The sequence below is a fragment of the Ambystoma mexicanum genome, chromosome 1q (genome assembly GCF_040938575.1).
Source record: "Ambystoma mexicanum isolate Mex_15411 chromosome 1q, UKY_AmexF1_1, whole genome shotgun sequence".
Lineage (NCBI taxonomy): Eukaryota > Metazoa > Chordata > Amphibia > Caudata > Ambystomatidae > Ambystoma > Ambystoma mexicanum.
The window spans coordinates 162,916,241-163,492,956 of record NC_090922.1 but is presented as its reverse complement, the minus strand read 5'-3'; the positions used below and the strand labels follow the sequence as shown (position 1 = coordinate 163,492,956).

Below are 576,716 nucleotides of genomic sequence, written 5' to 3'. Positions count from 1 at the left end.
ATCACGCAGTCAAACACTGTTCTTATAAACTGCTTTGCATAGATAGACAATACCTTTGATGCCAGAAATGTTTAGTAGATATCTTCCTTTTCTTTTCCTGATCTATCAGCCACATTAATAAATCCATACATAACCAAAAACCTCCTTTTCCCCTTCTACACCCCCCCCATCCATACGCTTGTTCCGTTTTACCCGTTTTCCCATCCTCTTTTGAGGGTATACATTTCAAGTTGCAAGCTACTAGCCTGCGATAAAAAAAGTCCCTTGCGACCTTAATTCTGTACATACAGATAGCACACCATTTCTTACCACGAGTCCGTTATCATTAACCAATTGCTTGTAATGGTTGCACATTTTGCACCCTGCTCTTATCTTCTCCTTCACAGACTAAGGCATAAATATACCGGGCGGGGGCACATTATGCCAACCACCAGACAAGCCAAATGCTCTTATACCCCTATAGTGATGATTTGGTGCTGTATAAAAGCTTTGTCGCATAACGGATTACAAAAGAGGAATCTCGTGTGCTATTTTGATCAATGCATGAATGAGTTTTCATAATAAATAATTGCCAACATTTTATCCATGCTGCTAGAATGTTGCCATTGTCTGGTAAAATTCCTGAGAACCTGAGCAGATTAGGAGAGACCCAAATCTCATGCGCTGCCTTTTCTCATTGAACTTTCATTTAAAAAATCAAAAAAGCCATGTGATTCATCCTGCATGGGGCAATGGTCAGCATATGGGTCTACAACACCATGTCAATGACATGCTAGCCAGCTATATTGGAAGTGTCTACTAAAGTAGACCTATAGGATATAGATGCAGGACATAACACCTATTCTAGGAAGGCTCACCACTTACTGATCTCTCTTGGAAAAGGTAGATGAACTGAAAATAAGTCACAAGGAAATAGTGGATTCCTATCCTGTAGGAAAATCCACCATATGGGATACCAGTTTTACTACTCTCAGCTAGTAGCATCTTTGGTTGAGAATTCATCTAAAGCGCTGGTATGTCCTTTATGAACCATCAATTGTACAGCAGGAGCATGCAAAATAGCACAACTTCCTTACAGAACTAGTGGAGTAAGCTTCCATACATTGTGGACTAGAGACTTCTCAGTGGAAGAAAATGGAGAGTCTGGAATCCTTGTGGCAAAGCCCTGTTGCCTGTGACTAATATATTAACCCAAGAGCAGCAGCTCAGCCATCAATCACTGAAATCTCTTTAGAGAGATCGAGTGGATCACACCTCTGTATCCGAGAGCCAAACTCCTTTAGTATGGTGCTGACTCAAACATGAGGCGCACCTGTGGCACATTAACTCCATTAAGAGCCATTATTGTAGCAATGGCACAGAAGCCATCGGCTGACCATACCTTAAGAAGTGAGAAGTGCGTGAATATTGGACAAAGGAGAGGGTGCAGCCGTAAACCTACCTGCTGTCATCTGCCCTCTATCAAAGCTACTTATGATAATGTACATGCATTTATCCATATCTTGGAGCTTTGATGGCTTTGAATCATCAATTGGAGGCCAAGGACCTCTTACAGATGGACAGCTTTCCTCCAGAAAACTGGCATAATTAAGGACTTTGTCAGCAAAGATGGAGGTTTGAGCTATTGAGGCTGCCTTCTTGTTTACAGGCAAAGCCTCATTTCTGGCTAACTTTACTGTATGGAAGCCCATTCGTTGAGTAGTTCTGTAGGCCTTGATAGGTTAGGGGGTATTTTTTGGAGGAAGGCAATGGGCTACCCCAATAGTGTAAGTATTTACTCTATGAGGCTTGAATTAGGAGCTCTCCAGCATGGGGTCTGGCATGGATTCACATGCTCATGAATATTCCCCATCATCAGCGAGGGAATCCTCGGTAAAAGAGAAAACAGTTTCACTTTAGTTTATAAACTCTTTCTCCTATAAAACAATCATTGAGCTCTGGGTCATACTGCCCTCTCCCTAAGCCCCTCCTCTGGCAGCCATCTTCAGATTTTTACAGCGCGCTCAAGTGTTGAGAGTCCTTGTGTGTCGCGCTTAGAGATTTCTGTATTTTTTGAGCTTTTGTTAGGAAATTCCTATTTTTGTTCGGTCGAGCCCGTGTGCGCCTTCGCTTCTACATCCGACTAACGTGAATCCATTTTTCAGCATCTTTCATCGCCCCTCAAGGGAACAATCGTCAAGTGTTTCTTCTCGAAACGTCTGGAAGGCCATCAGGCCTACACCATGGCGGAGGAAAAGGACGGGTCTTCTCTTTTCAAACTCTGCTCCGTCTGTGGCCTGTGGAACCATGGAAGACAAGCATTGCCAGTGTCTTTATTGTCTTCACCCGGCGCAAAAGGAAGAAGATTGCGAGATCTGTCATGGCTTTGCCAAGTGCACTATGAAAGATCGGCACAGCAGATTGGCGGCATGGCTTAAAGCCAAGGCCCCTACCTCATGTGGTTCACAGAGGCATTCCTCTTCCGGATCCAGCCCGCCAGAGCAGGCCTTTAAGTCCTTTGAGGGTGCTCCATCTGTGGGGGCCCAAGATAAGGCTAGGCACTGCGAGTCTAGTGCCGTCTGGGCCGACGCGCAAGCGGGTCCCATGATGGTTAGGGGGCATTCCTCGTCTCCAGCAGCTTCAGTCACCAGTCACTGCTCCAGTTCTTCGTCAAAAAGAAAGTCCGCTACCCTGGGGGAAGTTGCGCGAGAAACCGGAAAGGTCGAGCAGGATTCGTTGCCCCACCTGCCTGTAAAAGCTCAGGTGATGCAGGCAAGAAACATCCTCATCGATCGAACTGGTGGTGGCCACCCTTTCCAAGGCAAAAGGCGCAGACCCGATCCAGGGTGCACCGACTGCTGTCAGGGTGACTCTTCCTCCTGGGTGGGAGGCTTCAACCAAGCCAGTGGAAAAGACCCCTGAAAAGAGGATGCCGGACCTTAGCCCGAGACCGGCCCCTTAGGACCCAGAGGGGGTGGGGGTGGAAAAGCTCTTGGGCACGGATTTTTCATCTTCCAACAGAGAGGATGGGGGTTCCGTCCACACCACCCAGGAAGATATGGGCGATAACGTCAAAAATGTCGGCGGTAGTGCCTGCCAGAGGTGGCCACAACAAAGACGTCAGCGGGGATAACATAGGTGCTGGGCCCAGCATCTCTTCTCCTCAGTTACCTTCTTGAGATCTGTAGTATGACATTCTGTCGACCCTTCACAATCTGGTATCGGAGATACAGAAGAGAGTGCCTCCACCACCGGCAACGACCCCGTTGACACCGGGCCACTACCGCCGAAGAAGAGGGCATCCCGTGCCTCCTCTCCAGTCACCAGTGCCTTCCCCCCCCCTAGGGACACGGGGAAAGCCACTACGACAGCGGAAACCGACGACGGCGGCCTTTCTCCACCGCCAAGGGCTTCTCCCCCCGACAAAGTGCATTCCTTTCACTCCATGATTGCCCGTTCGTCAGAACTTTTCCAGCTCCAACTGGTGGAGAAGCAGAAGGAGGGCTTCCTCTATCAACGCCAGGAGGCAAACAAGAAGACCATTTTAGTGGTGCCCCTCCTGGACGATGTCTGGGATGAGGGTTTGGCACTGCTGAAGAACCCCCCATCAGCCCGGGCAAAAAAGGGACCGGCTGGAGAAGAAATACCGGGTCCCGGAGACGGCAACCAAGTGTCTTCGATCACAGCCATCAGTTTTCTCGGCGGCAGCACGGAAGAAGCCATCCAACCAGTCGTCCTCAGCCTCCGTTCCCCTAGACGGCGAGGGGAAGAAGTTGGACGCTGTAGGGAGGAAGGTTATCTATACGGCGGTGACAACGGTGAAGGCAGCTAATGCCTTAGCTATCCTGTCCAGGTACGGAGAGTTATGGTACAAGATGGCCCGATACTGGATTTCCTCCCTGAGGGCAAGCAAGTTGAGGCAATGGAGATTCTCTAGGAGGGCGAGGTGGCTTCGGACCACGCCATTACTGTGGCCCTGGACATTGCAGACACGGAGTTCCGTCAAATGGGGAACTGGGTGTGCCTTGTCGTTGTGGATGGTTAAAGGCCACCAACTTTCGCCAAGAGGTTCAGACTCTGGTCATGGACATGCCATTTGACTGAGACAATCTTTTCAGGAAGGCCGTCTGAGTTTCTTCAGGCGATCCAAGTCCGACACAGACATGGCCCATGCCCTGGGCACGCTGCACCACCGTCCTTCCTTTTCGTTCCTCAGGAGGGAAGTTGGGCAGATACTCGAAGGGCTTCAGCAGGGGTTCGTCCTCTACCGCCAGCCTTCACGTTCCACATCCCAGGAGGCTTACAGGGGATGCTCCAAAACCTTCATAGGTGCCTGCAGTCATCGTCCAGACTCCCAGGGCGGTGCGCCAGCCGGCAAGCAGGATTGAACTGGCCAAGATGTCAGCCCCTGCACCCTGGTGGGAGACCAGCTGGCAAACTTAGTCCGCATGTGGGAAAACATCTCCACCGATCGATGGGTGCTGGACGCTCTCGTCCACGGACACACTTTGAAGTTTCAGCGAGTGTCCGTGAATACCACCGGTGGCCTGGCAGGAACAACACGTCCCTCAGCTGCGGCTGGAGGTTCGGGCCATGTTAAAAAAGGGGGGCGATAGAGCTGGTTCCGACCCAGCTCCAGAGTTTACTTAAGATACTTTCTAGTAAGAAAGAAGACCGGGGGCTGGAGACCCATTCTCGATCTACGACGACTCAACAAGTACATCAAGCCCCAAAAATTCAGGATGGTCACATTGCAGCAGGTGTTCGGCCAACTAGAGGAGGGAGACTTCCTGTCGTCGTTGGATCTAGAGGGCGCGTACTTCCACGTCCCCATTCATGAAAAACATTGCAAGTTCCTGAGCTTTGACGTGCAAGGGAGGCACTACTAGTTCAAGGCCCTCCACTTCGAACTGAAGTTGGTGCCCAGAGTCTTTAGAAAGTGCCTGGCTCCAGTGGCGGCCCATCTGCGCCTACAGGGGATACATGTGTACCTGGACGACTGGCTCATCCGGGCCAGGGCAAGGGACGTCGCCATTGATCACATGGAGAGGACCGTCCAGCTGTTGATGGACCTGGGGTTCTCAGTGAACTATGCAATGTCCTGCTTTACTCCATCGCAGGACATGCTATTCCTGGGGACCAGGCTCAACACTGTGTCCTGCCTGATAGAGGATAGCAGCCGTTTTGGGCAAGGTGCAACAGCTGTTGGCAGTGAAGATCGCCACAGTGAGGACCATAAAGTCGCTGCTCGGCATGATGACTTGTATCTACCTGATCAGGCTTAGCATGTTGTGAATGCGACCACTCCAGGAATTTCTGGACTCCCGTTGGATCCAGGTGTCCGTAAGCTTCAAAGACAGGATTGTTCTCGACGAGAAGTTCCATCAAGCGATAAGGTGGTTGGATGTGCGCTCCAACATCGCCGGGGGCACAAACTTCCTGAGCCCCCTGTACCAGGAGACTGTCGCAATATACTCTTCCCTGGAGAGCTGCGGAGCCCACAATTGACATCTCCGCGCCAGAGGCTTGTGCTGGCGGAGGAGAAGGGGCTCCACATCAATGTCCTGGATCTTCGAGCAGTGTTTTGGGCCCTCAAGTAATTTCTTCTGTCAAGGGCAAGGTGGTGAGGGTCTTCACGGACAATACCACCACAATGTTTTACATCAGGCAGCAGGGAGGCACCAGGTCACCAGCACTCTCCAGAGAGGCGCAGGAGCTGTGGCACTGGGCCGTCGCACAGTAGATGTTTCTCATTCCGTTTCACCTTGTGGGAGTAAAGAACACTGTAACCGACTCTCTCAGCAGGGAGCTGTGCTCTTGCTACAAGTGGGAGCTTTGGCAGGATCAAGTGGACAGCCTCTTCCTCAGGTGGGGCAGACCCCAGATCGATCTAATTGCGACGTTGACGCATGCCAAGTGCCGGAGGTTCGCCAGCAGGTTCCCCCAGCCGGGGAGCATGCGGGACGCATTCTCCGTCCTGTGGGAAGGCCTGTTCCTGTACACGTTCCCTCTGTTGCCTCTTACTACGAGTCATCAGTCAACTCAGACGGTGTCGGTGCAGGAAGATCCTCATCGCACCAGCATGGCCGAAACAGATCTGGTGCCTGGACCTTCTCAGCATGTCAGCGGCGCCTCCGGTCAAGCTGCCAGTTGTCATGGATTTGCTCACCAGGGAGGGAAGCGCGATCCTGTACCACGACCTGCAGCATTAGAGTTTGGAGGGTATGAGCTACCAGCGGACTACAGGAAGGTCCTTGCCAGGGCCACGTTGACTCTTAAGTGCTACATGCACAAATGGAAGCGTTTTGCAACTTGGTGCCCATCGCAAAATGAAACCCTATGAGGGGCACAGACCCCCCCAAGTCCTTCAGTACTGTCATTGGCTAAGTCGGGGCTGGCTCATGCCTACATCAAAGTGCATCTGTTGGCTATCTCCCGCTACACCAGATCTCTGGGACGGTCTTCTCTTTAGTCACACTGTCCAGTGAAGGATTTCATTAAAGGACTGCTCTGATCGTTCCTGCCCAGGTGTGGGACCTCAACGTGATGCTCACTAGCTTCATGGGGGCCCCCTTCGAGCCTATGCTTCAATCTTCTCTTAAGTTTCTTTCTTGGAAGACCGCTTTCCTCATGGCCATCACCTCTGCCAGGAGAGTGGGTGAGATCCAGTCCCTGTGCTGTAAACAGCCCTACTTGACTTTCCACAAGGCAAGGGTGGTGCTGCAGACGCACCCCTCCTTCATGCCCAAGGTTCCATTGGAATTTCATCTCAACTAAACCTTGGTGTTGCCTGTATTTTTTCCAACGCCTTTGTCACCGGCTGAAAGGACTTTGCACTCGCTGGATGTGGCTTGAGCACTGAAGTTTTGTGTGGCACGCACAGAGTTTTCGGAAGTCTTCTCAGCTTTTTGTGAACTTTGGTCCTGTGTACCAAGGGAAAAGCCTTGTCCAAGGCTTTGTCCCTCTGGCTGCATGACTCATTGTCACCGGTTGGCAAACCGACCACTGCCTGGCCCTCTGAGAGCCCATTCTACCAGAGCGATCGCTGCGACGACGGCGTTCCTGTCTCGTGCCCCTGCTGGACATCTGCAGGGCTGCTACGTGGAGGTCTACGCACACCTTCACAAGATTCTATTGCATCGGCAGGGATTCCAGGTAGGAGTCCAGAGTTGGCCAAGAAGTGCTACGGAATCTGTTCGCTTGAAAGTGATCCTGGTGAGGAAGTAATTGCTTCCATTGAGCCGTGCCACCTCCCGTGGTTGTGTATGTATGTATGTATGTATGTATGTATGTATATACTGCTATGTATTCTTTATTCATGAGCATGTGAATCCATGCCAGACCCCATGCTGGAGAAAGAACAAGTTACTTACCTGTAACTGTTGTTCTCCAGCATGGGTCTGGCATGGATGCACATGTCAACCCTCCCTCCTGCCCCTCTGCGGCTCTTCTTGGTCATACTGCCACTTTACGTGCTACGAAATCTGAAGATGGCTGCCAGAGGAGGGGCTTAGGGAGAGGGCAGTCACTGGCTGGGGGCAGTATGACTCAGAGCTCATTGATTGGTTTATAGGAGAAAGACAGTTTATAAACTAAAGTGAAACTGTTTTTTCTTTTTACAGAGGATTCCCGGCCTGCCGGGGAATATTCATGAGCATGTGAATCCATGCCAGACTCATGCTGGAGAACAACAGTTACAGGTAAGTAACTTGTGTCTTACCTCTATTGGAACAATGGCAAAAATGAGATCTATCCTATTCTACCTAAAAATGCTTCATTAATCTGAGGTGTCGCTCATTAAATTCTTGTTAGATGAGCAATCAATTGAGTTCATACTGTCTAAATCTTTATTGGCTGGCTTAAAAGACAAAATTGCATTTAATACAAATTCTGGGCTGACAAACTCTACGTGCTTTGAAATGTTAAAGAAAGATTTGATGGTAAATGCGAAAAGGTGGGGTAGAAAAAGAGGAAATAGGGGGGTGTGGGTGGAGGTGGAGGGGAGACTGTCTGGGATTACGCCCAAAACATGTTGGAAGTGGGGAAAAAGCAATAGTTTATAACTTCTATGTATATCTTTAATCAGGCTCAGGATTAACTCATGAAATTTCCCTCACCCAATTTAGAAGCACTTATTTATTATTGCGCTTTAACCTCCTGCCATGTTTTTCGATTTTAGCTCCTAGACACGATAGCCCAAAAGAGCTACATTTTTGACATCTTATTAAGAATAGGGGTACATTTGAAATCTGTAAAAGACCTACTGACATGTGATGGCAGATCTTTACTATAGCTATTTTGATAATTTTACATCTTATCCAGATTCTATTAAATCAAACCATTTCTGGCTTTGTTGCCTTAGACCCACAGAGAAGGGTTATCCTCTTGTTTTCCAGGTCTTCATGTAAAGTGTAAACAGCCCTTGGCTGGAGGAAGCATCATAATTAAGTGTTTAATAGACTGTTGGAAAACTGTAGATTTTTTTTTCATTTTAGTGACAAGAGATTAATACAAGATGGCTGAAAACAAATATGTTTCCTTCATGGATTAACACTTTGAATATGATTAGTGGTCACACACTGTTAGGAAATTTTCCTGCGTCAGATTCATCACAAACACAAGACGACACGGACAAAAGCATTACGTTTAGGTACAAAATAATCCACACTGAATTGCATGGTGATATAATGCTTGATTATCGCACAGCTATAATTATCCCTACTGGTCTCAGTTAAAAATATCCCTAGGGTGTTTTTTGACCATCCCCAATTTGAAAAGTCAGTTTAGTGGTGTGGGAAATAGATGTTCAAGGGATTGGCTAATTCTCATTGCAGAAATAGCACATAGTTTTACAGCGAACTATATGGCTGAATTAGATGATCTGATTAGAACTTTCTTAGAGAGCCCTACCATTCGGGATGCTCATCAACTCGTAGATTAGATCAAGTCAACCATTGAAGAATTCAGGATTGATAGCTTGAATAGAAAAACTAAAACAATTGAAAACAAATATTTTTTACTTTAACAAAGGGAGCCGATCCCTACCTATAACCAGGTTTCTTTGAGGAAACCATATTACATTTCCTGACTTCACCAATATGGGTCTACCAGACCAAAATGAAGATTTGTTACTTTCTCTGAGATGTCGGAAAGCAGCAGAGGGAGCTCTTCCACAAGGGAAATTGACAGAGCAGGTCCATGAAATCGAGAGGAAAGATTTGAATTTGATAGTATTGACCAGTATTTTTTACACAGAAAATGGGGTAGAAGAGGCAGAAGAAGGTATCGGCTCTTACCCCCAACAAAAATGGAAACCAAGAGGGATGCGAGCAGACAGGAAGAAAAGACATGGTAGAAATCAACTGTTTAATGTGTCCTCTAGGGAATTGACCACCCACGGGGAGAATCTTTTGAAGAAAGATTTATCATTTGTCCCTATATACCTGACCGATATTGCCCAAATGAGAAATGAAATATAAACATTCTTGAAAAAAAACAGACTTGACCATTATTTTACAAACCATGAATATGGCAAAGAAGACATTTAACACAAGTTTCAGACCACCTTCTCCTTTCTACCAGGACGATGTCCCCAGAGATGCTTAAGTTTGAAAATCCAATCTGAGCAGAGGCTGATAAAAATGGAAGAATGCAAAATATGTACCAACCCCAATAGCACTACGTATGAGAGAATGGCCATCTCTTCTTTAAGACAGGATCATACTATCATTGTTAAATCAGCCGATTAGAGAGGTGGTATAGTAGTTATGGACACTATCAAATATTGAGGGACTCTACGTTTTACAGTCCCCTTCAGTTAGAAAACACTATGGAACTCCAAAAAATAATCACATCTCTTGTATTGAGGCAGAGAGGAAGATTGAATCATGGACAAAGACTCTGAATATCTAATGAGAGGGGATCCCATCATCCCTGCCATTTACATTCCTCATAAAATGCATAGAGACCCTGTAAATCCTCCTGGGAGGCCTGTTGTGTCAGACATAATCTCCATTTGTAAACTGCTGTCTAAGGGTGTTGATTACTTTCCTCAAAGCATTTGTCCCTCAGATCCCGACCTACAAGAAGGATAGCACCCACATCATTCAGGTCCTTGAACACGTGCCTTTTAACCCCGTTTCACAACTATTAGTGACCCTTGACATTGAGAGTTTATATACAAACATAGCTCAGGGAGAAGCTTTTAACATCATTGAGTATGTTTTGGATCAGAGGGAGGAACCTGTGAGAACACCTACCAGATTTCTAATGGAACTCACTGAAAAAGCACTCACCAGGATTTTATTCATTTGATCTGATCTGTTTCTCCAAACCAATGGGGATTAGTTTGGAGCCCACATTTGCCCCAAGGATAGGAAACTTATTTATGGATTAATTGGAATGCAGCTACGTTAATAATTTATGTAACCAACACAAGTCTAGACTATTGCTATGGAAAAGGTACATAGACCATGTCATCATGGTATGGGACAGGCTCCACCACAGAACTACATTTACTTGTAGAATGGTTGAACACTTGTACACCACACATCCATTTCTCCACACAACATGACAATCAAATTTCCTTTCTTGATCTAATCATTTGGAATGACAACAATCAATTCAAACTGAGAACATATACTAAGGAAACTGACAGAAACCCGCTGTTGCACTGGGGGAGTTTTCATCCCTTCAACTTAAGACAATCCTTCCCCAATGCACAATTGGCAAGGCATAGACATAACTGCACAGACAAGACTGACTATTCCAAAGAGGCTGACAAATTTAAGGGAAAATTGCCCGGTAAAGGCTATCCGAAAAAGATCATCAGAAACTCATGCAAGAGAGCTAATTGCTCTGACGGACAGGGTTCTTATTAAACAATGATAGAACAACACAACATGAGTCTCTCCCCCACCTCTCATTGAACTCTCCCTCTAACTCTGTTCTTGCTAACTTCCACCTCTCTCTCCAACACCCTGAACATCCTTGCCCCTGTCATGGCGATCTGCATGAAGCCTGCCTCCAAATGCAACTCTTGCTATGACTCCAACATGACCCCTTTGAAAAGCAAGTGCAAAGCTGCAGAGCGAAAGTGGCTGGCATCTAGCTCATCCCCTGACAAACTGGTCTGCCGCCTACTTCAAAGGCAATACTGCCTCTACATCTGCTCCAAGAAGAGGACTCCTGTCCAAACCTGTATCTATGGAGCCACCAACAACATGGCTGAACTCTTTAAAATCTGCAAGGAACTTGCCAGTCCTACCGCAGTCTCCACTTCCCCTCCACCCTCCCAGGCAGTCTGCTCTGTGCTTGCTGCCCATTCCTCACCTTAGCCCAGAAGCGCAACCTCTCCAGAGCCCTGGTTCTCCCTAGGCGTTACTACTGCAACAGCCTCTTCCTCAATATGCCTTTCTCCTCTCTGTTCGACTAATCCAGAATAGGACTGCAAGACTTATCCTTGGCCTTAGGCCCAGGGACTGCATCTCTCCTGCCCTAAAATCTCTTCACTGGCCCCCGGTGACCGCAAGGATCAAATTCAAGACCCTCTGCATCATCCGTAAGGCTGGCTGGGGCTTGGAAAATCTTTACATCCAGCTTTCCCTCCCTAAAATACCTCCGGCTCAGGCTTTGGTCCTCTGGCTCCAACTTTCTGCAGGTCAAACGTTTCTCCAAGCAGAGAGTGGGAGGTATATCCCTTTCTGCAGCTGGCTCCTCCCTCTGGAATGCCCCCGACCACCTCGACTTGATCTGGATCTTCTAAAGTTCCAGAAACTTCTCAAGACTTTCCTTTTCTCCTCTTCCTTCCCTCCCCCATTCTTGTGGTTCTCTCCCTCTGCTGCTATGACTGGGGACTGGTCCCTTCAGAGCCATACAGGGACCAGACCAACCTCCACCAGTCCCCCTGCATCCTTTACCAGCACTTGCCCTCATGCCCCCTTTCCCAGACTAGACCATCCTACTCCACCCTGCCCACTGCACTCATCCACCCTTTCCCCCTTTTTCCCCAGGCACTTGCTTTATTGCGCCCACCAGCACTTCCCTGCTGCCTTCCCTGTGCTGGGGGCACCCCCCTCCTTCACTTCTTGCTTTTCCTCCTAACCCCCTGCACTTACAACCTTCTCAAGCACTTGCACGGTAGGATTGTCACAAGGCCAATATAACTTTTTGTTTTCTGTTATTCCCTTGCTGTCATCCCCTGCAATTCCCCCCGCCCCCAACCCCTCTTGTCTTGTGGCACCTGGAAAGACTTGTGTATAGGTGCCATACAAATGTCCAATAGACAAATAAAAATAAATTACACGTGTAACTACTTTTTGTACCCACAGTAACCTTAAACAAGCAGTCAGAAAGAATTGGCCCCTTATAAAAGACAATATAGGAAACCAGGTTACTTTTTGCTTTCAAAAGAGTAAGCAATCTCAAACAGAAATTGGTCAAGACTTACGCAGAGCCTCGAGTTTTAACTTTACCGTGAGTTGTTCCGCATGTGATTAGACCGACATTCCCAAATATTTTACCCAAAACATTGTGAGTTGAGATTCCATTCAAATTGCAACTGGAATACCGTCATTTATGCATTACTTTGCCCTTGCAACAAAATATATATTGTGCCGACTACCAGAAAAGTTTCCATCAGATTATCACTCACACATTAGAACCAAATCTGCTTCTAATAGAATAACTGAGCATTTTGCTCAACAAGGTCACACTTTGAGTGACCTACGTTGGACAATCAATGAAAAACTCACCTTGTTCCGCGAAAGGGGGGGCGGACCAAGCCAAAATGTAAAACATCGGAGAAGCCTATTGGATATCCTTAACAGACTCTGTTAGGAAAGGCCTTAATGAGAGGGAAGAGTGATGTTCTAACATTTTGGACCCACATGTGTTAAGCCTGCATGATCTATATGAGCTATTGACATAGCAGAATCTATCTAGATACTTGGATCTGACGACTTTGAAAATGTCTGCCTTTGTTTCAAAGGCGGGTGGAATATCCACCTATGTGCATTACTTTCAAAATCTTATACATGAAACCCTTTGGTGAGTTTCCACAATAGATCTGCTCTATTTTCTCTAAATCCCAAAAATGAAGTGCATTTTATAATTCATGACTCTTTTTTAACACAGTTAGCTCATTAAAAGAATTCTACGTCAAGACCCAGAAGATTGTATTATGCTTTCTCTCATCTTTACTTTCTCAAGCAGCATCAAATAACAATACCAAAGTGAAACAAAAACTAGTAGGAGTCATTGTTATTGGTCCTCAAAATAAACGCATGACCTTTCTACACCAATAGTCCATAACCAAATCCACAAATACTGTCCGCCGTCTTATTTTTTCCTATTTCTTTGCTGCTCAAGCAGCCAGTTAAGTGTAATTTTGCTCATCTGTGAAGAGTTGTGTTAAAGTTGTGATTTGATTGCAGCACCATCTTTGGGGGAAACTTGGTGCGAGCGCAGCGCGTTATTGTAGGAGTGGCGGAGCATATCTTCAGACAGTTTGTTTAAATTATCACTCTCTCAGAGCTCCAGTGACAGCTGGAGACCGGGCCGACATCAGGGGGCAGTGCAGTCACAGAACTCGAGTGAGGTGCGTCAGGGATGCGTAGTTCTGTCGCGCCTCTACTCTAAATAGACTTTTTTGACGCTGGTAACATCCGTTGGTGCGAGAGCTAGAGCTCTCATACATGTACATATATACATGTGTCTATATATATATATATATATATTAAAAATAATCAGCGATCACTGAGATCTGATGCATGCATTCCAACTGGATAACGGTCCTTAATAAAACAAAGTATATTGTCCTCTGGTTTACTTCACCAGTGTGTGATCCCTTTAGAATACGGTGAGGCAGTCCTCAAGCTTGTTCTATATCGTGGTGTCTGGATAGGCCCACCACTCTGGTCTTCGTTCCTCCTCTTCTTCTCTTCCCTGTAAAATGAGAGAACCTCATCAGTTTCTTTTGGTGGGCTTTTATGGACTACCTTAGAATCAAGCCCCCACCAATCGCCATCAGCCCTGACCAGCCGACATCCTATTGGCTGCTGCTGTGTTGACCCGCCTCCCATAAAGGCTGCCGTGGGGAACTGCTGAGGCGATCACGTGACCAAAAACGTGGTCGCGTCAGGTATGGGTGGGCCCTGGCTCCGGGCGGCTTCCAGCCGCGATCCGCGGCACGCTGAAGGGCTGGTCGCCCCCCCCTCCTTGTCATGGAGGGTCTGCGCTCCCCTCCCGTCCCTGAGTCTGGGTCCTCTACCAGGCGAGTGCGGCAGCGACGCGCCGCGTCCCCGAGCAATGGGCCGTCCTCCGGCAGGTCAGTGCGGCGGTGACACGCCGCGTCCCGAGCATCGGCTCGGGCTCCTTCGCTACCGGCGCTGGTGACCACCGCGAGAGGAGCGGCCGGTCCGCTGCCTCGGCTCCTGGTGCCCCCAATCGCAGGTGTGCCCATCACCCCCTGCGGGGTGCCGATGCACATCCCCACACATACCCACCCCAGTCCCAGGCCGATCGGGCCGGGAAGCGCACCTAGACAGGTAATCAGCCACCATCTGGAACCGGGCCGGTTTGTGAAGCGTGAGGAAGTCAAAAGGTTGGAGAGACAGAAACCAGCGGAGCACTCTCTGATTAGTGTCCTTATGCCGCGCAAGCCATTGCAAGGGAGCATGGTCCGTGTACAAGGTGAACCGGCGACCCAACAGGTAGTATCTGAGGGAGTCGACGGCCCACTTGATGGCCAAACATTCCTTCTCTATGGTGGAATATGCAGCCTCATGTGGCAGCAGTTTCCGGCTGATGAAGCATACAGGACACAGATCACCCCCCCCCCCCCCCGGTGCTGCGAGAGCACAGCCCCCAAACCCTGGTTTGAGGCGTCCGTCTGCAGATAGAAGTGTTGTTGGAAGTCTGGGCAACAAAGAACAGGGTTTGAAGAAATCCTAAGTTTCAGATGTTGGATGGCGGCCAGGGCGTCCTTGTTGTTGGTCAGGTTTGGAGCACCCTTGAGCCTCAAAGCATCGGTCAAAGGGGGCGGCCACAGAAGAAAAGTCAGGTATGAACCTTCTGTAATACCCAACGAGCCCCAAGAACGCCCGGATCTGCTTCCTGTTGGTGGGAGTCGGAATGTCATGTATCGCCTGAGTCTTGGATAGTTGCGGTTTCAGGACACCCCCCCCTACTATATGTCCCAAATACTTGGTTTCGCGAGTTCCGATCGTGCTCTTTTTGGGGTTTATATGTAAACCCGCCTTGTGCAGATCGGTCACTACCGCTTCCAGGTGACTCAGATGAGCTTCCCAGGATTCGCTGTAAACCACAATGTCATCCAAATAAGCGGCTGCATATCCGTCGTGTGGTCGTAGGACGATATCCAATAGCCTTTGGAACGTGGTGGGGGCGCCGTGTAGTCCAAAGGGTAGGACCTTGTAATGATACAGTCCCTTTGGCATGGAAAAGGCAGTTTTCTCCTTGTCCTGGGAACGCAAGGGAATCTGCCAATATCCCTTGGTTAGATCTAAAGTGCTTAGAAAGAGGGCCGCTCCGAGGCCTTCCAAGAGCTCGTCCATGCGCGGCATCGGATACGCTTCGTACTGAGAAATAGAGTTGAGTTGTCTGTAGTCCATATAGAAGCGTACGGATCCGTCCGGCTTGGGAACCAGCACTATGGGGGATGACCATACTCTGTTGGATGGCTCTATGACTCTATGGCAGCATTTTGTCCACTTCGGCAGTGATGATCCGTCGTCTGGCTTCGGGGATCAGATAGGGTCTAAGCCTTATAGTCTGTCCGGGCTCTGTGTTGATCCCGTGTTCTAACATACTGGTGCGACCGGGTAGCGTAGAAAAGGCATCGGCGTAGGGAGATAACTTGTCCATGACGTCTGAATTCATGTCCGGAGAGACGACGTCGCCCCAATTGATGGCTCCGAGGGTATCAGGAACGGTGTTCACGGTTTCCTCTGAACCTGGTTCCTCGGGTTCTGCGAACGCACTGATGCTCGGTTCGTTCCACTCCTTCAACAAGTTGATGTGGTATACCTTGTCGGTGGTGGTCCTATCGGGTTGATGCACCCGATATGTGACTAGGCTGAGTACGTCGGTGATTTCGTATGGACCTCGCCATCTGGCCAATAACTTGTGTGCAGAGGTAGGCAAGAGTACCAGTACTCTGTCCCCGGGCTTGAAAGTCCTCATCCGGCTTCCCTTCTTATTGTAGTTCTTCTCTTGGGACGATTGAGCCTGGTCGAGGTTGGCTTCGGCCAAGGCGCGCAGAGCCGTCAGATGGGTTTTTAGCTCCTCTGTGTATTCAGCGAGTGACATCTCCTCGCTGGCTTCCCATTCCTCCTTCACCAGATCCAGTATTGTCCGGGGTTGTCTTCCGAGTAGAAGTTCGAAGGGGGAGAAACCAGTGGACGATTGGGGTGTGTCCCTTAACACCATCAATACCAGAGGCAACACCCGATCCCAATTTTTTGCGTCCGATCCCGTCACTCTCCTCAGCATTTTCTTGATGGTCTGGTTATACCGCTCAACCAGCCCATCTGTCTGGGGATGGTATACGGAGGTCGTCAGTTGTTTGATCTGGAGTCGTTCGCATACCTGTTTTAAGAGGACAGACATGAAATTCGTGCCTTGGTCCGTGACTACTTCCGAAGGCAGCCCCACCCGTGCAAAAAACGGGATAAGTTGGTTGCACAGAACCCTGGCCGATGTCCCCTTTAACGGGAATGCTTCCGGGTATCGGGTGGCGTAGTCGACGATCACTAACAGATATTTGTACCCCCTGCTAGCGGGTTCCAAAGGACCGACGATATCCATGCCGATCCTCTGGAAAGGAACCGCTATGAGAGGCATTTTCTGCAGCGGCGCCTTCGCTGGTAGGACACTGCTGGTCAACTGACATGTAGGGCAGGTTTTACAGAATTGGGCCACTTCCCCGTAAATTCCCGGCCAGTAGAACCGCTTCAATAGGTTTTGCTGGGCCTTGAGGGAAGCCATATGGCCGCCACAAGGATGGTTGTGAGCCAGTTGTACCACTATGGCACGATGTTTTTGCCGCAACACCAACTGCTCCTTGGCAACCCCGTCTTCGCCCTTATATCTGCGATACAGCAGACCCCGGCGTAGTAGGAACCCTGGTCCCCTGGCTAGATCTGGTTCCCCTTCTTGTGTTGCCCTTTCTCATGCCACCCGTAGAGTCGGGTCGGTTAGGGTTTCCCCCCTAATGGTGTCTTCATTCTCCTCCAAACTCCAGTTGATGGGTCTGGTCATGTAGCTAGCCTGACACCATTCCATCCGGGTTCGCCTTTTCCGTCCCTGCAAGGGGCCCCGGGAAGTGGATTCCGTCCCTGGGGTATTGGGCTCGGGCGGAGGTTTCTTCCTATCCTCCAGGACCTTCAAGGCCTGTTCAAACCCGGGTAGGTCGGTTCCTATCACCACTGGGGCAGGCAGACATGGCAGGACGGCAGCCCTCAAGGGAGTGGTTGTGTCGTTTAGTTCTACCACCACATCCTTCATTGGATAACATTTTACATCCCCTTGAATACACCTAATAGGCACTGTTATGTTAGACAAGTATGGTGTGTTACTCACGGTTGGTGCAATGGCGGTCTGTCGGCTGCCGCTGTCGAGTAGAGCGCGCGATGGTCTGCCATCCACCCTAATGTCCACCACGTAGGGTCCCGGGATGCTCTCCTCCGATCCAGGATCCAGGATTCAGGTATCCGATGTCCATCGGTTCGGCTGTTCTCCTTCTGGGGCAAAACCTGGCAATATGCCCCCATTCGTTACACTCGTAGCATTGTGGTTGCTTGTAACCTGGCGCTGCCAATGGATGTTTCTCCTCGACTCCTGTCTTCTTGTCTTCAGGCTTTCTGGGGATGTCGTCAGCGTGTCTCCATCTCGTGGTCAGGGGTCTGCCGCCCCTAAACGCAAGGGGATCGGACATCGGGATCGCTATCCGGGCTGTTACCGCAGTTGGCTGCATTTTATGGTGACCCGCCTTCTGGTATGCCGAGGCAATATCCACCGCCTCAGTCAAGGTGGGTCGGTGGTGCTGCCTGACCCACCTCTGCATCTGTCCTGGTAGGGCTTCGATGAACTGCTCCAGGATTATTTTGGCGAGAATGGGTTGATTCTCTGGGGTTGGAGGAAGTAGCCATTTCTCGACCAAGTCCTTTATCCGGTAATATAACTGGCGCAGGCTTTCCCCCACCCTGAGTCTGGTCTCTCTCAGCTGTATCCGGTATGCTTCTTCGTCTAAGCCTAGACGATCCAGGACCGCGGCCTTAATTTCCCCGTAAGGTGTACTGCTGTTGGGGTTCACGGCCTGGTAGGCACCCTGCATCACCCCAGAAAGTAGGGGGCGACGTACTGTCCCCAACGGTCGGGGGGGCCACTGCGCATTCCTGGCGATCCTCTCGAAACTGGTGAAAAAAAAGGCAGGGTCTTCCCCCTCCTTGTATTTCTGGAGCAGAGCAGATGGCACCAGTGGTTGGTTTCTTGTGTTGGCCACCACATCCGTGAGACGGGTGACGGTCTTGTGTTTTTTGTCCTGGGCTGTGGTTTGTAGGGAGCCCTGTAACTGGATGGCTTGCTGAAAAGCTTGCCTATCCATGGCCGCTTGTTGGGTTTGCAGTTGTACCAATTGCTGCAGTTGCTGCTGCCCCTCCGATAGGGTCTTGATCAGGGCCTCCATGTCATTGTTGATCCCACCTTCGTCGCCAGTGTGGGAAATAACCTTCAAGAGACAGGCAGGTGCTGAAATTATATTTATTCCAACTGGATAAGGGTCCTTAATAAAACAAAGTATATTGTCCTCTGGTTTACTTCACCAGTGTGTGATCCCTTTAGAATACGGTGAGGCAGTCCTCAAGCTTGTTCTATATCGTGGTGTCTGGATAGGCCCACCACTCTGGTCTTCGTTCCTCCTCTTCTTCTCTTCCCTGTAAAATGAGAGAACCTCGTCAGTTTCTTTTGGCGGGCTTTTATGGACTACCTTAGAATCAAGCCCCCACCAATCGCCATCAGCCCTGACCAGCCGACCTCCTATTGGCTGCTGCTGTGTTGACCCGCCTCCCATAAAGGCTGCCGTGCCTGCGTGATCCCATCCATGCCGCGGGGAACTGCTGAGGCGATCACGTGACCAAAAACGTGGTCGCGTCGGGTATGGGTGGGCCGTGGCTCCGGGCGTCTTCCAGCCGCGATCCGCAGCACGCTGAAGGGCTGGTCGCCCCCCCTCCTTGACATGGAGGGTCTGCGCTCCCCTCACGTCCCTGGGTGCGGGTCCTCTACCAGGCGAGTGCGGCTGCGACGCGCCACATCCCCGAGCAACGGGCCGCCCTCTGGCAGGTGAGTGCGGCAGTGTCACGCCGCGTCCCTGAGCATCGGCTCGGGCTCCTTCGCTACCGGCGCTGGTGACCGCCACGAGAGGAGCGGCCGGTCCGCTGCCTCAGCTCCTGGTGCCCCCAATCCCAGGTGTGCCCATCACCCCCTGCGGGTGCCGATGCGCATCCCCACAATGTGACAGTGCATCTTCTTCACTACAGTGCCCAAGTCTGTGGCCACCTGCTCTCTGGGCATTGTACGGTCCTGAGTGGGATGCTCTCCAAGATGGCGCGAGATGCTCCGAGTAACATACTAGTTGTGCAGCAACTGCCCGTTCAACCTGTACAACAGGCCACGCCACTGTCTTCAGAGAAGGCTTTTCCGACCTGGAACCCAAAGCAGCTTTGCATTGCTACTCTTCGAGTTTGCTCACGCGCAGTAAGTCTCTATATTTTCCTCTCATTCTTAGAGATTCTACACCTCCATCCACGCCTGACATTTCCCTTTCAGATCCTACTCAATCCTCCCTGCCCTTCTGCAGCTCCAGTCTTCCCGTTTACCCGCAGCCAGGACTGATCGCCCTTACGTTGCAAATCCACTCACACCAGTAGTTGACTTGTTCAGGTTCAATGGGTAGGTCTAGGTCTCGTTGGGCTATCTTCATAGGGAACGAGGATTAGTTGTATTCTGTAATAATTACTTCCCCTTTAGTCCAGATTCTCACAAGTTGTCCCCTCTTGGAACTCCATTTCCCAGCAAGCACCGGCAGTGTTGCGTATCTCTGCTCTTCAAAGATTGCATGCCACCGTTGAAAAGCTACGTGAACAGGCATCACACAGGGAAGGTTTGGGAAATCTTTTTCGCTACAGTCACATACCTGTTCTATCTCTGTATCCATTCTTATCTGTGTCCCGTTCTTTACGTTTAAGGGCATTAGTGATCCAAGCTATATTGAACGAAGCTGCAATCTGTGCGTTCATTCCTCAGAAGTCCACATGACTTGCGTAATCGGGTAAGGCTCTACTCTATAAGTCATAAATAGCATTTTGGGGTGGAATTCACTTGCAGTCCTCTGTTACCTTGCAGCTAGGAATCAGCTGGGAATCTTCCGGTACTGCAAGAAAGGCGTCACTCCAGAGACACGATCCATCACTCCCTAGCAGCCCAGTCAAGGGTTTTCTTCCCCACAAGGGTTTCCCCGGAAACCCCTCTCTGCCCCGATCACTCTCCGAGCACAGAGGGGCCCCCAGGTGAATTCTCATATCACCTAGCACTCACTTCTGGACCAGGTCAGTGACTCATCATTCCGATTGTTGTTATTTTGTTGTACTGTCCATTTGACCTGAGAAGGCCAGTCCTGACATAACAATATAATACTGGCATCTCACCTGAGGTATCCCCCCCCAAACATGACTCCAGGTTCCCCTATCCAGGTGATCCTCCCACGTCCACCCCCAGGGTTGGGATATGAGATCTCTAGCCCTTCCCTGACCCCCTGAATAAGGGATTCTCGAGGTATTATTAGGAGGATACCCTCAGGTTTCTCACAGGAGCTACCATCCAAAATAGCCTCATATCTAAAGCGTCTGAGAATGCTGTTAACAAAGGAGGCCAGGAACAAGCTTTGGGTGCAATGCCCGAGGCCTCACCTTCCAGAAGAAATAGCAGAGACGCCGGAAAAAGATGACAAGATGGTAACATTTATGATCAAATATGCGAAGGATATCAAAAAAGGGCTGGATAGGTCCTCGCGTTCATGCCAGGACAATATGCTGGATGTTGTCGGGCCTCTTACCAAGACACTACAGATGGAGTATGAGGCTAAAGACCAAACAATACTGACGGGCTGGGCTCGGAGGGCGATATGCTTTCTAGGCAACGCCAAAAGTGCATTAATGACAGATGCAGGCCATAAACTCAGCAAGTTAGCCACGCCCCAGGCAGCAGCAGCGGCAAAAGGAAAGCTTTTTGGTGACTCCTTCATAAAAGAGTTAACAAAGTTTGCCAATTCATATGCTGCCATAGATGAGGCACACGCATCCCTGAAAAGAGGGTTTGAGAAATACATTTTCGGATGGGCTGGCAGTAGAAGAAGAGGCGGACGCTCAGCCAGCCGTTATACATTCAACAGGTCCTTAAACAACAGTAGTCAGTCGCGGAAGGACGAGTGAAAACCCAACCTATTCTTCCCATCTAGAGGGAGATGACAGATCACCAACAACAGCCTAACTCAGTTGAGAGCAGAAACTCAGGCGCACAATGTGGGAGACAGTACCTGCAGGTGACTAGCGCAATGTCTAAAACATTGGTACGACATATCAGATTCTTGGGTTATAAATGTAATGCAAGGTCTTCAGATAGACTTTCATTCTAGCCAAATACAAGACAAGTGGCCAAACAAGTTGATGCAGAGCACTGCTGACAGAGCACTTCTAGGCCCAGAATTGGAAGCTTTGGTGCAGTAGGCCACCATAAGGCGAATGTCAGCTCTGGCAGGAATAAGCAATGTTTTCAGTAAGAGGGATGCACAAGATGAGACAAGTTATAAATCTAAGTGAGTTGAACGGCTTTGTACTCAACAGACATTTCAATATGGAGGGAATTCACCTCCTAAGAGACATGCTACAGCGAGGGATCTAGCTGGTCAGGATAGATATCGGGGATAATCAATAGTAACTGCAGCCTTTTACGCCGACAAGCTTGTGGCGATTATGTTGAGAAAAGACCCGATCCAAAATGGCGCTGGTTACGTCAGGGAACTTGGATTTTGATCACGTGCCTTCACGTAACAACATAGTACTTAAGGGTGGCCATTTTTGAACCAGTGTGGTTCAATTACTAATGCTAGCGAAAGCGAAACTACATCAAGATTTTTCCGTGTAATCAGAATCAGAATCAAGGTAAGAACAAATTGTAGAAACTCCACGGGGTATCCAGTACATCACTCGTAGGGTTAATAGTTGATTATTGAAAAATCAATATATATTTTTTTTTAGGTATGAAACATCGTAAGGGATGAAAGACAACAAATGAAACTTTACCCTGACACACAAGGTCCTTTTGAATGTTGAAACTGATTAAGAAGCTGAAAATGTATATTAATTAAGTTAAAGAACACCAAAAGCATACAAACAAGTAAGCTATTACATTTATGACATGGCTATCCCGCATTTTGAAAATGATAAACAGTGACCCTGATACGTAATTTTTGTTTTATAATATTTCATAATATGGTGTATCCAATGTTATTTTGAGTGTAGTAACACACAATTGTAGAATCATTTAACTAATTTATGGTTTCTTGTTGACTTTGATTTTGTAGAAATAAGTAACTGTTCAACACAACCTCCTGATGAACCATTGTAAAATCAATGGAGAAACACGTTTCGAGGTTTTGAAATCAATGGCATCACTATAGCGAACCAATTCAATTCAAACAAATTGGAAAGAATTAAATTAATTTTGTAGTGCATACTAACAAGTGTTTCTCATTATTTACATATCTGGGATGCAAACCTGACGGTGCCAGTTGCAATAGAATAGAGGACATTTTTAAGATTCCGATGAAAGGAGCAGATATGGGAATTCACATGTTTGCCCTTCGGACTCGCGTCAGCCCCATGGTGCTTTACGAAATTGATGAATCCAGTTGTGACGTATTTAAGGGAGCAGTGGAAACATGATCATAAATCTAGGTGGAATTTGCATAATGTGTCGAGACAGAGATAATCAAGAAACAGGTTGGATTGGGGCTGCTGTTGCACATGCAAGAAATGACCACCTGAACCGAGGAGACCCGCTCTGTGGCTAATCCTTTTGCTAATTAATCCTGACTGAGGCCACCACATGAAGGGATTCACAGCATGATCGGCTTGTAAGATATGGAAGTATGATCTCCTGAAAAACTGGAGGAAACTGCATTGTAGGAGGCGAGATATCCGCTCGACAACTAAACTGCATTGTAGGAGGCGAGATATCCGCTCGACAACTATCAGCAGGAGCTCCATCTGTGGCGGGCCGCTTGTCAGAGCCAGGCAAAAAGTACTCAAGCCTGTGGGTGGAGGCTTTCTGCAGGCATGGGAAGAGCCTGATACGAGCTACGATGCACCACCGCAACAACGGTGGGAACAGGGTGAGGAAGCTGCAACGGTCAAAGCCGCGGTGATGTAATCTATCTGACTCCCTGGCCAGGTGGCTCCATGCTTCAACGGTACGGCAGACACTTGCGGAGGCTTGAGGCTGACGCACCACCCGATAACTGCAACTAAGATGCTTCGGCCTAATCAATGGCACGTCTACTGGGCACGTACCAGCCGACCTGCGGGTAGGTACCTATCCTGATGACCATCGTACAGAGTGGATTCCTGGCAGTCAATAGCAAATTGGATGATATAGTGGCAACCATTGGTTCCCTCAAAGCCAGGGTGGATAAGGAAAACACTTGTATCACCGAAGCGGAGGGCAGAATCAGTACGAATGAAGATGCAATTACCCAACATGGCCGAGACATTGCGCAGCTCAAAGGAAACTTGTCCAGAATGCAGAACAAGTGTGAAGATCTTGAATCGAGATCCAGGAGGAACAACATCGAGATTGTTGGAGTCTCAGAAACCTTCGGCAAAGGCCCCATAGAAGGGCGTGCAGAGGCTCTGCTGGTATCTCTATTCTGAGCAGAATCCTTTTCGACGCCCGTCTCCTCAACTACAGAGATGGAGCCAAAATTCTTAAACTGGCCAGAGCTAAGGGCACTCTACAACACGAAGAAAACACCACACACATATACCCAGACTTTGCAACAGGCGTTCAGCTGCAGAGAAGGCCGGATGAGCCGGTAAAGCGACAGCTCCGGCTACCACGAGTCCCCTACGCTCTGATCTTCCCGGCAAAATGAGGATCCAGCATGGGGGCTGGGCACATTTTTTGGAAACCCCATCAGAGGCTATGGCATATGTGGAGGCCTCCATCCCACTGCCCTACCAGGGAGCATGGGGCTGATCAGAACAGGAGGCCCAGGCTGGAAGAAGAGAGGCACGACCCTGCAGATTGACAGCCGATCAGTTGATATCCTTTATATAAGTTGAATGACCGTCTGTGAAAAGGTGGCCCTGCGCACCACTTCTTAAGCCTGGTTTGAGGGCACCTGGGGAGGGTTGTTATGCAGATGCAACATGCAAGCCTCCGGAGAGTTCCATAAGTTTACAGGACTACATCATCAATTTGGGGGTGATGATGCGGGAGCGGGGTGGGGGGAAGAAGAATGTTGGGCACTCTCCAAGACACACACGGGGGGTGGTGGAAGGTGTGGAGTCTTGGACAGGTTTTGGGTGTTAAATGTACAAAAACTCATGATCATGCTGCTGCTGACTGCACTTTATTGGTAACCGCTTACAGAATCAAATACCTCCAAAAAGAATAAAAATGGTCTGTAAGAATTTCATGGGCAAAGGGAAGAACTTAAAAGTCCTAACCTGGAATGTAGGTGGGCTTAACAATCAGAAGTCCAGAAAGGTGGGAACTTACCTAGCTAGACACCACCCAAACATAGTGATGCTACAAGAAACGCATGGGCTCAAAGAGGTTGGCAATAACGCACTCACGCACTGGGGCCAACAAAGATATTACACGGAATACTCCTTCCAAGCTAGGGCGGTACTCGTGTTAATACACCCCTCGGTAGGCTTCCGATATATACAAACAGCAAGCCTGACCCCCAAGGGCGTTATGTGCTGGTCGGGGTGACATAGCTGGGAAATCAGTAATATTGGTAAACACATACGGGTCAGACATAGACGACCCGGAATTTTATGTAGATATATTGAATATGCTTACCCCTATGGATGACTCCTGGATAATATGGGGAGGTGACTTTACTACCATACTGGATACCTCGTTGGAGTGCTCTTCTGTCACACATCAAGGACCCACTAGGGCGGCCACCACCCCAAGTCAGATTATACTAAAGCTGCCCCGAATAGATGCGTGGAGGATGCTACACCCACTTGATAGGCCGTACACATACTACTCTTCAGTACATGATTCAGAATCCCGGATCGATTACTTGCTCCTTTCTGCACCATTTTCGGGCGTGCTGAAAAGTTGTCACATACACCCACACACACTATCGGACCACTCCCCCATATCGCTAGAAATAGTGCTACAGGATATCCAAATCAGTTAAGAGGTGGAGAATGCTGCCCGACATACGGAAAGACCCCAATGTGGTCGAATCTCTCCTTACGGAAATAGGTGAATTTTTCACTATAAATACTGGGTCAGTGGACCGACATGCAACGCTCAGGGAAACATTCAAAGTCTGGCTGAGAAGGTTCCTTGTGTCTAAAACCACAGGGCTACTGAAATCCGTTCGATGTGAGCTGACAAACGTGAAGGGGCGCCTGAGGGCACTGGAGCTAAGGTACAGTGAGAGACACGAAAAAGAGATTCTGGCGGACATAAATAGTCTGCTGCAGGACTTTAACAAGTTGGCAGCAAGGGAGATCCAATACATGGTGGCCCCAATAAGAGCGCGTAGATACAGGGAGGGTGACAAGGCAGGGTGCTCTCTAGCTAACCTAATAAAGGCTGAGCGGCACTAGACCCCCATTGCTAGTATTCACAACACCAATGGCAGAGTGCTCATGGGGGAGGACGAGATCAACCAAGAGTTCATGCAATACGATTCTGTTTCCGCTTCAGAGGTGGACAACTACCTAAGGGCTCTGAAACTTCTCAAATTACCATCTGAAGACAACCTGGCCCTAGAACGACCAATTACTATAACATCAGGGAGGGCACCGGGGATCGGACGGCTTGGGGCGAAGCTGTACAAGGAGTACCATGCCGAACTGACCCTGATATTGTTAATGGTGTGGGAGGAAGCAATGGACTGAGGCATCCTACCTGATTCTATGAGGGAAGCAATAATAACAGTGTTATTAAAATCTGGATGCCCGTCCCACGATACATCTTCATATAGACCCATTTCATTATTAAATTCAGATGCGAAAATATTCGCTAAAGTCCTTGCCACCAGGCTCCTGCCACACATGCCCAACTTGGTCAACCCAGACCAATGTGACTTCATTCCAACTAGATCCACTGCTTTGAATCTGCCTAGGTTATTCGGGGCTATGGCACAGGTTAATCGAGAGGTGCGAGCGGCAGTGATATCCTTGGATGCCGAGAAGGCTTTTGATTTGGTGTCCTGAGAATATCTATTTGCTGTCCTTAGAAATTTTGGGAGGGGCCACTATTTTGTCAGATGTGTCCTTTTACTATACACTGAACTCGGGGCTAGGGTCCTAACTAACCATAACATTTCCAAAATGTTTCTATTGGGAGGGCGTTCTCCCCCATTTTATTTACCCTAACAATCAAGCCAGTAGCGGCCTCCGTGAGGCAGAACCACATACAAAGAGGAATCAGAATGGCAGGCTCAACTCAATCCATATCGCTATATGCAGATGACGCACTCCTTTACATCCGAGAACCGGAGGAAAACCTGGGTCCCATCATGGCTTACATTCACGAGTTCGCTGGTTACTCTGGATATAAGTTCAATGAATCGAAGTCTGAGATATTCCCACTCACGCCTGCCACCACATGGCCAACCAACACCCATGGACTTAAATGGTCGCCCAAACAAATCCGATATATGGGCATCATTGTATCCAAAAATAGGACGTCACTATACACTAACAACTACAACCAGATTCTACATACACTGTCTATCAAACTACAGTTATGGGCTAGGCTTCCCATCTCCTTATTGGGCCACATTGCTATACTAAAGATGGTGGTCCTACCAAAACTCCCGTATCTTTTCGGAAACATCCCGATTTGGCCGGGTAGGGCATTTTTTGACAGGCTCCGAGCCATGGCCACCACGTTTATATGAAATGGGGGAGCGGCCAGGATGAAGTGGGAAAAACTAGTCTAACCATATGATACTGGATTTGTTGCAGCACCAGATTTCGAGCTGTACTACCTGGTTTCAAAAGTTCAATTCACTACGCATTGGTATGATCCCCTAGTTACCTCACCACATATCCTGCTAGAACGACGAGCTGCATCCCCGATTGAACTCCGTTGCATCCTATTTAGCACCGGCACAGGGACTCATGCAACTTTGACCCGGTTAGCACCACAGTCCAAGCCTGGACCATGATCTATAAACAACTGAAGACGGAAACACCCTATGATCCAGATGTGCCCTTGTGGAATTTCCCTGACATCAGACCTTCCTTTGATATAGATCTACAGAAAACATGGAACCGTAACGGGGAAATAAAAATGCGGGATATGTTTCCAAACGGGAAATACATGTCCATTGAAGATTTTGTTGACCCTGTTGGGGGTATCCAGCTCAGAATGCTTCAATACCATCGCATGAAAGCGACGTTCAACGCCAGGTTGCCTCTATTCCCCGACGAGCCGCCCTCACACGAATGTCTGCGAGCCTTAACCTCAGGGACCAGACCAGGTATATCTAAATTATACGCTGTAATACAGGAACACTCCCCCGTCCTTGAACACAGTTAAAACAACCTGGGATGCAGACATGGGGATGACAATTACAGAGGCGATATGGGCCAAGTACTGTTAACTGACTAAGTCAGTTTCATTGAATGCTGGTCTCCGATTGATCCAATTTAAGATTTTAAATAAACTGCATTATACACCTGCTAAGGATGGTGGTGGGGGTTGTCAGAAATGTGGGGAACCACGAGCAGATTTGTATCATATGTACTGGGCCTGCCCGTTGATCACCAAGTTCTGAAGGGAGTTCGCCAGGTTCATCGAATAAATAACTCCGATCCCTGCCACTCTTGCCCCCCAAAAGTACCTGTTTGGAGACATTGGGAAAATAGCAGAAGTCACGAGAAGACTCTTTAATGTGTCCTGTATAGTAACCAAACAGTGTATCCTCCAGAAATGGAAAAGCCCTCACATGCCCCGTTTCAAACATTTCCTTAAGGAACTCGCGTATGTGAACGAATGTGAGGAGCAATATGTGATGACAAGGCCCATAACGAGTCGCACCAAAGACATTTGGAATTCATTTAGACTATATTTATGCAATATGATATCTGAAGATGAAGATTCTGCCACGCCAACGCCCTGATTATGCTTCACTTATTATGTTGTGTTTTTGAATCTGCCACTGCATAATCCCTATATCTAACTGTGCTGTACATTAATGTCATGACGGAAACAGGTTGGCTCCACAATAGATCGATTTGGTTTCTTGGTGAACTGAGAAAAATACCTCCTTCAACCCAAACAGACCGTGGAGTTTCTGGGGTTGATGGTGGACACCTTGTGAGGGATACTGAGCCTACCTTTACCCAAGGTGAACAACATCAAAAAAGAAATCGGAAGCACGCTAACAAGAGAGATGATGTCTCTGTGGAGATAGCCAGACAAGTGGGACGCTTGCCGTCTTCAATCCAAGCAATCTTCCCAGGACCACTCCACTACAGAGCCCTTCGGAAATTAAAGATTCAACATCTCAGTAGGGACAGATCTTCTGAGAAAAAGGTGCCCATATCACAGGAAGCAAGAGGAGCTGGAGTGGTGGCTACGTCACATGGTGGCAGGGAACGGAATAACAATATTTGGCTCGTCCCCGGACCTGGTAATAGTCTGATGCCAGCAGATAGGTCTGAGGAGCCTGATGTGGAGATCTGACGACAGGAGGAAGAAGGTCAGAGAAGGAGTTGGATCTACACATCAACTGCCTAGACCTACTTGTGGGCTCTTTAGCAGTGAAATGCTGGACACAGGAGAGGGCTCAATGTTGCATTTTCCTCAAGATGGACAACGTGTCAGCACTCAGATACATAAACAAGACTAGGTGGCACGAAATCCAGGATGTTGGCAGAACTGGTGAAAGATTTCTGGCACTTATGCCTCCAGAACGAAGTAGCTGACTGGAACTCCAAGTTCCTCCAAGATGCCAGCATTGTAAGCTGGACAAAAGGTTGTTCCAAAAATTCATGGCAAGATGTGGTCCATTTCAGAGAGACCTATTTGCATCGAGGTTGAATAGACAAATATCTTGTTTTTTCAGCTGGAAGCCGGATCCTGATGCAGAGGCGACAGATGCATTTCTGCAGATTGGGGGACCATTGTTGGAGTATGCATTAGCACAATTTCCATGATAGTGAGAATGCTGGCCCAAGTGAGGAGACCACGGGTGTCAATAATTCTGATAACGCCAGCATGGAGGGGCCAAGCATGGTTCCCAGATCTGTTGGAGATCGCGTACGACGATTCAATTGCTCTTCTGAAGATTGACCTGATTATTCAGGACCCTGTGGGGTGACAGTCATGCCCTGGTGAGGCCAGGCAGCCTCAGCCTTATTGCATGGGTCTTTCTAAGGGGATCCTGGTCCAGGCCAGGATTATTGAGCGAGGCTGAGCACATCATCAAGGCTTCCTGGGATCTGGGGACCAGGAAGACTTGCAGGTCAACATGGGCAAACTGGCATAGCTGATGCTTGGAGAGAAACCTTCATCCAGCTAGAACAGATGTAGTACATGTAGCACATTTCTTAGCGCAGATGGCAGCGCAGGACAATGCATACCAGACCATTAATACAGCCCGTTCAGTAATATCAGTGGGACACACAGGGAGGTCTGGCAGTCGGGCAACACCCATTTATATGCAGACTACTGAAAGGTGTCAGACTGATCAGACCTCCTAAAGGAAAATGTAGAGTGTTGAGGTTGTTCACAAAATGGCCGGACAACAGTGAGTTATCCAGGAAAGAGCTATCTGCAAAAGTGGTACTGCTAACATGTTTTTCCTGCAAACGAGTATCGGATGTGAGAGCTTTAGAAGTTGATAAAAGATCTTTTATGCCCTCAGGGCTAACATTTTATATCTCAAAGAGAACAAAAACGAACCTGAGAACAGTAGATTGACTAATTCCCGGGCCAACCCAAACAATGCCGGGTACAATGGTTACAGTCAAATGAAAACATAACACATATGACCTGGGGTATCACAACTACTCATTGCGCTGAGGATACCCTTCGGGTCGGTAGCCCCTACAACCCTGGCAAGATGGATGAGATGGGTGATGAGCTAAGCAGGCATTGATATCGCATACTATGGCGCCAATTCTGTGAGAGGCGCAATAGCGTCTATGGCATTTAATGTGGGAGCTTGACTGGGGGACATCATAAAGGCAGCAGACTGGTCAAATGAATATACATTCAAGACATTTTATTTCAAATCAGTCGAAAAGGTGACAACGTTGGTCGTAAGTAAGCTTTGAACAAGCATAATACGAGCCTCCGGGTCTCGACAAAGAATTAAGATTTTCAACACACACCTTCTAGAAAGTAATTCTATTAAAGACACAGAGGTGAAGTATTATCCCACCCTGATAATCGTGAGCAATGATGAATGTTATGATCTAATATATGATGCAATTATGTTAATCAAATATTTGATGCAGCACGATTACCCACCCAAATAGACAAGATGTCTGAGATGTGGTTTATATTTCTGGTTCCATGGCAGATAAGATAGGGATGTGATTTGCAGATTGGAGTTTGATAACAGTTTAGCATTTAGTGGTTTTTGACGCAAAAGTTGGGAAGACCAGCAAAAAAAGGAAGAAAATAAGATGGTGGACAGTATTTGTGGAGTTGGTTATGGACTATTTGGTGTAGAAAGGTCTTGTATTTATTTTAAGGACCAATAACAATGAGAACTACTAAAGACTCGAACTATATTGGGATTTGTAGTTTTTCGCATTGTTTCACTTTGGTATTATTTGATGCTGCTCAAGAAAGGAAAGATGAGGGAAAGCATAATCCTTCGCATCTGTGTCTTTAGTAGAATATTGACTTTTATAACGTGTGTGTTAAAACTCTTAATTTGCATTGATAAAGTAAGGCCCCCCTTTCATTCAAACATGGTGTTCTGATTCGCGCCAGATGTCACACGTGGAAGGCCGTGAGCAAATTGCAAAAGCAACAAGTTATGTGCAAGCCCACTGAAGAACGTCAATATCAGGTGTCTCTGCGTCTGCTCTTGCCCACCCAGCATTTCCGTAATGCTTGTGTGAGCACCTACCTTTTTTGGAGGTTTTTGCTCACGAGGAGCAAGATTCTCTCTTGCCCAATACTCGGTAAGTGAGAAGGCTACACAGTATAATGCGGGACTACAGTGACTGCATTTTTACTGTGGCCAGGTAAATACCATTCTTCCTAAAAACACATGAAAGTTTGTATTTCACTGTTTCGTAGATGCTATTGCTGACTTTTGCAACCTTAAGCAACCTGTGCTGCCAAAAAAAAGTGACAGTTCGTTACTGTGAGAAATCAGAAGGTGTCTCACCAGCTAGTCCCTGTGGACCTCTCTCAGGTGACCAGGGCACTGGATCCATACCCTGGGGGTGGACAAGTGCGGGAGGATCACCTGGGTGAGGGGTCTCTGTGGAGTGGGACACCGGGTGGCAAGACGCGGTATCCCTCCCCCTGTAACCAGATAGGATATGTGGGAACTTTACCCCTCTCCCCCATTTTCCCTTCGCAAACACTTCCACACAGACAGCCCTCTCTGGGAGAAAACAGACTCACACCCGATCAGTGTACCGGACATGTCCTGCTACTATGGTCAGGCGAAGTCAGGCAATTACTGACAATCACACCTGACTTCTATTAAACTTCCCCACACGGATAAAAGGCGGGGCACAAGAGCACACTCAAAGCACACAAAGGAACAGCAGTTTCAAGTCTGCAGCTGAACAAGGGGAGAAGGGCGGCAAACCAAGAAGGGTTTGCAAGGAGGGAAATACCCTTGCCCTTTTTCAACAAGAAACTGTTACTTTGAAGAAACCTTTGAGTCAGAAAGCGTAAGGCCAGGAGACCGGCTGAAGAGTCCTGCATTGTGTGTCGGAGATACTGGCGGCCCTGCCGCGTAACCAATGAAAGCGAGGAGGAGGAGGAGCAGCAACTGCTTTGGTATCGTCCTTGGCTCCAAGAACAAAGAAGCGCCAGAGAGATCAACACAGCCGGTGAGTTGGGGAGACCAATGCAAAGCCGGTCTGTGTTGAATCGAAGGTCTCTGTAAGGTATCCCACCAAGAAGTGGTAGAAACGAAAGTAGAAGTAGATGATTGATCAGAACATGCATGTGTGAAGTGAATCGAACTGGTCCTACGACGGTTTAAGCAAAACCCATTGCAGATTCAAACATTTTCGATTGTGATTTCAAGAGGACACTGTAGAACGTGAGATTACATGGTATGAGCCCGAACGAGGGAGACCAAATGTGAATATTGTGCTAAAGGGTTCCCAGCCCGAACGAGGGAGATCCATGGTCCGAGCCCAAATGAGGGAGACCAAGTGTAAACATTGTGGTGAAGACAGGGTCTAAGCCTGAAGGAGGGAGACCCATAATTAACACTGGAAGCGAGAACTGGTGCATGTGAAGATCCTGATGAAAGTGGAACTTTGATATTTGTTTGTTGCGACAGGCCATCTGCAGTAAGAGACTGTTATTGGAAAAGAGGCTTTTTGCAGAAGGCCCTGATTCCTATGCTTTGAACTGTATCCTCGTGGCAGAGAAGCCAGAGTGTGTACGAAGCTCGAACATGCCGCCTTGTTGCATGCTGAAAACATTGGGAAGGGAAGCCAACAGACTCGACTAGGACTGCAATAATATTATTTGATGGTCGTAGCTTGCTTCCATCCGTAGATTTAGGTTTTGCTAGGCGTTCAACCCATTAAAGTAAAATAAACAGCCTTAAACTCTAATCATTTGTGTCTGTCTTCACTGTTTGATACCATGCCTTCCTTACAGTACCCGAGTTAAAAAAAACATTTGGAGGTAACAATTTTCCTCACCCTCCTTTTTAGAATTGTGTAAATGAACAGTTTATTTACAATTTGGATAGTGCAGTCTGCTAACATTGATGTTTAATTCTTTCATTACAGACATAGAAAGCCTAAATCCCACTGATCTCTCTGTGTACTTTAACTTATGTCGCACTAAGATATAGTGCTGTGACACGTGAGTGTTGTCTACTTTGATTTGTCACTTATTAAGAATTGCTTTATTTTGGGACACAATTCGTTTTTCTTTCACACTTGGACTTGTGGTGCACATTGGGTGACTATTGCTGTGTTTCCGTTCATGTTCTACATCCTGCGGTGCTGGGCATGCGCTGGCGGAACTTGGCCTGTGATATAGTTTTCATTCCATCTGGGATATCGGCGAATTTCGCCCTATTTTTTTTCTCCTCCATTTCACTCCAGTAGTGGGTGTGGTGTGGCAACGAACTACTTTCTGGATTTAGGGAACCATTTTTCTCTTCTCTTTGAATTGATACTGACTAAATGGATTCACATTGAATCTTTATTGTATGGTTTATACAAATTTGATTTAGCTTTACACAATAGTGATATTATTTACTTTATTTGTAGGAATCTGAACCTGCATTACATTGTCCTGATGAAGATGTGGGTGGGCTCAACCTGCACTAATTAACGGCTTGCAAAATATCAGTGAGTACATTTAACTCATCTCTGGCACCACCCCATGGACATCGAAAAGCATGCCGGGTCCCTTAATGATGTTCGGGCTTTTCATCAGTGCCCATAATGCCTTTTTCAATTATTCAAATAATGATTTTTCCATTTAAATATTTATTATCGTACTCAAGACTAGTGATGAGTGATTGAATACATCGTAGATCAGGTTATTTTACTTGCCACAAGTTGTATTGACACTCGATCATGCAATTGTTGTGTTCTTTCTGTATCTTTACAATAGAGTGTACATTCCTGTAGGATGCATATTAAAGTAAAATGTTGCTCTAATCTTAATATAAAATAATGACATTTACCAATGTATTAATAATTCTGAGTTTCAATTGCTGATATTGGGAAAAACAATGCAGGCGTCTGCTCTTCAGTTTGAATTTTGAACAAAGCTTCTCATAAATGAGCGGTGAGTAACCGCATTGGTTAGTCCATTCTTTTTTTGTATTTGTTGCCTTAGTAGTCATCGATTCTCTCCGAATTGCAGTTATCAAATTATGGCAGGGAATTGAGGATAAATGCCTTAGGTGTGAGAAACGAAAATTAATGTATCTTTTTTTTAAAAAGGTTTTTCATATTGGAAAATGTTATATTGAATTAAGATGTGACTACTGATTGTATTGGTTTTGTGTGCTAACTTATGCATGGATCTGTATTTCTCATTTTTAATAACTGTGTGGAAAGTTTGTTTATTTATAACACACTAAATTAATTAAAAAGCAAAGATAATGTACATTCTAGAGCAATACGTCACGCCAGCCAGTTTCATTTTTAAAAGAGGTAGATTTCTTCATTGCTTTGTCTTTATAGTTCCATGTTCTGTGAAGTTGTTTATTTTAGTACGTTTTGTGCCAGTAACCACCACAGTGGTCAAACCGCCTGTGGTTTTCCAGGAAGTGGAGAAATAGTCCCCTGCCACATAAAATCCGACCTTGGTCTGCACAAGATCAGACAATGGCAACGGAAGAGGGTCAAAGGGGAGAAACGTTAAATTCACATGAAAGATTTATACAGGCAAGAAAAGAGTAAGGGGTGTGGAGAGTGTGTGTAGTTTGCCTGCTTATTTGAGTCATTGTAGAACTATCAAAGCATCACTCTGAAAAGGGCAAATGCAATTCTCCTGTGAGTGAGGGTATAACCAGAGTACCTTCGAGAGGACTACTGAAACTAGTCTGGAAGTGGTTTTGTGCTGGGTTTGAGATGTGCTCATGTACAGACCCAAGATAGATCAATTGGGGTTTGCCTAGCAGACTGTCGTAAGTAACCGAGCACAGAACATTTGCCCCCTCCTTCCCAGCCAGTTTTCCCCCATTCCTCCTCTTTCCTTGCTGCTAACTCCTCCCTCGTGGGATGCGCCTTTCCTCAACTTTTCACTTGCCTACTTCTTTTTCCCTCCATTATACACCTTGACTTCATGTCCTTCCTCCTTGTACTTGCACTTCTTCCCCACCTCTATTGTAGCCGTCAGTCACACGCATACCCCTCACACCTGAACCTCCTGTTCTCCATTACTCTCCAATCTTATCTGTCCCCTTCACCTACCGCACTGCACCTGTTGCTCTTCCGCAACCTCCTATCCCTTTCACTTGGCCTCTCAAATGCACAATTCCTCTGCAACTTGTCTCCCGCCATCACTGGCCACTTTGACACTTTTGACCTTGATATCACTGAAACCTGGATCCCCTCTCATGACTTTGCAACACTAGTGGCTTGCCGCATTGATTCTGCTACCTTCTCCCACTTTCCCTGACCTGTTGGGAAAGGCAGTGGAGTGGGGTTCCTTATCAATAATTCTCTCAGCACTGCCCCCGGCACCCGCCAATGCCACCTCCTTCTCTTTTGAATATACAACAATTTAACTCCTCCCTCCTATGTCTCTCACTGTTATGGCTCTCTAACAACCCCTGGCCGGTTCAACTCCTCCTTCCCTCTTCTGAGCCTTCTCCTTGACTCACTTCCCACTGACATCTACATTGTTATATTGCGGGACTTTAGCTTTCCCAAGCCCTCGCAGCCACTGACCTTGAACTTGACTCCCTCCTATCTGGCTCCTCCCTCCTTGACCATCCTACCCACTATGATGGAAACTCTCTTGACCTAGTCTTTTTCTCTTCTTCACCCATCTTCTCTTCAATGAGAATAAAGAAATCCAAGCAGGACTTGTCCCTTATCTTGATGATGTGAGGACCTCCCTTCCATCCCTCTTCCCTATTTATGCCTCTTCCATTGACTGTACTTTTTCTGACTTTCTGTTGTATTGTACTTGTAAGTATAGGCGGATGCTTGTGATGTCATGTAGAATGTTATTGAGTGGATGAGAGAATGTTGCTAATGGGAGTTACTAGCCCAGGTAGTTGGAGAGAGCCCTGCCTTGGTGATGGGTGCCAGTGTCTGTTCCGTCTGTCCTAAGTAACTGTTCCTTTCAAGTCAAGCTGATGTAACTTAAGAAGATGCAAATAAACCTAAGAGGAACATTACAAAAAAAACCAACTTTGGAAGGCATGAATCCCCCTCCCCCTTAATCACTTTGGAGGGAACTACTAACCCCAACATCGTGTCAATGGAACAGCAGGCATGACCTCCCTTTACCACTTGCGGGAGGCATGACCATCCCTTTCTGCTTCTATGGGACTAGACATTGCGACATCTTATCTCTAATAAAAGGCGTGACCCTTACCTTAAATACTGGCAGAGGCATGACCACCCTTATCTGCTTCTATGGGAAATACCAATCACGTCTTCTAATCTATGGTGGAAGGCATGACCCTCCTCTACCACTGGCAGAAGGCATGACCTCCCATCAACATACCAAGGTTGACACACTAACCACTCTTTCAGTAACAAACGGTGCTTAACATCTTTGTAGCACTGCATGTCCTTGTAGCTTTCTGGCAACCAAATGCTGCACATCCTCTAAATGTAATTATGTCTAACTTCACGCATAACATAGCCCATACACTTATCTTTCATTCACAGCATAATAACTGTAACTGATTAGAGTCCTAAAAGTCCATGTTGCATTTGGGAAACCTAATGCTGCAAATCTTCAAAACATCAGTTATGTCTTACGCCGGACACAACTCAAATTGCACACATACACGTCTTATGCTTTTATATCTTCACTCTTCGCATCCAAAAAAAATATATCTTGAAAGACTTTATCCTGCAATCCCTCAAGAATTATTAAAAATTAGTACTTTCAATACTATTGTGCATGATAGTTCTATAACCTTTAAACCATTTAGAGTCCCCTTTTTTAACTCGTGACATGAAAACATCATGGTAATGCATTCTACTGTGAATACATCTGTCGCCCATACATCCCTACTGACTTTACTTCTTCATCTCGCCGCCTTCACTGCGTTGCAGTGTGAAAAACAGTAGGTTGTCCAGCACTCACTAATTGGACCTTCGTACCACTCGTACTCTGCTTTTGGTTGCCGTCGCTTCTTTAATGTGCCGCAGCACCAAACAAAAACGTCACTTCAATTATACAGAGGAAACTAGTGCTTTCCTTTATTCTGGGCGCTCATAATTGGCTTTTGGTCGCCGTCGCTTCCTTAATGTGCAGCAACACCAATGAAAACTTCACTCCAGTTATACAGAGGAAACTAGTACTTTCCTTTATTCTGAGCGCTGCTTTGTGTAAAGTCACGTAACTCCGACGGCACCAGGTCCCTTCCTTTAACCTTGGAGTCAGTGGAAGTAACCGTCTCTGAACGCCGTGGATCGGACATTCTAAGCAATCACCATATCCCATTTCTCCTGCATGACGTCACTATTCTGCTGCAGTAAGGGGACAACTGCATAACTCTGCTGGCCAACGGCCCACCATGCCAGTGCATTCGTCATCCGGCAAGGTGCAACTCTCACACTGCCTAGCTCGACATGGCAGACATCACAATGCTTCTGAGTGACTGCCGTGCTGACACTTCCACTTGCAGCAGCTCTCCCACGGGACTCCCTTTGGTGGAACAGACATAGAAAATTACTGCACCCTCTTTACTAATGTGGGTACGTTGGTGGGGGCACTTTCCCGCTCAGTCACATGCACCTAATTCTGCTTCATCATTACTGATGTGCCGCTGAACTAAGCCCTTCTTTCATTATTTTAGAGTGCCCCTAGTACAGATTTGGGGTCTGCGCTGGGCCTCCATCTCCCCTTTTTCTTCTTGTTCATAAGCTTCTTCCATAGACTCTGCATTGGGGCAATTCTGTCCCCCCGCTTCTACTGATAATACTTAGGGACTCCCCTCTTCAACACCTTGTTTTCCTTCTGGACAGGAGCAGAGTCCCTTTTATCTCTGAGGTTTCCCTTTCTGGGACACGTTTGTGGATTCCTTTCTTCTGGCCCCCCTTTCATCATCACTACCATGGGCCTGAGTCATCTCCCTTTTATTGCCCTGGGTGATGGGACTCCATTTGTAGCGGCAGTGTGTTCCTTAATCGTCTTGCTGCACCCCCCGCAGCAGCCTGGTCATTTTATCTTTTCTTTTCTCTTCTTCTGTAACTGATGTAACTTATGAAGATGCAAATAAACCTAAGCGGATAGACAAGGAAGTAAGATGATCGAATTTAGAACAACCTAAGTATAAGACACCAGATCCTATAGCATATCAAGAGCATCCCAGAGGACGATCATATAGTGAGAAGGGAGAATCACCGCCATATGTGAACAGATTAATATCGCTGCCATCAAGGAGACGAACAGGGATAATCGTCCCTGCCATGGATAGGCTGTCGATGGGAGCCAACTGCGGGTTAGGGTTCACAGAGTTTCCCTCATTGGAAAAAGGGGGAGAAAGACCACAGTATATTCCATGGCCACAGATGGACAAGAATAATTTAAGGTGCAAGAACCCGAGTTTGACCTTGGGCGCTGGGAAATGTATATACGAGCTAGATAAAATGACAGGAGGAAATACATTGGCCATAGGGGACATTAAGAGTCTCCTGGCAGCTATCCATGGAGAAAGGGCTGATGATATATGGAGGAGAGCAGGATATTCAAGTGTGACAGCACAAAACATAGCACTGTTTCATAATTGCAGAGCAGATGTTTGGAGGGCTCTCAGGATACAGTATCCGGATACGTCACATATGGGTGCAATTATGACAAGTAAAATGAAGGAAGATGAAGACCCTATTGTGCCTGTTCAGGATATTCAAGAGAAATCGCAGCTGGAAACTCGGGAGCCGTGGGAAAAAACAGTGGCAATATTTTACCACATTTTATGTCAGGGGCTGCCCAAGCCAGTACAGGGACAAATAAAGAAACAGGTGGTGATGGAAGCAAAACCTTGGCCTGAGATACAGTTCACGATAGTGCATCACTGTCAGCTATTGCAAGAGAAAAATAGGAAGAAAGATGAGGCAAGGAAAATCGAGGAAGCCAAGTTAGTCCAGAAGAAAATGCCAAAATATGCCATAGAAGGGGCGGTATTGACAAGCGGAGAAGGACTGGGAATGCAGGAAGCAATGGGTCTTATCACGAGCGAATAACAGCGTCCGATGGACCAAGGTGGGTATGGGTTTGTGCCACGAGGCAGAGGTAGGGGCTATAGAGGAAGAGGGGGATTCCAAAATAATCAAGGTGGGTTTCAGAATGCGCAGAATGAGAATCAGAACACCCACAGAGGATTTAACCAAGGGGGACTAGTCGGGCAAGCTCCCCCTGTATGTTGGACTTGTGGGATGACAGGGAACATTGCACGCGTATGAGGGAGCCCAGGGAATGTACAGACTGGCAAATTCTCAAGAGAGGGGACAGCTTATCCTCCACCATATAGCACACAGACTAGGGAAGGTTATGCCCAAGATCAAATTGTGTATCAGACACAAGCGCCGCAAGTGCAGCATGTACAGCAACTAGAGCAAGCACAAATGAATCCACTGCAAGGGCAGTCTCAGCAAGCCCCCATGCAAACACAGCAGTATGCAAACACAGGACAATTGCTGACCCCCAGAATAGGAGGTGTCACAGTGGTAAGAGGAGGTCCTTTCACAGGACTGAGGATGAGCCTGTACCAACAATAGGAGAGCTCACAGGGTGACTTGATGTGTTCAGTACTATCAGTGACACCAGACCCCCAAGAGGAACCAAGAGTCGATGTAACGAAAGGAGGCAAATCATTTTCTTTTTTAGTAGACACTAGGGCTACTCGTTCATGTATACGAGATGGAAAATATCCAATGTCAGGAATTGCCATTAATGCTCAAGGGTTTTCTTGAGCTACAAGTCGAGTTCCTTTAACTGATGAATTACCAGTCTCTATAGGCGAGTGTAACATGTCTGTTCCTTTGTTGTATTCTCGGCAGACACCAGTTAACATTTTGGGAAGAGATTTGATGACAAAACTAAACATGACGATTTCATTTACTGATCAAGGGATAGTGTGCTCCACTCCAGGAATACACCATTTAAATGTGGGAGAATGTATACTAGCGTTCACAGGACACATGACTCTGCGAGGCGTTCCAGTAGAGCCAGAGGTTTTCCTGTATGGGGTGAGCATTCTATTGACATGGCTACCTGGCATAGTGGGAAAAATTGTGAGGATACCTGATGAGTTTCTGTTTAGACCGCAGATACCTATGGACGAAGAGGGGGGACAGGGTATCCCTATAGAATTGTAAGACGCTATAGTACGAAGGGAAATGGCGATGCTTGAAAAGAATGGACGATGAGGGTAGACCATGAAGGACAGTAATAGCTCTCGAAGAAGGTTAAAGATTAACTGATATAATTGAGGATGACATGTTCTGGGAAGACCGAACAGATGATGAAGTAGTGTTCTTTATGAGCATCACATACTGGATAAGAATAGAGAAGAGGGAAGTCCCACAGCAAATGGTGATAATACAGCAGGAAGTTTTTTCAGGACGACTTGGTGAAGGTGCCCAGCGTCCTTTGGACTACAGGTCCTTATGACATAGGGTTGTTAAAAGGGGGTAGGGGGAAGTCGAAATAAAGCTGAAACCAGGAGAGATTTTACCTCGAGCAAGACAGTACCCCATGTCTCGAGAGGCTGATGAGGGTATATTTAAGACCATTTCAGCACTAATGAAATAAGTTATTCTGGCAGAATTTCCTTTAGTTCCCAATCAGGTGACAATACTATGCAGTATACCAGTGGAAGCTCAATATTTCACAGTGATTGATGTGAAGAATGCGTTTTTCTCGATCCCGTTGCACAAACATTCACAAAACTTGACTTCCTTTACGTTTTGCCCAACATGACTGAAACATATTTGTTTACCCCAGGGGTACTGTGAGTCTCCATCAATCTTTAATAGAGTCTTAGAGATGGATTTAGGCAATATTGATCTCAAGAGTGTGGTGATAGAATACGTAGATGACATTTTAATTTGTAGCACGATGGAAGATGAGTGCAGGTAAGGCTCGATTGAGTTACTGACTATTCTAGCAGACAAAGGATACAAGGCAGACAAGGAGAAGTTACAGTACTGTCAAGAAGAGGTGTTATACATAGGGCAGTTGATTTCACATGAAGGAAAAAAGGTGACACCTGAAAGAGCTGAGGCAATTATGAAAACCGCAAAGCCAGATACAGTGAGACAAATGCAACAGTTTTTGGGACTATGCAACTATGTTAGAGCCTGGGTGTTTGGTTGCAGTTCATACACAAGACCCCTTTTGCATGCTTTAAAGAAAGCACACGTGGATAACGTGAAAATAAAGTGGACTGAACCCCTTTACCCTGGTCTAAATTCAGTCTGCTTAAGGACAAGGCTATATGTCCGAGACTGAACGGATTTTCTTCTTCGCTTCATGATTGAAATGCTAGGGATGGGTCCCCCTTCCCTTGATTTCCATAGTTGCTACCTTCCTTTAATTCTTGATAGGCTTTATCGATCCTATCTCTGATGCTTCCTATTTCAAAGTGTTCTACGTCCAATACTATTCTAGATGCCCCTGACATTGCTTCCTTTATCGGAAGGAACACTTCTGTTCTGTCCCATTGTATTGCTCGGCTTGGCCCGACCGTTTCCTTCCGAATAAGGCCAATATCCAGATCCCACTGTCTTCTTCTTCGTTCGAGCTCTTCACATCTAATTCCCTTTGTTTTCCCGCCTCCCTTCTAATTCTGTCTTCCTCTTGTCTTTGTTCTTTACTCTTTACTCCTGCCCTCCTTTTCTCTTCCTCTCTTTGCCTCTGTATTCTTTTGTCCCTTAATTTCTGCGCTTCCTCCTCCTCTCTCTTCCTTTCTATTTTATCCCTCTCTTCCATTGCTCTCTGCCTATTGTCATACTTTCTTCTGCCGGCTCCTCCTTTTTCTCTTGCTCCTCCTGATACATCTGTTCTCGTCGCACCCTGCTCTTTCTTTTATGCACGTCTTCCTTCAATCTCTTTTCTCGCTCCTGTTCTTTTCTATCCTGTTCAACCTTGTCTTCTCTTTGCCTAACTTCCTTGATGCTTTTCCCATCTAGCTTGAGTAATATCTGTTCCCCCATCCTTTTGTTCTGCACAAACGTTACCTCGTCAGCTTTATCCTATCTCTCCTTTCCATCTCTTAATTTCCCTTTCTATTTCTATCGATATGTTCGACCGCTCACTCTTCTCTTCTTTGTCTTGCAGGATTTTAAAAATGTCCTCTTTTCTCTTATTCGCCTCTGGGCTATCGTCACTTCTATAAGTGGGAGGTTCGCATATTGGATTACTATACCCCATCGCTGCTTGCATTTCCTTTAAAGGATACAACCGTACTTCTTCCGCCTTTCACTTCAGGCGAGGTAAGGGGCACAGAGGGCTCAACACCTTCTCCTCACACTGGCTAAGCATCCTCTCCTCAGGTGGTGTATCATCTCTCTCTTCCTGGTACATCTTCCAGAGCTCTAGGATCGCTATTCTTTTCTCTAATTTCTTCCCCGTGTACGCAGCGTGCAAGTATGTGGTCATGTGTTGCAGTACCACTTTTGACAGTGATCCCCCTTGTGACCATGGGATGAACATCTCATCTGCCGTGCCTTTTACCCACTCCGCACTATACTGTTTGAACTTGGGCATATGCTTTGGCAGTGTCTTACATAGGCGCATCAGAGGAGTGTCTCCCATTGTGACAAGTCTCAACCGACTGCCAATACTTACCAGACTTTATAAAATACTCTCACCGCCTTTTCAATACTATTAAAACAACAAATATTAGCGTGCACCACCAATTGCTGCTCAAGCCTCTACTTTTTCAATGTGCTATGTCTACCACTGGATGGGCACCAACCACTTTGCTATATAGTCACTATAACTCCTTGACTTCGTCTCAATTCCTTCTCAATCTTTAATCGATCTTCGAGATTTCTACTCATCAAACAAACAGACAAAACTAGTCGACTTTACACATCAAATAAACACTGTGATCACATTTCTTTTCTTTTGCCTCGCCTTTTCTTATACCGCATACATGGATTGAGACGTCACCTTACGCAAACCTGTTCATGCGTTATATATTTCACTCTAGTCCCACTGGAGTTTGAGACGTGTCCTTATGAAAAACTTCCTTGAACCGGGTCTCTAGGCGCTATTGTGTCTTCACAACATATTTCCTGTTACTCAAAAATTACTACGACACTGTCCCCTTACTTTGCCATTCCCCATAGTTTTCTCACCATTTGTTTGTTAATCGACTCAAGGCCTTAGGTATCGTCTCCTCCTCCATCCGACCACTTCGCCTTCTGTCTGTGGAGCGCCCGTGGAAACCGGGCAGGGGTTTTATCAAAGGGGGACCTGACCACCGTCTCGGTTCTTCTTGCGGGTTTTCTATTTGGCTGCTCTCCGAAGGAAAGCCTGTGATCTTTCGGCTTAATGGCGGAGGATACCCGATGGTCTGGAACACTGGAGATGAACCTGTTTAGATCTTTAAACCATCCGACACTGCTACCACAAGAACGTTAGGCACTTTGGGTAGCGTGTCATGCAGTGGATGGGAAGCAGACTAACTCTTACACCAAATAATGTAACCAACTCAGGAAGATGGCAAAGGTTTCTGTTTTGATATCAATTGTCTAAAACAGGGAGTTACAATGTACATCATCGGACGTCGCACAAGCTCTCGATGCATCATACAAAAATACATTTATATAATAAATATTCATCATACGTGACATCATACTACTTTGCAAATAAGAGAAACCTATGAGTGGTTGTGATACGTTCAAGGGGAGCATCTAAGTATACTTTCAATAAGGGGTTGGGTTGTGATTGGGTCTTTACTGTCAGGTGGACATCTTGTGCCCACCACTAGTGAAAGTCATCTTCATCATTATTAAGTACATAGTATATCATCGTCTCTCAATCTATAAGGCCCTTCGTTATATAGCCCTCTACAATTGGTTGGCACGCTCGTGCAAGTCTGGAACATTCGGCTCACTAGCAGCATGTAAACACATACTTGATTGTACCTCCCCACCCAATTAGCCTAACATCTCTCATCACCCATGCCTTCTGCCATGAAGATTGTCTTTGAAGTTGGCCTTGCAAAGTATCCTTGTCTCTGGTAATATAAGGGAGTGTGGGAACACACTATTTTTGTTCTCGAACTCTCATGTGACAGGAGACCACGGTTTGGTCCATTTTGCTGCATTTAATTGTCTTAAATTAATAAAACTTGGCACTCATGGTGTTCTTTCTTTGCACCTTAACACGGCATGATTCAGCATCTCAGGTTCACTGCCTTCAAGTATAGGTAACCAGTCTTGGCTACTTCAGCCTTGATACCAGGCCAGACAGCCCTTCCAGACTCATCCATTATCTCGGTTAATTATTTGCTGCAAGACAGCTCTCGGCTCTTCTCTCGATGGGTTTAAGCTTACTAAAGTTATGACACTGATTTCCAGCTTCTGTACAATGGCGGCTTCACCTGCCGTCTATTCACTACTCATAGCCAGCGTCTAAGATTACTTGATCTGCTTGCGTTGCTGCATCTGTACAATTATTAAATTGCTTACATTTTCTGCAGTGCTCTTTACACGTGCACTCTTTTCTTTGCACATGAAAGTTTACTCGATTCTTTACTTCGTCATCAGTTTCTATAAAGGTCATGCATATTCTTCAGCGAGTCTTCTCTGTGCATCACGCTCGCTTCTTGTGACGTCAACATTTCCTTTTCTTGCTCTCTTTCATATTCCTTCTGGGATTTCCTCCATTAGATTGTCATCTCTTCGAGAGTACATCTGATAGGGTTTTCTTAATGGGTACCTATTCTCAAAGATACGCAGCAGAATGGTCACAACTGCTGGTACCAAGCATGGCACAATTTCAGGCCTCCAACATTCAGGTGGCAGGAGGGCGGGACTTCCTGCAGAGGAATTCGGCTGCTCCTCTACAAAATGTGAACAGAGTGCTGTACATCGCAACAGTTGCTACACAGTCATTAAACAGGTTTTAGAAAGGGTCTTAGTACCTTGCACCCAATTTGGGTCCTTTTAACTCTAATATCTAACACTTATCGCTACACTTAGTCCTCTTTATATATGTGTTTTGTGGACTATCGTACAACATTTGATAGTATCAATAGGATGAAATTGTAGAAGAAATTGGAGACTTGGGGGATTGACCCGTCACTGTTAAACTGTATTAAACTCCTATATAATGATACAAGTGTGAGAGTCTGAATATTGCACGAGGGTGTTCTACCCAAGCCTTTCCCTACTAATGGACGGTTAAAGCAGGGTTGTGCCCTTGCATCCCTTCTTTTAAACTTGTACATTGCGGATTTTGCACTGACTCTGCGTAAGCCACATAACCACCCTCCACACTTTGGTAGTGAGGATACTGTATGTTTAACCTACGCATATGACACAGTTATCCTAGATAGGATGGCAGTAGGTTTACAACACTCCCTCCCTTAATGCCCTTTGCAAATATGTGCAAATTAATGAATTATGCCTTAACATTGCAAAGACCAAAATAATGACCGGTGGGAAAAAGCCCCATGGTGGTTCTTCTTTTAGCTGGTGCTTGGGAGGACAGACCGCAAGATACAAATATTTGGGAATTCTTATTAAGACCACCTCTTGTTTGAGTTACTTTGCCAATATAATTCCTCCTGAGGCTTGGAATAAAGGGTTGGCAATTAGGAGCGTTATAGGTAACAGCAGTGGCCTCTCTCTTGAGGCCAAACTCATGGCTTATAAAACTTCAATTGTTCCCGGCAAATTGTATGCCTTACAAACTTTACCAGAGCGGGCCATTACCTGGTTGCCAAAATTTGAAGCCAGAATTCTGCGATCCCTATTGGGCCTCCTAGTGTCTGTTCCGGTGCAAGCTGTTAGACATGAGCTAGGCCTACAGTCATTGAGGTCACTTTGGCTCATCTCTGCTTGTAAATTATGGGTCAGAATTAAATTTGGAGGGACTGTGGGGAGTACGCTGTTGAGCCAGACCATGAATCAGGCAATCCAATTCTCCAATAGCATATGGTTGAAGGATTTGGAGAAAATGGTTAACCTACACTGTGAAGAGATTGGTCTGCATTGTGTGACTGAGCACAAGGTCCCTTATAATAAATTGGATAGTAAAAGTAGAAATCAGGACAGAGTACAGTCCCTTGCGCTCTTGGCACATCTACGCACGTGTGTGGTCTATGCACAGCAGGGTACGTTTCAAGATTCACCAAGGAGTTATTTGATAAAATTGTGTGTTCCTTTGTTGATCCACTTTATTTTATACTTGTGCTTCAACATATTGCCAGTACTGGCTAATACGAGTGAGAACTATCAGAAGGGCTTTTCCAAGTTCAAGACATACAGGTCTGACCAGTTTTGGAATGTACCTTTTGGAGCAGAGTCATTGGTTGTCACAGTAGCAGCTTTTCATACATGGCAAAGGGCCAAAATTAGATTAGAAGCTATTATCGTATGAATGGATTTTGTCGGTTTAAAAAAAAAGATGACAATACTGTTATTTTAGATTTTAAATGTATATTGTTGGCCTAAACAGATTGTCCTTGTTTTATAATGACTTATGTATACTCTGATTACAAATGTATCTTTTTATTATAATGTGTACGTTTATTAATATGATGTATGTTTTTATGTGTTAGTGCAAAAGGTTGTAAATTGCAACCATAAGCACTTAAATAAAACAAAATAATAATAAATGTATGTAAAGCACAATCTGTCTAAAGAGAAATATAATTAAAACCTGTAATGAAGAAGGCAATGAAGACAAAGATATGTGTCCTTGAACATGATTCAAGGGTTAAGCAGGCCAAAATAATGATTACAAATATCAGCAACATTGACAAATGATTCCGAAATGGGTAAAATAAAAAAAGGAAACATCAACCAATGTTCACCTTTAAAAGTAGTCTGATGAATCCCTGGATGTCATCACTTCTCCCCAAGGAGGAGCCCCTTCCCATGAGGCCAGGGTGATGCGATTGCAACCCGATAGTGCACAGTGGGAGGATCTCATGGGGAGAGGCTCCCCCTCTGGGGATAAAGACGATCACCTGGGGTCTAGGCAGCACCCCACAAATTCCTTTCACCTCCCCCCACTATTATTTCCTTCCCTCTCTGCTATTCTTGGCACTTCAACCTTTTACTGCAGTGCTAGCTTAGTATCACCTACCGGTACTGAGATGAGAAGGCCCGTAGGAGGAATAAGGACTAACACGCAACTGACAATCTCAGGTGTTGACATTGCGCCAGTGCGGAGCAGCGCTATAAGAAGGAAATGGAAGAAGGGCAAAGAGTCTTCAGCCAGCGACAAACCCAAGAGTTTCGAAGCACAGCCCAGGAAGAACCAGGTGGCGCTGTGGATGCCAGCTAATGGGTGTGTGAGCCCAGATGCGGTCAGGCCAGACAAGACCTTCCTGCTTGTCCTGAGAAGCTGAGCGGCAGCCCAACAGTAGCTAGATGGTCCAATATCCATGTACCAATTGAGAGCCAGACATGCAGCGAGCAGACCCAAGAATCCGACGGAACGCTGGAAGATGAACATAGAAGCTCCTGGTCTCGGGAAGAACCAGAGCAGTTCCTGATGTCAGCCCCAGGTACAGGGAAGTTCAGGAGGCTCACTAGGGATTAGAGGCAGGTGGCGAGAGGGTCTTGCACCCGATAAATGCTTCCTCTGCCCGGTGTCATGACAGAAGTCACTGAGCACCGGGAAGGGGTCTGTAGCTCAAATGTAAAGAGTGAGAAAGTCAGTAGGGAAGAGAAAACCACTGACTACCAGGGAAGGGTCTGGGGCCCCTATCAGTATTCTATTACAAGTCATTTTCCCTTCCTCGTGGCAGTACCTGGCAGGAGAGTAAACCAAGTGGGCCATCTGAACCCACATCAGGATTGCACTGCGAGTCATCGTCCTCATGGCAGTGCTTGCCAGCAGAGTGAACCAAGTACTCCCGGTGAAAGAAGGCAAGCCAGGGTCTGGGACTTGTGTGTAAAGATCCAGGGGAAGGGAGGCATTCCCCCTGAGTTGTGGTGAAGCACAGTTGGAACTTTTATATGTTAAGATATATAAAGATCCAGGGGAAGGGAAACACTCCCCGTGGGGTTGTGTTATTTGCGACAAGACATATCTGGAGAAGGTAGACATTGTCCTGATACTTCTTAATAGGAGTGTGCACAGGAGATGCCAGGGGAAGGAAGGCATTCCCCCTGACCATTGACTTAGTGGACCCACAATCTAAAAAGGACCAAAGAGCCTGGGGAAGGGAGCCATTCCCCAAGCTAGGGAAAAGCCGGAGCCAAGAGAAGGGAGTCATTGGCCCTCATTGCATGGTTGCCAGTCTGGAATAAATGCCGGAATAAATGCTGGTAATTCTGGCACTGGTATTTACTCTGGACTGGCAAAACACAAGTCTGCTGGCTGGGGCCATGGATCAACTGGCAGATAAATGCCTCAATCACCAGCACTGGTACTCTTGGTGCCAGTGATTTGGGCAATCCCATCCTTCGGAGTCCTATTGGACTCCATGCAAATGGGAACTTACCGGCACTCCGCTGCTTGTAATGTCCTGCTAATACCTGGATATCGGGCGGCCGGGACGGTAAGGCAGGGTTGCAGGTCTCCCACCGGAATTACAGGTAGGGTACCAGCAACCCTGTAATGAGCCTTATTCTCTTGGCTAAAAAGGAAACCACCCACACAGTCTTCAACCAGGGGAAGGGAGTCATTCCCCCTGGTTGTATCGAACTCTGGAGTCAAGATACCAGGAGAAGGGAGACATTCTCCTGGTAATCAGGACCAGGAGGAGGGAGTCATTCCCCCTGGTTGTGTTGAACTGTAAAATCAAGATACTAGGAGAAGGGAGTCATTCTCCTGGTAACCAAACCTGGAAAGACTTTCTGATACAGTCTTACAAGATAAGCAGTGTGCCTGCCAAAGAGAAGGGCTGGAACTTTGTCTTTTGTGTTGAAGGACAATTTTGACCAGCCGAAGGGAGTCATTCTCCCTGGTTAAGAACTTGCAACCAGAACTGTGCCATCCAAACCAGGAGAAGAGAATCATTCTCCTGGACCAAGAATATTGATGCAACCTTCTAGTTTAGTTATAAGTGTAAGGGACAGAATTTGACACAAGACGGTGGACTCTTTAGTTTACAACGACATTCTGACAGGCTCATTTAGCATTTTATTTGAAGCAGGGAAGCCCCTCATAGAAGTTGGCAAAGTTAGGTTTTCTCTTTATTTTCTTGATGAATAAATGTCTACAGCAACGACAACCTGTGTGTCAGTCTCCTCCTTCTGCATCCTTACAGTAGAGACAACATTGCAAATTATGTTGTGAAAGTTAACATCCAATATTTTAATGAAAGTCAAAGTGTCATATCGACACATACAATTGCACATTCTTATATCTTCACTGTTCTTCCAGCAGAAACATCATTTAAGGTGAGTATTTCAGCCACACTTAATAAGGAGTTTGATCAACTTATAACATTTTTCCACGTTTGTTAAACACATGTTGAAGTGCCTGTGCGGCAAAGGTTACTGCACAAAACGCTGTATAAATGACAAGTTATGGGGAAAATATCATTTGGAGGTTTAACACCCTCTTAATTGAACAACCACCCTCTTAATTGAACAACATAGTTACATCACAAATTACAAATAACAATCCAGTGTGGAGAATACTTATCAGAACTATTTCACACAGTTAATCAAGTTCGTTGCAAAGTGATAGAACCTATTCCTACACATCCAAGAAGACGAGATTCTGAAATGAGACTCTTAGAGAAACGTATTGGATGTTTATACTAGAGAGTCTGCATTAGCAGGAATGAAAATATGAATTGCCGTGTATTTTACAGTTATGCATCAAGCAATGGGCCAGTATGAAACTGAACCTGAGACCATGATTATGGTCATCACCAACACACCTGAGTTTAAAACTGATGAAATAGAAGCATTTTCAGTAACCATACAGTTTGAAACATTGTGAGGAATAGGTTTCATTATTCCAAAGGTATATGACAATTACTTTTCAACTTCAACTTCAACGATATTACTCATTAAGAAAATGTCAATCTCTTTTTTAGAAATGTATGCACGTAGGGTTTTATTCTTGTGTTTATAATTTTAAAATATATAAATTGTTTTTATTCTGCAGGCTCTTGAAAAGGAGTCTTTTACTTTGAAACATGTGCGCTGTGGAGTATGTGAATGATATGCTTTTCTTGAAATATTTGAAATAATTTAAAAATGGAAATAGAAAAATAAGTTATGAAGAGCATCATATTTAATGATAATGATGGTCCCTTTTTAAGGAGTGTGTGCCCTAAATCAGAAGTTTGTGTTGAATCAGTTTCTTTCAAAGCAATGCATCCTAGCTCAGAGCACAATGCATGGCAGAAATCAAAACCTCTGAGGGTGGTGAAACATTGCCTCATTACGAGTTGGGCAGTATTCCAGTGGTAAATCTGCCAGAATCCCGCCAAACGGAATTATTGTTACCGCCACTTGGTCTGGTGGATTTACTGCCACATTACAAGTGGTCATGGCAGTGTTCGTCCCCATTAATTTGGAGTCCAGAGGGCTCTGTGGGGTATTTTAACAGGAGTACCGCCGGCAGAATGACTTCTGTGGTAATTCCACTGATTTTGATGATTTGTTAGCAGAATATGGGAGGATTTACCTCCAGCATGCGATGCTGGAGGTAAATTCCCCCACTCGAGGGCCAAACTCGTAGTATGGCGGAGCGGGAAAGGTGACTGTAATTCTGTTACCGCATCTTTTTCCCTGCACCGCCATACTCATAAAGAGCTGAAAGCACTTGCATCCAGGGACAGGTCCCAACTACATCAGCACTGGCCTCACGGTTACGTGTATGTTCAGCAAATGCAGCTGCCAAAAATTAAACAGACTGCTAAATTTGTAACGCCAGACAGGCCTGACAACTTAAGCAGAGACCTTCAATCACAGGCCTCACAGTTGTCTTTCTATGCAGTAAATACAGCTGCCAATCCTGGAAAACAAAGACAGAATTAATGGCTGAGGACGGGGCTCACAACTTGAGGACAGAACTCGTAGACAAGGCTAGTGTGAAGAACCCTATCGATACCTCACTGAAATCCTGCCTAAAGTCTCCTCTCAGGTGGCCAGGGAAAGGCAGGCGCTTCCTGATCCTGTCCTTGGGGGTGGTGTACTGCGGGATGATCACCTGGGAGGAGACAGAGCCCATGGTGGTGAGGAGATCCCGTGGGGTGGGACATGGTATTTGTCCTCAGAGAGAAAGTGCCTTTCTGAATTGCCAAAACAGGTAATGGCATATTGCCATTATAATGTTCCTGACCCACATATAAGATCTGTGACCCGGGGTACAAGTTCCTTTAAATTTGATTAAGTCTTATTAACGGAAAGACACTTCAAGGTATCTCTGAATAAACACCCCCCTTACTCCCAAAGGTAAAATGTAAAAGGATCTAGAGAAACTGCCTTAAATCCAATATCTTCCTCTGTAACAACTAATTCTAACAGTCCATCTTTTAATGAGTTTAAGGGAAATAAAACTACCCTTCAAATTAACTCAATTGCTAAAAGAAACAACTTTGCTGAAGGGGACCGCAAGTCCCAGAATCCCTGTGGTACTGGGAGGAGGAAGATGGCTGAAGAGGCATGCAGTTGTAGTAGTCGGCAATAAAGCCTACCAGCCCACACACGTGAAGGAAACTAGGAGGCATAAAAGGCCTCCTCAGGTGCAGGCAATAGAAGGGTGAGGAATGAGCTTGAACCGTTACTGGAATGCAGGCTGTAGCAGTAGTAGCAGAAGGAAGAAGGCATGAGGCTGGCAAACCAAGCAGAAGTGGGAGAACAGGAGGGATGCTGTAACGTGGAGACAGCAGATTTCACCTGCTTGTTCTGAGAGGGTCCTGTTCCCCCCAAACTCTGAAGTGCAGAGGATGCGCAGCGGAAGGCGTGCAGGAGAGCTGTCTTTCCCCAAGTGAGCCTGATTGCCTTGTATTGAACGTGCTGGCGACCGAGGTAAGGAGCAGTTGTCAAGCCGTGGGTCTTGGGAGCGAGCGAGCGAAGCTCCATAAACGTGTGGCCGGACCGGAGACACCTTCACAGAAGAAGGGTGTGGGTCCCTAATAAGCCAGAAGCAGTAGAAGTTGTGGAGAAGTTGTGGAAGCAGTGCAACCTGCAGAGCAAGTGTTAAAGAAACCAGTGAGTGAAGCACAGTGTTCTAATACTTTGCGCATGCATTGCCAGGGACAGTATCCCGTTTCCTGTTCACTAGCGTATGAGTTAAAGCGAGTAGAAGTTGCTAGTTGAAGCTAATAGGTGAATAATGGAAATGTAGCACTTGTGTATATATGAAAATCCTTTTACTCGTGTATAAAGCAAACACTGCTTAGATCCATTGTTCACCATTTGAAAGACTGCTTCTGTCTGAAGGAGTGGTCGCGTATCACCAATTGAGAAGAGTGAACGTTACAAAGACCATTACCGAATGCCTAACCTTGATAACATTATCGTTGACACCTTTAACTTGTGTAAACTAGATCAAGGAGTGGTCGTGTGTGCCTAGTTGTGATTTCCAAAGGAGGACAGAACTCTATCCTTCACTTTCAGATGGGAATACAATTCAATACCAAACTACTAAATTTTGAAAACGACATTAAGAATGGTTGTGTGTGCCTAATAGTATATTTCTAAAGAAAGACTGAATTCTATTTTTTACTTTAACACGGCATACCTTTCACATATAAGCAGGTAAAGTGTATAAATAACTGAAGAAGACAACAAGCATTGCTCAAGCCAAGAGTTTCCCACTTTTAACAGTAAAACCAGCCTTTCTCAGAGTTGAAAAGCAATCTAACTGTACTTTGAAGTTGCTAACAGTTCAACTGGCCTACGATACAAGTGTGCAAGGATTACCTGAAGCTAAGAGAGTGGCATCAAGGCTTCAGGGAAATTACTTGGGCTAATAGCTATCCGAAAGATGCAGGTAAAGCTGGGAAACGGAAACTGACTGCTTGTAAAGACTATTTTGAACGACACACAACCTCTAGTGTCGGAGACAGTGGAAGACAAAGAGAAGTGAGTCTTACAGGCAAATCCAGGTTGTTATAGTGGCAGACAGACAAAAGAGACAAAGAGGCTGGCCCTTTTGAAGAGAGATATTCAGAGGACGAGTGCCTTGCCTACTTGAAGGTGTTGAAGTACTTTAAAGTGTATCTTGTTGAGGTCTGTCTAGAAGTCCAAATCACTGAAGCTGTGGTAGTAGTCCAAAGTACTGAAGCTGTGGTGGCATATCTGGTTGTCAGTAGATGCAACATTGTAGTAGTCTAAACAAGGCGGAATACTGTGAGACAAAGGTGACTGTTCTCATGGTAAATCAAGTTAAAGTGAAGTTGTTGCAGTGGAAGCAGCAGCACTGAAGTCCTCCTGAGAAATGTACCATTGTGCATTCTAAAACTGTAAATAAGGAAATACTAACTGTTAACCAAGAACTGTGTGTTACTGACAGTGTGGATATTGCATTTTGTTTTGAACTGCGGCAAAACTTCTTGAAGTGACAAAGCATTGCGGCTGAGATTACCATTGGTGCTATTCTGCTGGAAGTGGAAAGTGGATATTTGACATAGGAGAAGAGATTTGTTGTAATTGGAACTTTGGTTAATGAACCTTGACTTTGAAACATCAATAACTGATTTGAGACATTTCTTTCTTTGGTTGAACATTTGCAGAATTGACGTTGAATCCTGAGGAATGGCGATTACCCAAGACAGAAGGTTACTTGAGCAACTGTGAATGTTGTTCATCTCATGCTGTATTGCCATATATTTTATTTGTATATTTGTTGCTTAGTGTGAGGGCCATTTATCCTGTGTTAGAGTGTGTTCCCTTAGCTTTGGTTAGGGAGGGAATTCCCCAGCAGAGTAGGGATAGTGGGGCATTTTCAATCATATTTCATTTGAGAATAAAATGCCATATTTTGATAAAACGTCAAACAGTTGTCCACCTCACATTAATGACCCCTGACACTAGCCCACAATAGTACTGATGCAGGACTCACAAGTGTCTTTACATACAACTGAAAACACAGTCAGAATTGCTCACTCCGGACAGGCTTTACAACATGAGGACAGAATCATAGTTGTTTTTGTATGCAGCAAGGAGATGCTGCATGATAAAACTTAATCTCTGCTTTTACATGATACTGAGATAAGTATATTAAATACAGCCATTTACTCTTAGCTAGTGAAGGTCCCATGTGAATTGAATGATGTGTTTTCAAAGGGTCTTGGAACATGGAGTGAGTGTAAATTCTAATTGTAGTTTCTCGGAGGCAACTGATAGTAGCTAACGACATCCAGGGATGCTGGTAGTCAGTTAATGTAAGTTCTTCCTGTGTTGTAATGGTTAATATTGGACTGTTGGTTGAATAGTGCTCGATTCTGCAAACACAGAATGTGACTCAGGTCAAATCGTTGTTGTATCAGACCCTGATAATCCGATGATGTTTCCACTCCTGTGACCTCTGGCTCTTTAATCATTGGCTTTAGCAGATGGGTCAGAAAGTTCAGATAACAGTAATGCCAAACTTAGCCACTTGGACTGGTGAGGAAGCAACAGCTTGTGCCAGAAAGCAGATGCTCAGGCTTCGTTCAGGCCTTGTCCATGTCACAAGCACCCTCTCTTATTTGAAGTGGCTTTCCAGTGAGTTTTTCTATTCTGTTTAAGTTGGCCACCATGATCTGTGGAGATCTGCAGGTAAGCAGTCCTCATTGTTTACTTGGGATTGGGTCATACTATCGCAGCCACTATACTTTGGATCTTCTTTTCATTTCAATATGGTTTTCCAAAAGGAGCGAAGACAGTTAATTTGGTGGGAGGACAGAGGAAGCTGAAAATCGAGACAGAGGAAATGGCCCTGTTTAAAAAAAAAAATGTTTTTTAAAGAATTAGGCAGACAGGGATGTTCTTTGTGAAAAGACACATCCAGGAGCACAGCATGTGCAACCAGGATTCCCCCATCTAAGTGGAATAATGGATGCACCCCAAGTGGCCAGCAATAGTGAAACCAAGTATGCCGGAGAAAAAGCCAAAATGAGGGACAAACTGCGCTGAGGTGGGGGCAGGACCAGTTGGAAAACCTGTGGAGCTGGACCAGGGAATATTCAGAATCGGAATAGCTGCAAAAATAAGAAAACCTGCGACATGCAGACCCATGACAATATGACACCAATCTATTTATATAGGCAATAACTACCTGCAGGGTGGCCGTCCAAATTGATAACGGTCTGCCTGACTTAAGAGCCTGAGCGCAGCGCATTACCAACAGGGATGGCTGCCCTATGGGTTATCGCCATGAAAGCACACAGGGTTTATGCAGGTTTAGGGGGATTAAGGGATTCCAGTGCAGTCTGCTTTTGGGGTGATGGTTGTTCCTGGCCATGTCACTTGCCAATCTGGATCTGATTCTGCGTTTGTCTCTGAGAATCCTGAGGAGATGAAGTTTGAGATGCCAGAGCCAGGATCTAGTGCGAAGAGTGTGTACTTAGGTAGGGACTCCCTTCCTGAACAGAAGGGTTTTAAACTGTTTCCTGTTCCTCTGGCATCTGAGTGTGAGAGTGACAGTGAAATTGTTCAAGGCCCGGGGCTAGATACTCCAAGTCTGATTCCTCATCTCTATTTGTGTTTGTATAAGAGTATCTAAAGGAGGCCATTGTTTGAGAATCTCTGGTTTCCTGAGGGAACGTAAGTGGTCCCGTTTCTCCCACTCGCTTGATAAACTGTGCAGAGAAACTTGAAGTCAAGCACTTGTGTTGGGAACCAGTGGAGGCTCTTCGGGCCTTGGGAGAGGTGATCCTTTCTTTTTGGGCCCAGAACAATTCTTTTTGCCCTGTTCTATTGCAGAAGTCTGTGAGTGGTTGTTGGCAGTCCTACATTGTGGCTATAGCAGTAGTCCGATAAGGACGGAGTTACTGCCTGGACTGTCTTTGTGTCTGAAGCCTAGGTGGGGGAGGATCCGCCATAACCTGAGGAACCTGTAGTAGGCCCCTGTTCTTTATTTGGAATTCACAATGAGGGGAAATGGAAATTAAATGAAAACGAGTGTTTTTACAAGCAAAGTGGAATTAACTAAATGACCCCCAAGGAGAGGTGTGTCCCTCAGACCTTTCCCCTTTCCCCATTGGTAAATTCTGTCTGACTTGGCAGTGCTCCTTCCTTTCATAGGTGAGCATGTATTTTTGAATCCGGAGGAGGTATCACAGCAACAGAAACATTTTCTCTCAGGATTTCTCTCCAAGATAGTTTCAATTGTACTTGGCCAGTCCTTGCCGTGCTTCCTGGAACCCTGCAAACCCTGTTTTGCAGTAATAGGGTTCCGTAGAATACCTCTTGCAATCGCTCCACTCAACAATTCTTATGGCGCATACCCTCGAACAGCCAAATGCCAGTCTCTCAGGCAAAGTACTTTGAGGTTAATAGTCAATCATGGTTCTCCTCCTATTGTCACTCACATTCTTGGGGCTGAAGTCTCTAAATTGAAGAAAGTTCTGGTGGGTGAATTACCTTTTCCAATAGATCACTGCTGGGGTAGCTTGCTGAAGTATTGGAGGTACTCTTATTTTTATTTTATTTTATTTTTTTATTTTCTTTTATTGTCAGGGTCATTGTTATCAGTTTCAATAGGGCTATGAATTGTGAGATGGAGATGTTTGTCCCTGCCCCTCCCTCGAGATTATATGGTAAGACTGGAGGCGACCATTATGCTTCACTTTCCTTACTTACTCTCACAGCAGCAAAAACAAACATTTTTCTCCAAGAACTACAAACCAAACAGAAAAATATGAACATCTGAGGTTCTGTGGTTTCCCACAGAAAAAGTTATTTCTAGACCACCATAACGAGGCCCTTCCTATCCAAGGCCATACAAGCCCCAACCCCTGCTCAGTCCTTAGCATTCTATGAATGGATGAAATGCAGTCATTTATATTTAAATAGAGGACGAACACACGTGCGAGTACAATACAGTTTAATTACGCAGCGCTACTACACATCAATCAGTGTAGCATTACTCAAACGTACTGCAGTTAAAATATGCAGTTTGCATTGTGGAAAGCGCAACGCTTTGAGCCATATGAAATATGTTGGCACCATATACAAGACTGACCACGTTGTTCTCTTTTGTCCTCCTCAAATGGAATGCAGCAAGTGAAATTGCTGGGAGCTACTTATCTAATGCATGTAGATTCAAAGAGCCCAGTTAGCTTGACACCAAGCGTTACCAGGAGCTACAGTTGACTCCCTAGTCGAACCAGTGCCATTTAAATATACCTATGTGAAAATAACCAGTTTTGGGAATATGTATAACGGAGCATTATGACACATATAAGACATTTAAAAGTAGAATGTAGCATATTAATAATAAAACCTAGTGTATAGTTTAAAATAAACTTTCCACAAAACAATCACACCATAACAAAAAGAAAAACATCAACACAATTGAAATCACATTACAATGAGGCATATGTAATGGACTATAGTTTGGATCTGAAATAAAAGTTACATTTGTGGCATGCCATCTACTAGCTGCTAGTTCTCCAGATATGTTTCCTGTGTACCAGGTGATGCCAGATACCTTGGATCTGCTCGTAGGTGCTCCTGCCCAACACATCTTTATTTTGATTAGTAGGAACATGTCCCCACTCAAAATCTCATTTCTGGTAATAACAGGTAGAAGATAGTCAGATGGCTTGAGTTAGAAGCCAGATTGCTTTTAACCCAGTCTATGTTCCAAGGGTTACTTCTATGCCATTCCAGCTTCCTGGTAGGAGAGCTAGACAACTGCTAGTGTAAGGAGGGGTACTCGGAAATAGATGAAATATTGTTGCACGCCAGGTTTTTCGCCTGCTGCGTTTTACAAGCATGAGTTGAGTTTCTGGAAATCTGATTAGGTCCGAGGGAAAAGCAGCACCATGCTGACGTATGTTGGTGATGGATTTTAATGCTAACCCGGATTGGTAATCTTCTTTATTTTGGAATATCTGTTCAAATGTGTATATGAGTTTTTTGGTAGTTATTAGAAGAAGCACAATATACACATCTTTCACTGAAGAATGTTTAACTTCTTGAAATGAAGGGGCTAAGGGGAATTTGTTTGGAGGGTTAGATGTTTTTAGACTTCACACACATGCAAAGTAATAAACAGCTATTGTAATACAAGGCTGCTCAATGTCTGACAATGCATAGGCATTTAGGCTTAGTGTTGTAAACTGCACCACTGTCCCAAATTGGGACAATGTTTAGACCAGCATTTAAAGCTCAGTCTTGTTTGTGCCCTCCTTGTGCAATTCTCGCTCACTTCTAGCTTGTGATTCTCTGTCCTCTCTCCCTTAGATCCCAAGTAAATATCTGTCTCTAAGCAGTCTCACACTATTGTAATGGTCATCTTCTTCCTTTCTTTGAATCAGAGGCACTGTGGAGGCGCTTGCTCCAAGCGGTCTGCCACTCATTGCTAATGGTTAGCCTACTTTCCTACAATCTGCTGTGGAGCAGGCGCTCGCTATAAGTGGTCTGCCACTCTGTGCTAATGGTTGTCTTTCTCTCTCTCTGCCTAAGCAGTCTCACACTATTCTAATGGTCATCTTCTTCCTTTCTTTGAATCAGAGGCACTGTGGAGGCGCTCGCTCCAAGCGGTCTGCCACTCATTGCTAATGGTTAGCCTACTTTCCTACAATCTGCTGTGGAGCAGGCGCTCGCTATAAGTGGTCTGCCACTCTGTGCTAATGGTTGTCTTTCTCTCTCTCTGCCTAAGCAGTCTCACACTATTCTAATGGTCATCTTCTTCCTTTCTTTGAATCAGAGGCACTGTGGAGGCGCTCGCTCCAAGCGGTCTGCCACTCATTGCTAATAGTTAGCCTACTTTCTTACAATCTGCTGTGGAGGAGGCGCTCGCTATAAGCGGTCTGCCACTCTGTGCTAATGGTTGTCTTTCTCTCTCTCTGCCTTTTTCTCTTTCTCCCTCTTCCTTCCTTTTCGTTATAAGCAGTAAGTCACAATTGGCTAATGGTCCTCATTTTGCGTTTTTAGAATTTGAGTTATGGATGTGTATGTGGTCATTCACACCATGCTAATTTCATACCCACGTTCACAAGTGGGTTACAGGGCTTCACAAAGTGGCTAAGGGAACCATAGTTCCGTGATGGGGCACAGAGAAGTAAGACCTTCACAATGGAGAGTCCAATCTTTACAAAGTTGTATGGGGAACACATTGTTGTGGACACCTGGTTCTGAAGGAGTACGTGGCATGCCTCAATAAACTGCAGAATTAGCAGACTTTATTTTTAAGTCCCCCCATTTGGCCAAATCTCTATCTCTAATGCCTTTTAAGCCACAAATGATGTTGCCTTCCAACAGAAAATATTTTTTACGAAAAACTATCAAATACTCTCTACACTTTCAAGATGGAATGTTTAGCTATTTTTGATTTGTACGTGGTTAATATTACTATTTTATGATTATATTGTTGCTGCATCTGGGAATTGGCAGAGCAGATGCTTCTAACTGCCCAATTGGTTTGTTTCTATATTTCTAATGACCACATTCAACATGCCCCTATACCTGGAAGGCTTAATTTGTACAACTACTTGACCACATTCACACACATTGTAATTGATATTTTGTTTTGAACGCATGTGCCTTGTAAGTTGCTTGCGTTTTAGTCAGATTTCCATACTCCAATCAAAGGATGTGAAATCATGTTGGATACTGTCTGGGATTAGAATTGTGATTTTGATGAAACCTCTGGAAGGTCAGAGTTGGTGCTTGCTCTGCACCGAAGCAGGGTTGAGGTGCACACCAGTTCCTTAGTAGGATAGGAGACGCATATGCTGGACTTGTCTAAATACAGGACCTTGTTTTTCAAATTGCTTTTATTTTGGGTTTCCAATATAGCATACATTAGCTTCACCCATAGTTCTCTTCTATCTGCTGCCGGACCTCATCTGGCTTCATGAGTGTTTTTTTTTTTTAATTCAATTTGCCAGTGGTCTCTATATGTTATGTTATGTTAAGTGAACTTTTAAAGCGCGCTGACACCAGAGGTATCTTGGCGCTAAGAAGGAGAGAGGGAGGAAAACCAGTAAGGCCAAATCATGAGTTAGAAGAGCAGGGTCTTAACAGATTTTCTAAAGGCTAAATGGTTAGGTATAGCCCTAATCTTGGGTGGCATGTTGTGTCACAATTGAGCCGCGGCCACAGAAAAAGCACGACCACCAATCCGTTCACGACGGTATGGGAGGACTACCAATAAATCGTCCGAAGAAGAGCATAGTAGACGGGTGGGGAGGTAGCGTACAAACTTGGACTGGAGATATTCTGCCCCCAGTACATGAAGAGCTCGGTGAACAATGCAGAGAGACTTAAACTCGACTCTCCGACCAACCGGGAGCCAGTGTAGAGCACGTAAGACTGGGGTGATATGTGCACCATAGGGGGAGCCAGTCGCAGTACGTGCAGCCAGGTTTTGAAGGCGCTGGAGCCGCTGGATTAAGCCTTTAGACTTCGCTAGATATAATGCCTAATGGTCAGCATACAGCAGTTTCTTTAACTTTTAAACCCACTAACCTATTGGTTCACATGGCTGTAAATATGATTGGTAGTGGTTGCTTACATTAATTTGCCCTGTGCAAGTTATTTTTTGTACTCTAGCACACTGAGGACATTTATGACATTTGAGCAACTAACCAACAATTCATAAGACATGTAGGTGATGTAGGTGTGGTGTAGCAAGAGTGTAGCATCCTAGAGAAAATTGGTGGTTACAATTGTAGGAGTCGAAATTACGATTTCTTGACCAGGAGCAAAATTCAGCTCCTGTGTATCAATTTCAATTTCAATTTTATTGTTAGATATACATCTAGCCAAAAGGCTTTGTATAACACATAGACAAACAACATTAATACAATACACATAAAAGCATTTACATTTCCAGTATACATCATTCAATACATTTTAAAAGTGCCACAATCTGCAAGTAAAATACAACAATAAAATATATCAGATTAATATCATTGCCTCTCATAAAGATTATCCACTGTTCAGATATATCTGACATCACAATTCCATTATTGTAAGATTTAAAACACTCGGTTCTCAATTCGTTTAGGCTTTCACAACGCATTATAGGGTGATAAAGTGACTCTACAACATTGACTCCACAAAGATGACAGTTTCTTAAGGTGTGCGGAATTCCCATGCTCCGACCTTTTGTCTCTAGAGCTTATGTAGTGTTAAATTTCATCATTAAATAGGATCGAAAGGTACCTGTACTTTGATAGGCTAAAATATATTTAGGAGGTGTATCTCGATTTAGATACTCATCCAAATACGCACCACTAAAACATTTTGATGCCAAGTTTACAATATTTTGTTCATGCCAAAAGTCATGCACTTTTCTTTTTAGTCTCATTTTGAAGGCTAACAACGACATAGTTCCGGGGGCACACCCCATTGACCATGTGTGATGCTGTCTTTGTATGGTACCAATTGTACCAATCAGCACATTCCCTTCAAGACTAAGATACGCTTTTACATATGGGGTAAAAATAGTGTCAGTGTATCAGGCATCACCAATTAGGCAGGAGCCACGCCTGGGGAACCAGGAGCTAGTGCATAGAGCACAGCAAATGTAACCTTCGCGTAAGACACAAACTAACTTATTGTCCATTTATATATTATCCAATATGCTTTAAATATCTCTTAAGTGTGTCCATGATTCTCTTTTATACACCTACCTAGTTAATATTACATAACCGTGTTTGTATAGCACCAATAGCCTGGGGTGTCAGAAGTAGCACATGGTAGCTCTTGGTTTCGAGGTAACCAGGCTCTCCATGGCTATAACCAGGAGCTAAATAACTCCTAGCTCCTGGCAATTGTAATTGCTGCTATAGTTTTGCATGTTTTGTAATGTATCTACATCTCATGTGATGTCTGCAGTGTAATGTTGGCATGCAATCATATTGTTGAGATGCTTTAAATATTTGTATAACCTTTTTTTTAGGTGTGCTGCCAGTGATGCACAATCACGTTTTCTTCAAATATGTGCCTAAGTTACTGCAGAAAGTGGAGAACATCTACTGCAGTAGATTCCAGGTCTGTATTTACGAGGTTTCGTAAGTAAACTCCTAAAACACATCCTTTAAAACATTGTGTTTTAAGGGGTATACAACATTACTATTTAATAAAGTAAAAGTGCACTTAAAAGACTGAATTGAACATTATTTGGAAAGGTTTACAAACATGGTAAATTTTGTAAACCAAATGTTTACTAATAATGACAGTTTTGAGGTGTACACTGGGTTTACAAACAATAGTAAATGGTGTAAACCAAATGTTTACAAATATTGACAAATTTGAGGTGTACAATAGGTTTGCAAAGGTTTACAAATAGGTTTCCTTTGTAAATTAAATGTTCAATTGTGCATGAAACATTAAGTGTACATTTGGTTTACAAAGTATTAATGATTTGTAAACCATGGCAAACTTAGGGTTTACAAATCTCTGGAACATCAAGTCCAAATGGACTTGCATAACTACAAGGTTTACTTATGCGTAAACACAATGTAAACCAAAGGTTTACAAAAAGGTTTCAAACACTTGTAAACCTTTGTAAACTTATAGTTTGCATAGGTTTGCGTGCAGTTTACCAAATTTTAAACCATGATTTACATGCAGTGCTGGTCCTTCCACGAGAGTAGGGGCGCCACTGCTTGCACAGCGGGGATAGCCGAGAATGGGGTGAGCCCAGCCCCAGATCGTTCCAGACCCACAATTGTGTTGTTTGTGCAGGCTGCGGGACAAGTACGAGCACAGGGTGTGCTGTGCCCTCACTCAGTGACTACCCCATGGAATGCGGACTGCAGGTGAGTGGGCACTAGGACCCGATCACCCTGGTGACGTCAACCGCACGCGCCGAGACCCAATGCAAAAGGTGGTCTCGGCGCAGTGGTCAGACGCTTGAGTAGTCAAGGATCCAAATCGGATTGGCAGACCGTGGCTACGGCAGCAAGCTTGCTGAGATAAGCAGGAGCTGCAGTAGCGCTCTGACAGGTATTGTGCCTCTGAAGCAGGTGACCTAAGTTCAATCCATGCACAGAGGCAAGCGTGAGTTTACAGCTCAGTGAACGTTTATCAGTAGATGTGAGCCAGACGAGGCACAGAAGCCTAAGAAGCTGATCGGTGGCAAAAAGACTGAAAGAGCTACTCTTTAGTACACGTCCTGCCCATCACAGCTCCCCTGCTCCCCACATGCTCTCATTGAGAGTATCTCAGAATACTACAAAAAAGATTTAGCACAGAATGGTCTGAGAAGGAGAAGCAGATATTGGAAGGAGAGGAGCTTGAGGTGGAGTACAACTACCCAGACCTCCCGTCTTCCCTGAGACTCCAAAGTGCTATGGCGCGGACCCTGAGGAAGACCATGAAAGAGGGATTTCATCCCATTCAGAAGAGGTTAGAATTTTTATAGTCCATGGTAATCAACCTCAAGGGTGGAAGGCCCGCCAGAGGAGGTTATGAAGACCTGGGGCAGGAGTGTCTAACATTAGACCCCTTGCACAGGAGGGCATAAAGGGGAGAAAGAAGCCCTTGTTGAGGTGCTCCTCTTAGACTGCCCTGGATCATGAATATCACAAGAAGGCTCGCCTTCCTCAGGCAAAGAATGCGCTAGATCAGCTGCAGCAGTGCTGGTGAAGCGTGAAGTGCCCAGCCTTTTGACCCTCGCCCCAAGGGAGAAAAGAATGGGAGCAGAGGGACCTTCAGTTCCGTCAGGAACAGGCATAGTGGAGCTTGACTCCCCATCGGTGGGAGAGTCAACTTTGTCAGAAGAAGACACCAAGAGCCCTAAATGGTGTAAACAATGTAAGAATGACCAAGCATAGATATCGGAGCACGTTGACATGTTCAACCCTCACCTGATTAGACACCCAAGATCCTTGCAATGGACCCCCAGACTCCCTCCACTGTTCTAGTCTGAGTAATCTTTATTCTCAGTCTAAAACCTGCAAAACCCCTCTCACTTCCCTTCTTGACATTCGGACATCCACTCGTACCTTAAGGCCTGCTACCGAGTCTCCCTGCTAGCCCTCGAGCTGGCTGTCATCAACTCTCCTTGATGGTCTGCAACAAGCTTTTTCCACCTTCCACTCTTTTGAGAGAGCTGATAGGCTTTTTTGTGCTGTCTGTCTCCTCTATGGATATCAATGTCCCTACACTTCCAATGGACGTCTCGCTTTCATCCCTCTTGATTTAATGATTCCTCTCTCCTCCGTTTCACCTCCTCCGATATCTCTTGTTCTGTCTCATTCTCCTTGATCCTTACCTCCTGCAACTTCTTCTGCTCCTTCCTCCTTGATTTTCACCTACTCCAATATCGTCTGTTTTCAGCCCCCCTACTTGATGTTTCCTACCTCCAGCCTTTTTTACTATCTCCTCCTATGCTTTCAACTAACACTGTGCCTCCCCTTTCATCTGCACCTTCCACTCTAACTGCTTCTTTACCCCCTCCTGCACTGTGGCCACATTGTGCACTTTCTCCAATTTCGCCTCCTTGCCCCTCTCTGCTTTACTATTCCAACTCTCCACCTCTAGCCTTTATATCCTTTCATCTATATAGTAATTTATTCCCCCGCCTCTTTGGGCCGGGTTAAAAGTAACGTGTAGCTCTTGGGGAGCATAACGAGCTTGGACAGTGGGGAAATGTTTAATGGTTTGAACTGTGTAAAGTTGAGTTATGCCTCTTTTCGGACACGTGGACTGGCCCCATAGTATGCCAGCCCACCATCTGTGTTTCGGAATATCTGCCCATTGGTGTATAAGTGTAGATGTCCAGAGCAGGTCCTGCAAAGGTGTCAAGGGCGCAAATCTTCTTTTGGGCTGTTAAGCATGTTGCACTGTGAGTGTGATCCCGCCATCCTGCCTTCTACAATCGGAAGTACCCCGGAGAGCTGCCTTGATTTTCTCGCATACGGTGAGTGGATCCATTTAGCGCACGTAGGATTAGAGAGACTGCGGGCAATTGTGCCTTTCATTTCCAGTCTCCACAGCACACTACACCTACCATTTATAGGAGTAAGTGGGGAGCACAACACACACACTATCCTCGTGAGTCTCATTGGATGACTGGCCCCCTATAAGCCATGCACATATCCCCTGCAGCCTTACATTGAACAGCTGGTACTGACGCACCTGTTATATTCCCACCACCTGCGAGGCCTTCTACACCAATGGCTGCCCCCATAGGCCCTGTCACGTGACTATGTGGCAAACTGGGATCAACGATAGACACAGGGACGAGTACGCCCACTATTAAGCCGCAACAGCCAGATCAAGCGGAAAAAACAAATGTTCGAACATCAATAAAAATATTCCCCTTGGTGATCCAAGAAAAAGAAACAGAACTGAAAGAAAGTACACGGTCTGCTGCCACAGGTGGGTCGCCACATCCTGAGGAATATACTACGGAGGTAGACAGGAGTGCGGGGGAAGACGTACAATTGATGGATGTCGATACGACCAGGCAAGACATTGCGGGAAACGTAACCCCAGCAATGCCCGCAGCCGCCCGCCCTGATCCAACCGACCTGAAATTCGTTCTGCTCAAACAACACGAATATCGACCACCCACTAACCACAAATCCATCCAACTCCTCTCTTGGAATGAGGAGCTACTGATGAGCAACAAAAATTTAAATCAAGAGCAACCACCAACCACCAACCACAACATCTCTGATCACTGAAAAATCAGATATAGACCCTAATCGAATATGCACTCCAGATGATTTGACGAAAATGATGACACAAAAGGAAAAAGCTTTCTTAGCAAAAAGAACATGGGAGAAAATGTACGGCAATATACTCAAAACAGAGTGGACACCAACAGTCTCACATTACCTGAGCAACGCCAGAGCTGCTCGCCTCTCACTTGACACCACTGAGATAGAGTCACTGATGAATGACCTAGAAAAAAGGAACCAAGTATTCCACCAAACATCGAAAGGTAAACACGATATGGGACAGATAACCTCCACACCGTTAATGCCAATGACAAATCCTGCTAAGACTGATAATCGGCTGCCAAGACATGGAAAGCCCATTTATACCAAATGAAAATCCAAATTTGAAACAAAAAAACTGCACGAAGAAAATGTACACACAAAATGTCATTGCAGCCCCACGCATTCCCAACAACAAAAAGCGATCCCAACCACGATGGTTGATCTCCAAAACCTATTACTGGCAGTCGCATCACAGTCGATGATCCTCTTCACCAAATTACAAGAGGCACATGTGGAAGCCATAAAAGATCAAGCCACACTTCTGGCCCTCATACATTCGAAACAAATACACCTCAAAGCTTTCATGGATATCATCCATAACCGCCTCAACCTGGAGGCTATAGCAAGTGCACAGTGGCAATCAAGACTGTTCGAGATGGTCAGAAACGACTGCGAAGACAAAATGAAATTAACAGCTGCAATCCTAGCTATGCTTGCGGCTACACATCCACTATCACAGGGGCCCACTAGTAATAATGACCCAGGAAGAATGCAAAATCAAGGTTATATCTGGCTGATACTACCCATGTATACACAAAACCAGCTCCAGAAGGAGCAAGCAGCGTTAAACAAGACCAATTTGGATCCTCCGAGAAACGACAATGAACAGTACCTGTGTACTGCTAACAGACTCGCCCCCCCCCCCTCACAGGGAAGTGGCACATAATTATAATAAAGACAGATCCAAGATTCCAAACACATTAGATTTCATCGGGGTGGCAAAACCTTAACATCAGTTGATATAGAAAATCCGCCGGAAACCTTTGCCATATTCTCACAGAACAAAACGAATAATAATCAATCTACCACAATTATTGGGACAAAAAAATAAAAAATAACAGATCAAGAGCCTTCCTGAGGAACCTGACAATGCCAGTACAAGCGAATGACATAGATCATACGAAGAAGACCAACAATGACACCACAAATCATAAAGCCCAATACAAACCAGCACAGAGCCCTGACGCTCATCCTCAAAAAGAACAATTACCAATATTGATATTGGCTGACCCACAACATGAAGATCTGCTGAATCTAACAACACACACGGAGCATGAACAAACAACACATGCTAGAAGATGATGAGCCCTCATTAATCGTTATAGACCAGTATGAAGAAGGTCATTCTGGTCGAAGCCAATACAACGATTTATCGTGTGAAGACATCTCTGTCGCTGAGTTAGCAGTCACTATTTGGGAATCAACTACAGTGATCGACTTGACTTCAGAAGTCGACGAATGGTCAACACAAGAAACATGCAGAAATCAGAGGAGACATACAACACAGAATGAACTACAAACAAAAACATCAGGTGGCACAGCTTTGAAACTACCGGTCTTCATAAACCCCCGCCCACGAGATCTGGAAAATAAATTGAAAATAGAAAGACTTGCTAGCAGAGATGACATACTAATACTTAACAGAACTAATGTCCTGCGGCTCCTCCATGCAATTCCGAGACTAAACAACTTACGATTGGCGGACATATAATTAGTACAGTTCATACAAGATTCTGCCACAGATAAAATAATGATCGAAATTTAGTTTGTCAGAGACTACAAACGAAGTCATGGAATCAGAAACATATCTTCGTCAACTGGGGTTCAGATGTACACACGCGTCAGCAAGCGACGATAGAAGAAATGTCCTTACTCTACGACCCAAAGAAGAAAAAGATACCTCCAGCGCAAAAGAAGAAAGACAACACAGATATGCAGAAAACACCACTCTAACAGTGCCTAAAAACCAGATAACCTCCTTTGGTGACCAGGGAAATATGCCTTGCACAAATTACACAAAACATTTTATCTGGAGAGAAACAGAAGAAATTAACATCATATCGACGTCGAGCAGGACATGGTCAAGATAACCACCAAAAAAATCATATCCTATAACTGTGTTCATGGAACGCACGAGGTTTCGCTCACCTATTTAATGAAAACAAGAATTAATTATCTAATTTTCAGTTTGTCTGCTTACAAGAAACCTGGTTATCAGAACCACTGAGCTGTGATGGATACCATATACTTATGAACCCAGCTCTACAGCATAATAAAGGACGTCCAACCACTGGACAATTGACCCTTATAAAAAAGGAGTTAAAAATAAAAAATATTAGAAGCACAGAACATAAATCCATGGTCCCAACTCACGATCTGGGAATACTATCAGCAGTCAAGACACAAACATCACCTTGCCTTCGCAGAACAGATTAAAATCACCCTTGGCATAATGAACCTGTATTGGAATTCGTTTGTATTGTCTGATGACATATTCATTGACAACATGCTTTCAACAATCGATATGGCTATCGAGAAGCACCAAGATCTACAATTGATCATATGCAGAGACTTAAATATTCATTTGTTCGAACCGGGTGGCTGGGGCGTTGCTAGGGGGGTGGCTAAGGGAGCTATAGCCCCTGATCTTTTGGTTGTAGCCCCGGATAGAATCTCAGGAGCTACAGCCAAAAGACTAGCTAGCCCCCAGTCCCAACAGTTCCGACACCAGCGTAGCCCCGGGTCTTTTCCAGACCTAGCAACTCCCCTGCCGGGTGGAGAGCTGATAAACCACCACAAACTCCCATATAAAGCTCAGCGATGGAATAAAGAAATGAGCAACAGAAACTTGGACTTAATTACACTAGATCAAATCAGTCCTGCGAGATACAAACCCATCTGGACCCAAGGCAAGTCCCATGCTATGTTGGATTATATCTACACCACATCAAAAATAATCAATCATAACGTCGCATTTCAGAATAGAATAACATCAAAAAGTGACCACCACATTATCAGCATCCAGTGGAACTCGGGAAGTTTGTACAAGGAAAAAATCATACTACCTCAAATCGATATTAACACAGGTACGACTAGACTCAGAATCAATGAAAAACATAGATACTATATATATATATATACAGAACATGAGTCAGACCGGTATGGATAAATTAAATTACGAGTAGATGCTACAACCATTTCAACCAAACTCGATCATATTACAAAACCCTGGAAAGAGACACACACATGCTTATTACCCTGAAGTTGTTGAAAAGAAAAGAGCATTAAGGAGAGAACTGAAAGCAATATACCAAACAAATGACCCAAAATATCTACATCAGATGAAAAAGACAAAACAACGATATGAAAACTGGATAAAATCCACAAAGATGATCATGATGCAAAATGATGCTGAATCTATGATAAAAGCGTTAAGAAATAACCAAACGCGAAATCATTGGAACTTGCTAAACCCTCAAAACAATAGAGCCGACCAATTGTCACATGACATTCTAGAAGTAACATGGCTAAAACATTTCGACCTATTATATAACAAACCGCACATTTATGAAGACCACAAGATAAATATAAATAATTTAGCATTTATATAGCGCTACGAGCCCTCAGGTATCTGAGGGCCATTATTACCCACGGTGTGTGGTGCTCATTTATCGACCTCGGAAGGATGAAAGGCTGAGTTTGGCCATGCCGGGATTCGAACCTGCTCTGCACGGATGTCAAAGCAAGCGCTCTACTCGCTGTGCCACTTGACCGGCTGTGAACATACTAGCTGGCCAATACTGAGTGACACAGGTGAAATTCGGGCTGTGATAAAATCTGCTCCAAGAGGACTGTTCTAGATGATAAGGACAAGCCTCCCTTCTGAGAGAAGTGGAAGTGTAGTATAGCCAGAAAAAGGAATTGCTGTAGTGGAGGAGATGGCCAGAACATCGGGGCTAATCATGGAAGAAAGAAAGGGGGGACAATACGTTGTACAGCATGATGGACCAAACTGAAGGACTTAAAGAGCACTCTTTGGCAAATTGGTACTCAGTGGAGTTTGGCAAAAGCAGTAGAGGTACCTGATGGTGAAGTAATCTGGCCAACTAAGGTAGATGGTATTCTGGTAGCCCTCCTGCCCCCCCCCAGAAGAAAATAATACTAAAACTGCTGTGATTCTTAGCAGCGAAAGGGAAGGACTTGCTTCAAGATGTTCATAGAGTACACTTATTAACAGTGTTGACTTTGGTAGCAGAGTGAGTTCGTTGTCAAAACTGAGATTAGATACGGGATGGTTTTTGTGGTATGGGGCAAGTGCCATCGCAGGAAGCCAGAACTAAGGGCCCCAGGTAGTTGAGGGGCCTCTGACAACCATGGCCTCATTCTTGTTGGAACGGTGGTTTTAAGCAGTTCTGAGCCATTCAACAATTGATAGCATGCATCCCATCTGCAAACTGGGAGGAGGCACCCAGATCATGATAAAGGATCAGGTTGTCTTCGCCCATAAATCAAATTTAAATCCTGCTTAATGAGTCAAAGAGAAGAGATAAACATTAAATGGAGGGAGAAAGGAAAGAGCTCTGAGGAACTCCTCTAGAAAGGAGGTGAGAGCTTTAAGAGAAAGGGCCTATGGTGAACGATTGTTGACAATCCGAAAAAAAAAGAGCAAACTAGGCCACTATCAAGCTGCTGATCCCTGTGCTGGACAGCTGATCCAAGGGAATGAGATGGTTGACAATGTCAGATGCTGCTGACGGATCAAGCATAATCAGGCCTGTGACAATGCTGCCATCAGTGGCTAAACAAAGATCATCTAGTACAGCCACTAGGGCTGTCTCTGCACCAGTGGAAGGTCAGAAATACAATTCAAAAGGCTCAAGTGCAAGTGCAAGGATTCGTTTTTAAGTGGAACGACTAGAGGGGGCTGGTTTTTGGTGTTGGGCACATAACCTTCTTCCAGCATGGAACTTGTAAGGTCAGTAACAGGAGATGTGAGGGTGACTGCAAGAGAGAATAGTTGTTTGGCATTAATTGGATCCATGGGAGGTTGATTTAGAGAATCCAGGAGAGATCTTGCCTCATATTTTGATAAAGGAGGGAAAGAGGGCGAGCAGAGGCATACACAGAAACAGTATATGGGGAGCAAAGGGGGTGGGATTTAAACCTAATGGACAGGATGCTTTACAATTCAATTCTAGATAAGACAGAATTTGCCATCAAAAAGGAAGGAGACTTTGTTGACTAATTCCTATGAGAGGTGGGATCAGAAACAGTAGCAGAGGAGGTTGAAAGTTTCTTTAGAATGTTGAAGATCTCTTTTGGGTGTTAGATGAGAAGGAAATGTGTTTGCTTTAATAGATAGATTTGGGAGCGGCCACATTGCTGTTCTAGTTATGTAAAGAGGTTCTGTAGACCTTCCAGTCAACCGGAAGGTATTGGTAGTAAATAGATTCTCAAGTCGCCTAATGCCTAGTCTGTTAGTTGTCAGTGCTTCTGAAAACCATGGTGCAGAGGGTCAACTACGAGAAGAGTACTTAACAGCGAGAGGGGTAAGATGGTCAACAGTTCTTTAAACTATTCTGAAAAGGCATACAAACACAGATGTTGAATTATCTGCAGTTGTATGTTTCCAAGATCCTTCCTCATATGTTAAAGAAGGGAACAGCAGCAGTTTGCTCATTTAAAACTCGCAGTCCAAGGTTCCCTTACCAAAACAACTGTGCCATCAGCCCTTTCCTTCTCTCTCCTCACAGAACAGAATCCTGAAACCATCAACTGTGAAAACGCCTCACCCATATAGCTTCTCAGAGGGGTCAATCTGTTTACACCCTCCCAGATTATTTATTGTCACTGGATATAACACTGCCCCCTAGATGGATCACTGTCCCCTACATGGAAGATTGCCACACTGAAGTGTCCTCAGCCTGACCAATGGAAATGACCATTGGGAGTAATGCCATTTTCAGACAGGGGAAAAGACAATATTAACTCTCTGGATTCCAGGCTGCACCCGCTAAGGAAAAGTAACATGAATTAAGACAGACCGACAGACAGTCTCTCTCTCTCTCTCTCTTTCTTTCTCTAGTTTGTCAGATGGGGGCAATGCTGTGAACCCATCTTGTGCATACCTGCAGTGCCATCCTGTACATGTTGAACAGTCTCCCTTAAAGGGGCCCTGAGTCCTACATGATGGTCCCGTGCCCACCCATCTCCCTGCAGTGGGGGTTACTAAGGGATCCTCCTCACACTGCCCCACATCATCTAGCTGTTGGTGTAGTCCGGCACACTGAGGCACCCCCAAACCGGCAGTTGCACCCAGGTACACAAAGGAATCCACAGGCCATCTGGGTACAAGCTAGAATGTCTTACCCGACTAGGAATAGGACCCCAGAACTTCACATGGTATAGTCCTGCAAGACAAGAAAATAATTGTTAACATGGCCAAAAATGTAACTTTTTGGGTTACAGTAGCCCGGTTCATTACAAGATGGCCGCCTGGGTTTCCCTATGAGCATAGTATCTTGCCATATGCTGGGGCCTGGTTTCCTAGCAACCAGAACCAATTGATTTCCTGAAAGTCAGTTGCAACCAGCCACCACACTGTGCCACTCCGGTGGTAACTAGGTGAGTTGTTTTTATATCATCAGAAGAGTAGCACAACGAGGAAGTGGGGGGCACGACTTGCTCGTTGGCATTATTATATGTTTTGCCTTCGAGAATGTTTTTCTGACACTCAATAAATCACAGGAGTGGGTAAGCTTGCATTCTTCATGCGGTCTCTATTAACTATGCAGGAATCTACATTAAACATATGTAGATTGTATCTATGTCTAATGCATTAATACATAGTGGGTTTCTCTCATCATTTCACCCCATGTTTTCGAGGGTTTGTACACCATGTAATTCTTTATTGTGTCCTTTATAGGACTGATGGGATAGGTTTTCCCGGTTCCCTCTTCAAACTTGAATAAGAGAGATCAGTTCCTATGAGGTGTTTTTCGAGTGAAGTTCGGGTAAGCTCTTAAAGTAGTTGTTTGCTTTAACAAAGGTAGACTGCATTCATTTCACAACTAGACTTACACTGATATATATATTTGTTTGAATTCAGTGATCCATCTAGTCCAAACAGGGCTGGATTATATCCATACATGAGGCCCATTGGCACCCCCTCTAGAGGCTGGGCAACTACTGAAAGGTAGGGTGCCACACATTTGTTGTTTCTTCAAATTATTTTTGATGCACTAAGCCATCCTACTGGAATATATATGTCACATTAATTTATTAATACACACATATATTTGTTTTTCTTATAGGCACAAAACACATATTTGTGTATCCAAAATTGAACTCGTCCTGATGAAGGCCGCATATTTGGGGAACCACAGTCTTGGTTCATGAGACGGCCGAAACACATTGTGTTGACTTGAAACATAGCAACCTCTGACACTGCAAATAAAGGGCAGGTCTTGCACACAAAAAAAAACAAATTTGAATGTTTCCTGGACTGTATCAGGGTTTATAAAAATTACACTGAGAGGAGAAATGTATGTTACCTATAGATCTCAAAGGTGTACAATTGTGTTTTTGTGTCTGGATATGAAATGACTAGTTATCGTTTGGGATATAGATTTGTATGAAGGCCCTACTACAGGCCACAGAATGTGTATAGATGAATAGTTTTTAAACAAAATGTGATTGGTACAAATAAAAAACTTGTTTTTTTTTGAATAAATGGAAAAGTCTAAATACCAAATAGATTATGGAGTTATTTGGGTGTAACATAAAAAGCCATGATCATTGGTACGTTTTGTCTTGAAAAAATGTGCACATCACCAAAAGGACAAGCATGGAACAACTTGGCAATGTGACAGGCAGCACATTGTAAGGGGAGCTTAGAAAACCAGGTCTTTCCCTTATATGGGCGACAAACTAGAAGCACTCGAGCAACCACTGCTGTTTCAGATAATGTGCATGCCTAGAGCTCAGGAAGCTCTGAGGACATGCTCCTTTCAGTAATACTTCTTTGATGTGCATGCTCAAAAGAAAGGAATTCAACTGTAGTCATTTTTGGGTCAGGAGAATTTTTCAAGACTTTAAAATGACTGTTGCTGTGGGGACTGACACCTCTCCATAACAACTAGTGGTGTAAGTCCAATTTTCACACTGTTAGCATGACTGTGGATGCCGCAGAGCATGGCCACGAACAACATGAGTAGGCTATTTCTTAACCTTCGCGGTCTTAGATATCTCCTGAAGAACACCTTTGCCCAAGTAGCCTCAGTCTTCACTGGCACATTCATGCTTCTCAGCACTGGAGGCTCAGGAACGCATGGTGAAACCCAACACACGTGCGATGAGAGGCACTTTCAATTACTGAGAATGCTGATCATTTTGATGATTTGTGCCTGGTTTCACTATGCCGAGAACGCAAAGATCCAAATTCAATATCCCACACACTGTCCACAGCGCCTTCCTGGAAAGACCACGGGAGAATTCTCAAATATCCAGACCCGTTTTCTAAGATCCTCTTTGCACGACCACCTATCGATGATTTGTGCCTGTTTTTACTATGCCGATAATGCAAAGATCCAAATTCAATATCCCACACACTGTCCACAAGCGCCTTCCTGGAAAGACCACGGGAGAATTCTCAAATATCCAGACCCGTTTTCTAAAATCCTCTTTGCACGACCACCTATCGATGATTTGTGTCTGTTTTTACTATGCCGATAATGCAAAGATCCAAATTCAACATCCCACCCACTGTCCACAAGGGCCTTCCTGGAAAGACCATGGGAGAATTCTCAAATATCCAGACCCGTTTTCTAAGACCCTCTTTGCAGAACCACCTATCGATGATTTGTGCCTGTTTTTACTACGCCGGTAACGCAAAGATCCAAATTCAATATCCCACACACTGTCCACAAGGGCCTTCCTGGAAAGGCCATGGAAGAATTCTCAAATATTCAGACCAGTTATCTAAGACCCTCATTGCACAACCACCTATCAGTTTAACAGTCCTGTGGATGAAAACTCCCCCACATGGATTCAATGAGTGTACTTCTGTCCTGGTAAAAGGAAATCACTTTAAGACTATACTGCACAGTAGCCAATGACAACACAGCAATAAGGAAAAACAAAATATCTGTTCAGCAGTAAAACTGTTAGATTTCTACTGCCATGCAATATGAAAATAACATTGCAAAGGTTCTGTAAAATGAGTGAGATGTCCGAACTCACCCACAATGTGCAAATGGCATTAGAACTGTCCTGAACAAAGGGAAATGACATCTCGTGAATTGATACAGTGGGATTACAGCACTCGTGCAATTACAAATGTAGTCAGAAATTGGCTTTCAATACTAAATGGCCTTCCCGCTGTCTGCACCAAAATAGGAAAAGAGAGCTCCAAACAGGCGTGCAATACGAGACTCACATTAGAAGTCTTGCCAGTAGAAAATGACAGGACAGCAGCTGTACAGGAACAAGACAATTACGTTATGAGTGACTTACAGTATGAATATCCCATATGCAAGGTAAAGCAAGAGGAAAATAACATCTTAAGTGTCTTGTAAAAGCAAGATAACATCACGTGAGTCCTGAAATCTGAAAGTCATGTAACAAGTGTACTACAATAATGAAATTAACTCATGATTGTTGAACAACACGAAAATGGTATCGGAGACAAGCATGAAATATGAAAATGACATCGCTGTCAGGCAATTAAAAAAGAAAAATCCAACAGTTGTCTGGCAATTAGGAAATAACATCACTGTCCTGCAAGAAGAACCTAACGTCTGAACAGCCTGGCGGCATGGGAAATAAGTAACAGAACAACCGTGCATGAAGTAAAATCACAACTGTCTTTCAAAAGGAACATGACCTCACAACTGGCCAGCCACACAGAAGTGGAGTCCCACCTGTGAGAACTCCATCAGCCCACCAGTATCCCCTAGAATTCAATCTGAGATTGACTCGAACAACTCCCGCGTGCCCAGCAAGAGCTGGGTACAGAAACGCTTATATCTGGTTTCTGCCTTCGTGTGGTGTAAACACTGCCTGTGTCATTGTGTTGGTGTAGTCAAGGTGCTAGTAATTGCTACACGTAAACAGAGCGTCAGCCAATGCCATGGGATGAGTGGTGTGCTGTGTTGCTTTGCTACCCGTTGCCCAGCTCTACCTTTGCCAGCTTTCTAAGAGGAAGAATAGCAAGGTGATTGAGAATGCCAGTGAGTGACAGAAGGCCTCGCCCTGATGCAAACACTCAGAGACGCATCTCCAACCAGTGTACTGAACACCGTTTTGCCTTTGCTTCTTGCCCTGCTGGGGCCATTATGAATGGGAATCAAGAGCAATGCGGCACCTTGAGTCGTTGGGTTCAAAATGGCGTCCTCGGAATATCCTTAGTTTCTTGGAACCCTGAGGTCGTCGTGTGCGCCCAGGGTGTCTCGGCTTTTCCAGTGAGCTGCCATAAGTGCACTGGACTGGCCTTTGGGGCCATTCGAAGAAGCTGGGATTTGGGAAGAGGTTTCGGAAGGGAGCTCATTACAAGAGATTCCTCATATACGTTTCTTTCATTCAGTTAGCCTGCTATTGGTTCCCTCTTCTTGTCCCATGGCTGCTGGTGACAGGGTGAAGGTGCATGAAACTCTTTCTGCCTCCATGGCTGCTGCTTTACTTCCTGCTACATGGGGTCCTTCCAGACATTCCATAAACTAATCTTGATGAGAGGACTGGTGGGGGTTATACATATGATCGCTGGACTGTGAAGTTTCTGTTCCCTCCCTTTTGCATACTTGCATTCGGGAAGTTTATGTGAACTCTGATTTTCCCAAGATGGCTGCAGAACTCTTGCTTCCGGAAGTATCCATACAAAGCTTGAGCTGCTCGCTCCAGGCTCCATGCGTGGGTACAGGTGAGCTGCTCCAGGAATGAGAGAAATATTTTAAGTTTTACAAGAATTCCTTTTTCTGACAAAATTATGTTTTTCAAACTCTGATGATGCTAACGGCAGTCACGTCACAAATCGACTCTATATGTAATAACAAGGCGCCCCTCAGAATTAACAGGTATGCATCCATCCATGTAATTGGACACACAGCAGGGCTGATATAAAGGCATTTCAACCAAAAACAGCCCTCACAGCTTGGGGAGGCTCCTCTGAAGCTGGCAAAGTATAAGCAGTTTTCTCAAGCGGTCCTTTCAATGTTCAGTTCAGCTGCTGCTAGCATGTCTTTGCTCTGCTGCCTGGAAGGCAAAGAACAGCATTATAACCTGCATGCCTCAGGAGCCCTGTATTGATCTAGCCAGGGTTTTGCCACTGAATGAAAACACAAGCTGAGGCTTTTGGAATGCACATGTCCCCTAAGCAGATAGGCCTGTGCAGCTTCTTCTTTTTTCTAGGCAGCTGTATTTACCTGTGGGTCCCCAAAATGGTCAAAAGGGAACAGGAGAGCTAGTCAGGCAAGGAAGAAACCCCCTCCTGCTTCAAACCTGACAAGTGGCCGAGGTGAGATTATTGAGGTGCAGAAGTGTGAAAGGCCCATGACAATGTTCCTCATCATGAGTTGGGCGGTAGCCCTTAAACTCAGCGGTAAAGGAATTGGCGCCGCCAATATTGCTCCACCGGATTACGAGTCAGCGCAAATACTGCCATACACCATAATCTACTGACGCTATTACAGCCGGCGCTAATAGCACCCACAGCACCAAGTGCAAATGCAGCGTATCACAAGTGCATGTACGACGGCAGTATTAGCACCGGAAACTGGCGCGTATACAGCCGAAAAAAACCTCCAGCCTTCATCTGGAGGAAAGTGAACCCAGGTGCCAGAATGTAAGGCACAGGTGCATGCAACGAACACCAGGGGGCTACAATAGACACACCCATGCGTCAAACTCTGTTTCCAACACCATGCTGCCATTATTTGTTGCAAGCTGGGACAGGCAGCTGCTCATGCGGCACCTGGACCTTGAGATGCCGGCCAACCAGGCCAGGGCACAGGGAGTCCTGGGGGTGGGGAATGAGGAGGAGGAGGAGACCGGTCCAAGCAAGGCGAGCTCCCAACCCCATGGTCAGGCAATAACCCTGTACCCTCAGCGACAAGTTGGTTACTCAGTACTGCCTCAATAGGGAGACCATCACTGAGCTGCTGGCTACAATCCATGAAGACATTGGGAGCAAAGTCAATATCCGTACAGCTGTGCCCCCACTTGTGAAGCTGGTGTCAGTCCTGCAGTTCCTGGGGACAGGCACCTTCCAGCACACTGTTGCCATGATGCACGTCATGGCACAGCCCGCATTCTGTACAGTCCTGGCCCAGGTGCTGGATGCCCTCCTGCGTCATGTCATCCAACATACTTCACTCCCCACCATCCAGGCCCAGGTCAACGACATGATGCAAAGGTTCTATGCCACCGCACATCTGCCTAACATCATAGCAGCCATTGACTGCCCCCTTGTTACGTTGGTGGTGCCCCAGGCCCATGAGGCTGTATACAGCAACCAGAAGCACTACCACTCCCTCAATGTGCAGGTAACTTGCGGGCCTGAGCCCATCATCACCCAATGCTGTGCCCGCTACCCAGGTTCCACCCACGGCCCGATGGTCCTACACAACAGCACACTTCCAGGATACATGGAGCGGCACAGAGGACAACCGACCTGGATAGTGGGTGAGTACAATCCCTGCCACATATGCACAGTGAAACACCAGACAAAAAAGGGAGGGATGTAAACACTGAAACGGATCATGGCATGACAAATGGATGCACTTGCAGCACCTGGGCAGCACCTGCACCAACGTCAGTGAGCATCCAAGGGAGCATGGACACGTTGGCCACACCTGGACAAACGCTGATGTACACACACCCCTGCCATCACACTGACGCATAATACTGCATGTACCACAATGCATCAGGAATGTGGCACTGCACAGATCCACACAGCAGCACCCCACAGCATGTTCACCCATGCCACAGCCATGTGCCCATATACAGTCACCTGCTCAGACACCACACATACACATTGCATGGGCGGGATGCACACATGTATGCGCATGGCTAACATTGCCACAATATGTTGCGACAGCAGACCCAAGTATGAGACAAGTGACTGAAGTCTGTATGCCACCCCATGCAGGTGACTCTGGATATTCGAAGCTGGCGTGGCTGATGACCCCCTTGCTTGACCCATGTACACTGCACGAGACCGCCTACATCCATGCCCACAGCCGGACACGTGTCTGCATTGAGCGCACCTCTGGACTTGGGAACATTGTGCTGGTGTGTGCAATGCTCCATAACATCTGCTTGAGGAGGAATGTGCTACTACCACCCGACACGGACAGGTCACACCCAGAGGAAGACCAAGAAGAACAGCATGAGGCAGGAGCCAGAGCAGACACTCACAAGCTTTAATAGATAGATTTGGGAGCGGCCACATTGCTGTTCTAGTTATGTAAAGAGGTTCTGTAGACCTTCCAGTCAACTGGAAGGTATTGGTGGTAAATAGATTCTCAAGTCGCCTAATGCCTAGTCTGTTAGTTGTCAGTGCTTCTGAAAACCATGGTGCAGAGGGTCAACTACGAGAAGAGTACTTAACAGCGAGAGGGGTAAGATGGTCAACAGTTCTTTAAACTATTCTGAAAAGGCATACAAACACAGATGTTGAATTATCTGCAGTTGTATGTTTCCAAGATCCTTCCTCATATGTTAAAGAAGGGAACAGCAGCAGTTTGCTCATTTAAAACTCGCAGTCCAAGGTTCCCTTACCAAAACAACTGTGCCATCAGCCCTTTCCTTCTCTCTCCTCACAGAACAGAATCCTGAAACCATCAACTGTGAAAACGCCTCACCCAAATAGCTTCTCAGAGGGGTCAATCTGTTTACACCCTCCCAGATTATTTATTGTCACTGGATATAACACTGCCCCCTAGATGGATCACTGCCCCCTACATGGAAGATTGCCACACTGAAGTGTCCTCAGCCTGACCAATGGAAATGACCATTGGGAGTAATGCCATTTTCAGACAGGGGAAAAGACAATATTAACTCTCTGGATTCCAGGCTGCATCCGCTAAGGAAAAGTAACATGAATTAAGACAGACCGACAGACAGTCTCTCTCTCTCTCTCTCTTTCTTTCTCTAGTTTGTCAGATGGGGGCAATGCTGTGAACCCATCTTGTGCATACCTGCAGTGCCATCCTGTACATGTTGAACAGTCTCCCTTAAAGGGGCCCTGAGTCCTACATGATGGTCCCGTGCCCACCCATCTCCCTGCAGTGGGGGTTACTAAGGGATCCTCCTCACACTGCCCCACATCATCTAGCTGTTGGTGTAGTCCGGCACACTGAGGCACCCCCAAACCGGCAGTTGCACCCAGGTACACAAAGGAATCCACAGGTCATCTGGGTACAAGCTAGAATGTCTTACCCGACTAGGAATAGGACCCCAGAACTTCACATGGTATAGTCCTGCAAGACAAGAAAATAATTGTTAACATGGCCAAAAATGTAACTATTTGGGTTACAGTAGCCCGGTTCATTACAAGATGGCCGCCTGGGTTTCCCTATGAGCATAGTATCTTGCCATATGCTGGGGCCTGGTTTCCTAGCAACCAGAACCTATTGGTTTCCTGAAAGTCAGTTGCAACCAGCCCACCACACTGTGCCACTCCGGTGGTAACTAGGTGAGTTGTTTTTATATCATCAGAAGAGTAGCACAACGAGGAAGTGGGGGGCACGACTTGCTCGTTGGCATTATTATATGTTGTGCCTTCGAGAATGTTTTTCTGACACTCAATAAATCACAGGAGTGGGTAAGCTTGCATTGTTCATGCGGTCTCTATTAACTATGCAGGAATCTACATTAAACATATGTAGATTGTATCTATGTCTAATGCATTAATACATAGTGGGTTTCTCTCATCATTTCATCCCATGTTTTCGAGGGTTTGTAAACCATGTAATTCTTTATTGTGTCCTTTATAGGACTGATGGGATAGGTTTTCCCGGTTCCCTCTTCAAACTTGAATAAGAGAGATCAGTTCCTATGAGGTGTTTTTCGAGTGAAGTTCCGGTAAGCTCTTAAAGTAGTTGTTTGCTTTAACAAAGGTAGACTGCATTCATTTCACAACTAGACTTACACTGATATATATATTTGTTTGAATACAGTGATCCATCTAGTCCAAACAGGGCTGGATTATATCCATACATGAGGCCCATTGGCACCCCCTCTAGAGGCTGGGCAACTACTAAAAGGTAGGGTGCCACACATTCGTTGTTTCTTCAAATTATTTTTGATGCACTAAGCCATCCTACTTGAATATATATGTCACATTAATTTATTAATACACACATATATTTGTTTTTCTTATAGGCACAAAACACATATTTGTGTATCCAAAATTGAACTCGTCCTGATGAAGGCCGCATATTTGGGGAACCACAGTCTTGGTTCATGAGACGGCCGAAACACATTGTGTTGACTTGAAACATAGCAACCTCTGACACTGCAAATAAAGGGTAGGTCTTACACACAAAAAAAAACAAATTTGAATGTTTCCTGGACTGTATCAGGGTTTATAAAAATTACACTGAGAGGAGAAATGTATGTTACCTATAGATCTCAAAGGTGTACAATTGTGTTTTTGTGTCTGAATATGAAATGACTAGTTATCGTTTGGGATATAGATTTGTATGAAGGCCCTACTAAAGGCCACAGAATGTGTATAGATGAATAGTTTTTAAACAAAATGTGATTGGTACAAATAAAAAACTTGTTTTTTTTAGAATAAATGGAAAAGTCTAAATACCAAATAGATTATGGAGTTATTTGGGTATAACATAAAAAGCCTTGATCATTGGTATGTTTTGTCTTGAAAAAATGTGCACATCACCAAAAGGACAAGCATGGAACAACTTGGCAATGTGACAGGCAGCACATTGTAAGGGGAGCTTAGAAAACCAGGTCTTTCCCTTATATGGGCGACAAACTAGAAGCACTCGAGCAACCACTGCTGTTTCAGATAATGTGCATGCCCAGAGCTCAGGAAGCTCTAAGGACATGCTCCTTTCAGTAATACTTCTTTGATGTGCATGCTCAAAAGAAAGGAATTCAACTGTGGTCATTTTTGGGTCAGGAGAATTTTTCAAGACTTTAAAATGACTGTTGCTGTGGGGACTGACACCTCTCCATAACAACTAGTGGTGTAAGTCCAATTTTCACACGGTTAGCATGACTGTGGATGCCGCAGAGCATGGCCACGAACAACATGAGTAGGCTATTTCTTAACCTTCGCGGTCTTAGATATCTCCTGAAGAACACCTTTGCCCAAGTAGCCTCAGTCTTCACTGGCACATTCATGCTTCTCAGCACTGGAGGCTCAGGAACGCATGGTGAAACCCAACACACATGCGATGAGAGGCACTTTCAATTACTGAGAATGCTGATCATTTTGATGATTTGTGCCTGGTTTCACTATGCCGAGAATCCAAATTCAATATCCCACACACTGTCCACAGCGCCTTCCTGGAAAGACCACGGGAGAATTCTCAAATATCCATACCCGTTTTCTAAGATCCTCTTTGCACGACCACCTATCGATGATTTGTGCCTGTTTTTACTATGCCGATAATGCAAAGATCCAAATTCAATATCCCACACACTGTCCACAAGCGCCTTCCTGGAAAGACCACGGGAGAATTCTCAAATATCCAGACCCGTTTTCTAAGATCCTCTTTGCACGACCACCTATCGATGATTTGTGCCTGTTTTTACTATGCCGGTAACGCAAAGATCCACATTCAATATCCCACACACTGTCCACAAGGGCCTTCCTGGAAAGGCCATGGAAGAATTCTCAAATATTCAGACCAGTTATCTAAGACCCTCTTTGCACAACCACCTATCAGTTTAACAGTCCTGTGGATGAAAACACCCCCACATGGATTCAATGAGTGTACTTCTGTCCTGGTAAAAGGAAATCACTTTAAGACTATACTGCACAGTAGCCAATGACAACACAGCAATAAGGAAAAACAAAATATCTGTTCAGCAGTAAAACTGTTAGATTTCTACAGCCATGCAATATGAAAATAACATTGCAAAGGTTCTGTAAAAGGAGTGAGATGTCCGAACTCACCCACAATGTGCAAATGGCATTAGAACTGTCCTGAACAAAGGGAAATGACATCTCGTGAATTGATACAGTGGGATTACAGCACTTGTGCAATTACAAATGTAGTCAGAAATTGGCTTTCAATACTAAATGGCCTTCCCGCTGTCTGCACCAAAATAGGACAAGAGAGCTCCAAACAGGCGTGCAATACGAGACTCACATTAGAAGTCTTGCAAGTAGAAAATGACAGGACAGCAGCTGTACAGGAACAAGACAATTACGTTATGAGTGACTTACAGTATGAATATCCCATATGCAAGGTAAAGCAAGAGGAAAATAACATCTTAAGTGTCTTGTAAAAGCAAGATAACATCACGTGAGTCCTGAAATCTGAAAGTCATGTAACAAGTGTACTACAATAATGAAATTAACTCATGATTGTTGAACAACACGAAAATGGTATCGGAGACAAGCATGAAATATGAAAATGACATCGCTGTCAGGCAATTAAAAAAGAAAAATCCAACAGTTGTCTGGCAATTAGGAAATAACATCACTGTCCTGCAAGAAGAACCTAACGTCTGAACAGCCTGGCGGCATGGGAAATAAGTTACAGAACAACCGTGCATGAAGTAAAATCACAACTGTCTTTCAAAAGGAACATGACCTCACAACTGGCCAGCCACACAGAAGTGGAGTCCCACCTGTGAGAACTCCATCAGCCCACCAGTATCCCCTAGAATTCAATCTGAGATTGATTCGAACAACTCCCGCGTGCCCAGCAAGAGCTACAGAAACGCTTATATCTGGTTTCTGCCTTCGTGTGGTGTAAACACTGCCTGTGTCATTGTGTTGGTGTAGTCAAGGTGCTAGTAATTGCTACACGTAAACAGAGCTTCAGCCAATGCCATGGGATGAGTGGTGTGCTGTGTTGTTTTCCTACCCGTTGCCCAGCTCTACCTTTGCCAGCTTTCTAAGAGGAAGAATAGCAAGGTGATTGAGAATGCCAGTGAGTGACAGAAGGCCTCGCCCTGATGCAAACACTCAGAGACGCATCTCCAACCAGTGTACTGAACACCGTTTTGCCTTTGCTTCTTGCCCTGCTGGGGCCATTCTGAATGGGAATCAAGAGCAATGCGGCACCTTGAGTCGTTGGGTTCATAATGGCGTCCTCGGAATATCCTTAGTTTCTTGGAACCCTGAGGTCATCGTGTGCGCCCAGGGTGTCTCGGCTTTTCCAGTGAGCTGCCATAAGTGGACTGGACTGGCCTTTGGTGCCATTAGAAGAAGCTGGGTTTTTGGAAGAGGTTTCGGAAGGGAGCTCATTACAAGAGATTCCTCATATACGTTTCTTCCATTCAGTTAGCCTGCTATTGGTTCCCTCTTCTTGTCCCATGGCTGCTGGTGACAGGGTGAAGGTGCATGAAACTATTTCTGCCTCCATGGCTGCTGCTTTACTTCCTGCTACATGGGGTCCTTCCAGACATTCCATAAACTAATCTTGATGAGAGGACTGGTGGGGGTTATACATATGATCGCTGGACTGTGAAGTTTCTGTTCCCTCCCTTTTGCATACTTGCATTCGGGAAGTTTATGTGAACTCTGATTTTCCCAAGATGGCTGCAGAACTCTTGCTTCCGCAAGTATCCATGCAAAGCTTGAGCTGCTCGCTCCAGGCTCCATGCGTGGGTACAGGTGAGCTGCTCCAGGAATGAGAGAAATATTTTAAGTTTTCCAAGAATTCCTTTTGCTGACAAAATTATGTTTTTCAAACTCTGATGATGCTAACGGCAGTCACGTCACAAATCGACTCTATATGTAATAACAAGGCGCCCCTCAGAATTAACAGGTATGCATCCATCCATGTAATTGGACACACAGCAGGGCTGATATAAAGGCATTTCAACCAAAAACAGCCCTCACAGCTTGGGGAGGCTCCTCTGAAGCTGGCAAAGTATAAGCAGTTTTCTCAAGCGGTCCTTTCAATGTTCAGTTCAGCTGCTGCTAGCATGTCTTTGCTCTGCTGCCTGGAAGGCAAAGAACAGCATTATAACCTGCATGCCTCAGGAGCCCTGTATTGATCTAGCCAGGGTTTTGCCACTGAATGAAAACACAAGCTGAGGCTTTTGGAATGCACATGTCCCCTAAGCAGATAGGCCTGTGCAGCTTCTTCTTTTTTCTAGGCAGCTGTATTTACCTGTGGGTCCCCAAAATGGTCAAAAGGGAACAGGAGAGCTAGTCAGGCAAGGAAGAAACCCCCTCCTGCTTCAAACCTGACAAGTGGCCGAGGTGAGATTATTGAGGTGCAGAAGTGTGAAAGGCCCATGACAATGTTCCTCATCATGAGTTGGGCGGTAGCCCTTAAACTCAGCGGTAAAGGAATTGGCGCCGCCAATATTGCTCCACCGGATTACGAGTCAGCGCAAATACTGCCATACACCATAATCTACTGACGCTATTACAGCCGGCGCTAATAGCACCCACAGCACCAAGTGCAAATGCAGCGTATCACAAGTGCATGTACAACGGCAGTATTAGCACCGGAAACTGGCGCGTATACAGCCGAAAAAAACCTCCAGCCTTCATCTGGAGGAAAGTGAACCCAGGTGCCAGAAAGTAAGGCACAGGTGCATGCAACGAACACCAGGGGGCTACAATAGACACACCCATGCCTCAAACTCTGTTTCCAACACCATGCTGCCATTATTTGTTGCAAGCTGGGACAGGCAGCTGCTCATGCGGCACCTGGACCTTGAGATGCCAGCCAACCAGGCCAGGGCACAGGGAGTCCTGGGGGTGGGGAATGAGGAGGAGGAGGATACCGGTCCAAGCAAGGTGAGCACCCATCCCCAGGGTCAGGCAATAACCCTGTACCCTCAGCGACAAGTTGATTACTCAGTACTGCCTCAATAGGGAGACCATCACTGAGCTGCTGGCTACAATCCATGAAGACATTGGGAGCAAGGTCAATATCCGTACAGCTGTGCCCCTGGTGTCAGTCCTGCAGTTCCTGGGGACAGGCACCTTCCAGCACACTGTTGCCATGATGCACGTCATGGCACAGCCCGCATTCTGTGCAGTCCTGGCCCAGGTGCTGGATGCCCTCCTGCGTCATGTCATCCAACATACTTCACTCCCCACCATCCAGGCCCAGGTCAACGACATGAAGGCAAGGTTCTATGCCACCACACATCTGCCTAACATCATAGCAGCCATTGACTGCCCCCTTGTTACGTTGGTGGTGCCCCAGGCCCATGAGGCTGTATACAGCAACCAGAAGCACTACCACTCCCTCAATGTGCAGGTAACTTGCGGGCCTGAGCCCATCATCACCCAATGCTGTGCCCGCTACCCAGGTTCCACCCACGGCCCGATGGTCCTACACAGCAGCACACTTCCAGGATACATGGAGCGGCACAGAGGACAACCGACCTGGATAGTGGTTGAGTACAATCCCTGCCACATATGCACAGTGAAACACCAGACAAAAAAGGGGGGGATGTAAACACTGAAACGAATCATGGCATGACAAATGGATGCACTTGCAGCACCTGGGCAGCACCTGCACCAACGTCAGTGGGCATCCAAGGGAGCATGGACACGTTGGCCACACCTGGACAAACGCTGATGTACACACACCCCTGCCATTACACTGACGCATAATACTGCATGTACCACAATGCATCAGGAATGTCCGACACGGACAGGTCACACCCAGAGGAAGACCAAGAAGAACAGCATGAGGCAGGAGCCAGAGCAGACACTCACAGGGATGACGTGAGGGAAGGGAGACTGGGCGGCAGGCACTAATAGACAATTTTTTCTAGAACAATACCCCGACTCTGTTCAATAACAGCACTGTTAATAAACGGCACATGTACTCAATAAGGAATGTCCACGTATTATTGTTGTTCAACAAAAGTTTATGTAATATTTTGCACCAGACATCTCCCCTGCCCCTGCCCACCATCAACACCCCAGAACATAATCCCCCTCCACCCGCCCTCCACCCACCCACCACCAACATCCCAGCACACAATACCCCATCTCTCCGCCCTACAAAGTGTCCATGGCATGGCCACTCAGGACAGCAGTCATCAAGCCAATCACTGTGGCAGTGCCCTCTTTCCCCGTCTCCCAGCAGCCGGTGTTATGGCGCGCAGCTGGCGCAGGCATTGGCGACTAGGGGTGCTTTGCTGGGACTCTTTGGTAGGTGTAGTTTACCGGGAAGGGATTGAGTCTGCCCCCTGCAGCTGTTGCCGTTGGAGCACATTGATCTGACTGATCTGCTCAGCCAGGGCTGAGACACCCTCTGTCATATCACGCACCCTTTGACCAAACGCTGTCAGTGCTACAGCTCATGCAGTAGTGACCCTCCGGGTCCTTGCATTGTCCCACGCCATCCTTCGTGTCGCACCATGGATTACGTCACAGACTCCCTGCATATGCCCAGAGTGGGTGTTGCTGATGGTCTCCATCTCCCTTTGCCTCTGTACCATTTCCCCCACCTCTGCATTACCCCATGCACAATGTGGCCCTAGGCTGCAGTGGTTAGGGTGTACGTTGTCAGGGTGTGCTTGCAACAGGGGAACCATAGGAGGGGTGTGCATGCGCTGGCGGCGTGGTGGGCTTTGGAGGCACAGTTGGCCAAGTGGTGTGCTCACTGGTGTGGGGGGGTTGCTTGCCAAGACTGCACCCTGGGGTTGATGACTCTGCAGCATGGTCAGAGTCATTGCTGCTGTCACCCTGTTCCTCTAATGTCACATTAGCTTGTGGCATGTCCTCGTGGTGGTGTCCTTAGCAGCAGAGGTGTTCTCAATTGGCGTGCAATTGGCATGCTCCTGGTCGGCTGGAATGGGGTGTAGGCCTGCTCTTGCTGCAATGGGTGTGGTGGGCTGTGTCTTCCGCCTATGGGTGGCATGTCTGCCCCTTTGCAGGGTGTTGGTGGTAGCTGTGTTGCGGGACTGTTGACTCCCAGACGGGCCAACCGCCTCTTTATCCTCCAGCGCCTCTGGCATTTCTTGCGTGTCTGTAGGGGACATAGGCGATGGCATTAGGTCTCATTCCCCCACGTTTTTTGGCATGCATGGAATTGAATACATGGTAATGAGTGGGTGCCTGGGCTATTGAGCTGATGGACAGGCCTAGTCCAGGGCGTTTTCAAGTGGATTGACAATGATGGGAACGGGTGCAGAAAGGGGGGGCAGTTAGGGGGTTTGCATTTGGCCAGTGTGGGGATGACATTGCTGGGCCAGCTGTTATTTGGCTTGCATGGTTCAGGTCCCCATGCACCCACAGTGATGACACAGGTGGTATTAGGGTGGGTGGCGGGGTACATGGCACTGGCAGGTCCCTATAGGGCACTGCTGTTCTCCCACCATGGGTGTGTGTTCCACACTTGGATGTGTCCCTTAGCACTGCTCTGACTCATAAGGAGTGGCCTTTGTGCACTGGCACATGGATGCTGCAATACGTGGCTGATGTGGCACCCACTCACTGCACCCTGTCGCAATACCTGTCTCATGGCTCTGTCCACTGGGGCATACTCTGCTAGGCTGAAATTGTTTCCTGCACATGATTGTGTCAAGGAGTTTCCTCCTTCTCACCTGAGTCCGTTCTTTACCGGCGTCCTTGGTTGATGCCTTCTTACAGATGGAGCGGGTTTTGAAGAAGGCGGCCCGTGTCTCTACCGAATCCAGAATGCGTTCAGTTTTCCAGGAGGCCGAATCCAGGAATCCAGGAGGCAATGCAAGTTTGCTAGAACTCGAATCCAGGAGGTAAGAAGAAGGGGGAGGTCAAGGAAGGGAAAGCCGGTGTGGAAAAAGAGAAGAACCGCGAGCTACAGAGCACACGTCTGGTCGCTACTTCGCACACGTCTGGTCGCTACTTCGCAATAGCATTGAGACGCGCAGAGCCGCGGAAGGCATGGTCTAGAAGTAGAGAAAGGCTACGTCCAACGCATGGAGCGAGAAGGGCATACGCTGGACGGCCATATTGGAAGTATTCATGTGTACAAGCCCGTTGTGACAGGGACCATGAAGCCCAAAAGGGGCGCACCCGGCGATTCATGACAGTTTGAGGGTGAGGGGGTAGCTGGGTCACTCACCTTCTGCCTCCTGGCTGCCGGCACCCACCTCTGTACCTCCAACGCCCTCGATGCACTCCATATCCAACACCGAGCTGCACTTGTCCTCCCATGACGTTAGTGTAAGTGGCGGCACTGTCCCTCCACCTGTGGCCATGCTCTCCTGCCTGTGCTAGGACAGCAGTCCCCAGACCGGCACCCGCAGGTCGTACCACCTTTTTCTGCCGTCTTCGCCATCCCCGGGGATGCAGGGAACTGCACTGACCTTCTTGCTCACCATCTGCCAGATGGCTGTGTGAGGCTGGGCAGAGGTTTTACGCTGCCTCGAACCATACAACTCCTCATGGTGTTCCACAACTACATCCACAAGCACCGCCAGCTCCCCTTCAGTTAATATAGGCTTTCTGAGGCAATCTTGTGCAGCCTTGCCATGGCCCTCTCCTGAGACATTGTGGCTGTTTAGCTGGTGTGGATGGCTGCAGAAAGTGGAGATTTTAAATGGATTGTGTTTTACAAAATGGCCGCTGCGATGTTTCCCGTTCCGGCAGTGGCCCAATTTCCACCAGCGCTAATAGCACTGCATCCCTGATGGTAGCGCTTTTAACGCCAGTTTTCCAGCAGTAGCTTTTTTTGGGGCGCTATCTTCACCGGGCGCTAATAGCAATAATGTTGGAGTTGGGGGCGCATGCACGCCAGGTTGTGATGCGGTGCAGATACTGCCTCACAATCCAGCGGTAACGCTATTTGTGCCCAGCGGTAATTGCGCCGAGTAAGGCCACCAAGGCCCATGCGGAGAAATGTTGGGGATGCCACTGTCAGGAGTAAGGTCATGGTGGAGACCCTGTCCTAATATTGAAAGACGTTATGGATCCAAATATGGGAGAAAGATCAGTGGACACCATACATATGGCGACCAGGTAGGCAAGGGAGGAAGTGCGCAAAGCCAGGATCCACCTTGTGAGTGGTACAGGGGGCTAGTGCACTCATGGTGAAGAAAGCGCTGGAAGGAGGCAATCCCCAGTGTTGCAAGTTGGAGGATGCAGGATGTACGGTTCTCTGAGTGGAGTCTCAGAAGAGAGATATCTAACTAATTGGACCTGAGGACATTAACGTGTGCAGTCCCAGGATGGCAGTTAAAGTGGGTTGAGAAAAAATGAGTTGGGTGAGTGATGGTGAAGGAGCCAGTGGTGAAGAATGATCCTGGTTCAAGAGTTGGATGGGGGAAACAAGCAAGAGTAAGAATTAAAAAAGTGGGACGAACAGATGGCCTGGTGTAAAGTTTGGGATACTTCTGTGAAGAAGAGAGCTTGGGGAAATTGAATAAGTGAAAGGGTTGAAAGTAGAACTGGGGTTGAATAAGAGGGAAATGGGTGTGTTTGCAACGGTAGGTGGGGAAGAGCACAGCAGGGGAAGAGGACAACATGGGCAAGGTTTCAACTGATACACGGAAGAAAAAGAGGGCGCTATTGAACAATGACGCAGTTGAGTCAGGGGCACCTCAGCATGAGGGGCAGAGGAGGAAAAGGAAAGGGTTCAGTCTAAAGATGGTGAATTCCATGTATTGGGATGGCGAACCCATTGGGGTCATATCGGACGACGACGATTAAGGGGTGGATATAGGATGGTGAATTTGTTGATGTCTTTAAATAGTTAACTAGGGAAGTAAGATGCAAAGAGGTGTCGAAAGAAGAAGACGGGACGTTTGCGAGACAACCTAATGTGCCAGACACTATTCAAAATGGAACATCTTAATTTCGGATTTACGCCAGTTTTTATTTTTGAGCCGTTTCCAGAGAGGAGCCTTGGTCAACTACATGGATGTTATTCGAAAATCTCAAGTGAACTTTGGGGTTTTTGTTTGGCTAAGTTATGATGGGGATTTTAGATTCAGGTTAGTGGTGACCAGTTGGTAGAGTGGGGCACTTTGGACTCAAATTTGTGGCTCCATTGAATAGCACTAACGCGGGCAATAGTGAGTTTGCATATGGCGAGCAGCTTGCCGATCCTATAAGAATTTTTTGGGGTAGCCCCACCCAGTGACAGTTGAGTGGAGCTGGGGACTTCAAAATGGAGTCAGTGGGGCATGCTGTGCTTTTAACTGTAGCTTTTGGACTAGGGTGGGGGCTGGCGATATAAGCATGCATGAATGAAATGAGTGGGACAACACATTGTGGTACACTGCTATGGACGAAGAAATTATAATAGGGGAAGAGGGGGCCACACATAGATGGTTGTTTGGAAAAACCTAGTAATCCTATTAATGCAAAAAGATTCTGTGAGTTTCTAGGTCAATACCAAGACAGGACAGCAGTGACATTTTGGGGGGAGGGTTTGAGGTTTGGTTTTCATGTTCCGTATGCCTGCTAGCGAGTTGGTAAATGGGCGGACAATTTGAAGTCCTTGAAGTATACGGGGGAGCTGGTAAAGATGAATTTGAGTAAGTAGAAGAGGGGCAGGTGCCAGGCCCCTTCTGAGAAGTTCATATCCCAAATCTAATGGTGTCACCTATGTGGATATGCCCTCACAGGTTAAGGGAGAGTTTTGGCTGATTCATCAATTTGCTTGGCCTGATGGTGAATCGACCGATGATCAGATAGACACAGACGTTTATACATTGTCACACTCAAGCATTGGAGAGGCAGTCCAATGATAAAGGATTGCACTTGCGGCAACAAAATGGAGAAGTGTGACATAAAATCGCCCTTCCACCTGTTAAAGATTCACCCTGACGATTTTCATTTGTTGGTGACACAGTTTGATGGTGCGAACTATGTGAATATGGCCATGTCCATGGGTTGCTCTGTATTGTGTGCAAGTTTTGAATGCTTTAGCATGTTCCTTCAGTGAGCATTCCGTGGAGTATGGGTTCAAGTCAGATGATGCATTACTTGGATGATTTCCTAATGGTGGACATGTGTGCTGAACAGGGGTAGCGTGCTAGGTTGTTGGGATCTTTCCAAACCTTGATGGATGACTTGGGCATGCTGCTGACTCCTCAAAAGACAGAGCGGCTGGTGGTGTTTTTTAAAATCTTTTTTAGTGATTGAACTAGATTCTGCAGCTATGGAATTGCAGCTGCCACTGGACAAGTTGGCATGGCTGTGAATGCTGCTCGATGAAATGGCTGGTTACACAAAGTGCCAACAGTAGGAAGCCCAACCCATCGGATGGCCAGGGAAAAGCAGGGTTTGTCTGGTCTGTGGGTGGTGGGATTTTCAGGCTCTACGAGTACAATTTGTAATTGAATACATGGTCTGGTGAGGTAGTTTTGGGCAACCTGGCGGTGTTGGAAGAAATGTCTGAAAGCCAAGGGGCTGGCCGCAGCCCAGTTTGGGACGCACTCGTTCCGAATAGGGGCAGCATTGAAAGGGGTCAGGCTGAGCATGGAGAGCGGCGAAATAACGAGGGTATGTGAGAGCAATATTGTGACTTGACGTGGCTGGCTGTTAACACGCATGTGTTCGTTTTAGAGTCAACCCGAAGGAAGTTAATATGGATGATTTGATACTCCATTGACAAATGGTCCAGGAGACCAGCAGAGAAGAGGAATTTATCGGAAACAGCTGGGCCGATCGTACAGAGAAAGGGAGCTGGTATGGTCAGGGATGGTTGGGATGAGATGGGGACAGCTCTTGCCGGCAGTTATTTAATTTAACGGGAGGAGAATGGGGAGTCGACTGATAATTATAAACCTTGGGGAAAATGACCTGGTGCTGGCCTCAGATCAATAAGTAATCAAATGGTTGAAAAACGAGTTAGGATTGATAAAGGCGTTGTGTCCAGACACAGAATTGTGGTGGACACAGCTGCTGCCATGCAGAGTCTGAGTAGGAGCGAGGAAGCAGGTGGCTGAGGACCCTTTGGAAAGAAACGAATCTCCTCTCATTCCGAAATAAGCCAAAACCTTTCTTTTCAGCTGCCCCTCACATGCAATATCGATCCAATTATTATCAGCTAACCCAATGTCCACTCTGGTGCTTCATCCTTGTCATTTCCTATAGCGCCAAGATGCCTTCGGGCGAACGTACGGGTTTTATAAAACATACAATAACAAAAGCAATGATGACGGGGCTAGCAAGCATATTACCAGAGCAGTGGCCGGATTTTGAACCTCGCTTAGGATGAGGTCATAACTTTTGAGAGACCACAATATTTCTGTCACGGTGGGACTCACCTATTTTTGCTTGGGATTGAAATGTACTTTTTAAAGGGATACCAAAGAATGAGGTAAGGGGTGGAGGGTAGCAAAAATACCACCTGCGGAGGGATATGCTGAGTACCAGGGATAAATAAATTAATAACAGTTGGGAAAAGAAAAAAGTGAAAGACTTTTCGTTGTATAAGGTTGGGTTAAGACGGAAAAGAAGAAAGGTACCTAGAGCGGACAAGTACGCTGGAAAAAGAAAAAAGAAAGACATGCTGTGAAGAAATGACTGGGCTGGGAGGAATCAGCATTGGAAGAGGAGGATGCAAAGTAATTGGGGAGGGAGGAGGGAGCGAAGAAAGAACAGAAGAGCTGACACTGGCAAAGGAAATATTAAAAAAAAGTAAATGGTAAGGTTATATGCTGTGAACGGGCCTGTCTCGAATGAACAGGTTCTTTCCTCAAACCAATGAAGAGACTGGAGTATTACTTAAGCCATACCTCCCAGGGAAGTTCAAAGTGTGGATCCTCTTATGCAGCCTGAGTGATAATAACATGGAAATGGCCCATTGGAATTTGCCTGATGAAACATATATTGGCCTTTAGAATCTATGGATGATACAGCTGCCTCCACAGCCAAAGGTCTCTTTTCTATGCTGCAAACTAATCAATCCCTCTCATTCCTTATAATACGTTGATTGTGTGGTTATGTGCCCCAGGGATATAAAACTGCACCAACTGAAACTTCCTGTGTCCCATGAAACGTACTTCCCCCCAACTGCCATCACAACATCAATGTATGTTAATGGTAGCGTACACAGGAGAATTTTTCCAGGTGAAGGAAAGTTGAGCGCCAAACATTTTTGAAATGACCCGTTGCGCACTGTCAACCGCCAGTGAGACCGAGCCAACCACTGGCATCTCTCCAGGTACAGCTGCTGCAACATGGCCTCCACCTTTTATTTGGGCACTTTATGGGCCCAAAAAGGTGCCCAAAATATAGAGGCTGCAAGAGTTGAAGTAAAACTGGCTCCAGTACCAGAGCGTGCTGCATCCAGGGGTTTCATAATGGCAGCATGAAAATAAACAGGTATTCTACCAGGCACCTTTGCAGAGCTGGCCCCTCAACAATGGCCTGGCAATGACTTAGTCAACACCTTTCTGTTATCAGCATAACATCAGGGTAACGGGACAATTGCATCTGACAGGCAGCAGAGGAACTCCAATCAACTACACATTTTGTGCCTTCTTCCAAGGCAATTCAAGTGAGTAAAGAAAAACGTCTTTTTAAAGCTAAATGTGTATTCAGGATGTCTGCTTTAAAACTTTACTTTAATCAATTTATATTGCGCAGCCATGAACCCTAAGGCGTGAGGGCGCAGACCGATTCAAACAATACATAGAACAAAAAAAGGACAACGTCCCAGCGGGTTAGAGAGAGCCTTTGGTGGGTGTCAAGTCGGTGGTCAGTAGAAAAGCCAAGTCTTAAGGTCTTTCTTGAAGACTGTGAGGGAGGCATGTTGTCTGAGGGTCTGCGGTAAAGAATTCCAGAGTTTGGGTGCGACAATAAAGAAGGCCCCGTTCGCAACCTTCTTAAGTTTGCATCGTGGAAGCACCAACAGGCTCTGGTTGCATGATCTTAATGGCCTGCTGCTAGCCTTCTCTTTGATATGGTTTTGCAGGTATGTGGCCAAAACAGTGATTTTTCAGGCTTCCAACACTTTGCATTCTGTTATTTGTAATCCTCCATCCAAGATGTGGAAACTAAAGCTGTACTCGTACTCTTTTTTTCTTAATACATTGTCAGATTACTGATTTGCACACTTTGCATGCAATCTCTATAACACAGTAGTTGTGCAGTGCTTGAAAAGTTAAAAGTAAATATTAGTACCATCTAGAGTTGAGAAGGTATGTGGTCCAGTGCCTAAATTTCAAAGAAGGGTTGAAATGTTGTCTTTCCCACTTAACCATAGTATGCAATCCTAGGCAATTCATTTAATCTCCCTGGGCTATATATTGTATACAGTGTAAATTGAATGCAGGGAACCCCCAAACTTAGCACTTACATACTATTAGGACCTCTGCATGCAAGTTTCAACTTCAGTAAAGGGGAATGCAAAAGTAAAGTATAAAATGAGGGGTAATCACATGATGCCTCACTTTTACCCTCCATTTGACAGAAGTGGAAATGCTGCCTGCAAATTATGCAGGTGCTAAAGTCAGGCAGATTCCATAGACATTCCTTGTTTTAAACCAGCATGAAAATCTCGTTCTGGTGTAAAACTGAGCTGTTTTCCAGACAGGAGGTAGAGGAGGAACCATACCTCCCCTCCCATTTCCCACTCTGCCCGCAACATACGACAAAGATGTCCCTGGGCATTAAAGTGGGGGCATAAAAGGATTGCACCTTCATTTTACACCTCAATTTACCACTCATGGATATGGAGAATGCGTCCACAGTGCCTTTTCTGCAAATATTGGGAGTCCCTAGAAGTGGTTCAGTTCACGTTATTCTTAACAAGCCCCTCTTACAATGGAGCACATTTAACGTTTTCAGGGATAAAATGGTGTCCATGGGCTCCTCTGCTAGTGGTCCCCCATGCTGTCACCTAGAACTGCGTTATGGTAGCACTGAGCATGGCACAGTTACCTGTCACTTTTAGCAGGAGGATATGTACAATTCCCAGCTAGTCTGGTCACCTGAGATTCTAGTATAGTGGACACGCAGTGGTGGAAATGGAAAATATGTGACAGGGGATCCCACAATGGTGGGGGTGGAGTTTGGAGGTAGGGGCGGAGTTGCAAGGAGGCGGAGTTCAGGGAGGGCAGTTCTGGCAGTTGATAGCTATGAAAGGAAACGTTCTAAATAATAGTTTAAAAATGGCGCAATTTCTTTCATGGCTTGAAAAGTACACAAACTATAGTAAGATACGCACACGAATATATAAATGTAAGGATTTACATATTTGTGTGCGTACCTTACTATGTTTTGTGTACTTTTCAAGCCATCTTTCTGAGCAAAGTATGTTAAGTCTGTGTCAAATTGTATTTTGACATCCCCAAATCTACAAATACCAGAATTCATTTGGGAAAGGCAACGATCACCTAGCCCACGAAGCTGGGGGCTCAGTGATCATTGCGTTTTCCAAATGGATTCTGCTCTGTGCGCATAGCCCGCTTCCAGCTCTGTTACAGGGTCTTAGACCCTCAGTGAACCTGGGCACTCACCTCAGTGATCTAATCAGCTCAATGCAAAAGCACTGTACACAACGGCACATAGCAGATTAAATCACTGAGGCCAGCCCCCAGGTTCGCCGAGGGTCTGCCTTGGCTCCTGCCGTGACATAGTTAGGGGGGCAGAGCCAGAAGAGCGCTCGTGGCGCCAATGTGCTGGGTGCGGCTCTGCCCTCCCCACGCCATACCGTAGCATGGTTATCGCTTTCGGTTGTATGCCGGGGCCGAGGCAAGCCGGATCCTGCGATCTGGCTAGAGATCTGATGCCGGATCTCGCATCTGGCGAGAGCCAGCCCATTGGCCAGCGCTGGTGGACAGACTGCAGCAGAACCAGCATTCATTTCCTTCCTTGATGCCAGCAGTCGCCAGAGTGAAAAATAAGAGGTTTTCCTGCCTCCTTAAACAGTCATAAGCAAGGCAGTCTGAAACATTTGCAATTAGCATTTAATGTAGATATCAAAGGTCAGCATAAATAGCATGCTTGATTTTCTTCAAAAAACAACAGAGTGTGCACAAAACCGGAAACACATAGTGCATTGACAATATAGGCAATCAGAGTTTACACACAAATAAGTACAAATACAGTGCACGGTGAAGATCTTACAGCTATACACTAAGCGATCCATTGAATAAGGTAAATAGTAGAAATATATCACATTAAAGATAAAGCATAAATGCTATCCTCTCTGTTCAATTTATAGCAGCCATTATTCCTCGAGTGAGGTTCGGGGGTCACACTTCATCAGTGTTATTTCATCCATTTTTAATAGTAGCTTGAACTGGGCAGAGATTGTCCCCACAGGAAGAATGAGTAAAACACTTTTCTGTGCCCTGTTATTATATGATGTTATTGGGTCTTGTATAGCACACCATCTGCCATTTCATGGTCTTTTGGTGCTACAGAAGCTGCAAGAGGTGGGGTAGGGGAGAAAAGTAAGGGTAGAAGGAGCAGGGTAAAGTTGCTTTGTTGTGACTTTGATGTGTGTAGGTCTGATAAAACAGGGCTCTGCCTGGGTGTGTAAGTGTTAGATTTTTGCAAGCAATCTGGAGCAGCTATTAGTGGACGCTCAATGTTATGTATAATGTTTATCTGGTGCCTGGTAGATGGGTGTTTAAGGAAGGAGAGTTTGGAGAGTTGTGTTGGTGTATCTGTGGTGTGTTAATATGTTGGTTAGGGGCATTTATTATAGAAACATGTCTTGGGGTGGTGTATATTCCATTGTGTTAGCCTGTGTAGTTTCGAGGGGTTTGGGGTTGTGTGTCGATATGTGTTGTCAGTTAGGGGGGAAGGCAAAATGATGTAGAAGAGGCTATTGTACCATAACTTGCTAAGCAGACAATCCAATAACAACCGCAGGGAACCATTTTGACTTTGGAAACTTCAATGGATGTTGCATTTATTTGTTTAAATCCATGCAAATCTGTTTTTTTCCCAGCTTTTATGTATTGTTATGCTATATTATACAATACTAGGTTAAATCTTTCTATTTCAGGTTATGCTACGGCAGGGCATAAATTCAGGGGCCACAGTGCATCGTCAACTACCTGAATCCTCACTTCTGATGCACCACTGACACTTCAACAGTAGCGCCATCTACACGTGCATGGGATTATGGTACAGTGCAGCTGGACATGCGCCATGAACTAGCAACAGGAGGTCTTTGAGGACTGCCTAGATGAAAGGGGTGTTTAGTTCTCTTCTAAAGAGGGATGTGTAGGGCCTGCCAGAGGAGCAGTGGCAGAGCAAGGGGGGAAAGGAGCAGTCACCCACCCAAGCTTCTTCCACGTCCCAGGGCACCCCCTACCACCTGCTTAGCCCTTGACCTGCTTTGACATTGCATTACAGGAAGTTCCAAGCTCAACCTCTGAAAAGTATATCCCGGAATTAAAATCAAGAGTCACAATATTACCTTGGAATGTATACTTTCTTCATCTCCTCTTTACTGGTCTTTCATTCTCCTCTCTTTTGTTTTTCCAGTAGTGTTTCATTTTAAAAATGTTGTGAAGAAAGTACCCCCCACATTTCTTTGTACATACAACCTCTGCCTTAATAATGAACACACCAATACCTGCGTTTTCTTTTCACTGGGGTGACCCGCAAAAGCATGCTACATATCACACACAAACCTTAGTCATACATCAGCAACAACAGGAACCAGTGATAACCATTGTTTCTCAATTGTCCAAAAAACCGAGAAGTCTCCCACAGTCTCTTGAGTATAAGTAACAATCGCCATATATTGTTGAGGCAACTTCCCACACATGGCAACTTTCTAAGACATATAGACCATTAGAGGAAACATGTTCTAACAACCATAACTAAATGTATTAAATTCAAATAAATACAGATATAGGAACTGCGACTGTGTCCATGCTCATATCAGACGCAATACATGTTTTAAATAGCATTCGATGTAAGCCTTTAAAATCATGTGTGTGGCACAATTAAGCCATGCCACCAGCCCTCAATTCCATGACCCGACCTTGTTGCCACACCATCTCAAATTGCACAGGGCCGCCAGGGGAGTCAGCACTTCTCGTCATCTCACACTGTACTTCTGACAGATCTGGACAGCCTGCGCAGCCATGTTTACCTGAGAGAGTTCAACGTGGGTTTCTAAAAAGGCTCCCTCCTGGCCCCGCATCCAACCTCCTGGCCCCGCATCCAACCCCTGCGCGTTCCCCCACCCCTCCACCTCTCGCACCCGTGTATCTACTGTCCGCTTGCCTCTCAGCTCGGCCCATCGCAGCCCTGTAATCCTGTAAAGTGAGATTAGCACTTGCGCACAGTGCAGTGACGCCGTGATCCTGAGCAGCCCGGGGTGACCCAAATGGGCCGGGCTCCAAGCAGGCAGCGGACACAGATAACACCTCTTCCCGCGCACTTCCTCTCAGTGCGTAATTTCAAACATTGCACAGGCAAAGCCGCCAAACACTCTTGTGCGAGTGTCTCCCGCTCCCAGGCCAACATGCTGGACGTAGCCGGGACCTAGAGCGCCCCCTGCCGCCGCGTGCGCGCGCGCGCGCTCTGGAGGTGAACCCTAGGCGACACCACACGGACGACAGACAACCTGCTCCCCTTGAGCGCCACAGAAGGAGTCTCAGGCTGTAACCAGGTATGTGTGTAGCCGCTGCTGCGCTGACAACCGGGACGGGCAACTTCCCCACAAGTGTACGCAATGCTAGCAGTAGCAAGGCTGTTCGGCTTTTTAAAGGCGTGTGTGTTTTGTCGCAATAATAGCAGGAGCAAAGCTGATTAACTTTATAAAAGCATGTGTGTTTTGGAAGTGCGTTGGCTGGACAGAGCGCGTCTAGGGCTTTCAGTTGATTGTAAACCGGCGGTGAAAAGTGGACAGAAGGAGTGAGCTGCGTGCACAGAAATAGCCCGGTAAGTGTACGTCAGCCTTCTTAGGTCTGGCTCACCACCATCTGGTCATTTTCTGGGCACAGGGAAGCGTGTCATACATACCCTCTGCTGCCCCTGGACACCCTGTGCTGGCACAACATGCCCCATGCCCTTCCAAAAAAGGCGAGCACGTGCGATAGTTGTCACAACGCCCAGCAAAAGACAGCCCCAGATGTGACATCTCAGGAAAAACCTATCCGCATGTTGTCCACTTCCATCCCAGGGGAAATCTTCTGCAAGAAAACCCAACTCATTAAAAACCCGCGCGGGATGTCCCAGATCAGCAAAAACGCCTGCACCAGACGCCAGAAACACTCATGTCAGGCAGCCTGCATCGAGAAAACGCATCCACCTGCCAAAGCCCGGATGCATGTGGTCACTCAGAGCCTCAGCTCGAGCAAAACCGTGCTTCTGATGCCCCCAGTTCATAACAAAATGCACCAAGTTCCCCAGCTCAGGCAAAGATCCTCACCAGTTTCCCCTGCTTTGGTTAAAACATACCGTGACTTGGCCGAAAAAAATCCGCTGCCAGCCCAGGCAAAAATCTGATCAGATATCCCACACTAAGCAAAAGTCTGAACCTGTTTTTACAGCTGAAGCAAAAACAGGCAACCATTGCCGCAGCCCAGGCAAAACCATATCCAATTGTTCTTGCGGTAGGTAAAACCTGCACGGGGTGGCAAACGCTGGGCAAAACATGCAGCATATGCCCTAATCCACACAAAATCCTGCACCGCAGATTCTTGTTCAGGAAAAGACTACAACATGTATCAATTTCTGCTAGATGCCCTGGCCTAGATGAAGACTTGATTTCCCAGCTCAGACAAGAACATTATCTAGATGGCCCAGCCCAAACACATACCCCCACTAGATGTCCATGCACCAACCCGCAACTGACGTCTCATTCCAGAAGAAAAAGAACGCGCCGCCAGCAAAGTCCAGGCACAAAACGTTACCAGCTGTCCCAATCTAGACACTGAAGGACCCATCTTGAAGTGCCGAGAAAACAGGAGACATCAGACAAACCGCTGCATCTGAGAGGGCGATAGCCGAGGTGCATAGTCTGCCATAGGTGGGGTTCAACGAGTGCCCCAGCTGCAGAACCTATGGCATGAATATTAACCATTGCTTTCTGGTACAGGCACATTAACATTGTAGGTGGCATTTCTTTTGAACTGTAGTTGCTTTGGTTACGCTAAGCTTGCTCTGCTGCTCTAGCCTCTAATTCGGAAGAAATGTTGAAAACTCAAAGCAATCCGTAGGAATCTGTGGTGGTGGGATGGGAGGAGATGTGATTATTTATTTGTTGTTTTCGCATCGCTAACACTAAGGAATGTTAGCCTTGTGGAGAGGTCTAAGACATTAGTGGATGGCAACAGCCAGGCTTTTAGAGCTTTTCTGAAGGCCAAGTGATCATCTAAACTACAGGTGTGTGATGAAAGAGAGTTCCAGATGTTGGCCTGTCCTCTGAAGGCACACCTGCCTTTTCTTGTGGGGCAGAAGCTGAGTGGAACTAATAGACTTTTGATAGCAAATGTCAGTGCTCTGTTTGGTGTGTGTGTTTGGAATTTAGCTATGGGCAGTCTTGTATCTTTCCTACGGCAGGCAGTACGTACCAGTTGAGTTCGGGCATAGGTGTCTTGTCCCTTGATCGCGGCTACTATATGTTTAAAAACAAGAGGCAGTAGTTTTCTGGACTTCGTGTATTGAAGGACTTGTGGTCTAAGTATTTCGATTGTCAGTAGTGGAAGCAGAACACCATTGTACAAATACTTTGTCACCAGGCCCAACTGTGGGAAAAGCGTTAGAAGGGCCCATGAAAGAATAAATATTGCCTTTATCTAAATTGGGATCCAAGCAACCAAAGTGCACCATTTACATACCCATGCATTACCGCTCTTCAATCACATACCCTCCTTACGAGTTTGGCTGTGGAGGAAAAAAGTGTCAGGAATGGATTTACCGCCGCTTTACCACAACATTATATTTCGAGTTTGAAGTTAATGTGGAGGGAACACCTCCAGCAATTGGCTGGAAGTTTTTCCACTGCATTACTACCTATAAATAGACATTTTGATGCCGGAATTACCGCTGGTGGTATTTCCTCCAAAACCTCATCGAGGTCCTCCATAACGTCAAAATGGGGACTAACACTTGCCACCCTACTAGCTGTAATTGGGTGGATTTACCCCAAAACCAAATGGGTAATAACAGAAATATATGTGAAACTACGAACTTTTCCCCAGTGCTGCGAGAATTGCTGCTGCTTGTTAAAGCATTATTTTCAAAAGACACGTCATCTTTAAGTATACTTCAATGCACAGTAGAAAGACTAAAATTGTTTAATGTGGTGATAGAAAAGTAAGTCCAAGCATTTTGGGGATTGAAAAGTGCTTCTTAAGGGACACCATCGGTCTCCTAACTCCTCTTGTGATTTCCAAATCCCTAAAAACTGATAAGATTCCACACATGGATCTTTTAAAAATGTGCTACACCCAGTGATCAGTGTGAAAGGTTTTACCGGAAGCACCTGCTTAGTAAGACCAAGCTACTAAGACCAGTGTGGCAGAAATACCCCCAAACCCGATAATGAGGCACGTATCTCAGTTTCCTTAACTAAAATAAAAAACAAAAAACGCAGCAGCGCTTAGAAGCAGACAGCGCCAGGAGATCCTTTCAGTGATAGTGTTCTTTATTCGTTTACTCACATAGGTTTAAAAAGTGGACATTGCCTGTTCAGAGCTAATGGCAGGAGCGTTTTTAGCAAAAACACAGAAAATAGGTCACATTGAAAAGTCATGGCCCAAGAATTCAAAGGAATGTCATTGACGTTTCTAGGGAGACATTAGCTGATAAAGGCTCAGTTATCCCGGGGTAATCAGACTCGGTGCTGAGAGCGTGTGCAGAATGGCAGCAGGTTATTCATGGATAAGTCAACACTGCGCACACTGAATCATTAACCACAGGCATACTGTCCCAGAAGGTCACAGGGATATCCCAGCTGAGGGGGAATACGACCTACCTAGCAAAATAAGTGGTTTCTTAAGCTTACTAACGTAGTGACGTCCCCTTTTCTTAAAAAAGGAAAAAGCAAGGGTGAAAGCCATCTAGCGAATCAGGGACCATCCTGGTGGTTGGATTGGAAGAAAGAAAATAAACTTCTCAGGTCCAAGAATAAGATACTTTAGGCCTCATTATGACTTTGGTCGTTGTAGAAATGCTAATACTGCCAAACGGAAGTACTGTTTCCACCAAAGGTAACACTAACATCTCGATCTAATTAAGAGTTTAGCGTTATTCCCCATTCCGAGGCCACAGTTATTGGTTTACAGACCCATAATAAGGTGGAACTAAAAAAAAATAGGTTCTAATTTATCTACTGTCTGTTTTTTTCCGTTAACACCGCCTCGGCATTAGGCCGCTAGACTCTAAAAAGTGTCATTGGGAACAATAAAAAACATCCTCATTCGTATGTAGAATAATATATATGGGTAGCTATCAACTCTTTGGATACATTCCAAGAGTGACAGCTGATAAACAATGATTGCCCTGATATCAAAGCAGTTCATTACGAATTCCATAATCCTCTGCCATGACATCACAGTAGGAAGATGCAGCCTTAAGAAAAACCGAATAGGTGCGAAAGGCTTTCAATGGACAGCATACACAACGAGAACGTTATATCTTAATATGTTGTCCAATCCACTTTCTGTTTCTTTCACAAATCACGCACTTAAGTAGTCTAGAGTCCACATGTTAGGTTGTTTTGAGGTGCTGGTACAACCCACTAACACGAGGAATACGCTTCCCTGGAGTGTTGTCTGCCCATGCAGATAGCTAGAGGGAAGTAACTTTGGGGAACAGTCACGTGCCCAAAGGCTCTCCTGAAACCCACGTGGTTCTGGCAGGAACAGATTACCAAGGGAAGGGTATTCCAGAAAGCGGTGCCACACACAGAGAAGGCATGTTCACGCTATCCTTTCTGCTTAAATGGTGGAACTCTCATAAGGAAATGTTGACTCCGAGCGAGGGAAAGGATCATGTCTTACTGATTTTTTCCAGATGAAAATGGGGACGTGTTCTGGAGGCAAATTTATATGATGACAAGTGTTGTGATTAACTTTGCATTCATCTGGTGCAAGTGACTAGAATCTTGAGATGGAATGCAGGGCTTAGAATGTTTATCTATGAGTGAGTTCCAGGTTTGTTAGTTGCAAGGATGTAAGCCCTGAGAGAGGATGCCGGTGGGTGTCCTATGTCCCCTTTTACTTACCTGACTCTAAGAACTGTATTTGGTGTACCTAAACTTAAGTAAATAAGTTAACAGTTCACTGGAGTGTCAGAGTCATTTGTGGCCAAACCCTGAACTCAACACTGGCGACGAGGATGGGATCTGGCTGTGCTGGGGGGACAGCACCAAAGGGAGACACCCACCGCCCCCCCCTCTGAGAAGTGATCCTCTGTCAGGTAAGAGCGCTGGATGGCTGTGAGGCACTGCAAGTGCAGTGAGGGCAATTGAGGTCCAGACAGAGGTGCTACAGAGGCAGAGGGGGCAAGAAAGGCCAAGACAGAGGCGCTACGAAGGCACTGGAATAACAGAGCAGCTATGGATGGAAAGGTGCTGTATGAGGCAGTGGAGAGGTTCTGCCAGGGCAGTGAGGCGCTACAATGGGCAATGAGATGTTGCAGAGGCAGTGAGGCGCTGCATGAAGAGGTGCTGCGAGGGCAGTTAGGCGCTGCAACAGGCAGTGAAGAGGCACTGCAGAGACAGTGAAGCGCTGCTAGGGGCAGTGAGATGCTACAGAGGCAGTGAGGCGCTGCATGAAGAAGTGCTGCAAAGGCAGTGAGGTGCTGCAACAGGCAGTGAAGACGCACTGCAGGGGCAGTGAGGTGCTGCAACAGGCAGTGAAGACGCACTGCAGGGGCAGTGAGGTGCTGCGTTAGGCAGTGAAGAGGTGCTGCGTGAGGCAGTGAAGAGGTGCTACATGAGGCAGTGAAGAGATTCTGCAAGGGCAGTGAGGCACTACAAGATGCAGTTAAGAGGTGCTGCAAGAGGCAGTCAAGAGGCGCTGCAAGAGGCAGTGAGTGGTCGCTGCAGAGGCTGTGAAGTGCTGCATGGTGCAGTGAAGAGGTGAGGCGCTGCGAGGGCAGTGAAGTGCTGCACGGGGCAGTGAAGAGGCACTGCATAGGGAGTGAAGAGGCACTTCAGTGACAAGGGTGTGCTGCAAAGGGCAGTGGGGACAAGAAGTTCTAGTGTTGAAAGGTACAACGGTCTGCTGTAAAGTGCAGTGGGCTCTGTGAGACTTATGGTTATTAGAAGGAGCTGTGAAGTTCATTGGAGCAGCAAGGTTCATTCATTCATTGGCATGGTGACGTTCAAGGTGGCAGTCTCTCATAAAGCATTTAAGAGAATTGAGACTGTACAAACATTCAGAAGAGTTGGAAGTTGTTAATGGATCTGGGAGGGGCCTGGGGCCCATGGACTGTGCAAACATCTGTTGCGCCAAGGCTACAAGCTATTGGTCATAGTGAAGGCAGCTGAGATCACTGACAAAGTTATCCGATGTCAGCGCTTACCTTTGACTGGAACCGAAGGTTGCTGCGGTTGGCTTGAGTGGAGTCCTGGAGTTCGGCATGAGTGCTGCAGCGGGAGGCCTGACTCAGTTATGAAGTTTGATGGGGATGGGAGCTCTGTGTTCCTCCGTTACTCTCTATGCAATGGTGAAGTAGGAGAGAATGCAGAGGTGCTGGCGATTAGAGTTGAGATACTAGAGCTGATATATATTAGTTTATTAGAGTGATGTTGTAGGTACATGTCTCTCTCTTTAATTGAGTTATGTAGTTTAACATATTTCTCTCCACAGGCGGACTACTGTCCATTACATGTGTTGCATGTGTAAAAAGGTGCAATGGTTGAGGTGAACCGTTGAGCGGACTACTGTCCATTATATGTGTTGCATGTGTAAAAAGGTGCAATGGTTGAGGTGAACCGTTGAGCGGACTACTGTCCATTACATGTGTTGCATGTGTAAAAAGGTGCAATGGTTGAGGTGAACCGTTGAGCGGACTACTGTCCATTACATGTGTTGCATGTCTAAAAAGGTGCAATGGTTGAGGTGAACCGTTGAGCGGACTACTGTCCATTACATGTGTTGCATGTGTAAAAAGGTGCAATGGTTGAGGTGAACCGTTGAGCGGACTACTGTCCATTACATGTGTTGCATGTGTGAAAAGGTGCAATGGTTGTGGTGAACCATTGAGCGGACTACTGTCCATTACACTGTCTGTATAAAAAGGGAAATGTTGTTCCTAGACTTTGGTGCCATTGTTTTGGCATATGTTGGTAGACATGTATGCGGTGATGTGTGAGTGAAATAAGATATTAAGGTTTTGAGTGTTTATTAAATCTTCATTAGAGTTATTAAGTTGATAACAGTGTTCATCATTAGCTGTTCTATGTAGGCATATTAATATGTTCTCTCCACAGGTGGACTTTTAATTTTAATCCACAGATGGACATTCATGTTAATGTTAATAGATTTTGAAGTGGTGACAGGGTCTAAACCTTTTGGAGTTGGTTGTGGTTATATATGAAATGCTTTGAATAATCTTTTGTTTTTCAGGTGGGACTTTACTGGACAAATCTTTTGATGAAATATTGATCTTGCCACCGATACTTTACTGTTCTTGTTGTTGTCCCTATAGGGGAAAGATGTGTTGTGATTAACTTTGCATTCATCTGGTGCAAGTGACTAGAATCTTGAGATGGAATGCAGGGCTTAGAATGTTTATCTATGAGTGAGTTCCAGGTTTGTTAGTTGCAAGGATGTAAGCCCTGAGAGAGGATGCCGGTGGGTGTCCTATGTCCCCTTTTACTTACCTGACTCTAAGAACTGTATTTGGTGTACCTAAACTTAAGTAAATAAGTTAACAGTTCACTGGAGTGTCAGAGTCATTTGTGGCCAAACCCTGAACTCAACAACAAGCCTCACTAATAACTAGTGGAACTTCCAGTGTTTGGGGTGACTGACTACATTTTTTATATTTGATATAACTTTTACAGTAAGAGTCATCAATTTGCAGTCTACATTAAATATGAACCGTGGTTAACATCAGTGCATCAGTATGTACATCACTGTGGTCGCCATTTCTGTCGCGATTATATTATATTAGCGAAATATGGCCTGCCAATTGACAACAGTGCAGTGGGTATGATTGATTTTTTTTTGTCTCGAATCTTTTATTTTTAAATAATTTAGTTCGAATTTGTTGTGATAGAAAACGGGGGGGGGGGTGTGAACCCCCGCATCTTCCCACTAATGCCTCTACATGCCCCGACCCTCACCAATATTGTCTAACCCCAACTCACCATCTACCTTTTGGAGGGAAATGCGAGCCAAACTAATTCCAGCAAAAATAAATTGATCAATAGACCTGCTTCCATAAATTACATAAGCACAGAGGATAGATGGACAATGGCAATCCAGTGTGAAGTGATATCTCTGAGTTTTCCATAGGTGGCGTGTCGCGTAGCTAACTTAAAATGCAATGACTGCGTAACTGGCTATGTTCAATAGTTAAAATAAAATAAAACCAATAAGTAAATAACAACAGCAAAGCATGTATCTTGCACCTTCTCGCAACTAAATGGCATACAAGAAGAGCAACCATACACACATGTTTAGTAATCCATTGCATGGTCCTATGGCTGTGCACCTCCAGATAGCCAGACCCACCCCTATCTCTGTTCTAAGACAATAGCTGTCTCTTTTCCGGTGGTGCATCACTACTCAAAATTATCATATATATATATATTTTTTTTTATTTAAAAGTTGTTTTAATCAAGTAAATCTTGATTTTTCAACATACAAAATTTACATAACGTATTTAAAATTAAAAGAGAACATATTATGAAAAGTGAAATTGATATTAACAAGAATTACGTCCATATACAGATTTACATAGTCAATGACAACAAACTAATTAAATACATATTTATACCTAATCACTTTAAACAAAATAATATCATTCGAAAAACAAGTAATAAGATAAATCCTGTATCTAAAACTTCATTAGTGAACTCCTTAAGTGCGACTTTGCACACTAACTTTGCCTTTAAGTCCCAGACTATACAAAAAACTCAATATTGCATATCTAACAACTTTCAATTGACTATTAAATAGGAGAGAACAGCAACGTGTTTGAGACATGGTCATGTACCCAGTAAATAAATGTTCAAAATGCACAATTCTTTTTGCTTGCAAACTTTGGCATTCGACACATAAGTGTTGCATTGTTTCAATGGCTAATTGACAAAATCGACACAAAGCATCGTCTTTTCCGGTAATTCTGCGATAGCACAGAATTTCTTTTATGGGCCAGATATTTAATCGAAATCTTAAATAATCATCCCGCTGTCGGGAATGTGGGAACATCATTAAGTAACTTTCTGTGTCCCCATAGCGTTTTAAGGCAAATGGATTTTTCTTAAACTTTTTGTATAGGAGGCATGCAGATCTTGTTTTTATCCAGTCATCCTCCCATATCTGTTTTTTTGCCTAGCAATAGTGCCATTGAAAATCCAATATTAATAATGATTTTTTCTGCGTGATTTCTCCAAGACACTGCAAATGGATCATCAGATCTTAAAAGGTAAATAGCAATCATTCCTAACAACCCAGGATGATTAACACTTAATATGCATTTGCGATACAACGAGCATAGCCTCCACTTATAGATGGCATATAAAGACAGGAGTCCTAGCTCGTGTCGCAGGATGCAAATGGGTTCTGACAATGGGAGGTTGAGAGCACGCTTCCAATAGCATCCTTCCATAATGGCCCAGTATTGATATGATTTTCCCAAGACAGCCTCTGAACCATAAAGAATTACCGGAATAAATTTTTGTCTATAATAAACCAATAATGGTACTATTGTAATATCTGTAAGCTTCACTAGATGCCGAGTCCGGCGATTAACAAGTCTTCATGCATTGCAACACAGAAAGCGTAGAATCTCCTACCTGGAATTAGATGAACGACCAATTCGTAATTCCCGTGGTGTACCAGGCTTCAAGAAGAAAGGGTGGAAAGTTATATCCCAGTAGAACTTAGGAATCCCCCTGGCAAACCCTTCGGAGCCTAGGTGAACACTTGGCGACCGAGGAAAAACCAGGGAAACCCTCAGGGGGAAGAAAACCCTATGAAGAGCTGCTGGGGAGCGTTGATATAGGCGAGGCGGACAGGAGGAAACTGAAGGACCTCGATCTGATGGCAGCGTTGTATGATGGTTAGATGCTGGAGAGGTATAAGGGTAAATACATGAGGTTCAAGAGAAAACAACACAATAATGAATGGGGGTGAGATTGAAAGAATAGAAATTACCATTCACACATCTAGCCGGGGAGTTAGTAGATGAGGAGCCCGGGGGACCGAGCTCGTTCAGGAAGTACTCTTTTGTATGAAATGGGAAGTTCTGGGAAGCAAGGACACCAAGTATTTAAGGATCAAGAAGGATGGAAGGTAAAGATTGGAAAGTACGAGAAAGACTTCTACCTTCGAGGGGAACACGGGATATTGTCGGGATTTGCCGCGTACTGTGGGGACGTGGCTTAGTGGTTACCAGTGCGATACCTTCGATCCGCCGATCGTGTTCCGAATACTAAGAACAAGCAGATGCCAGAATGAGAAGGAAACAAGGTACGGAGAGAGAGACAAAGGGAGGCATTGAGATTTAAAGGCTGAACTAGCTATACTCACTGAGCGTCCGTATACTCCTAAGAGAGTAGCAACGCGCTGGTATCCAGGACTTCCTTGCTGATATGCCGAAGAAAGATCGACTTCCACATCCTGCGTGGCTCGAGGCAGGGGAACAACTAGATCGTTGCCAGGGCTGCCGCGGTCACAACCCGGTGCGGCCATCTTGGAATAGGTAGAAGAGGAATGCGGGGAAACAACAAGACCGTTGCTAGGGCTGCTGCGGTCATAATCCAGTGCGGCCATCTTGGAATAGGTAGAAGAGGAATGATTCGTCCTCACGAACATCACAACTATTGAAAACTTGCAATATTTACTCCTTATTAGTCTGCTTTGTGATATAGCCGTCGTTAGACGCTGTTTTAGATGTTGATGATTCGCATTCCTATCTGGTGAGTTACTTATAAAGACCCCCAAATAGATGTAAGAGGAAACTGAAGACAGGTTGACATTTTGTAAAGGCCATCTGTAGGTGGCTTTCCTTTGCATGCTTGTGCCAAACTGCATAACCTTTGTTTTATTTAAATTAAAGGCAATACAGTTCTTTTTAGTATAGGTATCCAACGCACACAAAAGTGCCCGTAATCCTTTGGGAGTCTTTGAGAATAACACCATGTCATCAGCATAGAGTAGGTATGTAACATTAACCCCATTAATTTTGGGTGGATCTGCCACAGTTTTACTAAGGTCTACACCAATGTCTGAGATAAAAAAAGTAAATAAAGCAGAAGCTAGCAAACAACCTTGTTTCAACCCACATGCAGTCTTAATTGGGTCAGACAGTAGTCCCTCACTAGAAAGTTTGATTTGTATCGAGGTATCTGTATGTAAGTCAATTATCCACTTGACAATTGACCAGGGACATTTTTTATCCATAAGTTTTTTGAAAAGGAGTTCACGAGGAACAGCGTCAAACGCCATTTTAAAATCTATAAAAGCTGTATAGAGTGGCTGGTGTTGATGGGAAGCCTTCTGAATAATACTTGTAAGGGTAATAACATTTATAGTCGTCCCATTTCCAGGCAAGAATCCTGTTTGGAAGATGTCTCGATAGTTATTTTCTTCCAACCAAATGTTAAATCTATTCAGGATTAGTCGGGCGAAAATTTTCCCAGGACAATCCAAGAGTGCTATGGGGCGGTAGGCAGCTGGGTCATCACGCTCCCCTTTCTTAAATATGGGCAGAATGATGGACTTCTGCCAAGATTTAGGAATGACCCCTGTCGAGATGACTTTGCTAAAGATCTGATGGGGGATCATTGCCCATTCTTGTGGGTGATCTTTAAGTGTGCTATTATGGAGACCATCCGGGCCTATTGCCCTCGAGTGACTCAAGTTTTTAATACATATCAGTATATCATTGATGGTGATGGTAAAAAAATGGGACCAGCCTAGGGAGTATATCTTTGGAATCAAGTTCGAAAAGGACGATGCATAAAGCTTTTCACAGTAAGTTTTCCAAATTGCATTTGGAATAGCATTTATTTGAACAGCGTCCTGTGTTCTATGCGTGGCCTCATTTAGGCAAGCCCATATACCACTAGTGGATTTCCTAATAATCTGGGACATCATGGTTTCCCCATTTTGCTGATAGCGCACAGCTCTCTGACCCTTTAGCCATGTTCTATAGGATGCTTTTAATTTTGTTTTAAAAAGCAACCGATAGGTTATAGGGACAAATTTTAAATTACGTAGATCTCTTCGCAATTCAGCTTTCTTAGACTGTACTATTGGGTCAAAGGGATGACAATGTTTATGACGAACACTCAGGTCTGGCAGTTTTACCTGCTTAAACAAATGCATTACTGTAACATAGCAGTCCATTGACCCAGAAGACACAAGCAGGGCCGCATGAAACTGTTTTAGTCGATTTCTATTCCATCTCACTCGCGTACCGCTGTTATTTACAAAATTTGGATAGGGATAAGTCTCAACCATAGGCGATATTACAGATGATGACCTTGAATATCGCATAGTTAGCTTATTATGATCACTATGGTCGGTTGCAACCACTTGGATAGATTGTACATAGTTTAAAAATGTCTTGTGGACAAAAACTTAGTCAAGTATTGCCCGTTGTGACCCTCTACTCCATGTATACTCAGCAGGGATATCCCCTACGATGGCACCATTCAGCATCACAAATCCTCTCTCGTGCATCATATTTGTCCAGGTTAATTCATCATCAGTATGTTCAGTATAAGTTTGTGATAACAAATGGAGATTTAAATCCCCTACTATGATGGTTTGACAAATGTTACCTTCAAAAGTCAGGCGATCGAGAATCGAATTTAGTGACCCAAAAAAAGATTCTGCGGTCATATCACCTCTGCTCCAATAAATGTTGACAATAACCAAGAGCTCACCACCTCTCTGGAGTCTAACAATTTGGAAATATGAGGATGGAGAGACTAATTTTTCACTTGCAAAGCCTGTGGCTTTCTTGACTGCAAGCAATAGACCACCACTGGGTCGACCTCTATGATGTTGTATGGCCGGAGTTATAATTACATCATAGGACGTCCAGATGGGGCAGTCAACAAGCCAGGTTTCCTGTAAAGCTACCAGATCATAAGTTGCCAAATCTCTACTTGCAAGGTCAAATGAATGCTTATGGCCTCTCGTATTCCACGATAGTAGGCTACCTGTACCTGCATTATATTATGATCTAGCAAAGAAGTCCTGGGATGCCACCATTCGTGGAGCAGAGTTTACAATCTGATTCGATTCTCTATTCTTGATAGACTGGTATGTCCTGATTTGAGCTTTGTCCATCACATTATTTGTTATATAAGGGTCTTGAAACAAACTAAAACCCAATTCATGTAGGACTGTTTTAGATTGCCACAATATATTAATTACAATTGTCGATTGAAGATGGATTCTTGCTTCAGAAGGGTCATTTGTATTAATAAATTCAACCAAGGTTATATCTGTTGATGATATATCAGACAGGGACGGGATTTCACTGCATATGTTCAAAATGCTAGCCCGATTTAGTACATATTTGGGATAAGGGTCTTCGCGACATCTAATCACTAGGCAATTAGACTTGGACTTGACTTGTAATTTATTACCATCCTTGAAATTCATATTGTGGGCTTGAGCATTTGTCTGGAAACAAAGGCTTGATGGCATATCATTTCCTTGCGCTACTCGATTGCCCAACTGTGCCGGACCCTTTAATAACTGGCTCACATCAGGATAACGCAATAATTGCGTACCTTCAGCCCCTTGGCAACTTTGGCTGGCTTCGCCGATATAAGCTGCAATCGAAGATTTTATGATATCTCGAATGTCCTGGGTCTGAATGGCAGCTTCAGGCCACGACATCTGTTCATGTATTTGCGAGATGCCATGTTGTTGGGGCAAGGAAACACCCGAGACATCTACTGATTGACGGGGCAGGGCTGAACGCTCGGTTCGGCCAGAAGAGTCGACTTGCAATGGGAGAAAAGGGCCTAATTTTGTATTCACACCATTTTGAGGGTGGATTTGACTAATTATTACTGTTTTTGGATTTTCCACTAAAGCAGATACCTTCTCCACATTAAGACCCTTGGTTAACATGGAACTTACACTGTTCAAAGGTTCGGTAGAAACCCCGGGTATGTCTGACATGTATGATTTGATGGATGTTCTTATTTCCTCTCTGAGTGCCGCTAGATTCACTTGACTCAGAAGCCCATCACTCCCACCCGTGGGTGGCCTGGTCTGTGTGTCAACTTGTCCCACATTACATGATCCTACACCATCGGAGTTATTATCACTGGAGTCAGTATTATTTAATGTTTTTGGAGAATTAATGCACCGTGCCGAGTCTTGGGCACCCATACCAGCTGAAATAGTGACCAAATCGTCCAGGGGCCCGTAAGGCATGAAGGTTTGAATAGCTTCTTTGGGGCCTGATTTTACCAAATTGACTTTTGCAAGTTTTGCAGTTTTTTCACGTCTAGAGAGGGCTTTGATGAATTTACGGCCTGCAATCTGGGAACTGGCACCTCTGCCTTTCGTAAATAGTTTTCTGGAGGCAGTAGGCAGCGGGTCAGTAACTACCGCCGATGTTTTAATTAGATTCATCATAATAGGTTTAGATGAAAAGAATGTATTGTTTGACAATACTTTGGTAGGTAAGGTCTCTTTCTCCTTGATCAGACCATCAGGGTCATGGGTAACTATGCTATCAATACATTTGCTGGGATTGTTTTGTACTGTATCTCTATTGGATATAGATGGATCAGATTCAGCAACCATTTGCAAGGCTGGTCGATTACAACCATTGGGATCTACCTCACACAGACTTTGGTTATTTTCTGTTTCAGACAGCACACACACTTGTATACAATCAGCATTATCAAATTATCATATATGCCCCAGAGGGTGGTAGCAGTGTGTTGAAGACACCTGCCACTGAAGGCATTTTTGCACTGATAGACAACTTCTATGTGCCTGAACAAGTAGTTGAGCTGCTTCGTCAATTGTGCTTGAAGAGCTGAGTAGCTCACTGCCCAGATCAAGCATTGCTATACAGGACTCAAAAGTTGCATTTACCCATGAAGACCCTCTTACCATGGGTCAAGAATGGAAACACTGTATGGATTATTTGCAAGTGCCCATCCAATCCCTAATGGCTCCCACCCACCCATGACATCGATCAGCTCCAGTGAATCCCAGATCCTAATGCAGTCAGTGATGAGTCTTTGCACTGTTTCCTTAGGTGTAAAATTGGAAGCTCTGACACCAAACTAGTTTCTAGAGAGGGCAAACATGGCTATTGGAACAGATATGTGATAGTACAGATGCAGGAGGTGTGGGGGGGGGGCACAAAGGCAGCCAGATTAAGGGGAAAAGAGAACCAGTCACACCATCTGTGTACTTCCAAGCATGAAGGTCAAACCTGACCCTCTGCAAGACTATTGCTAAAAAATTGAGAGATCAACGGTGTGAAACGCAACCGATAAGTCCAACAAAAGCAAGGTCGTCATCAGCTGCCATGCTGAGTTCATCCAGTGCAGACACCAATTCAATGTTTTATTCCGTTGTCAAGTTCCGATATTAATTTGTCAAGATATTTATTTTTTATTCATTTGCAGACTTGGTGAGCTACCACAGTTCCACAAGTTTGGCTCTCATCCGGAGTTGAGAAATGAGTCTAAAATCAGACCAGCAAGGTGGCGTTTATTCAACAAGGGTGTTCTCATTTCCCCTTTCGTATTGCTAATGGCTACATCCAGTATAAGAATACATGGGCCAATAGACATATGCTGCCTCAGGAGATGTGTCATTTTTGTAACCGCCTCCCTTGAATTAATTTATTTCATTAAAAAGATTTAATATCCCCAAAACATTGCCAAGTCATCCAGATAGCTGCACGTAGAAAATAGTGCAGAAAAACAAAGATAGGAAAGCTACGAATTCAAGAATGAAGACATTATTAAACCTGAACATAAAATATCAGAAAAAATAGTCAATAGAGTAAAAACATCATTTCAAAAGATTCTTTTAAAAAGCTTAGTTTTAATTTCATTTCTGAAACTCAAAAACAAGAGGCTAGATACAGAAGGACCAGAAGGGAGCTCCGGATACGAGAGGTGGCTATTGCAAAAGCCTGTTTGGGTGGCTGGGCTGCATACATCAGAGGGATTTTGTGGAGTGCCTGAGACTTACTACATGTAACACTCAGAGTCCATAGGGGGACAAGGTTTGGGCTGAGGAAGCAGGTTGGCTCAAATGAAAAGCTTAAATAACCATATAGCACCTTTTAACTCTAATGCAAGCTTCTAGACGAAACTAGTGGGGTTCTTGTAAAATGGGTAATATGAGTGAATTTCAATTATGTGAGAAATGAGTTGGGCTGCCAAACGATGGATTGCTTTCAGTGGAGGAAGAGAAGATTTCTGTAGCCCTGGTTGCCTCCATTGACATGGGTTATAACAATGGGCTGAAGAAATGGGTGAAGACGCAGAAGTAGACAGCTAATAATGAAAAGTGATGGTAACAAAAGGGACAGGCCTGGAGAGGGGAGAACAATGGGCTGAACAAACAATGGAACAGGGGCGTTGTCCTACCCTCTAGTATTTCAATCGTTGCAATTAATTAATGCAGAAACATTTATGCCCTTGCATTGATCCAATGGGACAAGACCATCTTTGTCTCATAGGTGTGCGGCCTAGAAATACACATGCGACACTGTAATATTTCTGCAGCTCTTTATTATGAAGCTGTTGGATTTATTTCTAGAGGTTAATACATGTTCTAGATAAATAAACCTACTGGCAGTGGGCCAGTTCGCACACAAAACATTAATGCCATTGTGATAGCTCACAGTGTATTATGAGCACTTGATTGACCACGGGTATGTTTGCCACTTTAGACAGGAGTGATCAAAACAGAAAATGAACACCAAGTTATGTGTTTTTAAACACTGTCTCCAACACTAGTCAACAAACATGCACTTTGTAAGTTAAACATCATCAGTGAATTTGCATTTTGTGTCATAGTGCATTGTGTCACCCATGTTGGGTAGTGTGTTTGTTTTAAAGTCTGAGGGCCTCATTACGACCCTGGCGGTAGGGGGTTAACGGCGCCGATAGAGCTGCCGGTGCCGTTAACCCCCTACCGCCTCATTACGAGTTCCGCTCGCGGGACCCTCTCAGGACGCCTGGTTTTACCAGATGTCCTTAGCGGGTCCCACGAGTGGACCAGCATGCTAACAATGGACCCGTCACTAACGGGCCCGTTGTTAGCATGCTCCCCATTCCCATTGAGCCCTTTGGGGGCTCAAATGGTAATGGAGATGGACCGGGTCCGGGTTCCTTGAATGGTCGGAACTAGACCAAGGTCGGAATGGCCCGATATTTCCCCATTCAGGGAACCCGGACCCAGGTTTGGAGGTAGCCATGCCCTGGCTACCTCCAAACTCGTAATGAAGCCATGAGTCTTGTTCAAGTAGGAGGCCTCTGAGGAGGTGCTCCTATGTCTGGCAGAAGTGAGTCTTTCTATAGCATCATGGGCATGAGAGACACATTTCGAATCAAGTGCTTATTTATTTATTTATTTATTTGCATTTGGTTAAATATAAACCTTTTGCAAAAATGAAAAACTAAAAACATTGTTAAAAAGTTTATTACACTACAATTCGATTCAAATCCATTCATATCAGTTCATATTAAATCATTAAAACACACAAATCATCAAATATTACATTACATATTAAAAAAATATAACTACGGGCTGTATAACGCTTCTGAAGGAGAAGAAATGGGTGAAAACGCTGAAGGAGACAGCTAATAATGGAAAGTGAGTGTTTCTTTAGCATTATGGGCATGAGAGACACATTTAGAGTCGAGTGGAAATGCTAGGGGATGAGCAGAGTTTGCAATCTGAGAGTCATTGCAATCTTTGGCAAGAATAGAAAGCAATTGGAGGATCACAGGTAGTTGATGTCTCAGGGGAGAAAAGACACAACTCTGTAATGATTTAACCATCAAGGCCTCGATCACTGAGAGGCAGTCCTCCAGGTGTTGGATATTGACCTCAGATGACACAATAATGAGAAATGTGTGTCATTTGCACACTAATGGATGGCGGAACCATTTAAATATTTGAAGACGTAGACTGGAAACCATATCTGCCAATCTGACTTTCCCTGGTGCTTCCCTGTTGGTGGTGCTTAAATAAGTCACCTAGAATTGCCTTTCCGTTAGCAGCTCACACTCTGTAAAGGTTATTGTATGGCACGGTCCAGTGGTGGCTTTCCATGAATACCAAGCACCAATGTTGGAATTTTGGGAAGAGGAAGAAGGTGAATGGATTGTAAGAAAATAAATCTACAAACGAGGAAGCATCATTCACTAATGCAGAGAAACTGAAACATTAGGAAAGTGGGAAGTTGGAATTCCACTTTATCACAAAAGAAACGAGATAAGTTCACAAAGGGTGCGACAGTTTAGAATCAATTTCAAAACTACACTGTGGAAATGTTTTAAACTGAGAAACTTCATTACCAATGTTCGCAGCTGTGAGGATGTACAAACAAAGCTCAAATTAGTAGCATTTGCGGACTTTTATATACTTATTGGATATATTGTATTATTACTCTGATTTTGGTAACCATTATTTTGGTCAATGTGCATTTAGAGTTCAGGGAAACACGCTTTGGCAAGCGTGTGTGATTAGTTTAACCTGTTTGTTAGTAGTCTTTCAAGGTCACTGTTTCTCGTGGTTATGGTTTAGTGAAAGAGGGGACAGAGTTTATCAGGAAACGGTCCCAAAGAATAACACCTCAACTGGGCAGGGGAGTCGACTTATGAAATTCCCGGGGGTGCCCAAATATAGGAAGTGACATCACCAGTGGTTAAATGACCGCATTTGAACGTTGTCGCCAACTTGCTGCAAGGCGGGTGGGGGGGAATGCTGAACAGGGGAAATATTGGCTAGCATGTATTGCATATACTAAAGTTAAGTAAGAAGGAGGTTTAAACCATCCAGTTGCATTCCAGTAGGCCAACACTGCCCCTACTCCAACCATCTATAATCATCCAGGTTGTAGTAGCCCTCAAAAGGCAGAGAAACACAACTAGGATGGGAGAACGACATGCCATCCTAGCCTGTGAGTGTGTCCAACCTCAGAGCAAAGACTATGCGTGTGCCTCCTACCTTGGAGCACAATCTCACTAATTTGGTGCAAATCTCGCAAGTGGGTGCATGGGAATCCCATGCGTGTGTGTGGGCTGCAGACCCCGGATCACATGCTCACTTCTTCAGTGTGAAACTCTGGCCAAGGCTTGTTGGGCAAGCATTCAGGATGGGTCTCACACCACCTTTAAACAGTGTGATATATTGAGTGGGCACCTCACTCTTTGGAGCATAGTATACCCGTTGCTTGTAATCTCACAACTGAACGCACAGTTTCACTCTTGGTCATCTCAGTGACCCCATGTATATTAATGGAGATAGTCTCCCATCTGGGAAGACAATTATATTTCTATTAAAACACTCTGAATTCTGACTCCAGTTTTCACGATCTATAGATCCATACCATATTAAGTCATTGTGTGTGCAGGGGTGATAACTTGTGTCTGAGAGAGCTCATTCTTTCATTAAGGAGAGATAAAGGGGTAACAACCCCCTGTATGTGGGATCAGGCTCATTTTGCCCCATGGCCCCTCACTCCAGAATGAGTGAGCCGGTTTTAAGACCCTGCTGATTCTGCTATCCTACAAGCTCGAGCCTTCTATCCCTTGCTCCATCACAGCTTCCAACATTCTGAGCGGTATCTTATGTACAGCAGGCAACTCGGGACATGCCTGTTGCCAATTGAATGTAGCCAGATCTACTATTTAGACACAGAAGTACAAATACACCCAACCCAAAACGATTTTTAGAAATTGAGGGACAGGCTTGCTTTGTATCTGGAACAAAGGGCCATCCATACTGCGTCTCTTCTCTGCGGCCCGGCGGATGGCGGGGCTCAGCCCCGACTTCATTCTGCCGGGGGGTGCCCGGGCTCCGGAGCCCCCGCGTACTCGGCGCCCCTGCAACTTGGGGGAAATGGGCAGCGCATGTTGTGTTCCCATGCCTATCGTTATCAGGACAATCCCTTTTTCAAAAACTAGAGACAGTGCATAAAGCCCGAGAAAATCAGGCCAAGCAAACGTTGGAAGATTATATTTTCAATGATTACACTTAAAATGATTCTGATTCTTTAATTTTACTTTGAGCCCATGAGGCATGGGTTTAACCCTCCAGTTAGTAGGCACGTGAAGCAAAAGCAAAACAGGGTTAACAAAGTGTTTGATTTAAAAGGTATGAAAAACTGGGGGCCTAACTTCATTGGCAAAGTATCTGCTGTAGTGAACCGCAAGGATAACCCAACCGTATCACACATGCAATATATAGTAGCGCCACTTCTCAACCCCTCACTTCCTTAGTAGCATGAAAACTCAAAACCAAAGAGTACAGGTCTGTGCTCGTCACAAATAGGGATAAGTAAACATCTTTTGCTGCAAGCGAACCACGCAGAGTGCATACCACACAAACAAAAAGAAAAGGAGTTGCCTTTGTTGCAGAATGTACAGAAGTATTATAAGTAAACCTGGCAATGAAAAGAAACACCTTCCAAACATTAGCATTAACAAACAATGAAAATATAGGGCCTCATTACGAGGAGTGTGGTAGGGGGTTAACGGCGCCAGTAGAGCTGCCGGCGCCGTTAACCCCCTACCGCACCATTACGAGGTCTGCTCGCAGGACCCGCTAAGGACGCCTGGAAAAACCAGGCGTCCTTAGCGGGCCCCGCGAGCAGACCAGTTGCCAACAACGGGCCCGTCATTAACGAGCCCGTTGTTAGCATCCTCCCCATTCCCATTGAGCCCTATCGGGGCTCAATGGGAATGGGGATGTACCGGGTCTGGGTTCCCTGAATGGGGAAATGCCAGGCCCTCCAAGGTCGGAATGGCCTGGTATTTCCCCATTCAGGGAACCCGGACCCGGCACCCGGTATGGGGGTAGCCATGCCGCTATTAGCGGCATGGCTACCTCCATACTCGGAATGAGGCCCATCGTCATGTTTACCCTCTAGTTCTTTGTATTCTTTGCAGGGTTATAACCAGAGGAGTGGGGCCGTTCCCCACACAAAACCTTACACAATGCACACAGAAATTTAGAAATATATGGAGTGCTCCGGGCTAAACACCTTTCTCAAAAGATCATGGTGACAAAAAATTCCATCAAAAACTCAGGATCCAACTGAACAGAGTAGGCACATGTTCCAAAGACTTAAAATGTGCCACCTCAGAAAAAGCACCCACCATTATGATGATGACAAATGCCCCTCTGAGACAGGTGAATACTTAATGGAATACAAGGCTATACTATGCCGCGGGTCTGGCACAATCCCCACTGGCAATACATGTGTAAATTTACTCTGGGCACAGATTGGGAAGAAAGAAACACATTTTCAGACTTCTTCTGGCATCATAGAGCTGTGTCATTTCCTTCAAGCCAACCTTTGAGTTGACTTAAAAACTGTATTTCGTACAGGGTCTTTATTTTAACATATACACAGCACCACTTCCTGCAGTTCTTTATTAGGTACAGGCCAGGCAAGAATCAAAAAGTGCAGTTCATCCTAACCACAGCTAACCATTTACTGAACGGAAGTGAAGGCAGCAGTCCAGGGTCCAAATATAGCACATTCCTCCCTCAATGAGAAAGCAGTGTGTCCATCCAGCGACATACTACAGGGTAAGAATAGTCGGGGCATGAAGATCCTTAGCCAACAGCACCAGGTAGCTCTTCTTATGCACCTCTGTCTTCATGGCTGCCGAATGCATCAGGGTCACCCAGATGCAGTGTATTGCGAATTTGCAGGTGTAGGCTCCGGGATTTGTCGCATCCCTACTCTTTAGGTTTATAGGTACACATTACATGGGCCTTGAGCCCACGGGAGCTGGCGGGTGCAATGGGGATAGTTTTTCTATTGACCATACAGGGAGGGTTCATAACAACTTCTTAAACTATTATAGCTGCTCTTATATACTTCTGCAACACTGAATATCTATGTCCCAAGTGGTTCTAAATAATCTAAATCGCTGTTATTGCAAAGTGTAAGACTCCAGACCACTATTTTCATCTGGCCCCGCCAAGAATAGGAAAGAACCCATGAAAATCAGAGCTGGTCACAACCCAAAAAAGATATGTCAATCCAAAACTGCTAGGTCACATCCCTTCTATGCAAGACAAGACCAAAAGCTACTCCAGACATGTTCTTGCCTCATTGGCATCATCAATGAGGTGTAGGATGGGTATAGAGACACAGCAAGCTTGGGACCAACATCTGAGTATACCCGCCTCACTCAGGGTGAATTCTTAAAGCCCTAAAGAGTCATGTCCCACGCAGGGGTGTAGACTTTTGCTTTTTCCAGGGGGAACCAGGGGAAGGAGAGGTGTTAACGGGAGCACCCACGTACTCAGCGCCCCTCTTCCCAGGATGTTTTGCATTAATCTAAACTGCTGATATTGCCCTTGAAATCTTGCAATCCATCTATTTTAATCTTTCCTTTTGCATAAGGGCAAAGGCGGTTTATAGTGATAAAGTTGAATTCCAAAATGTCGAAAGTCAATATGTCGAAAAAAATGTCCGAAAAATTTTCTTTCGAATGTCCTTTTTTTAAAAAAAATTCTGTTCGAAATGGGGGGTGGGGGGGTTCCACCCGCCTTTTTTTCAAACCCTTTTTTAAATGCACGAAAGCAAAAAAAAGCATGTAAAATAAAAAATGACATATTCGAAAAACAAAATTCAACATTTTTTTTTTGACATTATGTCTTTCTACATAATGTTTTCGACTTTTTCACTGCCTACCGGCAAAGGCCACATGCAAATCAGCCTTGGTCTCAACCAAAGGGATCACAATAGCCCTCACCATTAGGTCATGTCTCTTTTCTGTTCTTCTGACGCTTTCATTGTCATCAGTGAGGTGTAGATTGGGTCCCTAATCCTAGCAAGCTTTGGACCCTCATTTGGGCAATCCCGTCCTATTTGGGGTGACCTTTGCAACACTGAAGAGGCATGGTCAGGGAGGTTTTGAATTAATCTAAACTATGGTTGCTTCCTTGATGTTAGGTAGTTATCTGGCTGTATTAAAGGAAAGCAGGCTTAAATGATGTCAGATTTCAACTCCCTTTTAGCCTTTCCTCCATACGTTTGTGCTATGGCTTATTACCTGAAGCCTGTTCGTTCTGCCCTATGAATTAGAGAGAACGTTTTTAAAAGGTAGAGAATATTTCCTAATTTTGCATTTTCCGCCAGTTATTTGTCTCAAACCCAGGGTTGCTTGCACACCTATTACTTTTTCCAAAGGCAGCATATATCATGAATGTCAGGCTGATCACTCAATTCGTCGGAACCAGAATTGTCTTTATGCAGAACCCACTCCTCCTGACCTGATTCTTCTGTAGACTCCTCGCGTCTTCGCCCCTTTTTTCTTGTGGCCTTCTTTTTTGAGAAGAGATATGGTCTTCTGCGGTTAGAAGCCACCCTGTTCCTCCTAGTAAAACCAGGGAAACAAGGGACACCCTTTCCGCAGAAGCCGTAGGAGAGGAAAAAAGCGTATGCTAAAAAAAAAACCTTTTGTGTTTTCGATCTTGTTGCGGTGCAAGGATAACCAGACAAGTTGCTTTTCCAGGTATCCGAAGGAGAGGATGTTCCGGGTTGCATAGGATCGCAGAGACCGCTGAGGATCACGTGAATGCCGAGCTGGGGAAGGGGAAAGGTAAGAGTGGAATGCCGGTTGAGCGGCGGCAGACCGGGAAGAGCAATCTTTGGACTTCCTTTACCGAAGTCGGACATGGCCACTGCAAGATGGCTTCTACCTTCCGAGGGTCCATCTGAATTCCTTTGGCAGACAAGATAAACCCAAGATAAGGAACCTTTGCCACCCGGAAAACACACTTGTCTGGATTAGCCTTTAGATGGGCATCTTTAAGTCTTTGGACAACTTGATGGAGATGTTGTGCATGTAATTCCGGGGATTTAGAGAACACTAGAATATCGTCCAAGTAGATGATGGTACAGTTATACAACAAGTCAGAAAAGGTACGGTCCATAAATCGCTGGAAAACCGATGGAGCGTTTACCAGACCGAACAGCATCACCCTATACTCGAAGTGGCCGAAGGGGGTCCTAAAGGCAGTCTTCCATTCATCCCCGGATCGAATGCGTAGCAAATGGTAGGCTCTTTGAAGGTCGATCTTGGAGAATACAGTGGCCCCTTGTACGGCTTCTAATATATCCTTAATCAACGGCATCGGGTACCGATCTCTAATGGTGATGCTGTTCAGACCTCGGTAGTCGATGCAGGGTCTTAATTCTATAGTATCTTTTTTGGGCACAAAAAACAAGGATGCCCCAGCAGGAGAACGTGAAGGTTGAATGAGACTGTTTTGTAGATTGGAGTCAAGGTATTTCTTGAGGACTTCTTTTTCCTTAAGAGAAAGGGAGAACATTCGCCCAAACGGAACTAGGACCTCTGGGACCAGATCAATGGCGCAGTCCTCAGGTCTGTGTGGAGGTAATTCCTGGACTTCTTGGTCTTTGAAAACTTCACTATACTGAGCCAGGTCGATGGGAATGGTATGAATTCCCAAGGTATCAGGTGTTGGATAGGATGATAGGATTCAGAGATGGCTTGGACAGTGGCGTAGCTGGTCTCCGAGAGACATTTCCTCAAACAGAGATCAGAAGAAAAAGACATCTGATTGGTTTTCCAGTTTATGGTAGGATTGTGTTTGCGTAGCCATGATACCCCTAGTATAACCGGAAAGTGGGCAGCTCTTATTAGGTCAAACTGGATAGTCTCTGTATGTTGTAGCAACTTCATAGTCATGGGCGGAGTGGCATGGGTGATCAGACCAGAACTTAAGGGCTTGCCATCAACTCCTTCCACCTTCTGGTCTTCATCCTTCTCTAGTCGTTCTATGCCAGATTGATTGGCCCACATGATGTCCATGAAGCATCCTGCTGCACCGCAGTCCAGTAAAGCTAGGACATCATAAGTTCTTTGATGAAGGGTGAGCTGAACTGCCAGAACCATGAGACGGGTGTCCTCTGTGGATGTAATGGATGTTATCGACATTGAGACGTAGGGACCAGGAAATCCCCCTCGGTAACTTGTCCCCACTAGTTCCGAGGTGGGGCGTTTCCCGACCGCCGCGGAGGTACTTCTGGACAGACACGTAGGTGCTGGTTAGAACCACAATACAGACACAGATTATTGTCCTTTCTTCTCCTTCGTTCATCAGACGAAAGGGGCCCCTGGGTGGTACCTATCTGCATGGGTTCATCCTTGGTTTGATGGGTGGAGGAGGCAGTGGGTAGACAAGGCTCGGAGGAAATAGGTGTGATTCGACCTCTTTGTTTTTCTGAATGTCTCTCGGAAAGGCGGAAATCCAATTGGAGAACGGTAGACCACAATTCCGACAAGGTTGCAGGTCTGGGCACATGTGCCAATTCGTCTTTCAGTTCTTCTCTGAGGCCACAACGGAAAATGGTGTATTGGGCCGCCTCTTGCCACCCGGTATCAGCAGCGACCCTCTTAAAACAGGAAATGTAGGATAGCAAATCCGAGTTACCCTGACGGATGTCAAGCAACTGCTCGCTGGCTATCAAGGCGGATTCTTGTCTCTCAAAGGCTTCTTTAAATTGTGCCGTAAACCCACTATAGTCTTGCAGCAGTGGGCTAGCACTGGTAACTAATGGGGTGGCCCATGCCAGTGCATGTCCAGTAAGGTTGGAGATGAGAAACCCTATGCGGGCATTATGGGAGGCATATGTCTGGGGTCTGAAAGTAAAATGTATAATACATGCCTCCATGAATTCTTTGAACTTATGTGGAGAGCCATCGTATTTACCCGATGCCAAAGGCATAGGGGGTAATTCTGCACGTGCTCTTTCTTGGTTGTCAATACGTTGTTTTAGGGCCGCGTTCTCAACCTTGACAGTTTGTAGTTCCTGTGTGAGATTGTGTACCGCAGTTAGCAACTCCTGTATCTGTTCAGCTGTAGCCATTGTAGGATCATTTTGGGCGTTGCAATCTATCATGAATGTCAGGCTGATCACTCAATTCGTCGGAACCAGAATTGTCTTTATGCAGGACCCACTCCTCCTCACCTGATTCTTCTGTAGACTCCTCGCGTCTTCGCCCCTTTTTTCTTGTGGCCTTCTTTTTTTTAGTAAAACCAGGGAAACAAGGGACACCCTTTCCGCAGAAGCCGTAGGAGTGGAAAAAAGCGTATGCTAAAAAAACCTCTCTTTAGTGTTTTCGATCTTGTTGCGGTGCAAGGATAACCAGACAAGTTGCTTTTCCAGGTATCCGAAGGAGAGGATGTTCCGGGTTGCAGAGGATCGCAGAGACCGCTGAGGATCACGTGAATGCCGAGCTGGGGAAGGGGAAAGGTTAGAGTGGAATGCCGGTTGAGCGGCAGCAGACCGGGAAGAGGAAGAGTGGAAGCGGAGACCGAAAAGAAAAGAAAGAAGGAGAGAGAAAGTAAGAGGTCAGAACGGAGGAAGGATAATAGACCCGAAAAGAAAGGGTAAGGAAACAGGTAAGCTCAGAAGAAGGTAAGCACAGAAGAGCAGGACCGAGACCCGGGAAAAAACAGGACGAGGAGAGAGGGAACGGGAAGGGAGGAAATGAGCAGATAAGGCGAAGGGAGAAAAAATATAACGGAACGCTAAGACGCGTGAAGATGAGGAATTAGCGAAGAACCAAGGAGGGAAAGGGCACCGGAAAGAGAAAAGCTAAAAAAGGGGCAGAAAGGGAAGAGTACCGGCAAAAGACCGGCAAGGCAGCAAGCAAGAAACTGGAAAGCGAGCACTAGCGACACGGAGCGTGTAAGCTTCAGTTGCAACGCGCCGGGCAAAACAAAGAGGCGTGGTTAAGAGCGAAACCAGGAAGGCCGGAAAAAGACTAGAGCGTAGCAACAGGAAATGGGAAAAAAGGTGGAACAATTAATGGCGGCGGAGTTGCCATTGGCTTCTCAGACTCCAAGGGAATCTCCTTGCAAACGGCATGACAGCATAGCAGTATCAGGAATGGATCTACTATTTCCATGTAGACCTTGTAGGGAAAGGATTGCATATCCCCATAACACCAACATATCCCTAATTGCATTATGGATCAACTACCAAGGTCTATTGCTAATATTGCTTAATGATCTGCAGATTTCTATGGGTCTATATACCTATTTCAAGGTTTGCCTTTGTGCACAATTAGAAGTGTGGTGCTCGAATCAATTATTTTTGTAAGAAATTGTACTGGTGAGGTGGGCAGGGGCAAAGAGTTATTTTATTCTTGCGCTGTTAGGTTTGCATTTAAAATGTAATGGTATTGAGGATATTAAGGCTGGGTGCCAAATAGCAAATCTGATGGGTCCTTCTCTCGCTTGGGCAATGACATTTATGACCCAGAGGCCCACGTTTCTACAACTAACTTCAGTTTTGTGTTGAATTATCAACAGATATTTTTCTGACCACACCAGGTGGTGTCAACCAAAGACAATCCCACTGGCCTGAAGCATATTTTCATGGATGACCTCACTTTCATGGCTTGGTTCAAGCAATTGGCGTCAGAAAATAAGTTGGTGATAAGGACATTTCTGTTTGACGGACAACACCAAAGAAGAGATGGTCAGTGTACCCCACCCAGCTTCCTTTCAGGGGTTCAACAAACTAACAATTCCAATTATCATGCAGCTTAAGCAAAGAAGAAAGGCAAAGGGGCAAATTCGTGGAGCGTTAGAAGCCCTACTGCAAACATTTCGGAAGAAAGGCAACACTGATTTGATTCGAAAGACATTCGATTTAGCAATGTCAGAATACCTGTTGCAAATGTGCTCAGTTGGTGAGACGCTAGCTTCTGAAGATAGGGGCCTACATTAGTGGTTAGTTCTATGTCTGTTTTGGGGAAAGAATCGGCACCTTTTATGAACAGTGTTTCATGTCCTAGAAAGGTGTCTGGCGACGAGACCCCCGACCTTGATAACAAAGGAGAGAGGTAGGTTCGGACAGTTTTACTCTTGTCAGGTTTCTGGCCTTTAAGTATCATTTGACTGGTTTGTTTCATATGTTGAAAGTGATATTGTGTTTCTGCCGAAAGTCATGTGAGGTGCAGGCATTGTTATACTTTGGACTTTCTGATTGTATACACACTAGAATTGGAAACAGCAAAATCACATTTCATCTGTAAAAAAGGTTGATTAAGACATTGATTGTGGATGGTGTGCCCTACCTTCTGGTCAAGCAGACTTGGGCCCAGAGAGTGCATTATGGCGAAAACCGGGTGACTCTCTCTTGGCTTGATTGCATCCCCTTTTTTCCCTTCAATTTTGGCATTCATTGGTTGAAGCAACATACATCTCACATCAACCCATTCAGTGACATTAGGTTTGGAATGTTCTAACCATTTTCGGGTCACATGGAATCTTAAAATCTGGGTCCTAATGAGTAGGGTGGGAAGAACAACGTCACTGTTGACAATTCTTTGACAATGGCATACTTTACACAATTGAAGGGTGTGCCAACAACATCAGTATGGGCTTGAAGTTTTCAGATATATTTTTGACATGCTTGGTTTACCATGTAACATCATTTCTGATCTAGCTGTTCAATAAATACATTGGACAGTTTTTGGGGGTGTTGTATACTGCTTTAGGATTAGAGAGAGCCCTGCCTTCTGATGATCATAAAAGGACCAATGATCTGAGTGAAAGGGTTAGCCATGCTTGAGCAGCATCTACAGTGTACGCAAATGCTCTAATAACCAATTGGAAAGTTTCGTTGCTCAAAGCTGAGTTTGTTTATAGTAATATTTTGCTTTCTGTGACTCGAGTGATGCCTCTATTTTGCACATATCGCTTACACCCACATATTCTTCCCTGAAGTGATTCCCCATAGAAATGAGTTCATGATTTTGAAGAGTTTTTGAACACATTGCGAAGGTTCTGGGACATGGTGGCCCTCAATTTGGAGAAATCTATAAGGATTATGAAGGTGTTTGCTAAAGGTTCTGAGAGAAGTTCTTTTGTGTATGTTATCAGTGAAAAGAAGATGCAGACGTTGGCGTGATGATGGGGAAAAAACAACAAAACATGTTTCTTCAAAAACCATTTCCTGCATGTAGTAGTATCTGGCCAACACTTGCAAGAATTCATGGTGGGCATGCCACCCAGGGGGGTGGGGAGTGGGGGGAGAACAGCAGCAGAGCTATCATCACCTGTCCTGCGGTATAAGGACAGAGAAATCATATACGATGCCCAAGGGCTGTTGTGCGCTTTATCAATGCAAATAAATAAATAAATAAAAGTACAAAATAAAATATTGCAAAACTCTCACTAACAGAGGCCGGTTTTGCAGGGCTAGCACAGGCTGGTGGTGTTCCCAGAATAAACATAATTGGTACAGCGCCAACGTTGAACTGTGAGGCAGCCAAACAGAGACTGGGGCAATATGAAGGAAATGCTCTTTTCTTTGAGAACCCAAAGGAGGCGGAGGACTGACTGGGGCAACAGCACTCAAGGGAGAAAGGCTGGCACGCTTGCTAAGGAAGAGTTCATGGCAGGAATGGTGGAGGACATGAAGATCTTTGAGCAGCTTCGGGACTTCAAGGGTGAGAGTTGACACTGGTCCTGACACCCCTTCAGAAGGAGGTAGTGAGAACTAGACCCAATTTGTTGATCTGCTGATAAGCTGGGAGAGTTAATATGTATTCCATCACATTATCTGAAGACGGCCCCCTTGTTTGAACCTGCCGGTAGCACCTTACCTGTCAGCCGATACAGACCTGGCACCTTAGGGCAGAATCGCTGTACATGGGCTGTGGCTTTTTAGAGTAGGTTTGGAGAGGAGGAGTACAGAATGAGGCCTTGCTGGTGGATTCTCAGGTACTTTGAGAGATCTTTGAAGCAGGCATAAGGAAGTCTGCATATAAAGCATGATGGGATTAGAGGTGTACTTAAGCAACAGTTTGAGGACCTGGATTCAAACATAAGAGCTGTAGATAAGGAGGCTACTGAGATGGTAGGCCTATGGGCTGAATGACCCGAGTCATGAGAAAACCTAGGCAACCACAACTGTGGTACATACATGGCATGGCTTCACTGTGAGGGTGACAATGTATGGAGACGTCTTGGGCTGCTTCAGTGTTAGCATGTCTGGTTGGAAATCTAAAAATGAACAGGGAAAAAGTCAGCTATGGGGTGGAAAAGGTGGAGCAAAACATGAACTGTTGCCATGTTCGCATGAAATGGTTGGCCATGCCCAAAAGGATTTTAATTTGACCCTTATTTTTACAGAAATATATTTTGGAGGGTTTATGCGACATTTAAAATAATGTGTAAATTGAACGGCAAGCACCAGTTACATTTGCACGTCCGTGCAAACATGTTCTCTCTACATGGACATTTTATCATTTACGCCGTGATGTGCAAAAACAGGAGTAAAAATAGGCGAAGTCATCTCTACATCTTCTTTTTGGACTTCTTTGTGCACAATTTGTAAGTGCCTCTTGCCGCTTACATGTCATTTACAATGTATTCTTATGTAATTAATTTCATAGGTGTAAATAGCAGGTGGAGTCCCTAGAAACCATAGTTTTTATGCCAGCATTAACATATCATGCGGATGTAAAACCAAGTACTTTTTGGAGGCAGAAGAGAATGGTGAGGTGTAAATGGTACTGATGATCCGTGCCCGCCTTCTGCCTCCACAAATTTTGAAAATACAGCAGGGATTTAAAAAAAGTGCTAAGATAGGAGTATAGGTCTTACACCTTTATTTATCACCTTTTCCTGTGCTGCAGGAACTGGGAAACTACGCTCATTGTAGTTTCTCCATAAGGGAGCATTGATTAGGGGCTGCTACTCTGTTGTTGAACTTTTTCAGCTATTCAAAATAGTTTGAAAGTAAGTCAGGAAAAGCAACTAAAGTTCATGTACTTATGTTTTCTTATGACAGGCTTTCATGTTTAAATGATGGATACTTTGTTTCAGATCTTTGTTTGGTCAAAAGTACATCATGTTTTAGAAGCATTGTAATCTCTATTTCATCTTCTTAAATTCATTGCATCTGCGGGGAAGGGGCACCTTTTATCACATACTGTGGGATTGTCCGCAAATACGGGTGTTTTGGGGTAAATGTGTGTGCAGGCTGACAACAGCTTTGAGGGTTCAAGTATCCTTAGACTCCAAAATGGTACTGTTGGGGATATGGGGTGAAGCCGGGTTCACCAAACACCGGAAAATGTTTTGGGTGGTAACAATGGGGCTGGCTAAGAGGGTTATTGCATCACTTTGGGGATCTGCAGAGCGCCCGAGACTGAGTGAATGGGCATCGAAGGTGGACCGCTCTAAGTCATTGAAAGGGAAAGTCTACAGGGCGAGGGGCTGCCCACAAAAAGTCTGGAACATTTGGGACAGATGGGATGGGGTGGATTAGGGGGTAATTGTGGCTTGTTTTTGTTTGTTTTGGTCCCGTACAATCTAACGCTATCACCCACTGAAACCTTTTCTTATATATTTACCACGTCATTAGCTTTTATGTTATCTAGTGGACCCTGTCATATCTAGCATGGAGATCTGTATGTTTTGTTTTGGTTTACTTTTTCAAAATTAATAAAACGTTTTTATTTAAAAAAAAATCATTGCATATTAAATGTATGTTTGGTTTTTAACGTTTAAACAGACAATGAACAAATACAATGAAACTGATCCAATGGCTATTGATCGTAGATGATCGGGAAAATGAAAATTGATTGGTTGTGGTAGAGTAGGATTGTTTGCAGGTATCATTTTTCCCCATCTGTTGACTGTCTCGTACAGGATAAGTCCAAGGCTTTATGCCAAACCCTCTTCTGACAAATACATAAAAAGTCACTGTGGAAATAGAAAAAACATGTGTCAGGTGCTTCTGTTGATCCCGCGGCGGTCTGACAGGACCCGAATGTCAAACAATATCAATAAGGTTTCTCCTGGAGGAATCTCCATAGTTGGCTTTGTGCCATCCCTGATGTAGCAGCCAACTGGGTTAGAAAAATTAAATCCTTCCGGACTCCATCGACTTCCGCTACCCATGGAAAGAGAGTCCTTCCATTGGACGTGTCGTAAAGGAATGGAATAGTGCAGTCTCCCTAATCTGGGTAACTCTGCTATTCGTAGTCGCCTCTTTAAGGCAGAAAACTCTTAAGCCGGTAAAGAACCATACGCAGTTTTGAAAAAACGTGGTAAAATGTCTGTGTTGCAGAGATCGAAATTGAGGGGAGCTGGGAGCTATTTAGCGCCTGCTTCTAGCACAGTAGAGCTTGGTTAGCTTGAAACCAACAGCTAATAGGAGCTACGTCTGGCTCCTAGGTCCAATTAGTGCTTTCCAAACATGTAAATGTGACATTAACTTGAGTTTTTGAGAGTGTTACTAAATAAGAATTAGAACACATCCAATATACATTTAAACATAAAGGTTCATACCAAATAGACAAACCGTTAAAGGAGCATCTCTGGTAGTTCCTGTTCCCCTATGGTAGCTCCTGCATACAGGGTGATGCCTGGCACCCAGGAGCTGGTTTTAGCTCCTGCTCATCGAATCTCAATTTCAAACCCTGTTGCCAAATTAAAAGGTAAGCTGAAGAATGCTTCGTTGTTAGATTTTGAATTTCATCTGCAAGCGAAAAGGCAGAGAAAAGGCCAGATATAGTGAACATATGTATCTTTTCTCACAGATGTCTCCATTTTAGATTTACGATTTGAAGACCCAGCAGCGCCAAAAACTTTATCTAAGTTTCTTCCCACTTCTGCATCCACAATTTACGTGCAACTTTCACTCCTGTCCATATCCTTGAATCTGATCAGAACCTGCAGAATTAGGGGCCAGAACAGAGTGCTTACTTTGGCAAAACAACAGGTATTGAAATCCTGGAAATCCCCTCTGCGCCCAAAATGCTGGGACTGGTTGCAGGGCACGTTATCAGCGAAAGGGAACGTCAGCTGCTGTTTGGGGAACGTTTAATGATTCGTATATTTAGGAGTTTACAGCAATTTCTGTAATTGTAACATGCTTGTCTGCCTTTGAGTTAGTTTTGCCCTCTGTTCTGTGAATCATTATTCTACCCCTTTTCTCTATTGTGTCGATAATTTAAAACTGGTATCCAAAAAACGTGATTGCGCTATAACGAAGAAAAAAAACAGCAATGAGAAAGACTTGAGAGATCTCATTCACAAAATTAAAGCAGCACTTAACCAGCGCTCATTTAAGTTGTAGGGGTAAATTGCATAGAGTGGACAGACTTTTTATGTTTATGCTCCCATGCATAAGGTCCCCTCTGTGCAATTGAATATTATTTTACGCATAAAGGATAACAAAAGTGTAACAGGTGAAATTGCACTTATGCCTTTGCTTTCCACTGCGTTTTGGAAACGAATTGTCAATGCCTACTGCAATAAACAATTGTGGAAGGTATTTAGAATGGATTCCTATGGGTCGCCCTGCTTTTACCATGTAGTAAATCCACGTGAATTCCATAGGAATCCATTGGTTTACTGCCAGCATGAAAACCCCATACTGGCAGTAAACTAGTCAGATTTTCCATAGTTCCACTTGACAAATCTTACAGAACCCCCCAGATCGATAAAATGGGGGTAAAAGTGTCAGTAATCATTATCACTAGTTTTACTGCCAAATTCTCTGGAACATGGTTTCGGTCCTAAAAGGCCTCACCGAGCCCACTCACAGCAGATCAAGGACATGTAAGTAATATGCACTTCCTTTTGTGAATCTGGTACACTTTACTCATGTGTGGATTACACATCTAAAGTGGGTGTACGTTCTACTATCCTTCTGTGAACTGGCCATGACATTTTTTGCATGCAACACACATTTGTATAATTCTACATGGGGAATTTAATAACATCATTATTTATGTAGGTTTGTTGCTCTGCAAAGTATTCAACATATGTGCCAGTGAGCAGTGCAATATGAGAATATACCAGGTATCCCTGATTTGGAGGGGCATCATGTGGTGCCATCTTCCATGTAGTGAAGGCTCTCGTCCTCACTGAGCTAAGATTGAACAAATGTATAGAGCGGACCAGCAGATAGAGTAGACGAGTAGAGAGAATGGAAGAGTAGATAGAGAGGATGAGTGGATAGAACGGATGAGTAGATAGAGTGGATGTGTGGATGGAGCGGATGACGGGATAGAGCTGATGAGTGGACAGAGCGGATGAGTGAATAATGCGGATGACGGGATAGAGTGGATGAGTAGACCGAGCGGAGGAGTCAATAAGTGTACAGTGGGGATGAGTGTACAGTGAGGATGAGTGTACAGAACGGCTGAAGATATAGAACAGATGAGTGTAGAGACGAATATATGGAACAGCATATTGCTGTTGAGTGCATAAAAGGGATGAGTGCGTAAAAGGGATGAGTGCGTAAACGGGATGAGTGCGTAAAGGGTATGTGTATGTAGAGGGGATGAGTGCGTAACGGGGATAAGTGCGTAAAGGGGATGAGTGTGTAAAAGGGATGAGTGCATAAAGGGGATGAGTGCGCAGAGGAGACAAGTGCGGGTGAGTGCGTAAAAGGGATGAGTGCGCAAAGGGGACGAGTGCAGACGAGTGCGCAGAGGGGACGAGTGCGCAGAGGGGACGAGTGCGCAGAGGGGACGAGTGCGTACAAGGGACGAGTGCGTAGAGGGGTCGAGTGCGTAGAGGGGTTGAGTGCGTAGAGGGGTTGAGTGCATAGAGGGGATGAGAGAGCAGAGGGGATGAGTGAGTAGAGGGGATGAGTGCATAGAGGGGATGAATGCGTAGAGGGGATGAGTGAGTAGAGGGGATGAGTGCGTAGAGGGGATGCGTGCGTAGAGGGGATGCGTGCGTAGAGGGGATGAGTGCGTAGAGGGGATGAGTGCGTAGAGGGGATGAGGGCGCAGAAGGGATGAGTGCGTAGAGGGGACGAGTGCGTAGAAGGGACGAGTGCTTAGAGGGGACGAGTGCGTAGAGGGGACGAGTGCGTAGAGGGGACGAGTGCGCAGAGGGGACGAGTGCGTAGAAGGGACGAGTGCGTAGAAGAGACAAGTGCGTAGAAGGGACGAGTGCGTAAAAAGGACAAGTGTGTAGAAGGGTCAAGTGCGTAGAGGGGTCGAGTGAGTAGAGGGGATGAGTGCATAGAGGGGATGAGTGCGTAGAGGGGATGAGTGCGTATATGCTGGATGAATGCGTATACGGCGGATGAGTGCGTATACGGCCGATGAGTGGATAGAGCGGATGATTGTATAAGACCTGATGACTTTATAGGGCAGATTAATTGATTGAGTGGACGAGCAAATAAGTGTACACTGAGGATGAGTGTACATAACGGATGAAGCCATAGAACAGGTGAGTATAGAGATGAATATATGTGCTTAAAGCGGATGAGTGCGGTGAGCAGATGAGTGCCTAGAGGGGATGAGTGCTTAGAGGGGTTGAGTGCATAGAAGGGATGAGTGCGTTGAGGGGATGAGAGCGTAAAACAGGTGAATGTATATTACATGTGAAGGACAGACAAGAGTATATGCGTGGGGCCAACTGGAGTGCACAGAGCAGAAACAAGCGCGTGGGAGGAGCAGGAATGCATGAGTGCATGGAACAGACCAAAGTATATCGAGCAGACTAGTATGCATGAGTGGATAGGAGTGCATGGAACGGACTGGAGCGCATAGAAGTGATGTATATAGTATGGTTGAATACAGAGAACGTTTGAAAGACCATACAATCCACCATATCACATCACCACGCTTACTCTCTCCTTTACATCACCACTCAACTAGAACACAGAGATACTATGACACCATTCGGTATAACTGTTCTTATACCAACATCCGCCGCTCACTCCACATCATTCTAAGTAAACACTGCTGGTTACTCACCCCCCAGCCAGGCGTTCTCCTCAGGCCTAACGCAGCCACCTCCGCTCTGGATAAATCCTGCCAGAACGAACACATACTCCTGATCTCTCAACCACCACACATACCGCTAAGAAGCAGCTATTACACTGATACCGCACAAGCTGCACACATACCCGGTGCCCACATGCACCTTTTCGACTCTCTCTACTCTCTCTACTGATCTGAACTTCGGTTCCCAAGGGCGTTCAACCTACCAGCGCCTTCAGACCATACCAATGGTATATAAGGCGCTATATAAATGCAAAATAACAATAACAATTACAACTGCACTATATGTCTCATCTCACTGGGGCAACTATAGCACGGAGCACATATGGGGTGTTCCCCTGCACTACACCAGGGATTGTGATCCATCACCCAATGGGTGGTCTGCTTTTATTAGCAGCGGCCAAATTAGTATTAGCTTGCCAGCCTTTTACCTTCGGTCAACCATGTACTAGATTTGCAATGGGAACTCTTCTCAAATGTTAGCTTTAGAAAGCATCTATCGTTATTGCAAGTTCTTCTTCCCTTGGTGGAGCCTCGTCCCATGAGGCCAGGGACGTGAGACCGTGACCCGATACTCCCCCTGGGTGTGGTACTCAGTGGTTGCATGTCATGGGTAGGGAATCCTCCTATGGGATTAGTGATGACCTGGGGAGAACATGGTATCGCCATAGCCCACCTAACCCTAACACACCTTCCAAACCCCTGTACCTGTAACACCTTCCCTAGTGTACCCATGTACCTTTGCCATATCAGTAATGTAGAAAGTACTGGGACGAGGAAGAGTGTAGACTCCAAAAGGGATTTGTTTCCCCTATGTATTGAGACGAGGGAGAGACCAACTGACACACTGAGGGTTCGCAAGATCAGTACTGGGAAGAGAAAGAAGGGCAGAAGAATGAAGATCACCTTCATAAACCATTGTGAGTGGTCTAGTCTACACAGACATTCTATTGATCAAAACATACCTGAAATAGAAGAGAGAAATCAGAACTGAGAGAGAGATCCTCCCTACAGGAACCTGAAGCTTTGTCAGCCGCTGGAGGGGCTGGGATGCCGGAAGTGCAACAAAAGGGATGCTTGCCTGCTGGCAGAGCCATCGCTGACAAGTCTACCATGGACCCAAGAGAAATACGTCCATACAGAGTGGTCTGAGACCCAGGAGAAAGAAATCCATACAAAGGGGTCTGGGACACAAAAGAAGAAATACATACAAAAGGGTCTGAGGCACAACAGTTAGAAGCAGCCCCAGCCAGATTGGGGAACTAGGGCTACCTAAACCACTAGAGAGAAAAAGAAACAAATGGCAAGAGGGTCTGGAACTCAGCAAAGGGAATACCTGGCAGGATAGTGACCCGGGCATAAATCCTGGGAAACAAAAAGTGTCTGTGACCCACACATAATAACAAACTGCCTCTGCGTCACCCCTACAGACATAGTACCTGGCAGGATAGTGAACCAGGAGGGCTGTGACCTTGGTGAACACTGTGAAGAGTGGGGAACAAACCAGGGGAGGACAGAAATACCTCTGGTGTTCTTGATCATTGTATAAAGAGCCAGGAGAAGGGGGTCATCCTCTTGGCACTGTGAGGAGCTGGAGAGAAACCAGGGGAAGAGATACATACCCTCTGGTGTCGTTTTATTTATTTATTTATTGTGCATATGTAAGGCTCTTATACCACAAGTAAATTGTGTTTCAAAACGCCCACAGCAGAACATGGAGGGAACATGGGAATGAAGAACAAATAGAACAATGAAAGCTAGAGACTGACCTACTAGACCTTGTGAGCATTCAGAATGTGCGAGTGCAGAGAGCGAGAGAGAGAGAGAGAGAAGGGATGAGGAAGTGGGCGGTAAATGCTAGGTGTATCATGATGGAAGTGCTAGGGAGTGAGCAGCTTTAAGTGCCTGGGTGGAGTGGTCAGCCACCAATAAATAAGGAAGTGCAGCCCTATGGTGACAAAGGCCAGTGGGTGCCAAGGCAAAGTGCTGGGAAAAGTGGAGGCTGGAGGCTATTGGGAGTTGGAGGCCACGACCCGGGAGGACACATAAGGGCCCAGGTCACCAATTCAGCAACTGTGGGATTTAACAGAGAAGGGAGGAAGGGGAGGAAGAGGTGAAAAGGAAAGTCTTGAGGAGCCTCCGGAATTTTAGGAGATCCTGCTCAAGAGGAAGGGCGGCCATTCCATAGGAGGGAGCCTGCTGACGAAAGAGATCGGCCACCAAGCTCGCTGTTTAGTGAAGCGCTAAGCACACACAGAGTTGAGTTGGTGCCAGAGGAGCACAAAGATCTGAAAGGAGAGTATTTAGTGAGAACAAGTTGTAAATATGTCCCTGGCCGCAGACAGCCTTGTGGATGATGCAGAGGGATTTGAATTTGATCCTTGCAATAACCAGGAGCCAGTGGAGAGTTTTTAGGGCTGGAGAGATGCAGTCCCTGGGCTTGAGGCCAACGATAAGTCTTGCAGCCCTATTCTGGATTAACTGGAGGGGTTGTAGAGAAAAACGAGGGTAGATTAAGGAAAAGGCTATTGCAGTAGTCAAGCCTAGGGAGAACCAGGGCTCTAGAGACATTGAGCTTCTGGGGGAAAGTGAGGAAAGGAAGAATCCCTTTGAGAAGGTGTAGTTGAAAGTGGTACTTCTTGGCAAGGTCCTGAATGTGAGGGAGGAAGGAAAGAGAAGAGTCGAAGATGACTCCAAGGTTTCTGGCTTCAGTTGAAGGAGAAGGGGTAGAGCCCATAGAGGATGGCCAGAGTGAGCGACAGAGAGAGGGAGTAGGAGTCCGAATAGGAAGAATCTCAGTCTTGCTGGTGTTGAGGCAGCAATCATTGGAAGTACACCAGGACTGGATGTCAGATAGGCAGTCAGGAATGATGGAGGAAGTAAGAAAAGGATCAAAGGGAAGTTTGAAGAAGAGTTGTGTGTCATTACGTAACAGTAGAAGTTTGGGGAGAAGGTGGAAATGTGGCGTGCAAGCGAAGCAAGGTAGTTGGGACGGACGGCCACTGAGGAAGGATGTCAGCCAGTCCAGTGCCCGCTCTGAGATACCTAGGGTATCGTGGAGTCATTTTATGAGGATGGAGTGGCTGACCGTATCAAAAGCAGAGGAGAGATCAAGTAGAATGAGAGCAGCTGGGGAGTTGTAATCAAGAGATGCAAGTGATGCAAGATTGCAAGAGTTGCAAGCAGTTGTACAAAGAGTGAACAAAGAACCAAGAGAACAGAGTCATTCTATTGGCACAGTGAACATTGACAAGCAGGCCGGGAGAAAAATGGCACTTGTCCTGGTATTGAGAAAACTTGAGAACGGCAAAAGGGGGAACGAGTCATCTCCCTAACACTGTGGAGGGATGAGACTTTATGTTCAGAGTACCTTGCTGGAAAACCCAACCCAAGGAATCCCTTTTGAAACTTTGATTTGCATTTTCTGAGAAGGTTTAATTTCTGCATTCTCTGGAATTGAACTTTGGCTGTTGTCCAGAAGAAGGGAGCCATACTTCTGCACCAAGAGCACCATCTCTTTTTCTTAGTTAGGTGTCTAGTGTAAGGGTCAGAAATAGGTTTTGGACACAGGACGGTGAACACTTTTGTATTAGACAGACATCCTGACAGATTCCTTAGTATTGGTTGAGGCAGGGAAACCCCTCTTAGAACTATGGTCAGACAGAGTTTTCAGGTTTATTTACTCATTAAAAAAAGTCTATAGCCAAAAACATGCCACCTGTGTGTCAGTCCGCTACTTCTACACCTTTATATATGGTGTCAGGAGAGAGATCTGGCCTAGTTGACACAAACTGGGGGGGGGGGGGCCTACGTTTTACAAAATTCAGTAAACAAGCAACCAGCCCCTCTATCGCCAGCAAAGAGTCTATAGGCTTCAGCAGCCGGGAGACAGGAGAAAGACAGTTAATTTTGTCACTGGTGGCTAGATCTTCCTCACCTGAGTCTTCGTCACTGTAGAAGGTTGGTGACTCGTCTGGTGGTGGGGAAGATCCCTTTTTCTGGGACAAGCATCTGTCTGTGTAGAGGCATGGTCTACCTCGGGGGGGAAGCCACTATGCCTGCTTTTTGTGACAGCTAAGGCAGGAGGCCCCCACCCGAAACAACCAGGCAAAAAAGGTAAACTGCCAACAGGCTTAAAAAAACCTTTGATCCGGATGGCTTTTGCTGGCAAGTTGTTGTAATACTGGAGGTCAACTGAATGTAGGAATCCAAGGAAAAGTAAGCAGAGTGAAAAATAGATTCCCACAGAAACTCCTTGTACTTTAATAGATGGATGAGCGGAGCAAATTCCAAGAGGAAAGCAAGAGCTTTGCGTAATGAAAAGGCGAAAGCAGAATGTCAGTGAGGCAAGTGAAGGAGGTAGCACGAGCAGGGAAGGCATCAAACAAGCAGGTAAGTAAAGCACAAAGTAGCGGAACAGGAGCACAAGACAAGCAAAGAAGGGCGAAAAGAGGGGAGAACGAAGGTACACGAATGAAACACTGTCTTACCGCAAAGAGAAGTAGCGGTTGCAACGCACGCAGCGGGGACTGTGGAGTGAATGTAAAGGGAACATGCAGCGGCCATCTTGGAAATGACTAGACCGTCAAATTATGTTCCGAAGAACGTAACGGAACGCTAATGGCGCCGCAGGTCCATATATACCACAGTCTCCAAAAGGGGCGGTTGCTGACAGTATGCCACCCCTTGTACCTGGTAAACCTGTGGTTTACTAAGGTGAAGGTGATGAAAGCACTGCAGTAGAGTTAGTGGTTTGATATGTGAGACGGGTCCCAGGTATCCTCAGATGAAGGCTAACCTTTCCAGTGAACAAGATAATGTAAACCACCCTTATAGTAGAGTCACATATGTGGGAGACTTCAAACTCCTTTGGTTCCTCTGGTTTCGGCATGAGAACTTTCTTTTTCTACGACCAAATGGGTCAGGAATATAGGGAGCCAACAGAGAAGAATGAAAAACAGGATGGAGTCTGTGTAAAGGCTGAGGTAGTTTTAGTCGAAAGGCTACTGGGTTGATCTTTGACAGTATCTCAAAAGGTCTGATTAACCGTGGAGAAAGCTTTGAAGGCTGTACCCATCTGGGTAGATATTTCGTAGACAGCCAAACCATAGTACCCACCTCCCAATCAAGGTTGGGGCTGCTATGGGCATCTGCCTGCTTCTTATACTCCTCTCTTTTTTGTTGTTGTAGATATCCGTAAGTGTCTTTATGGGCTTGTGAAATGTCCTGCAAAGGGTCGTCGATAGAAGGAACAAGAGTTGTTGGATACACTGAACTTGGTAGATACCGAGGATGGAGACCATAAGTACAATAAAAAAGGCTCATGCTGATGGCTGAATGGAGAGAGTTATTGTATCCAAACGCCCAGTTGTCTTGTTGAATGTTGCAAAAACACTGGCGATATTGTTCCATTGTGTGATTTAACCATTCAGTTTTGGCATTGTTCTGGGTGTGGTATCTCGAAGACAAGGCATTACCTATTAGGTTACACAGTGTTTTCCAAAATGTTGAAGTGAACTGGATACCTCTCTCGGATGTGATGGACTATGCAATACCATGTAAGCAGAAGATTTCATGAAAGAACACTGCAGTCGTTTCGGAAGCAGTGGGATAAAGTGAGCCATCTTGCTGAACGAATCAACTGTCACCATCATAGCAGTATATCCCCGAGAGGGAGAAAGGTCAACCACAAGGTTAGTGGAGATATGGCTCCAAGGATGGGTGGGAGTGTTACACCATTTCGCTGATGGCAGATTAGGCGTCATTGGTCCCTGTGTGGAGCTATGATTCGAGGAAACTCCGGTATAGCAAGAGAAACCTGTGCCAGCAGTCCAGTTGTTTCACGTTGCTGTCAGGAACACGTGATCAGTCATCTGATCCCTCTTAAGGAACCCGGAACGCCGCTCCGCGCGTCGCTTCTGCTGAATGTGATGCTCTGTAAGTTCGCAAAGATTCTGACCCCCGAACCCTATTCTATCGACGACTATCTAACTCTCTTTTTCTCACTAACGTTCCTTTTGGTTGTAGAATTGTGTCTCGTCTCGGGCTGCTCACTTCCTCAGCCTCGATCAGTCCAGGGGATTCCCCTGTCCCTTCAAGCAGGGCCTTCCATTTGATATCCCGCTCTAGACAGCAAGTCCGCCTAGCGGAAGTAAGTCCAGTTCCTACATTTGACTTATCTTTACCTTGTTGTGAACCATACTTATCATTCTTCCTTTGTCAGTTGTTATCCTCCTCTTTGGACTACAACTCCTTCAACTGCCAGGGAAGACCTATTCGAAGGATTTAACTCCAGTCATATCTAAAGTTAGTTTTCATACTCTCCTCATCAATTTACCCTTCATTCTGCTCTTCTTATACTCACCTGTAATTCTCGTCCTGTAGGTCTCTTTCCACTACACCACCTAGAGAAGGGCCATCCTGTGAGAAAGCCAGTCCTGACGTCCGGAGTCTTTCCTTCAAGAAGACTGATTCAAGATCTCCAGGGTTTTATTCCCCAGAGGGTTTCCCTGGGGTTTGTGTTTCTCCTCACCGATTCTTATATGTTCGGTGCTTGGGGGGAACAGGGATTCCGGGGTGATTCTTCTCGTCTGCAGTTGCTGCTCCTAGCAAGTTGGCATCCGATCAGGTTAGTGTTTGTACTCCTAAAATATCCTTTTTGGGATTTGGTTACACAATACCGAGAGGTACTAATCTCAACGGAGTTATAACTATAACAGTAAGCGACCCCCAGAATATAGCTGACAAGATCGGGTGGCAATAAAATGGAGCAGCAAATGCAACAATTAATGGCCGCTATGCAGTCTATGTCACTAGAAATGCAAGCTATCAAGCAGGATAATGCTCAATTAAGGCAACAGGCGACCCGAGCCTTTTCCAAGACTCCCCCAATTTCATTGAGCATGGGCAGGTTAATGGGGATCCTCATAAACTCAAGGAATTTTTGGATAGCTGCACCGTGCAATTCACATTTAAACCCAGATTCTTTCCAACTGATAAAGATAAAGTGGGATTTTTGATCTCGCATTTATCTGGTCCTGCCCTAGCATGGGCTACCCCTTTAGTTATGTCAGGTAACGCTGTATTAGATTCCTACCCTGCATTTGTAAACAGTCTGAGATCTATGTTTAGTCGCCAGGAAATTTTGGTTACTACGCAAGAGAAGCTTCTTGATCTCCGCCAGGGAAATAAGGACCTTCTTGCATATATCACCCAGTTTAAACAGTTGTCCTCAGAGGTTGGATGGCCAGATGACAGTCTTTTAACGTTGTTTCGTCGAGGACTATCTGAGGAACTGAAGGACGAGGTTTCCAAAGTTCCTCGACCGGCCAATTTGGCCGAAATGGTAACCCTCACCATGGAAATAGACTACCGGCTTCAAGAAAGGGTGCATGAAAAGAAGAAGCCTAAGGGAATCCATACTCATTCTGATCCTCTGCCCAGTGTTCTCAAAGCCCCTACGGTGGATGAACCCATGCAGATTGGATCTGTCAAGGGTCCTTTAACAAACACCGAAAGAGAACGAAGGAAGACCCTGGGACTTTGTATGTATTGTGGCTCCTCTTCTCACATATTACGTGATTGTCTGATTGTTCCTCCGCGCAGAACCAGACCTCAGACAGCGGGAAATGCCAAAACCCTGCCGTAGAGGGAACCACGGTAGGGAAATCCATTCAGAGTTCCCCACATCATTTAGGATTGTCTCCTGAACAGCCCGTCTTCAACCAATCCATGAATGTACTAGCATTGACCTTTAGCCTTCCAGATCGTTTAATCCAAAATATCCCAGCCTTACTCGACTGTGGGGCGGCGGGAAACTTTTTGGATGACCAATGGGCAGATACTATTGGCATCGCAAGGACTCTTAAATCTTGCTCCACACCAATCCAAGGTGTAGATGGCAGTCCCTTAATCTCTGGGCCTATTCGAGAGCAAACCAGTCCTGTGACTTGTCTGATTGCCTCACATAAGGAGAGTTTGACTTTTGATCTGATAAAGTCTGCCCACTTCCCTGTCATTTTGGGACTCCCTTGGTTACGCACTCATAACCCGTTTATAAATTGGACAGCAGGGACTATTTTTTTGGGTTCGGAGTATTGTTTAGCCCATTGTATATCTCAAGAGGCGGTCAGAATTCAAGTTCCATCAGAAATTTCCAATATTCCCACAACTTCTTCTATTAATCAGTTAAAGACAGTGCCTGAATGTCATCAGCAATACTACAAAGTCTTTTCAAAACCCCTCTTTCCCTCTTTACCACCTCATCGCCGGGATGATTGCCACATCACCCTGCTTGCTCCCCGATCAACCTCTTCCGTTTGGACGGATGTATGTCCTGTCCCAAAAACAAAAGGCGGCTCTCAAGGAGTATCTTCATTCTAATCTACAGAATGGGTTAATTACTGAGTCCAAATCTCCAGCTGGGGCCTCTCTCTTTTTTATCCCAAAGAAAGACTCAGAGGAGTTACGTCCTTGCATAGACTATCGAAGACTCAATAATATCACTGTCCCAGATAAGTACCGGATGCCACTGATTAAAGACATCCTGGAAGCGGTTCAAGGAGCAGCACTTTACACCAAACTAGATCTTCGTGGGGCTTACCATCTGATCCGAATCGCCCCCGGAGATGAATGGAAAACAGCTTTTTGCACACCCTTTGGACACTTTCAGTATCAGGTGATGCCTTTTGGACTGGTAAATGCACCCGCTGTTTTCCAAAGGTTTATGGATCATTTATTCTCCGACATTCTTCTTCATTTTGTAATCATCTATTTGGATGATATACTAGTGTTCTATGCAAATGAGGGTGACCATATTCGCCACGTGAACATCGTCTTGGAGCATCTTCAGGCTAATCAACTGTATTGTAAGGCTGAAAAATGTGAGTTTCATCAAGCACAGATCACCTACCTGGGATTTGTCCTATCAGCTCACGGTATCTCCATGGACCAGAGGAAGGTTTCAGCTGTCCTAGATTGGCCATCCCCCACATCGGTTAAAGAGATCCAACGATTTCTAGGATTTGCAAATTTTTATCGAAAGTTTATTCCTTGTTATTCTGAGACTGTTTTACCCATAACAAGGTTACTCAAGAAGGGCGTACGTTTCAAGTGGGATGAACAGGCTCAACATGCATTTGATACCTTGAAATGCCTCTTTACCTCTGCATCAATCTTGGTCACTCCAGATCAGACTCGTCCATTTATTGTAGAAACTGACACTTCTCATCATGTGCTAGGGGCGGTCCTATTACAACAATCAAGTACTGGTGCTGAAAGACCCATAGCCTATCTTTCGAAGACATTCACTGTTTCTGAAGACAATTATTCGGTACTTGAAAAGGAGCTTCTGGCTATAAAGACAGCCTTTGAAGAATGGAGAAACCTCTTATTAGGTTCTCCCTTCCCAGTAGTGGTATGTACGGACCATCAAAACCTTAAAGTACTTCAGCAGGCCCAAACCACCAATAGCAGACAAGCAAGATGGGCATATTTTTTTCTCCCATATCGGATTGAGTTCATCTTTTTACCATGGAGTCAGAACGTACGAGTGGATGCTTTATCCCGTAAGAATCCTCATGCTACTAGGTTCTGTTCGGAAAAAATGTTTCCCCGAGCTCGATTTGTCTCCGTCATTTTTGATTTTCTCCAAGCCCTTAAATCTGAAACCTCGAATCAAAGTCAACTGTGTGAAGGGTTAGCTACTTCCTACCATCTAACCAGTGATCAGGGATTGTATTTTCCTGAAGGCCAAGTATTGATTCCTACGTATCCATTACAATTGGAGGTTCTTCGGATGTGTCATGACACCCGTGCAGCGGGACATCGAGGCATTCAGACTACTCTCGACTTGATTAAACAACACTTTTGGTGGCCTACCCTTCAGTTGGACGTCACAGATTATGTTAAAGGCATGCAGTATTTGCATACAATCGAAGACACTGCGGTCTCCTCCCTTCGGATTGTTGGCCCGCATGCCTATACCAGAAAGACCGTGGCAATTCATCTCTACTGATTTCATAGTCGATCTTCCACCCTCTTCTCAGAATACTACTATTATGGTCACTGTCGACTATTTCACCAAGATGGCACACTTCACTCCATTACCCACGCTTCCTGGAACTGCTCAGATAGCTAAAATATTCATCTCAGAAATATTCTCAAGACATGGTCTTCCAGAAACTATCATTTCCGATAGAGGTCCTCAATATACATCCTGTTACTGGAAGGGAGTATGCCAAGCCTTAAGCAGCGAGAGAGCTCTGAGTTCAGGATATCATCCCCAGACCAACGGGCAAACAGAACGTTTGAAACAGACGTTAGAGGGCTACCTCCGCTGCTTTGTGTCGGCTGCTCAAGACAACTGGGTAGAGCTTTTACCTTTTGCAGAGTTCGCTTATAACAATGCCAGGCATGCAGCATTAAAGACAAGTCCCTTCTACTGTTCCTATGGATACCATCCTTCATTTATGCAGTCCATTTCCTCAACCTCATCACAAATTCCTGGAGTGGACAGTTTGATAGCTGATATACAAGAGGGACTTTGAACGGCACATGTTGCACTGCAAATAGCACAAGATCATGCCAAGAAATATGCAGATAAACGCTGTCAAGCCGCGCCAATTTTGAACCCAGGGGACAAAGTTTGGTTGGCCTCTCGTTTTCTCCCCAAACATCTGATCCCTTCCAAACTATCCCCAAGATTCTTTGGACCCTTTGAAGTACTAGAACGGGTGGGATCTGTGGCAGTGCGATTATCCTTACCTCCCTCTTGGTCTCGCATTCACCCTGTTTTCCACTTGTCCCAGATCAGGCTGGATGTACCAGAACGTTTCCCTCAGTCCACCAAACCATTACCTCCTCCCGTTATGACCACTTCTGGGGCTGAATATGAAGTTGCCGGTATCTGTGATTCTAGATATCGTCGAGGCCGTCTCCAATTCCTTATTGATTGGAAGGGTTACTCCCCTGCTGACAGAACATGGGAACCGGCATCATGTGTACATGCACCTAGATTGGTGCGCCGTTTTTTTCGCCTTCACCCGGGTAAACCGGGTTCGCCTCCACTGAGGAGGGGGCATACTGTTACACCATTTCGCCGATGGCAGATTAGGCGTCATTGGTCCCTGAGTGGAGCTATGATTTGAGGAAACACCGGTATAGCAAGAGAAACCTGTTCCAGCAGTCTAGTTGTTTCACGTTGCCGTCAGGAACACGTGATCAGTCATCTGATCCCTCTTAACGAACCCAGAACTCCGCTCCAGCGCGTCGCTTCTGCTGAATGTGATGCTCCGTAATTTTGCAAAGATTCTGACCCCCGAACCCTATTCTATCGACAACTATCTAACTCTCTTTTTCTCACTAACGTTCCTTTTGGTTGTAGTCTCGTCTCGGGCTGCTCACTTCCTCTCCCTCAATCAGTCCAGGGGATTCCCCCGTCCCTTCAAGCGGGGCCTTCCATTTGATATTCCGCTCTAGACAGCAAGCCCGCCTAGCGGAAGTAAGTCCAGTTACTACATTTGACTTATCTTTACCTTGTTTAGAACCATACTTATCATTCTTCCTTTGTCAGTTGTTATCCTCCTCTTTGGACTACAACTCCTTCAACTGCCAGGGAAGACCCATTCGAAGGATCTAACTCCAGTCATATCTAAAGTTAGTTTTCATACTCTCTTCATCAATTTACCCTTCATTCTGCTCTTCTTATACTCACCTGTAATTCTCGTCCTGTAGGTCTCTTTCCACTACACCACCTAGAGAAGGGCCATCCTGTGAGAAAGCCAGTCCTGACGTCCGGAGTCTTTCCTTCAAGAAGACTGATTCAAGATCTCCAGGGTTTTATTCCCCAGAGGGTTTCCCTGGGGTTTGTGTTTCTCCTCACCGATTCTTATATGTTCGGTGCTAGGGGGGAACAGGGATTCCGGGGTGATTCTTCTCGTCTGCAGTTGCTGCTCCGAACAAGTTGGTATCCGATCAGGTTAGTGTTTGTACTCCTAAAATATCCTTTTTGGGATTTGGTTACACAATACCGAGAGGTACTAATCTCAACGAAGTTATAACTATAACAGGGAGTTGGACTTTGTTCTAGTAGTCTGATTGGCTTGTTGGTCTTGGCCTTGTATTGAAAACATATCGTACATGATCGAACGAAGAGTTTGATGTCTTTACACATGGTGGTCCACCAGAAGGAGCGCCGAATAAGATCTAGGGTGGCTTTGTATCCCTGGTAGCCTGCTGTCATGCTATCATGACCCCAGGACATCACTTTTTTTCTGTAAAATGGCGGTAGGCACAACCACGAGACCCTTATAGAATATCATACCATCCTTCCTGATAGATTCCTTCTCAGAACAATTGGGATCGATGTTGGAGGATGTATCTCTAATTTCCTGATGAAAGGTGGACAACATCCCCAAAAATGTGTTCTGGGAAAAGAGGGGTTCTGTCATAAAGGAGTGACGGAACCCCTCTTTTCCTTGAATACATTTTTGGGGCTCCTTCTGGTGGACCACCAGGTGTAAAGACATCAGACTCTTCATTCGATCATGTCCGATATGTCTTCACTGTAAGGCCAAGACCAACACACTAATCAGACTACTAGTACAAAGTCCAACTCCCACCCGGAGCAGAACCAGTTCTTGAGATGGGAGAAAGCTTAATCGGCAGCCTGATTCCATATGAATGGTATGTTCTTCTTCGGTAAAGAAGTAATAGGCAGAACCGTGGTGGAGAAGTTTGGAAAGAATCTCTGGTAAAAATGTGCCAGCCCTAAAAAGTGCTGCATGTCTTTTACTCAAGAAGTTGTGGGCCATTTTAGCAAAGCAGAGACCTTGCGAGGATCCATGGAAATGCCTTTGTCAGACAAAACAAACCGTAAATACGGGACCGATGATACCTTTGAAAGGCATTTTGGAGGTTTTACTGGCAGTTGATTCTTTCTTAACCTTTCCAACTTCCGAAAGATGTTGTTGATGAAGGTTCTTAGATCTGGAGTATAAGAATATATTGTCAAGGTATTTAATGACTGATCCATACAACAAATCAGAAAACAACTGTCCATGAACCATTGAAAAACTGCTGGTGCATTAACCAGCCCAAAAGGCATCACCTGATATTCAACAGTCCATAGGGGGTTCTGAAAGCGGTCTTCCATTCATCTCCTGCGCAGAAGCGCAGGAGTTGATAAGTGCCATGTAAGTCCAGCTTGGTGAATATGACGGCTCCTTGGACGGCCTCTAGAATATCTCTTATAAGGAGCATGGGATACCTGTCTGGTATCGTCACCTTGTTGAGTCCTCTATAATCAATACACGGTCTGAGTTCTTGTGAGTACTTTTTTGGGATAAAGAACGATGGAGCTCCAGCAGGAGATTTAGAGGGACGAATACGACCGTTCTGAAGATTCTCTTCCAAATATACTTGTAATGCCTTCTTTTCTGGAATAGTAAAGGAAAACATGCAAAGAATGGTACCTGGGCCTCAGGTTTTAGTTCTATGGCACAATCTTTGGGATGGTGTGGCAGAAGTTCTTTAGGGATCTAATCCAGGAATACTTCCTCAAACTGCTGATAGGATGAAGAAATACAATTGATCTCAGCTACAGGGGACCAGGAGACAGAGCATTTGGCCAAAGAGGGATGCTTACCGGAAGCTGGCAGACAATGGGTGAGGCAGAATTCAGAGCAAAAATTAAGCGTATTCTCCTTCCAGTCAATGCAAGGATTATGTCTCCTCATCCATGGTACTCCTAAAATTATTGGAAAGTGACCTGTTCTGATGAGATCAAAGGTTAAGTTCTTGTTGTGATCATACATGGACAAAAGAACGGGGACCGAGGTATGAGTAATGGGTCCAGAGCTGAGGGGTTTGCCGTCCACTCCTTCAACTGTTTGTGTCTCTGCGCATTCTTGAAGGGGAATGTCTTCATTCTTTGCTCAACTAACGTCCATAAAGTTGCTGCTCCACTGTCTATCAATGCCAATGCTTCTACAGCCCTCTCCGAGACCTGCAGAACCAAACGAACAACCATAAGAAGACGAGTATCCAATGAGGTTCAACAGGCGAAAGGTGGAAACAATGGGACCTTTCATACAGCCCCGACCTGAGGTCTGCTCTAGGGCCGGAGTCTCTTGTTTCCCGATCTCCTCTGCAGGACTTCAGGACATTTGCGTAACAGGTGGCTACCTGAACCACAATACAAACAAAGCCTGTGGTCCTGTCTCCGTTTTCTTTCAGAGGGTGACAATGGACCCCTTGCAGACCAGATCTGCATGGGTTCTTCCTTGGGTATGAATCCGGATGCCTGAGGAGCTGTACTCGGGGGAGAGGAAAAATGCCTCTTTGTCATATCTCCTTTCTCCAAATGGTCTTGGTGGCGGAGAAATCGGCAGAGATATGTCTGTGTCCGTAGTATTCCTGTAGGAACTAATGTGTCACAGAGTCCTTCCAAGATGGCGGTGCTTCACGGACCTAGTCCGCCTTTACCTTCCACTGTTTCTACTTCAGTGGAGACTCCACCCACAAACGGTCAGGTGGCCGTATTTCAAGCAGGAACACAAACATGGCATTACGTCGCTACTTTGTTACCAGACGCTCTGTAAGTTTGCAACTATTCCTCTCCTGTTGCTGTTTCATTGTTCTGTACTCCTCTCATTCTGCCTAGTATTAATACTTGTATCCTTTCAGAGATCTTACCTTCCAACCTTTCTCCCATCTCCGCTCGCATCTCGGGGCACCTTCCGCACATTTCTGTCAGACGCTGTTCCGCCCTCTCTGCAGTCACACGCCATCAGCCCGAGAGAAACCCCAGCACTATAACGGTACGAAAGATTTATCATAGGCTCTGAACCCGGCCCGAACACTCCACACCGCAACCCTCCTTTGTTATCTTCCATAGATATTACCCTCGAGTGGACTATAGGAATCCTACCGCTCTCACTCCGTGGTTCCCTGGACCCCCTACCATCTTTGGAGCTCAGGACTGAACGATCAATCTCTTCAGTGTTCGTGCTAAGGTACTGTCCCTTACCTCCTGAACCTTTCTACCCACTACTTACCGCGAATTACCTTGAACTTGTCTCTTCTCATTTACTTCTATCAGACCTCTGTCTTCCTGCAAGACCTTCGTCTTACCTGACCCATTGGAATAAGACGCTACGCCCACCATTCCTTGATAGACGCTCCACCCGTCTCCAGACGAGTCGCAGCAGGGTTTTTTTACCCCAGAGGGTTTCCCTGGGGTCTCTGCAGTCCTCAGTTTTCCCTTCTGTGGGCTGGGAATTGTAGGGACCTCACGGTGACTTTCACTTTCATCTCAAATACATCTGCTGAGCAGGTTAGTGATTCTGTGTTTCTGTGGCAAAGTTTCTCTTTTTTGGCACACCGTAAGAGTGCGCATGATCAATATTTGATAGTTAGCGACGCCTGGAAATAATATAGTACCAGTGGGAAGCTATTGCCACAGATAATATGGAGCAGCAGATGCAGCAATTAATGTCAGCCATGTAAACGTTATCCCATGAAATGCAAGGCCAAAAACAAGAAAACACGCACCTTAGACAACAAGTAGTTAGGGCTACCATGGAACTACCCCCTTCCTCTCTCCCTAGGGGAAAGTACGATGGCTCTCCTCATAAACTCAAAGAATTTCTGGACAGCTGTATTGTTCAGTTTATGTTCAAGGCCAAATATTTTCCAACTGACAAGGATAAAGTAGGGTTTCTTACTTCCCATCTTACGGGGGCCGCGTTAGCCTGGGCTACGCCATTGGTTACTTCTGGGAATACTATTCTGGACTCTTACCCTGCATTTATAAACGCTCTCAAGGCCATGTTTCACAGGCAAGAGATTTCGATTTCCTCTCAGGAACAATTACTTGATTTACGCCAAGGCTCTCAAGAGTTACTTCAGTATGTGACTAAATTTAAGCAATTATCTGCAGAATCCAAATGGCCAGACAGTGCTTTGGTCACTTTGTTTCGTAGAGGACTGACAGATGAATTGAAGGACGAGCTGTCTAAAGCCCCTAGACTGGCGAATCTAGCCGATATGATCACTGCTACATTACAAATTGACTATCGCATTCAGGAGAGGCATGTGGAACGTAGAAGGAGTCGAATCTCCAGGACCCCACAAATCAAGAACAGAAGGAACCAGTGCAACCTTCAAAGGAGAATCCCCTGATGACGAACCCATGCTAGGGATAGCCAGGGGACCTTTATCACCGGAAGAAAGAGAACGGAGGCGTTCTGGAGGGTTATGCATGTACTGTGGGTCATCCAGTCATGTAGTAAAAGACTGCCCCTTAACTCCTCCCAGAAGATGGGAAAGCAAGAAGTCGGGGAAACAACCGCACCCAGCCATAAAGGGAACCTCGGCTCGGGTGATACAGGATGGTTCCCAGAACTTACCTCAGCTTCATAATACTAGTCTTCTGCATACATCCATGGTCTTATTCCTGGTAAAACTCTTTCTAGAGGATCAGAGAATTTGTGAGGCCCCAGCTTTGGTGGACAGTGGGGCCGCAGGATGCTTCATTGATAATCAATGGCCAAGGATATGGGAATTCGATGATTCCCTAAGGCCCTGGCTGTTCCTATCCAAGGAGTCGATGGCAGTCCACTCAGTTCCGGACCTATAACGGAACAGGCCTATCCACTACTATGTCATATCTCAAACCATCAAGAGACACTCAGCTTCGACATAATCAAGGCGTCTCATTTCCCGATTATCCTTGGATTGCCTTGGCTACGGACACATAACCCGTTCATACAGTGGACAGCGGGAACTCTCTTTATGGGTTCTGAGTATTGCGTCACCCACTGTTTTCCACAAAGTACTAGTCCGGCTCCAGTTTCTTCTCAGGATTCAGTAACCGATCCCCCTCCAACTATCGGTAATTTATGCCAAATCCCTGAATGCCATAAGAAGTACCTTCCAGTTTTTGATCGTCCACAGTTTTCTTCTCTTCCCCCTCATAGGAGGGACGATTGTCACATTGAATTGGTACCCTACCACCCTATTCCCTTTGGCCGAATGTATATGCTCTCCCAAAAAGAAAAGGCGGTGTTAAAGGCTTATCTACAAACTAACCTAGAAAATGGGCTGATAACTGAATCAAAATCACCTGCCGGCGCATCTTTATTCTTCATCCCCAAGAAAGACACTGAGGAGCTTCGCCCGTGCATCGATTACATAGCCTTAAATAAGATCACTATTCTAGATAAATATCCAACGCAACTTATTCTGGATATTTTAGAAGCTGTTACAGGTGCCAAAATATAGACCAAGTTGGATCTTCGAGGAGCTTATCACCTCATCCGAATTGCGCCGGGGGACGAGTGGAAGACTGCATTCAAGACTCCCTTCGGACACTATGAATATCATGTCATGCCCTTTGGCCTATCAAATGCCCCTGCCGTATTTCAGCGTTTTATGGACCATCTATTTGCTGATGTATTATTACACTTTGTAGTTGTCTATCTAGACGACATATTGATTTTTTCCCCGGACAAGGATCAACATATATATCATGTCAATTTAGTAGTGAGAGACTCCAAGCCAACCAGTTATTCTGCAAGGCAGACAAATGCATCTTTCATCAGCCTCAAATAACATACCTAGGGTTTGTGCTTTCAGCCAATGGAATATCAATGGATCCTCAGAAGGTAAACGCTGTAGTAAATTGGCCAGCTCCTGGTAATGTTAAAGAAATCCAGAGGTTTTTGGATTTGCAAACTTTTACCGAAAATTCATTCCTTGCTTTTCAGAGATTGTTCTTCTCATTACCCGACTTTTATAAAAGGATGTGCCATTCGTCTGGAACCCTCAGGCGCAAGAAGTCTTTGACACGTTAAAAAGACTGTTCACCCCGGCTCCAATCCTCTTAACACCAGACCAATCAAAGAGATTCACTCTGGAGACTGATGCCTCTCATAATGCGATGGGATCTGTGTTCCTTCAAGAAGACTCTGAAGCGACTGAAAGACCAGTAGCATTCCTCTCTAAAACCTTTGGACCATCAGAGGTGAATTACTCAGTCCTAGAAAAAGAACTCTTGGCTATCAAACGCTCCTTCGAAGAATGGAGACATTTACTCCTTGGATCACTTCATCCCATCGAGGTCCGCACTGACCATCAAAATCTCAAGATACTACAATACGCACAAAAAGTCAATAGTCGGCAGGCCCGTTGGGCATATTTTTTTTCTCCTTACAGGATCCTATTCACATTCTTACCTGGACACCAAAATCTCTGAGCAGATGCTCTGTCTCAAAGGGATTCCCCGAAACTTCAATTTAAAGCGGATTGAATATTCCCCAAGGCAGTATTTGTACACGCAGTCACTGATTTTATACTAGAGATCAGAAAATCGACGGTTGATAATCAGGGAATTTGCCAGGGATTGGCGCGCATCCATCATTTGGTGAAGGAAAAGGGTCTTTATTTTAAAGAAGAAAAGGTCTTAGTTCCTTCAGCAGAACTCCAGAAAAAGGTCCTGTTCATGTGTCATGATTCGAAGGCAGCCGGGCATCGAGGAATTAAGAAGACACTGGACCTCATACAAAGGCAATTTTGGTAGCCTTCTGTGTCTCTAGATGTGCGAGATTATGTTACCGCCTGTACTACTTGTTTGCAATCCAAATCGTCACATCAGGCTCCTATGGGGCTTCTTACATGGATGCCCATACCTATGAAGCCATGGCAATTTATATCTACTGACTTCATTGTAGACCTGCCTTCCTCAGAAAACAACACAGCTATCATTGTAACTATAGATTACTTCACCAAACAGGCACATTTCACAGCCCTTCCCGGGATCCCTTCAGCTTCTCAGATGGCACGTATTTTTATTTCTGAAATCTTCTCTCGTCATGGTCTCCCTGAAAGAATTATTTCTGATCGGGGTACGCAGTATGTTTCGCAATTCTGGAAGAAGATGTACTCCGTGCTACAGATCCAAAGAGCCTTAAGTTCCGGACTTCATCCACAAACAAATGGGCTGACCGAGCGCCTAAATCAAACTCTGGAAGGCTATTTACAATGTTTTGTATCTGCTGCTCAAGATGATTGGGTGGAATTATTACCCTTGGCGGAGTTCGCATACAATAATTCCACTCATATGGCTGTCAAATCAAGCCCGTTCTACTGCTCCTATGGGTTTCATCCTTCCTTCCTGCCTATTGCATCCCCATCTTCTTCAAGATTCCCTGGGGTGGATGCATTGGTTAAGAACATTCATCGAAGTCAACAGCTAGCTCGAACCGCCCTAATGGATGCACAAGAATGAGTTAAACACTACGCGGACCTACAACGGAGATCAGCTCCAGCGCTGGCTGTAGGTGACCCTGTATGGTTATCGTCTAAATTTCTTCCGCGACATCTGGTGCCGTCCAAGCTATCTCCCAAGTATTTTGGTCCCTTCCTGATCACTCAGCTTGTGGGTGAGGCTGCGGTACGTCTTCACTTACCTCCCTCTTGGTCTCGCATCCATCCCGAGTTTCATGTCTCCCAGATTAAAGACCATGTCTCGGACCGATTCACGAGATCTACGAGGCCACATCCTCCCCCAGTGGCCACCTCTACGAGACCCGAGTTTGAGGTTTCTGCAATCTGTAATTCACAGTACTGTAGAGGTAAATTGCAGTTTTTGGTGCATGCCCCCGATTTATTCGCCGTTTCTATCGGCTCCACCCGGGCAAGCCGTGTTGTCCGCCTCTGAAGGGGGGGGCATACTGTCATATCTCCTTTCTCCAAATGGTCTTGGTGGCGGAGAAATCGGCGGAGATATGTCTGTGTCCGTAGTATTCATATAGGAACTAATGTGTCACGGAGTCCTTCCAAGATGGCGGTGCTTCACGGACCTAGTCTGCTTCTACCTTCCACTGTTTCTACTTCAGTGGAGACTCCACCCACAAACGGTCATGTGACCGTATTTCAAGCAGGAACACAAACATGTCATTGCGTCGCTACTTTGTTACCAGACGCTCCGTATGTTTGCAACTATTCCTCTCCTGTTGCTGTTTCATTGTTCTGTACTCCTCTCATTCTGTTCCGCCCTCTCTGCAGTCACACGCCATCAGCCCGAGAGAAACCCCAGCACTATAACGTTAGGAAAGATTTATCATAGGCTCTGAACCCGGCCCGAACACTCCACACCGCAACCCTCCTTTGTTATCTTCCATAGATATTACCCTCGAGCGGACTATAGGAATTCTACCGCTCTCACTCCGTGGTTCCCTGGACCCCCCACCGTCTCTGCAGTCCTCAGTTTTCTCTTCTGTGGGCTGGGAATTGTAGGGACCTCACAGTGACTTTCACTTTCATCTCGAATACATCTGCTGAGCAGGTTAGTGATTCTGTGTTTCTGTGGCAAAGTTTCTCTTTTTTGGCACACCGTAAGAGTGCGCATGATCAATATTTGATACGCTTGCCTGGTAGTTTCTTTCATTCGGTTTTCCTCTCCTGTAAGCGATAGTCGATTTGGAGAACCAAGGAAAGTAAATCATCCAAAGAGGAGGGGCGGGCAATACGGGCAAGCTCATCCTTCAAGTCCTCATGTAAGCCTGTCTAAATATGGTATACTGGGTCTCTTCAGGCCACCCAGCTTCCACTGCTGTTCTCTTGAAGGTGCTGATGTCATAAGGTCTGCCGTACCCTGTTGCATGTCCAAGAGGGTTTTGCCGGCACTTCTGGTCTCTGAAGGGTTTGTTTGAAAAGAGTGATGAATGTGGGATAATCCTGCAACACTGGATTGGCAGATGTCATGAGTGGCGTGGCCCGAGCCAGGGCGTTACCCACCATGGTTGAAATCATGAATCCCACTCGTGCTTGATTTGTCAGAAACGTGGCGGGTCTAAAAGTAAAATGCACAATGTATGCATTAATGATTTCCCAGATTTTCTTGGGGAGCCATCATATTTGCCTGAAGCAAGGCTCATAGAAGGGAGGTCAGCAAGGCGTACTTCTCTGGCAGATATCATCTGTCTAAGTACAACCTTTTCCGACTTCAATCCTTGTAATTCCAGGGAAAGTCCTTGAACCATTGCAAGGAGTTCCTGTACCAGTTCTGCCGATGCCATTCTGGGTGTAACTGGTAATCGTTGCAAACTGTCACAGATGGCTAGATCTTCCTCACCTGAGTCTTCGCTGCTGTAGAAGGTTGGTGACTCGTCTGGCAGTGGGGAAGATCCCTTTTTGTGGGACGAACGTCTGTCCATGTAGAGGTATGGTCTACGTCGGGGGGAAGCCACTATGCCTGCTGTTTGTGACAGCTAAGGCAGGAGGCCCCCAACCAAAACAACCAGGCAAAAAAGGGAAAAAGCCAACAGGCATAAAAAAAACCTTGATCCGGATGGCTTTTGGTAGCAAGTTGTTGTAATACTGGAGGTCCACTGAATGTAGGAGTCCGATGAAAAGTAAGCTGGGTGGAAAATAGATTCCCACAGAAACTCCTTGTACAGTAATGGATGGATGAGCGGAGCGAATTCCAAGAGGAAAGAAAGAGCTTCGCAGGGCGGAGCATAAGGAAAAAGCGAAAGCAGAATGTCAGCGAGGCAAGTGAAGGAGGTAGCGCGAGCAGGGAAAGCAGCTAAACAGCAGGTAAGTAAGGCACAAAGTAGCGGAACAGGAGCACAAGGCAAGCAAAGAAGGGCAAAAAGAGGGGAGAGCAAAGGAAAACAAATGAAACCAAGTCTTACAACAAAGAGGGGTAGCAGTTGCAACGCACGGAGCAGGGACTGTGGAGTGAATGTAAAGGGAACAGGCATTGGCAATCTTGGAAATGACTAGAGCGGCAACTCACGTTCCGAAGAACGTTACGGAATGCTAATGGCTCCATCTATACCACAGTCTCCAAGAGGGACGGCTGCTGACAGATTCCCACAGATATGGTCTTGGCCCCACCTAAGGCAACATACATACGACTGGCCTCCAAGTCAGGACTTGCTTGGGAATTTGGCCTGGAGTGATGGCAGGGGTGTTAGACCCTGACTATGGAGGGGATGTAAAAATATTTCTACAAAACAATAGCAAAAACTCATCACTTTAAACCAGGGGAAAACGTTGCACAGGGCATCCTGGAGAATGACGTATTTCTCAAGTATATGGGAGTACCTGAAACTGATTTTACAGGGAGAGGAACCAAAGATTGTTGGGGAAGCAGACCAAGAATCTGAGATAATCCCTCGGACCCTAAGGACTTCATCTAGCAAGGACGAACCTGAAATCATCCCTGATCCCGCCTTTGCCCAACGTAATTACCCTATCCTAGAAGAGGCATTTCTCAAAGTTACTTCTGAGAAAAAAGGAAGGAGAAAGGAGGGTCCATTTGTTTCATAAAACAGGGATTGTTATATCGGGGAGATGTCAGGGCCAGAGGGACCCCTCGTTCCCAAATAATGGTACCCCAAAGCCATTGAAGGATAGCCCACCTGCATCATACCGCAGGACATCTGGGGACTGCTAAAATTCAAGTCATATGTCGGTTTTACTGGCCCGGGGTTTATGCTGATGTAAAGACTTTTGTGTTAACCTGCACCCTGTGTCAGAAAACTGCACCCCACACTCCTCCACCAGTCCCCTTACAACCTGGGCCTTGTTTGCCATCCCGAAGGCAGCCCAAGTCTCCCTCAGCTTCTCACCTTTCGAAACACTTTACAGCGATACCCACAAAACGTTTTAGACATGCTGAGAAAGACCTGGGAGGAAAGGGAGGAGGCTATATTACCATTGTCTCAAACTGCCCAGCATCTTAAAGAGCATATGGCAGTGGTAAGATCTATAGTCCATTCTCACCAGAGCAAGATACAAGAAAAGCAGAAAACTATGATAGAAAGACACTCGCCTAATCCTTTTCCATCATCCAAAAGGTCCTTGTGCTCAGTCCCACTTCAGACTATAAGATGCTTTGTCGTAGGAACAGGCCGTATTAAATTATAGAGCAAACTGACCTGTGTAATTGCTGGATTTTTCAGCCGGACAGGTGAGCCAAGACTTACCATGAGGTTTACCATGGCAGTCTTTTGAGGAAGTGGAGGGAAGATCATGTTGAATAATGGCTAGCCTGTTGTCGAAAGAAATAGATGAGGTCATTGTAATACCAGACGACAGAGATAAAACAGCCTTCTCCACACCTGTGACACTATTTAATTTCAGTCCTACCATTCGGTCTTCACGGCGCCCCAAAGCTATTGAACGATAGTATTGGAGAATGGCCACACATTTTAATGCAGGACATCAGCGGACCGCTGGGACTCAAGGGCAAGTCGTAAGTCAGTTTTACTAGCATAAAGAATTTTGTGTTAACCTCCACGCTGTGTCAGAAAACTTCACCCCCATACTCCTCCACAGGTCCCCTTATAACCTCTCCCAATTGTTGATGTTCCATTCTCACGTATTGGGATGGATCTTGTAGGACCCTTCGAGCCACCCAACCTGGGGATGCACTTTGTACTAGTGACATTAGATTACGCCACACGATATCCGAAGGCCTTCCCCGTGCGAAACAACACTTTGCAGTGGGGTGCAGTCATTCATTCGAAAACAAAAGGATAGAATGCAATACATTTGAGTCAAAAAGACTGAAAAAAAAGACTGAATGCCTTTTTTTTTTAATGTCTTTTTTTTGGGGGGGGTTTTGATATAGGTAAAATTTATGTTTTTTGGCCTAAAAACAGGGGTTTGGGGGGGGGGCCCAAAAAGAAATAAAAATGTGGTCTTTTTTTTTCTCTGTCTTTTTGACTCGAATGTATTTCATTTCGTTCCTTTGTATTCTATCCTTTCACCCATAACCCTTCGCAGCAGATACTTAAACATCTCATCCCATTCCTGTCCCAGGTAGGTTTCCTTAAGGAGATCCTCATGGTCCAAGGAACAACATTTATGAGCCGGTTAATGGCCGAGATTGAACAAGAACTACAAATCAAAACTCTCAGAGCGTCTGTTTATCATCCTCAGATGGATGGTCTAGTTGAGACTAATGGGCCAGGTTCTATGTCCATACTCCGGTTTTTGTGTGGCTTACTTAGACGACATAGGGCCTCATTCTGAGGTGGGCGCCAAGGGATACTGGGCACCGGTAATGATTGACACTGGTGCCGGTAATCCCTATTCCGAGGTCCTTTAGCGGGTACCTCCCTTAACGCCTGGTTTTACCTGGCGTTATGGATGGGACCCGTTAAGGGATACCCGGGTCAATAACGGTACCGCAATTTGCGGTACCGTTATTGACGCCTTCCCCCTACCCATTGAGCACTATGGGGGCTGAAATGGGAATGGGGAATGGCTTTTACAATGCGGATTTACAGGTTCGGCCAAGGTCGGACTGGACCAGTAAGTCCCCATTGCATGAGGGCAGACACGGTCCCGTTAATGGTGATAGTCATGTCGCTAATAGCGCCATGACTAGCACCAACCTCGGAATGAGGCCCATAGTCATCCATAGTAAGACTTGGAGAGAACACGTATTCCACCTCTATGAGATCACACAAGCTCTAAGATAGGTAGGTCTCCCAGCTAATCCTAAAACGTGCCATCTAGCCCAGTCGGCTGTTAAATACTTGGGTTTCTTTTTTGGAAATGGGTTTATCCAACCCCAAACCGAAAAGGTTAAAGCCGTGCAGTTAACCCCCATTCCCAAAGCAAAGCGGGATTTAAGTGCTTTTCCGGGCCTAGTGGGTTATCACAGGAGATTTATACCCAATTATTCCACCATTACCTCCTGTTTGACTGACAATCTAAAAGATTTAGAGCCTCAAAAAGCTAAAATGGCACCCAGAAGATCATGCATGCTTTACACACTAAAAACCATCCTTGTTAAAAGTAGCACATTTTTAACCTGGAGTTTATTCTCCAAACATACGCTTCCAAAATTGGGTGGGGGGCTGTGTCATCATGGGAATACGATGATATAGAACACCCCGTGCTTTACATCAGCCGGAAACTCTTTCCCAGAGAAAGAAACTACGCTCCTACTGAGCTGTAAGCCTTAGCTATAAAGTAGACCATAGGTTACCAGAAGTATTACCTTGCGGGTAGGTCAATTTAGGCGAATCACAGACCATTCACCCCTCACATGGCTAAGCCTCCGAAAGGACACAAACCCACGAGTAATGTGCTGGTTCCTCGATCTCAAACCTTACCATTTTAGCATAGAACACCGAAAAAGGAAGGAACAAGAAAACTTAGACTTCCTCGCCCGTTTTCCATACGGAAATGAGGAATCCAGCGGCATTAGGGGAAGGGTGTGTAACAAATCCCCGGATGTCGTCACTTCTCCTCTAGGTGGAGCCCCTTCCCATGAGGCCAGGGAGGTGAGGCCGCTAACCATTAGTCCACCTTGGGGTGTCCAGCTGAGGCTGGTGGATCTCTTGAGGAGGGAAACCTCCTTTGGATTAGTGATGAACTGGGGAGAACATGGTATCCCAATAGCCTACCTAACCCTACCACACCTTCCTCCCCACACCTGTAACACCTTCCCTAGTGTACCCATGTACCCATGCCATATCAGCAATGTAGAAAGTACTGCCAGCCAGAGAAAGGTTGGGAACCTTCGTCCCAATTTACCGGGTTCGCCGCTTCTCCCTGTCGCCTCTGGCAACCTCGGTGGACCCGGAGGTATTTGGCATCAGCGATCTGGACAAGAGACTGTTCGGATCGCTGAATCAGCATTCCACAAAATGGAGACCTGGTTGATTCCGAGTTTCTTGTGAGAACGGGGACATCCAGGCTGACCCCTTAAATATGGCTGCCAAACTGGGATACAATATCCCCAACCAAGATGGCCACCATGCGTCATGACAACGTTTCAGCGTTTGTCCCTCCCTCGATTTCATAAAACACCAGAAACCATGTCAGATCGGTGTCTTGCAACTCCATTCTTCCAGACACTGCCTGCAAACTTCTATGGAGTAGGTAATTAGTTTATTTCCTTAGCGGAGTGATGCTACGCTCCTGTCATTCCTATGTGCTAGTTCCTGGGCTATCATCATTATTGTAAGATGATTCAATTCAACACTACAGCTAAGTCAACGCCTGGTCTATAATACTGAATGAAAACCCTTATTGATATATCTTTATGTCCAGTTCATGCGTTCTGGATGACTACCCCTATATAACACCCCTCTCTTGGAATCCCCCTGACCCCACTGAGCCAAGAAGTAGTTCTGTTTTGCAAGTTAAAAGGTTTATTTGATAAATTAAACAATAGATATATATATCCCACTTTATAATAAATTAATAATTGAATAGCACACTTAATCTGATATGATAAAGATCAACAGCGGAGAATCTGGCACTAGCACACTTCTTTATAATCACTAATGAGTTGACATGAAATGGATAAGGTAGCACACTGGTAAATAGGAACAAAAGTATAATGTGGTAGAGGATGCTTTATGTAAGCTCAGGTGGATGCAATATTCAATGAATGCAGTACAGAAAATACTCAATATGATTTCAACCAAACAATGTAATCACTTTTCTCTGGCAATCCCCTCCCCCCCTTGATGCAAGGCAAGGAAATGGAAGGAAAACACACAGTTCTCAGAAATGCAATCAATGTAAATCAGTTCACCCCGGCAAGCTTAGACAACAGAAGTTTAAAAACACAGGCCCAAATTGCTTTGATATGTGCTGGCAATGAATTAAAAAATATGCTAAATTGCTTTTAATTCCCTTTCAGAGGTTCAGGGTGAGTGGTATCTAGTTAATATTAGTCCAGGCTCACACTAGCAATGATGCAGGGATAGTTAGCAGGTTAAACGAAATTCTGGCAAATGGAAGGCAAGCAGCAGCAGTTTTTACATGTGAAGAAATTTGCAAATCGCGGTAAAATTCGCGGATGCGCCAAGCGCTATTACAGAGGAACCACAAGGACTATCTCTATCGTTTTGGGGTCCTAGGAAAGCCTAGGATCTCAGCTTCAAAATGAAAGTTACTGCAAGTCTCTAGCACAAACGGTTGCGGAGATATGAACGATTGAATAAAGGTCGTTTTTCAGATTTGAAATTTTAAACGCACACTTTTTCAGCTTTAAAAATGATGGCAGGATAACACAATTTCTAAGCTGCAGTTCTACTTAGGTTAAAATGGATTGAATTATATTATTTTAACTAAGAGATGGGTTCTACACAGTTTTACTATGTACTCACACTATATTCTTGAGTGAAATGGGCCTCGCCATGGATCTGGTCAGGTTTTAAACTCGCATCTGGTCTCTGCACTTCACAGTGATCTGGGTCAGCTCTCTCTGGTTCTCTGGTCTGGGTCTCTAGTTCTGGATATATTGAAGTCTCTAGTTTGGCTCTCTGGTGGTTTGATGGAGGTAAAGTATGGATTTTTCCGGCAGAGCGTCCCGCTGCAGATGGAATTGAAGGTCCCTATCTGTCCTGTCTGTCTGCTTTTATGTGTTTAGAATGTGGGTGTGTTCTAGCATCACTGACCCTACCTCTCTCTCAGCTTCTAATTGGTCAAACTTCCATTTCTTATTTGATTGGGGAATGAACTGTGAGTCAGAGGGATGTCATTTTATGGCTTGCAGATAGGACACTCCTCTGTCAGATTGCACACATTCTATATTTGATAATAAAAGACATATTTCACAGTTACACAGTTGCTTGAAATTACATATACATGGTGTGGCTGAATTTAGCCATGTCTCTGTCCAAATCTGCTGTTTCTAAGAGCTTGCATTCAGAAATGGCACATAATTGACTTTTTAACTGATTTTTCACTTTCTGACATTGACCCAACTTTACATACATGTGTGCAGGGAGTATGGACATTAACTGATGAAGTTTCAGACTTTTAACATGCATACATTTAGAGTAATCCCCACTTTTCCGCTGACACCCCCCTGAACATACCACCGGTTCTAAAAACCTCTTAAACTGTGGGCAGAAAAATCACAAGAATTATGGTATCATTTATAAAATTTTCACATGTCCGCTCTATGAGTTATTCATCTTTTTAAAGTTATGTTCTGGCTCCAAAGGGGTGTGGTTTACCCTCAGCACAAGGTTGAATTTCTGGTTTTTCCAGTTCTGCCAAGCCAGCTTGCTCTCACAGGCAGTGCCCCTCCCCTTTCCTCAGGAGGAAGCCACTTTTTACGACCATTTACGACTCCTGCCAATAAAAACTTTGCCTGAGCCAGGACAGGGCTTTGTTCACTTTCCTGCAGAGCACAGGTAATTCAATTATCAGATAGATGGCATATCCTTAGTGTGAGCAGCAAAAGGGCAGCTAGGCCTGGGAACACAGCTGTGACTCAAGTTTCACTCCTGATGGGGGTAGTTGCCAGGCAGAATTCAGTTCCTTAAGCCAGGTTTCAGATAAAATGTCACTTTTTGTTCCCCAGTTCCTGCATTCAAATAAAACTAAACATTTTTACATATGCAGCTAGAATGCTGATTCTAAGTGCAAAACTATGACATTCCAACAGTTACAAAGGCATGTGACACCAAACATAGGTCACTCATTTCATCTAAACATTTTCGATTTTAGTGTCTTTAAATCCAGTGCAACTTAAACTGCTGACTCCATAGCAGTTTTGTTATAAGCACTGTTTTGGGCTCTTCATTTCGCAGATTTTGTAAGCACACAAAACCTCATTCTGCCAAATGTCTGCTGGTGTTCAGTGAAGATTTTGCACATGTTGCAATGTTTAAAATAGACACTTTGGCTTGCCTTCAGAGAAACACAGGGTGGTTTTAAACTGCCGGCTTTTGGATAGTGGTGAGTACTGGTATTGCACCCATTTTTGGGATTTTAAGAAAATGAATTCCCAACAGTTATGGGTTTGCTTTTGGCAATCAGCATTGCCATTCCCAATGGTTTCAGACTACTGTGTGGGTAGTCCAATGGTGGTTTTAGGCAGTGTCCTTCTGTGCCCATAACATCGGCAAAAATGAGTGGCAGCCTATTCTTCATGCATTTCCCTGTGCATTTTCTGGGAAGCTCTGGCCATCATGATGTTTTCCATGTCAGTACTGCACAGTTTTGAGGTATGGCTCGGATGCATGGGTAAATACATCCCACAAGCCCCCCTCTTGCGATGGCCATTCTATTTCACGAATGGGACTCGCAAGACCTGGGATGTTTCCTCATCTTCTTCCAATAGATGGCACAGTTCAGCATCTTCTTCTCCATCCGGTACTGATCGATCGGTTCTCCTCGCCGGTCCTGATGGGAATATTGGGCGGTCCACTGGGCCCATTGGATCTTCGTTCCTGGTCTCCGGATCGCCCTCCTTGGCCCGTCTCCAGGTTTTCTTTCTCCTAGGACGACAAAGGAAGAGCGGCAATACCTACTCATAGACGTTTTTCCACCACTGTTGAGATAGTGGGGCAGCATATACATTTCATCATAACGAAACATTACATTCTTATTTTGAAAAAAAAACAGTATAACTAAGAGACAGTTTCATGCAAATCACAATATTTTAGAAACTAGATGTGGTATGTTTTATGATTGGAACAGAATTAGTCTGAGACAGTACCCGCTAGGATTCCAGAGGATTCCTCCAGTTGTTGCAGAGCGTGCCTGGGATGGCAACATTTCAACTGGTTTATGTGGACCCACTTGTCTTCCCCCTCTGCCAAAGGACCTTTGGGGATGTGGATTTTGTAGGCCACAGGGGAGATCTTGTCTATGATCTCGAATGGTCCCTTCCATGTAGGCAAAAATTTGCGCTGCTTGGCCTGGTTCCTTTGGAAGTTGTATAGATAGACCCGGTCCCCCACCTGATATTCCTTCCTGGAAGTTTTCAGGTCATAATGGGTCTTCATGCTATCAGCTGATCTTTCTAGATTCCGCTGAGCATACGCAAAAGCATGTTGGAGGTGTTTCCTTAAATTCTCTACATACTCATGAGTAGTGGAGGCATTTATCAGTGTCTGCTCCTGGGTCCTGTAGAGCAAATGCTGAGGAAGCACCATCTTGCGCCCAGTCATCAACTCAAATGGTGACATTTTGGTTGCAGATGAAGGGGTAGATCTGATGGCCATTAGGACCAGAGGTAATCGGATATCCCAACTTGGCCCAGAATCTGCCACAAACTTCTTTAATATGCTCACAATGGTTCGGTTATATCTCTCTACTGCCCCAGAAGAAGCTGGTCTATAAGCAATATGCAGCTTTCTCTTGACCCCCAGTATCTCCCACATCTTTGTCATTACTTCACTGGTGAAGTGGCTACCTCTGTCTGACTCAATCCTTTGAGGTAGACCAAAACGGGAAAAGATGTGGTTAATCATCAAGGCAGCTGCAGTTTCTGCCTTGCAATTTGGGGCTGGGAGACATTCCACCCACTTGGTAAACAAGCATGTCACAGTCAACATGTACTTATTCCCCCTAGCCGAGCGAATCACAGGGCCTACAAAGTCGATTTGTAAATCTGACCATGGGAGTGTCATTCCCCTCTTTTGTAAAGGTGCCCGGTGCGTGAGGGATGATGGCTGAAATTGTGCACACACAAGACACCCCTTCAAGTATTGGTCGAGGTCCTGCCCCATGTGTGGCCAGTATGCAACCTCTCTTAAGATTTCCAATGTTGTGTGAAACCCCCTATGACCGGCGGTGGCCGCATCATGGGCGTGACTTAACATCAGGCTTCGGAATGAGGTAGGAACCACCCACTGGTCGTGGCCAGCTTTGGATTTCCTTACCAACAAACCGTCTTGGATCCGGAACATTTTTGGACATTTCATCAACACTCTTAGGTCCTATTTCCCAGTGTAATCGGTATCCGTCAGGGGAAAGTTCTCAGGGTCCTCAAGGTGCTGGTAAAATTTACCAATAATTGGATCCCCCTTCTGAGCAGTAATCAAATCAGCATCAGGGGTCTCCTTGCTCCATTGTGCAATTGAAAGGTCGTTGTGAGCATTTGTCTGGGACCTAGTGATAGCAGTGACCTGGATTTCCCCCAATAGGGACTCAATCTCAATTAGATCCCCTTGGATGGCCCCGGTTTTGGCCAGCTGATCAGCTAAGTCATTTCCAGTTTTGTCTGGTCCCTCTACTTTGGAATGACCCTTGATCTTTTTCCAATAGATGGTCATCTCATTCGAGGTGACCAGATCATCAATGTTTTGGATCAACTTCCCATGTTTCAAGGGTTTGTTGTTAGCACATAACATGCCTCTGGTTTTCCAATTAACCAGGTGCTCCACGAACCCGTTCCGTACATAATCCGAATCTGTGATTATGACCAGTTCGTGGAGTTGATGCTGGACAGCAGTGAGGATGGCCTGATGCACAGCCATCAATTCTGCCACCTGACTACTTCGGGGACCAATTTTGTATCCAGCGGAGGGTTCTGGGGACTCATTCACCCATGCATTCCCTACGCCAGCCACCAGTTCTTTCTCCCCGTTGTTGTCAACATGGTAAGAGCATCCATCCACATACACAGTGGGCATTCCCTCACACTTGTCTTCTTCAAAGACTTTGTGGGGGGAATTAAGATATGCCTCCATGTTGTCCTTGATTTTCAGACTTTCGTCCTCGAGACAGTTTTCTCTGGCACAATCATGCAAGTCAGCCAGACCTTGCGCGAGGGGACTCTTCTTGTTTTGGCCATATCTGACCTCCACAGGAAAGCCTTGCATTGACAGAATCCAGGAAGTAATTCGGGAATTACTCACATTTCCGGCCCGGATTCTGTCACTTTGGAGATATTGAAGAGGCTGGTGTGGAGTCTCCACTATAATGTGTTCCCCCTGGATAAACGGGCGGTAATTCTTCAATGCCCACACCGTTGCCAGGAGTGCCTTCTCACAATCGTTGAATTTTTCCTCCACAGAGGATAAAGTTTTGCTCGCATAGGAGATTACTTTATTGACCTTGTCATGCTTTTGATATAATACTGCCGTCAAGCACGTACTAGAGAACCCGGTCTCCAGGAAGAACTCCTTGTTTCTGACCGGGTAAGCTAGGCAAGGCGCTTGTGAGAGGCTTCTTTTGAGTTGTTTTACTGCCTCGGCTTGTTCTGGACCCCATTCCCACTTGACCCCCCCCTTCAGGAGATGAATCAGGGGTCTGGTGATCTCTGCGTAGCCCTCAATGAACTTTCTGCTGTAATTAGTCAGTCCAAGGAGGCTCCTTAGTTCCCGCAGAGTTGTGGGGTCTTTCAGTTTCTGAAGTGCTTCCACTTTCTTTTCCTGGGGACAAAGACCCTGAGGAGTAATCTCATGCCCCAAGAAGTTAACACGGGTTTTACACCACTGTGCTTTCTGAAAGGAAAGTTTTGCTCCGGCGGCCCTCAACTGTGTCAGAACATAACGGATCTCCGCTATATGTTCCTCCACAGATGAACTTTTGATGAGGACATCATCTACATAAGCCAGGTTACCCCTCGCACCCAGGTCGGGCATGGCCTTGTGTAGGAAAATGTTGAATTCATTGCCGGAGTTGAGGTATCCGAAGGGAGTCCGGGTCCATGTGTACTGCTGGCCCCCAAAGGTAAAAGCCAGTTTGTATTGGTCCTCCCTGCTGACAGGCACGGTCCAGTATCCATTGGTCAGGTCTATTGCAGTGAATACCTGTGACCCCTGAATCTGGGCCAGCCCTTGGTCAATGTAGGGCAGAGGCCATCGGGAAGTATGGACCCGTTTGTTGAGCTCCCTAAGGTCGGCGCAGAGTCTCCACTGGCCGTTTGGCTTCAATATTCCCAGCACCGGATTATTGAAGGTGCTGTGGACGGGACGGATTATTCCCCGGGACTCAAGGTTCTTAATTATTTCGGTAAGGGACTCCATTGATGCGAGAGGCAAGCGATATTGCTTCACAAACACAGGAGTCATGCCAGGGTCCGTGGGGATTGTTGTTGTGTGGATGTCAGTGCGACCACAGTCATATGAGTCTACCGCAAAGAGATCTTGGAAATCCAAGAAAACTTGTTTCAACTTTTGCTTTTGTTCCAGAGTCACACAGGCATCAGCTAGGTTGACTCTCTCTTCCACCATCTGCCTGAAGCCTGGAAAGACTTCTGGCTAGAGTAATACTCTTTAAGTCGCTGTTATCCACCTCTATTGGAATGGTGTCATGTTCTATGTTGACTAATGGTGTTGGGTTTACCCCCAACCCTTGCTGTTGGAGAGAAGCATTTAGATGTATGTAAGCATCAGGGTTTTTCAACTCTTGTCCCCTTTTAACTTTCACTTCCAGGGAGAGTTGTCGGGTCCTTTCTGGGATGGTGACTTCCTCTTTAACCTGAATTTCAACTGCATAAGGTAGCAATTGAGCTGACCTAAATGCTTTTTCTGGATCATCAAAGCCCATGGGATTATCCGCTAATCGGGACCAAGCTTTGAAGTTTATTAGGTCCAAACTAATGGCAAAGCGATTGAGAATGTCACTGCCTAAGTAAAAGGCGGCAGTGACGTCTCGCACGACCCAACAATTATGGACTATGCTCTTGTTGCCAATGGAGAATTTGAGCATACATCTGCTTGGCAGGAGATGTTTTGAATTGGGTGCTTCCAGGTCCATTTCCCATTTGTCTATCAGTTTGAAGGTGGGAATGGCTGGATCTTTTGGAAGTTGGCGAAACATGGCTTCGCTGATGAAGCTCTTACCGTTGTTCACACACACTCGAGCGAGAACAGAGTCCTTCCCATCATTTAACTGAACAGGGATGAACAACTGCTCTCCAATTTGCTGAATATCAGCCAGGCTTTGAGCTGATTTCACATCTTTCTGGACTATAGGAGTGGGAGTTTCAGATTGTGGATTGGTATAGAATTTCAAAGTGTTTCCTTCCAGCGTGGAATACCACTTTAGACTGGAAGGAAGGTTGATTTTCAGAAATAGAGAGGACCCCCCATCACCAGTCTGTTGTCCTACTGCTATGACTGTCACGTCTGGAATTTGGTTATTCTGGAAATGAAATTCTACTTGGTCAGATTTTTGTTCAACCATGTGGCAGGTGCCGTTTAAACTAACATGGTTGACACTCTGTTTTAATTTTATTGGTCGGCTAGTCTGGGTCCAGAGGACCTTGTTTACACAATCTATTAGGGGTGACAACCTTCTCAGGAGGTCATTCCCTAGTAAACAAGGGGTGCCCTCCGGGGTCACAACTATGACCGGGTGTTTCAGCTTGTGTCGCCCAATTTTAATGTCCAAGTCTGCAGTCCCCTCAACGGGAATTTCCTTCCCGTCAAAGTTCTGTAGTTGTCCCGGAAGAGAGGTGAGAGGAATTTGGTAATTCTCTCCCCTTCCTGCATTCAGTTCGTCAAAGGCCCTTCTGGACAGAAGGGTAGCTTGAGATCCAGTGTCCACCAGTGCCGAGATTGTACCCTGCCCCTGTACTTGTACCGGGGCATAATATCTTCCCTCCTTCTCCTCAAGGGGGCACAGGTAATGTACATTTTTGGACAACTGGTGGGCTAACTTTCTGGTTTTGGACATTGCTAGCGAAGAGATTTGGGCAGAATTCTGTGGAGAGTCTTGGGAATCTGAAAGAAACAGTTGGCAACTGGAGATCAGAGCCATTGTGGGTTTCCCTGGTTCCGGTTCTGGGCCGCCCCCCCCTTTTTGGAGGCAGTCCCCAGGATGGGTTTGAACCAGGGGATTTTCTTGCTGTTGGTTCTGGGATGAGATGGTGGGCGGCGGTAGCTCAGTCTCCACATCTCCCCAGTCTGGATTTGCATCCCTAGGGACCCATTTTTCTTTGGGGGGAGTTCCCCCCTCTCTGAAGGAGAAGATCCTTTTCCCAGGATCCTCTGAGGATCCCTCTCCCTCAAATTGGAAGATCTGTACCTCCTCCTCAAACTGAGTCTGTTTGGGTCTTTTGTTTCTCCTACCCCCCCTCTGCTCCTTAGGAGGCAGACTTTCAGGGGCAAGAGATTTTGTTTCCGGTTCCTGGGTTTCCAGGGGCTGTTTACAAGTGAGGAAGGAAGCTTCCTCCAAGGCTTTACACCCCCCTTCCCTTTGTGCCTCCTCCCTGGGAACCGGTGAGTTATCGGGGTGCTGCCCCCGTCATTGTTCTGGAGCACCAGGTCCAGAGTTGGGTGCGTTCTGCGCCGGCAGGCCCATCTGAGGGTTCTGCTGAGCCCTCAGTATGTGACCCAGGTCCCGCGCCATGTTTTGAACCTGGCGCTCTAACTGGGAAACCCGCTCAGGCTGATACGGGGCCCTGTTTTCTCCCCTGGGCTGATCCCGGGAAGGGTAGCTGTCCCTCCTCTGGTAATACCCCGGGTTGGGAAGATTTGGGTACCCCTCCACCCTTGGCCTCCCCTCTCCCGGATTCAGTGGTCTGGGCTCAGGGAATTGGGGAAAGAAGGATGGATGGTTTTGGGGCTGAAAGTCGGGTGGATATCTGGGGAAAAAGTTCTGCCCAGGGTTTGGTAAATTTCTGCCCTCCTGTGGGAAGCTTGGAGGGAAGTTCCCTGGGTTAGGTGCTTGTCTGGATCCCCCCCCTTGGGCTGGAGGAGTCCACACATAACCCAGGATGGGTCGATTTCCCTTGTAACGGGGACTTACATAATCAGGAGAGCGAGGGACCCCATTTGTGGGGCTGCCTCCTTGGCTCCCTGTCTGTGACTGACCCGAGGACCTCCTGGGCCTAGCATTATTAGGTGCAGGCAGGTTTTTAGGCCCCCCCATCTCCAAATCCAAAACGGGGGTGACCTTTACCTCTGCCACCTTGGCAGCAGCAGGGGTGCTGTTGGCTTTGGGGTTTTTCTGGGCATTACTTTTGCTATCTATCGGTTTCTGCATCTCATAGATCCGGGTAGCCTGTTCAATGACCCAGTCTAAAGATCTTTTCTCGTGAAAATCCCTCACGAGCTGGGTCATGATATATTTGGGCAAGGCATGGAAAAACGTATTTATAAATTCCCTGCTATCCGTGCGCACCCTTCTTGTGGTCTGTGCAAAAGCACGCTTTAACTCCTGCACAAATTCTTGTGGGGCCTGATCCTCCCCACATTGCAAATTGTAGGCTGCCTTGCGAGCCTCTTGAGGATTTCTGTGAACAGAAAAATGTTTCAGGATGGCCGCCTTATATGTGGACCATCTTAAATGATTTTGGTCCTCCAGCCCCGCAAAGAAACTGGAGTATTCCGGGGAGAATGTCCACTTTACATATTGAATACAGCTTTGGCTGTCCTTCAAATGGAAAGTCTCCATCATTTGTTCAAACAACTCTAAGTGCTCCCAAACAGAATACTTAGCGTTCTTATGGTAAGGCGTGATGACGCTCCTGATCGCCTTAATCTGCTTTAAGGGGTCCTTAAGCAAGGCCCTTTTTGCCTTATTGGCCTTTTTGGTTCGGGTAACCCTTGTCCATTCTTCCTCGGACTCAGAGGCACTGCTCCCAGAGGTTCCCGTCTGTTCTTCCAGGTTTTCCCGGATTCTGCGAGCCTGGGAATGGCTGGCAGAATGTGGGGACCTGGTCTCCTGTGTCCTGCGCAGTTCAGAGGAGTCTTCAGATTCCTCCTTGCTGCCAGGATTTGATGGGTACCCCCTCCACTGACCTAACTGGGCAGAGGTTTTCAGGATGCCCTTAATGGGCCTACTCTCCTGGGGTTCCCCATTGAACTGTACTGTACTTGGGTGCCCATACCCGGATGCCCACCCCTCCATTCCTGAGTGGTTCTGGCCTATGAGCCCCATACTCTTAGCTGGATAGTAATCTGCCATCCCTGTGGCCCTGTGCTCATGTGCGCCAGGGAACATGGGGGTGGCAGAGTCCAGGGACTGAGAGGTATGAGGGCCTCTGGTACTAGGGCTCCTGAGGTTATGCTCCGGAGTTTCCCTTTCCCAGCGAACCTCATCTCTATCCGCCCCTGCTCCCTGTTGCAATGCAAGAGCCTGCATTTGTGCCTTCAGTTCTTCAGTTAAGGCCTTACTGGACTCTATCAGTCTCTCCTGCATCGCTACCTGTTGTTGGAGCCTATTATTGTGTTCACAGAGGGCCTCGTTTTCCCTCTGTGCTTCCTGGTTGGTCCTGGAGAACTGGGCAAGTCTTTGCTGCAGGAGGTTTACCTCCTGGGCAATGTCCCTATTGGCCTGCTCCTTTCTTGCTAGAGCATCCTCCACCCTCCTGGTGTGCTCTAACAAGTTCTGGTGTTCTTTTTGGAGATCACCCAGTCCCTGGTGGGCCAGGTGATTTTCTTCCATTTTTCTTTTTAAATGGCAGACTTCCTGGCCTAAGGCGTCTCTTTCCTGACTAAGAGCCTGCATTTGTGCCGCCAGGTCGTCCCTCTGCCTTTGAAGGGCACCAGCTTTCTGCCGTTCTTCATCAAACTCTGCCTGGGTATCCAGGTCTTTCAAACTCAGCTTGTTGCTCTCTACCTTCACTCTATCTAGATGACTTTGCAGGGTGGCTACCTGCTCCGTGCATGCCCTGTTAAAGTCTAATTGTTGCTCCAGCTTTTTCTGGCTCTGCAGTAAGGAGTCCAAACTGTCTTGGTGCTCCTTCTGCAGGGCCAGAAATCTAGTATCCTGTTCTACCTTTTCCTGTTGCAGCACATCCATAGCCTTCTTTATTTTAATGATGTGCTGCCTACTATCTTCTTCTGACTCCTGGCTCCTCTGCAGCCTCTGCTCAGAAGAGACCAGGTCAGATTGGGCCTTCTCTAACACCATCTGTTGCCTATTTGCCAGATTTTGGCTTTCAGCACATGTATCCTGCATGTCTCCCATATATAGGTACAGGTATGCTGCTATCCTGGCAATCTTATTGTGTTCCTCTTTGGCTTTAGGAGCCATATATAGCTCACTCAGGGCCACATGTAAGGGACCCTGATCTCTATATATATCTGACCCTGTTTCAGTGACCTGTTGTGTGATGGCCTGCAACCACGCATCCTGGCCCTGTTCGGTCCATTCACCTCTCACAAATAGCTTATGCAAGAGGTGCTCTCTGGCTATTTTCATATCTACCAAGGTCGTCATTCTAGAGATTGGTCTCTGTCCTAACTTACAGAAGTTAGTATTTTATTTTTGCAGAACAGAACTTTTCTTGGAGTGTCCCTTTTGAGGAATGCTTTACAGCGTAATGCAGCGTGGTGATCCGACTGGATGTATGTATCCCGTCAGTTAGCACACTGTATTAAGCTGCACAAGTGGTATTCTAACCCAAACGTCCGGCTCGAGCCCCCAATTTTGTAAGAGGATTCAATTCAACACTACAGCTAAGTCAACGCCTGGTCTATAATACTGAATGAAAACCCTTATTGATATATCTTTATGTCCAGTTCATGCGTTCTGGATGACTACCCCTATATAACACCCCTCTCTTGGAATCCCCCTGACCCCACTGAGCCAAGAAGTAGTTCTGTTTTGCAAGTTAAAAGGTTTATTTGATAAATTAAACAATAGATATATATATCCCACTTTATAATAAATTAATAATTGAATAGCACACTTAATCTGATATGATAAAGATCAACAGCGGAGAATCTGGCACTAGCACACTTCTTTATAATCACTAATGAGTTGACATGAAATGGATAAGGTAGCACACTGGTAAATAGGAACAAAAGTATAATGTGGTAGAGGATGCTTTATGTAAGCTCAGGTGGATGCAATATTCAATGAATGCAGTACAGAAAATACTCAATATGATTTCAACCAAACAATGTAATCACTTTTCTCTGGCAATCCCCTCCCCCCTTGATGCAAGGCAAGGAAATGGAAGGAAAACACACAGTTCTCAGAAATGCAATCAATGTAAATCAGTTCACCCCGGCAAGCTTAGACAACAGAAGTTTAAAAACACAGGCCCAAATTGCTTTGATATGTGCTGGCAATGAATTAAAAAATATGCTAAATTGCTTTTAATTCCCTTTCAGAGGTTCAGGGTGAGTGGTATCTAGTTAATATTAGTCCAGGCTCACACTAGCAATGATGCAGGGATAGTTAGCAGGTTAAACGAAATTCTGGCAAATGGAAGGCAAGCAGCAGCAGTTTTTACATGTGAAGAAATTTGCAAATCGCGGTAAAATTCGCGGATGCGCCGAGCGCTATTACAGAGAAACCACAAGGACTATCTCTATCGTTTTGGGGTCCTAGGAAAGCCTAGGATCTCAGCTTCAAAATGAAAGTTACTGCAAGTCTCTAGCACAAACGGTTGCGGAGATATGAACGATTGAATAAAGGTCGTTTTTCAGATTTGAAATTTTAAACGCACACTTTTTCAGCTTTAAAAATGATGGCAGGATAACACAATTTCTAAGCTGCAGTTCTACTTAGGTTAAAATGGATTGAATTATATTATTTTAACTAAGAGATGGGTTCTACACAGTTTTACTATGTACTCACACTATATTCTTGAGTGAAATGGGCCTCGCCATGGATCTGGTCAGGTTTTAAACTCGCCTCTGGTCTCTGCACTTCACAGTGATCTGGGTCAGCTCTCTCTGGTTCTCTGGTCTGGGTCTCTAGTTCTGGATAGATTGAAGTCTCTAGTTTGGCTCTCTGGTGGTTTGATGGAGGTAAAGTATGGATTTTTCCGGCAGAGCGTCCCGCTGCAGATGTCTGTCTGCTTTTATGTGTTTAGAATGTGGGTGTGTTCTAGCATCACTGACCCTACCTCTCTCTCAGCTTCTAATTGGTCAAACTTCCATTTCTTATTTGATTGGGGAATGAACTGTGAGTCAGAGGGATGTCATTTTATGGCTTGCAGATAGGACACTCCTCTGTCAGATTGCACACATTCTATATTTGATAATAAAAGACATATTTCACAGTTACACAGTTGCTTGAAATTACATATACATGGTGTGGCTGAATTTAGCCATGTCTCTGTCCAAATCTGCTGTTTCTAAGAGCTTGCATTCAGAAATGGCACATAATTGACTTTTTAACTGATTTTTCACTTTCTGACATTGACCCAACTTTACATACATGTGTGCAGGGAGTATGGACATTAACTGATGAAGTTTCAGACTTTTAACATGCATACATTTAGAGTAATCCCCACTTTTCCGCTGACACCCCCCTGAACATACCACCGGTTCTAAAAACCTCTTAAACTGTGGGCAGAAAAATCACAAGAATTATGGTATCATTTATAAAATTTTCACATGTCCGCTCTATGAGTTATTCATCTTTTTAAAGTTATGTTCTGGCTCCAAAGGGGTGTGGTTTACCCTCAGCACAAGGTTGAATTTCTGGTTTTTCCAGTTCTGCCAAGCCAGCTTGCTCTCACAGGCAGTGCCCCTCCCCTTTCCTCAGGAGGAAGCCACTTTTTACGACCATTTACGACTCCTGCCAATAAAAACTTTGCCTGAGCCAGGACAGGGCTTTGTTCACTTTCCTGCAGAGCACAGGTAATTCAATTATCAGATAGATGGCATATCCTTAGTGTGAGCAGCAAAAGGGCAGCTAGGCCTGGGAACACAGCTGTGACTCAAGTTTCACTCCTGATGGGGGTAGTTGCCAGGCAGAATTCAGTTCCTTAAGCCAGGTTTCAGATAAAATGTCACTTTTTGTTCCCCAGTTCCTGCATTCAAATAAAACTAAACATTTTTACATATGCAGCTAGAATGCTGATTCTAAGTGCAAAACTATGACATTCCAACAGTTACAAAGGCATGTGACACCAAACATAGGTCACTCATTTCATCTAAACATTTTCGATTTTAGTGTCTTTAAATCCAGGGCAACTTAAACTGCTGACTCCATAGCAGTTTTGTTATAAGCACTGTTTTGGGCTCTTCATTTCGCAGATTTTGTAAGCACAGAAAACCTCATTCTGCCAAATGTCTGCTGGTGTTCAGTGAATATTTTGCACATGTTGCAATGTTTAAAATAGACACTTTGGCTTGCCTTCAGAGAAACACAGGGTGGTTTTAAACTGCCGGCTTTTGGATAGTGGTGAGTACTGGTATTGCACCCATTTTTGGGATTTTAAGAAAATGAATTCCCAACAGTTATGGGTTTGCTTTTGGCAATCAGCATTGCCATTCCCAATGGTTTCAGACTACTGTGTGGGTAGTCCAATGGTGGTTTTAGGCAGTGTCCTTCTGTGCCCATAACATCGGCAAAAATGAGTGGCAGCCTATTCTTCATGCATTTCCCTGTGCATTTTCTGGGAAGCTCTGGCCATCATGATGTTTTCCATGTCAGTACTGCACAGTTTTGAGGTATGGCTCGGATGCATGGGTAAATACATCCCACATTATGTCTTAACTTATGTGACTTGATGGTTACAGTAAAGATTCGTTGTTATCCAGGTAATCCATTGGGGCTAAGGGATTTCTTCATTCAGCTAAAGTATCCTTGGTACTAAAATTATGTTTTTGTCATACTACACAGCTCTTGGTCTGGGATTCAAGTCCATAGAAGGGGTGATTATCAAACCGCCTCTGACCTAAGTGACTCAACTAGAGTAGCGTTTAGTACCGTTAAACTGATTCTGTCATTCACGCAAGATGTATAGAGGCATTATCTTCACAACTTCCAGAAAATCCTGTCCTCCCAAGACCCACCCTATAGACAAGTAAGTCTTGATCTAACAGGGAGGGTTGCTCTGAACCCTGAGGGACCTTACCCTGAGACCCGCACCCAGTAAGAAGTGACATTCAGAGTCATCTTCTTCGTGGCAGTTCCTGGCGAACTGGGAAACCAGGGCTGCCTAGACCACGGGAGAAAGAAAGAAAGCCATACAGAGGTGTCTGGGTCCCATGATAAACAAATCCATACAAAAGGGTTTGGGACCCAACCATAGAAATAAATAACTACAAAAGGGTTTGGGACCCAACAGAGAGTAGCAGTCTCTGGCAGATTGGGGAACCAGGACTACCTAAGATACAAGAGAGAAAAAGAAGCCAACAGCAATACAGTCTGGACCATGACTTCAAGCAATTGAAATTCGAGAAACCTAAGCACTCTAACTTGAATAGAGGAGAAGTATCTCAGATCAGGTCACTGTACACAGAGCCCAACATCACTATACGCCTGGCAGACTAAGGTGGGGCATTAGTTATACTTGAAAGGTGATTGATTGGTCTATGCATACAGAAATCCCTACTCATCTAACTCTATTCTTTTCTAACTTTTTTTCCTTTTTTGCATTTTCTCCATTTCCCTACGTATATAACCAATTGACCGGTGATGTATTTTCATGAATCCTTTGGGCTAATGCACCGATTGTACGAACTGTGTGAATTTACAATGCTGGTGGCAGGTGTCAACCTACTCACTTGGTACACGTATGTCACTATGGTATGCGTATGATTATTTTAGAACATTTATGTTGTTTATCCACATCTGGTTGCTTGTTGCACCATGAATTTGTTTTGTTTCCTTGTGGCCTCCTATATTGTATGTACAGCTATTTGCCCTGATGATGGACATGAAGTGTGAAATGCATTGGCATTTCAGCATTTTGGCATAGGCCGCTTTGAAGTGGTCATGGACATAAAGTTTGGTCTTTTTTAAGCCAACGTTTGGATGTCATTTTTGCAAGCTATAACAAAACACTGGCGAACATTACAGTAATGCTTTAAGCAAATGTTTTTTTATCTGACTTGCTAGACCAAGGGTGTGCAACCCTCACCTCTAGCTAATTTTAGTCACGGCCCACAGATTTGCCACTAAACCCCATAGTGCTCATAAACAAAACACCCACAGACAATATTTGCTTGTGTGTCAACCTAATGTGTCTGGACAAGGATATTGTGACCTACAGCTACTCATTAAACAGAATAACGGCACTCAACCTCATGCTGCAATGTGACACAATGTTTGCTAAAGTTTATATGAGGCATACTTACTGTCAAATCAGACTCCACAAATAATCCAAGTCCCTGTGGGTCTTCTTTACTTTGTTAGGCACAATCTGATCTATCCTCATGCTCTTTGACCTCTCCTCAGCCACATACACCTGCCAGAGCATAATGGACTTTCTCTTATGTGAAATCAGAAATGCAGACTACTTCCATGATGACATACTGATTAATGGGAATTCTGATCAGAGTCACAACAACACATATTTAAAAACAGCCCTCCACAGATTCCAGACAAAGGCTTTCACCTAAGAAGAGAAAAATGCATCTTCCAAGTTAAAGATTTCAGTTACACCATTTCTGCTGATGGTATAAGACATCAGCAAAATCTAGTCAATGCCGTAGTAGAAGCACAAGCACCCAGCAAAAAAGAAGAGCTGAAGTCCTTCCTCGGCTTGGCTGAGTATTATGCAAAGTTAATTCCGGCCTTTTAAGAATAGAACCAATCACTGAGGTCAGTCCTCAAGAAATGGGCATTGATTTGAATGGCCGTCTATTCAGGAATCAGCATTCAAGGATGTCAAAAAGCACAATCCCAAAACTCCACGTCTCAGGCCTTTGGGCCCCACATTGACTACATTCATCCCAGTCGATGCAAGTGTGTGTGTGGCCAAGACGCCACACTGATACAAAAAAAGAACAACAATGGAAATATGGTGGCCTGCGCTTCGAAGAAAATGCTCTCTGACTCTGAACATTCAGTGGCCAAGAAGAAGAGATTGGCATGTTCTTGAACGTCTAACTACTTCAGAACTTAAATATAGGGTACTACTGATGGGCAATAAGTCCCTAATATATAGGCTATGCCCTGGAGAACCAAAGCCTTCCATGCCTTGACTAGAATGTCTAGCAGCCAAGCTGCAGGTGTACACATTTATCATGCAGCAAGGGCCCTAAAGGAAGAACAATACAGCTGGTCTTATGCCACCTCTACAACAACAGGAAGAATTTAGTACAATACACCATCGCAGATTGGCCAAATGAGTGAACCCTGTCTGGAGCCAGGAATGAGACGCGGACACAGAGGAGCCATATTTGTTGATATTAACTTTTATTAACATAAAACGAGGTTGCAAAATGCTTCTTTAGGCCTAATCCAGGAGGAATTTCCCTACTTCAACAAAACAAATGATTCTGTCTAGTGTCAAGAAGTCGAAATAAAGAGCCTGTCCTGTGTCCGTAATCTTATTCTGTCCCTCACATTAAAGCTGAACTTCAACGTGTAGGGAATTAACGCTTGCAGTTTCCAAGTGCTTGAATGTTCCAGTTCAATACTTAAAGTGCAAATCCAACAAAACGTTTTTCCAATGCACAATGTTCACAATTCCAGGGATCAGCTTCCTTCCCCAGTGTCCTGCTCTTATGTCACATGGCTTCAAAAAGAATACTTAAGTCCCAAGAGGATTACCCTCTCCCCTTGACACGCTTTGTTTCACTTGTGGTATCAGCTCCCTTCACCAAGCTTACTACTTCACTTAAGTTCCAAGAGGATTGCCTTCTTCCCTTGGCACACTTTACTTCTTTTGAGATATCAACTCCTTTCCCTAAGCACACTACTTCCAAAAGAATGCTTGAATTCCAAGAGGATTGCCTTCTCCCCTTGGCACGCTTTGCTTCTCTTGGGGTCTCGGCTCCCTTCCCCAAGCTTCCGTTTTTCCTTTGATATACTGAACATCCCAAGGAAATGTCTTTTGCTAAATTATCTCTGTTTATTTATTTCATGACTTGGCCTTCTTTGCCATTCTTTACTATTGGTATTTGGTCTTCAGCTGGGATGCTCTCCCACCAGGTCTTTTCACGCAAATGCCCCACTTTGACTTCAAATAGTGTATCTTCCGACCAGTACTTTTATTATATACATATCACCTTTTACCTGGTGTTCTTTCCTGGCAGGCTTTTATTGAATACACATGCTTAGCTTCATCTGGTACAGTATCGTGCCAGGACTTTGTTTCACAACTACTAAACTTCACCTGGTATATTTCTCAGCAAGGTCTTTGTTTCACAACTCAGACATACTTTATTATGCAGATTCTCAACCTCAGCTGGTATATGTCTTAGCCAGGACTTTGTTTCACAACTGCTAAACTTCTCCTGGTACATGGCTAAGACAGGCCATTGTTACACAACTCACACATATTGCATTATATAGATTCTTATCTTCACCTGGTATATGTCTCAGCCACAACTTTATTATGTGAGTCACTCTTTCTTACTAAACTTCACCTGGTATATTTCTCTGCCAGGACTTTGTCACATAATTCACATATACTTTGTTATGCAGATTCTCAGCTTCACCTGGCCTACTGCTTTACCAGGACCTTATTATACAAGCTATTCTTTCTTTCAAACACTTAGGGTTTAGTAACCAATGTACAACTTGTTTTTACAAAGGTTCGCAGTTCTTGAGCAATGGCCTTGTTTCCCTTGCGCTGCACTACTGAGAAGTCATTCACTTTGTCTTGCCAGCCGTTAACCCAGTTATTTCCTTTAGGTTTACCAGCTGCATCTATGGCTTCCTTAGATGGATCTATGCTTGCTGGCTATCCGGTAACCCTTATTTCTTCCCAGGGGTTACCGGTTGTCTCCAGCGTCTCTCTGCTTTCTCTGGCTGTGGCATACTGGCTTTGCGTGCGCCCCATCAGGTGCTGCACTCCCAGTGTGTCAGCTTTCGTTGTGCATGGCATGGGCACCTCTGCCTTCTCTCTTCCTGCAGCGGTGTATTGGCACCCAGGATCTCCCAAACTTGTGTCGGGTTCACCCCTCAGTCGCTTGCCATAGCTTTCCTGCCTTCAACGTAGTGCTCTGCGGTTCCACAGGCTTTGAGGCAGCTTGGCGTGCGCAGCTCTCCTCTCTCCTTCTCCATCTGCCAATTAGCTACAGCTGAGTCGCTTTTGAACTTACTGGTCTGTTTACTCATTTGTCGACAACTAGACTGTTGCATTGGTTGCTCGGTCTTTGTAATCCTCATTACTCTGTTGCTCTTCCTCGTGTCAGTTACTATAGAATTCCTTTCTGAATGCCTTAACATATATGAATGCTGAGCCTCCAGGGAAATTATCTTAACTGCTCCCTGCCTCTTCCTTGTCCCAGTTACTAACATAGGGGGTCATTACGACCCCAGAGGTAGCCATGCCGGTAAAAACAACACGGCTGCTGCCGGAGTTGTGTTTTTTTCCGGCGCCTGCCAATGGGAAATCACTGGGGCATTACAGCCAGAAAAAGTGACTCCCCATTCCCATTCGTGTCCCATAGGACTCAATGGGAATGGGGAGGACAGATGCACTGGCATTGTGTGCAACAGTGTCGGTGCATCCGTCAAAGTCTGCGTGCCTTTCCGCTCGCCAGGTCAGACCTGGTGGGCGAAAGGCACCTGCACACAGAATTCAGAGTGTGCCAGTCCGGTAGCACCAGTTCCGGTAGCGTACCGGCACCGTTGTTACCGGTCCGGCATACTCATAATGAGGCCCATAGTCTCCCTAATGGCAGTTTGGGAATTCATCCTAGTAGATCTATCAGGAGGTGGGGGATGAGTAAAATAATATGCCCTTAAGGCATGGGGGACTGAGGAAACATCCTCTAAGTATAAAGTGGGGTGCGTGCTTTCCTCCGACAATGTCCTCTCACCTCCCCATGATATACCTCCCTCAGATGGTCCCCCCCCAGGGCCAGGATCAGGTAGTGGCTGCCATCTTCTGCCCATCTGCCAGAGGGTCACCCTAAGGAAGAAAGTAAGGAAATCGTCAGAGTCATCACAACTCTCTCACCAACACTACGACCATGCCAATAGGTATCTCCCGAAATCTCCATACTATATAGAGGTGACAAAGAGATCCTCCCTTTATGACTAAGGATCATTGACAAGGGACACCTCGCCTATTTCATCCTCTCCATCACCAAAATAAATATTCAGGAAGCCTAATGGTGGCCACAAGTTGACTCAGACATGCCGAAGGCTGCCATGAATGCAGAAACAACACAACACTAGATAATGAACGAGGAATAGAAATAAGGTATATTGTTGATTGACTTATTGTCTATCTGTAGTTCGAGCTTCATTTTGTACTGAATATCAGTTCATCAAACTTCCATTTCAACTTCAAAGAAGTATGCAGAAGGAAAGCACTACCAAAGCACATGGTTACTGGCAGCGGTGTGTCCATGTAGCCACCAGTGAAATGCAAACCTTTCCAGAAATCAATGGGATCACAACGCAGCCCTGTACCATCATCAAACAAACAGCCAGATAGAAAAAGGCATATAGATAAAGGTCACTTTGCAACTGGGGCGCGCATCATGCAGGGTCCCTTTGATCATATCCTTGGACGCCTTATCATCACACTGGTTTGCACCAAACACAACCCGAGGAGTTTTCCCCATCGAGCTCATGAGAGGTTGCAGATCCATGTCGAATCTCATACCTGCTTGCCTGAAGGACATAGCAAATGATACGCCTGGCTACATACAAGACATACTCCAGACTGACAAAAACAAACAGAACAGGCAGAAAACGATATGATGCTAACAAAGCAGTTTTCATCGCTGACATTTGTGAAGGAGAAGCAGCGAAAATAGAAAGAACCCACAAAGAGAGCAGCATGCTCTCAGAGTGCAATGCTCTCAAAAGCAGGGTTAAAAAGAGACCACAGCTATGCCCACAAGGAGGACAGCCGAGATTGGAGCATGGAGCGGGTGGCAACCGATTGCTGCGGTGGGCAAGAAAGAAGAGACCATGACATTCCCAGGACTTCCCAATCCTTACTATCCACTGCCACAGGTAAAGAGCTCCAAACCAGCTGACACCATACTGGCAATGTAAATCAAGCCATGGTAGTCAATACAGCAAGACGCAGGCACCTCAGAAAGCTTCCTTGCGAGATCACTAAGATTAGACCCAGCCGAGCCTAAGAGTGAGTACTCCAGACCCCCTTGGGTAAGGAAGCTTCCTACCAGTTGCAGAGATTTCAGGGTATGTTTCATAAGCAGTGGACTAGAGACTTCCTGTCCATGGAGTTTTGTAGAGTTTGATTGTCATGCGCCCAAGGCTCTCAGTCACACAAGCATGGGCGTAATTATAGGGGGGAAAAGGGGTTATGTCCCCCCCAACTTCTGTGGCATGCCCCCCCCCCCCATCTTTTGGGGGGAGGGCAGGGGGGTCCTCATGTTGCTCTCTATCAACAGAGCATTATAATGTGGGCCATTAGGCACTGATGGGAGGGAGGGGGGTACTATTAGCAGGGACTTTTGTCCCTTTAGAAATGTGCATGGAGGGAGTGATCAGAAGTGAGAAGGGGGAATAATGTTGCATACTTTATGAAATAATGACTATTGCTTTAAACCCCAAGGGGGATTTGTTAGGCTCACATTAATCTACATGATGCTATTGTGACTTAAGCCATTCTCCCATTGTTCAACATATTTCTATGACAATGAATATAGTGTATGGTTAGTTTACTATGAAAGGCTAGTTTATTATGTAATATGGTTTGCTTCCAAGGCATTGCTATAAATAATGATTTAAGCACATGAAATGTAAAGCAAAACCTTAATAAATATCTATATTAACTAAACCTAGAAAGATGTGCACGGTCGCTTGAATTGTCCACATCCCAGTTTCACCATTTAACCAAGTGTGTGATCCTGAGCAAATCATTTAATCACAGTGTACCTTTTCTGCACCTCTACAAGTGACTCTGATTCACTTCAAAGCTTATGTTAATGTATCATGGTATTATAATGGAAAAGCCTAATGACTATAGAGTTGCTCCACATGTAACTATAGTGCAATTTAGGTATTTTGTACCACAAAGTTATTTGTCACTTGGCTTATTTATGGCAACTTAGTCTAAAGTCACTTCCATGGTGCCTCCAAGTATCAAGGACTGATGATGCGCCTTGCAATGTCCTTTTCTCTGAAGTCATTTCTGTTGGTGCAATCCATATGATAATTAGGAAGTTTGCATGTATTTTGCCTCAGAGGGCCTGGACAGAGCTCTAATAGATGAGTTTCGTGCATCTTGAATGATCCTGTAGTTTTTGTTGTGGTTTAAAATGCCATCTTCCACTAGTGTTATCAGAAAAGTAGATTGGGGCAGGGGTGGGCGGTTTGGGAGTGCCAATGAGACCATGTGGAATTCCGCACACTGCAATTATTTTAAAAAAAAAAAAGTACCCCTGCTCTGCTTTCAAATGCCGTCCGTGTCACGTCTCATGTTACACCGACCTACCCTCGCACTCACGCACCTCCAGACGTAGGGCGTCCCACAGCCCTGAATGTGATGATTTTGCCCCCCCCCCACACCTCCAGACAGAAACCAGCATGCTGAATGAGCTTCCTAGTTCCTTTCTGTATGTCGCACAAACACAAAGCCGGAAAGCGATTCTCTGCACTGCGGCCCCTGGAGGTGCTGCTGCTAGTGTGGCAGCACAAGCGCCAGGCCCTGCAACACCCAGTTCAGCACCCTGGCTGCTGACTTTGAGTCAGGCCAGACAGGGTGAGGGACCTGACATACGTAGATGGTAGTTTTGGAGGTGATTCCTTACAGGACGCTTCAAGTATCAAATCTGGTAATGCATCAAGAATTTAATAGCCTTGAAAAGGACATCATGTCGAAACACGTGTCGGCTGGTCTTTTGCACAAGAAAATAAACTGGACCTAACAAGCCCACTTAAGACTATATGACTTTTAACTCGAGCGTTACTAAAACCGAATAATCTTTTGTAAAACATGTTGTAAAGCTGCATTTACCAAGCGCGAAGTGTGAGGGGTTTTCTTCTTTCTATTGGAATTATGTTTGTGAATGTTATTTTGTGTCACTGGGTGCATGGCAGGCCGGCTGAAGATGTGTGGGGGCCCAATTGAATTAAAAAAATATGCCACCAGTCTTATGAAAGTTATAAAAGAGCATCAACAATGGACTCTTGTGGTGTAGTAGTTTAGTGTTATCCCTCAAGGATTTAGGTTGTTTGACCGAGGTACAAAATTGCGGCTGAATTTACCATAGTCATTTTAGCTGCTTATACATTTTACCTCGGTACAAAAAACCAAACCCATGTCCCCCTAAACTGCCAGTACACCCATAACCCCCCTACTTACCTTTTCTCCATCCGCCGCCTCTAGTGTACCCTGTAGCGTCAGATCCATCCATCTAACGCGGGTCGGATCTGATGCTGCAAGATCCCTTTTTCTTCTTTTTTTTCTTGGGTCCCCTGCCACCAATGCTGAGGAAGCAGGGGACACCCCTGCAACCGCCAGAGGCACAAATGCCGAACATGGGGAGCTCGGGACACCCCCGCAACCCCAGTTCTTCATGTTTGGTATCTTCGGCTTTGAACTAATGGTGGTGACCGAATTCAGTCAAATCCAGCGTTCGGCCAAATTCTTTCAAACAATTTAGCCGAAATGATCCCTAAGAGCCACCATCCGCCCTCCCTCCACGCCACCCCTGTCCCCCACAACATTTTCAGCAAAGTTACTCCACTGCACACAAGCAATAATACAGCACGTGAAAAACAAAACTACCCAGAACTCGTGCGCATGTGCAAGTGGCATGGCACGGTATTGCACTTTAGCGTGGACATAGGGGTCCAGTGGACATTCTCCCGCATGATTCCCGATTGCTTCCATGCCCATATCCTCCTGACAATCAAATATATGTGTTTATTTAAGCAAATTAAATAAACCCGACCCATCACCACTGGCTCCTATAATTCTTGGTGTGGCGCTACGCAGGAACACCACACCATGGCCATTTATTTTCAGCAACTTTGCCTCGTATGTAAATTTGTGGGCTCGCCGGAGAGGGCGTGTGGTTGGGGTAAACGTTCTGTTTTTAGCATGTTACGTGGAGTTAAGCCACCCAGGGCCTGATTCAGAGGCTGTGCTAAATATAGTTTGGAAAGTCGACATTCACCCCTTTAATTTCCAACACAATCATTCTAAGGTGGGTGGAAATATTGGAGGGGAAATGTCGTGCTTTCCAGCAGCAAAAGCTGCTAAAATCTATCTGTGCAGGGAAACCTGCTCCAGTGGTTTAGCGAGCATTTCTCAAAAAACTGCCACTTTTCTAATTCAAGAAAGTTTTCTTAAACTTTCATTGAAATGGAAAAGTGGTGCTGCAGTCTGAGAAATGCTATGTACATAATGGGAGAATGTGTGCTGCAGGGTTTAACGTTAATGTACGCACCCTTTGGCTGGTGCAGGAAGGGTGTTCTGGCCTCTGAATGCAGTCCTTGCCAGCTCCTTGCATGTCAGGTGGTTGGCAAGGCTGTTGCTATGCCATAAATCACGGCTTCACAGGAGTGGTGGGCTTTGTTTATTGCCATCACTCCCGTAATACATAGGAATGCATGTCTCTATGCAAAAGTGTCTCATAGCACTTTTCCATTTTAACATGCACCTCTGAATCAGGCCCCCAATCTCCTTCTGTGTGGTTTGTGATGCGCCTTGACTCCACCCTTACTTCGCGCCTCCACTGAGGGCCCGATTCTGAGCTTGTGATAAAAAGTGTGTGGAAATACGACATTCTCCCCTCCAGTTTCCAGCAACATCATTCTGAGGTGGGTGGAAATAATGGAGGGGCGATGTCATGCTTTCAAGCAGCGAAAGCTGCTAAAATGACACGTTATGAGGGAAACGTACTCCAGTGACATTGCAAGCATTTCTCAATAGACTGCCACTTTCCTAGTTTAAGAAAGTTTCTTAATTTTCATTAAACTATAAAAGTAGTGCTGCAGTCTAGGAAATGCATTGTTTATAAAGGGAAAAAGTGTCCAGTGGAGTTAAACGGCACCTCAAAGGTACCGTATTTGTACTCGTTTTTTGTCCTGCAAAACCAGTGCTGCTGGGAGGAAAATCTCCTCTGTGTGGCTGCCCTGCATTCCTGATGGTTGCTATGGCTGTTGTCGAGCCATAAATCAGGCACATGCAAAAGCTGAAGCTCTCATGTCCCTGCAACACGTTCTTTCTTCATCAGAATATGGTGTTTGTAAGTAAAGTCTTCCTCCTTCATGGAGGAACACTTTCTGACATTTGCACGCACCTCAGAATCGGTCCGCAAATCAGTTCAGTGATGTGATATACTTGTTTGACGTGATGATAAAGTGTGTTTCTATGCTTTAATGGTCCACACGGATGTGCTCAAATAGCGGGCCTGTGCACTCGCCTCTTCAAAGTAAATTCTCGCTGTGGAACGTAAATCATTTCCGTTGATATTTCCTCCCAGAACTATTTTAGTCTCAGGGCTTAACCACATTCAGTTCTTCAGAAATGTTCTCCCCATTCAATAAATGTCAGCACTAATATCATTGTACAGTACACGTTCAAATAAATGTGCGTCAAGCTGAATAATGGCAGCACAAAAGCTGGCAACAAAATTAATGTTTTCGTCGTTCACATGTTGCTTTGTGTGTTCATCCATCTGGCATTCATTATAGACATTCCCAGTGGGAGGGCATGTTTGATTCCTCTCAAGTTCAGAATGTAATTCTGCAGAGGTGCATTTCCTACTCTTAAAGGAGTCTTTTGATTTTTAAGTCAAGAAGTTTCGGTTTTTCATTCTGTTCTTGCTAGTGAGACCAACTTTTGTAGCCAGTCTGCGTCTTTAAGGGGGGAGGAGCATGGAGAAACGATTTGCATATTCCACCTCATATTGTTCTTGGAAGCTCACTCTGCAGCTCAGCACAATGTTGTCTGTTGACATTCAACAAGAGTGCAGTATCTAGCCACCACCTGGAAACTTTGCAAATTGTACACATAACACAGTCTGACATTGAGCAAGACACCAAAAATCTCCCTAAGGGTGTCACTGCAAATCCTACCTGTCGATCCTCTCTTGCTTGACGAACTGCGGGCAAAGTAAGCACATGTAAGCTGAAGTAACAAATCTTGTGTGAGAATACTAAAAAATAATCTGGTGACTATACATATGGTAAATACCCCCGTGTACGTCACAAGGCTATTGCAAGTCAGTGAGGTGTTCCATGACTAAATAGAAGAACAAGGCCGTAGGTCGAGTTCCTGTGTAAGGTCGCAGAACTCCAAAGTGACTTGCAGTATGCTTTTTACATATGGTAGGAGCATTTATCTTATTTTTAGTGCATGGCCACACCCTGCCATGTCCTTTAATAGCTGACCTCTTGCTTAATCTATTGTAAGTGATCTTTCAGTTGTTGATACATATGATCGATGTAGAATCTGTTTGAATATTAAAAAAACAACAGTCAGCTTGTAATGTGTTGCAGAAAATAGAGTAAGCCGTTTAATAAGATGTATCTAAAACTGTTTTCTAGTTTAAAGTAAATTATAACATAAAGATAGATTCTTGCTACCCGACATTGAACTCCAGTTGTGCACAAAATAAACATGCTACCATAATGTGTTCCTCATAATTAATGGCTGTAAAATGTCGTAGAAAGATACTTAAGAAAGGAATTTGTAAAGCTTGTCACATATTTAATGAAGTGCTACAGTGACAGCTGGAATTCTACTCAGCATTGACTCAAGCTGCAGGCATTGTGTCATCACAAATAATCTGTAATTGAGTAAAGTTACAGTAGTGATGTCATTTTCTTATTACAGATCAGTATTGATGTAACAACTGGCTTATAATAGGAAAATTATCTGCAGGCTTTTAGTTAGGTAGTGCAGTCTTCCATGTGTTATATAGAGATGTATGTGGATTTGCTTTGAAGTGCTGTAATTATTGGAGTCAGCATTATTTCTCACTTGTGGTATTCAATTTATCAACCTCGGATTGAGGAAGCGCAGAGTCAGCGCGACTAATATTTTAAACTCATACTGCACTGCATTGTTCTGTGTCCAAGTTGTGCATGATGTGTCCAGATCCACTGCCTGCACAAACCTCTACACACTCTCCAACAGATGTTAGGTACTCTGAGTGTGGAAAGAACTAATAACCACCTTGGAAACAACTACTGATTTCAATGTCGTGTGCATATCCAGACACTAGTGAAAGACCTGCTCAAGGGGGCTGCAACCTTTGGCTCTCTGGATGTTTTTGGACTACAACTTCCATTAGCCCATGTCAGCATTGCCAATGGTGAGGGATCATGGGAGTCATAGTTCAAAATATCTGAGGAGCCACAGGTTGCAGAATCCTAACAGGGAACAAACGCGAGCAAACAATATTTTTTATTAATTTCTTCCCTGTTTTACTCAAATGGTGCAATGGTCTCTTAGGGAAGAAGCTGAACACAAAAGAATCGGTTGAATACACCTTCACCTTTTGGACCCCTTGCCACTTCGATATCCCTGTCCCTTACCCCCTGTGTAGGTGGGTGAATGGGAATGCCAGCGCTGGTGTATTTGCCAGTGGTATTCGCTGCATTTGTTGTTTAGAACTCCTGCTCACCCATAATGATCCAGTGAAATCGAGAATAGGTTTTGGAGGAAATGCCAGGTTAATCTGTTATGTCAAAAAAGTTGAGATTCTGTTGATCAGATGAAAGGGGCAGTAAAGGGAGGGTAAAGATTAGTATTTATGTATTCATAGTTACTAGAGATTTACCAAGATGCACTATTCAAAGGGCATATTGCCCAATAGGACATTACCATTGCTGGTTGATAGATTGAAACGGATGATGGTGGGTGAAGCAGTGGGAAACCTCAAATGAGGCCAGGACAAGACAAATTAAAAGCATCTTCAATAACTACAGCATTGGCCGATATGTACAGAAGTGCAATCCAATCGTGATGGTGGTATGAGATAATTGTGGGTTGGGGATGGGTGTCCCCTGGGACTTCTTCGTGGGCGAGAAGGTGGTCCTTAATTGTGATCATGAAGATAGTTGCTGCAGACACGTCCATATTTTCAGGAGTAGGCGTTCCCATGATGGGGAGCTGGCAGTGTGAAGGTGTGGAAGCGGGAGGCGTCACAGGGTGCACTGGGGACGGCTAGTTTGAGGATAGCTTTGGAGTGCAGAGTGGGACGAGATAAGTTGCAGTCGATTGATTGAGCCTGGTACGCAGCACGAGCCCATGGGTGGATTCAAACACAAGAAGAAGGAATTTGAATTGGGGATGGCTTTTCATGGCTAGCCACCCATTGAAGGCAATGCGTAGGCGTCGGTAAAGAAAATGGGAGTTTCTAGAGGGCCTGGGTTAGCAAACCAATATACAGAAACTACAAATGCAAGTGAGCGAGAGTGAAAAAGGCTGTACGCTGATGAATAGTTAACAGACTAATTGTTAACAGAAGTATCCAAGAGTGTATAAGGAATTATGGGGACAAAGACTAAAAGCAGGTATGAGTGCTTAAACTCAGGGGGGTCTTGGGGAAACAGGCTATCAACATAGGTAAGTGCGTCTATGCATTGGATGTAAAATGAGATTGCGTCTTCACTCTGAGGTACAGGGATTCTCATGGGCTAAAACAAGCAAGGAAGGGGCCAAGGAGTTTCATCAAGTGGCTCTGGTGAATAGCTCACAGGTTACGTGCTTGCCTCTGAAAATGGGGAAAGCCGGCAGGTTGCAACTTTAAATCCAAGTTAGGATTGACTCAGCCTTTCATCCTTCTTACGTCAATCAACAGAGTGCCACCAAATTCTTCAAAAATACATGTTGTTAATACAGCTCTCAGAAACAGGAGGAATCCGACATGAAGCCCTTTAATAAACGCATTATTATTCACCAGTGAAGAGTCAGCCATGCAAGTTCTCGGAAGGTTTATCAGGGTTTTTCTGAATTACGCAAGGCTGATCACTCACCATGCTGAGAGATGGATGTTTTTCCATATTGATGGAGTGGCAATAGAGGGGGTTCGGTTGCTTTGGGCAGTTGCAGAGTGTGAATAGGTCGGGTTGTGTGATTGAGACGAGTGTTGGGAGAAGGCACTAGGAGAAACAATGAGAATGCAATGCGTGTACAATTTCTCGTGCTATCTTTAAAGATATATTCTGGACATGATTAGAGATTACTCATTTTAGAAAAACAATATTGCAAATAGTACTTCTGTTGAACTAAATATCCTTATTTTTGTATACAGAATATTTATTAAAAAGCATATGACCAAGCGTGAAAATGTATGCTCTAAAATAAATGCAATACTGATGTGGGCATATTAAGGCACTTCCCTGATGGGAAGCTGTTTAACATCAAGTTACAAAATGAATCAGTACATGTATGAGTTTGAGAAGATGATTATGGTGGTGCGTTCAACAAGGGCGGTAACATAGTTTCTGCCACTTTTACGCTACCGCCATATCCCAAGTTTGTCAGTTATGTAGATGCTGGATGTTGGAGGCTTATGCTCCACAACACAGACAACCTTGGCACATGGAGGTGTCCTCCACATTGCCTCCAGTAGATGAAGGACTTTCTGAAGGAGCAATTACCGCCCGGGAAAAATGCTCATGATCCCCAGGGGATCCTAAGGGAGTCTAATATGGGAACCAAAAACTCCATTTGTAATTTGGCAGATTTGCGACAAAAATGAATAGCGGAAATAGCGGAATAGCGGAAAACAATACACAAGTTTAGTGTTTTTTCCCCCACCAAGAAAAAAACCAACCAACTTGTAACGAGGCCCTGAATAACTAAAAGTAAACTTTACGAATCCAAATGCAGGATACAAGGGCTCATTGGTATCTGCCTCCACTTTAGGAGCAAATAATCCTCAATTGTCAATTGAAAATCAGGCCAAGCAACGTCACGTACAATTGATGTTGATATTTTATTTCTATTGCGCACGTACACAAGAGCGGGACAAGGCAAGGGAGGGGAACAGGGGAGAACAAAACTGCCATCTTACTAGGCCCAGTGACGTTGAGAACGCGCAAGTGCATGGAAGAGGGGGAGGGGAGAAGTGCATGGAAGGGGGGAGAAGTGGAAAGTGTGAAGCAGAGGAGAGACAGATAAATAATAATAAATAAATAAACAATAAAGGCAACAAACAGTGGTAGTGCAGCCAGCAATGTGCAAGTGCTAGGTTTAAGGCAGCAGACAGGGTAGGTCTGATAAATTCAGGAAGAAAAAGGTGGGGCTGTATGGGTACAGATACAGACCCCAGTGCAAGGGGTGGCCCGGAGGCAGTGCGGGAGGGTGGCAGGGTGAGCAGGTACCTGGGCCCGGAGGACAGAGGGTGGCCAGGTGCACGGTGCCAAGAGAGAACAGATCAGCAGGGGAGAGGGGGAGCGAAGGCAGAAGAAAGGCGGAAGGTCTTGAGGTGCTTCCGGAACCAGAGATGGGGGGGTGTGGGGGGTGTGTGTGGGGGGGTGTGTGTGTATATATATATATAGCTGTATTGGAAGAATCCATCTAGCCCGCCATGGGGCTGGATGGAATGTTGAAGTAAAGAACAATAGAAAAAGAACTCCCCTGGGCTGGGCAGGGGCGAGAAGAGAATCCAGAGGGATTTAAAAGAAAAGACAGTTGAAGAAATGAGAGACAATTACCTGGGGCTCGCAATCCTTTGAAAGTGCTGGGCGGCGCTACAGGGAGCCCCCGCAGAGACTGTGCAGGGGGGTGAGCTGCTATGCCAGGTGCAGCTTTGCCGACCCTGGCCACTGGTGCCTGTCGGCCCGCCCGGGGGCCAGACCGGATGGGCCCCAGAGACATTTAAGGCCCAGACAGCGTGGCTGCTTAGGCCCATTAAGAACAGCCCGGCCAGAATTACGTCTGGGTGGTGAACCAGCTCGGGCTGCCCAACCGTGGCCCCAAAGGCTGGCCTCGTGACCAGCAAGGCGGGTTTGTCATCGGAAAAAAATCCCCCTGTGCTGTGTATGTTAGGAGCAGCCTGGAAGGGAATGCCGAGAAGCCTGCTCCACCCTAGAGGGTGGAGCGGTGAAGGTCTAAGCCCCAGGTGGGCCTGGCGGCCCACCCGGGCGAAGAGGAGGCCGTGAGGAAGTCCGAGGTCGCTTCTTTCAGTGGCCAAGTGAAAGAAGCCCTGGGCTGCCCATCGGAGCGGCTTGGGTGAAGACATGGCCCTCCCACTCAGTTGCAACAACTAATTGCTGAGGGGCGGACCTGGGGAGGCCTCGCCACACAGGGCTTTCACCATAGCAACGGGGACACTGTCTGAGGCGAAAATGGTGCCCAGGCCATGCAGTGTCTTCGGGTGGGCCCCCCAGCCAACGGGGCCCATTCTGAAATAATATATATACATACCGTGGGTCAAGGCAGTGAATGTGAGCGGTCCCCAGGTGCATAGGGGGTTTCCCAGGACAGTATAAATGATGCAGGTTGTGCGGTGGATCAACGTGGTGGACGAGGCCACCCAAAAAGAAAAGAAAAAGACAGAGACCCGGCTTCACCCGTCACCTATGAGGCAGGGCCCAGTTTATCAGCCAGTGCCATCAGCAGCATCCCTGCACCTTGGACAGACCTAAAGGCACTGTGAAGGGGTGGCTCTCTGCAGCAGTCACCCCATTGTGACATGGGGTTTTGTGTTTGTATAGTATTTCTATATATATGTATGTTATGTGTATAATTCTGTACCATTAAGTAGGTTAATTGTTAAGAAGGGGAGGTTAGGGAGTTGGGGGTAATAATTAGAGGGAATGTTAAGTCGGGTAATTGTTAAGTAGGACTAGATTAGATGGCCATTAGTTTGAATAGGGGCTAAAGGGGAGGCACCCTGGCGTGAGGTGGGGGGGATACTTCGGCGACCTGCCCAAGGCCCCCTTGCAACGGGACCACCCATAGAGGCCAGTCTCTGGTTTCACTCTCCATGTGGGTGGTACCTGAGTTTAGGAAGGGGATTGGTTGCATCACGCTCATCCTTGGGTCCCTGAGACCCCACCAAGGAAGGGAGGGCTGACGTAGCCGGTCCCCGCTTAGATGGATCTTACGTCAGGGGAATCCTAGGGTCTAGATTTTAAGAATGTGTATGTTTAATAAATAGGCGTCCTCATTGGGATCCCTACAAAAGTTTTCTCTGATGTCTTTGTCTGTTAATCATCAAAGTACTCAGGGTGTAGCCCATCTCCTGTTTACAACAATTTTATTTGGCAGGTGCAGTGCCGCGCCCTACCCAGCAGGCTGGAGGGGTCGGGGTAGTGGTATCCATGGGAACTGTCTCTGCTCCGGGGAGGGAAAGAGCACACCCTTGCACCGACCAGAGTCGGAAAACCAGGGGCTACATTAGACCTTGTCCCCCATGGGTGGAACTGGGTGACCCTTTTCAGAAAACATATACACCCCACAGTGATTATTTTTGAAAGCTTTGTGAAGTTCTGTCTGGTGGAGGGCATATTTATAGGGCATAAAACATTTCCCATTCATCAGTCCAGAGGGAATTTCAAATTCGGAAGGGAACTGGGCTGGTAGCATAGTGCTGGCTGTACATGATTGAAGGCTATGCCCATTGGGCACTTCAGGTACGCTAAGGTTCCTGTTGCCACCATGCCCTGCATTCAGGATCACTTAGCGAGGGGCATGGCCAAAGTACACAGTACCGCAAATAGGGTCATTGTGAACAAGGCATGGCCATTTGCCCTTCCCCATGCAACATTTCTACTGGGCATGGCCAGTACATGCCATTTAGTTACTGTAAGTAGGGATACCCATCCGAATTTGAGAACGTTGAGACCATACCAATGGTGAGAGACGCTGTACAAAACACCTTCATTAACATAACATAAAATGCTGCAGTTAGGGTCATGGTCGCAGGACCTCTGGCCATGGCCACAGCCCACATACAGAGTGAACACTGTGGGAAAGTTCTCAGCCCCTCGACATGCCCCAGTCACAGCAGACACTGCAGGTAGGGTCACTGTGACCGAGGTTTGAGCGAAGGCCAAGCCTTCAGTACATTTCCTGCCTGGAATGGCCAGAGACCAGGCCCAACAGTCACCGTAGGTGTGGTTACTGTGTCAGATCATGGCTGAAGGACGTGCCCAAGCACATTTCCTGCTGGGCCTGGCCCCAGCCATATCAAGGGGGCACTGCACATACAGCCACGGCATGGCCGAAGGTCCTAACATGCAAATTATGGCCTTTAGCAAAACTGTTCCTGCTTATGCCCAAGGTACAGTGGACAGTGAAGGTGGGTTCACTTACTCCAGAAATGCCTCAGGCACATCAGGAGGGTGAAATAGGATCACTGTGTCCAGGGCATGACTGAAGTCAATGTCATGTGTATGCAGCCCACCTGACACAGGTGCATGCATTGCTTAACTGGAACTGCAGGCATGGTTACCATGGTGGGCCTATGGCTGAAGGTCATGAATGGAAATTGGTTCATTGGACACTGCTTTTAGGGTCATGTTTCAATGTGAGTCTTTGAAAATAGTGGGTACTGGACACAGCCCCAAGCAGTGATTAGTGGGCACTGCAGGTCGAGTCACAGTCTCTTTCTGTGCTCTAAACACAGCAGGAACTGTAGTTTGGGTCATCATAGGCAGGCCATGCCCCAATTCCATGCCTGCCATGGCACTGCAGGTATGGTTACCGAGCCAGAGCCTGGTGGAAGGCTGAAGGCAACACCCTATGCATGGTGGGTTTTGTGCATATCAGCAGGCCATGCCCAGTGAGTACTGCAGGGCATGGCCAAGGACTGTACCCAATGGCTACTGCAAGTTATGTTATGTTATTCAGCATTTGTATAGCTCCTTTTACTATTGGTATGATACCAAAGCACTGTGGGTTGAACGCCCTTGGAGACTGCAATCCAGGTCAGTGGAGTGAGTAATGTAGTAAAACGTGCTTGGGTGCACTCGGTATGTGTGCAGCCAGCATGCAATAAGTGGTGTGTAGCTGCATACTAGTGCTAGGTGTGGTGCAGTTGTTGTGTGAGATCAGTAGAATGTGTGCAGTAAGACCAATGGACTTGGCTATCTGCATTCTGTCAGTGCTGGAATTTGTGAATGAAATTATGTGTGTAGCTAGGCTGATGTCGAGGGGTATAGCTGCATTCTATTATTTGTTGGTGCAGATGAAAGAGTTAGCATAATGGTGAGATTGAATGTCTGTTTGCTTTCCAGGGGGACCTTGTTCCCTATTGCATTTCCCCTGACTGTCGGGGGGTGGTATCTCCCTTTGGGTTCGGGCTGTTAGGCTAAGGTCCTCCCTGTGTCTTGTTGGGTCAAATTGCTTTGGCGAAGACTGATGGGTAGTGACATGCAGATCTGAACCAACTCTGATCGGTAGTTCTGCTAAATACATTCCGAGATAGTTGGGATAAGCAAAGAATAAGTGCTAGACAGTCCTTGGTATATAGTTCTGCTCAGGAATTTCCAGATGTGTAGGATTAGCAAGCAAGGGGATTTCCTGGACTCATAGCGTAGTGCATATTTGTAGGGCAGTCATCAAGTTCATAAGTGCTATTAGTGCAGTTTAATGTGATATTCTCGAATATTAATGGCCGCACACAAAAAAGAACGTTTTTCTTTGGCGCAGCCTTTAATAGTCAATATATATCACTCCTCTTCCCCCTTCTCCCATCTGCCCTGTGAAATTGGGGGGTTTCACCCCCACAAGCCCTTCCTTTAAAACCGCACAACCCCCCGCCATAACTATAGCTGAGGAGCACCCGCCTCCCATACAAATACACACAAACACACACATGCAGACACACACCTTTTCCCCATAGCATACACACATGCAGACAAACAAACACCTACCATTCAGCCGTCTTCCCCTGTGCGCACTCGTATATGGCAGGGGAGTGACAGTTAAGATTTAGAAAGACCGCTCAGAGTGTTCACAGAGCTGTCTTTCTAAATTTGTCTTTTTAATTTTCGCTTAAATTAAAGACTTTTATGATTAGTGCTTGGGTCGATAGTTCTGCTAGATAGATTTCCGGTAGGTAAATCTACTAAATACATTCCCAGAATAGGTGCGGTTATCAAAATAATTGCTAGACGGCCCCTGGTATTTAGTTCTGCTCATGGGTTTCCAGCTGAGTAGGATTAGCAAGCATATGCATTTTATGGACTGATAGCTTAGTGCATAATTGTATAATTGCACGGCATTTATCAAGTTCATAAGTGCTATTAGTGCTTGGGTTACGAGTCTAGCACAATTCATACAGATTATTGTAGATAGATATCTCTAGGCCTCAGAGCATACAGTATTCCTGACAGAAGACGGCAATGATTCAATTCCATCATGTATATGGGAGCTACTGCAATTCGGGTTTCTAGTCTGGACAAAGGCTCCAAATAATGGGGGTACATGTCATCTGGCCTGAGAGTCTATAAAAGAGCCCATGTTGAGCGGATTACCATGCCATTTCTTGGTCGTGGTGGTAAGTCGAGTGGTTGGTTATGTGTTTTTAGGCGAAGAGCTAGATTTTGAGTGCCTTCCGGAAAGCCATGTAATCTTTGATGTGTCTAATGTGGGGAGGCAGTGAGTTCCACAAAGTTGGTGCCAGGGTTGGCTAGGCAGACCCTCCAATCCTGGCCGAAATGGAGGTGTGGCCCACTAGGATGTGGGCAGTGCTTGACCTTAGGGTGTGAGTTGGGTGGTAAAATGTAATCTTTTCTTGTAGGAATTTAGGGCCGGCTTTGTGAAATGCTCGGTGGGCAATGCATAGGAATTTGAAGGTGGACCTGCGTCCAATTGGGAGCCAGTTTAGGGTGTTGGAGAGCAGGTGTGATGTGGTCCCTTTATCCCAATGCGAGATGCTGTCTGGCAGACGAGTTTTGTACTCTTTGGAGTTTGTTTAGCTGGTAGGCCAGTGCAACAAGGTAGAGGGAGTTTGCATAATTGAATCTGGACATGACAATGAACATAATTGCAGCCAGTATGTTGGGGTAGGTGAGGTAAGGGACAATGGGCCTCATTACATGGTAGGCGGTAACCATGGCGCTAATAGCGCCATGGTTGCCGCCGGTATTTTACCGTGTCCGCCTTGGTGGATGGCGGAATTACCACCCTACTCCAAGGTGAGCGGGGGCAGTAATTCCCCATTCACCAAGGCTCTTCCCCATTCCCATTTTTGCCCCCATAGGGCATAATGGGAATGGGGAAGGTGCTAATTACGGTACCGCAAATTGCGGTACCGTAATTAGCTCCGAGGTCCCTTTGCGGCACCCTACTTTAACGGCTGGTAAAACCAGCCGTTAAAGTTGGGCCCCGCAGAGGGAACTCGTAGTAAGGCAGTAGGGGTTTACGGGTACCGGTGCCCTTACTGGTACCGGTAAACCCCTACCGCCTACCGTGTAATGAGGCCCAATGTATTTTAGGATCCTAAAGTGGAAATCACAGGATTTGGGTGCATTGTTGATGTGGTGAGACAGAGTTTAGTTCAAGTCCATTGTGCAGCTGAGGTTTTTGACAGTGGTGGTGCTTGGAGAGCTGGGGGAGGGAGGCTGAGTGAGGGTGGCCAGGGATTCGGTTGGGGAAATAGAGCAGTTTTGCTGCATAACATGTCAGTGAGACATGCTGCTGGGTCAGGGCGAGGGTCAGTGGTCGATTTAGGAATTTTCAGGATAATTTGTGTGTCATCCACATAGTTGTAGCAGGTAAGGTTGTGTGAGCGGATGATCCTGGCCAAGTGGGTCATGTAAAGGTTGAAAAGAAGGGGGAGAGGCAGGTGCATTGGGGTACTCCAGTGTTTACTGGGTGTGCGGAGGAGAGAAAAAGGGTGGGGATGGGTGATTTGCTGTCTTTTAGTGAGGAATGAGGTAATACAGTTGAGTGCTAAATGTTGTATTCCTAGTGAGTGCAGTCTGTCAAGGAGGATCATTTGGTTAATGGTGTCAAATGTTGCCGAGAGGTCAAGAAGAACAAGTGCTGCGCATCCTCCTGAGTCTGCTGTGACTTTGAGGTCATCCCAGATCGAGATCAGCGTGGTTTCTGTTCCATGACGTGGACGGAAACCTGATTGTGCTGGGTCTAGGAGATGAGTTTGCAGTGCGGTCGATGAGTTTTGCTAGGAATCAGGTGTTTGAGATGGGCCTCTAGTTGGTTGGTCGGAGAGGGCCGAGGGATGCTTTTTTAAGCAGAGGGTTTACATGCACAGTTTTGAAGGATTCGAGGAAGTTGCTAGAGGACAGACAGTCTTTAAGAATGGACCTCGTCAATTCTCCTGCACAGGTAGAGGTGAAGATTTCTTTGTGGAGAGAGGCGGGACAAGGGTTGAGGGGGGAGCCGGAGGGTCGGCTGACGGATAGTAGTTTCACAAACTCCTGGCTCGAGATAGGATTGAAAGAGCAGAAAGAGGGGATCTCGGGGGGAGAATGGTTGGTACTCATAGAGCGGGTGTAGGGCAGGCAGACAGGTTGGAGAGTTTGGCGTTGAAGGCAGCCGTCCTGTCTAGGGCTGTTTGTGGAAGTGTTCCGACAGAGAGTTGCAGAGCGTTTGTGACGAAGCAGTCAGGGCTGCAGTGCAGGGCGGGGTCAGAAATTCTCTGTTTATTCTGTGGAGCTCTTTGCTGCTGCTATGGCAGTTCACAATCCTTTTATTATGATAGGCTTCTTTGGCCTGTCGGATCTCTGATTTGTAATTTCAAGTAAGGGAAGTATTCTAGGCGCATGACCTAAGGCCATTCCTAGCAAGCACTGCAGGTATGGTCAGTGTTCCTGCATCATGGCCTCAGGCACAGTGGACACTAGGCATGGCCAGAGGCAATGTCCACTGTGTACCACTGGTAGGGCCAAAGGCATGCTTTAAGTCTATGACCTGGGTCCAGTATTTAGAGTCAGAGTGCAAGGAGCATGGGCAGAGGCCAAGTCCAGTGGGCACTGTACTTATGGCATTCGTCGCTGGCCATGCCAAGGCACTACAGGAAGAGTCGCTGTGACCAGGGTATGGCTAAAATCCATGCATTTTGCACAGTGCCCTCCTGGAGTAGGAGTGCCCTCCTACACGTATGCTTACTGTGCCGGCGACATGCCCAAAAGTCAGGACATGGGTACAGTGGCTGCTGTACATACACATAGGCCATACAGGTACAGACCATCTGCCCAGCCCATGGGCTAAGGCCTTTCCCAGTGAATAAAGAAATCAGGAGAAGTGTGCTAAGGTAATATCTAAAGGGCAATGCAGGTAGGTCATTGTCCCCGGAGCATGCAGAACATTGTCACTGTTGAGTTTGACAAGAAACCAAGCCCAGTGGGCACTGCATGTATGTTTACTGCCCCTAGAGCATAGTTGAATTCAGTGCCTTGGATAGGGATCCAATGGGCTTGGCCACGGACATGAGACACACCACAATAAAAATGCATTATTTACTGTCAGTGATGTTCAGTTTTGGTATCTTAGTCCATCCGGTGCCAGCGTTGTCCCCTAACAGATAATCTGAGATACTAGAGAATATACATAACTGAGCTGTGCCAGGGGGTGAAATTGGTGACCAAAACAGACAAGCATTATGGATTTCAATGCAATCGTGTGGTGTGCTGCTTGTCAATCGATCGGTGAAAGCACCTCTTCTACCACACTTAAGCCATAAATTATAGGAGATAGAACATGTGCACTGAAGCCTTTCTGTTTGTGTTCATGGAAATATTTTACACAGCATCCATTAATATGCATTGCCAAAGTCATGCCCACATTAGTCACTCTAGCCAAACATCACATCAAAAGAAGCAACACTTGCAGCCTAGTATTCAGCCTTTGACAGTGAAATCGGCTCACAAGGCTGGGGCAGATGGCCATATTAGGGTGCCCGATCCTAAAACAGCATAACACAGAAACTTGTATATGGAACAGACTTGGAATGGCTTAACACTGAACTCAGAGCAGGATCTCTTGGGGTGCTGTAATTATGACTCACCATAGGGTTGTAATGTATGCTCATTATGGCGTAGTTACAAGGAGGCTTGATTGACACCCAGGAAAGGGCAGTAAACTCATATAGAGTATAGGAAGTTCCTGGGGAAAGGTCAGCTGCCTGTGGAAACGAGCAATGAACAGTGTGCTGCATAAGAAAAATAATCAGATAATGTATCTGCTTGGTAACATATCTACACTCCATTTAGTGATATAGAAATTATGTTATGTTAACAGTTCTTGTACCGCACACTGTTGCCACCTGCATGGTTTCTTGGCACTCTGGCCAATCTGTAAAGCAAGGTGGTACAGGGGGGCAAGTTAGTTGGACTGAGCGGGAGAAAAGAGAAAAGAACAAGAGAGCTGTGATGTGCTGTTGTAAGCTTCAGTTTGGGTGACAGCGTTCACTGAGCGTAGGTGTGTTTTTCAGTTGTAAGCCACCATGTGCTGTTGGGCAAGGCTATGTGTGGTTTGTTCCGTTGTTGTGGTGTAGTGAAGTGCGTGCGATTTGTTGTGTTGTAGCGGTATGGTTGAGTATAGTTCAGCGTTTGAGAGGTGTAAGCCAAAGGATGAGTTTTTTGGTAGGGTTGGTTAGTGGCAGTACCCTTTCCCACCCCAGCTGGTTTGATTAAGTGTGACCCATATCGGTTCCCTTGTCGTACGTTCTGGTGTGCTTCAATTACTACTCCTATGGTGTGTGCAGAAGTGTGGGTTTCCAACAGGCTTATCCAGTGGCAGCACCCTTTCCACCCCCATTGTTCAGATCAAGTGCCACCCACATCCCTTCCCCTTTAGCACACCCTGGTGTACAGCAATTACCATTGCACCGGTTCCCCCAGGGGGTATGCGTTCCCTGTGCCCTGCTGTCCATCCATTTCTGAGATCGGGACACCTCTCTCCCCTTTTTCATCTAAGGGCCTCTATCACTGGTCCCATTAAGGCAGATCCATCTCTCTCCCCTGTTTCCGCTTAGTTCTCTCTTCTTCCCTGCACTCCACTGCGGTCTGCCCTATTTAACACGTGTTCTCATTTGTGTGTTCATTTCATGGTGCGTGAGTGTTGTTCAGTCGTTTTCGTCCTGTTCGGAGCTGAAGAGCAAGGTTTTTAGAGGTTTTCAGAATTTTAGATGGTCATTCATAGTTTCTATTTCTCTGGGGAGGGAGTTCCAAAGTTTTACGGCTAAGCAAGAGAATACTGATGCACCACCTTTTTTCCTTGTGTATGGTTTTGGTTCTAAGCAGATGTCATTGCTGGATCTGAGTGTTCTAGCCGGCTGGTAGATGGTGATTTTCTTTTGTATGAATTCTGCTTCTAGGCTGTGAATTGCTCTGTGTGTTATGCACATTGTTTTGAAGGTGATTCGTTTTTTGACTAGGAGCCAATTTAGTGTCCTTAGCGCTGGAGTGACGTCCCTTGTGAGAGTTTGAGGGGAAGTCTGGCAGCTGTGTTCTGTATACTTTGCATTTTCTTCAGTAAATAGTCTGGCATTCTGAGTTATAAGCTGTTGGCGTAGTCTATCCTGGACATGATGAGGGAGATGTTTGCCAGTAATTTGCGCGTGAAGGAGAGGCATGGTAGAATCTTTTTGATTGTGTGTAGATAGAAGAAACATTTCTTTATTGTCACGTTTACGTGCAGTTCTAGGATTAGCTTGTTGTTCATTAGGATTTTAATAGTTTTATCCACACTGTTTCTGTTCTTTCAGACAAGAAAGATTTGATCCAGAGCAGCGCTGTGTAAGTGATGCCTATTTCTTCAGATCTTGATGAGGATGTTATGGCTGACTGTCGAATGCTGCAGAGAGGTCAAGTAATATCAGTGCCTAGTTTGTTTTGGAGTCTGTGTTGTTCTTTAGGTCATCCCATATAGAGAGAAGTGCCATCTCCGTCCCTCTCATACGTCTGAAACCAACTTGTGCCTGGTCCAATGGATGAAGATTTTTTTACCTGTTCCAGTGTTTGTTTGTAGACATAGGTCTCTAATAATTTTGCTGGATAGGGAATGTTTGAGATCGGTCTGTAGTTTGAGAGGTCTTCCACATCGCCCGTTGTGTCCTTGATGAGTGGTTGGATGTAGGCAGATTTGAATGCTGTTCACTGTACTCTCCCCGTTGAGATTGATAGGTTGAAGAGGTTTAGTTAGCATTCCGATGGTGTACCTTGCGTAAAGATTGATTTATAGATGTCTGGTGGGCAGGGGTCCATTGGGGAGCCTGCCTTGTTGCTTTTTTTTCACCAGACTGAGGAGATTTTCTCCTGACATTTGGGCGAAACTGTTTAGCCTGTTCTGTGGTCCCGGGATAGTTGGAGGATGGTGCACGGTCTGGCTGATTGGTGTACTTTGTATTATCCAGTGTGTGTCAGTGATTTTATCCTTAAAATGGTAAAATAGGAAGTAGGGTGGAAGTGCACTATACACCAATACAATAAGGCAAAACAACAGTATTATGATGTTTTAATTGAATCACGAACAGCTGACACGTGTTTCGACACACAGGTCATTTTCAAGGCCAAATAAAATTGGAGAAAACGTTTCTGGGATTTCCCGCTTTACTTCCGATGCGACTCGATTAAACGAGCGATATTGTTGTCTCGGCCAATCACGGCCCTTTATTTTCGGTTTGTGTCAATTTCATGACATTTCTGATTCATTGTGTTCTACATTCACGCAACCCTCCGTTAGGAATTTATCAGGATTTCTCCAATTTTATTTGGCCTTGAAAACAACCTGTGTGTTGAAACACGTGTCGGCTGTTCGTGATTCAAATAAAACATCATAATACTGTTGTTTTGCCTTATTGTATTGGTGTATAGCGCACTACCACCCCACTTCGCATTTTACCATTTCATTAGCACCAGCCAGGGTGGATTGGCTGGCGGGAGTACGTTTGCTGCTTGCATCACTAGTTTAACAATCACTTGATCTTTATTCAATCAGTGACTACTAGCGCACGGATAAGCAGTTGCGAATCCACATTCTTGTTCTAGATTATTCTTAAAATGATCTGCAAGATCATCGCATCATTTTTGTGAAGGCACTGTTGTGTTATTGCATCCAGGGGAATTTCACATCTAGTTGTTATGTTATGTTAATTTTTCTTATAACGCGCCAAAGCCCTAGGGCATCCAGGCGCTGAACCAAGGGTAGGACTATAAAGAAGGTACATCCAAATCTCACTAGGATTTATATAAACAGCTTGTCTTAAGTAGCTTCCTGAAGGCCATGTGATTTTCCTCCTTCCGCAGCGATTCTGGCAACTCATACCAGGCCCTTTGCCACCAAAACCAGGAAGGATCGACCATTTCCTCAAGCTCTTTTGACACTATTCACTCTAAGGAGATAGGCCTTAGGAGATCGAAGGTCCCTAGTCGGTTGGTAGATGACAACCCTCTCTTTGAGGTACTGGGGCAGCTCCAAAGGTGCATTTATGCCCCAAAGTCAATAACTTGAAAAGGACCCTGGCTGATACCGGAAGCCAGTGCAGCCTTTTCCGAGCACCGGACGCAGGTTCTCTCCGCGCTATTTGGTAGACTATGCGGACCACTCTGTTTTTAATTTTCTGTAATTTTTGAATAGCCTCCTTGCTGGCCTCTCCCAGCAGGGAGTTGCAGTAGCATGGGTGTAATTTTAGGGGGGTACTGGGTGTTTGCCCCCCCCAACTTTCATTTGAATGGGGCACCTTTTGTTCAGAGGTCATGTCCCCCCCAACATTTTCAGCAAAGTTTCTCCAGTGTGCAGTAGTGTAGGCGGGGAAGTACGATAGACTGCACTAGCTTAGCCCGGTTGTCTTAAGTAATCAAGGGGCCAACCAATCTTAATACTCTAAGATAGTAATTTGTGTTTTTCACAATGAAGTCCACGTGGGCATCTGCATTCAGATTGACCTCCATGTAGGTATCAAGAGTCTTCACTTTGGTAGTTACTACAATCCGGCTACTACCCTCAATCAGGAAACAGGCAAATCCCTGATCAAGGCCTTCCCTAGCTTGTTTGGACCCGTAAAGCATCAACTCTGTTTTTCCAGCATTTAAACATAACCAATTATTCGACATCCAATTATTTATAACACAATAGATGCTATTACATTTTTCCTGATCCTCTGCATGGTTCCCTCTAATCTCCATGGACAGCTGAAAATCGACTGCATAATTAGTGAAAAGAACACCCAATCTCTCTAACTCCAAACACAGAGGTTGAATATATATGTTGAAGAGCGATGGTGACAAACATGCCCCTTGGGGAACTCCAACGACAATGAGTTCCATCTCTGACAAGTTGTCTCCCCAGTATACCCTCCATCTACAACTTTCCAGGAACGATCTCATCGATCTGGTCGCCTCAAACGAAAAACCCCCAGTAACCACCAATCTCTCCAACAAGATCTTGTGTTCCAGTAGATCGAAGGCTGCTGATAAATCAAGCAAAATCAGCAGCCCTGATATACTTTTATCCAGCACCGTCAGCATCTGGGTCTGTAAGTCTATCAATGCACTTTCTGTGCCGTGGGAGCAACGAAAACCCAACTGGTTCTTGTGCAGAGTACCACCAGCTTTCATATATCGTTGGAGCTGCGTGGTGGCCGCCTTGTCGACCAGTTTTAGGACAAACAAAGTGTTGGAAAATGGTTGTAGGTTTGCCGCATTGTTAAGATCCAAGCCCTCTTTCTTCAATAGTGGGTTCACCGCCACATCTTTAATAGATTGTGGGATAAAACAATGTTTAAAAGAAGCATTAACAAATCTGCACAGATAAGGGGCAAAGATGTAATTGTGTTCCAAAATGACCTTAGAAGGAAAAAGATCCCCTGGGCAGCTGGTAGGGTGCATAGCCTTGATGGATGACTTCGATTTCCGTGATTGTTGTCGTGGAAAAACTAAACAGGGTGGCGGATGCCTCCTGATATTGTTCCCCAGCCAATGGGGGAGTGAGGTCAACCACCTTATCTTGTAACCTATTGCCGATGTCAACCACCGCTGTAGCGGGCCTCAGCCTGTTCAGCTCTTGCCTGATCTTATTTTGAGCATGCACAAGTTTATCTGAAAAGGCCTTTTTGACTCTTTCACAGTCTTCCTTAGATGGATTAATGTTCTGGTTAAGAACTGTGGGTTTTTCCCATTTTCTAAAACGTTTGAAGAGTTCCTTTGTTTAGTTCCCTGCCCTATTCATTTGGTTATTATAATGATTGCGCTTAGCTTTGAGAATCTTATCTTTGTACTCCTTCTCCTTATATTTCCAAGCAGCTTTATTTATGGGATTTTTATCTTTGAGCCAGGCGTGCTCAGCCTGTCTTTTATTGGCTTTTAGCTGGGCCAATTCTGGGGAGAATCATTTTTGATGATTAGGAGCATCCCTTACATTTCTTGACCTAATCAGGGCTAGCCTATCGAGCATAGTCATCATGTTTCTATTGTAATTATGTATAAAAGTATCCGGGTGATCTGTATCATTAGAATTTGTCATCAGGGCATCCATACAACCCGCTAGGTCGGCAGATATAATGGCCCAATAGTTCCTGGCTAATACCTTACATGGCAGCTCATGTTGCTGCCTAAATGGCGAGGGGAGTTGGATCTGACACTTAATGGAGGAGTGGTCTGACCACACACAGGGGGTAGTGGTGACCCCTGTCAGTGTAATATGTTCGCTAGCCACTCAATCTAAGGTATTTCCTTTTATATGCGTGGGTTCGGAATTATGGATGACAATGTTCTCATTGTTTAAAAATGCCTCTAATTCCAAGGCGTTCCTGTCTTTCGGATCCCCTCTCCAGAGATTTAAATCCCCCAAAAGAATTACAGCTGTGTTGTTTTTTTCATGGAAGACAACACATCAATACGATCTTCATTGAACTGGGGAGTTTCCCCAGGAGGCCTGTAAAGTACTACAAAATTAATACTAAAATTCTGGTTGGGAATAATCTTAGTGTGCAGTATATTGCACCCCTCACATTCCACTTTACCTCATACATCCCAAGATTCTTTTTGCACAGAATCGCAACTGATGTTTACGATGTTCAATATTTCTTTCTGAGTGTCGATGGCTTTTGTGATCTGGTCGTCATAGTATTTTGTTTTAGCTTTAAGGGTTTCCTTTTTCTATGTTCGGATTTGTTTTTGATAAATGATTCTTTTGGCTCGGTCATAGTTTTTCCTCCATTCTTGTTCTAGTGTCCGGTTTGTTTTTTTCATGGTATTGAGGTAGGAGGTGTACTATCTTGACACTGCTTTCATTCATGATGGGATGACTGATTTTTCGAGGGAAATGCTGTCAATTGTTTTGACGATCCATTTATGGATTAGGTCTGCTGTTTCGTCGAAGTCAGTTGCACCCAAGGTTGCAATTGATGGTTTTGAGGATTCTAGTTGTTCTTCTGGGTTACTGGTTTCGAAGGTATTCCAGTTTCTTTTCCAGATCGGGGGGTACCTTTAGGTTATGGACTGTGATACTAACTATGGGATGAGGGGGAAAGGTCCTAATGGGGCAGAGCTGGGAGGTGGTTCATGAATGCGCACTTTGGTGGCCTTACCCTTTCAGTCTCCCCTGGGTGACCAGCCCTGCAGTCTGCAGCCAAGGGCCAAAAGCAGAAAAGGACAGCTCTTGGTTGGGGCTCTTAGGGCCGGAAAGGACCTGGGGCCAGAACTTCTCAAGCCAGTAAATCACCAAGGTCTCTTTACCTTACCTCTGCATCCATGCGTAGGGACCCTTCAACTATTGACTATCCTTTCCTTTCAGCAGAAAGCTTTTGTTATCTCACAGGACCAAGAATCATTGCTGTTTTGAGTCCGTTATCTCTAGTTTGTTTACCTGTAGCCCCATTCTAGCTCGACTCAGAATTTACACCTGTGTCTTCTCACCCAGCTATCCAGTCCTTCCCTTTGTGTTCACCTACATACCCTCCATCTCTTTTGGACTGCACCCTTTCTTCATTGTCTTCACTTGCCTATTTCTCCTACCCTCCATCATGCATCTTGATTTCGCTCACTGTCTCCTTCTACTCACTCTTCTCCTTCCTTCGCTCCTTTGCCTTCAGCCTCAACTTGGTGTAAATTCTGCATCAGTCTCCGCCCACTGTAAGGAACGCATGGTGGCAATAATAAGACAGACACAAGAGATCACAGTTCAATGGTGTTTATTGAACTTTCGCAAGAGTGGGATAAACGCTTATCCAAACCTAAATCTACAGATGGGAGCAAGCAATGATCATCAAATAATAATAATGCAGTCCTAGTGGAGTCTTGTCAAAATAAAAGGGCCCATACTAAAAAACATATTGCCACTCCTTACCACTAATTTACAAATAATGTGGGGGCAATGTTCATGGAAAAGAAAGAAGTGTTCACAAACTGATAGGTCAGGATATTCGGGCCGTTGGCCTCCTTTCCCTGTGTTTTCAGCATGGGACAAGGTGGTTCACTCGCGCAAAATACACACTCTGGCTTGTGCGGCATAAGTATACAGTTCCATTTTCACAGTTCAGGACCTTCTCTGTCCAAGCCTCTTTACTTCTTGCAAGACTCTTGACGTAGAGGGCCTGCTGTATCAAAACAACACGCAAACGTTCTTTTCCTTTTCACCAGTATTCAACTTGGGTGATCACCCTGGATCCCCCTCAGCCAGGCTCAAATCCTTTTCTTAACAAAAGTTCAATGTTGGATCCCCCTCTTCTGGGCTCAGATCCCTTTCAAAACAAGATTCAGAGAATTATTTTTCGGGTGACTCATGGTTCACCCCGGATCCTCCTCTGCCTGGCTCAGATCACTTTCTTTCGTTCAATTAGTCTGCCTAACCATGACCACTTGGATCTCAATATTTCTTTCTCTCACACTCAGCATCAGTTGGATACCTAACAGAGACTTTCGAATGAGCACCCACGTGGCGCCGGACCACTATTTGTATGGTATCTTTTCTTGGCCTCCCAAAGTTCAATTATAAAGTTCAACTACTTCCTTTGGCATCCAATTATATTTGCGTCGTTCATCCCAAACACCTCACACACTGTTCTATTTATACAATATTGCTGCTTGCAGTTTGGTATCCGGCTGTTCTGTCTTTTCTGATGCTGCCTTGTTGTAGGAGCCAACGACAGGACCAGGGTGGCAATCGCTCCTTCCCTCCTTGCAACCCTCTCTGGTCTCACCGTCTTTCTCCTTGTATTAAACTGCCATCTTGGAACTGCTGTTTCCTCGTATTTTTTGCCTCGCTCGGGTTGTGCTTTCGTGCTCCGCCTTTTATCCTTGTGGGGAAGTGTGCTGGAAGTCAGGTGTGAGTAATGATCCATAATTGCCTGACCATGGTGTTGGGACATGTCAGCTATACAGCTCTGGTGTTAGTCTGTTGTCGCTCACAGTGACCTGTCTGTGAGAAAGTGTTTGTGTCGGGAAGAGTGGTGTAGGGGTTGAGTGCCTAGGTATCCTACCTGGTAGGAAGGGGAATATTTGTTACAAGGAAGGGGATACCCCGTCTCACCCTCCAATGCCCCACTTCCATTCCCAGAAGACCATTCATCCATGTGATCCTCCCGCATTGGTCCGCCCCCAGGAACTGGATCCAAAAGCGATGGCCATGTCCTGGCCACCAGGATGACAGATCCCTGGGGACTAGTGGGGGAGACGCCTTCAGGTTTCTCACATCACCCTATCTTCCACCTTCCACCCTGCACCCACACCCGTCGAATAAGACCTCCTGTGTTCCCAGGATACATAACCTCATCTATCCCCCTTGCCCACTGCACAAAATCTGCTCCTCTCCCCACCTCCCGGTACTGTTTCATTTGGCCTCTGGAATGCTCAATCCCTCTGCAACAAGTCTTCCTACATCACTGACCACTTCAACTCTTATCACCCTCAACTTTGATTTCTTGCTATCACAGAAACCCGAATCTTCACTCACGACTCTGCAAGATTAGCAGCTTTAAACACTAGCTCTGTACCTTCTCCCACTTTCCCATGCCTGTTGGGAAGGGCGGCAGTGTGGGCTTCCTTATCACTTAGGCCCTCCACACTGGCCCTCGATCCCCCTGTGACATCAACTCTTCCTCTTTTGAGTATGCCACTATTCAACTACTCCTTCCTACTACTTCACTGGCTTGGCTCGCTACCCCCTGGTCCTCTCAATTCCTTCTTCCCTGATCTCACATTTCTCCTTGAGTCACTTCTTATGGACATCCCCGTTGTCATGCTGGGTGACTATATCCTTCCCAAGCTCCCTGCAGCTGCCTGCCTTGAACTTAAATCCCTCCTTTTGGGCCACTCCCTCTACGACCACCTTACCTACTCTGTCAGGAACTCTCTTGACCTTGTCTTTCTCTCTAATTCACTCTCCTCCGACGAACACTCCTTTGACCCCTCTCCCTCTGATCACTCCATTCTTCACTTTAACATCTCGTCCCCCAATCTTCTACTCCTCCTCTCTCCTCTTCAATGACTAAGAGGAAATACAGGCTGAACTCTCTTGCCCCTTACCTTGATGATGTCAGGCCCTCTCTCCTGTCTCTTTCCTCTATTCATGCCTCTTCCATTGACCGTGCTTTCTCTGACTTTCGCTACACATCTATGACTCAATTTGACCAATACTCTCCTGCTCACACATTAACTCCTTCCCGTCCCCATCATCAGCCTTCGTTCACCACCGAAATTCAGATTCTCAAAACAAACATACACTGTGAGCTACGACACTGGGGCCAATTATGGGTACGTTCCTACTCCTAGCCTACAAAAATTCCTTTGCTGCCCTAACCACTGCACTGGACTCTGCCAAATCCTCCTACATCCCAAACCTAATCTCTTCACCTTCGCAATCTCCCTTGCGCCAGTCTTTGCTCACACCTTCCAACCCAATATCCAAAGTCTCCTCCTGTCCTGCTAATGACTTTACTCACTACTTTTCATCTAAAATCTCTACAAATCATGACTCTCACAGCTCTACTCCCTCTCACTCCCCAACTGTCCTACTGTCCTACTGTCCACCAACTCTCCCCCTACCTCTTGTACGCGCGACTATTTTTCCCTTACCTCTCCTATTGAATTAGCACTGATCCTTCACAGTGCCAACACATCTTACACTCATATGAACCCTTTTGCTCCATAAATGATCTCAGACTTAATCTCAAACACTTGCCCTTCTCGGTCTGAGCTCTTTAACCTTTCTTTCTTCCTTGCCTTCTTTAAATCTGTAACAGCCTTCCCCTACCGAAGAGACCCTCTGCTGACCCTAACGTCCCAGCAATCCATAACCCGATTTATCCCCTTCCCCATTATTCAAAAGTCCTTGAGTGGGTGGTCTTCAACCAGATCACTAAGTACCTTGAGGATAATGGCCTTGAAAAACCACTTCAATCTGGCTTCTGTAGGAACCACTCCACTCATGCATGGCTCCAACTTTCTTTGAAATGCTCACCGCTCCAAACTCTCTTCTATACTCATCCTTTTGGACCTTTCTGCTGCTTTTGACACGTTCGACCACTCCTCTCTCTCTCATCCTCACTCTTCAGGACATTGGGTTTTGCAAATCTTCTCTTGCCTGGATCGCCTCCTACCTGGAAGGTCGAGCCTTTGAAGTCTCTGCAACTCTCAAACCTCTGACCCCACTTCTCTCCCTGTCGGTGTACCCCAAGGATCAGTCCTTGGACCTCTGCGTTTCACCCTCTATACCTCTGCCCTAGGAAGACTGTTAGGCAGAAATGTATGTAGCAACCCTGTGGGAGACTACACAACTCTTGTCCTCTTGGTATTAGGTAACCAACCTATTGGTATAGGTCTGTACTACACAAGTTGGTAGTGTGGCTGAGCAGCCAGACTTATCTCAAGAGGGGTATATATGAGCTGTAGCATCTAAATTCACCAATACAAGTATCCAAATAACACTTACACTCAAGGCTTTCTAGTATTTATTCATTTAACGGTCAGTTTTAAATAAGCATTCTCTAAAAAGTGCAATGTGCAACAATAAAAATACACTTCAAAATACGTTCTCAGAATCAAGGCAAAGCAAGTAGATACTCTTTAGCAATGCTTCATACACACTTCCTACACCCTGAGGTGACTTCAATAACTAGAACAGTAATGACATTTATATGTCACTTTTGCACTTTGTAAATTCTGAGGTTGTTAGAAAAGAAAGGTTAAAGGAAGGAAAAAGGTTAAACAGGTTCTCAGAGCATGTGAGCACTTTAAATCTTCCAATGATGTCTAGATAAAAACCTTTCCCAGCAATATTAGTTTAAAACAATATATCACCTATGAAGGACAGTAAGAATCAAAGTCAATGGGCCTCATTACGAGTTTGGAGGTAACCATGGCGCTATTAGCGCCATGGCTGCCTCCAAATCCTTACCGACTCCGCCCTGGTGAATGGAGCTATTACGCCCCATTCCAAGGTTGGCGGGGCGGTAATTCCCCATTCACCAGGGCCCTTCCCCATTCCCATTTGAGCCCTTATAGGGCTCAATGGGAATGGGGAAGGCGCTAATAACGGTACCGGTAGTCTGTAAGGATTTGGAGGCAGCCATGGCGCTAATAGCGCCATGGTTACCTCCAAACTCGGAATGAGGCCCAATGGAATAGAACAGTCTGCAGGGAGCCAGCACAGCCAAGGTCATTTGGAGCAAAGTCTATGGAGCTGAGGCACTTCTTAGATAGTAAAAGTCTTGCACAAAGTTAGAGAGTTTGTTGAAGAATAATCACTGTAGTGTAACAAGCTGTTACACTTGTGAAAGTCAGAGCTACAATCAATTCTAGAAAAGCAACTACTGGAAGTCTCAACTGGGAAAAGCAAGCTAGAGACGATGGGGTAAGTACCTCAAAGACAGAACAGTACCTTTGGTTAGAAGAAAAGGATCCAGCAGGCTTCTGTCTGGTTGCAGTGGTGCAGATCCTGTGTTCCTGGACTTCAGTTGTGGGGATAAGAGGGAGGACGTCTGGAGGACTCCTGCACAGCAATTTGAAGGTCGGCGCCAGCTAGGGGAGTTCTTCAGATCAGCAGCACTTTGTGGTTTCCGCACTCGGTAAACAGCACCACCGCAGATCTTGGACACCGTTTGAGCTTCCTTCACTCCCTGAGTCCAGCACTCTGGTGAGGTGACTCGAGGGTGGATCGTCCTGCCTTGGGAGGGTCCTCAGGAGATTCCTGGAGCTTCTGGCCGGCTTACAGACTTTGCACTCGACTACGGATTTCTGGACCCATGGCACTCGGTTCCAGCAGCAGCAAAGAAGTACAGCCAGTTGGGCAAGGTCTTCCAGAAAAGTTTGTCTCAGTGTTAACACAAGGGAAGAAGTCATTCTCTTCGGAGCTTCTCTCGTCGATCAGAAAAAGGAGTTTCAGCACAGCAGCAGGGCTTCACCGGGCAGTTAAACGGTCCAGGAGGTTGCAGCAAGCTTCGCTCATGGTTACTTTGTCGGGTGTTCTTCCCAGTGGTCGACTCTGTCTTCACTCCTAGAAGCCTCGCCTTGTAAGCAGGTTTCTCCCGTTCATGCACAGCCTAGCTGTCACTCACACAGCAAGGTGGCTGTCCTGCAAGGACAGACAGCCAGCCAATCAGGACTGGTTGCATTCAAGTAGCCAAGGAGACAAAGGACACAGGAGTTTCGGGCACCTCCCTCACTTCCTGACCTTCCAGACACACTGGAACCAGAGGTGGGTTTCAGTACTGAAGCCCGACAAAGGCAAAATGAACAAAGGGCTCAAACCTGGTTTGGCGTGCAGAGTAAAACCCAAGAAAGAGCTCACAAACAAGAATGGTGAAAAAAGAAGACCGGGCCATTTTGACAGAATGGTCACCCATGGGTGCTATGCTGTAGCTGAGGATTCAGCCTGCGGTAGAAAAACACAATGGTAGGAAAATTAAACCACTGCCACCAGCCATTTAAAGTATTGAGGGTAACATACAAAATGTTACATGAGTAAGTAGGAAAAGAGGCTACTAAGTAACCCCCCAGCACTCCACAAAAGATGAGGTGTGCCGGACCTACAAAGAGAAAAGGTAAGCAAAGTCAATTTCACTTTACTATTCTTGGGAACTATAGTTCACCCAAGAAAGAGCATTTAAACCTTTTGAGAAATCTATAGGATTCCTCTGTGACACAGTACTGAAGGTGCTGTGTGTCACCATACAAAAACTACATGCCTATGGAGTTTGCCAGACTCCAAAAACAAAGGAAACAGATAATCCAAATCAGATCAAAATTACATGGGAGAGTGAGAAAAAGGGCTCACTCTCTACAGGGTTAAAATTAAAAAGTCCTAAAGTCAAGCAAAAGAGCTGGGGGTCTCTAAGGTTGAAGGGAAATTGCACAGAGGTGAGAATTCTCCCTAACAAAGACTCATCTCATCCTTTGGCATTTTACTATCACCTTTTTACTGATGACACCGAAATATTTTTCGCCTTTCCCTCCTTTACCACAGCCATCTTGGAACAGATTATAAACTGTGTAACTAAAACTTTTCACTGGATAGCTCTCCGCTGCCTCAGGCTGAATTCTTCAGAAACCAAAGTCATCTTCCTCCCAGCTTTCAATGCCTTCCGTCCCTTCCCCTCTCCTACCTCCTTCCTTCCTAACCTTCTTGTGCCCTCATTCAATGCTTGCCATCTTAGGCTCTTCTTTGATAAGAACCTACAACTGCAACAATTCATCACTAGCACTGCTCTTGAACATTAGGAGAATGTGTCTTTTTCTTACTAACCACTCTACAAAAACTCTAATCTCCACTCTTGTGCTCAGCAAACTGGACTACTGCGCAAGCCTACTTATTAGTCTTCCTCTCCACTCCTTCCTCCCGCTAGACAAAGTCCTCAACTTCGCTACACAGACTCCTAATAACCTACCCAGATCCTCCCCCATGTTGGTCAGCTCTCCATGCACAACTGCTCTCTTTTCAAGTTCCTTCTACTAGTCTACAAAGCTATCAATGGTCTTGCTCCTCAGTACCTCATTGTATCTCAGTTTACTCACCATCTCATTCCCTCCATTCCTCCTCTGCACTCAACCTCACTGTCCCATACCCATACCCTCCCTCTGCCCTTTCCTGCTTCCGCTCTTTCTTCCTACTTAAACCGCTCCACTAGATCCCACTGCCTGTAACAATCAAATCCAGCTCAACTGTGGGTCTCTTCAAAGCTCGGCTTAAACTTCACTTACTTGCTAGAGAAAGAGCTCCCTCTGCCCTCTTCCTCCATCGTCCCTACCCAACCCCACCGCTGCCTGTAATGATACTTAATTATGTAATTTTGTATATTTAATTAGTACTCCTCTTTAGTTTTAAGCATGTGCCCCTTTAGGCTAATGTTACATTTGTAAGTCACCTGTTTTCTTGCAAACATTTTTTTCGGTTTGTTTTGTTCCTGGAATATGTCTTAACATGTTCACACCATTTTAAACTGGCTCACGTCTTGTTCTCATCCTTATACTATTGTACAGGCACCCTTTATTGGAATGATTCCACCATCTGTATATGTGTTACTTTAAGTAATTTCCGTTTGTAACTGACACCCCTGTTCCTCAAATAAATACAAATATTTAGTGCAAAACAGTCCAAGGGTAAAGAGTGTAAATACTTAATCGCTTTCCATCTTAAGCCTTTGGTGGAACAACTTCACCACAAAAAAAGAAAAGAATATTGAAAGCAACATGTTTTCAATGGGGCTAACTCATAGCCGTCAAATGTCATGTCTTAAGCCGGTAACCCATTCTGGTTTTTTACCGTGGGACTTCCGACGCTTCACCAGAGCACCCTATCCCCATCCCTCAGCATGTAGGTGGTCCTGATTGCCCACTTCGTAAGTCATATGAGAGGCCTTAGAGAGGCTATGTTACCAAAACCCTTGGCTCACTCTTAATGTCCCCTCTGACTCATGCACACTTCCCCAGAAGCAATGTGCTGGTGCCAGCCATAACAAATGCAAAACCACCAACACCATCAACAACCAATGCATCCTATGCAGAACCCATCTCCCCCCGCCCCCAAAACCAGGGAGAGGGCCATGATTGTATAAGTAGCGGTTCAATTGAATGGTTCAAGAGGGGCCATACAACCAAAACCTTCAGGTCATGCCTGATGTGCACTTTGATCCATGCCCACAACCCTGCTGCGCCGTGCAGGAACCATCCATGTCATACGCTATGCCCCCAGCACCACCAGCAGCCACTCAATCTAAATGCAACGTAGTAATAGCTACCCCCATCCAGAATCTTGAAGATTACCATGATTGGCCACATCGTAACCAACGTGACAGTCCTGAGAGAGTCCTTTAGTCAAATTCCTCATCACACCATCCATGTAACCTCTGGTCCATGCCGACTATCCCGCAGCAAGCTGCACAGATCAACCATGCCATCCGCCAAGCCTCCCATCCCCATCAGTAGGTGCAGGATCCTACATGATATTGGACTTTGCGCCCTCATACACGAAAGCATGGACATGGCCCTGATGGCCCAAATAGTGGTCCATATGACTGACTTGAGATGGGCCCATTAACCAAAACCCTTGGATCACCCGCAAAGTGGCTGCTGATCAGTTTCCCTACCACCCTGCACGATCGTGCTAGGGAGATCCATGCCTTTTGCCACACCTTTCAGCATCATCAGCAAGTTCTGCATCCTACGCAGCTTCCAAGCACCCTGCTTTCCACCTAGAAGCATAGGGATTGCCCTGATTGACCACATTGCAGCTCACATGACAGGCCCCCACCAATAGATGAGTGAAAGGAGCAGAGCACCCATTACCTAGCTGCCATTTGAAGAATAGCTTGGCCAAGGGTCAAATGTGTTTGCCTGTTTGTCTCTCTCATCCTCTCCACCATCTACCAGGATCAGTTCCATGACGGCAGTCACCTAATCAACTAACGGATAGGCCTCTGTGATGAAGATCGCTCTGATTGCCTACATTGTGGCACATGTCTCAGGCATGGGATGTGCCCTATATGCTCATGGTTGGTTGAACCTGTTGTACACTTTGATCTGTAGCCATCGCCCTGCAGCAACAGGAGGGAGCTGGCTATGCTCTCCACCATCCCCCAGCGGCACCAATGAAAAAGTGGCCCACTGTTGCAAATAGCAATTCATTCCTTTTGTGACAGACTGTTTGAGGGGAGTGTTTAGATAAAATGTGTGCATTTTAAAGAATATGTATTCAGTAACGCTGGTCAAAAGTTGTGGGTAAGATTTTCATAGCAATGATAAATCTTCCTGATCTGCTGTATCAACCCCAGATCTTTTTGCTGTACTAGTGAAGTAACTTCTCAAACTGGCCCACATTGGCCATAAAAGTGGCCCACTTTGACCAGAGAAACAGGCCCACACTAACATTTTGTGTTTTTGGTTCGGGCATTGCCATATTGCCCTATAGGCCAGTTGAAGCCTGCTACCAGCACCCGCTGCAACTCATACAACATTGTAATGTCTGCCCTCCCGCCTGAATGTCTGCCGATTACCCTGATTGATCACATTGTGCCACACATGACTGGCCGGAGATGGGTCCTTTGACCAAAACCTTCTGCTCACCCAAAATGCACCCACCCATACAAGTCCACCACCCTTCAGCAACATGCAGGCCCATCCATGCCCTCTACTCTTCCCCTTTGCACCATTACAATCCTCTGGATCTTGTGCAACATGTTAGCTATCGCCCTCCCAGCCAGAAGTATGGATGTGGCCCTGTTTGCTCTCATGGACTGAGGAATACACAGAAAACCTGAAACTCTAATATGGGTTATACTTTTACATTAATTGTACAAATCAGAGCGACAAGAGAAAGCTCCATAGAGAGTTGTTTCACTAGGGCAGGATTTCTTCTCAATAGAACAGTGCAATGGGTTCAGGGGAAGCATAAACTTGCGAGCGCAATGTTCAAGCCCTAGTCTAAGTAGGACTGTGATCCCATGCCCGATCTATCTAATCAAAAACAGTAGACAGTAGGTGTTCCCACAAGGTCACCCACAGTTCCAGAAAATAGTCAGAGTTCAGGGATATTCTGTGGTGGTCTAGAACACATGTTGGCACTCCTGGATTTTGTAGCTTAACTTCTGGATGACTGTCGATTTATTCTGTGTCTTGCCCAGGTGGACTTCCAGTCAGCAGTCACTAGCATCATAACCCCCAGCCGAGAATGTTATTCAGGGTTCAAAGATTTCGCTGGTGACTCCTCCAGTGAACTGAGTAGCAGAGTAACTGGCTAGGCTTGCTCATCTCTTCAATTCCTCACATCTTCGGTTTAGCTATAATCTAGGACAGAACCCCCAGCAGGTTTTAAACAACAGTCTTCCCCTGCCAACCCAGAAGCTAGACTGCCTTTCTCAGTTTCTGCCTGGTTGCCAGTCCCAGCGTTTGCCTGTTGATCGAGTCCCTCCTCATTAATAGGGGCAACACGTTTGTCTTGGAAGCAAGACAACGTGGCGCAACACAGGTTCGAATCAAGATCCTGCGCTTAGAAACCACTAGCTGGTATTAATCGTGTTATAAATGAACAATGAATAAAAATAAGTATCTCTCTTTCTCCTCTTTCCCCCTCTCTTTCTATCTTACTTTCTGTCTCTCGTTCTCCCCTCTCTCTCTCTCTCTCTCCCTCTTTCTCTCTCACACACACACACACACTTGCTGCCTCTCTCCTCTCTCTCTTCACCGATCTTCTGTGTCTCTCTTGCAATTCCAACCTCCACCTCTTGCTTCTGTTTTCCTACTCTGCCTTGACTTTTCCCTCCTCCAACTCTCCCTTTCGCTTTCTCTTTCCCTCTCACTGTCTCTATCTCTTTCACTCTTTCTTTCTCACGCTCCCTTGCCTTTTCTCTTTCTCTCTCCTCTCTCACTCTCACACACTCTGTCTCCTCTCTCTCGTTCTCTCTCCCGCTCTGCTATCTCTGTCTTGCAATTCCAACCTTCTCCTCTTCCTACTTTGCCTTGAACTTTCGCTCCTCCAGCTCCAACCTCTCTCTTTCTCTCTCTCTCACTGTTGCTCTCTTTCTGTCTATCTTTCTCTCTCTTTCACTCTCCCCCTTTCTCTATCTCTTTCTCTCTTCTTACTATCTCAATCACACACACTCTCTCTGCTCTCTCACTTTCTCTCTCGCAATTACAACCTCCTCCTTTTTTATGTTGTTTTCCTACTCTGCCTTCGCCTTTCCCTCCTCCAGCTCCAACTATCTTACTCTCCTTGCTTCCCCCAACTCCAACCTCTACCTCTCCCTTTCGCTCTCTCTTTCTCTCTCACTGTCTCTCTCTATCTCTTTCACTCTTTCTCTCTCACTCTCCCTTGCTTTCTCTCTCCTCTCTCACACACTCTCTGCCTCCTCTCTCCCTTTCTTTCTCCCACTCTGCTATCTCTCTCTCTTGCAATTCCAACCTTCTCCTCTTCCTACTCTGCCTTGACCTTGCCCCCCTCTCTCTCTCCCTCCCCCTCTCTCTCTCTTTCTCTCTCTCACTGTTGCTCTCTTTCTCTGTCTATCTTTCTCTCTTTCTCTCTCCCTCTCTTTATCTCTTTCTCTCTCCTCACTATCTCAATCACACACACTCTCTCTGCCTCTCTCTGCTCTGTCTCTTTCTCTCTCCCACTCTGCTGTCTCTCTCACAATTACACCCTCCTCCTATTTCTGTTGTTTTCCGACGCTGCCTTTGCCTTTCCCTCCTCGAGCTCCAACCTCTATCTGGCTCTCCTTGCTTCCCCCAACTCCAGCCTCTCCCTCATCCTTCTTCTCTCCCCTTCCTCCTCCATCATTCACTCTACATTGCTCCACTTTTCCAACTCTTTCCAAACTCCCTCTCTTTGCTGTAGTTCCCACCCACTTTGTTTATCCTGGGCTGCAAAGGAATTGGGGCAATGAAGAAGTATCAGGGCCACCAGTCCCTTTGTGGGGCAAAGCATTCGATACATTCATGTGGATGTTCCTATCCCCTGCCTCATCAGTGCTGAATGTTGTCAGAATGATGCATCACTTCGCTACTGCTCCCTGTTGAAGACTCCAAATGAGGGGATTACCGTCTCGGAATCGGGCAACCCATCATGCTGGCTGCCTGACTCTGTGCAGCTTCTCTAAGCTTTTCTAAGGCGGGGAGGATAGCTCAAGGGAGTCGTGAGTGTCTTGGAAGCAAAACAACACAGGTTCAAATCCCGGTTCGATGCTTAGAGACTGGTCTCCGGTATTAAGCACGTAATAAAAGATGAATGAATGTATTAATGGCCTGTGCATTCCCTGCTTGCTTGGTGCTTTTCGCTTCTGATCTCTAAGCTCATGGGCACCTCCCTTTCTGGGACCCATAAATTGAAAATGCTGCATGCATGTTGGAGCTTGCAGAGCTAATCCCTTCAATACATTGTGGAATAATTGCTGCAACTTGAATTGTAATTTCCTAGAGCACGAATGAAAGAGACTTGAAGTGCTTCCCTGAGCTGGTGCAGTGGTGGAGCCAGACCACATTTAGGGAGTGCAGGGGGACAGGGAGGTTAAGGGTCGCTGGATGACAGTTTTGAAAGCTCGTCATCAGACGGTATATTGAGATTGCCTGTGCGGCCCTTTGTTCTCTGCCACTTATGTTTTCTGCTGCTGCCACATTAATGAATGTTTAACTGTAAATAGTCTGCTCTCCCAGTTGAGAAATCTGACAGGAGCGTGGTCGCACCCCTTTCCCACAGGACCCCAGAGCTTAGTATTCGGATATCAAGGAAGAGTGTTGCCTTCTGCCTGCAACCTCCTCAAAGTGGGAGGTCTAAGCCGTTCAAGCCAGGGGCTGGTGCCACCCCATTTAAGTGAAAAGCTACCGTGCTGACACCAGCCGTGTCTTCATGCAGGTGCGGGGGCCACGAAATTGCCAGAGCTGCTGCTTCTTCCCTTCAGGTTTGTGTGCGTGAATTGTTTTCTGAATGGCAATCACGCGGTCATCCTTCATCTTTGAACAGATACCTGTCAGCAGAAGGTCATTTGCACTTCTGGTCTGAGTTCCTCTAGGGCCTAGCCAATTACGCATGATCAACCACATAAAACACACACCCAGTCCAAGGTGCTTTCCCCACGACAACCCATACACATGCCCACTCTGTGGCAATTTTGAAGAATCTGTTTTTCATTTCTCTTGCTATTTGAAGAACTGAGAGGCCTGAGAAAAATGTATTTAAGACCCAGGCTTATCCGTTGGAACATTCGTACCATCTTGGCAGGCAAAACATTTGTAAATCAACTACCAACTTAGAAGTGGTACATTGGGTGCTGAAATATATCTATCAGGCATGGCTGAGGCAGAAAAGGGTTATTGCTAACAATTGAGCTGTTTTGTATTCTTGTGCCGAAAGAGCTATATCATATAAAGGGTAAATGAACTGAACTGAACAACCCATACATTTCTGTAGTAAGCGCCAGTATGTACATGAGTGACTAAAAGGCACTGACATTTTTTTAGCATTCCAGAAAGTTTGTGAACCTATCGTCCAGAGAATTTTGTTACGTTTTTATCAGCGTTGGTCGTTGCCTAATAAACAGAGCCCTTTGCAGCATTAGGAAACAAAACATAGTAAGGTGTTACATTAAGGTGACCAGATGTCCCGGTTTTGACGGGACTGTCTGGGTATTTGCACCTCCGTCCCGGGTCCCTAGACTTTTTTAAGTTTAAAAACTCTGTCCTGGCATTTGTGGATCGGGAGGGGATACCATCTCGGTTTTTGGCCGGATAATGATTTTTCCACCGGTTTGCCAAAAACCGGGATGGTATCCACCCGATCCCCAAATCCTGGATGGGTTTTTTAAACTTAAAATAGCATCGTTACACGAGACAAGCCACCCACATAGAAATAGGACTACAGTTTCACAGCTGAAGCTGTAGTCCTACTTCTATGTCAATGGCGTGTGTGTGGAGATGTTGCAAGATCATCTGCACGCGATCTCGCGAAATCTCGAGGTCCGCGAGATGCAGAAGACCCACGCTCGTGATTCCGGCGGTGGCAGCCAGGAAGAGGGGCCCAGCTTCCAGGAGCTTAACACCAAGGCCACAGGAGGCCCCATGGGTGCCCTGGAAGCCTGCAGCATGCCCACCATTATGGACATCCTGCCCTCAGTAAATTAACCAGAGGGCACCTGAACTGAACTGTGAGTACAGCCACCCCCATCCAAGAACCACAGCCTACTTTTTATATTCTCACTACTAATAAACAAAGTTAGAGGCACCACAGTCATCCTGTCTTTCTTTAGACCACGACATAGTTGGTGACGAGGATACAAAAGACCCACGGGTCCACCATGCAAGGCGCCACACCACTCCCTGCGTTCCTCCCCTCATCGGGGACTCCGGCAATTCCATGGATGCAATGGGAGCCCCTTTTCTCCACGTACCTAGAGGCTGTAGGTGGCATGGGACACGCACCTGCCAGGAAGAAGGCGATGTTGCTAAATGCAATGGGGGTTGAAGGCCAGCACATTTGTGCCAGTCTGAAGGCCATTGAAGTGGATGATGATGACGACGACGTGTACAAGGAGGCAATCCGACGCATCATGAAGAGGTTCACCAATAAGAAGAACGTGGTGCTGCAGAGGCTGAGGTTCTGCACCCGCAGGCAAGAGGGGAACGAGCCCGTCGATGACTATATCACCAGGATGAGGGAGCTTGCATCCTTATGCGGTTTCAGCGAAAACACGGAACAAGTCATGCTGGTGGTTTACACGAACTCCAGGAAAGTGCCGGACAAATTCATCCAAGAAAAAGAAGCGACCTTCAACAAGGCCATCCAAATTGCCAGGGCGGAAGAAGAAAACTCCAGCAGCCGCAAAGAAGCAGGAAGCCACCCGCCAGTGCCCGAATTTACGGCGCTGCAATGGAGAGGGCGGAGAGATAAACAGGCCCAGGACAGCCCCAGAGACAGAGGCCCTAGGCAAAAAGATGCACCGAAATGTTACAAGTGTACTAGCACCAAACACATGGTGAACGATCGTGACTGCCCCACCAGGAACAAAGAGTGCTCCAACTGCAGATGAATAGGTCATGTGGCTCCGGCCTGCACCTGGCGGGAAAAAGCCGTCACCTGCGTCGATGGTGACCGAGAGTCGAGTGAAGAAGACGAGCTACAAGACAGACCCATGGTCATCATGCTCTCCACCCTCCACGCCTTGAGATAAAAGCCCCACTGCACCATTAAAGTGGACAGCACGAAAACATGTGTAATGGCCGACTCAGGCTCTGATCTCACAATCCTTCCCATCAACACGTACAAGGAAATGTTGGGACAAGACAGTGTGGAAATTAGAACAACCAGGCAAAAGCCGACGATTTTCAGAGGTGCAACCATCGATCTACTCGGCTACATCAGAGCTCAAATTGAGTTCAAAGGCAGACTCACCACCACCAAGGTGTACTTCTCATCCAAAGGCCCCGCTGTGCTTGGATGGGATGACCAAAACAGGCTCAGCATAAGACTGGACCCCAGCACCCCGGAACAGGTACTCATGGTCTCCGCAGGAGCAGCGCAAAATTTTAAAGAAGTGTTTCCAGGCCTGTTTTCCAAAACCCTGTGGAAAGTGAGGAACTATGTTCACAAAATCCGCCTGAAACCTAATGCAGTGTCAGTGAAGCACAAAGTCACGTCAGTACCCGCCGCAGCCAGGCCCGCGTTAGAAGCCCACCTCCGGAAGATGGTTGTGGAAGGGACCATCGAAACAGTGGAATCCTCAAAGTGGTTGAGCCCAGTGGTCCTGGTTAAGAAGAAATCTTGCAATGATCTCAGAATATGCAGTGACCTAAGGAACTTGAACTTAGAGGTTGTTACCGACATTTTCCCACTTCCCAGCATCAGCGAAATTGTTCTCATGATGAAAGAAGCAGCTATCTTCTCGAAGCTGGACATGCGTGATGCTTACCACCAGATTCCACAACACAAATCCCCCTAACGGCGTTCATCACCCCATTTGGCACATTCCAAAATACATGCATGCCGTTTGGGTTGTCTTCGGCAGCATCCGCTTTCCAAAAGGCTGATGAGCTCACTATTAAAGTGAGTCACAAACGTTTCCTACTTTCAGGATGATATCCTTGTGTATGCCAAGGACACTGAGACCCATCACAAAGCGCTCACGGCAGTCTTAAGTAAACTTCAAGAAGCAGGTGTCCAGCTACGCCACGAGAAATGTGTTTTTGGAGTGAGCGAGGTAGAGTAGAGTACCTTGGTTATCGCATTTCAAAGGATGGGGTGAGCTCCAAGAAGAGCCTACTTGAGGCCATAACAGACGCCTCGGCCCTGATGTCCAGAGAAGAACTACGCTCGTTCCTGGGCCTCGTGTAGTACTATGCAAAATTTGTCCCGAGGTTCTCCGAAACCACATGAGGGAACTCCTAAAGAAGGGCGCAACCTACGTCTGGGGGTCCTAGAAAGATGAATCCTTCACTATAATCAAAAGAAGGATCCTACACGCACCCTGTTTGAAACCGTTCAATCCTGAATGGACACCTGGATCACAAGGGACGCCAGCGCGTACGGGTTAGGGGCCACACTGACCCAAAAGAAAGGTGACACAGACACCATCGTAGCTTTTGTGTCGAAAGCCCTGTCTTCAGCGGAGAAAAATTACTCCACTGTAGAAAAAGAGATGCTGGCATGTGCATGGGCCATCGACTACCTCATATCTTACGTCTGGGGCATGAAATTCAGACTGGTCACCGATCACAAGCCCCTCATCCACACGCTAAGCCCAGGCGGCACCAAGACTGCCACCCCGAGGCTGGCCAGGATCGCTGCAAAACTCCAAGAGTACACTTATGAGATAGCACATATTGCCGGCTGGAAGAACGCACAAGCGGACTGCATGTCCAGGCTTTTGAATCAAAACACCCCTGGGACTACATTCCTTGAGGATGAGTGTGTCGTGGCCTCCGTAAGTGACCTGCGAAACGGCGAGTACATGGACCTGAGCAAGCACCACTGGAAGGAGAAATACAAGTTGGACGACGCTCTAAGGCGCATAGCAGCCTGGGTCCGCGATGGGTGGCCCGATGAAAGAGCAATCCCTGAAGGTCTACATCCCTACTGGAAAGTGAGCGACAAAATCACTGCCATGAACGGCCTCATTCTGAGAGGCGACCAAGTGATCCCGCCCGGCGGCATCATCAAGGTGATACTATGCAGAGCACACTCAGGCCATCTGGGGTGCAACATGACAGGCGCAGGATACGCAATGCGTATTGGTGGCCCGACATGGATCAGGACATAGGGCAAATGGTTGACAGATGCCACGAATGCATGAACAGCGACAAACGCCTGTCGGTGAGACAAGCCCCCATGCGTCCCACCGAAGTCGCCAAATGGGTGTGGGGAAAAGTAGGGTTGGACTTCATCGGGCCTTTGGACAGCATGTCCCCAGAACACAAATATGGGATAGTCATGGTTGATTACTTCTCCAAGTGGGTCGAAGTTGATTTCACCTCAGACATCAGCACTAGGACAGTCATCGAGACACTCACCGCCATATTCCAGCACGAAGGCCTCCCTGAGGAGACCGTGACGGACAATGGGGTTCAGTTGGTTTCACGAGAAATGGAGAAATTCCTAAAATTCAACAATGTCCGACAGCTGAGAGCAAGCCTCCACCACCCACAAGTCAATGGGCTTGTAGAGAGGGCGAACCACTTCATCAAAGGCATGTTGCAACTGGCGCAAGCCTTGGGCCTAGACCCGTATAAGACCGTCAAGGAGGCCATTGCAGCCCACCGCATTACTCCCAATGCCATCACTGGCGTTTCACCCCTCCATCTGCTGAGAGGGAGAAGGGCAGGATCCACGCTAGTGCCACCCTGGCTCCACCAAGTGAGGGATGACAAATACATGGATATGAAAGATAAAGTTTTTCGCATGCAACGAAACCAAGAAATCATGAAGGCCCAAGGGGACACACGCAGAGCCACTCGCCACACAGAGGTTAACAAAGGTGACCTGGTGAAGATACGCCTTCCCCATAAAGACACCACGACCGGCTCCAAATACAGTAGCCCCATAGAAGGCATTGCAAAGGGGTTCAACCACATCTGCACCAGCAATGGAAGGAAATGGAATCTAGAAAGAGTGGCTGTGTATCGCAGAAAGGAATCTACTGAACAGCCACTGTTGGAAACTGGAGAAGAGCAAGGGCAACAAAAGCTGCCCGACAACCTCCATCACTCAGAAAGAGATGCCTCTGAGACACCATACCACGATAAACCCTCAGGCACCAGGTATGCAACCCCACCCTGGGAGTCACAGCCCAGAACAAAACAAGGAGAACCTGATCCACCCGCTTCTCCCCAAGTGGTTTCCCTCAGCCCCGCTCTGCTCCCAGATCAAGGCAAACCACAGCGAGAGAAAAGAAAACCGAGCAAGTATGCAGACTTTGTCATGCAATAACCACCTATCCTTTTTCCACCAAAGGAGGTGTGTGGAGACGTCGCAAGATCATCTGCACGCGATCTCGCGAGATCTCGAGGTCTGCGAGATGCGGAAGACCCCCGCTCGTGATTCTGGCGGCGGGAGCGGGGAAGAGGACACTGTTCCAGCGCTGCTCCTGCACTTAGGAGCCCAGAGACCCTGAGCTTCAGATCCAAGGGGCCCAGCTTCCAGGAGCGTAACACCAAGGCCACAGGAGGCCACATGGGTGCCCTGGAAGCCTGCAGCATGCCCACAATTATGGACATCCTGCCCTCAGTGAATTAACTAGAGGGCACTTGAACTGAACTGTGAGTACAGCCACCCCCATCCAAGAACCACAGCCTACTTGTTATATTCTCACGACTAATAAACAAAGTTGGAGGCACCACAGTCATCCTGTCTTTCTTTAGACCACCACAGTGTCCCGGTTTTTTATTTTCGAAATCTGGTCACCCCATGTCACGTAAGGTCTTGATAGCTGGAGGTATGTTGACGGTAGTGCAGATGCTCAAATATCATCAAGGAAACAAGGGCAACAATCATTAAATCTAGTCTACCCAGGCAGGCAGGTGTGGGCTTGTTTCTGTTTCCTGCAATTACGGATCAGTGCTTGTCAAAGAGACAGCTCGTAAATATTTCTCTTTCATACCTCTTAATTAAAAAGAGACAGATTAGTTAATTTAATATATTTCCCTGCCATGCGCCAGTGTGAGCCACGCCAATGATAATTAGATTGTCTTGTTTTAAATATAGGTGTGATGCTAATGTCTTTGTTTGTGTAAGACAACGAGCTTCCTGGCAAAATAGTCGTTAAAATGATGTACAACTTTCACTGAAGACCTCGTGTGATGGTGGTTGTCCCCTGGTGCCCAGAGGCCCCTGAAAGTGCTAGCGTTATTTGTGATCTGCTACAAGCGCACACCCAAATGTAGTCCATTAAAAACGGAACTGCCCTCAGATTGGAATAAAGGTGGGGAGCTCAGAGAATAAATGGAATAGCAGGAAGCCAGAGGCAGACTGGGAATAGACAGAGGAACTGGGAGGTGGCATGCCAAGCTCATGCTTCTAAGAGGCTGGCAAGACATGTTGCACCAAAGTCTCTGTCTCTGCAGTCGGAAAATGGATGACCTGCAGCGTGGTTTTAAGCTTTACCCCCAACACGATTGAAGTCCAGGTAGCAGGAGGCCCTACGGCAGAGGCGTTGCTAGGGGCGGGATGAGGGGGATATAGCCCTGGGTCGTTTGGTTGTAGACCCGGATAGAAGTTCTGGGGTTTCAACCAAAAAGGCTAGCTGGCCCCCAGTCCCACCAGTCCTGACATTAGCATAGTCCCGGATCTTTTTCAGACCTAGCAACAACCCTGCTCTACGGACAACTGGATTCCAGACTTCTGGTCAACGCTAGTGGTGATATGTCCCCAGCCAGTGCAGCGGGTCAACACATTAGGGTGCATTCTGGACTCGACCAGCCACAGGAAGTCCAACTAAGTAATTCAGCCACCATATGCTACCCCCAACTGAAAACTCATGACAAGATACACAGTGAGGCTGGAAGTTTGGTGATGGGGTGCTGCACTCCATCGGCCTCCTGGATTGTGGTTAGCAGCATTAGAAAAGGCTGATGCAGTATTTCAACTGTATTATCTATAACACGTTCTGTGTGTGCAAGGGCCGTCAGATTTCAACAAATACGTTCTCCTGGAAACTGCTGCACTCGTGTTGTTTGTCAGATTTGTTTGTTTTTCTGACTGTTATGTGAGGACATTTGTTTGTTTGTTTGTTTATTTTATTTATATAGCTCTCCAGACCGGGAGGTAAAAGGGCACATCAGGAGATGGTTACAGAGTACATTATATACAGTTTACATTTATACATTTGTACATTTATGCAGTGATAAAGTTTTCAGGTAGGTGCAGTTAAATAACGGCAGTAACGTCAGGAATGGGAGGTGGTGGATGGAGAAAGCTTGTTTTTGTCCAGTAGCCAACTGATAAAACTTGTTTCCTAAAGGACTGAAAGTGCTTGATGGATTTAATGTTGAATAGTAGTGTATTCCAGAGTTGGGAGGCAAGGACCGTGAAGCTGGATCCACCGGCTCTTTTTAATGTGAATCTAGGCACTGTTAGGCATAAGGTATTGGAGGATCTAGTGATTCTGGTAGCAGATTTGTGTGACACGTTTGTAGACCTCTTGGAATACCAAACTCTTCTTAAACCTGCTCTAACGATCATTGACAAGGCACAATCTATGTGAAAAGCTTTTGGCGTTGGATGTACATATGCTGTGAAGCTAAAGTATTAAAACATCATATACACGAAAACCACCCTCCATTCTATCCCTTTCATCAGAGAGCAGTCTGAACTCATGTATTAGCCAGGTGAGTGGATCCAGACAATTGTCTGGGGCACCATTGAAAAAGTGGCCCACAGTTGCAAATGGCTATTCATTCCTTTTGTGACACTGTTTGAATAGTACCCAAGGGGGAGTTTTGTGATAAAATGTGATGCAAATTGGGCATTTTAAAGAATATTTATTCAGCAACATTGGTCAAAACTTTTAGCCGCATAGTGAAGTAACTCATCAAACTTGCCCACATTGGCCAACGAAACTGGCCCACACCAGCATTTTGCATGTTTGGTTCGGCCAAGGGCCTATTGCCCCATAGGCCAGTCCGAGCCTGAGTGGATGTAAAGCGCAACATCCGGCAGTGTGAGATGTAACAGCACTGTTGTAGTTTTGATGGGACAGTAGAGCAGTTAGCAGTGGGCTGCTTGTACATTGAATGTGACAGCACTTGAACCTCAGAAAAGTGCTAATAGTACAGCATCTTTATTTCTCAGAAGGGCAGCCGCACTTTTTTAATGAAGAAAAATTGGATATGGGAAGGTGTCTTGCGCTTAGACCACAAAGTACACTGAAATCAATTCAAATGCCATTTAAAGTAACTCCAATGATAGGTTAAGTAATGTCTTTTTAATTCTTTATGACACGTGTTTCGACCACCGGTCGTTTTCAAGACTGTTATTTGTTCCACCCATCACAAACAATTTGCTGGTCCATGTATATGCACAACACCACATTGTTCATAAAATAATGTTCCATCATTATTAACAAGATATGGAGTTTTCACATGTCAAATCAATTAAAAAAAACATACGATATTGTGTCAAACATCAGGTCAGGACGGAGGATTATGTTCAAGATGGTAGAGAAGATCAAACTAAATGAAAATGAATTAAGGCTCAGTAACATCTGTTCCGCGAAGACCCGAATGCCGGGTCACTTAACCTATCATTGGAGTTACTTTAAATGGCATTTGAGTTGATTTCAGTGAACTTCGTGGTCTGAGCGCGAGACACCTTCCCAAATCCAATTTTTCTTCATTTACTGATATCAAGCTTTGTGGGAAGTTTGAGGTAAGAGATTACTCGCTGCCACCAACCAGTGAATTAGAAAAGACGAGAGTGGAAACTAGCGCACATTTTATATAACGATCCCACAACTTAAATTTAGGTTAACACTTTTTTAATGGGACACAACTGACACCTCAACAATGTGGCTATACATTAAACAATACAGCATTCGAACTTTTGAACAAGGCTGCTATACATTTAAGGCACAGTTTCAGCATTCCTTTGCAGGACTGCTCTCCTTTTGTTTTCATGGGATATTTTCAGTTCTCCTCAAGACTGCTACACTTATAGTGGCAAAATACCTGCATTGCCCTGCACAACTGCTACATAGAGCGGTACCCACACATTTCGACTGATAGTCTTTAAGTGGTAAATTACAATCACGGGTTACAGTACATTTAATGGAACTCACCCAGTACTTCTCAGTAATACAGCCAACCTCTTCTACATGTTTTGGATAGTGCTTGTCTCAATCAGAAGTGCTACCATTTTTTCAACGGCACATATATAATTTCGACGGATTCAATCTCCTAATCTGCTACCACTGTCCCCAGATAGAAGCACACCCTGTCCCTGTCATGGGGTACTATCCCTAGGTTGTCGGTGGTGCGCCGCCTATCTAACAGCAAACAGAGCGATAACTATCCCTGTAAACACAACCCAATTTGTCATATGTGGTACACAATTTCAAATTTAAAACCATATACAGTAACCCACACTATCATGAGAGAGGTTAGTATAATCTCATCTCATAACAATCTGCACATTCCGAAGGGGAGTTTTTATTTTGGTACAAAGTGCTTTTTATTCACCCTCAGTGCAATATGTGCAGTAAATGCATGGTAGGGGCTAATTGTTTACTAAAAATTGTGCACAGTCCCTGCTTAAACACTTTTTGTGAGAGACTCAATATGCCAGCCCTTCGGCCGGTATTCACTTGTTAGTCACAAAAAGTTGTATCCATATCTATTTGTGGATATCGACACTGAAAAGGTTGACCTGTTTCGATGACTCAATTTGTTGGGGTCATCATCTTCAGGACCAATAATTTGTATAGTGGTGTCAGTCTCTGTAACACATCATTCAAGATCTGGCAGCCGTTCCCTAACCTAGAGAGAAATGTGAACTTTTGTGTAGCTAGGTGTCGTGGAGTGGACATTCATTGGATTTTCGAGGCTACAGCTGCCACACATATCAATTTTGAAAAAACCCATTGCAATAATTTCAGGCATGGACCATCTCCACACAGGGATTCTTACCCACCTTACAGTAGAGCACCACATCATTGCCTCATCATAAAATCATTAAGAACGTTAAAAAATGTAAAGAACTTGTGAAATTGACCTTAGGGCCCAAGTGTGGTCTGTATGGGCTCAAAAAGACCAGGCTTGCCAGACGTGCGAGCTGCTTTCTTGTTAAATACGTGTCTCGCTGTATTGGGGGAAAACAATTGATTGTTTAACTGTTTACTTCCTGCGACTCCCCCTTGCCACTGGGGAAGACACCCTTCCCCTGCAACCTAAGATTTAAATCACCAACCGGGTCCCTTACAGCGCCTCACCCTCACCTCTTTATGTCAGGAATAAGGTTGGGAGTAGGAGAGAAGTGTGTAAAGGGCTCGGAAAGGGCTAGGGGCATGGAATAAACTAGGAAACTACAATTCCCAGCAGCAGTTGGGAAAATATGTAGTTGTTAGCCGCGCGCGTGTGGCCAGCTGACATTGATTGCAGACAGCTTATTACGGGCCAAAGCTACGCGGCAGGTGTGGCTTATTTTGTTTCTGTACGGTGCTGTGCTGGAGGAAGACCGAGAGACGCTCCCACGTATGGATTCCTGCGTTTTCGGAAAACGGCATGAATGATTCTGCAGCGGCGGGCGGAGAGGACGCTGTTGGCTGCCTTTTGCAAAACAAGACTATGGGCCTCATTACACGGTAGGCGGTGTGCCATGGCGCTATTAGCGCCATGGCTCATGCCAGTAAAATACCGGCACCGCCTTGGCGGAAAGGGGATTTACCGCCCCATTCCAAGGTTGGAGGGGCAGTAAATCCCCCTTCCGCCATTGCCCTTCCCCATTCCCATTCCTGCCCCATAGGGCTCTATGGGAATGGGGAAGGCGCTAATTACGGCACCGCAATTTTGCGGTGCCGTAATTAGCTCCGGGGTCCCTTAGCGGGTTGGATTTTAACGCCTGCAAAAAGCAGGCGTTAAATCCCCCAACCCGCATCGGGACCTCGTAGTAAGGCGGTAAGGATTTACCGGTACCAGTATTTTACCGGTACCGGTAAATCCCTACCGCCATCCGTGTAATGAGGCCCTTTGTCCGGGAAGGCTCATGGGGCTTCCCGGACCTAAGATAAGTGCGGGAAGGGTTTTCTGGGATTGGAATGTGTATGCGCTCTGAACTAGCATTCATCGTCCATACGAACTGGCATTTATTACATGGGGCCATGCTAATTGAGAGACTACGGTATATGTGAATCAACCTGAGTTCATCACGGTCAATTGAAAGGTCGAAACGCACCAGGGGTAACCGTTCAAGCATGTTCTTAACCTATTGAATATAATGACCAAGGATTGGCCACTACCCATTTAATGTGTAACCTTTAAAAACAAGGTTCCGTTCTATTTGCAAACAAACAAACAAACAAACAGGACCATACTCTCTTGTAACATTGTACCTAGAGTTTATACTTTGTACATGCCTAATGAAATGACATGTGCATAGTTAAGTTACTATGTTTTCTAGCAGAACGTACCTAACCTTTGTTGTGTTTTTGTTTGTTTAACCTCATCACAATGTATGTAATACTGGATGTATCTAAATTCACAAAAATTGCAGAAATCATGAATTGCTGTACGTTTTGTTTGTTAAAATATCAGAAAATGACTGACTCAGACTAGGAGCAATGTCCTGTCTCATCCAGTACTACTAGCCACTCCTATTCTAGGACTTCTGCTTAGTTTTTGTTGTGGTTTCCCATGGATATAAATATTGCTTCCATCTTTTGCCAATGTATTCATTTTGACATTGAGTATTTTTAGGTATTTCTACACCATGTTAATTTTACTCCTACCTTTAATAAATATAAATAAACACATGTCCCCTTATATATGGGGTTTATATTAGTTCTGTGATTTATTTCAGAAACAGTCCTGTCACTTTTGTGCGTGTGAGCATGACTTATATTGGTTGCATGCCGGATCTTGGTGATTAGTTCCACCACCATTGCAGAATATATACTTTGCAAATAAAATAACATTCTACACTTTAGAAATGTTTCAATTTGAGCGGCGTCTACCACACCCCTAGTTACACATTTATTACATGGGGCCATGCTAATTGAGAGACAACGGTATCTGTGAATCAACATGAGTTCATCACGGTCAATTGAAAGGTCGAAACGCACCAGGGGTAACCGTTCAAGCATGTTCTTAACCTATTGAATATAATGACCGAGGATTGGCCACTACCCATTTAATGTGTAACCTTTAAAAACAAGGTTCCGTTCTATTTGCAAACAAACAAACAAACAGGACCATACTCTCTTGTAACATTGTACCTAGAGTTTATACTTTGTACATGCCTAATGAAATGACATGTGCATAGTTAAGTTACTATGTTTTCTAGCAGAACGTACCTAACCTTTGTTGTGTTTTTGTTTGTTTAACCTCATCACAATGTATGTAATACTGGATGTATCTAAATTCACAAAAATTGCAGAAATCATGAATTGCTGTACGTTTTGTTTGTTAAAATATCAGAAAATGACTGGCTCAGACTAGGAGCAATGTCCTGTCTCATCCAGTACTACTAGCCACTCCTATTCTAGGACTTCTGCTTAGTTTTTGTTGTGGTTTCCCATGGATATAAATATTGCTTCCATCTTTTGCCAATGTATTCATTTTGACATTGAGTATTTTTAGGTATTTCTACACCATGTTAATTTTACTCCTACCTTTAATAAATATAAATAAACACATGTCCCCTTATATATGGGGTTTATATTAGTTCTGTGATTTATTTCAGAAACAGTCCTGTCACTTTTGTGCGTGTGAGCATGACTTATATTGGTTGCATGCCGGATCTTGGTGATTAGTTCCACCACCATTGCAGAATATATACTTTGCAAATAAAATAACATTCTACACTTTAGAAATGTTTCAATTTGAGCGGCGTCTACCACACCCCTAGTTACACATTTATTACATGGGGCCATGCTAATTGAGAGACAACGGTATCTGTGAATCAACATGAGTTCATCACGGTCAATTCAAAGGTCGAAACGCACCAGGGAAAACCGTTCAAGCATGTTCTTAACCTATTGAATATTAGGGGCTCAAAATCTTGGTGTGCAGCAATTCACCTCTAACCGGTGCTGTTAACTAGGTTTGGGGTAATTTAATGATGTGAGTGTGCAGGCTGCATATGTTTATGTTTATTGTCCGAGCCCAGTGACAACCTCATTTGAGGTTTACCAGTTATTTTTAGTGTTTGTACTTGTTGCTCATGGTTGCCCTGTGGGCCATGTGTATTGTCTATCATTGTGGGAACATTCCCAACTGTATGTGTTCATCTTGCTTGCTAGGCATGCTATTCATGTATTAGGGTGAAATCAGTACACGTATCAAGGTGTGCTTATCATTTGTGTTACTAAACAGGGAATGCATGGTGCATGTATTTTTTTAAAATTTATTTTATTAGTTTTTGTAACAATAATACAACCGTTATATCATTGCTGTGTCAATTAAGGATCTCAGATACCCCCCTTCATTCCCTCCCTCCCAACTACCCCAAGACCACTCCTCTCTGTATTCAGTTCTGTCTATGCCGGAAAGTTATCGTGGGCTGCCTACGTCATCGTTGGAGGAAACTTCCTCTCACGGGTGGAACAGTGTCACCGTGAGCGCCACCCATTGTTGGAGGTCATCGCTAGTGTCTAGTTTTTGTTCTCGTTGCGTGTTCTCCCAGGCCCCTGTTTCTGCAGCTGGCCATTTTCGGAGGTCCTCCCACCACAATGTTACGCTGGGGATTTTGGGGCTTTTCCACCCCATGGCGATGCGTCTTTTCGCTAGAATGCACATCAAGTCTTTAATTTTATTCAGAGGTTTGTTCTTTTTGTTTTTTTTCTATCTGCCCAGGATGCACGCCATTGGCGACTGTACGTCCAATGTGATGTCTGCGCTGGCTACCTTTGCCCCAATTTGTACGCAGAAGGATTGTACTGCTTGGCATCCCCAAAACATGTGGGTCATCTCTGCGCGGGGTTCGTTGCATTTGGGGCATTCTGTGATTATCGCCCCTTTGAATTTGGAGATGACTTCAGGTGTGAGGTATGCTCTATTGATGATGTAGAACTTTATAAGTTGCAGTCGGGCGTTCCTGGATACTTTTTTGTGATAATGCGTTATGGTTTCCCATTCCTTGTCTTCAAACTGCTGGCCTAGCTCTTGTTCCCACTTCGCTTTGCACTTGAGGTCTTGTTGGGTTGTGCAATCCAGCAACATCTCGTAGAGCCTCGAGGTTCTGTGTCCTCCCTCGGCAGCATTCAGCATGCTTTCTACGGCCTCATGTCCGCTGTCAAGGTTCTCAGCTTCGGGCCATCGGCTTGTGAGCTTATTTACTACAGCGCCGTGCAGTAGAAACTCCCCTGTTGGTAGCCCCGAGGTCTCATGCAGCTTGGTAAACGTTAGGATGCCCTGGTCATCTACCAGATCCCCAGGGTAGCAATACCGCAGGGCTCCCATATGTTCCTTATCTCTATCAGCCCCCCTGGTCTGGTTGTCATGATTGCTGCAATAGGGATCTGAGGGGAATATGGGTCATTTATTTTTGTGGCCTTGCAGGCTCGTTTCCAAATCTGGGTCCCTAGGTTTATTAAGTATGAGTTGTGCTGCTTTGCCTTTGGTGTGGTCCAGAACAAGTCTCTGAGTAGCATGTGGGGGATAGCAGGATGCAGGAGGCGGGTGTCCGTTGAAGTCTCATCAGCCATCCATTAGATTACGTGTTTCATTTGGCCTGCTAAATTGTGAAGTTCGAAGTTGGGGATTTTCAGACCTCCTTTGTCATAAGGTCTCTGTAGTGTTTCTAGAGCGACTCTGTGCCTCCCACCTTGCCATAGGAATCTTCGGCAGAGTTTATTTAGGCCCTTGAAAAATTGCGGGGGGATGTTGCATGGGACATTGGTGAAGAAGTGTAGCAGTCGGGGCAATGCTACCATCTTGAGTAGTCCCGCTCTCCCTGCTACTGAGAGCGGTAATCTGCCCCAAAAGTCCATTGATTTTTCCAAGCATTCTTTTGCTCTCTATGTGTTTAGGGTGTGTTCGGTCTTGGGGTCCCGGTGGATCGAGATGCCCAGGTATTTAAAGGAGGTGGTCTCCCACTTGAAAGCCAGAATTGGGAGGCTTTCTGCACTGGCCTCGCACAAGGCAGCCAGGGGGTAGAGGCAAGATTTGCCATGATTGATTTGTATCCCCGTGTATCTGTGGAACCCCTCTAAGGTCTGAAGTATGTATGGTAGTATGTGTTCGGGGTCATCCAGGTAAAGGAGCATGTCATCTGCGTACATGGAGACCAGGTGGGTCACCCCGTCTATCTCTATGCCACTGTCCCCATACTCCTGCCTTAGATATGCTGCTACTGGTTCGACGGCTATGATGTATAGCATGGGGGAAAGCGGACATCCCTGCCGAGTGCCCCTGTGAAGGCTCCATTTATCCGAGTAGGTATTGTTAGTGCGTACTCTGGCAGTGGGGTCCGTGTATGTGAGTTTAACCCATTTTAGGATGGCCGGCCCTATTCCCATCTTAGTCATAGTGGCATGAAGCCAGTTCCACTGGACTGAATCGAACGCCTTAGTGGCATCCAAGGACGCCACTGCGCATTTCCTCGGCCTGCCGTTAGTGCTATATATGACGTGGTGTAGCTTACGTAGGTTTTCTGTGATGGATCGCCCTGGCTCGTACACCGTCTGATCGTGATGGATCAGCAATGAGATGGCTTTCCGCAGCCTCCTCGCCAGCAGTGCTGTCAGGATCTTGTTGTCTGCGGTTAGCATAGATAGGGGCCTGTATGAGCTGCACTCCATGCCGTCTTTGCCAGGTTTTAGTAGTGGGATGATTACGGCTTCTCTCATGGTGTCCGGGAGGGTGCCTATTTCATATGCTTCGTTATACACTTGAGCTAGTAGTGGGGCTAGTGTGTCCTCATATGTTTTGTAGAACTCCACTGGGAGCCCGTCGGGTCCCGGTGCCTTCCCTGAGGGTAGCGATCTAATGGTGGCCATAACCTCGTCTGGGGTGATGGGCTCGTCTAGGGCCTCAGCCATTTGCTCGTCTAGGTTGGGTAGCCTGATGATGTCAAGGACATCGTCGATTTTAGTGTCTGTGGGTCATGGACGGTCGGTGTAGAGGGCTTGATAGAATCCGATGAATGTCAAGTTTATCTCGGCCTGCGTGTGTGCTACTATGCCGTCTGCTCTGCTGACTTGGCAGATGGGCTTTCTGGGGGCTTCGCGTTTATAGTGCCACGCTAATAGCTTCCCAGCTTTGTCCCCTAGGGCATGACTCCTTTCAATGGGCCTCATTACGACCCAGGCGGTAAGGGGTTTACGCCAGCGTAAACAGCGCCGACCCTTACCGCCTGAGTACGAGGTCCCTTAGCGCCATGGCGGATTTAACACCTGCTTTTAGCAGGTGTTAAAATCCATGGCGCTAAGGGACCATGGAGTTAATTATGCCACTGTAATTTACGGTGGCGTAATTAACGCCTTCCCCACTCCCATTATGCCCTATGGGGCAGAAATGGGAATGGGGAAGGGTAAATGGGGATTGGGGACTTACCGCCCCGCCAAGGTCGGAATGGGGCGGTAAGTCCGCCAACCACCATGGCGGAATTGCAACCTTAGCGGCATGGACCATGGTGCTAATAGCACCATGGTCCTCCGCCAAGGTTGTAATGAGGGCCAATGTGTTTTGCATGACTGTGTTTCCCTAATTTTTCCCAGTGCACTAAGCAGGAATGTTTAAGTTCCGCCACCCTTTTTATTTGAGCTGGGCCCGAGGAGGCCCTACCTTCTAGTTCCCTTAGCTTGCCTTCAGCGAGTGCAAGTGAAGACGTTATGGACTTCTGGGCCCCTCCTGTGGCAGCAATCATTTCCCCCCTCATTGCCACTTTGTATGCTTCCCATGCCGTTCTGATGTGTTTGACACTATTTTCATTTATTTGCCAGTAGTCTATCGTGGACTTTCTGATTTGCTCGCAGAAGGCCCTGTCCAGTAGGGCCTCACTTCTAAGCCTCCACGTGGGTGCGGGAGGTCTAGGTGTGAGCACTGTCCAGGTGGTTGTTAGTGGGGAATGATCTGACAGCACTCTGGCCTGGTATTGAGTGTCCCCAAATGAGGCTTGGTGTTCCTCACTCACAAATATGCACTCTATTCTAGTGTGTACGGCGTGTGGGGGTGAGTAGAAGGAGTAAACTCTTTCTTCGGTGTGCTGCTCTCTCCAAAGGTCTTTCAGTGCAAATTGTTGTGTTAATGCATTCAGTATTTTGGCGGGAGGGGAGGGGCAGGCGTGTTTGCCATCCGATCTGTCAATGCGGGGATCAAGGGTACAGTTGTGGTCTCCCCCCACATATCAGGATGCAGTCTCTGTATGGGCTGAGTCTGGTGGACAGTAAGCGAAAGAAGACTGTGGCGTCGTGGTTGGGGACGTAGGTGTTAACCATGCAAAGTTCCTTTCCTTCAATGGTGCCATTTATCAAGGCCATTCTGCCTTCGTCATCCATTTTAGTGTGCATCAATTTAATGGGGATGGCTGGGGCGAACCAGATTAGGACTCCTCGTGCATACGTAGAATAAGTAGTGCATATCAGTGTTCCTCTCCAGATTTTAGCCAGCGCTGCTAGCTTGTGTGCGTTCAGGTGAGTTTCCTGTGGGAGGGCGATTCCGACCTTGCTACGTTTGATGAATGTATGGATTCAGTGTTGCTTGACGTAGCTATTCATTCCCCTGACGTTCCATGATATGATCCTGATTTTGTCAGCCATAGGTTTGGTGTGGTCGGCAGTACAAGGGTAGCGCTTGAGGCGATTTGACTTTCAGTTTCGACGGCTTTCGGTGCCTAGGGTGGTCTTGGTTCTTCTTTGTATAAAACCCCAACTGAGATCCAGAGGTACGGGTTCCCTTCCCTATGAACTTTGAACTCCTCTGTAACAAAGCACGTCTAGCGAGGTTCCCCCCGTTGTGACTATCCTGTTTCCGCTCCATTTGACCTTTAGGTCTCTTGGTGCCCTACGGGCGGGTTAAGTATACCCAAACTACTTCTGGGGGTAGAAGTAAGTCCGCTTCAGCTGGTGACGCTTAAAAAGTGGTTCATCTCCAGTATGGCTCCTGTTAAGATCAGTCTTGCTGCTTCTGGGTGTGGTACAATATTCTGTGGGTGTCTTGCCTGGGGGATGTGTGAGGGCTGTCTCTTAGGGTGCAGTTTGCCATGGTTTGCGCTGTTTCGCTTCAAGGTCAGGGATCTGTTCTCTGTCCATTCACTCGCTGACTTCTGCTGGCGTGTCAAACAGGTGAGCTTTGTTGTTGTGCAGTACCTTCAGTCTTGCTGGATAGAGAAACATATAACGCAGGCCCGCGTTTTTCAATCTTGCTTTGGTGTGGATGAATTGGGCTCTGCTCATCTGAACATGGAAGGTATAGTCTAGATAAATGGCGACCTTAGCTGAGTCTCTCTGTATGCAGCCACCTGATCTCGAGAAGGCGATCATCTCTGTAGTTGAGCACTATAGCGATTATTGGCCTGGGTGGGGTTCCTGGGGGAGGCTGTTTTGTGAGGGATCGATGGGCTCTCTCGATGGTGAAGCCTTGCGATAGTTTCTCGGCTCTGATTTCTTATAGTAGGAGATTTTCGATATAGTTTGTGGGGTCGTTTCCTTCGCTGCCCTCTGGCAGGCCCAGAAGTCTAATGTTATTTCGGCGTGCCCACCCTTCAGCCTCATCGGCTCTGTCTTCTAGGTTTTTTACCTTCTGCGCCAGAACATCAACGTCCTTCAGGAGTTGGGTTTTTGCTTCAGAGTTCTTGCATACTTGGGCTTCTAGCGCATCCGTTCCGCTCGCTATAGAGCGTACGTCTTGCCGTAGTAAGTTCAAATCAATTGCAACAGCGTCTATTTTGGTTTCTATTGTTCTCTGGAGCGTCTTGATGGCCTCCAGGAGCTGCGAATTCGCTGGTTCAGGAGGCTCCGTTCGCAGCGTCTCGGCGCCGATGGCGCTGACGTCTGGCCTAGCTGCGCCGCTTGCAGTGTAGGTCTCCATGGTGGTCTGTTTCTGCTTGCTTCTCGCCCCTTTTGCGGACATCACCTTGAGGGCAGGGGGCCCGCCGGTTCCTAAATCTGGTTGTTCCGGTGAAGGATGTGGTGCTGTGCTCGGAGGCGGCATGGCTGTTGCACGCGTATGGTGGCTCCTCAGGGCTATGTGTTGCACGCTTCCCCTTGGGTGTGTGTGGGGTGGGTCTCCTAGCTCTCTGGTGTTGCCGGGCCTTGTGCTCCTCATTCAGTGTGTAGGGGGGGGTGGAGGGGACCCCTTGGCACTGACTGGCCGAGTGCTTGCGTTTCGGTTGTTGCCTTATATGAGGGGGTAGGGGGCTCCACCACTATGGGGCACTGCTTGGCCCCAGTCCCGTCAGCGGGGTGCATGTTGTTATAAGTGTTGTATTACTGTTCATGGGGCTCTGTCAGGTGCTTGCGTTGGGGCACTATCAGCAGTGTGCCCTTATCATGTGCCCTTCCGGGCCGGGCACTGTTTATCATCGTGGGCCTGCACACCTGCTGCGAGCAGGGGCCCAAGGGGGGGGGCGGTGGGGTTGCCCGCTCTTCAGCTGGTGTAGAAGTGGCTATTGCAGCTGGGCCCCCTCCCCGCCGGCTCCTTACCTTGTGCCCCCGGGTTGTGCTGCTGGGCTCCTCTGTGTGCCGTCTTCTGACTTCGGTCGTGGCCCGGCGCGCTGCTCCCGCTCAGTCCTGACTCTTCGGTTGTGCTCTGGATGCTTCTACCTCACACGCAGCAGGCAGCCGCGTTCAGGCCATCCGCTTCTGCTCCACCGCAAGGTCTGGGGACGGCGCTTCAGCTGCCTGCCCGGCCGCCCAATGGCAGTCCCAGTGCGAGGCTCAGGGGCTCCGGTCTCCTCGGTGCTTAGCACACGGCTCCCCACGGTGCAGGGCGCGGGCCTCTCGCTGTGCTCACATTTCTCTCCCGGGGACTTCCTGATGGACGCAGGTCCCCCCTGGATCACGCTGTCTCAGGTCTTGGATAAAACGCCCGGTGAAGACGCAGTTCATTTGGCCGGCCCATTTTCCTGAGCTCGCCGTCGCTCTGTAACTCGGCGCACCACCGAGGAGGAGGGTCGCGGCTGCCTCAGATTTCGGGCATAGGTGCACTAGGCATTTGTCTGCTTTAGTGGTGGCTTTCAGTTTTTGTAGTGCGAAACTATGATTTTACAGCGATATCATGGACACATCAAGCAGAGCTGCCTGGAACACGTCCTTCCTACATGGCGGTTAGCCACGCCCCGGCATGCATGTTGCATGGTTATTGGTAGGAATTCTATGTGTACGTGGTCATTACTAGGTACTGAGTATAGGCTTAGGTAGGTTAGGGTTTTACCCTGTTACTTCCCCAGTCCTATCCAAACTAGGTGCTCCCTTACCCTCTATCCGGTGTTCCTAAACTTCCCTACCCTATCCACAACCTCTCCCTAACTCCTCATCCCCCCCACTGGCTGCCATGTGGTGACCTGTTATTCTATCTATCAGGTACCTGTGCCAACCATGGTGGAAGGGTCGAATTCATTCGGCTTCTGTGGTTCGGGGGAGAGTGTCGAATTCTCTTCCCCATTATTGTGAATCATTAACACATTATCCCCATCAGCCCCCATTTGGGGTCCCCCATTTTGGAATTTAAGGACTAAATTTAGACTGTCCCTTTATCGACAGCTGCCAAGTAACAACTAATCGAGGAACAAGTCAGCGTCACTGACTATGCAGCCATGGCAGACCAATACTATCTAGCCTTTGCAGAAGAGCTGGTGGAGGTGATGTTAGCTAACCTTTCCCTACTGGGGACTAACTAACAGTGCAAGCTCTTACTAATACGGGTGATTGGAACGAAATAGAGATCTTGAAGAAGAAATGAATAAGGACAGAACTGCATGGAGCCCTCATGCCAGAATATCCCATGACCCATGCGGCTCCTAACCGTCTTATCGTCGGTATTAAACCAAGAATCTTTCTTGAAAATTTACAATTTCTGAGTGATTGGTATTTTATATCTAACAAGTGTACACAAGATTGGCTGGTCCTTAACATCAATGCTGCCAAAGCTGTGCCTCAGAATCTAATGCACGAGCTCCTCGCAAACTGAACACAATTAAGAACCAGATGGCCGTGGAAAATTACAACAACAAATTAGCAGCATTAGAAGTGACAATGAAAGAATTTAGAGATATGAATTATGACTAAAAATATCTCCAAATTGAAAAAAGATCTGTCAGCAATCACGCACTGCAGGATCTACCCTTATAGCTCTGAAGATTATTACGCTCCGGAAGCTAAACAAGCTAGCTAATGCCACTCAACAAAATTTCAGTCCATGAATCAAGGTTATGCACGAACATGATCAGGATCCTCTGACTGGAATTAGTCCAGTAATAGTTCAGATGATGATGCATGGGCATGTCCATCAGGCTTGAATCAACGACCAGCTCGGCAGGTACATTTTAATGCACCCCCACAGCTGACAGGCAATACTGGACCCAATTATTTAGGCCAGCAGGGAAACAACAGAGGCAGACAAAGATTGCACAACCAGTCACTATGAGTGACACGCAGCAGGGGCCTGGGGCTCTAATAGCCGACCCGTATTTTATCATTAACCTTTTGACACATCAAATATCTTTGGTGGAAGTCCATATACTACAGAAAGTACTCTCATTTGTGCCTACAGCAAAGTATGACCCTTTTCAAACAAAAATCGAAGTGACCCAATGGAAGCGCATAATTAGGCTCAAACAGTTTTTGGGGGATAATGAGACAGACACACAGTCTGACATTATGGGCTTAAATCCGCCATCTAAATTCTTTCCTCCATCGCATACCAACACTGCATAATCTGTCACTTTTGAACCAGCACTTCTGAAAAGGATCGTAACATTGGAAAAGGCAATACCCTTTGTACATAACTGTTCAAAAGAATAATTGGCAGCATTGACCAACCTAGCCACCAATAAATCTATCGTTATAGAACTAGCCAATAAAGGGGGTGGTACTGGAATAATGAATACCACCGAATTTACTAAGATGATCGACACTTTGCTTCAAGATAGCAATAGTTACAGAAAACTATTTACAGATCCTACACCTAATATTAGGTCCTTGGTAGCCCCAATTATTGAAGAAGCAATAGCACAAGGGCACATTAGTGTGAGGGAAGCTGCATTTTTGACAGCCACCCCCCCAGACTCCCGCCTTTTATGCCCTTCCTAAAATTCATAAGGGTATTAACCCTCTACCAGGCCGGCCCATTTTGTACGGCATACATTCCATATTGGAACCATTATCCAAATATGTTGATTTTTTTCATGAAAGATGACATCCCCAAAATGTAGTCTTTTGTGAAAGATTCAACAGCCATACTCAATCTCCTTTGGTATGTTGACATTCAATGTTGAAACCAGTGGCGTAACACAAAATGTGGGGGCCCCCCTGCGAGCCATGCTGAGGGGGCCCCCCAACTCGGCAACAAATCACAGGTTGCGCCACACTCTGGGCCGGCCTAGACTGTCACGCTTGCACAATACGCATGAACGTGCTGCTGAAGGGGTATGCCGCACACTGCACTAGGAAAAAGATATAAATATGTGTTTTAATGCAATATACAGCACACTTTCTGAGATAAATTGGCTATAAAGCCAGAGTGTTTGCAATTGTTTTGTAGGGTAACACAATCCAATACATGCAAGTCACCAACAGTGCACAGGAACATTAATGCTTCCAACTGGCTGCACAATGTAGACCAGTGTAAACACGTAATAACATTATAGTACAGAATGCCAGGCTACATTTAGACATACCTGAACTGTTTTCAGCAAAATGCCAGTCAAACCAATAACACTCATCAAGAAGAGAGCACACAATAAAGCATGTGTCTCCATGGCCTCGAACAACACGGCCAAACTCTTTAAAATCTGCAAGGAACTGGTCAATCCTGTTGTGGTCTATACCTCTTCTGTTCCCTCCCATGCCCTCTGTACAGCTCTGGCCTCTCATTTCTCTGCTAAATCTCAGGACATCCTGTCCTCTATGTCCTCTTCCTCTCTCGGCCCATTTTGGCCATCTCTTCTCTCCTCCTCCTTTTTCCTCTTTCTCTCTGACAACACCTGACGAGGTTTCTAGACAAGTCCGATCTATGAAAGTGTCGCCCAAACAGGTGCTCCGCTGCTCCTCCAGAACCATCAAAGCCCATATTGACACCCTCGCTCCAGCCTTGGCCGATTTCTGTAATCACTCTTTTGCCACTGCAATGTTCACCTCTCCCTTTGAGCACTCCCTTGTGCACCCACTCCTCAAGAAGCAGTCTGCTGATCCTACCTGCTGGAAAACTATCGCTCAATCTCCACCTTTCCTGAGCAAACTCTTGGAAAAGCTTGCCATCTCCCAGCTTACTCTCCACACTGAATCTGTTGGTTGTCTTCATGACCATCAGTCTGGCTTCAGAGCTGCCAGAGGCATGGAAACTGCTCTCCTTAACACCTGTGCTGCTCTCTAACCTTGATTCCAGCATTCCTTCTATTCTCATCCTTCATCTTTCCTCTGCTTTCGACAGGGTCAACATCGCCATCCTGATCAATCGACTCTGTGAGAACCTGGGCATCACAGATCAGACCCTAGAGTGACTGACCTACTTCCACTTGGACCGCCACTCCGCTCCCAGGTCGATCGTGGTCCCATTCTCTCCGCCACCTCTCTCTACCTGTGGCATTCCCCAGGAATCTATCCTCTCACGCTGGTTTTTCAACCTCTACTTGGCCACTTTGGCCTCCCTGATCTCTACCTTATCCTCTAACTTTCAGTGTTGTGCGGAGGACTCAGCTTTCCTTCAGGCTCCCCTCATCCTCCTCTCCTCTCTTGCTCATTCCTGACTGTCTATCCACGATTCAGGATTGGTGCGCCTCCAACAATCTCTGCCTTAATGCCAGTAAGACAGAGATCCTTCTCATTGGGACCCTTGCCACTGTGTTTCCTCTCTCACTATAGCAGACCACCTTGGGCCCTCTTCCTTTGCCTTCCTGCGAGGCAGAAAACCTTGGTGTCATCTTCAACGCCACACTCTCTTTCTCTCCTAACATCTCGGACATCACCAAGAAGTCCCACTACCAGCTGCTCCTCCTCAAAGGGACTCTTCCCTTTCTCACTCTCCACCAGAAGCTCACTGTCGCTAAGCTGGACTACTGCAACAGCCACTTTCTCAATCTGTCTTCCTCTAGTCTCCGTCATCTGCAAATAATCCAGAACAGGACTGCAAGACTTAGCCTTGGCCTCAAGCCCTGGGATTGTATTTCTCCAGCCCTGAAATCTCTCCACTGGCTGCAAGGATCAAGTTCAAGAACCTTTGCATTGCCCACAAGGCTTTCTGGGGCCAGTGCCAACACTAAATCCAATGCTCTCTTCCAAAATACCTTCTTTCTCTAACCCTTCACTCAGCTACCTCCAACTCTTTAAGGCTTAGACATTTCTCCAGGCAGAGAGTGGGGGTAGACCTCTCTCCTCTGCTGGTGCCTCCAACTGGAATGGCCTCCCTGCCCCTCTCAAACTTGAGGCGGACAACCTGAAGTTTCGGAAGCAGCTAAAAGCTTTCCTCTTCTCTGCTGCTTTCGCTCTCTTTCCCCCCCTGCTGACCTACCTGACCTACCTGTCTGCTGTACTGACTGGCTGCTTGGCTACCCTCAGAGTCTCTCTGAGTCCAGGCTCTTTCTTGATTGGTCACCCTTGCACTGCCTCCGGGCCTACCATGCACTAAGGGGCTGTAACTGTAACCCTGCAGTCCATTGTTCTCCTTGCACAACCAATAGCTGCTCTGCCCTGGCTGCACTTACTGAGAGCATTGCTGCCCTGTTTTCCCCTCCCCTCTCACTTGCACTTCCCTGCTCCCTTTTCCCTTGCACTTCTCGTTCTCACAATGACACAAGGCCTAGTGAGATCGTTTGTCTTGTCCTCCCTCTATCATCCCTCCCTTGTGTACACTTGTGTACAGGCGCATTATAAATGACTTGAATCACATCATATCATTTTATCACAGATGCCCAGAAAAATATACAATGCCGCAGTAAGAAATGGCTAGACTGGCAGCACCCAAATGCCAATCTAGCCAGGTAATTAAAGTTAGCAGGACTACTTTATCAGAAATGTCCAGTTAAAAGAAAGTCATACCAAACTGAGGAATGACTAGACTGGCTAAATCAAAATGCCTCTCTAGCCACTAATACCACATATCATGCCTGCTTAGCCTGGACATGGACAACCATTATGATTTATCACACAATCCTGCCCACCCACACATCCACTCTCCCTCCCACCCACCACCCCAACCTCCCCAATCAGCTCCTTGGCCCAGAATTACCTCTGCGTCCCTCTTCCTTGTCCCAGAGCTTTCGTATGAGGCTCCTTGCCTCATAGGTAAGTACTGGGATGAGGAACAGTGGGACTAGGAGTGATGAAGATTACAGGTAGCTAAATCAGGCATTACCTCCATGTACCTCTACCTCTTCCCAGTACTTTTGTATGAGGCAGAGTGCCTCAAACACACGTACTGCCTCGTATATAAGTACTGGGACGAGGAAGAATAGGGCTAGGAGTAAGCAAGGCATTAAACACAAGTAGTAGCGCAACACCATTGAGTTGACTGGGCTTCAGCACTACCCCCCTGACATTTTGGGCTATATTGACTCAACTTGGCTAACCTTTAGAGCAGTTGCCAGACCGAACAGGACACAGATTTTAAACGCCACCTGGTTTTTGCTGTTAACAAGAACCCAGCAATTACCAACGTAAAGCATTTCACTGTTAGTACCTGCATTCAAATTCCACATTGTTTAGGCGATTGAAATCGTGATGTGGGTTTAGTACTTGCATGCCAGGGCAGTGATTGGAAGGGTAGAAAGGGAACAGGAGACTTATAGGAGAGAGTTAACTGCTTGTAACATTGAATCTGCACTAGAATAGTCTCATTAAAATGCGTAAATAATTTGGATGCGCCCACACAAATAAGTTTCCCCCTCCCCACCGCATGTGAAGTTAGCGCCTCTCCCAACATTTGAAGGGTTAGCCCCCCCGAAATGAAGGTTTTCTTGTGCCCCTGTACACAAGCACACACACCATTCACCTTATACACACCCAGTCATCCACACATTTAAGTGTGCACCCTTTCACCATACACTCACACAGGTAGCCACCTATACATTTATGTGTGCACCCTTTCACCATGCAGGCACACCCCCACAGCCACCCATACATTTAAGTGTGCACCCTTTCACCATACACACACAGGCAGCCGGCTATACATTTGAGTGTGCACCCTTTCACCATAGACTCATACACGCACACCTCATGGAGTTGAGGGGGGGCCCTATTACTTAAAAAAGAAATTGGGGGTCATTACGGATCCAGCGGTAACCGTGCCGGTGCTACCGGCGGGTTGCCGCCAGACCCATAAAAAATTACTATGGCCTGACTTCCCGGTGCCACCGTGCTATTTCAAGTCCGGCGGCTGGGAAATCAGGTGCCGGTAATTTCGTTAAACCCCAGACTCCACGGGAATGGGGACACAGAAGCACCTGCACCATTGTTAACGGTGCCGGTGCTTCCGTGACAGGTCTGCCTACCGTGGCTGCTGTGCCTGGCAGGGTCAGACCTGTCGGGCACGGCAGCCCCACCAGGCAGACCTGTAATATGCCGGTCCGGAAACAACAGTGCCTGTAAGCTTACCAGCACCGTTGTTTCCGGACCGGCATGGTCAGAATGAGCCCCATTGTTTCTTTTTTAAGTCACTATAACTTCATTAAGAAATTATTTCAGTTAAGGACCGAACCATAATCAAAATAATTTCTTTATGATGGCTGAGTGGCTTCAAAAACAAACAATTTCTTTTTGAAGGCATAGGTTCCCCACCCCATGACATGGAGGCCTCCAGCCTAGGGTCTTCCATGTCATGGGTTACGGGGGCCCTCAGACTTCAAAAAGAAAGTTTCTTTTTGTAGTCACTCTGCCTTCATAAAGAAATTATTTCTGTTACAGAAATGTTCTTTATGAATGCAGAGTGAATTTCAAAAGAAACTTTTTTTTTTTAGAATTTATTTATTTATTTATTTATTTTTACTGGGGCCCCCTCCCAGCCATGTGCTGGTGGGGCCCCCCACATCGCGGGCCCCCCTGCACCGCGGGGGCTGCGGGGGCCCCTGTTACGCCAGTGGTTGAAACCCAATGGCTAGTCACTATAGACATCGAGGCGCTTTACACCAAGATCCCACAAGCGGATAGGTTGGCAGCTGTCCAACTACTCCTTAATTCAGATACAGAATTGGGCAATGGGCATGCCTCATTTATTATACAACTGGCCGAGATTGCCCTTATCCAAAATATCCTTTTGTGTGAAGAGACATATTATCAGCAGATCTCAGGCACGGCCATGGGTGATACTTTTGCCCCCAGCCTGGCCAATACATATGTACACCAATTTGAACATGAACATGTGTATCCAGCGACCAACCCGTTTAAACAGCATATCTCTGTTTCGCGCTTGTACATAGACAATATCTTGGTAATCTTTGAACGTTCAGCAGAAGAACCTGTACTTTTCAATACTCGGCTGAATGAATGTAAAACACATCTGAATTTCAGTCTAGAGTCAAGTAAACAGGAAATACATTTCCTGGATCTCCACATTACAGCACAAGAGGGTAAACTCATATTGAAAGTATATTTTAAAAGTATGGACCGGAACTTGCTACTAGCATACTCCATCTACCATCCACGAGCACTATGTGATAATCTCCCCTTTGGACAGTTTTTGAGGTATAGACGGACCTGCACTCGCCCGGGTGACTACGGCATTCAGGCAGGTGCCCTCAAAAAACAATTGGTACAGAGGGGATACCCAAAAAAGATTGTGAATACTACATGTAAAAGATCTAGAAACATCCCTAGGGACATTACCCTACAACAGTAACCAAAAACAGCAGTTAGGGAGAACATCACTGCTGTCTTTAGCTATTTGCCACTCTTTAATGGACTAAAGAGAGAAATTAGGAAACACTGGCCGATTCTCACTCCTGGATCCAGTGCTTTGGTACAGCCAGCATTTGCCATTAAACAGAGACAAAAACGAACGGACTGTCTAGTCCACACCCTCACCATAAACATTGATCAGGATGACGAGAGGGCTACACAACATACACAACACAACATACACTATGGGGGAGAACCCCCCTAACCGGACATGCACCCTGTGGAAGATGGACAGTGCGCACAAACACAGCACAGTACCAGCATTGACATTGGATGGAAGACACCATGGCAACAGCGGACATTTACCAATTGCATCAGCACAGGGTTGGTATATCTCCTCACTTGCCCGTGCTTGCTGCACTATGTACGGATGACACAGAGACCCATTAAGAAAAGGCTGATTGAGCATAAATCATACATTAGAACCTTGAAACTCACAGCACCATAGGCCATACCGCAGAAGATTTTAAATGGATGGTGCTTGAGTAGATATATCATCCATGTGGGGGGGCAATTTTGCCAATTTACTCTTGAAAAAAGAACAACAGTGGATCTTTCACTTAATGTCATGCATGGTAGACATATTACCTCTGGACCTGGAACACCGTCTTCACGCAGAACGGGTTATGCTCATAGAACTGCTAAGTCTTTCTATTCTAAATGGAGGTTGTGTGATACCTTGCCTGGAAAACAACGTTTTCATTATTCACGTCGTTGAATTCACGTGATTCAGGAAAATCACGTGTATTACTGCATTATGTTCATAAGCAGCGTGGAGACGTCGGTCACTGCTTCTGATTGAATCAACATGGCGTTTTGGTAGCTGAAACCTTGATCTGCGCCCTCGCATCTCTTCAGTTACATCTTTGGCTTTCTCCTGCGTGTTACTTTCACACGCGAACTCCTGGAGCTGCATTCAAGAAGTTACGGCAGTTTTTCCTGTTCGCGTGTATTTTTGTACACGCTACCTTCGGCAGTCATCCATTAGAAGACCAATGCACAGCTTTTTCTTCACACGCGAGTTCTGGCAGTCCTGTCTGCGTGTACCTCAGTTGTGTGTATAAACACACGTGGGTTCCTGATATCTTCACGTGCTGCTTTCCTGGCTGCATGTAAGTTTGTCGCATGTAAATCTCACGCGGTTTCCTGAACTCTTCAAGTGCGGCTGTTCTGGCTGCGTGTACTTTGGTGCGTGTAAAGACACACGCTGGTTCTTGAACTCTTTAAACGTGCAATTCCACACGCAAGTTGTGTTTCATTTTGGATTTATCCCTGGCACCTGTGATGAGATAACAGGTGGACTGCATTTCATCATTTCTGTTCTATGTGGGAAAGGAAGTATTGCCGACTACTATTTATTTGAAGGTGATTGTGCACAGTACTTTGGACGCTATCCTGTGGTGCACCAACCCGGTATCTAGCGTGAGCCTCGTGCCGTTCGGGATAAGTTTCCCTTACTAACCTTCCCTCCTTTTGTCGTTTCAATTCCTGGATTCTTCAGAGACTTGTTGGCAGAGCTTCCAGTTCTAAATTACAGGTTAGTGTTGAACTAGGTGCTATTGCTTTGCTATTAGTGAGAGTTTTAGTTGGGACATTTTCTCATTATACCTTATTGTGTCCTAGGCTGACTTCCAATGATGTTCCCATGCCCTTTCCAGTGATCCCTCTCTCTGCCTGTTTTTATTAGTCAGAGAGTTGTTTCATTTGGAAGGTCTATTTTTGACTTCACTACTATCAAGCCGTGTGATTCAAGGATTCGGAAGAGCCCTAACAATTGTATCCTTTATCGTTACCTGTTTCCTTTTTCATAAGATACTTGGGTGATTTATGACACTTAAATATCTGTAAGAATGGCATGACCTAGCTGTCATGAAATAATACCAGGTGCAAACCGGTATAATCTTTGCAATGAGATCACGTGACCTGGAGGGATCTGTTTGCCCATTTCGGTTTGGGTATATTACCTCTCCCTCCTTGCTGCATTGGTGGCCAACCTAACTAGAAACTCCTTGGTAACACAGCCTGTCGGCCCTGCCTCAAAGTGAATAGGGACCAGTATCATTTTTAAATGGTGTTCACACAATTTGACAAGTTGTACACACACAGACAAGATTGACAATGGCACCCCGGGTTAGATGATCTTTGGGGGCTTCACGCGACAGACATTTATAACATAATCAGAGTTTTCAGTAGATAATACCCTGCAGATAGTGAGGTGTAGGCAGGGGACTCTTGTCACAAGAACTATGGTCTGATTCGACATGGGATGCCATAAGACAGCATACCATTTAAAAATGGCCGCCACAGAGTATGTTCGTTCAGTTCCGGGTCTGGCCACGCCTCCATTCTTGAAAGAATATTACCAGTGCGAGAACAGCGTTGCTATGCAACCTATTCATACACCGCGTCAGAAGGACACGGGAGGAATCCATCGTTAGCAACTGGTTTAGCAACTGGTACTGCTCTGTGAAGGCAAGCGGCTGTACCAAGTGGGAACAACTAAGCTCAGGGCAGGCGCGATCGGCATCGGGATAGGATGACAGGTTAGCCATCCAGGCCTGAATTTTCCATGCACTTTTGAACTCGGCAACGCCCCCTGTGTGAGGGACTGTACGAGGCGGCTTGAGGCGGCTTGAGCCGATTTGATCGCTGCCTCGAACATTCGATAACGTATACATCTGTACCTGGTAGCGGTTTTATTTTGAGAACACACGAGAAATGCCATTTGGGTTTGATTTAAGTCACTACTGATCTAAGTCATTATCACTTTTGTTTGCCCCAAAAACAGCGAGATGCGTATTTAACGAGAAAGCAGCTAGCACTTCTGGTAAACCTGCTCCTTTTGAGCCCATACAGACCACACTTGGGCCCTAATGTACATTTTGCACCTTTTTTTTACGTTTTTTAATGTTCATAATGATTTTATGATGAGGCAATTATGTGGGGCTCTATTGTGAGGTGGGTAAGAATCCCTGTGTGGAGATGGTGCATGCCCGAAATTATGGCAATGGGTTTTTTCAAAACCGTTATGTGTGGCAGCTGTAGCCTTGAATATAATGAATGTTCACTCTATGACACCTAGCTGAACAAATGAACACATTTCTCTCTAGGTTACGGAATGGCTGCCAGATCTTGAATGATGTATTACAGCAACTGACACCCCTATACAAATCATTGGTCCTGAAAATGATGACCCCCAACAAATTGAGTCATCGAAACCGGTCGACCTTTTCCAGTGTCGATATCCACAAATAGATATGGATACAACTTTATTTGACTAACAAATTAATACCGACCGGAGTCTCTCACAAAAAGTGTTTAAGCTTTGACTGTGCACAGTATTTTAGTCAACAATTAGCCCCTCCCACGCATTTACTGCACATATTGCACTGAGAGTGAAGAAAAAGGACTTTGTACGGAAATAAAAACTCCCCTTTGGTATGCCCAGAGTTTTATGAGATGAGATTATACTAATCTCTCTCATGTGTGTGTGGACTACTGTATATGGTTTTAAATTTGAAATTGAGTAACAAATACTATAGATTGGGTTGTGTTTACAGGCATAGTTATCTCTCTCTTTCCTGTTAGGCGGCGCAACCACCGGCAACCTAGGCATAGCACCCCCTGACAGGGACAGGGTGTGCTTCTATCTAGGGATAGCTGCTCCAGCCCTACCAGTCTGTCTGAAACATCAGCCTGTTTAGGAATCAGCGGATTTCTATGTAGCATAATCCTCACAGTCATCCACTGGGCTGGCCAGCGTGTGCCTTCCATGTGATTAATACTGCCCAAGGCTTATCAGCTTTCTATAGGCACCGGCCTGCTGGAAAATAAAGCTCAGTGGGTTCGTGTTTAGCATGCAGGCCCCAGAATACACATCCTGATGTCAATGGCTCAGTAGATTAACGTGCCTGGTGCAAATATCTGTGTGTAACCCGCAGGTCACAGGTTGGAATTCCAGCAGAGCTGAGTGAGCCTTCCACTTTTTAATAGGTTTGCAATAGTTTCAGTCGGACACGACAAGCGGCTCTCAGCCAGCAGATCTGCTGTGTTCTTGCGCAGAAAGTAGTTTTGTTTATTTTTGTACATATTTTCCATTTCTGTGATATTTTAATGGCACATCACTAGTTTTTAGCAGAACTGTTATACCTTATTTAGCAGTTTTCTAGGCATGAACCGAAACCACAGGGGTAACAGAGCACCATACGACCAGACCGCTTTAGTACTTCCGGCAGCCTGCAATTATATTTTTATTTTAATTATCAGCATTTCTTAATGGGACTGCTATACATGCATGCATTGTACCAGTACTTTACAAACTGCTGCACTTTATGATGCTCTCGTCACACCTTTAACAACCTTTTCTATGCATGGCTGACACTTCGGGGTTGGAAGAGATATTCCAGAAACATATTGCAATGTTACAGCTCCTGCCTGCTGGCATCATGTGGCTGTACAAAGAAAGAAAGATGCGTTGATCTACAGTCTCGTTGGATAAACAGTTCAGAAGAGTTTCAATCTGGGCGCTACATACTTGCATATTTGATGACTTCATGGATTTATTGATCCGCCACAGGCTGATCCACTGATGGCCCTCATTATAAGTGAGCCGGTCCGGGAACAAGGTGCTGGTAACAATGTTACTGCCACCTTTTCCGGACCGGCTCCCTCTGAGTCTGCCGGTAGAGGCTGTGAATTACTGGCAGGCCTGACGGCAGTAATTTAGGCCCCTACCACCAGACAAATCCCTGAAGCACCGTTACTAACGATGCCGGTGCTTCAGTGTTCCCATTCCCTTGGAGTCTTGGACTCCACAGGATTGGGAACTTATCGTTCCTTTACTGCCTGTAATATCCCGGTATTATCAGGATATTGGGCGGCGGAAACGGCAAGCCGCACCAGCAGCCTACAGGCAACCTTGTAATGAGGGCCAATGTCCTTCAAAATATACTTTTGGGGTGTATGCCCTCTAAAATAATACGGGGACAGTGGTGGTGGGGAGTTATCTGTGGACTTGGGAGGCAGGCAAAAATGGGGAAGCCTATGTGGGAGACCTCAGGCAGAGCTGTAGTTTTGGGCCAGGGATTAACAGACCCGGTGAGAGTGCATTGTGTGTGCAGGTGGACTGGTTCCCCCCTCTGGTAATAACAGGCAGGCTACACCACTGGAGCACATTTTCTGAAAATGTTGGAGGGGTGGTCATGACATCGAAAGGAAAGGGACTCCAGCCAAATGAGGGGGACAAAATGGTGTTCCACAAAAGTTGGGGGTAGACAAACACCATTGTCCCCCCTAAAAGTATGACAATGGGCTACACCGAAGAGAACGAACCCCAAATTATTATTATTATGGTATTTATTGAGTGCAGACCTGGCTTCAAGAAGCAACGCTTTACAGAGCTGTAATACGATACCGATACATAACAGAGCGCTTTACAGGGATATACAACAGTACAGATGCATAACGGAGAGCTTTTCAGAGTTAACAACAGAACAGATATACAGCAGGGGGTGGGATGCATGGGGGCACAGAGGAGGGGTACAGCTGTGCCGGGTGGCGGGGAAGAGAGGGGCGGGCAACGTCTAGCGAGTCAGGTGGCACGAAGGGGGATGTGATGGCCTAGGTGCTGAGGCAGAGTGATTCCTAGAAGAGGTGTGTTTTGAGTTCTTTTCTGTATTGTAGGAACGTGGGGGAGAGTCTGATGTTGACAGGGAGGAGGTTCCATAGTCTTGGGCCGAAGACAGAGAAGGCTTGTTTTCTGGTCCTTTTCTTTTTGCAGCTGTGGATTTCTGAACGTGTCTTGGCTTTTGGTGGCGCGCTGTCTGCCGGAGATGATGAATTTCTCTGCAAGGTAGCTGGATGACTTGAGGGCGACTGTTTTATAGATGATGCAGCAAGACTTGAAGGTGATTCGTGCAGTGGGAGCCAGTGAAGGTCGATTAGGGCTGGGGTGATGTGGTCATATCTGCATAGAGCCTTGTTGAGGCCTGCAGCAATGTGTAGGACATTTCTCAGGGGCACAAGGGAGGATGACGGGAGGCCTTCGAGGAGTGCATTGCCCCCATCTAGGTGGGATAGGACCAGTGCTTGAACAGTGGATCTAGAGCTGTCTAAGGGGGGAAAGGCTTGCCATTTCGCAGGAGGGAGAACTGATACCAAGCTGTCTGTGTTTTCTTAGCTGTGTGTGTGTCTTGAAGGAGAGGTGTTTGTCGATGTGGAACCCGAGGGACTTGGCGCAGGAGTTGAGCTAAGGTGTGAATCCCTCAGAGTTCATGGTTGATAGCCAGGTCTTTATGTCTGGGTATTCTGTATTGTTGGTGAGGAGTAGGAATTCAGTGTTGGAGGGATTGAGCTTCACGTATGCACTGGACATCCAAGACTGGATCAGCAAGTAGCAGATATTTGAGCTTATGGATGTCCTCGATGGAGTCGATCTTGAGGTATAGCTGTGTGTAGTCGGCATACTGGTGGCTGTGGATGTTGTGTGTGGCTAGGAGAGCTCTCAGTGGCTCCATGTATAGATTGAAGATCACTGCAGAGAGGATAGAACCCTGTGAGACTCCACAGATGTCAGGTAGCATTGGCGATCTAGAGGAGTCCATCTGAACAAACTGCTGACAGTTGGCATGGTAGGACTTGAACCAGCGTAGGACAAGGTTGCTGATCCCCATGCGCCGATGTAGGGGTCTTTAAGCGCCTGATGGTCTACTGTGTCGAAAGTGGCTGAGAGGTTGAGTAGAACCCAGAAGCAGGGGTGGCCGTTGTGAAGGACATTGAGGGCATCATCAACCACCTGTATGGCAGCTGTTTTCGAGCAGCATCTGGGTCTGAACCCGGATTGGTAGGTTTGGAGGAGATTGTTGGTGTTGATGATTTGCTGCAGTTGTACGGCTACCACTTTCTCCATGATCTTACCTAGGAATGTAAGATGGGTGACAGGGTGATAGTTACCAAGGTTGTCAGGATCTAAAGTGGGTTTCTTTAGTAGAGAGAAGATCTGTCCTGTTTTTAGGTTCAATGGGAAGGTGCCTGGAGCTAGGGAGCTGTTGATGATCTCCAGGTAGGGAAGGAGGGATTGTGTGGGGATGGCCTTGTGGCTGGATGCTGGAAGCATCTCGTCTGTATACGATGTGTCTTTGAGGGTAGCCAGGGTTTCTACCAAGTCCTCTGTCGAGCGTGTCTTGAATGTTGTCCAGGGTGTGGAGAGTTCGAATTACTGTGAAATGATCAGAAATAAACGACCTACTGAGAATTGACCAAATTCATTTTGTTCATATTTATTTGTAATTATTAAAGGGAAAGCCCTTGCATCTACTTCTCCCTACCTTAACCTATCCCTTTACCCCACTCTTTTTTGAATAAAAATGAAAAAAAAAATACCTAATGAATTTGTCACAAATAATACGGTAATATCTCATTAGGTATTTTTTCATTTGATAATTTATGCAGATACCGAGAGTTGGCGAGGAGGGACGTGAGGTGGGTCTGTGGATGTGGGCCTGGTGTCTATGTGCTGGTGAATCTTGCTGATTTTGTCGATGAAGAAGGTGCTGATGGCAGTGGATTTTTCAATGGAGTGTGGTATGGCAGAGGTGGGTAGCGGGTTGACACCGTGCTTGACTGTTTTGGAGAGGGTTCTGCTTTTGTTGTTGGCTTCTGCTATGGTGTTCTGATAGCAGGAGGCCTTGGCTGTGTTGATGAGTTGTCGGCGTGTAGCTCAGAGTTTCTTGAGGAGCTCCAGGTCGGATGCGGTCCTGGAGTGGTGCCAGGTTTTCTCTTGTTTCCTGATGACACTTTTGCTGAGGTTGAGTTCTTGCATGTACCAGGGTGCTTATGGTTTCGGTTTGCAGGTGCGTTGTTTCAGAGGCACGTGTCAGTCGATGGAGGCTGAAAGGGTGGTGTTGAGTGCACCAAAGTCTTTGTTCAGGTAACAGATTTATTTCTGGCAGAGAAGCAAACTTATTGCCTGCAGAGTACATTAGGCACACTGCTGCGAGCAAGAGGCAGAGCATCAACGGCAGGCATACAGGCTAGGCACACCCACGTTCATGGGACCCGGGGGCCTTTAGAGTACCGTTGCATGCACAAAGGAAGAAGAGACACCAAGGGAAGAAGGGAAGAGTTAGGGATGGAAAAGCCGAGTGGGGAGGCTCCTGGGAAGGAGGAGAGAGGGTATGAGGCAGATTGGATAAAGGGGAGAGAGAAGAAAACATGGACAGCTGGGGTGCGATGAGAGGGAGAGAGAGAGAGAGTGTGAAGCAAGGAGAAACACAGTGTTCTCGTGTGAAGGCATTTCAGAAAACGATCTCGAATGCTCAGTATTTGATCTATCTTGCAACAAAGAAAATCAACCCACACATGATATATTGGCAGCGTCTAGAGGACCCCTCTTTCAAACCCTTGCCCAGAAGCAAACCTCAATAATGAAGATTTAAGAAGAGCTACATGAGAAAAATCCAAAAGCTGTAACAACCATTGAAGTAGCAAAAACAAAGAGGTGATGGCTGGAAGGTTTAGAATTAATCTTAACCACTGGCAATGCTCTGGGCAACCCTCCAGACCACCGTTCTTCGCCTGCCAAGCCATTACAGAAGGGAAAGACCATATGCAAATCAGGCTTGGTCCCACCCCAAAAGGGGCGGTCCAGCCCGAACTGCTAGGCCACATCCCCTCTGCACGAGACCACAAGCATCCCCAAACATGTTTCGCCCTTGTTGGGGCTCATCAGTGAGGAGTAGCTTGGGTCTCTAGGCCCAGCAGGCACGGGACCCACGTCTGGGCATACCCGTCCCACTCGGGGTGACATAGCAAAAACAAAGAGGTGATGGCTGGAAGGTTTAGAATTAATCTTAACCACTGGCAATGCTCTGGGCAACCCTCCAGACCACCGTTCTTCGCCTGCCAAGCCATTACAGAAGGGAAAAACCATATGCAAATCAGGCTTGGCCCCACCCCAAAAGGGGCGGTCCAGCCCGAACTGCTAGGCCACATCCCCTCTGCACGAGACCACAAGCATCCCCAAACATGTTTCGCCCTTGTTGGGGCTCATCAGTGAGGAGTAGCTTGGGTCTCTAGGCCCAGCAGGCACGGGACCCACGTCTGGGCATACCCGTCCCACTCGGGGTGACATAGCAAAAACAAAGAGGTGATGGCTGGAAGGTTTAGAATTAATCTTAACCACTGGCAATGCTCTGGGCAACCCTCCAGACCACCGTTCTTCGCCTGCCAAGCCATTACAGAAGGGAAAGACCATATGCAAATCAGGCTTGGCCCCACCCCAAAAGGGGCGGTCCAGCCCGAACTGCTAGGCCACATCCCCTCTGCACAAGACCACAAGCATCCCCAAACATGTTTCGCCCTTGTTGGGGCTTATCAGTGAGGAGTAGCTTGGGTCTCTAGGCCCAGCAGGCACGGGACCCACGTCTGGGCATACCCGTCCCACTCGGGGTGACATAGCAAAAACAAAGAGGTGATGGCTGGAAGGTTTAGAATTAATCTTAACCACTGGCAATGCTCTGGGCAACCCTCCAGACCACCGTTCTTCGCCTGCCAAGCCATTACAGAAGGGAAAGACCATATGCAAATCAGGCTTGGCCCCACCCCAAAAGGGGCGGTCCAGCCCGAACTGCTAGGCCACATCCCCTCTGCACGAGACCACAAGCATCCCCAAACATGTTTCGCCCTTGTTGGGGCTCATCAGTGAGGAGTAGCTTGGGTCTCTAGGCCCAGCAGGCACGGGACCCACGTCTGGGCATACCCGTCCCACTCGGGGTGACATAGCAAAAACAAAGAGGTGATGGCTGGAAGGCTGAAAAACGATGGTCTGGAGGGTTGCCCAGAGCTTTGCCCGTGGTTATGATTAATTCAAAACCTTCCAGCCATCACCTTTCTGTTTTGCTAAAGTCACCCCGAGTGGGACGGGTATACCCAGACGTGGGTCCCGAGTCTGCCGGGCCTAGAGACCCAAGCTACTCCTCACTGATGACGCCCAACAAGGCTGAAACATGTCTGGGGATGCTTGTGGTCTCGTGCAGAAGGGATGTGACCTAGCAGTTCGGGCTGGACTGCCCCTTTTGGGGTAGGACCAAGCCTGATTTGCATATGGTTTTTCCCCTTCTGTAATGGCTTGGCAGGCTGAAAAACGATGGTCTGGAGGGTTGCCCAGAGCTTTGCCCGTGGTTATGATTAATTCAAAACCTTCCAGCCATCACCTTTCTGTTTTGCTAAAGTCACCCCGAGTGGGACGGGTATCCCCAGACGTGGGTCCCGAGTCTGCCGGGCCTAGAGACCCAAGCTACTCCTCACTGATGACACCCAACAAGGCTGAAACATGTCTGGGGATGCTTGTGGTCTCGTGCAGAAGGGATGTGACCTAGCAGTTCGGGCTGGACTGCCCCTTTTGGGGTAGGACCAAGCCTGATTTGCATATGGTTTTTCCCCTTCTGTAATGGCTTGGCAGGCTGAAAAACGATGGTCTGGAGGGTTGCCCAGAGCTTTGCCCGTGGTTATGATTAATTCAAAACCTTCCAGCCATCACCTTTCTGTTTTGCTAAAGTCACCCCGAGTGGGACGGGTATACCCAGACGTGGGTCCCGAGTCTGCCGGGCCTAGAGACCCAAGCTACTCCTCACTGATGACGCCCAACAAGGCTGAAACATGTCTGGGGATGCTTGTGGTCTCGTGCAGAAGGGATGTGACCTAGCAGTTCGGGCTGGACTGCCCCTTTTGGGGTAGGACCAAGCCTGATTTGCATATGGTTTTTCCCCTTCTGTAATGGCTTGGCAGGCTGAAAAACGATGGTCTGGAGGGTTGCCCAGAGCTTTGCCCGTGGTTATGATTAATTCAAAACCTTCCAGCCATCACCTTTCTGTTTTGCTAAAGTCACCCCGAGTGGGACGGGTATACCCAGACGTGGGTCCCGAGTCTGCCGGGCCTAGAGACCCAAGCTACTCCTCACTGATGACGCCCAACAAGGCTGAAACATGTCTGGGGATGCTTGTGGTCTCGTGCAGAAGGGATGTGACCTAGCAGTTCGGGCTGGACTGCCCCTTTTGGGGTAGGACCAAGCCTGATTTGCATATGGTTTTTCCCCTTCTGTAATGGCTTGGCAGGCTGAAAAACGATGGTCTGGAGGGTTGCCCAGAGCTTTGCCCGTGGTTATGATTAATTCAAAACCTTCCAGCCATCACCTTTCTGTTTTGCTAAAGTCACCCCGAGTGGGACGGGTATCCCCAGACGTGGGTCCCGAGTCTGCCGGGCCTAGAGACCCAAGCTACTCCTCACTGATGACACCCAACAAGGCTGAAACATGTCTGGGGATGCTTGTGGTCTCGTGCAGAAGGGATGTGACCTAGCAGTTCGGGCTGGACTGCCCCTTTTGGGGTAGGACCAAGCCTGATTTGCATATGGTTTTTCCCCTTCTGTAATGGCTTGGCAGGCTGAAAAACGATGGTCTGGAGGGTTGCCCAGAGCTTTGCCCGTGGTTATGATTAATTCAAAACCTTCCAGCCATCACCTTTCTGTTTTGCTAAAGTCACCCCGAGTGGGACGGGTATACCCAGACGTGGGTCCCGAGTCTGCCGGGCCTAGAGACCCAAGCTACTCCTCACTGATGACGCCCAACAAGGCTGAAACATGTCTGGGGATGCTTGTGGTCTCGTGCAGAAGGGATGTGACCTAGCAGTTCGGGCTGGACTGCCCCTTTTGGGGTAGGACCAAGCCTGATTTGCATATGGTTTTTCCCCTTCTGTAATGGCTTGGCAGGCTGAAAAACGATGGTCTGGAGGGTTGCCCAGAGCTTTGCCCGTGGTTATGATTAATTCAAAACCTTCCAGCCATCACCTTTCTGTTTTGCTAAAGTCACCCCGAGTGGGACGGGTATACCCAGACGTGGGTCCCGAGTCTGCCGGGCCTAGAGACCCAAGCTACTCCTCACTGATGACGCCCAACAAGGCTGAAACATGTCTGGGGATGCTTGTGGTCTCGTGCAGAAGGGATGTGACCTAGCAGTTCGGGCTGGACTGCCCCTTTTGGGGTAGGACCAAGCCTGATTTGCATTTGGTTTTTCCCCTTCTGTAATGGCTTGGCAGGCTGAAAAACGATGGTCTGGAGGGTTGCCCAGAGCTTTGCCCGTGGTTATGATTAATTCAAAACCTTCCAGCCATCACCTTTCTGTTTTGCTACAACCAATGAAGTAAGCAAACTAGCTCACTTTGACGATCCACGAAGAAAGTCCTTAGATAATACCATCGTCATCCAAAGAATTATCGACCTTGCAGATGGTCTAATACTGAATCAAACCAATGTGCTGAGATTGCTACCTGTAGTACCAAATCTTCAAAACATCAAATCTCAAGATATCAAAATAGTTCAGTTTGTAGATGAGAAGAGAACTGACTGAATTGCACCTGTTCTCAAATAGGATCCAGACGTCTATACTGGATCAGACTGCTGCCTTCTTTCCTCTTGGATTTGATCTAACCTGGCCAATATCGACTGTCCACTGGCACCAATGTAGGGACGTACAAACCTATACAGGCAGTGAAATCCACAGTTATCTCAGGACAGACTTGACAAACGACAAGCAAATTAAAGAAATAAATACACATGTGGACAAAGTAATGAACATGCAACACATGGAAATAAAATGTGACTCTAAAGATGCAAAAATCCCTAGAGAAGTAAAAACTATGGAGAGGCAGATTCCACTAAGAGGAAACGCAAAGAAAATTGGTCACACCAAATCCATTCTACAAACGGCAAAGACACAGTAGTCATCATGTTTAGTTGAGACACATCCGTGGAAGCTCTGGTCATGGAATACACATCTTTTCAAAGCAGGCAATCAGGAGCTCCAAAAGTATGACATCATATGTCTACAAGAAACATGGCTTGGCAAAAATCCTCTATGCGATGGATATACAGTACATCTTAACCCGGCGATTATAAGAAAGATTGGACGACCTTCCTCTGGGCTATTGACTCTAGTCAAAGCGGCAGCCAATTTGTTAGTCATCGAATCAATAAACCCCAACCCATTCATCCAGGTCACGGTACTTGTGGAGCCTAATACCAACTATGCACCTCAAAACATGCTAGGGACTGGCAATCTCTACTGGAACCCCACAGCCATCAGTGATCATGCGTTTATGGATGTTCTATTGTCATCAGTTGACGACTGCAAGGTCGCCACAAAAACATATACTTCATTATCTGTGTAGACTTCAATCTCCATCTTTTCACAAAAACAGGAGCATTAATACCAAGACAGAAGCTCCCGCTAATAGCCCAAACGTGGATGAAAGAAGTGCAGACAAGGGACATTCTCCTAATAAATGGACAGATGAGAGAAGAGATCCCTCCGATGCCAACCTGGCAGAAGGGCCAGTCACAGGCGTTTATTGATTACATCTTTACTTCTCAAGCAATAATAAGTATATTGGACACAATGAAAATCATTCCCACAACAACCAATGACCATCATATGCTCACACTTACCTGGAAGGTACCCCAAAAGAGAACAATGGAACATACATTACTGATGATGCAACTTAACAACGGTAAAGGTAGGCTGCGCATTACCACAGAGAAAGCCCAAGCTCTATCTGAAACATTCTCAAATACACCAAGAGTTAGGGTTGAGAAACTTGACTACGAATGGCTTCTGACTCCTTACAGAAAGGTGACCCATACATCAACAATGAGGCTATTAAAACATGATCATGGGTATGACGCAGAAGTTGCAAATAGGAAAAAACATGCAAATACAATTAAAAATTAAAAGCACTGAGACGATTTCTGCTGGGGGAGCTCTTGGGGAGAGCAAAAAAACTCAAACAAAGCTATAGGAGCTAGCTGCGCAGCTCACGTCTCCTACGTTGCCAAAAGGATGCAGAATGCATGCTAAGCGCTTTATCCAAACAAAACGCCTAAGATCTCTGGGACCTTTTGAATGGGCATTCACAGCACACCAACCTCCTTATTTCAAATGCTTCTGAATAGTTCTGGATGACCTGCTTATCTACCCTTTTTGCAAAGAACTCAGATTGGCAAGAAAAATGTGTAAATACAACGATTACTAAATGGGACATTGATTCTGACCGAGACAAGCTTTTGAATCAAATTAGACATCTGAATACGTCTCGAGCCCCCGGCCCTGATGGGTTAACAAACACAATCCTTAGAATAAATCCAGAAGCATGGACTAATCTGTGCCACCTGCTGTTCCAACAAATCGTGGAATATAAACAGATCCCCTGCACATGGATAACTGCATTGCTCATTCAAATTTTTAACGAAGGAGATAGGACGATTGCATCCAACTATCGTCCGATAGCACTCCTCGATCCACTAGGAAAAGTCTTTGCTTCTATGCTTTTACGATGCTTGGTAGCCTGGTTAATCAAATCAAATAAGAGAGATTCCCGTCAGACTGGATTTGCACAAACATAAACTTAACGATACTGAACTTATTGAAATTGGAGGCAATTAAATCTAAATCCAAAATATATGCTGTGTTTGTCGACCTAAAACTTGCGTTCGACAGTGTAAATCGCGAGAAATTATGGAAGAGGTTACATTCTTGGAACTGCCCGCCGGATCTTCTTGCGGGGATTCAGGCGTTGTATTTCAACAAATTGATACGTGTCATGCTGTCTGCAATGGAGCGACCACAAAGGAGATGCCTATGTGGAATGGGCTGAAGCAGGGCTGCCCCCTGGCAGCCACTCTATTCAATCTATACATTTCAGATATTGCAGATAAACAAGCAGAAATAAGAGCATTCCCCCCCGATCCTGAACGGGATAACAGTTCCATGGATTGTATATGTGGATGATCTTGTCTTACTGGATAAAACACAAGTTGGTCTGCAGCGAAGAGTAAATGCACTAGTTACATATGTCGAAACCAATGATGTGACTATAAACAGGAAAATCCCCAACCATGTGCCTTGTAAACCAGCAACGTCAAAAGAAGAATGCCTTTGCGATCTTTCTCAATTCGCAAAAACTGGGACATGTAGATACTAATCAAGTATTTAGGACTGTGGCTGAATCCTAGCATAAGTGTACATGGATGGGAGAAACATTTGCACATAAAAGCTGAATCCTTAGCCCGACAAGGTGTGATTCTGCATAAAAAATACGGAAAGTTCTCACTGCACCCTATCATTGCATTCTATCGACAAAACGTAATTGCTACCTTAGCATATGGAGCCGAAGCAATACTCAATCTAACATGGCGAACTTGGGACCTTGAAAGCTGTATTCTGGAGGAAAATGCTATTGCTTCCAAAAGCGTATCCAGTACAAAGGATAAGATATGAGCTAGCACTAAAATCCATCCATTCTATCATACTATAGAAATCACTGGACTTCTTCGGGAAAACTATAATCGAAGAGAATCTCCCACCGATTGATATACTGAGAACGCGATGCCCAACAACTCAGAACTCAGTGCTGATTAAATGGAAAACAATGTATTTGAAATCTGGAATGCTCAATTGAAATGCTAATGCAACGACCACAGGCTGTGAAAGTCAAAATTCAATGTAATGACTGGATTGAAACACTGGAACAAAAACGTAGTTACAAATTGGACATCAAGTGTGTCCAAGATAATAGGGCCCTGAACCAACTGCCTGCATATCTACGGTTTTTCCCTTGCCTGCAGACCCGTGATCTTTTCCTCCGAATGCGGCTCAACCTTCTACCAACAAGGGAGGCTTTACCTACAATCCAGACAATTGATGGACCTTTGCATGTCGCTTCTGTAAAGATCTAACCCAACCAGAATCTCTACACCATCTTATAATGGTCTGTGATGCCCTAACAAAAACAAAGAGGTGATGGCTGGAAGGTTTAGACTGAATCTTAACCACTGGCATTGCTCGGGGCAACCCTCCAGACCATCGTTCTTCGCCTGCCAAGCCATTACAGAAGGGGAAAGACCATATGCAAATCAGGCTTGGCCACACCCCAAAAGGGGCAGTCCAGCCCGAACTGCTAGGTTACATCCCTTCTGCACGAGACCACAAGCATCCCCAAACATGTTTCACCCTTTTTGGGGCTCATCAGTGAGGAGTAGCTTGGGTCTCTAGGCCCAGCAGGCACGGGACCCACGTCTGGGCATACCCGTCCCACTCGGGGTGACAAAGCAAAAACAAAGAGGTGATGGCTGGAAGGTTTAGACTGAATCTTAACCACTGGCATTGCTCGGGGCAACCCTCCAGACCATCGTTCTTCGCCTGCCAAGCCATTACAGAAGGGGAAAGACCATATGCAAATCAGGCTTGGCCCCACCCCAAAAGGGGCAGTCCAGCCCGAACTGCTAGGTTACATCCCTTCTGCACGAGACCACAAGCATCCCCAAACATGTTTCACCCTTGTTGGGGCTCATCAGTGAGGAGTAGCTTGGGTCTCTAGGCCCAGCAGGCACGGGACCCACGTCTGGGCATACCCGTCCCACTCGGGGTGACAAAGCAAAAACAAAGAGGTGATGGCTGGAAGGTTTAGACTGAATCTTAACCACTGGCATTGCTCGGGGCAACCCTCCAGACCATCGTTCTTCGCCTGCCAAGCCATTACAGAAGGGGAAAGACCATATGCAAATCAGGCTTGGCCCCACCCCAAAAGGGGCAGTCCAGCCCGAACTGCTAGGTTACATCCCTTCTGCACGAGACGACAAGCATCCCCAAACATGTTTCACCCTTGTTGGGGCTCATCAGTGAGGAGTAGCTTGGGTCTCTAGGCCCAGCAGGCACGGGACCCACGTCTGGGCATACCCGTCCCACTCGGGGTGACAAAGCAAAAACAAAGAGGTGATGGCTGGAAGGTTTAGACTGAATCTTAACCACTGGCATTGCTCGGGGCAACCCTCCAGACCATCGTTCTTCGCCTGCCAAGCCATTACAGAAGGGGAAAGACCATATGCAAATCAGGCTTGGCCCCACCCCAAAAGGGGCGGTCCAGCCCGAACTGCTAGGTTACATCCCTTCTGCACGAGACCACAAGCATCCCCAAACATGTTTCACCCTTGTTGGGGCTCATCAGTGAGGAGTAGCTTGGGTCCCGTGCCTGCTGGGCCTAGAGAACCAAGCTACTCCTCACTGATGAGCCCCAACAAGGGTGAAACATGTTTGGGGATGCTTGTGGTCTCGTGCAGAAGGGATGTGACCTAGCAGTTCGGGCTGGACTTCCCCTTTTGGGGTGGGGCCAAGCCTGATTTGCATATGGTCTTTCCCCTTCTGTAATGGCTTGGCAGGCGAAGAACGATGGTCTGGAGGGTTGCCCCGAGCAATGCCAGTGGTTAAGATTCAGTCTAAACCTTCCAGCCATCACCTCTTTGTTTTTGCTTTGTCACCCCGAGTGGGACGGGTATGCCCAGACGTGGGTCCCGTGCCTGCTGGGCCTAGAGACCCAAGCTACTCCTCACTGATGAGCCCCAACAAGGGTGAAACATGTTTGGGGATGCTTGTGGTCTCGTGCAGAAGGGATGTGACCTAGCAGTTCGGGCTGGACTTCCCCTTTTGGGGTGGGGCCAAGCCTGATTTGCATATGGTCTTTCCCCTTCTGTAATGGCTTGGCAGGCGAAGAACGATGGTCTGGAGGGTTGCCCCGAGCAATGCCAGTGGTTAAGATTCAGTCTAAACCTTCCAGCCATCACCTCTTTGTTTTTGCTTTGTCACCCCGAGTGGGACGGGTATGCCCAGACGTGGGTCCCGTGCCTGCTGGGCCTAGAGACCCAAGCTACTCCTCACTGATGAGCCCCAACAAGGGTGAAACATGTTTGGGGATGCTTGTGGTCTCGTGCAGAAGGGATGTGACCTAGCAGTTCGGGCTGGACTTCCCCTTTTGGGGTGGGGCCAAGCCTGATTTGCATATGGTCTTTCCCCTTCTGTAATGGCTTGGCAGGCGAAGAACGATGGTCTGGAGGGTTGCCCCGAGCAATGCCAGTGGTTAAGATTCAGTCTAAACCTTCCAGCCATCACCTCTTTGTTTTTGCTTTGTCACCCCGAGTGGGACGGGTATGCCCAGACGTGGGTCCCGTGCCTGCTGGGCCTAGAGACCCAAGCTACTCCTCACTGATGAGCCCCAACAAGGGTGAAACATGTTTGGGGATGCTTGTGGTCTCGTGCAGAAGGGATGTGACCTAGCAGTTCGGGCTGGACTTCCCCTTTTGGGGTGGGGCCAAGCCTGATTTGCATATGGTCTTTCCCCTTCTGTAATGGCTTGGCAGGCGAAGAACGATGGTCTGGAGGGTTGCCCCGAGCAATGCCAGTGGTTAAGATTCAGTCTAAACCTTCCAGCCATCACCTCTTTGTTTTTGCTTTGTCACCCCGAGTGGGACGGGTATGCCCAGACGTGGGTCCCGTGCCTGCTGGGCCTAGAGACCCAAGCTACTCCTCACTGATGAGCCCCAACAAGGGTGAAACATGTTTGGGGATGCTTGTGGTCTCGTGCAGAAGGGATGTGACCTAGCAGTTCGGGCTGGACTTCCCCTTTTGGGGTGGGGCCAAGCCTGATTTGCATATGGTCTTTCCCCTTCTGTAATGGCTTGGCAGGCGAAGAACGATGGTCTGGAGGGTTGCCCCGAGCAATGCCAGTGGTTGAGATTCAGTCTAAACCTTCCAGCCATCACCTCTTTGTTTTTGCTGTGATGCCCTAACAGCCACAAGAAGAAAATACACCGCCTTGCTGCTACCTGAAGCATCCTCTCTATCTCCTGAAGCTCAATGGGATATCCTGATGAGTTGAGAACAAAAAAAAGACTTATATTCAGAGTTGTACAATTCTGGAATGAAATCATGTCCCTGACAGCCTGATAGACTTGTGACGGAGTGCTCCTTTGACAAGCTTATTTTGGCTTTTCATCATGGCTTTAGTGTTCCAGATGCCGGAATCTGTTTCCTCTTTTTTATGTGATTTCTTAATGCTTTTGATCTGTTCTTTAATTGTAACTGAATCATGATGAATTAATAAAAGAAAATTGAAAAAACGAAATCATTGATGAAAAAAAATAAAAATGCTAAATAACATAACATACAAAAATGGACAAAAATGAGCTGTGATAGCAATCATCGGCGTAAAAGCTTTACGTAAGGCTTTTATGCTGCTGATTCCCGTTATGCAGAGCCCCAAATGAGCTCCACTGACACCTTTGGTAACAGGAATTCATTGTCGGGTCTAAAATGGCTGCTGATCTAACAGTAAATCCAAACCAAATATCTCTCCATGGCGCATAATTCTCTTCATGGCTGTTGTATCTGCACCACGTCACCGCGTTAGAGCGTTACGTGAAATAAACGTGGTGAGGTCGGGCGCCGCCGGGGAGAATAGCAGTCGCGAGCAAGCTACAAACCTGGCAGCGTGTGCTTTCTATCCAGCAGCGAGCACTATAACAATGGCCATGGTTTTAATTTCGAAGTTTACATTTTACCAACAAGGATTACACCATTTCGATAGGCCACTAAGAGCCATTGGAAAACTGATCTGAAAGTCAGGGAATTCAACCATTAAAAATTCTTGATTTTTTAAAAAGTTGTACACTTGAAAATGTTGTACACAAGAGTTGAAAAGTTCAGAGGCGCTCCAATAGGAACCAGTGTTTCTTTCAAAGCTAGTCACAAGCGAGAGTTTTTTTTTGGTTTTTTTGCCAGTTGGTTGAAACAAAGATAAAATTAACTCTTCATGTACCATTTTTGAATAATAATAATGTGTGTTCTTATATAATGCTTTATGCCATACTCCTCCAGTTTCACTGTAACAACAGAGGTTATTATTAGTCCGTTTTCGATTTCAGAAGGATGAAACATTAAGTTGGCCCTGGCGCCCGGGTTTTGAACTTGTGAAGTTCAGAGGGTCCTCCTGTGCGCGACCAGTACTTTACTCGTGAGTATCCAATGACTGCTGAAGACTAGATGCAAGACTTTCTAAAACTGTGCATGTAGAAATATATTTTTTTCCACTTCGACCAAAGAATGGCAGGGGTCAGATTATAGAAAGGGTGAACTTTGCTATGCTCAGATGTTATGCGCATTGAGTGTGGCTTTAACTCACAAAGCATGCATGTGAGGGCACATATGCACAATGAGAGTCATTTGTGCTGCATCACTCCAACCTTCAATTATATTACTCTTTTGTAGGATATCAGTGTGGTAAGGAACTTGCTGAAGACATCTGTTTCTGTCACGTAAACCACGTGTTAAAATGTGGGAAGGAGGACGCTTTTTAGGCTTCCTAAGTGGACAAAATGTGTACCACAGAGCTGGGAAATAACTCATAAAATTTGCCAAAAAACAATTCAATTTGTGCTATGTGCGATATCAGTATAGCCTTCCTATTACTGTTTAGGCTTTACACTTTAAAATCCACAAAATACAAATTTCTATATGTAATCGTTCTTGAGTTGTGGCCTTTAGTGGGTAGGGTAATGCTGGAGACCAGCTAGCATTACATAGTAATAACCTAAGAACGGTGATTGGCGAAGAATTCAGGTTTTCTTTTGTGAACTTTCTGTCTCTGTATCACTCGTGGTGAGCATTTCAAGTATGGATGCAAATATGGATTGCACACCGATCTCTGCAGAAGGTATTTTAACGCTTTGAGGTATCTCACAGTGCTACGATGACTTACAAAGCGTCTCCAACGTATCTATTTGCACACGGGATCCCTTTTGTACTGTGAACATCCCTTGAGTTTTCAAACTGGCAAGAGGATTGGAGTTTAGTCTTAGGAGTTCTGAAGTCAACAAAAATGCCCTAGAATCTCGGGAAGAAAGTTTGAGGGGCCTTTGAACTTGTTTTTTTAAGTTTACTCATATCTAGACACCACCATGTTAGCCCGAATGTCACACTTTATAAAAAAATCGTGTTGCAATCCTCATGCTTTTTCAGTGACAGAAGCCCATCTCTGGACCTCCCCGCTCCATACTTATAGTTGGGTTTACGATCATTGTGGTTTCGGGAACAACAAATTGAAATATTTCTATTTCTATAAATTATCTGCTGTTCTAGGGGCTCACTTTCCAACTCACAGCACACTTGTATCCAGTATCCCCCTTTACTTTGCCTAGAAAACTTCCCCCACGCTTACTGCACTCCCCCACTTCACCAGATATTTACTCTGTCATGCATTTACTTATTCATGCCTTTACTTGTCTGCATCTTCACATTGTGAAGGTGGCAATGCATGTGGTTAAGGTTAGCTAAAGGTTGCTGTTGGAGTCAAAAGGTGACATGCGATAAAATATGGGGTAAAAAAAGAATACAACTGGGGGTCTCCCCCTGTAATGATGAAGTGGAAGTTAGGAGAAGTGAAGGTATGGAGAAGTAAATGTGACTAAGTGACTGCATGGCGAAGACATACATCCCTTGTCTCGTAGTACCAAGATACGTTTGTACATTTGCGTGCTTCTTCGAATTAATACCATATCATTCCAGAAACACCCACTGCATATCTCTAGGCAGATAGGAGGATGGACACCCCTAGAGGGACCTATGAAGTTTTCGGGTGCATGGGAGACTGCAGTACTGGTGATTTCAGGCTGAAAAGAGAGTGGGAATTGCCCCCACGTCCCCACTATGTAGATGCCGCTAAGGGCTCTTAATGGGTAATTTATTCATCTCTCACCCCAACTAACCCCATATTGGTATATTACAGATATCCTACAGGTCCCAGAATCTTTCAGAATGACGTCAGTTGGGTGGGCAAATGCACCTGCAAAAGCAGGATTTCTAGGTCTTTCAAGGGTTACACTGCAGTCCACTCCCGCTCCCTCCCTATAAGGGGCTACACTGCCCGCATTGCACTGTAGGCTGTAGGCATGTGTGCTGGGACAACGACACCCACATGCTCCTTGTCTACCACCACTCCTCCAGAACTGTTGGCACATTCATAGCAAAGTGACGTTGTTGTTATGAGATGGCAAAAAGAGTGACCAGGCTGGCTCATGGATCCATCTCAGTGGCTGGGGGATCCTTAGGACAGGGTGGGCATCTGTTGCATTGGAATGATGGGTACTTGAGACTCAAAATCAAGACCTATCTCTACACAAGGGGAGAAGTGAAGAAAACAGAGAAAATAATACTTAGAACTAAGAAGGAGGCATGCTGTGTCAAACATGTATTAAGCTTCTTTTCTATCAGGCAAATGCCAACCTGCATCAAAAGCAGAAGACCAGCAAGCCTGTCATCTTTCTTCCCTCACACCAGCACCCATCCCCAACTAGAACGGATGGCCGACACGGAGGTTTCTATTACTACACTGCTGGAATTGGGCCTGATCTACTAAGGGCCTCATTACGAGTCCGGCGGTAACCGTGGCGGTAAAACTGCCTGGTTACCGCCGGACTCGTATTACCATTCCGCCTCCGTGATTCCCGGAATTACCGGGGCATTACAAACCCGGTTTTCCGGGAATCACGGAGGCGGAATGGTGTTAATCCCCATTCCCGTCCGGGAATGGGGATCATGGAAACACCGGCAGCATCTCGTAATGCTGCCGGTGTTTCCTCGTCCGCCTGCAGGCGGGCGGTGTTAAACCCGCCAGGTCAGACCTGGTGGGAACATCACCTCCCGCCTGCAGGAGTTGTGATCGCCCGGCATGGAAACAACGGTGGCGGCGGGTTTACCGCCACCGTTGTTTCCATACCGGGCGATTTGTAATGATGCCCAAAGGGTCGAATTTTGGCAAAAATGGTCTCGCCGGATTCCAAAACCTTGGAAACTCAAAGCCAATAGCCTTTCGCGAGCCATCTGAGTGACCAACTGGTCCCATTGCTGAGAGACAAGCTGTGCTCTGCCTTGTCTTTTTTTATTTTGTTTTGTTTTGAACCTAAGCACATGAAGTGGAGTTAAGTTGAGGGGGTTGCAGATTCAACAGTGAGTGGATAATTCAAATCATCTGTTGACTCTGGAGAGGTGCGAATGGTGGGTAACTGAAATTGGAGGGGAGGTTTAATGCTGGATGTGTTGTGTACAATAGGACTACAAGCAAAGGCATTTCCTTTCACTGTGTTTCTCTCCAGAGGCAATTTACTTTCTACACTGGTAATTGCTGGCTTTTATTCAGGTTGGGGGAAATAGAGTCATACAATTATTGAAATCTATAATGCCAAGCTGGTTTATTATGGGATTTGTGCGCGGTTCAAGTCTGTTCTCTAAAATGTAATGCCATTTTAGTCCTCTGTAGTGTACACGTTTTACAAGCCTGTAACTTGCTTGACCGGACTCCACCAATAGTCCTGGTCCTATTGCTTCCCCCACTTCCTGGGGGATTCCCAAAGCCATTGTGTTTCGATTTTCAGCCTTTTATAAACATGAAACAACAGGACAAAACCCACCACAAAAGACCACTTTACTGCTGTGTACCTCAGATCATCAAGCTGCGTGTTTCCAATAGCCAAACCATAGTCCATTGCTGGTTTCCCCAGAAAAGAACAAAATCATGATTGCCTTCCTTATGAGAGGCGTCAGCGACCCGCTGAATACGGTTCCTGGTATTCCCCCTCCCTTCGAAACCCTCTTTATGACGTGCATCTTGTGAAGCCCCGGTCGTCGTTTACTGATCCGGCTGTCGTTTTCTGAAGATAATAGTCTATGAATGCCTCGTCTCCCATTGGCCAGCCTCATCAGACCATATAAACTGGTCTCATTGCATGCAGCGGATGTCGATCAGGATATGTTTCTTCGCGGCTCTAGATGCTCTGATACCAGTGTTTCCTGTTTCTGTGGCAGTGCGAGCATCTAGCTGCTTCTTTGGGCTGTCTTATTTATTTATTGGGATCTGCATGTGCATCACAGGTAAAGTTACTCGCTTTAGGGTGCTTACGGATAGAAACACATGATATGATATGATATGGCATTTATAACGCCCCTATACACAAGTGTTTCAAGGCACGACGAGGCAAGGGAGGGGAAACAGAGGGAAGACAGACAACGATCCTACTAGGCCAGGTGTCATTCAGATCGCACAAGTGCATGGGAAGGGGGAAGTGGGAAAGTGCGGGGGGAAGAGGGAGGGACAGTGCAAGTACATGGGATAATAGAATAAATAACAATAAGTAAAGTACGGCCAGCAGGTGGCTAGTGCAAGGGTAAGTGCAGATATCAGGAGCTGGTAGTGGGACTGTAGGGATACAGAAACAGTCCCCAAGTGCAGGGTTGCCAGGAAGGGCAGTGCAGGTGTGCGACTGGCGGCGGAGGTGACCTGGGCCCGAGAGCAGGGGGTAGCCAGTGCAGTATCAGTTACAGCCAGGAGTCATCAGGTCAGGGGAGAGGAAGAGAAAAAGCAGAAGCAAAGAGAAAGGTTTTGAGGTGCTTCCGGAACCGGAAATGGTTCTCCTCAAGATTCAGGGAGGCTGGGAGGCTTTTCCAGAGGGAGGCCCCAGCCGAAGAAAGAGATCTACCACCAACTCGTTGTTTGGAGAAGCGACTGACCCTGAGGGAGTTGGAGGCAGATGAACGAAGGGCTCGAAAAGGAAGATATTTAGGAAGAGAGAGCTGAAGGTATTGAGGTCCCAGGCCCCAAAAGGCCTTGTGGACAATGCAGAGTGTTTTGAACTTAATCCTTGCAGCCACTGGGAGCCAGTGTAGAGATTTCATTAACACGTTCTTTTACATCCATTAGACTACATCAGCGATGCTTATGGGTTACATAGGAACATTTGGATTAAGCCAAAACAGTTAAGAATCAGCTTATTGGGCCCTCTGTGATCCCTATCTGGGTCTCTTTAGGTGCAACAAGGTTCTGTATGTCCTTAGAGGTACAGTGCGGGTTCTCTGGTCCTAGGTTTGATCATCTTCGAGAATTTCCCTTTTCATGTTTCTATTGAAGCGTTTGTTGTTTTGCTCGTGTTTGAGTTCTGGTGTGACCTTCCACAGCTTTGGTCCCAGGGTGATCTGGCATCTGGAGCTGATGATTTATTTCCTCTGCAAGTGCCTATGATGGGGATGGTCTTAAGAGTTCTACAGTGTTCTGAAATTTTCGGCGTGGAAAAGAAGCCCTTTTCTTCTAGAAGTCTTTGTCGGTCATGCATAGTGTTTTGAGCGAAATGCTCTTCTGAATGGGTGACTAGTTCAGGGGTATCAGGGCTGGTGTGAAGTGGGTTCCTTTCTGAAGGCTTTAGCTAGGTATTGCGGTAGTTGCGACTCTGTTTTGTGTTTGTTGCAGCAGTTGTAGTTGGTGACTGTATACTTTCTTACGCGTTCTCTTTCCCGGGCTCCAAACGCAGCTACGACCATCAACCAATAGATTTCAACAGAAACCATGTCTGAAAATATCTTTGGCAATCAGAGTTGTCAGGCGCCTGGATTAATTCCCGACTGACCTTATATTTAGAGCTGTGTCCTGTTGTCCAGTTGATGGACAATAAATCCGTCTTTAATCTCTGTCGTGGGATTGTAGTCTGATTTTCAAGAATTAGAAGCCAGAGGGATAGCCTGGACGGCTTGTGGGGGTTTAAAGTGTGCGTTTAGCCCGAGTGGTCATGAATGGGCTTCTTGCCAGGCTCTCGATTACATTTCAATTCTACAGTGTCTTGGAGCTGGGATTTGCTGCTTTGTTGTCATGAGGAAGGCCGTAATTAATTGAAAATGGATCTGGGGTGCAAGACCACATTCAATGACCCGTGCAGGTGCACAATTCCAAGTCTTCATGCAAACTGCTAATGTTGGGGATGTTAATTGTGAGGGCCCACGTGCATTTTAAAGTCAAGTCAAGAAAACAGGTCTCCCTAGCTATTTGGTTTATTTGTGAAAGAAGAAAAGGTCAACTGCATAGTTAAAGACATTTTCAAAGCTGCCTGCTTCTTTGAAAGCAAAAAAATGTCCTTTTAAAAAAGAAATGCACTTTTTATTTAGACCTATGCAAAAGAATGTGTAGAATGCCTGTTTTCAATAATGAAAAAGCAAGCAACGTTATCAATAATACAACCAACCCAGTCATGAGCCACTTTAAGTTGTTGAAGTGTCACATGTGAATATATCCTCCCACCCTGCCCCCTTTTCTGCCTTCTGGTTGCCTCATGCAGGGGGATGAGGGGGCTACAACCCCGGGTCTTTTGGTTGTAGCCCTGGATAGAAGCTCAGGAGCTACAACCAAAAGGCTGGCTAGCCCAGAGTCCCAACAGTCCCCACATTACTCTAGCCCCCGATCTTTTCCAGACATAGCAACACCCCTGCCGTCATAACCACCACATAGAGTAAGGAGACACTGGTGGTAACGAAGATGACTAGTGGTGAGTGTTTGCTTTTTAGCCAGTGCCAATGTGCATTTGATTTGCTGCATACACGCTTGAGAAAAGCTGAACTACAAGTCCCAGAATGGAAACCGCTGTTGAATGAGTGGCCATGGATGGGTGGGAAGTGGCAGACATGTTATGGGCCACTTATCAATGCTTAAAGTTTTGTAGGAACTTAGTCCCCACTCTGTAGATTTATAATGCTAACCAACCTCATGTGAGAGTTACACCCTTCATGGCCTCCAGCCCCACATTCACCTGCAAGGCTGCTACTTGTAGTCTCTGCATTTCCATTGGTAACATGTCACTTCGCTATTGGATATGGGAGTAAAGATATCTATATTAATGCTGCATGATATTCTTAACAGGTACAACAACAAAGATAAAATGGAGAGATATAATAACAGGCGAGTGGGAAAAGCTGGACACAATGAGAAAAGTCAGTCAGTCAGTTATCTCATCAGACAAAATGAATGCGATTCTCGTGGAAAAGATTATCTGACAACATTTCATGACTGACCTATAAGGATTGTTATGGATTGGGAAGAGCAAGCTAAATGCTCGCTGGGGTTCATTTCATCGACAGTAATTACTAAATTACTAATTACTTTCAAATTTTACTTCCATTTTTTCAATTGTTTAAAAAAAAAATGAATTGGGGAGTACCCTACCATGCCCCTCTTCCTCTTCTTTACTACTCCTACCCCAAACCCCTCCCCACCCTCTTATTACCCCTTAACCCACAAATAACGATTTTCTTCATAGTAATTTCGACGTAATTACTTCAAAGTAAAGGACCTTGAAACCACGGGATACGGCTAGATGTACCTAAACTAGCTTTTAAAATGTTTTGCTTCTATAAAATTGATTTGGTTGGGAAATATTGGGAACATGCCATAAGAATTGCTACTGAACCTTCCCTTATTGGCATGTGCTTTATAAAACTTTTAAAGAATCATTCTCACCTTTTACCCCCTGTGACATTCTTTTGGAATGTTTGCCTGATGGGTTACTGAATATCTTGGTAAAATCTGAATAACTTGACTGTAACAGCAACCAATTTTGTCAGAACCATTTCAGCTTTCCAACGTTCCAAGGTCAATAAAGTATGAAATATAATTTTGGGAAATATCATTTTAAGCGTTACATTTTTTTAATAATAATGGAGATTGTTTTTTTTACCAAAATAATTTAGGGAAGTTAAAAAAGAATAGTTGCAAGCATGATTTTTTTTCTCTCACCTTGCTATTGTGTCACAGTTTTCAAACCTATGAAAGGGCGGTGACAACAGGGTAGGGCATCTAAAATGCGGGCTGGGCTTCAAGACCGGTTTTTGCTTCAAACAAAGGTGGCAAACCTATTGGCATTCCGATGATTTATACAAGTCATAATGTTTGATATTTTTTTTCTTTCGTTTTAGTATGCATGCCTGGGTGCACACATTAACTAACAAAAAATAAGATATGTGTTATTGGTAAAAAATGGTAACACTTTTTGTTGAACATTTACGCTGTTCTGAACTGATATTTTGAGTTAATTAATATTTTAATGAATATGCAAGAATAAGAAGCAGGACTGCGGGGGACATGTTGGTTGTTTCCCCCTGGTGCAATGGAACCTGCCCATTTGTTGGTGGATAAAACTCTGCACATGAAAGGGAAGATGCTGTGGGCAGTGGTTGGCGTCTTTGAGATAGTGTCACCCTGGTGTTTGAGCTGTGGTGGCCTCCTACTGCGACCACCATTTCCTGTTATGCACTGAATGGAAATGTGGAGTGACGCATGCATGAAATATGCAAGCAGCATGCAACTCGTGTCTTCTTTGCTCTGAATTGTTATTTTCTGTTATATTGGCAGGCCGAAGCCCTTGCAGCATCGCGTCTTCTTGGTTCGGAATTTCCCACGTGACAGCAGAGATTTGGGGGGGACTTCTTCGATCTGGGATTTCCCACTTGCCAGAAGGATGAGACCATGGGGCTGGAGCTGTCGTGTCTGAAAGGTAAGATGGTAGCAAGGTTCCCGATTTCAACAATATTTGTGCTGCTGCAGTTCTCACAATATCCAACTGGATGTAAAATCCGAAATGGAGAGAGCAAATAGTCATTTGTACTGAGCAAGCTGCGATTGCAGTGGTCTCCCAGCAGTGAGGCTTAACCGGACTGCATATAAGACCCACGCCCGAGGCAACCAGAGCTGGGTATGGTGGTGAAAAGTAAAAGGGGGAGGAGTGAAGCAGGGACATTCGGTGCAGATCGTACTGCAGGAAGGTATTTAGGTTGTTCAGGAAGATGGGATCTCACGCTTGTTTGTTTCTATTTGGATATGTGGGTATGGAAATGCCTTATGGAGGGACATGTCAGCGCAGTATCATTGTGATGCTGGAAATATCTTATGGAGGGACATGGCTTCCTAGTCTTTGTCCTAACACTTCTCTGTGTGTGTTTTCCTTATGCTTTCTGTCACTGAGGTCCAGCCTGGACCTCTGGCAGTGCAGCTCTTCATGTTAATCCTTTGGTGACCAACACTCATGGGATAACCTTATGGCACCCATGGGTGGGGGTACACCCTTGTACCTCTTATGTATGTTTTTGGGCACCTGTGTGTTGCCCACAGAGCAAGATATAGGCTAATGGCAGCGTCATGCTGACTTGGCAGTGGCTCTGAGTGTCCTCCATTTTTTGGATACCCAGGCCCGAAGCTACGAAAGTTCCAAACTGCCTAAGAACATTTGAAAGGACATGCTTGCAGTCACCAATGACCACTTTTTCCCGCCAGAGAGAGCCCAGAGTCATTGGGTGCAGTGAAAGGTCTGTCGTGGGTTTCCCTCCACGAGAAGCTAACAAAGACGTCCCGAGGGTCCAGACTTGGTGAGGGTCCGAGGTCCACTCCAGTGGTCGAGTCCAGGTCGACAGAAGCCTTCCAGAGGCCTGTGCTGTGAATACTGCACGAAATGACTGAAATTCTGAAAACTGCGATATTCTGAAACCCAACACCAAATGTGACCTATGCACCCGTCACCGCCAGACGTCATCGAAGGGTCACAGGGGTCTTACTTTCATCTGCAAAGTCTTTAAGGAGCCCACAGCAAGTTTCATCTTCACAGGAATTCTAGAGTCGGAGAAATCGTCGACCAAATGAGAGCACTGCGAAGAGTAAAACTGCTGCAATTCAGACAGACTTCGGTTCCATTTTGATTCTTGGACTTAGCATCCCAGTGGCTCCTTCTTCCAAAGGGGGTCCATCCTTGGAGGGAATCGTCAAGTAAAGGCACCAAAAGTACTCTGACGAGGAAGAGCATCTTCTAACCTCAGGAGTCATCCAGGGGTCCCAGCTTCGTCTTGGAACCTGTTCTCCTGTGGCCTCTAAGGAACTTTGGGGTGGTAGAACCTTTTAAAAGAAAGCACCAAGTTATTGAACAATATTGGACTACACTGTAAAAGACAACTTAAGTTACTCTCTAACTTTTCTATTACAGGTTTCCCAGGTAGGGGGATCCTCACTCAGAATGACTTGTCTGGTCTAAAGAAAGCATTCTGTCAATGTACATAACTAACCTGTCTTTATTTCCTATTCTATGCTGTTACACATAACTCAAGAATCCACCTGCCTATTTAAAACTGTCTGCAGTCAGTGCAGTTATTACTGGAATTAAGTAATGTGTGGTCTTTGAATAAGTATTCCAAGTACAAAGTGTTATTATGTATATGTGTATATATTCCTAAACCCTTATTTTATATAAAGAAGCTGTGTTATCACCTAACATAGTGTGTAGAAATTCCTTTGTGGGGGCTTTAGGGAAACACAGTACTTACGAACCGGGCTGCATCACCTCCAGAAAGCTTAAGCCTGACTGCTCGTCCATTTCTACAAAATTGAGAGCTTTGCTGGGGAGTTCTGTGCCTTTTCCCTACCTTATTGAGGACAGAAGTACAGATACCACCCTCCAGTCTTTACAATCATGAAGCCATATTTGAAGCAATGTGTGCTTTTTTCACACAACAGGTGGAAACGTCTTTAAATAAACCACACAAGCTCTTTAAAGTGGTGTGCTCTTTGTCAGCTATCTCAACATAATCTCTACCTGCATCGCAATCCCTATGTGACTCTCTCTCCTCATATTTTGTGGATAAAATTGAGAAGGTCCGGGAGGACATTTGTGCGTCCAGCCTGAGGTAATTGGATTCTCAGCCTGAGGCAAATGGTGTCAGAGCGAGTCCTGTTTTGGATATTTTTCCTACGTTTACTTTGCAGGAAATCATAGCGGCCACGAATAAGCTGAGATCAGCGATCAGCCTCCCCAAGGATTCTATTCCATTGCCTGTGCTAAAGGAGGTTATGACCCAGATGACCTAGATTGCCCCACTGGTCTCAAATGCAGTGAATGTCTCGTTTATAACTGGCCAGATCCAGGCCTCTCTCAAGCACAACCTTTACTAAAAAAAAAACACACTGGACCCTTCTGTTCCTGCGTCCTATTTCTCTACTTCCTTTTCTTGTAGTTTAAAGCACTCTGCTTAGTGCATCAGGCTCTGCATGGCTCAGGTGCTGCCCATCTAAAGGCGAAGTTCAGGTTTTATACCAACAGTGTCTGGGAACAGGGAAGCAGACTTTGGTTTGGGGAAGGATGGAGTGTCTGCTAAAGCGGTGTAATACAGCGTTCTCGGGGAATGGATGTCCTTAATCCCATAAGGGGGCTTTCTCCGTGTGATCCTCTTCCGGTGCCCCACCCCCAGGGGGACTATTGTACTGTAGATGCACCGCCGTGGCCCCATGGGAAAGTTCTCCCCCTCGGCGAGAAGAGACAACATCCTCAGATTCGTCACAAAGCTCATTACAATCATGACTGCAGCTGGACTCCAACGCTACTTCTATGTCCCTCGCTCTACACACAGTGCCAATGATAGATTTGGTACCTCCTGCAGTCTTCTACACACTGCCGGGTCAGGACTGCTGCGAAGAGTCGATTCTTGATGTACCTTGAATGCTAATGGAATGGCTTAACTTTAGGGCCTGCACCTTCTGAGGTTTAATTGTTCTACTTGGACAAGGTGTTTTTGTTATTGGCTACTAACATTATCTTGACTATGTCACCTTGTTGAATATTTGCTGCTTTAATTGCGTTCTGCTTGTCACATCAGGACTTGATTGCTTTTTATGTTGTAGGATCCAGTACCTGGTGTCTCCAATGTCAGGAGAGCTTGTCAAGTTGGTCAGCATCCATGCAGGATATATTTCGGATTTGTGTTTTGCTAAGACTTAAGAGCTGAAACAGGGTTACACCTGTCACAGATTTACATATCATTTGATGCTTTGCGACAGTCTTTAGGGACGCCCTACAAATAAGGGGTGTTTTGGCCATTTATACTCCCTAAAAATAGGCACATACTCCCAAAATATAAAAATTGGGAGTAAAAATACTCAACAAAAATAGCATTCGCCCACAAAGCTCCATGGATATGTTTGGACTAGTAGTGAATGTAGTACCATTTATTTATTTATTTACTTATAACTTGTCGGTAGCCCGCAGGCATCGCAGCGCACATTAACACAGTGAACATGACAGATAAGAACAGGGCAAGCCCTGACCTGAGAGAAATGAAAAAGAGGGAGGATGCTCTACTCGAATAAATATGTTTTTAGGGACTGCTGGAAAGAAGTGGGGCTGTTATCCAATACTCAGTGGAAATTAATTCCAAGTGTTTACTGCACAGATAGGGAAGGAGCTGCACAGTCCATTCTTGGGTCTAAATCCTCCACATTTCACTAGAGCTAGGTCAGAGGAACGGAGAGTTCTGGCCGGAATATAGCTGGATACTAGAGATTTAAGATAAGCATGAGGCTGGTTGTATGGGCACCTGTTGAGAAGCATAGCCATCTTGAAATGGATTTTGGGCATGAACCGAAAGCCAATGCAAATTCCTCCTGTGTTCTCTACTCTGTATTGTGGCACAGTTGTTCTTGGAGAGAAATGGACGGAAGTTACATAAAAGCCTGAGATGATAGACACAAGTCTTGGCCATTTCTGTAACTTGAGTCTCAGCACTTAGAGCGGGTTCTAAATAGACACCAAGTGGTTTGACCCTGTTGAGGACAAGGATCTCATTGTTCTGAATCATTAAGCTTTGATAATCCAGATTCAATTTAGATCTTGCTTGACTGAATCTGAAAATCAAAAGCGTTGTTTTATTCCCATTCAGGCAGAGCCAGTTGTTTGTCATCCATTGTTCTACCAGGTGATATATATCCTCAACATTGGACCTGTCAGACTCATAGTTACCACTAAGCTCGGCAACAAGTTCTGTGTCGTCGGCATAGTTAATAAAGAAAAACCCTTTTACCTCTGGTAGTGTAGGAATAAACTATTATTAATGCCTGATGTGCAGAAGTAAACCTGTACCTTTTTATGTACATGAATAACTAGATGCAAAGAAATGATAATTACAAAGGCATTTCCGTTTTCCAGTTTAAACATATATTTACCTGCTTATAAAATACTCCCATTGGAAATTGGACTAACAATTTTATTCCCGAAAAAATCATTTTTACTCCCAACTTTAAGAAATAGGGAGTAAAATACTCCCACTTCCAAATCTTATCTGGAGCACTGGGGACAGCTGTTTCCCATAAGTGGCAGCTTGTTGAAGGCTTTCTTTGTTAACCCCATTGGCTGTCTCCACTTGGCCATTTGCCACCCTCTTGTGATTTATTGCTTTGTGTTCTTAAAATAGGCCTCCATCATTTGGGACATGGGAATTGTGTAATTGTCGGTGGTTATTTCTTTTGGGTAGCCTTCTCTCTGATGACTGCCCATGCACATGCCTGCATGCTTTTTTCAATAGTAGAGGAGTTTTTTTCTGATGTCATGAATACTTTTGAGGCATATGCTATAACTCTCTCTGTGTTCCATCACCTTATGTCATTGTTGCACCCAGACTGCAGGCACTGGCATCTGTCATTATCTAGTGATAGGTTCTGGATCAAACAGTGTGTAGAGGAGCAGATGTACACATCCACAGATCCTACCCCCTAACTCCCGTCTGTATTGGAGCCATGAGACCATGCCCTGTCTAACCTCATCTACTGTACCAATAATACAGCGAGCATATGGAAGACGATATCCATTAAGGTGACCATATCGAATGTACCCTCGAGTTGATGACAGCCTACAGGGGGAACTCCCTGAAGGAAAATGAGAAAGAGCTAAGAAAATGAACTGATGACGTTATAAGAAAGTGTGCACGACGTCACAAGATACTGAATGAAGACGATGTATGGATCCTAAAGGAGAAAGGACGAAGTAAAGGATTAAGTGAACTCTCAAGTGTAAAAGAAGAAGATTACACAATAAAAAGTTCTGCAGAAATCAGAAGCATGAGGAATGTACAGACACTGAAACACAGGATAGATCAAGTCATTGTATAGGCTAGCTATAAATAGTATATACAATGCATGTGAAGCCGCCATTGTATAGAAACTTGGCATTGGTATCATGAAATAGTAAGCCAAGCAATCATTAAGAATGAACGAGAACTGTGTCGCAGTAGAACAGCTGGCTAGTGGAGCTGCATGGTGAGGTTGTCTGGCCTGAAGTCAAGAACTGAGACGTCGAGATCAGTTATCTACTCTGAAGAAGAACGAGTGTGCGGAGGATGAATCCTCTCATGTTAAGGTACAAGAAAGAACACAAATGATGCCAAGTCTTAATTAATGTAAAGTATTTAAAAGCTTCAGAATGAACAGATTCATGGTCTCCTGTCACGTGAGCCGAGGCTGAAAATAGGGCTTGAACTTGGAGTCACAGACACAGTAGCAAGTGCCCTGACTCCTGTGCATTCCCAGGACAAGAATACTCTTGAAGGCCAAGTACAAAGACAATTTCATGGCAGAAGGCATGGATGATGAGAGATGTTGGGCTAATTGGGTGGTGAGGTAGCTTCATGTCCTATGTCCCTGCACCTGGGTCTTGGCTTATGGGCTGCTAAATGAACCAAATGTTCCAGAAATGGCACAAGCATGCCAACCAATTGTATTAGTCCGTATAACGAAGGACCATATAGCTTGTGAGACCAATGAAACACTATGTATCTGATGTTTCTGAAATTACATGTTTGAAGAGGTAGGCGTAAATTGTCCACCTGGTATTGGACAGCCAATAACAATCCTAGCTCCTATATGATTGTATATCTAGATGTTTTCCTTAACAAATCCAGACCCTTGATAGTTTTTTTTACTATTGCCACGTAATATGATGTCACGCTGATGCATAATGAAGTATATAAAGTGTATTTTTTATGGAAATCACTGAGAGACTGGGCGTACGTTCGTTGATGTTCGTTGTGACCTCCCTGTTTTAGATTATTGTTAATAAAATAGTAACTTGCCATCTTCTTGAGTTTGTCTGGTTATTTGGACTCAGACTTATTCTGATGTAATCCCATCCAGCCATAAATGCACGTTCCACGGGGCATAAAACTCAAGTGTGAGGCTTGGAGCGTCTACTATGGTTGCTTTGAGGTCTTCAAAAGCTTCTTGTACCTCAGGTGTTCACTTGAACGCCTTTCCTGTCTTCTGTTCTCTCCTCCTGGGTTCCGTTCTCAAGAAGAAGATTTGGATGAGTTTACAATAGTAGTCTGCTATCTCGAGGAATGATCATAGCTGATCGTTGTCGTCTGGGCTGGGAGCCTCAGTCATAGCCTTTTCGAGATTCCACTTGGGACTTGCACCTTTACTGGACATTGTGTATCCTAGGTATTATAATTCATCTACTGTCAAGGAGTTCCCCCCTTCTCACCTGAATCCGTTCTTTACCGGCGTCCTTGGATGCTGCCTTCTTTCGGATTGGAACAGGTTTTGAAGAAGGCGGTCCGTGTCTCTGCCGAATCCAGAATGCGTTCAGTTTTCAAGGAGGCCGAATCCAGGAATCCACGAGGCAAGGTAAGTTCGCTAGAACTCGAATCCAGGAGGAAAGAAGAAGGGGGGGGTCAAGGAAGGGAAAGCGGAGTGGAAAGGATAAGAACCGCGAGCTACAGAGCACACGTCTGGTCGCTTCTTCGCAATAGCATTGAGACGCGAGGAGCCGCAGAAGGCGTGGTCTAGAAATAGAGAAAGGTCCAACGCATGGAGCGAGAAGGGAATGCGTTGGACGGCCATATTGGAGGTATTAATGTGTATAAGCCCGTTGTGACAGGGACCATGAGGACCAAAAGGGGCGCACCCTGCGATTCATGACAGCATGCCTCCTCCGTAGACGCTTCCCTCCTGGTTTGCCCGGGTGGATGAGGTGGAACCTTCTGAGGAGCCGTGGGGCCTTGATGTTTGAGAGAGGTTCCCAGGTTCTTTCGCTAGGAGGATATCCTTTCCATTCAACCAGGTATTGAAGCTGGCCCCTTCTATACCTGGAATCACAAATCCGAGATACCTCATATTCCAATTGGTCATCGACCAGTATAGGAGGAGGTCTGGAGGGTTTTTGGGAGGATGGATAGTAGGGTTTCAGTAAAGATGTGTGAAAGACTGGATGTATCTTCTTCCAGGATTCAGGCAATTTGATCCGATAAGAAACAGGATTTATAATTTCTTTAATGAAAATGGACCATAGTACCGAGGGGCCAGTTTACTAGGCCGTAGATGTCGGGGTAGTAATTTTGAGGACAACCAGATCTGATCTCCGACTCCATAAGAAGGGCCAGGTCTTCTTCTGGAATCTGCATATTTCTTGGTCAGTTTCCTGGCCTTCTCCAAAAATTCCTTGGCTTCTTTATGTATGTTGACAAGGGTTTCGATCCAGGAGTCAACTGTAGGTACTGGTGTAGACTGAGGAAGAACAGAAGGCAGGACCGACGGATGAAATCCTTGACTGCAATAAAAGGAGCTGATCATAAGTGCCGAATGGTCAGAATTATTGTAAGCGAATTCAGCCACGGGTACCAGGAGCGACCAGTCATCCTGGACCTTGGTGGCGAAGCATCGAAGATACTGTTCCAGGGTTTGATTGACACGTTCTGTGATTCCGTTGGTTTGAGGGTGGTAACCTGACGAAAGGGCATGTTGGATCCCTAAGCATTGACAGAGATGTTTCCAGAATTGTGAGATGTATTGAGGTCCGCGATCCGAAATTATCTTGGAAGGGAGTCCATGCAAACGGAATATGTGATTCCTGCTAGTTCAGACGAGGATGGTAATTTAAGCAGGGGCGTAAAATGAGCCATATGAGTGAACAAGTCTATGGTAACCATGATGGTGGTATACCCACGGGAAGGTGACAGTTCCACAATGAAGTCCGTAGCGATAATCTCCCAAGGCCTAGTTGGCAATGTAGGTTGTAGTAGAAGGCCCGCTGGTTTCTTGTTAATGTGTTTATTTTGGCTGCAGACAACACAGGATTGAATGTACTGCCGTTCATCGGGTCTCATCCTAGGCCACCAGAATTGCCTTTGTATCAGACGGAGGGTATTGGTGACACCACGATGTCTGGAGTGGAGGGTATTGTGACAGAGATTCATTATTCTCTGTTGTAGTCTTTTTGTAGGGATGACCAACAGATTGTCTTTGAACAAATAACCTTCCCAGACCTTTACATTCAAAAGATTTCTTTTGGATTTGTCCTTCCACAGATCAGAGGATTGGGTTTGGGCTTGGATTTCTTCGAGGAGGTTGACTGCCTGGGCCACAAAGATCGTGGGGGAAAACATCTGAGGATATGACTTGTCTTCAGTGGGCTCGTAGTCAGGACATCGAGATAAGGCGTCTGCGATCAGGTTTTGTGATCCAGGAACGTGAGTGATATGGAACTGGTACTGGGCAAAGAAATATGCCCAACGCGCCTGACGACTGTTCCTACACTCCAAAGACTGTAGAATCTGGCGGTTCCGGTGGTCCGTACGGACCTGAACTGGATGTTTAGCTCCCAGAAGTAGATGTCGCCATTCAGTGAAGGCTTGGCGAATGGCTAACAATTCTTTTTCCAGGACTGAATAATGTGTTTCACTAGGAGTCAGAGTTCGTGAGAGGTAAGCAATTGGGTTTTCCAGTTTATCTCCTAATTCTTGTTTCAGGACTGCGCCAATGGCATAATTTGAAGCGTCCGTTTCTACCCTATCCATAAAGCGTTGGAAAATTGCCGGGGCGTTAGCCAATCCGAAGGGCATGACTAGGTACTCAAAATGGCCAAAGGGTGTTCTGAAGGCGGTTTTCCATTCGTCTCCTTCCCTGACACGGATCAAATGATAGGCGCCCCTGAGATCCAACTTGGTGAATATCACTGCGCCTCTCATGGCTTCCAGGATATCCGAAATCAGGGGTAACGGGTACCGATCCTTGAGGGTGCATTGATTTAGCCCGCGATAATCAAGGCAGGGTCTGAGTTCCTTGGTATCCTTCTTGGGAACAAAGAATACAGAAGCACCAGCAGGAGATTTCGAAGGTCTTATGGTGCCATTTTCAAGGTTGGTATCCAGGTATTCTCTTTGGGCTTCTTCTCGGGTTCGGAAAGAATGAACATCCTGCCGAAGGGAATCACTGCAGAGGGTTCCGTATCTATTACGCAGTCTTCAGGTCTGTGTGGGGGTAAGGCCTGGACAATGGCAGTCGAAAACACATCAGCATATGCTTGGTAGGCTTCAGGAACTTGCATGACATTGGATACCATTAGTGGTGTCTGTTGTTCCCTTGTTGGTTCCTTTGGGTGTGTTAATGGAGGTTCTAGGGATAGACAATGAGACATGCAAAACTCTGAGCCTAGTAATAGGGAACCCGCAGACCAGTTGATATATGGGTTGTGTTTCTGTAGCCAGGGCATGCCCAATACCAAGGGGTAATGAGCTGACTTAATAATGTCAAACCTGATCAGCTCTTGATGGTGATTTATTGAAAGCTGGATCTCCTTGGTCTGAAGGCTTATGGGCCTTGATGTGAGGGGTCTTCTGTCGATAGCCTCCACAGGCTGCATGGTGCTTCGTGTTTCGTAGGGAATCTGATGTTTAGCAACCCACTCATGATCGATGAATATTCCCGTAGCTCCGCAGTCTACCAGGGCCAAAATGGAATAGTTTGTATTCTTGGATGGTGATAAAAAGGCTTGTAGTACCACCAAATTGTTTTGTCCAGGTTAGTTCATCTGCTCCATCTAGGATCGGCAACTGGCCGAACGCCGAGGGGGTGCTAAAGGACACTCCCTAACCCAATGCTTATCTGAGGCGCAGTACATGCACAAGCCCGTATGAATTCTCCTCATTCTCTCTTGTGGAGATATGGGTCAACGAAAGGCCCCAATCTGCATGGGCTTGGATTCTGAGACTGGGCTTGGGTTGATTTCCGGTCTGGGGGTACCCTCAAATGATACCTTGGAAGGAGTTCCCCTGCATTTTTTCTTTTCTGACTTCCTTTCCTGGATACGGAAGTCAATCTGCATGGCAAGATCCATTATTGCCTGGAATGAGCTTGGTCGTGCCACTCTGGCCAGCTCATCCTTAATTTCTTCGTTCAATCCTCTCCTGAACAGGGTAAAACTCGCCTCAGTTTCCAGTTGTTTAAATCGGGTCACATACGTGAGCATATCCTGGGCCCCTTGCTGAAAGTCTAACAAGCGTTCTTGTGCGCTGTAGACCTGCTCAGGGCGGTCAAACATGTCTTTTAGGGCCCGTATAAACCCATCATAATCGTCCAGGAGGGCATCACTAGAGTTAACGAGGGGAGTGGCCCAAGTCAAGGCATTCCCGGAAAGGTGAGAGATTATAAAACCCACCTTGGCCCTGGGGGTCCAAAATAGTAAGGCTTAAAGGTAAAGTGAACCAAGCACGAATCCAGGAATACACAAAGGGTCTTTGCTGAGCCGTCGTATTTATCCACGACTCCGCCCAGTATAACCCTCTCTTTTGTAGCAGAATCCCGGGATAGGACCAATTGTTTGAGAGCGGCGTTCTCCGCTTTCAGATTCTGTACCTCGGTTGATAGTTCCTGCATACGACGCATCAAGTCCTGCACGGCAGCCTCCATGTCAATATCGCTTTCGATTGGGTAGCGTCTCAAACTGTCATGGAGTTCCCCCCTTCTCACCTGAATCCGTTCTTTACCGGCGTCCTTGGATGCTGCCTTCTTTCGGATGGAACAGGTTTTGAAGAAGGCGGCCCGTGTCTCTGCCGAATCCAGAATGCGTTCAGTTTTCCAGGAGGCCGAATCCAGGAATCCAGGAGGCAAGGTAAGTTCGCTAGAACTCGAATCCAGGAAGAAAGAAGAAGGGGGGGGGTTCAAGGAAGGGAAAGCGGAGTGGAAAGGAGAAGAACCGCGAGCTACGGAGCACACGTCTGGTCGCCACTTCGCAACAGCATTGAGACGCGTAGAGCAGCAGAAGGCGTGGTCTAGAAATAGAGAAAGGTTACGTCCAACGCATGGAGCGAGAAGGGAATGCGTTGGAAGGCCATATTGGAGGTATTAATGTGTATAAGCCTGTTGTGACAGGGACCATGAGGCCCAAAAGGGGCGCACCCTGCGATTCATGACATCTACATTGAACTGACACTTCTCCTTCCTGAGTTTTAGGCCAGCCTTGAAAGTAGCCTACATTGACTATGGGCCTCATTACACGGACGGCGGTGGACCAAGGTGCTATTAGCACCCTGGTCCATGCCGGTAAAATGCTGGCACCGCCTTGGTGGAGAGGGGAATTACCGCCCTATTCCAAGGTTGGTGGGGTGGTAATTCCCCCTTCCCCCATTGCCCTTCCCCATTCCCATTTTTGCCCCATAGGGCATAATGGGAATGGGGAAGGTGCTAATTACGGCACCGCAAATTGCGGTACCGTAATTAGCTCCCTGGTCCCTTTGCGGGTTGGTTTTTAACGCCTGCAAAAAGCAGGCGTTAAAGTCTCCAACCCGCAAAGGGACCTCGTAGTAAGGCGGTAAGGGTTAACGGTCACCGGTACCATTAACGGTGACCATTAACCCTTACCGCCGTCCGTGTAATGAGGCCATATGTCTTCTAGCAGATCGTTCCATCATCTGGAAAACAACAGCTGGTGGTCGATCGCCCAAATGGCATGCATGTTTGTTGGAATGTGACAATGGATGTGATTAATGCCGTTAAGTGCTTGGACGACTCATGAAGCTTTGTCTGGTCGTAAGCGTTCTTCATGTCAAGCTTTGTGCAGTGATTTGCCATGCATTGCATTAACACCAGTTCAGATGTTTTAGGGAGTGGGTAGCTCTTGGCGATCATTGCTTCATTGAGGATAGACATGTTGATTCACATACGTAAACTTCCCCTTTCTTTTTTCTTAATGAGTATGATGGGGCTCATCCATTCTGTGGCTTCTGTGGTTTCTATCATGCAGTGTTTTTACTATCTCTTGGAAAAGCTCCTTCAAACTGGGTGCACCATTGCCTAACTGGTATCACATCCTGCTAAAACATAATCAGGTGGGTGCAGCCCCTCACCACGCCCTCTACATGCCCCGATTACTTAATGGTGTCTGTCTTTAATATGGCGGTAGTCTTCGGTCACAGCAGAGTACACTTGTTCTGAATGGCACAGGTCAAATTTCATACAGAGAGCCCTCTGTTCATGCCACCCAAAAACTGGGCTCCCTGCATTTGTGGCATACACATTCCCCTTATTGACTCGGTCCTTGAACCGACTGGCAGGTATGTGTACCTTAACAAGGAAATCCTTCTGCCCCCATAAACTCCAGATTTACCAGATGCAGGTAGGAGGCGTAATGATTCAGAATTTAAGCAGCTGTTGGGTAGTTTCATGTGGAGAACATAAGGTCTGACCTTGCGACTGCTAAGACACTGATTTCTGCCTGGTTGAGTCCTACCTTGCAGTACGCGTTGGATGTTTTCGTCTTAGAAGCAGTCTCGACAGTGAGTTCTTTACTTTGCTCTTCTGACTCAGAGGAAGCATTTACTATCTTAAGGGTCCTCCAATTGACGGTTCAGAAAACTTTGGAGTAGTGTCTCGCTTTATTGCAGGCCGAACATGTGCGGTCACTGGTATAGCTCTTGTCCTAATTTTCTCCACATCAGTGCCACCTGGAACCCCTGCCAACGACTTTATGTAGTTCCTTGTCTGAAGGGCGTCTGTTGTTTCCATTGGCATTAACATTGAGTTGCATTTCCTTTCGCTTTCCTTCCTAAGTGCTGAAACTTCATCGACTGTTTGTGCAATGTTGAGAGCTTCCAGAAAAGTGGTTTTTATTTGCCGCTAAAATCGTCTCTTGTATCTTCAGATCTCGGCATCTGACTATAAGCATGTAACATACCATGGTTTTGGTAGAGCATGCAAACTAACATTATGATGCTGCTTCTCGTCGACCAATCTCAAAATCTCGGATGCTTGTTGGATTTCTTTGTGGGACTTGGCTCTATGCATCATGTCGTGGTCGCTAGCACCACATTTTTTCTCCATTCTTCTTGTGGCTTCAGTGGATACATTTCGGTTATCAGCATCTCCTTGGTCTGGGACTTGGGGCGGGCTCTTGACAGTTCTGTGACCTTCTACTTTCGGGTTATTGAGCACACAGGTATTTTGTATTGGAGAATGCTGTGCCGTCCATGGCATTGATGTTGAACATCTGTCCCCACTCTTGCCACAGGCTCATCCAACAGGATTTAATACGCTGATCAAAATGAGCTGTTGGGTAATAGCGAGTCAAATAAAAGGACAGCAAGGAATGATTAGGGCTCATGTTAAAACAAGCATTGGCAATGCCAACTGTTTGGGCTTTTTTGTAGATCTGGAAAAGACATTTGCCAGGCACTGCTGTAATGGTATTAACTGACTAGTGAAGGTGGCAGGTACAAAATGGTGTGAATACCTGGGTGTCTAATAGCAGTGCCTAGAAAATACCTAATACTTATACACAACCCAAAACTGTTGGCTTTGCCAATGCTTGTTTTTAACGGAACTTCAGTGAAGGGCACGCATAGTGCTAATAAATCGAGTGGCTGGAGGCAGACCTGGTCAAAACATTATTATTACACCAGCAGTAAGTTTACAGTTCCAATAAAATTATTAAATCTCAGAAGACTGCTTCGAAAAAACGCTAGCAAGCACATGGAGTGCAAAGTTTGATGGTAAGGCTTAATTAAAGTGAGCTCAAAGAGTTCCCATGAGGAGGTGTTTTGGGCGGGGTGGGGCAGGAACTGGAAGCGATTGGCCATAGGGATTAGCATGGCCATGGCCAGGCAATGGGTTGGCAAATAACCAAAAAACTCCTACACGGAGTGTGTCCTTCCTTATATGCAATGTCTCCTTATCTGTACTGTAATGCAATAGTTTCAGCTTATAGGTGGTGTCTAAAAACTACCAATAGCACCATTGAACATTAAAAGGGAATTCCTTCGAGCCCTCTATCTATTTCTATCTTGTGCTCGGATTTGAGAGGTGCAGCCAGTAAAGCAGAAGACCTTGGTGGCAGTGCCACCAGCCAATGACAGGTACTTTTGAACGTGCAGAAATGGGAGGTGAGAGGAGTTCGTCAGATGGCTTGGAATGCAGCACAACAACTATGGTTATTGGCTGCATTCCAAGGCTCGGATGCACCATCTGATTATTAATTAATTGTAAAAGTTGAAAGCTCTAAAACTCCACATTTGTATGCATGTATTTGTTTTTGGTGTTTTGTAGAGTTCCAACATGAGATCTTACAGGAACTTGACGGTGTTACAGAGGTGGAGGGTGGGGAAGGCAGGGCGAATGGGTACCACGGCCTGGGGCACTCAAAATAAAATTGCAGTTACTTAACAAAGACGCCCGCGGTCAGGAGAGAAAGTAGGTGTTTACTGTGGGCTTGCCAGTATTCCTGGCTTCCTGATTGGTCAGTGCTTCTCCACTGGATGCTACTATGAAATGATCCCTGCATTGGGCCCAATGCTCATCAGTATGGAGTTCATTCCCTGATTTGCACAGGGTGACAGGGTGACAGCAACACCAATCATCTCATTTGGTATTATGAAAACTGCATCAGTTGCAATTCAATGTTAATTATTTAAGCAGACTCACAGTGTTCTAAAAACTGCCATCTGAGTGGCAGATGTTTAGCAGAGCGCTAGTTATTTATTTATTTTGCATTTTTAAAGCGCTCAGACAGCCTGCGGGCATCAAGGCGCTGTTACAGGAATTGTTTTTTTTTTTATTTGCATAATTGTTTTTGTTAATCTTAGTTGCGTATTTATAACGCGCTTAAACACCCAGAGGTTTCTAAGCACGGACCCAGGGATCGAACCTGTGTTGCTTCTTGTCTTCTTGCTTCCAAGGCGCACACGTTGCCATTAAGCTATCCTCCCAGGATAACGGGTGAAGTAAACGTATTTGTGCCCTGGCTGTCTCCAGCAGGTCCTAGGGCCCCCAGCAGTGGGTTGGGGGGGGATTAACAACTCTTATTGCACCCACCTTCCCGTGAAAGGGACTTCCACCTCCTCTCCATTGGCCCAAGCTGTGGGACATATCTGTTACTCACTGTCAGAGGCACAGACACAACAAATAGCCCCCCTGGCCCACAACCTGGTGATGTGTGCTGCAATAAACGGGTGCATGTGATGTAACACACAAGGCAAATGGTGCTACGCCCAGCACCATTATGGGACTGTAGCACTGGTGTTACTGATGCCATGTGTGGTCATTACAGCGTGTTAGTTAACTATTTTGGGGGTGTTAGCCCCAAGCAAAGCTTGGCCCCATAATGTAGAAAGGGGTAAACAAACAAGGCATAGCGGTATAACAAATAAGGTCAATAATATTATCACTTATTGTATGATGCATTGGGAGATTGTTCCAACTAAGCGGATGCAGGATTGTGAAACAAGCAGCCTGCACAGGAGCTCCAATTAAGGCAGTCAAGTATTTGGTAACTATAGACCGGCCTACTGTACAGCAGGCGTGATTGACCAATGCAGCGCCTAATAAATAATAAAGTCCCTACATTCCCGGTTTAGGCCCTGCCTACCCGGTCTTCCACTGAGACTCATCATGTTGCACAATATCCTTTTTTTCTCTTCCATTTTTCACAATTCTCTCAATACTCCACAACCTGATGAAAGTTCCTCAACATTGCATCCACAATCCTCTTTCCTTGGCTTTCCTGTTGAAACTTACATTTCCCTGTCATGTAGTGATATTTTTATTTATGAAACTCTTCTTTTTCAAATCTCTGTAGAGGACATTGGTATATTGCGCATTATATATTTAAGGAGGGCCAATGAACGTTGCCAATATATTACCAGAAGGGCCAATGAACGTTGCCAAACTGTAATGGTCATAGGTGGGGGGCATTATTGCTATTAAACATGTCAACCAATAAGGGGGGAATGTTTTATTTAAACCAAGGAAGTACAAATTAGAAACTTTTACATTTTGGAAGAGGCGACATATAACAACCGTTAACACCCTGGAAGGGAGCGCTGGGCATCCTGGATGCCCTTAAATGCGGGCTCCATTGTTTGGTAGAAGCCCGCATTCCGAGCAGCTTGGGTGCAACTAGCCAGCGCCACCTTTGCTTCCCTCCTCCGACTTCCTTTCCCTGCCCGCCCCCTCACCTCTCCTCTTAGCACTTGTGTAGTTTCCTATGCAGGCGCTAAGAGTGGGTATTTTTTAAGAAAAAAACTAATGAAACTTACCTTTGCTGTGCGGTGCCGCACTGCGCAGTGCTTTCCCGGGTCTGTTTTCAATGTTGATGATGGCACAGTCATCAACATATAAAACAGACCCGGGAACTGCAGCGCCGGGCCATGCAGCAAAGGTAAGTTTATTTAAAAAAAAAAAAAAATATATATATATATATACACCATTAGCACCCTACATGGGTGCTAATGGTGAATGTACCCTTGGCGGTGGGCCGACCCTCTCGTTAATGGCACTGCCACCCCTCCCTTTGCTCAGGCCATTAACTTGGGCGGCGGCCGTTACCAGCAGGGTCGGCCTGTCGCCGAGGGTAATATCGCCCCATTATTGCCCTCTGCCTCTCCATTGCCTGCATGGGATCTGCCAACATTCCAATGTTTTAATGTGTCTTTCCTTGTTTTAAACAGAACACTCTACATTCTTTGAGTGGAACGCTCTAACAGCAATAAAGCACCCCTCTTCTGAACTTACCACAAGGTAATGGTCCTTGGCGTATCTTTGCATTGTCCAGGTCATTCGCATCTTGGCATAATTGATTTTGGCGCATACGGGGCCAAGTTGGTTTTTACCAGGCCGCTCTATTGGCAAAACCAATGGGACAGATAAGCACAAGAAGGGAAGCTGAAACATACCTCTGCCATGGCAATCATTGTTAGATGCATTATCAAAATGACAATTTGTTATATTCTTTTCCGCCACATACACCAATGAGGTATTGTTTTTATAAATCTGGACTAATCAGGCATTCTGATGCAGGTGTCTGTGCAGTAACTGGCCTTAGTTTGTCCGCTCCCCTGGCAGTGTCGCTGCCTAAACCTGCCGAAGTGCCCCTCACACACTGTGATAATATAAAGGATTCCTTGAGACCCACTAAGCCTTTGGCACCTCTTGTACCCATGGGTGCCCACCGCCTATTCCCCACTCCTACCAAAATAACCCCCAACAAAAATAAACAGAGGACCGGGGAAATGGCTGGCTTGAGGAAGTGTCAGAGGCGGGCTTCAGGGGAGGTGAGAGCCATGCCCACTCTACTGCAGCGTCCACATACCACCCAGAGCTTGGGAGCAGCTCTCCTTTTTCTTGAAATAAATGTAACCAAAATAAATGTTACTTATATCATGTGTGAACAAGGCGTGTGTGTGTGTGTGTGTGTGTGTATGTATGTGTGCGCCCCAAGAGCAGTTTACCTATTACCATGCTTCTTTCCTTAAACAGAAAACGTTGTTTGTATGATCAGCAGAGTAGAAACTGGTAAACCTGTGTTTTTATTTCAAACAATTAATAAAATTGGGTGTGACTAGGGAAAGCTTATGTATGTTCCCAGAACACTGAGCCAGTTTTAGCTGTAGCTGGGATGTGTCATAAAAACAAGTGGGGATCAATGAGGCATATTGACTGAAAGGATAACTTAAAGTGGTTTTGTTTGTAAACAAACAAAGGAAAGGTACAACTCAAACAAATAACAGGATGTCTTTTCCTAAGAGTTAGAACCAGGATAACAAGTCAGAGGATGGCTTCTCCTTGGGTTGGACACTAGAAAATAAATATCAGAATAGTAATGGGGCCCCTCCTTGGAGTAAGAAACAACAATATCGGTCTTCCTCGGATTTGCAAACGTCAGAAGTAAGCCTGTTTTGGAATTAACATTCTATAAGTACAGGTCCTGTGCCATGACAATTCACAATGGATAAGGGTCACTCACACTATATATGTGTGGTTCATTCACCAGTGTTGTACGTATAGCTGTTTTCTTCTTTAATGGCGCCAGACAATATGGCTCCAGGGGTCGCACCCTGTTGAGTTCTTGTGGTGGGCGACTACTGGTTGGAGGGCGAGGGTGTTGCTTTGCCGGCCTCTGCCATGTCTTTGACAGACCAGCTGAGGTTTCGGAGGCAGGGCTTCCTAACACTAATTATTATTTTTTTTTTGTTTGGCTGAAAAATTCAACCTTTCAAAAGGTCTCTTTTACAGCATAATTAAACAAATAATTAATACAAACAAAAACATTATATTGTTTTTCTTCAGCATTGTAGTCGAATCCACTATTAAAGTGTATCATCACGGTACCACAAATGTTTAAAATAACACAAGTATGTTCAAAAGTTCATTAACATATAATAGGGTGCACTTTTAGTAAAAAAAACACTGTTTCATAAAATAGTTAGCATCACATTTGAACTGAACACAATCTATAGCAGAACATAAAACAGTATGATTTTTCAATTTTCATTAAAAAGGAGATTACGCGGCAGAATTGTTTTTATGAACTGCGTAAGCGCAATATGGATAACAGTTCGGTTGCTCATAATTAATAAACTCCATATTTCATAGGAAGGACGATCACATGAGAATTGCAATATATTGCGAAAATAGTGTTCTCGTAATCCAGAGAGTGCAGGACAATCAACTACTAAATGAGATAATGTCTCTAACTGCTTTAGATTTTTACAAAATCGGCAGAAGTTTTCATTTTCAGAGATTAGACCACGCCTTGCCAGAATCTGATTTGTCGGGCAAAGATTTAGGCGTAACCTTAGCATTTTAGAGCACACAAAAGGTGATGGACATTTTATCAGATAATATCCCATTTGTTTAACTCTCTTATGTGGGAACAAGTTTAAATCAAAATCTCCATCGCTTGTACAAAACTGTTGCGTCAAGATCCAATCATGCTGATATAGTTGTTTCTTGGCTTTTTCAGGATTAGTAAGTAACAAATCAATTGAGATATCAGCATCAACAAGTGCATTCAAGATGACTTTAACCCACTTCTTTGGAAACTCATCTCTTGATGAGCAAATGTACACCGCTACTGAACCTAAGATATTTGGTATATTAACTCCCAATAAACATTTACGATAGAAATTACATAACTTCCAGAGTACCCGCCCAAACATTGAAATCAAGCCCAATTCATATCTAAGAAAGCAGATAGGAGTACAGGAGGGTAAACAAAAAACTGCTTTCCAAGATTTTCCTTCCAAGCGATCCCAGAATGTTCTTGATTGCGGTAGGAAAGTGTCCGCTCCATAGGAGAGAATAGGCACTGCTTTCTGATTAAAAAAGGTAACAACATGGGTTGATGTGAATTTGCCATACTTGTGCAATATTATCTTCGCTTGGGATATTAGAGTTGTTGTTTTGGCCTTCAGAATGTCATCATAGATCTGGTTTTTCACGGATCCTGAAAAGGGAAGGCCTAAGTATTTATAATAGGGGACGACCTTTAATGGCGTAGTCTGCAGAAACCACTGATAGTTTGCCATTTTTGCATTCCTATTTCTTTGACAAATCACTATTTGTGTTTTAGCCGCATTGATGGTCAAGTTGTTATTGCAAACATAAGCATCTAATTTATTTAACAATTCTTGCAGGAATTTAGGTGTTTGGGAAAGTAATACAAGATCAGCGGCATATAAGATCCATATGATCTTTTGTAATCCCAACTTTGGTGAATCAGACTCAATATCTTCAAAAGAAACTCCTATATCCAACAGAAACAGGTTAAACAATGTCGATGCCAGTATGTAACCTTGTTTTAACCCCCTTAGGGTCTTAATATTTGCAGATAATAAGCCATCAAGTGATAGTCTAACTTGCATACTAGTGTTTGTGTGAAGTTTTTTAATCACAGTTAGAAGAGATGATGGACAACCATATTTTTGTAATTTATTAAATAGTAAGGTTCGATTAACCGAATCAAACGCTACGCGGAAGTCCACGAATGCCACATAGATTGGTTGGTTGATTTCAAAATATTTGAACTTTAACATATTTAAAGTGATTAGGTTCACAGAAGTCCCTAATCCAGCAACGAAGCAAGTTTGAAACGGGTCTCTTTTACACTCTTTAATGGTCCACATGTTCAGTTCTTGTAAAATAATGTGACTATAAAGTTTCCCGGGTGCATCTAATAAGGCGATAGGTCTATAATTCTTCTGGAGACACCGATCGCCTTTTTTATGAATGGGGACAATTAAAGAGCGTTTCCAAGAAGAAGGTATATTTTGCGTGATGTTAATGTGTTAAAAAATTTGATAAAGAATCGATGACCATATTTCCGGATGTTGTTTGAAGATTTTATTAGACAGGCCATCAGGACCCGGAGCTCTTGACTGACTTATTTTGTTGATGAAGTACAATATGTCAGACTTGGCAATAGTGATATGAAACGTGCTATAAGGGATCGTCTTGGAGTCTAAACCTAAACAGGAAGGAAGCGCATAGATTTTAGAAAAATAACTAATCCAACTCGCTTCCGCAACACTGTGAATTTGAGACATGGTCTGCGCAGGAGATAGGACATTATTCAACACTTTCCAAATTTGGGCCGCATTTTGCTCACAAGTAACTCGTAGCATTAACTCACCATCCTGTTGAAGCAATTTGCTACGATACCATCACCGCCAGTTTCTATATGTGGTTTTAGCTTTGGTTATTGCTTTTGATCTGACACTCAAAGGTAACTTCATAGCTTCCTGTTTTTGGAAGCGAAATTCAGTTTTTCTATTTTTGACTTCCACATCAAACATATGATTAGCTCTATAAGATCGACAATTACGTGCATTTTTATCCGCAAAGCGTTGCATGAGATCGTAGTAGGGAGTGTCGATTGCTAGCATGTTTTCTCGAGAGTGACGAAAAGCAGCTTGTAAAGATTTGTCAAAATCATTAAAGTTTGTTTCATTCCAATTTATACGATTTAACTGGTTGCTAACAGATAAAGTGCCTGTAACAACTATTGGACACGGAGTGATTGGGGCCACAGTGACCAGCCATTCAACAGTAAGCATTTGATGATCACTGTTTAGCTTTGACTTTATGTGGAATGTTTTGATTTTAGAAAATAATTTATCGTCCACATAAATGTAATCAATAGTGGCTTTTAAGATGCCCTGTTGCCAAGTGTGTTTAGAATCACTATTATCAAGACTACTCCCATTTAACATACAAAAACCTCTAGCATACATAAGTTGTTCCCACATTGTACGTCTCGAATCTACTACCGCATTCTTTTGCAGAAGACAATGAAGATTAAGATCGCCAGCCACAATTGTGTACTGAATTTTCAGAACAAGTACAATGTAATCCAGCATAGTAGAAAGGTCAACTAAAAACCTCTGATTGTCAATGCCTTTGGGATTCCAGTATAAGTTAACTATTGTGTATAAAATTGCTTCAATTGAAATAATAGTTAGTTGGGAAAAGGAGTTTGGAGCATAAGTAAAAATGATGCTAGTCTTTGAACTCAATTTGGATCCGGTCAGGAGACCTGACATAGGACGACCTTTCTCTCCCTTCAAGGCTGGCAAAAAATGAAGCACATGGTTATCCCAAGAAGGTTCGGTCGTTAACCAAGTTTCCTGTAAAAAAATCACATCAAGGTTGTTAAGTGTGTCTTGCTTACTATTAAGTAAATGGCGAAAACTCAGCGTATTCCAAGATGCAAGAGTTATAAGACGTTCATTTTCAACTTTATACTTTAGTTAACTTCTGGAATCACAATTACAACAGCATTTGGAGGACACATCAACTGCTGATTTAACAAAGGGAACATTACCAAGATCTTTTGTAGCGGATTCAATCCACACACCTGCATTTGGAAGTGCATTTTGGGAGCTTGTTGGTCCTAATAATAATAGAAATCCTAATCCTAGGAGCCGATCTTTAGCCTCCCAAATGAGATTTCTGACAACTGGAGACGTGACACACAAACATGCCGTGCTCACAGAGCTGTCATTGAAAAATTCTACCTGTGCAATATCTGCGGAGCCGATATCCTGCAATAGCGGGATATCTGAAAACAATTCTAAGATACTATGCCTTTTGAGAACATATTATGGATGCGGCGGTGGACGACACCCCAATATTAAGGCAATGTCATGCTCATTTCGCACTTTTGTTTTCAGAATTGGCTTTACAGGTAGGTTTTTGTTTTGAAGAATTGGCGCAGCGGTAGAAGCAGATTTGTTTTGCAAAGGGCGCAGTGATTGCAGCAATTTTGCAATTTCCGCATCATGCACAGACGAGGAAGGAGAAGAGGATTCAGCTTCTGCGCTTTTATTGCACTTGAATGGGACCGAGGGCTTCAGTACAAAATGCTGATTTATTTCAGTGGTGGAAATCACTGGGCAAAGAGACGGAGCTTGGAGTGTCGGTATAGACGAAAATCTGCTCATGTAGGAATCAACTTCCTTTCGAATTTATTGTCTCCGAATTACTAGAGCAGCTTGTTCATTTTCAGAAAGTGTGATAGATTTACTGGATTTGGGGGGCAGCACTTGGCTTGATTATTTTTCCTTGGAAGTCAAATCGGCAGTGCTTTCCAATGAGGCTTGGTCTATATTAGCACACGCTGCCTGGATGGAATGCTGGACTTCCAACCCAGATTGCTGATTTTCGGGATTCTGGACCGCTTGAACTAAGTTATCCAGTGGAGCATAGGAGACTATAGATGTTGGAATATTATTTGTGGTTGCAAGTTTTAATTTGCGGATTTGACTCAATTGCATATATTTTTTTGTTACCGCAGAAGAAGCCACCTGGCTATGCTTAGTGGGAACAGTGAGCATTTTGATAAATTGCTTTGAACTCGCCGAGGTGCTTGTTTTACTTGTTTTGATATTTTTAGATTTTTTCTCACCTGCTAGACTCAATTTTTTTTTCGGTAGAGGCGGGTTTTTGCAGAAAATCGTATGCGGCTCCTGAGCTGGGACATTAATAGTCGCACTTGGAGGTATAGCTGCACAATTTACATTGCCCGGATTTTCTTCTCTGATAATTTGGCCAATATAAGGAAGAGAGCACACTATTCCAGAGTTGTCTACGGTGATAGGTGACATTTGACTCACCGAATTTGCATTTAAAACCGACTTATCCATCGGAATCTTTGGCCTACTTGAGAAAGAAGTATTAGTTGCCATGGCTGATGTTAAGGTTGTAAAAGTTGCAATCTTTATTGGTGATAAACATTTATCAACTAGTACAATCGGAGGCATGATGGACTCAGTTATATTGGTTTTCTTTTGGGCCCAGAGTATCTCTTGTTTTGCCTGCCAAGCCAAAACAGATATTAACTGTGCACTTTGGACACCCAATTTGGTATTTAGTGTATTGAACAATTGGGTAATAGTTTGCATAGTTAGATTCATGGCTTCTAAAGTCAATTCAACCACTTTCGGCACATTTTGGAACGGTTGACACTTTTCTGGTGTAGTGCACTTTCGAGGAGTGGGAGCTAAAAATGATGAAGTTATATTTGATTGAGTAAGACCTGCATTAGAAAACAGCTTAGGCGAAAAAGATAGATTTCCAAACGTTTCTTGAAGCGTGAAGTTGGATCCTGGAGAGGGGAGGTCAATCACTGCAACGTCTTCAGAAGTTTTTAGAGACGATATGCAATGATTGGCTTCAGATACTTGAACCATGGAGTCTCCTCTTAAGACCATGCTATCTGATAAAGAAACAGGTAAAGTAGTGCAGTGGACAGCCTGGTTGTTAATGGCTGTTTTAGGAGGAGACTGAGTACTGACCATATTACTCTTTTGAGTTGAGTTTTGACTACACAATCAGGATAGAAAAAGCGTCATTCAAGATCGGAATTTTTTTAGTTGCATTTAGAGGACGATGAATAACTCGCTTTTTTATTTTCGAACCAGTATTCGAAATCCCTCCTACTGGTCGAGGTGTTGAAATACATTGAACTGCCTTGCCTTGTTTATCACTTAAATTCATGTTTACACAATTTAAAGGTGGCATTCCAGTTCGCAAAGTATACAGATTTCACTTCATTTATATCTCAAAGGATCTAATACAAGCGAGTCAATATTCAGAATCAATCGATTTCACAAACCAGCAACAAACACAAATAGTGAAACACTCAAATTTCCCCACCTTTATATATTCACAATAGTCGTTCACAAAAGGCGTTCAGTCAGAGTAACTCGCTTTGCTCGCGACGCCGCAGCGAAGCGGTAAAGCAGGACTTCACGGGACCACTTAAATAATCACGCCCACAAGCAAGGATAAACACACAACCTAAGTGAACAGAAATAAGGAATTATTATACGTAGAATACGTAAAATACGTATTATCAGCGGATATAAGGTGGCTGTTTAATATTCTTCACCTTGTGGTTCTTTGAGTCCTTGCACTCTGTGCAATATATAAAAAGTGTCTGGAACACGTCTTCAAACGGATAGCAGGACCAGAGAGTAGCGGGCAAAGCGGGACTTCACGGTACTAACACTAATTATGGGGCTCACTGGACATTTTGTCCCCAAGCTCCCTCTAATGTTCTTCACTTCCTCTTTCTGGCTCTCGGGTCAGTCTCTGTTATCCTTCAATCTCTCTCTCTCTCTCTCTCTCTCTCTCTCTCTCTCCTCCTCTTCTCTCCTAGTCAGCTTCTCTCTTTTCAACCTAGTCAACTCCTCGCCTATTCTTCTCCCCACTTCCCATGTATCAGCCGCCATAGTAGTCTCTTCCTCTCATCCATCATTCCAAGGCTCGGACGCACCATCTGGATATTAATTAATTTTAAAAGTTGAAAGCTCTAAAACTCCATATTTGTATACATGTATTTGGTGTTGGTGCTTTGTAGAGTTCCAACATGAGATCTTAAAGCAAATTGACGGTGTTACAGAGGTGGAGGGTGGGAAGGCGGGGTGAAGGTGTACCACGGCCTGGGACACTCAAAATAAAATTGCAGTTACTTAACAAAAACGCCAGCGGTCAGGAAAGAAAGTAGGTGTTTACTGTGGGTTTGCCAGCATTCCTGGCTTCCTGATTGGTCAGTGCTTCTCCACTGGATGCTACTATGAAATGATCCCTGCATTGGGCCCACTGGTCATCAGTATGGAGTTCATTCCCTGATTTGCACAGGGTGACAGCAACACCAATCATCTCATTTGGTATTATGAAAACTGCATCAGTGGCAATTCAATTCCACTTTAATTATTTAAGCAGATTCACAGTGTTCTAAAAACTGCCATCTGAGTGGCAGGTGTTTAGCAGAGTGCTATGGGGTGAAGTACACATATTTTTGCCCTGGGTATCTCCAGCAAGTCCTAGGGCCCCCACAAGTGGGTTGGGGGGATTAACAACACTTATTGCACCCATCTTCCCGTGAAAGGGACTTCCACCTCCTCTCCATTGGCCCAAGCTGTGGGACATATCTGTTACTCACTGTCAGAAGCACAGACACAACAATTAGCCCCCCTGGCCCACAATCTGGTGATGTGTGCTGCAATAAACGGGTTACTTAAGCCCTCACCCCCCATCAAACCCCCACACCATCAGCTTCCCCTATCTGCTTTTTGGACCCTTTGTCCGATTCCCCTCTCCCGGGGTCAGTGCTTGTGCTATGGGACTCGGGTGTGTGTATTCAGGGTTTGGCTTTATGAATGAGCCGAGCCTCTGCATTGGTAGTCTTTCCTGCTTGTTTAGACTTCTAGTTCTGCCTTTTTCTGTTCTGTGGTGTGAGCCTTCGTAGTGTCGATCCACCATCTTTGGATGTATATAGCGGGTGTTGGAACATGGCTACCTTGGTCACCCTATCTCCCACATCAGGATCAGGGCATGTCACTTCTTTCCAGTTGGGTTATGGCCGCAGATCCACATCCTGCTACTCAGTATTTTCGGTCTATGTGGGGTGCCGGTTCTTGATTTAGTTAGTTTTTTCTATGCAAAGGAGGTATTAACCAATCTGTTACCCCAGCAACATCTCACTCCGACCTGGATATGGCCAAACACGTGCGCTACCATGTAACTTTTCCCAGCAGATTCTTTTCATCAACAGTCTTCTGATTTGCACCCTAGCCAAGTATGCCTACTGACAACTACTCAACAACCCCATACCCAAATTTACCTTACTCCATCCCACATGTGCCAAACATGGCTGCCTGTCTATTGTGAGGGACCTGAGGGCATCCTCACTTCTACTCCTCTGGATCCTTCTCTCAGGTGGCCAGGGAAAGGCCATCGCTCTTGGATCACAACCCTACCGTGGGGGTGGATATGGGACAGGGAATCAGCTGGGTGGAGGGACCTTGGGGTACGGGGAGAGGATGTCTTTGGGTGAGACATGGTATCCCCCTCTTCCTTGTCAGAATGAACCCTACCCTCCCCCTGCCTTCATAGGTTGGTGTCAGTCATTCCCTCTTACGTACACATAACATATGCCATAACCATTACCCTTTAAGACTGGGAATGAGAGTTATGTACACTCCCAGTTATTCACAGCACTTTGGTACTAAGACGAGGAAGAAGACTGTAGAGGAGTATCATTGCAATAGTCAGCCATGTCCAGCTAATAGGCTTAAGTATGGTCAGCCAACTGAAGACAAGGACTTGCACCTGCAACCATTTAGCAGGCCCAAGGTCCATAAAATGAGAGACAGTCAAGCAAACGGGGAGAGAAACCTGCCTGGAGGACAGGACGTGGCTCGCAGACATGGAGCAGGATGGAGAGCAACCAGCGGGAATGACGCTGTGTGCAGCAGGAGGGTGAAAGAGACGCCGGGGCCTGAGCAGGCCGTGAGAGCATTGAGACACCTGCAGTACCCCATGCCTTGTGTCCACAACCAGAGCTGTGGGACACTGAAGGCTCCCGAGCAGTGCAGGCCGCTGGTAACTTTCGCAATGGAAGAGCAGAGCTACGCGCAACAAGCAGCAAGGTTCGAAGACGCTGAGCGCTGCTTGCCGGGCTCCTGAAAAGCACAAGCAGAGTGAAAGAAAGCGGGAACGGAGAAAGAAGACGTCCAGAGGAGCGGCCTCATACCAGTGACTGGGAAAAAGCAAACACTCATACCGTGGAGCTCCAGGGTTGCAAACTGGCATATGTTAATGCCAAACGAACTGAAAACTATGACAGATGGATTTGGAAACATAATTGAGGGTTTCTGAATGCTGAACAAGCTGAAAAGTGTTATTAATACTTTTAAGAGTGCCACAAGTAATATTGAATAGCGAACTAAAGGAAAGATATGATGAACATATGAAAATACAGAACAAGTGATGCACACTTTTGTAATGTAATGGGTTATTTAATTTATAACGCGCTTAATACCCAGAGGTTTCAAAGTGCGGACCCAGGGATCAAACCTGTGTTGCTCAGCGTCGTCTTGCTTCCAAGGCGAGTGCGTTGTCCCTGAGCTATCCTCCCAAGACCACTTATGAAAAAAGTGAAAAGCAACTTATGAGCACATGAACATAAGGAAAGGCAAGCGATGAGCACTTATGAATAATGTGAAAGCAAGGTGGTGGAACACCACGGAGTGAGTAGTGTGGAAAACACGTTGTGGCAAAGCCAAGAGACTGCCAAGGAGAATCAGAAATTAGTGTTAACCAATGACACACGTTCAGAGAGAGAAAACCTGTGTTGGAAAGAAAGCCCAAAGAATACAGAAGTATAACAAAGTGCCAAGGGTTATCGGTTGCGTGACCTGTAATGGGTGGACCGTGTGGTTCGACAACTGCACCTACCCCGAGAGACCCCTGCTTGGAAAGAGTCAAGGAAAGCAAAGATCAAGAAGCTGCATTTTATAACAAGTTGCTGAAGTAAATTAGAAAGAGAGCAATCTGTGTGAACTATTGAAAAGCCTGGATGATTAGAAAGTTGAACTGGAACTGTTTTTGAAAGTCAAGAGATTTGAACTGATTGTGTGTTTTGAATCTGGAAGAGCAGACTTCTTGGGGAACGGAACCCTGAGACTTTGTGAACTATTGTATTTGTATTTATTAGGTTTATATAGCGCTTTACGCCAAAGTGCTGCACATTTGAACAACAGGGTACATTTAACAATAGCAATTAACAGTAACAGAGAAGCAAGTAACAATTTAGAATTTTGAATCAGGCCAACAAAACAGTATGAAGAGCAATTAGGGAGAGGGGGAGGGGAGAGTAGTGGAGTAGAACTGGGAGGAAGAGGGAGGGATGGGTAGGAGGAGGAGAAGGGGAATGGGAGAGGCAAAGGGGGTGTGGAAGGAGTGGAAGGGGGTGAGGAGGGAGGTGATTAAGGGGAAGAGGAACAGGGTGGGAGAGGGGGAGTGATAAGGGGGAGGAGAATCATGGTGGAGAATGGAGAAGGAGAGATTTAAGGGAGGTGCGGAATGAGGAAAAGGTAGGAGTGGAGCGGATTGAGAGAGGTAGGGAGTTCCAGTGGAGGGGAGCAAGGAGATGGAAGGAGCGGAAACGAGAGGAGGCACAAGGTGAAGGAGGAACAGTGAAAAGGAAGTGGTCAGCGGAGCGAAGGGAGCGAGAGGGAGTGCAGAAAGAGAGAAGGGAAGAGAGATAAGGGAGAGTAAGATCATGGAAAGATTTGAAGACTAAGCAGAGGAAATAAAATTTAAGTTGGGAATGAAAGGGAAGCCAGCCAAGGGAGGATATGAAAAGCAGAGATAGCGTCACAGGAGGTGAGGAGACAGAGGGTACGGATGGCAGAATGGTTGATGGATTTGAGGGGGGCGAGATGTGAAGTAGGTAGACCAAAGAGTAAGGAAGAGCAGTAGAAGAGGCGAGAGAAGATAAGGGAGGAAATTAAAAGTTTAGTGACATGGAAAGTGAGAGAGGGGCGGACCTTACGATTATTATAAAGGTGGTAGCGACAGGCACGAGAGGTGAGTGAGATATGATGTGAAAAAGTGAGAGAGGAGTCAAAGTGAATGCCTAAATTGCGAGCGTGGGGGGAGAAAGTAAGATTACAGGGGGGAAATGAATGAAAGGAGGAGGAGTGGGAGGGGGAAGGGAGTTGAAGGGGAAGAAACCCACTTCAGTTTTGTCTCAGTTAAGTGAAAGGAAGCGAGAAGACATCCAGTTTTTAATAGCAGTAAGACAGGAAGAGAGTTGAAGGTGGAGGTCAGGAGAGAAGGAAGAGAAGGAAAGAAAGAGCTGTGTATCGTCTGCATAGAAATGGTGAGAGAAGCCAAAAGAGGAGATAACAGGGGCAAGAAGGGAGGTCAACTATGTTGACCTCTTGGGGAAGGGGACGCTGGAAGGTAAACCAGGAGCTGGAAGAAGCTCAGAACTTACTTTATTTGGAACACTGTTTCTTTTGTTGCTGACATCCCTACACATAGTTTATCTTTAGTTGTGAGGGCAAGTATAGGTTTTGGACACAGACAGATTTTGAGTTGGATTTACTGACACAGACTATCCTTGTTTTCATTAGATAGGGAAATCCCACCATAGCATAGGTCAAGTTAGGCCGTATTGCATCCTGATATGTAAGAAAATAAACAATTTTGTGTAGAAAAATGAATCTGTTGTCTGTGTCTTACTTCATGATGCCTTCACACTATCCACACACTTGACCCTCCGCATTCCTCCCTGTTCACCCATTGCACCACACACGTGCCTTTCTATACCAATGCACCCACCATGTAGCACAACTGCCTACCAATCATACTGCATGCCTGTCTACCCATACACCGGCCCTGCCCCATGCCTGGCTCCCTACCCACCCTACCACAGGCCTCACAGCTAACGGCAGCATGATCAATTAAAAAAGACCTACCTATAAAGTAATTACTTCAAAAATTCAAACATGTCTGCAATTTGATCTTTGCATCATTAGTGATAGATAGGGTAAAAGGACTTCTGCACACTGCAGTGAAAATACATGTTTTTACTTTGTCTTTTACCTATGTTATGTATCTCCAGACACTACCTTGCAGATATGACTTGAATTATTGGGTATGTAGGGGCCACCAATTTACTCCGTTCTTGCCTATTAATGTAAAATTCAATAAACAAAGGCAAATAACGATTACTTTGGCCAATCTTTATCGTATTTTAAAGTTGGGATGTTACAGTTGGTGTGAGGATAGGGTGGTCATAACAGTGACGCGACTAGGGGTATGTTAAGATGAATGCAAGTTGAGGGGGGGTCCATTTCCTTCCAGCAGTAGTAAGATTCAACAGTGTGAAGTGATTACTCTTGAGTGTTTGCCCTCTGTGAATAAAAGTCACCTTTGCCTATGGATAGGGCTTTTATATAGCGCAACAGTAACCACAGGCATCATGCTGCGCGCATAACCTCTGAAGACAAGAAGGTGAAAAAATGTAGGAAGGATCAGGGGTCATAAACGGCCTTTTCTATTTTAGTGAGTACATTTAGGTGTAGAAGAGTATGCAAATCAGAAATGGCATTAGAAGACATGGAACAATACCATTAGGGGTAATAGTGTGCTTTACACATGATTAGTTGCACATATTTGAATGTTTTTCATCGAATACGAGTTGGAGCTGCTTGATTCTTCCAACGACTGGCCTTCCCAAAGGATAACGCCATTCATTGGCACTACACATGGCTTGAAAAAGAGACCTTGACAGGGATTATAAGACATATTCCATTATCTACGTATCGTCTGACTGAGTATATAATTAAGAAGGGCTGTCTATTCAGTCACAAGATTAGGAGCACGGCAGCTTTAGGGTTTAATACAAGGCATTGAGGGAAATGACCGGCTCAGCAGTACATTTCTCAGACCTGCAACCTCAAGGATCTTGCTTGACGTCGTAATGGATGCAGATACCTGCCTGCATGCATCTTTATGTTGAAATGCAGTTCGATAATGAAGGTGGCTGTACTGAGAATGAAGTCTTGCCGCGTCTTTTCGACTTGAAGGTTATCATCAGCTTAATGAAGCGAGGGATGCATTTCGGAAGAGTTTTTGATAGAAAAACTAGTTTTCTTCAATGTTAAGCATTTTGAACGAAGCAGCGTGTCTTAAATTTTGTAAACAGCGAAGTTGTCCTTGGGCAGGAGTACTTAGCGCCCATCTAAGGAGATTGAGAAGAGCTCTTCTTAACACATTTTAAACTTGCTGAAGAAATGGAAGAGTATTACAATATGGATATATCGCCGCAGATCAGACCCTGGCTAAACGCTAAAGGGCTATCCCTCTACTTACTGGAGAATCTCAAACTTTATATATAGAAAATAGAGAAAACAAAACAAAATACAAGAAACTTAATTGATTGCAATTGCTGTCCCATCAAAATCCCACGTAAATACCATTCACATAAAACAAACTGAAAAACAGTAGGGCTTTGGAATCAATCAAGATTTGACCCCGTTGTGTTGGGCATTGTACAGTACAACACAACGTGGTCAAATCTTGATTGAATCCAAAGGCCTTTGTGTTGGGAGATTTATCTATTTGTGTATTGATATTTTTTTATGTAATTGTGTGTTGTACAGTCTATATGTATTGTGTATGCCTTTTGGTTGTCTCACATTGTATAACTTCACCCAGTCTTTTAACGTCTGAGGATTTTAACACAATGGGCTTCATTACAACTCAGGCGTTAAGGGTTAACGCCACCGTTAACCCTTAACGCCTGATTCTGATTTTAACGCCTGCTTTTAGCAGGCGTTAAAATCCATGGCGCTAACCTGCCATGGTGCTAATTACGCCGCCGTAATTTACGGCGGCGTAATTAGCGCCTTCCCCACTCCCATTATGCCCTATGGGGCAAAAATGGGAATGGGGAAGGGAAAATGGGAAATGGGGATTTACCGCCCCACTCACCTTGGAATGGGGCGGTAAATCCGCCATCCACCATGGTGTAAACGGAGTTTACACCATGGTGGTAAAGTTGGTGCACTTAGCACCGAGGTTGTAATGAGGCCCAATGAAATTATTTGTATTTTTGTGTAACTGCTTTTCAGTTTCTTTTATGTGAATGGTATTTACATGGAATTATGTTGGGACAGCAATTACAATCTCTGAAGTAATGAAAGTAAATGTTTAGGGTGGCAAAGACAGCATCACACAAATCTATTCTGGAAGAGACTTCAGCATGTGTTATTTGTATCAGGGGGGCACATGATAATAGATGTAGAAGTTTTCTGATCCGTCTCATTTGACCAAAACAAGTAACCGTCACTTTATTTATATGAGTAATCAAGCCTACATTTCATGCTTTTCCTTTGTTCTTCTCACTGTTTCCAGCCCTATAGCCAATTAGAACGCTGCAATTGAGGCAATAACCACCATGTAAACGCTGCATTCCAGGCCTCGCAGTGGAATGCGTACACGCTGGAGACTCATCATGGAGACATGTGTCAGTGGCAGTCCTTAGCTCTTTAGTCTTGGTATCCTTTGCTGTGAAGAGGTAAGGCCTGTCCTTCCAGGTAGCCACTGTGCAACCTAATTGCTAGAAACAGGTGGGCACTGTGGCCACTCAGAGAGCCAAGTCTCAGGAAAAAATAAATTTGAGCGGGGGGGGGGGGCCTAAGTGAAGAAAAAGCCTCCAGGTATGTTGATGGTCCCACGTAGACTCGTCAAGAAGTTGCGGAAGACTCAATTCCCCCGGAAAGCTGGAGCTGTGGTATGGAGGCGGAGAACTCAGCGGAAGGCACAAGGCAACCGGTGAGTAGCAGAGTCAGCCGACTCAAAGCCAGCGGAGAGGCAGCCAAAAAGCGGGTGAGCCCGCAAGGCACACACAGGCAAGCAAGAGATGGCAAGGCTGAAGAAAGAGTGCAGCATACTGGAAATGAGAAGGCAGACTCGGGCGAACCCTAGGGAGTGAAGAAAGGTAAGAAACAGCCACAGAACCCCATGGGAGCAGCGGAGCGATAACCGGGGGGGGGGGGGGCAAGGATACCAGAGAGAGAGTAACTGGAAAGGAATTACACAGAGTGAGGAGCGCTGAGCAAGGAAAACAAGCAAAACACTAACGCACCGCAATAAGGCAATTGCAACATGCCGAGTACCTGAACAGAGAGCTACTTATTTCCGGGTAGCTAGATGACTGGAGACACGTAAGTGTGGTGACCTCATCAGGCGAGACGAACATGTGGATGCCATCTTTGGTTGGGAAGCAAACCGGAGACGTTTCCAAAGGGATACATGGTCGGAGAGCCGCCAAGAACAGGGACAAGTGACACATGGACAAACTGTCATAGGAAGCCTCGGTTAAGGCTTTATTGCCCCCCAGGCCTCTCGCCGCGAAAGATCTAATGTTGTTAATGCTCTTACCATTAAGCTCTTATGTGTGCTAGGTGACCTTCACCCTCGTTAGAGGGCCTCGCCTTTGACTCAAGACCATTAACTTTGGTGGCTGTTACCTAGTACACATTAGCACACTCACCGGGGGCACCAGCCAATCAGGAACCTCTGAACTCAGGCTGGATTCACTGGTATAAGCCCAAGTTCCGAGCAGCCTGAGTTCTGCTCGACCGGTGTGTGTCCCCATTCTCTGACTACCACCATCCTTTAGCACCCGCATAGCTCACGTGCAAGTAGTAAGGACCCTGTAGATTTAAAAAAACAAAAAACATACCTCACACAGTGGATCCTGAAGCTGAAGCCACTGCACTTCTAGCATCCCTTTTTCCTTGACTACTTCGTGGTCATCAACACAGAAAACAGGCTTCCCAAGTGCAACTACTTCATGGAACTGCTGCATGAAATCTGTTGCCTTTAAAACGTATCTTGAAGTGCCCTTAGAACCTGCATGTCAGCTACGCGTGTGCTAATGGCGATGTGACTCTTAGGGGCAAGCCCACCGGGTCGGGAACGTCCTTTCACCCGCGTTAAGAGACCCTCACTTCGCTCAGGCCCTTAATTTGGGTGGCGGGCCATTATCGGCAGGGTCAACCCATAAACTTAGGTAATTTTGCTTCAATAGAGCCCTCTGGTGTGGGCCCTACTGCTTCATGTATTCTCCCAGACACTGACTGCTGTCATGCACACAGATAGTTGCTATTTGAAGTCATTGTATTTGCATACAGATGTAGAATAATCTGGATGTCGTCGGTGTGAGTGTAACACGACATTCCAAAGGAATGCAGCAGTTTGGTCACTGGCTGGCGGTATAGGTTAAATAAAAAAAGGGTGGTTGCAGACCTTTGGGGAACCAAAGTAGGTGACTGAAGAAAAAGAAGCCTCAAAGTCTTGCACCCAAAAGGGGTTCCCTGGCCTGTGTTCAGACTATGGAAGTGTGCAGGATTCGTACCCTAAATGCCTACTACATTTATATATTGATCTGTAGTGCAGAAGATATTATCCAGATCCAGTTATTAACAAGGTGAGGATTGACAGTAAGTGAAAGGCAGATGTATTTTAATTTGAAATTGCACTTGATTTTTGCCCCAATAGTTCGAAAACATATAAAAGTGGTACCCCTTATTTCTTTTTAAAAACTAAAAACAACAGATGGTGAGTTCTTGTCTAGCCAAGCAGAGTGTTTTAATGTATCTGATCATTAATACGCTGTGTGCATTCCTGCCTAATTGTTCAAATGCCTAACTAGATACATTTATATACGGGTGTACGTGTGTGTTCCTTGCCACGCCTCGTAATCGGAAGGAGGCCTCGCTGTTCTGTGTCTCCAACACGGCCTGCGAGGATTCAAGCCTGCTATTAAAGGTAGCATTAGTTCATGTTATAACTATCGCACACATGCAATGCATTCTACATAACACTATTGCAAAGCAAATGGTTAGTTCTCCCTATATAATTTCCCACTCCTGCCAGTGCTTCCACCACCGCAAAGCTCCCCCCTCCTCCCTACACAACATGCATTCTCCATGTTTTAATATATATTTATGCAATCTAAATCATTTGGGGGGTGCGGGGGGGGGGGGTGATCTGAACATACAACCCAACACTGGTAAGCCAGCTACTGAAGCCGAATGGGAGGACTTTCGCCTCCAGATGATGAAGGTCTTTAAGAAGGCAGCTTCTCCCGCCCCTTCGAAGAAGTTAAAGGAGACTTCCAACCCTATACTGTCTCGTAAGGCCGATAAAGAGTCCAAAAAGGTTACTGCTCAAACGCCCTCAAGCACGGGCAGGAAACCACTGAGGCACTTCTGAGCCCTCAAAGTCTCCAGACAAGCCGAAGGTTAAGCCTCATACCTCTACTGGATCGACAGGATTCAAGTCAAGTTCCTCTACGTTGAGACCATCGACGTTGAAGCCGACCACAACATCGACGGAGGTGTCAGAGGTTTTCAAACCTCTGCCTAGAACAGACTTTTTCAAGTCTATATCTTACATTTTTGAAGAGGAGGCAGTAACTGATCAGGTCACTCCTCCCTTTGGCCTAGAATGTGGTACTCCCAATGTGCCAGAAGATTTAAATTCTGAAGAGTCCAGAATGCAACATTGGGTGGATTCAATGATAGACACTAGTGAGCTAAATACCTCTCCTGAGATGTATTTTGTCAGCCCAAAGCCTTCTGCACATGCAGATGCTTTTTATAGGGAACTATGGGCAAGGTTACTGAGTAGCTGGGCTGGGGGAGGCCGGCTGCGGTCTTTGAACAGGATGACCACACAGATATTCTCAACAAGGGCCCCCCTAAAGACCCTGTTCTCCCTTTCCATTCTGCTCTGCAGAGCAGGGTCATGGCAAATTTGGAAAATCCTGATACAAATTCTGAAGTTAATAAGGATTTCACAAGGAAATACAGGGGCCTTCAAGTATTGACCCAGAGTTCTTTTCGAAACATCTGTCGCCGAAGAGTCTAGTGGTGCAGATGGTCACTTCATCATCAAAGGCAGTCGACTATCCTGCAATCCCCCCTGATAGGGACGATAAGAGATTTCACACTCTAGCAAAGACAGTTTTCTCTGTCAGTAGTATGGCCTGTAAATCCTTCAATGTCATGTGTGCATTGGGCTTATTTACTTGCACGTTGTGGGAGGTGGTGGCTATGGCTACTGAGCACATCCCAGATGGTGATGAAACAGATGGATTTTTAGTATAGTTAAAGATGACAAGGATGCAATTTGTCATTCGCTCCAGTCCAAATTGGACTCAGTTGACTCTATAAGCCGAGCAATGGCAGCCAGTACTGTCTCGCAGAGAGTGGCCTGGTTGCAGAAGTCTGGCTTTGCACCAGATGTCCAGGTAAGGCTTCTGAACATGCTGTTCGACGGCTCCCATTAATATTACGCCACGGTAGATGAAAGCTTGGAAAAGCTTCAGTCCTCAACGGCAGCTGCAAAATCTCTGGCCGCAGCAATTCGGCAACCACAGCAGACCAACGGAGCTTCTCAAGGTTAGAGAGGCCAGTCCTTATGCTATTTTTCATCAGTCGGAAGGACAAGGGGTCAGAGCTCACAAAGTGGTCAGAGGAGATTTCCTTGTGGTGGATGAGGAGGATGTGTTAAGTTCACTCAAGCAGCTGCAACCTCTTTGCCTTCAGAAGCCACCACCACTGCACCAAAATCTCTCGTATGCCTTTCTCTACAGGACCGCAGTGGGATGCAGGCTGTCTCAGCTTCTTGAAGAATGTCACAGCCTTACTTCCAATGCTTGGGCCCTGCAGACTATTTTGCAAGTTTACTGTCTCCTGTTTTTTAATAGTCATCCCGATTGCCCACCTGGCAGTCAGTCCTTCAAGGTACGGGATCCGCTCCTTCTGCAGGTGGTATAGAGCCAGTACTGTAGTGTAGAGTAGCCAGGGATGGTACTCTACTTATTTCTTAATACCAAAGATGGATAGAGGATTAAGACCCATTTTGGACTTGAGATGCTTGAACAAGTTCCTCAGGAAGGACAAGTTTAAGATGGTCACACTTTCTCACATCCTCCATGCCCTCCAGGGCCAGGATTGGATGGTATCATTGGACCTTCAGAATGCTTACTTCCACGTGCCTATTCATCAGAAGCACAGTTGGCAGCTCTCATTTTTAGTTTCGGGCTCTGCCATTTGGGCTCAGCTCTGCCCCAAGGGTTTTCACAAGTTGATGGTGGTAGCGGCAGGAAGTCTAAGGAGGTGAGGGATTCACATCTACCCATACCTTGACAATTGGCTGATCAGGGCCCGTTCCCCTGAACAGGTCCTGGAACATCTCAGCATCACCTGCCACTCCCTACACAAGATGGGCTTCTCCCTCAATTTCAAGAAGTCCCACATGATTCCTTCTCAGAAGCGTTAATTTATTGGGGCAGTCATGGATACTTTTTCTGGGAAAGCCTTGCCACCCGAGGTCAGGGCTCAACTTGTTCAGCAGATGGTTGTGAATTTTCAAGATGCCCAACGTCTACCGGCCTTTGACTTTCTGAGGTTGCTCAGTCTCCTGGCATCCTGCATTTTTCCAGTTCCAGAGGCCCATCTGAATATTTGGTTTCTTCAGTGGGCCCTCAGATCCCAGTGGTTACAGTTCTCCAGCAGAATGATGGATCTACTTCAGGTCCCGAGCATGGTCGCATAGGATCTCCTGTGGTGGGTCTGCGAGGAGAACGTGTTTAAGGGGGACCCCTTTCGCCTACCATGGCCAGAGATGACGATAGGTACGGATGCCTCCCTCACAGGTTGGAGAGCTCAATGCCAATGATCTAGCAATCAGCGGTCACTGGTCTCCATCGGAGTCCAAACTACACATCAATCTTGTGGAGATGAGGGCAATTAGACTAGTGCTGATGGCTTTTCTGCCCTCTGTATGGGGAAAGAATGTCCTGATAATGACGAACAACATGGTGGCCATGCATTACCTCAACAAGAGTTACTACTACTGTGCAGAGAGGCAATGCAGTTCTGATTTTGGGCACTGCAACAAGGAATCTCTCTTTCAGCTATTCACCTAACTGAAGAGAAGAACACAGCAGCGGATGCTCTAAGCAGGCAGAGCACAGCCTCCCACAAGTGGGAGCTAGCTCAGGAAGTCCTTCAAGAGATCTTCACCCTTTGGGGAACACCTCAAATGGATTGTTCACATCCAGTGTCAACAGGAAGTGCGACCTGTTCTGCTCCAGGGAATTTCCTCATAGAGCAGCTCTGGGGGATGCATTTGAAGTAGACTGGGAATTTCCACTTCTGTACCCGTTCCCTCCAGTCCCTGTCATTCCTCATGTCATCGGGAGCTTGAGAAAGTTTGGGAAGTCCATGATCCTCATTGCCCCGGATTGGGCGAGGAGAACATGGTATCCGTTCCATCTGGACATGTCCATCTGCCCTACAATTCTCTTTCCCCAAAGAGATGATTGACTCTCGCAAGAAGGACACTGCATTCTCCACCCAGAAATCAAGACCGTGAACGTTCACGCCTGGTTTCTGAGAGGTTAAGATACAAGGATTGTGACCTTCCGAAAGACGCAAGGAAGGTGTTGCTTTCAGGCAGAAGACCAGAAACAAAGTCTCCGTACCACTGCTGTTGGAATAGGTTTTGCAGCTAGTGCAGAGCTAAGAATATTGACCCCTTCTCTTGTGACACACAGGTGGTACTGTCCTCTTTGCTTCACTTAGCGCATCGGGGGCTGCAAGTTGCATTGGCAAATGGATATTTGACAACATTGTCTATCTTTAAGCGCTCGCCAGAGCAGGGGTAGTACTTTATGGTCCAGTTTCTAAAGGGATTAACTAACTTTTTCCCACGTCCCGGTTTGAGATCTAAATCTGGTGCCAACGTTTATTATGGGAGCTCCATTTGAGCTTCCCCATGTCCTTTAAGGATGCTGAACCTTAAAACTATCTTTTTAACAACTATTTCCTTGGTTCATGGAGTCAGTGTGCTGCAAGCCTTAACTTGTAATCCCGCGTTTACCACCTTTTACAATGATCAGGTTGTGTTGAGAGTCCATCTCCGAAGGTGGTCTCTGAATTTAATTTGGCACACAAGATAGTGCTGCCTAGTTTTTATCCGTCTCCATCTTTCTAAAGAGGAGGAGAGAGGCTTCATCGCCTAGACCCAAAAAAAGGGTGTTGTGCTTTTACATCAATAGACTAGCAAAACTCAGACAGGACGATCAGCTTTTTGTGGGATATGCTGGTCACAAGCTGTAATCAAGCAAACCTTATCCCGTTAAATGCTTCAACTTGGAGGGCAAAGATGTCCCTAGTGGTTTACAAGCTCATTCTTCCAGACGTGTGGCTACATCTTAGGCTTTGCAACTGGGGGTACCAGTGCAGGACATCTGTAGTGCTGCAACAGGAAAGCTCTTTTGCACAGCATTAATGAAAAGTTAATTCTCTATTGCCACTTCCTACAACACATGGCTATGAGAGTCTACCAAAGATGAGGAATATGTCGGAGGACAAAATATGTTTGAAGAACAAATTACTTCCCTCTGATAATGTTCTTTCGACTGGTTGTTCCTGCCACTCATTCCCGAAAGACTAATGGACTCTAGGATTTTGCCCATGAAAAGAGTATTGTCACTTTTAGGGTATGAGATCTGGAAATGTGATAGTTGACCAACTACCTTTCACCTGCAGATGGATTGTGGGTATTGTTGCAGGCCAAAACACTAGATTTTCACCTGTTATAAGATTCTGAACTTTTTATCACTCAAAGAAAGGATGCGTAGAATGCTGCTTACAAGTTGAGATAATGTGTTCTGGGGAATTTCCAGGTCCCAAGAACAAATCATGGCCCCCATAGCTGGAGGATGGATGGATCTACGGATTCAAAGAGGCTAAAGAATCTACCTCCTTTAGGAAGAGTGGATTCTGATAATTTGTTCAGGGACAAAAACAACTTTTCCCTTGCAGGGTGTAGGGGATCTGGACATTCACCCATGACCAAAGAGTCTGCCAATGCCTAGGAAGGATGGGTTTGTGAGATTCGCAGATGGCCAAAGAACCTTCTACCTGCAGAAAGAATGGGCTCTGGTGATCAGCACAAGGACAGATTAACTATCATTAAAATATTAAACTGTGCAGTAAGAGTTATACAAACACACGTTCTTGTTATGTTGAAAGACTTGGTTATAGGGATTAGCAAAGAAGTGGTGAGCCTCAATGCTATAGGAGACATTTGTTCTGGGGAGTGTGCCCAGTTTGTTATGTGCGGAGGGATGGGGTAGATTAACCACAGAGAAATTAGCCACCTGTAAGAAGGATGGGTTCTGGGGGACTTCGATAGTGTCAGGATGAGGCGTTAAATTGGCTTGGGTATAAATGAAAAAGTAGCCCATACTTGCAAATAGCAATTTGTTCCTTTTCTTACAAACTGAGTAAAACCCAAGAGGGAGTTTTTTGGTAAAATGTGTTGAAAAGGATTTTTTTTTAACTGTGTTTATTTTTGCAACAGAGCAGAGTGAAAACATTACAAATACAATTAGAACATGGCAGTCAGACCCCAACCTTTCCCGCCGCCCTCCACCTGTCCCCTCTATGCTTCTCCCCCCCCCTCAATCTGTCGCTGCTCCTTCTAGGATTCTCGCAGTGTTCCGGGGTAGGTAGGTTATGGCTGGGTACCTCCGGTTGTAGTCTAGGAATGGGGCCCAGACGTCCTGAAAGCAGTGCAGAGTGCCGGCTCTGGCCGCTGTTATCTTTTCTGCAATCAGGATGTCCCACATTTTTCCCCACCATAGTGCCAACAGGGGACCTTTAGCGGTCCTCCAAGTGCGGGCCACCACAATCCGCGCTGCCAGGGGACATTGAGTGCAGCCTTTCTTCCAGATCTTTGGTAGCATCCCGGGACTGGGGCCCCCAAAAGGATGGTTTCAGGTTCAAGTGGGATTGTCTTCCAGGTAATGTCTGCGAATGTGGTCACGCATTGGGACCAGTAAAGTTGCACCTTCGGGCATGTCCCCCACAAATGGTAAAAGGTACCTGGCTGTCCACAAGCAGGTGGGGCTCAGGGCCCGATTTATGTGGTGAAACCTTAGGGGGGTAGTACCACCATAGAAGGAGTTTGTATGCACATTCTCGGTTTGTGATGCAGGAGGACACTGAGTGTGTTCGTGACCAGATATCCACCCAGTTCTGGTCAGTTAGCGGGCTCCCCAGATCTGTCTCCCATTGGGCCATTGCTCGGGTTTTGGAGCTGAGGAAATTTCCCGAGAAGCGTTTATATAGAGCTGAGATTCTTCCATGGGTTGGGAGATCTTGCAGCGTTGATTCAAGAGGAGTTGGCGTGGGCGTTGCTGCTTTCCGGGTTTGTGGGTGAGCGCACCAGTGGCGAAGTTGAATATAGGTAAACCTGTCTGTTTCTTTCAGCCGAAAGGTCTCTTTACATTGTTCAAATGTTCGCAGGTGGCCTTCGCAAACAGTTGGGCCAGTGTCTCTAAGCCTCACTTTATCCAGTTCTTGAAGTTTGAAGTTATAAGGATTGGTTCCGGGGGTAAAAGAGGGATTCATAAAGATCGGGGAGAAGGGGCTTAGGCCCTTCGGGATCTTTTGTCGCCGCCGTGCCCAGTCCCATGCTTTTAACGAGTGTTTGGTGGAGAGTAGGAGTACGTCTTTGCTTTGTCGGAGATGGGGTGGGGTGTGTGGGAGAAAATGTAGAGGAAGAGGCAGCCGGGATTGTTCTATCTCCACCCATCGGGGCGCCCAGAGGACATTAGCCAGTTGTGGATGTGGGCTAGCTGGGCCGCTATTTGATAACTCTGAAGGTCTGGCTCGCCTAGTCCTACCAGGCGAGCATTTCCCAGCATCGTTCTCAGGGGAATTCGGGCCTTTTTCTCCCTCCAGATGAATTGGAGCAGTTTCCTCTGGAGTCCCTGGAGGGTGGCCGGGGGAATCGTTATGGGGAGAGCGGAGCAGGCATATAGAAATCTAGGCATGAGATTCATCTTGCTCGCTGTGATGTGTCCCATCAGGGAGATTTCCTGTTTCGCTGTAACGCCCACCTGGTTCCCACGGGGGCGCTGATCTAGTCTGGATTACTGCGGCCTCTTCTAGCGTGATGCGCAGGACCCGGAACACCGATTGGACAGGACCTCCTAATCGTGCTTCCTTGGCCCATAGGAATATCCTTCTGCAGACGAGAAAGGGGATTAACAGTCTGCAGAATGGTGTGCTAGCTCCCCCCTTCCCCCCTCCGTTCCTCTCTATTCCTCCAAACCCGGTTTAAGCTCACCTTATGGTTTGGAAGGTTGAACTCTCCATCCTGCTTTTGGTGCAGGGCGCGCATTCGTCCAGTTACTTCACTGGTTTTCAGAATGGCGCTGGCAAAATCCACTTGACTTTCCTGAGCGATGCGCCGTAAGTATGAAAGTTCAAAGTTCAAGTGAGGCCCCCTTTATGCTGTCTTTCTCACCTGTGATCTGTCCTTTATTTCAGGTGCAGAATGAAGGCGATGCGTCGAGGGGTTAACCTGCCGAGGTGAGTAGTAATGAGGGCGATCCCTCTCGATGTCCTTATCATTCCTCTGAAATGTCTCTAGTCCTTTCCCCATAGGGGCCGGGGTACGGTACCTGTCAACGGGGCGGTGCCGACCCGAAATGTGGAAGAAAAGCCGGTAAGTATTATGGCTGTTAATCAGGCTTTCCTTCTGTGTGTCCTTCTGCTCACCTTTTGTTTCTTCCTCTCTCCCCTAGGTGCAGAGATGTGGCATCCGATGCTGACAGCCGCGATGGAGCCTGGAGATGTCTCGAGGACAGGACAGGTGAGTGAAGCATGGCGCTGCAGCGAGCAACGCGATGCTTTTAAATTGAAGTCTTCCTTCAGGGATGCTGGCGAGAAGATTCCGGATGCAGGTAAGAAGCTTGAAATAATCCTTGGTTTTCACCTTTCTCTTCTCTTCCTTCCTTGCAGGTCTTCCAGGTTCAAGACGGGCGTGGCTGTAGTCCAGGAGCAGACACGGTGAGCGTTAAGCTGCAGGAAGCAGAACAACGCGAAGCATGAGCTGCTGTCTGGGCGTGGCTTAAATAGCCTCCAAAGAAGTCCCAGGTATGTATCCTTCCCCAACTAGGTATGTATCCTTCCCTGGCCACGCCCGAGTGAAAAAATTGTTCCTATGAAAAAATAGTCCCTTTCAGGTCTCAGGGAGGCCTGAAGCGTGCAGCATGGTCTGCATCAGGTAAGTGCACAAAACACCTCCCTTTATGAGCCTGGCGCCTATGGCGCCAGGACTGATGTCCAACATGAGCCTGGCGCCAAAGGCGCCAGGACTGAGTCCAAAGAGTCCCTATAAGGGGCCGCTGGGCTTTTACCAGAGGGCATGATGCCTGCTTCCGGGGGTGCTGGGCCTGGCCTGATGCTCCGGGGGTAGGCATCATGACAGCACTCCCCCCCAAGGCCCCTCCCAAGGTCGTTCCTTCTGGAGGTTTCGGTTTGTTTGGGAAATTCCGATGGAACCTTTTTACCAGCCGAGGTGCATGTATGTGATCACTGGGTTCCCAAGACCTTTCCTGAGGCCTGTACCCTTTCCAATCAATTAGATAGAAAAGCTTTGATTTTAAGATTTTGGAATCCAAAATGTTCTTTACTTCGAATTCTGGCTCTCCATCTATCAGGATTGGGTCTGGTGGCTGTGGCTTTATTAATCTGGTTCCTGGTTGTACTGGTTTCAAAAGAGACACATGAAAAACGGGGTGAATCCGCATGTTGGCTGGTAGATCGAGCTTGACTGCTACTGGGTTAATTATAGCTTTGATTGAGTAAGGGCCTAAATACCTTGGATTAAAAGTTCGAGGTCCCTTGAGCGATAAGTGTTTGGTAGCCAACCATACTTGATCCCCAATTTGGTACAGAGGCGCTTCCTTTCGATGTAGATCCGCATTCTTTTTGTATTTCTCTTTCGCATGTTGCAAATGTGCAGTTGCATCCTTGAAGGCTTGAGTTATCGTAGAATGCAAGTGATCCACTGCGGGCATTTCAAGGCTCGAAGGTGAGTCCAAGTCTGAAGTATGAGGGTGATGTCCATATAGGGTAAAAAAGGGGCTTTGACCGGTTCCAGAGTGTATTGAGTTATTATAAGCATATTCAGCCACCCACAGAATATCCTTCCAATTACCCTCCGATTGGTGCAACATACATCGTAGAAATTGTTCAAGGGTCTGGTTCGTTCTCTCCGTCTGACCATCGGTCTGTGGGTGGTGGCTGGTCGAGAGTCTTACGTCGATTTGTGCCAGCTGGCAACACTTTTTCCAAAAATGAGAAATAAACTGGCTTCCCCGATCGGAGACTAGTATGGACGGGAATCCATGCAAACCAATGATATTCTCGAGGAATTCCTTGGCAAGAACAAAGGCTGAAGGTAATCCTTTCAACGGAATAAAGTGGGCCATTTTGGAAAATAAATCCACCACGACCAGAATAGTATTGTAACCATTACAAGAGGGCAGGTCCGTGATAAAATCTAGTGACAGGGTGTGCCAAGGTGCTGGTGGAATGTCTAAGGGCTGAAGAAGACCGGCGGGTCTTGTCTTTTGACCTTTGTTTTGGGCACAAACTCCACAGGACATCACGAAAGATTTAATATCCTTTCGCCAGGAAGGCCACCAGAATTGTCGTCTAACCTTTTCCTCAGTTTTGGCAATGCCAGGATGTCCTTCCATCAGGGTGTCATGATGACGGGAAATAACCAGTTCTTGCAATTCCTTTTCTGGCAAAAATAAGCGTCCTTGGAAGTAAGGTAAGCCATCCTTGACTGAAAAGTTCGACCCCTTTTTGATCCAATCCTGCAAAGCTGAAGAGTCCAGGACTTGTTTTACTCGTGCTTGAATGTCTTCAAGGGTTTGTAAAGTGGTTATTCCCAAAATTCTTTGTTCGGGAATTATCGGCACAGGTTCTGAGTTTGTGTCTATTTCTTCCATTCCAATTCGGGATAGAGCGTCCGCCTTACCATTCTTAGAACCGGGGCGGTAGGTGATTACAAAATCGAACTCAGCAAAGAACAAAGCCCATCGGAGCTGTCGAGACGATTGGGCCTTGGCAGTTTTTAAATATTGTAAATTTCGGTGATCAGTGATCACGGTGATGGTATGCCGGGCGCCGAGGAGATAATGCCGCCAAGCCTTAAAGGCGGACTTAATGGCTAATAGTTCCTTATCGGTAATCGCATAATTTATCTCCGGCGGTGAGAACTTTCTGGACCAAAATGCTACGGGGTGCAGTTGGTTGGTTTCAGGGTCTCTCTGAGACAGGACAGCTCCCATGGCTAAGCTGGACGCGTCGGTTTCGACTATATATGGGAGATCAGGACGCGGGTGCTTCAAAATAGGTGCGGACGTGAACTTAGCTTTCAACTCCTGAAAGGCCTGTTTGGCTTCCTCGGTCCATTCAAAACGTTTATTTTTTCGCAAGAGTGCAGTGATGGGTTGCACCACACGTGAAAACTCCGGGATAAACCTGCGATAAAAGTTGGCAAAACCAAGCATGCTTTGGACACCTTTCACTGAACTAGGTGATGGCCATTTGAGGATGGCATCCACTTTCCGTGAATCCATTCGGACCCCTTTAGGGGTCAGGATTAATCCGAGCAACTCAACCTCGGTGGTATGGAAAACACATTTTTCCAGCTTGGCAAACAGTTTGTGCTGGCGCAGTTTCTCTAGGACGGCCCTGACATGTTTTCTGTGATCAGATTCTGAAGAGGAGTACACAAGAATGTCATCGATATACACGATAACACAGACATCGATGAGTTCCCGAAGGACATCATTCATGAAGAATTGGAAGGCAGCAGGCGCGTTGCACAACCCGAAAGGCATCACCTGGTATTCGAATAGTCCATATTTTGTACGGAAGGCCGTTTTCCATTCGTCGCCCTCTTTTACTCGTACCAGATGATAAGCCCCCCGGAGATCTAACTTGGTGTATACGCAAGCGTCCTTCACCTGGTCAAGGAGTTCAGGGATCAGAGGCAGAGGGTAACGATTTTTAACAGTTATCTGGTTCAATGCGCGGTAATCGATGCAAGTCCTAAGGTCGCCCTCTTTTTTAGGCACGAAGAACAAAGCTGAAGATGCCGGGGACTTTGACGGGCGAATGAAACCATTGGCGAGGTATTGATCTAAATATTGTCTCAAATGCAGATTCTCAGGTTCAGTAAGGGCATAAATCCTGCTACAAGGGGGTTGTGCACCGGGCACCAGATCGATTTGGCAATCGTACGATCTGTGGGGAGGTAACGTGATGGCCTGTTGCTTTTGGAAGACGTCCTGAAAGTCTTGGTACTCTGGAGGTAGTTGCATGGGGACAGAGGTTACTGATGCTAGATTAATCTTTGGATTTTCTGGGTAGCAGGTTTGTGCACAATCCGGGAAGGTTATTCTCTTCGCTCGCCAATCAATTTGAGGATTATGTGTCTCTAACCAAGGGACTCCGAGAATAAGCTGAAACTGTGGAGCCTTGATCACATCAAACACAACTGCCTCCTGATGGCCATCCGGACCTACAAGTGTCACCTCAGCTGTGGAATGTGTTACCGGTCCAGAGGCAATTTCGGTTCCATCTACAGTGGTGATGACATCTTTGCTGGTTTTAGGACGCAGAGGGAGGTTTATCCTAGAGACCAATTCTCGATCCATATAGTTTCCTATAGCCCCGCTATCGATGTATGCCTTTATAGCATGCAACCGTTTTGGCTGTTCCGGATCTATGAGGACCATTGGCACAATGAAATGCGAGGTCTGAGAGTTAGTTTTCAAGCTCGGCAAGTGGACCCCTACGCTTGCCGTGCGTGGTCGTTTCCCGATACAGAGTTTCCATGGATTTTATCAGCGGCTCCTACCACCTTCTTGGGCGGCTTAACCGGGCAATATCGTAGAAAGTGTCCTGAGGACCCACAATAAAGGCATAATTGCATCTGTCGTCTTCTTTCCCGTTCTTTTTGAGTTAGGGGTCCTTTAACTCCTCCGATTTGCATAGGCTCCGACGCATCAGCCCCCTTGGGGTTAGCGTGGGTTTTGGCCCACACCCGGGTTTCAAACTTGGACCGATCTGCTTTTCTGTTTTGCAGCCTGTGATCCAACTGGACCACTAAGTCTATATATTCAGTGCATTCTTGGGGCAGATTTACAACTTGTGCCAGGACATCTTTAAGTTCTCTGCGTAGACCTCGATAGAATAACGTGATTCTTTTATCCTCTGGCCAACCAGTTTCCACAATTAGTCTATTGAAGGTTGCAATGTAGGATAGAAGGTCTTGATTGCCCTGTCGCAGAGATAGAAGTTCATCATCCGGAGCCTGTCCCTGGGAATGTCGAGCAAATAACCTTTCCATGCTTGTTTGAAATCCTTGAAAATCACGAAGAATCGGGTCATCTTGAGTTACCAGTGGGACTGACCAATCGGCAGCACAGCCGCTGAGATATGACAACACAAAGGCTACCTTGGTCTGATCATTAGGGAAGGCCCCGGGTCTGCATGGGAAGTGCAAACGACACTGATTCATGAATACGGCGAATCGTTTGGGGTCCCCAGCAAAGCGTTCGGGTGGGGCCAGCGGCATGTTTGCAGGTAGATTAATCAGCACAGGGTTACTGGAAACCACAGGAGTGGGGTTCCCCCCGGAACCGGGTAAAGGAGTTTGTCCAGCTTGACCTTGCAAAAGCTGTCTAGCCAGGTCATCAGTCCTTTCCCTTGTTACAATCACTTATCTTCTGAGGGCATTAGTCTTTTGACGAGCGGCGTGTACCTCGGCCCGTAATTCCCCCAGTAGTTGGGCCAGTTGGTCAGTCTCAGAAGTTTCCATAGCGCCTGGGTGGGAATTTGTAGGGAGGCTTCGCGTTCTGTAACGCCCACCTGGTTCCCACGGGGGCGCTGATCTAGTCTGGATTACTGCGGCCTCTTCTAGCGTGATGCGCAGGACCCGGAACACCGATTGGACAGGACCTCCTAATCGTGCTCCCTTGGCCCGTAGGAATATCCTTCTGCAGATGAGAAAGGGGATTAACAGTCTGCAGAATGGTGTGCTAGCTCCCCCCTTCCCCCCTCCGTTCCTCTCTATTCCTCCAAACCCGGTTTAAGCTCACCTTATGGTTTGGAAGGTTGAACTCTCCATCCTGCTTCTGGTGCAGGGGCGCGCGTTCGTCCAGTTACTTCACTGGTTTTCAGAATGGCGCTGGCAAAATCCACTTGACTTTCCTGAGCGATGCGCCGTAAGTATGAAAGTTCAAAGTTCAAGTGAGGCCCCCTTTATGCTTTCTTTCTCACCTGTGATCTGTCCTTTATTTCAGGTGCAGAATGAAGGCGATGCGTCGAGGGGTTAACCTGCCGAGGTGAGTAGTAATGAGGGAGATCCCTCTAGATGTCCTTATCATTCCTCTGAAATGTCTCTAGTCCTTTCCCCATAGGGACCGGGGTACGGTACCTGCCAACGAGGCGGCGCCGACCCGAAATGTGGAAGAAAAGCCGGTAAGTATTATGGCTGTTAATCAGGCTTTCCTTCTGTGTGTCCTTCTGCTCACCTTTTGTTTCTTCCTCTCTTCCCTAGGTGCAGAGATGTGAGATCCGATGCTGACATCCGCGATGGAGCCGGGAGATGTCTCGAGGACAGGACAGGTGAGTGAAGCGTGGCGCTGCAGCGAGCAACGCGATGCTTTTAAATTGAAGTCTTCCTTCAGGGATGCTGGCGAGAAGATTCCGGATGCAGGTAAGAAGCTTGAAATAATCCTTGGTTTTCACCTTTCTCTTCTCTTCCTTCCTTGCAGGTCTTCCAGGTTCAAGACGGGCGTGGCTGTAGTCCAGGAGCAGGAGCAGACACGGTGAGCGTTAAGCTGCAGGAAGCAGAACAACGCGAAGCATGAGCTGCTGTCTGGTCGTGTCTTAAATAGCCTCCAAAGAAGTCCCAGGTAGGTATCCTTCCCCAACTAGGTATGTATCCTTCCCTGGCCACGCCCGAGTGAAAAAATAGTCCCTATGAAAAAATAGTCCCTTTCAGGTCTCAGGGAGGCCTGAAGCGTGCAGCATGGTCTGCATCAGGTAAGTGCACAAAACACCTCCCTTTATGAGCCTGGCGCCTATGGCGCCAGGACTGATGTCCAACATGAGCCTGGCGCCAAAGGCGCCAGGACTGAGTCCAAAGAGTCCCTATAAGGGGCCGCTGGGCTTTTACCCGAGGGCATGATGCCTGCTTCCGGGGGTGCTGGGCTTGGCCTGATGCTGCGGGGGTAGGCATCATGACAGTCGCCCACCTCTTCAGGTCTTTCCCTAGTTTGCGAAAAAGTGGGGGGAAGTTTGCCTGGTAAACCGATTTAGGATCCGCCGGGATCTGAACTCCTCGGTAAGGGATGACGTCTTCACTCCATTGCACGGGGCATAGTGAGGAGAGGTCCTCCCGGTCGCTCGATGATAGACCAGACCCCAAGGCTACTGACTTGTGGTAGTTAATCGAGAAGCCTGTGACTTTTCCATAATTGTCTATTTCTGTCATGGCGTGGCGCAGGGAGCGAGCGGGCTCCGTGAGAGTGAGCAGGACGTCGTCTGCATAGAGGGCTATTTTATGTTGGGTGGGGCCGATTTGTGGGCCTTTGATGTTGGGGTTGGCTCTGATCCTCTGGGCAAATGGTTCCATCACCATGGTGAAGAGTAGTGGGGAGAGCGGGCATCCCTGCCTGGTCCCACAGCTGAGCAGTATTGGGGCAGAAAGGGCTCCGTTTACTCAGAGGAGGGTCTTCGGAGCTTGATAGTTCGCTAAGACCATCCTCTGGAACATGGGTCCGATGTGGAAGGCTTCCAAGGTTTGGCTCATGAAGGTCCAGTCCACCCTGTCGAACGCTTTGACGGCGTCTTTGGCCACCAAGACCAGTTTCTGTGATCTCCGGGTTGTGAGATCAATCAGGTTCAGGGCTCTGCGGACGTTGTCTCCCGTTGATCTGTTGACGATGAAGCCCGCTTGGTCTGGGTGGATTATCTCGGGTAGGACGGCTGAAAAGGCGGTTGGCCAGGACTCTCGAGTAAATGTTAGCGTCAATATTCATCAAGGCGATGGGCCTGTATGAGGCCGGGTCTTTCGGGTCTTTTCCCAGTTTAGGCTCCAGGATTGTGATAGATTCTGCTATCGAGGGTGTGACCCTGCCCGAGTCCCTGAAGGAGTTAAAAAGGGTGACCAGGGGGTCCACCAGTTGCAGTCAGAAGATTTTGTAAAATTTGGCCGAGAACCCGTCGGGCCCTGGGGCCCGGGTTCTGAGCGTTTTAATAACTTCCTCAACTTCCTCGTTTGTGATGGGTGTGTCGAGGTTTGTTCGGGCTGTTTCCTCCAAGTGGGGTAGCGTCGCTTTTTGTAGGTATTCCCTCTGCTTGCTCCGGTCTCTGGGCGTGGGGGACAGCACTTGGGCCAGTTGGTTTGCCGCCAACTGTTGTTTCTCTCGCTCTGCGTAATGGACCTTACCCTTGGGGTCCCGTAGCCCGGTGATGGTATTGGTCAGTTTCGCTTTTGGCTAGTTTTCTCACCAACAGTTTATTCGCTTTTTATTTTTGGCGTAATAAAATTGCTTCGCTTTAGCCAGGAGATGAGCTGTGTGTTCGGCGTAGTGTGCCTCGATTCTGTGTGCGGATTGCCCGGAAAATGATTTGTTTTAAAGAATATCTGTTCAGTAACTACTAACTGCACACTCCGCAAACTGCCCCGCTTTGCCCAGAATACTGACCTATACTGACCAAAAAAACAAACTCACAGTAGCTTGATGGGCCTGTACTTTCGGGCATTGCCCTATGGTCCTACAGGCCAGTCCTGGAACTTAGACGGTGATTGGCAAGCTGTGCGGAACAAAGTGGGAGAGTGGCTGTAAGCTTAATGACTTACCTTGAGCTTCCACAACAACCTGTTCAGCTAACCATAGCCAGAGACAGGTTAAATGCACCTGCAAAGTACCCCTTGCTTGTACATGGGAAATACAGATCAGGCTCAATCCCTCTGCCAGATGTGCCAGAGGGATATGGCTCACAATTACAATAGAATTATGAAATAAAAAAACAAGTATGGATTAGTGTGATTAACACAGGCATTACATTTTGTCACCTGTAGTAGGGTGGATTCTGCGATTCACTCACCCAAGGATTCAAAACCTGTCACTCATAGAAACAACCTATTCTCTGTCTTCGACCAAAGACCGACAACATGCCAACAGCAGTAAGGACAGGTTTGGGGCCTCACACAGGGATATGAAACATATCATCTATAGCCAAGGTCGATACTATGAATTCAGACTGCTGTGGAAACTGTTGACCGTAAGAAGGATGGGTTTCTGCAGGGATTGAGTATCTCAAAAAACAGGGGGGTCCTAGGAGTCTCTCTGCCAGACATTCGTCCTGGTTGCAAGAGCCTTGCCCAGATTCTTTAGCTCACTATCTTTCACAGAGGAGAAATATCCAAATCATATCAGTCTTTGTCCTGCCCTGGGGCAGTCCAGCACCGAAATGCTAGGCAATTCGCCTCTGAGCAAGAGTACCAACAGCCTCCCCAGATGCGTGTTTCAGTTTGGTTGGACCTCATCAGTGAGGTGGAGCTGTGCCTCTCTAAGAAGAGTGAGCAAGGGGTCCATGTCTGGATTCCCCTAGTAACTTAGGGTGAGACCCAAAGTTGCATAAAGATGCAAAAAAACAAGGGGGGTATTGGGGGTCTCTCTGCCTGACATTAGTCCTGGTTGCGAGAAATATGTTAGAAATGGAAGACTCTGCTGTTCAGATAGGATATATTAGTCTTTAAAAGTGTTCCCTGGACTTGAGCACATTCTTACTACACATCTCTTAGTTTCTTGGCCTGCTGTTTTTTGTGCACGATCATATGTATTCTCAGACGGTGCTGGCCTTAGTGGCAGCAGTGCCCTGGGCAGAAAAATAACAATTTGGCGCCCCCTCCCGCCGCCCCTCTGGTCAACTGGGGAGGGTGGAGGCGCCAAATGTTTCTTGTTGTGGTGGGAGAAATGTAATTTTAAAATTAAATGCGCTCGCGGGAGCCGGCGCATTTAACAACAATAGGGTGCTGCGGCACCCTATTAAGATGATTTGCGCCTCACATCTGTGCCGGAGCAGGGTGGTAATTATCTCAATAGCGTGCCAGCAACTTATTGTTGTTAAATGCAGCCACTCCCACGAGCGCATTTAATTTCAAAATGACACTTCTCCAACCACGCCAGCTCTGGGTAGCCCTTTAAAGGCTCCCCCCAGCTGGCGCCCTGGGGGCTAATGGCACCCTGGTGGACTATGGCGCCCCCGGGCAGTGGCCCGGCCTGCCCTGCCCTGAGGCCGGCTCTGTTCTCAGAGCCCTCAGCACACTCGCGTGTCTGCTACAATAATGATGTGTTGCGGTTGAATCGGCTTCCTCCCACAAAACCCTGCGCCGCCTGCATGTGCAGCATATCTGCACAGAGAGAACAGCATCACAGCAAAGCAGAAGATGACTTTACAATCTTTGCAAGAAGCCACAGCACGAGTTGGACGATAACTGTTAAAGAGGCGATAGATATATATATACTGCCTGTTTAACCGCTCTGCCTGATTATGGGTTTTGTATCCCAAATCTAGAAAAATTGCACGCCTTTGGGTGGAAGTATTACTGCCACGAAAAGGTTCCATGTGATAATGTCTCTGCAAAAAGGCTGTGTGGCAAAAAAGTTTCAGCAAAAAGGCTGTGGTTTGCAGCGATATTATCACTCTGAACCTGTGGGGGACAGCCCTGCAGCCCCCTTTTTTTCAATTTAAAAAAAAATAAATTCTGCAAGGCGAGCGGGGACAGCCCTGCTCCCCTCACGAATGGTCACCATACATAATGTCGCCACCGACAACCATATGTATGGCGACCATTAGTGTGGGGTTAATATTACCAGGTACCCACAAAACGGGGTCATTGTGGTTGTAATGGCTTTGGTGGCAGTACCTACCATGAATCCCCAATGAAGTCATAGCGTTATTCAACATGGGCAGTAATCCTGAATCTGAACCAGCAGTAACATTTTTTTACGAATAGTGGTGTTGGATTTAGTATTTATGCTGCGGATACCTCTTCTCAGAACGAGGGCCGTGGGCCAATTTTGCGAAGCTTCAAGGTGCTTTCTGAGAGCTTAGCGAAGATCCAGAGCGGACTGATTAAACCTTATTTAAATAAATGTGCTCACTAATGCTGGCCTTGATGTGTATGCCGGGTTTGGATTCCAGACTCCTGACATTATGAGCGGCTCCCCTGTTTACACGGAATGGGCGTTACGAATACCGCCATTGGTAATTGGACATTTCCGCTGAAGGTAATAAACCATAAAATGCAGAATGAGAAATGTCCCTGCGCTGATAACAATTGCTGTGTCTGATTTTTCTGGAGATACCCCAAACCTGCACAATGTGCAGGGGGACAGTTGCTCCTGCAAAGGGCCAGAGTGCAGTTGGATTCGCTCGGGACCAGCTTTCCAGCCATCCATCCTCAGCAATGCCGCTTTAGGAAGGCAGGGACAGGCTATCTGCTTCAATGTGTGTGGAGAGAAGGGGGTTCGGCAGAGTCTTCATCACACCAAACATAGAAGGAAAGACCTTGGCTTCCAGTCTAGCTGGTTTTAACACCGGCTGCATGGAAGCAAACATCAGAACCTGTGAGCTCTGCACTATTTGGGATTTAATTAGCAAGCGACAGTGCAAATAGAGATGGGGAAAGAAAATGAAAAGAAAAAATTGCAAAAGAAAGAAATGGCCAAAGGGTTGAGAGGGACTGTTAAGGAGGGACGGCGCACCTGCGACGGGTCCCCCAAGGACCCGAAGGGACAGGGGGGGACAAAGTTGCAATTGCTCAGAGCAGAATCCTGAGTTTTAAACGTAACACCTGTAAGCTAACTCCTGACTTTATGTATGTAATAAAGTTTGCTGTGGCAATTTTTTTTCCCACTCAGACAACTGGTCATGACTCTCATTGGGGCGGCTGTGGGGGGGTTGGGCTCCAAGGGCGGAGGGTAGCGGTTAATGAAGGGGGGCAAATTTGGGTGTGTGCGAGCCGCGGATGGAGTCGTGCCCCCACTGAGAGTGTCGGCGCTAAGTCCTTGGTTTCCAGTCTAGCTGGTTTTAACACCGGCTGCATGGAAGCAAACATCAGAACCTGTGAGCTCTGGGCTATTTGGGATTTAATTAGCAAGCGACGGTGCCAACAAAATGCACCAGTAGACGGCGTAGTAAGGCAGGCAGCAAATGACGCATCCATGGTGTCAGACATTCAACAAGAAACTGGTAGAAGAAGCAGAGGGGCAACTGCCTTAAACACTTATCCTTCCGACCCTTCAAGCAACCCCCAACACTGCCCCCTGCAGTCTTCCCAATGTACCGCAATGCCCCAGTTATAAGTGATCGAAACGCATTCTGCTGATGTAGTGTAGAGCTGGCTATGGTTTGGTACTGAGTGCTTATTAAGAGCAAACCAAAAACCTTAGAAGGGCATCTGGGCGCTAGAATGACCAAAAAGCAACATATCCCAGAGGGGGAACAAACCAAAACATTGATGTCGAAACATGCGTTTTTAATTTACACCTTAACTCTAAATAATGATCCTAAAGGCGTGAGTGGGCAGGCATGCATACCATTGTTTAATAGAAGAAACTGAAGTCCACGTCGCGCACACCTGACCAAACTACATTTCGTAACAACAAGTAAGACAGCCGAGAACGAACGCAGCAATAGAGATGGTGTGTTGTGTACAAAATCGATCCCTGAAGGAAATGGGAGTTTAACAATAAAAGTAGCACTACCCATGGTTTACTTGTGTTAAAGGACCCGTTATGCAGAGGGCATGAGAACATGTGAGTTGGATTCTTACTCAATATATGTGTTTTGCATGAATTAGCACCCAAGGGAGCTGTGCCGGACAATAAGGTGGCCAGGAATGCAGGCTTTGGTGTATGGTAAAGCATGCGATCTGAGCAGGCCACCATATTTTTCTAATGCACTGTCTCCCGAACTGCCCCTGAAGACCCCCACTCCCAAACACGCTCCTCACGCGTCACCTTGACTTCCTCCACCTACCCAGTGCCGCCACTCACTGGCTCCCACTTACCTCCTAGACAGGTCCCTTGCCTGACCACTGTCTTCCCCATGGACCTAAAAAGGCACACATTTTCTATGTGCATGTCGGCCATCTTTGTTTGTATTTTTTTAAGGGGATTTGGTGCACGTGAGATGCGTGCAGCCAAATTCCATTAAATAAAAAGTCATTAGCACCGTGGCTAATAGCTTTATCTTGGTCGGTAGGCTTTACGAGCCGATGCTGCGTTTAGGCCCGAGAGAAAGCCCCACACCTCAGTGCATACTGCTTTTTTTCATACACACATATTAGAGGAGTCCTATTGGCAGGGCAGTGGGAGCCTAGATCCTCCTGACACCTGCTGTTTTGTTCAGGTATTTGCCAACATGGCATTTGTCCATGCCTTCATTTTTACAGGATTTGCTGGAGGCAGGAGAAACATCCGGGCTGCAGGGTCAATCATGGAGGGTGTGCCAAAGAAAAAGAGATCAGATGCAGCTGTTGCATGCCATTTGCAGTAGTGGGAACCTCACGGGGTCCTGCAAAGGTATCCTTGTCCTCAGCTGGCTGCATTATTTCTACAACTCCCTAAAGGCACTTCCTCGCTACCCTTGTTCCCACTTGTCACATAACTGTGAACTGACCTGCAACTTTTAGCAGGTTTGACCCACTACAAAGCACAAAAACCTTGAGGCCGCGAAGGCTGCCTCTCAGGCATGGAGCACCTGTTCAGAAACACACCGGAGGACTCTTCAGAATGTGCAAAATAAAGCCCTGAGGATAGCGGCTGGGGACCACTTTTTACAAGAACAGTAGACCTGCACAGGGAGTTGGGCATCGAGATGTTGGAGGAACATCTAGCTAAGCAAGAATTTCTGCCAAGCGCAGATCCTCTGATCAAGAAACTTGCTATGATTACTGCAAATCCTGTTGACCACTACTTGCGGCCAATCACTGTGCCAACCCTGAGAAACCATCTCTACTGTGGCAAGATAGCATAGATCAAGAAGCAACCCAAACTGTGACAATGCTTTCAACCAGAGAAATTAGCGGCTCAGCCTCAGTCTGCAACAAACCCCAAATGACATATCAAAACTGTCAGCAAGATAAAGCACGAGATGCCACAAAGGTGTTGGGGGAACCCGCAAGCAGGGCAGGCAGAGGGACAAGGCCATCACATTGGCAAAGTGATGATTCTTTCAGACGCAAAGCGAGCCTTTCATCACTGTACAATGAATGGCTTTACTGAGGTCTGCTTCTGCCAAACAAGCACAGAGATTTGACTTCCTGTGACCTCTTAACGTTTCCAGATTTCACAGCCCAGAGTAAAAAAAAGTAAAGCCTTGCTTCTTCATCTCCAAAAAAACCCAATTGCTTTACTTGACTTGGGGGTCAGCAAATACTCTTATGTACACTATCACAGGGCATTCTGTCCTTTTGGTGAGGTGGGTGGAGCTATGCAAATCATGAACATTTTGGCATCCGAGTCATGGGCACACATCTGCCATGCACAATTGCTTCTTCCGTAAAGTTCCTGCAAAGTCATCCATTAATTTCTCCCCTCAACCTGAATAAACCCAGGCCGCACCCCTGCCATCCTCTGATCACTTATTTCCCTAAACCACTCTGTTTCCCTTGCTCTCTGTGCCTGTCATTGGTCCTTTGCCCTTCCTGCTGCCCACCACTGGAACGCCCCACTTCTTCACATTAAGTCCATGCTCAGGATTGCTTTGCAGTAGAATATCTATTCCCAAGAAGAAGCATTCACATTTCTGCTGCTATAATTTACCCACCATTCCCAAGTGATTCCAGACCATAATAATGGCAGTCGGTGCCACTCAAATGTCAAGGAACATAACAGAACTCATCTTGTATGATAGCTCAGGGTGTTAAAGTGCCTGCTGCAGGGATATATTTGTACCTTACAGGTCAGAATGTCCTACACCAGTAAAATAGCGCGCAGTGACTGGCACAAAATCTTCGTGCAGCATGCAGGCAGAGATCCCTCCACCAAAATAGAAGCACTGTGACCCACCCTCACTATTCCAGTCCATCCCACCAACATTTCAGGCAATAAAGGTTCATCCCTGCTGCGGCAAAGAAAACAGCATTTCCGGAGAGGAGGCGTAGTAGTCTGAAGGGGAGAGGGGAATATTTCTTTCATCTGGGTGAACCAGCAGGGCCCTGCCTCAAACCTGAAATGGAACGTACCCTGGCAAATTGAAGCCCTGGGTTCCATTTTGTTCCTGCTTCTGTTGCAGTTGGTTTTGGGGTTTGAGCTAGATTACCTGAGAGTTCTTCGGCCTTCACAGGCTGTGGTGCCAAGATATATTTCATGTGCTGTGGCAGGTGGCTGCATCCCTTTAATGATCTTACTGAGATGTAAGAGCAGTAGGTGGCATGTAACAGGATTCCATATGTTTTTGCCACACAATTTACACTGCAAAAATATTAACACGTTTCCCCATTTGTTGCCACAGAATGCATGGGAGACCCCTTCCCCTTCCAAACCCAAGCCACATTGCTTAGCCCAAACCCCCTTCTCCCCTGCATTATGCTGCAGTAAACGGCGCAGTAAGAACCTCTGCGCTGAGATTTCTGCGGCATCAACAATGAATACCATAAGCAGGGATCCTGGTTTGGTTACTTTTCTTTGCTTGTATGATATAAGGTTCTTTCTGGGCATTTGCAAAATAAGCTTTCCAGGTCGGTGCCGATTCGTTTGGAGAGTGCTGTTGCAGCTTTACTGGGCGCAGAGTGTGGCGAGCTGTCTGCCCACCGTCCCTCCACCTCAGCATTGCATGTGGTTGTGGTTGCAACTGATTGACAGGAAGCTGAACGCAACATTACTTTGTATAGTTTATGCAGATGTTTGTTTTAGCATTTTATCTCTTGTATATACTTGATTCCATCATTTCCGGCTGTTCTGGAGGCATCTGGGAAGTGTGTTTGTTTTTATGGTTAGCAGAGTGTTTGTACTCTGTCTTTGTAGTTTTTGGTGAACATTTTCCGCCCACTCACGCCTTCATCCCAGAGAAGGTCCCTTGCCTTCTCCGACTTTCTGTTATTACTTGAACCATTTTGCTTGTATCTCTTCACACTTTGCGTTTCTTTGTTAATGTAACTTTCACCTGTCTGGCATGTGGCTCAATCTAACTAGAACCACAGACAGGTGCTCGTGTCTTTTCTTTGTAACCAAGTAAGCACTGCTGTAACAGCGCCACGATGCCCCAGGGCCGCCTTGCACGCTCTATAAATGTAACAAATAAAAGTTAGAAGTCGAACAAAAACACAGGACTAAGCACGAGAGCAGCAACCCCATCTTTTGGTGCTTTGCTATATGGAAGTAAAATGATGGGAGAAAATGGGAACATTAACAGAATGTGTAGAGAGGATGAGTGCGTAGAAGGGATGAGTGCACAGAAGGGGTGAGTGCGTAGAGGTGGTGAGAGCGTAGAGAGGGGTGAGTGCGTAGAGAGGGGTGAGTGCGTAGAGGGGGTGAGTGCGTAGAGGGGTTGAGCGGGTCGAGGGGGTGAGAGGGTAGAGGAGGTGAGAGGGTAGAGGAGGTGAGTGGGTAGAGGAGGTGAGTGGGTAGAGGGGTGAGTGGGTACATGCTTGAGGCAGACAAGAGTGCACGCGTGGGGCAGACAAGAGTGGATAGGAGGGCATGGAACGGACTGAAGCGCATAGAATTGCGTAACATATAAAGTATGGTTTGGAACGCAGAGAACGCTTAAAGAGCATTTGCCCACAATGACTGGAGTACGCATGGCGACCTGGAGCGCACGGAGCGAACTCGAACGCACACGGCAAGCCGGAATGCTTGAATGCGTGACCGAAATATATGGAGCAGACTGGGATGCATGGAATGGATAGGAGTGCATGGAACGGACTGGAGGACGCGACGTATATAGTATGATTTGGAATGCAGAGAATATCTGAAAGGGTATATAAACCATCTTATCCCACCACCACGCTTACTCTCTCCTTACATCACCACTCAACTAGAACACAGTGATACTATGACACCATTCGGTATAACTGTTCTCATACCAACACTTGCTGCTCACTCCACATCATTCTACATAATCACTGCTGGTAACACACCCCCCAGCCAGGCGTTCTCCTGAGGCCTAACACAGCCACTTCCGGTCTGGATAAATCCTGCCAGAACGAACACATACTCCTGACCTCTCAACCAGCACACCTATCGCTAGAATGCAGCTATTACACGGATACCGCACGAGCTGCACACATACCCGGTGCCCACACGCACCCTTTTGACACTCTCTTTACTCTCTATACTGATATGAACTTCGGTTCCCAAGGGCGTTCAACCTACCAGCACCTTCAGACCATACCAATGGTATATAAGGCGCCATATAAATGCAAAATAACAATAACAATCTCTGGGTCGACAGACATGGGGTGGGAGGAAGAGAGAGGAGTTTTGAACCGGCCTAGGGGTGTGTGGGGTGAGGATGGGGGAGAAAAGGGAACCTAGGACCAGCCTATAGGTGGGTGAGACTGATGTCCCCAGCATCAGGCCATTGGTTGGAGTGGGAAAAGGGGAGTGTAGAACTAGCCTAAAGGTGGGTTTGGAAGGGGTTAAGATTGTGTTGCATGATAAAAACTGCTATACAATAAAGGAGGACAAAATCCTGTTGTCATTTTCTTAAAGACATTATTGCAGTCCTCTGGCACAAGCATGGATTCAGGAAAACATGTACAAAAGTCTGGCAATCAGGTTATATTACTATTATATAAGAACATCATCAATATTTTGGAATTAATAAAAAATTGGCTAGACATATAAAAGGTTCATTTTCGTGTTTTAACAGTCAAAACCGTGCAAAAACACCCACTCAGTGCAATTGTAAATCATTCCAAATACCTACCGTAAAACAAAAGTGTCAAAACTGGTGGAAACGCCTTTTCACCTTTCTTTTCCACTACTTGGTGGTGATTGCAGGAAGCATTCACAATCGATGCCTATGGAACCCACCTGCTTTTACCAGGTGTAAAAAATAAGGCGGATTCCATAGGAATCCATTGTTTTTACGCCAGCATTAAAATGTATCCTGGCATTAAACCATGTGGTGTTGTAAGGCAGAGCGGCGATGTTAGTTCAGTGCCTCCAATCCACCATAACAACAACACTAAAATCTCCCGTAATGGAAGACAAGGTGTTAATACAGGCATAACACATTCAAAACTTCTTTTTCAACCCGGGAGTCTTGCAAAATGATCCCCATGACTTCCATTTACAACATAATTAAATCATAGCGTTCCAAAAACTGATATCAAACTCACCGGTAAACAGAAGCAATAATACTAGACATATGACAATCAATACATCACAATAATGCACATTTGCAAAGCGGCTCATCGGATGGCTGTACAATTAGTATGTTTGCAAGCAAAAGGGAATAATTTGCTGTGCAAATGAAATTCTCAGAACCCTAAAAATCCCACATATAACTAATATTGTCATCAGTATATGAAGTTTACCTTTATGTTTCGGTTGCACTGCACTTTTTTTTAATGTTGCAGGCACCATCCACTGGACCATCTCTTTTGTACAGAGCATTTCTGTGTAATTCATATCCCTTCAATGAATTCTTCAATTTGAATGTATGGCATCTGAACAGGCGGAATGTGTCTTGCCTGGCATCTCAATTGAGCATCCTTCTTGTGTTCATCTCTCAGGAGAAATGGTGTGTCACTTTGAGGGATGGCTGCATCCTCATGGTTGTTTGACATGAAATCCAGGAGTATGGGCCATGCCGAAAGTTAATTCAATTGCAAGATATGCCAGTGTACCTGTATTCACTGTGGTTGGTTCCCATAAATATGATTCTACAACAGTGCGAGTGTTTCATGTGGTGGCTAACTTGGTATTATATAGTGAGCGCAGGGTGGGCATTGTGTGCTTCAGAAGGTTGAATCCTTGCAAGGTCAGATCAGTCCTCCATCCTTCCGAAGTCAATAAATAGAGTACTGTTAAATCTTTATATATAAAATAAAGCTGAATGTATGTATGTGTGTCGTATGTTTGTCCGGCTATACAAATCCACACCGTTGAACCCACGTCTACAACATTTTGCATGGATTCCCCTTTTGTCTGGGGCAAGATGCTAGTCTATGTTTGGATGCAAAAATCGTACATGCAAAAACATTTTGGAATTAAAAAATAAAATTAAAATGTTTTATTGCGCCACTCCAAATATGGGAAATGGCAAGGTTACAGTTTACTTAAGTTCATTCACAAGAAGAGAGCACAATCAATCAATCTTTCTTGGACATTTTCCAACTTTCTCCCGGGCAAATGAGATGCTAGGGCAAACTGAAGCAATTCTTGCTGACATGAGGACAAGAGAAACATCCTCCAGGGCACATGAGACACCAGAGCAAACTGAAGCAAGACTTGCCGACAATAGGACGAGAGCAACATCCTCTAGGGCACATGAGACACCAGAGCAAACTGAAGCAAGACTTGCCGACAATAGGACAAGAGCAACATCCTCTAGGGCACATGAGACACCAGAGCAAACTGAAGCAAGACTTGCTCACAAGAGGACAAGAGCAACATCCTCCAGGGCACATGAGACACCACTCGATTAGGACACGTGCAACACCGGGTACCCCAGCTAGTTGTGCAATAAGAAAATGATTTACTCTGCGTATAAGTGGATAAGGATTTGGGAAATGGCAAGAAATGGACACCATGACAGAGCGGTGAGCTGGATCAAAAGGCAAGGCAGTTGGGGGAGTTTAGAAATATTGCACTCTTTTCAAGTGGCATTGCTATTTTCGCCAAGTAGTTTCTCTCTCGCTCTCTGCCTCTGTCTCTAGCTCTCTCTCTCTCCCTCTCTCTGTCTCTCTCTCTCTCTCTTCTTTACCCTGCCTTCCCAGCACAGCTCATAAGGGAATTCCTTTTGCAAAGCCAAAGCTGTTTCTTTTTCTAAAGCTGGGGGTAAGAGGGGAGGTGCGCCGGGAGGCAGTAACGCAATGAAAATCAATAGTTAGAGACGTGTAGCAGTGCAGACACAGTGGAGTGGGCAGGACTGTGACAAATCAACTTCCGGGGCACCAGTGGTCCATGGATGAATATCGGATTCTAAATCATCAATAAGACCCACACCTCTAGTACACCAGAAGAGATCCGAACAGATTACAAACACAAGCAAATCATAAACCTCCTTGTCCACTTTTGGTAATGTGGACGGAACATCAGACTTATCTCTGAAAGGTTGTAGATTGTTGGTTAGTTGCAACACAGTGAAAATACAATTATTACGCAATGATAAAAGGTACTGTCCAGTCAAGGTTGTATACAAATATCAACTTTATTATTATCACAACATACAGTTCTAGCAACACTGTGAAAAACAACCCACCCTGTTAACGAATTCAGAGGGCACACAGTTTCCAAAGAAGGAAAAGATGCACTCTGGATACTGATTTGATTGTAGTCAGTATAGTAAATAATTGCAACAGTTCAAGGATACTTGGCATCAGTACACAGGGAGCAATGGGTCTTAAAATGTCTCTAGGGACCTTGTGCTTGTAGGTGTTCTTGGTGCTCGACAGGGTCGAGTCGGTTTCAGGGCACTTTGCAGCTTCTGTGACAGAGTTCAACACAGGAGACAGCTGTGGGCATCAGGCGGCAAACATTTTGGCAAGCTAAACTGAGCGGACGACTGCAGGCTGGCATACACAGTGGCACGGGGTCAGGACTCGTCTCAGCGCTGGTCAGCGGTTCTGGTCCAGACCTCTCAGATGGCTTTAAGAGACTGCGGCTTGACAATGGTCTGCGTTGCAGTCGGTTGCTGCTCAAGGAACTCGACTGGCTCGAAAATTATGCCCATCGAGGCACTTCTCCCGGATTCGGTCAAAATGACCGAATCCAAATGACCTACACCACCAATTTACCGAAAATAGATATTACTAAATGTCCTACTCACTAAATGTTCGTAGGACATTTTGTAGTATCTATTTGGTGGTGTAGGTCATTTTTTGGGGTTGGAACAGCTGCAGGGTATCCCCCGCTCACCATACTATATACAGTATAGTGAGCGAGGGTTGCGGGGGACACCCCTGCAGCTGTTCTGACAAAAAAGAAAAAAGGCTGTAGGGTCTGCGGGGGTGTCCCCCGCAACACCCCGCTCACTATACTATAGTATAGTGAGCGGGGTTGCGGGGGACACCCCTGCAGCTGACCCAAATAAATAAATAAATAAATAAATAAAAGGGTTGCCTGCGGCACCGGTTCACGATCACGGAAGTGAAAGGGAACTGGCATTGCAGGACCAGTGACACGGAAGGAAATGTAAGTACGGGGGAGTAGGGGGGTGTGGGCGAGGGGGGGAGGGGGTTAGGGTTTCTATGGATTTGGGGTTATTTTACCTTGTATGACCGAATGGGAACTGTACGAACAATTTTCTCATTCGGTCATTTTAGTCGCGAAATTTTCAGCGTCAGTAAAACAACCCCAAATCCTTCTCCCAGATTCGTCACTAGGCTTGTGTCGTCCATTAAGCTGGACGGCCCAAAACTGAGGAGGGTGTTGCAGGCAGCTGCCTTGTCCTTGGTTTCGGGTTTATAGACTCTCTGGCACTTCCCACCTGGGAGGCTTGCTGCAGAGCCTAGCAGGGCATGCTGTGTGCTGGCAAGGTACCGGTTCTGGAGCTGCCTGAGGGTCCTCTGGATTCGGTATCTCCCTCTGTTCCCTGGGAGATATTATGGGGGGATATTGCTTCCCTCTTGGAGGTCCTGGTCTTCCTTCACTGTCGGAAGATGTAAGGCAGACTGTACCTCTAGCCAGGGTCCAATGATGAGTTCTGCTTCTGGTGAAGCCTTCAGATGATCTGCAAAAACTGGGGCAAACGGACCACTGGGATTAGTGTAGGCAAAGCTTACCTTAATGAACCAATCTTGGGTCCCCACCAACAATCTCCTGTATGCGTAAGGTCATAATCAGAGTGGAAAAGGTAAAGGGGTGAAAACATGTAATATTAAGTCCCACCCACCCATCTTCCTTTGAGTTGTGGATTAAAGGATCTCTCTGGTTAATGGAACTTGTGATTAAAGCGGCAGGCCTCCCTTGAAGTTGCAGCGAGACCAGACTCTCTGGCTCCTGCAAACTACATTCTCGTACCTTATGAGTGGGGTCCTCCTGTGGGGAGGACTACTGTAAACATGCAGACCCTGACATGACAGTTCACTGTCAATCGATACTGAGGGCGGGAACTGGTATCAGGTTGATACAGTGCATATGAAAGGTTGTTTGGGTTTCCTGCCTCCTTTGTTAGCCTCTGCAGCCAGGCCCCATGTGGGCCTGTTTGAATAACCCTCTGAATGGTATGTGAATCGCTACCACCAGCTGCAGGGCCCAAAAAGAGAACTGGGTGGTTCCATGGACCTCTGTTACCTAATCAGGCTGGCCTTGTCAGGGGAAAGGTTTGGTCTGCCCCCTTATGGAGATGCAACATGTACTCCTCCTGTCATATTCCAACTAACTGCGCCTATAGGCTGTGTCCATCCAGAGTGCACAGGTCTATGCGTATGCCGTGCGGTGAGCATAGGAAAATGTGGGCGGATCCACCCCACACATTTTCTGGAGGTTGATCTACCATCATTCAATTTCAATTTTAAAAAAGCCGAGGCGATCTCACACCCACCGTGCGGATGGTCGAATTCCTCACAAGGACAAAACCCAGATTGGGGTGAAAAAACAAGATTTGAGAGTAAACATCCCTCTCGAGAAGTTTAGATAGGAATGGCAATAGAGAAATAGATCAATAAATAGAGGGTTGTGAAAAACCCATGGAAGGCTTTTTAAGAATAGGGATAATGACTGCATGCTTAAATGAAGAAGGAACAATAGAAGAAGCAAGAGAGAGATTGATTAAACAACTGAGGAAAGGAACCAGAAGCGGGTAGATTGAAGGGATCAAGGCAGCGGGAATAGGGTCATAGGGGGATGTGCCTGAGCCAGATATGTAGATGTGTCGGAGTCAGATAGCCAGGAGAAAGAGGATAGAGAAGGGGGAGTAGAGGAAAGGGTAGGGGGAGGAGAGGGAGAATGAAAGGGCAGAGGAGAAGGCAAAGAGGGAAACACAGAGGGAATAGAAGGGGGGGGAAATAAGAGCAGCAATTTGTGACTTTAGAAGTGAAAAAGTCAGCAAAGTCCATAGCAGAGAGAGGTGAAGAAAGAGAGGGATTGCAGTATGGGGGAGAGGATGGTGCTAAGCAATTGGAAAAGATGCTGAGGATGGTGAGTGAGAGAAGGTGTAAGATTACAAAAATACTGCTTTTTCGCAGAGAGGAGCAGAGCGTCGTTTGAGGAATGAAGGGATGATAAAGTGAGAAGGTTGTTCTGAGCATTAGTCTTCTTCCAACGGTATTCAGCCTAGCGTAGAGAAGAGTGAAGAGATAGGAGAGTGGGACAGAGCCATTGATGAGGAGTATTCTTAGCTGGAGTAAAGGGACGAGAAGGATAGGAGAGATCGAGAGTAGAGTGAAGGGTCGAGTCAAGATGGACAGAGGCATCTTCTACTGAGAGAGGTGAAATTATTCATGAGGACAGGAGCGGAATAACGAGAGGAAATGAAGGCAGATGGGTCAATGGACCAAAGGTTGCGATGCAGGAAAGTAACAGGAGGGTGAGGAGGGGATAGGGAAGGGAGAGAGATGGGAAGAAGGAAAGGAGAGAGTCGTCAGAAGAATCTATTGGGTATGTGACAACTGGGGTGTTGGAAGAAAAAGAAGTAAACATTAGATAAAGAGAAGAGCCAGAAGAATGAGAGGGAGGAGTGGGACGTTGAGATAGATGCAAAGAGTTGAGAAGAGGAAGAAGTGTAAGTGAAGCCTGGGTAGTAAGAAGATGAAGATTAAAGTTGCCAAGAAGTATACATGGGGAGGAGAGAGGGGGAATAAGAGTTAAGAGTGCATCCAGATCCACAGGAACAGAGGTGAGAGACCCCGCTGTGCCATAAAGGATAAGAAAAGATCAAGAGGGAATGTGAGGAATTAGGAAGATGGTATTCAAAGAAAGGAAAGTAAGGCAGAGGGGGAGAAGAGGGAGCAAGAGTCCAGGAAAAATGGAAAAGAATGCCAGGGCCTCCTCCCCGGCCATGGTGCCAAGGGGTGTGGGCAAGGTGAGTAAGAGGGGAAAGGAAAGATGCAGGAGTAACAGTGTTATCATGAGAAATCCATGTTTCCATAAGACAGAGAACATGAAAGTTAAAGCAAAGAATAGTGTTCAGTATGGAATGGGATATGCTACACGCGAAGCAAACATTTCAAACACCAATGGACGGTGAGGATGAGGGGGAGGTATATAGAGGTGGATAGAGAACAGGTTGAGGTGTCACGAGCACGCCAGGAAGCAGAGATAGGGGGTCGTGGTAAATAATGAACCAGTATGTAAGAGGGCATGAAGATAGGAGCAAGCAGAACCAAGCAGAAATGAAGTAGAGAGAGCATGGGTCCAGTAAAGGCCATGTTAGGAAAAACGAGGAATAAAATCATGACTATGGGTCCATACGCTGCCAGGAGTGTAAGGGGGCAAACAGGGCGTGGAAAACGCCCTTGGATGAGTCTCCCTTAGAGGAAGGCGCCCAAGGGCGAGGGCACCCTGGTCAGGTGAGGACATAGGATCACATAAAGCAAGTGATCTGTTACGTGACACCAGCGACATCGATTTTGCAGGTATTGATATGAGTCAAGATAGGGTCAAATTGCCTGCGCTTTTAGTAAATCTCCTTATTTGCCCCAAAAGGAAGTTTCACCCTATTGTGATAGGGAATTGGAATGTACGCATCATAGACGTGCACATTCAAATGCCCTCTTTTATCCCTTTATGCATTTGCACAAATGAAGGGGTATTTCTGTGCATCCCAAATTCACACACGTAACGCGCTTTCAAATGCTGACAAAACAAAGACATTCCCTGTCACCTTTTGCGCTGCTCTCGAGCCCACCTGAAATGCACAGGTCACCTTTGAGAATAAAGTGACCTTTGCATTTCGAATGTGAACGCAAATGAAAAAAAAGTGCATCCTCTGAAATGTTATCATTTGCGTTCATTTTTGAGAATCTGCATCCCCGAGTCCAGCAAACAATTTGGGGGTAATTTTTAATGCCCTTGAGTGGTAGACCATGGTGAAGTACCAAGGCGTAAAGCTCTTAAGCCTTGGTTTACTGCTCTGGGTAATAAAAAAAATGTTTTCAGGTGGTGTGGGAGACAAGACGGGGAATCTGTTTCCTCTTTGTCCTTTGCAAAACCTCTTTGTTGTACGCCGACATGAGATTTTCATGATGATGTTGAACTAATGGGTTCCTGTGGAATCAGCCTGCATTTACCACCTGCTGTCCATAGCTATCGCCATCTGTCTGCAAAGCGTAATTTGCAGGCTGCATTTACATCTTTTACAGAACAGTGTAAAAGTTAAGAGTAAAGGCGATTTCACCCGTTTTCACTCTTTACTTTTGCACTCCGCTTTGTAAAATTCAAAAATTGTATGCGGCGGACCCCTCATGCAGTTAGCATTTTTTTGTAAAATGGCCCCATTTGTGCTCAAATTTGGGAAATGTAAGTACCTCCTATTGTTTGCTTACAGGTACGTGTATTCAGTAGTAATCCATAAGAGCATCAAACCCACCAGTATAGCTATACCTTGGCCAGCCATCCCTTCGATCTCAGAACGTTTGCCTCCAACATCCAAGCACCATCCTCTCAACTTTCCACAGCATGCATGACATCATCAGCTAGTCCTCGCGTAGCACACATACTAACACTGATTCACAACACCAAAGGCATCATTTCTTGTAATGAGAGAAGCTTATTCATGCTCTTAATATATTCTGTTCAGAGCTCAAACTTCTTTCACCTGGGCAGATCGATGTATATCTTTGTCTACATTTATTTCGCCAGACATTTACTCTATCATTGCTGGGAGAGACCCCGGTGTAAATGGCATTTCTATGTCCCTTTTCATTTTTCAATGTTGTACATGACTATTAATTTCTCCACTGTATTCAATGTATTGCATGACATCATTTTCCAAAGGAGTGGTTGAGTTTTATTTTTCCCAAATTTATTTTCCTCTGTGCCCCATGCACTGCGTGAGAGGGTTGTGGACCCAAGCCATGATCCCTCCAAGAACCAGGTCTACTTGTTGCTCAGCTGCAGCCTGGAACCCCGTTCAACTCTTCCTCCCACTTGCCCCCACCTTATAATTTCTATCTCCCCTTTATCCTGGCATGAAGCCTCTCTGAGCCCTGCAAAACGAGTTCCTCTTGTTGGGTCAATCATGGGCGGGGAAGCGGGCCATGGAGAGCCACTTGTCCCACACCTGACAATTAACCTTCCCTCTGGTCCCAACTGCCCTGCACTCTATAATTGTATCTCCTCTGACCTGGGAATCACACATAATCTAGTTTCCCCTATTGCGGGAATGGTTGGGGACGGGCTCCAGAAGTACACTTATACTCCATCCCGTAATTACCTGAAAATGTGTGCCCAGCCCTGCATCCCATCTCCCCTGGAAACCACCCAAAAAATGTGGAACTGGCAACAGCCAAACAGACCAATTGCGTGAGCAACAGCCTTATATAAGCCTGTGGAGAGAGGCATGGGGATCTCTTTTTGGCTGCTGGCGGTGTATGCTGACCGTGGAGGTTGAGGGCAGAGAGGCCACCTATCTAATGTACCCTTGTTCCCAGTCTACCCTTCATTTTCACCCTCTTCCCCCAAACTGTTCTATTGCTCTTGTCTGCCCTGCTTTCCCATTGTCTCTTTCTCCTTCTCTTTCTTTATCTCTCTCACTCTCTTTCTTCTACATGTTGCCCTGTGTGCGCTCTCTCACTGGGCACCCCCTCTCTCACTGGGTGCCCCCCTCTCTCCCTTCCTTTCTCGTTTTGCCCCCTCTTTCAGCCCTCTGTCTCTACCAGCCCCCTTCTCCCATTTCCTCTCCAGCCCTTCCCTTCGTGTCCCTGCTCCCTCCCCCGCTGCATCCAAGGGTACTCCCCAGGCCCCTGGTTCCATGCCAGTGGGTGTACCTAGCTAGTCCAGTGTGTCTAATGTATCCTGCTGGCAATGGGTTTTCTCCTATTCCTATAATTTATCAGTTCCTTGTTTCTACAAAGAATCTGGTGCCTTCATTGTGTTCCCACTTTTCAGTGTAGTCTGTTGTTATTGTCATATTGCCAGGGGAGGGGGGGGGCAGTCCGTCTGCGTATACATCACACCCCCCACCGGGTCTGTTGACTCCCTGTTCCAAAACTGTGGCCCTGACTGGGGTCTCCCACACAACCTCCCCTATTTTGGACTGCCTCCCACTTCCACCGTTTTCTGGTGACTCTGCCACAGGTCTAGGTCCCTGATCACTCAAATAGCACCTTAATGTCTGTACCTGCTCTTACTAAACTCCCCACTGTTCTGCGGCCTGCACTCCTCTCCTCTGTCCATTTTCCCACTTCCACACCCCTACACTCTCCCTTCTTTTCTGCCCCATATTCTTCCCCCGCTACACCTTGACCCCAAACCTAACCTTACGCTATCCCTAACCACATCCATTTCCATCTTCACATTATGAAGGTGCAGACAAAGTATCAGCCTGACAAACTAAATGTACGAAAAGTAAATGTCTGGCGAGGTGAATGTGTGGCAAAGTAAGTGTAAGTGGGGAAGTAAAGGAGGGATACCGGGAAGGTACGTGGGTGCAATTAGCCCTAAAACCTACACTGGTGGGCTCTACTGGGCATTTTAGGCACCAGAGACCTTGTTAGGACAAGAGGTCCATCCAATCCACATCATGTCATTGCAAAATATCCAACAAGATTTAATAAGCTGATCACAGCGAGCTGTTAGGAAATAGAGTCAAATAGAAAGACAGCAAGGAAGGTGTAGGGTCCTTGGTAAAAAAAAAAAAAGAGTCAACTCCATGTTTGGGGCAGCAAATGCAAAACAGCGCTATCTATTCAATTTTCATAATTTGCACTGGGAAGTGCCAACAAAATTGTAAAAACAGGCGCAATCTCCTCAGCTCTTTTTTTGTTGTTGTGCTTTGTACTGCAAAAAGCGTAAAATGCCTCCGGAGGCGTTTATAATGAATAGATTCCTGTGGAAGACACCTGCGGTCAGTACGGGCACACGGCACGGCACACAGGCAGATTGTGTAGTAATCCTTTGATTTCATGCCAGTGTGAAAACGTGAACTGACAAGCTCTAGGCGGGTGGAAATCCGGCGTAAACATGGTTAGCTTCTTCGTTATTTGGCCCCATGGCTTCTGTTTCCTGTCTCTGTCTCTGTTATCATCACGTCACGAACATTGACAGATACCGGTGCTGATAATAGCAGATAATAGCAGGGCTACAGGCGAATGGCAACAGGACGCACGTGTTGATGCCCATAGGATGGTGTTCAAGGGATTGTCTTCCAGAGCGTCGCATTGTGCCTCTGATAATTATGACAATAGTAGTAGAACTTTTTGTTTATGTCCATATTGTGCGGCTGATTTGTCATCAAACGACCTGTCGCTGCAAGTACAAACAGTATCTTCAGTTACTGTTGTGTAAACAGAGGTGCAGGGAGCTAGTGGTAAACTCCCAAGGCTTATGAGAGCCACTAAACGCTACAGCAATGGGTGGATGTTGTGAAGAAGTCCCTGGGCTTATTATTGTGACTAATAGCGCAGCCTGCAAGAGGCCAGGGGCCTCCCCGAGTGTTATGGATAGTGGCCTGCCCTGTGGGTTGAATGGGTAGGAACCCCAGGTTGCCACCGGGCAAGGGACAGTCAGATGCCAAGAAAAATGATACTGGCCCTCTAAGTCGGGTGACCAGACGTCCCGGTTTTGCCGGGACTGTCCTGGTATTTGGTGCTCTGCCCCCCTTTCTCAAGATTATGTTACCGTTGGAAACTGCAGTGGTCCTGGTTTTTGGAAGTAGGTCTTCGAGCTGGCAGGGAGGAATGCATAATCTCGCACAGAAGAAATGCTGCATTTTACAATTTAAGATAGTGTTAGTTTGTGATTAATTATAATATGTGTTTCTTTGAAGAGTAACACTTACACTTCTCCTGCAAAAGTTAGTGAAGTGTGGTTCCTTGACAGCCACTTTCAAGCGTTAGTCCTACCTTTATGTCAATTGCCTAGCCGGTTTTTTAAATTTTTTAATCTAGTCACCCTACCTTTAAGGGCCCTGTCTGATGAACCACATACTCACCCCACAGAGCATTCCACGCACACCCATCACGAGATGTAGATCACGATGTCAACAAAAACTGTTATTCCAATCTAGAGAATGTGAAATAGCTTACTAGCTGTCCTGCGGCTCTGCTGCCATGCATGAACGCTCAGGCAGCGGCATGAAATCCAAGATGGTGGACTGGTTTCCGTAGGGAAGGCTCGTGGTGCTCATATCTCGCCATCAATACAAGACACGTCGGTAGACTTTTGTACAAAGAACAATGGAGGCATATTGCTGGAAAAATAGCCCAACATCGTGTGAACATTATCAATTCTGTGAGGTTTCCAAATCCAACATGGGTCTCTACATATGCGAATGGAAACATTACCTTAAGAAACAACATCAAAATGACCCTGGAGTGACAGATGTCACTGCCATTTTATCCTCAGAACCAAATCATTAGGCTGCCTGAATAAGTACATCTGGTTCATAGTTACAAACACTTTAATGTTAACGTCAGTGTTGGGAAAATTAAATGAGCACCAAGCCCAGTGTGCATCATGTATTTGGTGATTCAACAATACAGCCCTTTTGTCACAAATATATATATATATATATATATATATATATATATATAGTTAGTAAAGCAGATGATTAGCCAACAAATTGCGCTCTGCCTCATTACTGAGCTGGTGCTACCGGGCTAGAGCAGGCTACACTCAATATATGTTAAACAGAAAGGTAAAGGTGCTGGGGAGGAGAAAGCTCTCCCACAAACACCTACCAAAAAATGCCCAAGCACACAAGACTTCAAATTGTGTTCAAAATTTCATTTTATTTATCCAAAAAGAGTGAGCATAGTATAAAAAGCATACATAACAATACCTAAGCAGACCAGGTGTCATGCAGCACTCACCCACAGCGGGTGGAAAACGCCACGCATTCCGCTCGACTCGCGAGCTTCCTCAGGCTAGGAGGATAGTAGGAAGTTATAAGCCACCCAAAACGTGCTCTTCCTATGGAAACAGCAACTTAACCATAACTACATGGCCACTACTGTGGCCATGTAATATATATATATATATTACAAATGCTCTGTGATCAATGAAAGCAGACATGAACCCTTGTTAGTGCTATTTGTCTTTCTCATAGGGGTATTTTGTAAGAATACAATTGGAGTGTACCAGACTTCATCTTCAAATGATACCTTCTATCAGAAAAAAAATGTATATGGTTATTTTCTGTTTTGTTAGCATAGGTTTCTCAGTACAAGTGATACATCAAATGGAACATTGTATGAGCCAGTTTACAATGTTAGTACGAATACATCATTTATTTTTAATAGTTCTTTTGCCAGAAGAACGCACAATTTTGCCTCTCAAAATGCCCTTCCTTCTGGGTTAATGGGCCGGCTCAGAGAAAAACGAGCACCAACGCAAAGTTTAATTTTGTGGTCTGGCTAATGAACCAGCGCATTTGTTAAAATAACAAACAATAGGAAATGACAAACGTGATTGTGAACCCTGCATCCTGGTCCTCTTATCTGTTTGAGAAACAGCACCCCCCGCTGAGCCTATCCACGTGCCGTCATCTCCCCTCAAACAGGCTATGTGTCCTCAGTGTGATGGTGACTTCCTTGCACAACACACACGATGGCAATGCAAGCCTCCAAATACCAGGCCTAGTCCTAACCTCCAGGTATGCCTCTGTTGCTGCTGCTTACATTCTAATGGTAAAACTAGGTGTGAGGGTGCACCGCCTATTAAATCATGTAGATCATTGAACAGTCACTTAAAAACAGCTTCGGGTGCACAAGGGTCAAATCCTTGGCCAATAGGATAAGTAGACAAACACACATACACTGGACTCATTGAATTAATGAATTACCCAAATGCACTCTAGAGGGAAATGCTCCCTTAAGTTATTTATGTAATTTTCATGTTTCATTAATACGTAAATACAAATAAAAGTATTCAGTATACAGTTTCTCATCATGGTGTGTATTATACGAAAATATCCAAGTGTTAGGGCAGTGTGGAGAATCCAATGGGATTCCCCCAGGAGCCGGGTCCGGGACCCTTCTCATGTGGCCAGGGGAAGGCAGGCGCTCTCTGGTCCCAACCCTTGGGGAGGTGTTCTGCAGGAGAATCACATGAGGGGGAAATTAGACCGGGAAGACTGGAAGAAACCCCTTTTTCACTTTCCGTGTGACCCTGCCCTTCTGATGGCCTTTCGCCAAATCAGGGGTAAAAAGATCTAATTTTCCAAAATGGGACTACATGTCCCAGAATCCCTCAGGGACTGTGATGACAAAGAGGGCTAAAAAGGCATGCCGAGGTAGAGAACAGGCAGGTAAGCCTAAAACCCTAAGGAAAAGTCAGGCAATTAAGACTAGGGGTCTTCATCTAAAGCCAGTTAGCCCACGTGAGGGGCCTAAAAGGCTGCTGCAGGAGGGTTTCACAGAAAGAAGCTGGTGCAGGTGCTGGAAGGTCAGCAGCAGGAGTAGGAGAAGAGACAGAACTGGAGGCTGGCAGTTCACAAGGAAGTGTGACCACTGAAGGGACTCCAGAGCAAAGAACAAGCAGATGTCACCAAGGTCTGAGTTGGTCCTGTGCTCACAAACCTTATCTGGCTGTGACTGCATTGGAAAAGACTGGAGAAAGCTGGCAGTCTTTCCACGTGCGCCTGCTTGTTTTGAATGCAGAGCAGAAGTCCTGTATTTTACCCGAGGCCCGTGTTCAGAAGCAAGCCGAGGGAATCTGGAGAAAGGAAGACTCTCCATTAATGAGGCCCGATCCGAAACACTGTGCTGAGGCAACCAGCAGTCACTGTAATTTTGGAGCTGGTAAATAAAGGACAGAACTCCAGAGCCGCAGACAGAAACTCCTTGCTTGTTACTGTAACCAGCTCAACTTCATTTGAGCTGAAGGCAAAGCGAGTGAAAGTATTCGTAGTTGTTGGAACTCCTGTCAGACAAAGGGAAATGTATCACACGCTTATCCAGAAGTAAATGGAAGTGCTTGCGTGTGGAGAAAGTCTTTATTTTACCATTATTACATTAAAATCATTGACCGACAAAGTCGCTTGTCTCCTATTAACAGGGAGAATGGTAGTGGAAATGATCGCATAAGCAGTAGCAGATTTTCCCACTGTGTTACAAGGAAACATCACTTCAGAGTGGCCGCGTATGCAATATCATGTTTCCCGAGCATTATTAAAGACAAAAGCTGTCTTTAGAAAATGGAACACGAGTAGCAAGTTGAAGTTCAACATCAAGAAGTCATTGTATGTGCCTGAAATCGATTGTGAAGTGAATATTTACTCTTGTAACATCCAATTTTGAAGTATTGCAGAAGTTGCTGAAGTTGTTAAGCTTAGAAGCAGAAGAAGCTTTGCTGGGTGCTTGTTATAAGAAACAATCCTGCATCAGTAAAGCTGACATTGTGGCATTCAGAAACTGAAGCAGATTTTGTGGTAGCTACAAGACTAGAGGAAAGGCAAGGAGGCTGCCCTTTCTGGTAGAAGTGGTAAGAAGAGTGAATTGCCAACCTTTAGAGGCCATAGAGTCTTGTTCAAGTTGCCTAATAACATTTCCACAATAACAAGTTGTAGCCACAGAAGTTGAACTGTGGTTGTCTAGAATTTTGTTAGAACTGTTACATGTAGAAGTTGAAGTGTGTGAAACAGAGATGCCTGCTCTCACAGTAACACTGAATAAAGGAAGTTGTCACAGAGAGCGATTTCCTTAACAGAAGCATCCTGACAAATTGCATACAAGAAGATGCAGAAAGTAAAGCGGATATTAAAGTGGAAGGGGCATTTTTGTTTGAACTTTATGCAGGATTATCATTGGTGCTGTTTTCTTTATGGAACTTTGAAAAGGGAGCTTTTCATCCAAAGAGGAAACTGTTACCTGTGGATTTTGTTGGAGTGACTTTTTATTTTCATTGGAACTTTTCAAGAACTTATTTGAGACTTTGTTTTCCTTGGGAGCATTTTATTTTGGACATTTCTGGGGTAGCAGAATCTGCCCAGAAAAAGCAGAAGTCAACAATGACCATAATTGTTTGCTAATCTTTTATTTATGTTGCTGTTTTATTTTTATTGTTTGATTGTTTCGTGTGAGGGTTCGTTTTGTGTATGCTAGGAGGTTTTCCCTTAGATCTTAGACTAGGTAGGGAATCCCTGGTAGAGTTGGTTTAGTTAGGGTTTGTATATTGTTTATTTTCCAAATAAAATGTCAAACTTTGAAAAACTTAACCTCATTCATGAGCCTCAGAGTAGAGGCCCCTCACAGCAGTCAATAGAAAGAAAATCAAAATTTAAAGCTGAAAGTATACAATTCAACAAAAAAGTATTATGATGCAGCTAAGGTAATACGTTGACAGCAACGATTTTTACAAAAGCAGTAATGTTTGCTTTATTCTCCAGTACTCCCACCACGTTTCGGATAATTAGACATATGCCTTTTCAAGAGAAATTCCGCTCCCTTCCCATAAACAGTAATCAATACAAACATTAACCCATTTATTGTGGAAAACGCCATAAAGGCAAATTAAGTAATATACAACACTGACGTCAAATAGGTAATATTCCACAATGATTCAGCGATGCCTGCAAATGAAGAGGTTCCTATCAGATACAGCAACAGAAAGAACTTAGTACTGAAAGATACCATATCGAAGAGAGTAGCTCACCCTTTCTCATTGGACTGTTCACACACTCCTTAACTGTTTCACCAACGTATGTACACTAACATGGGTGGCAGATACATCACCTGCAAGAAACGGGGTACGAACTTAGATGAAAACACACGGCCAAAACATGTCAAACTCAACACAAGTCTCAATGCAAAACATATCTCACCAGGAGATGAAAATGTAAGTAAGAGATGCGAGGCACGGACCTGGCGAACCAGTTGAGTGCCCTGCTCTTGTAACTCTTGAAGCCACAGTCAGGCATATCAGTGTAACTGAATGTGTAAAACGTTCCATAGTGGAGCACCCACTCAGTGGCCATCTTAAAATGGTGCAAATCAATACAGGATGTTGTGGAGGCAATTAATGTGTGAAAGTAAAGAAACACATTTCCTTGAGGATTCCCGCTCACAATCTAATACTTGATAATGCTGTCCAATGATACCTCTTCAGATCATCATATCCACACTGTCAGGAGATGATCTAAAAATATTATTACTCCCGCTCACAATCTCAGTGCCAGTATGAAATCCTCTTGGGAAAGACAAAAGGGGCACAGGCTCCTATCACAGACAGAATAGAATACTTAATTGCTTGTACCGATGTAAAGTTGTGTTGTGAAACCAAACATAAACCATGGGCCTCATTGCAAGTATGGCGGTAAGGCAACAACGGCGCTGGTATCGCTACCGTTGCTACCGTACCGCCATGCTAGGAGTTGTGCTCGCGGGTGCCCTTTCAGCCACCAGGTCTGACCAAGCAGCCGTACCGGCACCCGTGAGCAGAATATGATGGGAGCACCGGTACCGTTATTAACGGTACCGGTGCTACCATCCTCCCCATTCCCATTGAGCCCTCTGCGGCTCAAATGGGAATGGGGATGTACCGGGCCCAGCACCCGCGAAAGGGCAATTGCCGGATCCGGCTGGGCCTGAATAGCCTGGTAATTGCCCATTCGCGGGTGCCGGACCTGGATGCGAGTTTGGAGGTAGCCTTGCCGGTAAAACCGGTAAAACCGGCAAGGCTACCTCCAACCTTGTAATGAGGCCATGTTTTTATTCCGCTCACAATCTACACGTGAATCACCATGTGCAAATAGTATCAGCCAACATTGCTCAATGCGTAAAAATACATTGTAAAGTAGTCAACTAGAAATATCTCATGTGTGGATTGAAGGGATATTATAACAAGACCAGTACATGTTAAAGGAAACAAGATAAATCCCATTCTACATTCATGCCCATTGGGACAAGAACTCAATCCAAAAAACCTCCCTTTACAATAACCGGGTGTACAAGTCCCCTCCTTTTCTGTGTTGTAGCACATGTTCCAAAATAAGAAATTGTATTTGTGTTACGTGATGCCTAGCCTTGACAAAATGTAAAGCCACAGGGGGTTTTAGATTTTTTTGCCTGATATTAGATTTAGGCTTGGTCCAACGCGTTTTGGCTTTCCGCATGGTAATGCCTACGTAATAGAGTCCACACGGACATTTCAAGCCGTACACAACATTTATTGAATCGCAGGTACATGAGTGTCTCAATGTAATCTTCTTTCCCGAATAGGGGTGAGCTATCGTCTTCCCTCTCATAATATTGTCACAATGTTGCCAATTGTTACAGGTTTGAGTTCCCTTGTAATCAGCTCTTCCTAGTCCATTCTGCTACAGGTCAGCTTTCACAAGAAAGTTTTTTAAAGATTTGCTCATGCTGTTAGCAAATATCAGGGGTAAAATAAACTGTCTAAAGTGGGATCCAGTTTAAGAATCTGCCTGTTTTTCCTCAAAATCTGTTGAATTTTGAAACTCTGATCAGAGAATGTAGTGAGATAAACTAACGTTGGATTAGACTTCTCCCCCTTAGACAACCACAGTGTGTCCCGTGGAGCATCTCCCCCTCGCTGTGCTACTGACTCAATGAGTTCAGGTTTGTAATGTCTAGCTAGGAACTTTGGTTTCAGTTTGTTATACTGTTCCCTATAATACCCCTCAATCATAAGCCTATATCGCAGGAATTGACTTAGGCGGACACTTTCAAGTGTTCTCTTCAGATGAAAGCTTGTGGCTAAGAGTAAACTATTCCTGTCGGTCGGTCTAGAAAAGATGTTTGTTTTCAATTCCCCATTTTCACAATACACCTCCACGTCCAGAAAATGGATCTTGGTGTAACTGTATGCCGTAGAAAATGTAATATGCGGCTGGTTTCAAAGAAGCTTGACTAATAGGCCACTCCATAACCCAAAGATGTTGTCAATGTGCCTGACATAACTTTTGAGGTTCTGCATTCATCTATTATAATGTAGCATGTGCTCCGTCTCCAAGAACAGCCTAAAGCATTCAGCAGCACCCTGATGATTGATCAGATCTGGCAAATGATGTTTTCCTTGAAGTGAAATAATAAGAAAATAAGAATCAGACAGGCGTCAGTAACAGTGAGCTGATCAAAGCAAAACAAGTTATGAACAAGAACAAACATTGGAACTTAAGATTATCAGCACCAGTAAATATATTCTTCCAAGAATCAATCTAGAAATTTTCAGAGTAAACAGTAAACATGAGTTAAATTACTCTCCTGAAGAACCATTACACAATAATGGGGAAACACGTGTAGAGAGTGAATATAGTTGACATTGAAGAAAAATGATTAATTTTTTGTTTAACGAACTAACAGATGTGGAACGAACATTTGGATTATGTTTTAAGCATGTGGTGATAACATGAGAAAAACTGAAGATTAAAGTATATTGGAACAGACATTTTGGATTGTGGAAAAATGATTTACTCAATTTGATGTTTATTGAACTATATGTAGCATGCTCACCGAATCCTATTTAACTAACAAGGTTGTCGCATTAGAGTGAAAATCAAAATTCTCACATCATTTCAATTTGCACAGCCTAAATGTATTAGCATAACTTGGGGCCATAGCGGCCTCGATGGAGGTACCTGATGCCTGTAGAAAAAATGCTCTCCAAATTTAAAAACGTTATTGGACAAGACAGTCTTCAAAAGGGTTAAGACAAAAACCCTATCAGCTTTACAGGAGCCTGAGGATAATAATAGTCACTCCATGGCCTCCACACCAACCTCATGAACAATATTCGTGTAGAGGCTGGTGACGTCCAACCTGAATAAAATATCTCAACCTTGAACAAAGTGAATGTCCCTTGGTTTTGTTATAAAATGTCCCGTGTGCCTAATGTAGGTAGGGAATGTGTGTATAAGTGGTTGGATGACCTTGTCCAAATATTGAGGTAATGGCTCCAACAAGCTATTGATTGCCGTTATAATTGGTCTTCCTCGAGGATTCGTGAGACTCTAATATATCTTTGGTAAGATGTAAATTACTGGCATCATAGGGTGTCATTTATTGAGGAAAGCTTTAGCATGGTGCGAGAATAGGCCATTATTTTCAGCCTCATCCAAAACCCCCTTACTTAGTTGCCTCAGTAGGATGATTTGAAATCTCCAAATAAGTCTGTGAACATTACTTATTTTGGGAAAATCGTTGTCATCACTTTATTATCTTTGTGATATTTTTAACTCATGCTTAGCTGCAATATATTACTTTTTTCATTGTTATACTTTGAGTTTTTAATTTTGATCTCCTTTCTATTAACTGCCCTACGACTTGGATATTTACACAGTTATCACCATGATGAGAATCTGTATACTGTCTACTATTATTTGTGTTTACGTATTAATGAAACACAAAGATACATAAATAGCTTTAGGGAGCTTTTCCCTCTATAGTGCATTTGGGCAACTCATTAATTCAATGAGTCTTGTGGATGTGTACATTCTAATTTTAACCATAAAAAGTCCCCCTCCCAATTTATGACACCCACTCTAGGAAATACACACCTGACAGTGCAACTCTTGCTCACAGACAGACAGACAGATACATAGAAAAAGAGAGAGAGAGCAGGAGAGGGGGGGAGAGAGAGAAGTAGAGAGAGACAGAGAGATACAGAGAGAGAGAGAGAGAGAGAGAGAGAGAGACAGAGAGATACAGAGAGAGAGAGAGAGAGAGAGAGAGAGACAGAAATAGACAGAGAGAGAGAGAGAGAGAGAGAGAGAGAGAGAGAGAGAGAGAGAGAGATTGGTGTATGATATGCGTTTTACACCAAGCACTAGTACGTTAACATATTTGCAATGCAAAGGGGACCAATACACTGGAGTATTCAGAGACGTAAATACGTTTGTCTGGTTTGGACAAAGGAGTACATTGAGTTGAATTAATTTACATTTTGTTCTTGAGATTACTTTTGGTGCTTTTAACTTACCCTGGCGGCATTTGAACTCTCTGCAAAAGATAAAATGCTGGGGCATCGCAGACAGAGGAGCAAGGCATATATTGGTACACGTGGTGTGCGTATGGGACGGGGTGAACTTGCAGCTGTTATATTAGGTAGAGACCCTTTGTACCAGGACAGCTGGCTTTGGATTTTCCCGGGGGGAGACAGTGGTCAGGTTTTTAGGAAGTGCCATTGAAGGTATAGGACTTAAAGCGCAGATGGCTTTTCCCGGAGGCGGGGAGGGAAGAGGTGCTTTTGCAATGGCGCAGACGGGCTAGAAAACTGTGGTGTGGAAGGTTGCACAGAGCACTGCCAATGGTTCAGATTAATTCAAAACCTTTCACCCACCACTTTTTTGGTTGTAGTGTGTCTCCATATGTGAGAGAGGGTATGCCCAGACATGGGTCCCTTGCTCACTGCGCCATAGGGAACCAAGCTGCACCTCACTGTGGAGGCCCAACAAGGCCAAAACATGTCTGGGTTTGCTTGTGTTTCTGTGCAGACGGGACCTGGCCAAGCAGTTTGGCCTTGGTTGCTACTATTGGTGGCAGTACCAGACTGATTTGCATATGGCTGGACCCCTTTTGCAATGGAGTAGATGGGCTAAAAAACAGTGGTGTGGAAGGTTGCCACTGCCAGTGGTTCAGATTAATTCAAAACCTTCCACCCATCACTTTTGTGGTTGTAGTATGTCTCCACATGTGAGAGAGGGTATACCCAGATGTGGGTCCATTGCTCGCTGCGCCATAGGGAACAAAGCTGCACCTCAGTGAGGAAGCCCAACAAGGCTGACACATGTCTGGGGTTGCTTGTGTTTCCGTGCAGAGGGGACCTGGCCTAGCAGTTTGGCCTGGGTTGCTACTATTGGTGGCAGTACCTGACTGATTTGCATATGGCTGGACTCGTTTTGCAATGGCGCAGACAAGCTAAAAAAACTGTGGTGTGGAAGGTTGGCCAGAGCACTGCCAGTGGTTCGGATTTGATTCAAAACCTTCTACCCATCACTTTTTTGGTTGTAGGTAAGCTGTATTGCTTCCATGAATATGTGTTTATCTATATGTGTTTATCTGTGTGTGTCTATCTGTATGTGCATGTCTCTGTATCTGTGTGTGAGTCTATATGTGTGTGATTATATCTGTGTGTGAGTCGATCTGTGAGGCTTGGTCCCGGGAGTGGGCATTGGAGAATGAAGATTTAGTGCCAGGATCATGGCAACTTTTACTGTTGTTTTTGGGCAAAGCCAAATTGAGTGTTATTATGTGAATGAGGGACTGGAGTGGGTAGAAGATACTGCAATGGGGCTGGCTGGGTCCTACTGTGGCATGGAATTTTGGACTTGCATTAAGGGCAAGGCCAACATGATGAGTGCTCTTACTGGGGGATAGGGAATGTTTTCTCACTGTGGCATGACATTGTTTTATGGTGTTAAGGTCAAAGGAAACATGATATGTGTTCTTACACAGGCAGTGGGGAGCGGGGGGTTGGGGCAGTTGTGCAGCCCACATGGCAATGTTTTATTACTGTGGCATGACAGTTTTTATTGGTGTTAGGGGTGAAATACAACAATGTGAGTGTTCTTATATAAGGGAATTTGTGTAATGAAAATGATTTTTTATGGAGATTTCTTCAAGCACTCTACATAGAACATATATAAAATCATCACTCAACTGAAGCTGGCAATCATTTGTCTACCTTGGAAAGAGGAAAGGCTGAGCTGGCTTGCTGGAATTTGAACCTGCAACCTGCAGATCACAGACTGCAGCACCAAGCGTTCAACCTACTGAGCTATTTTACCAGCTAGCCGAAAAGCCGGTGCTTTCTTACTGTGGTATGGCTTTTTTTTTACTGCCATTAAGGCAAAGCCAACAGGAGCATGTTCATACTTGGGAATACAGCATATATTGGCAGAGCCAGCATAAACATGTATTGTTATAGTATAATTACTGGCATTATGGGCAAAGCAAACATGAGTATTTTCTTAAGTGGGAATACTGGTATGTATTGGAGCACCAGAGCGGACATGCTTGGGCACATTCAGTATGAACATGTTTTTACACTTGCAGAGTACTGGCATACAGTGGGCAACGGCATCATGCAAATGTGTTTGAAAAAACTCCTGTGCGTTATTGGTGACTAGGCTTCTAATAGACTTTTTTCATGTGTTACCCTACAAAACCGATTTTAAGCTGGTACTCATTTATCTACCTTGGAAGGAGGAAAGGCTGAGCTGGCTTGCTGGAATTTGAAGGCAGCCGCCCGTCATGTCATAGATTGCTTCGAGAGGGAAAAACCTCTCGTCGTGATGTCTCAAGCGTCTAATGACTGGCATGAAAAGTTTTAGGGCATTGGGATTTCCTGTCCTGTCTTTATTAACCCAAATGTCTAGACATCAGTTTCATGCGGGTGATTGCCTGGATAAAATGTTAAAAAGGAAGGTGATGTAAATCATCACATTGATGGTTTATTGCAAAAGCCAAAGAATTGCTTATTTAGCACTTGAGGTGCTAGAAACCCATTAGTAACTGGGTTACAGTCTATGGTATCTTGATACCTCCTCCTTATTTGGGAGATACCTTACGAAGTTGTGGAGGAGCCACAACTTGTCAGGTCGACCGGTTTCGATGGTGTATGTGCATGTAAACCATCTTCTTCAGGACAATGGTTTCTTTTCTGTGGTGGCGCAGTCACCTGCTGTCCTCATAGGTAGGGCAGCATGTACAAGCTTAAACAGGCTGCAAAGAATCCTGTTGCAGAAAATCCGCAGCGAGATGCTGGCAAAGGTAGGTATCTCCCAAATAAGGAGGAGGTATCAAGATACCAAAGACCGTAACCCAGTTACTAATGGGTTTCTAGCACCTCAAGTGCTTAATAAGCAATTCTTTGGCTTTTGCAATAAACCATCAATGTGATGATTTACATCACCTTCCTTTTTAACATTTTATCCAGGCAATCACCCGCATGAAACTCATCTCTAGTCATTTGGGTTAATAAAGACAGCACAGGAAATCCCAATGCCCTAAAACGTTTCATGCCAGTCATTAGACGCTTGAGACATCACGACGAGAGATTTTTTTCCCTCTCGAAGCAATCTATGACATGGCGGGCGGCTGCCTTCTTACAGAACACTCTTCAATCTAGCGTCCTTTGCTTTGGACCTTTGTAATTCGATGATATCATGGGGGCAATTCACCCTTTGAACATTAGCTTCCCCATATAACCGTCTTTTGTGTACCACGATAACCCTACGGTTAGGGATGGCACCAACCTTTTCTGGCCCGAAGAGACCATAATTTGCCCTGCTGTGTATTCTTGCTGGAATTTGAACCTGCAACCTGCAGATCATAGACTGCAGCACCAAGCGTTCAACCTACTGAGATATTTTTCAAGCTATCCAAAAAGCATGTGCTTTCTTACTGTGGTATGGCTTTTTTACTTGCCTTTAAGGCAACGCCAATAGGAGCATGTTCTTACTTGGGAATACAGCATATATTGGCAGAGCCAGCATGAACATGTATTGTTATAATATGATTACTGGCATTATAAGCAAAGCAAACATGAGTATTTTCTTAAGTGGGAATACTTTTTTCATGTCTTACCCTACAAAACCGATTGTAAACTCTGTGGCTTTTTACCTAATGTATCACAGAAAGTTACTGTAAAATGCACCATTTTAACCCCTTATTTAAATATTGTTATTGGAGGCATGGGTGAGAACTCCTCCAAACCCACCTTGAGTGGTTTGCTCGCCCTCACTATTCTCGGTAGCTCCTGCGGATTCAGCCGGAGCGGAACAAGCATAGTTCCCTCTTCCAGCTCCCGCTCACCCTACTGCATTAGCTTGAGGACTCACTTGTTACACAATCCTATTTACGCCTCTGGCGAGTTGGGGTAAATGATGCATATGAGGTGCTATGGGAAGCATAATATCTATTCAGCATCGTGGGCTGAGGGGCGGGCCAACAGCACAATTTGTTTTCAGGACCCTACTCACTACCAGCTTTCAAAAATGCCATTCAGACCCCCAAAATGTTGTGGCTGGCTCTGCCCTTCCTTACAAGGTGTGTATGTGGGAGCCCTTTGGGGCCGTCACTTCCCACAGGGCATACAGAAGTGTTATCACCTTGTTGCCTTTTAACACCGGGTACTTCATATCAGCCTGTTTCTGACAAAAAGGCATTTAGTGTTTGCTCCCTGATGGCTGGCGTCTCGTTATAATCGGCAGCAATTACCGTTTTCTTTGTCGCCATTATAATGTATGCAACCTACGGGTGCCTCAAGGTGGCAAGGGGGCCCCAACCATCATGTTGAAACGTGCCACCACCAGTTCTCCAGATAAGATTTTGAGGTGTGAGTATTTTACTCCCTATTTTTAAATTTGGAGAGTAAATGTGATTTCAAGAGAGTAAAAATGACTTTTCTCCTTTGCAAGGGAGTAAAATGTATGCAACATCCAGCCGACGTGTGCAAAAGTGGTATTTTAATCATTACCATGCGGCAGCTTTCTGCACTGTGGCAGAATACATCTTTCATTATTTCTCTGAGGTCTGGCTATTTGATCTCGCCTGTATATTTTCAAATGTTGAAAACACAAAAACCTAGCCATTTACATAGACAAACAAACCTGAATTATATTGTGTGTTTTGAAGTTGCATAGCCAAATTCTCTTTTGATGTTTGATGAAAATCCTAATTTCCTGGTGCTATTACTACCTAATGGTATGCCAAAGTTATGATACAACAGTACAGAGAAGAAAGGACTCCATGCTAAATTGTATACCTAATCTCATGGTCAAATTGTTATTTATATAGCGCTTTTCGTAAAGCGCTGTACATAGAACATATTTATCACAATTATCACCAAACTAAAGTTGGTACTACTTTATCGACCTCGAAAGCGTGGAAGGCTGAGTTGGCCTTGCCAGGATTCGAACTTGCAACCTACAGATCCCGCACAGATCGCAGCAAGGAGTGCCCACCCAGCTGAGCTATCTTATTGGAAAATATCCTGCAGAGGTCGGTAAACTGAGTATCGACTGTGGTATAATGATCACAGTGTCTAGGTGTTGGACGAACCATGTATGAAGTGCTACATAAAGTTAAACACCTATCTGGATTATCACAGGGACAGGTTTTGCTGAGTTTCTATTTCAATTACAAATGTAACTTTCATTTGTTTGTTTTTTTAACAGCATTTGCACTTCCTGGATAGTCAGGTTTTAGATGTTTTAATTGTAGTATTGAAGATTTGAGAGGCTATAACACCTGTGAATGGTAAAATGACACCCTTGAGCAAAGACTCGGTTGCCACTGACCATTTATGTAATGTACCCCATTGACTGCAATGTTGAATGGATGTAAATTAGGCTGTGCATAGTCACCATTTTACACATTGTTTTTATAATTGGAGTGTAAGTTAAATGATAAGTGTGACAATTATCTGCCTCCGCATGACAATGCACACAGAACAGGAACTCTGAAAAAGTACAATTGTGCAATACTGGTTTCCTTTCACTGGAACAAAAGCATAATTTGTTACAAAAATTAATTTTCAATTGCAACTTAGTTTTCCATCTTATTAATTATACAATCCTAAAATGATAGGAAGATAAATATGCACAGTGATTTTTGCTCCATGAGCATCCACACACAACACAGAAGCTGAATGGAAAGAAACCATTCCTTTTTTCATGGTGTGCAATTTGATTTTTTTAAGGCTTCAGAGAAATAAGTTCTGTTTCAAAGGCTTTTCTCCATGGCTTGTAATTACATCTGTGTACATGAAAATCAAAAGAAGTGTTCTGGTTTTTGTCAAGTAACCTGACCTTTGCAATGCCCTCTGCTCTAAACTTGAGCGGAAATGTACACAGGAAAATAATAAAGCTGTCATATTTACAAGATTTTCATGCATAAAAAGGCCTGGTGCGACCCTTATCTGGAGGCCTGGCCACCACACATCTTCAGCCGGTCCGAGGACACAGACAATAAGCGGTGCCTTTAGCTGCACAGTTAACAAAGGCCCAGCAATGATTAGTACCTGCATTCGTATGCACACATTTTTAAGCATTTGAAATTGTGTTGGGGTGTCAGTACTTGCATGTCAGAGGAGTGATTACAAGGGTAGGGGGGACCGGAGACAGCTCCTTCTCACAGCATTACATAAGTGTGTGGTTTCAGACGTGAACAAGTTAACTGCTTGTAACATTGAAGCTGCACTAGGAGTGTTTCATTAGAATGTGTAAAGAAGTTAGATGCCCCCATGCAAGCAAGTCCCCCTACCCTGGGAGCTGGTTTCTGTACGCAGAATCCATGTTCTCCTTGTCGTACTAAGCATAGAATCAAGGGCATATGCCAATTCATGACCTGCATAGGCACTGTGTGGGCAGCCCTGACTCCCATTTCACCATAGTGACCGTTTGTGATGTTCAACATGGCCTCCCGTCTGGCTTTATGGTGTTTTGCGCCTAGTATCTGTAGTGTGCGCATCTGTTTTCAGCTTCCACATGCCTGTGGTAACTCCACTGCCATGCAGACACACAGCAGCCAGACAGCCAGACCGATACACCAAAAAGAACATGCAGATGAGAAATGGGGCTTTCGCCCACTTCTATAAGGTCCAGAATGAGGGCCTAAGAAACTTTAGTTAATTTCTTGGGAAGAAAAGGAGACATTCAAAATACACAACATTTTTAGAACAATTAAATGCTGCAGTTGACCTGTGCTGAGATTGCCTGTGCACAACTCTATAAATTGGTTTGAAGCCATGAAAATCAAACAGGCTCATTTTGGTGGCCATGTTAAATGTTTTGAAATGTAATTTGCAGTCGGAGACAATCCCACTGCCTGTAAATGGCTTTCTGTGCCATTTTAGCACCTTTTCCTGTATCGTAGCAGAGTTATGGAATAAGGGTTACTGCTAAGCCTTTTACCTCAGTTTGGCCAGAAAATATTCCACGGTGGGATGGCTTGAATCACTATGGATTCCATCTTATCTTTACAACAGTAAAAACCAGACTGAATCCATAGGGCTTCATTTCAATGCCAACCGCCAAGTATTTGGCACCTGGATTTCCTTCTTGTTTTTGGTTAGGAGTGTAGGGAACCGGATACCACTCGGATCCTGATGGCATTTTTACACTCTTAACAAAAAACAATCACATTTACATGAAGGCAGCTGCAGACATGCTAATTTAGCAAATGGTGTCCTTCCCGTGTGACTTACACCAAATATAAAATAAGCATCTTTGTTGCAATGCGCTGCTTTGTGTAAAGATGGGAGTTTCCCTCAACAGGGATCGGAAGTTTGTGCTTAATGCTCCTTGGCCTGGGGCAATATAATGATTTGGTGAAGAAACTGTTTATTTCTGGTGGAACCAGGGGTTTTAGACATCAGGCGTCCCCTAGATTTCGGTGTACCATTATCCTCAGGGGGTTATTTTCGGCTAGTCTTGTTTATGCCGGAACGCTCTGCCTTCGGCTCTTCACCTGACTACTGATCTCTTGATTTTCTGAAAATTGCAGAAAGCCCGCTTTGGAGTAAAGGTTTTTGTTTTAATTTTAATTGGATTTACTGTCTTTTTTTCCTGGTTTCCTGGGGCTTACATTTTTCTAACTGTGATTTTATTGCAATACTTGTTCTTTATGCGGTGGTATATACATAGCTATGTACAGCGGTCTGGTACACCTCTGTGCCATATTCACACTTAGTGCTAAGTAGGGTTGGGGACAAGATAGAGGTCATTTGGATGGACATTTTATTTGTTTATGTTTATTGGTTCAATAGAGCACAATTTCACCCTGAGACTTCTTGGCAACCAATGAGTGTCTGAGATGTTGGCAGAGAACTATTTTGGCTAAAAGCCAGGATTTTTGGCGAGCTGGCTTCTGGTCTTTCTTATTTTCATGGGTTATGAGTTCTGTGCTGCGATGTATGTACACAGGCAACTGATGTGGTCAGCTTTGCTTGTAGCAGAACAATAAGTAAAGTAAAGAAAGCTCCTTGGGTGGGCTAGGTCCCTACAGAGGAATGGTAGTGATGCTACTAAGGTGAGCTGGGTGCCTACAGAGGACTGGTAGTGATGCTCCTGAGGTGGGCTGGGTGCCTACAGAGCACTGGCAGTGCTGCTCCTGAGGAGGGATGGGTGCTTACAGAGGACTGCTAACGTTACTCCTCTGGGGGGGGGGGGGGTTGGATGCCTACAGAGGACTGTCAGTAACGTTCCTGATGTGGACTGGGTGCCTACAGAGAATTGGAAGTGATGCTCCTTGGGTGAGCAGGGTGCCTACAGAGGACTAGTAATGATGCTTCTGAGGAGGGCCTGGTGCCTACAGAGGATTGGTAGTGATGCTCAGGATGTGGGCTGGGGACCTAAAGAGGACTGATAGTGATGCTCCTGCCTAGGGTTGGGTGCCTACAGAGGACTTGTGGTGATGCTGCTGAGGTGGGCTGGGTGCCTACAGATGACTGGTAATAATTCTGCTGATGACGGCTGGATGCCTACAGAGGCTGGCAGCAATGCTCCTAAAGTGGGCTGGGTGCCTGCAGAGAGCTGGTAATTTTATTTATTTATTTATTACATTTGTAGAGCGCACTGCAGCCCATAGACATCGAGGCACTGTTACATGAAGGCGTAAGCATGATGCTCTTTAGGTGGGGTGGGTGTTACAGGGGACTGCTAGTGATGCTCCTGCAGAGGTCTAGGTGCCCACAGAGGACTGGTAGTGATGCTACTGAGGTGAGCTGGGGGCCTACAGAGGACTGGTAGTGATGCTCCTGAGGTGGGCTGGGTGCCTACAGAGCACTGCTAATGTTACTCCTGGGGAGGGTTGGATGCCTACAGAGGACTGGCAGTAATGTTCCTGATGTGGCCTGGTTGCCTACAGAGAGCTGGTAGTGATGCCCCTTTGCTTTGGTTGACTTGGTGCTACAGGGGACTGGTAGTGATGCTCCTGAGGAAGTCTAGGTGCCTACAGAGGACTAGCAGTAATGTTCCTGATGTGGACTGGGTGCCTACAGCGAACTGGTAGTGATGCTCCTTAGGTGAGCAGGGTGCCTGCTTTGGTCTGGGTGCCTACAGCGGATTGGTTGTGATGCTCATGAGGAGGCCAGGGTGCCTACAGAGGACTGGTGGTGATGCTCATGAGGTGGGCTGTGTGCCTACAGATGACTGGTAATGGTGCTCCTGAGGTGGGATGTGTGTCTACAGAGAACTGGCAGTGATGCTCCTTAGGTGGGTTGGGTGCCATAGGGGACTGGAAGTGATGCTTCTGAGGAAGTCTAGGTGCCTACAGAGCATCACTACCAGCTCTCTTTATGATGCTTCTGAGGAAGCATAGGTGCCTACAGAGCATCACTACCAGCTCTCTTTATGCACCCAGCCCACCTCAGGAGCATTGCTGCCAGTCCTCTGTTGGCATCCAGTCCTCCTCAGAGGCATTATTATTAGTGATGCACCTGAGGTGGGCTGGGATGCCTTCTCAAGATTGGTTGTGATGCTCATGAGGAGGGCAGGGTGCCTACAGAGGACTGGTGGTGATGCTCTGAGCTGGGCTGGATGCCCACAGAAGACTGATAATAATGCCTCTGAGGAGGACTGGATGCCAACAGAGGACTGGCAGCAATGCTCCTGAGGTGGGCTGGGTGCATAAAGAGAGCTGGTAGTGATGCTCCTTAGTCGAGATGTGTTCTACAGGGGACTGGTAGTGATGTCCCTAAGGAAATCTAGGTGCTCACAGAGGACTGGTAGTGATGCATCTGAGGAGGGCTGGGTGCCTGCAGAGGATTGATCGTGATGCTCATGAGGAGGGCAGGGTGTCTACAGAGGACTGGTGGTGATGGTCCTGAGGCGGGCTGCGTGCCTACAGAGGATTGGTAATGGTGCTCCTGAGGAGGGCTGGATGCCTACAGAGGCTGGCAGCAATGCTCCTGATGTGGACAGGTTGCCTACAGAGAACTGGTAGTGATGCTCCTTTGGTTGACTTAGTGCTACAGGGGACTGGTAGTGAAGCTCCTGAGGAAGTCTAGGTGCCTACAGAGGACTGGTATTGATGCACCTGAGGTGGGCTGGGTGCTTACCGAGGATTGGCCATGATGCTCATGAGGAGGGGGTACCTACAGGGGACTGGTAGTATGCTCCAGAGGAGAGGTAGATGTACAAGGGGCCTGTACATTTGGCCCGCTCGGAGCTTGAGGCCAGTCACATTTATGCTTTGGTGGTAGGATGGAAACAGTCAGCATGCTGCCAGCAATGTTCATGCGTTCAGCTCAATGCATGCAGGGCATTATATCACTGGCCCCGTGAGGGACTGGATTCATGCATAGCAGTGCTAGCAAAGCTTGCAAAATGCAACCCATTGTGGAAATTTGCCTTGTGTGGACTGGATTCACTCAGGGCAGTAGTAGAAATGCTTCTGTGGTGGCCTGGTTACAGGCAGGGCACTGTTGATGGTGATCCTCTGGTGATAGTGGCAGAAAGGTGCTGGTAGGGAGGCCCCTGTAGTGATTTAGATGCAGTTCTAGCACTTGTAGCTGTGTTACTGTGGGATGTTGGCTCATGGGACACTGGAAGCAGTGATCCTTTAGGGCTGTAGGCCGCCAGTATACTAATAATGATGTTTCTCTTGTGTTTTGAGAAAATGTAGGGCACTGATAGCATTGCTTTTGTGATGGGTTTAGTGCACACATGGGGTTGGGATGTGTATTTTTGTGGGGGACTAGTTGCACATACAAAACTAGTAGTTCTGTTGCTGTTTTGGTCAGGATGAACAAAGGGCACAGGTTGAGACTGACTGGTACTGGCCTTCCTCAGGTGAGGTGAATACACACAGGGCAATACTTCTCCTTTGGCGACCAGGGTAATGGCAGTAGTGATCCTGTGGAGCTCTGTTTGAAATCATGGCACACATAATGGTGATCCTATGGTGAATCAATGAATGCAGGGAAGTGAGGCTTGTGTGGTGAGGTGTATGAATGCAGGGCACTCTTAATGATGAGGGAGTGTGGGAGCCTCTCTACTGAAAAGGAAGATGTGCCTTTCACAGGCTAGATGCACAGAGGGCAATTGCTGTGATGCTCATGTGGTGGGATGACTGCATAAAGAACATCTATATATATAAAATGCTTAGGTATGTTTCCATACTCAGCTGATGCCATTTATCAGTGTTAGGTTGCCCTCTGCTGTCCAAATGGAAAAGTGCACCTCTGTGTGCCCTTCCACTTCAACAACAGCTATAATTTTAACAAACAGAATGAACACGGTTCTATGCGGTCACCTTCACCTTCCACTATTGCAAACATTCAGAATAACTTCAAGTAACTTCTTTCCACCCCCACTTCTCTCCACACAAGTCACGGCGATTCCAGTGTCAATGGACAGTTAATTACCAGCTCAACGTTTTAGTCTCTAAATAGTGAAACACTGTAGCATGAATGCCTCCTCAAAAGCTAAAACTGGAAGTAGGTGCTGTATTTATGCTACTACTCAATCTTATGCCATCACTGGGACTCTGCAATGGAACAAGTTTGATAATTACGTGTCTACAAAGACACATCACAGAGGTCTGTGAAATCAGTGGATTAAACTTAGATACTATTCTTGTACCGCGCATACCTCTCATTCAATATGATAATAAGTCACAGGGACCTATGCCCCCTTCCTGGAAGCGATCAGTGGCAATTCCGTTATTAAAGATGAAGGACATAAGTGATTCTATGAATTACCGACCGCTATTGGCCGTTAACATATGCTACAAAGGCGTTTGTTACGCCGAGAACAGCTAGTTTGGAGCAAAGCTCTTATGCCACTGATGCATGCTTAGACTTGCTAGTGGTGCTCCTATGATAGGTCATATGCATGTGGGACCTTGGCAGCAAACTCCAAGTGATAGGATAGCTGGAGGGAACTTGTATCAATCTTTCTATGATTCACTGGACGTAAATAGGAAACTGGTAGCTGTGCTCTCTCATCAGCCAGGTGCAACCATGATATTGCTAGCAATGGTATAGTGCGGATAGAGGAACACAATGCACTGGCAATGGTGCTGCGGTGGCTACAGAAACAGAGTATTGTTAGAGATTCCTTTATGGCACAAGTAGTGTTTCTTCGGTGGTGAGTAACTTGCTCTCAAGGCACTGGTGGTAATTATCTTGTGAGTGCTTGAAAACCTACAGTGATCATGCAACCATTCTCCTCTAGTGTGCCCGATTCCCGAATGGAAGTGATAGCTGCACTACTACAATGGGCTAGATGGACACTGATAATAGTTGTGCTCTGTGAGAGACTAAACACATGCATGACAGAAGTAGCAATGATCATCAGATGCTTGGTGTTATGTTACGTTACGTAGGATTTACAAAGCGCACCTCTGGCATTTCCAAAACCATAAGATCCTCCTTTTCAAGGAATGGCTCTTCCATAACACCTAGATCCACACCCTCTCATCTCCCCACCTAATCTGTGGCATGGTGCTCTGCTCCTCCACCAGTTGCTTGTAGATACCTTGCTACTGAATTTCCTGCCCTCCCCTCCCTTGTTACCTCCATGCTTCCTTGTTGCTTGTGATCTGCTTCCCTCGTTTTGTGCTTTCACCTATAACGTGTGAAGATCTCCTTTGCTTCCTGAAACTAGGTCAGCGCTCAATACATACTATAATAATAATAATGATAATAATAAGGAATGATAATTTTTATTGCACTGATGACCTTCTAATAGGATGGCTGGATTTCCAAGTGTGCTCGTACATGTCAAAGCAAAAGGTATAAGGTTCAGACAGGTTTATTCTACAACACAAATCCATCCAATGCTTGGGGTGAGCTGGGTGAACGTATAAGGGGTTGTCAAAAGAAACTAACAGGGAGCAATTCCAAGTCTGGCCTTCAATTTCCAGGGGCTCCATCTCTTAGCAGTCATACAAAGGCCATTCACAGTCAGTGGGGTTTTAAGTGCATCTAGCTCTTTCTTTCTGTTGTCATCGCTGTCGTCAGAATGCTGTGGTCTCACTAAGAGTTCCTGCACATCTGCCGGACTCGTAGGCAGGTTGACATACAGTATTGTCAGACTTGGTTTATGTTTCTCCAGATCTCACTTCTGCCAGGGAGCTTTAGACATGTGCCTCAGAATATTGCCAAGCGACTCTGCCTCATTCTTTGCCGGAACTGGATGGATAGGTGTTCCTTTCCAAGGTGTCTCTGTATTATTCATTTCAACCTCCTGAATTGCTGCCTGTTCTGTCTTCTTTTATCCACCAACTCAACGGCCCACATTGATTGGACCCACTTCACCTGGTGTGGAGTGATTTTTTCTTTTTCAATGGAGAAAAAAAACCTCAATTTGGAAAGACTGGTCGGTGTTTCTAAATCAAACTGTCAACTGCTGTGACACACACAAGTGCATGCAGGGGCCGGAAGAGGGGAGACGTGAGCGGAGACGCGGTTGCCTGAGGTGTTTATGATGCATGATATTGTGAGAGTAAGTCTTTTTTTAGGCCTTTCCCTCTCTGGTCTCTTTTCCACTCCTGAAATTCTCTCTGCCTCTTCCTACACTTCTTCTTTCCTCTGCAGTCTTCTTTTACCTCTTTTACTCTCTACGCTCCTCTCCATCTCGCTCTGACATCGTTATTCTTGTGTCTCTACTTCAGATCTCCTCTAGCTCCTTTACTCTCCCCTTTCTTCTCCACATCCTCCAAATCTCTTGCAGCTTCTTTTGTCTCTTCTCTCCCCTCCAAAGCTCTTCCAGCTCCTTTACTCCCTCTTTCCAATACACCCCACCCTATTCTCCCCTCCATATCTCTTTCTCCCCATGTACCATCTTCGCCTCGCCGAAATCTCTCTCACCTCCTTTACTTTCTTCTCTGCATTCCACTTCTCATTCACCTCTTTTACTCCATATTTTCCCCTCCTGTGTTGTTTATGCTTGAGTACTTATAATGCACCTTACACCCGAAGGCAAGCGAGTACACACAAAATACCCAACAAATACACAGAATCAATACAAATACAAGTCACCGGTACAAAGCAATAAAACACAGTCTAAAAATAACTGATTAAAACCACCAGAATAAAAACAGTGAAAAAATTAAAATACAATATTATTAAAAAGATAAAAGGATCAAAACCGCAGTATAGCAGCAGCATCATAGCAACTGAGCAGTCCAATACCACTAAGTAAATAAGAAGGTCTTCAAGGCCTTTTTAGGAGATAAATGAGAGGCATCCAATCTCAGGTTAACAGGTGATTTATTCTAGAGTGTCAGAGCTAAAAAACTGGAGGAGCATCTTCCTGCTCTCTTATGTTTTGCTCTTGGTATCTGGAGCAGAATATCTTGAGCATTGTGTGATGAATCTAGCCGTATCATCCCTCCCTGTATGGGGGAACTCTCTTCCCATATGGCCAGGGAAGGGCAGCCGCTACCTGATCCCAACTCTGGGGTGGCTATCTGAGGGAGGATCATATGGGGGAAAGGACCCTCATGAGAGGGAGAGTGACTGGTGAAGTCATGGGCAACAGGAGGCTATCAGGAGATGCAGGAGACCAGGCGAGAAGCAGATTAGGGGCCGAACAGTGTTCTGAGCCACCGGCAAGCCACAGCAACTGCAGTACCACCCACAGAACGCCAGAGCTGCCAAAACAAACAGGTGAGCCCAAGAGGAAGCTGTCTGTGCCTTGTCCCCTAGTTGTAAGCCTGGCTTCAAGCAGTGAAGCGTTACTAGGGGCATCCGCCATTTTCGTTGTGAGGGTGTTCTGCAAACCACTGCCACTACCTGCCATCTCAGCAATCCACCACCAGACAGTGTGGCGTGCCTTCTTCTCCCCAGACCAACCACCCAGATGTTTCCAGTCACAGCATGGCGGTTTCTTGCTGTCAGCCTGGTGGTGAATCACTACTGAATATTGTCTGTCTGTGCACAGCGGGACCCCGCAGTCTCTCGCAGGTCCCACTACCATAAGTTCATTTTCCGGTGCACAGAGTTGTTGTTTACTCGTGTTTAGCAAAGGATGCATACCTCTCAACCGTTTTTGGCCCCAGGGTGTGTGGGACCCGATTAGGTTGTGATGGCAGGTGCGAGCCCCGTGAATTGCATGGGTTTGTTAGGAGTTTGGCGGGTGAGTGGACCGATACCATAGCAGGTGACACCCGTGAAAAAGCGTGTACATTGAGAGTTGTGATGATGTGAAAACTCCGTCCCTGATGCTTATGGCGTCCATGGTGATGAGGAGCTTTCTGATTTCTGTAGACTCTGGAAATCAATGGGGTTTTTGGGAGACAGGTACATTCCCATAGCTGCCGGGTGATGGGCTTTAAGAGGAGGGTCAAGATGAAAGGATGAACTAAACCTCATTAGTTTGGGGGCTCTGTTAAATAATCAGAACGGTGTCTTATCATGGAGCCTATTGTCTTTAGGCAACCTAATGGTAAAAAGGGGTAAGCCCAGGCTATTCGGGATGTCCATTTCCCTTAAGTTTATTTGCTGGTTCCTTGTCCAAGAGAGGGTTCCCCTGAACTGTATGGTCTTGGTCCATATCCTTCTTTCAATCCGCCCGTTCCTTATTTGAGGCCCCAACTTTTCAGTCTTGGGTTCTCTTAGGCTTTGTGGCTAACATATTATCTTCTAGACTGCTGAGGGGCATGGGGAACTGGGTGACACATCCTCTTTCTCCTCTGGGCCCTATGTCGCACAGCCCCATCTGTTAGCCCAAATCATGTAATGCCATCACCGAAGTCAAGGTGTACACCTGAGGGGACATCCATGGCAGGGCCTTGGAAGCCTATTAGCCTTTCCAATCGCCTTCCAGTCCTGATTTTGTGATGTGGCACTCCTGGTAGGAGGATGGATCTTATAGGCCCTCGAAATCTCCTACCAGTAGCAGTCTGATTTGTTGGGCCATGTGTGTGGGTATATGTAATGGCTGTCTGGGGGCATCATACAAGGCACTAGGGTGCTTGAAGAACCCCTCAACTCGTGATAGGATGGGGGTAAAAGAAGGGGATGAGTAATTATAAAAACAGACCACAGAGAGCAGATGGAGGGGGTTTTAGAGGGGACAACAGAGGGTGGTGAGTGGTTAGTAGCTACAGATGGAGGGTGCGCAGATGGCATCAGACAGGTGGTTGGATTTGTGAGGGCGCAACAGATGGTTGTATGCTGTGTCAACAGACATAGACTCCCCGTCTTGAGTCGATGAGTTCTAGCCCTGCTATTGAATGCACTTTTGTGGGCTCGATTAATGGAAGACAGTGGCGCATGTGCTTCCGGGGCATACTGGGTGTATGAAAGTGCGTGGAAATGAAATGATGCTTCTGGGGCTCTAGACACTGTTGGAGCATTGCTGGCAATGCTTATTTGGTGAGCTGGTTTAATGTAGTCTACTGTGGCAAACATTGGGCACACATGGCACTAGTAGTAAGGCTACTGCAGAGGCCTCGTTGGATAAAGATGGCGTACAGCGATGCTCCTGTGGTGGTCTGGGTGCATATTGGGGACTGACTGAGGTTCCTGTGAAGGCCTGGGTGCACACATGGGCCGGGCAGTGACTTGCCTGTGGAGGCCTTTGGTTCACACAGGGGAGTGACAGTGAGGTTCCTGTGATGAGCTGCATGCATTCAGGTGCCTGTTCGATTCTCCATTAGTGTGTTATATACATGCAGAGCAGTGGAGTGGGCCGTGATAGTGATGCTTCTATGGTGCTGGGCGTGCAGTACTATGGAAGAGATGCTCCCGTCGTGAGGTGGGTGTATGCATGGCACTTGTAAAAATACTTCCCTTGCTGCGGGAGCTGTTCCCAAGTCTCTCTAGAAACTAGGAATAATGCCCCCGCGGCCTGGATTGATTCAGCGCACTGAAGTGGTGTCCCTGTGTTGAGCTGGATGGGTGTTGTACCTGAGGATGAAGCAGACATGGGCTGGATTTTTGCAGTGAAATGGCTCCTCTGGTGGGCTGGACACTGGCAGTGATGCCACCGCGATTGATTGGACGAATTCTTAAACCTGGCAGTGTTGCCCCTGTGGTGGTCTTGATGCATGCGGGCCATTGCTAGTAATGCAATGCCCATGTAATAAGGTGCTGAATGCACGCAAAGCACTATGGGCAGTGGGCTGCAGGTGTTCAAGACACAGTCCTATGAGGCAGAAAGTATTCCCCTCTATACATTCATGTATTTACATTCAATGTAAGCCCTGACCGGGCCAGCTATGGCATCACAGTGGTCCGCAGATGGTATGTCTGGAACCACACAATTACACATATCCCAGAGATTGGCTTAAATAATAATATATCTTCATGGGGATCTGAGAACATTTTCTATGCACTAGTATACCCATCACCCTGATGTACGCTTGTGTCAATGTAAGATAATGCTTCAACCCTCGAGCCAAGCTTTAAAGGTTTACTTTTATGATGCACCTTTTTCAGGCCTTACTGAATAGGAACAGCTTAGTCACATCAGTAGCGTTCACTCCCTACACAACATTCTACTCTGACATCACACTGCTCTCTGTATCTGACATCACACTGCTCTCTGTATCCGCTGTATCAAAAGTTGGGTATGTTTCCCCCGGCACACAGTCTGCTATCTTGCACGCAAGCATTGCGACGGGTATAACAAAATGTTCACACAGTCTTGTGCACACCTTTAACAGACACAGAAGAGTAAATTGTAATGTATAATACAGCCATCCCTTATGAAGAATTTTGACACCCGCTCATTGGTGTGCTCTATAACAAGGAAGGCCTACATAATATGCAGCTACATTTTAACTGTGCAATGTCCCCTCGCATAATCTTTCTCGGCTCACACATCGTGGTTCTCGCCTAGACTTCCATAGATTTCATCGATCTTCACAGATACACTGATCCCATACAGACCCACAAATTCTATGCTGCTTCATAGTCCCAAGAGTTTTCTGTCCCTACCTAGTCTCCCACAACTTCAATTTTCTCAACGAGGCCTACACAGAATACCTGTTACCTACTAGACACTCTGGGAATCAATGATCCCTTGTGGCACACCACAGAATTTGTGTTCCCTAGCTGAACCAAATCTATGGGCCTCATTCCGAGTTTGGAGGTAAACAACCGTCCTTACCGGCATGGAGCAAATACCGTGTCATGAAGTCAAGAGCCTGCTAATAGAGGGCTATTACGAGTTTGCGTGCACAAACTTTGCGCCATGCTGGTAATGACATTACCACCATGCCGTTAAAGTCCTAAAAATTGCCCTTAGTGGCATCATTTAAAGCGCAGACAGCACTACCGGCATAAATCAAAACTGCATTAACGGTCACCGTAAATAAGTAGCGTCATCGCACAGGAAAGGGAAAGAGCACGGCGGCCATCTTTAAAAACAATCCATTGCCATTCTCAGCACCCAGGACCTTGAGTATATTGCTGTGTACCTACATCAACCCACAACAGCTATATAATGCCCAAAGCAGTGAAAAAAGGCGCCTCTAGCCAGCGCAAGGAGCGCTTTAATGAAGAAGCGCTCACCATGCTGGCTGAGACCCTGGCTGAGAATGCCGATGTTGTATTTGCTCACAGCTTCAAGAGGGAGGCAGTCATCAAGAAGAAGGAAATCTGGGCACTAGTTGCACAAAGAGGCAGCATGGTAGGCAACACCCCCTGCACAACTAAGGATGTCCGGAAGAGGTGGGATAACCTGTGCCTGCGAGTCAGGAACATCCTGTCCGCAAACAAGAGCCAGGCCATGGCAACTGGTGGAGGAGCAAGCTCACCAATAAAGCTGACCCGGTGGGAGCAGATATGTGCCAGCACGATCGGCATAGAGGCCATCGAAGGCGTGGGTGACATGGAGTGTGGCGCCACCTCATCGGCGGACGGAGGTGAGTGTCCTAAGAAAACACTGTAATGCAGAGTATGATGATAGTCCACCAATTTGTCTGTCTAAAGAGGCAAGCCATGCCGCAATACACACACATTCCCAGCCTAGTTGTCATCCGCAGCACAGACACATGCTGATGCCAGCAGCAAGGCAATGCCGTACCTGACACACACCACACTAAGATATTAATGACATAAGTCACACTGCACGCAGCCCACAACAGATATGCATGTCACATAGCATACGTCTGCCCCAACATGAGTGACCCCGACGGATGCCTGCATTACCCACCCATATAGCAAGCAACGTGATCATCCAAACTCCAATGCCTATTCCCCTCTATTGTGCAGATGAGCAATTATACAAATGTATGCATGATGCTTCTCAAACCATCACTCATTCCGTCCCTCTCTTCGAACCCCACAGGCTCAGATCCTGACAGTCAGGCCCGGGACTCATTCCCAGAGCCAACTACACCCCAGAAGAGGGCCAGGGATGAAGGCAACAGGCCTTCCACCTCCAAAGCCCTACACAAGCCACGACAGGCACCGCAAAAACAAAGCACCTCAGGATGCCACGGCAGTGGTGCCGCCAAGGCCCATCACCACTGTCCCCACAACTCATGTGACACCTGCACAGGAGACAGTTGAAGGGGCACTCTCTGCAGAGAACAGCTCTGTCGGGGAGGCGGCAGCTACAGCACCCCTGATTGATGACGACGTGCAGGGACAGGTGTGTGTGCCCGTCGAGGATGACTCCTCGGACCTGCCTGCCACAACAAGTCCGGCACCATCCCCCCAGCTCACATCTGTCGACTCAGACCACGGCACCACCCCGGAGCAGTCTGGGGGGGAGTACATCCAAGGAAGCATGAGTCCCATAGTGGACCCAAATGCATTTGAGCATGACACACAAGCACACTCCACCTCCACTGGTGTACCGACGGGGGTGCAGCAGGCAGGGCATGATTCGCAGTGGCAGGAGGAGCTGACTGCCCTGGTGAGACAGTTTGTCACAGACAGTGCCCAAGCAAGGCAGGAGTGGCACGAGAACGCCGCCTACCTGGGGACGATCCTCATGGATAGCGCCAGTAGTTTGTGCGAGGAGGTGTCTGCCCTGCGGCCGGTCCTCAGCTGCATTCCAGATTCAATGGAGACTGAGCGTCCGGCCCCCCGAATGGAGCAGGCAGCCACCCCATCTTCCTCAAGCTCCACGCAAACCAGCCAAAGAAGAAAGTTCGGCGCACACCCTGCGCCGCCCGGACATGCCGCCATCAGGTGCAGGGAGTGGCAGGATGTAGACTGGCCAGCCTGATGAAGGCAATAGACAATTGCTTGGACACCATGTGTGGGGGAGTTATGGGGGGAGTTATGGGGGGAGAGGGAGGAGATGGAGGGAATGTGGGGTGGAGGGGGTGAGGGTGTGTGGGGGAGTTGCGGGGGGAGAGGGAGGGTGTGTGGGGGAGTTGTGGAAGGAGGGGAAGGGGGATGGTGTGTTTGGTGGAGGGTTAGTGCACTTTCATCTTTATTGGACAGTTAAATACACCCGTTGTGTGAAAAAAATATCTTGAGTGGACATTCCTCATTGCGCATGTGTCATTTATTTGTATACAGTGCATAGCGTACATGTACTCTCACACCCAGTACCCTCTGTCCAACTATCATGTCAGCCTCTGCACCCATGTGTGTTAGAAATATTGTGCAATCACTGACTGACGCACAGCACGTCTCTCCTGTGCATCGGCACTGCGATGATGTGCAGCCCCATCTTCTTCATCCCCTTCATCATCACGAGGTGGTAGCAGTTCAATGTCAGGGGACAGGGGCACGTTCCGTCGGATACACATGTTGTGCAGCATGACACATGCCATGATGATCTTGGCCACCTTCTCATGCTTGTAGAGGAGTGCCCCATCCGACCAGCTAAGGCAGCGAAACCGTGCCTTCAACAGGCCAAAGGTCTGCTCAATGACCACACAGGTACGGGTATGGGAACGATTGTAGTCCTCCTCGTGCCTGTTCTGTGGGTTTCGGACAAGGGTGAGGAGCTACGGCTTCAAGGGATAGCATGGGACGCAATAAAAGGTATATGTCAGTCGATTCATGATGGACAGCTGTACTAGTCACACATGCCTGCAGATTATCGTTGGTCACATGCACATGTCCTTGGTTGTATGCACGCCATTTGTATGCCCTCAATGTGTCCTGTGCCATGGAGTTATGGTGTGGGTTACATCTCCAAGATGATACACGGTGTGCACTGACTTGATGTTGCTCATGCATTGTGGACGCATACAGCTGTGTTTGTGTCAAATTTGTGATGTATTGTGTTCTGTAAGATTTTCTGACCGGCAGCGTTGGCAGTAGGCTCTGCAATATTAGGCATCCAGTGCTGATTTTTCCCATGGTGACATGCTGCACACCTGTGGTTGTGGCGGCTCTGTGACAGACAGTGGATTCCCTTGGTGGTTTTGTTCAATGCACTCCCATGGATGCTTGTCCTGTGTGGTGATTTGCTGGAGACAGCAACATAGTGCATATTCACTGCATGTTGCTGGATGGTGTTACGGAGGGTGAGGTCCGCTGATGAGTGGTGCACGTGCTGTGGGATGTGGGGTGGTTTACTGTTTGGCATGTTTTGATAGGTGTCCACCTTACTTCATTCCTATGGGATTCGGTTGTCATGGTCTGTTTGGGATGCTTTGGGGCACAGTGTTTAGTGATGTGCACATTGTGCTGTCACATCAGCAATGACACCAATGGCGGTGTGTGCATCTCTCCCCCCATTTCACTGCCATGTGCCTGTCATGCAACTTACCAAGCAACCAGGCACGTCGTCCTGCATGTCGCTCCATGTAGCGTGGTAGCGTGGAGTTCCGCAGGACCATTGAGTCATGAGTTGATCCGGGATATCGGGCACAACAATGTGTGTTGATCTTGCTGGCGTCACATACCATCTGCACATTGATGGAGTGGTATTGCTTGCGGTTGTGGTACACCACCTCCATGGCATGCAGGACCCCCAACTCCACATGGGTGCAGTCGAGGGCACCTATACAATTTGGCATGCCTGCCAGTGCATGGAAGCCAACTTTTGTATCAGAAATCTCCTGAGGAGTCTGTGGTAGAGATATGTAGTCCCTTGTGTGCTTGAGGAGGGCATCCAGCACTTGGTTCAGAATGCGAGAAAATAAGGGTTGTGATATGCCATGCAGGTGCCCCACTGTGTGCTGGTAGGTGCCTGTGGCAAGGAAGCGGAGCACCGACACTACCTTCAGTAGAGGGGGGATGGCAGTGTGTATTTCAATGAGGCTGACAATGTCGTTGTGTATCATGTCCACGATGGTGGTGATGGTGTCCCCATCCAGACGGCACAGGGTGTGGATCTGCTCAAGGGTTAGGTTGAATGGACTGTCTCTGATGCAAGGGATTGGTGGCTGTCTGCGTGGTTCCACTGGCTGCACTTTTGGGACTTGCTGGGCCTGGCTCACCCTCCTTCTCCTCCTGCGCCTCCTCTGTGGTGCCTGCTGTTGTTGTTGTTGTTGTTGTTGTTGTTGTTGCTGGTGTGGCAATGCAAGCATGTCCTCCAGCCCCAGTATTTCTACTACTAGTGGAATCATTTTGGTGTGAAGGGGTGTGGTGTGTGGGTGTGCTCCTTCTGTGCTGGCCCAGACTCGATTGCCTACACCTGTGCTGATTGTGTGCACCTGTGGCAGTTGGGAACACTGCACATAGCAGTTTACGGGTGTTTTGCGATGCCGGTAATGCCGGCATGCCGGTATCCCCTTTTAGCGCCTTCATGATGCCGGTATTTGCATGTCCGCCTGACTTGTGATGTCCTCCTGTTAGCAGCATTCCGGTATTGCCGGCCTGAAGGGGCGCGTGCCCGCACACTTGCCGCTATTAGAGGCACCGTTATTAGCGGTGCCTCTAATACCGGGTTCTTAGGTCGGAATAGCCCGTAGCGGTATGCAATGCCGGTAATCCTTTACCGGCATCGTTTTTCCATTACCTCCAAACTCGGAATGAGGCCCAGAGTCTATAAACCACTCCATGCAGACCCGCATTGCGAACCCAATGTGCCCCCCCAATGACACGGAACCCGCATGAGCGACCTGCCCAACAGCATATCCTTGAGAAGTAAACAAGTTCGCTAACGCCAAAACAACAATAACACAAGGGAGGAAGGGGCTAAAAACATAAAGGGAAAGTATGGTTGTAATACTGTTGAAAATAGAGCATTTAGCCATCCCAATAGGGGATGTAGGACCAGTGTCAAAGGCACTGAGGATGGGCATTGTGTTCCTTCGTGGAGTACCCAAACTAACCCCTAATCAACGAAAACCAAGGGACACACTTCTAAATAAATGTATGCATTGGCTCCGCTCTGTAAAGGGCTGTCTGTTTGTGAATAGGGAATCAATAGCGTGTTGTCAAAGATTTTGTAATGAGGGCAACAGCAATAGTGGGCCGGTTAAGTTGGAGTTTTGGGACCGAAGAGTGGCCAATGTTGTCCTGACCAGTATTAGAAGTCCTAGCTGGACCACAAACAGCTCTTATTCTTATCCGAGTGGCACTTACACACCTGGAAGTATACATTACAACCCTGATCTATCCGGCACAAATACATTACCACTGGGAAAAAGGTCAAAGGGTAACTGAACTGGCCCATGGCTTGAGTGCTAGAGGATGCAGGGTCCCATGGAAACCATCAGGGAAGAAAAGTATGTGGGACCAGTTGAGAGGGATGCGCAGAGCTGCTTGCAGATTATCCCCTGATATCACCTTCTATTGCACTTCTAGATGTAGAACTCTCTCTTTCTGAATGCTGAGAGGCCTCACGCTATGAAGGAGCACAAAGTGACAATCAAGACATGCAAGCGCGGCACTCAAACGGTGAAAGGACTACAGCGGAGCGCAAGCCTAGGGAGAGCGAGGCAGCCGATCGGTTGAAGCAAAGAGGAAATCTACATACAGGGGAGCAAAGATAGACAGGATGAGAAACCAGGGATACATAGGCAGAGATGAGGAAAATAGATTTAGAATCGAAGAGACGGAAAACAAACTCACGGAGCGTCTCAGTGATCAGAACTGACGCGCCATAACCTAGGCAACCAATGCCTAAATACTGTGCCGGAGTCAGGAGCCAATTGTAAACGAGACACGTAGCATGCAATGCGTGGCTGAACTGCAATGTTACAGGGCACTCTTGCAGCCATCATGGGAGGAGCCTGAATACAATGACCCGTATGCCTCCATCAATGCCAGATGGACTGCTGCTCAATACGGGACGTGACAAGTTTGCTCTTCTAATGTCACACCCAATGTCCTTTAATCCAGAGGAAGCGGTGGGGACAGGACTGAGAAAGAGATGCAGAGAGAATGAAGATGGAGGAACTCTCTCAAAACTCTACAGATCCAGGGGCTTAGGAGACACTCAAAATCTGAGGGGGCAGGGGACACATTGGGGACTTTCCTACAGATGCAATCCAAACTGCCATAGGGCTAAGTGCTGAAGCGTTAAAAACCCTATACAAACATGCGTGTAGATCTATTTTAAGAAAGAACAACAAATAATGGTAGTTTTAAAAAACACAGATACACTTCAAATAAGTTGTAGATTTCTCATCTATGGCACAAAATGTAAAGATGATTGTAATTTTTATCAAACCAGAAATAAAGTGTGCACTGCTAAAACAATTTGAAATCTAACAACAGGAATTTTAAGGAAGCAGTTCTCTAAATGTCCTTGAAAATCTCAATGTAGTTGTAGTGAGGGGGATTTGATATTGTTATATTGTTCAACTGATGTTTTGGACTTTAAATACATTTTATAGAGGGTCACAATAATTGGTGGTCTTTTATGCAAAAAAGTGAAACATCAATATTTGAACAAGGTTCCTCCAAATGAGGAACTAAAGTTCAGAGATATGTTTCTGCACTGTTGGACTCATGTAACATTGGGCGCTGGAGGAAGAAGCTTACAGTTGTCTTAAAAAATCTATTTTAGATTGAACAATCAAATAATCCAGATGCATGTTTTTGTTTGTTTTTTAAATGTACCTTTGGAGCTATTGCTACACAAACTACTTTGGAGCCTTATATCACTAACAATGCGTTGGTGGATAAAGCCACACTGCCTGCGTCCTATTGCACTAATGTGGCATAGTTGGAAGGAACCACTATAGTGTGATTTCTGTTGCATGGGGTCCACTTCTGGGGGAAGTCCAGAATCCTAAGGCTCCAGAGCACTCACAGGACACTAATGATGGATGTTCACTCAGAATGCTGGCGATAACACATGCTGAGTGAGAGGAGTTCTAGGCAAACCCATCCTCTCACCATTCACATGCATGCACCATTGACGTTGTCACCAACATTCACAGGCAGCGTTAAGAGTGTGGCATGTGCAGATCTGCTTATTGATGAGACCTCTCACCAATCCACAAAAATAACCTGAACCACAAGATAGGTTGCATTTCACAATATACATTTTGTTTTCTTACATATGTACTAGATAACACACACTGGTTCCTTCACAAGGGTATAAAGAAACAAGTCAGAAATACAATTATATAAAATACATTGACAAATAGGATAAACTTGAAATTCCATCTAGACCGATCAGCTCCATCTCCTTGATTGCTGTTTGCCTTCTCCTTCACCATCTCTCTTTGGAAGAATAGCCACATAGTGAAAAGTGCCAATTGTTTCACAGCCAGTGAGGATCATGAACATTTGTTCGGTTTTTTGTGGCATTCAGTATGCATGATAAATTTTGCTATTGCTTATGTTTCTTCCAGATCCATGTTATATTTATGTATATTGCACACAGCAACATGAGTCAGTCTTTGCTGAGACATTTCTGAATGTGCAAGGGTTTCAGTCGTTAAAAATCAGTGAAGCTTCTACCAGCCTCGCAGGACAGGAAGGAAGACAACATTTTGGAAGGAAAACAACACAGAGCATTAGTCTCAAAGCCCGGTCCCATGCTTAGAGGCTGGACTCCGACATGAAGCGCAATATAAGAACCCAAATGAGCCGCTCATCCTTCTGAGGTCGATAAATGAGTACTAACTTTGGTTGGGTGATATTGTATGTAAATATGTTCTTCGCGAAAGCGCTATATAAATAAACACAATACATTCAAGATACTCATACCATTACCAGCTACTGCTTTCAATAAACTAGGTTCTTGCACCATTACCATTCAATGCCCAGGCACCCACACCATTGTCAAGGCTATGCACAATTAGTATAACAGTGCATATCTCCATGATTCCAATTAGGAGGCAGCGCCAGGTACCCTGGTGTCTAGATAACACAGCATTAAAATATTCCATAACACCCAACTTGGACATCAATGGCAGCTTCCATTATGCCCACTTTGCACAGAAGAAAGACCAGATACCAACATGCTAACTTATCAAAAGCCATGGCGTTTTAAATGTAGTAAGCACACTGAGGCCAAGTTCCAATATTTGCATTTATCACAGTAAAGCAAGATACCATTATGACCATGAGCACAGTAAGCCCAGACCTCAGTTTGTCCGTTAGCCCTCAAAGACATATCCTGTAGGTGTGTGTGTGTGGTGCAGTGGGATGAATATGTGTTGTGCAGGGTCAGAGTCAGCTGCAGGGAGATGTGTGGGGTACATTAGTGCAGTTCTGAGGGTGGTGTGTGCACAGAGCCTTGGGGGGTGAGTGGTGTTTGTGTAGTGCTCTGGCAGTGTGTGTCTATGCAGTGCTGGGCTGGTGGTGTGTGCATGCTGGTTAGTGCTGAGGCCATGTGGGAGCAGTGCTGTGTATGCAATCAATGCTGGGGCAGTTTGTGGATGCAGTGTTGGGGCAGTATGCGCTTGCAGTTCTGGGGCAGTCTGTGCACAGTGCTGGGGTTAGTGTGTCTTTGTACACTACAATGAAGTGCTGGGGACGATGTCTGTGGTGGTGAGGTTGATTTGTGTGTATAATACAATACTGTGGGCAGTGTGTAAGCATGTGTACAGTGAAAGAGCCTGTATGTGAGTGCTGGAGACAGCGTGTCGGTGTGTGCAGAGCGGTTTTCGGGCTCTTAGACTGCTTGCCCTTTTGGGATGGTGTGAGTGCTGGGCGGGTGGAAGTCTCTGAAGAGCAGGGTTGGGGCGGTGTACATTCCTTAATTGTGTGGATGATGCAAATGTAGAGCAGTGTTGGGGCTCTGTGCATGTGCGCAGTGTATGGTGTTAGTGTAGAGCTGTGCGAGTGTGCAGTGTGGTGGTGTGTATGAACTGTGCTTGGCAGTGGAGTGTGCAGTGCAGTGGGGGGTGTATGCACACTGCTAGGTGGTACAGGTGTGCCTTGAAGTAGGGTGTATGTGCAGTGCAGGGCAAAGTGGGTGTGCAGTGCAGTGGGTTGGTGTATACACAATGCTGGGGTAGGTTTGTCAGTGTACGTAGCTAGGGGTTTGTGTTAGCTGGTGTTGGTGTTTGTGAATGTGCAGTGCTATGGTCTCCCTGGTCAGTTCTGGCATGTTAATTGCCAAAGCACATTTGGCCAAATGTTATATCTGCTTCATGCTTTATAAATAAAGGAGGTGCATAATGGTGAACGCATCCCAGAACAAATTTCCTTTTAATTTAGCTAATAAATCGAAAAGAAAATCCATTCTCACACTTTTTAAAGAAGTTTTGCTTTGCCAACTTTTAGCCAAAATTCAAAATAAAAGTATGTATATTCAAAACATTACATTGTTTTTATCACTTCCTGACACAATCATGCAACTTCTTAGCACTCTTGTAATAAACACATGTTTCTAAGACCCACTCAATGGTACTCATGTGATCACTTTCAGTAGGACGAGAGTCTGAGTTGGCTCTGATGGGATGCAGCTGGTGCATCAACCCACTAAGCTATTTTACAACCTACATCATGTCAATGCAGTACATGTCCAGCAAAATAGCACAAGCACACATTTACTGAGCATATTTACATGTGTTTATGAGCAAAGTAACAAATATGGGTTCTATAGAATTTGAGTCAGTCTGGCAGGTGGCTCTGGGGCAGAGCCTGCTGAAGATGTATCATGTCTGGTGGGGATTTTAAGCATAATGTTTGGAAGCCCCCTTTGTCTTACAACTGGTCGAAACAGTCAGAGGCGCTTGTGGGGGGTTTAAATTATAATAAAGTTAAAAGAATGCAGTGAGCTGGTTAATAACTGCATATTATCACGGGAAGGGCAGCCAGCAGGAGGCTGAAATACTAAATGGCCCCGTAAAAGCTAATAATTGGTCTTTGGCAGCAGGATGCTAATAATGATTCTGAATAAAAAGGCAACGAGGTGCTAAAAACATTCATAGAGACTGCCAGAAGGAGGTGACGGTCTGCAATGTGCACACTGCATACATTTAATGCCCAAATGAATGGGTTTTGTTTCTGTTTCATAAGACTTCCAACCAGGGACACCTGCTCCCTGCCCCCAAAGCTCCAAGGCACATTTCAGCAGAAAAAATGTAAAGGCCCTGACACCATCACTGCTCTGCGGTGAGAGACAAAGTCAACATGCAGAAACTCGCCTCCAGAGGCAAGCAGGCCCAGTAGGAAATGGGACCAAGAAGTAGCATTCCCAGGGCTGGGGTGAGTGGATGAATGATGTTTTACTGATGCATTTGTCTTCTATCTCTTATTTAATTCTGTACCTGGGTTGTGATTTGCAGAGGAAATGTTGCCCTCCTAACCAAAATGGTTAAGGAAAGTCCCCCCTCCTGTAATAAATGTGTCTTCCGGTAACAACTGTCACACCTTATCTCTGTGGCAAACTGAAATATTCAGCATGTGTTTAACAGGAGAGCAATTCTCACCTTGCTAAATCTAAATAAAGCAATTTAACTGTAAATGGGGCTAGGCCAATCTGAAACCATTTGCTAAAGATTCCCCCCATATGCTTTTCTCACAGTCCAGTGGATGTGGTAGGGACAAGGAGGTGTTAAATGGCTTTTATTTGTTTTTAATACATCACAACATTACAGCAATTCTATTTGAATATTAATATCTTTTAAACTCTGAATCATACAAAATAAATATTTCTTAGTGACTTTGTGGGCTTACATTAAAATCTTGACACTATCTCTGATGCTCTGAAGAATGACTTTTATTTCTTGGATTTGTCATCCAGCCTTTGACAGGAAAGTGGGAGGCAGGAATATTTGCCTACTCGCCCCCTACTCCACAGAACAGTGACCTTAATGGGCAATTCAAAGGAAGGAAAGTATGGTCTGTTTGCATTTCTAGCACTTGGGTAAAGAAAGTCAGCTTTCTAAACAGAAGGCCACGCATCCCAATTGGATAAATAAACAGACTTTCTTTTTACTTGCTCAAGATTCTGGGGGAAGGGGGGGCGGGATGGGGTGATAAACCATATTGTAACCCCCCTTCTTAAAATTGTGGGGGGATTTATTCTCCCTGTCTCCCCATTTCCTATGCCATTGTACATATCCCTCTCTGACTACACTAAACCTGTACCCTTTCCTACTTAATAGGATCAAAGGCCTTTAGAAATGCATCCCCCTAGTGTGAGGCCTAGTTCTCTGTAAATGGGTGTGTATCTTAGTTTCTGTTCCCCAGGCAACATCATGCGGAGAGGCTGTCATGTGGGGAAAGGGTGTTACCTGCGCTTATACAGGAACAAAGAGAAGCAATCCTCCAAGGCTGCAGTCCTGTCAGTGGATAGGGGTGGGCCTTGTCTGGCAGCATTACACATTAGCTAACCAGAGCTGTATTGTCCTCTTTTTAGGGGCCGTATGGGAAAGGACTACAATTTATCACAAAAAAACGCAACCCATATAAACGGCTTCCTTCCTTTAGGGTATAGAGCTGTCTATGACATCAGCCTGACACATACACAATCCACCCTTTCTAACTTTAGGTAGGCACCCAAGGTTTTTCAGAAAATATACATATTTTAATGTCTATCACATTGCATTTAAAACAATCATAAAAAAAGATCATACATTTGTAAAAACAAGTGTTGTATTTGTCTCTACTATACACCATTTCATTGCAATCAGTATGCTTTTAAACACATTCTGCCGTGTTCTTATACACGACTCTTGCAAATATCCACAAACCGGTGATATGTACAAGATATAATATTCCCCTTTTGTAAGGAACACAGTGTGTCAACACTCAACATGTGTTTCTGGAATCTATACAGTTCTTCAAATACAATTCAAACCAATTGTCTTTTGTATTTTCATAGATTCTGTCTTCAGGACACCTTTTCTTTCATGTCATGCAACCATACTATGCGTGTTGCATACTACGAGCGAGGTATTCCCCCACAGATCTACAAAATTAAAAAAAGACAGACATACATATAAATATTGTCATGATCTCTGCTTCCAAAAGATCAGGACTTGCCCGACTCCCTTGGAAGCAGACCCATAACCCCGGTTCCGAGTGCCAGCCAGTCCCAATTGGGACCTTTTGGACCCTGTCCTGGCGCCAGTGGCACCAGGCTCATAAAGATGCCCAGTCCCAGCGCTGGAAGCGCCGGGCTCATAATGCTTGGGTGGACTTACCTGCAGCAGACCATGCTGCTTATTTACCTGCCAGTTGAACCCCTGATCCTCTTCTGTTTGGGACTACTTTTCCTGTTGGGTGGGGCAGGAGCCACTCCCTAGGTTAAGAACACTGGAACTCTTCTGAAAAGCAGGAACTCTTTTCTTACCTAGGCGTGGCTGTGGAAGGAGACACCTAAGCACTACAGGAGGCTATTTAAACCACACCCGATGGATGAATCTTGCTTTGCGTTATTCTGCATTCTCTGCAGCAGAACGCTCATCGTGTCTTCTGCTTCTGATCCTGGGCCTAAGGGAACAAAGGCTTACCATCCTGGAATCCAGTCTTCAGCAGCACCTGTAAAGACAAAGAAAGAACAGGTTAGCACTACGGTCTTCAGTGGCAGCGCATCTCTTACCTGGTCCATCGGCTGTCACCAACGCCTCACGCTGCATTCCGGCATCTGAAAGACAAAGGCTTACCTACTCTTCGCATGCTCCGGAGGTCTTCGCACTGCATTCCGGCACTGAAAGACAAAAGCTTACCAGCTCTTTGCACGCTCCGGAGGCCTTCGGCGCTGCATCCCGCATCTGAAAGACAAAAGAAGGTGCGTTTAAAGACATTGGGCAACTTTATTACTCACGTGCCATTACTCCTTCCCACGCCGAATCCAGTGGGTATTCCAGCACCCTTCAGCTTCTCTAAAGCTCCGAACTTGTACCTGCAAGATAAAAGGAACAGTTAGTGCGCATCGTGAAGCAGGCTACAAGCGCTTACTTACGTGCTTCCAGGCACTTCTATTCCTCACGCGGGTTCGATCCTCAACTCTCATCAGCCCGCCATCCGCCATCGCCGGAACCCTGCAAAATAAGGGATATCATTACAAAAGACTTTTAAGACATTTGACGAACTTACCGTTCGTGCAGTTAACGACGGACAGCAGTCCTCTGAGGTCAAGAGGCCTGCACCCTTATCCAGTGAAGAAACTGGTTACGGCACCCTGCCCCGAGGCAGATGGAGAGCTCGGCGTTCACTTACCTAAGGTGAGGGCGTTAACCTTTGGGGTTCTACAGGAGAAGAGAAAGGGAAGAGGAGAGAGGCACCCAATAACCCCAGTTCATTAATCCCATATTTTCTATCTGCAGACATCTTACTCTTCGAGTCAGACATACAGTGCACAGAGGTCCAGCCCAAAGAGCCAACCGTGTGTTACACATCACCTTTGAAGATACGGCATTCACGCAGTCAAGACCGGCGCCTCTGCGGGAATCAGGTGAGCGTTACAGAACGCAAAGCCTACCGCAAAACTCCCACCCAGGCGCTATGGAAACCTCGGATACCGACCAGCTAGCCCAGTTACTTGGGGAACTAAGAGCAGAAGTGCATGCAGCCCGTCAGGAAACGAATGCTCTAAGAAGGGAACTGATTATTTCCAAGGAGCGAACAGACGAGGTCTTCGCACTGCATTCCGGCACTGAAAGACAAAAGCTTACCAGCTCTTTGCACGCTCCGGAGGCCTTCGGCGCTGCATCCCGCATCTGAAAGACAAAAGAAGGTGCGTTTAAAGACATTGGGCAACTTTATTACTCACGTGCCATTACTCCTTCCCACGCCGAATCCAGTGGGTATTCCAGCACCCTTCAGCTTCTCTAAAGCTCCGAACTTGTACCTGCAAGATAAAAGGAACAGTTAGTGCGCATCGTGAAGCAGGCTACAAGTGCTTACTTACGTGCTTCCAGGCGCTTCTATTCCTCACGCGGGTTCGATCCTCAACTCTCATCAGCCCGCCATCCGCCATCGCCGGAACCCTGCAAAATAAGGAATATCATTACAAAAGACTTTTAAGACATTTGAAGTGCCCAGAACTTACCGTTCGTGCAGTTAACGACGGACAGCAGTCCTCTGAGGTCAAGAGGCCTGCACCCTTATCCAGTGAAGAAACTGGTTACGGCACCCTGCCCCGAGGCAGATGGAGAGCTCGGCGTTCACTTACCTAAGGTGAGGGCGTTAACCTTTGGGGTTCTACAGGAGAAGAGAAAGGGAAGAGGAGAGAGGCACCCAATAACCCCAGTTCATTAATCCCATATTTTCTATCTGCAGACATCTTACTCTTCGAGTCAGACATACAGTGCACAGAGGTCCAGCCCAAAGAGCCAACCGTGTGTTACACATCACCTTTGAAGATACGGCATTCACCCAGTCAAGACCGGCGCCTCTGCGGGAATCAGGTGAGCGTTACAGAACGCAAAGCCTACCGCAAAACTCCCACCCAGGCGCTATGGAAACCTCGGATACCGACCAGCTAGCCCAGTTACTTGGGGAACTAAGAGCAGAAGTGCATGCAGCCCGTCAGGAAACGAATGCTCTAAGAAGGGAACTGATTATTTCCAAGGAGCGAACAGACGATCTCGCTAGACAATTGCTACAGTCACAAGCCGGACAAACTCCGTTACCCGCATCAGGGGCAAATCTTCCTTCAACATCCTCTACGAACCCAGTGCAGATCAACCTACCTGGGAATGTACCTCTGGTTCCGCCCGAACGATTTTCTGGTGACCCAAAGAAGTTTGCAGTATTTATTAATCAGTGCCGGTTGCACTTCTTATGCCGGCCAGCAGCCTTTCCAACTGATCAAGCTAAGGTAGCTTTCGTGCTTTCGTACCTTAGTGGCAATGCGGCAGACTGGTCGATCCCTCTAGTTAATCAAGATGATCCGGTTCTCCATGATTTTCAAGCTTTTCAGCTCAGTATGGAAAAACTGTTTGCAGGACATTCACAGGGGCAGGCCTTGGACAATGAGCTCCTTTCATTGCGACAGGGTAATCAAGACCTTTTGGCTTATATTGCGTCTTTCAACAGACTGATAGTGGAAACTCGATGGCCTGAGGACAAAAGGATTACGCTGTTTTATAGAGGTCTACGTGGAGAGCTCAAAGATGTGTTAGCCCAAGTAGTGAAACCCCCGCAAGACTGTTCGGACTATATTGACTTAGTCGTTCAAATTGACCACAGACTGCAGAACAGGAAGGCCGATCGTTCCAAGTTTGATGCTCGAGTATTTTCCAAACCACCAACTCCTACCAAAGGAGTAAACTCCGGGGAACCCATGCAAATAGGGGGCCTGAAAGGACCACTAACACAAAAGGAGCGGGAAAGGAGAAAACAGCTGCAATTATGCCTCTATTGCGGAAACTCGGGGCACTTTCTTCGAGACTGTCCGGTGAAACCAGCCAAGAAGGCAGTAGGAGCTGCAGTTACCAGGGTCACAAACTCTGAGCAGGGAAACAACCTCGCCCGACAAGAATAGAGGTCCTCTTGCGAAGCGTTAAAACCAGTTCCGTGACCTCGCATTTCGTGATACCTATGGTCCTCATTAGCCCTGAACATCCGGATCGATTACATGCGATTGAAGCTTACGTCGACAGCGGTGCCATCGGCAATTATGTGGATCATGAAATGGTTTTGAGGATGAATCTGACTCTTTGTCCAAAGGCTGTAAAGGACGTCATTACTACGGTGGATGGTACGGAGATAGCCTCCGGACCAGTAACGCATACCACCCAAGAAGTGACGCTAGTAAGTCAAGATGGACACCATGAGAAGATCGTGTTCGATGTGATCAAGGCCCCTCAGTTCCAGATTATTCTAGGAATTCCTTGGTTAGAGAAGCACAATCCTCAGATCGATTGGCGAGCAAGAACGTTTCAGTTTCCAGAATGTGTCTCTACTTGTCACCCTCGACCTGGTGTTGCACTGGCAGCAATTTCCTCGGAGGCTCCCCAGTTACCTCCTGAATACCTAGAATTCCAAGATGTTTTCCGGAAGGATCAGGCTAACTCTCTACCTCCTCATAGGTCTTATGACTGCCAGATAGACCTGATACCTGGGTCTACTCCTCCTTGTAGTAGAATTTATGCCCTCACCGAGCCTGAGAATCTTCACCTCCGACAATACCTGGATCAATACCTAGCGAATGGGTTTATTCGCCCTTCCAAGTCCCCTGCTTCCTCAGCTTTCTTCTTCGTTCCAAAAAAAGAAGGGGACCTTAGAACTTGTATAGATTATCGCGCCCTGAACCAGATCACCGTTAAAAATAGATATCCGTTACCTTTGATTCCTGAACTCCTGGACCAAGTCAGAAAAGCATGCATATATACAAAGCATATATTAGAGGAGCCTACCACTTGGTACGAGTAAAAGAGGGCGATCAATGGAAGACGGCCTTCCGCACCAAGTATGGGCTATTTGAATATCAGGTCATGCCCTTCAGACTTTGCAATGCCCCGGCCGCCTTTCAATATTTTATGAACGATGTCCTCAGAGAGCTCATAGATGTGTGTGTTGTTGTTTACATTGACGACATCCTCGTTTATTCTTCATCGGAAACTGAACATCGGAAACACGTGAAAATGGTCCTCGAGAGATTGCGGCAACACAAACTTTTCGCTAAGTTGGAAAAATGTGTTTTCAACGTGACTGAAGTTGAATTCTTGGGATTCATATTATCACCTAGCGGAGTGCGTATGAATTCAAAGAAGGTTGATGCAATTCTCAAATGGCCATCGCCATCCTCCGTAAAAGGTGTTCAAAGCATGTTAGGCTTCGCTAACTTTTACCGCAGGTTTATCCCCAAATTCTCTCGAATAGTCCAGCCCATCACCGCCTTGTTAAAGAAAAACAAACGTTTTGAATGGTCTACCGAGGCGGAACAAGCTTTCCAGGATTTGAAGACTAGATTTATCTCTGCTCCGATCTTAAAACATCCTCGCCCAGAACTCCCCTACATCGTTGAAACTGATGCTTCGAGCCTTGCCATGGGGGCAGTTCTATCACAAAAGGACCCAGTAACCAATCAGTTGCATCCCGTGGCATTTTGGTCCCGCAAATTCTCGCCTCCGAAAATCAATTACACTATTACTGATAAGGAACTTCTAGCTATCAAGTCCGCCTTTAAGGCTTGGCGGCATTATCTTCTGGGGGCCCGACACACCGTTACTGTGATTACAGATCACCGAAACCTGCAATATTTGAAAACCGCAAAAGCTCAATCCTCTAGGCAACTCCGTTGGGCACTATTCTTTGCCGAGTTTGACTTCATAATTACCTATCGACCTGGTACAAAAAACGGTAAAGCTGATGCCCTTTCTCGGATGGGAGTGGAAGAACATTTCATCAATCCTAAACCTGTACCTATCATTCCCGAACAAAGAATTATAGGTGTAATCGCCACACAATCCATAGAGGAAGTTAAGGATAAAGCCAGGCTACTGGTAACTCCAGCAGACATACAGAATTGGCATCTGCAGGGAAAGGACTTTACGGTGAAGGACAACCTATTATATTTCCAAGAACGGTTATACCTGCCCAGCACAGATTTACAGAAAAAGGTAATCTCTTGTTATCATGATTCTTTAATGGAAGGACATCCCGGTATGACCAAGACCTTGGAAAAGATCAAGCGCTACTTCTGGTGGCCGTCTTGGAAAAAAGATATTAGAGACTTTATAATGTCCTGTGGAGTATGCACCCAAAACAAGAGTCAAAAGGAAAAACCAGCCGGCCTCTTACGCCCTATTGACATCCCGCCTCGCCATTGGCATACGCTTTCTATGGACTTCATCACCGATCTACCTCCATGCTCCGGATACAATACGATCCTAGTAATCGTGGACCTATTCTCCAAGATGGCGCATTTCATTCCACTCAAAGGCTTACCAACAGCAGCAACTCTGGCCCGAGAATTTCTCGAAAACATCGTCTGACTGCACGGTTTTCCTTCAGTTCTAATTTCGGATCGAGGTAGTCAATTTATTTCTCATTTTTGGCGAAGTTGCTGTCGGTCGGCTCAAATTGATGTGAGACTTTCGACCAGCCACCACCCTCAAACCGACGGACAAACCGAGAGGACCAATCAAACTCTGGAACAGTATTTGCGCTGCATGCTACAACAAACTGAAAAAACTTGGAAAGATATCCTTTGGATAGCCGAATATGCCTACAATAACTCTGTCCACTCGGGAACTGGGAAGACCCCGCTTTTTCTGTTATACGGTAGTCACCCTCGAACCTCGGAGTTAGATCCACTCCAAGATCTTGGAACACCAGCAGTAGACCACCTGCATTCTACAATCACCCAAGCCTTTAAGGAAGCCGTTTCTCACCTCCAAAGGGCTAAAGAACAATACAAGAAAGGAGCAGACCAACATCGGAAGGAAGCCCCTCAATATCAAGTAGGGGATCAAGTCTGGTTATCCACCAAATATCTACCTCTAAAAGGACCACGCACATTCAACCCAAGATACCTTGGTCCCTATTCCATCACTACCATAGTAAATCCAGTAGCGGTCAAGTTGGACTTGCCCCCTCACATGAAGATACATCCGGTCTTCCACGTCTCTCTATTAAAACCCGTGCAACCTCAAACCCGACTAACTACATCTCCAAAACCTATTCTAGTTGATGGAGAACTCGAGTTTGAAGTCAAAAGCATCCTGGATTCCAAGATCTCCAAATCTAAACTATTTTACCTGATTGACTGGAAAGGCTACGGTCCCCAAGAAAGATCCTGGGAACCTGCAGAATATGTCCACGCGCCTCGTCTAATCAAAAGATTTCATCGAACATTTCCTAACAAGCCCAAACCCCCGGAGAAGCCCGGTTTGGGAGGGGCCTTGAGGGGGGGTGCTGTCATGATCTCTGCTTCCAAAAGATCAGGACTTGCCCGACTCCCTTGGAAGCAGACCCATAACCCCGGTTCCGAGTGCCAGCCAGTCCCAATCGGGACCTTTCGGACCCTGTCCTGGCGCCAGTGGCACCAGGCTCATAAAGATGCCCAGTCCCAGCGCTGGAAGCGCCGGGCTCATAATGCTTGGGTGGACTTACCTGCAGCAGACCATGCTGCTTACTTACCTGCCAGTTGAACCCCTGATCCTCTTCTGTTTGGGACTACTTTTCCTGTTGGGTGGGGCAGGAGCCACTCCCTAGGTTCAGAACACTGGAACTCTTCTGGAAAGCAGGAACTCTTTTCTTACCTAGGCGTGGCTGTGGACGGAGACGCCTAAGCACTACAGGAGGCTATTTAAACCACACCCGATGGATGAATCTTGCTTTGCGTTATTCTGCATTCTCTGCAGCAGAACGCTCATCGTGTCTTCTGCTTCTGATCCTGGGCCTAAGGGAACAAAGGCTTACCATCCTGGAATCCAGTCTTCAGCAGCACCTGTAAAGACAAAGAAAGAAAAGGTTAGCACTACGGTCTTCAGTGGCAGCGCATCTCTTACCTGGTCCATCGGCTGTCACCAACGCCTTGCGCTGCATTTCGGCATCTGAAAGACAAAGGCTTACCTACTCTTCGCATGCTCCGGAGGTCTTCGCACTGCATTCCGGCACTGAAAGACAAAAGCTTACCAGCTCTTCGCACGCTCCGGAGGCCTTCGGCGCTGCATCCCGCATCTGAAAGACAAAAGAAGGTGTTTTTAAAGACATTGGGCAACTTTATTACTCACGTGCCATTACTCCTTCCCACGCCAAATCCAGTGGGTATTCCAGCACCCTTCAGCTTCTCTAAAGCTCCGAACTTGTACCTGCAAGATAAAAGGAACAGTTAGTGCGCATCGTGAAGCAGGCTACAAGCGCTTACTTACGTGCTTCCAGGCGCTGCTATTCCTCACGCGGGTTCGATCCTCAACTCTCATCAGCCCGCCATCCGCCATCGCCGGAACCCTGCAAAATAAGGGATATCATTACAAAAGACTTTTAAGACATTTGAAGTGCCCAGAACTTACCGTTCGTGCAGTTAACGACGGACAGCAGTCCTCTGAGGTCAAGAGGCCTGCACCCTTATCCAGTGAAGAAACTGGTTACGGCACCCTGCCCCGAGGCAGATGGAGAGCTCGGCGTTCACTTACCTAAGGTGAGGGCGTTAACCTTTGGGGTTCTACAGGAGAAGAGAAAGGGAAGAGGAGAGAGGCACCCAATAACCCCAGTTCATTAATCCCATTACTCTTCGAGTCAGACATACAGTGCACAGAGGTCCAGCCCAAAGAGCCAACCGTGTGTTACACATCACCTTTGAAGATACTGCATTCACCCAGTCAAGACCGGCACCTCTGCGGGAATCAGGTGAGCGTTACAAATATCTTGTGTGAACTTTGTGTAATGCATCAAAAAGGCAAAAATGTCAAATACATGCTCTAACTCAACTTTTGTTTTAAAAAACAAGGAACGTGTCCCTGACCATAATTTCATCAGAGAACTCTCTTCAACAACCTCTTTTATGTTGAATATATACCTTTGCCATACTTATTTAGAACATCAACCAATTTTTCTTTTTACTTAATGCTATGTTAAAAATATATGTTTTCTCATGGCGTATTGTCATCATCAGAACTTCTAATACAACAACCCTGAATAGCTATTTCTACTGGGCTGATCTCAAATACCTCTTATTTTCACTTTTCCCTTGAAGAAATTCTTCTCAATTTCAGGGATCTGTCAGTTCAGCGAATACTCAGGACTGCTGTCTATCTACAAAAAAACACACAATGCCTCAAATGAGTTATAAACCCGTCTCTTTTTAAATCATCTGCCTTGCCCCTTCATCACTCTGTTTTACCAAAAAACTCTAGGCAAGGCGAGTGCAACGCAGCATATATTCATGATTTTCTGTATTCAATCGTGTTTCTTAATGGCCGTCGGTCATCGTAAAGGAAGTCCCAGATAGTTACACCTATAACAACAACATTCTTAATGTGAACAACACCCCTCACTCTGCCTTATTTTGTATGTTGAAAAATCCTTTCATTTACCTTTTCATTTACCGCAAGTTTATTCCGTCTCGTTTGCCTGCGCGCAAGTGTTCGTCTGCACCGGGCAATCGTATCAGCCAGTGTCACATGATTGTTATCTGCCCTATTCGCGTGATGGGGTCATGACGCTGTCTTGCGCACTTGCAGGGTAGACTACTATATTCCCAGGGAATCAAGGGAAATGTAGTGTGCATCACAAAACTGTATCGCCAATGCCCAGATAGCCTCAAGATAGTGCATAGAGAAGGGGATTACATCTACAACCCATGAGACTAATAGTCTCGACCACCCTAGTGGCATAGTTTTCATACTGAGTGGCACAGCCCTTGAGCACAAGTACGGCATAGTGTGTCTCCGTCTAATGTGTAGGTCTCCTTGGAAAATAGGTTGTTAAACACAATGTGTGAATTTGTTATCAGTTTTCATATCTAGCTTGTGGCGTGAATGAAGAAACGACCTATAGGGCATACTTTAATGTATGTCTCCTCCCATGTGTGTCTTAATGTATGAATAGCCCCCACTCTATGGCGATATTTAAACCGTCTTTGACTGTGTTAAGGTCATAGATCGATTTCTGCTCTGTCTTCCTTAATTTCAAATCTCTATCCCCCCCTCTTGGGTGGGGCCCAATTACTTGGATTATCGACCAGCAAATGTCTTCATCGGTATGTTTAGCAGAAATGAAATGAGCCACAAGGGGCTTATCAGGTACCTTATTTTTAACACAGGACCTGTGTTCACAGATCCTCTGTCGTATGGGTTGTTTAGTTTTTCCAACATACAGTAAGTCGCACAGGCATCTTATCACATAAATTGCCCATTTTGTGTTGCAATTCGAAAAGGTTCTTAATTTCCAATTTCTACGCTTTAAAACAATCTCCTTCATATTAGATGTGAGATTACATACAGAACAATTGCCACATTTGAAGTGACCCACTACTGGTTGTGTGTTCCACAACGTAGGCTGCATAGGGCCCTTCTCCACGGTATCCGGTTTGTATGTGTGGACCAATTTATCACGCAAGTTTGTCATGCGTTTAAAAGCAAAACGTGGTTTGCTTATTGTAAAGTCCTCCGTGTTGATCATCCCCCAGTTTTTAAGTATACTCTGTCGCAGTGAATTGCTTACAGGCGAAAAAGTTGACACACATGTGATCTTATCTTCTTTCGTCCTAGGCTGTTTTTTAAGGCAATCCTGCCTATTGATGTTACTAGCTCTCTTAAAGGATCTCCGTATTACATGAGACGGATATCCTCGGGCTTTCAGTCTGGTGGATAAGTCTTTGCTGCTCATATCAAAATCCTCTCTTTGAGTGCAATTCCTCTGAATGTGTAGGAATTGACCAAAAGCTAAATTCTCACGCAAACTGGCTGGATGGTAACTGTCAAACACCAGTAGTGAGTTCTTATCCGTTGGCTTTCTGAACAATCTTGTCCCCACAGTGTTGTTTTCTCCCTTGTAGATTTCTAAATCTAGAAAAGCGATCTTCTCAGTGCTGGTTGTCATCGTGAAGTTTATGCATAGTTCTTGTTCATTTAACCATGTAAGGAACAGAGTCAAATCTTATGCATTGCATGACCACAACATGAATACATCATCGATGTATCTATGCCAGGTCTTCATCAGATGTTTAAATGGGTTGTTTTCTGCATAAACTGAACGGTTTTCCAAGTCATCCATAAACAGATTGGCCAGGTTCGGGGCAAAGGTAGACCCCATACTTGTGCCATGTGGTTGTAAATAAAAAGTGCTGTTTACAATAAAGTAATTGTTAGTCAAAGCTATTTTGATTCACTCAGTAATGAAATTGGAAGGAACCAACGTATCACCTCTTGTCTCTAGGAAAGCATGCATGATGTCTATGCATTTGTTCTGCGGGATGCTTGTGTATAAAGCCTCCACATCTAATGTTACTAGGATGTCATCCGCCATTACAGAGATATTCTCCAAAATATGAATCATATGAGTAGTATCTTGGATATATGAGCACATTTTAGTCACAAAGGGCCTCAGGAAAAAATCAGCATAGACAGATAACGGTTCTAAAACTGAACCAATGGCTGCTACGATCGGGCGTCCGGGGGGGGCAAATTGCATTTTTGTGCATTTTGGGCAAACAGTATAGGGCCGGGACAGTGGGATTATGTTGTATTAAAAAAGATTTTTTTTCACTGTCAATCCAGCCTTCTATTTCAGCATATGTCATCAGACTCACAATCTCTTCCAAGATCCTTGATATCGGATCCCCTGGTAGTTGTTTATAGCAAGTCCTATTGCTTAATTGTTTGTCAATCTCTGCAACGTAGCCTTTAGTCCCCCACAACACAATACCTCCCCCTTTATCTGCCGGTTTAATGACAAAAAGTTTGTTATCGGCCAAATCTTTCATTGCTTGTCTTTCCGCTTTGGATAGATTATCTTTATAGATGTTCTTGGTGATTGCAATGAAATGGTGTATAGTAGAGACAAATACAACACTTGTTTTTCAAATGTATGATCTTTTTTATGATTTATGATTGTTTTAAATGCAATGTGATAGACATTAAAATATGTATATTTTTTAAAAAAACCTTTTGTGCCTACCTGAAGTTAGAAAGGGTGGATTGTGTATGTGTCAGGCTGATGTCATAGACAGCTCTATACCCTAAAGGAAGGAAGCCATTTATAAGGATTACACATTATCCACTGCAATAACTCTGAGAGATGCTGACCACCATACCATAACTCAGGTATGGCTTATATTTACAGTTTAATATGCCACCAGGACAGGATCTCCAGAGGTATGCATTTTTTGGAACAGGGGGGGAAGTTTTAAATGCAGCCCCACCGCTGCAGAGACTTGGATGTCACTGCAGCTGTCAAAAGGGCACCTGTGACCTCTGAACCTTTTCTGTGACACTGGTAGAGCAGGGGCTGTGAATCAGGATACTGATGCAGCAGGGCACAAGTACACACTATGCTTTTGGCATATAGCTTATGAGCCAGGAATCTGATTTGCAGATTTCCCTTTCAGAGATGGAATTACCTGCATCATTTTATTACTCAATAAAAATCAAAATAACCATGGGTTTCCCATCCTTGCCATATGGCACTTCATCCCAGGCATCACACCAGGAGCAGACAGCATTCAGAAAAGGAAATACTTGTTAATTGCTTCCTAAGAAAGACATACACAGTTTATCTCCTGATTAAATATCTCACAGCAAGGATTCCTCCCACAGTGGACTCACTTCTGAACTACAAACAATCCCCAGAAAAAGCCACACTCGCCAGAAATCCAATTCACTCTGAAGTGGCTTAAATGCTGCATGCAATAGAGGAGGTTGCACGTTGATTGGACCAGCAGAAGCAATATGCATTTGTGATAAATATTACTCGGGGCCACGCAGATCGTGTTCAGAAAATGGCAATTAAGTAACTAGGAAATGTACAATATGACCACTAGAGGGTGCTTTAACTATGTATATGACAAATGGGTTTCTTTAGGATGCAGCTTATTTTTTATATGATGCCACATCATCACAAGCATTATTTTATATGTGCGTTTTCAGATCACAAATATGGGCAGCAGAGGTCGCCAGAGCGCTAGAAATGAAAGTTCCGAGGAGCCTGACAGAGTGCGAGAAATTGGATAGTAAAAAATGGTTGCAATGTTTGGAAACTTTCAGTCACGTTGTACAGGACCTCAGAGGGAGTTAACGGAATGGATGTGAAAAGTCACTCTTATAATCGATGACATATAGATAGGCATTCAGATGTATAGTGGGGTTTCTTGTCTTGCTAATAATATCAATGTAAAATGGCACCCTGCAATTTAAATTCAGTTGACTTTTCACGTGGCACTGAGCCCCCCATGAGAGGATGGGGAGTGTGTGATTCATATCTAAAGGGCAAACAGACTCGCTTAAAAGTGGAAAAGGTCGGTTTAATGTGACAGGCCAAAGCTAACAAATAAACGCTAACCTGGCCCCTGGCCTTACAGACTAAATTAACCGCTTTAACATTTTGTCAAACATTAAATAAATAATTAACTCTTAAAGCCCCCAACAATTGAATGAATAACCCCAATTTCCTCCCTACCTATCTCCAGGTCCTTACCATCCCCTAACCATCTTCTCCAGCCTTCGTCCCCGCTTTCTGCCACCCTCTCCCCGGGGCCATGCACCTCCATCTTCCAGACCTGCTCCCCTCTCTCCATCCCCGGGGTAGCCCATTCGTGCAAACAGCACCACCCCCATCCTTACCCACGCTATCCCCCCCCATTGCTTGTCTCCCCCCTCATCCAAAGGGGCCATGCCCCCGCCACCATCAAAAACCCTCCCCTCAGGTGTTCTTTTCTGCCCCACAACTGAGGTGCTCAATACTTCCAACTCTTCACCATATCCTCCACCAACAACCTTAAATCCAGCAGATAGTAGCTATTACCGTAAAGCGACAAATGAACTCCATCCTCCCTACAAACCTCAAAGTTCTCATATATAATCTCCTTGTGCTCAAGAACTTGCACCAGTGCCAGGCCACAAAACCTCATCATCTCCCTGTTTATCTTTTTCCTTGTGCGCTCTAGCCCACCTTCCCTCACTGCACCCCTCCACACTCTCCTCGGTAACAACTTCGTCCATACCAAACTTACCTTAAGCCAAATTTCCCTAAGCCATGCCAGGTCCCTCTTCATCTTCTTCAACAACGCTACTCCCGTATCCCAGACCAGATCATTCTCCCCGGCATGTATTATCAACCCGTCCGGGGCCCCAAAACGCTCTTTCATCCCCGCTAGCATGGGCAGCAGTTGATCCCAGTGCAGCACCCCAACCCCCGACCACCTCACAATCCCCATTTCATAGCTGCAGCCCAATTGCATGCCGAAAACCATCTTTTCTGCCTCTTTTCCCGCCCACTTCACAATCGAGTGCCCGACAATCCAAATCTGCCGAATCTGCCCCGGCCTCCTCGCCATCTCTGAAAAAGAAATCACAGTGTCACTTACATCCCTCCACCCCCACAAAGAGCCCCCCCACAACACGACCCCACTTCCCCTTCTCAACCAGACTCATTTCCCAGCTCCCTGATATAACCCTTATACTTCCTAGACCTCCACCTACCCAAACCCTTGACCTTATCCTCCGACAGCCCCAAACGGTTACCCTCAGATGCCACACCCATCCTAAATGAATGCGTACCAAAATCCTCAGGCTTTTCCTCCACCACCCCCAATGCTTTCCGCAGAACGCCCAGCGCCTGCGCTGCCGACACCCCTGAACTCTCGGCATGTCTAAATACCAACCCTGACCTTCCCCTTCATAACTCCTTCCACGCCAAACCCGCCCTCACCGGGCACAACTCATTACTTCCCCACCCCAGTGACACCCAGCAGCCCTTCCCTTTTTGGTCAGTTTTTGACCGGCCAATCCAAATATCCATCCCCAAATCCGAAAAACAGACATTCTCCCACTGTAAACCACCCGCACCCCCTTCGCTCCCACAAGCTCCGACACCCTCAATGCCCCAAAAAACAACCATGTAAAGCAAGCCTGAAACATAACCCCCTCCCAACCTGACCAGCAAACTACTTCCAGGGCCCTGCATAATCTGACCAACAGGGTTGCTGATATCGGTCTTCTGCTATCCTTCACCCCACCTTTTTCCCTCGCCCAACCCTCTAACATCCTGCTCGCCAACTCCCCACCATTAGGTGAAAACCCCCAAAACCATTTGCCGTAGAAGGCTATTCCCGCCAATTTCCCCGCTATGGTGGCCTTCAACCAACCATTATCCATACACCACAAAAGAAAATTAACCACATCATCCCTCCTGCGCTCCTCAGCATCCTCCCAGCCCTTCCAGCTATGAGCCCCCTTCTTTAGAAATTCTCCCCACGCCCTCCTGTACGCTGCCCTAGACGACAGTGCCAAAGAGCCCTCCACTAGCGACAGGGCTCTCAGTTTCCTAGCTTCCACAACTCCTCTGTGATCCGCTGCCCGATCTGGTCTGCTCCACGGGCCAATCCACGGAATCTCTGCCATTGAAAACGAGATAATGCATCAGCGATGCCATTATCTTTACCCGGTACGTGCGTAGACCTGAACAGCACATTCCATTCAAGGCATCGCAACACAAACTCCCTCAATAACCTCACCACCCTCATGTCCTTTGCTGACTGCCTGTTGACGACATTGACCACGCTCTCATTGTCCACATTGAAGTTCACCTTCTTATTTGACAACTCCCTGCCCCACAGATCCAATGCCACCAACAATGGAAAGAACTCAAGGAATGCAATACTCCTCCCCTCTTCCAGCCACCTCGACGGCCACCTCTCTGCACACCATCTACCTTGCCAGAAGACTCTGAAACCCCCCGCACCTGCTGCATCCGAGAATATCTGCACCTCCCAGACTGCTGGGTCCCCTTGTAGCCACATGGACACCCCAGTAAACCCTTCCAAGAAGCGCAGCCAAATCCTGCAATCCTCCCGCACCGCCCCTGAAACCCTCACCCGATGATGTGGGCATTTACCTCCCACCATGGCCCTCGACATGTTCCTACAAAAGGTACGCCCCAGGGCCACCACCTTACATGCAAAATTCAAATGCCCTACCAACTGCTGCATCTCAAGCAAAGTCACCTTCCGCGCCCCCACCACCTTCTCCAGCAAACCCACCAAACGACTCACCTTGTCGTGCGGCAAGCGTGATGTCATTGTCCTAGAATCCAGCGCAATCCCCGAAAATGTCAAAACCACAGCTGGCCCTACCGTTTTATCCTTGGCCAAAGGCACCCCCAGCTCCTGCATGAATGCCTGAAAAGTCTGAAGCATGCTCTTGCATTCAGATTCGTCATCTGCCCCGCCGATAAACAAAAAATCGTCCAGGTAGTGTAAAACCCCCTCCGCACCTGAACTATACGTAAAAACCCACTGCAAGAATGAACTAAAACGTTCAAACAAAGCGCAAGAAACCGCGCATCCCATCGGTAGAACCTTGTCTACATAGATGCCATCCTCAAATTGCATACCCAGCAACCAAATATCCTCTGGGTGCACCGGCAGCAACCTAAACGCTGCCTTGATATCACACTTTGCCAAAAATGCACCGCGACCCACCTTCCTTATCAATTCCACCGCCTGGTCCACGCTCGCATGTGATACCCCACAATCTTCCGGAGCAATGAAATCATTGACTGACAAACCCTCCAGCCATGATAAATGATCTATCAGTCTGAATTCTCCTGGCACCTTCTTGGGCACCACCCCCAACGGGGATATAACCAAATCGCCCGGTAAATCCACAAATGGACCAACCACACGCCCGGCTGCCAATTCCTTGCACAACTTCTCCTTAACCACATCCCCCTTTTCTTTGGCTGACTTCAAATGTACCGCCCATCTACACACCCTCGGACCTTGGTACCCTAACCTGAAACCCTCCCTAAAACCATCCCCAAGATCTTCGCCCCTTCCCTGTCCGGATAAAAACGGAGCCACCTCTCCAGAATCTCTACCTTAACTGGAGTAGAAGCCTTTCCCCACAATCCCTCTTCCCGCTCCCCGCCCCCACCCCCGCCCACGGTCTCCTTGCTAGAAGCACTGTGTAACCGGGTGCCGCCCTGCACATCTGGTGCACTCGTGCCTGAACCTACATGCCGTCCGCGAGCAGCCATCCTTGTTGAAGCCCCAACACACTGCTGACTGCTGACCCCTGCCTCCTCCCCCGCCCCTTAAGGAGCGGGGTGACCAAGAAAGGGCCGGTAAGGCACGGGTAAGCCACTTGCAGTGTGCACCGTCGGCGCGGGCCTTGTCGGCGCCATCCATTGCAGCCAGAGGTCCATATCTATCTCCCCCCAAACCGCCTGGCTATCCTCAGCCAATCTTGCCCTAAATTCCTCGTCGTACCTCACCCATGCAAAACCCCCAAAACTCGTGAAAGCCTTCCTGATAACATCCATATATTTCAGCAGTGCTACACACCTCTCTGGGAATTTCTCGGAGTAAACACTGGCGTATATGATAAACGCTGATGTCCAATTCTCTATTGTCACCGGGACTTTCGGACGCAACGCCAACTCCCTCTCCTCCTCCTTCGAACCCTCCATGGCTCTAACCTCCCTGTACAACAACTTGAAAACGTCCACAAATTCACCGGCCCAACTCTTATCCTCTGTAGAAGTTATCAAGTGTGCTCCCAATGGTTTTGTGATGCCCATATATGGCAGCTTCTTATCCTTCCCTTTACCCTCTGTCTCCTTATCTTTTGTTGCCTGCACCTCCGTTGCCCCAGGCTCCATCACCCCGTCAGTCTGAACCTCCACTGACAAAACTTTTTCCCCCCACACAAAACCCCCTCAGCCTGCACACCCCCATCTCCCCTCACCCCTTGCACCCCTACCCCTCCCCACTTACCCCCGACCTCGGGTCCCCCTGCTGCCCTGCAGCTGACCACTCCCTACCCTGCTCACCTCGCTCCTCCCTGCCGTTGCCCGCCTGCAGCCTTGCCTCTACTCCAACGCTCCTCGTCTCCCTCCTCAATGGGCTCCTGCTGCGGAAAGAAAACATATCAGCAGACTCACCTAACCAAATATTCCCCCGGCTGCTCATCTGCTGGCCCCAGCACCCTCCCACATCCCCAGACCACCTTAACCCCTCTCTCCTCCTCCCCCTCCACCTAGCCACCCTATAACTTTCATCGCCCCAATGCCCCGCATACTCTTCCATCCCATCATCATCCCCATAGCCATAACAGGGCTGTTGCGAGCACATGCTCATTCCGGGTAGATCCTCCTCGGGTGAACTCAGGGTGTCCGCCCCACCGCTCCTTCTCCTTCTTCTTGGCAGGGCCGTATGAACCCCTACCTGTTCTTCTCTTCTTGGGCGAGGGGTCCTCACCTCCACCCGTTGCTCCTCCTCGCTAGGGGCCGTGCTGCACCCTCTAGGCTGCACCCCGCTATCCTGAAGAGGGGCCGTTCTCAAACCCTCTCTTGGCTGCTCCTGCCGAACTGTGGGGGCCACCCCAATCCCTCCACCCGAAGCCCTCCTAAATGGGGAGGTCGTTCCGCACCTCTCCCTCTCCTCACTGCTCTCCGGCGACCGCTCCCTCCTTCTCCCCTTCACACTCTTCTGTAACTACTTACCTCCATTACTTCTACACGCCACTGTCCCCTTCTGTACCTCCTCTCCCCCTCCCTCCTCCTCTGCCTGCCCTATCCCCCCATGCCCATTCATCTCTTCCCCAACTCCGCAATCCTACCTCTCTTACCACCCCCCCAACCCTTCCCTCTGCTCTCCTGGGAGTCTCCCTCCTGGATCTCCTGTCCCCCCACTCCCCTGCTCCCCCATTCCCCGCCGCAGGGCTACACGCCACTACAGCTGCCAGCACTCCATCTGCCGCAGCTCGCCTCTGCGGTCTGCTTCCCTCCCCTTCCTTACCCCCTGTAACCTCTGACACCGCCCCCTCGAGCTGCGCCTTGGACGCCCTGCTAATAATCGCCAAGGCCTCCCTCAGTGCCTTGGTATCAATAAGGCCCTCCTTGTCAGTCTTTCGGCCCATCATCTTCTTCATATCCCTGCCCGGCCCGTGACCCGCCGGAGACCACTGCTCGCTCACCCAACCCGAACCGCTAACACTGACCGGCGATCACCGCACAAGAAAGAAAATGGGACCAGGCGCAGCACAACTTGCCCAGCTCCAGCAACTACCCCAACCTCCGTAGTCCAACCCTGAGAAAATGTATTTTTTATTTTTTTTATTGCCCTGCCACTCACTGCGCGCCCAGCGCTGCCAGGCAATTGCCCCCTACACTACCACTGCCCAGTCCCCCAGCTAACAGCAGAAACACTCGGCCAGACCCCCTGGCGCCCTAAACTCCCCGCTGCTGGCACCCCCCAACAGAGCCACAGGGGGCCCCCACAAATGCACACCGGCCCTGCCTATACAGGGGGAAAACCAGCCGGTGTCCCAGGCAAACTGGTATCCCTAAAAACAAAAGGGAAATCAACCGCCTGCACTGTGTCCTGAAACAAATAACAAATATTTTTCATAAACCCATACCACCGCTCAGCAAAATTGCTAATAGTTGTTTTTTTTTTTTTTTATTTCTACCCCCACCTCCCCCGCTCACCAACCCTCTGGCCCCAGACCAACCAACACGGCACTGCGGGTAGCAGAACCCACAGGAGAAGCAGCCACTGAGCAGAGATACTGCCTCTGCCCCCCAGCCCCTCCCGATCCCAGCGGAGGACCGCCCACAGTACCCCGCTCGTCCCCAATGAAGGGCCGGCATGAGGCACAGGCCTGCCCCCGGCACCCAGATAGAGAGGTGCGAGGCCCCCTCCTAACAAGCCCCCTCACCCCCGGAACCTACCCTCTGATGCGCTGCCCAGAGACCGCGCGCACACTGGAAGCCGCCGAGCACCCCGCCAGCTCACCGGGCTCACGCTTCCCAAAAGGCGAGCCCCCGGGCCCCAGAGACGACCCCACCAGGGAGCCCCCCCCAACAGCCCACCCTCACAAGAGAGCGCCGGCTGGAAGGACCACCTCCCTCTACGTGACACGCCTGACACCGCCTTATCTACGGTGAGTCCCCTAACCGCACCGCCAGGTAAGTACATTTCCTAGTGTATATACTTTTTTTTTTTTAAACACCAGCGCTCCCTTCCTCCCACGCTACCCCGCATCCGCCTGCCTACCTCGCCACCCAAAAACCCAGGCCTCATGCAGGGAAAGCTCGAAGCAGGCGACCCGGACCAAGACTGGCCCTCAATGGTCGCCTGCTCTCGAACCTTCCCTGCCCCTTAAATAGCCCCCCCCCAGCGACGCGCTATGTGCAGGCCAGCTCGCTGGCCTGTGCAGCGCCCAAAACCACCCCGGGGGGAAACGCTGCGCGTTGCCCCAGGGGCCCCCCATGTACATCAATTTCCGAAATGTCGGCACTAGTTCACAAAGAGTGTGAACATGACGTTCAGGTTCTGTGGCTTGCTGCAGCTGTGCCACAACTTTAAAATAATACCTCATCCTCCCCTTCTTGGTCAGTCAACATCCTTGCTGGGTTGAGTGTGGCAGCACCCCCTGAAAACAACTGGGTAAACAGATAGCTTGAAACAATTATATTGGCCTTCACAGTGCTCATTAGCACGGACACCCCTCCGTTGAACTGGAGGGGGTTCATTTCCTGAGCAGCAGCATGAGACGTGCCAAACTGCAGCAAAGCTACTCAGTGAAAGGCAGATGGTGACAAAATAGATGGCATCATTGTGCATGACTGCCTCTAATTTCTGTGCCACAACGCAAAGCAGTAAGGTGATGGACCTGGCATTGCATAGCCAGCACCGGCATCAACATGTCCACCTTTGTCGTCGGTGGACGGTAGGTTCTTTGCAAGGCCTACCTGGAGGACCAAGAAACGCACAGCATATTTCGGTGAGGTTATAACCGACTCCGGTCCTGCACGTGAAGGTGCCGCACTTCTTTGTGTCCCCACTTGTGCGTGTCTGTCGCCTGACAGTGATGTCACACACTACAGACACGTGACACCACAACAGGCAGGAGGGGCAGATCTGGCACAGGCAAGTCGAGGGACTGAGTGGATCCGTAGTGGTGATATGCAGCAATATTTTGATGTCATTTTTAAGGGTATGCCTTCCAGAGGGTCTCCAAAACCGATAAAGAAGCCCAATGAGCAGAAAGACAAGGCGGTGGGGGCGTTGTGTCTTTATTGTGTAGTTTTCCCCTCCAAGATCTGTTGGTGATATGAGACCCAACACTATCTGAAACAAATTCTCTTTTGTGTGGGGCTGCAGATGGAGCTGTGAGAGGAATTGAAGCGTGGATCAGCCATATGCTTCGCCATCTGAGAATGGAAATCATTCTTGTGCTGAGCCAGACCTATGTCACTCATATTTTGTTTTTAGCATTTCACTAAAAGAGTTGCAAATTAATTGATCTGATTAGAAATAGGCTACTAAAACAGCATTCCCCAAATGAGCTCTGTTCTGGGTTAGGGTGGGGAAGGGGAGATACTGGTGATGGAGAAAAGGCTCTGTGCTCCACGTGTCTATAGTAACATATATATGTACTGTAACAGGCATATTTGCTGCGCTGTTTGCTTTTGTAGTGGTATTGCTCCACTGAGCCTTCTCTGGGCGGATATTGTGTGTTATGTGCGTGTCAGGCTGTCCAGACCTTGGGCTGAGGTGAGAAGATGAGGGTTTGGGCTAGGAGGCAGTTGGGGAAAGTGTGAGCTGGAAGCGCACTGTAGCAGGTAGGCAGGTTGAGAACTCCACAAACTGGATTGCCTTTTAGTATATAACTAGTCTGAAGCCAGGGCGGCCTGGGCGGGAGAGTTAGCAGTGTTTGCCAAAGAGCCCCTGGCTGATGCCTCTATAGGAACTGAATAAAAATGTTCCAAGTTCAGTTCTTAACACTGAAATGTTAAGTGGATACTGTGTAAAATCAATGGCTTGTTAAAAGATCCATCACTTATACATTTTCCCACTTAACTCCAGAGCCTCTCACACGCTGTGTTTGGAATATGCATTCCTTATATTTCATATTCCGAACGCATCGCAGTCATCTGCAAATCAACAGAGAGCAGCCAGGTGGACCCCTTCTTGCGCCCTCCTCCTGAGCTATTTACCTCTGTGCCCCACGCCGTCGCCCGCTGCGCCAAGAAACGGGCCTGATAGAGAGTTTGGTGCGCGCTCCTGGAGAAAACATGCTGTCTAGTTAATTTGTGTGTATTGCATCTGCCCGCTCGATGGCGCGTGTAGGATACACAGAGCCATACCTGCCTAACCTCCTGTTTCCTCAGAGACTCTATTTTTTTGCCATTTCTCTGGGTCTCCGGGGCAGACCCTGGAGTCTCTGGGTTTTCGCAGCAGTTCCCTGGTCTCATCTAATCCTCCATCCAATTGGCTACAAAAGACCACTGCCGGTAACCAATCGGGTGGAGGTGTGCGCGGACCCGGAAACAGCGCAAATGTTTACACCTGCGCAATATATGAGCCGGTTGCTGCTAGGGACGGGGGCAGATTTTACTGATTGCTTTTTTTTTATCCTTGCAGGACTGCGCCCCGGACAGTCAACCTGAGTGGCTTTGTCTCTGCAGCAGTGACTGCAACGCTTCCAACAAATTGGCAAAAAGAATGCAGACTGGAGCAAAATAACGAGCGTTTATTTTGCTTCAGCTTTCATTCTTTTTTGTCGAGTTGGCCGTCAATGCCAACGCTGAATACTTCTTTCAATTTTGGTACTGTAAATTCCAGGGAAAACCTTTGTATTGGTTCTTAGTTTAAAACATGTGCACATTTTAACGTGTTGATTCTATTGAAGGTGAATGCCATTTGTCCTATGCAATTAGGGTGGTTATGAAAAGCCAATTTAATGAAATATGCATATTTCACATTGAACTGCAAATTTCTGACAACGCCACATCACATTGCAACCAAGTTTACCTTTCTGACATGTGGGTGGAGCAATGTGCAAATGGGCGGAGTCTTGTGTGGCTGTAGGCGGGGCATACATCTCAGGGTTTTTGATTTTAAAATGTAGGCAGGTATGCACAGAGCAGAGCATGCAATGGTGTAGAATGCTCAGCACACAGTGGCCGATAGGAGATGCTATGTTTTTTTCCCATTTCCTACAGAAAGATATGATATGGCATTTATAACGCGCCTATACACAAGTGTTTCATGGCGCGAATCCAAAGCATCCAAAGAGGTGAGCGGCAGCCCATTTCTCAACCGGCCTGCCTCTGGAGTCTCAACAGGGAGACATCTTTTTCCCCGACCTCACTATGAATGGCAGGAAGGCTGTGGAAAACGCATGCAGCAAGGACCAAAGGGAAGCTACACGCCTGGGCCTGGTCACCTCTGCCTGGTCCTGTGTGCGGCGGGGCTGCAGGGACAATGAAGAACTCAGATGAACATATACTGTTTTCCATATTTCTCGCTCTCCCGCCTCTCACCCACCTGCAAGCCCTGATGTCCATTAAAGAGAGGCTGGTGGAGCCAGAGGGACATGCCGAATGCTGGGACACTGCTCTCCAGCTTCCCTGCTCTCAGGGAATCTGGTGTGACCAGATGTTCAAGGCAAATAACCGGGACAGCCAACAACATAAAAGAGGGACTACCCCACTCGCACCCCTCAACTCGCCTCCCCCCACTCTTTAACCCAAACCACCTCCTCCTTTCTTACCCCCATTCCAGAGGGCCCGATTCCGACAGTCCCAGACGTCTGGTCATCCTATGTTCTCTCCATGTTTGCAGCACCGACTCAGGGTACGCCTATGCGGGGGGCCCACACAAGGGCGCCCCCCCTCACCTCCTCTTGGAACAGCAAGTAAAGGGCGCCGCGCCTCCAGTTTACAGGAAACTGATCTGGAGGCTCAAGCTCAGTGTCATGTAAACTTAAGTATGTGTCTGGCCAGGGACGTCATTTCACCAAAATGCCAGGGGTAGCAGAAGTGACATCACATGACCTCTGATGACATTACAGGAAGTGATGTCATTTTGCCCCCTTCACCTCGAAGTGACATCACAAGAAGCGATGGAACACGACCTTTCATCTCTTGACAAAACAGGAAGGGAAAGCACATATTGTTCCTAAGTACACTACGAGAAATATGATTGCGATATCACTATAACACCAAGTTCCTTGCCAAACTCACTGACCGAACCGCCAACTCCCAACTAAATGCCTTTGTCGAAGCCAACAATCCACTAGACCCCGCACAATCAGGTTTCAGAGCCCAACACGGAACTAAAATCACCCTAACCTCAATCTGGGATGACCTTAAAATCATGGCAGACTCCGCGTGATGCGCCGCATTAATCCTTCTTGACCTATCCGCCACCTTCGACACAATCAATCACTCAATCCTCCTTGACAGCCTCCACTCCCTAGGAATTCGTGGAACCGCTCTCAAATGGATAGCTTCATTCCTCAAAGATAGGTACCAAATAACACTACTCTCCACCTATTCCTCCCAAGCCCGACCAGTCAACACAGGAGTTCCACAAGGAGAATGCCTATATGCCCTCCTGTTTAATCTCTACTTGATCACCCTCCCACCAATTCTAAAACTCTTGAACTCAAATCCCAACTACCAACCTGACCTCGCCTCCTGCCTTTTCGACATAGAGCTCTGGATGACCCAAAGCCACCTCTTGTTAAACCCCTCCAAAACTGAAATCATGGTATGTGGCAACTCCGAACTTCTTCCACACCCACTACCCTGGCCATCTGCCATGGGCAACTCACCGACTCCCTCTAACTCAGTAAAAAACCTTGGATGCACCCTTGACTCTGACCTAACACTCTTGCGCCAGGTCAACAACGTCTCAAAGTCCTGCCACTACCACCTTAAAACTCTTAGGCGCATCTTTCCATATCTCTCCTTTCCCAACAGACTCCGCGGCCCAATCAATTGTTATATCAAGACTGGACTACGCTAACCCCCTCTACCTCGGAGTCCACGCTTACCAACTGAATAAACTTCAAAGAGCACAAAACGCCACAGCCAAACTGCTACTAGCGCTCGGCACCAGAGACCACATCTCCCCAGCCCTTAAAACTCTGCACTGGCTTCCAGTGGTCCGAAGGGTGACTTTTAAAACCTTATGCATTTCTCATCGAGCATTGCATAAAACTGGACCTCAATATCTTCAAGACAAGCTAAAACCCTATCACCCTCCACGTACTCTAAGATCAAGCTCAGCCGGCCTCCTAGTCATACCTAAAACAAACTCAGTCAGGTTAGGCGGATCATCATTCTCAGCCTTGGCCCCCATGCTGTAGAACGCACTCCCACCCCACATCCGCCTTACTGAAGATCTAATGTCTTTCCGCAAACTACTGAAAACCTGGCTCTTCCCCTAAAACCAACCCATACCCAAACTAACCCAAGCTGAATAACAGCATCTCAATGACACCAACCCAATAAACTACTAGATCTTGAAAAACAATAAGACAAATAACAATACAACATCAAGATCCATGCGAGAAATCGACAACTAACAACGCTAATGTAAACTAAAAGTACAAACAGGATAGAACGAGTAAAGTAGATCAAAGTAGTGAAGTGGATAAAAAGAATAAATCATACGAAAACAGTAATGAGGTTTGAATTAATGAAATGGATGTAATGAGTGCAATGGATAACATGAAAAAAATGGGCAAAATGAATAAAGAGAAGAGGATGGAAAGATGAATACAAGAGACTGACGAGTACACAGACAGATGACACCAACTGTATGAGTGCATGGCATAAATGGAAAGTACAGAATAGACAATTCAAGTACATGAGACGAGTGTAGTGCATGATACAGACAGAGAGCACAGAATGGATCCAGTGCGTATGACAAGTGACATGGCCTGAAATCAATAATGCATGATGACTGAACAAAGTGAATGGAGCGGATGAAATCATTAGAATCGATGAAGCGCGTGGAACGGATGAGTGCGCTGAGCGGATGAATGCGTTGAGCAGATGAGTGTGTAGATCGGATGAGTGTATAGAACTTATGAGTATGTTGAGCGGATGAGTGTGTTGAGCGGATGGGGTGTAGAGCGGATGTGTGTGTAGAGCGGACAAGTGTGTAGAGCGGATGAGTGCGTAAGTGCGGAGGAGTGTGTAGAACGCAGGTGTGCATCGAGCAGATGAATGTGCAGAGGGGATGAGTGTAGAGCGGATGAGTGTGTAGAGTGGACAAGTGTGTAGAGTGGATGAGTGTGTAAGTGCAGAGAAGTGTGTAGAACGCAGGAGTGCATACAACAGATGAATGTGCAGAGCGGATGAGTGTATAGAGCGGAGGAGTGTATAGAGCGGATGAGTGTATAGAGCGGATGAGTGTGTATGAGCGAACGACTTTGTAGAGCAGATGAGTGCATATAGCAGATGAGTGCGTGGAAAGAACGAGTGCATAGAGCGGATGAGTGCGGGGAGCAGATGAGTGCGGGGAGCGGAAGAGTGCGGGGAGCGGATGAGTGCGGGGAGCGGATGAGTGCGGGGAGCGTGATGAGTGCGCAGAGCGGAACAGTATGCGGAGCGGATGAGGGCGCAGAGTGGAAGAGTGGGCAGAGCGGAAGAGTGCGCAGAGCGGAAGAGTGCGCAGAGCAGAGTGCACAGATCGGAAGAGTACGCAGAGCGGAAGAGAGCGAAGAACGGAAGAGTGCGCAGAGTGGAGGAGTGTGTAGAACAGACGAGTGTATGGAGCAGACGAGTGCGTAGAGCGGGTAAGTGAGTAGAGCGTGAAAGGGAATAAAGCGGACAAGTGTCTAGAGCGGACGAGTGCATAGAGCAGTCGACTGCGTAGGGCGGATGACTGCGTAGGGCGGATGAATGCGTAGGGTGGATGAGTGCGTAAAGTGGACAAGTGCGTAGAGCAGATAAGTGCGTAGAGCGGATGAGTGCGTAAAGCAGATGAGTGCGTAGAGCAGATGAGTACATAGAGTATGTAGAGCGGATGAGTGCCTAGAATGGATGAGTGCCTAGAGCGAATGAGTGCTTAGAGTGAATGAGTGCGTAGAGCGGATGAGTGCTTATAGCGGATGAAACGGGTGAAGTATGTGGATGGAACGGGTGATGTATGTGTATGGAACGGGTGACATATGTGGATGGAACGGATGAAGTATGTGAAAGGTACTGGTGTAATATGTGAAAGCTACGGGGAATTATGTGGATGGTAGGCGTGAAATACATGGATGGAGTGCATAAAACAACTTAGAAATACACAGAACGGATCGGAGTACATGGAACAGATTCAAATGCATGTAACGGATTCAAGTACGTGGAACGGATTGGAGTGCGTGGAATAGATTGGAGTGCGTGGAACGGATTTGAGTGCGTGGAACGGATTGGAGTTCATGGAACGGATTGGAGTGCGTGGAACGGATTGGAGTGCGTGGAACGGTTTGGTGCGCGTGGAACGGACTGGAGCGCGTGTCGCGGACTGGAGCGCGTGTAGCGGACTGGAACGCGTGGAGCGGACTGCAGTGTGTGGAGCGGACTGGAGTGTGTGGAGCGGACTGGAGTGTGTAGAGCGGACTGGAGCGCATGGAGCGGACTGGAGTGGGTGGAGCAGATTGGAGCGCATAAAATTTTACTTACATGGAGTGGTTTGGAATGCATGGAATGTTCGAAAGAGCATGTAACCCATCATATCACATCACCACTCTTACTCTCTTCTTTACACCACCATTCAACTAGAACACAGAGATACTATGACACCATTCGGTATAGCTGTTCTCATACCAACATCTGCTTTATACTCCCCATCACTCTAACTAAACACTCCTGGCTACACACCCCCCAGCCAGGCGTTCTCCTCAGGCCTAACGCAGCCACAATTGGTCTGGATAAATCCTACCAGAATTAACACATACTCCTGATCTCTCAACCACCACACCTACTGCTAATAAGCAGCTATTACACGAATGCCACACCAGCTGCACACATATCCGGCGGTCACACGCACCTTTTTACTCTCTCTACTCTCTCTACTGACTTGAACTTCGGTTCCCAAGGACGTTCAACCTACCAGCGCCTTCAGACATACCAATGGTACATAAGGCGCTATATGAATGCAAAGTAACATAACATAACATAATGTTATATTTCATAGAAGAATAGATCACCATATGTATCGTTAATATCAGTGTGTATAGGACAATATTACCAAAATACTGTGAATGCAAGCAGACGTTCAAGGCTAAATGATAATGATATGTTAATAGAAAGCCAGCCACTCTAAAAATAAAGAGCCACATTATACTGTCCACAGCCCAGGATCTTACATTAAAAAAATAAAAAAAAGTTTTAAAAAAAAAGTTTAAAAAAAATATCTTTTCTAGGGGTAGCAAGGGAGACCACAGGCGTCAACTGCGACCCGTGGCGACCCCCAAATGGCGTGCCTGGGTCAGGCCCGGCCAGCGCCTTTTAAAGTATAATGCTGTTCCAGGCTCGGCTGTTAAACACACTTTACAAGAACAGCAAGGGGCATAGTTCTATTGGTTGGCTGAAGGATCAGCTGAACAACAGAACGTAGCCCCCCGCTGTTCTGCATTTTAATGCAATCTTCTGAATGAACATCAGAGGGGCCTGGCGTATGGTGAGGCTCGTTCACACTCTAAATGTGCAAGTGTCGTTCCCTGACAGCAGGAAGCTGCCGTTTGCGAGACTTTCTGAGCTGACTGGAGTCAAAAGAACCCTGACTTTGTCTTCGGATGTTTAAATTATAGCTTCCACGCTGCTTCGATTTAATACTCGACTTGCCGGGCGCGGGTGCTAAAACTTTCCTCACCTGTGCTGTCAGAATATTGAGATGGGTGAGGTGGGGAGGGCGGTGGGAGGGGGCACCGAAAAATCTTGCACAGGGCGCTGGCAAAACTGGGGACAGCACTGCATGCTATTCATGCCCTCCCTGTCCCCTCTGTCGAAGGGGGTGCAGGAAGGTGTAATCCACTCGAATGGCCAGCTACTCATTAGCGCATATGTGTGAGCGCAGACTATTCAGCATCGATACTGCCGCACCTGTGCAGGCTGTTTCTCCAGCCCATCTGTTTAGGGCTGGGAAGAAGGCCTACAGGGAGGGAGCAGCGGTGCTACTCTTTGCAGTGCTAACTGAACGTTTTTGGAGTCCAGCCTTGCAATGGTAACTAGGAATAATGCAAACAGTTTCTACAGCATTTAACAATTTCTGTGCTGACTGGACATAAAGGATTCTGAGGTTGGTGTCGTGCCAACGGGGCATTATTATTTCTAGATGTGTGTGCAGAGCATAGTAGATTCTGGCCATTTTGTGCTGAGCTAGAGGTCAACAGGGCTTGTTGTGCTTACAGGAGATAAAGAATTCAGGCTGTGCCATGTCAGCTGTGCATTATAGTATCAAGCATTGTACTAACTGAGCATAATGCAATCTCACCATGCTTTGCTAAAAGGGCATCAAATAAGCTGGCTGTGCTGTGCTAACTGGGTACAATGTACACTTGTCATGTTGTGTTACCTGGGCCTACCACACCTCACTCTTTACCTGTGGGCCTACTTCATGGCACTCCCTACCTGTGGTGTCCTTCAAGGTTCTATTCTATCGCCATGGTTCTTCAACATCTACCTGGCCCCTCTGGCCCACCTGATCTCCACCTCCTCTGCTCATTTCCAGTGTTATGCAGACTACACACAGCTCTCTTTCCGGCTGCCTTCCCTTACCTCCTCCTCCTCTTCCTGCTATTCAGGTGTGGTGCTCTGCCAATGATCTCTGCCTCAATACCAGTAAGACAGAGATCCTTCTATCTGGGACACCTGCTCCTAGCCCCCCCCGTTGCCAGACTCCTTGGGTCCCCTCCCCTCACCCACTTGTGAGGCAAAAAACCTTGGGATCATCTTTGACTCCTCTCTCTCCTTCGCTCCACACATCTCTGACCTTGCCAAGAAGTCCAATTTTGAACTTCATCTCCTCAGGGGCATTCTGCCTTTCCTCACCTTCCCCAAGTAGCTCGATGTCTCCAGAGCCCTGGTTCTCTCTTGGCTTGTCTAAGGCAACAGCCCTTTCCTAAACATCTCTCTTTCCTCCCTTTGCCCCCCTCCAATTAATCCAGAATAGGACTGCAAGACCTAACATTGGCCTCAAGACCAGAGACTGCATCTCTCTAGCCCTAAAAGTTCTCCACTGGCTCCCGGGAGACTGCAAGGATCAAATTCAAAACCCTTTGCATCATCCACAAGGCTGTCTGGGGCCTGGGACCTCTCTACACCCAGCTTTCCCTCCCGAAACACAGCCCATACAGAACTCTTCAATCCTCAAGCTCCAACTCTCTTGCAGGTCAAACGTTTCTCCAAGTAGAGAGTGGGAGGCACCTCCCTCTGGCACCCTCTCAGACTTTACCCAGACCATTTTTAAGTTCCGTAAACTTCCCAAGACCTTCCCTATGTCCTCTTCCTTTCCTATCCCTCGCCCGTGCTAAACTCTCCACCTGCCGCTGCGACTGGTGCCTGGGGACTGGTGCCTTCAGAGTCAGACAGGGACTAGACCCCCTACCAGTCCCTGCCAGTTTCCTAGGCCAGCACTTGCCCTCGGGCAACCTTTCCTGGACTATCCCAACCCAGTCCTCCTGTCCACTGCATTTTTCATCCACTCCCCCCTCTTTCCCCTGACACGTGCCGCCCTGGCCTGAATAGCATCTACCCGCCCCCAACCCGTAGGGCTCCCCCTCTATTGCACTTCTCCCTCTTCCCCCACCTCCTCGTACTTATCACCTTGTGATGCATTTGCACAGTAGGATTGTCACAAGGCCAATATAACCGTTTTCTTTTGCTCTTGTTGTTTTCCTTTGATTTCCCATGTTCCCACTCCTCCCCCTTCTTGCCGTTTGGCACCTGGAAACACTTGTTTATAGGCTCTATATAAATGTCCAATAAAAATAATATTAACCAACAATATTATGCAAACTTGTTCTATTGTACACTGACCAGGCTGTTTTAAGACAGGCTTAATGGAACATATTAAACTCAGAGTAATATAATCTGACAATGCTTAATTAATCAAGCAATAAGCCACTGGGTGGGCGTGCATTAGCAGTCAGATAATGTCCCAGGGGCTGAGTTACTTAACGTCGGCCCCTAACGTGGACCCCAGTGCGATTATCTGTCAGTTGCTGCCCGCCCACTCAGGGGTTTATAGCTATTAGCAAACTGGCATGATTTCCGGAGTGCTAATAACTTGTTTTTGTAAAAATGGAAAATGACACGCTTGGTGTTTCTCAACTTTAAACAAACTGCAATTCAAGGTGGCCACCATGGGCAAAGGAGAAGGGAAATTCACATAGTCTCTTCTCCCTTTCCATGATGGCCATTGATTCAGAGCAGACAAGCAGGACTGGCGAAGATAAGATGTAGGTGCCAGGGTAGGCAAGTGAGGCTGTAATGTAGTGCAGGGATCGGTTGGAGGGTTGGGCGGTTAAGGGATTTAGGAAGTTTGGGATCGGCAAGAGTGGGCCTTTGTTCCATTAGGCAAAATGGTGATCTCCTGCTGCTGGAGGGGCTTGAATCACAGGCTATTGCCTGCATGAGTTGCATGAGTTAAAGCCTGCATTTGGGGGTCCCAAATGGACAGGGAGGCTCCATGATGTCATCTCACAGGTGCTAAATTATGTTACCTGGAATTAAAGGAAGCATCCATGCTGTGCTACCCGGGCACAATGTATTCTGGCCACGAAGTGGTAACTGATCACAATTGATTCACACGATACTTGGAAAATTAGATTTAGTAGCAGTCTAAAGTTTGGTGACCCTGGGTGAGGCCACAATATGCATCTGAAAGGGATTTGTTGCTTTGAAACTACTTGGGTGGTGATTCAGAACTCTACAGAAGCATAATGATCTGCATGTAGCTGGTTTTTCAATGAGAGATTAATTTAACATTAGAAAATTGTTCACAGGGTTTGAGTCTATTTGACCTAAAACATTTTACCTAATCACATTTGATCAAATTCATTTGACCTTTGATTCAGTATAAAATGCGGGGGGGAGACCCCCGCAAACCTCCCCTAACCCCCACTTCCCCTGAACCTAATCTATACCCTTACACACCCCAATATATATATATATAATTAAATTTGACCGAAGCAAAGGTCAAACAAATTCGATCAAATGTTTTAGGTCCAGTGTTTTTAGGTCAATTATATTAATATCGTTCACAGGTCTACCATTTTTCAAATGCTACAACATGTTGAAAATCCCAAAGAATTCAGCATCTGAAAAATTCCCATTGTATGCACTTTATCTAGATGCCCGATTCTTGGAAAATAGCATTTGCAAAATTGACGTGCACATTCCCTGGAGGGAGGATCTGCGCTAGTGCAAATGATGTATTGCCTATCCCTTGTGAATGCATTAGTGGCAGGCACGAGACCAACACTGATGTATTTACTTCCTCCAAAAACGCATACGTTTACGGGACATTTCTCCATCTGGACCCTTAAGTGTCAAATGATTGTAAAATGTCAGAAAACAAAATAACATCCTATCCCTGTGAAAGACAACGTGGAATGTAGTCCAGAAATGCTTCGTGCTGCTGCTGCACGGAGAGTATGCATGGAAGGATCAGAAATAACCAGTGTTTAATTTGTAAAAAAATAAGTGCCAGTGCCCAAAAAATATTAGCCCCATAATGCCGGGTGCGGGGCAGCCCTCAGTGTGGGCGCGCCGCCCTCGGTGCAGCCGCACCGTCCGCGCCAGTTCAGTGCTAGACCTACCTAGATCGGCCCACCACCAGCCCATCACACTGCTGCTGCTCCATGTCACATGTTTGGCACTGTTGCAACTGCTGGAACAGGCTGGTAGTAAATACGCAACTAAGACATGCTCCTCCTGTAACTGCGCCTCGATGCCCCCGGGCTGTGTGAGCACTTTAATAATGCAAATAAATAAAAAAGCATTCTGTTTCAGTCACTGTGGCACTGTATTTGTCTCTACCCCTTCTTCCCCATCTGACAGTCTGTTAAAGTACACCAATTATTGTTAATCGGTTACCTCAAGGAAGAGCACCCTCCCCTCAGCCCGTTCTTCAGTCACCTCATCCAGGTGTTTTGTGTAATCAATTTACTCTCAAGCCCTTATCAGTCATCGCATCTCATTAATGCATCCCCCTTCACCCTTCCTTCAAGCATGATTTTGTATAACTTGGAAAAAGTCATTTCTGCAAGACTTTGTGAAATCAACGGCCTGTGCTACTTCTGCTTTAGGTCCTCTTTCCACCTTAACACAAATTAAAAAACGAAATATGTTTTGTCACCCAATATTCAGGAGCCAGAGGAGAATGCATATTCGGATATCTCCTTCCCACTGACATGTTCTTGACATACTTCACTAAACTGCGGGGTGTAACAGACACCAACCTCCCTATCTGAGGATTCCTATCTAAGGATTGCATGTGCTCTCATTCGGAGCACATGCTCGGAGCGTATTGTACCCAGGTTAAGGGGCCACATCTGGTGTATAAACCACACATCAGGATAGAATACATGCGCTGGAATTATGTTAAAAAATGACAGCAAAAGACGGTTGAGAATTATACACGAATACTCAAATAGTGCTTTTATTTATGACGACAAATTAGTGGGCGCGTGCACCATGTTTATCCCTGTCTAGTTTCTATGTGTGTATCTTTAAGCCTGAAATGGCATTTCAGAAGTTCGTCTTTGCATGGGCTTTTCTCGCGAACTGCAGCCGGTTCGGCCCAATACATGCACCGTTCCGGGTCCCCTCGCTGAAGCTCATTTGTGAACTAATGAGGCCGATAACATTAAAAGGAAGAACAGAAACACCCAGGCAAAAATTCACAGTTCATGTTTTGCTTAGATGAATGCTATCCAGGGTCGGACTGGGGCATACAATTGTCTCGAGTCGGGCTTGGCACCAATGAAAAAGTGGCCAAAGTTGAAAACGGCAATTCATTCCTTTTGTGACAGACACTAGTGGGACCACGCTGCTGCCCGTTCCCCGCGCATTCCTGGGCTTTGCCCTGCCTGCCTCAGTCACTTAGGCTACCTTCCGTGGGGCCACCATCGCCACGACCATGCTGAGCCTGATGACGACAAAAAGCTGTGCGGCGCAGCAGCCCCACGGAAGGTAAGATTTTAAAAGAAAAAACGTATATTTGGGCGGCTGGGGCCCATCACTTTCGAAGTGATGGGCCATAGCCGCCACTCAAAAGAAGTCCTTTCTTTTAAAACCTACCTTCCGTGGGGTGGGGCCCCGGCCACTGGCCCCACGGAAGGTCAGGTTTTCAAAGAAAAAAGTAAAAAACATTGGGCACAATCCACAGGCCTGACCACCCGTGGCAGAGTCATCCGACTCAGTCAGCTGCAGCCGGCAGCCCCTGGTCACAGAAATTAGCCTGGGCTTGGCATTGACTGCAGTCAGCAGCACACTGCACACAGGTCACACAGACAGAAGCCTGGGCATGGACGGGCCCCTGGTGGGGTTCTGACTCCTGGGCAGTCAGGACAGCGCCAGGGGACCGTGACGCCACCCGGGCCCCAACCTGGGCCTTCCTTGCTTGATCACTTGACTGTGACAGGCTCAGACTGCACCGCACGCAACAACAAGTGACTTACCTGCTTTGCCGGCTGGGACTTGGTCTCCTGTCAGGGCCTCAGGCTGGGGGGGGGCAGGTGCGCACACTGGCACCCGCACAAATGAAAAAGCAGGAAGAGGGGGCCCCAGGAAGCAACTAGGCCGCACCATGCAGTGCAGCAGGGCAGGCTCTCTCTCTCACAAGTCAGGACCGACGACGCCACGTCTCGACACCTTCACTTCACAGTAACTCGTGAAATGAAGGTGGCTCCGTGCTGCCTCCTGTGGCAACAACAACGCGTCACCATATAATTTCACTGGCTCAGAAGAACAGCCAATGAAAACTGCACATTCTGTGTTACTATACAGAATGCATCAAATAGTGCATAGTAACAAAAGAATGGTAGTTTTCAATGGCTGTTGTTTGTAACAGTTTGTTGTTCATTGCTATTGCTGGCCCCTCCCAGGACCAGCCAGCCTTGGCCTGCAAGCACGAGAGAGATCGAGATCAGAATGACAAATCCCAATGATTTATAATCGGAGCAAAGCGAAGCGGAAGAACAAACAAAGCAATTGCGCATGCTCTGGCCCTGCACGAGTTCCGGTGCCCAAAAAAGAGTGCCGGTGTTGGGCACCGGCAACCACCCCCACAAATTAAGCACTGGAAATAACTATTGTGTGCATTGTGCATCCCCTTGCACCAGAACCAAACATTCATGCATGGATTTTCCTTGCATGCAAAAGCGCATCTCGTTTCTGAACGGGCACTTTGTTTAAGATGGCGTCCAGTCCTTGGCTGCTAACAGATCATCTGTATACACAGAGGGGAGAGTGTGCACATCAGGTACACAGACCTTCCCATCACCATTGTCAATCACCCATACGTTCTTTTCCTGAAAGGATATGTCACAATGCATTTTGTTCCTTTTCAGAGAAAATGATTTGAATATGGCCCAAAAGGTTTTATTGTTGAACCCAAAAGTTCTCCACTGTGTTCTTATAAAAGAAACGTTCCCGGGTTATCCTGGTATTCGATGAACCATTGGGGCGCCACAGGAGCCCCTAGGCACATATGTCCATATTCTCTGCGGCGATTACAAAATTCTTTTCATGCATTGCCCGACAAAGTCTTCTTGGAGTAGGCAGGGCTGGAGGTTTCAACCACCTGGAGCAACGTGTTGCGGAACCTCGCCAGTAACTCACAAGCAGTTGACCCAGTATTGCATATGACACCATCAGTCAGTATCAATTCTTCTAGTGGATAAAGAACATCAAAGGGTGTCGACCTTGGGCTCATTTGGTCGCTACCAATCAGTGTTAGGGAATTTGTGAGTATCCCACCAAGCGTTGGTCTAGGACGTCCAAAGTGATTTAGCAAAGTGCTCAAAACGAAGACTGAGGCCAAGATTCTAAGCTCTATGTAGGAGAGAAGCCCATAACATGGTGCCTGCTCACGAGAAGGCGCTGTGGGTCCCTTGTATTTAGCCTATTTTAAGGCATGATTTCCAAAAGCTAATATTCATAACTACTGCACACAGATACATACAGCGCTGCACCAGTGACAACAATTATGCTGTTGACATGTTAATGTTAAAGGTATTTGTACCGTGCACCGTCACCACCAGAGTGGTGTGGCTCTCAGGTATTTAACCATTGGTGTATGGCATATGTTGAAATCGTCAGTGTGTCAGTGTGTGTGTGTGTGTGTGTATGTGTTCAAGTCTGTATCTGTTTATGCATGCATAGGTGTATGGATCTCTGTAGGAGTATTTCTTGTGTGTACCCATCTCTGTTAGTGCATCAATACATCTTTGAGAGTGTGTGTTTCTCCCTGTGCAACATGGAGAAAGCATCATTTGTTGTAAGTGAATGTTTGTGTGCATGTGAGTGTGGGTGCAAGTGGAAGAGGGAGAATGTATAAGTGCTGTAAGTGAATGTTTGTGTGCATGCGTGTGTGTGAGGGGAAAAGGATAGGAAGCGAACATATGTCTCAGCTCTGTGACAATCTACTGGCACTTTTTGGGTATGCAGTGGCACTACCTGGAGTATGATTGAATTACCTAGGAGTGGTCTGTGAATATGTGGCCTGTCATGCGATTTCCTTGGCACAAAAGGCCAGTATCCTGCCATTGACGGGGAGTATTTTCTTTTTTCTCTTAGCACTTACTTTTATCAACCGTCCCTCTGACCACTGATAATAGCTTGTCTGCCCACCTTTTTCCCTTCTAGTTTTATCCCTCCACTCCATCCCCTGCACTATCTTGAACAGTCATCAACCTTTTTTAGATAGTCACTTTTTTTTCCCTCACCTTACCCCTTCCATTCCTATACCCCCACTTCTCCTCCTCCCCCTCCTCTCAGCACTCTTGCACTGCAACAATTGTCGTCAGGCAAAGTAATGTTACTACTAGTTTTGTCTCCTCCAACCCCCCCCCCACCTCTCCCTTATTGTCCCATGCACTTGTACTAGCTGTTATGATTGATAGTTATTTTTCACATTCTGAAATGTTTTCAAGGACTTGTTAGAATATATCTGTTTTGCTCCCATGTTCCTTTCCTCCTTGAAGCGCTTTGCAACACATTGTTTATAGGTTCTATGCAAATAAACAATCAATCAATCATTATCATTACACTCCCTGCCTTATGTGGGAAGTGACAGCAATACATATCATAAGAGACAGTAGCTGAACATAGTAAAGCAATTTGATGGCTTTTAAGGTGCTGGACTGCCGTTGTGGGCGGGACAAAGACTGATATGCAAATGAATATTCCTCCTTTGTGAAAAGTACAGTGAGCTAAAAGCAATGGCCGCAGACTCTCAAAGTGGGAAAAACCGATAGAACAGGTTATCATGCCATGTTCTTTCTAGAGAAGTCTGCCTGCTAGCTTTTTTCTATTTTTGTAAGGAACTTGGAGTTGGTCACCCTAAGTTACCTGGGGGATCCCAGACGTGGACCCGTGTTAGGGAGAATTCTCAGTAATATACTGAAGAGAGTGAGACCTTTTTCCCACTCTCTCATGTATTTTTCTGTGATTTGGACATTGTGTTTCTTCTGACTTTGGAGTCTGACAAACTCCATAGGCTTCATCTTTACATTGTGACACAAAGCACCTTCAGTGCAGTGACACAGGGAAGTCTCTTAGATTTCCCAAAGGTTTAAATACCTTCTGTTGGTGAAACTACTGTTTCGAAGCGCATTCAAGTGAAATTGACTTTACTTACATTTTGTAACTTTCTAGACCCAGCACACACATTCTTACAATAGGGTGCTGGAGAGGTTACCTAGATTCCCCTTTGTCTAGTTTCTCATGTAAGAATTTTATGTTACCCTTTCTACAATTAATGGCTGGTGGCAGTGGTTTATTTTTCCCTATCATTGTGGGTTTTTACTGTGGACTGCAATTGCAGCTGCAGTAAGACACTTATGGGTGCCCATTTTGTCAAACTGGCCCGGTCTTCTTTTTTCGCCATTTCTTGTTGGAAAGGTCCTTCTTGAGGTTTACTCTGTGTGCCAAACCAGGTTTGGTCCCTTTGTTCATTTTGTCTTTGACAGGATTCACTGCTGAATCCCGCCTCTGGCTCCAGCGTGTCTAGCAGGGCAGGAAGTGAGGGAGGTGCCCAAAACGCCATGTGCTTAATCCCCTTGATTACAGGAATGCACCCAAAAGTTGATAGCCTGACTGGCTGCCCTTAGAGGACAGACACCCTGCTGTGTGAGTGACAGCTAGGCTGCAAATGAATGGGAGAAACCTGCATAAAAAGGTGAGGCTTTTGGCTTGGAAGGCAGAGTCGACCACTGGATGAAGGAATCCAAAGAAGAGCTTGAAAGAGATGCTTGCTGCAACTCCTGGACCGTTGGTTTGCCCCGTGAAGCCCTGCTGCATTGCTGAAGCTCTGAATTTGCCTCGACTAGAGAAGTACTACAACTGACGACTTCTCCCCTTGGGTTGGTTGGACCAATCATCCCCAATGTGAACTTGTCTGGACATCCTCTCGGAGCTGGCTGTACTTCCATTGCTTCTGCAGGAAGTGATTGCCAGGGAGAGGAACACCAGATTGGGTGCATCGTTTTTAAGTCAGACCTGAGCTCCAGGAAGATCCTCCGGACTCCCATGAAGCAGGACTGAGCAAGCGTGAGCCACCTCAACAGACTGCTGGACCCCAGATGCGAGGAAAGTCCATAAAGGTATCTGAGAACCACAGTGGTGCTGTTTGCGAGAGCCACGAGGAGCTGAAACCGCGAAGTGTCGTTGATCTGAAGTTTGCCCATTGCTGCCGCCAACCTTCCATTAGTAGTGCAGGAGTCCCGAGACATCCTTCCTCTTACCCCCACGACTGAGGCCCAGGAACTGTCATGATTCCTGCCCCTCATGTCCCCAGCCCTCCAAGATGTCAGGCTGGAGCCAGGCCACGATCATCTACATGCCCTCAAGGGCCTCTCCATCCCTCCAAAGACCCACTTGGAGTCAGACTTGGCGCTTGTGGCACCAGACTCACTCACTCTCATAGGATAACATTGTGTCACAGGTTTCCCGCTTTCTCACCTGTTTTCGCTGCTTGATGGATTCCGTTGTAGAAGTTTTCTTCCTTATGGTTCGGGTCTTGTACAAGCCCACTCGGCCGTCTTCGGCTTCCAGTGTTCGTTCAACTTCTTGTCCGGGATCGATAGTAAACTCCAGGAAATCCAGGAAGAAGCACTCGAAGGCGGGTGCACAGATTCCGGGAGAAGGTTGGGTAAGAAGGAGAAGGGATAGAATGGAGCAAGGATCCGGGAACCAGGAAAGCAACAAAGTTCCGCAAAGGCGAACTACGGAGCACATGTCTAGCCACAGCTAACAATAGCGTTGAGACGCGCGAAAAGCGCGGGGGTGTGGCTATTTTATCGAGTGTGCTGCAATGAATGCGAAGACTGGTAGGCAGCGTTCAGTGTTTGCAGCCATATTGGTAGTACAACAGAGTGCAAGCCACGGCGTGACAGGGACCAGGAAGTACAGAGGGTGTGTGTCCGATGGGTCATGAGAGCATGCCTCCTCCGAAAATCCGTCCTGCCAGGTTTGCCCGGGTGTATGAAATGGAACCTTCGGAGTAACCTGGGGGTATTCAAATTGGAGATGGGTTCCCAAGATGGAAGGTGGAAGTATTGGTATTGCCTTTGTATGAGATGGAAGGTATTGGTAATGCCACGATGTCCAGTGTGAAGTGTATCGTGGCAAAGGTTTATTATTCTTTGTTGTAGTTTCTGTTCACTGGGTGGATATCCTTTCCATTCCACCAGGTACTGGAGCTGACCACGTTTATATCTGGAGTCACATATTCGGGAGACTTCAAATTCCAGTGGGTCATTGACAAGGACAGGGCTAGGTCTGAGGTTAGTCCGAGAGGTCTGGATGTATGGCTTTAGTAGAGATGTATGAAAAACTGGGTGGATCTTCTTCCAGGAATCTGGCAATTTAAGGCGAAAGGCCACTGGGTTGATGATTTCTTTTATAGGAAAAGGCCCATAATATCGGGGAGCCAGTTTATTTGGCTGTAGATGTCGAGGCAGTAGTTTCGAGGATAACCATACTTTATCGCCTATTGTGTAGGAGGGGCCTGGTCTTCTCTGTGAGTCCGCATAATGTTTGGTCTGATTCCGGGCTCTTTCTAGCTATTCTTTGGCTTCTCTTTGTACATTGATAAGTGTTTCAATCCAGGAATCGACTAAGGAACCGGTGTAAGATGGGGAAGGACAGAAGATAGAATCGAAGGGTGGAACCCCTGGCTACAAAAAAAGGGCTGGTTTTAACAGCCGAGTGATCCGAGTTATTATAGGCGAATTCAGCCACAGGTATTAAAAGGGACCAATCATCCTGGACCTTGGTAGCAAAACATTGAAGATATTGTTCTAAGGTTTGATTCACAGTTCAGTAGCTCCGTTGGTTTGGGGATGCTAGCCTGAGGAGAGAGCATGTTGAATTCCTAGTATTCGACAAAGGTGTTTCCAAAACTGAGAGATGTATTGGGGTCCTCTGTCCGATATTATCTTGGAAGGGAGACCATAAAGCCGGAATATGTGTTCCAGGAAAATTCCAGCAAGTTCTGATGAGGATGGTAGTAAAATGAGCCAAATGAGTGAACAAGTCAATGGTGACCATGATAGTCGTGTATCCCCGGGCAGGTGGCAATTCCAAAATGAAGTCTTTAGCGATAAATTCACAGGGCCTTGTTGGTAGTGTAGGCTGCAGTAGGAGACCCGCCCGTCTCTTGTTGTCATATTTGTTCTGACTACAGACAGAACAGGCTTGGACGTACAGCTTTACGTCAGTCTTCATTGTAGGCCACCAGAATTGCCTTTGTATGAGATGGAAGGTATTGGTAATGCCACGATGTCCAGTGTGAAGTGTATCGTGGCAAAGGTTTATTATTCTTTGTTGTAGTTTCTGTGTGGGAATGACTAAAGCATTATCTTTGAACAAATATCCATTCTTGGTTTTCAGATCCCATTGATTCTTCCTTGAAATGTTCTTCCAGAGTTCAGAGGACTGGGTTTGTAAGCAAATTTCTTCCAGGAGGCTAATTGCGTGAGCTACAAATATCGTATGGGGAAACATTTAAGGGAGTGTCCGGTCTTCAGGAGGCTCGTAATCAGGACGTCGAGATAAAGCATCAGTAATTATATTCTGCGTTCCAGGGACATGGAGAATCTGGAACTGATATTGGGCAAAGAAGAAGGCCCAACGGGCTTGACGGCTATTTCTACATTCCAAGGCCTGTAATACTTGAAGATTTCGATGGTCCGTGCGAACCTGGACCGGATGTTTTGCTCCTAAAAGTAAATGACGCCACTCGGTAAAGGCTTGACAGATGGCTAACAGTTCCTTTTCTAAAACAGAGTAGTGGGTTTCACTGGTAGTTAAGGTCCGTGAAAGATAAGCAATAGGATGTTCCATTCCGTCGTCGAATTCTTGCTTCAGAACTGCTCCAATGGCGTAGTTAGAGGCATCTGTTTCCACTAAGAAGGGTCGATTGATATCAGGTTGAGCCAGGATGGGAGCTTGGGTGAACTCTGATTTCAAGCGTTGGAAGTCCTCCTCCTGAGCTGTTGCCCAATGAAAGGGAGCGTCTTTCTTCAACAAGGCAATAATCGGTTGGACTATCTCGGAAAAGGAAGGTATACATTTCCTATAGAAATTAGCCAAGCCCAGGAAGGACTGGATCTGTTTCACGGTGGTCGGACTTGGCCGGGATAGTAAAGCCTTTACCTTGGATTGATCCATTCCAATACCTTCTGGGCTAAGAACAAATCCTAGATAGTGGACAGTAGGGACATGAAAGCGGCACTTCTCGGGTTTTGCCAGGAGCTTGTGTTCACGTAGCCGTTGTAACACTGCCTTAACATGTTCCTCATGCTTGAGTGGGTCCTTCGAGAATATTAAGATATCGTCCAGATACACGATGACAAAAAGGAATAGCATATCCGAAAATACCCGATCCATGAAACGTTGGAAGACCGCTGGAGCATTAGCAAGTCCGAAAGGCATGACCAAGTATTCATAATGACCAAAGAGTGTCCTGAAGGCTGTCTTCCATTCGTCACCTTCTCTAATACGGATCAGATGGTAGGCACCTCTAAGGTCCAATTTGGTGAATACTACGGCCCCTCTTACTGCTTCCAGGATGTCTGAGATCAAGGGCAACGGATACGGATCCTTAAGGGTGCACTGATTTAGGCCTCGATAATCAAGGCAAGGTCTGAGCTCATTGGTGTCTTTCTTTGGAACAAAAAACAGTGATGCGCCTGCTGGAGATTTGGATGGTCGTACGGTGCCATTTTCAAGGTTAGTATCCAGGTATTCACGGAGGGCCTTTTTCTCGGGTTCGGATAAGATGAACATCCTCCCAAAGGGAATCACAGCTGAAGATTCGGTTTCAATAGCACAGTCTTCTGGTCTATGAGGAGGTAAGGCTTGAACAATAGCAGAAGAAAACACATCAGAGTATTCCTGATAGACTTTAGGAACCTGAATGATGTTTGAGACTGAGAGTGGACCTAGATGGTTTGCTGAAAGTCCTTCCTCTGGTGTCGGAGCAGGGTCCAGGGGTAGGCAATGAGACATGCAATGTTCGTAACCCAGGAACAAGGAACCTGCTGCCCAATTGATGTATGGATTGTGTCTTTATAGCCAGGGCATTCCCAAAACCAATGGGTAATGGGCGGATTTTATGATGTCAAACCTTATCTTCTCTCGATGATGGTTTATTGCTAGCTCGGTTTCCTTAGTCTGGAGGGTTATTGGTCCGGAAGAAAGGGGTCTCCCATCAATTGCTTCTACAGTTTGCATGACATTCTGGGATTCGTAGGGAATATGGTGTTTAAGGACCCATTCTTGGTCTATGAATATTCCCATGGCTCCACTGTCCACTGATGCCAGAATGGGGTAGGTGTTCTTGGATGGCGATAGAAAGGCCTGTAAAATTACCAGATTCTTCTGTCCAGGAGAGTTCAAGGATAGTATAGATGTGGAGCCAACATCTCTCTCCCGAAACTGCGCTCCATCTAGGATCGGGAGCTGGCGTTTCCCGAACGCCGTGGAGGAGCTATAGGACACTCTCTCACTAAACATTTGTCAGATGCGCAATACATGCATAAGCCAGTATGGATCCTTTGTAATCTTTCTTGGGGGGGATATTGGTCCACGGAAGGCCCCTAATTGCATGGGTTCAGGTTGGTTAATAGGGGCAGAGCTGTCTTTGGATTTCGTGGGGATCTCTATGGGATTCTACTGGAAGGGTGGCTTGGTTTTCTTTTTCTCTGCCTTCCTTTCCTGTATGCAAAAGTCAATTTGTAGAGCAAGATCCATAAGGGCCTGGTATGAACTTGGACGTGTCACCCTGGCCAGTTCATCCTTGATGTCTTCGTTCAACCCTCTTCGAAAGAGGGTGAAACAGGCTTCAGAGGACCAGTCTGCTTCTTTAGCCAATTGCTTAAATCGTGTAACATATGTGAGCATATCCTGGGAAACCTGCTGGAAATTGAGAAGGCGTTCCTGAGCAGAATAGACCTGATCTGGACGGTCAAACTTAGTCTTAAGTGCTCGAATTAATCCGTCATAATCATCCAGGAGGGCATCTCCGGCATTAACTAATGGTGTGGCCCAGGTTAAAGGATAGTTCCGGGACTTTTTTTTTATTGTCTCTACGGTTCGGCCATGTGTTTTTAAGCATAACTCGGTAGATCGTAGAAAACTTTCCTATGGACCTTACCCGACTTTTCGTCCATTAACGCACTCGAAATCAGCCGCCATTTTCTGATAATCCTATCATTTCCCCCCATCGCCCTGGCTCACCTGCTTTTGCGGCACTAAATCAAATCCCCCGCCCCTGAAACAGACTTTATCAAAACATTCATATTCCCCGCCTCTATCCGTGACGTGACTGAGCTGCGTAGGCAAACGCGCCCAGGCGTCTTCTACGTGACTCCACACAGAACCCGGAAATCAACACAGATGAGCTCACACAACACAGCGCGCCACAATTGGGAATATGAAACTGTACTTTTAAATTAAACCGCAAGATTGTAAATTTGGTAAAGTACATTTATTTGACATCAAATGTTTTGAGAATATTCAGCGATTTTCATTTTTATTTGCTCACGTTCCAAAAAGTTCGTTTTGAGGCACGCGATGTTCCTTTGCTGTACACAGGGTCTTAGATCATCTCACAATACAGCGCCACAATTCGGAATATGAAACTGTGGTTTAAAAGCAAACGGCAAGATTGTACATTTGGCAAAGTACATTTATTTGACATCAAATGTTTTGAGAATGTTCAGCGATTTGCATTTTTATTTGCTCTCGATCCAAAATAGTTCGTCTTGAGGCAAGCGATGTTCGTGTGCAGTACACAGGGTGTTGGTTTACGATAAAATAAGCTCTTCGGTCGCACTGATAATCGCATGGCTGTTCCAACAACGAGGCACTAGGCCACTACAACGGTCTGTATGTTGCATCTAGCCGTTAGTACCGCGTAAGGGCATACTTGTACTTGGCGATCGTCCCATAAAATGGTCAGGGTGGTAACGTTGTTCACGCGGAGAAGCAGCTGGCGGTTAAAAAAGCCATCCGCCGGTGTCTGGTACTCGTGACACATACAATAATGAAGGATGTACCTGTTTTAAAAACATAAAAAATGAAATTAGTCTCACCATCAGATCTTGATTAAAATTATTCATTTTATATATTAGGTCGGGAAATTATTTCATAGCTAGGACAGTGCAACTGGGTATTATACGTCAAGGGGGGGCTGTAGGATACTGAGACAGTCCCCCAGTGCAGGGGTTGACAGGGAGGCAGTGCAGGTGGAGAGTGGAAGGGCCCAGGACCGAGGTCGCAGACAGTGGACCAGTTGTAGCAGGGGAGAGGGAGAGAGAAAGCAGAAGCAAAGAGGAAGGTTTTGAGGTGCTTCCGTAAAAGGAGATGGTTCTCCTCAAGATAGTGCGCGGTACAAAACAATATGCCACATAGAACGAACAAGTACAACTTAACCCGTCTTTAAAGCTACTGTATAGTAATTAAATTGCGGTATAAACTCATCTAAAGAGTTACTTACATTATATTTGCATTTTCCATTGTGTCTGTGCGTAGGGCAGCCCCGAAATACCACTCCTTCTATGCCGACGTTATTTCTTCTAATGAACGAACATTAAATGGCTTTAGTTTCTGAAATTCTATTCATTATCGTTTCTTACGTTATTGCCCCACACCCCCAAAAAGAAGTCTTTCGGGATGGTCCCGGCCTGTCAAGGTCAAATAACAATAGAACCTTATACTGAGTCGTGGGCCATTCCGGCACCCGAGCAAAAAATCAAAGCAGCTGACCTTCACTTTGAACGGGCACACATTCCTAGTTAGCTACATTCAGTGTAAGGCCATCTCACAGGACTTGAAATTTACACTCCATCTTTGCATTTTGTCTGCGTGCATTTGCAGCCCCAGAGAACCATAAATACGGAGACATTCTATATTTTTTGAAAAATGATTTATATTACTGTTTGGTTTAATTTAATGCGCAAATGAACAAGGTTGGATAGACACATTGCATGTACATTGATCAATCCCTTTTATTTACACAATACATAGTTACACATATTCAATGGGCCTGCAACATGAGGAGACTCCAAAGCAAAGTCACAGGTGACACCCGGGTGGTTCGCACAACTGCACGGTGAAGGGAGGGGCAACGGTGGAGAGACACATTGCATGTACACTGAGCAATCACTTTTATTTACACATTACATAGATACACATATTCAATGGGCCTGCGACATGAGGAGACTCGAAATAACAGACAATCAAATTACAATCATTTAAACCGTGATGTGTATTTCTCAATGAGCTCTTCTTTAGGTGGACATGGAACAGAGGCAATGTTGGGTGGCAATGCAGTTGTCCCCTGCACAGGTTCGTTCACAACTCCATGTATGTGCCTATCTAGGACATCAACAATAAGTCTCTCAATAAACTCATATTGCATATCCTCAAACACTGGTTTGATCACCCATTGTTTACTTCTTTTAGTGAAGGCCTTGTTGTAGCGAAGCGTCCCTAAAGTTTGTTGACGGCCAACATTATGGTTATGTGCCAAGACCGCTAGAAGAGTCCGATTTATCATGCCCTCCATGCCAAAAATGCAATAGTTTTGGCCTGTACTTTAGGCACATATTGTGGAACACCTCCAAATCTCCTGTGTGGCAGAATTCCGTGAGTCAAATCTCTTGTTATAGTTTTATCAAATACAATCTTTTCAATGGCTTTGTGAGTGGGTGATGAAGGAATCAACCACTTCTTCTTCCGTGCCTCTTCTGTGGACAAATGGCCATGTTCACAATTGTGGAAATGTTGGTTTGTGGTCCAGTGGTGTACGTTGATACAGTGTAGCATTACTGACCGCCATTTTTCCAGTAGAATTTCCAACGACCCTCCACATGTTTTTGAGCTCCACCAAAGATGGTTGCTGATTGACTTGGACCACTGTGAAATACCTTGCATATCTTTTTTTTTACCTGCAGCCGACATTTTTTTATTGATTGTTTTTGCAAGATGCCAAACGTCAAATTGGTGATTTATATTTTTGTACTCTTCTCTCATTGTCTTGGCAATTGAAACGTGTCTGTCCCTGGCTATCAGGTCGATCACCATTCCCCGCGATTGTATTTCTTGCAATGATGCTACAAAGCCAACTTTCTCCATGGCCACTGAGGATGTACTTTGTGACACATGCACGACCACCGAACTCACAATTTTCTTACTTTCCATGTCCTGAAAGTGGTAGGTGCAGTACTTGGCTGAAAATCCTGGGCTGTCGCACTGTCCATCACCGGCTAGCCTGAACCGTTTGCCCGCGAATGTACTATCAATAGACATTTTTTCCATTCTCCAAGCTTCGCTAATGGCTGGAAATAGATAATCGGTTTGGTATTTGTAGAACTGAGTTTTCGCAATGAAATGGATTCCCACAAACTGAAAGAAAGACTCTAACTTTTTAAAACTTGAACCACTAAAAAGTGCAGCCGCTGCACAAAGTAGATTGCCTGCTGGCAGGTGCCCCAGCATGGGTTGTGCAAACTATGAGAAAGGATGATATTTTGTACAGGTGGCATGTATTTTAAGGTTAGTGCCTCGAATTGCACGAGTCACATTAATCAATGGCTCCCCACATACTTCCCCACCAACCGAATGCCCACATTTCATCCGAATAATAATATCAATCAAACAACTATCGAATACAATGAATTTGGCCTCTTTCCTTATACTGTCACTCTGCATCCCAGCTGGTTCGGCCTGTAACGTTGAGGACATGTCACTCACATGAAAGGTAGAATCTCTGATATCGTCTTCCGCTATGTGCAGTGATATTAATGGTGTTTCATTGTCGTCCACTTCATTCTCTTCCATTGCAACATCTGTTCCTTCTCCGGCGATGGGTGAATAAAACAATTTCTTCAACTTTCTCGCGGTCTTAGTTTTTGCAGGTGTGGATTCTGTGAATTGATCTCCGACTGCATCCGAACTACCAGGAGGACATTCACTATCAATGGCTGGTGGTGGTATAGCTCCGTTGTCAATCACTTCATATTCTTCCCATTGGCACGATGCATCTCCAGTCTCAAGTCCCTGCCAAAAGGTTTGACAAGCAACATCTCTCGTTCGCTTCACTGTCTGTGTAGATCTAGTTTGTACACCCACTCGCAACTAGAGGACAGATTGGAAAAGGGATGTTCAGTTTAAACACAACTTACAGTATTGAACTATTAACAGTGAAAAACAACATAATATAGTGACCAGGACACTAACCTTCTTTTGCTTTCTTTTCTTTGAAACTTTCTTGCCTCGAACTTCAACATCAGGACGCTGTTGCTCCGACTCGTGTGTGCATGTCTCCACTTCCTCTTGCGCTGCAATGACTATATTTTCATGATAAGCACATCCATCACGCACTGACGCTCCATCGACTCCCTGAAACATAGAACTTTCATTAGTATGTATAATAATATCGAAAACACAAAATGTACTTGGGGACCAATACCCACGTACATTTCAATAGCAAAACACGAATGAACGCTTTGTGTAGAACATTCAAACGACAATTATTCACGCATTGTTGATCTAGTTAGATGGAACTGTCAAGATCCATACCTCGGGCTCCTCATAGACTTCCATTGATGATATTATTGAAGATGATGCTTCAGTAACTCCCTGAAACACAGTAATTGCATTAGTATGGTTTTCTATTTTGTTAAAAAGAACATAAACTTTGTGCAGGCGTCAACGGCTCATCTAAATAGACCTGCACAAATGATCAGTTGTCTAAAATATATAATGGATATGTAAATATGATTCGATTTGCTCGATCGTTGGAAGTGTCACCACCCAGAGATCTGCATCAACTACTAGGGGTGATGTTCTTGTAGAAGAAGCTCCGTCATCTCCCTGAAACATAGTACTTGCGTTAATAAAGAAGGAAGTATAGCGGATGTAATCACGTCATATGATTTTGCTTGATCGAACTGTCAGTATCCATACCTCGAAATGCATAAGAACATCAAGGGACGATGTAACTGCGGTGCACACTTCTGCAAGCTGTTGCGCCGACCCGTAACTGCATGCTCCCCCTTCTTCTTGGATTAATGCTCCATTCACTCCCTGAAACATAGGACTTTCATTAGTAATGAACACAATATTGAAAAAAGAAGACACATAGGAAGGCGACGACAGAAGGACATATCGATGGCTAAAAACGAAAGAAACATTGTGTGTAACAATCACGCTACAAGAATGCAATATCTGATGATCTCCATCGATGGAACTGTCTGGAAACGTACCTCGAGCATCTGAGTGACATCAACGGTTGTCGTCAATACGTTGGACTCCTCAGCATCTCCCTGAAAGACAGTACTTGCATTATTTTGGATAACAATAATTATAACTGAAAACAAAGACTAGAGGACGAGTACAAGGGTGTACCATTAGGTAAAATAATTACACGATAAATTAAAACTATTGATTTACATGCCTAAAACAAGTCAGTGACAGAATAGCCAAGTAAGATTACCCGATAGGCGCTTGAAGTGGCTGATGACTGCAATAACGACACGGATGGAGAATCTTCCGCCTTCATATTGAGTGGATACATAAATGGGGAAATTATTGTTAGCTAATGCTACACACTACCGCAAGGCCGAGAGATAAATACGTAAACTTGACTCACCAGTGGAGGGATGTGGACGAATAGAGTGGGAATAGCGTTTGAGAGCAATTTTCGCCTCGCTCGCGGTGTTTTCTTCTTTATTAGCAATGATGTGGAGTACATGTCTGAGCTAAAGTGCCTGCTGCAGATGCGGTATCGATCACCCCTCTTGTCCGCAAAGACTTCTAGGACTCTACTTTCAAGCTCAGACGGTGGATATCCGCAATATCGGACCCATTCTCTTATCTGATCCATTGTCTTAGGGAAAACACGCATTATAGTACCTTCAGATTTATTATGGGTCTTCGAAGGGCAACCGCCAATGGAACAGGCAGGCATTGTGGAAATTTCTGAAAAGTAAAGATCAACAATTCTCTATGAATACCAATGTAAACTCAGAACATGTGACTAGTTCCTTGCATGTACTGTCTTGAACGAAAAGAAATTGGACGCAAAATGATTATGGTACATGGCCTTACCTTGACGAACAAACAGTTAGATGCAGGGATCAGAGTAGTTTCTTGTCGTAGAACAGGGAGCAGTTCACAGGTTGCAAACTGACGAGTTTCCTCGAAGTGGTCACGGAAGTTCACAGAGACGAAGAGCAGATAACCAGCACCTTCACGGGTTGACTAGCAAAGCGCAAAGAAGTTCTCATTAGAAATATGAAGTGGGTTATAAAGAATTCGAAACAGGGGTGTGTTTGTGAATGAATGACGTGTATATGTCGTGGCATTATGCGGTTTGCAGGGGGCCGTCCAGCGTGAAGGGGGATGCTTGGCAGGAGACACGGGGTCTGGAGGTAGACATGGGAACAACAACCCTTGCTCTATAGACCACTTTGAAGTGTACATGGTCTTTGGCACCTCTTGGCCTTTATCGCTCCCTGACTGCTCCACTTGCCAGCACAAGTACCCCGGTGCGAACTGCCTTTGATAGGGCGGGGGGTGGATTGGGGCGGTGGTCGTGCAGACAAGACACAGGAACACTCGTGAATGGAGACACACTTATGTGGATTGCAGGGGGGCGTCCAGCGTGAGGGGGGATGCTTGGCAGGAGACACGGGGTCTGGAGGTAGACATGGGAACAACAACCCATGCTCTATAGACCACTTTGAAGTGTACATGGTCTTTGGCACCTCTTGGCCTTTATCGCTCCCTGACAGCTCCACTTGCCAGCACAAGTACCCCGGTGCGAACTGCCTTTGATAGGGTGGGGGGTGGATTGGGGCGGTGGTCGTGCAGACAAGACACAGGAACACTCGTGAATGGAGACACACTTATGTGGATTGCAGGGGGGCGTCCAGCGTGAGGGGGGATGCTTGGCAGGAGACACGGGGTCTGGAGGTGGACATGGGAACAACAACCCATGCTCTATAGACCACTTTGAAGTGTACATGGTCTTTGGCACCTCTTGGCCTTTATCGCTCCCTGACTGCTCCACTTGGCAGCGCAAGTACCCTGGTGCGAACTGCCTTTGATAGGGCGGGGGGGGGTGTGGATTAGGGCGCTGGTCGTGCAGACAAGACTCGTTTGCCGCAGGGCCTCACCAAGGAGAGGCCATCTAACTGCATGTAAGAGGCAGGCTGAAGGATCTAGTACATGGAAGGCAGGGGGGTGAGTTTATAAATACCTCAGCCTCCCAGGAGAATATATGGGTGCAGTTCACCCTGGAGACCCTGGATGCCCAGGCAGTTAGTCAGCAGCAGGCTGGCCTGTGGTGGCAAGGCGGCACGGGCCAGAGGGGGTCATCTCTGTACCCGGTGCCCAAAAGGATGATTTATTATGATCAACCATATTGATTATTTACCTATAACCATGTTTTGTATCAATAAAATCCAACGGCCTTCCTTTTATTGCCAACGCTTGAACAAAGTGGTGTGGTAAGTATTTTTGGGGGAGGAGGCAAGGCCGGGAGGCTTGATGCCAACCCGCAAAATAACATATGTATGTCTGCTGCATATGGGTTCAACGGTTATGTGGATTGAAGGTGGGCGGCCAACGTGAGGGAGGATGCTGGCCGGAGACATGTGGTGTGACAAGACAAGGCACAGGAAGACTATTCAATGGAGACACACTAAATTCATTTAAAAAATCAAAACAACCATTGTTAAAATATATGTTGGGTTTTATTTTAGATCTTAATTTCAATTGAACATAAATAATAAACATTACACATTGTAAAGTTCCGGTTGCAGCACATCCAGGGAAAATCCGCGGTATTGTCCACTGTTGCTGGGGAAATGTTGTCTAATGGCAAGTACCGCACAGGCAGGTATTACTCTCCGAACGCGGTGTCCGAGCCACCCGTGAAGCCACCAAGTGAAGCAACGATAGGCCACCAGCCTGTACCACCTGTGAAAATGAAAGATGCAAACTGTATTAAAATGACAAAACTTTCTTATCACTGTCGATTCAGGTAAAAAATGTCATTCTGCTTTTAAAAAAATTCTATCTAGAAAATGCACAATATGGAACCAATTTACATGCATTCGAATGATATGTAGATGTAATTTTATATGTGGGAGACGACCATGACATAGTAGTGGCATCACTGACATCAAAACCAGAGTATACTTACTCGTTACTCGGATTACGCGGACGAACAGTGCTGCGAAGTTCATGAATAAGCACCATCATCATCCTCAACACGGTCCGTGAGAGGCAGGCTTCCCTGAACTCTGGCAGCTCGGTGATGCATTGCGGACTTGGCTCGCCTTCCGAAATGTAGGCCAAGCACCCGGAATTTTCACGGCAGCAGCAGTTCTCCTCCTCAGTTGGAATTAGCTCGCACCGATTGCACGTGCACCAGGTGGAGACGCCGTCCATGCGACATGGTCCAGGCTCTTCATCCGTTGACTGGTCCTCCCAACTGCCGTCCGAATCCCCATCGTTTTCGCGTGCTTGCCTTTCCAGTAGTTCCTCTTCGGTGTACTCGGGCTCGTACATATACGGCATTATTGTAGCCATTGTGTGGTTAAGAAAGTAAAATAATTTACAGAGATGGTACAGGTGTTCACAAGGCCTAGAAGCGGCGAAGGTAGCTGACCAGAGCACAGAAACGAGTCACAGAATACTCAAAGTAACACAGAGAGAGTAATGGAATCGAAAATCTGCTGCTGTGTGTTGTGAAACGGTGTGTTTATACTTATTGAGGAAAGAGGCGTCCTGCCATTTCCATGGCGACACTTCATTAGCTGAGGCGCAGCGATTGTTGACACGAAACGTGCTTTGGCGTTGGGAAATGGGCGGTACGCGTCTGCTGATGTCAGGCTCAGGGGCGGGGGATTTGATTTAGTGCCGCAAAAGCAGGTGAGCCAGGGCGATGGGGGGAAATGATAGGATTATCAGAAAATGGCGGCTGATTTCGAGTGCGTTAATGGACGAAAAGTCGGGTAAGGTCCATAGGAAAGTTTTCTACGATCTACCGAGTTATGCTTAAAAACACATGGCCGAACCGTAGAGACAATAAAAAAAAAGTCCCGGAACTATCCTTTAATGCATTTCCGGTAAGGTGTGAAATAATATAGCCCACTTTATCCCTGGGGGTAGAGAAATAATAGGGCTTAAAAGTAAGGTGGACCAAACAGGAACCTAGGAATCCACGAAGGTTCTTTACTGACCCATCGTTTTTGTCAACAATGCCGCCCAATAGTACGCTCTCCTTCGTGGCAGAATCATGGGATAAAACCAATTGCTTTAGCGCGGCATTCTCTGCCTTTAGGTTTTGTACTTCGGTTGTTAGTTCCTGCATACCGCGCATAAGATCCTGAACGGCCGCCTCCATGTCTGTATCGACTTCGGTCAGGTGGCGTCTCAATCTGTCACAGGTTTCCCCCTTTCTCACCTGTTTTCGCTGCTTGATGGATTCCGTTGTAGAAGTTTTCTTCCTTATGGTTCGAGTCTTGTACAAGCCCGCTCGGCCGTCTTCGTCTTCCAGTGTTCGTTCAACTTCTTGTCCGGTATCGATAGTAAACTCCAGGAAATCCAGGAAAAAATAAGGGGAAGAACCACTCGGAGGTGGGTGCACGGATTCCGGGAGAAGGTTGGGTAAGAAGGAGAAGGGATAGAATGGAGCAAGGGTCCGGGAACCAGGAAAGCAACAAAGTTACGCGAAGGTGAACTACGGAGCACACGTCTAGCCACAGCTAACAGTAGCGTTGAGACGCGCGGAAGCGCTGGTGTGTGGCTATTTTATCGAGTGTGCTGCAATGAACGCGAAGACTGGTAGGCAGCGTTCAGTGTTTGTGGCCATATTGGTAGTACAACAGAGTGCAAGCCCCGGCGTGACAGGGACCAGGAGGTCCAGAAGGGACGAGTCCGATGGGTCATGACACATTGGGGATTGGACTTGTAGTGCATTGATGGGGACAAGATGGATTCCCCCACATATTTCGGGTCCCAGAACTGCATGTGCAGTCTAGTCTTTTGGATGTGGTTCAGCCCAGAGACACCTGGGATACCCAGAGACTATTTAAACCATGCCCAGGCTGAGAAACATGCTTTGTGTTTTCTGCAGCGTGACACTCACGGTGTTCGGATCGGTCTCCAGTAGGCCTGCATCTTTCTTCTGCGCTCAGCTCCTGCAAGAACAAGAACACCGTTAGGAACAGCCTTACCTTGCGGCGCTTCTGCCCATCATTCATCGCTCCTTCTGTTCTGCGGTCATCTTCGGCGGTGTCATTCCCATCCTGGCGCGCCGCTTCCTAAGGAAAAGGGAAAAGAACAGAAAAAAGGCATTAGTAAGCATTCTGCAAATCTTCGCTTATTTTTAAATACTGTACGAGCTTCAAAAGCTTACCTGAATCCCAGCCGCTCTGGGGGAACTCTGTCTCTGGAACTTCTCATCCATCTGCAAGAGGGAAAAGACACTCCAGGTTAGCGTGGAAACATCTAGAGGCGCCGCATACCGCGCTTACTCACCGCATTTGTTCTTCATAACCGGCATCCACGGTGAAAACGTTGCGGCACCTAAAAGACACAGGAAAAGAACTCAGTTCAATACAAATACGAAAGGGGTGCATCATGCATCGCGCCCTCACTCACCTTCAGCGCTACTCATCTCAGCAGCACGCCGCCATCCCCGGACGCCGGCCATCATCTAAGGAAGGAAAGAAACGAAGTTAGAGAACTGTTCAAAAGACTCATTATACTTACCTGTCGGACTCTTGCCAGTGAAGTAACTAGGCAGCAACGAGCCCGCATCAATCAACGTGCCGCTGCACTGAAAGCAGGACGGAGAGCACACTATCCAAGAAAACAAGGTGAGCTGTGGATCAAAGGAAGGGTTGGACCCCGGGGAAGAAGGGGTTCAAGCACACAGAGACAATAGGGAGTTAAACTCTACCAATCCTGTGTTTCAGGCCCAGTCTCCAGTCGAATAGCCTCCAGGGAAGGGTTCGAGGTCGTAAGAGGTCAGAACAGGCTGAGTGACGTCCCCGCGGATACCAGGTGAGCGTTACAGAACACAAAGCCTCACATCAAAATCCACCTGGGAGTCATGGAAACGTCAGAAACCGACCAGTTAGCCCACATGTTGGGGCAGCTACGTTCCGAAGTACATGCGGCCTGGCAGGAGACCAACACCCTGAGGAGAGAGCTGATAGTAGCCAAAGAACGCACTGATGATTAAAGCCAGACACTTCTCAAGTCACAAGCAGGGCATGCACCATTGCCGGGAAGCTTGCCCTCGATGCCAGCGCCATCAGCCAATCCCATTCAGATAACCCTTCCTGGGCAGTTCCCTTGGCCCCGCCCGAATGATTTACGGGGGATCCCAAGAGGTTTGCAACGTTCATGAACCAGTGCCGCCTGCACTTCCTTTGTAGGCCAGGGGCCTTTCCGAATGACCAATCACGGGTCGCTTTTGTGCTATCCTACCTGAGTGGTAGCGCCGCAGACTGGTCTGTACCCTTTGTTGCCCACGACGATCCTTTGCTGCATGACTTCAGGGGCACTCAGCAGGAGATGGAAAAGCTGTTCGCCCGTCGTACTCATGGGCAGGCATTAGACAATGAACTTCTGTCCCTACGCCAAGGGAATCAAGACCTATTAACATACATAGCCACGTTCAATAGACTCGTTGAAGCAGAATGGCCAGTGGAGAAGAGAACCACGTTATTTCATCAGGGGTTGCGGGGGGAGCTCAAGGATGTTCTTACACAAGTAGTGAACCCCCCCGCAAGACTGCTCAGAATTCATTGACCTTGTTGTTCAACTGGATCATAGGATTCAGGACCGAAGAGCAGATTGAACCAGACCGGACCCTCGCCCTATGTATGTGCGTTCAAAGGACAATACTGCCCGAACAATGGAAGGTTCAGGAGAACCAATGCAAATGGAGGGGTTCAGATCCCCCTTCACTAAAGCGGAAAGGGATAAAGGGAGACAACAGCAGTTATGTCTGTACTGTGGAAGGTCGGGTCATTTCCTTGAAGAGTGCCCTGTGAAGCCACGGAGGAGGACGGTAGGGGCCACGGACAAGGAAGATACCATCAAGGAATCGGAAAACTCCCCAGCCTGGCAAGTGTAGGGGTCCACTTGTCGAGCGAAGAAAGTGAACTACAGACCTCCCATTTTGCACTATCTGTGGTCTTGATCAATCACCAACAACCATCTTGGATGCACGCAGTAAGAGCATACATAGACAGTGGAGCCATTGGGATTTGCATCGACCAGGATCTTGCAGCAAAGATGGGGCTTCCGTTACACCCTAAATCAACCACCAACACAGTTACCACTGTCGACGGCACGGAAATAGCTTCTGGTCCAGTATGCCAATGCACTGCAGCTTTAACCCTTCTGTGCCAGGATGGACACCAAGAATCTATTGTTTTCGACCTCATTGAGGCACCACAGTTCCGATTAATTTTAGGAATGCCATGGTTGGTAGGTCACAATCCTTGAATCGATTGGCGAGCAAAAGAATTGGCCTTTCCCGAGACTTGCGCCCACACATGTTATCTCCAAGAGAAACAACCAATAGACACCAGAACCTCCACGCTTGCGACTGTGGCAATCGGCACCCTACCAAGTGAATACCAGGACTTTCAAGATGTCTTTCAGAAAGAACAGGTTAATTCTCTGCCACCGCATAGACGATACGATTGCCAAATCGACCTGATACCCGGCGCACAAATCCCTTGTGGGCGAATTTACGCACTCACAGAACCAGAAAACCAGCACCTGTAGGCCTATCTTGACCAATACCTGGCCAACGGGTTCATCCGTCCCTCGAAGTCGCCAGCAGCCAGTCCTCTATTCTTCGTACCGAAAAAGGAGTTGGACTTGAGAACGTGCATCGACTATCGTGCACTGAACCAGATTACCGTAAAAAAAATGCTACTGCCTGACACTGATCCCTGAATTGCTTGATCAAGTCAAAGATGCCCAAATCTACACAAAACTAGGGGGGCATATCACCTTGTTCGCGTAAAACAGGGGGACGAATGGAAAACCGCTTTTTGCACCAAATACGGCTTGTACGAATATCAAGTAATGCCCTTTGGCCTTTGCAACGCGCCTGCTGCATTTCAATACTTCATGAATGATGTCCTATGGGAATTGATTAATGTCTGTGCTCTAGTGTACATCGTCGATATCCTAGTATATTCTGCATCAAAGCAAGACCACGTTAAACACGTCCGATCCGTATTGGAGAAACTCAGTCAACACAGCTCTACGCCAAGCTCGAAAAGTGCTCATTCCACATCTCTGAGGTGGAATTCCTGGGCTTTATTCACAGCCTGAATGGAATCTGAATGGATGTACACAAGGTAGATGCTATCCTGAACTGGCCATCCCCAAATTCATTTAAGGGGGTTCATTGTATGCTGGATTTTGCAAACTTCTACTGCCGGTTCATCCCAGGATTTTCGCAAATCGTGCATCCCATCACGTCATTGCTAAGGAAAAGCAACAAAAAGTTCCAGTGGAAAACAGAAGCCGAGGAGGCTTTCCAGGAGCTCAAAGCAAGATTCACATCTGCCCCAATCTTACGCCACCCTCGCCCTGATCTCCCATACCTGGTGGAAACGCACGCCTCAAGCATGGCTATGGGAGCCGTCCTCTCACAAAAGAACCCCGAAATGGGCCAGTTACACCCTGTTGCCTTCTGGTCACGTAAATTCACACCCCCTGAACTCAATTACGCTATCACAGACAAAGAACTCCTGGCCATTAAGTCAGCCTTTAAGGCATGGCGGCACTACCTCTTGGGTGCCAGACACACAATCACCGTAATAACTGACCACCGGAACCTCCAGTACCTAAAAACGGAAAAGGCCCAATCCTCACGACAACTACGTAGGGCTCTTTTTTTACTGAATATGACTATGTGATTACATTTTGACCAGGGGTGAAAAACGGGAAGGCCGATGCCCTTTCCCGTATGGGGGTGGAAGAGCAAGGGTATCAGACCCCTGACCCAATAGCAATCATCCCGAGTGATAAGCTCCTAGGAATCACAGGAACCATAACTCAGAAAGAATTACATGAAGAAGTCCAAAACCTGATGAGTCCGGTCAATTACAAGCATGGAGTGCACGAGGAGAACATTACATGATAAAAGATCATTTGCCCTACTTCAGGAATCGTTTATTCTTACCAAACCAAGAACTACGAGAACAAACCATGTTCGGTTATCATGATTCCTTGATCGAGGGCCACCCCGAAATCGCTAAAACCCTAGCCAAGTTAAAACGAAATTATTGGTGGCCCACGTGGCGTAAAGACATTATCCAATTCATCCTATCTTGTGGAGTGTGCGGTTAAAACAAGTAATTCAAGCAGAAACCGGCTGGGCTATTACAACCATTGGAAATCCCACCAGCACCCTGGCACACGTTGTCCATCGATTTTATTACTGACTTACGACCCAGTCAAGGGTTTAACACTATTCTTGTGGTCGTGAACCTATTTTCAAAAATGGCACATTTCAATCCTCTTAAGGGGCTCCCAAATGTTTCCACTCTGGCAAAGGTGTTTCTTGAAGGCATCGTACGGCTCCATGGGTTTCCTTCAGTTTTGGTCTCAGATCGAGGTACTCAATTCATATCTAACTTCTGGAGAAAATGCTGCTCTCTGGCCCAGATCGACATCCGGCTATCCACCAGTCACCATCCCCAAACGGATGGTCAAACTGAGAGGACAAATCAGACGCTCGAGCAGTATCTGCATTGCATGTTACACCAAGCTGAAGGAAGCTGGTTCGACCTATGATGGATAGCTGAATATGCTTATAATAATTCCCTACACACCAGCACTGGGCAGACACCCTTTTATACCATGTATGGCAGGCACCTATGTACTTCTGATTTGGACGTTCCTACAACCCAGGAAATTGCAGCAGTCAAAACCTTTCACATGACCATTTCTCAAACCTTTTAAAGGGCAGCTGAACACCTACTTCAAGCTAAGAATCGCCAAAAGAAGTTTGCTGATCAACACCGAGCAAAGGCCCCCAACTAGTCTGGCTGGCGTCTAAACACGTGTCCATTAAAGGAACCCGAACTTTCCGTCCAAGATGCCTGGGTCCATTCACTGTCACCTCCGTGATAAATCCTGTGGTGGTCAGACTAGCTTTGCCGTCAAACATGCAGATTCATCCTGTGTTCCATGTGTCTTTCCTTAAACCTGTTCAACCTGGGACCCGGGTAGCAACGCCATCGCAGCCAGTCGTAGTCGCCGGGGAGCCAGAATTCGAAGTCAAGGACATCCTAGATTCAAAGTACGCCAGATCCAAATTATACTACTTAGTAGACTGGAAGGGGTATGGTCCACTAGACAGGACATCGGAGCCTTGTGAGTACATCCATGCACCTCGCTTGCTTAGACGATTTCATCAAAACCATCCAACCAAACCAGCACCAGACAGAAGAGCCACCTTGAGAGGGGCCTTGGGGGGCAGTGCTGTCATGATTCCTGCCCCTCATGTCCCCAGCCTCCAAAATGTCAGGCTGGAGCCAGGGCATGATCACCTACATGGCCCTCAAGGGTCTCTCCATCCCTCCAAAGACCCACTTGGAGTCAGACTTGGCGCTTGTGGCACCAGACTCACTCACTCCCATAGGATAACATTGGGGATTGGACTTGTAGTGCATTGATGGGGACAAGATGGATGCCCCCACATATTTTGGGTCCCAGAACTGCATGTGCAGTCTAGTCTTTTGGGTGTGGTTCAGCCCAGAGACACCTGGGATACCCAGAGACTATTTAAGCCACGCCCAGGCTGAGAAACATGCTTTGTGTTTTCTGCACCTGCAGCGTGACACTCACTGTGTTCAGATCGGTCTCCAGTAGGCCTGCATCTTTCTTCTGCGCTCAGCTCCTGCAAGAACAAGAACACGGTTAGGAACAGCCGTATCTTGCGGCGCTTCTGCCCATCATTCATCGATCCTTCTGTTCTGCGGGCATCTTCGGCGTTGTCACTCCCATCCCGGCACGCCACTTCCTAAGGAAAAGGGAAAAGAACAGAAAAAAGACATTAGTAAGCATCCTGCAAATCTTCGCTTATTTTTAAATACTGTACGAGCTTCAAACGCTTACCTGAATCCCAGCCGCTCTGGGGGAAATCTGCCTCCGGAACTTCTCATCCATCTGCAAGAGGGAAAAGACACTCCAGGTTAGCGTGGAAACATCTAGAGGCGCCGCATACCGTGCTTACTCACTGCATTTGTTCTTCATAACCGGCATCCACGCTGAAAACGTTATGGTACCTAAAAGACACAGGAAAAGAACTCAGTTCAATACAAATACGAAAGGCGTGCATCACGCATTGCGCTCTCACTCACCGTCAGCGCTACTCATCTCTGCAGCACGCTGCCATCCCCGGACGCCGGCCATCATCTAAGGAAGGAAAGGAACGAAGTTAGAGAACTGTTCAAAAGACTCATTATACTTACCAGTCAGACTTTTGCCAATGAAGTAACTAGGCAGAAACGAGCCTGCATCAATCAACGCGCCCCTGCACTTAAAGCAGGACGGAGAGCACACTATCCAAGAAAACAAGGTGGCTTGCCCATATCCCAGTACACAAAACACTGGGGAATCGAGAGCTAAAACTGCGGCAGTTAGAAGCCACATTAATCTGTAAATTTGACACACTGAGGCCCCTAGGACTAAACATTGACCCGGAGATGTTTGTGTTTTTATAACAACTACATATTATGACATTTGTAGATACACTGTTGCATCCGCTTGCTCTTGAACTGATGGATGCTATTATGTACACTCATGTGATATGTTTGAATCTATGAAGATGCACTGGCACTTTACTAAGCAAGATCTGTCCTCAGAGTAATTGCTGTTGAATATGCACTATGCACTTTTCAATCTTATATATATATATTGTTTATATATATATATATTTTTTTATTGTGGACCTGGGCCACTAAACATGCTTATGTGACATGTCGTGACTCTATCATGATGTACTGGCTCTTTATTAAGAGTACTCGTCCTTTAAAGGGGGAATCATTGCTGCTAGATATGCACCATGCACTTTCCGGTTTGCTGTTTACTTAGGCATTTATTTTGCACATGTGAGGTCAAATTAGTTGAGTTCTTTGAATACTATTACAGTTTGTGCTGCTCGTGTACCTCTAGCGTGCAGTTCTTCTTTTTTAGCAAATGCTACGTGTATAGGAAGGTCATGTTACATAATTTGAGGGAACAGAGGAATGCGCTGCACTTTTCTCTGGCTTCGGTAGAAGACACTCCGCACCATGGAGTGTAATGGTTTGTGGTTTTCATCATGTAAGATGAAACCAAACCATTTAATGATATTTTAGCGCACTGGCGCTCAGCAACACATCATTATTGTTTTTAATGTTTTGTCAGAAAATAGGGTATAGCATCTGGTATGCTTCTTCTCCTGCGCTTTCCATTCATTTTCCATTATAGCATTAGCTGATATGGGATTAGTGCCAATCGAAATTTAGTCACCTTGAATCCTTTCAAAGATGGCCGCAAATTTGTGAATTTACTACCACAGCCTCTTGCGATCACATGATCGGTAACTTAAAAGCAAATGGGAGGAGCTTAATACCGATGCTGACCCGTTTCCTGTTTATAAAAGTAATGTGTTTTCACTTATTTGGGAAGTAAATAGCCTGAGGAAGCTTGTTAATCAAGCGGAACGCGTGGCGGTTTCCACCCTGGTGGGGTGAGTGTTCTTTTTACCTGATTGCCAGCAAGGGAGGCATGGTCATTATGTCTGCCCCTTTTAAGCCATTAGGCAGTGTTGGTTGCACGAGTCTTTTTGAAATGCAATAAAATACGTTTTTTGTAGCAAGCGGTTTGGTCGTGTGTGCAGGGTTTATTTTTTACATGTTGTGGTTGGGTTTTTTTTGAAGTGTTACAACTTTCCTCCACACATGTGTATTTTTACATATTTAGAAATCCGGCCAAGATTTCTGTCCCTAGCACCAGCTACGTGAAGGCTGAGCACTATTTTTGGCATATCAGTTGTTTTTATATATATATATATATATATACATTTCTCAGAGTATCTTGTGTCTTGAGGACTGAGCATCTGCTCAGGCACCAAAATCCATACCCTGACACCAAGCCCCTACTCTTCTAAAATTCTGTGAGGGCTTGAACAGAGAATCCGCACAAAGCCATTTTATCCTCACATCCAAAGTCAGTTGTGAAAAATTAAATGAGCACCAAGCCCAGTGCACATGTTATACTTAGTGATTCAAGCAAATAGCCCTCTTATCACAGACATATTCTTAGAACATAATGATCTGTGGTCATTCTTACTTCCGCAAAATGTTCCATAGGTTCACGCAGAGAAGCCAGGAACCCTCAATGATGCATTGTGACCAGACCACTTACCTTTTCCCACAGGGGTATTTTAAAAGATTACAATATGTGTGTACCTGACTGTGCATCCTGTAATAGTAACCTTCTATCAGAAAAGTATTTATATAGTTATTCTGGGTTTTGATAATGTGCCCAATAGGCCAAGTGTAGTGTTCTTATTTATGACTCTAATATTCAATGTGTTTTATCTGTTTACCTATTTCCTGACTGTTTGGCTAAATGCTGTGTGTGAACAATGTCAGAATGAGTGAGGTTATGATTGGTATGTCTATGTGTGAATGTGTGAACACCCTGCCTGGGCGTTCCAGTGGAGACAGCTGAAAGTATGAAGCCTGGGGACCGACCACTGGTGGGCCCTCCTCTATATACTTGTCCTAATGTTGTGAATGAAAAAGAGGACTTAGGGAGGACTTTACGCGATGCTCCAAGAGTTTTTGATATTATATAATGGAAGTGATCATTTGAATTGAACATTGTACAATTTTAAAAACGAGCAGGTTTGCTTCTTTACTGCAAAAAATGAACTTCATTTAACATCTGCTTTTGCCAATAATATACACCATTTTGTCCCTCAAAATGTCCTTCCTTCTTCAAAACAAGGACCATGCCCAGATCAGAGCCAATGATCAGTTTCATCTGGGAGCACCAAGGCAATGTTTAATTTTCCATGTGATCCACTGGTTGGTCTCTACCAACCCATATATTTGTTACAGTATGCACAAACTCTATTGCCATTGTAGAGCCTGTATCGTGGTCTTCTCACCCCTTGCAAAATATGAATGAACCCCTAATCCCGACACCATAACGTTGCAATACAAAAAATGTGCCCTCAGTGTGAAGGCGACATTCCTCCGCAATCCAAACGATGAGAATACATTACTCCAACTCTCAGGCCAATTACAAATTACGGTGGCGCCAATGTCACTGTTGTTCTCATTTTTCTTTTAATGATAAATAAGCACAGCCTCCCATAACCCTTCCTGCTTCAAAATGTCCATGTTTTTCACTGGTCACTCTGCTGTCAACAATGGCTAAGGTGGTTCTAGTTCTGTCTTAGATGGACAGTTGGGGGCAGGAAATGTATCACACTTAGATGGAGTGTTGGGGCATGAAATGTGCAGCACTTAGCATGTTGTTGGGGGTATGAAATGTATTGCACTTACATAGAGTGTGAAGGGTAGGAAATGTATCGCACGTAGATAGTTTGTTTGGGGAAGGAACTGTGTTGCTCCTAACTAACCGTACTAAAAACTCTGAACTAAACACAAACATACCTCTGCCACACCACAATCCCTTCACAACACCCAACATGAAAACAAACCATGCACAATCATACCTCAACACCACATGACGGCTACCAACAGAAAACGCACCAACCCTCAGTGACCGGTTTCTCTGAACTGAAGCTGTCAACAGCACATCAAAGCTCCTTTGCTCTTCTCCCTCTCAACCCCACTAACAAACCCATCCAACCCCCCTTCCCATAAAGATCCGCCAGAGCGCCAAGAAACCACGCAAGTGGAAACAGTGTGCAGTACAAAAACCATTAACATTGACATTAGCATTGTAGAGAAATAGAGACAGAGAGAAAGATATAGAGAGAAAGAGAAGGCTGACAGAGGGAGAAAGAGAGAGAGGGAGTTAGATTGGCGTATGATGTGCATGGAACAGCTAATCAACAAATATTAAATTCAGGTGCCATTCAGTTCATGAAAAGGGCCACAATGCCCAACGTAGATCTGCAGTTCTAAGCTAATAAGCAGACTCTACGCCCCAGGTTGACCAAAGATCCCCCGCGCTGCTCTCTTGTAACAGGAAAAGATAATTTCCTGCCAAAGATGAGAAGGGTAGGTAAGGCTGGGTTATGAAGATAAACTCTGTGACAAATTGGATTCTGCTCTGCAGGAGTACAAGGATGAATATGGGGTAAAATGGCCCACTCAGCCCACATGCTTCTACAAATTAAAATACAACACAATCGTAAAGGTAAAACAAGGACAGTTAAGCGATATACCTTCTTCGCCTTTGGTGGTAACGGTGGCCGAGGCAAGGCTCTGCTCTTAATAGCGGTACGAATGTGATCCAATAGGTAACCAAACTACATAGTAACACTTTCTGAAATAAAGGGAATGCCCAATCAAGGTTCTATAAGAAATATACATACTTTAATTAAACACACCATCTGATACAAAACGAAAAAGAAAACTGTAAAAAAAAAACGCCCCTGTGATTTACAGAGAGGAAGCAACAGACTAAAGAAAGTAGCCCTCTGAGCGTGAGTATTGGGGAATAGGCAAATACCAACCACAAAAGGATATGACTTAGGTGAAAGAAGGTGCTGAGGTGACCTAACCAGTCTCTATGGTCCCAGTGCACCAAGGGGGCAGTTTGTGGTTGGCAGTACCTGGTTTCAGTTCTTGGTGGGTTGACAGATGTTGATCCTTGTGTCAAACGTTGGTGCGAGCAGATCAAGCTCAGCTCAGGGACGTTGGATCATGTGGGCCCAAGTAGCAAGTGGTCGCTCTGTGCAGTCAAAGAGGCGCTCTCAACGAATGACATGGAGGCGTTCTCAGGAGCTCTTTACAGTTGGGCCAGACAGAGTCGAGCTTTAGCTGCTGGGAGGAGTCGATGCATGATGCTCCAGCAGTTCAAGTCGGTGGGTGACAGTCATTGAAGCTGTGATCTTGGATGCGTCAACGTACAGGTTGGAGAGGCAGCCGTTCGAGAGCTAGCCAGGCCAAGCCATGCTTATATCCCCTAGTCAGAGTAGGCTTGTGACTCCCCAGTGGGTTGGGTCCCGGCATCAAGCAGTGACTTAGGGCGTAGCAAATGATGGGTGCAGCTAGGGCACGCTGCAGCATCGAGTTTGTTGAAGTGCAAGCAATAGTTCAGATTGGTGGAGGAGCACAAAAGCCAGTGCTGACGTCTTCCCTCTCGTCCAAGGTGCAGTGAACTCGAGGTGACTGTTTTGGTGCGGCAAAACAAGGAGATTCAGCTCGTCTAATCCTCTGGCTGCTCTGAGGACCACTGAGAGGGACTCAAGGACAGAATGGTTCAGTTCAGGGTCTTCTCTCCCAGCTTTAGGTGGTTCCAGTGCAGAGTGGCAGGTCTTGGTCCATAGAAACGTTTCACCCCAATGTGCCCTGGGAGTGGGTAGGGACAGATCTTTCTTCTGCCTCAGAAGGCTCCTTCTTCACCGCAGGCTGACAGCTTTGGAAAGTGCAACATTCCCAAAGGAGGCCCAGTGAGTTCTTCTCTGGTGCTTCAGAGCGATTCTTTAGGTTGTCTTGAGAGGATCTGAAGAATCATTGGTTATTAATGATCATCGTAGATTTGGAATAGGGGGGAATTTCGTAAATGCCGCCCCCATGCTGCAGAGACTTGTCTGTTGCTGCAGATGTCAAGTGGGCATCTTGTGACTTTTGAACCTGCTCTACGGCACCAGTAGAGAAGGCGCTGCGGATCAGGATACTAATGCAGCAGGACACAAGCACACTATGCTTTTGGCATGGAGTTGACGAACAGGGGAATCTGGTTAGCAGATTGCCCTTTTGGAGATGGAATTACCTGTGCAATTTTACGTATTAATACAAATAAAAAAAGGGGGTTTGCACCCATGCCAGATGGCAATTCCTCGAATATCCAAGAATGATCCAGTCTAAGCCCAAGAGAAATCCACCCTTCCACACTTCTATGTCCATCCCCACAAAGCTTCTACCAGATCTCAAGAACTTGCAAGCACCCTGGTCCAATGCATTGATCCTAGTGAGGCCACATTTTAAAGCCCAAGTGCGTGTGACCTTGATGGTACTTAGATAACAAAATGCTAATTTTTATATTTACTTGCTTAAAACAGTAGCTTCATTTTCTCTTTTACTGTGAATGCTGGTTTAGTTTTTGAACCTTATTGAATCGCTCGTGCTTTTTGTGAGTAAGTCTTGAGCTTGGACCATGCTACCTAATAGTTAGACAAGGGATATCATTGTGGTCTGTTGGTTTGCCAGTCAGGAAAGGTCACCTCCAAAAACGCTAGTTTATTGCGACATATAACTTCCTTTTAATACAGTTGATGGTTTGCTCTTGCATTCGTAAGTATAGGTGGTCCCCCACCCTACACAGCAGGGTGTCGAGGGCAGGTCTCTAGTTGGAAGTTGTCCTCAAGATTAAATGGAATCCTGTCAGGAAATTTATCAAGTGGGGGACAGCAGTGGGAAGCAGGTTGTCTTCGATATCTGCCATGATGTCCTGGATATAAGCAGTGGTAATGCTGAAGATGGCCTTGTCATCCTCAGCTGGGCCGCTTGCTCTGCCTCATCTGCCTCCAGTACAGTTTCTGTAAGATGTTTGGGTATTTGTCAGAAGGAGATATCAGGACTCATTACAAGTTCGGTAGTGTGGAGAAAATTGGTGGTAATTCCGTTAACGCCACTTTTTTTGGAAGTAACTCAATTACGGCCATTTCTCCTGCACTGCCCGATTTATACATTTGCAGGTAAAGTGCAAACCCATTTGCATAATTTAATTTAGTTGGTTATTTATAACGCACTTAATACCCAGAGGTTTCTAAGCATCAAACCTGTGTTGCTCCGCGTCGTGTTGCTTCCAAGGCGAGCACGTAGATTTTACAACATTCCTCACCACCAGAATGAGGGTTTTAGGCACCTGGGATGCTTTTTAATTTACTTGTCAGCTCTCACGAGTATTAATCTGATGGTCTACATGATGCCATATCTGATGCCATCAGTGATGCAATCAATGATGCCATTTGTAATCAAATCTGTAACAATTTATGAATACGGTCAAAACAATATATTTCAGGGAAGTTAACCTCAGATTGTTACATTGATCTGCACATTTTTGTCCTAGGTTTTATTTTGCAATATGGATGACCCTTCAATTGAATTGTTTTATTTGAGTTTGTAAGCTTAGGCCACTCTTTCTGTCTGGTTATATCTACTCAAGTACTTTTATTTAAGTGATTTGTGTATTTTGTGTAATGATTCACAATGACAAATCATAGTTATATATATCCAGGACACATGGGATGCAACCTAATATGTTTCACTTTGTCCACTGGATTTAAGTGGTATACACGGAATTTAAGACACACTGAAGTTGACGTATCACCCTACGGATCTGGTGGGACCTTCCATCGGGGTGAAGACATTGGCAGGAAGTGAATTCTCCTGTGGGGATGGAACCGAGGTCATCCCTAGACAGTGCACTCAAGAGACATCATACACTGTATTAACTGGAACTAAAGTTTGTAAATAAACAAATCCGACAAAAAATCCCATGGCAGTACCTACTTGAATTTCAGGAAGCTGGATCTGACCTGCAATATCTTTGGGTGTCGTGATCTGGGTAACTGGCATCCACCAATCAAATCATCTCTCTAGTTGTTGCTAACTAGTTACGCTTCATTTTAAAGTATTCTATAAATGCAAGTCTTCCTCTGTAAGACCGCCAAGAAGCAGGACTGGGAGAGCTTAGCAAAGACACTGACTGAACTAGCCCAGCAGTGGAATTACTCCATTTTGGAAAGCAATTTGTCTAATGTGCTTTCCCCTTTCATGGGAATAAAACCGAAGCTATCAACAGAGCAATGCCCTTTTTTACCTTCATTCATTATCTAATGTCACAGGGAAAACACGCCAATAAAACTCCAAACACTGAGAATGGGTTCTTTGCTGTCCATGTCTGCTAAGCATTCTTTTTCCAGCTAAAATACGTTTTGGCACAAGCTGTGAGCAATATTAAGCAAGAGAACACCTGCTTTGGGATAACTTATGAAGACTTTCTTGGTGCTGACACTTAAGACCTCTTAAGTGCAGAATTGCCGGTGAAATATGAATATTCAGGGGGGCATTGCCATTCCTCGCTTGTATGCGAATCTCCATTCCAATGAACATAGATGCCCTGCTCTGTGCCCCCAGCCCTTCACTCTTCTACAAGTGCCGTCAACAACGCAACCAGGCAATACACCCCTTCCTGCCTGGCTCGTGCTTAACCTGGGCAATGATTTGCCAGATCTCACGGGGTCCAGAGAGCTCTGGGTAAGCTCACCGGAAAATACTACAGTCCGACTCTACCTCAGTCCTTGCCAGCACATGATGGAAGGATTCTCCTTCTGAAGTGCTTTTATATCGCCGCTCTCCGCGCTCCAGCGCAACCCCCCTTCCTGTCTTAATTTTCTCTCCTTCTTCCTGATGCACCACAAGATTTGGTCCTGCTTTACTGCCCCTACTAGTTTCTCTTCCTCCCTCCTGGCAGATTTTGACTTCTTATCTCCATGCTCCTCACCAAGTTTCACTTTTCTTTCATGGTCTCTATGTTCTTTTGTGCCTCTACCACTCTCTGCTTCCCTCCTAAAGTCTCTCTCTGTTGAGTGACTGCGTGTGCCACTTCCTCCATTCTCCACTCCCCTTGTTCGGGTGTTCCACTCTTTGTCACCTGCTCTGCTCTCTTTCTTTTACTATCCTCCAAGTCTTTCGACTTTATGCCTCCTTCTCTGCTCACTGGTCTCCCCTCCAGCTCTTCCCATTCCATGCAACCTTTTCTCTCTCTCCTCGCCCGTCTCAAGGGCCCTCTCTGTCCTCTTTCTCCAGGTCCCAAATTTGATCTTGATCTTTCTTACTCGTCCCAATTCCGCCTCTTTGCCTCCTCGTCGCTTTTGCTTGCTCTACTCTTCTCTAACTGCTTGCTACCCCTCTTCCTCTTAGTCCATCACTGCCAACGCTGTCCTCCTTCCAGGACTCACCGGGCTGAGGAGCCTGGAGAAGCCACCCTTCACCTCCTCCTGCCCGTCATTACGCAGCAGGTGGTGGTACCCAGCCACATCACTCACACTGAAAAAGGTCACTTCATCACTAGACACACTGCACAGATTTGTATCAGTCTCAGTGTGCAACAGTGGCGTGGAAAAGGATGTATCTAAACCCTCTTTTCCGAAGGGTATCCGCTTGTTAGGCATGCAAAAGATGGGCTTCGGTGTATTTGGGGGAACCTTAAACAGTGTCACATCGAACACATCAAGGAGCTGCATGTTTATGCCAAATAATACCGACAAGCAGATGCCCTTCTCGTAGTGACTATTGTTGCTTGTCCTAAAAGTACAGTAGCAAAACCCAGAGTCGATTGGGCTGTCTCTCATCATTTTGAATTTTGCTGCTTGCATTTTTTCATGCATGATGCAGAGAAGAATGCTGTTGACGAATGCAAGTGGCCTGAGTTTAAAAAGAACAAGAATTGCGGGACATCGCTTGAATGATCTGTTCCTGCATATTTTTGAGAAACAAGATGCAATCGAACAAGTCGTACTAGCTGTACTCGGCGTATAATACTGTGTTATAAATAGGTCAAACAGACCCTACTTAACACAAAGCCTATCTCCACCAGTAGGGACAATAATGTGAATATATAACAAGGAGATAAGAAAAGAATGTGACTATTTTGTGTAGACCTCAAAGAACCTTACCTAAACTTCCTGATGTTCCGGCAACACAGACTGAAAAAATGGGACTGTGTGCTGATAGAATATAAAAATAATGTCAATTTATTACAAAAATTTGCCACAAACAATTTAAAACATAACTGGACCCACAGACACCATACACAGTGGAAGAAAAATAACAAATACCTAATGCCTAAACCTATCGTCTGAAAAACACTTCCTATGTAATTACAAAAAACACAACAAGACTCAAAACTAAAACAATAAACATTCTACATGTGTTATAAAAAAGATTCCCGACATGTTTTTGTTCGTCAACAACTCAAACGGTTGAACATTCTTCAGGGGAAAACTTCTGTAAGATATATTGTAGACTGCTTCAACACTGTGCACAATGGGTCAATTTTCACATCTCCAAAAAGGATGTAATCTAAAATACAAAAATAAGGGGAAGAGATAGTAAGGATTGGGTCTGTGAATACTAAATATAAACCTCCAAACTTCAGGAATAATACTGAGGCTTGAGGTAACGTAGGCAAGATAAACCAAATAACATCTGCCTTTATATTAGTTCTTAAAATCAACTAAGCAATTACCTTTACTGTATAATTGCTTCCAACGTGTGCCAGTAATTAGAGCTGCACGATGAACACCAATCACTGGGTGCATCTATTGTTTCAATGGGCGCATGTAATTCGCCTCAAAACTTGATCCAGGACACTGTAGAGCCAAGACAAAAGCCAGAAAACACCCACACCAGATGTAATTCAATATGGGTGTATAACCACCTAGTCATCATTAAACAACAAGGGAAAATCCCCTCTATTACCTTCAGTCAGAAACAGGTTTGCTCCGACGGTCGAACTACAAATGATCAATCCGATCTTCAAAAGTTTATGTCCACACTACCTAGAAACAACAAAGGAACACTTGTATACTATCGGTGTACCTCTGCATGTGTGGCGCTAAAAGTGAAATTCCAAAACCACACCACATGGTCTTATAGATAAGTGAAACTAATCCAGAACACTTACTACATGCAAAGTGCTTTTTAATCCGCAATACTGAAATCCTTTCCCGCAGAAACCAAACATTCTACATTTCACCACAGTGCATGTCAAACGCTTACTGCATCTAAAGGCAGTGTGACTCGAAAGACGCAACTGACTACCCGTAGCGTCGCAAGCCTTTCTATTTTAAATTCGATTGTAAATTCGATTTTGAATACTACCGAGGCTTACACAGAGTGTCGCAGCATCCCACTTACCCAAACAGTTAGCAAGCGCTCCTCAATCCGCTCAATCCAACAACCTAGGTGTAGACTACCCGCAAAACATGGCCGGTAATTAACATTGAAGACAGACTCCCCCCTATACGGTGGATCAACGTTCATATAAAACGGACTATGAACCAAAAAAATAGGGATGGCACTGGTGTGCGGAAGGTAAGCTTTACTTTAAAGGGGAACACAGCCTCAAAAGGTCTGTATATACAAGGAAGAAAACCAAATACACCCATGGTACAAGTTTGAAACAGCCTACAGTATCCATCACACACTGTGGTTATGTACCTTGATGCTCCTTATATTTAAAGAATGGTGTTCTAATACCTCAAATTCTTTGTAGATTTTTCATTCGTACATGAAACATTTTTTGGATAATTAACCACAGCAACATGTAATTTAAGACATATCTTTCAACTCAAAGAAACATTTTTTTGGAAAACATTTTTGAAAACAATTTCTACACAGGATTACAACAAGTTCGTACCACCTAAATATATTTATGATATATAGATGCAGTAGCTCAGGAGAATCAATGAAACAACTCATAATTCAAAAGGTACATCGTTTCTTAGGATCACTATACCTCAAATTAAACTAACACAGTGCCAATCAATTGCTACATTCAAACCCACTGTATGGCTCTGCAATTTGAAAATCATCTTTTGTTCAAAATTGAGCAACTTGCGATCAATCTCCTGTTTACTACTGCCACTTGTTTTTTTCAAGATGAACCACCTAAAATCAGTATGAGAATGCCCTTTCTCCAAAAAGTGCTTGACCAAAGGAGCCGTAATTATCTTGTTTTTAATACAACTACGATGTTCAATCATTCTTATACGGCACATTCTGTTTGTTTTGCCCACATACTGTAAACTGCAAGGGCACCTGATCAAATAGACGACATTTTGGGTGTTACAATTCGTCAATTTATTAAAATTCCATACAAGATCTGGCAAAATCTGCAAGATCTTTTTTTCTTCTGTTTATGCACACATACTGCACTTGCCACAAGGAAAATTACCTTTAACTTCAGGTAAACCCCACAAAGTGGTCAATCGTACTTGTTTCCCCTGAGTTTCAGTTATATCATTGCGAACCAACATGTTACGTAAGCTCTGACTTTTTTTGAAAGCAACCAGTGGTGGTAATACCTTCTTACCATAATACGTTTTCTTCCAAGCTTTGTTCACAATTGATTTTATCTTGTACGAGAGATTTGAATACGTGTTTACAAACACAGTGCCAATCTCTCTTTTGTCTTTCAAATTTTTTTCCAGCAAGGCTTCCCGATTATTGTTGTAGGCCCTTTTTGAGGCCAATTTGATCACACGTGGAGGGTACCCTTTGGCTAATAATTTTTGAGTCAAGGTATTAGCACTTTTAATGTAGTCCTCCTTACAACTACTGTTCCTCTTTAACCTGAGAAACTGTCCGAAAGGTAGATTCATTTTCATGTGTTTAGCATGATGGCTGTTGAAATTAAGAAGGGCATTTTTATCAGTAATCTTACTGTAAGGTTTAACCTTCAAAGACCCCATCGAGTGGAAAATGGTGATATCCAAAAAATTAATTTCACTTTCACCAATACATTTGGTGAATTTCAAAAAACGATTTTGTACATTCAACCATTCGACAAAATTATTGGCTTCTTCCACAGAACCATCCCACACAATGAAAACATCGTCAATATATCGCAACCATTTCCCCAGATGATGAAGAAAAGGGTTGGTGGCCGGATATATAACAGATTTTTCGAAGAACTCCACATATAAGTTAGCTAAGTTAGGAGCCATGGCTGCACCCATGGCAGTACCCTCAACTTGATTGGCACTGTGTTAGTTTAATTTGAGGTATAGTGATCCTAAGAAACGATGTACCTTTTGAATTATGAGTTGTTTCATTGATTCTCCTGAGCTACTGCATCTATATATCATAAATATATTTAGGTGGTACGAACTTGTTGTAATCCTGTGTAGAAATTGTTTTCAAAAATGTTTTCCAAAAAAATGTTTCTTTGAGTTGGAAGATATGTCTTAAATTACATGTTGCTGTGGTTAATTATCCAAAAAATGTTTCATGTACGAATGAAAAATCTACAAAGAATTTGAGGTATTAGAACACCATTCTTTAAATATAAGGAGCATCAAGGTACATAACCACAGTGTGTGATGGATACTGTAGGCTGTTTCAAACTTGTACCATGGGTGTATTTGGTTTTTTCCTTGTATATACAGACCTTTTGAGGCTGTGTTCCCCTTTAAGGTAAAGCTTACCTTCCGCACACCAGTGCCATCCCTATTTTTTTGGTTCATAGTCCGTTTTCTATGAACGTTGATCCACCGTATAGGGGGGAGTCTGTCTTCAATGTTAATTACCGGCCATGTTTTGCGGGTAGTCTACACCTAGGTTGTTGGATTGAGCGGATTGAGGAGCGCTTGCTAACTGTTTGGGTAAGTGGGATGCCGCGACACTCTGTGTAAGCCTCGGTAGTATTCAAAATCGAATTTACAATCGAATTTAAAATAGAAAGGCTTGCGACGCTACGGGTAGTCAGTTGCGTCTTTCGAGTCACACTGCCTTTAGATGCAGTAAGCGTTTGACATGCACTGTGGTGAAATGTAGAATGTTTGGTTTCTGCGGGAAAGGATTTCAGTATTGCGGATTAAAAAGCACTTTGCATGTAGTAAGTGTTCTGGATTAGTTTCACTTATCTATAAGACCATGTGGTGTGGTGTTTGGAATTTCACTTTTAGCGCCACACATGCAGAGGTACACCGATAGTATACAAGTGTTCCTTTGTTGTTTCTAGGTAGTGTGGACATAAACTTTTGAAGATCGGATTGATCATTTGTAGTTCGACCGTCGGAGCAAACCTGTTTCTGACTGAAGGTAATAGAGGGGATTTTCCCTTGTTGTTTAATGATGACTAGGTGGTTATACACCCATATTGAATTACATCTGGTGTGGGTGTTTTCTGGCTTTTGTCTTGGCTCTACAGTGTCCTGGATCAAGTTTTGAGGCGAATTACATGCGCCCATTGAAACAATAGATGCACCCAGTGATTGGTGTTCATCGTGCAGCTCAAATTACTGGCACACGTTGGAAGCAATTATACAGTAAAGGTAATTGCTTAGTTGATTTTAAGAACTAATATAAAGGCAGATGTTATTTGGTTTATCTTGCCTACGTTACCTCATGCCTCAGTATTATTCCTGAAGTTTGGAGGTTTATATTTAGTATTCACAGACCCAATCCTTACTATCTCTTCCCCTTATTTTTGTATTTTAGATTACATCCTTTTTGGAGATGTGAAAATTGACCCATTGTGCACAGTGTTGAAGCAGTCTACAATATATCTTACAGAAGTTTTCCCCTGAAGAATGTTCAACCGTTTGAGTTGTTGACGAACAGAAACATGTCGGGAATCTTTTTTATAACACATGTAGAATGTTTATTGCTTTAGTTTTGAGTCTTGTTGTGTTTTTTGTAATTACGTAGGAAGTGTTTTTCAGACGATAGGTTTAGGCATTAGGTATTTGTTATTTTTCTTCCACTGTGTATGGTGTCTGTGGGTCCAGTTATGTTTTAAATTGTCGGTGGCAAATTTTTGTAATAAATTGACATTATTTTTATATTCTATCAGCACACAGTCCCATTTTTTCAGTCTGTGTTGCCGGAACATCAGGAAGTTTAGGTAAGGTTCTTTGAGGTCTACACAAAATAGTCACATTCTTTTCTCGGCGTATAATACGCCAGTCTTGGGTGATCTTTCTCCCCCCTTTCTGTGCTTGCTTTCTCTGTCTCACTCTTATGCCAATGTCTCACTCTCTATGTGAGCAAGGGCCATGTTGTCAGATGCATGTTTTTTTTTAACTACCCTCGTGGTTGCTGACAACCAGGCAACCAGATAAAAAAAACACGTATATCTCGATGAAGGATGGATTGGGAAACTGTATTTCTTTCAGAATTAAATGCAGGATGAGAGCAGCAGTGACAGAGGCATGATCTGAGGGAGGAACCGGCCTATCTGCAGACATCGTATGAGTCCTGCAGGAATGTCCCCATCACACGCGGGGCACATTATCCTTATGTGGAAGGTAAGTGAAGCTGAGACACTGCGAGTGGGGTGCCAGGGTTCTGACTGGTCCTGGAAGGGACCGGAGGACCAGACTTTCCGGTCTGTGGGCCGCGTTTCCTGCACCGCACACAAGAGGCATCTGAAGAAACGGCGTTCACAGTAGCCAACCAAGATGAAGAGGTTGTCAGAAGGCTCTGAAGAGGGATATAGGAAAGCAGTTTGGGGAGCACTCAGGTGCAAGGGCCTGGAACGAAAGGAGCAGAGAAGGATGGGGATGGTAGGTGGGTACGCCATGAATGAGGGCTTCGGTTCCTGCATGAGGCGAGGTTGCTGTGGGAGAGTCGTGTTGCATTGTATGGGCGGTTACGGGGTGAAAAACCACAGTAAGTTGAAGGTTTGATAGGTCTTTCTAGCCGATTTGAGGATGCTGCAAGGTGGCCAAAAAAACCTTTTTTGTCGGAGCGACCTCAAATAGCAACACATACACACAGCACTGAGGACCAGGTGGTGGGTCCACAATTCCGTTTGTAATTTTCTATTTGTTTTTCATTGTTAGAGCATGACAATAAAGTAACAAATGCCCAAGGTCTTCATTACTAACAACGATTGGACATCTCCCAAAATTAAACATTGCCATTTGCTCACAAAAGAAAATGATCATTGGTCTTAATCTGAGCGTCACATTTTCCAAGAAAGTGGGGAATTTTGAAAGACAAAGGGCCTCATCACAAGTTTGGACTGAGCCCTTAAATGGGTCAGTAACGGTGTTACCGCTGCATTTAAGGGCTGGCAAATTACGAGTTGGGCAGAAAAGGCAATTATTACCTTGAGCTTTTAGCTGGAGGTAAAAGTTGGCGTTTTCGGTGCTATTAGCGCTGGCGCAATTACCATGGCCGGTAATAGCGACCGACCCCCCGCAACTCGTGGTCCCTGGGGGAAAGGGTGCGGGAGTCTGGCGTGCCCCTCCGTCAGCCTCCAGGGATTTGCCAGGTCCTGCAGCTGCCGCTCTTAGCGGCATGAAGCCACGCCCCCTCCATCATAATTGCCCCTGCCTCCCCCCGCAGGGAGTAGCCAGTGGGGGAAAGGGCACAGCAGTTTGGGCATCCATAAGGGAGTTTGGTGCACCGAGGTGGCTACTCTATTGGCCCAGACCAGCCTTTAAGTATGGAAGCCGCAACAAAGGAAATTGACTCACAAGCGAGAAGCTTCAAACATTCGAGCACAATAACTGACTCAGATTGTCTCAACTCTCCTTGCAGCAGCACCACAATGAGGAACCATCAAGCAGGCCAGCCAGCCAATAAACGTAAGATGTTGACAGTGAAAGGCAAGTTGGTGGCGGGTTCAGATGCTAGCACTAGCAAGAAACATCTCCCGGCTACGATAATTACGGGGCAAGCTTATTCCCTAATTAAGGAAATAAACCAGTTCTTGGGTATGGACTCTCTGAATTCCAAAATCCCTGAGGGAAAGGTTTCCATACACCTAAGCAGCATGGCACCCTTGGCTGAACCGGAGCATGCTGTTGAACCAGGAAACCCAGCATTAACCTGTTTCACCACTTCAAATCTGAACTTCCCCTCCAATTTAACTACGGGGGAGGGGGAGTCACCCAGGATAGCAAGGGGGAGTGTTTCTAAAACCCCACTGTTCCCAATTTACCCCAATGTGAACCTCTTGCACCTGGATTCGGTTCTGCAATCTACTCAGTCTATCCAGGCCAAAATGGATAAGTGTCTTGTCCCGTTAACCGTTGGAATTATGGAGGCCAATAAGCCCATCCTTGATGAGATAATGTCTGATTTTGGCCCTCCACCCATTCACTTTGCCCAGAATAGGAACCACGCCAAGAGTATTTTGCCCCAGGGCGCCAGCTACCCATGTTCTTTATTGAAACCTGACAGGTCCACACAACTCAGCAATGACCCGCTGATGAAGGCCTTTTCAAATCCCATGCGTGTGACTGTAGAACTGTGCTGCCTGAACTCTATGATGTAAAGCGGATGTTACAGGTACTTATACTGGCCCAAGAAAGAGGGGGAGGCGTGTGGGGGCCTTAAGCTGAAAAGAAGGTGGTGTGGTTAGCACAGGGTCCGTTTGTCCAACAAGGGTGCCTACTTTTCTCAGCCCGGTTATTGTTGAAAGTGCTACGATCCTGTGTGGAACGGGGCTGGGGGTAACTAACATAAGTGGAGAACCAATTGGGACTGTTGAAAGTTCCAATGAGCAAGCGCCTCATGACCGACATAAGAACGAGTGTCCTGGGACTGTCTCATTCCTGAAGAAAAGAAGGGCACAAAATTATGCACAGGCCATGGTCAGAGAAACGGCTTACGCCCATAGATGTAAACCAACAAATAATGAGTCACGGTCCAGGGTCGACCGCGACGCACATTGCAATCTTATTGATGCGACTCGCCCTACAGCACGTAGAACTTATTCAGGGCAGTGACCAAGGAGAGACACGATATATGTGCACCAAGTTCTCAAAACCTCCAATAACCAACGAGAGCCCAGGGAGGCCTTCATAAACAAATCCCTCCATTGGTTGCATGCTGTCCTTAGCTTATTTTTTGCATCACAGGAAAGTATCTCAAACTATAGGCGACTTGGCTATCAGGGAGAAAACGATTTTGATTCTATTCTACATCATTTTTGGGACTATAGTGTAGCCTGCGGCATCTTTGCGACAATATATAAAGTGCTGTACCGACTATCAGTTCAATTCAAATGAGCCCTCACCCGGACCCTAATATACATCATTGGCCCGTAGCTGGGCCCCACAATCTAGTGCTTACTGGGGCAAATGTGTTGCCATTGGGGAGGCGGCCTTAGAGAAGTTGTGAGAGATCAGGGGCATAAGAAATGTCTTGGGCGCTGGTTGTTGTCGGGACGGGTCTGGGACTGGGTATTCTGGCCCAAATGTAATTGGAACAATATTTTCGCAAAAGGAATGAATTGCCATTTGCAACTGTGGCCCACTTTTTCATTGGTGCCCGAGACCATTTTATGCCCCAGTCCGACCCTGTTCCGCCTCCAACAAGTGTCAGGGTAAGTGCCAATCCCAACACCCTGCTTGTGCTTCCTGTATAGGAGACCTCTGACCTTAATACCGGCCCCTCCCCCGCTCTTCGTCAGAATAGCATTGTAACCAGCCTTGACGGTGTGAGCAGTGCACAGCCCTGCTAGGACCCTTGCCGGTAGTGTAGACAGATGGTGGCCTGAGGGGCAAGGCCTGCCCTCTTTTCCCCAGGACCCAACTGATCACATTGCATGTAGAGGAGGAGATGAGCCCGTAGCGGGCATTGGCTGCCTTTCATTTGGAATACTGCAAGCGGCGTACCATAAGTGACGGGGATGCTCGTCTTTTTTGCATAGACGTACATAATAGCCTGGCACTTAAGGGGGCTCTGACACAATCTGAAAGCGAACTGGAGGGCAATAAAACCACCAAAGCCCCATAGAGCTTGGTTTTGTTAATTAAACAAATGACGACGATTTCACCCATTATTGTGCCTTCCAGGGATAAGAATGGCGCTAGATAAGGGGATTAAACCCACATTATAAAGGGGAGCAGTATTTCTGTACTGGGACAGAAGGATGTTAGATGGTCATGCTGGAATGTTTGGTTCAGGAGCTGCGCCTGTGTATTAAAAGTGCTTTCCCACACGAAGCCCTGCACTATAATTGAGAGCACCGACCTGAACAATTCCTAACTCAGACCCAAGCAGGAGGCTTTGCTTTGACACTGTTATTTGCTGACGTGCCAATGTTAGGCACATTTCACACAGTACCAAGATACTTTCCTGTGTCAAACAGGGACTGCAGATAGGTGCCCATCACACAGGCTCTTCGGGGTTGTGTGTACATCTGAAAGTAGTGCAGCTATATGGTACTTCCCACCTCTCAAGTTATGCCGTGTCTGGTGTGATGCACAAATGGTTTATTACACCGTATTGCATTTAGAGAAGAATCGAAATCCCGACACTTGGTCAGGGGGTCCCAGATTAAGCAATCTTTAAATGTTGTGAAGCTACTGCCATTCATTCCGACGTATTGACTTCACTCAATTGACGGTGACAAGTCCCCCTGGCAAGTCTGAATGTTTGGTGATTCGCAGTGCAGCAGGTCTCAAAGTCCAAACACACTACAGGTAGAACTGTAATATTTCAAGAAAGCAAACGGCCCACAAATTAAAACCCCTTTATTTTTAAACTACTTGTGTGTCTTGGAAGTACAGTAATAAAAGATGGGGATGGAGGGGGGTTGGGGGTTTGTTGGGCACACATCAGCGTGTTCTAGTTCAATGGAAGTGAGCATTTGGTTGAATTGTGTCTTTAAATTAGTAACAAATATCAAATAGTCTGAAATATTTCAAACTCTGGCCTTGCCTGTGTAGGAGCATTCCCCGTCATAAATACACATATCTCCTTTTGTTGTGATGCCCCTACTCCTTGGCCCATGCGTGTAATGTGCAGGCCCTTCTTGGCATAAAATCCTGGCTACAGCACTGAACCTTGTTCTGCCATAGTGAGAAGTGGGACTTGGGCTGGTGCTTTGGTGAGTGTACTGGAACCTTCGCTGCATGTTCCCAATGCTGCCGCAGAGGCTTAGAAAAGACTAGAGGAAGGGACAGGCGTATGCCTTCAGAAGAACCCAGCCCAGCAGGGACCCCATGTAATATCCAAAAAAGAACATCAGATAACCTTCACGCCCTAGATCCTGCCTCAGGTCAAAGTCTCTCCTTATGATATGATTGGTTATTTATAACACGCTTAATACCCAGAGGTTTGCGTTGCTCCGCGTCGTCTTGCTTCCAAAGCGAGCATGTTGCCCCTGAGCTATCCTCCCGAGACACCTTACCATGAAGAAGTAGACAAGAGGGAGGCTGCTGACAAGCCTCCGAGACTCTGTCCTCCTGGACAAGAAGATAACCTGAGAGGATTCTGAGTAATGGACCAGATTTGTACCAATGGGGGTGCTAGGGCATATAAACAAAATAACTACATTGTGTAGTGCAAGCGTTCGTGTTAGCCAGTGGCCACAACACAAGTAGGTACCGAGATGAGAGAGAGTCACAGAAGTAATGGCCATGGTGATTTAGTCATTGAACAACCATCTAAGGGGTCCTGAGTCTGATAAAATCTCTTGATAAGTTTATTTTATATATGCCAAACGACATGTAGTGTAACATTATCATTTAAGTCTTCCCATGTGTAGATATGTTTCAAACGTTTATGAGCCAATAGTGGTAAAATGCGGGGTAGCGGCAGCGTGCCTCATTACGAGTTGATTGGTGCGAGTAAAATGCGGCAGTATTACCGTATACCGCCACATTTACCCACTGCCCAACTATGAGTTTAGCCTAAACTTGGTAGATTCACTTCCCGCTATGAGGTAGGGGTAAATCGGCCAGCTTTCTGCCAAATTTCAGTGGAATTACTACAGCAGAATTACCGCTGCAGTAATTCCACCAAAATTCCTCATAGAGTTCTATGGACTCTAAAAATTGGGACTTACACCGCCACTGCCACTTGTAATCCAGCAGTAATGCCGCTGGATCAAGTGGTGGTAACAGTAATACAGTTGGTGCTATCTGGGTGGATTTACCCTCCAGATACCACAGAACTTGTAATGAGCCCCGATTTGCACTATCTTCGGTAAGTCACATCTATACTAAGAAGTGTGTTCATCAGTCAATTGGCCTCATTACGTGTCCATCGCCTGACTTCCCGGTGCCTCCAGGAGATTCTAAGTCCGGCAGCCCGGGAAGTCAGACGCTGATAAAATGTAAGTCCCCGTCTCCATGGGAACAGGGAAGCGCCGGCGCCGTTGCTAACGGCGCCGGCGCTGATGTGACCGGTCTGCCTACTGTGGGCGCTGCGCCCCCTACGGCCCCGGCAGGGTCAGAATTATCAGGCACAGCGGCTGTTCCGACAGGCAGACTCATAGATTGCCAGTCCGGAAACAACAGTGCCAGTGAGCTTACTGCTTGTTTCCGGACCGACAAACATGTAATGAGGGCAAATGTTTTTTAATTCTCCTCTACCTTTCATAATCATTTTTGCGAACTGCACACCTGGTAATTATAATTATAATTGTTCATTTCTAACCCACTTAATACCAGGAGTGGTTTCTAAGCGCGGGATAGGGATTCGAACCTGTGTTGGGCTGCATTGTCTTGCTTCCAAGACATGTTGCCCATGAGCTTTCCTCCCCTGGTATACTGCGTGTGCAAATGCTCTGCGCCATTGCACGCAGACAAGCCAAGAGTGACGGCAGCTCGTGCGGAGCAGGGTCTGCCCCTTGTTCCAAGGGTGAGTAGAGGGTGGAAGGAAGCAGCACTTAGAGCTCAGCCACCAGCATACCACAATGCCAGCCACTGCCTGCTAGAAGCAGCTGCTGTAACCTGCTGCAAGAGGCAATTGAGTGGAACCACTCACTGCAGTGGCCATTTCACTGCACTGTTTGCAGAATTTTCTCTGGGGAAAAATCCCCATCCATGCCTCCTGTCTATGCCCTCCTCACCCTCTACCCCACCCCACAACCCGGAAATGATATTACAAATATCCCCTTAACTGGCACACCCCTGAAAAAATGGCACAAAAAAGCTGCAAAAGGGCCCTTCACCAAATGTGGTAAAATGGCAGCCTTTGTTATAATTGCTCTACTTCTGGGGTGTTGGAAAGAAGAAAGGAAGCTACCCAGTTAATGGGCAATATGTTTACCATCCACAGCAGTCTAACTGTGTCCACAATCCCCACCACTGCGCTCACCGCCCACAGCTCTATGTCCACTCCGAATCCTGGGAATCTCCAAACACATGCGTCCAACATCATAAACTAGGTGTGGGAGCTACTCAAGGTCCAGGCTTTGGCATGTTTGGTATGCTTTAAGGATGCGCTGGCAGTGCTGTACTGTCTTACTGTCAAGGGGTATTCCTATTTGGGATCTCAGCTGAGACTCTGGCTTGGTCCATCCTGGATTCAGCAGGGGCTATATATAATGAGGAAGAAGTAACGCCTCGATTACCTAAGAGTAATCTTCATTAGTCTAAGTCCTGGTATTGCTCATCGCGGGGCACAGATCCCGCTCTCAGTAGCCATGATGAAGAGTGACTTGAAAAAGGATTCTTGGCCGGGGTCCTTTATGCTAACAGGAAGGGAGAGGCTAGAAGATACGAATTTTAAACATAGAATGGCTGCGTGTGTGTGTTTGTGTGTCTGTGTGTGAGGGAGAGGTTGTGTGTGTGTGTGTAAACATGTTTTAGGTAAGAGCGGCATTGGGCGCTTATGTTGAACAAAGGCTCTTCCCAAATGGCCTGTGAGGGGGAAGACCGGAATTGAAGGAATGAGGATTACCAGTGAGTAATCAGAACAACATCCATTGCTTTCTGCTGCCATCATGACTTCTGTAACCATCACCCTAAACTCTGCCTACCATCCTGAGAACTATGCCAATCGGCCGGAGTGCTGTGCCTTTTAGCATGATCTCTGTGCCCACCCGCTGTGGTCTGTGTTCGCCACCCTAAGTCCATCAGCATGCGCTCTACAGCTAATAGCATAAACTCTGTGACCGCCGGAATGAGTCCCTCATTGACCATTAGTGCCCCAACAGCATAGGTTATGTGCAGACTAGCTGTCTGAGCTATATACTGTCAGAGATCATGTATGTGCAGACTAGCTGTCTGAGCTATATACTGTCAGATATCATGTAAGTGCAGACTAGCTGTCTGAGCTATATACTGTCAGATATCATGTATGTGCAGACTAGCTGTCTGAGCTATATACTGTCAGATATCATGTATGTGCAGACTAGCTGTCTGAGCTATATACTGTCAGATATCTTGTAAGTGCAGACTAGCTGTCTGAGCTATATATTGTCAGATATCATGTATGTGCAGACTAGCTGTCTGAGCTATATACTGTCAGATATCTTGTAAGTGCAGACTAGCTGTCTGAGCTATATACTGTCAGATATCATGTATGTGCAGACTAGCTGTCTGAGCTATATACTGTCAGATATCATGTATAATAAGATCTCAATCTTCATACACTTCTATATAGTTGCATATCCCATATCTGCCTTCACATTTCCTTTTTATTTATTTGTTTTGCTTTATTTATTTTTTAAAGTGCCGGCGAGCAGCAGGGCGCTGCACAGGGTGACGGTAGCCAGCGTTTGGGCTGGCATCTTTTAACAGTAGCGCAGTAATGTGAGCTGTGGTCTGTGCGTTGATTGGGATTAGTCCTTGGTTAGGTGTTGTTGAAAAAAATCAGTTTCCAAGTAAATGAGCTAACAGCCTCATTTTAAATGAGGCGGGTTGTTAAATGAAGGCGTTAAAGTGATGTAATACCTTCATTTAACACGCCACCTTATTTTCCAGCAGGGAGGAGACAGAATAGGGTCACAGAGCGGAGATAATATCTCGCCGTGCTTTCCTCTTCCCTCTCAGCAGCCTGCAAGAGATTTTCATGTGGGGTACAATGAATGGGTTCCTATGGAATAGGCTTCGGCTTTGCACCTGGTCAAGACCAGGAAGATTTTATTGGAATCCATTAGCAAACATCACCTGCAAAGCGTATTTGGAAGCAGCATTTACATTTCCACAAGATGCAGTGGAAAAGGAAAGAGCAAAAGCCTCGCTTTTACTCTTTCCTCGTCTACTCCGCCTCGTGGACATATACAATTGAGCCCACAGCGCTTAAGTGCCTAGCAACGCTGGTCCCCTGCATGCAATTAACTTTTTTTTTTTAACTAACCCTTTAAGCATCCCCCACATGATCCCACATGATCCCACCAGCAGCCTGAGATCTGAGCAGTTCATTACACAAGATAAAAAGCCTACAGCAAAACACTTTGGGGGGTCATCACAAGTTTGGCAGTAACCTTTAAATGCAGTAGTAACGCTATTACTGCTGCAATTAAGGGTCCGCCAAATCGCGGGTTTGGCAGGATTTACCTCCAGCTGTCTGCTGGGGATAAATCTGCCCTGAATTTGCAGATTTTCAGCGGTTCAGCGGTAATACCGCTGATGGTAGTGGTAGCGAAAATTCCACAATGGGCCCAATGGGGAATTCCTGTTCTGCCAAACCCATGATCCAGCGCTAATGGCGGCGGACCCGTTGGCGGTAGCAGTGGTGGGAATACCGCCAGGATACCACCCAACTCGTGATGAGGCCCTATCACGTTTTCCAGAAACCTAGAGTCAGGCTGTACGAACCAAAAAGAAGTGAATGTCTGAGCACATCATGAACAAACATGGTCTTAAGAGAAGACCCAAGTATCCTTAAACACTGTTTTTCTTGTCATGCCGTCACGCGTTGCAGCAAAGTGCTGTCATTTGACACTTTAGACGTACGCTGTGGTATTAGTTGGCAGGCAATACACCCTTAGCATTAATGCGTGCACAAACAATGTTGGCCCTTTGTGACAGCACACCTCCGCTCAAATTCCCACAGTAGACTTCAGTATTGCTTCTTCCCGAAATCAGTAGGTTGGGTCCTCCAAAGACCAATGAAATGTCAGGAGACTGGCATGTAGCTGAGGAGTTCATGTTAGGGCCCAATGAGTGCGGCATCTTTGGCACTTCCGAAATCCGGTCGTTCTTCTTAGTCAGGCAACGTGTGCAGGAGTATAATGCACCAGTCTCTTTCACTGAAAACTATGGGCCTCATTACCCGGTAGGCGGTGAGCCATGGCGCTATTAGCGCCATGGCTCATGCCGGTAAAATACCGGCACCGTCTTGGCGGAAAGGGGATTTACCGCCCCATTCCAAGGTTGGAGGGGCGGTAAATCCCCTTTCCCCCATTGCCCTTCCCCATTTCTGCCCCATAGGGCTCTATGGGAATGGGGAAGGCGCTAATTACGGCACCGCAATTTTGCGGTGCCGTAATTGGCTCCGAGGTCCCTTAGCGGGTTGGATTTTAACGCCTGCAAGAAGCAGGCGTTAAATCCCCCAACCCGCAAAGGGACCTCGTAGTAAGGCGGTAGGGATTTACCGGTACCGGTATTTTACTGGTACCGGTAAATCCCTAACGCCATCCGTGTAATGAGGCCCTATGTGTGGAACCCCCTCCATCCTGGGGGAACAACATTATTAAATTCTATCGAATGTGGTGTCTCGCGAGTCCGTTTTTCAATTTCTATGACTAACGCTGGGGTAATGGGTTAGTTCAAGCAAACATGTGAAAATAGTATTTTTTATTAATTCATAAATATCAAAATACAATTCAATGACATATACATATTAGACAAAACCAGAATAAAAAGATTATTACATTATGTAGATCATTAACACAAAATCATGCATAGAAAACTGCAAATATCCATCTCTTTTACTGTCATACCAACAAGCCTCTGATGTTATGACCTCCGAAGAGCAGGGCTGTAGTGACGGTGGCGCTGCCGGTCTGATGGTGGAGGCAGAGCGAGAGGGGCGTGGCAGAGCAACAGCAGAGATCAGGCGAGGCGGACACCAGTGCCCATGGCCCTGCATTACCACCGTGTCCTGCTTGGCCATTAGCATTGGACAATGAAGCATGAGAAAGAATAAGGACAAATAAATGCGGTCTGTATGTTGCAGCCAGTGGGCCTCATTACGACCCTGGCGGTAAGGGGTTAACGCCAGCGTTAGCTGCGCCGACCCCTTACCGCCAATTACGAGGTCCCCTAGCGCCATGGTGCTTTTAACACCTGCTTTTAGCGGGTGTTAAAATCCATGGCGCTAAGGGACCATGGAGTTAATTACGCCACCGTAATTTACGGTGGCGTAATTAACGCCTTCCCCACTCCCATTATGCCCTATGGGGCAAAAATGGGAATGGGGAAGGGTAAATGGAGATTGGGGACTTACCGCCCCGCCAAGGTCGGAATGGGGCGGTAAGTCCGCCAACCACCATGGCGTAAACGTAGTTTACGCCATGGTGGTAAAGTCACGGCCCAGGCGGTAACTTACCGCCTGGGTCGTAATGAGGCCCAGTGTCTTTGTCTTCATTTCCTGTTTAAGGATACTACAGTGGCGACGAGACGTTGCACGTCCGGTGGTCATGAAAACGTATGCACCACGCATGAAGATGCAGGCATCCTCACCACTGCCTTACTTTTTAGAGAGTCCAGGAAGGATCCCGATTGCGGGGAGCCAATGACTGCCACTGTGCCTGGCGTACTTGGAAGCACTGCGAAGAACTTACGCTGGGCCTTGTTACAACCTTGTCGGATCCTGGCGGTAAACCCGCCAGGATATCAGCAAAGGATGTTACCGTTTCCAGCACCCGGTCTGGCGGCATTACCGCCAGATTATGAGGACCTGGGGGACAGAGTAAATCCCCATTCATGGAGTCCCATAGGGTTCCATGAGGGGATTTGCCGTGATTACCGGCATCAGCAAGGGCTTTGTTTACCAACAGGGCACCTGGCTTACCTCCAGCTTTTAGCTGGAGGTAAGCTAAGGTGGCCCACCGGCAAACTCGTAGTCAGACGGTCCGGTGAAACACTGGTATCCACGAATTCCGGCACTTTTTTACCAGACCGCCCCATGGCACATGCTGCGGAGGAAAGTTCTACCAAGTGAATAGGTGCAGCAGGCTACGCGTGGGCAAAATAATCAAGGAAGTTGCTATTGGTGAAGCAGAGCATACACACGGTTTTGTCACATGCGCTTTCTCATTGCAGCATGCAGGTGACGCCAAGGGAGGCAAGTGATGACACTGGCCCTCATTACGACCCTGGCGGAAATCGCGGTGCTAAATGCACCGCGGAGCACGGCGGAAAGCTGCCGATAGCGCCATGGGGGTTGGCGGATTTTCCGCCCCATGCCGACCTTGGCGGGGCGGTAAATCCCCATCCCCCATTTTACCCTTCCCCATTCCCATTTTTGCCCCATAGGGTATAATGGGAGTGGGGAAGGCATTAATTACGCCACCGTAAAATAGGGTGGCGTAATTAACAACAAGGTCCCGTAGCGCCATGGATTTCTCCGCCCGGAAAAACCAGGCGGAGAAAGGCTCCATGGCGCTACGGGAACTCGTAGTAGGGCGGACGGGTCCGCCGCGAATAACGCTGGCGTAAACCCACTCCGCCAGGGTCGTAATGAGGGCCACTGCCTGAAAGAAATAAACAACAGTGAAAGTGAAAGAACCGGAGGCACTTTGCTAGCACTTAGCAATAAGGCAAACATACAACAAACAGGTGTTGCATAGTGCAGGCTGGTGGCAATAAAGTCTGGTGGATAGCCGATTTGAGCTCCGACCCTACATTAATTACCGTGAATGCAACACCCCACAGAAATGGTGGAACAAGAAAGATGTACATGAATAAAGTGGCATTTCAATCGAAAGTGCCCAGAGGAACAAGTGCTAGTCTGCTTGCCTAAAGAAGGTCACCATAGAATGTAAGCAATGTGTAGCGGAAGTGAACTGGTAGTTGTCAACAATATAGTAAGGGCGTAACTCAGTTCAACAAGCCGCACGCACTTCACAACACTGCAACAACACATAAGCCGGAGCAACAGCACACGCGGACTGACACCGATCCAATACCCGCACCAAAGCTCAGCACCCTGTGTATACCGAGTTGAAGCTGCCAACAGAACACCATTCCTCTCACTATCTTACTCCCTCTTCACCTTACTAACCCATCCCACCTTATCGTTTACAGATCCGCCAGAGCGCCTGGGGACCAATTCCGTTGGTGACGGTGCGCGGTACAAATACCTTTAACATTTAACATTTAACAAGAGTGGACATCTGTAGCTAAGAGCACAGGTCTTGAGACCCAAACCTGGGAAGACAAGTTAAATATATAAGGGTCTTCCATGATGCTATGGGAATGCGTCCAGGGATGCAGCCACAAGTTACGTCTGTGCCAGCTAAACACAAATGGAGGCCAGTTCTTGCCAACACAAGAAAAGGTCACACAGACGTTCTAGGCGAGCTGTAGAAAAAAGGAACAATAAATCCAGTGGAAGACACCTAATGGTTAAACCAGTGGTCCATGGAAATGAACCTCTTGAAAACTGATATTATGTATGGACCTCATGATCCTTGATACATAAATGTCACAGACAGCTACCCAATTCCCAGCTGCTCATATCTGGTGCTAATGCTGAACAATGCGTGTGTGTTCACCAAGCTGGAAGTGAGTGATGCTTACCACAAAAGAAAAGTTACACATAGGCCTCATTACAACTGTGACGGTCCGGAAATAATGGTGCCAGTCGCACCATACTGGCACCCTTTCTGGACCGCCAAAGTACAACTCTGTGGGTGGGTGCTGTTGCGCCCTGCAGATCTCACCTGCAGGGCACAACGGCACCCGCCCGCAGAGTTTTCAAGGAAGCACTGTCACCGTTAGCAACGCTGCCGGTGCATCCGTCTCCCCACTCTCATGGAGTCCTATGGGGCTCCATGGGAATGGGAAATAGCATTTTCCTGCGCCGGATTTCCCGATCCGCCAGGACTTGTAAGGTTCCAGTGGCACCGGGAAGTCAGGCGCCGGTAAAGTGTTAGGAGTCCAGTGGGGGTTACTGCCAGACTCGTAATGATAGACTTGTGGTCCCTTGCAACGTTCATCACACCATTTTGAGTGTACAGATGTACACGGATTCAATTTGGCCCTTCCTCTGAGTCTTTGGTGTTCCAGGGGATGACGGCTCACATGCTCTATGATGTATGGAATGGGCACATGTTCAACTTCTAGATACATCAGAAAGTTGAAGACAATCACAATGCACTGCTTGAGGCAGCGTTGAGGAACAGTTCATTTGGTGGTGAAGACGCTGACCACAACATTTCTATTTATCTCTTGTCACATGGGTGACTGCAATCAGAAATTAGTGCAAGACGAGTATCTGTTATATGTGCTATTTTATTTGTAAAAAATGTACACGTTGAGCTGAAATAATGACTAGATTCAGTATTCTAGTGCTTCCTGCCTCTACCCGCTCACAAGTTCTGCCGGGGTTTCTTGTTCTTGAGTCTGCATCGCCTCATGATTCAGTCTCAGTCAGACGTCTTTGGCTCCACCACAATCTCAGTTCATTTGGGGTTCCAGAACACCCTTCTTCTTTCTCTTGCTCTCTATTTCTCTACCTCTCTCCACTCCTCATGCTTAACTCCTGCTTTGGTCTTCAGGACTTGCGTAGGTAACAGGATCTTGTTTCCCAACTCTGTATAGTCTCAGGAAGGTTTGCAGAGAACGTCTGGTAGAGTTGAGGAGCTTGAACTAACAGGGCATTACTACTGGTTCCTGAGGGTAAGTGTCATGTCCGGATCCTGTGGTCCTGACACCCTTTCCCTTCTGAACACCGGGCTACACCTGAGCTGGGCCAGACCCACCTTAATGCTCTGCAAAGCACTGGTCCCTCCTCTCATTGTGGGCGCAACCCTTCAGATCAGGGTCCTCCCCATATACACTTAACTAGGCCAGTCAGACCCCTCTCAAACCTTCCTATTCTGGAGTTCTTAAACTAGCTTCCTCATAACTTTCCTCAACTTCTTCCATTACTTCTCCTTTTGCTATGCACTCTCCTCATCCTCCTCGGCTTCTCCAATCACCTTGCTTAGCGCCTTCAACCATCTGCTACTGACGTCCACCCTCCTTCTTCTAAACTTCACCAAAACCCTTGTTAATACCTCCAGCCAACCATTTCTCATCCTCTAGTCTCAAAACCTCATCCTTCTCTGTTGGCTCCTTCACCTCTCTAAGATACTTCTCCTCTCCTGGCTCCTCTCCCTCTCCTAAAATCCTTCTCCTTTCCAGGCTCCTCGCCTCCAGTCTCCTTCTACTCTCCAAAGTCCTTCTATCAGCTCTTTATCCAACGCCCATACTGTGTGAGTTCAGACTGGGTTCACATATTCCTGAAGCCCTTCCCTGAGCAGGACTCGCTGTGAGTTGTGAAACTGGAGGGAGATCGGATTAGTTTGGCTTCATTGGTTCACCTGTACTGACTGACAGCATGGGCGGGTGGACCAAGCTTTTAAATTGTACCAGCACCTGAGAAGTCAGGTGCTGTCAGGATCGCCTGTGCGGGCTTGCCCTCGTAGTGTAGCCGATGAATTCTACCCTACAATATAACCCTGTGTGTGACTACAATGAAACCAACACAAGGGATCGATTGTTTGGAAGAATGGACCCAAACGCGTGGCAGAAGACTCCCTAAACCGGAAAGAAAAAGATTGGTTAACAACAATCTTACTTCTTTCCTAAGCAAAAAATGTAACAACTAAATAAATCTAATACCTTAATGTAGATACTCAAAGACCCCAAGGGAAGAAGCTTGAAAACAGTATCACAGAATGGGAGCCCTGGAACTCTGATTCTAAGCACAAGAGGAAACACAATGGAAAAACTTCTAAATACTCACAAGTGACCAACGCATGAAGGAAAAGCAAACAGGACAGACACTTCTTACCATAGGTGGTTCGGGAGACCAAATAGAGGCAGGACAAGTGCTCCAAAATAAGACTGTAAGGTACAACAGGTCTGGGACTATTTCCGACGGCACGCAAACGCCTAGCGAGCGGAAGTCCCACAAGTACACCTGACGAAACAAGGACGCTCCCCCCTTTCTTCCCAGGGTACAAATGGCAGTCTCTAGTCCGTACCGAAGAAAGGCGAGGAGGGGGTACCCACAGTGTTATGCAGGAGAGCACTTGCGTTGATATGGGTCCGTGGTGGTTTAGTGGTCTGGAGGTTTCCGGATCACAGTGCCGAGAGAAGGAAAATCGGGAGGCAAAAGGCAATCCGTTAAGCAGTCTGGATTGGCAATGTGCAAGAGGCAACCAGCGTGGAAATCGGGAGGCGAAGGCAATTCGTTAAGCAGTCCAGGTCGGCAACGTGCAGGAAGCAAACAGCATTGAAATCGTGAGGCGAAGGCAATCCGTTAAGCAGTCCGGGTCGGCAACGCGCAGGAAGCAAACAATTTTGAAATCGTGAGGCGAAGGCAATCCACTAATCAGTCCAGGTGAGAACAGGGATCAGGGAGGGCGACGAAGAGGTAGGTCTGAAGCAGGAATAGACATACAGGTAGTGGGAACAAGGCACAGAAGAGGAAGGGGAAAAATGGTGGGTACAGAGATGACAAGGAATAAGTCTCTTACTAGACTTTCACACCGGCATAATCACAAAGTAAGCAACTTGACAGCAAGAACAAAACATAGTTCGCAACTAACCAGAAGCAATGAGTGTCGGGAGAGGAGGAACTTTATGAAGTTACGGTCACATGATCGTAACGCGCGTCTGACGTCGGATGCATCGGCGTCTCGCACTCAATTTTCATGGCAACCTCCACCGGGAAGAGAAAGAGGTGTACTTTCGTATTGGCCGGGGTCTGCAAGATGTTCCTTTCTCCCTAAAAGGGGTTTTATGTGTTGGCATCTGTGAGCGTGTGTGTGTACTTCGTACCTTGGAACGTCCATACTGTCTCTGACAATACGGAGACGGAATCGATCTCCCTTGATTCCTGACAGGTGCTGGTACAATGTTAGTCCCCATTCCCATAGAGTCCTTTAGGACCCTATGGGAGTAGGGACTCAGAAGCGCCGGCACCATTGCTAACGGTGCCGGCGCTTCCATGAAGAGTTTGCCTACTGTGGACGATGCGCCCGGCAGGGTCAGACCTGTCGGGCGCAGCGGCCCTGGCAGGCAAAGCCGTAGTTTGTCGGTCTGGAAACAAGGGTGCCGGAGAGTTTACCGGCACCCTTGTTTCCGGACCAGAAAACTTGTAATGAGGCACTATGTCTCCCGGCAGTAATAAAGAAAAAGAAATTAAAAAAGATTAAATAAAGATAATGCTAAATGAGGGAACATTTTTAAAAAACTTAACATTTGTCTTGACAAAAGCTAAAGTGAGTATGATTTTTTCTTGCTGAGTTGAAAATAAATGCCAGTGGCAATACTGTAAACAGATGCACGCCCGGTGCACAAAAAATGTGTCTATTAGGACACCTTCCTTTTGTTATATAGTATTTGAAAACCCCAAGTCCTAATACAGGGCGGTTTCTCCCTCCAGTTACAACACCTCTTCAATGGCGTCGGGTGTCTAAGAGGTATGCCTTCACATTGACCACTCAGTCCAACCAGTGATGCTGAGGCACTGGCGGATACCATTTCACCTACATCAGAAGGGGAAGAGCTGACCGAGATGGAAAAGGAGGGCATCATGGAGAGGGTGGACAGTCCCACACTGTGGGTGTCGCTGATTGTGGTGGCCAACAAGCCGACATCCCTGTAGGAGGTCCAGAGTTGTGTGGACATGAGGCCCCCCAACAAGGCCATATGCCGGGAACGCCACCCCACGCCTACGCTGGACGATATTGTGGTGGACCTCCAGGGCGCCAGGGTATTTTCAACCCTGGACTTTAAAGTTGGCTACGATGAGGTTCCATTGAACAAGGACCAGCCATTACGATATTCTCGTTACATATCAGGCTATTCTGCTACAAGCAGCTTCATTTTGGCATGTCATCCGCTGACAAGGTGTTTCAGAACACCATTGCAGGTGCTTCCAGGGCTGCCAGGAATGCTAAATGTCAATGACGATGTGCTCATATTCTCCAAAAACTACAAAGACCACCTGTCACGTCTGGCAGCAGACCTGGCCAGTATTAGTCAGTGAGGCCTGAGGCTGAACAGGAAGTGTAGGTTCATGCAACCCAAGAAGGAGGCCCAGAAAGTTCAGGACATAAAGGGGGCTGCACCCCCATCTTGGCCATGGAAAGTAAGAAGCTTTCTGGTCATGGTGAACCTCTGTGGAAGGTTAATTTCCAACCTAGCTAATTTGACTGAACCACTGTAGGTCCTGATCAAGATGCACCATTGATAATGTGGGACAAATACGAGCAAGAGGCATTCCTTGTGTATAGGTGTGACCGGGGCCCACTAGCCACCACCCCAATTATCAGCAGAGAATACTTGAGCCCATTAAAGACTCCCCGCCACAAGAACGGAAGACTCAGCCATGGGTCAAAGTATTTTATTAGCAAACAAAATAACAGGGATCACACCAAAAAAAAAGTATCCTCCAGAGCTCTCGTATTCTAAGCATGTGTCACGCAGTTTTATCCCAGTGTGACGTCACAAGTTCAGGTTCCATCCCAGAAACCTATCACTCATTTACATTGATCAATTTGGATAGGATACATATAGAAAATATACAATTGGATAGCCATATCTAGTGGCTTCTCCCTGGACCTCCTCAATCTATAATGTTGCAAGGTCGCAGAGAGACCATTGGCTCTTGTAACAAATTATATTCTGACGTGAAAGGTGAATCTGGATTGGGCAGAATGTGTCCTCCCATCCCTGGGACCCTGCACAGTTAGACTGAGTGTACCGTTTCAAGGCAATGGGAATCAACATGGAGGTGTGAAGTGTTCTCTAATGTTGCCATCTCCGATCACCTCAGCCTGAGAGAATGCAGTCATTTAGCAGTTTGCAGGCAACACTTGTAGTTTTTCCCCGCCTGTTCTTTGGGAACAGTCCTCTTCGTCTACCTTGATTGAATGGGCATTGTCCTGTTCAGCTGGGTCACGTGTGTCGAGACCATGAAATGAGCTGTCCTGCTTGATGAGGATTTTAGCCTGATTTTCTGCAGGTGGCTCATTGTCTTGGTGACTAGAACTTTCCGTCCTATCACATCACTTGTCCTTGTCTCTGCACACCTCTGGCTGCAGTGATCATTTCAGCAATTTCATGTACTCAAAACCTGTCTCTCCTTTGCTATCCATTTCAGAGACCTATAGCTTCCATATCATTCCTTAAGGCTTCTCCAAGTTAGTTGCAGTCAAGCATGTGCAAGCTAAATAGATGAATACTTTGCATCTTGCGGTTTCAGCTTTGGCAAAGGAAGTGAATATAAAGAGATATGTATGTGTGTCCGTCCTCTACCTACGTGAGTCATAAGTATGTGCTTTGTGCCTATATGCAATAAACTAGTGCATGTTTGTGTAATCTTCATGAATGGATGAACATGTAATTCATGTATAAACTCGGCTATATGGTGATGCCAGTGATGACGCCATTGATTTCTGGCTTTGCAGTCAGTCGACTTGCTCGATCGATGTCATTTCCGTGTCATCCAAATCATCGATTGGGTATGGTCTAAATGGCTGTCTCAGAGAATAACGCTTTTAACACCTGCAATACATCGATGATTGTGGTGATGGGCCTAAGAGTGAGGCACATTTGTCGTTTCTCTGCATTTGTGTTGAGTGTTGTGTGGGGGGCATGCAGGTCAGATTTGGTCCCCCATCTACAATTACCCCACAACTCTCTAGGCTTATCTGCAATTTCGGAAGCCAAACCTTTGCTATCCATCTGAGATGTCCATAGAACTTTGCATGATCATCCAGGCTCCATGTCACTTAACTGCACCAAACCCATTCTCCCCAATAATCACAAGTGTTGTAGGGATACTGGAACACTGTTTCTGTCGGAACAGGGGACACTGTGTCAATTGTTATTTCAGTGCATTTCGTGTTTATTTTTTCTCGTCCTCATCAGTCTCTACGTCTATCAGCACATTCATCCCTAGAATCTTCTTAGTTGTCTTTCTACACTGCATGACTATTATCGTGATAACACAAACTGTCAACAACACTAATATCAAAGACGCTGCCAGTACCTCGGTATCCATGAGAATATATATGACAGCCAACCTTTGTCTATTCCTACATTTTTCGTTTCTGCCTCCATCTTCGTGTGCAGCTCAGAGAACCAGGTGATGACCTCTGTCACAAGTAGTTGCCTTCGTCATTGGCAGGAACGAATGTGCAGCAAGAAGACCCGATCTTGGCGCAAACACCTCCCTCCATAGCCTTGAGAAGGTCTAGAATGCATCTGTTCTGGAGGGCCATTAGTCTAGCTCCTCTCAGCTTTTCCTTGATGGCGTTGAACCCCATGACGGTTAGGTTTATTTTCTGCATCAGCTCCCACCACATAATCTGGAGCCATTTAGCATTTGTGCTTGTTTGTACTGCTGGAACAATAGATGCAAAGAACATCTCAGTTCTGCTGAACAGCCTGTGCTCTGGTGATATCGCATTGAATGCTTCTAACATATCTCATGAGGCATAGTTCCCTCTTTTAACTCTGGTTAACTCCACAGATCTCTTCTTTCTTTTGCTGATATCCATTTTAGGGAACCCTTCTATTTGTATGTCCTTCTGAGGCACTTCTAATGCTGCAGTGTTCATATGTACAAGTGAACATATTCCTTTCCAGTTGGATGGCAGAGGTAAGTATGCCTTCGACCCATAGCCCCAATAGTGGTCCATGAGCACTGCTGTTCCAACCTTCATGCCTGGTATCTTCGAAATCTGCTTTCATCCTTGATTTTCCCCAACCTCTACTTCGCCATAGTTCTGGAAACATAAAGCTGCTTTCTTGAGTGGTACCATGGGCATGGGCCCTGTGTTATTTTCTACCCATATGAGCAGTTTGGCACTTGCTTCCCATTCCTTGAGGCACTTGTCATTTTCTTGCTGTACTACTTCCACTGGAACCGTTAGGAGAGCATGTGCTTTGCTCCCAACCACTTCTTTCCATCTGTCTGTTGTGTATACTTATCCATACACCAGCATCTGCAGTCTTTCCCAGCATCCTGGCATTCCTCCTATTTCCTGGGTCCTGTCTTGGGACACTGTAACTTATTATGCATCTCGGTCTGTACTTCCCCTTACAGGTACCCTCTGTGATATATTCTATACTTTTATCTGTATTCCAGTAATCGTCCAACATTTCCTGAGTCTTTATGTAGTTATCTTCGTATGGGAACACCTTCTTGGACATCCAGCTTAGTGTGGCATGCTTCCCTTGAAATTGTCCTTGTGTGCTGCATAGAGATAAATGCAAAAGGCAGTGCGCTTTTGCCGCTGGAATTTCAGTTGCCACAAACATTCTGGGTACACCCTTGGCATAGGAGATGAGAGAGCAAACATAACAGCTCTCTTTTGTCATTTGTTTCCCCACTTTGGCCATGTGGCTATGCCATATGTTATTTGATATATGAGATGAATCAGCTATGTAAGAATTTACCTAGTAAAAACCTGCTCCTGCACTGCACATAGCTCTTTTTACTTCCGTAGCAGTGCTTATTGCCTACCCACATATGACATCCGCAACAGCATGGATCGGGTTACACTAGTAAGGGTCAAAGCTTGTGCTTGGCAAAACATCAACCTTCGTAGAACAAGGAGCGTAAAGAGGTAGAGAAAGCAGAAGGCACAAAACATTATGACAGCATTATGAATTACATTTGCCATGTTGTTATTCTTGACTGCTTCTTTGTGTTGATCCAAGAGTTTGTGCAACTCACCTGAAAAGCCTGAAAAATGTGCTATTATCGTGTTAGTATGTGTTAGATTAAGCTCTACGCCTATAGTATTGTGCGAGTGCTGCGAACAGCAAATTCGCTCCCACACTATACAGATTCTCGAACCAAGCAGAGTAATTATAGATGGATTTCCATGGGTCAGTTATGGGTATGTCTGGCCTACATAAAGCAAAAAGGCATAGAAAAAGAGTTGTGGAGGAATCATTCGTTCAGTTTCTGTCTGTATTACAAAGCGGATGAAGCATTCCTGAAATGAGTTACGTCTAATGAAGACCATATGGCTCAGACAGTCATTACGTTCTCAACGAATACCTATTGTAAGGAAAAGGTAGTGTGCCTAGTCTAGGTTTGCGTATTGTCCTTCCCTAACTCTCTTGCTCTGGGCCATGTTATCCGCAGGTGTTGTTCTTCTTCTTTGTCTTTGTCTTCTTCTTGCATCAAATCCTCTTCTTTTGGGCTTGAAGAGGTCTCACCTCGGCAGGGCTTAATGTCTCTGATGTAGTTTCGTGCTTTCTTGCCATTCAGTTTTACTGCATGGTCTGTGGCTTGCTCTGCTATATAGGGACCCTCTAACCTCGGTTTAAACCAGGGCATTACAAAATTCCAGAGTAGGACTGTGTCCCCCCGATAAAGTAGTGGTTGCTTGAGGAGTCTTTCACTTGCAGCTGGGATGCTATCTTCCTCACTGTTCTTCGACCTCTCCCCCTGCGCCTGCAGCTGACAAGAAATAAAAGACACTCTAGTCATCAAAGAAGCCACATATTTGTAAATTGCATATCAAAAACATCAGAGGTTGCATTTGCATCTGTCAATGCCCTAGTGAGAGGAGCCAGGGGTAGTCGCATGCGCCGTCCTGTTACCACCTCATGGGGCATTAAGTGGTGGGCGGACCTGGGCTGATTGCGCAATATAAACAGTGCTAAGGGCAAACAGTGAAGCCATCCCTTTTTTAAAGTGGCTTTTATTTTCTCCATTTTTTCTTTGAGCAGGCCATTGAGGCGCTCACACAATCCGTTCGCCTGCGGGTGATAGGCACATGAGAATTTGTGCTGTATCCCCAGTAGGGTTGTGATATGCTCAAAAGTCTAATTCATGAAATGAGAACCATTGTCTGACCACAGGACCTCACAAAACCCCCATCATTTCTAACAAGGAAGTTTGCAGCCAGAAGGGCATTGGGATGTGAACATTGACCAGCCTCGATCCATCGGGAGAAAGGGCACACAACCACTATCATGTAGCGATAATCCTGGCACAACTGGATCATATCGACATAGTCGTTGTGGAAATGTTGGAAAGGCCTGATTGGACGGTGTGAGAAACCAGAGGGTGTCTCACGTGTGGAGCAGGCCAGATCCCACAAGTGAAGACTGCATTGTGTTTCAAGGACGTCAGCAACCCTCCGGGGTGAACGAAAGAGTTGGGCAGGTGAGGCCAAGCCTGTGGTACTAACCTTGACTCATGAATTCGGAACCTCAAAACCAAGAAGAGATGCACACAGCCGATGTGTTGGCAAGAGACCTGAAAGACCGGTGTGTGTTAAAGTTTGAAGTAGCAAGATTATATTGCAAGTGAAGGCTGCGTGGGTGTGAATGAAATGTGAGGAAAGGCAGACCTGTGAATGAACTTTGAAGTAAAAGACAGCTGCAAAATCAGCGATACCAAGTAACGGCGTGGTCCGCCGAAATGAAACAGCCCACTCGAAAGTCTCCGTGAAAAGTTAATTGTTGAAGTGATAAAGCGAATGGACAGCAAAAGTGAAATAAAGAAGTTTAACTCCTAGAGAAGGGGACAGTGAAAAGTTGAACCATAAATTTTGAGTCAAAGTGGTCCTGAAGTGGTCTGTAAAGAAAGCTACGCACATTCTAAAGTCTTCAACATATCAAAGGGGTCTGAGACCGAAAGAGGGAGACCCAAAGTGAAATAAGATTGGGGAAGGCAGCCCCCCCTTGCAAGTTTGTGTTGAACTTTATAGTGAGAGGTCTGAGCCCGGCAGAGGGTAGCCTTCGAGAACTGTGTGGTGAAAGTCTGAGCCCGACAGAGGGGTCCTTTGTGAATGTTTTGATTGAAACATTATTTTGGAAGTCAAGGAAAGAGACTTAAATGTGGAAGGCCAGACCGGCCTCGATCCACGTTTTGAACTGTTTATTGTGTTGAAAGCCGAGCCAGAGTGTGTCATCCTGACTACAGAAACAGCCTTAGTCCATGAGGTCTAATGTGGGGAGAAGAGCTGGTTCAACCACATTTATTCATTCAAACACTAATTTTCCCTTTTGCATATGTTTCTCCTTTTTACAATTTTTTGTACAAGAGATAGGGCAGTCATTAGGTTTTGTTAGCATAGGCCATTTTGATTTGACGTACTCCACTAGGACTGCGTTATTTATTATTTGATTGTTGAGACTACTCCCATCTTAGAGGGCAAAATATGAGTTTCTCCAACCTCAACAATTTCAATAAAGGTTTTACAAATTGTATCCATTGTGTCAGTGTCATAGTTGTTATACCATGCCTCCACTACAGCAGGGTATTGCTCCCCTCACTACACTTAATACGTGTTCTGCAGTGAACTTCTTACAGGTAACACAGTTCTCCATGAAAGCGGCTATCTGCTCAGCCATATTAGGACAGAACCAATCTTCCCCAATTTGAGCAGCAAGTACCTCTTTACCCATATGAGTAGGATAATGCATATGCATGAGTGCAATCTGCAATAATGCTGTTTGGAGTACTAGCTTGCCTGTGCTTTCATGTCACCACAAAGCATCCGCAGGGGATATTGAACACCGCCTTTTCACCCATAATTCTTTCCCCTCTTCCGGAGCCCTTCCCTGAAACTCTATTATCTGTGTGGCTGGTAACATTTTATAGCCTTCTCTTAGAATGATATTGTGCACACGGATACGTGTGGTTGATGGGCTATCGAAATCTGTTATTCCTGGAAAATAAGCTGCACGCTTTGCTTCTGTGTCTGCTGCTTCGTTGCCCCGGGAGACTGAGTACTCCCCCCTTGTGTGGGCCTGGCACTTCACACCGCTACAGCTGCTGGGAGTTGAAGCAGGTCTATGAGCCTGCCCAATAGGGGAGCGTGCTGCACCGGTGTGCTGTCAGCACATCGGAAGCCCCTCCTCTGCCATCATGACAGCCCAGAGTGTACTGTAGATGCAGATAGTGTCATTTCCTGGTCCCTGCGCACTTTTAATGCAATTATGAGAACCACTAATTCTGCTGCTTGCGTTGGAAAATGTGAAGGCAATCTCATGCTTGCTATTACTTCTGCTGCACCTTCTGCTTTTAATCTCACCACTGCTGTCCCTGTATGTCTCTTACCTGTTGTCTGATCTATTGTCAACGTCAATATAGAGCACTTCTCCCCCCTCATGTGGCTTTTCACGCACCTTCAGAATATCGTCATACTGTTCCATGTATGTAGTACGGTGATGTACACAGTCTCCCTCTTCTACTGGTTCAGCTAAAAACGTTGATGGGTTTATATTCCTGAACCTCACTACCGTGATTGCTAGATTTGAGATAATCCACTCATGTCCAGAAGCTCGCTTTGTGGTCAACGTACTCTTGGGCCTTTCGAAAATTTCAAAGAGGGCATGCTCCATGTAAAGCGGGGTGCTGCACCCCATAGTAATACTCGCTAACTTCTCTACCCAAATGCGGCAGCAGCCAGAGCTTGCTCACAATGGTGATGCCCACGCATTACTGGGTCTAAACGGCCACTATAATAAGCAAAATATTTGTGCCCTAGTGTAGTCTTCTGTGTGAGTACCGCAGTCATCACTATACCATTGGATTGTGAGGACAAATACAATTTGTCGTGATAGTCTGGGATCCCAAGTACTGGAGATGTGCATATTGCTTTCTTCAGCTCCTCCAAGACATCAGTCATTTCATGCCTCCACTGTTCCCTCTCTGTGCCTCCCTAAGAACGCTCAACAAGGGTCTTATATATGGGCTATATTCAAACACCCATGCTCTGCAGTAATTGCAAAGGCCCAAGAACTGATGCATTTCACTCACTGTCTTTGGCATCAGCGTTATACTGATTGCCTCAGCCCTTTCTGGAGTCACTTTTCACCTTTCTTGTTTTATCAACTGCCCTATATATAGCACTTCCTGTTGACAATATTGTAATTTTGCTGCATCCACCTTATACCCCTTTTCTGACAACACTGTCAGCAAGTATACAGAGTCATTTTGACACTGTTCCTCTGAATTTCTACAAATTAGAATGTCGTCCACATATTGTAGGACAGTGCTCACTATCTGTATGTTGCCCAGATCCATATATACAACCCTATTGACAATGGAAGGTTGACTCACAGTACACTTGTGGGAATCTCATGTATTTCTACTTCTGGTTTCTATATAGGAAAGAGGTTAAGCCCTGTGACTCTTCGTGAAGTGGTGTAGAAAAGCTGACGTTCTTCAAATATATTACCATGAAGTGTGTAGCTTCCATTGGGATGCTGCACAGAATTGTCGCTGGGTTGGGAACTAACAGGAATTCTGCTTCAACAATTTGGTTCAAAGGACACAAATCCGCAATGATCCCCATTATCCCCCGTCGCCTTTTTCACCGGATACACAGTGGTGTTACACTGCAATTCTGAAGGCATCTGAATGCCTTGCTTCACTAATGCAGCATCGTCTCATATATGCCCTCATCTGCTTCCCTCGATAGGGGATACTGGGCCTCATTACAAGTCCGGCGGTAACCCTGTCGGTGCTACTGGTGGGTTGCCGCCGGACTTGTAAGATTTACCAGCGCCTGGCTTGCCAGTAACACCAGGGGATTACAACCCTGTAATTCTGGAATGTCAGGCACCAGTAAATTGTTAATCCCATTCCTATTGAGACCCATAAGACTCAAAGGGAATGGGGGCCATGGAAGCACGAGCACCGTTAATAACGGTGCCGGTGCTTCTGTGAAACTCTGCGGGCGGGGGCCGTTCTGGACAGCAGGTCCATGCCTGGCAGGCGGGACGGCACCCGACCCGCAAGGTCGTACTGTGCAGGTCCGTTAACAACGGTGCCGGTAGGCTTACCGGCACCATTGTTACCAGATAGGCACAGTCATAATGAGGCCCATTGTCTCGCCCTTGATAAAATACCCTCCGGTTTCTGCTTTATCTTAACAGCTCCTATTCCTTTTAACAGACCCCTGTCATAGGGACTATTGGTCCATAAGACACTGTGTACCCGCCCTAAGTCTTCCTCGAAAAATGGTTGTGGCGGTTTTTGTAACACAGCCATTCTCTCCAGCACTTCCCTGTTATGTATTTCCACCCAGTGTGTTATGCTTATGTCGAACACCACCTTGCTAACTGATCAATCATCTTGGAATAACCCTTCATCTATCACATCAGTCAACCTGTATGCTTCCCCCATTGCAATTACAGTCCTCAATGATCAGCCTGTATCATCAGTCCCATGCAATACTATTCTCTCATCTCTCACTATAGCTGACTTGAGTTCCATTGGGATCACCTTTCCTTTTTTCTCCTCTAAGGGAATCTCTGGTACAAATAGAAACTCATTGGGTATGCGTAGCAGCCTAACCAGTATCCCTGGGATGCATTAAATCAATACTTCGACCCCATATGAAAACAGTTCAATATCCACTAGCACCTCCTCTATACCTTCTGGCCACAATAAGCCTTGAGGACTTCCCTCACATTCATGTAATGAATCCCTGGCATTAAGCACACTATCCCTTGGTCTTTGAATGAAATGGTCATGTCTCTACCCATATTTATTGGGGTCTGTCAGTAATATAACAACGGCATGGTCAAGTCGTGTTCTCCCACAGAAAGTGGTAGCTCATCATTAAAAGGAACCAAATCTGTGGCCGCAGAGAATCCCTGTGCATTCATGGCAATGACTGACATGGGGTATCTCCCCTCCTTAATACAGGACCTAATCGCCCTGCATCCACGAGAAAGGAAAAAGTCTTGTCACCTATAGTCACCCTTATATGTGGTTCCCCAACCAGATTGGGTGTAACATATAGGATTTAACACATTAGGTCTGTCTGTGGGCTGTCCCATTGATGGTATAATGACATCCCCGTCCTGATTAATGGATTGCCCCCTGCAACAGTCACTTCACGTAGATTTCATACGGGAGTCGGCATTGCAGAGCCTGCATGCGTTGTGGGCAGGATGGTCTGTTGGGTCGGTGCCTGCTGTGCTGGTAGTGATTGCTGCATGTGTCCCTGGATCTGTAATGCTTGTCTCATGGGCTGGTACTGCTGTATTTGCATGTCTTGGGTATGCGCCTGTTGTGGTGCATACATCTGTGCTTGTGTGTGATCTTGAGCATAATACTCAATCTGCTGTGTCCAGTATGTGGGTGCTGTTGCTGGATTCCCCCTTTCTGAGGCATCCCACACCTGTATCTGCACACTTGTGAAATGTGGCCAATTTGTCTGCACACCCAACACTGTGCGGGACCCCCCATTGGTCTTTGCTGTCCCCATGAAACTATCCTGTGTTCTGCTGCATTGGGTGCCCATATCCCTCTTTCCAAGTTATCCGACCTTGTCCATTTGGCCACTGATTCATATCCCCTTGCCCTGTAAAACTTCCCCTTGTCATCTGTGGTCAGTTCTGTGCATGCTGAACAACTACTCCTTCTCCGCTCGTTAATAATGCCCCTTCCTCTGTGTACTTAGATCAGTTCTTTTGTCCTAACTTCACTTCTTCTTGTTTCTTTTCCTCACGCTTCTTTGTCGCATTCTCTTGCATTAGCCTGCAATAGTGCACTATTGTTATCTGGATCTCTGACCATGGCTTAGCCTCCATCCCTATTTGCTTCTTAAGCCACTTTTGCACTTGCTCAGGTAACCCTTGACATAATATGTGGTAAAATAACGCCACTGTTTTATCCAAGCATTCTCTCATCTTGAGATGCCATTTGTCTATGTCTATGTCTTTTGGCTTATAATGTGCCGTAAGCCTGCGGGCATCAGGGCGTGGGGAAAGCAGAGATGTTGAATTCACGCCTGAGAGCTTTGGGGGTTCGTAGTGTCTCCACTGCAACGGAAAGTATTGCAATGATGTGTCAAGGAAAAGATACATTTTCAGAGCCTTCCTGATATTTCTCTTGAATCTTTTGAATATATTGAAGTGGGTCTTCGTCCTCATGCATTATGCATGCCATGATCATGCTTATGTCCGAAGTGTCTGGGTATTGCACCCTTAGAGCTTGCCATGCGGCCGGCGTGCCATTGTGTGCAGTGTTTTGTGCTGTCACTCCTGGATACCCTGCTCTTTTCCATACATCTTCAGCTACCTCCCGAAGAATGGCTTAGAGTAGTCTCTTCATGTCTCCTACCGCTAATGTAGTCCCTGCTGTTAGTCTCTCAATCTCATTAATCCACTTGCCAGCCCTAGCAGTTAACTAAGGCAGCTTGCATCTTAAATCGTCTTTGTCGATTTGCTGCCATGCTATATATTGAGGTGGCCCACCACACTTCTCCAATAATGGGAACTGTGTCCTCCATCTTGTCTCCCCGTGTCTTTATGCCCTTGTCATCTCTGTCCTTTTCCGTCCTGGTCGGGCCCTTAGCCTGTGCGCATACGGAGTGATATTGTCCATGCTTTGTGACCCCCCCTCAGGATGCGGTAGTCGCCCCTTAATGTCCTCCTATCCTCTACCCATATTGGCTTCGTCTCCCTATATTGTGTCTCTGTCTGAGCTTACTTGCCTGGAGTGGTGAGAGTGTCTTCTTTCCTCATCTTCCTCGCTCCCCTGTGAATCCTCATCTGACCCCATGATCCCAATACTGCTGTCACTGTCCATTTCTCTGTCTTCATCATAGCTAATTCTCCTTAACGTGGTGACTTCCCACTATTTTCCCCTTGCTCGGTCTGTAACTCAGCGTTCCCCCCTCGCTGAGAGCATGGCGCTCTTATTTTCCCGCCGGGCAGCAGTGCTGCTTCTCCTGCTCCTATAGAGTTCCCCAATCCTTCTTCGTATACTTGGGTACTTTCCCCATCCTCATTGTCTAAACGTGGCAAGTCCATTTTAATCTCTACCACTCTTGAAGAGCGCCTTTCTCAGCTCTCGTCTCTGTCCGCTCACATCATGCGTTCCTCTCGTTCTCTGTGTCGGCGTTGTTTAACGAGCCACTCGAATTCTAACCTCCTTTTCTCTTTCTTTATTTGCAATTGCCTTCTAGCTCTTTCTGCTTTCTTTTCTCCCTTTCCTCTTTATCATGCTTTTGCTTGCTCCCTTTCTTTTTGCGGTCTTTCACTTTTCTCTTTTTCTTCCCTTCCCTTTCCCTTCTGTACACTTCCTCCATTAACTCTGCCCATTTTTTAGCTTCCTCCTCCGTACCTTTGCTACTTGGTAATTCCTTCCCCGTGTGCCCTGTCTCATTTGCTGTTTTCCCATCCAGTTTGAGCAATATCTGTCGGCCTATCCATTTGTTCGATACTATTGATTCTTGGCCTTCACTAAGCGCTGTTTTCCCCAAGTCATTCTCCTTTAGCTTTGCTTGCATCTCGCTGCTCTCCTTGGGTTTGCGGCTAATGTTTCGCGCTGCTTTACTTGCTTGCCCTGCCTTCGCCGCTATACACTGGAGGTGAGAAAGTGGGATTGGTGTTTCCCTGCTTTTTCTTTTTGTAAATTGAAATTTATTGATTTTCAACACAATCTAACATGAGGGATGGACGCTCTACAAGCAGTCCTAATGTCATAACTTGTCCCCAACGTAGTCCCCCCGCCCTGACCCTCCCCCTTTCCCTTCAATTAAGCTCTTCGTTTAGCATTTGGATTAATAAGACTGTACACCCCTAAACCAGTTGGTGTCTGAGTGGTCTCAAAGAGCTCAAGTCTCATTTGCCATGCTCCGTGGTGCGCCCCTATTGTCTAATGTCTGCGCATGCCAGGACGGTTCTCCCTTCGTAATCCATCTGCCCCCCTTCGCCTTACACAAAAGCATTATGGAATTGCGACAAGTCCATCTCTATGGATGCGCTCACCCCATGAATTGCCGCTGTGATCTTCTCCATCAAATATATATCTTTTGCTGTGTTTGACCATTCTTTCAAGGTGGGAAGGGCCATTATTTTCAATATCCGGCGTGGCATGCTTGCGCCGCCAGAAGGAGGAAGTGCACCCGTGGCGAGGGGACGTGCCACTGATCCCCCCGCTTCTCTAAACCAAATAGCACCAACATGGGATCAAACATACACACCCCTGTCCCCTGCGTCCCTGATGCAACTGAGGACCTCAGCCCAGTACACCTGCACCCTGGGGCAGTCCCACCACATGTGCCAGTAGTCTGCTTTGTTACCACATCTGTGCCAGCAATGGGGGTTCACTGTCAGGAACATCATTGAAAGACGTGTCGGGTCATATTGCCAGCGGTGTAACAACTTCAATCCATTTAGCTTGTACTGGCACGATATCTATGTCTTAAAGGCTCTCCTGAGATGTGACAATAAAGAAAAAATGCTACTTCTTTTTGATTCCTCGAATACTTTTTTAGTACAATGTTTTTGAAGTAATTTAAGTCTATCTTCTGTGCAAAAAAAGCACCTCAACACAGTTTGTGGGAAATTGAAAATTATTGGTATCCGGTCATTGTATCGAATACAAAGCATCGACAGACCATACCATTGAAGAATATGCATTAAAAAAAGAAAATTGAATGTATTTTTTAAATGGTAAAGGGTTTAGTTTAGTAAAAATGTGTTTTAATGTTTTAAAAAAGAGTGGTTGGGGGGAACACCCTATCCCACCCATTAAAACAAAATGCATTCAATGTTGTTTTTTTAATGCTTTTTTGTCAATGGTATGGTTGTCGATGGTTTGGCTGTCGATGGAATCACTAGGAACCAAATTATTATCTTTTCTTTTTGATAGAAAAAACGATTCATTCAACATGTAAATAGTAATCATAAAACCAAGGAGCACAACAATCTGAGGCTCTCCAGCCAGAGGTGTTCATCCAGTTCCATCCTCAGGTCCCTCTCCCACCTCGTGCGAAGTCCCTGTATTATCCCACCCTTTGATTCTAGCAGGGCCCCATAAAGACGTGAAATGAGACCTTTTTCGATGGGTGTGAGGTCTCTGAATTCGCTCCTTCCACTTTTCTGCTGTGAATATCGCCTTTAGTCTAAGGAACAAGAGCACCAGCAATTTGCCTATATCCAGGGCCTCTTCCGAATCCTGAATACTTATGAATTCCCCTCCTTTCCACAGCTGACCTACACTGGCGAGTCCTCCCTCGAACCAAGACTCGTACCTCTCGACCTCTGGTATGATCTCTCGTACCGGGGGAGCCCAGATATGACTCATTGGGGAGGGCCATGTGGTAATCCTGCCCGATCTTCCTCCCCCGCTCAACATTCCCCAGTGGACCCCGAGAATCCAATGTTCTCAAATTCTCTTTGGGAGCCTCCCCCTTATTATCCAAAGCCATTGCCCCACCGACGGTGGGAGCATATGCTGATTTTCTAAATATACCCACTGCCTCCCGGGATCCTCCTTCAGGTGTGGGACCATTGCCGTAAGTTGTGCTGCCCTGTAATACATCATCAGATCTGGAAGCCCCACACCTCCACGATACTTTGGCAGTATTAACGTCCCAGATCCCACCCAGGGTTTCTGACTTTGCCAAATGAACTTTAGGATTCCCAACGTACTGCTTCATCACACGAGTTTGGCGGTAACCCTTAAATGCGGTCGCTAACACTATTACCGCTGCATTTAAGGGTCCGCCAAATCACAGGCTTGTCAGATTTACCCCCAACTCTGCCCGTTGACCCTGGAGTTTGGCAGCTAGCAGGGCATCCACCTTGTCCCCCTTTTTGTAATATCTTTGCTTCAAGAACTGCAGACTAGCAATCACCTTGCCCATCTCTACGTCTCTCAGATCTCGACGATCTCTCTCGCTAGCCTTAAATCCTCCTCCTTGTCACCTTCCCCCTTACCTTCAGCCCTCTCTAACTTACGGATCGCCCCCCTATGTTTCACCGCTAGCTGCACTTTTTCGGATAAGGAGGCCCCTCCAGGACGCCTTGGGCGCATCCCATGTCATGCCCATTTCTACCTCCCCCGTATCATTGTAAAGAAAGAATTCCTCAATTGCCGCTCTCATTTCCTCCACAAACACAGAGTACATCAGGAGGACATTGTTACACTGCCACAGTGATTTGCGGGACCTCAAACCCGTCAGAGCAATATTCATACCCACCATATCATGATCTGACCAACTAATAGGGGAGTGGTCACTTGTGATGACCCTACAAGCGTGTTGCTGATGCGTGAACCAGTAGTTAATCCTCGTTCGGAATCCATGGATGAGGGAGAAGAAAGTAAACCCCCTCTCTGTCGGATGACACTCCCGCCATACGTCGATCAACCCTTGATCTGACATATAGTCTATGAATCTGCCATCCGGTTGCCCTTCCACACACCCCAGGGGAATCTGCCCACTACTGTGGTCCATAACCCGGTCCACCCACATGGTGAAGTCTGCCCCCAATATGAGTAAGCCCTCTGCACGATCAAGTATCTCTCCCGTGGCTTCCCCCAGGAACTGTATTTGTACCACATTTGGACAATATATCGAGGTAATGGTCAACCTTATTCCTTCCAAGGTCCCGGAAACCAGTAGGGCCCTCCCTTCGGCTTTCCACCAAGCCAATGGGTCTACTATCCGCGTTCTTTGGTCCACCGCTGCTTTTAATTCCTTCATAAGGTAAAATCTCTTGCTTTCTATTGCTGTGTCTGTGTCCGCTGTTTGTGGAAGAGGAGGGGGAGCAGAGCCAAGGGCTGGTCGTCCCCCTTTCCCATTGGCTCAGCATCCAATGCCGCAGAACCGAGTCCCCTCGCTCATCCTGAAACCTTTTCCATAACTCTAATATGGCCAATTGTTCACTTAGTTTACTCCCCTTATAAGCTGCCAGCAAATAAGTGATTATTTGTTGCTGCACCCATTTGTAAAAACTTCTGTCTATGGCTTTGCCAACTTGTCCTCTGTGTCGTGAGCCCATTCCATTCTATACTTGTGTATGTTGCCTTGATACCGCGGGAGGGACTTGCAAAGGTGTTGAAGAGGTGTATCCCTCATTTTATTACCTTTATATAACAGTTTATCAATACTAACTGTACATCAAATCAGGATTTGGAGACTTCCAATTTTAATCAACACAATATAACAAATCTTTTCTTAGCCTCTCCGGCTTACCACCATTAACACAGGCATGCTCTGCCCCTCTGCAGCTCTCCGTTTTAAAGGCTCAAATCACAACTCCACTCATGTGCTTCTCAAGCTCCACTCAAATGGTGCAAAACTGATTTTCAGTCACAATCGGCAAAACTACCCAATAGGTTCTACTGCGTTATTGTGCATCTGAAGTCCTATTAAACAACCTCACCAGTGACATCAGCAATACCGTAGAGGAAGAAGTTTTAGACCTCGATCTTTCTGTAGATATTTCTGCTTATAAACTGCCCCAAACACAACGACAAACACAACATAACATGTATACGGCTGTCTTCCTGTCTCCTAACAGGGAAAACCAATAAACCTTGTGGTCCCTTTTCTATAGCTTTGCCTTATAGAAATGCACCACGAGGTAAATCAGGAAACCACCTTCTGCGATATAAGGTAGCTTCTCCCACTAACCAATATAACCAGGTAAACCATTATATTCATCCATGAACCAAGCTAAATTGCCTAACTCACAGGGAAAACATTATATATATAGATTTTCCTAAATGTTTTCATCCGCAAGCTAAGCTGAGTGCCTAAGCGGATCGCCCAAACTGACCACCTAACAAATAGGTATCCTTACATCAAACAAATGCTTCAACACAAGACACCAAGCAAACCTTGCCCCATTTGCCACATACCTGATTATATACTTAGGGCCTCATTACACGGTAGGCGGTAAGGGTTTACCAGTACCAGTAAGGGCACCGGTACCGGTAAACCCTTACCGCCTTACTACGAGGTCCCTTTGCGGGACACGACCTTAACGGCTGGTGTTGACCAGCCGTTAAAGTTGGGACCCGCAAAGGGACCTTGGTGCTAATTACGGTACTGGAATTTGCGGTACCGTAATTAGCTCCTTCCCCATTCCCATTGAGCCCTATGGGGCAAAAATGGGAATGGGGAAGAGCCATGGAGAAAGGGGGAATTACTGCCCCGCCAACCTTGGAATGGGGTGGTAATTCCCCTTTTCTCCATGGTGGTACCGGTATGGTGCTAATAGCACCATGGTTTACCGCATAACGTGTAATGATGCCCAATGTCTTTTATTAGCAAACAAAATGACAGGGATCACACCAGAAAAACAAGTATCCTCCGGAGCTCTCCTCTTCTAAGCATGTGTCACCCAGTTTTATCCCAGTGTGACATCACAAGTTCAGGTTCCATCCCAGAATCTTATCACACATTTACATTGGTCAGTTTGGGTAGAATACATATACAAGATATACGGGTTAGTTCTACAATTGGATAGCCATATCTAGTGACTCATCCTAGTACCACCTCTACTACTATCAATCTACAATGTTGCAGGGTCGCAGAGAGACCATTAGCCCTTGCAACAAGTTATATCCCCACATGAAAAGTGAATCTGGATTAGTCGGAATGTGTCCTCCCATCCCTGGTACCCTGGACGGTTACCAGACTGAGCGTACCTTTTCAAGGCAATGGGAATGAACACAGAGGTGCAGAGTGTTCCCTAATGTTGCCATCTCTGATCACCTAAGCCTGGGAGAGTGCAGTCAGTTAGCAGTTCATGGGTGACACTTGTAGCTTTTTCCCCGCTGGTTCTATGGGAACAGTCCTCTTCTTCCTGCTACCTTGATTGAATGGGCATTGTCCTGTTTGGCTGGGTCAATGAACGCCAGAGTGACAGGCATTTCTGCAAGCACTGTGGAAAGTAAGAGGGGAACTAGCTATGGGGACAGATGCTGTTCTGCTCTTGACAGCACAGCCAATTATCCTGCTTGAATTGCATGCGAAGATTCTCAACCTGACTCATGTGGGACATCAAGGTGCAAGCAAGACCAAAGAAAGACTCTGCAAAAAGGTATGGTTCCCGGACCTGGAGGTAAAAGTGGAGGAAGCAAGCAGCCTCTGTGCCTGCTGTTAGGCGGCCAGACGCATGGTGAGAGAACCCCCAACTGAGTCCCCTGAGAGGGCCAACACTCTGTGCAAGGCCCTGAGTTTGGACGTCAGGACTGTCTTGCAATCCAAAAACATTCTGGTCATCCTGGATGAATTCTCACGATATCTGATCGTAAAGTCTGTTGAGAGTACAGAATCAGGGGAAATTGTCGCCTTCCTGAAAGATCTCTTTGTGACACCCAGGATCCCAGAGTCATTCTGCTTTGACAATGGTTCCCCTTTTCAAGGGGCAGAATGTGCATGTTTCCTTCAGTTCTATGGTGTTGCTCATCAGCGCATCACTCTGCTGGCCGCGGGTGAATGGGGATGTCGAGAGGTTTATGATTTCGATCAACAAAGCATTCCTGAATGCTGTGGACAAAGAGCAACCGCTCGAGCCTGCACTCACGTCATTCCTCATGGCGTGCCGAACTACGCCACATTCCATGATGGGCGTGTCCCCGGCAGAGGCGTTCCTGGGACGCATGGTGAGGTCATTGGTTTCCAAGCTTGAATCCAGAGTGATAAGGAGCCCGGACCCAGCGAGGATGAGGGAACTGCAAGAGAAGGCCAATGACAGGGAGAATGTTCGAAGGCAAATCGTCGAACACCCAGAAAGAGATTGCAAACATGGTACTGGCCAGAGCACAGAACCCAACACACAATCTATGTCTGCGCCATGATGCAACTCTGTGGAGAGTGGCAGGCACGAAAGGGTCTATGTTCATGACGGTGAGAGGAAGGGAGTCCATAACACACAACAGCTCCTGGTTCCGACATCTCCAAGAAGCACCTGGGGCTGTGTGCCCATAGTGGATGGGGGTAGCTCCCTTGTAAGGGGTCAGCCCCTGTCAGAGTGCAAGAAGGACGGCGAGTGTCAGCACCGGAGCCCATGTACCAAACCAGCGATGATGAGCGTCACGGACCAGGAGATGCCGTGATACCCCAGATGTCACGATCGTGCCACTGGCGCACCAATTGGCACCCATCGTGGACTATTTGGGACTCAATTGCTTCCGTAATACTCCCTGGAGAACATATATTCATACTATTGTCTTCACTTTCAATTTGCAAGGCTTTGGAACTTCCGTATTTACTTTTACAAACCACAATTCCCATAATGCACCCTGTGGCAGTTCCCATTTCCTGGCTATTCCTATACAGCAGTTCTGGCACTACAATCCCCAGAAGCCTTAGAGAACAGTGCAGCTTTGGGTGAAGGTAGGAAAATGTGTATGAGTGAGTGACTGGTGGGTGAATGAGTATGGATGTGATGGTGTGTTTTTGAATGTTCTGGGTGGGGTTGTGTGCCTGTGTGGTGAATCCAGTGTGAGTGAATGTGAGAGGGGATGCATGGATGAGTGACCGGTGGGCGAAAGGGGATGCATGGGTGTGTAAGGCTCTGGGAGACTGGGGATCACTGGAGCATTTTTGCCACATCCTTTATTGACTCTGCAGGTTTTACTGGTATTTTTGGCCAGAGCCAAGTTCATGTGTCTCATTACCTGGCTAGACTGGCATTATGGTGCAGTCAGTCTAGCCATTGTTTACTGTGGCATGACATTTATTACTCGGCATCTTTAAAAAAGCAAGCATGATAAGTAGTGTTACCTCGCTAGACTGATGTTTTGGAGTAGCAGCCTGTATATTTTTTACTGTAGAACACATTGTTATTAACTGAGCATCTATGATGAATCAATCATGTAAGTGTTCTTATGGTTCTAGACTGGCTTACATTGGAACCAGTTGGGACAGGTTTTTATATTGCGACATGTCACTTTTAATGGCCAAACCAATGGGAGTATGTTTGTATATAGGAGTACTGGCATATATTGACAGAGCCAGTTTTGTGCCCAGTGCCAGTAATGATACTATTAAAAAAACATCTCAAAGCGAACATGAGTATGTTCTTATAAGGGACTACTAGCATATGTTGGAGGAGCCAGCATGGAAATGTATGGGCACAGCCAGTATGAAACATTTTTTTATACTGGCATATATTGCAGGGACCGGCGTGATAATGCATTGGGAAATGCCCTGTGCACTTTTGGTCACTTGCATCTATTGTACTTTTTTTCATGATTTACCCTACACCCTAAAAAACGATTGTTGGCCTTTTACCCAAATGGTTGGTCTTTTACCCAAGTTTTCACAGAAAGTGTGCTGTGTAATGCACCATTTTAACTCCTTATTGAAAACGTTTTCTCAGGGGAGGGAAAAGAATCCCCCTTGACAACGCCAAACCCATTTTTGTTAGTTCGAAATTACATATTTGTGACAAATATTTACACCCTCGAAAAAACAACTCACCAGCCACCACTGGTGGCTGGTATATTTGTGGACCAGGCAGCACCTCTTCTTTCTATGTTATGTTAAACATTTAAGCTTTGAATAATAAACACATGTATTTATTTTTCTTGCAGTAGTGCATGCCCCTGCAGCACAATAATCGTCATGGACATTGCACACACATGGTGGTCCGGACTGGCCCGGGGTGGGTCGAGCCCTTTGCTCTGTTAAGGAGCAGGGTTTGGGGGGTACAGTGTGGCTTGCAGGGGAGCTGCTGAATTTTGTGCTACCCCATTGGGAACCACTGGTGCAGACAAAGGGGTAGTGTGCAGTGCACGTCTTGAAGTCTGCCAGTGAGGCCCCAGGTGAGAAGCAACTCATGGGTATTTTCAATTGAAAATAACTGTGTGGTGCCATGGATTTATGTGTGCAGCAATGATATTACATTAAATGGTGTTTTTTTTAAGTCCTCTGGCTCGCAGTATTACGCTTAGATAATAAAAACTATGGGGGCTCTTGGGTACATTAGAAGAACCTTGTTGTAATGTGAGTTATGGGTCGTGATGTCATGGACAGCAAGGTGTGTAGAATGTACCTATGTCAGGTTGGAGTGTTGATGTGTGGGTGGCTCTGAGGGTTCCAAGTGTGTCAGTTAAGATCTGGAAGCTGGCTGGATGGGATGTGCCAGTGTTTCTGTACCAAGTAACATACTTGGAATAAACGTACCTATGAAATGTACTTGCTGACTCCGGAGTGGTATGTAACCCGAGAACCCCACCACTTCAATGGCGATGAGGATGCTGTAGCTGCTGTGGAGGGCGTGACAAGAAGATAGGACACTGTCCTTCAAGCACCTCATCCCATCCAATGAGGTGCCAGCTAACCAGGGACCATCAGGACCTGGTCCAGGGTGATCCAGCAGGCCAGGTGGTGCTGGAGCAGAAATCTGCTCACCTCAAGGCCCAAAAATAGCGGCCGTGATGAGGAGAGGCCCGTGGTGAGGAGAGGGCTGCAGTACCAGGTGACGCTGCTAGGAGGTGATCGGAGGAGGTTTACAACCGGTCCGAGCCTGGCAGAGTTGGCCTGCGTACTGGTGGCCAGGTGGCACTGGTAGGAGGACAGCGGAGGAAGTTTATAACGAGGCCGGGTGGCACTGGAAGGAGTAGAGCGGACCTAGCTTCGTGGTCTATCTGCTGGTGGCCGGGTGGCGCTGGTGAGGGAGAGCGGACCTAGCTCTGTGGTCCGTCTGCCAGTGGCCAGGCGGCGGGCTGGTGAGGGAGAGCGGAGGGGGTGCCTGGGAGTGTTGGACCTCTGCCAATTGCAGGAGGAGCGGATGTCCTTGCTTGTCCAGAGCAAGCAGAGACGTGATGACGTCGTCGTCCAGAAGCAGTATTGGAACCATAGCCGATGCATCACGTGACCGCGTTGCAGTGTGTGGAGTGGCCAGGACAGCACAAGGTTGCCATGTTTATCAGGAACGCCATGAAGGGCTGAGGAACGCCGTCACTGCACAAAGGAGAGAGCGGTCGGTGTGTAGATACGTTTACTTCTCAGAGGACGTGCTGTCACTTTTGGATGGTGCGCATTGATGCCAGAGACTCTGGCAACAGCTAAAGACGGGACAGCCAAGGTCCTGTTACATTCATTGGTTGAGCACAAACGGTGGGGAGGAAGAAGCTGGTGAGGAGGCAATCAGTTGTGGTGTGGGGGCAAGTCCTAGTGGAAATGAAAGTGCCCTTCCTTTGTGCTGTGACGGTGGGGTTTTGGTCCACTAATGTAGTAATGCTAATTATATAGTGATTTATTGTGTTGGAACAGGTCAGTGATTTTCGTTGTGTATGTGTAGTGACCTCTGGGTTCGAAGATGGTGCATTAGGTGGGTGACCATGGGCAAATGTTGTTCTGGGCCTGTTGCACTTGTGTGTATGTTGATGTTGTGGCTCATGGATGCCCCGTTTTGCTGTATTTCTGCTAAAGATGTTGTTTGTTAACATGTTTTTTTTTCCTTTTAGGGGGATTCATGGACTTGGGGTTTTGCTTGATGCATTGTGGATAACCTATTTTTTTCCTTCTAGGTGGATCCAAGAATATATTGGTGCGTATGGATGCAGCGTGTTTCATCTGGGGTCGGGGACATTTTGGACATGTGGGCGTGGGGTTCTGATGGACTTTACACTATAAACGTTCAAATGCTTCCACTGCAGGTTACTGTTGCATTCAATTGTGGTGTTTCCATTCTGTGATACAGCAATCAATGTGTGTTATGTGTTATGTCTGTGTATAGTCCTATGGAATTCCGGGAGGATTCTGTAGTGAAGGTGTAGTGACTGTTGGTAACAGTCAGGGCAGGTGAGAGTGTGTGTTCTTAGTGTGTGTTCTTAAAGGTGTGTGTATCCTTAAACTGTTGGTTACAGTGTTGTGACTTGACAGAACGCTGGGAGGGTTCTGCATTTCGGTGTCGCTGTTAGTTACAGTCAGGTTGTGGGGAGGGTAGAGCAGTGGCAATGGTGCATTATTAAACTGTTGGTTACAGTTGTGGGCGGCTATAGAATACCGGGTGGGTTCTATAGTGTGGTGTGGCTGTTGGGTACATTCAAGGAAAATTGTGGTAGGATATTTTAACCATGATTGGTGTGGTCTGCCACAGAATGCGGGCTGGGTTCTCTGGTGTGGTGTGACTGTTGCTACAGTCAGAGCGTGCGAGGTGGTGCAGTGTCAAACTGTTGGTTACAGTTGTGGCCGGCTACTGAATGCTGTTTGTTTTAGTAAAGGTGTATTAGGTGTGGAGCAGTGCGACTGTGGATCAGTCGGTGTGTGTGAGTGTGGTGTGACTGTTGGTTGCAGTCGTGGCGTATTGTGGTGTGTCTCTGGTTTACACTCAAGGGTTAGCTTGGTGACTGTTGGTTACAGTCAAGGCAGGAGTCAAGGGGTGTGAGTGTGGTGAGACCTTTGGGTGCTGTCGTGGTGTATTTTGGTGTGACTGTTGTTTACAGTCAAGGGTTAGTTGGTGTGACTGTTGGTTACAGTCAACGCATAGTGGGTAGTGTGACGATTAGTTACAATGGGAGGTGAAGTTTGGTGACTGTTGGTTACAGTCGTGGTGTCGTTTAGTCATAGGTCAGGGGCAGGTCACGTATTCCTTGGGTTTTAGTGTTTGCCTTTCTCATGTTCCCAGGTGAGCAATGTTTGATTATAAGGAGGGAGCAGAGTAGTGGAGTTAGTGGTACGTAGTGGGTTCTCTTGTGGTAACGAGGTAGGTAGTGAATTATCTGGTGGGAGCGACTTTTCTCTTGTGGTAGTGTGGGAGGTAGTGATTCCTCTTGTGGGAGCAAGTTTTCTTTGCTGAGCCGGTGGTAGAGATTTTGCGTAGTGTGTGTGCATTGCCTGTATGTTGTGTGAGGGAGCACATTTCCTGTTCCATGTGTATTCCATCTTCATGTGGTTTTTGGGGTGTTGGTGCATCTTATTTTCCAGGAGGGTTTGAGTATTGGGCCGTGTATCCATCTGGATTAGTGGTTCTGTGGTTTCTTATTTGATCTGCGTGCTGGCCACACATTGGATTTTGTGAGGAGCTTGTTGTTGGTGGGTTTTCTTTGTTTTGGATAGTACGGAGGGAAAGGTGTTTTAATGTGAGTTATGGGTCGTGACGTCATGGACAGCAAGGTATGTGGAATGTACCTATGTCAGGTTGGAGGGTTGATGTGTGGGTTGCTCTGAGGGTTCCAAGTGTGTCAGTTAAGATCTGGAAGCCGGCTGGATGGGATATGCCAGTGTTACTGTACCAAGTAACATACTTGGAATAAACGTACCAATGAAACTTACTTGCTGGCTCCAGCATGGTGTGTAACCCGAGAACCCCGCCACTTCACACATTTCCGAGGTATTATACTCCAGCAAAGATAACATTATCAGGTGCACTCCCCTGTGTGCACACATACCAGTCTAATAGGTTTCTTCTATCGTAGAGATACATTTCTAACCAGGGAATTTTGTTGATACTAAATCGTGGTAAATTATTTAAATTTCAGTCCTTGCTCGTGCAACATTTTTCTTCTGGGTAAACAGCAGCGCACCCCTCCCAAGATCAGTGCTATTTTGGCTTGTTTAACACAGCAACACCACAGATGCATACTGTTTATATTCTATGCTCTGTGAGATTTAAATTGACCCTTTCCTTGATTGTAAATTATGTGATCTTGTGTTTTGTTGATTATGTGAATTACCATGCCTGTAACTGTAAATATGTACTAAGAAATGTGCCCAGTTGCTTCAGGGCTCGGGGCGCTATATAAATAAATACAATACAATACAGATAACGCGTACTTCTGTGTCCATTGATCTATAGATATTTCATACGGTAGCTGTAGACTACATTCGAGATTTTGATTATCCTGTTACAAATACTGCATTATGCATGTTTTGCATATAGTCCCCAGTCCCCACGTCGAATCTGGAAAATGACATTCCCCAAATGTGTGATCGTCAACAAAGCATTCCTCCCTCTGTGCCTCGGTTCTTATATCTGGCTGAAATGAGAGCGCCTGGAAACACGGGTGCTAGACGCACCGGAAAAATCTGAAGGTCGTTTGCCATCACTTCCCGTGATGTCACTTTAGGGCGGGGTCAAATTACATCACTTCCTGTGGTATAATCAGGGAGTCATGGGTCGGGTGATGTCACTTCCTCTACCCCAGGCATTTTGGTGAAATGCCATCACTGGGAACAGGTAGCCCTGGTTTTAACTGATGTGAAATGTATTAATGTTATTTTAGGAAGTGAATCATGTTTTTTTTAGAGATCCTTTTCTTGGGATGATGGTTTTCATCTTTGTTGAAAGTAACGAGATGTTTACTAGTGTTATCTGAGGCTTGATGATGGAAACTGATGAATTGTAATTTGCTAAAGGTTTGTTTCGAGCCAAAATGCAATAATAAAAATATATATATATAAATATGGTTGGCCAAAAACGGTGTTGTTTTATACGAACTGTCCGGTGTATATGCACTGCAAAGCGCTTCCTTGCTGCAGGCTATTTTATTCTCTCTCTGTCTTTCTACCACAGGCTTTAAAGGGTGCGTTGCTGGTGGCGAGCAGGAGGAGGAGGAGCCGCCTTCCACCCCGAACGACGCCGGCGGCCATGAGCAAGTGCCTAACATTATCATCACCCCTCCAACCCCGATATGTGAAGTGTGGGGGGACGACGGACCGGCAGGGTAGGCCCGCCCCACGAGGCACGCCGGGGCAGCTGGCAACAGGAGGAGCAGGCCGCGGCCCACTGCCATCCCTCTCCACTGGCGCGCGCTTCCTCCCAGAGCCGCCGACGACAGATTGCAAGAAGGACCCATCTGTGCAATTAATTTTTGTTTTCCTATAGCTAGGTTTATTAAAGATTTATTAATGGATATGCCGGCTTCTCTCTGCTGGGACCAGCTCGTGGCGGCGTGCAAATGACAAGCAAGCTGCGGCGTGTTAAGTGATTAGCTATGCGGTAGCATCGGCCGCAAGAGCAGCTTGCAGGGTGGGGAGGGGAGAAGGGGGTAGGGGGCGAGAGGCACTGAGAGGCCAGCATCCGGTACAGAGGGGATCTCCCTGGGCCCCGCCTGAACAAGACCAAGTCAATGGCCACAGATATGCAATGCTGGTCGATTTATGTTTAGGTCACTCACTAGACACGGGCGTGATGCTTAATATGTGCGCTTTCCAGCCAATGACGGGACAACGCTACAGACAAAAACTCGCATTGACCCCCTGATGCCACGTGCTCAGAATTATGCTGCCACCCAATACGACTGCAAAACGAAATAAACAAATAGACAAAACGTTTGTGCTTGCTTCCATCTAAAAGCAAAGGTGTTATATATGGGATCCACCGTATTGCTGTTTAAGGTGGGCTAATTTGGAACAATCAATTAAACTTGTTTTTAGCATCATTTTTTAATTTTATTTATAAAGCGCACCAACAGCCCGAGGCCATCGAGGCGCTGTTACAAGAAGACTTAGTTACATGGAGCATACTTACAGTGTTACATGTGAAAACACATTACAGTTAGCTATTGAGTTAAGGGGCTTTACATGGCATAGTGTAGGTTAGCTAAGCAGCTGGGCCGATCAGGCAAATAGCAATGTTTTGATGGCTTTGCAGAAGACTAGGTGGGAAGTTTCAGGGAGTTCCATTGCAGGGCAGCGATGAAAGGGAAGCTGGAGCCTGTCTTTAATGCTAATAACCGTCTTTTTTTTGTTGTTTTTTTTTGTGTTTAATTGTGTTACAATTTTTACAAAATCTTTCCGTCTTGACAAGTTTCCTTTGGTTTGATTATTTGTTTTAATTTAATAGCCGTCTGTGATGCTTTGGTGGGTTTGTTGCGTGTCACCAGTGCTTTAAATGGAAAAAAGAAGTCCAGGTACTCACCAATCCAGGATTTCATTGAGCTGGGGCTCAACGTGGGGTGAGGGTTGTAAGTCTTGACATGGCTCTCACGCTGGAGCCAGCCGAGGCCCATTGACCCATTTCAATTAATCTCACAATGCCTGTCCTTCTCCAACATTATCCTAGTTCTCCATTTGTCTCACTTTCTATGTCCGTCTCGCTCTTTGTGTCTCCTTCTCCATTTGTGTCCATTTCTATATGTCTCACTCTTCACACTCACATTTCAGTTATGTTTTCACAGCCTCTTTAACTCCCTTTTGTGTCTGGCCTTCAGAGCATGCTCCGCTGAAACGTCTCAGTGTATCCAGCCAACATTTTAGTATAATGGTTTATTGTTAAATCATTGACTTTACATTAGATTCTGCCAACCATCTCTCAAAGTTGCTCATCAATCACAGACTGGTTTGACACTGGTATTATGTATAAAAGATGGCAGGCTTTGAAAACTCCTAATTCCTTCGGATAGAGCACAGCGAAAATACATTATTTGCTAAGTGTCACAGACTTTGGTGAAGCAGCGAATTTGAGATACTTTCACACAAATGTCCAGTTTATTGTTATGCATTGTGTTAAGAAAATTTGAATATCCATATAAAGACTTTCTTTGTTGTGTATAAAACCAGCAGATATTCTAGGTGTAAACTATGCTTTAAAAGGGGAGTTTTATTGTATAATAAGGAATTGGGTACGCAACTAGAGATGTGTGCGAGGTTTTTGGTTCAGAATGTGAAATCACAACTCCAATTAACCATTTACATATTAGAAAAGATACTGATAACTAAGAAACATGTTAAAAAAAGTATTTGCCCAGTCTTTCCATATGAATCCGTGCTCAATAATGAAACTCTCAGGAGACCCAGGGAGGGGTGGGGGGGTAACAGGTGAAGCCCACTTAGCGAAATGGTGTCAGGACCTGCATGTCTGTCTCTCCTTTTGTTCTACGAGGGAGACATTATGCGCACTGCAGGTGGTGGAGAGAAGAGACAAGAGGACGCTGCTTCCCCAGCAAAGGGTGCAGGAACCTAGTCCATCATTGTGAGAAAGTAAAAAGAAATGCTTTTATTTTCACCTCACCACCTATTTCAGTACTGGTACTGCCTTTCACGCTTTGAGAAGTGCAGGTACTCAAAACCTCAAAAATAAGAAGTGCAGGTACCGGGGGCCGGGTAGGACCCTCCCATTTAAAGCACTGCATGTCACTTATTGCAGTGTGGCTTGATGTACATTTAACATTCTGTGTGTTAAGTCAGTGTCGATATATTTTGATGCAGTCTCTAGCGAGCAAAATAAGGCTGTTTAAATCTAATCAAATTATAACAGAAAATACTATAAGCACGAATTGACAAAGCCAACAGTTTTGACTTTTGTGTAGGCATAGGATCGGCATTTGCCATAATTGTAATTCTTGCCCATAAGAAACAGTTGGAAAATGGTGTGAGTACTTGGACAACGTGATGTTAGTGCCTGACGAATACCTATATAATACACTGTTATGTTATGTTTCTTGGCATTTATATAGGGCTCTATATATCATTGGGATGACCTCAAAGCGCTGGTAGGTTGAACACTCTCGGGAACCGTAGTTCTGGTCAGTAGAGAGAGATAGAGTCGAAGGGTGCATGGGTGCACCAGATATGTGTGCAGCAGATGCAATTGCCGGATGGTAGCTGCATCCTAGCGTTAGGTGTGGTCCTGAAGATATCAGTTGGGCTCTGGCTGCGTTAGGCCCGAAGGACGCATATGTGAGCGACTAGGCCGGAATTTGCTCGGCTAGCTGCGTTTTATTAGGGTGATGAGGTGTTCATGGGGTCGTATTCGTATATGAATAGCTAGGCCGAATTAATCAGGGGTGTAGCTGTGTTCTAGTTGAATGATGGTGTGTATTAGAGAGTAAGCATAGTGATGGGATATGATGGTTATCTTTAAAGCGGCCGAGACCAGGCACGTGAACAGGATGGCAGTGAACAGAGCGATACATGGACACAGAGATACAGGGCTTACAGCGACAGGAGGAGGGATATGGATATATGGCAACAGCATGGGGAACAGGAAAGCAGGGTACACAGTGATACAGGTTTGGGGCATGTTAACATTTACATTTGCATTTCTATCTAGTTGCGATTCAGGCTAAAGTTCACAGCTCCACCCAAGTGTGGGACATGACAACATTGGCATTCTGTCTAGAAGCGACTCAGACTAGTGTTCAAAATCCTGTCAGGGTCTGGTGCAGGGTAATGTTCACAAGTCCACTAAGTGTGGCATTGCTAACATTCACCATCCTGTTAAGAAGTGCTGCAGGTTACTTTTTACAAGTCTAACTAGGTGTGGCATTGCTAGCATTCACAATCCTATCTAGAGGAGCCGCGGGATAATGTTTACAGATATAGCTAAGTGCGGTATTGCTAACATTCACAATCTAGTATGGGTCAGGGCAGGCTAATGTTCGCAACTCCAACCAAGTGTGGCATTGTCAACACTCCCAATCCTGTCCGGGTCCGGCGTAGGCTAATGTTCACAATTCCAACCAAGTGTGGCATTGCTAACCTTCTCAATCTTATCTAAAGGTGACGCAGGTTACCATTCATAGTTCTAGCTAAGTGTGGCATTGCAAGCGTTGGGTCTGGCGTAGACCAATGGTCACAATTCTAACCAAGTGTGGCATTGCTAACATTTACAATCCTATCTAGAGGAGACGCAGGATAATGTTTACAAATCTGACTAAGTGCGGCATTGCTAACATTCACAATCTAGTATGGGTCTGGGGTAGGCTAATGTTCGCAACTCGAACCAAGGGTAGCATTGTCTACACTCACAATCCTGTCAGGATCCTGCAAAGGCTAATGTTCATAATATCAACCAAGTGCAGCATTGCTGACAGTCATAATCTAGTATGAGCCTGGGCAGGCTACTGTTCATACTTCCAACCAAGTGTGGCATTGTTAACATTCACGATCTTATATAGAGGTGATGCAGGCTAACATTCACAGTTCTAACCAAGTGTGGCACTGCTAACATTCACAATCCTATCTAGATGAGACACAGGATAATGGTCACAATTCTAACCAAGTGAGGCATTGCTGACATTCACAATCCTGTCTTGGTCTGGCATAGGCTAATGTTCATAAATCTAACCAGGTGTGGCATTGCTGAGATTCACAATCCTATATGGGTCTGCCATAGGCTAATGTTCATAATTCTAACTAGGTGTGGCATTGCTAACATTCACAATCCTATCTAAATGCGATGCAGGCTAGTGTTCATAAATCTAACCAAGTGCGGCATTGCTGACATTCATAATCCTGTCTGGGTCTTGCATGGGCTAATGTTCATAATTCTAACCAGGTGTGGACACAGCGACACACAATGACAGGGGGTTGGGTTTACAGCGACAGGAGGGGGACATACGGATATATAGCAACAGCATGGCGGAGGGCGTGGCTTGGTGCTCATGGAGTGAGGAGGCTGAAATCCCGAGCTCCGGCCGAGCCCGTAATCTGATCCTGAATAGTGAGCCCAATCACTAGCAGCACCGAAAATCAAGCTGATCCAGCCGAAGCTGGGACGAATCCCCCTCCTTTGCAGCTTTGCCCGACAAAAATCGGACAGCGGGGCCCGAGCACGGGGCCTGGCCCGGCGTCCCCCCTGACCTTGGGCGAGACGCACAAGATGGCGGCCGCGGCGCACTAACACCGGGGACCTGAGCGGCGAAGGCGGAGCAGCAACAGCAGCAGCGGTTGGCCGCTGCCCTTCCTCTGCTGCCGCCTGGAGGAGTCCGGAGGACCGGAGGAGGCGAGACCCGGCGCGGACCTCTTGGAGCCCCCGCTGGCGGCTGCCTGAGGACCACGGCGCCGAGCACTGCGCGCCCGCCGGAGACCGGCGCGAGCCAGCAGCCTACATCCGGGCGGCCCCGGTGGAGAGGACCCTGACGCCGCCAGCACCCTGCAACCCGGGCCATCCAGGCCGCGCAGCAGCGGGTGGCACCCCCTCTGCGGAGCCCGTGGCGGAGGTCATCCGGAGAGGCGGACGAGACCTGGGGCCTGCGATACGCGCTGAAGAAGGAGCTGCCGGCGGTGGCCTTGGTCGGCGGTTGCCTCTGTGGATCTCCTCCCTAAACACAGTGAGACGCAACCCTGAGACGGCGCAGAGCCCCCATTAAGAATTACGACAACCCGCTGAACCGCGGGCCCACCTGGGGCGCTGCATCCCCCATCCTGAAGGCCCACGACCGACTGGCACACTGAGGCCACAGGCGCTGAGCGCCCTCCACCACTAGCCTCCACAACCAACGGGGGTGGCCTCAAGCGTGGCGCCCTGCCTATCCGGCCATACTTGGACACCACCCCTAGCCCACCACGAACGTGGGTTCTCCACCTCCGGGGCGGACAGGTCCCTGGGCAAAGCCCTGCTGGGGGCCGCATCACGCCCCACAAACTTGGGCAGGACACGGCCCTGTCTCTGGCACCATCGAGCTCCGGGAGGGGCCCATGCAGCAACCCAGTTCGAAGAGGCGTAACAGCCGAGCAAACAGCACAACAATGTCCACCCTGAGGAGCAAGCCCAAAACAGCCACACTGGACCCCTTCCTCACGACCAAGGCCCACTCAGTCGCCCAATCCACCCCAAAGGGGGTGCGCCACAGGACACCCAGGGAGAGAGCCCTACAAACAGCCAAGTACTGGAAGCAATAGTGGCCCTAAAGGAGTTCATAGACACTAAGATAGGAGAGGTAAAGGCCGACATCCAGCTCTTCCGTCAAGACGCTCGCAACCTGACAGAGCGTGTCACCAATATAGAATCCACCCAGAAAGACACGATGGAAGACAAGAAAGACCTTAAAGCCGAGGTGGCAGATCTCAGGAGGAAGGTGGGCATACTGGAGGCAAGGTCAGAGGAGGCGGAAGGACGCGCCAGGCGCAACAACATCAGGATCCTTGGTGTCCCTGAGGGGACAGAGACTTCTGACCCAACTGCATATGTGGAATCCCTAATCCAGCAGGAGATTGGGGCGGAGAAGCTGTCACAGGGTTTTGCCATAGAGAGAGCCCACAGATCGCTCCAGAAGAAGCCTCCCCCAGGCTCTTATCCTCGACCCATCGTAGCAAAGGTCCTCAACTTCCGAGACAGGGAAGTGATCCTGAGATTCTCGAGGGAGGGTGGGGCGATTGACAGAAACAACTCCAAAATTACCATCTACCCGGACTATACACAATCGGTACAGAGGGCAAGGAACTCCTTTGTCCCAATAAAGGCCAGACTAAGGCAATTAAACCTGAAGTACATGCTGCTGTACCCATCCAGACTAAAAGTAATCTACAAAGGGAGAGCAATATTCCTTGAAACCCCGGATGCGGCCGCTATGTGGATGGAACACAACAATCTGGCCGCGGTCCCTGAAGAGCCCATCCTCGAAGACCGCGTTGCAGCTCGCAAAGCACGATAGCCTGGCACCAGAACCTCTTTCTCCTGATGCGCACATTGAACCTCACCCCAGAACGATACAACGAGCATGCTGGACCCCAGCATGACACGAGAACGCAAAATGATTACTGGGCCCGCCGGGCCTCCCACACATGAGCACGCAACAACAACCCCCGAAAGATCAGTGCAGGCCCGTTGCCAGCACGACCCTGCTCGCGCCGAAAACCCGGATGGGGCCAGATAGCGCGAGAGCACCCGAGCACTGCACTTAAACCGGCAGGAGCTGGGCGCACCAGTTATAGTTATTTTTTATGTGTTACCGTTGAGACCGTCCCGCCACTCGGAACAACCCAAGTAACCAACGAGCACCTGACACCGAGAGATGCATCTGGCCGACTCACAGAACTAGAGCAAGAAACGATGCCCAGTGACACAAGATCATGTGTTGGAGAGGCGAGGGCCCCCTACGACAGGAACTGCATTCAAGCGATGGCACCACAACTTAAAATAATCACATGGAATGTGTCAGGAGTGGCACTCTATTAAGAGTGGCACAGGACACCCAGAAAGGGTTTGGGTGGTTGTGCCAAATAAAGTGGACAGACAAGAACACACACAGCGGAAAGGAAAGAGAACGAAGAGTAGGCAAGAGTAGCAAGGGAAAAGATACAGAATGAATACCCTCTTGGAGGACAAGGGCTGTAGGTAGCCAGAGAGAGGTAGGCTGCAGAGCAGGGAGCCCCAGAGGACAAGGGCTAAGGCAGCCGGAGTGAGGCAGGCTGCAGAGCAGGGGAGCCCAGAAGACAAGGGCTGAAGGCAGCCGGAGTGAGGCAGGCTGCAGGGCAGGGAGCCCAGAGGACAAGGGCTGAGGAAGGAAAGCAGCAGAGCGTGATCAGCTGCAATGTAGAGGGTCCGCAGGGCAAGGGCGGAGGCTGGAAGGCAGCAGAGTGTGATCGGCTGCAATGTGGAGAGCCCGGCAGGGCAAGGGCGGAGGCTGGAAGGCAGCAGAGTGTGATCGGCTGCAATGTGGAGAGCCCGGCAGGGCAAGGGCGAAGGCTGGAAGGCAGCAGAGCGTGATCCGCTGCAATGTGGAGAGCCCGGCAGGGCAAGGGCGAAGGCTGGAAGGCAGCAGAGTGTGATCGGCTGCAATGTGGAGAGCCCGGCAGGGCAAGGGCGGAGACTGGAAGGCAGCAGAGCGTGATCGGCTGCAATGTGGAGAGCACGGCAGGGCAAGGGCGAAGGCTGGAAGGCAGCAGAGCGTGATCGGCTGCAATGTGGAGAGCCCGGCAGGGCAAGGGCGGAGACTGGAAGGCAGCAGAGCGTGATCGGCTGCAATGTGGAGAGCCCAGCAGGGCAAGGGCGGAGACTGGAAGGCAGCAGAGCGTGATCAGCTGCAGTGTGGAGAGCCCAGAGGAGCAGGGCTGTGAGGCAGGGAGCCTGGAAGGCTATGGCTGGAGGCAGCAGGGTGGAGCAAGCAACAAGGCAGGGTCCAAGCAGGAGTGAAGGTAAGCAGCATACAAGATCCGTAGAAAGATGCAAAAGGTGGAGGAAGAACTCTCAGATGCAAGAGGCTGAGCCACTGCAGGCAGCAGCCTTTATACTGCCTAGCCCAGCACAGAGGCAGGCTAATTGGTTGCACCTGGCGAAGCACACCTGCAGGCAATCGGCCACCTCCCTTTCTGTTCCTGAGCTGAGGAAGCAGGGCAAGTCCCTAGGGCTTCTGTGGGGTGTAGTTCCTTTGATAACCAATAGGAACAGCCAGGAATCGATGCTTGTAGCCAGGTGCATTATGGTATGCGTAGTTTGTTGGAAATAATAATAAAGCACCAAAGTCTCGCAAATGGGAAATAAAGTTCCCAAAGTAAATATAGATGGATCCAAGAGTCTGTTGTAAATAAATGATAAACATATAGTCCAAATTGAGCGTAAATGGATGCGCCCATGGCGCAGGCATGACAGTATGCCCCTCTCCAGGCCCCTCTCCAGGCTCCCTGAAGACCGACCTACAGGAAGAATGTCTGTCACACCGTACAAGAGTCTTAATCCAAAAAGGCACATCATGAAGCACCAGAAACGGGTTGCAAGGTGAGAGTCTTGAATGACGGAGATAGTACCAATGTTCAGAACCTTTGATGTAGCAATCAGAATAGACAAAGTCTTTGGAACACAGACCCCAACTGTGTGTGCATGAAAAGAGGAACTGCGAAAAACTGCTGCAGGCTCCATGATAGATTTTGCTTTGACGGGCAACAATATGGTGCTGGAAAGTGGAGCCATAGGTACAGCAGAGTTGGTAGCTTTAGGAAGGCTTTCCAAGACATCCGGAGCAGCAATGACAACGTTAGGGTTAGCCGCAGAGAGTTCAGGAGTCACAGCGGTGGTTTTCCCATGATTAGTAGACAGATCAGAGGTTACAGCAGCAGTGAGATCTTGAATGGCTGTAGAGAGTATCAAGGCTGTAGCAACTGGGTGTGTGGGTGTCATGAGAGAGCCAGCGGGCTGGAACGCACCTGGGACTGGTAGAGTAGAGTCTGGCAGTCTTAATGCCATAGATACACCAGCAGGAACAACTGGAGCAGTAGTCTTAACAGGAAAACCCTTCGCTGACTTTGCAACAGTTAGCATGGCGGATGTAGGATCAGGAAGAGAAGGTGCTGAGGGATCAGGTTGTGTAGCAGAGGATTCTGCTGCAGCGAGCACAGCTGCGAAGGAAGTAGAAATCTGGGCATCGAGAGCATCAGAATTAGCAGTAGCTTCAGGAATCACAGTAGCTATAGCAACCTCAAGATTTGCAGCAGAGACTTGAGGAGTCTCAAATGTGGCAGGGAGTTTAGGAACCACAGCAGCAGGAAGATCATGAATTGCAGTTGGAAGTTCGGGTGCTGTATCAGCTACAGACAGTTCAGGTGTTGCAACTACTGGTGGATCGGGTACCACAACCACTGGCGATTCAGGGGGTATCGAAGAAACTGAAGATGTTGATTGCTCAAGAGTGTTGTCTGATAGCACAGCCACACTTTGGCAAGCCCCGCTTGCCAACTCAGCATGCTCGGTGTGAACTGCGCCAGTCTCTTCAGCTGCCATTGTCATTTCAGAAGAGGTTGTAAGTGTGAGTACTGGACAATAGGCAAGGGTGAGGGCGGAACCATCCTTTGACTCAGAGGGATTTCCAATCAGAAGACCACCCTTGTTTTGTGGTGTAATGGCTTTGTGCGTGATTTGACCCCCCGGAGGAGTTAATTCTTTTCTGTCAGTACAACAACCTGAGTTTCTGTGGCTGGAAGGTGAAAGAGCTGTGTCAGTCTTTAGAAGGGATACATATGCTATATTTAGGTCTTCCATCTGCTTGGTATAAGTCTGTATACCTTTCTGTATGGCAATTCCAGGCCTTATCATGTCGATCTCTAAAGATAAGATGTCAGGTGTTGGACATTGTGTCAGATGGTCTGGTGACTTGTGTCCCTTCATAAGATTCTTATAATGCAAATAAACAAAGTCATCATAGAGGTCTTCGGTCTTTCTTTTAAGGCGTAGGAGTTGTTCGTGTAGCAGGTAAGTATCATTAGTTTGATCTAAAGCTTCAGAAGCTGGTGTGGCAGAAAATTCGGTTGTAGCAATGGGAAGACTGACCTTAGGGTTATTGTGGTTAGTAGATACTGTGGAAGCATTAAGACAACCAATGGTTAGTATAGGTCTTTTGTACCCAGGACCAGATGCACAAACCTCAGGATAATGACTGCCTTGTCCTGTAAAATAAGGGTTTCCAGCATTCTGGGGAGCTTGCCAAGCTGATCTTGCGCATATCACACTGGCAACAGCGTATTCTGGTTTAGAGTCTCCCACAATGAGTGCTATATCCTTGTCTGTTGCGGTGTTAGAAGGCTTGTCAGAAGACGCAGGAGTGTTTTTCACTGTTTGGTTTAACAAGATCTGTAAGAATTCATTATCTTGCTGTAGCTCTGCAACAGATAAGGACTGCGGGTCATAGTCGCAAATGTCATAACAATTGTACATGGAAGAAGGGTCAGCTAGCCAGTGAGTATAGTACCGTGCTTGTAAATCTTTGTTTAATAAGGCGAGACTGTCCTTTACACTAACGTTCTTGTTTGCTGTCTTTAGGGAAACCATAGGTTTATGCAAAGGTTTCTTAACTCGAAAGGAAAGCATCTTTGTTCTGTGTGTGCCTTTCCGGCCTATGGAACAAGACATTTTTGGCTCTTGCATTCTGTCAGGAGTGGCACTCTATTAAGAGTGGCACAGGACACCCAGAAAGGGTTTGGGTGGTTGTGCCAAATAAAGTGGACAGACAAGAACACACACAGCGGAAAGGAAAGAGAACGAAGAGTAGGCAAGAGTAGCAAGGGAAAAGATACAGAATGAATACCCTCTTGGGGTGTATGCAGATATAGGAAAAGAGTAGTCCACGAACCTTGGAAATACTCTAGCCTTCTGCACAGTTTGCTATAACAGAGGCCCACGCTGTTTGCTCATGACTTGGAACAGCAGCTATGGGTGTCTGTAATGTAGAAACGAGACAAGGGAAGGGGCAGAGGTTGACTGATGGGAACCAACAGTCAAGCTCTCTACACAAGGGTCTACAAACAGTACAAGAGAAGATACTACAGACAAATCCAGGAAAGGAGGTGATAGCAAACTAGCAGAAGGAAATGAAGGGAAAGTCGTGTAACAGGTTAGGATAGCAGAGGACAATAAGGAACAAGGTTGAGAGCTCAGAGGAGCAGGAAAGCAATGAGTAAGCCCACAGGAGTAGGAGTGTAAAATAGAACGCCCAGAGGAAAAAGGGCTCAGGGCAGCAGAGTAAAGCAGACTGCACGGCAAGGATCCCGTAAGGGCCGGGCAGTAAGGAGTGAACCCTGAGGGACAGGGCCGCTGAACGTAGAAGGTAGCAGAGGACTGTAGAGAGCTGCTAGGCCGAGAACCCAGCGGAAAAGGTAGATAGTAGGCAGCGGAGCGTGATAAGCTGCAAAGCAGGAAGGCCCAGAGGACAAGGGCTGTAGGTAGCCAGATAGAGGTAGGCTGGAGAGCAGGGAGCCCCAGAGGACAAGGGCTAAGGCAGCCGGAGTGAGGCAGGCTGCAGAGCAGGGGAGCCCAGAAGACAAGGGCTGAAGGCAGCCGGAGTGAGGCAGGCTGCAGGGCAGGGAGCCCAGAGGACAAGGGCTGAGGAAGGAAAGCAGCAGAGCGTGATCAGCTGCAATGTAGAGGGTCCGCAGGGCAAGGGCGGAGGCTGGAAGGCAGCAGAGTCTGATCGGCTGCAATGTGGAGAGCCCGGCAGGGCAAGGGCGGAGGCTGGAAGGCAGCAGAGTGTGATCGGCTGCAATGTGGAGAGCCCGGCAGGGCAAGGGCGAAGGCTGGAAGGCAGCAGAGCGTGATCCGCTGTAATGTGGAGAGCCCGGCAGGGCAAGGGCGAAGGCTGGAAGGCAGCAGAGCTTGATCGGCTGCAATTGGAGAGCCCGGCAGGGCAAGGGCGGAGACTGTAAGGCAGCAGAGCGTGATCGGCTGCAATGTGGAGAGCCCGGCAGGGCAAGGGCGAAGGCTGGAAGGCAGCAGAGCGTGATCGGCTGCAATGTGGTTAGCCCGGCAGGGCAAGGGCGGAGACTGGAAGGCAGCAGAGCGTGATCGGCTGCAATGTGGAGAGCCCAGCAGGGCAAGGGCGGAGACTGGAAGGCAGCAGAGCGTGATCAGCTGCAGTGTGGAGAGCCCAGAGGAGCAGGGCTGTGAGGCAGGGAGCCTGGAAGGCTATGGCTGGAGGCAGCAGGGTGGAGCAAGCAACAAGGCAGGGTCCAAGCAGGAGTGAAGGTAAGCAGCATACAAGATCCGTAGAAAGATGCAAAAGGTGGAGGAAGAACTCTCAGATGCAAGAGGCTGAGCCACTGCAGGCAGCAGCCTTTATACTGCCTAGCCCAGCACAGAGGCAGGCTAATTGGTTGCACCTGGCGAAGCACACCTGCAGGCAATCGGCCACCTCCCTTTCTGTTCCTGAGCTGGAGGAAGCAGGGCAAGTCCCTAGGGCTTCTGGGGGGTGTAGTTCCTTTGATAACCAATAGGAACAGCCAGGAATCGATGCTTGTAGCCAGGTGCATTATGGTATGCATAGTTTGTTGGAAATAATAATAAAGCACCAAAGTCTCGCAAATGGGAAATAAAGTTCCCAAAGTAAATATAGATGGATCCAAGAGTCTGTTGTAAATAAATGATAAACATATAGTCCAAATTGAGCGTAAATGGATGCGCCCATGGCGCAGGCATGAGAGAATGTCAGGGGGATGGGATCCTACGTAAGGAGGATCACAATCCTATCTAGATGCGATGCAGGCTAGTGTTCATAAATCTAACCAAGTGCGGCATTGCTGACATTCATAATCCTGTCTGGGTCTTGCATGGGCTAATGTTCATAATTCTAACCAGGTGTGGACACAGCGACACACAATGACAGGGGGTTGGGTTTACAGCGACAGGAGGGGGACATACGGATATATAGCAACAGCATGGAGGGGGGCGTGGCTTGGTGCTCATGGAGTGAGGAGGCTGAAATCCCGAGCTCCGGCCGAGCCCGTAATCTGATCCTGAATAGTGAGCCCAATCACTAGCAGCACCAAAAATCTAGCTGATCCAGCCGAAGCTGGGACGAATCCCCCTCCTTTGCAGCTTCGCCCGACAAAAATCGGACAGCGGGGACCGAGCACGGGGCCTGGCCCGGCGTCCCCCCTGACCTTGGGCGAGACGCACAAGATGGCAGCCGCGGCGCACTAACACCGGGGACCTGAGCGGCGAAGGCAGAGCAGCAACAGCAGCAAAAGAATTATGACAACCCGCTAAACCGCGGGCCCACCTGGGGCGCTGCCTCCCCCATCCTGAAGGCCCACGACCGACTGGCACACTGGGGCCACAGGCGCTGAGCGCCCTCCACCACTAGCCTCCACAACCAACGGGGGTGGCCTCAAGCGTGGCGCCCTGCCTATCCGGCCATACTGGGACACCACCCCTAGCCCACCACGAACGTGGGTTCTCCACCTCCGGGGCGGACAGGTCACGGGGCGAGGCCCTCCTGGGGGCCGCATCACGCCCACAAACTTGGGCAGGACACGGCCCTGTCTCTGGCACCATCGAGCTCCGGGAGGGGCCCATGCAGCAACCCAGTTCGAAGAGGCGTAACAGCCGAGCAAACAGCACCACAATGTCCACCCTGAGGAGCAAGCCCAAAACAGCCACACTGGACCCCTTCCTCACGACCAAGGCCCACTCAGTCGCCCAATCCACCCCAAAGGGGGTGGCGCCACAGGACACCCAGGGAGAGAGCCCTACAAACAGCCAAGTACTGGAAGCAATAGCGGCCCTAAAGGAGTTCATAGACACTAAGATAGGAGAGGTAAAGGCCGACATCCAGCTCATCCGTCAAGACGCTCGCAACCTGACAGAGCGTGTCACCAATATAGAATCCACCCGGAAAGACACGATGGAAGACACGAAAGACCTTAAAGCCGAGGTGGCAGATCTCAGGAGGAAGGTGGGCATCCTGGAGGCAAGGTCAGAGGAGGCGGAAGGACGCGCCAGGCGCAACAACATCAGGATCCTTAGTGTCCCTGAGGGGACAGAGACTTCTGACCCAACTGCATATGTGGAATCCCTAATCCAGCAGGAGATTGGGGCGGAGAAGCTGTCACAGGGTTTTGCCATAGAGAGAGCCCACAGATCGCTCCAGAAGAAGCCTCCCCCAGGCTCTTATCCCCGACCCATCATAGCGAAGGTCTTCAACTTCCGAGACAGGGAAGTGATCCTGAGATTCTCGAGGGAGGGTGGGGCGATTAACAGAAACATCTCCAAAATTACCATCTACCCTGACTCTACACAATCGGTACAGAGGGCAAGGAACTCCTTTGTCCCAATTAAGGCCAGACTAAGGCAATTAAACCTGAAGTACATGCTGCTGTACCCATCCAGACTAACGTTAATCTACAAAGGGAGAGCAATATTCCTTGAAACCCCGGATGCGGCCGCTATGTGGATGGAACACAACAATCTGGCCGCGGTCCCTGAAGAGCCCATCCTCGAAGACCGCGTTGCAGCTCGCAAAGCACGATAGCCTGGCACCAGAACCTCTTTCTCCTGATGCGCACATTGAACCTCACCCCAGAACGATACAACGAGCACGCTGGACCCCAGCATGACACGAGAACGCAAAATGATTACGGGCCCGCCGGGCCTCCCACACATGAGCACGCAACGACAACCCCCGAAAGATCAGTGCGGGCCCGTTGCCAGCACGACCCTGCTCGCGCTGAAAACCCGGATGGGGCCAGATAGCGCGAGAGCACCCGAGCACTGCACTTCACCGGCAGGAGCTGGGCGCACCAGTTAAAGTTATTTTTTATGTGTTACCGTTGAGACCGTCGCGCCACTCGGAACAACCCAAGTAACCAACGAGCACCTGACACCGAGAGATGCATCTGGCCGACTCACAGAACTGGAGCAAGAAACGATGCCCAGTGACACAAGATCATGTGTTGGAGAGGCGAGGGGCCCCCTACGACAGGAACTGCATTCAAGCGATGGCACCACAACTTAACATAATCATATGGAATGTCAGGGGGATGGGATCCTACGTAAGGAGGAACCGTGTCCACTCCTACCTGAGGTGCAAGAAGGTCTCGATTGCACTACTCCAGGAGACACACCTTCTGGCAGAAGCCACACACAAACTGGCAGACCACTGGGGGGGGGGGGGGGCATGGCAGTGGCGCATCTTACTCCAAATATGCACGGGGTGTATATACATGGGTGAGCCCAGACACACCATTTCACCAAATGGCAACAGAAGTGGATAAGGACGGAAGATATGTAGTGGTGTGGGGCATGATAGAGAACACACGGATATGTATTGTAAACTCATACTTTCCTCAGCACGGGGTACCCTCCCACTTGAAACAACTATGCACTAGAATTGTGCACCACAGAGACGACACCTTCCTATGGGGGGGAGACTTTAATTGTGTTATGAACGAGGAGATGGACAGGTCTAGGACGCCACAAACCACCAACAACTCTGTCTCAAGGGCACTTCGCAAAGCACTGGAAGACTTGGAGCTGGTCGACATCTGGAGAGACCTTCATCCAGCCGATAGATTCTACTCATTCTTCTCATCTCCACATGGCCTCCACACCAGGATAGACTACTTTTTCATCAACAGTGAACTTATCCCACAGGTGCACTCCGCGGATTACCTGGGCAGGTCGATCTCGGACCACTCTCCTCTGCTTATGCAATTAAGCCTGAAAGGCCCCAGGCCCCCCATCCCGATGTGGCGTATGCCCACGGAGACCCTGTTGGATCCTTCCTTCAGGGACACCCTAGGAGAAAAACTGGAAGAATACGTAAGAATCAACACGGGGTCAGTCGAGAAGTGGAGCACGCTTTGGGAGGCAATGAAGGTAGTAACCAGAGGCGAGGTGATAGCAGAAGCTGGTGGAATCAGGAAGCAACTGAAAAGGGAACTTGAGGCTAAGGAAGAGGAGATCAGGCGACTGGAAAACAGCCCGACCCCACCCAGAGAGAGGGAACCCAAACTGGCAGAAATCAGGGACGAATGCCGACTCGCCTGGGACAGGCTGTCCAAATGTGACTTTTCCACACGCACTGTTAAGGCACACAAGGAGGTGGACAAACCGGGCAGGATACTGGCCTGGCTGTGCAGGAAAGAGCACCCAAGGCAAGCCCTCAAGGAAATTAAGGACGAACACGGAGTAACCCAGAGGACACAACAGGCAATTAACAATGTCTTCTCAAACTTCTACGCCAAGCTTTATGCTCACGATGAACAGGTCCCAATAGAAGAAATTCGCAACACCCTGGCTGAAGTGGGTCTCCCCAAACTGAGCTCGGAGCAGCGAGAGATGCTGGGAGAAGCTATCACGACAGAGGACATCTCGGAGGCAATTAGGTCCCTCTCTACATGCAAGACCCCTGGAACCGACAGCCTCACACCGGAATTTTATAAAGCCTATGAGGAGATCCTAGCCCCAATGCTATACGGAGTATACGTAGAGGCATATGAGACCGGCATATTACCTGGCAGCATGAGAGAGACACTTATAATACCAATGCTTAAACCTGGCAAGCCCATCGACGAGTGCGACTCATACCGCCCCCTGGCAATGCTGAATTATGACAACAAAATCCTAACAACCATACTGGCTAAAAGGCTGTCTAGGGTGATGGGGTCTATAATACACGAGGACCAGAATGGCTTTGTCCCGGGACGTAACACCACAGCCAACCTGAGAAGGCTCAGCACGTTATAGCACAAACCGCAGGGAGCAAGGAAGATCTGGCTGTGCTGTCACTGGACGCCATAAAGGCGTTTGACTCAATATTTTGGGAATGGCTGATTGAGACTTTGAGGGAGTTCGGACTAGGCGAGCACTTCATCCGATGGATCAAGGTGCTCTACAACACCCCAGTGGCGAGGGTAAAGACAGGGGGCGTGGTGTCTGAATCCTGGGACATCCGAAGAGGAACAAGGCAGGGATGCCCACTGTCGCCAATGCTGTACGTCCTTGGCCTGGAACCAGTAGCGATCTATTTCAGGAAGCAGCTCTTCGACGCAGGGATCAGAATGGGTGAGACGGACAACATTATTTCGCTGTACGCGGACGATGTCCTCCTATATCTGCGCAACCCCCGAATGAATGCACCGACAGCATTAGACATCCTCGACAACTTCGCGAAATACTCCGGGATAAAGTTCAGCAGGCAAAAATCATGCTCCTTTCCTCTGGCCGGGCTTCAAGGGAAGGAAACAGAAGAGCTACCTGATATTGGGATCCAGTGGCAGACGGAAGCGTTCCGCTATCTTGGACTCACCATCACGCACACGCCCGCTTCCACACACAAAAGCAACACGGAGGCAGCAATGCGAGGGGTACGCAAATCCACCAAATTTTGTGGTCCCAACTCCCACTCTCTGTGATGGGCAGAGCGGCTATCACTAAAATGATAATACTACCGCGATTCCTGTACTATTTCACCAACATAACGTACTATATACCTCCCCCCTTCTTCAGAAAATTGGAATCTCTCCTCAGAGACTTCCTGTGGGGCCCGGCCAGACACAGGCTTTCGCTGCACACCATCACCCTCCCGCACAAAGAGGGCAGAATCCAGCTGCCCGAATTCCAGAAATACTACCTCGCAGCACAACTGACACACGTTGTTAAGTGGTTGTCCGACGAACCAACAGCTGAGACAGGCCTCCTTCGCCAACTGATAGCTCCAATGCATCCCAAAGAAGTAGCATGGAATTCACAGGTCGGGCCTCCTGACCCGCCCATGCTGGTGAGGCTGGGGAGACAAGTCTGGAACAAGGCACGCTCATCGCTCAGCCTGAGCCAACCATACATGCCTGAAATCCCCTTGCTCGCTGGTGTCTGCAAGACACCCATCGACTTACCTACAATGAGGAAATGGGAGAATTTTGGCCTCTACACCTGGGGGGACATGTTCGAGGATGGAAGCTTCAGGGAATTTGACTCACTACAGATGAAAGAAGGGCTTCCCGCTGGTCAATTTCTATGGTACCAAAGGGTGAAACAGGTTGCCAAGAAGACCTGGAGCACATGGCCTGAGGAACCGGAAACCCATCCCCTTGTGCAAGAGATGCACAACTTAAGCGATGGCTGGAAACCCACGTCGAGACTGTACGCCCAACTGAACGACAGACGCAACCCGAGGAGCGCACTCCTGAAGGAAAGGTGGGAAGCAGACCTGGAGACCAACATCACGGAGAGCGAGTAGGACAGGGCCCTGATGCACCCGAAGGAAGTGTCCCGCAATGCCAGGTTCAGGCTCATCCAGCTGAATGTCCTCTACAGGACCTACATGACCCCACAAAGGGTATCCACATTTAGCGGAAAAACCCCACCAGTGTGCCCATGGTGCACCAGCGAGCACGCAGACCTAATCCACATGTTCTGGACCTGCCCCAAAACCAAGAAACTCTGGTCCGCTGTCGAAAGGACTTGCAGGGGAGCCGGACTGGAAAGGTACGAGTGGACGCCTAAGGAGTGCCTCCTGGGCACATACCCCAGACTGAGTAAAATTAAGCATATAGTGAAACTAATGGACATGGCGTGCATCCTAACGAAGAGAACGATAGCAATGGCCTGGAAATCTCCAGGAGGCCCCAGATATGAACCATGGATCAGGGAAATGGAGAGATGGACCAGCGCTGAAACCAAAGCCTGGGAGGAGGGGAACAACCGAGGAGGCGAAGATGTGAGTACAACACTGGAATCCTGGAAGGCCCTCCTGAGAGATATGATCTTTCTGACAGACTTCAAGCCCCCTTGAGTGCGTCCCTTGCCATGGACTGTCGACCCAAAGCAGATTTAAAAGCTACATCCATAACAACCCTGACTCTGTGACTCTAAGGGACAACCAGATGGTGTCTGGAGCGAGGCCTGAAGCGGGACCAGCAGGTACCCGCACGGTGGTGGGAGGCGGGATGGTCAAGTTATCGTTTGTTTTTTTGTTATTGTTTTGTACTGTTTATCAGGCAACTTTGCGACATACCAGATGTTACTATGAATCCATGTTTAACTGTTCTCTGCCAGTATAAATGGCAATAAAAAACATCTAAAAATAAAATAGCAACAGCATGGAGAACAGGAAAGCAGGTTACACAGTGACACATGTGTGAGGCATGCTAACATTTACACTCACATTTCTATCTAGATGCGATTCAGGCTAACGTTCACAACTCCACCCAAGTGAGGGGCATGCTAACATTTGCATTTCTATCCAGATGTGACTCGGGCTACTGTTCACGTCTTCATCTAAGTGAGGCACATGCTTCCATCCACAAGTCCATCCAAGTGTGGGACATGCTGACATTTGCCTTTCTATGTAGATGTGACTCAGGCCAATGTTCACATTTTCTACCAGGTGTGGCACATGTTGACATTCACAATTTCATCCAGGTGTGGGACATGCTGGGACATGCTAACATTCACATTTCTATCCAGATGCGACTCAGGCCAATGCTCATGATTTCGTCTAAGTGTGGCACATGCTAACATTCACAATTCCATCTAGGAATGGGGAGTGTGGGAGATGCTAACAATCACATATTCTATCTAGATGCGACCCAAGGTAATGTTCACAAATTCATCTAAGTGTGGCACATGCCACCATTCACAATTCCTTCTAGGTGTGGGACATGTTGGGACATGCTATCATGCACAACTCTGTCCAGATGTGACGCAGATTGATGGTCATGATTCTGTCTAAGTGTGGTACATGCCACCATTCACAATTCCATCCAAGTGTGGGATATGATACCATTCACAATTCCATCTTAGTGTGGGACATGCTACTATTCACAAATCAATCCAAGTGTGGCACATGCTAACATGCGCAATTCCATCTAGGTGTGGGACATAATGACGATTGCATTTCAATCACGATGCAACACAGGCTAATGTTCACAAATTCATCTCCAAGTGTGGCACATGCTACCATTCACAATTCTATCTAAGTGAGGCAAATGCTACCATTTACAATTCTATCTAAGTGTGGCACATGCCACCATTCACAATTCCATCTAGGTGTGGGACATGCTACCATTCACAATTCTATCTAGGTGTGGGACATGCTACCATTCACAATTCCATCTATGTGTGGGATATGCTACTATTCACAATTCAATCTAAGAGTGGCACATGCTAACATGCGCAATTCCATCTAGGTGTGGGACATGATGACAATTGCATTTCTATCAAGATGCGACTCAGGCGAATGTTCACAAATTCCTCTCTAAGTGTGGCACATGCTACCATTCACAATTCCATCTAAGTGTGGGATATGCTACCACTCACAATTCCATCTAGGTGTGGGACATGATGATGATTACATTTCTATCTAGATGCGACTCGGGCTAATGTTCACGATTTCATCTCTAAGTGTGGGACATGCTACAATTCACAATTCTATCTAAGTGTCGGACATGCTACAATTCACAATTCATCTGTAAGTGTGGCACATGCTACGATTCACAATTCCATCTAAGTGTGGGATATGCTACCACTCACAATTCCATCTAGGTGTGGGACATGATGATGATTGCATTTCTATCCAGATGCGACTCGGGCTAATGTTCACGATTTCATCTCTAATTGTGGGACATGCTACAATTCACAATTCTATCTAAGTGTGGCACATGCTACCATTTACGATTCCATCTAAGTGTGGCTATGCTACCATTCACAGTTCCATCTAGGTGTGGGACAATCAGGAATATGCTAACAAGCACAATACTGTCTAGGTGCGACACCGGCTAATGGTCATGAGCAGTGTGGGCCATAGGCCTCGGCACCAACAATATTTCGACCAATCAGGTTGCGGATGCTGGCCAGGAGGGGGGTGGAAGGAGGAAGTGGGAGCAGGGAATGGTATTGGAGCCGCGAGGGGCTCAAATGATGGACAGCTCAACATTCACAATCCTGACTAGGTCTGGCGAAGGTTAATGTTCACAATTCTGGGGGCGCTGCTGCGCTCGATGAAGATGGCCACCTGATTCACTGCTCCGACCCGTGTGGCACTTTTTATCTGTAAAATCTCCTGTTTGTCCCGATACAGCGTATAGCCGACCCCCTGTGTGGGTCACTGACCGGACTGGGAGTCTACCACGCGAGTTTCGCCTGCTGAGCCGCCTCTGCTGCGGAGTTTCAGCCCGCCGCGAGAGGGGCGGAGGCGGGTGCCCTCTGGCCTCCGTGCTCGGCTCCAGGAGTTCATGCCCGAGCTCCGCGGCCTGCGGCCTACTGTGTGGGGGAGGGGCGCCTCACTCGCCTTTCGCGGCTCGCTCCACTTGGCCTGTACTGCACAGCGACCTCTCCCTCTTCACCGCACTGGATTCCAGAGCGACCCGCTCCGCTGCCCCGCCCTGGGCGGTGTGCTGTCCGAGACCCGAGTGAGCATCGATCCTACCCCGTATGGTGAGTGGCCCTGGCCCGATATCCTCCGCGCCCACTACACAGCAGCGGACCCTGCCCTCTTCCTCCCGGACTTTGGAAGCTTGCTTCCCCTTCCTTCCTTCAGCCATCTGGGATCTGACCAGCTCCATTATGGTCACAGAAACAACCGATCCACCCAGCCGTTGGGCCTACTACTGCGACTGATCCGGGGCCCCGACGCTCTCCACTTGCCTTCAACGACCTGCACCGAGCGCCATCCGTCCTACTGCCTCATACAGGGTTGCTCCCCTACACCTGCGACATCGGCTCCTTGCATCTCTTCGGCTGCTCATTGTTTCTTGGGTCCGGACCCCCGGCGGAATTTCTTGAAAACTTCCTGGGCCCCCCTCCGGTTAACTTACTCCTGCGTGGTTTGACTACCCCGGCGTGCCTCTGGCGGAGACGCCATATTTCCTTTGTCCGGGCGCTCGACTCGGCCCCCGCTCAGGCGCTGCCTGCTTGATCCTGTAACCTGCTCTGGCCACCATATCCACCCCCCTGTTTGGTCTCCGGGGGCTTGGGGGCTTAAGTTTATCCACCCTCCGGCGACATGTCGACACGAACCGGCAAGAAGCAATCCTCCATCAATATTTTCACTAAACCCTCGGTGGGCCCCGGGGCGGAGGCATCTACACAGGACTCTTCCCTCTCACCCACGCCGGAACCATCCGACTCCCAGAAGATGATGGAGTTTATCCGTGAGGGGTTCACCACAATTCATAGCAAACTGGACGATATGAATGGCACGATATCCTCCATTAAAGCGCATATGGAGAGAACTGATGGTCGTGTGACCGAGATTGAGGAGCGTGTGAGCACCACCGAAGATGGCCTAGGTTCCCTCCGTGCGGAGGTCTCCATACTATCCACCCGTGTCGCCGAGGTGGAGAAGAAGAACGAGGACCTTGAATCTCGCTCGAGGCGCAACAACCTTTGCATTGTGGGGGTGCCAGAGGACGGTATACAGGAACCCATGGAGGACTATGTGGAGGGTATGTTGCTTCAGCTCCTCGACTCCCCAAAACTCTCCCCGCAGTTTGCGATCGAGAGAGCCCACCGTTCACTCACGGCGAAGCCCAAACCTGGTGCACCCCCACGCCCGAATATAGCCAGGGTCTTAAACTTTCGGGACCGTGATGCCCTCCACAGGGCGGCGAGGGCCAAGGGAGACCTTCTCTTAGGCGCGGCAAGGATCCATCTATATCCAGACTTTTCGGTGGCTGTTCAGCGGGAACGTAAGACCTTCCAGGCGGTGAAGAGGAGATTACGCGACCTCCAGGTGAAATATTCCATGTTATACCCCGCTAAACTGCGCATCGAACATGCAAACCGCGTTTACTTTTTCACGCTGCCCGAGGAGGCCTCCAGGTTCATAGATGAACGCTTTCCCGGCTGAAATGCTCTTGCAGCAGACGCCACTACTGGCCCACCACTGCTTAAGAAATTTGTTCAACGGATACCCTTATATCCTGCCTCAGTACTTACCTGGTCCTCTAGCATTCTGACATTACCTAATGTGGTTCCCACGAGACCACCTGTTCGCACCTGTAACAAATACTGTTGTTATCTTTGATGTTTTTCACTACTGTTATTGCTCCCTGCTCATTGTCCTAATGCTACGTAACCGGGTTAGCCCCGTTAAATTGGTTCATTATATGTTTACCATGCCTGCCCCTTCCCCCACGGGACCTCCCTTGGACGGGAATTGATATTAGTATCGGGCATTATGGTTATCCTAATATTGCCTCATGGTTCGGAGCATCGCCGCCAGGCCACCTCGCAGGCCCCCCAGGCGTTGATGCCACTGTTCTGGTTTTGGTTGTTGGGCTATAGGGTGATCATCCCTCCGTTTGGGGGAGGAATGTGGGAGGGGGAGGGAGGAATGGGGTTATATGTTAAAAAAGCTTGGTGTTCACAGGGAAGGTTGAGTCCGAAGCACTACGATCCCATCGGCGATACAGATTTGCCTGCACTGGGCGCCGACCATGGGGGGCACATTTCCATCCACCCGTATTCCTCGATGGCTACCCCTGGAGGGTTAAGTGAGGAAACTTTGACATTTATGAGCTGGAATGTACGGGGGCTGGGCAACTACAACAAAATGAGGCTATTACAACTTCAGGCCGAGCGTCACGGGGCTAAAATCCTGTTCCTTCAGGAGACGCATGCATGCACAGAGTATTGTGACAAATTCACTAAAACATGGGGCCCACAAAGGTACTTCACCACCTACTCTACCCAGAGCCGCGGGGTCATGACCCTTATCCACAGGAGCCTTAGATTTGTCCCCACTGCTACGTTAATCGATCCCCAGGACAGGTACGTGCTTCTCCATGGCACCCTACAAAATAGGGAAGTTGTCCTGCTTAATATATATGGTCCCAATATTGACGACCCCGACTTTTACACACATCTTATAACTCTCCTGGATGGCTTTCCTCTGGTACCGATTCTCTGGGGAGGCGATTTCAATACAATATTCGACGTGGATCTTGATAGATCTGGCTCCAGACCCCGTCAACTCTCCAGAGCTGCATACACCACACTTTCCTCCCTTCCTCGTTTGGCCCTGTTTGATGCTTGGAGGTTCCTCTACCCCGACTCCCGCTCTTATTCCTTTTATTCCTCGGTTCACGACTCCTTTTCCCGGATTGACAGATGGTTGTTATCCGACGATCTGATGAAGACCGTGTCTGGTATGGCAATCCTTCCTAGGACTCTATCGGATCACTCCCCAGTGACTGTCACCCTATGTTGGGGTCTAGACCGGGACCAAACCAGACACTGGAGAATGAAACCACTTTCTCTCCTTGATCCGGTCTTTAGCTCGGAGATGGGGTCGGCGATCGAGGAGTTCTTCGAGTTCAACACCAACACCGTGTCTTCACAGGCCACCCTATGGGAGTCCTTTAAGGTCTATATCAGAGGCATTGCCCTTTCCAAGGAAAATGGTATCCTCCAAACTATCCGCAGGGAAATCGCTGGAAGCAAGGCGACACTATCTGGGCTGGAGGCCCAGTACGCTCTGGACCCAACCCCGGAAACCCTTGCGTTAATTGGCACGGAATTGGACACCTTTCGCTCGCTCGCAGACCGCGAGCTGAGGTTTCTTGATAACCCCGGTCGGGCAAGGAGATATGGTGAGGGTGAACGTCCTAGCCGTCTCCTGGCTAGACTTCTCCGCCGTGAGTTCGGTGCCCCACCTATTCCCGGAATTGAGAGACCTGACGGGACCCTGGCCACCTCCCCTGGAGATGTCAATACCGAATTCCTTTCCTTCTATCAATCCCTATATGCACACTCAGACAATGCCACTACGGTGGAAATAGATGCTTACCTTGATAAACTCCCCCTCTCGGCCCTCTCTCCTGATCCCATCGGGTCCCTTGAGAGCCCACTCACCCCCGAGGAGTTCTCGGAGGCCATAGACTCCCTATCTTCAGGCAAATCCCCAGGCTCGGATGGTATACCAATCGAGTTTTATAAGCGCTTCAAATCACTCCTACTCCCTCGTCTGGCAGCACTCTTGGAGGAGTCGGTGGAGGCAGGTCAGTTCCCCCCCTCACTCCGCGAAGCCACCATTACAGTCCTGCTAAAACCTAATAAATCCCCCACCCAATGCGGTTCTTACCGTCCGCTTTCATTGATCAACTGTGATGTCAAGATTTATGCCAAGTCACTCGCTCTACAGCTTATCCCCTTCATGCCACATATCATTCATCCGGACCAGTCGGGATTCATCCCGAGCCGCTCCACCTCCTTGAATCTGAGACGTCTTTTCAACATTATAAGTAGAGTAAGCCCAGGTGTACATGCGGGGGCCGCGACCCTTGATATGCAAAAGGCCTTTGATTCGGTCTCGTGGAGCTATCTTTGGCGGGTACTTGACAAATGCAAATTTGGCCCCACCTTTGTCTCCTGGGTTAGGCCACTGTACTCCAACCCCGTGGCCAGAGTCCGTACCGAGGGCCGTTGTTCCCCCCTTTTTCACATTGCCAGGGGCACTAGACAGGGTTGCCCCTTCTCACCCTTAATCTGCGCGGTGGCAATGGAGCCGTTTGCTGACATGCTTCGCCAGAACCATTCGCACAGGGTCTGCGTACAGCTGGCTCCTCAGATATAGGGCCTCATTACAACTCAGGCGTTAAGGGTTAACGCCACCGTTAACCCTTAACGCCTGATTCTGATTTTAACGCCTGCTTTCAGCAGGCGTTAAAATCCATGGCGCTAACCTGCCATGGTGCTAATTACGCCGCCGTAATTTACGGCGGCATAATTAGCGCCTTCCCCACTCCCATTATGCCCTATGGGGCAAAAATGGGAATGGGGAAGGGAAAATGGGAAATGGGGATTTACCGCCCCACTCACCTTGGAATGGGGCGGTAAATCCGCCATCCACCATGGTGTAAACGGAGTTTACACCATGGTGGTAAAGTTGGTGCACTTAGCACCAAGGTTGTAATGAGGCCCATAGTCTCTCTATATGCTGACAATGCTCTCCTCTATATTCGTTCCCCTGAGGTTAACCTGGCCCCAATACTGGAAGATATTGCTCTATTTGGTCGTATCTCTGGTCTCACCGTGAACTGTTCCAAATCAACCCTCTTTCCGCTCACTCCCAGTACACTCCCACCTCCCGATACCATGGGATTCGCATGGGCCCAATGTAAATTTACTTATTTAGGCGTAGTGGTGTCCAGGCACACCGAACGGGTCCTGGAGGAAAACTATCAGTCATACCTTGCAAATCTTACAATAAAAATACAGGGCTGGAACAAACTTCCGATCTCACTGGTGGGCAGGATAGGGGTACTGAAGATGGTGGTACTTCCCCAACTACTTTACAGATTTGCCAATATTCCGCAATGGCCGGGAGCTGACTACTTTCAGGCGCTGACACGCACCCTAAACACTTTCCTCTGGCACTCGGGCGCAGTCCGCCTTAAACTCAAGACCCTTTCCGCCCCCATGGAAGCTGGCGGCTTTGGGGCACCAGACTTCCTTAGATACTGGCTGGCGGCACAACTCCAACATACTGCACACTGGTTCAATACTCTGGAGCTCCCTCCCCACGTCAGGCTAGAGAGACTATCAGTCAGTGACCGTGACATTCGATCTCTTGTGATCACACCTATGCCAGTGATATTAGACTCACTGGACCCAGCGGCATGCACATCCCTGGCCTTATCCAAATCTTGGCAAATACTGGGCACCACTCATCCCTTCCACGGTAACCTCCCAATTTGGAATTTCCTCCCGGACGTCCCACGAGTCCCACCCTCTGTAGTTCGTTCCTGGGCCGAGGCGGGTTATGAATTGCTACGTGACATATTCAAACAGGGTAACTTCATCGAGTGGCCTGATCTCCCGGCTTCCCTCAGACGGAGACCCTCCGCTTGGCTCCAATATTCGTCCCTCCGAAGAGTACTCAAGCACAAGTTCGCATGCTTCCCAGCACTGCCTCCCGATGAACCTGCAATCACCGAACTAACCTCACCCATCCCCTTGAGGGGCACAATCTCGAGACTATACACTCTGCTTCAAACCAGATCGCCCCCTACATTCTCCAAACTACGGTGCTCCTGGGAGACTGATCTCGGTCTCGAGGTGACCGATGAGCGCTGGGCCCAAATGTGTTCACGTATCCAGGGTGTCTCCTTCAACTCCCGATTCAAATTAATTCAATTTAAGATGCTCCACAGGTACCACTACACTCCGACCAGGCTACATCTCATCTCGGACGACTCCTCCCCTAGGTGCCCTAGGTGTGGATATGATGATGCTGATTATATCCACATGATATGGTCTTGTCCTCGACTTGCTCAATTCTGGACCTCAGTATGCTCTACTATGTCGTCTATCCTTGAATCCCCCATTCCCCTATCCCCAATGAAATGCCTGTTTCATGATTTCCCCGAGCTCCACTGTGACTCCAGAAAACTTGCTGGCCTCTGTATGCTACTTGCTGTGTGCACAATTCTGCTTTGCTGGCTTAGGCCTACCACCCCTACTCATGCACAGTGGCTCAGGGCAGTGACGCGGGCCTCCGACACAGAAGAGTCCTGGCCGATACAACAGCCCGCCCACTCCAGACCTAGAGATATCTGGCTGAAGTTTCGCTCATTTATGTCTCCCACTGACTCCGACTCGGATCCTGTATCCCCAGCCCCCTCACCTAGCTCATCCCTATGCGGACCTTGAATTTTTTTTTTCTTTGTTCTTCTCCATCTGTTTATGGTCCGACCTCCCATGTGTCCCCACACGTGTATATGTTGATTCTTTTTTCCTTTATGTTCTTCGTTTATACGAACTATGTGTATTTGTACCGATTGATCTGCTCTGATTTCATATGCCTTATTGTTACTCACCTGTACCTGTGTTACCGAGCTGAATAAATAAAAGTTTAAAAAAAAATGTTCACAATTCTAACTAAGTGTGGCATTGCTAACATTCACAATCCTGTCTGGGTCTGGCGCAGGCTAATGTTCGCCATTACATCAAGGTGTGGCACATGCTTATATTCATGATTATATCTGATTGTGGCGCATGCTAACATTTACAATTCCATTTACGTGTGGCACATATTAATGATCACAGTTCAAAGGTAGGGTAATGTGGAGTGGCCGGGGTATTGGAGTAGAGTAATGCTCTTCTCCCCACTCATGCTACACTTACTAAGGTGGTTGGTGCTGGTCGATGGCTGACTGCTGGCTTCCCCTGCGGACACCTGCTGACACTTTCTGGAGCCGCCTCTGCTGGAGCAGCCCTTTGCCTCGGGCCCTTAGCTGCAGGGGCTGCCGGACAGAGGGCTGCCCTGGGAAGGTGGGTTAAGAGGGAGTAGTGGCCAATCACCATGCTGGAGGTAGGGTGGGGAGGGGGAGTGGGAAGCAGGAAGAAGGCAGCTGGGGTTGGGAAACAAATGCTGTGAGCAACGTTTGCTTTTTTTCCTTCTTTTTTTTGGGCTGGCGAGCACAAGAGGCTGGGCGCCTTACCTGGGGCAGGACCAGGAGGACTGGTGTGCAGGGGGACTAGTTCCCCACTGGCCAAAACTATTGGCTTTTCCAATGTGTGTTTTTAACAGAAATTCAGTGTAAGGATCAAATCAAGTGGCTGAAGGCAAACTTGTAGAATACATGTTATTACACTGGGAGATGGGGAGGGGGAGCATTCACTTTCAGAAGACTGCTTAGAAATAACACAGGGAGACCTATACTGCACTAAGTGTGATATTACTGCTTGATAGAGTTAGCTGAAAGAGTTCCCAAGAGACAGGGCACAAGAGGAGAGAACATGCAGGTGGACAACGTTTGGCCACTTTTGTTTTAGAGGGCAGACGCCGCCCCGAACCCCTCTGTTTTTTCAAAAAATGAAAAAAATGAATAATTGCTCTCATTAGTGCTGCAACCAGGATGCAGACCTTCGCCTCACATCTTGGCAGCACCATTCATCTGCCCCTCACCATGAGCAGGAGGCAGTTTGCCTTATTACCACAGGCCGCAAGGGTCATCCATCAGGGCCGCCACCCGAGGCGGTATTGATCAGCTGATCTCTGCAGCCTCTACCGGCCTTGCCTGATTGGCTGGCCTTTTTGTTTTGCAGCAGAAGCCCCTGGAGCCAGCAGGCAATCGCCGGACCTCTCAAAGGGCCTCATCTAAGGGCCAAGTCCCTCCCTGTCTGGCCTTGTCACATTCCAGTTTGGGACGTGGGGGCCCCTCTGATCATCTCAAAATCCCAGCGAATCGTTGAGGACCTGCAATGTAGCGCACCCACACAACGGGTAAGCTGCTTCTTCTCACTGTCTGAGTGCCTTTCTAACCCCCTGCCATCATCTGGCACCTATCCTCCACCTTTACTACCAAGCACCGCTGCAGCTGCCTCCCACTAACTCTAGCTGACTCATCATCTGGTCAGCGTCCCTCAGAACTCCCTCCCCTACTGCAGCACGTGTCACCCAGGCCTTCACCCTTAAGTACTCTCTAATGTTTTACAGTTGGCATGCCTAGGTCCACTTAGCACTTGTACCCCATATCTTTTAGCCTTGCCTCTTACTCTACACAACCACCATCTTGTGTTGCACTATAATGCCTTGACTGATAACATTCTATTGCCTCTTAATACTTTGTGGTTAATTCGATTGTATTCATGCTCTTCATCTATGCATCCACCTTTTGTGCTGCTTTTTAGTGCTCTCTGCAACAGTCGAATTTAGGAGTGCTTTCTAATTTGTAAACACCTGTAAATCTGGCCATTTCCAGTGTGCTCATTGTTTTTTGTATGCCTGGCCGCCTGGTGAGATCGTACTATTGCTTTGTGCTTCTGATCCCCTCCCCTGCTTTCCCTGATCCCCCCCTTATCTCTGCCCCATGGTGCTCTCCATATCCCCTATCTTTTCTAACTGCTTCTCCATCACCTATCCTCCCTCTCTCTGAAAGTCTGGAAGTCAGAAACTAAAAAAGGCACTCTTAACTTTCAACCCTGGTCTGCCCATTGCAGACAACTACATAATTGCTTCCTATCACTGTCATTCTCTTCTTTGCTGTTCCTTCTTCTGACCTATGGAATACCCATATGGTCTCTGTCTTCTCCCCTTTCTCCTCCTCACTCTTTACTCGTGGCACCAGATGGGAAGTGCTCGTGGCTCACTTTGCATCGTCCAAATGCACCATTAACGTCTATCACAATGGCACTACCATTGCCCAGAGCTCTCAGCCAAACAACTGCCTTTTTGACAGGCGTCTTCCATCTCTCTTCACCTCCCCCCACCTCCTGCCACCCCTCATTCCCCCTCTTCCCTCTCCCCCAGTGAGTGCACCCCCCCCTGTGCTCTCTCTCGCAAATCATTTAAAGGGGGCAACCAGCTTCACTTAGCTACCCGCAATTCTCGCTCTGCTATTAAACTCTCCTCTGACATCTCTCCTCTGACATCTTTCACCTCCTTGAAGACCTTGACGTCCTTGCTCTCACCAGGATGTGGTTCAAGGCCAGCTCCATCACTGCATTTATGATATATATGAAATGATACAACAATCTTACTAGGCCTTGTGCCATTCAGATCATGCAAGTGTGACACTCTTCTCTCTGAGGGCTAAAAGACCCAATCCAATCCCAGGCCACCCCGGCCTAGTGGTGGAGTGGCTCTGATCTTCCCAGAGTGGATTCCTGCCTCCATTCTCCCCACTCAAACCTACTCATCCTTTGGAAGCCTAGTCAACAGACTTTCTGTCTCGCATACCTTCTCTCTTACTCTTGCTAACATCTACAGGCCCCCCGGACCTACCTCCCTCTTCCTCCCTGAATGGGCTGACCTAGCCTCCTCTCTTCTTGCCTCCTCCCTCAAACGTTTCTTCCTTGGGGACTTTAACATCCATCTCAACACTCCAGATGTTGCTACTGTTCTCTTTCGCAACCTCTGCTACACTCTCTCCCTCACTATCCTTCCCTCTGACCCAACCCACTCTGCCGGACACACCTTGGATGCTCTCATCTCAACAGACATCCCTCTCTCCAACCCTCTTACCACTCCACTCTCCTGGTCTGACCATTCTCTCCTCTCTTCCCACCTTGACCTTCCCTGACCCCATATGATGCCTTCGCCTGCACTGCCAGCCTTCTTCTCTGTCATTCAACCGATGACGTGTGTGTAAGTCGCTGAATTTGCCTCTTCATTCATCCCTCCACCTCCCCCTTCACTGGACTCTCCTTCTGACTCTGTTCTTGCTGACCTCCATCTCTAGCACCCTGGACATCCTTTCCTCCGTCATGAGGATCCGCATGAAGCCTGCCTCCAAATGCAACCCTTGGTATGACTCTGACTTGGCAGCTTTGAAACTCAAGTGAAAAGCTGCAGAGCGGACATGGCAGGCATCTAGCTCATCCTCTGACAAACTGGCCTCTCGCCTACTCCAAAGGCAATATCGTCTCATCCTCTGTTCCAAGAAGAGGGCTCATGTCCAAGCCCACATCGCTGGAGCCACCAATAAGATGGCTGAACTCTTTAAATTCTGCAAGGAACTTGCCAATCCTACTGCAGTCTCCTCCTGTCCTCCTCTTTCCCAGGCACTCTGGTCTGCACTGGCCACCCACTTCTCCAAAACTCAGGACATCCAATCCTCTCTGTCATCTGCTTCCCCCTGTGCCCCCTCCTCTCTCCTCCCTTGGCCACCCTCTTCCCCATACTCTCCTCTTTCTCCCCCATTGCCCCAGATGAGATCTCTAGAGGTGTCCGCTCAATGAAAGTCTCCTCTAAACAGCTGCCCGCCCAGAACCATCAACGACAACATTGCCTATCTTGCCCCCGCCTTAGCTGACGTCTGCAACGACTCATTTGTCACTGGCTCCTTCCCTCAGCCCCTTAATTACTCTCTTGTGCACCCTCTCCTAAAAATGCTGTCTTCTGACCCTTCTTGCCCGGCTAACTACCGCCCTATCTCCATCACCCCTTTCTTGGGCAAACTCATGGAGAAGCTGGTCATCCCCCAACTGACCCTCCACAACGAAGTGGCTGGCTGCCTCCATCACCACCAGTCCGATTTCAGATCAGCCAGAGGCACGGAAACTTCTCTTCTGAATACCTGTGAAGACCTACTATCTAATCTCGACTCAAACACTCCCTCTGTTCTGTTCCTCCTTGATCTTTTCTTCTGCCTTTGATACTGTCAACCACTCTATCCTCATACACCGTCTCCATGATACCTAGGCATCGCAGGGAGGGCACTGGTGTGGTTTACCTCCTTCCTTTCAAACAGACCGTCCCAATTACAAATGGGTTCTTTTCTCCCCTCCTCACTCTCTACCTGTGGCATCCCTCACGGGTCTATCCTATCACCATGGATTTTCAACATCGACTTGGCCCCTCTGGCACACTTGATCTCTAACCTTTTCCCCTGATTTCCAGTGTTATGCAGACGACACACTGCTCTCTTTCAAGCTGCCATCCTCTCCCTCATCTGCTTCCTCCCTCATTCCTGACTGCCTGACTGCTATTCAGGCATGGTGCTCTGCCAGTGATCTCTACTTTAATGTCAGTAAGACAGAGATCCTTCTCATTGGGACACCAGACTCCTTGGGTCCCCTCCCCTGACCCACATGAGAGGCAAAAAACCCTGGGATCATCTTTGACTCCTCTCTCTCCTTCTCTTCACTCATCACAGACTTTGCCAAGAAGTACAACTTTCAGCTGCACCTTCTCAGGGGCATTCTACATTTCATCTCCTTCCCCCAGAAGCTTAATGTCTCCAGGGCCCTGGTTCTCTCTAGGCTAGATTACTGCAACTGTCTCTTTCTCTATCTGCCTTCTTCCTCCCTTTTCCCTTCTTCAACTAATCCAGAATAGGACTGCAAGACCTATCCTTGGCCTCAAGCCCAGGGACTGCATCTCTCCATCCCTAACATCTCTCCGCTGGCTCCCAGTGACCGCAAGGATCAAATTCAAGATCCTTTGCATCACCCACAAGGCTGTCTGGGGCCTGGCACCTCTTTACATCCAGCTTTCCCTCCCTAAATACCTCCCGCCAGAGTCCTTTGTTCCTCTGGCTCCAACTCTCTGCAGATCAAACGTCTCTCCAAGAAGAGAGTGGAAGGTAGATCCATTTTCTCAGCTGGCTCCTCCCTCTGGAACAGCCTCCCTCTCCCTCTTTAACTTGAACCGGATCTTCTTAAATTCCAGAAACTTCTCAAGACTTTCCTTTTCTCCTCTTCCTTCCCTCTCCCCGTCCTGTGCTAAACTCTCCCTATGCTGTTGTGACTGGAACCTGGTCCCTTCAGAGTCATACAGAGGCCAGACCAACACCCCCCCCCCATTGGTCCCACCAACATCCCTTGCCAGCACTTGCCCTCAGGTTCCCTAACATCCTTTCCCAGCCCTTGCCCTCTGACTCCCTTTCCCAGACCAGCCCATCCTGGCCCTCCATGTCCACTGCACTCATCCTCCCTTCCCTGGCCTTGGCCTGCCCAGCACTTGCTTGCCCCTCCCTTGGGGCTCCTCACACCTGCACTTCCCCCTTAAGCCCTCCCCCCAAGCACTTACCACCTTGTTCATGCACTTGCACGGTAGGATTGTCACAAGGCCAATATTACCATTCTTTGTTTTCTTTAGTTTTTCTACGTTGTGATTCCTATGTTCCTCCACCCCAGTGCTCAGGAGAATGAAAGAACAACCGTCCTGGATGTTCTTTGTAGCGCCGGTGTGGGCTTGACAGGTCTGCTACACGACCCTCCTGCAGATGTCCCCAGAGACTCCCATTTGCCTCTAACCACACCAACGTCTGTTGACTCAGCACAAGGGCAAAGTGCTTCACCACAATCCAGCCAGCCTCTCACTCAAGGGCTGGTTCCTGAACAGCGAAAGTTACAGAACTTAACTCAAAATGCATAATGCTTGGACATTATCAAAGCATCCGGAACACAATCCACACACTTTAACAAATTGACATGGTTTAACTTTAAACCATGGTGCGCAACATTGCACATAGATCCGCTAGCAGTATCAGCTAAACAAGTATTGTCTTATCTTCTTCGCCCAGCAAAGACCGGACTAGCTCAATAATCCATCTAAGTGCATCTATCGACCATATCAGCGAATACCACAAAACCGTACCAAACCTCAATAATTTCCGACTCAGCGGTTAAAGTCGTCCTCAAGGGTCTGTCATGCACTTTCCCCAAGGTACACAAACCAGTACCGTCTTGGAGTCTCAATACAGTTTTGTCTGCGTTAATGGTGGTGCCATACGAGCCGGTACATAAGTGCGACTTACGCTTCTTGTCCTGGAAGGTCGCCTTCTTAGTAGCCATTACGTAAGCCAGGCAAATTGAGCTTCAAGCACTTTCTACAGAATCACCTTTCACTGCCTTCCAAAAGGATTGTGTTCTTCTAAGACCACATCCTATGTTAATTTCTAAAGTAGTCTCTGAGAAGACACTGTCTGAATGTATAGTGCGGCCCACATTTTTCAGCAATCATTCCTCAACAGCTGAATGCGCCTTTCACTCCTTAGATATCTCGCGGGCGTTGAAGTTCTACATGTAGCAAACAAAAGATTTTCATTCTTCTACAAGACTCTTTGTGGCTTTCTCAGGTCACAACAAAGGACAATGCATCTCGAAGCAGGGCCTCTCATGCTGGATGGCAAATTGCATCAGCCACTGTGACCAATCAAGAGGCTACCCATTCCTTATTCTACCGACAGCACACTCCACAAGAGGAATGGCAGCGCTGGTGGCGTTTCAAGCGGGAGTGTCCATAAAGGACATATGTAGAGCAGCCATCTGGAGCACGCTCCATAGGTTTGCCAAGCATTACTGCTTGGCGGAAGACACCAAAAGGGAATCAATGGTCAGACAGGTGGTCTTCTGACACCTATTTGAGTAAGGTAGTAGAGGTCTATGTATCCCTCCTTCCCTTCCATTCGTTACGAAGACCAGTATTCATACTCCCCCACCAGTTCCTTTACAGCCACTACCCATTATTGATATACCTTTTTGAATGGTAGTAATGGACATTGTTGGCCCTCTGGAAACTTCCAAACTAGGAAACCGATATATCTAAATCACATTGGACTCTGCCACTAGATATCCAGAAGCTTTCTCTATGAGATCTAACACTGCAAAATACATTCTTGAACACCTGCTTCCCTTCCTGTCCCGAATACGTGTCCCTAAACAAATACTTTCTGACCACGGAACAAGTTTCATGCACCGGATTATGGCCTGAGTAAACGAAATTCTACAGATCAAAACCCTCAGAACTTCAATGTATCACCTACAAACTGACGGGTTAGTAGAATGATTTATTAAGACCTTAAAAGCTGTACTTAGGAAGCTGGTAGAGGCCGATTGGAGACATTGGGACACTATGATACTGTGGGCTCTCTTTGTTATTTGTAACCCCACCACCCCCAAACCTCCCTGGGTTTCTTCCCATTCAAACTTCTATATGGTCGAGACTCTAAGGATGTTCTCAATATGCTGAGAGAAACATGGGAAGAACGGGAAGAGGCCCTATTGTCCCTATCACAGGCTGCTCAACACCTGAAGGAACATATGGCCGTGTTTAGATCTATAGTACATTCACATTTTAGTAAATCCCAAGAACATCAAAAGGCCAACTATTGTTATTGTTATTGTTATTTTGCATTTATATAGCGCCTTATATACCATTGGTATGGTCTGAAGGCGCTGGTAGGTTGAACGCCCTTGGGAACCGAAGTTCAGGTCAGTAGAGAGAGTAGAGGGAGTCCAAAAGTGCGTGTGCGCACCAGGTATGTGTGCAGCTGGTGCGGAAATCGAGTGGTAGCTGCTTCTTAGCTGTAGGTGTGGTGGTTGAGCGGTCAGGAGTATGTGTTCGCTCTGGTCGGTTTTACCCAGAACGAGTGTGACTGCGTTAGGCCTGGGGAGAACGCCTGGCTGGGGGGTGTGAAACCAGCAATGATTACTTAGAGTGATGTGGAGTAAGCGGGAGAATGTAGATATGAGAACAGATATACCGAATGGTGTCATAGTATCTCTGTGTTCTAGATGAGTGGTGGTGTAAGGGGGAGAGTAAGCATGGGGTGTGGTATGATGTATGTTTTCAAGTGTTTCCTTCATTCCAAAGCATATTAAGTATCGTCCGTTGCACATATTCGTCCGTTCCTCATACTCGTCCGCCCCACACATTCGTCCAGTCATTATCATCGTCTAGTTCACACCCTTGTCCAGTCCGCACACTTGTCCGGTCCGCACGCTTTCTTTGCTGCGATTGGTGTGAGAGAGGGTAGGCGGGTCAGAGGGGGGGGAAGGTGGCAGGGGTATGATGGCAAGGCGGGGGGTGGGTGATTGCAGGGTGGGGTGTGGTAGTGGGGGGAGCGGGCATGGGCAGTGCTGGAGGGTCGGCAGTGGGGTTCAGGAGATGAGTGGTCTTGGGTTTCTGATGGGCACTGGTGGAGTTGGTGCGCTCATGATTGGTGTGAGCTTTGGGTTGATTTGGGAGGGTTTTCTGATTGTAGTTCTAGGGTCGGTGACTCACACTTATAGGTACACTTCTGGGCTCAACTAGTCAAGGACTAATTGGTGCTTCTAAGCAATTGGGTATACTTCTAAGTGCAACTTGGTACGGTTCTAAATGCAATTGGGTACACTTTCTTAATGCAGTTGGGTATACTACTGAGTTGAGCAATTTTTCAGAGAGGCTAATGGGCGCAACTTCAAATGTAGTTGGGTGTACTTCTAAATGCAGGTGGGAACAGTCCTAAATTCAACTTTCTCAGAGAGGCTATTGGGTGCAATTTCTAAATGCAATTGGGTACACTTCTAAATGTTGGTGGGAACAATTCTAAATTCAACTTTCTCAGAGAGGGTGCAGGGTACAATTCTAGATGCAGGTAGGAACAGTTCTTAATTCAACTTTCTCAGAGAGGCTAATTGGGTGCAGCTTCTAATTAACATTGGGTATAATTCTAATGCAGGAGGGAACAATTCTGAATTCAACTTTCACAGAGAGGCTATTGGGTGCAACTTTCAAGTGTAACTGGGTACACTTCTAAATGCAGATGGGAACAGTTCTAAATTCCATTTTCAGATAAGCTATTGGGTGCAGCTTCTAAAAGCAATTGGGTACACTCCTAAAATGCCGTTGGATATACTTCTAATTGCAAGAGGGAGCAGTTCTAATGCAACTTTCTCAGAGAGGGTGCGGGGTACAGTTCCAGTTGCGAGTGGGAACAGTTCTTAATTCAACTTTCTCAGAGAGGCTATTGGGTGTAACCTCTAAATAAAATTGGGTATACTTCTAATGCAGGTGGGAACAATTCTAAAATCAACTTTCACAGAGAGGCTATTGGGTGCAAACTTTCAGGTGCAACTGGGTACACTTCTAAATGCAGGTGGGAACAATTCTGATGCAAGTGGGAACCAATCTAAATTCAACTTTCACAGAGAGGCTAATTGGGCGCAGCTTCTAAATGCAATTGGGTACCATTCTAAAGCAGGTGGGGACAATTTTAAATTCAAATTTCTCAGGGAGGCTATTGGGTGCAACTTTCAGGTGCAACTGGGTACACTTCTAAATGCCGTTGGGTACACTTCTACATGCAAGAGGGAACAATTCTAATTCAACTTTCTCAGAGAGGCTATCTGGCGCAACTTCCAACTGCAGTTGGGTACACTTCTAAATGGAGGTGGGAACAGTTCTAATGCGGGTGGTAACAGATCTAAATTCAACTTTCACAGAGAGGCTATCGGGCGCAGCCTCTTAAATGCAACTGAGTACACTTCTAAATGGAGGTGGGAATAATTCTAATGCAGGTGGGGACACTTATAAATTCAACTTTCACAGAGAGGCTAATTGGGGGCAGCTTCTAAATGCAAACAATTCTAATGTATCTTTCTCAGAGGGCTATCCGGCGTACTTCTAAATGCGATTGGGAACAGTTCTAGATTCAATTTCATAGAGAGGTTGTTAGAGATTCCATCTAAGTGTGGCGTATGCTAGCAATCATTAGTTGACGTTATACTGCGGGCCATTGAAATGCAGGAGTGGGCAGGCTATTGGGAACACTTCTAGATTCTATTTACCAGAGAGGCTACTGGGCGCACTATTAAAATCAGTTTTCCAGAGAGGCTATTGGGCACACTTCTAAATGCAACTTTCACAGAGAGGCTATTGGGTACATTTCTAAATTCACAGAGAGGCTGTAGGGCGCACTTTCTAAATGCAACTTTCACATGCTAACATTCACAATTTCATCCAAGAGTGGACATGCTAACATTCACAACTCCAACCACGAGTGGACATGCTAACATTCACAATTCCATCCAAGAGTGGACATGCTAACATTCACAATTCCATCCAGATGTGACGCAGGCCAACATTCACAATTTCATCCAAGAGTGGACATGCCAACATTCACAATTCCATCCAGATGCGACGCAGGCCAACATTCACAATTTCATCCAAGAGTGGACATGCCAACACTCACAATTCCATCCAAGAGTGGACATGCTAACATTCACAATTCCGTCCAAGAGTGGACATGCTAACGTTCACAATTCCATCCAAGAGTGGACATGCTAACATTCACAATTCCATCTAGATGTGACGCAGGCCAATATTCACAATTTCATCCAAGAGTGGACATGCCAACATTCACAATTCCATCCAGATGCGACGCAGGCCAATATTCACAATTCCATCTAAGAGTGGACATGCTAACATTCACAATTCCATCTAAGAGTGGACATGCTAACATTCACAATTCCGTCTAAGAGTGGACATGCTAACATTCACAATTCCGTCTAAGAGTGGACATGCTAACATTCACAATTCCATCTAAGAGTGGACATGCTAACGTTCACAATTCCATCTAAGAGTGGACATGCTAACATTCACAATTCCGTCTAAGAGTGGACATGCTAACATTCACAATTCCATCTAAGAGTGGACATGCTAACGTTCACAATTCCATCCAAGAGTGGACATGCTAACATTCACAATTCCATCTAGATGTGACGCAGGCCAATATTCACAATTTCATCCAAGAGTGGACATGCCAACATTCACAATTCCATCCAGATGCGACGCAGGCCAATATTCACAATTTCATCCAAGAGTGGACATGCTAACATTCACAATTCCATCTAAGAGTGGACATGCTAACATTCACAATTCCGTCTAAGAGTGGACATGCTAACATTCACAATTCCATCTAAGAGTGGACATGCTAACATTCACAATTCTGTCTAAGAGTGGACATGCTAACATTCACAATTCCGTCTAAGAGTGGACATGCTAACATTCACAATTCCATCTAAGAGTGGACATGCTAACGTTCACAATTCCATCTAAGAGTGGACATGCTAACATTCACAATTCCGTCTAAGAGTGGACATGCTAACATTCACAATTCCATCTAAGAGTGGACATGCTAACGTTCACAATTCCGTCTAAGATTGGACATGCTAACATTCACAATTCCATCCAAGAGTGGACATGCTAACGTTCACAATTCCATCTAAGAGTGGACATGCTAACATTCACAATTCCGTCTAAGAGTGGACATGCTAGTATTATGGCACTCTGTTATTGGTAGGTAAGATAGAGTGGCGGGGGTTTTCTGGAGTAGAGTGATTGCTCTACTCCCCACCCATGCCACACTCACGGTTCATGTTGGCGTTTGTTGGCTTCCTTGGCGTCCCTTGCGGACACCTGCTGACACATCCTGGAGCCGCCTCTGTAGGAGCCGCCCTTTGCCTTGGGGCCCTTCGCCACAGGGGCTGCCGGGCAGAGGGCTGCCCTGGGAGAGTCAGGGATAAAGGGGAGGTGGACAAATCAGGGCCAGGGGAGGACAAAGGGGGCGGCACTAAGGGAGGAAAGCTGCCGTGCAGAAGGGAGGCAGCAAGGGTCTCCTAGCCCCAAATTGGTGGCATGGGGGGGCAGGGGCAACACAAGCACACACGCTTACCTGGGCCAGGATGGAAATGGCCGGGAAGGAGCAGAGAGAGGGGGACGCAAAGAGGGTACAGGGGCCTGGGGGCACAGAAAATACTTTGTGGGGGGGCATCTGGGGTCGGCTTGCCCTGCGTAGCACTCACCTGCTTCCTGATGGTAAAGGAAGCAGGGAGGCTACCGCGGGTCGCTAGACCCGAGACCACGGGCCAAGTTAGCCAATGGGGAATGGGGGGCGGGATGGGAGGCGGGAGCAGGGTGATCCAGGAAGGAGCGGGGAGAGGGGGACGCAAAGAGGGTACAGGGGCCTGGGGGCACAGAAAATACTTTGTGGGGGGGCATCTGGGGTCGGCTTGCCCTGCGTAGCACTCATCTGCTTCCTGATGATAAAGGAAGCAGGGAGGCTACCGCGGGTCGCTAGACCCGAGACCACGAGCCAAGTTAGCCAATGGGGAGCGGGATGGGAGGCGGGAGCAGGGTGATCCAGGAAGGAGCGGGGAGAGGGGGACGCAAAGAGGGTACAGGAGCCTGGGGGCACAGAAAATACTTTGGGGGGGGCATCTGGGGTCGGCTTGCCCTGCGTAGCACTCACCTGCTTCTTGATGGTAAAGGAAGCAGGGAGGCTACCGCGGGTCGCTAGACCCGAGACCACGGGCCAAGTTAGCCAATGGGGAACGGGGGGCGGGATGGGAGGCGGGAGCAGGGTGATCCAGGAAGGAGCGGGGAGAGGGGGACGCAAAGAGGGTACAGGGGCCTGGGGGCACAGAAAATACTTTGTGGGGGGCATCTGGGGTCGGCTTGCCCTGCGTAGCACTCACCTGCTTCCTGATGGTAAAGGAAGCAGGGAGGCTACCGCGGGTCGCTAGACCCGAGACCACGGGCCAAGTTAGCCAATGGGGAACGGGGGGCGGGATGGGAGGCGGGAGCAGGGTGATCCAGGAAGGAGCGGGGAGAGGGGGACGCAAAGAGGGTACAGGGGCCTGGGGGCACAGAAAATACTTTGTGGGGGGGCATCTGGGGTCGGCTTGCCCTGCGTAGCACTCACCTGCTTCCTGAATACCAAAATACCATCACCCATTCCCTTTCTGTTAGAACAAACAGGACCCTGTAGTTATCAGGTGTCACAGCCAGATAGAAGGGTTGAGACACACATGTATCATATCAATCTGTTAAAGGTGTGGAGGGATAATCCAGTTGAAACCGCTTCTGTACTGATGGCCAGTATCCTGGCAGATGAAGTAGATGGAATTAACCTAGTTCCTACTGACCTATCAGCCAATAAGAAACAGGACATTCATACTCTGTTAAATCAGTTCCCTGATGTTTCTGACAGTGTACCAGGGAGAGTAAAAGGATTTTTTCACTACATCCGAGCGCTTGCTGATAAACTTGTAAATTTAAAACCCTATTGAATTCCGGAAGCCCTTAGAGAAGTAGTCCGACAGGAAGTGGAGAAAGTGCTAGCTTCTGATATAATAGAACCATCACAGAGTCCCTAGTCCTCGCCAATAGTCCTACTAGCGAAACCGGACCAATCGTGGAGTTTTTGTATTGACTTAAAAAAGTTAAACACATTATCCCAGTTTGACAACTATCCCATGCCCAGGATCAAGAACTTTATTGATCAACTGGGATCTGCAGTTTTTCTCTCCACGATTGATCTAACTAAGGGCTATTGGCAGGTACCAGTGAATCCAACAGACAGGAAGAGGACAGATTTCTCCACTCGTATTGGTCTATTTCAATTTAAGGTTCTACCTTTTGGTCTCCAGGGGACACCCGCGACCTATCAGAGATTGATGGATCGGGTTCTCCGGCTATTCTATACGTTGTGTGGGGCCTACTTGGATGACATAATAGGACTTGGGAAGAACATTTGAAACACCTCTACGAGGTTACCAGGGCCTTGAGGAAGAAAGCATGTCTTACTGCTAACCCAAAAAAATGCCATCTGGCTAAATATGCCATACAAGTTTTAGAGCAGTACAGGAGACCCCGGTACCAAAAACTAAACAGGACCTTAGAGCCTTTCTTGGGCTGGTATGATATTATAGGCGGTTCATAGCGTACTACTCCTCCATCACCTCCTGTCTTACCGACAAACTAAAGAATGCTGAACCACAACAACTCGAGTGGGACAAAAATGATCCGACCTTCTTTAATACCTTAAAGTCTATCCTTTGAAGTGCCCCGTATTGAAGGTACCTAACTTCACCAAAGAATGTATTCTTCAAAGCGACTCTTCAAAGACTGTTCTGGGGCCGTCTTGTCCCAGTAATACCAGGGAATAGAGCATTCAGTGTAATACATCAATAGACAGCTCTAACCCGAGAAATATATTATGCAGCAATTGAACGGGAGGCTCTGGCTATCAAGTGGGCAGTGGGGTATTTGAAGTATTATTTTACGATACAAAGTTCTGACTAGTTACTGGCCACCCACCCCTCAACTGTATGGGTCTCCACAAAGACAGGAAGCTGAGAATTGTGCGCTGTTTTCTTGATATGATATGATATGGCATTTATAACGTGCCTATACACAAGTGTTTCAAGGCACGACAAGGCCAGGGGGGAACAAGGGGAAGACAGACAGCGATCCTACTAGGCCAGGTGTCATTCAGATCGCGCAAGTGCATGGGAAGGGGAAGGAGGAGAAGTGCGGGGGTGGAGGAGGATGAGGACAGTGCAGTACATGGGATAAGAACAATAAATAAACAATAAATAGAAGTACGGCCGGCAGGTGGCTAGTGAAAGGGTAAGTGCAGACGTCTGGTGGTAAGTGCAGGAAGTGGGACCGTAGGGGTACAGAAAACAGTCACCAAGTGCAGGGGTTGCCAGGAAGGCAGTGCAGGAGTGCGACTGGCGGGCGAGTGGACCTGGGCCCGAGATCAGAGGGTGGCCCGGTAACCAGTGCAGTTGATCCAGTGATCTCCAACCTTATTGATTTAGTGTGAAACACAGAAAAGTTAAAGAACAGGGCAATGCAGATTTTCTGTCTCGTTTTTCACTTGGAGAGGAGGAAACCAGCAGGCAGCATACGGGGAAAGGTATGTGACGAATCTGAGGATGTTGTCCCTTCTCCCATAGGGGGATACCTTTCCTATGGAGCCAGGGCGGTGCCTCAACAGCACAATAGTCCCCCTGGGTGGTGCACTGAGGGAGGATCACATTGGGGAGGATGCCCCTTATGGGATTGGGGACGACCACGCTCAGAGAACACAGTATTCCCCTCTGTCAGTACACCTGGACCCTTCTCCAATGCTATCTCCACTCTCCCCCTCTTTTGATAGGGCCAATATATGATATTGTCAAGTTAGTGAATCTAATATACTTCACCAGATTAAAGCATCAGAGAATACCAAGTATGAGGCATATGGGTCCATTTTTAGTACTGGGAAGAAGATGACCAGTTGTCAAAGGATCACTCTGGAGAAGCAGAATGAGCACTGTACCTTGTCATTGTATTTGATTGGCCCAAAGTAATTCCACTATCCAATGGTGGAGTTTAAAGCCAGCTCAGCTGAGATATACAGAGAGAGCTGTTCTCCAAGAAGGAATCTGTTGAGCTGTGAAGCCAGGAGCGGAGGAGGAGAACCAAATGTAATCCAGAAAGGAAGGACTGCTTGGGCTGTTGCAGAGCAAAACCTCTGCGCATCCCCAGCAATGGAAAATCATCCATGAGGGAGGATGCACTGCCAGGGAGAAGCAGACGCCCACAGAGCCACTGTAGACTGCGCCAGAGCCCTGAATGCTTCCGGACTCTCGAGAGATGAAACAGCTGCTCAGGAAACACCTGTACTGGCAAGGAAGAAAAAAACAGGTATGTGGGTTACCCAAGATGTGCAGGAGGTCCAGGGAAACAGGGTGTGAAGGCAGAAGAGGGACTGGAACCATGGGAACAAAGTATAAACCTGGGACCCGTAAACATGTGAGAAAGAGAAACAAAGCCCAACAGAATATTGCGATTCTGGGACCAGCACCCAAAGAGAGACAATCCACGAGAGGACAAGCGCTTGGCAGGAGAGTACACCAAGCATTTCTGACTCCTGGACTCGCACCCAAAGGGGGACAGTCCATGAGAGAACAATTGCTTGGCCAGGGATTAAACCAAGTCATTCTAAATGCTGCAAGTCTGGAACCTGCACCCAAAATAAGAGAAGAATACCTAGTGAAAAGGAATCCAGCGCTTGGTAGAAGGAGTGTGCCAAGTTGTTGGGATAAACAGTAGAACTATAAGACGCATATTCTTGTGAAATGCCTACTGACATTTATATAAGAAAATACAGTCATGAGAAGCAGCAGAAGGAGAGAAACACTACACCAAGGAATCAAGAGGACCTTGGACTCCTACATTTGTGACCATTTCTATATTTTTAACAGTTTTGATTACCCCAGAGACTAGGAACCTTTCTGTTGGTTGGATCTACAAAGAACACTTTACCTTTCATTTTAAGTTGTTGCTGTTAGAGACAGAAGTAGGCTTTTTGAAACACAACAGTGACTGACTGATAGTTTTGCACATTCTGACAATTACCTTAGTTTTCTTTGAGGCAAGGAAACCACTTAGGGACAGAGAGGCCTTTTCCCAACCCGTTTTCTTTTTAAATTTCTTTTTATTTGCATTTTCTTAAACATCAAAACTGTATCCCACCCCCACCCTAACTTTAACCCCCTCCCTCTCCTGTACATAATTAAAGCAAGTAAAGTCTATACGGAGTGCTCTTAATCCAATTTTCATTCAACACATTCCCAATATAGAGAGTTTTCAGGGGCAGCATCCTACATTGCAGTCTTGTTGCAGAATGTTTAACACCAAGCTCCAATACTACATCCAATAGGGGATCCCCTCGTGGGCATGCGTGGTTAGGGCCAATATACTGTAATAAACAAGGAAAATGTCCATGCTGCAAACAACTCAATACGTTGTACAAATTACAATTATTTATGACGGCTCATATCGTGCAAAAAGTCACAGTGAGTATCTCAAATATTCAAAGTCAAATTTTATATATGCAGTTAAAAAAATGACATATTCTTATCATACAGACAAAAGACAAAAAGTATATTTGCATGAAACAAAGGATGAACCAAATTCTTAACAAAACAATGACAAATTCAAAGTAGCACAATGACAAATAATGACAAGGGAGAAAAAACATGTGGATCAAAGATGTATAAGCAATGCATTAATTCTTTATAATCCGAGTTGCAGGGTACTCGTAGGTATTATTAATAATACCCTTAAGGTTTGCATGATAAATTAATATTCATGCCGCATGAATGTTTGAGATACTCACAGTGACTTTTTGCACAATATGAGCCTTCATAAATAATTGTAATTTGTACAACGTATTGAGTTGTTTGCAGCGTGGACATTTACCTTGTTTATTAACACCAAGCTGCAGTCTGCATTACATTTAGAATGATCGCCCTGTATAGAGTACGTCAGCCATTCTAGCGCTAAAAAAGTTCCAAACTTTTAAAAACAATTTATTAACATGCAGAGGATCTTCCGCTTTCCAATGCTGAGCTATCACCAACAAGGCCGCCAGCTGTAAAATAACATATGTCTTCTGTATTTGTTTAGATCTTTGTCCCAGTTCCTCCTCTATAAACACTAAAATACATGATCGCAGAAATCTGGGTTCATGCAAGGCAAACATATGAGTCATGTACATATTAATTCCCTTCCAGTACTTTTCCAATTTTTGACAAGCCCACCATACGTGATGCCAGTCACCCACTTTCCACATTTCCTTCAACACCTATCTGATAGTGATGTTTTCATTTTGTGTAGAATGCCACTGCATCAGTAATTTATACCATAAATGTCTGATTTGCAATGATCTGGTAAGTTCAGGTATTACTTTGCACAGCCCGTCCCATTCTACCCCAGAAGTTCGAGATGACGGCCTTATTCCCTGGGTTGGACGCCATAAACCTCTCAAAAGACGTGACATCTCTTACTGTCGCATTGTGCACCGTGGGGGCTAGAATCCAATGTCTGACTTGGAAATATTGGAATCGACTCGATTCTCGAAGGGCTAACTCCCATTTACACTGTATAAAAGCTTTAGGTTCTGGTCCCTGAAACATATCCCCTAGTCTATTACAACCCGCTTGTTTCCATTTGGGATCTAGACCGGGAGTGAATTGTGGATTGAAAAAGAGTAGTGTAAGAGCTGAGGGCAATGTGGTTAGGTGATATTGTTTGACTGCCTTGTCTCAAACCTCTTCAACCAAATGTGTGATAGCACTTGCATGAAGGTTGGGTGGTCGGTCTTGTTTTGGTAGCCAAAGGTTATCCCCAAGCCGAGAACCACTGATCGCACGTTCCATCTGCATCCATCGCGTACTCTCACTCCCCTCACACCAATCCCTGAGTCCTCGAAATTGTGCCACCTGATAATATTTCAAGTTAGGGAGACCCAGTCTTTTCTGAAAAGGGACATTAACGTGCTTAGGGATAGCCTTGGAGCTTCATTATTAAAAATAGATCACAAGATTGCATTATGAAATGATACCAATAAAAATATGTAAAAAAAAAAAGAATGAGTTGGGAATCCGAATTGGCAGGGCTTGAAACATATGGGGCCTCATTACGACCCTGGCGGAATGGGTTTAACATTTCCGGTAGAGCTGCCGGTGCCGTTAAACCCATTCTGCCCTATTATGAGGTGCCCTTGCGGGACCCGCTCTGGACGTCTGATCAGACTAGACATCCTTTGCAGGTCCCGCGAGGGGACCAGCATGCTAACAACGGGCCTGTCATTAACGGGCCCGTTGTTAGCATGCTCCCCATTCCCATTGAGCCCTATGGGGGCTCAAATGGGAATGGGGATGGTCCGGGTTCCCTGAATGGGGAAATACCAGGCCCTCCAAAGTCGGAATGGCCCAGTATTTCCCCATTCAGCGACCCCGGACCCGAGTTTGGAGGCAGCCATGCCCTTATTAAGGGCATGGCTGCCTCCAAACTCGTAAAGAGGCCCATAGAGTATCTTAGGCAATGTGACCATATTGATCGTATTAATCTGTCCTAGCCAGCAAACAGACATTGGACCCCACCTCAGAAATTGACCCAGAATAGCTTTTAGCAATGGAGGGTAGTTAGCTGCAGAGAACCCTGTTAATGTTGGTGTTATAGTTACCCCTAAACATTTGATTCCCCCCTTTTGCTGAACCGTATTGTGTATAAGTGCACATTTTTGATATTTCATTAGGAGAGAGGGACAGATTTAGGATCACGGATTTGGATTAATTTATCTTTAAGCCTGCAACTTTTCTAATCTGCCTAACTCTTCCGCTGCTGTATGCAATTTATTTACCGAATTTGAAAACATCATGTCATCAGCGTAAGCCATAACCTTGTGCATTGAGCATCCAAAGTCGATCCCCCTGATGTCGTCCGTCTGTCTGACCCTGGCCAGTAATGGTTCCAAGTAAAGGGCATATAGTAATGGTGATAATGGGCACCCTTGTTTGGTTCCCCTTTGTAGTAATATGGGAAGTGATAATTGACCATTAATTAGTACACGCGCACTGGGATGTGTATAATTAGCTCTAATGTAATTTACAAACTTTGACAGATGGAAAAAGAATACCTTTTTGGAGGTGTAGCGATCTTTATTTGTATTTAAAACACTACATTTTGTAGTACACACTTCCTATTCCACTTTTATCATTTCTTTCTTTGCAAAGGAAATATTGGCATTAGAATAAATATGCAATCATACAGGATGAAACAGTGAACTAGACATACTTGATCAGTGAGAAACATTGCAGCGTTTCTCAGCTGTCAGTTTCTGTCTCTCGGTCTCCAGTGATGTTGTTCCTGCTCTCAGGATAGCATGGAGATGCTCGTCAGTGAGTCTTGTCCATAGGCTGTATCTATGTAGTTTAATTTGTGAAAAAAACGTGCTCACAAATGTAAGTACTGCCAAACATAGATACCATCTTTAATGCTTCCCATGACAGATTGGGGAATTGAGCAGTGTCCAGAGACTGATAGAAGACTAATAAAGGCATCTCTCTGTGGGTATTTTTGAGGGCACTACAGCACTGAAGTTCAATCACTTCCAGTTGAAGTTCAGGTTGTCCACTGTCAGCAGAGAAAGGGTATGCAAAAAGTTTAAAAGAGGCTCGCTGTGCTTTGAATTGTGTGAAACCATCGTACATACTTGTCATGGGGGAAAACCTCTGCACATGCGGGTTAGTGTACTAGCATCCCTTTCTCCAGTTGGGCTGTCAGAAGCCTTAACTTTATTTCAAATGCACAAACTGCCTCAAACAGATCCGATATTAGATTTTGGTTTCCTTGCAACTTTAAATTTAAATCATTTAAATAGCCTGTCCAGTCAGTCAGAAAAGCAAAGTCAGCTACCCAGTCAATAGCTTGTATGACAGAAGTGTCCATTCCCTATTCATCAAGGAATGCTTTTATTTCCTGCCGTAAAGCAAAGAATCGCTTCAGAACATTGCCACAACTAAGCCATTGAACATCAGTGTGATATAGGACATCACCATAATCTGCCTTTACCTCTTCTAAAAACGCCTGAAACAATTTGTGATTTAAAGAGTTTAAAAAGTGTGCACAGGTCAAATTAACAGTGTTCACAATGAAGTCCATGACTTGTGTGAATTTTAAATGTTTTGCACATAATGCCTCCTGATGTATGATGCAGTGATCATTTTTTTAATAGACAGCCTTCTCGCCCAAGTGTCTTTTCAAGCAGCCAATAAAACCATTTTGCTGCCCAACAATGGCTGGCGCCCCATCAGTCGTCACGCCTACTAGAGTATCCCATGGCAAATTTAAATCATTGATAACTTTTTGAAAGGCATTAACAATTTCAGCACCAGTAGTCCTGCCATGCAAAGATACCAGGGAAGCCAGTTCCTGAAATACTTTGCATTCGTTTTTGACCCCCGATTGAAAATTAAGAGTTGGGCTGTGTCACTTGCATTTTTGCTCTCATCGCGGGCAGCTGAAAAGAACTTGACATCCTTACATTGCATTTTCAGTTGGCTGTTGCAATTATCAGCCATGTCTACAATACACCGCTGGGTACTCATCTGTGAAAGGGGGAACATTTGTAAAAGCATCTTTATTTCTTTGCCACTGCCTCGCAAATCTCCATCAGGCAGTCTTTTACGAAATCCCCATCTGTGAAAGGATGTACTGACCTTGCAATAAGCTGTGCAACCTTATAACTCGCAAACGTGGCACATTCAAATTCTTTTTTTTTCTGGGCAAAAACACCCTGTTACTTAGTCAGCTGTGCTTTTAGCTCCCCGGCTTTCTTAATTCTCGCTTCCCCCTGAAAATCCTTATATTGTGAATGTTTTGTTTCACAATGGCGGTGGATATTATATTCCTTGGGGACTGCTATGCGCTCGAGACAAATGAGACACGAGTATACATTAGGTTTGGCATCGATGAAAAAAAACTCAGTCCACTCATCCTTAAATTGACGGTGCTCCTGGTCAATCTTTCTTTTTTTAACTGCACTGGACATTGGCAGGGACATCTTTGGAGCACAAACAGTGATGAAGTGCACCATGGGGCCTGTGTACTGAGATGGAGTACCAACGTAAAGGGCAGGTTCAATAGTACTTCGGGGAAGAAACAAACTCCACTGTTATGCTCCCACTACGACGGTCGAAGTCTAGAGTACATACAACTTATATACTTTTTAGACAAGCCTAGAAGCTACAAAAGATAAGATCAGATACAGAACATAGCCTTGCCAGCATACCTTTTCATGCACTTATTGATAGATACTTCCTTCAGGAATAGCGGGCTGCATTGCATATCAAACTGCTATGTTTGAGATTAAGGTGGTGATGCAGGGATTGGCTGGCCCTACTACAGTAGCAATTTAAAATTTTGGCAGAGCGGCGCCGTACAAATCCCACCTTCGAAACAAACATTCAGCCAGAGCACAAAATTTAGAAACTGGCACAAATGCACTTTTGGAAGTCTCAACTTTCTAGAAAAGTCATTTTTGCAAAACTAAAACTGCCATAATGTGTACATGCCCTGGTAAGTTAGTGCTCAACATAGGAGGGCAGTGGCGGGGTCAGTGTGGAGCCGCACTACTGCACCCTTCTGTGTTAATGCTTCAAACTTTCCTAGACAGTGTTCTTTCTGTAGGGGTGGGTATTTGTAGTTCTTTCTATTTAGTTATTGCATTTGGTCTGTTTAATTAAAGTATGTGTATTGTATTGACCCTTGATTGGACATTCCGTTATTTTGGACTGCTATACTTAGCTGTTTGGGTCGGCCGTACACTTGGGAGTATAGCCTTCGTTGGGTCAGGTTTCAACAAAAGGTCGAAGGAGGTACATCTCTTAACTTTGCCTGTTTTAGCTTTATGTTGTTCAAAGAGCCACACAGAGAACCCAAGCTACTGTAGTGTCATAAGAAACAGTTTTTACCTGGTCGGAAGTCTGAAGTCTACGTTTCTTCCCAGTTTCTAGGCTGTCAGCATGAAGGTGGATCCAGGCACTTTCTTGATCGTTTCCCTGTCTGCTGCCTTGTCTATCTGGTATTGGGAGATGAGATTGGAACATCACAAAACATCACCCAACACCACATCACAGCTACCAACCGAAAACGCACCTACGCTAAGCGACCGGTTTCTCTGAACTGATGCGGCCAACATCAATTCTCTTGCTCTTCTCCCGCTCAGTCCTTCTAACAAACCCTGCCACCCTACTTGCATTACAGAATCGCCAGAGTGCCAAGAGATCACACAGGTGGCAATAGTGTGCGGTACAAGAACCTTTAACATAGCATAACATAACATAACATAGCCATCTCACTGCCTCTTCACAGTGAAAGCACTCCTTGGAAGAGTTGCAATACATTTAATGGGGCAGTATGAGCACTTCTCAACAAGGCTGCAAAACCTCATTGTTACGGTACACACACTTCTCATGGTTGGCCTGCTTTCATTGGGATAGTAATTAGGCATATTTCTATATTAACGCCCAATGCGTTATATAGTCATGACTAGCCTTGGTGTAATTTTGCACTGTTGTACTATTGCTGTTTGAGTTGCTACAGTTGTCACCTCACAGCCCTCCTGAGATTATAGCCTGCCCTCGGCCAGTTGTATGTCAGTTTTGGGTATTAGAGTTTTGCAATCAGACCACTTATGAACTCATGGGGTTATAAAGGTGATCATTGGTAAGCTAGTTTGTGTCATGAATGAAGCCCAGCCATAGTTCAGTGCACTCAAATCATGCATGGGATTCCCCCCAGTGTTCTTATGAGGACTATTGTAAATCTGAACATTCTTGTGATGCGACTTGGTACAAAATGCATCTGGAGCCACTGCACAATTCTCTATCTGCTTTGAACGTGTGGCCTCCTTTTTCAGGCCAGCTCTGTCCCTCATACACAAAAGTCCTGGACCTCTGATTTGCTGCTCACAACCATGGACCTGAGTGTTTTGTGCACACAATTCTGAGCCATCATCCCCCTCACCAAAAATCACTTTTGCAGTGCTCCCTGAATCATCATGCTCGCCCATTCTGTGCAGCGTACATGGCCCCTCTGCCCTACGCCAATCAATTTGCAATTGTTCAAAACCTATTTGCTGATTATCCTCAGAGGTACACTTAAAATCTCACCCCCCACAAGCATACATACCCATACAGACCCTAACCCCCATCCCAGAAAACAGACTAACAAGCATACATCATGCATACATACCCATAAAGACCCGAAACCCCACCGCAGCATACAGACTAACAAGCATACACAAAGCATACATATCCATACAGACCCGAAACCCCCCACCCCATCTCAGCATACAGACTAACAAGCATACACCATGCATACATACCCATACAGACCTGAACCACCTCCCCCATCTCAGCAGACAGACTAACAGGCATACACCATGCATACATACCCATACAGACCCGAACCCCCCTACCCCAGCATACAGACTAACAAGCATACACAATGCTTACATATCCATACAGACCGGAACCCCCCACCCCATCTCAGCATACAGACTAACAAGCATACACCATGCATACATACCCTTACAGACCCGAACCCCCCCACCCCATCTCAGTATACATACTAACAAGCATACATCATGCATACATACCCAAACACCCTCACCCCAGCATGCAGACTAACAAGCACACACCATGCATACATATCCAAACAGACCCGAACCCCCGCACCCCATCTCAGTAGACAAACTAACAAGCATACACCATGCATACATACCCATACAGACCCGAACCCTACCATCTCAGCATACAGACTAACAAGCCTACACCATGAATACATGCCCATACAGACCCGAACCCCCCACCCCATCTCAGCAGACAGACTAACAAGCATACACCATGCATACATATCCATACAGACCCGAACCCCCACCCCCATCTGAGCATACAGACTAACAAGTATATACCATGCATACATTCCCATACATACCCAAACACCCCCACCCCAGTATACAGACTAACAAGCATACACCATGCAAACATACCCATAAACACCCGAACCCCCACCCCATCTCAGCATACAGACTAACAAGCATACACCATGCATACATACCCATACAGTCCTGAACCACCCTCCCCCATCTCAGCAGACAGACTAACAAGCATACACCATGCATACATACCCATACAGACTGGAGCCCCCAGCATACAGACTAACAAGCATACACCAAGCATACCTACCCATACAGACCCGAACCCCACCACCCCCATCTCAGCATACAGACTAACAAGTATATACCATGCATACATACCCATACAGACCCGAACCCCCCACCCCATCTCAGCATACAGACTAACAAGCATACACCATGCATACATACCCATACAGACCTGAATCCCCCTTCCCATTCTCAGCAGACAGACTAACAAGCATACACCATGCATACATACCCATACAGACCGGAACCCCCACCATACAGACTAACAAGCATACACCATGCATACATACCCATACAGACCCGAACCCCCACCCCATCTCAGCATACAGACTAACAAGCATACACCATGTATAAATATCCATACAGACCCCCCCACCCCATCTCTGCATACATGCTAACAAGCATACACCATGCATGCACACCCATACAGACCAGAAACACCCCAGCCCCCATCTCAGCATACAGACTAACAAGCATACACTATGCATACATACCCGTACAGACCCGAAACCCCCACTCCAGCATACAGACTAACAAGCATACACCAATCATACATATCCATACAGACCCAAACCCCCCACCCCCATCTCAACATAAAGACTAACAAGCATACACCATGTGTACATATCCATACAGACCTTACCCCTCACCACCGCATCTGAACATACACACAAAAACAAACATACAGGCAGGCAAACCCGGCATCCCCCACCACCGCATCTCAACATAAACACAAAAACATACAGGCAGGCAGACCCGATACCCCCCATCACCGCATCTCAACATAAACACAAAAACACACATACAGGCAGGCAGACCTGTCCTCTCCCCCACCAATGAATCTCAACATAAACACAAAAACAAACATACAGGCAGGCAGACCCGACATCTACCCCCACCACCGCTTCTGAACATACACATACACACAAAAACAAACATACAGGCAGGCAGACTCGACATCCCCCCGCCGCATCTCAACATAAACACAAAAACAAACATAAAGGCTGGCAAACCCGGCACCCCGCCCCCACCACCGCATCTCAACATAAACACAAAAACATACAGGCAGGCATGCAGACCCAACACCCCCCACCATTGCATCTCAACATAAACACAAAAACACACATACAGGCAGGCAGACCCATCCTCCCCCCCACCACTGCATCTTAACATAAACACAAAAACAAACATACAGGCAGGCAGACCCGACATCCCCCCCACCCTCCCACCACTGCATCTCAACAAAAACAAACATACAGGCAGACCCAACACCCCTCCCCCCCACCACCGCATCTCAACATACACACAGAAACAAACATACAGGCAGGCAGACCGACACCCCCCCACCGCCGCATCTCAACATAAACACAAAAGCAAACATACAGGCAGGCAGACCCAACACCCGCCACCACTGCATCTCAAAATAAACACAAAAACAAGCATACAGGCAGACCCAATACCCCCCCCCACAACCGCATCTCAACATACACACAAAAACAAACATACAGGCAGGCAGACCCGACACCCCTCCCCCCACCACTGCATCTAAACATAAACACAAAAACAAACATACAGGCAGGCAGATCCGCCACCCCGCCCCGCCACCACCGCATCTCAACATGAACACAGAAACATACAGGCAGGTAGACCCGGTCCCCCCCCCCTACTTACCGGACGTGCTGGAAGGCAGGCTAGCAGGAACGCTGGTGAGGTTTCTGTTACTATTGCTGGCATGGCAAGGCTGAAATGTCTTCCGGCATCAAGCCTTATTGACCATGCCAGCCGTAGTGCTGGCACTCCATTGTTGCAGCAGACACGCACTACGTGACTTGTAGGAGCTACGTGGGTCGTGTGCACTGAGCCAATGAGGGTCAGTGTTTCGTCCGGCCCAGAAGACTTACAAAGACTTTTCCTAATGGCGGGTGGCCGATGCTGCTTGCGGGTCACACTCCATTAGGAATGTCTTTGTTCCTGGCGGGCTGGGAAAAACAGCATGGCGGGTCGCAACTGGCCCGCAGGCTGTAAGTTGTGCACCCGTGATCTAGGGGCTAATAAGTTCCGATATGTTTTGTAAAATATAGCTGGGTATCCATCCTGACCCGGCGATTTATTTAGAGGAAGATCTAAAATAACCCTGAGAATTTCATCTTGCGTGATGCCCTGTTTCAGCACTTCCTTATCAAATGGTGTTAAGCAGGGGAGGTCAATCTTTTGCAGATAATCCTTCTGTAAGTGAGAGTCTGCTTGTTCTGAACGTTAACGATCCAAATAGAATGGTAGAATTGTGTGAGTTTGTGAGGGGTTTCAGTAATTATGTCGCCTGAAGGTAGCCGAATCTGCTTTATAGTCCTTGATTTCATTTTCTGATGAAGCTGATTAGCCAGCAATCTATCGGTTTTATTAGCTTTGACATAATATCTTTGCTTAAAATACAGCAGGGACTTTTCCGCTTTCTTTGTATTATGTAAATGAAGCCTGCCTGCCGCCACCCTATATGCCCTTTGTATGATCGGACCCGTATTTGTTTCCAAACATTTCCTTGGCCTACTAAGATCTTCCTCCATTTCTACTTCTGACGCTAATTTCTGCTTGTGTCTGTTGCCCGCTTCTGCTATTAAGAGACCCTGCTTTAAAAGCATGCCATATTATGTTTATAGCGGTTTGGCCCACCATATTCAAATCAAAGAATTTCTGTATCTGCTCTGCTATTTTATCCTTGATGACGAAGTCTCTCAGTAGCTCTACTGGAAACCTCAGATCCATAAACTATGAGTTTTTCAGGAGACACTTATCACTATCACTATTGGAGCGTGGTCCGAGAGAGTAATAGGATGTGTGGTGATGTGGGTAATTCTACCTAACAATGGGATCGAAGCCCATGCGCAATCTATATGCGAAAAAGAACGATGTACGTGAGAATAAAACGTATAAACTTAATCCATTCCTCTGAGAGCCACTCAGATATCATCCAAGGATAATTGTGTAAATGTATGCTTTAGCGAAACAGAAGTGGGAGGTTGGGGATAACGTGTGAATGTACTACGATCTCTATCAGGGTCACATGCTATGTTGAAATCTCCCAGAAGCAGTATTTCCCTTTCTCTAAAAATGTCCAACTGACTCAGGGTGGACTTCAAAAATCCCTTCTTACCAGCATTAGGGCCATAATCATGTGCCCGTGATTGACCCCATAGACTTTTAAAAAGAACTGATGAGGATTGAACCTATGAGACTAAGGCCACATTCTAGAGAATACAGGCCACCACAGAAATGTAGCAAGACATATTTTAGAGTAACCAAAAGAAGGACACTTTTTAGAGACCAAAATTGATTTGAACTATAGAGACAGGACAGCACATTCCCAACAGGGAACACCACCATAATGCTAATGCCTTGAAGATGACCTACTGTCGAAACACGTGTCGGCTGTCACGAGCTTAATAAATCTGGAGCATAACAAATCTTGATTTTATGAACAGATGCACTGTACAGATGAATACTGTGATATACATCTGTGAATTAGCAAACATTACCTGCAAGCTCAGCGTGATTAACAGCACAAACCATTAGTACTTACTGACCGGAAGAGGTTTATTGTAAAACCTCCTAGTGCTGGAGACTCAGCTAACCACACCAAAGTTTCAGGGCCCAAGGGCACCCCCAAACGGTTATACCCTCACATACCTTCTTTGCTATAATTATGGCTTCTCCATGTTTTATGAATGGGAACAGTTCAACTGGTGGATATATATGATGAGGTTTTATTATTATCTTTGCGGTTTTAATATACATATTGCGGTTCTGGTTTTATCCTTTATATGCTTTGATGGTTTTAACTTTGAATAATTGTTATTCTTATACCATTGAATTGCTAATATGGGGGAGTGGGCTGCTTTATATGTATGTACATTGTTATTGATGCAATTTTTGCTATATTTGTGATCACATCTGCTTGATTCATCAATTATGTATACTTATTTTTTCACCATTTGATTTAATAACAAGATTGTATGCTTTATGTTGTAACATCATTGGGTGCTTGCAATTTGAGGTTACATTTCTTAACATACCTACTGACTAATTTCTGCACTGAGCAGTTAGTTGGCAGTCCAGTCCTTCCCTTTCTCTCTTTTGTGTCTTGATATGGGGTTGCTCTAGTGCTTATATTATCTGCACTATTTCTTTCCATGCATTTTGACTCCCTTCCATAATGGCCGCCTTAATTTCCTCATATATCCTTTATTTTGCAATGTCACAGACATAGTTGGAGGACTGCCTTCTTCATGTTTATATGTACTGGTTAATCCCTCCTCCCCTTACGTGATGAAGCACTGAGTTAGCGCGAAACGCGTTGTTTTGCAGGCTGTGTACCATGGCGTCCTGCTTTTGTCTGTCTGTCTGTTGCTGCTTATGTGTTGTAAATTACCTTGTACAATGCATTTTTATTTTTTAAAAACATTAAAGACACCTGTATTCTAGGCAGTGTCTTTGTGAGCTTTGTCCAGAATTTTGGAGTACGTTTTTAACGCCTGGCCCGCGCGAGTGCGATTCACCATTTCCTCTCTCCAATTCGCGATATATATATATATACATATATATATATATCGAATTCCATATATATATATATATATCTTATGAAAGCCAAAAAGGAGTGCTCAGCCTAACTTGGTAGCCGGTGCTTAAGGGTTAGAGTGGGCAAAGTTCATGAGAAAAAGAAAAAAACACACATACATCCAAAGGGTTGTAGCACTTCAAAAAACCCTCCTGGACATGTGTAAAGGTACCCAAGCACTCACGACTCTGCTTACTTCCAAAAAATATATACCTTTATTTGATTAAAAATATACAGTACATTGAAATATAAATAAATATTTCATCAATGGCAACCTAGTGCTCTAAGAGCACGCACACTCACCCATCCAGGTGGAGAGAGCCACGCGTTCCGCCTGTACTCGCAGGCTTTGTCAGGCTAAGAATCCAATAACGCCAGTTGCACCAGAGTTTAAAAATAGGCATCTAGAGCGTCTGCTGCCTCCCAAACATCACATGTATTAGTGGTCATGTGACCGGACCTCTTAACGCTTTTAGACTGGCTGTAACTCTAAGTAGAGAAAAGCCGCCATGTTGGAACTGCTAAGGAAGAGCCAAAAATATGGGCTATTGCCCCAGTAACTGCTAATGCAGTTAGATGAATATAGCATAAACACGTCTGTCATGTGCAAGGCAGAGAACCGCTACTTGTTGCCTTCCTACTGAACAAAAAGAATGTTCAAATTAGTGCAATTTACAAAAAGTGACATCAGTGTGTCATTTGTTTAATGATGACTTCTGGTTGTTTAAAATAACAGGCAGTTGTCATAGGCCCCCGCGGGTGATAAGTGCTGTCAAAGAGAAGCGTCTGACATGCCTAGCTCATATGGAAGAGACTGACACATTAGGTGTGGATGAAGTAGCTATGATTGACAATACTACTCTGCAAGAACAATATGGGATCATAACTGATATCAACTGTCCCACTACTTTCAAGCCCAAGTCCATTTCTTGTCCCAATATTACATGTGGACCTATTGATGTCTTTGAAGACTTGGTGATGAAAGAATTCAAAGAACTTTCTGGTCAAATACCATCCTCGCTTAAAAACCTCAACTATCCTCAGCTGCAAGCATTAGAAACTTTGAAACTAGACCACTCAATCATCATACATCCATCTGACAAAGGTGGAGGCATAGTGGTCATGGATAGTGACAAATATGAAGCAGAAGCCATGAGACAATTGAACAACACCGACAACTTAATACCTGTCAAGAAACAAATACTAATGGAAACCAATAGCCTCTACTATACTATACAAAAAAATTGATGTGACTTAGAACTTATTGATAAAGATGAATATCTTTATTTGAAAAATCCTCACCCCACTACCCCTCTGATTTATTTTAATTCTAAGGTCCAGAAAAGTATCATTGACCCGCCGGGTCGTCCCATAGTCTCCTCCATGGGTAGTCTATTGGAGAATACTTCCAAATATCTGGACCATTTCTTTCAGCCATTTGTGACCAGCCCCAGTTCATATATACGCGACACCTCTGACCTACTAACCAAGCTCAATAATGTGAATTGGGAACCTGAATACATGCTAGTCTCGTTAGGCATAGTCTCTTTGTATACTTCTATACACCATGCAGCTGGAATAGAAGCATGCACATTTTTCTTAGACAGTGGGTCCATTAGCTACCGCCAGCATAATGACATGCTTGTGCTGATGCTACGGTTCTGTCTTGAACATAACTTTTTCCTGCATGATACCCAGATTAATAAGCAAAAACAGGGAACGGCGATGGGGTCTTTCATGGCCCCCACTTAGGCCAATCTGTATATGGGGTGGTGGGAGACACAGAGGGCATGGACGGAAGAATTGGAGCACTTGACTCAACACATCATTGTCTGGTATCGTTTTATTGACGATTTATGTCTTATTTGGGACGGCTCTAAAGCAGAATTAGAACAATATGTCAACATCCTTAATGACAATGTATTAGATCTGAGACTAACTACGGTATGTAATAAGAAGAAACTAGTTTTCCTGGATGTAGAATTCCAGATACTTAATAATAATCTTACATCCAAACTGTACAGGAAAACCACCAGCTTCAATTCGACCCTCCATGCCAAGAGTCACCACCCTAAAACATTGAATAAATCCATTCCCTATGGTGAATTTTTGAGGGCCAAACGTGCCTGCAGCAATAATACAGACTATACATCTGAAGCCAAGCACATAGGTCAGAGATTCATCAAAAGAGGTTACAGTAAAAATACCATCTCAGGCTGCTTTAATAAACCTGAAAAAACCACTAGACAGAACTTGTTCACGATAAGAAAGAACCTAAACCTAGTAAAATTCGGTTCATTACTGGGTTTAACAACCAAGCCAGCCAAATGGAATCTATCATGAGAAAGCACTGGGGAATACTCACCTTAAACCAGTGCTAGATGCCACTCCCAACATCACCTTTCGTAAGGCACCTACTCTAAAAAACATGTTATCTCCCAGTATGAGGCCTACTGAGAAAGTTGAAAAGCCAAACCTGCTAAACAAGAATTCATGTCTGGGCTTCTGGAAATGCGGTAGCTGCAAAATGTGCAAGCACGTATCCAAGACCCCTTTTGTTAGCTGTAATGGCCACACCTGGAAGCATAAACATAACATTTCGTGTCTTACTAGATTTGTAGTGTATGCCATTTCATGCATGTGTGGCCTACACTACATAGGCTCCACCATTGGACCGCTCTAACTGCGTATTTTGCAGCACTATAGGGCGATTAAAAATGGTGATATGACATATCCCCTCACTGGTCATTTCAATGACAAACATGATGGAGATGTGAACAGTATGTCTTTTCAAGGCTTGGCGTATATACCCCCCCATAAAAGACTGGGGAATCGTGAACTTAAACTTAGGCAATTAGAGGCCACCCTTATATGCAAATTAGACACATTGCGACCCAAAGGACTCAACATAGATTCTGAAATGTATGTTTTCTTACAAACTTAACTTTGAGTTCCATTATAGTGTTGTCCATAAGGAGTCTTGTAGAACCAGAGGTTTGTGCTAAGATCTGATGTAAGTGGCTCTGCTATAATGCGATTATGACTCCATGATTGAACTGTGTTAACAGTGATATATTTTGTGATTCTGTGATTTAATGCACTAGCTTTCTTTATTAGTGTCACCCTCTGCATTTCTAATCTGATGTGCACCCTTTGGAGCTGCAGTGGTCTATATGTCTTTTGTTGCACCTGCATCTTTATTTTAATTACTTCTACACCATACGCGTGAGCCCATCGGGCCACGTTAGCTAATGGGTAGAAAATGAAAGTAAGACTGCTGCTGCTCGCCCCAGACGCGTCTCTTTGACATCACTTATCACCCGCGGGGGCCTATGACAACTGGCTGTTATTTTAAACAACCAGAAGTCATCATTAAACCAATGACACACTGAAAAAATGTTGTTAAAGGGACGTTATGGTTAAGTTGCACTAATAAAAACCTATGAAAGTCAATGAAAAAATGTTGTTAAAGAGACGTTATGGTTACAAGTAAAACCGAAACACCTCATAAATTCATCAGTTATGGTAACCTAAGCAACCATAACTCATGCCACCACCATGCACTGCTAAGACTAACACCCAGGACATGAAAGATGACATCACTAATGTCATTGATGACATCACTGATGACCTACATTATGACATTTTTCAAAAAATAAAACACAGGCACATTTGCAAAACTATGCTTTCAAGTGACTGAGGAATAGCAGTGGCCAGATTGTCCATGCTTATCAGCAGATAATTACCAAGCACGCCGAACCGGGTGCCCTTGTGGTCACCAAGCCAACCCTCGAAATCATTACCCACCCTTATTTGCGACCATAGTGGCACAAGATATTGGGATTGGATGCTGGACTCATTTCCACAACCTTGCAGCAATGGCTGTCCCTCAATCCACATGCATTGAGAAAGACTCTAGAGAGTGGAATTATATGTTGGCTGAGTTCTAACAATAAATATAGTATCAAGAATGGTTTTGAAGACTGCGCCATTGCAACAACAGTTACTTATTGAATATCCCAGTGCTGAGGTGAACAGGGCTCACTCTCCTGTTCGAAGCCTAACACTTGAAGAAGGAAGGGCACCTTTATAAAATAACCCCAGACCAGCAGCAGGGTAATCTGTTTAAAATACTAGATGAAGCGCATGATTTACCCATTCTACTGCCCTGCAATTACTTGATAATCGCTTACTCTGATTTGATTATTTGGGCATGCAGCATGGCCGAACCCTGGGCTTGAATGGGAAGACATTTTTTGCTTGTGTGCTGTACTGAATCACAACAAACTGGTGCAAGGAGTATCAGCAAGGACCTGAAAGTATAGTTTTGCAACTCTGTTTTGTGTTTTATTTTTCCAAAGTGTCCAATGTAAGCACAAAAAATAGTGATATAAGTTTGGTGCATGGACATTGGCCCTGGTCCTCGGCAAGGACGAATGCCTACTCTGAGTTACTTATTGGGGCATGCGACATGGCCGAAGCTGTAGGTTTAAATGGGAAAATAAAATCCGCTTGCGACTGCAGCCCGGAGTGCTGGACAGGATGGCAGCAAAGCTGCGGGCATGCAGCATGGCCGAAGCTGTAGGTTTAAATGGGGGGAATTCCTGCTTGTGGCTGCAGCCCTGAGTGCTGGACGGGATTGCAGCAACGCTGTGTGAGGAGCATCAGCAAGGAACTGAAAGGATGCTTTTGGAAATCTGTCCTGTGTTTTACTTTTTTGAAATTGTCGAAATGTAAGTACAAAAAATAGTGATATAACGTTTCAGCCGTGGGTGTCTATCCTGATTTGCATATTGGGTTATGCGCTGCTAATAATGACTTACATACGTATGCGTTGCAAAAAATATGTTTGTTAAAGGACGTTTATCGTTGTTTCATATATGTTAAAAGAAGAATTATCAATAACTTATATATAGTGAAGTAACATTATGAAACATTTTCACTTACGAAAAATGTATTCAATTGACAGAAAAAAACTTTGCTAAACGGACGTTACAGTTAAGATGTACCCCACCCTTGGGACTCCTCTGCCCCAGCAGTTAGCTAGTGGCCTCCCACCTTGTGATCCTTTGGCACTTCCCTCCTGAGCTCCCATAAGCAATTGTCCATCCGTACTGCCCCTTATATTTATGCACGCCTGTGACTGCACAATGCATATGCGCATTTATAGGAGCACTATGTTCAATATTTTGGTATAAATATGGGAAACGTAGATGCAAAAGATTTGTAGAACATTCTTAATTGGCAGTTGGTGGGTGGAAGTTATGTAGATGCAAAATATGTTAAGTGGAAGTTGGTGGGTGGAAGTTTAATATGTTGATAGGGTGTATGTAGAGTTGTTTTAAGTGATTGGTGGATATATGTGTGAATGGTTTGAAGCAGGCAATGACGGAGTGTTACAAACAACAGTAAAAAGAGTAGAAGGGTTGTTTTGTGTGATGGTGTGCATGTGCAATTCAGGTTTTCTAATAAGGCATGGGCTAGACAGGGGAATACAGAGCCTGTGGACAGTTATAAATGGCAATGTCTCTAGTATACAATTGTCAATTATTCCCATTAGCATAGTAGAAAATGCAAGTGGGAATCTTGGAGAACCGTATTAAATCTAACTATTTTACTGAAAAATTTACAGTAGATGCAGTCTACAAGCTTATTTTTATAGTTCTATTTTTTTTTACTGTGAAAGGTGGTTACTAAAGGAACCTTTTTTTACGTTTATTTCTTTTTTTTCTTTTTGCAGGAGAGCATAGGCAGTAGGTGGGGAGGGAAGTGAGGGAAGGGGCACCAGCCACACATATGGAGGGGCGGGTGGATAGGGGAATATGTTGCACGTGTGTTAAATCTAAGGTAGAGGGCAGTACTTCTCAAGCTCCTTGATTACGGCTTCAAAAGCACTTTGAAATTGCTTCCCCTGCAGAGTGGTGTGTTGCAGTAGATATGAAGTACTGTTGTTTTGGAAAGATATGGATCAACAGCCTCTTTTATTGCTTGCAAGGTAGGTGGTGGGATTTTGTGTCCCACAGAAGTAGGCTGTGTGGTGTCAGGATTGGTTGGGGAAGATGAGTTAGAGGAAGACAGCCTACTACTTCCTAAGAAAGGAACAGCCTTTCTGAGATCATTGCAGTGGTTGGATTTGGTTTGGCGGTGCATGGAGGTGGCCCCGTAAGAGTACAGCCCAGGTTGTCTGCGACTGAGTACAATGTTGCACTCAGTGCATTGTACTTTGGTAGCTTTAGTGTTTGGTACATTTCCAACAGTGGTAAAGAAGTTCCACACCCATGATTCTCTTTGGGTGCTAGAGGTCGGCACTTCTTCTACCTCATTTTCGACAAACACAATAACTGTGGAAAAAGTCTATATAAGCGTTAAAAATGATGCTAGAAGGTGGGGACTGGCATAGTGCTAAGGTGAAACTTTCTTAATTGGAGACAAATGTTGCTATATTAGATTAAGAATGATATTAGTAAATTGTAGCAAATTAGGGTGCACTGGTAAAAACCCATGAAATTCACTAGAAGAACATTGTTAAAGGGACGTTATGGTTAAGTTGCACTAATTAAAAGCTATGAAATTCACTGAAAAAACTTTGTTAAAGGGACGTCATGGTTAAGTTGCACTGATAAAAAGCCATTAAATTCAATAAAAAATAGTTGTTAAAGGGACGTTATGGTTACAAGTAAAACTTAAAACACTAGAAATTTGCCAGTTATGGTAAGCTAAGCAACCATAACTCACGCCACCACTGTGTACTGGTGAGACAAACACCCAGTACATGAAAGATGACATCACAAATGTAACTGCTTAGTTTACTATAACTGGTGAATTCCTGTGATTTTCTGGTTTTACTTGTAACCATAACGTCCCTTTAATAAAGTTTTTTCATTTAATATATATATATATATTGTCTACTTTTTGCCCAAGGTACATAAAAACAAAACTAGACCACCAGGAAGGCCCATAGTCACGTTGTGTGGTGCACTTCTTGAAAATGTATCGAAATTAGTGGATGAAACCCTAATCAAATTCGTTACCACTCTACCGTCATATCTAAAGATACTAAGGACTTCCTTAATAAAATTGACAGAATACCTTGGGAAAAGACCTATGTGTTAGCAACACTGGATGTGGTCTCCCTTTACACATCTATCAAGCATAGGGATGGCCTGAAATCATGTGAGTACTTTCTACAAACCAGATCACTCAACTACTTAGAACATGACAAGATGATTCTGGAGATGATAAATCTATGTTTGACAAATAACAGTTTCTGTTCAATATGAACTTTTTTACTCAGTTGCAAGGAACAGCTATGGGAACGACCTCTGCTCCATCATACGCCAATTTAACTATGGGCTGGTGGGAGAAGTTCAAAGTTTGGACATCCACCAACAGTCACAACACAGGCAAAGTTGTACTTTGATTACACTATATAGATGGCCTCTTTGTCATTTGGGATGGATCTATTACTGAATGGTTGGAATTTGTCAAGTCACTCAATGTAAATGAATTCGATCTACAATTCACTGAGTGCCACAGCAAGACTGCTATCGTTTACTTAGATATTCTTGTCACTGTGGCACAAAGGTGAATTAGTGACTGAACTCTATCGAAAACCAACAAGTTCCAACATACCCCTACATGCAAAAAGTAATCACCCCACAGCCCTCAAGTGGAGCATACCTTATGGCGAATTTATTCGCATAAGACGCAACTGTTCCCAACTTGAAACTTTTGATAATGAATGTAGAAGCATAGCTCTAAAGTTCCTACAAAGAGGCTATTCCAAGAAAGTGCTGGAAAGAGCATACAGTAAAGCACGAGAAAAAGATCATTCTATCCTGTTGATGTCCAAAGGTTCAACTGTGATTAGCCCAGAAACAGCAGATACTAGACTAATTCTAACGTACAGCAAAGCTTCCAACAACATACGCCACATAATGCCTAAACATTGGCATATATTAAAACAAGACGAAAATTTAGGAAGCATTCTGGGCAATAATATCAACATCACGTTCAGACGCTCTACCTCACTCCAGGACAACCTTGTATCCAGTTATATGAGCCCCAAGACTATTCCAGCAGGTCAAAGTTGGCTTAATGTCACACCAAAAGGCTTTCAGAAGTGCATGAAATGTAAGGCGTGTAAATTTGCCAAAAACAGCAAAAACGACCTCCATCCAATACTACACAAGAATATGATTATTAAATCTTGGATCATGTGTGAAACTGAGTATGTCGTGTATGTACTCACTTGTCCGTGTGACAAATGGTATGTTGGAAGTACTATTGGCAAACTGAAATTTAGGATACTCCAACATATAAGAGCCATCAAGAATACTTATCCCACATATCCGATGGCCCTACATTTTCAGGAAAAGCATGGAGGCAAATTAGAATTTAGCCTATTTTGGGATACACACAGTTCTGAAGGCACCGAGAGGAGGCAACCGGGAGCTGCTCCTCAGACAATCCGAGACTAAGTACATTTTGGACTTGGAAACAAAGAAACCAAAGGGCCATAATCTGGATAAGGAACTCTATACCTTTCTAGGCACCTGAGCAAACAAATTGTACTTATACCACATTTTGTAATGGAGACATTCTATACCTAGCTTTGATTTTACCATTACTCCCTTTCTTCTACTTTGCACTATTCTCTGCCAACCTTTAACACAATCTGTAGTTACACTAGTAAGTCCTACAGAGGTGGGAACTCATCATGTAACTAATTGATATTACATAAAGGTTTATATTCCGTTGACACAGGTAAAGTTTTTTACATTAGCTTTCAGGACAGAGAAACTATCAATTCAATATTTTACTGACAAAAGAGAAATTGAATGAATTTTAGACTCTCTCCATTTTAGCTATCTAATTTTAATCCTCTTTCTTTCTTAAGGGTGAGCAATGCTTTTGCTTTGTCATTTAGGAACACAAGTTAAACTGGCAGCTTCATTATTTAACGTGTATTCAATATGTCTTTTCTCAAAAGCGCATTTGGCCAGCAAACAATTGTGTGTCTTTCAATCATCAAGGTTTTATCTATTCTCTTAGTTATGTATTTTAATTGTATACCTAATCATTTGGCAGTGTGAGTTATTTTGATTAAACGTTCAGGCATTGCATGCACTAAGCACTTTACATACCTCCATATAGGATATATCATTGGCAGCTAAATTGCTTTTTGCACTTTACCCACTTGGGTTGGTCATTGCATATTTGAACATATAGGCACTTGCACTTTATGTATCCCTACATAGGGCATACCAAAAAAGCTGCTATAAATGCACTTCACACTTTATCAGCAATAGACTGCTTATTGCTTAATTGCATAGCTAGCTTATATAGGCATTTGCACCTTCAAGAGGCAATGCCTAGCAACGTAAAAATAACTTGGACAAGTACTCGAATTAACTCCACATACCTTGATATGTCATTGCCATAAGTACCTTGCATTTTAGTAATATTATTTTCTACCTTGCGAGAAAACATCATTCTCGATAGACACCCACTTTATAATTTATACAACAAATTTCTAAGTAACTGGCCATTCATTTATATACAAAAATATACAGTTGTTATCCGTGCCAGATTCACAAACAGACACGGACACAGTCTAAAAACATCTTAACTGCAAAAACGGTCACTGACAAGCTCTATATGAAGAGCAGGTTTAATATATGTATACCTCAGAATGATACAAACAGTACTGCATAACGTGTATATCGCGAATATAAAATGATTACTGCGCAGGTTTTATTATTGTTGAGAAAAGAGCAATATTGACAGTTTATTTGATGCTTTTATTAAATGTACTTCAGTGTATTTAACACGACCCACGAGGGTTTGTAATACGTTTAAACATGGCGGATACTGTTAAATGAGCTTTTGTGTCAATGCACGTTACTCTACCCATGAATACCATAGAGAGCATGCTGATTTATATGTCCTCCCTTTGTGTTTGCACCCGAAACGTGATCAAGTGGCCAGTCTGCCGTGAAACGCGTCGTTTTCGTACACTTTTTTTCTGTCCATGGCATTTACCTATTAAAGAATATTTTTGATGCTTGGAGCTTCTTGCTTTTTAAACTCTGGGTTCAGTGTGGAACAGCCTCGCTGGACCGTTTTCTGGAGTGCACTCCGACAACTTTATACCGAGGTATAAACCAACCTTATATATAAGACGGCTGTGAATGATGAACCTCGACTTATTGTCACATTTGACAATGCCTCAAATCATGTCCGTAAAATCATAGAGCGACATTGGCGGGTCCTTACCGTGGATAAAGACTTATGCCCCTTGCTGGCTAAACGTCCAACTATTACCTATAAACGTGTACCCTCACTTAGGGATAAACTGGTTTCCAGTTTTCTGTCACCCAGCAACACGAATCCCTCTCTGATGAAATCATTGATGGAATCCCCCATAGGCTTTACAAAATGCTCAAAATGTAAGGCCTGCGCTCATGCCACTGCATGTAAATTCTTTGTACATCCGGTCACCCAATGCAAACAGTTAATCAAGTATTCGATAAACTGTGATACTGCTTTTGTGGTCTATGTTCTTTCATGCCCCTGCATGAGGTGGTATGTGGGGAGCACCACATGCAAACTTAAGCTTAGAATATTGCAGCATCTTAGGGCAATTAAAAACTCAGATCCTGCATACCCTATGGCTAAGCACTTCAGATTAGAACATAACAATGACCCTACTCTCCTTAAATTTTTTGCGGTGGCACATGTCCCGATTCATCCTAGAGGTGGAGACCGTGTATTAAAACTGAGACAACTGGAGACCCGTCTTATCTTGGATTTTGACACCAAATCCCCTAATGGTCATAACCTTGACGAGGAGCTTTATACGTTTCTAGGTACATAACAATGTGTTTACTTCCTACTGTTTTTTGAATTGGTTTATTTCCACCTATCATTCTGCTTTGATTATGTTCAATTGATTTATGTGTTCTAGCGGTGGGTTGAACAACTTTTAGAAAATCAATGTGTTTTTCAAATTCACTGATTAGTTCTGGGCCTGTGCTTAAGCACCAAAATTTCTTTTCCTTCCACCATTTTGGTGATTAGATTATCACTATGGTTCAAAATGGAGACGGAAGGGAAAAGGGAAAAAAAGAAAAAAATATATATATTTTTTTTTTCTGCTGTTATATTCACGACCTAGAAGGATATCTGACTGGTGAATAATTTGATATTTTGTCCATAGTTTCACTGTGGTTACTTGGTTTTTCCAAATGCATTATTATTGGTGCATTTTATACAAGCTGATTTCAGATTTACATACATTTAGTCAGATAATACAGCTAGAATAGTAATTTTCATCTAGAATAGTTTGTATTCATGTATTCGAGGTGAGGACTATACAGCAATAGTCCTGGCCAGGCTGTTGGCACAATTTACATCAGTGATGTGCAGATGACACCAATTTTCAAATTCTTTGATATTTATCAAATGTGGTCACTTTTGTGACCTTGCTTATTTTGCACATCGTCTAGGTTGCCATTGTTGGACTTGCACTTGCACTTTGGTTATTCTAAACATGATCAGGTCAAGTATCAAGTTTCTTATAATTGACCTTTGGAAATTATGACTGCGCTGTAAAAAAATTTTTTACTTGCAATTATAGTTTCTATGTTTATATCGATATTGCAATCATGTTGGAGTTTTAACCATATTATATGTGTTTTTATCCTTGCAATTTTGCACAAGACATAGGATTCAGTCCATAAAAGCAATTAGATGCAATTTTGCTCTCCTTTATACATACTATTGTTATAGATGTAATGTATGCCATCTTATGCGAATTCATGCTGCTATTTTGCGTATTTGCACAATGCCAAACTGGAGGCTAGTTTGAAAATCAATCTATAATGACATAGCCCGAGTTGGCCCCCTTCCTTTAATCTATCTGTATATGATGACATTACGTTTCTTTCTTTTATAGCTGGTACTATGATGAATTGATTGATTTATGTAAAATGTATTCTGCATCTATATAAGACACAATCTGACTTATGTTAACGCACTAAGCGCTTAACTAAATGTGAATTTGACTTGGCTGTGTTTTTTAACTGTGTATTAACAAATCAGGCCAAAACCCAATGTTTTTTGTTTTCGGGGGAGCAAACTCGCAAAAGGGTTGAATCACAAGGATCAAAGGAGACAGTACCAGGGACCTGGTACTGAGGAGTTGCTTACCCCTCACTACTCTATATCAGAGCAAGGTTGGATATAATCCTAGTCACACATACATATAATTATCTAACAGTAGTCATTCATGTCAGCCAGACAAAAGACCGAGGGTAGAGAGAGGAGGCATACCTGAGAATAATTTTAATTCAAAATTCAGAACATAAAAAGCTACAAAATACGACATGTGTACAGATATAAAACAGATACAAGTGGTGTGAAAAACAAAACATATAAGGCAAGGCTTCGGGGGGCAGAGAGCCTTAGAGAGAAACAAAAACAGGTGAAATGACTTGATACACCTTCATTTTCTAATACAAAAATGTTGCAAAATGGCAAAATTTAGCATTTGCTGAGATATAAAGTGTCGACATGTTTCGGCCAATCGTCATATGGGACATTTTCTCAAGTGTCCATACAGAATCTAGTTGTAGTGGCCATCATCAGGACAAGACATTTCTTCAAATACAGCCTTATAAGTGATTCGATGTGGGTATCACGCACATCTAAAAAAATACACATATATATAAAAATTAATCACAATGCATGAAAAACATTTACATATATCTTAAAACTAAGTAACAATAACAATGTAACCTTTAGTCTTAAAAACTACCCTATATAGGCTGTTTTAATAGCCCAGCATATTTTTTGAAAACACACTCCAGTAGTGTCATGTGCCCCAAACACATTCAAATACATGCGGTGCAACATATCCCAGGAGTTTTCCAGTGAGAGCATAAATTTGTGTGACATAGAAAAATTGGATCCAACTCTTACCAGTAGCTACTGAATAGAGTGTGATCAGTGAAAAAACCATCCATGGCTCTTGTACAGACGAAAGTATAGCACGATCTACTTGCTACAATGGTCGTCCAGAGGATTCAAAGTTCACTCTACATGAACGAGAAAATTTATTCCCAGTGTTAATTTCATTTTATCTCATTTTAGGCCCAAAACTGTTTTTAATATAGTTTGAGGCAGTATGTGCTGTTGGCAATCACTAAACCACAGGTTTACATAGGTTGACATATTTTCTTTCTAACCTAGCCTGAGAACAACTCGAGAAGGCAGAGACTTGAAACAGCGCCTGTCTGCTAGGGGGTATCCTAATAAATGCATTAACCGAGCATATAAAAGAGCTAAATATGCTAATAGAGCTAGATGCCTTCAACATGAACCCTCGACAAAAGAGGACAGGATTACGTGCGTCAGCACTTTTAGCCCCATTAGCAATACTTTGCGCAAAGTGATTAAACAACAATGGCATATCCTGACTACGGATGAGTTTAGTCCCCCACAACCGAGGTTTGCTTTCAAGCGCCAAAAAAACGTTAAAGATTTTTTGGTCCATACGTACCCTGCCACCCGCCCCCTTTCAGCACAATCCACTTTGTGGAATCTTCCTCCTGTAGTGGGCCATTTTAAATGAAGTCATGCCTCATCATCTTCACCCCTGTTATTGTTACTTAGTTTTAAGATATATGTAAATGTTTTTCATGCATTGTGATTAATTTTTATATATATGTGTATTTTTTTAGATGTGCGTGATACCCACATCGAATCACTTATAAGGCTGTATTTGAAGAAATGTCTTGTCCTGATGATGGCCACTACAACTAGATTCTGTATGGACACTTGAGAAAATGTCCCATATGACGATTGGCCGAAACATGTCGACACTTTATATCTCAGCAAATGCTAAATTTTGCCATTTTGCAACATTTTTGTATTAGAAAATGAAGGTGTATCAAGTCATTTCACCTGTTTTTGTTTCTCTCTAAGGCTCTCTGCCCCCTGAAGCCTTGCCTTATATGTTTTGTTTTTCACACCACTTGTATCTGTTTTATATCTGTACACATGTCGTATTTTGTAGCTTTTTATGTTCTGAATTTTGAATTAAAATTATTCTCAGGTATGCCTCCTCTCTCTACCCTCGGTCTTTTGTCTGGCTGATATGAATGACTACTGTTAGATAATTATATGTATGTGTGACTAGGATTATATCCAACCTTGCT

At 46.2% G+C, this 576,716-nt stretch overlaps 1 long non-coding RNA gene across 1 annotated transcript; it reads left to right on the top strand.

The window, feature by feature from the left end:
• The first annotated feature begins 99,584 nt into the window (after nucleotides 1–99,584).
• On the top strand, nucleotides 99,585–506,201 carry LOC138526107 (uncharacterized). Its single transcript, XR_011283488.1, has 3 exons — nucleotides 99,585–99,888; nucleotides 277,016–277,157; nucleotides 504,964–506,201. It is a non-coding gene; the product is annotated as an uncharacterized lncRNA (long non-coding RNA).
• The last annotated feature ends 70,515 nt before the right edge of the window (nucleotides 506,202–576,716 follow it).